General features: G+C 45.1%; 1 protein-coding gene across 1 annotated transcript; it reads right to left on the bottom strand.

The window, feature by feature from the left end:
• Positions 1–232,023: 232,023 nt before the first annotated feature.
• LOC141153171 (G-protein coupled receptor 83-like) lies at positions 232,024–486,653 on the bottom strand. The gene is made up of 4 exons (XM_073637871.1): positions 485,936–486,653; positions 311,857–311,982; positions 238,161–238,294; positions 232,024–233,882 (listed from the first exon to the last, which is right to left on the bottom strand). The coding sequence occupies exons 1-4, from the start codon at positions 486,314–486,316 to the stop codon at positions 233,261–233,263; spliced, it is 1,263 nt and encodes a 420-aa protein (XP_073493972.1). The 5' UTR covers positions 486,317–486,653; the 3' UTR covers positions 232,024–233,260.
• Positions 486,654–576,716: the final 90,063 nt, after the last annotated feature.

Here is a 576,716-nt window from a genome sequence, read left to right as displayed (position 1 = left end):
GTAAATGGGAATAGTTGGTGATATCAACTTCCTGTTTGTGGCACATTAGTATATGGGAGGGGGAAAACTTTTCCAGATGGGTGGTGACCATGGTGGCCATTTTGAAGTCGGCCATTTTGGAAACAACTTTATTTTTTTCAACGAGAAGAGGGTCATGTAACACATCAAACTTATTGAGAATTTCATAAGAAAAACAATGATGTGCTTGGTTTTAATGTAACTTTATTCTTTCATGAGATTTTTACAAGTTTATGACCACTTATAAAATGTGTTCAAAGTGCTGCCCATTGTGTTGGATTGTCAATGCAACCCTCTTCTCCCACTCTTAACACACTGATAGCAACATCGCAGAAGAAATGCTAGCACAGGCTTCCAGTATCCGTTGTTTCAGATGCTGCACATCTCGTATCTTGATGGTATGATGTGGTATATGGGGTACAAAGATAGCGGAGCCATTCTTCATCAATGGAAACCTCAATGCCACTGGATATCTGAAATTGCTACATGATGATATGTTGCCCTCTTTATGCACTGAAGATGGCACGTGCCCTGAGTTTTTCCAACAAGATGGTGCACCACCACACTATGGGTGTCAGGTCCGAGCATTCCTACATGAACAGTTTCCTGGAAGGTAGATTGGTCGTCGCAGGCCAGTTGAATGGCCACCAAGGTCTCCCGATCTCACCCCCTTAGACTTTTACCTTTGGAGTCATCTGAAGGCAATTGTCTATGCTGTGAAGATACGAGATATGCAGCATCTGAAACAACGGATACTGGAAGCCAGTGCTAGCATTTCTTCTGTGGTGTTGCTATCAGTGTGTCAAGAGTGGGAGAAGAGGGTTGCATTGAAAATCCAACACAATGGGCAGCACTTTGAACACGTTTTATAAGTGGTCATGAACTTGTAAAAAATTCATGAAAGAATAAAGTTATGTTACAACCAAGCACATCATTGTTTTTCTTATGAAATTCTCAATAAATTTGATGTGTCACATGACCGTCTTCACCTTGAAAAAAATAAAGTTGGATCCAAAATGGCCAACTTCAAAATGGCCACCCGTTGAATTGCGGTCAATACGGCCGCCGCTGCAGCAGGGTCCGCTGAGGCTGATGGTGTTTGTGCAGCCCAGGTAGTATAACCCCCAACGGGAGGGGTATAGCCTCAGGGGGTCAGGTGCAGAGGATGGTGGTTGTGGAGGTGCAGTGAGGATGGTAATGAGAGTCAGAGTCGGGCTGTGCAGTTCAGGGTTTGTTTACTTACTGCTGTTCTTGTACCGGTCACTCCGGCCTTAAGTGACCACCCGAGCCGTGCTGCGTCCACCAGGTCCTGGACTCGGCCAACCCCCAAGTAGTTCTGGAGCGTGGTTCTGAGCTCCCTTTCTGTCCTGTCCTCGTCTCTGGCCTTCCCCACCAGGGATCCACCTATGTCCGGCTCCCTCGGGCCTCTTGGTGGTAAACCCTTGTCTCTGGGTTCCCTGACCCTATTCGTGGTCTGCCTTCCGGGTGGATTTAGTGGGTGATCGTGGCAGATCAGTCCTGCCCACGACCTCCGGTTCCTGGCTAAGGTGTGCTGTAGCCTCTGCCAGCTTGGGATCCGGTACCCTGTTGCCAACTCTTCACCCTTAGATTTAGTTTGGGCTCTCAGAGTTCCTTCTTTCTCCCCCTCTGGGTCTTTCTTTCTCCTCTCTCTCTCTGGGCCTTGGGGCTGCTCTGCTCCTCTGCTTTCCTCCACTGCTCTGCAAAGACTTACTGACTGACTTCTCACAGACTGACCCTGATCTAAGATGGTGCCCACCTTATATACTCCCTCTATGTGTGAGCTCAGGTGACCAGCACCCAATGAGCTCCTAGCTTTACCCAGGCTGCTCCCCCTATCTGCCCCTACACTACTGGGATATTCCACCCCCCTCCCACTCCAGCCAAGGACAGACTCGGTCGTACCTGCACATTATTAAGTGGGAGTACCATTGGTCCGTCCTCCGGAAATGGGATGTGTGTAGTGCATGCAGCTAACCGAGCTCAGTTCCACACTCCATCCTTACCCGGGAGTGGAATATCACACCTCTGGCTGAGGTGCAATACCCCTGTAGCAGCCGAATCCTCAGGGTGCTACATTCCCCCCTGGTAAATCACAGCACGTCCTCGGGCTGTAAGATATAAACAACACCAAAACATACAATTTTTGCATAAACAACATAATAAAACATCATATAAAACTTTTCATAAAAACTTTTCATAAAAACATTCTTGTCTTCTGGTACCTCCGGTCACGGTGCAACTTGTGACCAGGTAAAGTGCGACAGTCTCTTGAAGAAAAATGGTTTCCCATAAAACCGGTAGGGGGCGCCTTAGGAAGCGCAACTATATACAAGGGGCTATGGCCGCTCTCAGTCCTCGGCCAGGTATTAGGAAAGGAATGACCGCTCTCAGTCCTCGGTCAGTGGGAATAGGGACACACTGGAACAGTTCACACTTGTCCCCACGGGGACCATATTTAAATTAGCAGCATGGCATATACCCTAACGGGTAACTTTATACAGTCTCTTCACTACCGTACTCAACGACGGCGTCCTCCTGCTCTTTCTTTGTGGACAGTTTCAGTTTCAGACCCGTCCGGGTCCTCTTGCTCCTCCTCACACCGCAGCTCCTCCTCCGTCAGGCGATGCACATGGAGGGCGTAGGGTCCTTTGGCACACTTGTGCCGGGTGAAGGTGACCTCGTCCCCTAAATACAGGTCACGACCTCTGTGTCCCTCCGGTAGGTGGGACTCAACGTCTCTCCTGGTCACGAAGACGTCGCCTGGGGTGCGGTGATCCCTGATGAAACCCCACCCATGCTGCAGATTGAACTTTATCACAGTCCCGGTGGAAGGGGGACCATGCGCTGCACGGGGGTTTCTCCTGGTCCGGCTCTTCTGCTCCGCGCTCCTTATTTGGGCTTGTTGTTCCCGGACCCGCCTCTCTCTCCGCTCCCTCTCAAAGACCTCGAGCTGCTGGCGGCAGCACTCTGCACGCTCCGCTGCGGGTGCCCGAGTCTCCTGAGTGAACCCCATGAGGTCTTCTCCGGTGGGATCCCACTCAAACTGGGCCTCTTCTAGCGGGGGCGAGGTCCTCTTTACAGGCTTCGGAACCGGAATCAGGGGTTCATCTAGGGGTCTTTCTTTCCGGAGTCGGGGATGGTGAAACTCCGGTGGCCATATGAAGGGCTGCCCATCCGGGCTCGTATGCTGGGCGAACAGGTCCTCACCCAGGTGCGGTACTTTAGGTGTTATGGGCGCCGTGGTGGTAGCGGCACCCGGGTTAACCAGGCCTTGCGACCAGGCCTGGGGCACCTTGAAAGTAAAGGGCACCGTAAGAACGGCGGCGCCCTGTGTTACTTGGCCCTGCGACCAGGCCGGGGGCTCCGCGGAGGTAGGGGGCGCTGTTGGAATTGCGGCGCCCGGGGGTACTAGGCCTTGCGACCAGGCCGATGGTACTTCCTGCTTGGCCACGCTCGGGGTCGAGGCGTGTGACGTCACAGGGGTCGCGGCTTCCGTTTGAGGCCTAGTCGGCGGCGGTGAAGTTGCAGCGACGGGCACGGCAGGGGGTACTTCGGGCTCTGCGACGGGGAGCTGGGGCAGGCACGCGGTTTCCCGGCTCGGGGTAGAGACGTCCCCTTTACCTGCCTCCATTCGTTCGGCTCCCTTCTCGGCGCCGTCTCCTGCCTTCATTCCTCCTGCGCCATCCTCAGAGGTGGTCTGTCTCCTCGTCTCGGGTGGCGTGCTCCGCTGACGAGTCTCGGTCTGATGGGCCATCTCTCGGCTCCACTCCGCCAACGTCTCTCGTTGTACCCGGGCCAACCTCTGTGCGAGGCCCTCCAGCGCGGTCTGTGCACACTCCCGGTCTCGGGGGAGCTGTGCTAGGATCTCCAGCAGGCCTTCTGGAGTGGCGACCTGCAACAGGCTCCTGACCACTGGGTCGGTGCTGCCTGGAGTGGCGGCCCGCATCAGGCTCCTGACCGCTGGGTCGGTGCTGCCTGGCTCTCCCTCCATCTCCGGGTAGGCTCTCTCTGGACTCTCCTCCAGACGTCTTGTCTCCGGGTGCGCTCTCTCCAGACTGCTCCAAGCGACACCCATCTTTGTTCTCTTCTTCTGTCTCCGCTCACATCGAGGGTGGTCCCGGGGCAACTTCAGTTCCAGGGGCAGTTCTCTTACGCTGATGGACACTTCCAGCATCACAGTCTCTGTTGGTGGGCGCGGTTTCCGCTTTTGGCACCATTCTTCGACCTGGCCCACGATGGGAGGTGGCCTCTTGCCACCCTCTGGCACGCCCATAATGGCGTCCGCTCCCCCAAGGCGGGAAATCCTTGGAAATGGCGGGAATCGTCTCCCAGTGGCGGGAAACTCCATGGATGGCGGGAAAAAGCTGCAAATGCCGGACAACCGGCGGGAAACGACCTGTGATGGGGCCCGATGGCGGGGACCCTCCGGAACCGGCGGGAGACTTCTTTTTGAGGTAACGATGTACTTTTCTTCAGGCACGCAGTACCCGGTTGTTGCGGGCATGTAATCCTGCCGACTACGCCAAAGTTGACGCGCCCCCTGGGCCAGTGTTGTTGGGGATACCCGGAGCTGGATCAGATGGGGGTTGTAGTCTCCGAGTGGCTGTGACCCGGTCCGTGCCCAGGGTGTCAAGCTCAGTGTGTGGCAGTCCTTACTGATGTTACTAAAGTTCTTTATGTCGACTACGCCACCCGTTGAATTGCGGTCAATACGGCCGCCGCTGCAGCAGGGTCCGCTGAGGCTGATGGTGTTTGTGCAGCCCAGGTAGTATAACCCCCAACGGGAGGGGTATAGCCTCAGGGGGTCAGGTGCAGAGGATGGTGGTTGTGGAGGTGCAGTGAGGATGGTAATGAGAGTCAGAGTCGGGCTGTGCAGTTCAGGGTTTGTTTACTTACTGCTGTTCTTGTACCGGTCACTCCGGCCTTAAGTGACCACCCGAGCCGTGCTGCGTCCACCAGGTCCTGGACTCGGCCAACCCCCAAGTAATTCTGGAGCGTGGTTCTGAGCTCCCTTTCTGTCCTGTCCTCGTCTCTGGCCTTCCCCACCAGGGATCCACCTATGTCCGGCTCCCTCGGGCCTCTTGGTGGTAAACCCTTGTCTCTGGGTTCCCTGACCCTATTCGTGGTCTGCCTTCCGGGTGGATTTAGTGGGTGATCGTGGCAGATCAGTCCTGCCCACGACCTCCGGTTCCTGGCTAAGGTGTGCTGTAGCCTCTGCCAGCTTGGGATCCGGTACCCTGTTGCCAACTCTTCACCCTTAGATTTAGTTTGGGCTCTCAGAGTTCCTTCTTTCTCCCCCTCTGGGTCTTTCTTTCTCCTCTCTCTCTCTGGGCCTTGGGGCTGCTCTGCTCCTCTGCTTTCCTCCACTGCTCTGCAAAGACTTACTGACTGACTTCTCACAGACTGACCCTGATCTAAGATGGTGCCCACCTTATATACTCCCTCTATGTGTGAGCTCAGGTGACCAGCACCCAATGAGCTCCTAGCTTTACCCAGGCTGCTCCCCCTATCTGCCCCTACACTACTGGGATATTCCACCCCCCTCCCACTCCAGCCAAGGACAGACTCGGTCGTACCTGCACATTATTAAGTGGGAGTACCATTGGTCCGTCCTCCGGAAATGGGATGTGTGTAGTGCATGCAGCTAACCGAGCTCAGTTCCACACTCCATCCTTACCCGGGAGTGGAATATCACACCTCTGGCTGAGGTGCAATACCCCTGTAGCAGCCGAATCCTCAGGGTGCTACACATACACTATATAAAAAGACACATCAGCATGTTTTTTTCAATATTTGACATGAAATCAAAATAAACCTTTCCCGTTTTAGGTCAATCAGGATTACCATCATTTTTAATATTTGCCAAATGCCTGAATAATAAGAGAGAGAGAATCTTTTAAGGCATTTTTCTTACTTACTGCAAAGTCAAAAATTTACATTCATTTCATTAGTATTTGGTACCATTGCCCTTAAACTGAATGACTTGGGTCAAACATTTGGGATATCCTTCCACAAGCTTCTCACAATAGTTGGTCGGAATTTGGGCCCATTCCTCCTGACAAAACTGGTGTAACTGATCCAGGTTTGTGAGTAGTCAGCCCATCAGGGTCAAGCCCTTTGTCCAACATAAGGACCTTAGTAGCAGGATCAAAAAAACTCTCAGCTTCAGTAGTTGGAGCATTTAAGAGACCCCTAACTTGCAGAGAAAAAAGGGGGAGAGGTATCCAGTTTAGGAAATCAGAGATATAATTATTAGATTCATCTTATAGTTGGGTATATATTTTTGGAGTAAAACTCAAAATCATACAGTAATACAGAGAGACAACAATATTATGACTGTAAAAGACAGGTAGGTCTTTATCAAGCCAGGCTTGATAAAGACCTATCTGTTTTGTTTGGTCAAACATTGCTATTTCCCTGTATTATGTGATGTATTAATAAAGAAGAAGATACTTTTTTGCTACTGTAGTTTCTGTTGTCGCTCTCTTCACCTTTGTACCTAATGGAGGACTGGAATCCTCTTTTTGCACAACAAATTGATTTGCTGCAAAAAAAAATCAGGAGAAAAAAATTGTAGAAGATGGTGGATTCGAATTTGAAAAAATTTACTCTTTTCAACTATTTAGTTAGCCACCCATTTATTGAAAGTTACAGATTTGTATGATTTAAAACTTCTAAACAAGAAGCATCATATAAATGTTAGGAAATTGTGATAAAAAAATGTTTTAGATCAAACTGTGAAAACACACAAAAAAATATTCATGAAGTTTTTTAGAAATCTCTCTTTTTGCACCCGTTGCGATGTGATAAATTGACAATTATGTATTAGATATTTCTAGGTATGCAACTACTTAGAACAGTTTACCACGGGTCTTTCTAGTAAAGAATAAAAACACTACAGTGAATGATAAAAAGTATAAATTTTAAAGGTTTTATTTTCAGCCTGTCTATGATGCAGACATGGTTTCTAGGAAGAGATCATTAAAATCATTTTCAGTGAAGTTACTTTCTTCCAGTTGCAATTCTATGCCCTATAACCTTGTAACTCACAAGATATTTCAGGTGCAAATGTAATTGTTTTTCTCAATCTTATGTGACATGAATGTCACCAGTTGCCATCATTATCTTTTCCCTTAAAAGGAATGTATTATCAGAAAATGACCCACTATCTCAATCAGGCTTTTAGTGATAAATGTATTTCAAAAAATGTACTTTTTCATACTACAATTTGTATTAAAAAAAATACTTACTGTTCCTTCACAGGTTCCAGCATTTACAATGTCACAGTTCCTCTGCTAATCCCCCATTGATAACTACTTTTGCGCACATTGATTAAATGCTTCAATACGAAAGATGGGGTCCAAGACAGTTTTTTGCTGCTAATGTAGATTTTTATTTTCTTGAAAAATAGGACGTAGAAGTCTAGAAAAGCCCCAGTTAATAGTGTGAAATACGAGATTTCTATTTTTTTCAGATTATGGAATAAAAAGTCAATACCTGGGACAAGGTATTTTGGTGTCCTAGGATGATGAGGTCAATCTCGCCGCCCTCCATACAGCAAAGGAATAGGTAGTAAGATCCCAATTGCATCACCCCTTAATGGATCTGTGAACCAATTAACAATCTCTAACAACCACTTCTACTTTGATTGTCACCTTTTTTTAACAAAAAATGGCTGCCAGAATAAAAAATAGTGCACATAAAATGGGATGTGATTTTTACAGCTAGATGAAGTAATTACTAATTGTTTTCAGACTGTTTACAGTCAATAAACATGATAGCAGGGAGAATGGAGATATTCATCCCTGACATTTTATATTTTTAATGTCAAACCCAAAACTAGTCATGGAAACTAATATGGCTTAACTATAATGAGGTCCATTTGGCCTCAATTAGGTGTCCAACATTTGAAAGATACCCTAAGAGAAAAAAACATAAATCATTATAGTTAAGGGCATCCACCTAACTGCATTTGTGTCATGGGACAAATACAGCTTGCAACTGAGGCTCAAGTGCACGAGTGAAACTTGCCTAAGATTTTGCATGTGATACTATTTGCTGAAACACTATATCTAAACCTGTATATTATTCTTATAAAACTTTAAGATACCCACTATTAGTACCTAAGTACATCACCAGAACCAGCATCATTACATGCATACATCCTCAGCATCACAATCAGTACTTGAGTAAAATATCAGAAACATCATCAGTGCATTATTGCCTCACCAGAACCACTATCAGTGCATGAATACATACTCAGAACCAACATTAGTGCATGAATCAGAACCAACATGACTGCATTAATACATCACCAGAACCAGCATCACTACATGAATACAGCACTAGAACTACCATAAGAACATGAATACAGCACAAAAAACATCATCAGTACATGAATACAGCACCAGAACTACCATTAATACAAAAATACAGCACCAGAGCCAGCATAAGTACACAAATGCAGCACCAGAACTATCATCAGTATATGAATACTGCAAAGTAACAATTATCAGTATATTAATGCATCACTTTCAGCCCATGATTCCAGCACTGGATAAATCCAGAACGACCATCAGTACATGAATCTTGCACCAGGGACACCATCAGTACATCAATCCAGGACTACCATTAGTACATGGATGCAGAATCACCATCAATACATGGATACAGAATCACCATCAATACATGACTGCATCGCCAGAACATGAATACTGATTGTATCATCATTACATGAATATTATTATTATTTATTTTTAAAGCACCATTGACTCGATGGTACTGTACATGTAGAAAGGGGTTACAAAATATGAATATAGATTACAATTAACAAACTAACAAAGACAGACTGGTACAGAAGGGATAGGGCCCTGCCCCTGTGGGCTTACAGTCTACAGGTTAATGGAGGAGGAGACAGTAAGTTGGGGAGTTGCTGCGACTCCGGTGGTGGTGAGGTGGCAGTTCCAGTGGTGGTGAGGTGGCAGAGTGGTCATTGCACGCTGTAATCTTTCTTGAAGAGATGGGTTTTCAAGTTCCATCTGAAAGTTCTGAATGTGGTGGCTAATTGGATGTGTTGCGGCACAGAATTGCAGAGGATGGGGGAGACTCGGGAGAAGTCTTCGAGGTGATTTGATGAGAAACGTACGAGTGTGGAGGAGAGAAGGAAGTCTTGGGAGGATGGGAGATAATGTGTGGGAGATTAGTTGAAAGATGTATGGAGGGTATGGATGGCTTTGTAGGTCAATGTTAGTTGTTTAACTGGATACGTTGGGGAACTGTAAGCCAGTGAAAGGATTTTCAGAGGGGAGAAGTGGAGGAGTAGTAAGGAGAGAAGCCGATTATTCGGGCAGTGGTTTGAAGGACAAGGCAGAGTCGAGGGATATTCCGGGACAATGATCTGTTATATGGAAGCGTTGTGGTGGTTGATTAGCAAAGACTTGCCTCATCTGGTCAGTCTTGATTTTGAAATGTGCGACAAAATCTTCTATAGAAATGAGGGAGGTTGGAAGAGGCAACAGTGGATTAAGGAGGGAGTTAAAAGTGTTGAATACCTGTTTGGGGTTGTGGGATAAAGAAGATATGAGGGTTGTCAAGAAATCCTGTTTAGCAGAGGTGAGGGCAGATTTGAATGTGAAAGTTCCTTGTTTGAATGTGGTAAAGTCTTCCTATGAGTGTGTTTTCTTCTAGTGCCGCTCAACAACCCTGGACACTTGCCGAAGATTTTTAATGAGGTTGGTGTGCCACGGTTGTCTATTAATTCATCACACTCTGCCATGCACAAGAAGGGTGACATTGTCAATAGTTGATTAGTGTGTGATGTTGCATAAAACAATGGCACTGTCTGTGTCATTGAGTGAAGATATGGAAGACAGTGGTAGAATAGAGTCAGAGAGTGTGTGAGTATCTAGGTGTGCAAGGTTTCTGCGGGGGTGTGCTAGTTGCTGGACATGGGGACAGGTGAATAAGACAGGGATGAGAATGAAAGTAGATGGTGGTCAGATAGGGGAAGAGGTGAGGTTGCGAGGTTAATTAGGGGGCAGAGGTGGGTCAAGATAAGGTCCAGTGTATGTCCATATGTGTGGGTTGCTGTGGAGGACCATTGTATAAGATTAAGCAAGCTACAGGAGTTTGGAGAACACTGACTGGTGAGTGTCAGTGGGGATGTTGAAGTCATCCATGATAATGCTAGGAATGTCAGCAGAGAGAAAGAGTAGAAGCCAGATGAAAAAGTGGTCAATGAAGGCAGTGACCTGGCTTGGGGGTCAGTATGTGATAGCTACTTGGAGGTTGGAGGGAAAGTAGATGCGGACAGAGTGCACTTCAAAAGAAGGGAGGATAAGGGAGGGCAGAGATGAGATTGACTTGAAGATGCAGTCGTTAGAAAAGAAAAGAGCAACACCACCACCATATCTATTGCCAGGGCAAGGAGTGTGGGTGAAATGAAGGCCACCATAACACAGCACAGCAGGAGAGGCTGTGTTGGACCAGGGTGTTGGCAATAACGCAGGCAACATACAGCTAAAAAGTTGTCTGGGCCACATTAAATTGAGTCCTATTGTCTGCTATTCTGTGGTCAGCTCTGGAGCAAGTGTTGCCACGTGTTTTGTTTGTCGAGGAGGCTCAACAGCACCTGAAAAGTATGATAACGGTGGAGGTAAGTTGTCATCATTGTCATCCACGACAACAGCTTGTTGTACTGCGAGTACACCTCTTCCTTCTTATCCGTTGTACTGACAAATATCTATTCCTGATTGTGAGTACAGTAAACAGGCATATGCTCTCAATCATCTGCTGAGTTGTCAACTAATCTCTCATCTGGTCAAGTTGCTGTTGGTGAAGTTGCTGCCATACTACTTTGTAGAGTCAAATGCCTTTTGAGTTATTTTGGCATGCACTCAGCCTTGCTGGAAGATATCAAGTCTCCAATATTTCTCACAGAAAGGGATGCCCACTCTATGCTATCAAATGCAGGACAAAGGCCTCTTTCTTGAAACATCCTTATTCTCCAAAGTGCACTGCACTATGAACTACTGAGCAGCGATTGTGGGCAGAGAAAATACATGAGTTTCACAGCCCACTGTGTTAATATTTTGAGCGGCAGCAAGCACCACCCAAACAAGGACAAGTGGTGAAGCCTCCATGATTACAAGCAACAACTGTAACCACGACCCAACATTTATCTGTCTTCTATACCTCCTCCATATTCTTCTTAACAGTGTTACCCCATCCCAAACAGGTACAGCTTTGATTCCACACACTGCACCAATTATTTTTGATTATGCAAAGTAAAGTTCTTCCCATTGGTTTTACTGATTGAAAGCATGGGGTGAGAAAAGCCATACAAGTGGCAATTGTCACACTACCTGGCTCCCCATAAACTGCAGCTGGGAACTGTCATTAGCAACAATACTAACTCATAGTAACTCACAATAAGGTAAAATACGCTCCCTGCATGGCATACACCCTGAGTTTAATTTAACACCAATTCTTTCTGAAATTTACCTGCTTGAGGAAGATGGTACCTATGGAGAAGGAAGTATCAGTTCGTTTAAACCATTCTACTTGGCAAAGCATGCACTACATCATATAGCTTGCCCCTTGACGAAGGGAAACCTAAACGCGCATTGGGGTGGTCATGCCACGTTTGAAACCTACCTATTGCTTGCCCCAATTTATTGGCCTCCCCACGAATATTCTGGTATGTATATACAGGGTTACGGTGGCCAATTGGTCAACTAGTAACTAACTTTATGTTTGTGTGTAAATATTTCTTTGGTGGAAGCTGATATGAATTTGATTTATCATAGCCATTTTAGGCATGGTCATAGGGGGCGTTGTCAACATACTGACAGGCAATTGTGTATATGGGTTTATATTAACAATCTCCTGGTAATAATTGTATGACCATAATTGGTAAAATACCTTTCACTACTGCCTGTGTGGATTTATGTATAAAATATGTATACATACAAGTATACTTTGGTTACTACGTAGTGTGTCCTTGATGGTTTTTAACCATTTGCACCCTGCACTTTTTCGCCATGTATCTGTCATGAATGTTTAATAAACTTGGATATTTTTTGATATAATACTTGTGGCCTCCTATCGTCTTTTTTTTCTTTTCCGTTCTGTTTTTCGATGTAAATACTTTTATGCCCAAAAATGACAAAAGTATTCTTAGAGTGATACATTTATTGGCTAACCACAAAAAATATGGTTGCAAGTTTTCAGAGCACAGAGGCTCCTTCCTCAGACGGGTTTGCAATGAATTAATAAGACAAGAGCACAAAGATATTACCACAGGACATTTGTTCATGAGGTGGAAGGGGTGATGCTTCCTAAAGATAAGCAATGGAAATCAAATTAAGGTTTTTGTTACAAATGGAGAGGTGGTGGGAGTGATGGCTTAGTGATCTGGAGTCCTTCTGGTGGAGGTGTGAATTGTATTAATGTAGTGAGTCATAAATCCAGATGTTAAATTGAGTCCTATTGTCAAAGAATTGAACATCCTCCTTATCAGTTTGAATCCCCAAATTCTTCTCTCTCTGTCATGCTTAAAATGACCTTTTAGTATTAAGACTTTTAAACCAGTCATACAGTGTCCCGGTCCAGAGAAATGTTTTCCCACAGGCATGTCCAGTTCATTCTTTATTGTGTGTCTGTGTACTGTAGATTCATTCTTGTTTGTAGTTTTTGCATGGTTTCCCCAATAAAGATGCCTCCTATATTGGGGAAACCATGCAAAAACTACACTGAATACAGATTTTATCTCAGAACTGAGAATTTTGATAATGACTGACTGATTCTGGCAGAGAAAGTAGAAAATCTCTCTTAAACAATATATTACAAAGTTGCTTATTTTCATGTTCTTTAAACTCTTCAGGAGAGAGGACCTTGCTGACCATAAGGCAAGAGAGAGAGGGTACCCGGCAGATCATAAAAGATTACACTCAACAGGAGAGATAGAGGACCCTGCTGACCATGAGAGCTTACACTCTACACATGAGAGAGTTAACCTTGACCATAAGAGCTTACACTCTACATGAGAGAGAAACTTACCTAGTGACTCTTAAGTTGGAAAATGACTCTACCGTAAAAACTGTGCTCCACTGAGAATCGCAGATCTGTGATCCCCCGGGTACTGACCACCACTGTACAAGATATGATAATCCGCTACAGACCTGCATGGCGACACAAAATGATTTTAGCCTCCTCTCTGATTCTGCAGCAGTGTGGGCAATGGCGGCGGACAAGTTTTTTTTGTGAACCACGAATCGAATCCCAAAATGTTTGAATTTGCGTGGAACCACGATTTTCCGGAAATTTGACTTGATCTTCATCCTCAGCAGATTGATCTTCTCATCTCTAACAGGAACCACCATGCTGATTAGACATAGCCAGTTTCACAAATAAATATTACATCCATGTACGTTACAGGCGATGTCTTCTCAGATTAGTAAACTTTTTTTTTCCTCCTCCATCTTGTCCAGATGCTGTGATGACTTTCACCTCTTAATGAATCAGGTGTGTGTGTGAGAAATGGCTTGTGCCACCTTGCAACAAATATTAATACAGTGAGGGACTGGAGTAATATTTCTTGCGTAAGCTATGCCCCAGCTCTTTGTGAATTAGACGAGCTGTGGCATCCTGTCCATGTTTTGACCCCTTCTCAATCAGCTTCTCCTATTAGGGTAGAGCTGGGTAATAAAGATGTGGAAAAGCAAGACGTTGCTAAATTTTTGCACAACTACACTTTGAGCAAACATTTTGCCACTTTTCAAAGCAATTTACACCAGAATTCTGGCATAATTGCTTTGATGAATCAGGGCCTTTGTGCACATCATGGAGAAAGTCTTTTGTCACAAAGAGGTGTGTATGAATGGATAGAGTAATTCAAGGAAAGTCGGTCAAGTGTCATGAAGACAGAGCCAGACAACACATCGATGTCCATGACAACATTGAATGTCCACTTGAACTGTTTCTGTTGGATAGGACTATCACCTTTTTGTCCTTTTAAAGAAACCCTACAAGGACAAAAATTTGCATCAGATGAAGAGGCGAAGACCATGTTAAATTCCTGGCTTGCACCTTAGCTTACATTATTTTTACTGTGAAAAACTAAAGCTTGTTGACAGATATCAAAAGTGTATTGAAAAACAGCGAGATTATGTAAAAAATTATGTATTTGTCTTTTCTGTAAATTTTAACCAATAAATTGTACAGCCAAAATCTAAGTAATTTTTGAGTCATCCTTGTATTTGCAGACATCTGCATGTAGCTACAGTGGAATTCACGTATTAATTAATTTTGTATCGTTGTTGCATATTATTGATAGAACACAAAAACCTGAACTTGTCATTTTCTGTCAACATATTGGGACTGCAGAGACCTCAGATCACAATTATGAACATTAAATTTGCAGAAAAAAAACATGAACGGGCATATTTAAATTTTTATTGATATGCTCAATTCTATACATGACTGTAAGGTTGAAAATTGGATATGAGTGGTCATGTGATTAATGACGTCCATAATTTTAAATCAAGCAGGCTGACCGGCACTATATACGTGCACCACACAGGATAGGTGCCCCAATTCACCCAACCAATAATAAAGGGCATGGCCGCGTCCTGCAAAAAATGGAAAATGTGCAATAAAAAGATGAAAAATAATAATAAATACATTACATGAGGTATTGGTCGATATTTTGGCTAAAATATGCAAGCTCACAACCCAAGCCAAGGGTCCTCATACTTGCGAGTCCCAATGCAAGAGGGTCTGCCGCGTCCTGCTTGTGCTTTGGTAATCTGACCTAGTGTTGGTAAGGCTGTTTTTTTCTGTGATGTTTTTTCAGTACTAATAATAAGAGGACATGGCTACAAACTAAAGGTTGTCAGAAATGTGGCCATTCAGTGGACTTGCAACAAGTTAACAGTAGGGAAGGATTTTACATTGGTAAGTAAAAGGGTTAAGATATCCCATAAAAACGTAATTTATTTGTTATTCTATATCTATCTGATTATATCTGTGTGTGATGTAACATCCAAAATGTTGGATGTACATTGTGTCAATTAAAAACTGGTTTAGGAAACACCAGACAGTACGAATGAATGTGTTCACGATAAATCAGCAGTACGACTACACTGTAGAAAAGCATCAAGGTGAAACTTCATCTTTATGTGTAATCACTGGCGGACACAGACAGAAAAGGACCCCTGTGCAAGAATAATATATGGGCCCCTTGCAGTCCAAGAGCTCCTAAAATGTAAAATTCCTCCTGCTTTGGAGGTAGAAATGGGCCCCTGACCTCTTGGGCCCCTGTGCGGCCGCACAGGTTGCACTAATGATATGTCCTCTAGTGCGTGTAATGAGGATAGAAGGCATACAAGGACAAAGAAAGGAGAGGATAAAAAATGCCATCCATTAAATAGAGAGGCATACTGGATTTTTGCATGAAAAACTAGAGTGCCATATGGTCTAAATATTAAATACGATAATATGTAACATTATTCACTTACACCCATTTGTCTGTTGTTGAATCATTTATGTATTTCCTCATGATATTTTCTCATTATTCCGTTCAATATGTTAAAACTAGGACAATGTATTTCTCCTTCCTCTTGAATAATATATATATATATATATATATATATATATATAAATATATGTGTTTATAAATAATTTCATAATTTCCTAGATACATGACTATACAATATTATAATCTAAATATATACATTTTGGATTAGCATGATAATATTTTTTATAATATTTAATAATTTATATTATTTGCATTTCTATAGCACCAGCATATTCCGCAGCACTGTACATTTCAGAGAGGACTTGTACAGATAATAAGTACATTACAGAATAAACATATAATTCCACAGATACCAAAGAAGTGAGGGCCCTGCTCGCAAGCTTACGATCTATGAGGAAACACAGAAGACACAAATTGTAAATGTTAAAAAGTGCTTGTATTGTATGCTCCAGCCATAAATATAATAAATAGGGTATGCACATAATGCTGCATGAACCGGTCACTAGTGTACAGTACAGGCACAGACGCCTATTAAAGGGAATGTGTCACCCCCCTGGGAGTTATCAGACCTCTAATATGGGCATACAGGTTTTAGAAATATAAATCTATACATACAGTTATATGAAAAAGTTTGGGCACCCCTATTAATCTAAAGCTTAATGTCTTATAAAAATTGGTGTTTTTGCAACAGCTACTTCAGTTTTATATATGTAATAACTGTTGGACACAGTAATGTTTCTGCCTTGAAATGAGGTTTATTGTACTAACAGAAAATGTGCAATCTGCATTCAAACAAAATTTGACAGGTGCATAAGTATGGGCACCCTTATCATTTTCTTGTTTTAAATACTCCTACCTACTTTTTACTGACTTACTAAAGCACTTTTTTTGGTTTTGTAACCTCATTGAGCTTTGAACTTCATAGCCAGGTGTATGCAATCATGAGAAAAGCTACTTAAAGTGGCCACTTGCAAGTTGTTCTCCTGTTTGAATCTCCTCTGAAGAGTGGCATCATGGGCTCCTCAAAACAACTGTCAAATGATCTGAAAACAAAGATTATTCAACATAGTTGTTCAGGGTTAGGATACAAAAAGCTGTCTCAGAGATTTAACCTGTCAGTTTCCACTGTGAGGAACATAGTAAGGAAATGTACAGTCATGGCCAAAAGTATTGAGAATAAGACAAATAGTATTTTTTCCAAAGTTTACTGCTTCATTTTTTGTAATGGCAATTTGCATATACTCCTGAATGTCGAAGAGTGATCAGCTTAACAGCAATTACTGTACTTGCAAAGTCAATATTTGCCCAGAAAATGAACTTTAACCCCCAAAACGCATTTCAACATCATTGCAGTCCTGCCTTAAAAGGAGCAGCTAACATCGTTTTAGTGATTGATCCATTAACACAGGTGTGGGTGTTGATGAGGACAGGGCTGGCGATCAATCAGTCGTGATTAAGTAAGAATGACATCACTGGACACTTTAAAAGGAGGCTGGTTCTTGGTATCATTGTTTCTCTTCAGTTAACCATGGTTATCTCTAAAGAAACACGTGCAGCCATCATTGCACTGCACAAAAATGGCCTAACAGGGAAGAGTATCGCAGCTACAAAGATTGCACCTCAGTCAACAATCTATCGCATCATCAAGAACTTCAAGGAGAGAGCTTCCATTGTTGTCAAAAAGGCTCCAGGGCGCCCAAGAAAGACAAGCAAGCGCCAGGACCGTATCTTAAAACTGTTTCAGCGGTGGGATCGGACTATCAGCAGTGCCGAGCTTGCTCAGGAATGGCAGCAGGCTGGTGTGAGTGCTTCTGCACGCACTGTGAGGCGGAGACTCTTTGAGCCAGGGCTGGTTTCAAGGAGGGCAGCAAAGAAGCCACTTCTCTCCAGAAAAAACATCAGGGACCGACTGATATTCTGCAAAAGGTACAGGGAGTGGACTGCTGAGGACTGGGGCAAAGTCATTTTCTCTGATGAATCCCCTTTTTGATTGTTTGGGACATCTGGAAAACAGCTTATTCGGAGAAGAAGAGGTGAGCGTTACCACCAGTCTTGTCTCATGCCAACTGTAAAGCATCCTGAAAGCATTCATGTGTGGGGTTGCTTCTCAGCCAAGGGAATCGGCTCACTCACAGTCTTGCCTAAAAACACAGCCATGAATAAAGAATGGTACCAGAATGTCCTCCAAGAGCAACTGCTCCCAACAGTCCAAGAGCAGTTTGGCGCCCAACAATGCCTTTTCCAGCATGATGGAGCACCTTGCCATAAAGCAAAGGTGATAACTAAATGGCTCATGGAACAAAACATAGAGATTTTGGGTCCATGGCCTGGAAACTCCCCAGATCTTAATCCCATTGAGAACTTGTGGTCAATCATCAAGAGACGGGTGGACAAACAAAAACCAACAAATTCTGGCAAAATGCAAGCATTGATTATGCAAGAATGGACTGCTATCAGTCAGGATTTGGTCCAAAAGTTGATTGAGAGCATGCCAGGGAGAATTACAGAGGTCTTGAAGAAGAAGGGGCAACACTGCAAATATTAACTTGCTGCATTAACTCATTCTAACTGTCAATATAACCTATTGGTACTCATAATATGATTGCAATTATATTTCTGTATGTGATATAAACATCAGACAAACACTAATAAAAACCAGAGGCCAGCAGATCATGTGAAAATATAATTTTGGTGTCATTCTCAAAACTTTTGGCCATGACTGTATGAACACAGGGACAGTTCTTGTTAAGGCCAGAAGTGGCAGGCCAAGAAAAACATCAGAAAGGCAGAGAAGAAGAATGGTGAGATCAGTCAAGGACAATCCTCAGACCACCTCCAGAGAGCTGAAGCATCAACTTGCTGCAGATGGTGTCACTGTGCATCGGTCAACTATACAACGCACTTTGCACAAGGAGAAGCTGTATGGGAGAGTGATGCGAAAGAAGCCGTTTCTGCAAGCACGCCACAAACAGAGTCGGCTGAGGTATGCAAAAGCACATTTGGAGAAGCCAATTTCTTTTTGGAAGAAGGTCCTGTGGACTGATGAAACCAAGATTGAGTTGTTTGGTCATACAAAAAGGCGTTATGCATGGCAGCAAAAAAACACAGCATTCCAAGAAAAACACTTGCTACCCACAGTAAAATTTGGTGGAGGTTCCATCATGCTTTGGGGCTGTGTGGCCAATGCCGGCACCGGGAATCTTGTTAAAGTTGAGGGACGCATGGATTCCACTCAGTATCAGCAGATTCTTGGCAATAATGTTCAAGAATCAGTGATAAAGTTGAAGTTACGCAGGGGATGGATCTTTCAGCAAGACAATGATCCAAAACACCGCTCCAAATCTACTCAGGCATTCATGCAGAGGAACAATTACAATGTTCGGGAATGGCCATCCCAGTCCCCAGACCTGAATATCATTGAACATCTGTGGGATCATTTGAAGAGGGCTGTCCATGCTCGACGACCATCAAACTTAACTGAACTGGAATTGTTTTGTAAAGAGGAATGGTCAAAAATACCTTCATCCAGGATCCAGGAACTCATTAAAAGCTACAGGAAGCGACTAGAGGCTGTTATTTTTGCAAAAGGAGGATCTACTAAATATTAATGTCACTTTTCTGGTGAGGTGCCCATACTTATGCACCTGTCAAATTTTGTTTGAATGCAGATTGCACATTTTCTGTAAGTACAATAAACCTCATTTCAAGGCAGAAACATTACTGTGTCCAACAGTTATTACATATATCAAACTGAAATAGCTGTAGCAAAAACACCAATTTTTATAAAACAATAAGCTTAAGATTAATAGGGGTGCCCAAACTTTTTCACATAACTGTACCTATATGGCCCCGAATAGCAGGATGCCGCGAGGAAGTGGGGACCAAACCTCATTGTTGCACACGCCGGAGGTCACTGAAGCGGAAGTCACAGTGACTTCGGGCGCCTGCACACTAGAGCAGATAAGTAAAATAGCTCAGGGAGAAAAAAAAAGCGCCTTCTGCCATATGCACATTGCGCATGCGCGGGATGTTCAGCTCTAGACTGCACGTCAGAAGGCCCTGTGACGTGCAGGGGAGGGGGGAATATTTAAATGTAACAGATAGGCGGGCATTTCTTGGCGTTTCCCGGACGCCAAGCTCAGGAAAACAGATTTAATACAAAGATATTTCTCTGCTATCAGTCCTCTAACATGGGCCAAACAGGTAAGTATAGATTTATATTTCTATAACCTGTATGCCCATATTAGACGACTGATAACTCCCAGGGGGTGACAGATTCCCTTTAAGTGCATGGAGGGTGTGTAACCAGATGCTACAAGGGACCAGATTTTGAAAAAAAAAATTAAGTAAGTGAGGTAAGGCGATAGGCCAGTCTAAAGAAATGCATTTTTAGGGCACGCTTAAAACTGTAGGTATTGGGAATTCATTGAATTGTCCTGGATAGTGCATTACAGAGAAGTGGCACAGCTCACGAGAAGACAGGAGTTGGAAGTTCGTTTATTGAGGATGTTAGTCTTAGGTCATTAGCGGAACGGATGGCACAGGTAGGGTAATAGACAGAGATGAGGGAGGAGATGTAGGGTGGTGTTGAACCATGGAGAGCTTTATGGGTGAAATTGATAGGCTTATATTGGACTCAGTAGCGGATGGGCAACTTGTGCAATGATTGGCACAGGGAAGAGGCATCGGTGTAGCGGTTGGAGAGTAATATAATCCTGGCTGCTAAATTCCGGATGGATTGGAGAGGGGAGAGTTTAGTAAGAGGGAGGCCGATCAGTAGAGAGTTGCAATAGTCCAGGCAAGAATGAATAATGCATTCTAATATTTGTAACTATTTTTAATTCATCTTTGTTATCTATGGGAGACAAGTCATTGCTTATGGAAAACAAATGGTTAACTATTAACCTTGCTGAATCCTGGCAAATTAACATCCACACTCCAGTTCAAAAAGGGGGAAAGATTTAGAGAGTGAACTTTGACTTGGTCAGTAGACTTGGTAATGTACTGCTGTGCAAAATGCATTTTCTGTGAGCATACGCAAGTTTATTGCTTTTTTTTGTATTGCTGTACATGTGAAGATGAAGATAAAATAAATCAAATAAATAAAGAAGAAACTATACATCTTTTATTAAAAGGATGTACTGGCTATGGTTCTCATTGTTCTATGTAAATGGTGATGACAAAATGCTGGGCACCTGGAGGAATACTGCCATGCAAACATTATGAGCTTATTATATTTTCTTATGCATATATAATATGCTATATTTATTCTGCAAGCCCTTACAACTACAGGATACCAAACGTACATGCCATTATCTGACCGTTAAAGCTATTTATTTTTTCATCAACAAAGCTATGCAAGGGCATTTTTGGTGAATTTAAATTTTAATTAAAACATTTTGTGGTACACATTACTTTTTGGCCTCTTTCACACATCAGTGTCTCTGGTACGTGTGGTAACGGTTTTCACACGTACCGGAAGATACTTACACAAATAGACCCATTCAAATGAATGGGCCTGCGCACATGTCAGTGTGCTTCCACGGACCGTGTATCTGTGGGCTAAATACGATATGTCCATTTTTTATTAGCAGCACGGGCAGCAAAATGTCCCACTTTGATGACACACGGATGACATCCATGTGTCATCAGTGTGACACATACTGGCACCTGGGAATCAGCGGTACAGTTAGCACTGTTCCCAACCAGCAGGTGCTGAAGGCATCTCTCATCATTGTTCCTTGCTAGTGCTGCGATCAGCGTGAGCAAGGGACTGGTGCCTGTCCGCTGGTGGGTCGAGCGAGCCCCCCTGCGGTGGAGGCAGGTCTAATCTTTTTAATTTAAATTGTCTCTCTAATTTGAATGAGTACACTTTAAATCCTTTTACAAGGATCTATTGGAGGGCAAGTCTCATGCCAGCAGCCGCTTAATTCCAGCTCCAGTAGTGTCCACTAAAGCTGCTGCAGTTAAAAAGCTTTTATACGGATGGAGCTTGGCGGTCCACCGCAAGGCGTCCTACCGCCAGTCCCAGCCCCTGTGCCTTGGGGTGCATCCCCGATGCTCTGCACTGAGTGTCCCGGGGGCCCGAACCATTTCCATTGAAAAAATTAAGTGTCCAAACTACAGGTGGTGTAGCTTGCTTAACAGCTGGGATAATCCGCTGACTAGCAGACACTGCTACTAGGCAAAAAGTATTTCCTGGGCTAGATGCAGTTAAAAATTTGTAATTAGATACTCTCGTTGGATGCTGAGAAAGCATTCCATAGAGTCTCCTGGCACACCATATATTATTCTCTTAAAAAGCTTGGGGTAGGGGTCTAGGGGACCCTTTTATAGCAAAAATCACGGCCCTGTATCGCAATACGTCACCTAGGCTGAAGATAAATTGAACATTTTCATCACCTTTCATAATCACCAATGGGACAAGGCAGGGATGTCCTCTGTCCCCTCTCTTATACATCCTAGTGATGGAGCACCTGCTCTCATCAATTCGCCATAACCCCAATATTAGGTGGATTGAGGTGGGAGGCACCGAGTACAAGTGCTCTCCATTTGCTGATGATGTCCTAGTATATATCACTCAATCACATACAGTACAGACCAAAAGTTTGGACACACCTTCTCATTTAAAGATTTTTCTGTATTTTCATAACTATGAAAATTGTACATTCACAATGAAGGCATCAAAACTAAGAATTAACACATGTGGAATTATATACTTAACAAAAAAGTGTGAAACAACTGAAAATATGTCTTATATTCTAGGTTCTTGAAAGTAGCCACCTTTTGCTTTGATGACTGTTTTGCACACTCTTGGCATTCTCTTGATGAGCTTCAGGAGGTAGTCACCGGAAATGGTCTTCCAACAATCTTGAAGGAGTTCCCAGAGATGCTTAGCACTTGTTGGCCCTTTTGCCTTCACTCTGCGGTCCAGCTCAACCCAAACCATCTCGATTGGGTTCAGGTCTGGTGACTGTGGAGGCCAGGTCATCTGGCGTAGCACCCCATCACTCTCCTTCTTGGTCAAATAGCCCTTACACAGCCTGGAGGTGTGTTTGGGGTCATTGTGCTGTTGAAAAATAAATGATGGTCCAACTAAACGCAAATCGGATGGAATAGCATGCCGCTACAAGATGCTGTGGTAGCCATGCTGGTTCAGTATGCCTTCAATTTTGAATAAATCCCCAACAGTGTCACCAGCAAAGCACCCCCACACCATCACACCTCCATGCTTCACGGTGGGAACCAGGCATGTAGAGTCCATCCGTTCACCTTTTCTGCGCTGCACAAAGACACGGTGGTTGGAACCAAAGATCTCAAATTTGGACTCATCAGAGCAAAGCACAGATTTCCACTGGTCTAATGTCCATTCCTTGTGTTCTTTAGCCCAAACAAGTCTATTCTGCTTGTTGCCTGTCCTTAGCAGTGGTTTCCTAGCAGCTATTTTACCATGAAGGCCTGCTGCACAAAGTCTCCTCTTAACAGTTGCTGAAGAGATGTGTCTGCTGCAAGAACTCTGTGTGACATTGACCTGGTCTCTAATCTGAGCTGCTGTTAACCTGCGATTTCTGAGGCTGGTGACTCGGATAAATTTATTCTCAGAAGCAGAGGTGACTCTTGGTCTTCCTTTCCTGGGGCGGTCCTCATGTGAGCCAGTTTCTTTGTAACGCTTGATGGTTTTTGCAACTGCACTTGGGGACACTTTCAAAGTTTTCCCAATTTTTCGCACTGACTGACCTTCATTTCTTAAAGTAATGATGGCCACTCGTTTTTCTTTACTTAGCTGCTTTTTTCTTGTCATAATACAAATTCTAACAGTCTATTCAGTAGTACTATCAGCTGTGTATCCACCTGACTTGTGCACAACACAACTGATGGTCCCAACCCCATTTATAAGGCAAGAAATCCCACTTACTAAACCTGACAGGGCACACCTATGAAGTAAAAACCATTTCCGATGACTACCTCTTGAAGCTCATCAAGAGAATGCCAAGAGTGTGCAAAGCAGTCATCAAAGCAAAAGGTGGTTACTTTGAAGAACCTAGAATATAAGACATATTTTCAGTTGATTCACACTTTTTTGTTAAGTATATAATTCCACATGTGTTAAGTCATAGTTTTGATGCCTTCAGTGTGAATATACAATTTTCATAGTCATGAAAATACAGAAAAATCTTTAAATGAGAAGGTGTGTCCAAACTTTTCCTCTGTGTCCACCAGGCGGAAAGGCAGCATTTCTGTAGCCAAGAGCTTGCAGATGCTGAAATTCAACCTCTTAGCTTTCTCATGGCTAGGAGGAAATGGTCTTTTACTTGTCCACATCTGAGGGACCGAGGGCTGGCTGTTGTGCTTAGACGGGGTTGAGAAGGGAGTCCCCGGCAAACTGCCGGTCTGTGAGGAAGATGCAGGCGGGCATGATAGGTTGCCTTGATCCAAAGGTGGTGCTATCGATGTCGGACAGCGCTCAACACCAGCTGGTGTTTCCACCTCCAAAGAGAATGATGACCTGCCAATCACACTGGCCGTTGCGGGTAAAGAGGTGGCAGGTCTGCGTCCCAAAACAGGTGTGACTGCTGTCCCCCTAGTTACAGAGGATGAAGAGGCCACGGATGCACAAGATGTGGCAGACGGTGGTTGGCCCGGCCCGCTAGGCCGCATTGTAGCACAGTGAGCTTCCCACTGCAACTTATGCTTCATATCCATGTGCCGGTTCATGCATACTCAAACTAGGTATTTTTTGGCCTCTACTTAGCTTTTGCTGACAAATGTTACAGATAACACGAGTTGGGTCATCCTTATCGTTCTGAAAAAATGACCAGGCTATGCAAGGCTTAGAACCCATGCGACCTGAAGAGCCACCACAACTTGTGGTCAGAGGCAGAGTTGTGTTTGAGGATGCAGTTGTTGACGTGCTTCCAGTACTACGTCTCTGTCCAGGAAGGCGCAACCTGACCTCGTCATCACTAGCATCCTCCTCCACCTCGTCTGCTGACCTCATCGACTGGCTGACTGTGGGTTGACAGTAAGTGGGATCTCCAACCTCATCATCATCACCCTGTGTGTTATCACACCCGTTGTCCTCAGAGCCAACCTGTTCCTGCCCTGACAAAAAACTAAAGTTGTCGCTCCAATCAGGTATTTGAGTCTCATCATCGTCTTCCTCATTGTCTCCACCAACAGGAGTTACAGTTTGGGAATGAGGGTCTACATTATGGTCAGAACCTTCTGCGTCTGGTCCTGGATCCGACTCATAAAGATTCTGGGCATCAGTGCAGATCATTTCCTCGTCTGGATTCACAGAAGCTCGGAAGCCGCCCCTCTGATTCCCAGGCTATAGTATGAGTAAACAGCTCTGCAGACTCAACCATCTGTTCTACCCCATACTCAGACGGGCAGCTGGAGACTTGGGAACTGTGAGGAAGCAAGTGCGATTGGGGTGACACCTCTGAGGACTGGAGTATTTGTGATGTTGAAGTTGAGGTGGAGGAGAGCCCATTTAAAGGAGCACTTGATATCCGTTGAAGCACCTGCTGTTTTTGTGCCTCATCTGGAATATGTAGCGATTGGCATGGCCGTAAGAAAGGGATCTTATCACATTGTCCGCTAAAAGAAGTAGACATCTTAGTTTGGCTGGAAGATGGTCTTTCTTCTGCAGATGTTGCTGTTGCTTTAACACCTACCCCACGGACACAACCTTTTTTTCCCTTCCCAACACGCCTATTCCCCTTTCCACCAGCAGCAGGCCTTTTTCCACTCATTTTGGTGGTTAACTAATTGACAACTCTGGAGTTGTTTGCACAAAATACAATGGATGGGAACCGAGCAGAGCTGAGTGGCCAAACTGTGGTATTAGCCCAAAAGTATTGGCTGGGTTAGATGCAGAAAAAAAATATTTTGAATTTGCAACCTGGTGGAGGTTAATATAGATGGACTAATAGAACAAGTCCCACACACTGCTACAAGCCGAAATATTTTTTCAGAGCTAGATGCAGAAAAAAATTATATTGAATTTGCAACCTGGTGGAGGTTAGTATAGATGGACTAATAGAACAAGTCTCACACACTGCTACAAGCCGAAATATTTTTTTAGAGCTAGATGCAGAAAAAAATTATATTGAATTTGCAACCTGGTGGAGATTAGTATAGATGGACTAATAGAACAAGTCCCACACACTGCTATAAGCCGAACTATTTTTTCAGAGCTAGATGCAGAAAAAAATTATATTGAATTTGCAACCTGGTGGAGGTTAGTATAGATGGACTAATAGAATAAGTCCCATACACTGCTACAAGCCGAAATATTTTTTCAGAGCTAGATGCAGAAAAAAATTATATTGAATTTGCAACCTGGTGGAGGTTAGTATAGATGGACTAATAGAACAAGTCCCACACACTGCTACAAGCCGAAATAGTTTTTCAGAGCTAGATGCAGAAAAAAATTATACTGAATTTGCAACCTGGTGGAGGTTAGTATAGATGGACTACTAGAACAAGTCCCACACACTGCTACAAGCCGAAATATTTTTTCAGAGCTAGATGCAGAAAAAAATTATATTGAATTTGCAACCTGGTGGAGGTTAGTATAGATGGACTAATAGAACTAGTCCCACACACTGCTACAAGCTGAAATATTTTTTCAGAGCTAGATGCATAAAAAAATTATATTGAATTTGCAACCTGGTGGAGGTTAGTATAGATGGACTAATAGAACAAGTCCCACACACTGCTACAAGCCGAAATATTTCTTCAGAGCTAGATGCAGAAAAAAATGATATTGAATTTGCAACCTGGTGGAGGTTAGTATAGATGGACTAATAGAACAAGTCCCACACACTGCTAGAAGCCGAAATATTTTTTCAGAGCTAGATGCAGAAAAAAATTATATTGAATTTGCAACCTGGTGGAGGTTAGTATAGATGGACTAATAGAACAAGTCCCACACACTGCTACAAGCCAAAATATTTTTTCAGAGCTAGATGCAGAAAAAAATTATATTGAATTTGCAACCTGGTGGAGGTTAGTATAGATGGACTAATAGAACTAGTCCCACACACTGCTACAAGCTGAAATATTTTTTCAGAGCTAGATGCATAAAAAAATTATATTGAATTTGCAACCTGGTGGAGGTTAGTATAGATGGACTAATAGAACAAGTCCCACACACTGCTACAAGCCGAAATATTTCTTCAGAGCTAGATGCAGAAAAAAATGATATTGAATTTGCAACCTGGTGGAGGTTAGTATAGATGGACTAATAGAATAAGTCCCACACACTGCTAGAAGCCGAAATATTTTTTCAGAGCTAGATGCAGAAAACAATTATATTGAATTTGCAACCTGGTGGAGTTTAGTATAGATGGACTAATAGAACAAGTCCCACACACTGCTACAAGCCAAAATATTTTTTCAGAGCTAGATGCAGAAAAGAATTATATTGAATTTGCAACCTGGTGGAGGTTAGTATAGATGGACTAATAGAACAAGTCCCACACACTGCTACAAGCCGAAGTATTTTTTCAGAGCTAGATGCAAAAAAAAATTATATTGAATTTGCAACCTGGTGGAGGTTAGTATAGATGGACTAATAGAACAAGTCCCACACACTGCTACAAGCCAAAATATTTTTTCAGAGCTAGATGCAGAAATTATATTGAATTTGCAACCTGGTGGAGGTTAGTATAGACGGACTAATAGAACAAGTCCCACACACTGCTACAAGCCAAAATATTTTTTCAGAGCTAGATGCAAAAAAAAAATTATATTGAATTTGCAACCTGGTGGAGGTTAGTATAGATGGACTAATAGAACAAGTCCCACACACTGCTACAAGCCGAAATATTTTTTCAGAGCTAGATGCAAAAAAAAATTATATTGAATTTGCAACCTGGTGGAGGTTAGTATAGATGGACTAATAGAACAAGTCCCACACACTGCTACAAGCCAAAATATTTTTTCAGAGCTAGATGCAGAAATTATATTGAATTTGCAACCTGGTGGAGGTTAGTATAGACGGACTAATAGAACAAGTCCCACACACTGCTACATGCTGAAATATTTTTTCAGAGCTAGATGCAGATAAAAATTATATTGAATTTGCAGCCTGGTGGGGGTTATTATAGATTGACTAATAGAATGATGCTATGCCCAAAAGGTTTTACTTCACTAGGTGCAGTAAAAAAATTTGTATTGTATACACAGGTGGTGTAGCTTGCAACACAGATAGGCTACTCCACTGACTAACACACACTGCAAGAGGCCAAAAAGGATTTGCTTTGCTAGATTTAGCCAAATGCTGTGAAAAAAACTTGCACAGCACTGGCACAGACCTGCCTGTCAAAAAGTGATAGGAACTGATGTAACCTAGCCCTCAAAAGGACTGCAATTACAATTAGTCTTTACTCCCAACCTATCTATTTAAGAGCACAGACCTGCCTGATAAAAGTCGTAGGAAATGATGTAACCTAGTCCTCAAAAGGACTGCAATCACAACTATTCCCTACTCCCAAGCTATCTGTAGATTTGTGCAAAAATTGGCATGAAATTAACAAAGTATAGCGCACACAGCAACAGCGGTGCGGTCTAACACGCAGCTGCAGCAGTGAGAAAATGGTGGCGACGGGGAAAATGGCTGGGTCTTATAGGGCAAGGACATGTGACATACACTGCCAATGACACATGCCCTTGCTTGTGTGAAAAAAAGCAGTTCGCTCCGTGAGTGCGCTACTGATAGGCTGACAGATTGCACCTCCCCACTGTAAATGCGGGAAAGAGAAAAAAAATGGAGATCTTCATTATTTCTGCAGAGATCCATCCCCTGCCCCTCCCTTCGCCCCGCTGTGCACTCAAACTGTGTATTAACATTAATTTTCAGCATTACTGAGAAAAAATCCAGTTATGATTTTGGTGCACGAACAGTTATCGAACATAACCTCGAACAGCCGAATTTTTTTCAAATTGTTCGTGTTCGCCGAACGGCTCGAACACCCCCCAAAACAGCTCGAATTTGAGATTGGCGAACAGTTCGAGTCGAACACCGCTCATCTCTACTCAGGACCGTACCCCTTCCAATGAATCAAATATTGAATGGAGTTCCGAACTCTACGAGAGTCCACCATTATTTCTATCTAAAATTCCTCCTTATTATTAACCAGAATAGGAGGAGGATATTGGGTCAGAAGTGGAGTAACCACCTTCTTTAATAAGGTTTTGTGAAAAACATTCGGAACCCGCATAATAGAATTCAGGCCTACACGAAAAGCCACCTTATTGACAACCTCGATAATGGGAAATGGTCCTATAAACCTCGGTTCGAGCTTAGGAGATGATACCTTAATCTTGAGATTCTTAGTAAACACCCAAACTCTGTCCCCCACTCAGGGTTGCAACCTTGCTGACGACGCTTGTCAGCCTGTCTCTTCATGCTCTCCCCTGCTTTCTTGACATAGATACGGCCTTCCCTCCAAACCTTACGGAGGTGGTGGAAAGTAGCAGAGGCTGCCGGAAGTACATCATCCCCTCCCTCAAAACATGGAGACCTAGGATGAAATCCTAGATAACTGAAGAAGGGAGACATTACCAAGACCTTGTGGTATCTATTGCTTAGGGAAAACTCTGCCAAGGCTAAGTATGATCCCCAATAATGCCGAGTATAGGAGCAAAAACATCTTAGATAGAACTTAAGACACAGGTTGGTTCGCTTCGTTTGCCCATTAGTTTGAGGATGGTATGCAGATGAAAGCGAGAGTTCTGACCTGAGGCATTTACAGAAAACCTTCCAGAATCTGGAGATAAACTGGGACCCATGATCGAAGACAATATTAATAGGAACCCCAAGTAATCTTACCACCTGAACAAGGAACAAATCTAACAGGTACTGCACACAGGGCAACTGAGCCAAAGGAGTTGTCATACCCTTGGAGTCAGGGAGATCCGTAATGAAGTCCATGGATATGTGGGACCAAGGACATACAGGAATGGGCAAAGGGAGAAGTTTCCCTGCTGGGGCTATGGGAGGTACCTTGTTCCTGGCACAGATCTAGCGTTCCTTAACATAAGCTTCAACATCCTCCTTACCCAAGGACGGCCACCAATGCTTTCTGTTCAACAGGTGACAAGTCCTCTTAATGCCCAGGTGGCCCGCTGTGACAGAGTCATGACACTCTCTCTGTAAGCCCAACCTTAACTGCACCGAAACTAATAATTTATCATGAGGTGTGCTGGACGGATCCATCCCCTGAACCGTAACCACCTACCAAGTTAAATTGACAGAAGAGACTACAATGCCCTTTAGAAGAATTAAATCGGGTTTGGTAATTTCAGATTCACTAGGACAAAGACTCTGAGAGAGAGCATCTGCCCAAACATTCTTGGTCCCAGGGAGGTAAGAGATTGAAAAATTGAATTTGATAAAAAACAATGCCAATTGGGCATGTCTCGTGTTCAGTCTCTTCGCATTCTCTAAAAAACAGATTCTTATGGTCAGTAAGCACCGTGAATGGGTGCTTAACTCCCTCAAGGAGATGCCTCCTCTCCTCCAGAGCTAACTTTATGGCAAGAAGTTCATGATTGTCGATGTCATAATTGAACTCTGGAAGAGAGAATTTCTGAGAAAAAAATGCACAAGGCCTCAAATGCATTAGAATGGTGGAACCCTGGAAGAGTATCGCACCCACTCCTACCTCAGAGGCATCCACTTCCACCACAAAAGGATTTTTGACATCAAGCTGGACCAAAACTGGAGCGGAGGAAAAGGCCTTCTTATGTGTATTAAAGGCCCTATGGCCTCCAGTCCCCAATTAGACACATCTGTCCCCTTAAGGGTAAGATCGGTGAGAGGTTTCACCACCTTGGAAAAACCTTAATAAACCAATAGCACAACTTAAACAGGTGTGCGTAAACAGACCTGCAATACTAACTGTCTTAATTTAGTGTAATAATTTCTTGAAAGATTTTTGGTTAAGCAAATTAACACCCCCTGCCCAAAAGAGACTATATACTAACAAATATAGGGAGGTAGGTAAAAAACTTCCAGATTCGGCAACAGCCTACAGCATATCTGGGGAGTGTATGGTTGCAAAATGATAACCTATTTACTGTAGATATATAGAGATAGACATTATATATATATATGTATATATATATACATATTTATATATATATATTTTTAATTCTTCCCTACTGTTGAAAAAAATCTTTAATCCTAAAAGGCTATGTTGCTAGATAGATACACACATAGAAAGATGCTGCAAAAGCCGGCAATAGTTTTGCTGTGAATACGGTTGCTAAATTAGACTAGTAAAACAGATATGCAAAAATTTTTCTTTAAAGATTTTTTTTAATAATTGTTCCCCAATCTTTTAGCAAAAATAACATGACTTGTGGAGAGTGACATGTTAAGCATGTCAAGGTGAGGAGACTTTTAAGCCACAATGCTCCTTCAGAGAAGAAGAGAACTAGAACGCTAGTGCCACCTATAAAAAGTAGCAATCCTAAAAGTCAATATCGACTCTTTAACGAGCCTTGTCACATGACTTAGGGTAATAGCCAAAACCAAAATCTCAATTTGCAGACACTGTATTTTGGGGTACTGCCTCTCATCAGTGCAAAGTGTAAGATATGATTTGGCTGGGTGAGAAGCGTCTGACCGGTATTCAAGGCCTTTCACCCAGCCAAACCATATTTCACACTTTGCACTGACAAGTGACAGTACCCCGAAACACAGTGTTGAAAATTGAGATTTTGGTTTTGGCTATTATCCTAAGTCGATATTGACTTTTAGGATTGCTACTTCTTATAGGTGGCATTAGACTTCTAGTCCTCTTCCTCTCTGAAAGAGACAATTTAAATATTTCCCAGAGGAGCATTGCGGCTTAAAAGTCTCCTCACCTTGACATGCTTAACATGTCACTCTCCGCAAGGAGAAATGTTAGCCCTTGATTAACTGTGGAATGAAAGCTTTTCTGTACTATAAAAAAACACATTAAAACGCGGCTTCACATTCTGCACCAAAAACGCATTAAATAAGGGGGAACAGACATAAAAAAATGCAGAAAAATGCAATAACCAGAGAAGATTGTTATTGCATAATTTGGTACGGACACCTGCAGAAAACACAGTGTTTATGCAACATGTGACACAAAAAAGCTAGATATCCTATAGTGAAGCTACATAAAAATGAGAAAGTTCCGGCAGCTATGACTATGAATGAATGAAAAAAAAAACAAATCCACAGGCCCCAACTAGAGAAGAGCATAATGCACGGATGGCATCACGCAGTCTTGCTTCTTGTTGCCCACCTGTCCTGGGTGGGACAGGTTCTGCGCTCTTCCTCAATGGCCGTCGCCCTTTGATATGCTTTATGTTGGGTTTTGCAAGCTGCCTAGCATGTCTTTGTGACATCTTCTCCCTAGGACTCCTAAGGCCCAATTATAGATACACTTCTGTCTTGGTATTGAAACTCTATAGTTCAGCTGCTGTTTGGATTGCTCCACCATCCATTCATATTGTGTATTCATCTTGAAAAACCCCTGCATATCCTCCATGAATACACATCCTGCAAAAACCTCTTGCATATCATCAGTCTTGCTGATTAATCCTCTGCTAGCCATCTCCTGGATTATCCCATCGGTTACAGAAAGAATGAACTGCTATTAGAATAATTTCATATTGTGCAATCGTTTTGCAAAACCTCTGAGATTCTGCATAACCTTGGTCTTGCAGGTTAAACCTCTGCTTGCCATCTCCTAGATTAACCCAATAGCCCAATTGAACTCTGCAGTGTTACACCAAATGGTGGCACAAGTGGAATTGTGGACCCACTGTGCCACAGGACCAGGGCTGCCTAGAAAGGGACGTAGCTAAGCAGCTACAGGTGTTCATTAGAGCTTCTGATGGTGGAGACAGACTGTAGGTAGCCACCAGGTACCACTCCTAGGCAGATCCCAGTACTGCAGCTGCTGACCCCAGGAGTCATGTTAACTGACACAGACTCAGGCTACAATCAGACTAATAGGTTTGGGATCAATGCCGAATGGTTACAGAAACAGAGACTCAGACGGGTAATTCGGAGATAGGTTTTAGCAGTCCATATACACAGGATACTTGGATAGGGAAACATTCAGACTCTCATATACTGATTCTGGGAATGGATGAAAATGGACCAGGGGACAATGTTCAGGCATTGGCCACAAAGGGACCAGGGGACTTTGGGAACAGGACTGTGAGGTGTCGGTCTGTTGCTGGATTTGAAATGGGTCCAGAACCTTCTGTGGTCTCCCATTTTGGTCCAGCTGGGGCTGATGCTGCTCAGCATCGTCGTCAGGCCCAACGCCTAGCTGGTCCACTAGATGCACAGATTGTCTCCCAGGTATTTGTGCCTAGCAATGTTAAGCATAGGTTGCGGAGGGAGACAGGGCTTTTGGAGTCTAAGTCCAGGATTTGCCTCACTGAGCATGCCCGTGACCTGGCGGATCGTGATTGGTGGTTTGGCACCCACTTGACCCGGTGACCTGGCATCGCCTGATTGGTCCACGGGTGGCGTCACCAATAGCACGTCAGTGGGCAGGGCTTAGTCTTTAAAAGGCCCGCCCACAAACATGGCGGCGCACTCTGATCATTGAGCAAGTGTTGCTGTTGTGTGGACGACTGTGTTCCACGTAGTTTCCATAGGCAGGTGTAGTGGAAATAGGCAGGTAGCTTCCTCTAGCAGTCTGGCTCTGCCAAAGGGGTCGCCTAACACCCCGAGCAGCCTGCAGACGTCCTATCCACGGCTATCGCCTGTCTGCCACGTGGAGTAGTACCCTTAAGTCCGGTAGCACGCCGGCTGGAGGCACGTGTACCCGTCGGCGTAGTCACACACGCATCCTAGCGCTGCCAGTGTAGTCCCTGTGCAGTAACAGGGCTACAGATAGTTTCCCGGTCGCACATCTCCCGTGCTGTTAACGGAGATAGAGCGAACCGCTATACCCGTTCCTGTGTGCAGAAACACGGAAGGGTTTAACATTTAACTTTGTTGCTTTCCTTTCCACCCGGAAAGTGTTCGGCAGCAGTCCACCAGGCTGCATCGCGGACCCCGGGGTTGGTTGCATTCCATTATATTAAAGTTGTTTGCAACCGCCCTCCTAACAGTATCAGAGCGCCCGGGTCTTGCCGAACATGGCCGACAACCAGCAACTGCAGCGTTACATACAGCAACTGGAGACCAGACTTAGGTCTCTGGAACAAGCTCCGGCCGCTGATATCACTGCAGTAGCTACCCAGGCGGCTTCGCTAGCAGTCAATCTGGTTAACTCAGCTGCGGTAAATGCTGCGACAGCTGAAACTGCCCCATTACACCGTTTTGCTCTCCCAGAAAAATTTTCTGGAGACAGTAAATCCTGCAGGGGTTTTATTAATTTATGCTCCATTCAGTTGGAGATGATGGAGGCACGGTTACCCTCCGAAAGAGCCAAAGTAGGTTATGTCATCTCATTACTCTCCCACAGGGCTCTGGAGTGGGCTACTCCTCTATGGGAGCGGAATGATCCAGTTGTAGCAAATGCGGGTCTTTTCCTTAAGACCCTAAAAAGTGTATTCCTAGGTCCTCAGGTCACGCATGATACGGCTCTTACGCTTCTTGAGTTGATCCAGGGTTCGGCCACCGCCAGCCACTATGCCATCCAGTTTAGAACCCTAGCGGCTGAACTGGATTGGTCAGAGCGGTCGCTTATCCCGGTGTTCTGGAAGGGTCTGGCTGGGCATATTAAAAATGCTCTGTCTACCAGAGAGATTCCAACCTCCCTGGAGGAGTTAATCTCTCTTGCTAACCGAATTGATTTGCGTCATGCTGAACACAAATTAGAACTGGAGGTCCCCAGACCCCAGTGTCGGTTGGCACCGTCCTTCTGTAGACCCATTTCCAAACCCGCGACTACTGACCCGGAGCCTGAGGCTATGGATATATCCCGGACGGAGTCTAGTCCCTCTCGTTCCCGACCTGCACATCTCTTGGAGTACCCCATTTATAAGGGATCCAAGCAGTCGGGAAAACGAGTAGGTCTTACCACCGTTGGAGGAGGTGTGTTAGATTCTGGGGCTTCTTCCTCCAGATTATCGTATGAGGTGACATTATCCTTTGGTACATCTGCAGTTACTGCCAAGGCGTGGGTGGACTCTGGTGCTGATGGCAATTTTTTGTCATCTACGTTTGCCCAGAGGCACGCCATCCCTATGGAGTTACTGCCAAGACCCATGAATATTAGAGTAGTCAATGGTTCACTCCTGGACACGCAAATCACCCACCAGTCGATTCCCCTCTCCATGTCTTTTCCTCAGGGCCACTGGGAGGTCATCTACTTTCTTATTATTTCCGGTGGATTAGATGAGGTGTTATTGGGTCTCCCCTGGTTACGTTGTCATACTCCACACATTGACTGGAATACGGGGAGAATTTCTTCCTGGAGTGAGAATTGTGTGTCTCAGTGTATGGTTACTGTCACCTGGAGGGTAGTTTCTGATCCCTCTACCGTCGTGGCTTCCGGTACAGATTCTTTGTCTGTCCCCAAGACCCGGGTCTTGTCAGACTATGTCAAAAAGAACTCTCAGGTAGAGAGTGTGGCTCCAGTGTCCTCTAACCAGGTTCCGTCGGGGAGGACGTTTGTTTCCCCTAATCTACAGAAGATGGTGCTCTCCTGGGCTCATGCCCCTAAGATCGGAGCTCATCTGGGATCAAACATACCACTAAGTCCCTTCAACGGTCCTATTGGTGGCCCCGGTGGCGCCAGGACGTCAAGGACTTTGTTCTCGCGTGTCCCGTCTGTGCGAGAGATAAATCTTTCCGCCAAAGTCCGGCTGGTCTTCCCCATCTGTTACCCGTGACGGACTCCACACATAGAGAGTCGGTTGTCACTTCTCGTCGTCCTGCTCCCATATCCTATCCGGGCGACAGAGTGTGGCTCACAATACTAAAGTACGCAGGGAGTCTACTAAGTTTGCCCTCCGCTTCGAAAAAGGGTACCCTGTACACCAGAGGGGTCACGGATCTGAGAATCTTCCCTGTGAACCACATTCATGCCCCCCTGCTCATGGGGGAAAATGAGCATCAAGTGGAGGGGGATGTTAGAAGGGGAGATAATGTTAGGCGTCGGTCTGTTGCTGGATTCAGAACCTTCTGTGGTTTCCCATTTCGGTCCAACCAGGGCTGATGCTGCTTAGCATCGTCGTCAGTCCCAACGCCTAGCTGGTCCACTAGATGCACAGATTGTCTTCTAGGTATTTGTGCCTAGCATTTTTAAGCATAGGTTGCGGAGGGAGACAGGGCTTTTGGAGTCTAAGTCCAGGATTTGCCGCATTGAGCATTCCCGTGACCTGGCGGATCGTGATTGGTGGTTTGGCACCCACCAGACCCGGTGACCTGGCACCGCCTGATTGGTCCATGGGTGGCGTCACCAATGGCGTGTCGGTGGGCAGGGCTTAGTCTTTAAAAGGCCCGCCCACAAACATGGCGGCGCACTCTGATCATTGAGCAAGTATTGCTGTTGTGTGGATGACTGTGTTCCACGTAGTTTCCATAGGCAGGTGTAGTGGAAATAGGCAGGCTAGTGGAAATAGGCAGGTAGCTTCGTCTAGCAGTCTGGCTCTGCCAAAGGGGTCGCCTAACACCCCGAGCAGCCTGCAGACGTCCTATCCATGGCTATCGCCTGTCTGCCACGTGGAGTAGTACCCTTCAGTCCGGTAGCATGCCAGCTGGAGGCACGTGTACCATCGGCGTAGTCACACACGCATCCTAGCGCCGCCAGTGTAGTCCCTGTGCAGTAACAGGGCTACAGATAGTTTCCCGGTCGCACATCTCCCGTGCTGTTAATGGATTGCTTCTGCCTTCCTCTGTATGCTGCTCCAGACTTGTTGTTTCCCTCATCATTTGTCCTCCTGGGCTTGGTGTTCCACAATGTCCAAGTACTTGTTCCTCCATGTGCCCACCAGCCATCTGCACCAATGTCCTAGGACCTAGGTCCTTGCGAGTTCCCTGACCTGCTGTTTCAAGAATCCATCTCACAAGTAAAGTCTAACACTTTTATACTGACTATGATAGTCCTTTCTTATTGTGCTGTGCTATACAATATGATATGATAGCTACAAGGCATTTGGAGAAGTCCACCCATGGTCATGAGCTTCTTTGCTGGCTGATGCAATCTTCTGCAATGTGTAGAATGGTGGTGACCATTTTAGGCAATTCACATGAAGCACATCACAAATGGTTTGAATTTTCTCAGGTTAGCAAATCTTAAATATTTAACATGAATTTCCTCATCTCTATTCTTCCTAAATGTATGTACCCAACCTTGGCCATAATTGCAGAGCATACCTAGCCCTACATATCTGGTTACATCAATATAAAGTATGCAGTTCTTGTTTTTAAAATGTCACTATGCAAAAGATGTCTTGGTCACGATCTGCCATTACACCACACTTTAGATTCCCGCTATACGACTTCCCTAGTGTAAATATCACAATGATGGCTATCATATCATATATAATATACAAGTATCTCTTAATCACAGAGAAGTTATTAATGTCTCCTTGCTCCTGCGGGGTGCTTACTAATGACATAATTGTTCTAATTACAGATTCGATATGTCCATAATGTTCTCCATGAGAAAGCAGAGAATATATTTAAAAAACAGAAATGTGAAGTGTCGCTTTGTCAGAAAAAATGCCTGATTGTTGCTGGAGTGCTGACCCCTTTTAGAGTTTGTCATAAAAAACTGGAAAGCTGGTGATTTGGTTGTCACTGGGTCACTTAAAGATGAAATTTGTATTTTACAGGAAAATGCTTCACTTAAATTATGCAAATTTGTATAAATAATAAACGTCTGCTAAATGCCTCCCAAGTGTTCTATTGCAATACCATGTGTCAGATTTGCAGCGTTTTTGCCATGGTTTGAATAGAATTTTTTTATAAAAGTTACAAAAAATATTTATTTTTTAGAAATTAGACACTTAAAATAAAGCATATACGTGAATACAGCCTTTTAGGAAATCGTTAACACCATGCTGGAAAAAGAATGTATCATTATTTCATTATGGGCTATTCTTAGCAAAGTAGGATGTAATGGTAGGTCCACTGGTAGAATGACATTGCCATACTACAATGTAAAGCAAGGATCAGAAACATTTCTAATTCAAATTGATTAACTGTTCAGAAACTGTGGTCAATGTCAGCATCAGCACCTAAACATGTGACAAATAATCTGTCCCTCTGTCAGTCCATGTGCAGCCTGTTATCATGTACTTAATCATCCACAAGACATTTTAGGGATCATTAATATCTAACAAATGAACTACTCACATTTAGTAGTCAAAGTACTAGACTTTGTTCTACAGGCTGACCTGGTGGTAGGGCCTTCTGTTGGAGATCACACTCCCTGGTCTCTTGAACCTCAGTGACTCCTGACCCTGGTATGACAGTCAGCTTTTGGTGTTCCTGGGACATGTAGTTCACCAGGGGTTCCGGTTGTTTCTGCTGGGCCTTAGGGATACCTGCAGATGCGGACCCGGTGTCCGGTAAATGGTTGTGGGGTGAGCTGGTTAAGCTCCTCTGCCCCCTATGTAGCTCGCTTACTCCACTTGCCTTCGTCCACGCTCGGGGCCCTCTCTAGGCTTCTCACTGGCAGTAGGCCTCACTACTCTTCACCGCTCTTACGGCGTAGGCACGCATTAGGCTCACTAACCTGAGCTCCCTGAGTCTGAGCTGGACAGACTTTCTCACTGGCTGCAGCAGACTGGCTGCATACTCCAGGCTGTAGATTCCAGACTGACTGTGACTGAACTCCTTACAGGCTTGACTTCAGACCAGACTGACCTGCCTAGCTCCACCTTCCCTTTTTATATTCCTATCTGGGCTCCCTCTGGGGGTCTGAGGTGGAAGGTGGAGGTGTGTGTATGCTGTAAGGGACTCTTGTGGAGGAATCCGTCCATGCACCGCTCTAGGATCTGTGGCACCAATGAACAGCAGGGCGCCACATTCTCCCCTAGCAAAGCTCAGTACTCCCGGACTGAAATACTTTTTATAACAAAAACACAATAACTCTTTCCTTTATGGGAGGCACTTTGCTTAAAAGTTTCATATAAAACATTCTAAATAATAAATAGATATGTACAATTTAGTAAGCAACTCCAGAATTCAAGTCTCTTCCAGAGAGGTTCCCCGACAGGATGTCCATCTCACAGGGTAGAGTACTTGGTAGCTTGAGGGACCTGTCCAAAGCAAACCCTCCACGTAGGCCCTGGGGTGGCTGCAGGGCATGGCGATCCTGAGTTGGACCTCCGCTTGTGTCACACCAGACAGGTTTTTCTTCTGAGGTCACCTAAAGGGGCACTCCAGGGAGTGCAATTATTTACAAGAAGCAGTTTTTGAGCTGCACACAGTCCTCAGCCACAAAGTTCTGTATGTACCCTGATGGGTAACTAGAGGTTACAGGGGAAGTGTCCATATCACTTAAATTGTCCATTATAAAGCAAAACACAAGTTAATAAATACATATACAGGAAAATACACAATATAATACCCCAGGGCAACTATTTACACTGTCAGAGTTTCCTTCTTTACTCTCTGTATCTGACAAGGGTCTGACCTCGTGTGCTATGTGTCGACCTACAGTACAGACCAAAAATTTGGACACACCTTCTCATTTAAAGATTTTTCTGTATTTTCATGACTATGAAAATTGTATATTCACACTGAAGGCATCAAAACTATGAATTAACACATGTGGAATTATATACTTAACAAAAAAGTGTGAAACAACTGAAAATATGTCTTATATTCTAGGTTCTTCAAAGTAGTCACCTTTTGCTTTGATGACTGCTTTGCACACTCTTGGCATTCTCTTGATGAGCTTCAAGATGTAGTCACTGGAAATGGTCTTCCAATAATCTTGAAAGAGTTCCCAGAGATGCTTAGCACTTGTTGGCCCTTTTGCCTTCACTCTGCGTTACAGCTCACCCCAAACCATCTCTATTGGGTTCAGGTCTGGTGACTGTGGAGGCCAGGTCATCTGGCGTAGCACCCTAGCACTCTCCTCCTTGGTCAAATAGCCCTTACACAGCCTGGAAGTGTGTTTGGGGCCATTGTCCTGTTAAAAAATAAATGATGGTCCAACTAAACGCAAACCGGATGGAATAGCATGCCGCTGCAAGACGCTGTGGTAGCCATGCTGGTTCAGTATGCCTTCAATTTTGAATAAATCCCCAACAGTGTCACCAGCAAAGCACCCCCACACCATCACACCTCCTCCTCCATGCTTCATGGTGGGAACCAGGCATGTAGAGTCCATCCGTTCACCTTTTCTGCGTCGCACAAAGACACGGTGGTTGGAACCAAAGATCTCAAATTTGGACTCATTAGACCAAAGCACAGATTTCCACTGGTCTAATGTCCATTCCTTGGGTTCTTTAGCCCAAACAAGTCTCTCCTGCTTCTTGCCTGTCCTTAGCAGTGGTTTCCTAGCAGCTATTTTACCATGAAGGACTGCTGCACAAAGTCTCCTCTTAACAGTAGTTGTAGAGATGTGTCTGCTGCTAGAACTCTGTGTGGCATTGACCTGGTCTCTAATCTGAGCTGCTGTTAACCTGCGATTTCTGAGGCTGGTGACTCGGATAAACTTAGCCTCAGAAGCAGAGGTGACTCTTGGTCTTCCTTTCCTGGGGCGGTCCTCATGTGAGCCAGTTTCTTTGTAGCGCTTGATGGTTTTTGCAACTGCACTTGGGGACACTTTCAAAGTTTTCCCAATTTTTCGTATTGACTGACCTTCATTTATTAAAGTAACGATGGCCACTCGTTTTTCTTTACTTAGCTGCTTTTTTCTTACCATAATACAAATACTAACAGTCTATTCAGTAGGACTATCAGCTGTGTATCTACCAGACCAACTGATGATCCCAACCCCATTTATAAGGCAAGAAATCCCACTTATTAAACCTGACAGGGCACACCTGTGAAGTGAAAACCATTTCCGGTGACTACCTCTTGAAGCTCATCAAGAGAATGTCAAGAGTGTGCAAAGCAGACATCAAAGCAAAAGGTGGCTACTTTGAAGAACCTAGAATATAAGACATATTTTCAGTTGTTTCACACTTTTTTGTTAAGTATATAATTCCACATGTGTTAATTCATAGTTTTGATGCCTTCAGTGTGAATGTACAAGTTTCATAGTCATGAAAATACAGAAAAATCTTTAAATGAGAAGGTGTGTCCAAACTTTTGGTCTGTACTGTACGTGGTACTGGGATGCGTAAGGCACTAGTGTTTGCACTACCTCCCATTCCGTCAGTTCTAAGTGTTGGGGAACTGCAGGGTTGCCTTAACCTCTCTACGGGACTGGCAAGTATACCATTGGCTGGGCCTTCTTGCTCTGCTCCAACCGGGAATCCTTCTTCCGGGGATTCTTCTTGAGCAGGCTCTTCTGAAGCACTTACAGGTTCTACTTGATGTGGAGGGTCTTCTGGCTGTTGAAAGAAGTGGATCACAGGTATTATTACTACTCCTCCTAGTTGAGGCAAATCTGCCGGGAAATCTCCTAAGTCAGTATGGAGTACTGCTTCTTTAGGCTCCTCCGGTATGGTGAGAGGCACTTCTTCTTGGGGCTTTAGCAGGTCTGGACACAACTTCAGATGGTCTCTAGATACCGTTGCAGTCGTTATTCCTCCATTTTTGCTAATCAAACAGGTCTTCTTGTTATCAAATCTTGAATTTAACACAGTGTAGGGTTCTCTCTCCCACTAGTCATCAAGTTTGTGGTTTCTCCTTTTCCTCTTTAACACCACTTCTCCTGGTGTGAAGGGTTCTGCAGGCACATTTTTATTGTAGTGGGCTTCCTGCTTGTCCCTCACCTGAGTGAGACTGTCTTCGACACAGGCCTGTACTCTTCTGTACTGCTCCTGTCTGGTCGTGTCCCAGTCCTCAGTGGACATATCTGCTTCTGGTTCTACTACACCAAGCTCCAGGTCCATGGGCAACTTCCTGGGTCTTGCTCCCATGAGATATGCTGGAGTACAATTGGTGGAACTCACAGATATGTGGTTGTACAGATCTACCAGGTCAGGTAGTAGGTCTGGCCACTGATTTCTCTCCTCTAGTGGTAAGATCTTCAGCAGGTCGATGATGATGTTATTCATCTTTTCACAGAGACCGTTGGTTTGGGGGTGGTACGGTGTAGTCCGGATCTTTTTACACCCATACAGATGGCAGAACTCTTTGAACAATTCGGCTTCAAAGGCTGAGCCTTGATCTGTCAGCACCTGCTCCGGGTATCCATGGGGCCTGCAGAAGTATGCCTGAAAAGTCTTCGCCGCAGTTTCTGCCATCTGATTCTTGACGGGGGCGACCACCAGGAACCGGGAGTAGTGATCCACCATGGTCAGGGCATAGGAATATCCTGACCTGCTGGGTGGCAGCTTGACATGATCCAGGGCCACGATCTCCCAGGGACGAGTCGCCTTGATGGGTTGCAGGGGTGCCTTCTGGCTGCTGTAGTCTTTTCTTCTGAGGCTACAGGGTCCACAATTCCGGCACCACCTCTCAATGGAACTGCGCATCCCTACCCAATAAAACCGACACTTCAGCAGGGTTTCTAGCTTCTTCCAGCCAAAGTGCCCCGCCTGATCGTGGTAGGCTTCCAACACCATCTGGATGTCTGTCTTGGGCACCACTATCTGCCATACCATCTCATGGGTTTTGGGGTTGACGTATCTCCGGCTCAGCTTCTCTCTATAGAGGAACAGCCGGCTCTTCTCATTCCACAGCTGCTTGGCTTGTAGAGACACGTCCTTCTCCAGGGAGGAAGCTTCTTGGGTTATCAGCTCTTTGATACAGCTGACAACCGGGTCGCTGTCCTAGGTCTCCTTCCAGCTGTGGTGAGGCAGGGGGTTTAACGTCTTACCGCGATGCCTCCTGGAGGCTCGTTGCTCGTGGACCATCCCATTCCGATGAAAGGCAGGTAGTTCAATCTCCTCCAGGTCATCCACTTCTACTTCAGTGTCCGACTGGTGAGGCATCCTGGACAGGGCATCGGCGTTGGCGTTCTTGCGGCCCGCCCGGTTCTTAATAGTGAATAGGCAGTTTGACAGCCGAGCCATCCATCGTTGTTCCATGGCTCCTAGCTTGGCTGTTTCTAGATGAGTCAAGGGGTTGCTATCAGTGAAGGCAGTGAACTTACTGGAGGCTAGGTAGTGCATGAACCGCTCGGTGATGGCCCAGACCAGGGCCAGGAACTCCAACTTGAAGCTGCTATAGTTCTCTGGGTTCCTCTCAGTCGGGCGGAGCTTCCTGCTTGCATAGGTGATCACCTTCTCTTGGCCATTCTGCTTCTGACTCAGTACAGCTCCTAATCCTTTGTTGCTGGCATCAGTGTACAGCAGGAACGGTTGACTGTAGTCAGGGTAGGCTAGGATCTCTTCGCTGGTCAGGATCCCCTTCATCTCCTCAAAGGATTCAGCTTGCTTCTTACCCCATTGGAACAGGGGGTTTCTGCCTCTGGGGGACTGTCCTACCAGGAGATCTTGCAAAGGCGCCGCTTTCTTGGTATAGTCCTTCACAAACCTCCAGTAATACCCGACTAATCCCAGGAACTGGCGTACCTCCTTGAGGCTCTTCGGCTCCTGCCATTTCTGGATGACAGTGACCTTCTCCGGGTCCGGTGCTACTCCCTCTGGACTAACGATGTGCCCCAGGTACTGTACCTTTCGTTTGAGCAGGTGGCACTTTGAGGGCTTCAGCTTCATCCCATAGCGACTCAAATACCTCCTCCAGGTGCTTCCAGTGGTCCTCATACGTTTTGGAGTACACTATCACGTCATCCAGGTATAGTGGTACAGTCTCAAAGTTGCGGTGTCCCAGGCAGCACTCCATCAATCTCTGGAATGTTCCGGGGGCGTTGCAGAGTCCAAACGGCATACTATTGAACTCACAGAGTCCCATCGGGGTGGTGAAGGCCGTCTTCTCCCTATCCTCCTCAGCAACAGCTACTTGCCAGTACCCACTAGTGAGGTCAAGGGTGGAGAAGTAATTTGCAGACTTCAAGGCAGTCAGGGATTCCTCAATACATGGTAAAGGGTATGCATCTTTATGTGTAATGCGATTTACTTGTCTGTAATCTACACACATTCTCATGCTTCCGTCCTTTTTCCTAACTAGAACTAGGGGAGCTGCCCAGGGACTACAACTATCCCTTACTACCCCTGCCTTCTTAATGTCGTGCAACATCTCCTTCGCCTTCTGGTAGTGTGCTTGTGGTATAGGCCTGTAACGTTCTTTGATGGGTGGATGGTCACCTGTGGGGATATGGTGTTGAACCCCCTTAATCCTCCCAAAGTCAAGTGGGTGTTTACTGAATACCTGCGCATATTCCTGAACCACCCGGTGTACACCCTGCTTCTGATGGGCAGGAGTGGTGTCTGTCCCAACATGGAGCTGTTGACACCAATCCTTCACCTGGGTTGCCGGGTCATTATCCTCTACTTTGTCTGGTGAGGTTAAGGACTCCACCATGTGTATGGAGTTGTTATTTACTGTGTACAGTTTGGCAACGGTGGCGTAGCGTGGTAATCTAACCACGTCCTCCCCATAGTTTAGGAGGCGTACGGGCACCCTCCCATTGCGTACATCCACTACCCCTCTGGCAGTCAAGAGTGTAGGTCTATGTTCCGAGCTAAGGGGCTCTACTACCGTCTGGTAGCTCCGTCCTTTGAGACCTATTGCTGCTCTACACCAAATCAGCATTTCACTCATTGGGGGAATCACAATGGGTATCGGGTCTGTCACCCTTACATTACCAATTTCACCACCTGTTAGCTTTACCTGTTGCTGGTAAATAAGGGCTCGGATCTCTTTCTGGAGCGCCCTTCTCTGCCCGGGTCTGGCAGTGTCAGCTATCTGTTGGAGCAAGAACAACACTTCTCCCAAACAGTTACTAACAATATTTGTGCCAAGTACCATATACAAGTCTGTATCATCAGGATTAGTCTCTACTACAATTAGTCCCTGGTCCTTCAGTTCCACTCTTCCCACCTTTACTGCCACATCCTTAACCCCGACTAGGCTAAGGGGGAGGCCGTTTGAGGCATACACGGAAAGATTTGGATCTGGTGGGTGAAGTTCGTCTATGGACCAGAACCTTTTGTAGAGGACATGAGGCAGGATGGTTACCTGAGATCCTGTGTCCAGCAGAGCAGGTGTCCCGAGGCCATCTAGCACGATGGACAGAAGAGGTCTTCCTCTCACGAACCTGCGGTACCAGTTTGATGGGCCCTCGGCCCCAGGGTTTGCTCGTTTAAAGGACAGCTCCGGACGGCGTGACCTGTCTTGTGGCAGTGGTGGCAGACAGGGTCCTTCGGCGGGCGGCGTTGGTTGCTGGTCCTCCCAGGGGGTGGCATTTTCCTCCTCCTCTTTCTCATCCAGGGGATATCCTCAGGGCTGTCGGCTAGCAGGATCCTTTCTTCTGCCTCGGGCTCCGTCCGCAGCTGCAGGGCACTCAGTACAGTGGTCAGGGTTTTACTCAACTTGCACACTTCAGAGCGCAGGCTGTCCAGCTCACTAGGGGACGTTGCTTGCACCTTGACTTCAGCAGCCACCGGGGAAAAGGTGGACACTGCAGGCACTGTGGTGGCCCCAACCTGGTACCATTGGATAGCAGTCGTTTCCAGGGGCTGCAGTCCTTTTATAGCCATGTCCTTAAGGGTGTCAAAGGTGGCATCTGGATGATCCAGGGACCACCAACGCACAGTCCTGCTCTCCTCTTGAGACCTCAGTCCCCGGATAAACTGTTCCTTCAGCATTTTATTTTCATTATCGATACTGGTTGGACTAACCTGTTTCAGAGCTCGCAGGGCCCCTTGTAAACGCCAGGCATAGTCCCGAACACTGTCCTCCGGTTGCTGAGAGCAGTTGTAGAACCTCATCCGGAGGTCTGTCTCAGTACGATTCTCAAAGACAGTCTATAACTTTTTAAAGATTGCGGACACTGACTCCTGGTCTGCGGCCAACCAGGTTTCTACTTCTCGCTCCGCAGCACCAGTCAATTGTCCCAATACATCAGCGGCTCTTTGCTTGCCTACCGCATATTTTCCTTTTGAATCCAGAGAGGGTATCTGGTTTGCCGCTGTACTGGGGGAGCTACTTCGCTCCAGGGATGTACGGTAGGGCCATGGGTATGACCGGGGTTACAAGCCCTTCTGGTGGAGTGGCTGCTTCGGCCTGCTCGGCGCTGAGCGCGGGTTGATTATCAGGGCGGTTAACCGGTATTCCTGCGTTGTGCTGTTCTTCGGACATTCTGGCGCCCCCCCCCTAGCGAACCGTGGCCTACCTTCTTTTATTTTCTTCCGGTAGGCCGCAGCTCCGCAGGTGACGGTCTTCTTCAGGACCTTGCGTCACTTGCGTCCTACGTCAGAGCGTTCACTGGCACTCCTTCCAGGACCTGCCACTTCCTGGTTTGACATCGAGGCATGGGGCATGTACGGGGCTTCGCGCGCTTCAGCAGGTACGCCTCTCAGTTTCCCGCGGTTACGCCCTTCTTCCCGCTTGGCGGTACAACAATGGCGGCGATCTTCGCAACAGTTAAATACACAGTTTTTCATTAAAAGCGCACAGTACCCGGTGGCAATGGGCACAACACTCCGTCGTTGCAGCGGGCACGGAATCCTGTTCGTGACGCCAGGAAGAGATGACGCCCAGGGGATGGGGACGACTCGGTGCCCGGGGCCTTGTTGTTAGTTTTGGGGGATGTCGCGGTAGCCGGCTCCTGGGGCCGTACCCTGGGGTCACTCTTAAAAAGCAAGGAATTATGGGGGAAAGGTGTATGGGATAGGGAAAGTTCGTGACGCCACCCGTAGTGTCTGGTGAAACTCACCAGCGCTGCTACAGTCCTCTGACGCAGGTGGTCAGGCAGCTTAGTTGGTGCGGCTCCCCACAGGTGGAGCAGGGCCTCAGGGCAGCGTAGGAGAAGGGGGTGCAGGATAGAGGGGACCCAGCCGGGTCAGAAGAAGAAGAATAGGCACACTCACAACAGTTTACTTCAGTACCTTTACTGGTGGTGTTTCAGGCACAATCCAGGGCACTGTAGGGTGAAGGGTGCATTTCAGGACTCTCCCCAGTGAGCGGGTGTGGGGCCTCCTGTTTCTTGCCTTTTTTCTGATAAGTCTATGACCTGCCTGGAGCTAGGCCTAACTTGGTCTCTGTCTTGCACCGGCTGACCTGGTGGTAGGGCCTTCTGTTGGAGATCACACTCCCTGGTCTCTTGGGCCTCAGTGACTCCTGACCCTGGTATGACAGTCAGCTTTTGGTGTTCCTGGGACATGTAGTTCGCCAGGGGTTCCGGTTGTTTCTGCTGGGCCTTAGGGATCCCTGCAGATGCGGACCCGGTGTCCGGTAAATGGTTGTGGGGTGAGCTGGTTAAGCTCCTCTGCCCCCTATGTAGCTCGCTTACTCCACTTGCCTTCGGCCACGCTCGGGGCCCTCTCTAGGCTTCTCACTGGCAGTAGGCCTCACTACTCTTCACCACTCTTACGGCGTAGGCACGCATTAGGCTCACTAACCTGAGCTCCCTGAGTCTGAGCTGGACAGACTTTCTCACTGGCTGCAGCAGACTGGCTGCATACTCCAGGCTGTAGATTCCAGACTGACTGTGACTGAACTCCTTACAGGCTTGACTTCAGAGCAGACTGACCTGCCTAGCTCCACCTTCCCTTTTTATATTCCTATCCGGGCTCCCTCTGGTGGTCTGAGGTGGAAGGTGGTGGTGTGTGTATGCTGTGAGGGACTTTTGTGGAGGAATCCATCCATGCACCCCTCTAGGATCTGTGGCACCAATGCACAGCAGGGCGCCACAAAACTTTTCCAGATGGGTGGTGACCATGGCGGCCATTTTGAAGTAGGTCATTTTGGATCCAACTTTATTCTTTTCAATGGGAAGAGAGTCATGTGACACATCAAACTTATTGAGAATTTCATAAGAAAAACAATGGCATGCTTGGCCCATTGTGTTGGATTGTCAATGCAACCCTCTTCTCCCACTCTTGACACACTGATAGCAACACTGCAGAAGAAATGCTAGCACAGGCTTCCAGTATCCATTGTTTCAGATGCTGCACATCTCGTATCTTCACAGCATAGACAATTGCCTTCAGATCACCCCAAAGATAAAAGTCTAAGGGGGTCAGATTGGGAGACCTTAGTGGCCATTCAACTGGCCCACGATGACCAATCCACTTTCCAAGAAACTGTTCATGAAGGAATGCTCAGACCTGACACTCATAATGTGGTAGTGCACCATCTTGTTGGAAAAACGCAGTGCATAAAGAGGGCAACACATCATCATGCAGCAATTTCAGATATCCAGTAGCATTGAGGTTTCCATTGATGAAGAATGGCCCCACTCTCTTTGTACCCCATATACCACACCATACCATCAAGATACGAGATGTGCAGCATCTGAAACAATGGATGCCTGTGCTAGTAATTCTTCTGCGGTGTTGCTATCAGTGTGTCAAGAGTGGGAGAAGAGGGTTGTATTGACAATCCAACACAATGGGTAGCACTTTGAACACATTTTATAAATGGTCATAAACTTGTAAAAAACTCATGAAAGAATAAAGTTACGTTAAAAACAAGCACACCATTGTTTTTCTTATGAAATTCTCAATAAGTTTGATGTGTCACATGACCCTCTTCCTATTGAAAAAAATAAAGTTGGATCCAAAATGGCCAACTTCAAAATCACCGCCATGGTCACCACACATCTGGAAAAGTTTTCCCCCTCCCATATACTAATGTGCCACAAACAGGAAGTTGATATCACCAACCATTCCCATTTAATTTAGGTGTATCCATATAAATGGCCCACCCTGTACATTTATTTTCATTGCATTTCCGATGTTCACTGAATTTTGGTATCACTGATACGCTACTTTTGGAGGCACAACCCATTCCTCATGTGTGATGACAACATCCTATGGAACATAATGGACCTACCAAATGTCCTTAATCAAAATACTGAACAGCATTACACCAGCTTAAATAGCAGTTCCCTAAACAATATACATGGTTCAGAATACAAAATCTGTTATATAAAATACCATTGTGCAATCCCAAGTACACTTTCAGATAACTTTTTCATTTAATGATCAACTGCTTAACCAGAAATTACCTAAATAATTGTTAAATAACATATATTTCTAAATATTAGATATTTTACATTAAGAGCTGTTACGCAATCACAGAAACAAATTAAAGCTTCATGTTTCATTAAACCCTCTAGGCTTTACATTATCTAATTTAGTCATCCAGAACACCTCTCTTTGTCATAATTTCTTCATAGTTGGATCCTTACTCTCAGATAAATATACTTCCTCTAATATTTCCCACCACGAGATCTGATGTTTACCCGCTCAAGAAATGTTTGGCTAAGCAGGTGTCACCAAATCCTAAGTACTTCATCAGGACAACCCCATTATTACTGTGGTTCTACTCATGAAAAAGTTAGTGCAACTTTAAAACATGTTGAGATTAACTGTTTTATTATTCCTATATGATGTTCTCTGGATCCTCATTGGGAATATCTCCTTATCAGCACGGATCCCCTCTCCTATTCGCCAAACAAACGCTAACACCACAGGTTTTCCTGTTTACTTTTGGATGTGTGCTTTGGGTCAATGTCTTGCTGGAGGACCCATGATCTTTGACTCAAACCAAGTTTTCTTACACTGGGTAGAACATTTTGGGCTAAACTCTCTTGATAACTCTTTGATTTCATGATTCCTGTGATAAGGTCAAGCCCTCCAGTACAAGACGCAGCAAAGCAAACCCACAGCATTATGGATCCTCCACCATGCTTAACTGTTGGCAAGGTGTTCTTTTTCTTATGAGCTTCATTGCGCCGTCTGAAAATAAACTGTTGCTTTGCTTTGCCAAAAAGCTCTATTTCTGTTTCATCTGTCCACAGAACACTTTACCAGAAGGATTGTAGTTAGTCAAGGTACTCTTTGGCAAAGATTAGTCATTCCTTTTTGTGTCTTTTCTTCAGCAATCGCTTCTTACTTGGCCTTCGCCCATAAAACTCTGCTTGGTTTAGTGTGCGGCGTATGGTACTTTTTGAAACCATGACCCCAGACTGTTCCAGGTTAGCCTTCAGGTCTTTGGATGTTTGACATGGTGTTTTTTCCAGCATTCACACCAACCTTCGAAGACATCTCTTATCAATTTTCCCGTTTCCCCCACGTTCAGGAAGGTTCTTGACGGTTCCATGCTTGGCAAACTTCGTAATAACATTGTGCACTGATGAAATTGGGATAACAAGGTATTTGGAGAATGCCTTATACCCTTTCAAAGTCTTGTGTTTGCTAATAATAGCAGTTCTGATGTCCTCAGACTGCTCCTTTGTCTTCACCATTGTAACAAAGGAACAGGGCCTACCATATGGCTTTTTAAAACACTGAAGTCATCATTCATTGGCAAATTCATGTCACATGGGCACCGACAATTAATCATAGGTTAATTTCTTTTGTAATTTACCACAGGCAAGTTAAAATGTGTTTTTATATTAAATTAATGTAAAGAGTGCCAATACAAGTGTCACAGCAAGCTTTAGGTTTTTCTGTTTTTCTCTCCCATTGTTTCTGGTTTTATATTATTGTTTATAATTTGCTCTTTTGTATTTGACACAAGTGTTCTATACAAAAAAATTGATTCACATTATTCTTTTTTTTTCAGGAGATAGTCCATATTATGTACTTAAACTTCATGGGTGCCAATAATGATGAGCAGGACTTAAAGGATTGTAAATACAAGTGCTTTTCACTAAAATTAGAATATCATCAAAAAGTTAATTTATTTCAGTTCTTCAGTATAAAAAGTGAAACCTATATATTATATAGAGTCATTACACACAGAGTGATCTATTTCAAGTGTTTATTTCTGTTAATGTTGATGATTATGGCTTACAGCCAATGAAAACACAAAAGTCATTATCTCAGTAAATTACAATAGTTAACAAAAAACACCTGCAAAGGCTTCCAATGTGTTTAAAAAGGTCCCTTAGTCTGTTACAGTAGGTTCCACAATCATGGGGAATACTGCTGACTTGACAGATGTCCAGAAGGCAGTCATTGACACACTCCACAAGAAGGGTAAGCCACAAAAGGTCATTGCTAAAGAAGCTGGCTGTTCACAGAGTGCTGTATCCAAGCATATTAATGGAAAGTTGAGTGGAAGGAAAAAGTGTGGTAGAAAAAGGTGCACAAGCAACCGGGATAACCGCAGCCTTGAAAGGATTGTTAAGAAAAGGCCATTCAAAAATTTTGGGGAGATTAACAAGGAGTGGACTGCTGCTGGAGTCATTGCTTCAAGAGCCCCGACACACAGACGTATCCAGGACATGGGCTATAAGTGTCGCATTCCTTGTGTCAAGCCACTCATGACCAATAGACAATGCCAGAAGCGTCTTACCTGGGCCAAGGAGAAAAAGACCTGGGCTGTTGCTCAGTGGTCCAAGGTGTTGTTTTCAGATGAAAGTAAATTTTGCATTTAATTTGGAAATCAAGGTCCCAGAGTCTGGAGGAAGAGTGGAGAGGCCACAATCCAAGCTGCTTGAGGTCTAGTGTGAAGTTTCCACAATCAGTGATGGTTTGGGGAGCCATGTCATCTGCTGGTGTAGGTCCACTGTGTTTTATCAAGACCAAAGTCAGTGCAGGAAGATTTACAGCACTTCATGCTTCCCTCTGCCGACAAGCTTTTTGGAGATGGAAATTTCATTCTCCTGCAGGACTTGGCACCTGTCCACACTGCCAAAAGTACCAATACCTGGTTTAAAAACAACAGTATCACTGTGCTTGAGTGGCCAGGAAACTCGCCTGACTTTAACCCCATAGATTCTGGGTATTGTCAAGAGGAAGATGATCTAGAAATAGAATAGGGGCGTAAATAGTACGGTTACCCAGTACACAATAGATGAATATAAAAATGATGCTCACCTTATTGTGCTGTGATAATGCACAACACATATAAACGCTTGCGGAGTGCTGCAGATGACACCAACCTTGGCAGGGTCCAGATAAATAAACACATGGATGAGAAGAAAATATGTGTACCTTGATATAAGCACTTCTCCGTATAAGTAATGATCCGGTGTTTGTTTAAAAAAAAATAAAAAAAAATTTATTATAAAAAATAACATATATTGTAATAAGCTATGGTCAAACGCGTTTCATGGATGTCCTGTCCTCTTCTTCAGTGAATAGCTAATACATACAGACTCCTAGAGCAACTTATATATCCCCAGTTATAAAAAACTTGGTGCCAAAATGGCTAGTCCGTTAACAACTGTCCATATGATCAATGCTTTATAAATTAATGCTAAAACACATTTACATACAAGTATTAATTATAGAAGTGCTTTTAAAACATATGGGATTTAGAAAATGAAAAAATAGAAAAAATAGAGATAGACAGAGCACACTTCTTGTGTGTGTGCACTGCGTATGAACCTGTAGTAAATAATGAGCTACCTTGATGTGTTATGGTTTCGAACCCTTGGTTCTTATTCCGTAGTTGATCTGTTGGAGATGCTAGTAGGAACAACCACTCCAATGGTCCTGATATAAACACATAAAAACTCTGACAGGATCAAATACCCGGGAGTGGTCACGGAATGAAGATTTAAACCATTTCTAGTCTCTTTGTTCTATCTGTTATTTATGTGGTGCCGACTGCTAGTGATCACGCTAGGAGTCCTCACCCAAATCTGTGCTACTGGACATTATGCCAAACCGAGCCGTGAATTAGATATAGTATCTTGTCTTTTCTGTCTTTTTACCAGATCTATAATTAGATAAGTAAATATTAAAAGAATCACCAAGGATAATTCAGAACTGTATATGTGTGTCTGGGTTAATCCACTGTGACCAGATTTGGTTGCTGGCCCCTCCATGAACCGTACATGTGTATATACAGTACAGACCAAAAGTTTGGACACACCTTCTCATTTAAAGATTTTTCTGTATTTTCATGACTATGAAAATTGTACATTCACACTGAAGGCATCAAAACTATGAATTAACACATGTGGAATTATATACTTAACAAAAAAGTGTGCAACAACTGAAAATATGTCTTATATTCTAGGTTCTTCAAAGTAGCCACCTTTTGCTTTGATGACTGCTTTGCATACTCTTGGCATTCTCTTGATGAGATTCAAGAGGTAGTCACCGGAAATGGTCTTCCAACAATCTAGAAGGAGTTCCCAGAGATGCTTAGCACTTGTTGGCCCTTTTGCCTTCACTCTGCGGTCCAGCTCACCCCAAATCATCTCGATTGGGTTCAGGTCTGGTGACTGTGGAGGCCAGGTCATCTGGCGTAGCACCTCATTACTCTCCTTCTTGGTCAAATAGCCCTTACACAGCATGGAGGTGTGTTTGAGGTCATTGTCCTGTTGAAAAATAAATGATGGTCCAACTAAACGCAAACCGGATGGAATAACATGCCGCTGCAAGATGCTGTGGTAGCCTTGCTGGTCTAGTATGCCTTCAGTTTTGAATAAATTCCCAACAGTGTCACCAGCAAAGCACCCCCACACCATTACACCTCCTCCTCCATGCTTCACGGTGGGAACCAGGCATGTAGAGTCCATCCGTTCACCTTTTCTGGGTCGCACAAAGACACGGTGGTTGGAACCAAAGATCTCAAATTTGGAGTCATCAGACCAAAGCACAGATTTCCACTGGTCTAATGTCCATTCCTTGTGTTCTTTAGCCCAAACAAGTCTCTTCTGCTTGTTGCCTGTCCTTAGCAGTGGTTTCCTAGCAGCTATTTTACCATGAAGGCCTGATGCACAAAGTCTCCTCTTAACAGTTGTTGAAGAGAAGTGTCTGCAGCTAGAACTCTGTGTGGCATTGACCTGGTCTCTAATCTGAGCTGCTGTTAACCTGCGATTTCTGAGGCTGGTGACTCGGATAAACTTATTGTCACGCGAGTCACTACAGAAATAACAGTCTCAGAAGAGGAGAGAAAAGACTAATATTACTGAAAGAAATATAATATTAGAGCTACTTACTAGATAAAAATAGGGAGGTCAAACAATCCAAAGTCAAGTCAAGGAAGATGGCGCAGTACAAAGGGAGCAGACAAAAGAGTAGTCAGATAACAAGCAAATGGTCAAAATCCAGGTAAGCGAAAATAGTCAGGCTGGGTCAGGCACAGAGCACAGAGAGATCAGTCCTACACAGGTAATACCAAGTGTACAATTGACACTGGGTGAAGGAGCTAGCATGCTTAAGTAGAAGACTAATCAAGGGAAGTGAACACAGATGATTGCAGAAACAACCCAGCAAACCCAAAACAGACTGCCAGCCTCCACACAATAGTAACCTAGCAGACAAGGAAAGTGTGGAGACCGTGACAGTACCCCATCTTCAAGGGGGGGCCACCGGACCCCCAGGTCTCCCAGGAAACCACCGATGAAAGGCCCGGACCAACCGATCAGCCCTCACAGAATGAGCCGGAACCCAGGACCGTTCCTCAGGTCCATACCCCTTCCAATGTACAAGATATTGAAGGGAATTCCGGACCATACGGGAATCAATGATCTTTTGTACCTCATATTCTAAGCTTCCCTTAATAGACACCGGAGGAGGCGGGGGCGAGGGAGACAGAACAGGGGGAATAAATTCCTTCAACAAAGACTTGTGGAACATATTAGTAATACGGAAAGACTGAGGGAGTCGTAATCGAAAGGAAACCGGATTGACCACCTCCAGAATCTCATATGGACCAATGAATCTAGGACCCAACTTCAGAGAGGGTATCTTCAATCTAATATTCTTAGAGGATAGCCATACCTTATCCCCCACCTTGAAGGCGGCACCTGACAAGCGTTTCCTATCGGCCTTTTGTTTCTGCAGATGCTGAGCCACCCCAATATTCTTTTTAACCTCCCTCCAGACATCCCCCAACTCTTGAATGGTTACATCTACCCCAGGACACCCAGAACTTATCCTGGAGAACTCACCAAAATGAGGATGAAACCCATGATTACAGAAAAACGGAGAGGTTCCTGTGGACTGATTAACCCGACTGTTAAAGGCAAACTCAGCCAGAGGAAGAAAGGATGACCAATTCTCCTGCTGATCAGCGACAAAACATCTTAAAATTTGTTCCAAAGACTGATTTGTCCTTTCGGTCTGACCGTTAGTTTCAGGATGATAAGCAGAAGAAAAGGACAAATCAATCCCCAACCTTCTGCAGAAAGCCCTCCAAAATTTAGAGACGAATTGTACTCCCCTATCAGATACAATATTAAGAGGAATCCCATGCAATCATACCACATGAGTAATAAACAGTTTGGAGAGCGTCTCTGAATTGGGTAACCCGGATAATGGAACGAAGTGAGCCTGTTTGCTGAATCGATCGACTACCACCCAAATAGCCGTCATCCCCCCAGACAGAGGTAAATCAGAAATGAAATCCATGGACAAATGAGTCCATGGTCTTTCTGGAATGGGGAAAGGAGCCAATTCCCCAGCCGGCCGGCAATGTTGCACTTTAGCGCGTGCACAAGTTTCACAAGCAGACACAAAATCTTTAATGTCCCTACGCATAGCAGACCACCAAAAGAGTCTAGCAACTGCCTTCTGGGTGGCAGATGACCACTCAACACAGAATCATGGAATTCTTGCAAAAGGCGTAATCTGAGATACACAGGGACAAACAACTTGCATTCAGGAATATTGGAAGGAGCCAAGGACTGAGCAGTACGAATTTCTGCTTCCAGCTCAGAGGAAACCATGGCCACAACTATACCCTGAGGAAGAATGGAGGAAGGAGGCTCCGGAGGGGACACAGAATCAAGGCTACGAGACAGGGCATCCGCCCTCACGTTCTTAGACCCAGGCCTGAACGTAATAGAAAAATTAAATCTTGAAAAAAATAAAGACCATCTGGCCTGTCTAGGTGTCAACCGCTTAGCAGATTCGATATACGCTAGATTCTTGTGATCTGTCACCACGGTGACCAGATGAATGGCTCCCTCCAAAAAATGCCTCCATTCTTCAAAAGCCAATTTGACAGCAAGTAACTCTCGATTACCCACATCATAGTTTCTTTCAGCAGGAGAAAATTTCTTAGAGAAAAAGGCACATGGTCGCAGATTAGTTAAAGTTTTAGGACCTTGAGACAATACAGCCCCCACTCCAGCCTCGGAAGCATCCACCTCCACAATGAACGGCCTCTGGAGATCTGGTTGAACAAGTACAGGAGCAGACATAAAACATTTCTTCAAGTTTTCAAAAGTCCTGACTGCTTCTGACGACCAAACCTTTAGCTCCGCCCCTTTGCGAGTGAGGTCCGGAAGAGGCTTGACGATCTGAGAAAAACCTTTAATAAATTTTCTGTAATAATTTGCGAACCCTAAAAAGCACTGCAGAGCCTTAAGGTCGCTGGGTTGAACCCAATCAATGATGGCCTGAACCTTCCCAGGATCCATCTTAAACCCGGAGGCTGACACAATGAAGCCCAAGAATGATATTTCTTAAACAGAAAAGGTACATTTTTCAATCTTGGCAAACAAACAATTATCTCTTAACCTTTGCAGAACCAAACGGACATGTTTATAATGAATATCCAGATCAGGTGAAAAAATTTGAATATCATCTAAATAAACCACAATGAATCTCCCAATATAATCAGAGAGAATATCATTCATAAAATTCTGAAAGACCGCCTGTGCATTTGTCAGCCCAAAAGGCATGACGAGATTTTCAAAAAGACCTTCAGAAGTTAAAAACGCTGTCTTCCACTCATCACCCTCTCGAATACGTATCAGCTTATATGCCCCTCTAAGATCCAGTTTGGAAAACCATTTGGCCCCCGAAAGTTGATTATATAGATCGGGGATAAGTGGAAGCGGATAAGTATTTTTAACAGTTATCTTGTTTAATTCTCGGAAATCGAGGCAGGGACGGAGACCTCCATATTTTTTTTAACAAAAAAGAATCCGGCTGCAACCGGCGATGAGGAAGGACGAATATGACCTTTCCGTAAACTTTCGTTAATATAAGCTTTCATGGATGCCCGCTCAGGGCCAGACAAGTTATACAAGCGAGCTTTGGGTAATTTGGCATTAGGAATGAGATTAATAGCACAGTCTTAGGGACGGTGAGGAGGTAAGATCTCAGACTCTACTTCCGAAAAAACATCTCCGAAGTCCTTCAGGTATTCCGGAAGACCCTCCAGACTAACGGAGCAAGCATGCACAGATTTAAGACATTTTTCAATACAATGAGGGTCCCATGTGACAATATCTTTCTGATACCAGTCAATGATCGGATTATGTATGCGCAGCCAAGGAAGACCCAACACAATCCCAGCAGGTAAATTGTCCAGGACATAACAGGAGATTAATTCTTTATGCAGTGACCCCACTTTGAGTGTGAACTCCACCGTAACTAACTGAACCAGATTTTTTAGCAACGGTTTTCTATCAATAGCCACAATTTGAATAGGGTCTTCTAACTTAACTGTCCCTAATCCTAATTTCTGAACAAATCCCGAATCAATGAAATTAGCCGCGGCTCCACAGTCAATAAAGGAAAATGTTGATAGACACTGTTTTTGAAACAGAAGTTCAGCATTCAACAACACTTTATCAGAGGAGTAAAAGGGTACCTGTAAGTCTGGGTGACCTTCTCGACAATCACCCAGACCTAGGCGTTTCCCGACGGCTTATTCGTTGCAGGCCGTGCTGGGCAATCCTTTAAGAGATGTCCAGATTGGCCACAATACAGACAAAGTCCAAGTTCCAGGCGGCGTCTCCTCTCCTTAACCCTTGAGCTGGCAGCTCCAACCTCCATAGGTTCTACCTCTGGTAAACGACCCGGGCCCGGTGGACAAAATGGAACCTCGTGTTGAACCTTGCGTCTCTCCCGCATCCTCCGATCAATGCGGATAGCCTGAGTCATGGCCTCCCCCAAACAACCAGGTGGAGCATGCAGAGCCAGAGCGTCCTTTAGAGGCTCCAAAAGACTCCTGAGGAATTGGCACCTGAGAGCCGCGTCATTCCAGAGAACCTCAGTAGACCACTGACGAAATTCAGAACAGTAGTCTTCTGCTGTGTGGTTACCCTGTGTCAGGTTCATGATCCTTGTCTCTGCCACCTTGACCCTGTCAGGTTCGTCATAGATCTGTCCTAAAGCGTCAAAGAAAGCGTCCACAGAAAGACATTCAGGAGAAAAAGGGGGTAGAGAAAATGCCCAAGTCTGGGGACCCCTGCGCAGAAGTGACATTATAATTCCCACCCGCTGTGACTCATTCCCTGATGACCGAGGATGCAAGGTAAACAATAATTTACAACTTTCTTTGAAAGTTCTGAACTGATCTTTCTCCCCCAAAAATTTGTCAGGGAGTGCTATAGCCAGTTCAGGGGGGCTCAAAGATATGTCAGATGGTTCAGAAGTCATGACGTGGTCGGAGAGGAAAGATTCTGAGGGACTGTAAACGTACCAGAAATCTGGTCTTGTAACTGAACCTGTGAGGACGCCAGTTTGTGTTGTTCCAAGGCCAGATCCTGAACTAACTGAGTCAGATTCGCCACCTGATCACACAAAGTACGTAATGGATCCATAGGTGGGAAAAAGGAAAAAAAAAAGTGAACGGTCAATTGTAATGTCACGCGAGTCACTACAGAAATAACAGTCTCAGAAGAGGAGAGAAAAGACTAATATTACTGAAAGAAATATAATATTAGAGCTACTTACTAGATAAAAATAGGGAGGTCAAACAATCCAAAGTCAAGTCCAGGAAGATGGCGCAGTACAAAGGGAGCAGACAAAAGAGTAGTCAGATAACAAGCAAATGGTCAAAATCCAGGTAAGGGAAAATAGTCAGGCTGGGTCAGGCACAGAGCACAGAGAGATCAGTCCTACACAGGTAATACCAAGTGTACAATTGACACTGGGTGAAGGAGCTAGCATGCTTAAGTAGAAGACTAATCAAGGGAAGTGAACACAGATGATTGCAGAAACAACCCAGCAAACCCAAAACAGACTGACAGCCTCCACACAATAGTAACCTAGCAGACAAGGAAAGTGTGGAGACCGTGACACTTATCCTCAGAAGCATAGGTGACTCTTGTTCTTCCTTTCCTGGGGCGGTCCTCATGTGAGCCAGTTTCTTTGTAGCGCTTGATGGTTTTTGCAACTGCACTGGGGGAGACTTTCAAAGTTTTCCCAATTTTTCGGACTGACTGACCTTCATTTCTTAAAGTAATGATGGCCACTTGTTTTTCTTTACTTAGCTGCTTTTTTCTTACCATAATACAAATTCTAACAGTCTATTCAGTAGGACTATCAGCTGTGTTTCCACCTGACTTCTGCACAACACAACTGATGGTCCCAACCCCATTTATAAGGCAAGAAATCCCACTTATTAAACCTGACAGGGCACACCTGTGAAGTGAAGACCATTTCCAGTGACTACCTCTTGAAGCTCATCAAGAGAATGCCAAGAGTGTGCAAAGCAGTCATCAAAGCAAAAGGTGGCTACTTTGAAGAACCTAGAATTTAAGACATATTTTCAGTTGTTTCACACTTTTTTGTTAAGTATATAATTCCACATGTGTTAATTCATAGTTTTGATGCCTTCAGTGTGAATGTACAATTTTCATAGTCATGAAAATACAGAAAAATCTTTAAATGAGAAGGTATGTCCAAACTTTTGGTCTGTACTGTATATACAATATATATGTACTTATCGATATGGTTTATACATATCAAATAAAATAATAATTATTAAAGTACGAGGTATTCATATTATTTAACTATGTCTGGATAGATATTTAAATAAATAACATAAGACGGTAAAAACTGTTCAAGCAATTGAATAATTGAATAGATAATCAAGGGTTCCTGTATAGGTAATACAATAAATACATGCAAGGGTTGACCTACTATAACCAGAATAATACGGTGCCAGCTCCGCAATTAACTGTATATATATCTTATGAAATGGCAGTAGTATACTCGTTTTTTTCGTGTGGCTGAAGTGAATCAAATAAATTAGTGCTTAAGAAGTTATGTAGTATGAATTACTATACATTTTTATGGTTTGTATAGTTAATTGATATAAATGAAAACTAGAAAGGTGTAACTATAAATTGCTAAAGATTCATACATAGATGGATATGTGAATGGATGGATACACTGAGAGAAGAAAACCAAGATGTCAACTCCGCATGGCTAAATTCGTATATAATTGAGTATATGATTTGCAGCAATGAAATAAATCAATGGATTCGTACATAAGTAGATATGAGCAAGGGTCGGTCTGCTGGGCCAGGAAAAAACGAGCTGCCATGCCTGTATGAGACCAAGTTTGCAAGAGTAGTGCGCTATAAAGGCAAAACGTGTTTTCAGGTAGTATTTTATTGTATTTTATAAAAGTGCTGCATCATGTAGTGAGGCTTTTGGTAAAATCGTGCTCCCCTAAAAGGAGTAAAGGGACTGGAAAAACCGAGACGGAAACTTATAACATGGACTGGCCATCCATTCCCACAACGTGAGCTGCTCAGATAAAAACTTCTGTAATTTCATTTAGACCACGTGACTTCAAGGTATCTAATTTATATATCCAATATACTTCTTTCCTGTTTAGAGTTTGAATCTTATTGGATGTATTACTGGGAATATGTTCAATAGGTGTAATTCTAAGACAGCTGAAATCTTTGTTATGGTACTTAATTACATGTCTTGAAAGACATGTTTCAAAAAGCCCGTGTTAATGTTGTACCTATGTGAATTGAGCCTTTTATGGAGTAGTTGTGTTGTTCTGCCTATGTAATGTTTGGGGCAGGTACACTCAATTAAATATATTACAAACTCGGTACTGCAGGACATAACCTTGTTTATCTTGAATCGTTCTCCAGTGGAGACTGAACCAAGTGTTTCTGCTCCATGTGTTTTGCCACATCTGTAAGTTTTTCCTTTATGAGTATCCTTGTGAACAGAGGAGCGTGGATTATATATCCTACTCGGGGCTAAGATGTTCCTCAAAGTAGGAGCTCTTTTATACACAATGGAAGGATTTTTAGGTATGATCTTGCAAAGAATAGGATCATTGAGCAAAATGTGCCAGTTTTTCCGTAAAATTTCTCTTATACACTTCTGTTGAGAATTGAATGTGGTGATAAATTTTAAGGTTTGTTCAAATAACTTGTTATCTTGTTTGGTTTGTTTTAAAAGAGTGTTTTGGCTACAAGTGTCCCTCACTTTTTTATAGGATTCTTCTATAAGTTTCTTTGGGTAAAACCTTGTTGAAAATGTATCTTTGAGGATCTCTGATTGCTCAGTAAAGTCGCTTTTGGCAGTGCAATTTCTCCTAATTCTTTGGAATTGATTATACGGTATATTTCTGAGCCATTTTTTGTAGTGTCCACTACTATAATGGATATATCCATTAGCATAAACTTTCTTAAAGAATGTTTTTGTGCAGATAATAATATCCTTAATGTAAAGTGTCAAGTCCAGGAAGTTAATGTTGCTTTCGTTAATATCTGAATTAAAGGAGATGCCCCACTGATTATGATTCAGATAAGTAATAAGAGTAGCTGGTTCAGTGTAGTCCCTATCAATGATAAAAATAAGGTCGTCAATATAACGTTTGTAAAAAACAACACCTTTGCTATATAAACCTTGGTACACAAATATTTGTTCAAAAACCCCCATGAAAAGGTTGGCGAAAGTAGGTGCGACTTTCCACCCAATAGCGGTCCCTTTAATCTGATGAAAGGTATGTTGTAGGAAACTAAAAAAAATTATTTTCGAGGATGAAAGATAGCCCCCTAGGAAAGACTTATGAGAAGATGACAATCCATTATCTCCCTTTATAGCATGTTCAATACACAAGAGGCCAATGTCCCAATCAATATTTGTGCAGAGAGAGGTGACATCCAAACTTAAAAATATAAAAGATCTTTTCCATTTTATATTTGTTATTAAATTAATAAGATGGCCTGAATCGCGCAGGTAGTTATCTAAATTATTTACAAAGGGCTGGAGGAGATTATCCAGATATTCAGCTAAATTGCTAGTAAGTGACCCAATACCCGATATGATGGGTCTTCCTGGAAGGTTGGTGACATTCTTATGAATCTTTGGGAGATAATAATAAAAAGGCATACAAAGATGTGGTATCGTCAAGAATTTCCTCTCGTTATCATTTAATAACCCTTTATCATTTCCCATTTTAATTAAATTCTTGTAAGCTAAGCTGCTTCTTTCCATTGGGTCATAATAAACTTTTTTATAATAGTTTGTGTCTCCAAGAATCCTATAGGCTTCCTTCACATAGTCACAATAGTTTTGAATAACAATCCCCCCACCCTTGTCGGCTGATCTGATAATTATATTTTTATTGTTCTTCAGATTCATGAGAGCCCTCTGTTCCAATATACTCAGGTTCCCTTTATTATAATTGAATGGATCCCCTGCCATTTTTTTTTTAAATCCTGGAATGTTATATCATTAAAAGTATCTATTTGATGGCTCCTGCTTTCAACCGGATAAAATCTAGATTTATTTTTTAAAACAGTATGTATGGTATCATCTTTCATAATCTTTGATTCCAAGAGTGCCTTGTCAGTTGTGTCTATAGGGTTAATAGCAAAATGTATTTTAAGATTAACTTTTCTGATAAAGGTTTGTAGGTCTAGGAAGTTGTCAAAATCTTTTGATTTGTATGTAGGGCAGAAGGATAGTCCTTTGGACAAAAACCATATGCTCATATTTGCTATGTTTGTAGGATGATAAATTATATATCCTAGTGATGTTTTTATATGTTACCTGTTTATTAATCTTTTTTTATTGCCCTCCTCCTCTGCAACCCCATGTATGTTTTTTCTTTTCCCTACCCTTTTGAAGTAGTGGTCTAGTGTCTCTGGACCACGGTGATTGACCTGCGGTAAAAAATCCGTTAGACATTTAGAACTATCGGTTTTGGTATTGTCAACCAAAATGCTGTGTCCAAAACTCTCATGTATGTGAGAGGTACTGGATGAAGAGCCAGAATGCTTGTGTGTCGGAGAAGAAGTAGTCAACACAGGAGTAAGATGTACCGATAAATTAAGCAAATCTGTGATATCTGCTGAAGTTCAATCATGTGAGTTGTCACTCCTAGTGGAGTTATCAAGTGAGACAAGGGATTTCCTGTATTACATAGTAACATAGTTTTTAAGGTTGAAGGAAGACTAAGTCCATCTAGTTCAACCCATAGCCTAACTTGTTGATCCAGAGGAAGGCAACAAAAACCCATGTGGCAAACACTAAGCTCCACATTGGGGAAAAAAATTCCTTCCCGACTCCATACGACAATCAGACTAGTTCCCTGGATCAACGCCCTATCAAGGGATCTAGTATTTATAACCCGTAATATTATACTTTTCAAGAAAGGCATCCATGCCCTTCTTAAATTTTAACAGTGAATCACTCATTACAACATCATGCAGCAGAGAGCTCCATAGTCTCACTGCTCTTACAGTAAAGAATCCCCGTCTGTGATTATGATTAAACCTTCTTTCTTCCAGGCATAGAAGATGCCCCCTTGTCCCCGTCTCAGGCCTCAGAGTAAAAAGATCAGTAGAAAGGTCTTTGTACTGTCCCCTCATATACTTGTACATAGTAATAAGATCACCCCTAAGCCTTCTTTTTTCGACAGTAAATAACCCCAAGTGTAATAACCTGTCTTGGTATTGCAGACCCCCCAGTCCTCTAATAACCTTGGTCGCTCTTCTCTGCACCCGCTCCAGTTCAGCTATGTCTTTCTTATACACCGGAGACCAGAACTGTACACAGTATTCTAAGTGTGGTCGCACTAATGACTTGTATAGAGGTAAAATTATGTTCTCCTCATGAGCATCTATGCCTCTTTTAATGCATCCCATTATTTTATTTGCCTTTGCAGCAGCAGCCTGACACTGGCCACTAAACGTGAGCTTGTCGTCCACCAATACACCCAGGTCTTTTTCAGTTACAGTTTTGCCCAGTGTTTTACAATTAAGCATATAATTATACATTTTATTTCCTCTGCCCAAGTGCATTACCTTACATTTATCCCCATTAAAGCTCATTTGCCATTTATCAGCCCAAGCTTCTAGTTTACATAGATCCTCCTGTAATATAAAATTGTCCTCCTCTGTATTGATTACCCTGCAAAATTTAGTGTCATCTGCAAATATTGAAATATTACTCTGTATGCCCCCTACAAGGTCATTAATAAATATGTTAAAAAGAAGGGGGCCCAATACTGACCCATGTGGTACCCCACTGTTAACTGAAACCCAGTCTGAGTGTTTTCCATTAATAACCACCCTTTGTTTCCTATCACTGAGCCAATTCTTAACCCACATACATATATTTTCCCCTATCCCCATTGTTCTCATTTTATGTATCAACCTTTTGTGTGGAACCATATCAAAAGCTTTTGAAAAGTCCATATGCACAACATCCACTGCATTTCCTTGGTCCAGTCCAGAACTTGCCTCCTCATAAAAACTGATCAGATTAGTTTGACAGGAACGGTCCCTCGTAAACCCATGTTGATATTGGGTCATGAGGTTATTCTTCTTTAGATACTCTAGTATAGCATCTCTTAGGAAACCCTCCAGGATTTTACCCACAGTAGAGGTTAAGCATACCGACCTATAATTTCCAAGTATTTGTCCCCTTTTTGAATATTGGCACCACATTTGCTATACGCCAGTCCTGTGGTACAGAACCTGCTATTATGGAATCTTTAAAGATTAAAAATAATGGTCTATCTATGACATTACTTAATTCCTGCAGTACTCGCGGGTGTATCCCATCCGGGCCCGGGGATTTGTCAACTTTAATGATTTTTAGACGCCGCCGTACTTCCTGCTGGGTTAAACAAGTGACATTTACTGGAGAATTTTTGTTATCACTAATCATGTTTTCTGTCATGCGATTTTCTTGTGTAAATACGGTTGAAAAAAAATCATTTAGCATATTGGCTTTTTCCTCATCCTCATCCACCATTTCACCCAGACTATTTTTAAGGGGGCCTACACTATCATTTTTTAGTTTTTTACTATTTATGTAGTTAAAGAATATTTTGGGGTTATTTTTACTTTCTCTGGCAATGATTCTCTCTGCCTCAATCTTTGCTGCCTTGATTTGGTTTTTACATAATTTATTTAATTTTCTATATTTATTTAATGCCTCATCACTACCTACTTGCTTTAGTTCTCTAAATGCTTTCTTTTTGTCACTTATTGCGCCCCTTACAGCTCTATTTAGCCATAGTGGTTTCCTCCTATTTCTAGCATGTTTATTCTCATAGGATATATATTGTACACAGGTCCTATTCAGGATGTTAATAAATGTCTCCCATTTGCTTTGTGTAGTTTTATGTCTCAGGATATCGTCCCAGTTTATTGCACTAAGATCATCTCTTAACCGTTGGAAATTTGCCCTCCTGAAGTTTAGTGTCCTTGTAACCCCTCTACTACACATCTTATTAAAGGTTACATGAAAACGTGTTATTTTGTGATCACTATTACCCAAGTGATCCCCAACTCGTATATTTGATATGCGGTCTGGCCTATTGGTTAATATTAGGTCTAGCAGTGCCCCCCTTCTTGTTGGGTCCTGAACCAGTTGTGAAAGGTAATTGTCTCTCATAGTAGTCAAAAACCTATTTCATTTGCTTGAACTACATGTTTCTGTCCCCCAATGTATTTCAGGGTAGTTGAAGTCTCCCATAATAATGACTTCTCCTCGAGTCGCTGCTTCATCTATTTGCTTTACAAGGATATTCTCCGCTACTTCCATTATTTTTGGAGACTTATAACAAACTCCTATCAGTATTTTATTATTTTTTCCCCCTCCCCTTATCTCCACCCACAGGGACTCTACATTTTCATTAAATTCACATATATCCTCCCGCAAGACAGGTTTTAAGGATGATTTTACAAATAAACACACACACCCCCCCTCGCTAGTTTGTACGGTCATTTCTGAACAGACTGTAGCCCTGTAAATTAACTGCCCAGTCATGGCTCTCGCCCAGCCACATCTCAGATATCCCTACCATGTCATAATTATTTTCCACCAAAATTAATTCTAATTCCTCCATTTTGTTGGTGAGGCTTCTGGCATTAATGTACATGCATTTTATGCATCTCTCTGTACCTCTATTCCTTCTTACTTTATTGACTGTTCTAACCCCACCCCCAATTTCTTTATTTGTGCCCAGGTCACTATCTGCACTATCTTCCCCACCTATAAAATGAATACCCTCCCCCCAATCCCTAGTTTAAACACTCCTCCAACCTTCTAGCCATTTTCTCCCCCAGCACAGCTGCACCCTCCCCATTAAGGTGCAGCCGGTCCCTAGCGTAGAGTCTGTAGCCAACTGAGAAGTCGGCCCAGTTATCCAGGAACCCAAATCCCTCCTTCCTACACCAGTTCTTGAGCCACTTATTTATCTCCCTAATCTCCCGTTGCCTCTCTGGCGTGGCACGTGGGACCGGTAGTATTTCAGAGAATACCACCTTGGAGGTCCTTGCTTTCAGCTTGCAGCCTAATTCCCTGAAATCATCTGTAAGGACCTTCCACCTACCTCTAACTTTGTCATTTGTGCCATTGTGCACCATGACCGCTGGGTCCTCACCAGCCCCTCCCAGTAATCTGTCAACCCGATCAGCGATGTGCCGGACTCGAGCGCCAGGTAGACAGCACACTGTTCGACGATCCCTGTCTTTGTGACAGATTACCCTATCTGTTCCTCTAATAATTGAGTCCCCCACTACCAGCACCTGCCTGGCCTGCCCTACTCTCCTATTTCCCTCTTTACTGGAGCTGATACTCCTCCGGCTTTCAGGGGACATGCCTTGCTGCAGTAGTGCTACCCCTGTACAGTCACTCACCTCATCTGCCAACTTTGCAAACTTATTGGAGTGTGCCAGATCAGGACTAGCCTCCCTGGCACTCTTCCCTCTACCACCCCTTCTAATTGTCACCCAACTAGCGACCTCACTGTCCTGCAGCTCCCGACTACCACCCTCCCCCACATCTACCCCAGTGAGCTGTTGCTCAGTGAGCAGCAGACTCCTTTCCATGTTGTCAATGGATCTCAGTATTGCCAGCTGCTCATTTAGATCCAGTATCTGGGCTTCCAAATGCACAACGTGCACACATCTCGCGCAGCAGTAAGCAACCTCGACCGGCTGTTCAAGGAATACATACATGTGGCAAGATGTACACTGGATAGCATTGTTAATAATGGAGCTCATTTCCTAATGGGGATTACAATATACAGAATGTTAACTAAAAAGTAAAGTAAAGAAATTAATGAAATACAGTCAGCAATTCAGTCCAAAGTCCTCCCTTCCAAACTCCCTGAATACAAAGTCACTGAAAAACAAGTCACACACTTACTTTCGTTCGCACTTACGCTCCGGACACACGCAGCTCATTTACAATCGCAAACTAAGAGATTTAAAGAGTTTTTTTTTTTTCCCTTTTCCAGCAATGCACCCTTCACCTCAATGCACTTCCAAACTAATCTGCAGAGTTGAGCCACCCCCGTAGTGTTCGAGTTCGGTTCGGTTCGTCGAATACCCTTATGTTCGCCGAACTGTTCGTCGAACCGTTCGTCGAACACCTTCGAACACCATTAAAACCAATGGAAGGCAAACAAAAACAAATAGAAACACATAGAAAACACATAGAAAACACTTCAAAGGTGTCCAAAAGCTGACAAACTGCTCAGAAGACACAACTAACACATGGAAAAGTGACAAGTACATATAGTCATGCAAAAAGAAAAGAGGTTGAGGAGTAAAAGGAGGGGGAGACACTGCTATAGGCATGTTATGCCCTACTAAAACCAAAAAAGTGCGAAGCTGACACGGCCACTCCGTTCCTGCCCGTGCGACCTCCGTGTCGCCGGGTTTGTGTGAGAGCTGCGGTGGACCCTGACGGCCAGCCCCCCTCTCCCAATACTGGTGCCTGTCCGCTGGTGGGTCGAGCGAGCACCCCTGCGGTGGAGGCAGGTCTAAGCTTTTTAATTTAAATTGTCTCTCTAATTTGAATGAGTACACTTTAAATCCTTTTACAAGGATCTATTGGAGGGCAAGTCTGATGCCAGCAGCCGCGGGAATTACAGCTCCAGTAGCGTCCACTAAAGCAGCTGCCGTTAAAAAGCTTTTATAAGGATCGAGCTTGGCGGTCCACTTCAAGGCGTCCTACCGCCAGTCCCAGCCCCTGTGGCTTGGGGTGCCTCCCCGATGCTCTTCACTGAGTGTCCTGGGGGCCCGAAGCATTTCCTTTGAAAAAATTAAGTGTCCATACTACAGGTGGTGTAGCTTGCTTAACAGCTGGGATAATCCGCTGACTAGCAGACACTGCTACTAGGCACAAAGTATTTCCTGGGCTAGATGCAGTTAAAAATTTGTAATTAGATACTCTCGTTGGATGCTGAGAAAGCATTCCATAGAGTCTCCTGGCACACCATATATTATTCTCTTAAAAAGCTTGGGGTAAGGGTCTAGGGGACCCTTTTATAGCCAAAATCACGGCCCTGTATTGCAATACGTCACCTAGGCTGAAGATAAATGGAACATTTTCATCACCTTTCATAATCACCAATGGGACAAGGCAGGGATGTCATCTGTCCCCTCTCTTATACATCCTAGTGACGGAGCACCTGCTCTCATCAATTCGCCATAACCCCAATATTAGGTGGATTGAGGTGGGAGACACCGAGTACAAGTGCTCTGCATTTCCTGATGATGTCCTAGTATATATCACTCAATCACATATATCCATCCCTGCTGTTATGGCTGAAATAGATCACTTTGTTACATGGTCAAATTTTAAAATCAATGCAGCGAAGTCTGAGGCCCTCGATGTCTCCCTCCCCAAATCCATACAAGATTCCATCCAGTCCAACTTTCCCTTTGCCTGGCCCTCACAGGGTATCAAATACTTAGGAATTCGTATTCATAGAGACCTCTCCCATCTATGTTATCTTAATTTTGGGCCCTTTATTGAACAACTCCATACAGACCACGGTTGGCAAGTTAGAACTGTAAGATTCACTACGTGAACCACTGGTGTTTTGTGGAAAAGCACATGTACACTGTGTTCCAAATTATTATGCAAAAAGTGTTTAGGAGTGATAAGGTAAGAATTTTTTTGTTTGTCAGTTAAACTCATTGATGGTGATGTGTGTCAGGGCTCTTTATATCACTGTAAGCAATTGCAGACACCTGTGCTAATTAGTTTGGCAGGTGTGTCCAATGAAAGGCAAGACTACTTAAGAAGGCTGTCCCACATTATTAAGCAGCCTGCATTTTCTGCCAAAATGGGAAAGAAAAAGGATGTGTCGGCTGCTGAGAAGCAACAAATTGTGGAGTGTTTAGGTCAAGGTATGACTACAATCAACATTGCCAAGATACTTCATCCTGATCATCGCACAATCAAGAAGTATGTAGCTGATTCACAGTACACACGTGTGCGTGCTGATAAGGGAAAATTGAGCACTCTTTCCTACAGGCAATTACGTCAGGTTAAAAGAGCAGTGGCAAAAAAGCCTTGTCATAGCAGCAGACAAGTTTTTGAAACTGCAGGGTCCTTCAGAGGTTTGCAGCTGTGCGTAAGCCATCATGTCGACCTCCTCTATCCACTGTACACAAGCAGAAACTGCTCCAGTGGGCCAAACAATACATGAAGACTGACTTCAAAACTGTTTTGTTCACCGATGAGTGCCATGCAACGCTCGATGGTCCAGATGGATGGAGTGGAGGATGGCTGGTTGATGGACACCCCATGCAAACACGGCTACGGCGCCAACAAGGAGGAGGTGGAGTAATGTTTTGGGCTGGAATCATGGGGAGAGAGATTGTCGGCCCTTTTAGAATCCCTGAAGGGGTAAAGATGAACTCCATAATGTATGTGGAGTTTCTCAAACAACACTTCGTGCCATGGTTCAAGAAGAAGAACCGTGTATTCCACAGCAAGATCATTTTCATGCATGATAATGCACCGTCTCATGCTGCACATAACACATCTGCATCTCTGGCTGATATGGGCATAAAAGGGGACAAACTTATGGTGTGACCCCCATGCTCCCCTGACCTCAACCCCATTGAGAACCTCTGGAGCATCATCAAAAGGAGTGTCTATGATGGCGGGAGGCAGTTCACATCTAAGCAACAGCTCTGGGAGGGTATTCTGTCCTCATGCAAAACAATTGAAGCAGAAACCATCCAAAACCTGACTAATTAAATGGACGAGAGAGTTCAGAAGCTCCTTTCAAACAAGGGGTCCTATGTGCAAATGTAACATCACCTAGAATAAAGTTTTGAGTTGAAAACTGTTTGATTTCAGTTTCTAATAACCTGCTAATGCTTATAATTTCAAAAATGACCATTTTTTTGTTCTTTATTAAAATGAAAAGGTTGATCGAAGAGTGTGGGGGATCTAAGAGTGTGGCAACCCAGTAGTCAGGATTATTTAGAATTCTGACAATCTGAGGGTCATGTTGCAGGTAGTGCAGCAAGAAGGCACTCATGTGTCTTGCGCATCTAGGAGCCCCAAAATTATTTTCTGGGCTACATGCAGCTAAAATTATTATTAATTTGAAAGCTGGTGGAGCTTAGTATAGATGGCCTAATAGAATCAGTACTGCAAACTGCTACAAGGCCAAAATTATTTTACAGGCAAGATAGAGATAAACATGATTAGTAATAATTTGAAATCTGGTGGAGTTTAGTATAGATGGCCTAATAGAATCAGTACTGCAAACTGCTATAAGGCCCAAATTATTTTCCAGCCAAGATACAGATAAACATGATTAGTAATTTTAAATCTGGTGGAGTTTAGTATAGATGGCCTAATAGAATCAGTACTGCACACTGCTACAAGGCCCAAATTATTTTCCAGCCAAGATACAGATAAACATGATTAGTAATTTGAAAGCTTAAAACGGTTGGTGAGGTGATTTTAACAAATCATCAAGCTTTTACTCTCCCCAGGATGACACAGGGGTAGAAAATTCCTTTCGGATCCATGATTTGTTCATCTTTATGAACATGAGTCTGTCTACATTATCAGTGGAGAGCCGCGTGCGCTTATCTGTCAGCACACCACCAGCAGCTCTGAACACACGTTCAGACAGAACGCTGGCTGCGGGGCATGACAAGATCTCCAAGGCATAAGTGGCGAGCTCCCGCCATTTATCCAGATTGGAACCCCAAAAAGAGCAAGGGTCCAGTGACACAGTCATGGCTTCAATGTTTACTTGGAGATACTCCTGTACCATCGTCTCTAGGCGTTGACTATGTGTCAGACTTCTTGTCTCCTGTGGCCTTGCAAAGGATGGGCTAAAAAAGTGGTGAAATGATTCCGCAAAATTGCTGTTACCAGCAGATACTGTGTTTCTGTTACGTTTTGAGGGCTGAACACTCGACGGTCCCACGCAGGGCCGGCTCCAGGTTTTTCTGGGCCCCGGGCGAAAGAGTCTCAGTGGGCCCCTTTAACACATACCACGATTCATGATGCAGAGATACGGCGGAGAAATATATATATATATATAGTACAATGCAAAGATTTCACTTCTTACTTTACATGAGTGATATCTATTGTAAATTCCACAATAGCTCAGAAACCGGTGAATCGCTCCACACAGAATATTGGCCCCCATATAAGGCTCCATACGGAATACTGGCCCCCATATAACGCTTCATACGGAATACTGGCCCCCATATAAGGCCCTATACGGAATACTGGCCCCCATATAAGGCCCCATAAGGAATACTGGCCCCCATATAAGGCCCCATACGGAATACTCGCCCCCATATAAGGCCCCATGCGGAATACTGGCCCCCATATAAGGCTTCATGCGGAATACTGACCCCCATATAAGGCTCCATGCGGAATACTGGCCCCCATATAAGGCTCCATGCGGAATACTTGCCCCCATATAAGGCTCCATACGGAATACTGGCCCCCATATAAGGCTCCATACGGAATACTGGCCCCCATATAAGGCCCCATACAGAATACTGGCCCCCATATAAGGCTCCATACGGAATACTGGTCCCCATATAAGGCTCCATACGGAATACTGGCCCCCATATAAGGCTCCATACGGAATACTGGCCCCAATATAAGGCTCCATACGGAATACTGGCCCCCATATAAGGCTCCATACGAAATACTGGCCCCCATATAAGGCTCCATACAGAATACTGGCCCCCATATAACGCTCCAAACAGGATACTGATCCCCTTATAAAGCTCCATACAGGATACTGGTCCCCTTATAAAACTCCATACAGGATACTGGCCCCCATATAACGCTCCATACAGGATACCGGTCCCCTTATAACGCTCCATACAGGATACTGGCCCCCATATAATGCTCCATGCAGGCTGTTACCCCCCACATAATGCCCCATACAGGCCCCCCCCTTTTAATGCTCCATGCAGGCTGTTACCCCCCACATAATGCCCCATACAGGCTGCCCCCCCCCCTTATAATGCTCCATGCAGGCTGTTCCCCCCACATAATGCCCCATACAGGCCCCCCCTTTTAATGCTCCATGCAGGCTGTTACCCCCCACATAATGCCCCATACAGGCTGCCCCCCCTTTATAATGCCCCATGCAGGCTGTTCCCCACCTTATAATGCCCCATGCAGGCTGTCACCCCTCCTCTTTATAATGCCCCATGCAGGCTGTCACCCCCCCTCTTTATAATGCCCCATGCAGGATGTTCCCCACCTTATAATGCCCCATGCATGCTGTCACCCCTCCTCTTTATAATGCCCCATGCAGGATGTCCCCCCCTCCTCTTTATAATGCCCCATGCAGGCTGTTCCCCACCTTATAATGCCCCATGCAGGCTCTCACCCCTCCTCTTTATAATGCCCCATGCAGGATGTCCCCCCCCCTCTTTATAATGCCCCATGCAGGATGTTCCCCACCTTATAATGCCCCATGCATGCTGTCACCCCTCCTCTTTATAATGCCCCACGCAGGCTGTCACCCCCCCCTCCTCTTTATAATGCCCCATGCAGGATGTGCCCCCTTCTCTTTATACTGCCCCATGCCTCCATACATTAAAAAAAAAAAAATCAAATACTCACCTCCCTTCTCCTCACCTGCTACCTGCTGCCTGCTGCCTGCTGCCCACTGCCCGCTGCTCGGGTCCGAACTCCAGCATTGTCGGTGTCTTCCCGCTCAGCGCTCCCTGTGACGGCTCAGGGGAGGGCGCGGTGTAAAGGTGTCACAGGGAGCGCAGAGCAGGAAGACAGCTGATCTGCGGAGGCACGGGGAGAGGTAAGTATCCAGCTGCCGGGGCCCTGAGCAAGCGGTGGAGAAGGGCGGGCGCTGACACCGCTCTCCTCCGCCCATAGCCCGGCGGGGTGCGCAACCGCTAGTGGGCCCCTCTGCCTGCTCAGGGCCCCGGCATTTGCCCGGGTGCGCCGGGTGCTGACGCCGGCCCTGGTCCCACGGTTGGCAAGTTGGGACTGTGAGATTCACTAGGTGCACCACTGGTGTTTTGTGGAAAAGCACATGTTAGATTCTGCAACAGTCTCTGCTGATACTCCTGCATGTGTGCATCCCTTTCTATGGCAGGAATAATTTCTGCAAATTTACTTTTGTACCGGGGATCTAACAGTGTGGCAACCCAGTAGTCAGAATTATTTCTAATTCTCACAATTCGAGGGTCATGTTGCAGGTAGTGCAGCAAGAAGGCACTCATGTGTCTTGCGCATCCAGGAGCACCAAGTCCCTTTTGTGTTGGTGGCGAGGTAACAATCATGCTTCCTTCCTCTGCCCTCTCCCCCCAACCTCGCACAACAGAAATGTGATCAAGGTCTCCCTCATCTGATGAGTCTTCCATCAGTTCGTCCTCCACTTCTTCCTGGGCTCCTGCACCTTCCTCACTAGTTTGGCTGCTACCATGCGCCCTGGTAAAACCATCTCCCCCACCCTCACATGCCTGCCGCCTTGGTGCTGCCGACCGTCTGGACCTTGCAGATGTTAGCCCTTCCGCATACAACTCATCCTCCTCTACTTCCTCCACTTCCTCTTGTCCCACCACCTGACTCCGAATTCTGTTTAACATGTGCTCCAGCATGTAAATCACCGGAATAGTCATGCTGATAATGGCATCGTCAGCACTAAACATCTTCGTCGCCATTTCAAAACTGTGCAGAAGGATGTATAGGTCCCTGATCTGAGACCACTCCACCAGCGTGATTAGCCCCACCTCTGGATCTCGTTGGCCCAGTCTATACGTCAGAACATATTGCACCAGGGCTTGTCGGTGCTGCCACAGTCGCTGCAACATGTGCAGAGTTGAATTCCACCGGGTAGGCACATCGCATTTTAGCCGGTGAAGTGGCAGGCCCAACGACTTCTGTAGAGATGTAAGTTGCTGAGCTGCGGGATGCGAACGGCGAAAGTGAGCACAAAGCGACCGTGCCCTCCACAGAAGGCCATCTAGTCCGGCATAGTGGGCTAAAAATTGCTGGACAACCAAGTTCAACACATGAGCCACACAAGGCACGTGTGTGACATTGCCCCGGCGAAGGGCCGCACCGAAGTTTGCAGCATTGTCGCACAAGGCCTTCCCTGGTTTCAGGTCCAGTGGAGACAACCATTCATGAAACTGGTTCTCCAGAGCTGACCACAACTCCTCAGCTGTGTGACTCACATTTCCCAGACATTTCAAAGTAAAAACCGCCTGATGACGTTGAGCCCTGCTGCCAGCATAGTAAGGAGGTGTGCAGGATCCCTTCTGCGCAGTTAGAAAGCTTGTGGCATGACCAGACAGGCTTTGGGTGCAGGTGGAGGACCGAGAGGAGGTTGAGGAGGCAGAAGCAGTGGAGGAACTTCGAGATAAAGAGGATTGACGCACAACTCGTGGGGACGGCAAGACTTGGACAACAGCCCCTTGTCCTGCTGTCACCATAGTTACCCAGTGCCCAGTCAGCGACATGTAACGCCCCTGTTCATGCCTACTAGTCCAAGTGTCTGTGGTGAAATGCACCCTGTCACACACAGAGTTTCTCAAAGAAGCTGTGATGTTGTGTGCGACATGCTGGTGGTCATCCTTTGCAAGGAGGTGGGCACTGCTATAGAATAGTGAGCAAAACGGGGTGCTACAGTAACCTGATATAATTGTATAATATAGTTTGGAAGAAAAAAGACTCAGGATATACAACCGTGCACACCCAATATTAGAAAAATGACATGCTGGTGGAGCGCAGGCACACCTTTCTTTGAGAAGTAGTGCCGACTGGGCATCTGGTACTGGGGCACTGCGACGAACATAAGATCTCGAAAATCCTCTATGTCCACTAGGCGGAAAGGCAGCATTTCTGTAGCCAAGAGCTTGCAGATGGTGAAATTCAACCTCTTAGCTTTCTCATGGCTAGGATGAAATGGTCTTTTACTTGACCACATCTGAGGGACCGAGGGCTGGCTATTGTGCTTAGACGGGGTTGAGAAGGGTGTCCCCGGCAAACTGCCGGTCTGTGAGGAAGATGCAGGCGGACATGTTAGGTTGCCTTGATCCAAAGCTGGTGCTATCGATGTCGGAGAGCGCTCAACACCAGCTGGTGTTTCCACCTCCAAAGAAAATGATGACCTGGCAATCACGCTGGCCGTTGCGGGTAAAGAGGTGGCAGGTCTGCGTCCCAAAACAGGTGTGACTGCTGTCCTCCAGTCACAGAGGATGAAGAGGCCGCGGATGCACAAGATGTGGCAGACAGTGGTTGGCCCGGCCGGCTAGGCCGCATTGTAGCACAGTGAGCTTCCCACTGCAACTTATGCTTCATATCCATGTGCCGGTTCATGCATGAAGTACTCAAACTATGTATTTTTTGGCCTCTACTTAGCTTTTGCTGACAAATGTTACAGATAACACGAGTTGGGTCATCCTTATCGATCTGAAAAAATGCCCAGGCTATGCAAGGCTTAGCACCCATGCGACCTGAAGAGCCACCACGACTTGTGGTCAGAGGCAGAGTTGTGTTTGAGGATGCAGTTATTGACATGCTTAAAGTACTACATCTCTGTCCAGGAAGGTGCAACCTGACCTCGTCGTCACTAGCATCTTCCTCCACCTCCTCTGCTGACCTCATCGACGGGCTGACTGTGGGTTGACAGTAAGTGGGATCTCCAACCTCGTCATCATCACCCTGTGTGTTATCACACCCGTCGTCCTCAGAGCCAACCTCTTCCTGCCCTGACAAAAAACTCAAGTTGTCGCTCCAATCAGGTATTTGAGTCTCATAATCGTCTTCCTCATTGTCTCCACCAACAAGAGTTACAGTTTGGGACCGAGGGTCTACATTATGGTCAGAACCTTCTGCATCTGTTCCTGGATCGGACTCATAAAGATTCTGGGCATCAGTGCAGATCATTTCCCCGTCTGGATTCACAGAAGCTCTGGAGCCGACCTCTGATTCACAGGCTATAGCATGAGTAAACAGCTCTCCAGACTCAACCATCTGTTCTACCCCATACTCAGACGGGCAGCTGGAGACTTGGGAGCTGTGAGGAAGCAAGTGCGATTGGGGTGACACCTCTGAGGACTGGAGTATTTGTGATGTTGAAGTTGAGGTGAAGGAGAGCCCACTTAAAGGAGCACTTGATATCCATTGAAGCACCTGCTCTTTTTGTGCCTCATCTGGAATTTGTAGCGATTGGCGTGGCAGTAAGAAAAGGATCTTATCACATTGTCCGCTAAAAGAAGTAGACATCTTAGTTTAGCTGGAAGATGGTCTGTCTTCTGCAGATGTTACTGTTGCTTTAACACCTACCCCATGGACACAACCTTTTTTTCCTTTCCCAACACGCCTATTCCCCTTTCCACCATCAGCAGGCCTTTTTCCACTCATTTTGGTGGTTAACTAATTGACAACTCTGGAGTTGTTTGCACAAAAAACAATGGATGGGAACCAAGCAGAGCTAAGTGGCCAAACTGTGGTATTAGCCCAAAAGTATTGGCTAGGTTAGATGCAGTAAAACAATTTTATTACATACACAGGTGGTGGAGGTTAGTATAGATGGACTAATAGAACAAGTCACACACACTGCTACAAGCCCAATTTTTTTTCAGAGGTAGATGCAGATAAAAATTATTTTTAATTTGCAACCTGGTGGAGGTTAGTATAGATGGACTAATAGAACAAGTCCCACACACTGCTACAAGCCCAATTTTTTTTCAGAGCTAGATGCAGATAAAAATTATTTTTAATTTGCAACCTGGTGGAGGTTAGTATAGATGGACTAATAGAACAAGTCCCACACACTGCTACAAGCCCAATTTTTTTTTCAGAGCTAGGTGCATATAAAAATTATTTTTCATTTGCAACCTGGTGAAGGTTAGTATACATGGACTAATAGAACAAGTCCTACACACTGCTACAAGCCCAAAATTTTCTTCAGAGCTAGATGCAGATAAAAATTATTTTTAATTTGCAACCTGGTGGAGGTTAGTATAGATGGACTAATAGAACAAGTCCCACACACTGCTACAAGCCCAAAGTTTTTTTCAGAGCTAGATGCAGATAAAAATTATTTTTAATTTGCAACCTGGTGGAGGTTAGTATAGATGGACTAATAGAACAAGTCTCACACACTGCTACAAGCCCAAAGTTTTTTTCAGAGCTAGATGCAGATAAAAATTATTTTTAATTTGCATCCTGGTGGAGGTTAGTATAGATGGACTAATAGAATAAGTCCCACACACTGCTACAAGCCCAAATTTTTTTTCAGAGCTAGATGCAGATAAAAATTATTTTTAATTTGCAACCTTATGGAGGTTAGTATAGATGGACTAATAGAACAAGTCCCACACACTGCTACAAGCCCAAATTTTTTTCAGAGCTAGATGCAGATAAAAAATATTTTTAATTTGCAACCTGGTGGAGGTTAGTATAGATGGACTAATAGAATGATGATATGCTCAAAAGGTTTTACCTGGCTAGGTACAGTAAAAAAATTTGTATTCTATACACAGGTGGTGTAGCTTGCAACACAGATCGGCTACTCCACTGACTAACACACACTGCAAGAGGCCTAAAAGGATTTGCTTAGGTATATTTAGCCAAATGCTGTGAAAAAAACTTGCACAGCACTGGCACAGACCTGCGTGGCAAAAAGTCCTAGGAAATGCTGTAACCTAGTCCTGAAAAGGACTGCAATTACAATTAGTCCCTACTCCCAACCTATCTATTTAAGAGCACAGACCTGCCTGATAAAAGTCGTAGGAAATGATGTAACCTAGTCCTCAAAAGGACTGCAATCACAACTATTCCCTACTCCCAAGCTATCTGTAGATTTGTGCGAAAATTGGCTTGAAATAAACAAGGTATAGCGCACACAGCAACAGCGGTGCCGTCTAACACGCAGCTGCAGCAGTGAGAAAATGGTGGCTATGTGGAAAATGGCTGGGTCTTATAGGGCAAGGACATGTGACATACACTACCAATGACACTTGCCCTTGCTTGTGTGAAAAAAAGCAGTTCGCTCCGTGTGTGCGCTGCTGATAGGCTGACAGATTGCACCTCCCCACTGTAAATGCGGGAATGAGAAAAAAAAATGGAGATCTTCATTATTTATGCAGAGATCCATCCCCTGCCCCTCCCCTCGCCCCGCTGTACACTCAAACTGCGTATTAACATTAATTTTCAGCATTACTGAGAAAAAATCCAGTTATGATTTTGGTGCACGAACAGTTATCGAACATAACCTCGAACAGCCGGATTTTTTTCAAATCGTTCGTGTTCGCCGAACGGCTCGAACACCGCCCAAAACAGCTCGAATTTGAGATTGGCGAACAGTTCAAGTCGAACACCGCTCAACTCTACTAATCTGTTCTTTGATTTCTTCCAGATTTCTCTTAGTTTTAGCTAGGGTTTGGTAGGCTGCCAGCGACTGAAGGTTCCTAGATGTGTTCTGGTTGGTTTTCCATGTTCTACGGGAAAATATAGAAAACGGACTCATTTGGCCGTGAGGCTGATCGGGGATAGTTCCTGGTTTATCTGTAGGCATTTTTTCAGTGATGCTGAGTGTGATGGGATCATTGTTAGTATTGCTAGCTGCTGTGCTGCAAGTTTCACCATTATGGTTCTCCTCTCTGCTGTTGGAGCTACTACCCCTAATATGATTTTTTTTAGCGGAGGGCTGAATAGTGTTTTTTCTTTATTGTGGTATTTGCTATTAGAAAAGATCCTACTTCTGTTGGATCTATGGTAATCTGTAGATTTTTTGTTAGTAAGAATTGGCTTTGTTTCAGGAATGGACCTAGATGATTTGAGATACAAATTCTGGTTACCTGTTTTATAATCATCTCTATCTCTATTAAGTTTTTTTGCTTTGCGCATGATGATCTCATGCTCATTTTGCAGTATACTAGTGGTGATGTTGTTAATTTTTTCAAAGAGTGGATTCAAAATAGTGTTTGTGACCTATAAACCTAAGTCCAATCTTTTCTTATGTAAACATTTCAAAAGATTCGGCATACATACTTCCAAAATATTAGTCCATTCATTTGTAAAAGCAGAGTCCTCTTGAAAGGGAGGTAACATGTTGATCCTCGGACCTCGAGGGCATATTTCTTCTTCCATGTAAATTGAAAGAAAACGAATGTCCAATTCTAGTCGTAATTCTTCTTTAAAATGTCCTTCTAATCTATGAAAAAGGTGTTTCATTTTCTCAGTCTCTTCTTCATTAAAATTAACCACATCCTCAGCAAGTGAAACAACTGGAAGTGTGGATGTGCGTCCAACAGCTTGTAAGATTAGTCTTTCCCTGGACGTAAGACGTTGGTTAAAATATTCCATTATAATAATCAATGGTCACGGACTCTAATGCTGCTCCCAATGGCAATGAATGCTGCGGCTGAAATGAACTGTCCCCAGTCCACTTAGCACAGATAATCAAGAAATAGAATAGGGGCGCAAATAGTGCCGTTACCCAGTAGACAATAGATGAATATAAAAATGATGCTCACCTTATTGTGCTGTGATAATGCACAACACATATAAACGCTTGCGGAGTGCTGCAGATGACACCAACCCTGGCAGGGTCCAGATAAATCAACACGTAGATGAGAAGAAAATATATGTACCTTGATATCCGCACTTCTCCGTATAAGTAACGATCCAGTGTTTGTTTAAAAAAAAAATTATTATAATAAATAACATATATTGTAATGAGCTATGGTCAAACGCGTTTCACGGACATCCTGTCCGCTTCTTCAGTGAATAGCTAATACATACAGACTCCTAGTGCAGCTTGAATATGATCAATGCGTTATAAATTATTGCTAAAACACATTTACATAAAAGTATTAATTACAGAAGTGCTTATAAAAAATATGGGATTTAGAAAATGAAAGAATAGAAAAAATATTAACAGACAGCGCTCACTTCTTGTGTGTGTGCACTGCGTATGAACCTGTAGTAAATAATGAGCTACCTTGATGTGTCAATTATTCAATTGTTTGAATTTCAATTGTTTCAATTGTTTGAACAGTTTTTACCGTCTTATGTTATTTATTTAAATATCTATTCAGACATCGTTAAATAATATGAATACCTCGTGCTTTAATAATTATTATTTTATTTGATATGTATAAACCATATCGATAAGTACATATATATTGTATATATATGTACACATGTACGGTTCATGGAGGGGCCAGCAACCTAATCTGGTCGCAGTGGATTAACCCAGACACACATATACCGTTCTGAATTATCCTTGGTGATTCTTTTAATATTTACTTATCTAATTATAGATCTGGTAAAAAGACAGAAAAGACAAGATACTATATCTAATTCACAGCTCGGCATAATGTCCGGTAGCACAGATTTGGGTGAGGACTCCTAGCGTGATCACTAGCTGTCGGCACCACATAAATAACAGATAGAACAAAGAGACTAGAAATGGTTTAAATCTTCATTCCGTGACCACTCCCGGGTATTTGATCCTGTCAGAGTTTTTATGTGTTTATATCAGGACCGTTGGAGTGGTGGTTCCTACTAGTGTCTCCAACGGAGTAAGAACCAAGGGTTCGAAACCATAACACATCAAGGTAGCTCATTTTTTACTACAGGTCCATACGCAGTGCACACACACAAGAAGTGTACGCTGTCTGTTTCTATTTTTTCATTTTCTAAATCCCATATGTTTTTTAAGCACTTCTGTAATTAATACTTTTATGTAAATGTGTTTTAGCAATAATTTATAAAGCATTGATCATATGGACAATTCTTAACGTGCTAGCCATTTTGGCGCCAAGTTTTTTATAACTGGGGATATATAAGTTGCACTAGGAGTCTGTATGTATTAGCTATTTACTGAAGAGGCGGACAGGACGTCCGTGAAACGCGTTTGACCATCGCTTATTGCAATACATGTTATTTATTATAATAAAAAAAGTTTTTAAATTTTATTTTAAACAAACACTGGATCGTTACTTATACGGAGAAGGGCGGATATCAAGGCACATATATTTTCTTCTCATCCACGTGTTGATTTATCAAGAGGAAGATGAGAGACACCAGACCCAACAATGCAGACGAGCTGAAGGCTGCTATCAAATCAACCTGGGCTTCCATAACACCTCAGCAGTGCCACAGGCTGATCGCCTCCATGCCACGCTGCATTGATGGAGCAATTGATGCAAAAGGAGCCCCGACCAAGTATTGAGGGCATTTACTGAACATACATTTCTGTAGGACAACATTTCGGATTTTAAAAACATATTTCAAGCTGTTGTTATAAAGTATTCTAATTTACTGAGATAATGACTTTTGTGTTGTCATTGGCTGTAAGCCATAATCATCAACATTAACTGAAATAAACACTTGGAATAGATCACTCTGTTTGTAATGACTCTATATAATATATGAGTTTCACTTTTTGTATTGAAGAACTAAAATAAATTTACTTTTTGATGATATTCTAATTTAGTAAGAAGCATTTGTATATAAATTGATATGCAGATATGTGTGTGTCATGTATTAGGAGTAATAAACAGCAGCAGGGTGAAATAAGTATGCAACGCGTCACCAATTTTTTAAGTAAACATATTTCTAAAGGTGCTATTGACATGAAATTAGGTTGATACCCCATCTCTGCCTGAATACCTGCCTGACTAATATGTTTTCAGAACAGGGGTGTCAGGAACTTCCTCCACATCGTTCTTATGATTGCACCGCTAACCTTATTCCTGGGGCTATGCTGCCAAAAAGCAGGTTATACAACATCTCTGCTTCCAGAGAGGCAGACCATGAACGACTATATCGCTGAAAGTCTGGGAAAGGGTCATATTAGACCATGCTCATCTCCTGTTGCTGCAGGGTTTTTCTTTGTCAAGAAAAAAGACGAGGGATTACGCCCTTGCTTAAACTTTTGCGAACTTAGTCGGATCACAGTCCCGGATCCATATCTTCTCCTTCTCATCCCAGACCTCTTTAATCAGATTGTGGGAGCAAAATAGTTTTCTAAACTATACCTCAGGGGGGCTTATAATCTCATTCGCATCAAGGAGGGGGGATGAGTGGAAGACAGCTTTCAATACCCTTGAGAGACACTATGAGAACCTCGTAATGACATTTGGGTTGATAAATGCTCCTGCCGTCTTTCAACACTTTGTTAATGACATCTTTAGTCACCGGGCAGGCAGGTTTGTTGTGATCTATCTTGATTACATTTTAATTTATTCACCTACCCTCGAGTCACATCAGTTTCATGTCATTCAGGTCCTTCAGATACTCAGGGACAATAAATTATTTGTTAAACTGTCGAAATGCATGTTCTCGGTTCAGGAGATCCCTTTTCTGGGTTATTGATTATTGTCCACCGGCTTTCACATGGATCCAGCAAAAGTCCGGGTGGTGCTGGATTGGGATCATCCTGAGGACCTAAAAGCCTTACTTGGGTTTCGCCAACTACTACCGAAAGTTTATCAAAGGTTTTTTAGTGGTGGCCAAATCTTTGATGGATATGACCAGAAAAGGGACAAACTTTTCCAATTGGTCCAGTCTGGCCCGGGAGGCTTTTGACACCTTGAAAAAATGTTTTGCATCTGTGTCAATCCTTATACAGCCTGACATCACTCAGCCATTTATTGTTAAAGTTTATGCGTCTGAAGTGGGGTTGGGGGCTGTGTTGTTGCAGGATGCGTCTCCTAGTAAATGGCATCCGTGTGCATATTTTTCAAAGAAACTATCATTTGCTGAGAAAAATTATGACATTGGTCACAGGGAACTCAGTCTTGGCAATTTAATGAGTAAATGTGAATAGCGGTACCAGAGCGCCAATAACAGGGCAAAAATATTAAAGGACTGATTTATCAGATGAAGGTGGCTGTGTCCACCGAAACGCGTTGTGTGTATTAATAAATCAGTCCTTTTAATATTTTTGCCCTGTTATTGGCGCTCTGGTACCGCTATTCACATTTACTGATTGTCCCTTTCCCCCTGTTGGGGTGCGGTAGAGCTGCCTTTAATTAATTGTTCATTCACCTGTGGGAGGAATTTAATTAGAATTACTACCCTGGTTTTCCAAGCTGCGCTGCCATAACCCCTCCGGAACGCTGCCGGGGGTGTTGGTGAAGCTGGGTGTCCATCTCAGCGTTACATGCAACTAACCTGATCACGTGATCCACCACCGAGAGATCAGGATCTGTGAACGCCACTGGAATTAGATGACAGCCACCAACAGAGCGGAGCTTGTGGAGCTTTACACTGGGGTTGCGCAGAGGTGCACAACTTCATAAGGTTAGTAGCCATTCCCACACCCCTCTAACAATTGCAATACTGAGTCACCCATTGCACCTTGTTCTCTCCTCTCTTTACATATTGGCAATTTAATGGGCTTTTGAAGAGTGGCGTCACTTTCTGGAAGGGGCAGTACATCCAGTAATGGCAATCACTGATTATAAAAATCTATTGTATTTAGAATCTGCCAAGCATCTGACGCCTAGGCAAGCAAGGTGGTCTCTATTCTTTGCCAGATTCAACTTTTTCGTGACATATTGGCCGGGTAATAAGGATGTTAAGGTGGATGCCTTATCCCGTTGTTTTCCTGGGGGAGGAAAAAATTGTAAACCGGTACCAATACTAAAGAAAGGAGTAGTTATTGCTGCTATAAGTTCTGACCTTGAGAAAGAAGTTATAGAGGCTCAAGGGGAAGCTCCAACTGTCTGTCCTTAGGTAAACTGTTCATACCTGTGAATCTACATCTTAAGATTATAAGTGAACATCATGATTCGGTCTAAGCCAGACATCCTGGAAGTAAAGTCACCACAGATCTCCTAACCTGCCATTTTTGGCGTTCTGGGGCACATCAGGATGTTTGGGAGTAGGTTGCTGCCTGTAGTGTGTGTGCACGTTACATGAGGTTCCTACCAATATTGTTTCTGACTGGGGGGTGCAATTTATTTCCAAGTTTTGGAAAGCGTTTTACACTCGGTTTGGGATCCATCTGTTGTTTTCCTCAGCTTTTCGTCCACAGTCTAATAGACAAAATGAACGCGTTAACCAGAATCTTGAGACCTATCTTAGGTGTTTCATGTCTGAGAATCAGGAGGATTGGGTTACTTATTTACCTGTAGCTGAATTTGCGGTAAAACACCATTGCCATGAGTCTACTGGTAAGTTCCCATTCTTCGGGGCCTACGGTTTTCATCCTCAGTTCAGCTTGTTTAATAGGAATCGCTCCTCAGGAATACCCAAACAGGAAAGTTTTTCATCATCTATTACGTCTGTGTGCCAAGGGGTTCTTAATAATTTGAAGAATACGGGATCCAAATATAAGTGTGGCTGATCGGAGATGTGTGATGGGTCCAGACCCGTGTGTTAGTGACTTGGTATGGTTGCCCTCTAGGAACATTAGGTCAAAGGTTTCCTCTTGAAAACTGAGTCCCAGATTCATCGGTCCCTACAAGATTGTGGTCGTCATCAATCCGGTAGCATTTCCCCTTGCGTTGCCACATACTTTTAGGATTCATAATGTGTTTCACTGGTCGATGCTCAAAAAATACATTGCGTCCTCTGAACCATCACCACTGCCTCTGTCTTCATTCATGGTTGATGGGAATTTGCAGTTTCTGCTAAGATCATGGATTCACGCTTGGTTTGTTGGCCTCTACAGTATTTTGTACACTGGAAGGGTTGCGGTCCTGAAGAGAGAATGTGGGTACCATCATCCGACGTCCATGCAGTTAGGTTGGTCCAGTCCTTTCATATGGCACATCCTGATAAACCCAGCCCTGAGGTTCTGGAGGTCCCTTGTAGAAGGGGGGTGCTGTCACCGGTTTACCGTGACCGGCAGGAGTCAGAAGACCGCAGCGTCTGAGTTTTCATACTCCTAAATGAATAGAAGCACTTCTCCCTCGTATTATATGGTACTAGTTTCTTTCAGTGGTGCAAGAGTCTCTGTAGCTTATATTTGGAAGTTCTCAGCTGTGCAGCATCAGTCACTCCCCTCTCCTATATAGTCTCTGCTCAGGCTATCTGGGATTTCCAGTGTTATGTCTTGTACAGCCTGGTGAGGAGTGGAGTGGAGGTGTTGGTGTTCAGTACAGGTATTTAAGGAGAGTTTTTCTGTGACTGTTGCTTGGAGTTTTGGTTGTGTGCATAGTCCCGTCCTCTTCTATTTTTGTTTACCTTCCCAATCCCTTCAGAGTTTCCCGCTGTTGTCTGTGAGTGCATATTTTGTGTTTGGTATTTTCATTTGTCCTTGCACATCCTTCCTTGTTTGCCTGGTTTGTGTATATAAATACAGTATTTCTCCCCACTTCCCTATGTGGGGGAGGGGACTGATAAGAGCTGATTCAGGAAAACAGCAAGGAACATGGCCCCAGAATCTTCACCATCAGAAATAACCTGGGGAACAGGGAGAGATAGGACCCCCCTAGTGTTAGTGTCAGGGCAGGAGCCCCTGGTGCCGGGTTGTCAGACAACAGCATCGTGACATAATGTCACTTCATGTCCTGGAGAACTGATGTTCTGAGTCTCTATGAGCCGGAACATCCACAGCTTATTTTCTTTTTGCAGAGCTTACAGAATTCTTGAGAACCATATTGTGGCAACATGCAAAACTGCTCACACATATGAGAAGCCAGGACATATGACTTTCCACAACTACCACCAAGGTATTCAGATGCTGGAGAGCCTCCTCCATGAACAGCATATGTGGCATCACCTGCTCTGGACCTTACCGCACAAAAAGATGAGTTAGCACTAGTGGATCTTTTAGATGCATATTGCCTGTGCTCTGTCTCACCAATGCCAAGAACCTCCTTTTCTGATGACCTAACTAGAGATAAGCGTTGTTCTACTCGAACTGTTCGCCAATCTCAAATTCGAGCTGTTTTGGGCGGTGTTCGAGCCGGTCGGCGAACACGAACAATTTGAGAAAAATTCGGCTGTTCGAGGTTATGTTCGATAACTGTTCATGCACCAAAATCATAACTGGATTTTTTCTCAGTAATGATGAAAATTAATGTTAATACGCAGTTTGAGTGTACAGCGGGGCGGGGGGAGGGGCAGGGGATGGATCTCTGCAGGAACAATGAAGATCTCCATTTTTTTTTCTCTTTCCCGCATTTGCAGTGGGGAGGTGCAATCTGTCAGCCTATCAGCAGCGCACACACGGAGCGAAGTGCTTTTTTTCACACAAGCAAGGGCATGTGTGATTGGCAGTGTATGTCACATGTCCTTGCCCTATAAGACCAAGCCATTTTCCCCGTCGCCACCATTTTCTCACTGCTGCAGCTGCGTGTTAGACGGCACCGCTGTTGCTGTGTGCGCTATACCTTGTTAATTTCAAGCCAATTTTCGCACAAATATACAGATAGCTTGGGAGTAGGGAATAGTTGTGATTGCAGTCCTTTTAAGGACTAGGTTACAGCATTTCCTACGACTTTTATCAGGCAGGTCTGTGCTCTTAAATAGATAGATTGTGGGAGTAAAGACTAATTGTAATTGGAGTCCTTTTCAGGACTAGGTTACATCAGTTCCTATCAGTTTTTGCCAGGCAGGTCTGTGCCAGTGCTGTGCAAGTTTTTTTCACAGCATTTGGCTGAATCTAGCAAAGCTAATCCTTTTTGGCCTATTGCAGAGTGTGTTAGTCAGTGGAGTAGCCTATCTGTGTTGCAAGATATACCACCTGTGTATAGAATACCAATTTTTTTACTGCACCTAGTGAAGTAAAATCTTTTGGGCATAGCATCATTCTATTAGTCCATCTATACTGACCTCCATCAGGTTGCAAACTGAATATAATTTTTTTCTGCATCTAGCTCTGAAAAAATATTTGGGCTTCTAGCGGTGTGTGGGACTTGGTCTATTAGTCCATCTATACTGACCTCCATCAGGTTGCAAATTAAAAATAATTTTTTTCTTCATTTATCTCTGAAAAAATATTTGGGCTTCTAGCAGCGTGTGGGACTTGTTCTATTAGTCCATCTATACTGACCTCCATCAGGTTGCAAATTAAAAATAATTTTTTTCTTCATTTATCTCTGAAAAAATATTTGGGCTTCTAGCAGCGTGTGGGACTTGTTCTATTAGTCCATCTATACTGACCTCCATCAGGTTGCAAATTAAAAATAATTTTTTTCTGCATGTAGCTCTGAAAAAATATTTGGGCTTCTAGCAGTGTGTGGGACTTGGTCTATTAGTCCATCTATACTGACCTCCATCAGGTTGCAAATTAAAAATAATTTTTTTCTTCATTTATCTCTGAAAAAATATTTGGGCTTCTAGCAGCGTGTGGGACTTGTTCTATTAGTCCATCTATACTGACCTCCATCAGGTTGCAAATTAGAAATAATTTTTTTCTGCATGTAGCTCTGAAAAAATATTTGAGCTTCTAGCAGTGTGTGGGACTTGGTCTATTAGTCCATCTATACTGACCTCCATCAGGTTGCAAATTAAAAATATTTTTTTTCTGCATCTAGCTCTGAAAAAATATTTGGGCTTCTAGCAGTGTGTGGGACTTGGTCTATTAGTCCATCTATACTGACCTCCATCAGGTTGCAAATTGAATAAAAAAATTTTCTGCATCTAGCTCTGAAAAAATATTTGGGCTTCTAGCAGTGTGTGGGACTTGGTCTATTAGTCCATCTATACTGACCTCCATCAGGTTGCAAATTAAAAATAATTTTTTTCTTCATTTATCTCTGAAAAAATATTTGGGCTTCTAGCAGCGTGTGGGACTTGTTCTATTAGTCCATCTATACTGACCTCCATCAGGTTGCAAATTAAAAATAATTTTTTTCTGCATCTAGCTCTGAAAAAATATTTGGGCTTCTAGCAGTGTGTGGGACTTGGTCTATTAGTCCATCTATACTGACCTCCATCAGGTTGCAAATTAAAAATAATTTTTTTCTGCATCTAGCTCTGAAAAAATATTTGGGCTTCTAGCAGTGTGTGGGACTTGGTCTATTAGTCCATCTATTCTGACCTCCATCAGGTTGCAAATTAAAAATAATTTTTTTCTGCATCTAGCTCTGAAAAAATATTTGGGCTTCTAGCAGCGTGTGGGACTTGTTCTATTAGTCCATCTATACTGACCTCCATCAGGTTGAAAATTAAAAATAATTTTTTTCTGCATGTAGCTCTGAAAAAATATTTGGGCTTCTAGCAGTGTGTGGGACTTGGTCTATTAGTCCATCTATACTGACCTCCATCAGGTTGCAAATTAAAAATAATTTTTTTCTGCATCTAGCTCTGAAAAAATATTTGGGCTTCTAGCAGTGTGTGGGACTTGGTCTATTAGTCCATCTATACTGACCTCCATCAGGTTGCAAATTGAATAAAAAATTTTTCTGCATCTAGCTCTGAAAAAATATTTGGGCTTCTAGCAGTGTGTGGGACTTGGTCTATTAGTCCATCTATACTGACCTCCATCAGGTTGCAAATTAAAAATAATTTTTTTCTTCATTTATCTCTGAAAAAATATTTGGGCTTCTAGCAGCGTGTGGGACTTGTTCTATTAGTCCATCTATACTGACCTCCATCAGGTTGCAAATTAAAAATAATTTTTTTCTGCATCTAGCTCTGAAAAAATATTTGGGCTTCTAGCAGTGTGTGGGACTTGGTCTATTAGTCCATCTATACTGACCTCCATCAGGTTGCAAATTAAAAATAATTTTTTTCTGCATCTAGCTCTGAAAAAATATTTGGGCTTCTAGCAGTGTGTGGGACTTGGTCTATTAGTCCATCTATTCTGACCTCCATCAGGTTGCAAATTAAAAATATTTTTTTTCTGCATCTAGCTCTGAAAAAATATTTGGGCTTCTAGCGGTGTGTGGGACTTGGTCTATTAGTCCATCTATACTGACCTCCATCAGGTTGCAAATTAAAAATAATTTTTTTCTGCATCTAGCTCTGAAAAAATATTTGGGCTTCTAGCAGTGTGTGGGACTTGGTCTATTAGTCCATCTATACTGACCTCCATCAGGTTGCAAATTAAAAATAATTTTTTTCTGCATCTAGCTCTGAAAAAATATTTGGGCTTCTAGCAGTGTGTGGGACTTGGTCTATTAGTCCATCTATTCTGACCTCCATCAGGTTGCAAATTAAAAATATTTTTTTTCTGCATCTAGCTCTGAAAAAATATTTGGGCTTCTAGCGGTGTGTGGGACTTGGTCTATTAGTCCATCTATACTGACCTCCATCAGGTTGCAAATTAAAAATAATTTTTTTCTGCATCTAGCTCTGAAAAAATATTTGGGCTTCTAGCAGTGTGTGGGACTTGGTCTATTAGTCCATCTATACTGACCTCCATCAGGTTGCAAATTAAAAATAATTTTTTTCTGCATCTAGCTCTGAAAAAATATTTGGGCTTCTAGCAGTGTGTGGGACTTGGTCTATTAGTCCATCTATACTGACCTCCATCAGGTTGCAAATTAAAAATAATTTTTTTCTTCATTCATCTCTGAAAAAATATTTGGGCTTCTAGCAGCGTGTGGGACTTGTTCTATTAGTCCATCTATACTGACCTCCATCAGGTTGCAAATTAAAAATAATTTTTTTCTGCATCTAGCCCAGCCAATAGTTTTGGCCTAATACCACAGTTTGGCCACTCAGCTCTGCTCGGTTACCATCCATTGTTTTTTTGTGCAAACAACTCCAGAGTTGTGAATTAGTTAACCACCAAAATGAGTGGAAAAAGGCCTGCTGCTGGTGGAAAGGGGAATAGGCGTGTTGGGAAGGGGAAAAAAGGTTGTGTCCGTGGGGTAGGTGCAGAAGAAAGACCATCTTCCAGCCAAACTAAAATGTCTACTTCTTTTAGCGGACAATGTGATAAGATCCCTTTCTTACGGCCACGCCAATCGCTACAAATTCCAGATGAGGCACAAAAACAGCAGGTGCTTCAATGGATATCAAGTGCTCCTTTAAGTGGGCTCTCCTCCACATCAACTTCAACATCACAAATACTCCAGTCCTCAAAGGTGTCACCCAAATCGCACTTGCTTCCTCACAGCTCCCAAATCTCCAGCTGCCCGTCTGAGTATGAGGTAGAACAGATGGTTGAGTCTGCAGAGCTGTTTACTCATACTATAGCCTGGGAATCAGAGGTCGACTCCAGCGCTTCTGTGAATCCAGACGAGGAAATGATCTGCACTGATGCCCAGAATCTTTATGAGTCGGATCCAGGACCAGACGCAGAAGGTTCTGACCATAATGTAGACCCTCATTCCCAAACTGTAACTCCTGTTGGTGGAGACAATGAGGAAGACGATGATAAGACTCAAATACCTGATTGGAGCGACAACTTTAGTTTTTTGTCAGGGCAGGAACAGGTTGGCTCTGAGGACGACGGGTGTGATAACGCACAGGGTGATGATGATGAGGTCGGAGATCCCACTTACTGTCAACCCACAGTCAGCCAAGAGATGAGGTCAGCAGAGGAGGTGGAGGAAGATGCTAGTGACGACGAGGTCAGGTTGCGCCTTCCTGGACAGAGACGTAGTACTGGAAGCACGTCAACAACTGCATCCTCAAACACAACTCTGCCTCTCACCACAAGTCGTGGTGGCTCTTCAGGTCGCATGGGTGCTAAGCCTTGCATAGCCTGGGCATTTTTTCAGATCGATAAAGATGACCCAACTCGTGTTATCTGTAACATTTGTCAGCAAAAGCTAAGTAGAGGCCAAAAAATACATAGTTTGAGTACTTCATGCATGAACCGGCACATGGACATGAAGCATAAGTTGCAGTGGGAAGCTCAGTGTGCTACAATGCGGCCTAGCCGGCCGGGCCAATCACCGTCTGCCATATCTTGTGCATCCGCGGCCTCTTCATCCTCTGTGACTGGGGGGACAGCAGTCACACCTGTTTTGGGGCGCAGACCTGCCACCTCTTTACCCGCAACAGCCAGCGTGATTGGCAGGTCATCATTTTCTTTGGAGGTGGTAACACCAGCTGGTGTTGAGCGCTGTCCGACATCGATAGCACCACCTTTGGATCAAAGCAACCTAACATGTCCGCCTGCATCTTCCTCACAGACCGGCAGTTTGCCGGGGACACCCTTATCAACCCCGTCTAAGCACAATAGCCAGCCCTCGGTCCCTCAGATGTGGACAAGTAAAAGACCATTTCCTCATAGCCATGAGAAAGCTAAGAGGTTGAATTTCACCATCTGCAAGCTCTTGGCTACAGAAATGCTGCCTTTCCGCCTGGTGGACACAGAGGATTTTCGAGACCTTATGTCCGTCGCAGTGCCCCAGTACCAGATGCCCAGTCGGCACTACTTCTCAAAGAAAGGTGTGCCTGCGCTCCACCAGCATGTCGCACACAACATCACCGCTTCTTTGAGAAACTCTGTGTGTGACAGGGTGCATTTCACCACAGACACTTGGACGAGTAGGCATGGACAGGGGCGTTACATGTCGCTGACTGGGCACTGGGTAACTATGGTGACAGCAGGACAAGGGGCTGCTGTCCAAGTCTTGCCGTCCCCACGAGTTGTGCGTCAATCCTCTTTATGTCAAAGTTCCTCCACTGCTTCTGCCTCCTCAACCTCCTCTCGGTCTTCCACCTGCACCCAAAGCCTGTCTGGTCATGCCACAAGCTTTCTAACTGCGCAGAAGGGATCCTGCACACCTCCTTACTATGCTGGCAGTAGGGCTCAACGTCATCAGGCGGTTTTTACATTGAAATGTCTGGGAAATGTGAGTCACACAGCTGAGGAGTTGTGGTCAGCTCTGGAGAACCAATTTCATGAATGGTTGTCTCCACTGGACCTGAAACCAGGGAAGGCCGTGTGCGACAATGCTGCAAACCTGGGTGCGGCCCTTCACCGGGGCAATGTCACACACGTGCCTTGTATGGCTCACGTGTTGAACCTGGTTGTCCAGCAATTTTTAGCCCACTATCCCAGACTAGATGGCCTTCTGCAGAGGGCACGGTCGCTGTGTGCTCACTTCCGCCGTTCGCATCCCGCAGCTCAGCGACTTACATCTCTACAGAAGTCGTTGGGCCTGCCACTTCACCGGCTAAAATGCGATGTGCCTACCCGGTGGAATTCAACTCTGCACATGTTGCAGCGACTGTGGCAGCACCGACAAGCCCTGGTGCAATACGTTCTGACGTATAGCCTGGGCCAACGAGATTCAGAGGTGGGGCAAATCACGCTGGAGGAGTGGTCTCAGATCAGGAACCTATGCACCCTTCTGCACAGTTTTGAAATGGCGACGAAGATGTTTAGTGCTGACGATGCCATTATCAGCATGACTATTCCGGTGATTTACATGCTGGAGCACATGTTAAACAGAATTCGGAGTCAGGTGGTGGCACAAGAGGAGGTGGAGGAAGTAGAGGAGGAGGAGTTGTATGCGGAAGGGCTAACATCTGCAAGGTCCAGACGGTCGGCAGCACCAAGGCGGCAGGCATGTGAGGGTGGGGGAGATGGTTTTACCAGGGCGCATGGTAGCAGCCAAACTAGTGAGGAAGGTGCAGGAGCCCAGGAAGAAGTGGAGGACGAACTGATGGAAGACTCATCAGATGAGGGAGACCTTGATCACATTTCTGTTGTGCGAGGTTGGGGGGAGAGGACAGAGGAAGGAAGCATGATTGTTACCTCGCCACCAACACAACAGGGACTTGGTGCTCCTGGATGCGCAACACACATGAGTGCCTTCTTGCTGCACTACCTGCAACATGACCCTCGAATTGTGAGAATTAGAAATAATCCTGACTACTGGGTTGCCACACTGTTAGATCCCCGGTACAAAAGTAAATTTGCAGAAATTATTCCTGCCATAGAAAGGGATGCACGCATGCAGGAGTATCAGCAGAGACTGTTGCAGAATCTTACATGTGCTTTTCCACAAAATACCAGTGGTGCACGTAGTGAATCTCACAGTTCCAACTTGCCAACCGTGGGACCGTCAAGTGTTCAGCACTCAAACCGTAACAGAACCACAGTATCTGCTGGTAACATCAATTTTGCGGAATCATTTCACCACTTTTTTAGCCCATCCTTTGCAAGGCCACAGGAGACAAGAAGTCTGACACATAGTCAACGCCTAGAGACGATGGTACAGGAGTATCTCCAAGTAAACATTGAAGCCACGACTGTGTCACTGGACCCTTGCTCTTTTTGGGCTTCCAATCCGGATAAATGGCCGGAGCTAGCCACTTACGCCTTGGAGATCTTGTCATGCCCCGCAGCCAGCGTTCTGTCTGAACGTGTGTTCAGCGCTGCTGGTGGTGTGCTGACAGATAAGCGCACGCGGCTCTCCACTGATAATGTAGACAGACTCACGTTCATAAAGATGAACAAATCATGGATCCGAAACGACTTTTCTACCCCTGCGTCATCCTGGGGAGAGTAAAAGCTTGATGATTGGTTAAAATCACCCTACCAACCGTTTTAAGCTTTCAAATTACTAATCATGTTTATCTGTATCTTGACTGGAAAATAATTTGGGCTTTGTAGCAGTGTGCAGCACTGATCCTATTAGGCCATCTATAATAAGCTTCACCAGATTTAAAATTAAAAATAATTTTTAGCTGCATCTAGCCCGGAAAATAATTTTGGGGCTCCGAGATGCGCAAGACACATAAGTGCCTTCTTGCTGCACTACCTGCAGCATGACCCTCATATTGTCAGAATTCGAAGTAATCATGACTACTGGGTTGCCACACTCTTAGATCCCCCAAACTTTTCGATCAACCTTTTCATTTTAATAAAGACCAAAAAAATGGTCATTTTTGAAATTATAAGCATTAGCAGGTTGTTAGAAACTGAAATCAAACAGTTTTCAACTCAAAACTTTATTCTAGGTGATGTTACATTTTCACATAGGACCCCTTGTTCGAAAGGAGCTTCTGAACTCTCTCGTCCATTGAATTTGTCAGGTTTTGGATGGTTTCTGCTTCAATTGTTTTGCATGAGGACAGAATACCCTCCCAGAGCTGTTGCTTAGATGTGAACTGCCTCCCGCCATCATAGACACTCCTTTTAATGATGCTCCAAAGGTTCTGAATGGGGTAGAGGTCAGGGGAGCATGGGGGTCACACCATAATTTTGTCCCCTTTTATGCCCATATCAGCCAGAGATGCAGATGTTTTATGTGCAGCATGAGATGGTGCATTATCATGCAGAAAAATGATCTTGCTGTGAAATACACGGTTCTTCTTCTTGAACCATGGCAGGAAGTGCTGTTTGAGAAAATCCACATACATTATGGAGTTCATCTTTAGCGCCTTCAGGGATCCTAAAGGGGCCGACAATCTCTCTCCCCATGATTCCAGCCCAAAACATTACTCCACCTCCTCCTTGTTGGCGCTGTAGCCGTGTTTGCGTGGGGTGTCCATCAACCAGCCATCCTCCACTCCATTCATCTGGACCATCGAGCGCTGCACGGCACTCATCCGTGAACAAAACAGTTTTGAAATCAGTCTTCATGTAATGTTTGGCCCACTGGAGCCGTTTCTGCTTGTGTGAAGTGGATAGAGGAGGTCGACAGGATGGCATATGCACAGCTGCAAACCTCTGAAGGACCCTGCATCTTGTTGTTCGGGGGACGTTGGAGGCACAAGCAGCTTCAAAAACTTGTCTGCTGCTATGACAAGGCTTTTTTGCCGCTGCTGTTTCAACCTGACGTAATTGCCTGTAGGAAAGAGTCCTCAATTTGCCCTTATCAGCACGCACACGTGTGTACTGTGAATCAGCTACATACTTCTTGATTGCCAAGACACTTCATCCTGATCATCGCACAATGTTGATTGTAGTCATGCCTTGACCTAAACACTCCACAATTTGTTGCTTCTCAGCAGCCGACACATCCTTTTTCTTTCCCATTTTGGCAGAAAATGTAGGCTGCTTAATAATGTGAGAGAGCCTTCTTAAGTAGTCTTGCCTTTCATTGGACACACCTGCCAAACTAATTAGCACAGGTGTCTGCAATTGCTTACAGTGATATAAAGAGCCCTGACACACATCACCATCAATGAGTTTAACTGACAAACAAACAAATTCTTCCCTTATCACTCCTAAACACTTTTTGCATAATAATTTGGAACGCGGTGTACATGTGCTTTTCCACAAAACACCAGTGGTTCACGTAGTGAATCTTACAGTTCTAACTTGCCAACCGTGGTCTGTATGGAATTGTTCAATAAAGGGCCCAAAATTAAGATAACATAGATGGGAGAGGTCTCTATGAATAGGAATTCCTAAGTATTTGATACCCTGTGAGGGCCAGGCAAAGGGAAAATTGGACTGGATGGAACCCTATATGGATTTAGGGAGGGAGACATCGAGGGCCTCAGACTTCGCTGCATTGATTTTAAAATTTTACCATGTAACAAAGTGATCTATTTCAGCCATAACAGCAGGGATGGATATATGTGATTGAGTGATATATACTAGGACATCATCAGCAAATAGAGAGCACTTGTACTCGGTGCCTCCCACCTCAATCCACCTAATATTGGGGTTATGGCGAATTGATGAGAGCAGGTGCTCCGTCACTAGGATGTATAAGAGAGGGGACAGAGGACATCCCTGCCTTGTCCCATTGGTGATTGTGAAAGGTGATGAAAATGTTCTGACGCACCCCCTGGGCCTTGGGACACCCGGAGCCGGACCCTTTTTGCTGGATGCTGGTGGTTGTAGTCTTCGTGGCGGCGATCCGGTTCCGTGGCTCAGGGCGGTCAAACCAGTGGCGGAACTATTTATGTGGTTTTGATGTTTAAATGTCCGACTACGCCACCCGTGGATTGCGGTCAGAGTGAACCGCCGCTACAGGGCAGACCGCTAAGGCTGGTGTTGTGGGTGCAGCAGAGCGTAGCATAACTCCCCACGGGAGGAGTATAGCCTCAGGGCAGTGTATGCGGAGGATGGGGGTGATGGTGCAGGGCAGCAGCAGTAACGACACGGAGTCAGTGATGCAGTTCAGGGCCTTTACTCACAGTTCTTATTATCCAGACCACGTCTGCAGGTAACGGCTGCCCACGTCGTACTGTGCTCACCAGGTGAGGGGCTCAGACAACTCCCAGATAACTTTGGAGCGCTTCACAGGACCCCCTTTGTGTGTCCTTTGTCTGGCCTTTCTTACCAACACTTCTGTCCGGCTGCCTCGGGCCTCCTCTTGGTAAACTTGGCGCCAGTTTCCCTGACCCTATGTGGTGCCTTCCTAGCGGGTGGAGCAAGGGGCTGCGCCACATAAAATGTCAGAGCCTCCGGTTTCTAGCTGAGGGTCGTTTCCTGCCTCCACTAGTTCGGGGACCGGTCTCCCCCTTTGGCCTGACCCCTCCACGCAGGTGGATTCGGGCGTGCGGTGGCGACTCGCCCGTCCGCACCCCTGGGATCCCTTCATTCCTCGTTCCTGGAGCCTTCTCCGCTCCTCTTCCTTCCTTCTCCCTCTTGCAGGCCTGGGCCTCTGTTACTAGGCCCGCCTCCGGAGCAGAGCTCATGCAGAGCCCCTGCTCCCTGCCACTTCTGCTCAGACTTCTCTGCACTGAACTAAGATGGTGCCCACCTTTTATACTCCCTTCTCAATGCACCCAGGAACTGCTTCCTCCCTGCTCCTGCACTGCAGGGTTCCCCTTCCTCAGTGTTCCCTCCCCCCACTCCAGCCAGGGACAGGGACTGTCGTGCCCATCTCAGGGGCATATTGGTCGCCCTGCCCCACGGCAATGTGGTGTAATGCATGCAGGTGTCAGGTCCTGATCCACACTCCATCCTTATCTGAGAGTGAGATATCACACCTCTGGGTGAGGTGCAATACGTCTGTAGCAACCGAGCCCTCGGTGCTACAGTTCCATTTATCTTCAGCCTAGGTGACGTATTGTGATACAGGGCCGTGATTTTGGCTATAAAAGGGTCCCCTAGACCCCTACCCCAAGCTTTTTAAGAGAATCATATATGGCTTGCCAGGAGACTCTATGGAATGCTTTCTCAGCATCCAACGAGAGTATCTACTTACAAATTTTTAACTGCATCTAGCCCAGGAAATACTTTGTGCCTAGTAGCAGTGTCTGCTAGTCAGCGGATTATCCCGGCTGTTAAGCAAGCTACACCACCTGTAGTTTGGACACTTAATTTTTTCAAAGGAAATGCTTCGGGACCACGGGATACTTTGTGAAGAGCATCAGGAGGCACCCCAAGGCATAGGGGCTGGGACTGGCACTAGGATGCCTTGCGGTGGACAGCCGAGCTCGATCCTTATAAAAGCTTTTTAACTGCAGCAGCTTTAGTGGACGCTACTGGAGCTGGAATTACGCGGCTGCTGGCATGAGACTTGCCCTCCAATAGATCCTTGTAAATGGATTTAAAGTGTATTCATTCAAATTAGAGGGACAATTTAAATTAAAAAGCTTAGAGCTACCTCCACCACAGGGGGGCTCTCTCGACCCACCAGCGGACAGGCACCAGTATTGGGAGAGGGGGGCTGGCCGTCAGGGTTCACCGCGGCTCTGGCACAAACCCGGCGACACGGAGGTGGCACGGGCAGGAGCGGACTGGCCGTCTCGGCTTCTCACTTTTTGGATTTTAGAAGGGCATGACATGCCTATATCTGTGTCTCCCCCTCCTTTTACTCCTCCACCTCTTTTCTTTTCGCATGACTATATGTACTTGTCACTTTTCCATGTGTTAGTTGTGTCTTCTGAGCAGTTTGTCAGCTTTTGGACACCTTTGAAGGTGTTTTCTATGTGTTTCTATGTGTTTTTGTTTGCCTGCCATTGGTTTTAACGGTGTTCGAAGGTGTTCGACGAACAGTTCGACGAACAGTTCGGCGAACACACGGGTGTTCGACGAACCGAACCGAACTCGAACACTACGGGGGTGGCTCAACACTAGACCTAACCTCCTTGTCACCCTTGTCTGGAGCCCAGGTTTTGTAAGAAATAGACATTATTCCTGGCCCTAACCCACACACACACACACACACACACACACACACACACACACACACACACACACACACACACACACACACACACACACAGCTTGCCTGATTTCCACTTTGAGATTTAACCTTGCTCAAAGTGCATCTACCACTGCCAGTGCCCCTAGAACAACAGTTCAAGGGCTCAGCCACACAGCTACAATGCCTTGAAAAAGAATTCATGCCCTGTGAACTTTTCCACATTTTGTCATGTTACACCCACAAACTTAAATGTATTTTATTTGAATTTTATGTGATATCAACACAAAGTAGAAAGTATTTATGAAGTAGGAAAAAAACAAAGGACCGTGGGCATAGCGAAGGTGTGAATGGGGTGCTACTAATACCGTGCAAAGAACAATTGTATGAACCAAAGAGAAAAATTTCCACAGAAAAATTCCATAGTGCACATCAGATAATAAAATGTACAGTATATATTTGTAAAGTTTATTAAAAAAAGACACAACACTGACAGATTTAAAAACATTTAAAAAAGTCCAAAAGTGCACTAGCAACAAATGGGGGATGGAAAAAATAGAAAAAAGAATAAATCTCATACCAGGAGGGTAATAAGTGATACTAAATAAACATGCGGCTAGATGCAATAATCACATAAAAGAGTCATGAATACAAAAATTATACAAGAGCAAAAGCAATAAATATGTGAGGATACTCCTATGGGGAGACAAATTTGAACATAAGTAAGGGTTTTTTACTTGCTTTAGGAAATATTCTCATTTTTATTTTTTTTGTTTTTTTTCTTGGGTTTTATATTGGTTAAATGTAATGGCGGATAAAAAAAACAACATCAAGGAGGAGACTACCTCGTCCCAAAGTAAAGTGAAGCAAAAATACCAGGGCAAAAGGAACCATGCCGCCAATGTGCATTTAGCATGAAGGTTAATAAGGTTGCATGCATGATTAGGAATAGCCTGTGTTGTATCCAAAACGCAGCATTCCACATTAGAAGCACAGTGGATGGGATTTATAGAAATCCTATGCCCACTGTGCTTCTATTTGATACTGCGTAAACTCACCGGCGGAGCAGGTTTACGAGACGCAGAATGTCAATTTCTGTTGCGAAAACAATAGAATGTATTGGGTGCAGTAACTGCGCATTGTTCAATGAACACATGCAGATTTATCCTCGTGATTATAACGCAGCGTTTTGGAAGCAGCGAAAATACGCTGCTTCCAAATCACTACTATAGCCTAATCATAGACACATAGCCTAATACGTGGACATTTCTTTTCATGGCCTTCAGAGTTGAGTATTCTCCTGATGTGCTCATGCTTTACTTCACTGTTGAAACACGTGGAGACTGTGTTTGTAATTGTACGTGCACATGAATGTGTGATGTTTGTATCCAATAACAGTACAAGCTAATCAGTGTCACTGAATATGTATATACAGTTGAAACCAGAAGTTTACATACGCTTTATAAAAAGACACATATGCATGTTTTTCTCAATATCTGACATGAAATCAGAATAAACCTTTCCTGTTTTAGGTCAATTAGGATTTCCATAATTTTTAATATTTGCCAAATGCCAGAATAATGAGAGAGAGAATGTTTTAAGGCATTTTTATTACTTACTGCAAAGTCAAAAGTTTACATACATTTCATTAATATTTGGTACCATTGCCCTTAAACTGAATGACTTGGGTCAAACGTTTGAGATATCCTTCCACAAGCTTCTCACAATAGTTAGTCGGAATTTGGGCCCATTCCTCCTGACAAAACTGGTGTAAGTGATCCAGGTTTGTAGGTCGCCTTGTTCGCACCTGCCTTTTCAGCTTTGCCCATAAATTTTCAATAGGATTGAGATCAAGGATTTGTGATTCCAAAATATTGACTTTGTTATCTTTAAGCCACTTTGTTACCATTTTGGCAGTATGCTTTGGGTCATTGTACATTTGGAAGACCCATTTCCCCCCAAGCTTTATCTTCCTAGCTGATGTCTTGAGATGTTGCTTCAGTATTGCCACATAATCTTCTTTTCTCATGATGCCATCTATTTTATGACGTGCACCAGTCCCTCCTGCAGTAAAACAACCCCACAACATGATGCTGCCACCCCCGTGTTTCACAGTTGGGATGGTGTTCTTAGGCTTCTAAGCTTCTCCCGTTTTCCTCCAAATGTAACGATGGTCATTATGCCCAAAAAGTTCAGTTTTATTTTCATCAGACCAGAGGACATGGCTCCAAAAATTAAGATATTTGTTCCTGTGTGCATTTGCAAACATTATTCTGGCTTTTTTATGTTTCTTTTGGAGTAATGGCTTCTTCTTGGCAAATTGGCTTTTCAGCCTATGTTGATACAGTACTCGTTTCACTGTGGTTATTGACACAATCTTACCAGCTTCCGCCATCATCTTCACAAGGTCTTTTGCTTTTGTCCTTGGGTTGATAAGCACATGTCGGACCAAAGCACGTTCATCTCTGGGACACAGAACCCGTCTCCTTCCTGAGCAGTATGATGGCTGGATTTTCCCATGTTGCTTGTACTTGCATATAATTGTTTGTACAGATGAATGAATGAGGCACCTTCAGGTATCTTGAAATTGTACCCAAGGATGAGCCAGACTTGTTCAAGTCCACAATTCTCAATTCTCTTCCTGATATCTTGGCTGATTTCTTTAGACTTTCCCATGATGGTACACAAAGCAGCAGTGTGTTTCAGGTGTGCATTAAAATACACCCATAGGTGTGTCTCTAATTAACTCAGATGTTGCCAAAAAATCTATCAGAAGCTTCTAAACACATGACATCATCATATGGGCAGTCCAGAATTGTTTAAAGGCATAGTTATCTTAGTGTATGCAAACTTTTGACTTTGCAGTAAGTAATAAAAATGCCTTAAAACATTCTCTCTCTCTCATTATTATGGCATTTGGCTCTCCATGTGACTGCAGACATGTGTATCTTCCCATCAGGTGCACTGCGAGCTGTGAGGATTTTCGGTGCCAGGAGCAAGTGGTCATGGGACACAAAGTATGCGATATGTATACTCACGGCCACAGCATAAATATATTTATCCATAAAGCCCAGTCTTTCAAAATGCTATATCAATTCATAAAGGCAAAAGCAGCAATGGAAAAAAATCATTTGCCACTGTTGTGCTATATCAGTCACTATTCCTCCCTAAAAAATACAATAAAAATCAATCAAAGTAATGGGTACCCCAAATTGTTATCAATTTAACAAGCCCAAACACAGCTCAATTAACAGAAAAATCAAAAAACACTATGGGCCTCGGAAAAGGGGGCACAACAGGAATTTGTTTTTCATCACTCAAATAAAAAAAATCGATGCTAGTTTGGGCAACGCTATGAAGTGGCCTTCACAAGGAAACATAACACCAGAATCGCTTCTAGAATTATGATGTGCGGTGGCATAATATGTGGTAGATAGTAGTGTTGAGCCACCCCCGTAGTGTTCGAGTTCGGTTCGGTTCGTCGAACACCCGTGTGTTCGCCGAACTGTTCGTTGAACTGTTCGTCGAACACCTTCGAACACCATTAAAACCAATGGCAGGCAAACAAAAACACATAGAAACACATAGAAAACACCTTCAAAGGTGTCCAAAAACTGACAAACTGCTCAGAAGACACAACTAACACATGGAAAAGTGACAAGTACATATAGTCATGCGAAAAGAAAAGAGGTGGAGGAGTAAAAGGAGGGGGAGACACAGATATAGGCATGTCATGCCCTTCTAAAATCCAAAAAGTGAGAAGCCGAAACGTTCAGTCCGCTCCTGCCCGTGCCACCTCCGTGTCGCCGGGTTTGTGCCAGAGCCGCGGTGAACCCTGACGGCCAGCCCCCCTCTCCCAATACTGGTGCCTGTCCGCTGGTGGGTCGAGCGAGCCCCCCTGTGGTGGAGGCAGCTCTAAGCTTTTTAATTTAAATTGTCTCTCTAATTTGAATAAATACACTTTAAATCCATTTACAAGGATCTATTGGAGGTCAAGTCTCATGCCAGCAGCCGCGTAATTCCAGCTCCAGTAGCGTCCACTAAAGCTGCTGCAGTTAAAAAGCTTTTATAAGGATCGAGCTCGGCTGTCCACCGCAAGGCATCCTACTGCCAGTCCGAGCCCCTATGCCTTGGGGTGCCTCCTGATGCTCTTCACTGAATATCCCGTGGTCCCGAAGCATTTCCTTTGAAAAAATGAAGTGTCCAAACTACAGGTGGTGTAGCTTGCTTAACAGCCGGGATAATCCGCTGACTAGCAGACCCTGCTACTAGGCACAAAGTATTTCCTGGGCTAGATGCAGTTAAAAATTTGTAATTAGATACTCTCGTTGGATGCTGAGAAAGCATTCCATAGAGTCTCCTGGCACGCCATATATGATTCTCTTAAAAAGCTTGGGGTAGGGGTCTAGGGGACCCTTTTATAGCCAAAATCACGGCCCTGTATCGCAATACGTCACCTAGGCTGAAGATAAATGGAACTGTAGCACCCTGAGGGCTCGGTTGCTACAGAGGTATTGCACCTCACCCAGAGGTGTGATATCTCACTCTCAGGTAAGGATGGAGTGTGGATCAGGACCCGACACCTGCATGCATTACACCACATTGCCGTGGGGCAGGGCGACCAATATGCCCCTGAGATGGGCACGACAGTCCCTGTCCCTGGCTGGAGTGGGGGGAGGGAACACTGAGGAAGGGGAACCCTGTAGTGCAGGAGCAGGGAGTAAGCAGTTCCTGGGTGCATTGAGAAGGGAGTATAAAAGGTGGGCACCATCTTAGTTCAGTGCAGAGAAGTCTGAGCAGAAGTGGCAGGGAGCAGGGGCTCTGCATGAGCTCTGCTCCGGAGGTGGGCCTAGTAATAGAGGCCCAGGCCTGGAAGAGGGAGAAGGAAGGAAGAGGAGCGGAGAAGGCTCCAGGAACGAGGAACGAAGGGATCTCAGGGGTGCGGACGGGCGAGTCGCCACCGCACGCCCGAATCCACCTGCGTGGAGGGGTCAGGCCAAAGGGGGAGACCGGTCCCCGAAACTAGTGGAGGCAGGAAATGACCCTCAGCTAGAAACAGGAGGCTGTGACATTTTATGTGGCGCAGCCCCTCGCTACACCCGCTAGGAAGGCACCACATAGGGTCAGGGAAACTGGCGCCAAGTTTACCAAGAGGAGGCCCGAGGCAGCCGGACAGAAGTGTTGGTAAGAAAGGCCAGACAAAGGACACACAAAGGGGGTCCTGTGAAGCACTCCAAAGTTATCTGGGAGTTGTCTGAGCCCCTCACCTGGTGAGCACAGTACGACGTGGGCAGCCGTTACCTGCAGACGTGGTCTGGATAATAAGAACTGTGAGTAAAGGCCCTGGACTGCATCACTGACTCCGTGTCATTACTGCTGCTGCCCTGCACCATCACCCCCATCCTCCGCATACACTGCCCTGAGGCTATACTCCTCCCGTGGGGAGTTATGCTACGCTCTGCTGCACCCACAACACCAGCCTCAGCGGTCTGCCCTGGAGCGGCGGTTCACTCTGACCGCAATCCACGGGTGGCGTAGTCGGACATTTAAACATCAAAACCACATAAATAGTTCCGCCACTGGTTTGACCGCCCTGAGCCACGGAACCGGGTTGCCGCCACGGAGACTACAACCACCAGCATCCACCAAAAAGGGTCCGGCTCCGGGTGTCCCAAGGCCCAGGGGGCGCGTCAGAACATTTTCATCACCTTTCACAATCACCAATGGGACAAGGCAGGGATGTTCTCTGTCCCCTCTCTTATACATCCTAGTGACGGAGCACCTGCTCTCATCAATTCGCCATAACCCCAATATTAGGTGGATTGAGGTGGGAGGCACCGAGTACAAGTGCTCTCTATTTGCTGATGATGTCCTAGTATATATCACTCAATCACATATATCCATCCATGCTGTTATGGCTGAAATAGATCACTTTGTTACATGGTCAAATTTTAAAATCAATGCAGCGAAGTCTGAGGCCCTCGATGTCTCCCTCCCCAAATCCATATAGGATTCCATCCAGTCCAACTTTCCCTTTGCCTGGCCCTCACAGGGTATCAAATACTTAGGAATTCCTATTCATAGAGACCTCTCCCATCTATGTTATCTTAATTTTGGGCCCTTTATTGAACAACTCCATACAGACCACGGTTGGCAAGTTAGAACTGTAAGATTCACTACGTGAACCACTGGTGTTTTGTGGAAAAGCACATGTACACTGTGTTCCAAATTATTATGCAAAAAGTGTTTAGGAGTGATAAGGGAAGAATTTGTTTGTCAGTTAAACTCATTGATGGTGATGTGTGTCAGGGCTCTTTATATCACTGTAAGCAATTGCAGACACCTGTGCTAATTAGTTTGGCAGGTGTGTCCAATGAAAGGCAAGACTACTTAAGAAGGCTGTCTCACATTATTAAGCAGCCTACATTTTCTGCCAAAATGGGAAAGAAAAAGGATGTGTCGGCTGCTGAGAAGCAACAAATTGTGGAGTGTTTAGGTCAAGGCATGACTACAATCAACATTGTGCGATGATCAGGATGAAGTGTCTTGGCAATCAAGAAGTATGTAGCTGATTCACAGTACACACGTGTGCGTGCTGATAAGGGCAAATTGAGGACTCTTTCCTACAGGCAATTACGTCAGGTTGAAAGAGCAGCGGCAAAAAAGCCTTGTCATAGCAGCAGACAAGTTTTTGAAGCTGCTTGTGCCTCCAACGTCCCCCGAACAACAAGATGCAGGGTCCTTCAGAGGTTTGCAGCTGTGCATACGCCATCCTGTCGACCTCCTCTATCCACTTCACACAAGCAGAAACGGCTCCAGTGGGCCAAACATTACATGAAGACTGATTTCAAAACTGTTTTGTTCACGGATGAGTGCCGTGCAGCGCTCGATGGTCCAGATGGATGGAGTGGAGCATGGCTGGTTGATGGACACCCCACGCAAACACGGCTACAGCGCCAACAAGGAGGAGGTGGAGTAATGTTTTGGGCTGGAATCATGGGGAGAGAGATTGTCGGCCCCTTTAGGATCCCTGAAGGCGCTAAAGATGAACTCCATAATGTATGTGAATTTTCTCAAACAGCACTTCCTGCCATGGTTCAAGAAGAAGAACCGTGTATTTCACAGCAAGATCATTTTTCTGCATGATAATGCACCATCTCATGCTGCACATAAAACATCTGCATCTCTGGCTGATATGGGCATAAAAGGGGACAAACTTATGGTGTGACCACCATGCTCCCCTGACCTCTACCCCATTCAGAACCTTTGGAGCATCATTAAAAGGAGTGTCTATGATGGCGGGAGGCAGTTCACATCTAAGCACCAGCTCTGGGAGGGTATTCTGTCCTCATGCAAAACAATTGAAGCAGAAACCATCCAAAACCTGACAAATTCAATGGACGAGAGAGTTCAGAAGCTCCTTTCGAACAAGGGGTCCTATGTGAAAATGTAACATCACCTAGAATAAAGTTTTGAGTTGAAAACTGTTTGATTTCAGTTTCTAACAACCTGCTAATGCTTATAATTTCAAAAATGACCATTTTTTTGGTCTTTATTAAAATGAAAAGGTTGATCGAAAAGTTTGGGGATCTAAGAGTGTGGCAACCCAGTAGTCATGATTACTTCGAATTCTGACAATATGAGGGTCATGCTGCAGGTAGTGCAGCAAGAAGGCACTTATGTGTCTTGCGCATCTCGGAGCCCCAAAATTATTTTCCGGGCTAGATGCAGCTAAAAATTATTATTAATTTTAAATCTGGTGAAGCTTTAGTATAGATGGCCTAATAGGATCAGTGCTGCACACTGCTACAAAGCCCAAATTATTTTCCAGTCAAGATACAGATAAACATGATTAGTAATTTTAAATCTGGTGGAGCTTATTATAGATGACCTAATAGAATCAGTGCTGCACACTGCTACAAAGCCCAAATTATTTTCCAGCCAAGATACAGATAAACATGATTAGTAATTTGAAAGCTTAAAATGGATGGTAGGGTGATTTTAACCAATCATCAAGCTTTTACTCTCCCCAGGATGACACAGGGGTAGAAAAGTCGTTTCGGATCCATGATTTGTTCATCTTTATGAACGTGAGTCTGTCTACATTATCAGTGGAGAGCCGCGTGCGCTTATCTGTCAGCACACCACCAGCAGCGCTGAACACACGTTCAGACAGAACGCTGGCTGCGGGGCATGACAAGATCTCCAAGGCGTAAGTGGCTAGCTCCGGCCATTTATCCAGATTGGAAGCCCAAAAAGAGCAAGGGTCCAGTGACACAGTCATGGCTTCAATGTTTACTTGGAGATACTCCTGTACCATCGTCTCTAGGCGTTGACTATGTGTCAGACTTCTTGTCTCCTGTGGCCTTGCAAAGGATGGGCTAAAAAAGTGGTGAAATGATTCCGCAAAATTGATGTTACCAGCAGATACTGTGGTTCTGTTATGGTTTGAGTGCTGAACACTTGACGGTCCCACGGTTGGCAAGTTGGAACTGTGAGATTCACTACGTGCACCACTGGTATTTTGTGGAAAAGCACATGTAAGATTCTGCAGCAGTCTCTGCTGATACTCCTGCATGCGTGCATCCCTTTCTATGGCAGGAATAATTTCTGCAAATTTACTTTTGTACCGGGGATCTAACAGTGTGGCAACCCAGTAGTCAGGATTATTTCTAATTCTCACAATTCGAGGGTCATGTTGCAGGTAGTGCAGCAAGAAGGCACTCATGTGTGTTGCGCATCCAGGAGCACCAAGTCCCTGTTGTGTTGGTGGCGAGGTAACAATCATGCTTCCTTCCTCTGTCCTCTCCCCCCAACCTCGCACAACAGAAATGTGATCAAGGTCTCCCTCATCTGATGAGTCTTCCATCAGTTCGTCCTCCACTTCTTCCTGGGCTCCTGCACCTTCCTCACTAGTTTGGCTGCTACCATGCGCCCTGGTAAAATCATCTCCCCCACCCTCACATGCCTGCCGCCTTGGTGCTGCCGACCGTCTGGACCTTGCAGACGTTAGCCCTTCCGCATACAACTCCTCCTCCTCTACTTCCTCCACCTCCTCTTGTGCCACCACCTGACTCCGAATTCTGTTTAACATTTGCTTCAGCATGTAAATCACCGGAATAGTCATGCTGATAATGGCATCGTCAGCACTAAACATCTTCGTCGCCATTTCAAAACTGTGCAGAAGGGTGCATAGGTCCCTGATCTGAGACCACTCCTCCAGCGTGATTTGCCCCACCTCTGGATCTCGTTGGCCCAGGCTATACGTCAGAACGTATTGCACCAGGGCTTGTCGGTGCTGCCACAGTCGCTGCAACATGTGCAGAGTTGAATTCCACCGGGTAGGCACATCGCATTTTAGCCGGTGAAGTGGCAGGCCCAACGACTTCTGTAGAGATGTAAGTCGCTGAGCTGCGGGATGCGAACGGCGAAAGTGAGCACACAGCGACCGTGCCCTCTGCAGAAGGCCATCTAGTCTGGGATAGTGGGCTAAAAATTGCTGGACAACCAGGTTCAACACGTGAGCCATACAAGGCACGTGTGTGACATTGCCCCGGCGAAGGGCCGCACCCAGGTTTGCAGCATTGTCGCACACGGCCTTCCCTGGTTTCAGGTCCAGTGGAGACAACCATTCATGAAATTGGTTCTCCAGAGCTGACCACAACTCCTCAGCTGTGTGACTCACATTTCCCAGACATTTCAATGTAAAAACCGCCTGATGACGTTGAGCCCTACTGCCAGCATAGTAAGGAGGTGTGCAGGATCCCTTCTGCGCAGTTAGAAAGCTTGTGGCATGACCAGACAGGCTTTGGGTGCAGGTGGAAGACCGAGAGGAGGTTGAGGAGGCAGAAGCAGTGGAGGAACTTTGACATAAAGAGGATTGACGCACAACTCGTGGGGACGGCAAGACTTGGACAGCAGCCCCTTGTCCTGCTGTCACCATAGTTACCCAGTGCCCAGTCAGCGACATGTAACGCCCCTGTCCATGCCTACTCGTCCAAGTGTCTGTGGTGAAATGCACCCTGTCACACACAGAGTTTCTCAAAGAAGCGGTGATGTTGTGTGCGACATGCTGGTGGAGCGCAGGCACACCTTTCTTTGAGAAGTAGTACCGACTGGGCATCTGGTACTGGGGCACTGCGATGGACATAAGGTCTCGAAAATCCTCTGTGTCCACCAGGCGGAAAGGCAGCATTTCTGTAGCCAAGAACTTGCAGATGGTGAAATTCAACCTCTTAGCTTTCTCATGGCTAGGAGGAAATGGTCTTTTACTTGTCCACATCTGAGGGACCGAGGGCTGGCTATTGTGCTTAGACGGGGTTGATAAGGGTGTCCCCGGCAAACTGCCGGTCTGTGAGGAAGATGCAGGCGGACATGTTAGATTGCCTTGATCCAAAGGTGGTGCTATCGATGTCGGAGAGCGCTCAACACCAGCTGGTGTTACCACCTCCAAAGAAAATGATGACCTGCCAATCACGCTGGCTGTTGCGGGTAAAGAGGTGGCAGGTCTGCGCCCCAAAACAGGTGTGACTGCTGTCCCTCCAGTCACAGAGGATGAAGAGGCCGCGGATGCACAAGATATGGCAGACGGTGGTTGGCCCGGCCGGCTAGGCCGCATTGTAGCACACTGAGCTTCCCACTGCAACTTATGCTTCATGTCCATGTGCCGGTTCATGCATGAAGTACTCAAACTATGTATTTTTTGGCCTCTACTTAGCTTTTGCTGACAAATGTTACAGATAACACGAGTTGGGTCATCTTTATCGATCTGAAAAAATGCCCAGGCTATGCAAGGCTTAGCACCCATGCGACCTGAAGAGCCACCACGACTTGTGGTGAGAGGCAGAGTTGTGTTTGAGGATGCAGTTGTTGACGTGCTTCCAGTACTACGTCTCTGTCCAGGATGGCGCAACCTGACCTCGTCGTCACTAGCATCTTCCTCCACCTCCTCTGCTGACCTCATCTCTTGGCTGACTGTGGGTTGACAGTAAGTGGGATCTCCAACCTCATTATCATCACCCTGTGCGTTATCACACCCGTCGTCCTCAGAGCCAACCTGTTCCTGCCCTGACAAAAAACTAAAGTTGTCACTCCAATCAGGTATTTGAGTCTTATCATCGTCTTCCTCATTGTCTCCACCAACAGGAGTTACAGTTTGGGAATGAGGGTCTACATTATGGTCAGAACCTTCTGCGTCTGGTCCTGGATCCGACTCATAAAGATTCTGGGCATCAGTGCAGATCATTTCCTCGTCTGGATTCACAGAAGCGCTGGAGTCGACCTCTGATTCCCAGGCTATAGTATGAGTAAACAGCTCTGCAGACTCAACCATCTGTTCTACCTCATACTCAGACGGGCAGCTGGAGATTTGGGAGCTGTGAGGAAGCAAGTGCGATTGGGGTGACACCTTTGAGGACTGGAGTATTTGTGATGTTGAAGTTGATGTGGAGGAGAGCCCACTTAAAGGAGCACTTGATATCCGTTGAAGCACCTGCTGTTTTTGTGCCTCATCTGGAATTTGTAGCGATTGGCGTGGCCGTAAGAAAGGGATCTTATCACATTGTCCGCTAAAAGAAGTAGACATTTTAGTTTGGCTGGAAGATGGTCTTTCTTCTGCACATGTTACTGTTGCTTTAACACCTACCCCACGGACACAACCTTTTTTCCCCTTCCCAACACGCCTATTCCCCTTTCCACCAGCAGCAGGCCTTTTTCCACTCATTTTGGTGGTTAACTAATTAACAACTCTGGAGTTGTTTGCACAAAAAAAACAAGGGATGGGAACCGAGCAGAGCTGAGTGGCCAAACTGTGGTATTAGGCCAAAACTATTGGCTGGGTTAGATGCAGAAAAAAATTATATTCAATTTGCAACCTGATGGAGGTCAGTATAGATGGACTAATAGAGAAAGTCCCACACACTGCTAGAAGGCCAAATATTTTTTCAGAGCTAGATGCAGAAAAAAATATATTCAGTTTGCAACCTGATGGAGGTCTGTATAGATGGATTAATAGAACAAGTCCCACACACAGCTAGAAGCCCAATATTTTTTCAGAGGTAGATGCAGAAAAAAATATATTCAGTTTGCAACCTGATGGAGGTCAGTATAGATGGACTAATACAACAAGTCCCACACACAGCTAGAAGCCCAATATTTTTTCAGAGGTAGATGCAGAAAAAAATATATTCAGTTTGCAACCTGATGGAGGTCTGTATAGATGGATTAATAGAACAAGTCCCACACACAGCTAGAAGCCCAATATTTTTTCAGAGGTAGATGCAGAAAAAAATATATTCAGTTTGCAACCTGATGGAGGTCAGTATAGATGGACTAATACAACAAGTCCCACACACAGCTAGAAGCCCAATGATATTTCAGAAGTAGATGCAGAAAAAAATATATTCAGTTTGCAACCTGATGGAGGTCTGTATAGATGGATTAATAGAACAAGTCCCACACACAGCTAGAAGCCCAATATTTTTTCAGAGGTAGATGCAGAAAAAAATATATTCAGTTTGCAACCTGATGGAGGTCTGTATAGATGGATTAATAGAACAAGTCCCACACACAGCTAGAAGCCCAATATTTTTTCAGAGGTAGATGCAGAAAAAAATATATTCAGTTTGCAACCTGATGGAGGTCAGTATAGATGGACTAATACAACAAGTCCCACACACAGCTAGAAGCCCAATATTTTTTCAGAGGTAGATGCAGAAAAAAATATATTTAGTTTGCAACCTGATGGAGGTCTGTATAGATGGACTAATACAACAAGTCCCACACACAGCTAGAAGCCCAATATTTTTTCAGAGGTAGATGCAGAAAAAAATATATTCAGTTTGCAACCTGATGGAGGTCAGTATAGATGGACTAATACAACAAGTCCCACACACAGCTAGAAGCCCAATATTTTTTCAGAGGTAGATGCAGAAAAAAATATATTCAGTTTGCAACCTGATGGAGGTCTGTATAGATGGATTAATAGAACAAGTCCCACACACAGCTAGAAGCCCAATATTTTTTCAGAGGTAGATGAAGAAAAAAATATATGCAGTTTGCAACCTGATGGAGGTCAGTATAGATGGACTAATACAACAAGTCCCACACACAGCTAGAAGCCCAATATTTTTTCAGAGCTAGATGCAGAAAAAAATTATATTCAATTTGCAACCTGATGGAGGTCAGTATAGATGGACTAATAGAATGATGCTATGCCCAAAAGATTTTACTTCACTAGGTGCAGTAAAAAAATTGGTATTCTATACACAGGTGGTATATCTTGCAACACAGATAGGCTACTCCACTGACTAACACACTCTGCAATAGGCCAAAAAGGATTAGCTTTGCTAGATTCAGCCAAATGCTGTGAAAAAAACTTGCACAGCACTGGCACAGACCTGCCTGGCAAAAACTGATAGGAACTGATGTAACCTAGTCCTGAAAAGGACTCCAATTACAATTAGTCTTTACTCCCACAACCTATCTATTTAAGAGCACAGACCTGCCTGATAAAAGTCGTAGGAAATGCTGTAACCTAGTCCTTAAAAGGACTGCAATCACAACTATTCCCTACTCCCAAGCTATCTGTAGATTTGTGCGAAAATTGGCTTGAAATTAACAAGGTATAGTGCACACAGCAACAGCGGTGCCATCTAACACGCAGCTGCAGCAGTGAGAAAATGGTGGCGACGGGGAAAATGGCTTGGTCTTATAGGGCAAGGACTTGTGACATACACTGCCAATGACACATGCCCTTGCTTGTGTGAAAAAAAGCACTTCGCTCCGTGTGTGCGCTGCTGATAGGCTGACAGATTGCACCTCCCCACTGTAAATGCGGGAAAGAGAAAAAAAAATGGAGATCTTCATTGTTCCTGCAGAGATCCATCCCCTGCCCCTCCCCCCACCCCGCTGTACACTCAAACTGCGTATTAACATTAATTTTCATCATTACTGAGAAAAAATCCAGTTATGATTTTGGTGCACGAACAGTTATCGAACATAACCTCGAACAGCTGAATTTTTCTCAAATTGTTCGTGTTCTCCGAACGGCTCGAACACTGGCCAAAACAGCTCGAATTTGAGATTGGCGAACAGTTCGAGTAGAACAACGCTCATCTCTAGTAGATAGACCCATCTAGTCTTAATTCCAGGTACACTAACTGCTAATCGTTACATTAATTTACTGGTGATACCAGTGGTATGATCATTTCGGCTGAGTGTCCCAGGAGCCATTTTCCAAAACGAGTGTACCGGACTGCATGTTGCTGGTGCTACTGTAAGCCCCCTCCATGGCCTAAATGTGCTACCAAGGCCTTAAAGTGTCTCTGGACTTTTATCTCATCGAGCACATCTGGGACATCATTGGTCGGCAACTGCAAAGGGAGCTGCCAGCAGCAGATCTTGATGTTGTTCGTGCCCAAGTGCATTCAGCATTGCAGAATATTCTACAGACTACCATTGATAACCTCTTTGATAATGTGCGTGTATTTTTTCACATGGCTGTATACTCGATACCGAATTAATCAAGATATTTTGAAAAGTTAGTGTTAATTGTTTTCATTACTAGCTTATCATTAACATGTCTATCATTGTTGTTATTTCCTTAATACCAAGAATTTCTTTATTTATGCTGAAATTTTAATGCTGAGGAATGAATATACACTTCCTATGTTTTGTGTCATTCCTGTGAAGCACAACCAGTTTGTGAAAACTTCTGAACAGATATAAAGGTCTGGGAACAGTGTTATGAAAATATGCATACTTAGAAGTTGCACATGTTAGTACTTTAACTTGATATAGGGAAAATATATATTCTTGTACCGTGTTAGCCAGTAGATAGAAAAATATTTAGATTTGAGAGTCCTCAGTGGTTGATATCTTTTAATGGCTAACTGAAAAGATGGTAACAAATTGCAAGTAGTAGTCTCGAAAGCTTGCAATTTGTTACCATCTTTTCAGTTAGCCATTAAAAGGTATCAACCACTGAGGACTCTCAAATCTAAATATTTTACTTTAACTTGAAATGTTGATTACAATTTTTAATATAACTATATTTTGAAAACAGATTTGTACAAGTGCAGATCGACTTTAAAGATTTCTACCTTCAGTAGATGACACTGCAGACTCTGCTTTATTCCTTTTGTGAGAGAACAGACTACCATTTTGTGTCTGTGGTATCTATCTTGACTTATAACTCCTGTGTTATGGTGATCAAATAACACTAATGGGAGGGGAAATTTCATATTTCTATTCACGTCCCTAAAGTTCATATTGGCTCATATTTCGGTGGGGACTTTTGCTTTGTCTGTGACACTATTTAAGTGCCTACATGTGGTAATAGAGCAGAAATCCTGAGTACACCATACAAGGTTGTGCTATATTGATTTCCCAAGCGCTCATAAAACAAATCTTATTAATTTGGGGTTCAAAAGGCATTAAAAAGAGAGAATCTCACTCACACTTTGTAAGAAGCTAGAAGCATTATCACTAGTGTTACATATGACTGCAGTTGAAGAAATAAGCATGTTAATTGTTTCTCATCCATCAAAAAGTCCTCAGAATTGTTGTCCTGAAGTGACATATACATCTTTCTTAAAGAAAAGAAGGATTTTTTTCTCATTACTTTCCTATATCCTTATTTTTTTCCTCCAGGTGGACTTGGATTGGGAGGTTTGGAGCAACAGGAGGGATATTCACTTGAAACACTGTCCATGGCATTGGACTCGCAGTACACTACTCCCAGGTGTGAGGACATCTAACATTCTATTTTTTCGCCTTGGTATATGCACAGGATCACATTAGAGAGTGATTCTCACTTTCTTTTTTTTGTCTCCATATTACAGTGGAGTGCATGTTTCTTCTACAATGAGATTCAATAACCAATATATTGACCTGCATAGGCATATGATTATCAATGTTTTGATTATATGTTCAGCGGCACTTTTAAAACATGAAAGGAGAACTAAATGTTTGAAGAAGAGATTCACTTTAATCTGAGAAACGGTTGTACTAGAAAGAAAGGACATCCTAGCAGTTGTTTATCACAGACGTGGTTTCATATAAGCATTACATGATACTGTTTACTTGATGTAATTGCTACTTACCGTGAAGTGGATGCTTGAGGTTGTCATTGAAGCTGCATCTGCTTTTGTACAATTTTTTAAAGCATAAACTCAAAAATATATGTAAAAATCATATTTTCCATGGCAAATTTGTTTTGATGTGCAAAATGGGAAACAGTTTGAAGTGACCCTCCAGAATTTATAATTCCTGCTGCTTCCTATGTCACATTCATGTTATTAAATGCTATGCGATTTACTTTCTGTCATATTATTTAGCTCGATATCAACAGGAAAGAAATGCAAATGCAATACTTGAATTTAAAGGAGTTGTCCTCCCTAAACAAATACTTTACAGGCTGCACGGATAGTTGAAAGGGGTTTCCAACTTTCTCCCCTCTATTTGCCAGCATTGTGTTAAAATAATAAAGTCAGATGGTTCTTGTCCTCTGGGGGTCCAGAACTGTTTCTCTACTGCGGCTTCAGTCTCTGTGTATTGGCTGTAGCAGTGAAGTCGTGACTGTAATGCATATCACACTCAGTTGATTGGCTGCAGTGTTGATGTGTGCTGTAGTGGTGACGTCATCCCTGCAGTCACTACACAGAGGCCAAAGCAGCGGTGAGTCAGCAATGGACCAAGGGATGGTGAGTACCATCTGATTTTATTATTTTTACACAGCATTAGCCAATAAAAGAAAGAAACGGGAAAGTGGAATTCCCCATTTAACAGCAATCAAACCAAACATACTTGCCTGCTGTCTAATGCCAAGCTGAGAAATCTAGAAAGGACAGAGTTTAAAAAAATATATACAGTACAGACCAAAAGTTTGGACACACCTTCTCATTTAAAGATTTTTCTGTATTTTCATGACTTTGAAAATTGTACATTCACACTGAATACATCAAAACTATGAATTAACACATGTGGAATTATATACTTAACAAAAAAATGTGAAACAACTGAAAATATGTCTTATATTCTTGGTTCTTCAAAGTAGCCACCTTTTGCTTTGATGACTGCTTTGCACACTCTTGGCATTCTCTTGATGAGCTTCAAGAGGTAATCGGAAATGGTTTTCACTTCACAGGTGTGGCCTGTCAGGTTTAATAAGTGGGATTTCTTGCCTTATAAATGGGGTTGGGACCATCAGTTGTGTTGTGCAGAAGTCAGGTGGATACACAGCTGATAGTCCTACTGAATAGACTGTTAGAATTTGTATTATGGCAAGAAAAAAGCAGCTAAGTAAAGAAAAACGAGTGGCCATCATTACTTTAAGAAATGAAGGTCAGTCAGTCCGAAAAATTGGGAAAACTTTGAATGTGTCCCCAAGTGCAGTTGCAAAAACCATCAAGGGCTACAAAAAAACTGGCTCACATGAGGACCACCCCAGGAAAGGAAGACCAAGAGTCACCTCTGCTTCTGAGGATAAGTTTATCTGAGTCACCAGCCTCAGAAATCGCAGGTTAACAGCAGCTCAGATTAGAGACCAGGTCAATGCCAAACAGAGTTCTAGCAGCAGACACATCTCTACAACAACTGTTAAGAGGAGACTTTGTGCAGCAGGCCTTCATGGTAAAATAGCTGCTAGGAAAGCACTGCTAAGGACAGGCAACAGGCAGAAGAGACTTGTTTGGACTAAAGAACAGAAGGAATGGACATTAGACCAGTGGAAATCTGTGCTTTGGTCTGATGATTCCAAATTTGAGATCTTTGGTTCCAATCACCGTGTCTTTGTGCGACGCAGAAAAGGTGAATGGATGGACTCTACATGCCTGGTTCGCACCATGAAGCATGGAGGAGGAGGTGTGATGGTGTGGGGGTGCTTTGCTGGTGACACTGTTGGGGATTTATTCAAAATTGAAGGCATACTGAACTAGCATGGCTACCACAGCATCTTGCAGCGGCATGCTATTTCATACTGTTTGCGTTTAGTTGGACCATCATTTATTTTTCAACAGGACAATGACCCCAAACACACCTCCAGGCTGTGTAAGGGCTATTTGACCAAGAGGGAGAGTGATGGGGGGCTACGCCAGATGACCTGGTCTCCACAGTCACCAGACCTGAACCCAATCGAGATGGTTTGGGGTGAGCTGGACCACAGAGTGAAGGCAAAAGGGCCAACAAGTGCTAAGCATCTCTGGGAACTCCTTCAAGATTGTTGGAAGGCCATTTCTGGTGACTACCTCTTGAAGCTCATCAAGAGAATGCCAAGAGTGTGCAAAGCAGTCATCAAAGCAAAAGGTGGCTACTTTGAAGAACCTAGAATATAAGACATATTTTCAGTTGTTTCACACTTTTTTGTTAAGTATATAATTCCACATGTGTTAATTCATAGTTTTGATGCCTTCAGTGTGAATGTATAATTTTCATAGTCATGAAAATACAGAAAAATCTATAAATGAGAAGGTGTGTCCAAACTTTTGGTCTGTACTGTATATGTATTGAGTATATGTATATTTATATGCTGTATACAGTGTATATAATGACCTTCTCTCATCTCTTCTTTCTGATGGCTGCAGCTTCCTCTTCTATGTACCCTGCTTCAGTGCTTCATCACTGTCCTTCTGCCTAAGTCATGTGTGTCTGATTTGGTTCTGTGCGCCTCTGTTCTATATCTCTGCCTCTATGTCTCTATTACTTTGCTTCAGTCCCCCCATGCCTTTTGGTTGCCTTCATGGCCTCCAGACCAATTTCCAACTATCATTGCATCCAAGACAAAAACAGGACTCATCGATGAAGAGGATAGCTCTCCAATATTGTCTCCAGGGCTATCTTGCCCTACATCATGATAGCCTTTGAGAACAGTTGCATGAGGCCATGAAGAGGTCTTCATGAGGGAATGTCATACTGGTCGTACTACTAGGATTATTTTGTTGGGTGGCATAATGTATGGTAGCCAGACTCCTTTAGTCTTCATTCCAGTACACTAAAAGATCGGTGTCACATTTATTTGGTCATGGAACCAGTATGGCCATTTGTCCAAAGTGTCCCAAGAGATATTTTTCAAGTTGGCAGCAGTGGATCTTGATGATTTATATGTCCAAGTCGGTTTATCGTAGCAGACCATTCCTCAGACAACCATTTAGCCCTTCAGCCTGTTTTCACTTTCATGACGAGGCCAAATTAACAATTCTGAACAGTGTCATTTTATGTGGTAATTAGTGTTGAGCATTCCGATACTGAAATATCGGGTATCGGCCGATATTCGCGGTATCGGAATTCCGATACTTAATTCCGATACTTTTGCAATATCGTATACCGGAATCGGAAGTTCCCATAATGCAATGAGCCATTTTCATTTTATTCAGCCAATGAGGATCCTAAGAAGTGTGGGCACATCCTGTTAGGCATGTAGGCATCTTAACTAATGGCATGGCTGTGATTGGCTGCTGAAATGATGTCATGATGCACTATAAAAGCCGCCGCCGCCATTTTGAGCTCACTCTGCTGTGAATTAAGTTAGGGATAGGATGCTGTTGTTCTGAGGGACAGTTTTAGCTACCTATTTGGTCTATTCTGCTTTACCCAAGCTACTTTATAAATCGCTGTGCCTTGCAGTGCTAGTGCACAGTTCTCTGTGCTGTTCACCGCTGTCTGCAAGGTCTCTGTGTGTGAGTGCAGCTCACCCTGTAGTGTGTGCTTCAGCCACGTCTGGTTATAGTGCACTCAGTGTGTGTCACTGCCTCATACATTGTCCTTTTTTGCCAATTCATAATTTTTCCTGATATCTCCTATTAGTGTGGTGGTTCCATCTGTATTCAGCTAAATTTGTTCCAAACACACTATATAGGAGTAGATAGAGAAATTTTTTTGGTCTTGCAGCGCTAGTGCACAGTGCTCTGCATCTGTACTGTTCACCGCGGTCTGCAAGGTCTGGTGTGTGAGTGCAGCTCACCCTGTAGTGTGTGCTTCAACCACGTCTGGTTGTAGTGCACTCAGTGTGTGTCACTGCCTCATACATTGTCCTTTTTTGCCAATTCATAATTTTTCCTGATTTCTCCTATTAGTGTGGTGGTTCCATCCATATTCAGCTAAATTGGTTCCAAACACACTATATAGGAGTAGTTAGAGGAGCCTTTCTGCAGCATTGGGCCCTGCAGCCCCAGCCAGATTAGTATTAGCCTATTTTTTGCAGCCTCATCTATTGCATTGTAGGTTACCTTCCTACATTGTAATAGCTACAAAAAGTTTGTGATACTATCGTTATTACATCTTTAGGCACATCCAGTGTCTTTTTGTGACAAAAAAAACCTAAATAAAGTTCACCAAACACTCCACTTTACAGTTATGTAGGCCACATTAGCTCATAGTAAAGTCTAGTCCACACTTTATAAAATTAGTGTTTCTTATACCTGTTAGCAGCTGTTCAGGAATAAGCACACTAAGCCCTTAGTACTTTTCTGCCTATCTTTATCAGTCTACCAAGATGAAGAAGGCAGGGAGTAAGGCATGTGGTCGTGGGCGTGGGCGTGGAGTTTCTGCAGGGAGAGGACGTGAGGATTCTGTGCCTGCGGGGAGAGGACGTGGGGATTCTGTGCCTGCTGTGGGCACCAGTGACTCAGCATCCCCCAGTTTTACCAGGGAACAGTCCTTTATGCTCAGCTTTGTAGGAGCTAGCCGTACCCCACTGCTGCGGGAGGACCAAATTGAAGCCGTTGTCGGATGGATGGCAGCTAACACATCGACTTCAATTAGTTCCAGATCCTCTCAGGTCCTGAGCACTGAAGAGCACCCATCTGTCTCTTCACCACCTGCCAAATTGCCCAGGCAGTCAGAGAGCCCTGGACAGGAGCCATCTCTACTTCTGTTCTCTGAATCTCTTGGCTTGGAAAGAGGGGGCCAGCCAAGCAGAATTCGAGAATTTGAAGAAGAGGTAGTATGCAGTGATGTGCAACCGTTTTGTCTCTCTGAATCTGAAGAGGCGGGTGGGCCAGTGCCTATGGTCAGCAGCACACCTCAGTACGCATCTGATGATGAGACTCAGATGCCACTTTCTGGTGCGTACTGTGCTGTCGAGACTACCCAGGAGAAGCAGTTGTTTGAAGAGGGTGGTGTAGATGATGAGGTCCTTGACCCATCATGGCGTGAGGGACAGGAAGATGGTAGGAGCAGCTCTGAGGAAGAGATTCCCCGAACAGCCCAAAAAGGAGGGAGAGGGAGGGGGCAGACTTGGTTGCCTGTAGCCTCCACTTCGGCACCCATTAGGAGCATGGCTCTTCCAAAATCCAAAGCGGGCGCTCCCAAGACTTGCAGTGCCTGGTCCTTTTTTGACACAGTTGCAGATGACATTTGCTTTGTCAAATGCAAGCTGTGTAATCAGAAGGTGAAAAGAGGGAAAAGTGTCAGCAACCTCAATACCACAAATATGTGGAAACATGTGCGGACCAAGCACGTGGTGGAGTTACAAAAACACACTGAAGACCTAGGCCAACCTACAGCGCCACCTACCACCTCTTCAGCTCGTGTTGTAGCCTCTTCCTCCAGCTCACACACAGCTGGTTCGGCTTCCTCACCGGATCGCCATGGAAGAATCTCTGGCACTGTTGTACAGAGACACAGTGTAATTCCACCCACAGCACCACTTTCCCAGTCATCCTCACACTCCCAGGTCAGTCTACAGCCATCGTTAGCACAGGCATGGGAGAAAAGGCGCCCATACTCGGCAAACCACCCCCGAGCACAGGCTCTGAATGCTGGCATTGCTAAACTACTGGCCCTTGAAATGCTATCATTCAGGCTGGTGGAGACTGACACATTCCGTAACTTTATGGCATTGGCAGTCCCACAATACAACGTGCCCAGCCGATTTTATTTCAGCAGGCAAGCCGTCCCTGCCCTGCAACATCATGTGGAGGGAAAAATTAAACATGCGCTACAAAACGCCGTCAGTAGCAAGGTCCACCTGACCACCGATGCGTGGACCAGTAAGCATGGACAGGGACGATACCTTTCCCTCACTGCCCATTGGGTAAATGTTGTGGAGCCGGGTACAGATCTTGAGAGTGGCGCTGTACGTGTTCTGCCAACACCAAGGATTGCAGGAATCCAGTCTGTACACATTGACTCCTCCTCATACTCCAGTTCCTCTGAATCAGCGCTGCAGGAGCCGTCACGGTCTACCTCCACATCGACCCGTGAATGGTTACCTGTTATGGTGACCAATATGAGCACAGCCGTGGCCAAACGTCAACAGTCCGTATTAAAATTAATTTCTTTGGGGAATCGAAGCCACACAGCGCAGGAGCTCTGGAATGCCATCAAGCAGCAGAGCGACGTGTGGTTTGTGCCAGCGAATCTCCAGCCAGGCATGGTAGTGTGTGACAATGGCCGAAATCTGGTGGCAGCTCTGGGCCTAGGCAACCTCACTCACATCCCATGTCTGGCACATGTGCTCAACTTGGTCGTGCAGAGTTTTTTGAGGGACTATCCGGATCTTGATGCACTGCTTCACAAGGTCCGCATAGAGTGCGCTCACTTGCGGTGTTCCAGCAATGCAAGATCACGCATTGCAGCTCTGCAGCGCCGATTACGTCTTCCGGAACATCGCATCATATGTGACCTACCCACCAGGTGGAATTCAAAGTTACATATGTTGGAGAGGTTGTGTGAGCAGCAGGCAGCAGTAATGGAGTACCAGCTGCAGCAGGCGCAAACAAGTCGCAGTGCGCGCCGTTCACACTTCACCACCACTGAGTGGGCCTCTATGAAGGACATTTGCCACGTTTTGCGTGCCTTCGATTATTCCACGCGGATGGCGAGTGCAGATGATGCACTAGTCAGCATGACTATCCCCCTTATCTGCCTGCTTGAAAAAACACTGCAAGCACTAAGGGACGAGGTTTTGGAAGAGGTGGAGGATGAAGAGTCACAAATGCCATCTGCTTCTCTACAGTCTGCTCAACGTGGTTCCTCACAAAGGCCTAGGCAGGGGACACTTTGTGAGGAGGATGAGGAGGAGTCAATGGATGAGGAAGACATCTGTCCAGAGGAGGGAGGTACACAATGCTCTAGTAGTCAGTATCTAGAGCGAGGGTGGGGTGATGCAGAGCAGGCAGAGATCACGCCTCAAGCAGGGGACAGCGTTTCTTGGCCAGTTGGCAGTCTGCAGCACATGGTTGATTTCATGCTGCAGTGCCTGAGAAACGACCGCCGCATCGCCCACATTCTCAACACGGCTGATTATTGGGTGTCCACCCTCCTAGATCCTCGCTACCGGGACAACTTACAAAGCCTCATAATACCGTTGAACCGGGAGCGTAAAATGAGGGAGTACCAAGATGCACTGGTGCATTCCATCATGTTCTCCATTCCAACCGAGAGAAGTGCTGCTAGTGCTTTACAAAGCAGCTCAGTGCGTCGAGGCAGTGGAGGAAGCTCTGCACAAAGAGGGAGCAGAAGCAGCGCCTCAGCACAAGGCAAGACCAGTATGGCCGAAATGTGGCAAAGTTTTGTGTCCCCGCCGCCACAAATGTCTACACCATCACAGACGGCTCCAGTCAGCAGGAGGCAACGTTTCCGTCAGATGGTGACAGATTACATGTCTTGCCCTCTTAGTGTACTCCCAGATGGCTCTTCTCCCTTCAAGTTTTGGGTCTGTAAGCTAGATACATGGCCAGAGCTAAGTCAGTATGTATTGGAGGTGCTAGCTTGCCCTGCTGCTAGTGTATTATCGGAACGCGTCTTTAGTGCCGCAGGTGGTGTACTAACAGACCGTCGCATGCGACTATCCTCCGATAACATTGACCGGCTTACTTTTCTCAAAATGAACAAGGCCTGGATCACTCATGAATTTGCCAGTCCTCTTCCAGAATAAATAATTGTTGGCAAAAGTATCCAGGTCTCCTGTTCTGTTCATGTTTCTACCACCTGAACTGTAATCCCTGAGCTCCAACACCGCCAGTTGGCGCTCGGAAGTGCCGTCTGCACAGTCAACACTTGCTGCCGTGTCATTGGGGTTCAGTAACGTCAGCTGTTCCCCAGCTGTGCGGATGGCAATTTCTCCTGCTCTGTCCACATTCTCACTACTGCAGATTTTAAAGTTGCTCCAATTACACCTCTGGCTCCTCTGTTTTCAGTATTATCCCTGAGCTCCAACACCGCCAGTTGGCGCTCGGAAGTGTCGTCTGCACAGTCAACACTTGCTGCCGTGTCATTGGGGTTCAGTAACGTCAGCTGTTCCCCTGCTGTGCGGACGGCAATTTCTCCTGCTCTGTCCACATTCTCACTACTACAGATTTTAAAGTTGCTCCAATTACACCTCTGGCTCCTCTGTTTTCAGTATTATCCCTGACCTCCAACACCGCCAGTTGGCACTCGGAAGTGCCGTCTGCACAGTCAACACTTGCTGCCGTGTCATTGGGGTTCAGTAACGTCAGCTGTTCCCCTGCTGTGCGGACGGCAATTTCTCCTGCTCTGTCCACATTCTCACTACTACAGATTTTAAAGTTGCTCCAATTACACCTCTGGCTCCTCTGTTTTCAGTATTATCCCTGAGCTCCAACACCGCCAGTTGGCGCTCGGAAGTGCCGTCTGCACAGTCAACACTTGCTGCTGTGTCATTGGGGTTCAGTAACATCAGCTGTTCCCCTGCTGTGCGGACGGCAATTTCTCCTGCTCTGTCCACATTCTCACTACTACAGATTTTAAAGTTGCTCCAATTACACCTCTGGCTCCTCTGTTTTCAGTATTATCCCTGAGCTCCAACACCGCCAGTTGGCGCTCGGAAGTGCCGTCTGCACAGTCAACACTTGCTGCCGTGTTATTGGGGTTCAGTAACGTCAGCTGTTCCCCTGCTGTACGGACGGCAATTTCTCCTGCTCTGTCCACATCCACTGTACTACTGATTTAAAACCTCCTCCAAATACACCTCTGGCTCCTCTGTTTTCAGTATTATCCCTGAGCTCCAACACCGCCAGTTGGCGCTCGGAAGTGCCGTCTACACAGTCAACACTTGCTGCCATGTTATTGGGGTTCGGTAACGTCAGCTGTTCCCCTGCTGTGCGGACGGCAATTTCTCCTGCTCTGTCCACATTCTCACTATTACAGATTTTAAAGTTGCTCCAATTACACCTCTGGCTCCTCTGTTTTCAGTATTATCCCTAAGCTCCAACACGGCCAGTTGGCGCTCGGAAGTGCCGTCTGCACAGTCAACACTTGCTGCCATGTTATTGGGGTTCAGTAACGTCAGCTGTTCCCCTGCTGTGCGGACGGCAATTTCTCCTGCTCTGTCCACATCCACTGTACTACTGATTTAAAACCTCCTCCAAATACACCTCTGGCTCCTCTGTTTTCAGTATTATCCCTGAGCTTCAACATCGCCAGTTGGCGCTCGGAAGTGCCGTCTGCACAGTCAACACTTGCTGCCATGTTATTGGGGTTTAGTAACGTCAGCTGTTCCCCTGCTGTGCGGACGGCAATTTCTCCTGCTCTGTCCACATTCTCACTACTACAGATTTTAAAGTTGATCCAATTACACCTCTGGCTCCTCTGTTTTCAGTATTATCCCTGAGCTCCAACACCACCAGTTGGCGCTCGGAAGTGCCGTCTGCACAGTCAACACTTGCTGCCGTGTCATTGGGGTTCAGTAACGTCAGCTGTTCCCCTGCTGTGCGGACGGCAATTTCTCCTGCTCTGTCCACATTCTCACTACTACAGATTTTAAAGTTGCTCCAATTACACCTCTGGCTCCTCTGTTTTCAGTATTATCCCTGAGCTCCAACACCGCCAGTTGGCGCTCGGAAGTGCCGTCTGCACAGTCAACACTTGCTGCCGTGTCATTGGGGTTCAGTAACGTCAGCTGTTCCCCTGCTGTGCGGACGGCAATTTCTCCTGCTCTGTCCACATTCTCACTACTACAGATTTTAAAGTTGCTCCAATTACACCTCTGGCTCCTCTGTTTTCAGTATTATCCCTGAGCTCCAACACCGCCAGTTGGCGCTCGGAAGTGCCGTCTGCACAGTCAACACTTGCTGCCGTGTCATTGGGGTTCAGTAACGTCAGCTGTTCCCCGGCTGTGCGGACGGCAATTTCTCCTGCTCTGTCCACATTCTCACTACTACAGATTTTAAAGTTGCTCCAATTACACCTCTGGCTCCTCTGTTTCAGTATTATCCCTGAGCTCCAACACCGCCAGTTGGCGCTCGGAAGTGCCGTCTGCACAGTCAACACTTGCTGCCGTGTCATTGGGGTTCAGTAACGTCAGCTGTTCCCCTGCTGTGCGGACGGCAATTTCTCCTGCTCTGTCCACATTCTCACTACTACAGATTTTAAAGTTGCTCCAATTACACCTCTGGCTCCTCTGTTTTCAGTATTATCCCTGAGCTCCAACACCACCAGTTGGCGCTCGGAAGTGCCGTCTGCACAGTCAACACTTGCTGCCGTGTCATTGGGGTTCAGTAACGTCAGCTGTTCCCCTGCTGTGCGGACGGCAATTTCTCCTGCTCTGTCCACATTCTCCCTACTACAGATTTTAAAGTTGCTCCAATTACACCTCTGGCTCCTCTGTTTTAAGTATTATCCCTGAGCTCCAACACCGCCAGTTGGCGCTCGGAAGTGCCGTCTGCACAGTCAACACTTGCTGCCGTGTCATTGGGGTTCAGTAACGTCAGCTGTTCCCCTGCTGTGCGGACGGCAATTTCTCCTGCTCTGTCCACATTCTCACTACTACAGATTTTAAAGTTGCTCCAATTACACCTCTGGCTCCTCTGTTTTCAGTACTATCCCTGAGCTCCAACACTGCCAGTTGGCGCTCGGAAGTGCCGTCTGCACAGTCAACACTTGCTCCCGTGTCATTGGGGTTCAGTAACGTCAGCTGTTCCCCGGCTGTGCGGACGGCAATTTCTCCTGCTCTGTCCACATTCTCACTGCTACAGATTTTAAAGTTGCTCCAATTACACCTCTGGCTCCTCTGTTTTCAGTATTATCCCTGAGCTCCAACACCGCCAGTTGGCGCTCGGAAGTGCCGTCTGCACAGTCAACACTTGCTGCCGTTTCATTGGGGTTCAGTAACATCAGCTGTTCCCCTGCTGTGCGGACGGCAATTTCTCCTGCTCTGTCCACATTCTTACTACTGCAGATTTTAAAGTTGCTCCAATTACACCTCTGGCTCCTCTGTTTTCAGTATTATCCCTGAGCTCCAACACCGCCAGTTGGCGCTCGGAAGTGCCGTCTGCACAGTCAACACTTGCTGCCATGTTATTGGGGTTCAGTAACGTCAGCTGTTCCCCTGCTGTGCGGACGGCAATTTCTCCTGCTCTGTCCACATCCACTGTACTACTGATTTAAAACCTCCTCCAAATACACCTTTGGCTCCTCTGTTTTCAGTATTATCCCTGAGCTCCAACACCGCCAGTTGGCGCTCGGAAGTGCCGTCTGCACAGTCAACACTTGCTGCCATGTTATTGGGGTTCGGTAACGTCAGCTGTTCCCCTGCTGTGCGGACGGCAATTTCTCCTGCTCTGTCCACATTCTCACTATTACAGATTTTAAAGTTGCTCCAATTACACCTCTGCCCCCTCTGTTTTCAGTATTATCCCTGAGCTCCAACACCGCCAGTTGGCGCTCGGAAGTCCCGTCTGCACATTCAACGCTTGCTCCAGTGTTATTGGGGTTCAGTAACGTCAGCTGTTCCCCTGCTGTGTGTCCGGCAAATTCTCCTGCTCTGTCCACATCCACTGTACTACTGATTTAAAACCTCCCCCAAATACACCTCTGGCTCCTCTGTTTTCAGTATTATCCCTAAGCTCCAACATAGCCAGTTGGCGCTCGGAAGTGCCGTCTGCACAGTCAACACTTGCTGCCATGTTATTGGGGTTCAGTAACGTCAGCTGTTCCCCTGCTGTGCGGACGGCAATTTCTCCTGCTCTGTCCACATTCTCACTACTACAGATTTTAAAGTTGCTCCAATTACACCTCTGGCTCCTCTGTTTTCAGTATTATCCCTGAGCTCCAACACCGCCAGTTGGCGCTCGGAAGTGCCGTCTGCATTGTCAACACTTGCTGCCGTGTCATTGGGGTTCAGTAACATCAGCTGTTCCCCTGCTGTGCGGACGGCAATTTCTCCTGCTCTGTCCACATTCTCACTACTACAGATTTTAAAGTTGCTCCAATTACACCTCTGGCTCCTCTGTTTTCAGTATTATCCCTGAGCTCCAACACCGCCAGTTGGCGCTCGGAAGTGCCGTCTGCACAGTCAACACTTGCTGCCGTGTTATTGGGGTTCAGTAACATCAGCTGTTCCCCTGCTGTGCGGACGGCAATTTCTCCTGCTCTGTCCACATCCACTGTACTACTGATTTAAAACCTCCTCCAAATACACTTCTGGCTCCTCTGTTTTCAGTATTATCCCTGAGCTCCAACACCGCCAGTTGGCGCTCGGAAGTGCCGTCTGCACAGTCAACACTTGCTGCCGTGTCATTGGGGTTCAGTAACGTCAGCTGTTCCCCTGCTGTGCGGACGGCACTTTCTCCTGCTCTGTCCACATCCACTGTACTACTGATTTAAAACCTCCTCGAAATACACCTCTGGCTCCTCTGTTTTCAGTATTATCCCTGAGCTCCAACACCGCCAGTTGGCGCTCGGAAGTGCCGTCTGCACAGTCAACACTTGCTGCCATGTTATTGGGGTTCAGTAACGTCAGCTGTTCCCCTGCTGTGCGGACGGCAATTTCTCCTGCTATGTCCACATTCTCACTACTACAGATTTTAAAGTTGCTCCAATTACACCTCTGGCTCCTCTGTTTTCAGTATTAACCCTGAGCTCCAACACCGCCAGTTGACGCTCGGAAGTGCCGTCTGCACAGTCAACACTTGCTGCCATGTTATTGGGGTTCAGTAACGTCAGCTGTTCCCCTGCTGTGCGGACGGCAATTTCTCCTGCTCTGTCCACATCCACTGTACTACTGATTTAAAACCTCCTCCAAATACACCTCTGGCTCCTCTGTTTTCAGTATTATCCCTGAGCTCCAACATCGCCAGTTGGCGCTCGGAAGTGCCATCTGCACAGTCAACACTTGCTGCCATGTTATTGGGGTTCAGTAACGTCAGCTGTTCCCTTGCTGTGCGGACGGCAATTTCTCCTGCTCTGTCCACATTCTCACTACTACAGATTTTAAAGTTGCTCCAATTACACCTCTGGCTCCTCTGTTTTCAGTATTATCCCTGAGCTCCAACACCACCAGTTGGCGCTCGGAAGTGCCGTCTGCACAGTCAACACTTGCTGCCGTGTCATTGGGGTTCAGTAACGTCAGCTGTTCCCCTGCTGTGCGGACGGCAATTTCTCCTGCTCTGTCCACATTCTCACTACTACAGATTTTAAAGTTGCTCCAATTACACCTCTGGCTCCTCTGTTTTCAGTATTATCCCTGAGCTCCAACACCGCCAGTTGGCGCTCGGAAGTGCCGTCTGCACAGTCAACACTTGCTGCCGTGTCATTGGGGTTCAGTAACGTCAGCTGTTCCCCGGCTGTGCGGACGGCAATTTCTCCTGCTCTGTCCACATTCTCACTACTACAGATTTTAAAGTTGCTCCAATTACACCTCTGGCTCCTCTGTTTTCAGTATTATCCCTGAGCTCCAACACCGCCAGTTGGCGCTCGGAAGTGCCGTCTGCACAGTCAACACTTGCTGCCGTGTCATTGGGGTTCAGTAACGTCAGCTGTTCCCCTGCTGTGCGGACGGCAATTTCTCCTGCTCTGTCCACATTCTCACTACTACAGATTTTAAAGTTGCTCCAATTACACCTCTGGCTCCTCTGTTTTCAGTATTATCCCTGAGCTCCAACACCACCAGTTGGCGCTCGGAAGTGCCGTCTGCACAGTCAACACTTGCTGCCGTGTCATTGGGGTTCAGTAACGTCAGCTGTTCCCCTGCTGTGCGGACGGCAATTTCTCCTGCTCTGTCCACATTCTCCCTACTACAGATTTTAAAGTTGCTCCAATTACACCTCTGGCTCCTCTGTTTTCAGTATTATCCCTGAGCTCCAACACCGCCAGTTGGCGCTCGGAAGTGCCGTCTGCACAGTCAACACTTGCTGCCGTGTCATTGGGGTTCAGTAACGTCAGCTGTTCCCCTGCTGTGCGGACGGCAATTTCTCCTGCTCTGTCCACATTCTCACTACTACAGATTTTAAAGTTGCTCCAATTACACCTCTGGCTCCTCTGTTTTCAGTACTATCCCTGAGCTCCAACACCGCCAGTTGGCGCTCGAAAGTGCCGTCTGCACAGTCAACACTTGCTCCCGTGTCATTGGGGTTCAGTAACGTCAGCTGTTCCCCGGCTGTGCGGACGGCAATTTCTCCTGCTCTGTCCACATTCTCACTGCTACAGATTTTAAAGTTGCTCCAATTACACCTCTGGCTCCTCTGTTTTCAGTATTATCCCTGAGCTCCAACACCGCCAGTTGGCGCTCGGAAGTGCCGTCTGCACAGTCAACACTTGCTGCCGTTTCATTGTGGTTCAGTAACATCAGCTGTTCCCCTGCTGTGCGGACGGCAATTTCTCCTGCTCTGTCCACATTCTCACTGCTACAGATTTTAAAGTTGCTCCAATTACACCTCTGGCTCCTCTGTTTTCAGTATTATCCCTGAGCTCCAACACCGCCAGTTGGCGCTCGGAAGTGCCGTCTGCACAGTCAACACTTGCTGCCATGTTATTGGGGTTCAGTAACGTCAGCTGTTCCCCTGCTGTGCGGACGGCAATTTCTCCTGCTCTGTCCACATCCACTGTACTACTGATTTAAAACCTCCTCCAAATACACCTTTGGCTCCTCTGTTTTCAGTATTATCCCTGAGCTCCAACACCGCCAGTTGGCGCTCGGAAGTGCCGTCTGCACAGTCAACACTTGCTGCCATGTTATTGGGGTTCGGTAACGTCAGCTGTTCCCCTGCTGTGCGGACGGCAATTTCTCCTGCTCTGTCCACATTCTCACTATTACAGATTTTAAAGTTGCTCCAATTACACCTCTGCCCCCTCTGTTTTCAGTATTATCCCTGAGCTCCAACACCGCCAGTTGGCGCTCGAAAGTCCCGTCTGCACATTCAACGCTTGCTCCAGTGTTATTGGGGTTCAGTAACGTCAGCTGTTCCCCTGCTGTGTGTCCGGCAAATTCTCCTGCTCTGTCCACATCCACTGTACTACTGATTTAAAACCTCCTCCAAATACACCTCTGGCTCCTCTGTTTTCAGTATTATCCCTAAGCTCCAACATAGCCAGTTGGCGCTCGGAAGTGCCGTCTGCACAGTCAACACTTGCTGCCATGTTATTGGGGTTCAGTAACGTCAGCTGTTCCCCTGCTGTGCGGACGGCAATTTCTCCTGCTCTGTCCACATTCTCACTACTACAGATTTTAGAGTTGCTCCAATTACACCTCTGGCTCCTCTGTTTTCAGTATTATCCCTGAGCTCCAACACCGCCAGTTGGCGCTCGGAAGTGCCGTCTGCACAGTCAACACTTGCTGCCGTGTCATTGGGGTTCAGTAACGTCAGCTGTTCCCCTGCTGTGCGGACGGCAATTTCTCCTGCTCTGTCCACATTCTCACTACTACAGATTTTAAAGTTGCTCCAATTACACCTCTGGCTCCTCTGTTTTCAGTATTATCCCTGAGCTCCAACACCGCCAGTTGGCGCTCGGAAGTGCCGTCTGCATTGTCAACACTTGCTGCCGTGTCATTGGGGTTCAGTAACATCAGCTGTTCCCCTGCTGTGCGGACGGCAATTTCTCCTGCTCTGTCCACATTCTCACTACTACAGATTTTAAAGTTGCTCCAATTACACCTCTGGCTCCTCTGTTTTCAGTATTATCCCTGAGCTCCAACACCGCCAGTTGGCGCTCGGAAGTGCCGTCTGCACAGTCAACACTTGCTGCCGTGTTATTGGGGTTCAGTAACATCAGCTGTTCCCCTGCTGTGCGGACGGCAATTTCTCCTGCTCTGTCCACATCCACTGTACTACTGATTTAAAACCTCCTCCAAATACACTTCTGGCTCCTCTGTTTTCAGTATTATCCCTGAGCTCCAACACCGCCAGTTGGCGCTCGGAAGTGCCGTCTGCACAGTCAACACTTGCTGCCGTGTCATTGGGGTTCAGTAACGTCAGCTGTTCCCCTGCTGTGCGGACGGCACTTTCTCCTGCTCTGTCCACATCCACTGTACTACTGATTTAAAACCTCCTCGAAATACACCTCTGGCTCCTCTGTTTTCAGTATTATCCCTGAGCTCCAACACCGCCAGTTGGCGCTCGGAAGTGCCGTCTGCACAGTCAACACTTGCTGCCATGTTATTGGGGTTCAGTAACGTCAGCTGTTCCCCTGCTGTGCGGACGGCAATTTCTCCTGCTATGTCCACATTCTCACTACTACAGATTTTAAAGTTGCTCCAATTACACCTCTGGCTCCTCTGTTTTCAGTATTAACCCTGAGCTCCAACACCGCCAGTTGACGCTCGGAAGTGCCGTCTGCACAGTCAACACTTGCTGCCATGTTATTGGGGTTCAGTAACGTCAGCTGTTCCCCTGCTGTGCGGACGGCAATTTCTCCTGCTCTGTCCACATCCACTGTACTACTGATTTAAAACCTCCTCCAAATACACCTCTGGCTCCTCTGTTTTCAGTATTATCCCTGAGCTCCAACATCGCCAGTTGGCGCTCGGAAGTGCCATCTGCACAGTCAACACTTGCTGCCATGTTATTGGGGTTCAGTAACGTCAGCTGTTCCCCTGCTGTGCGGACGGCAATTTCTCCTGCTCTGTCCACATTCTCACTACTACAGATTTTAGAGTTGCTCCAATTACACCTCTGGCTCCTCTGTTTTCAGTATTATCCCTGAGCTCCAACACCGCCAGTTGGCGCTCGGAAGTGCCGTCTGCACAGTCAACACTTGCTGCCGTGTCATTGGGGTTCAGTAACGTCAGCTGTTCCCCTGCTGTGCGGACGGCAATTTCTCCTGCTCTGTCCACATTCTCACTACTACAGATTTTAAAGTTGCTCCAATTACACCTCTGGCTCCTCTGTTTTCAGTATTATCCCTGAGCTCCAACACCGCCAGTTGGCGCTCGGAAGTGCCGTCTGCATTGTCAACACTTGCTGCCGTGTCATTGGGGTTCAGTAACATCAGCTGTTCCCCTGCTGTGCGGACGGCAATTTCTCCTGCTCTGTCCACATTCTCACTACTACAGATTTTAAAGTTGCTCCAATTACACCTCTGGTTCCTCTGTTTTCAGTATTATCCCTGAGCTCCAACACAGCCAGTTGGCGCTCGAAAGTGCCGTCTGCACAGTCAACACTTGCTGCCGTGTTATTGGGGTTCAGTAACATCAGCTGTTCCCCTGCTGTGCGGACGGCAATTTCTCCTGCTCAGTCCACATCCACTGTACTACTGATTTAAAACCTCCTCCAAATACACCTCTGGCTCCTCTGTTTTCAGTATTATCCCTGAGCTCCAACACCGCCAGTTGGCGCTCGGAAGTGCCGTCTGCACAGTCAACACTTGCTGCCGTGTCATTGGGGTTCAGTAACGTCAGCTGTTCCCCTGCTGTGCGGACGGCACTTTCTCCTGCTCTGTCCACATCCACTGTACTACTGATTTAAAACCTCCTCGAAATACACCTCTGGCTCCTCTGTTTTCAGTATTATCCCTGAGCTCCAACACCGCCAGTTGGCGCTCGGAAGTGCCGTCTGCACAGTCAACACTTGCTGCCATGTTATTGGGGTTCAGTAACGTCAGCTGTTCCCCTGCTGTGCGGACGGCAATTTCTCCTGCTATGTCCACATTCTCACTACTACAGATTTTAAAGTTGCTCCAATTACACCTCTGGCTCCTCTGTTTTCAGTATTAACCCTGAGCTCCAACACCGCCAGTTGACGCTCGGAAGTGCCGTCTGCACAGTCAACACTTGCTGCCATGTTATTGGGGTTCAGTAACGTCAGCTGTTCCCCTGCTGTGCGGACGGCAATTTCTCCTGCTCTGTCCACATCCACTGTACTACTGATTTAAAACCTCCTCCAAATACACCTCTGGCTCCTCTGTTTTCAGTATTATCCCTGAGCTCCAACATTACCAGTTGGCGCTCGGAAGTGCCATCTGCACAGTCAACACTTGCTGCCGTGTCATTGGGGTTCAGTAACGTCAGCTGTTCCCCGGGTGTGCGGACGGCAATTTCTCCTGCTCTGTCCACATTCTCACTACTACAGATTTTAAAGTTGCTCCAATTACACCTCTGGCTCCTCTGTTTTCAGTATTATCCCTGAGCTCCAACACCGCCAGTTGGCGCTCGAAGTGCCGTCTGCACAGTCAACACTTGCTGCCGTGTCATTGGGGTTCAGTAACGTCAGCTGTTCCCCTGCTGTGCGGACGGCAATTTCTCCTGCTCTGTCCACATTCTCACTACTACAGATTTTAAAGTTGCTCCAATTGCACCTTTGGCTCCTCTGTTTTCAGTATTATCCCTGAGCTTCAACACCGCCAGTTGGCGCTCGGAAGTGCCGTCTGCACAGTCAACACTTGCTGCCGTGTTATTGGGGTTCAGTAACGTCAGCTGTTCCCCTGCTGTGCGGACGGCAATTTCTCCTGCTCTGTCCACATCCACTGTACTACTGATTTAAAACCTCCTCCAAATACACCTTTGGCTCCTCTGTTTTCAGTATTATCCCTGAGCTCCAACACCGCCAGTTGGCGCTCGGAAGTGCCGTCTGCACAGTCAACACTTGCTGCCATGTTATTGGGGTTCGGTAACGTCAGCTGTTCCCCTGCTGTGCGGACGGCAATTTCTCCTGCTCTGTCCACATTCTCACTACTACAGATTTTAAAGTTGCTCCAATTACACCTCTGGCTCCTCTGTTTTCAGTATTATACCTGAGCTCCAACACCGCCACTTGGCGCTCGGAAATGTCGTCTGCACAGTCAACACTTGCTGCCGTGTCATTGGGGTTCAGTAACGTCAGCTGTTCCCCTGCTGTGCGGACGGCAATTTCCCCTGCTCTGTCCACATTCTCACTACTACAGATTTTAAAGTTGCTCCAATTACACCTCTGGCTCCTCTGTTTTCAGTATTATCCCTGAGCTCCAACACCGCCAGTTGGCGCTCGGAAGTGCCGTCTGCATTGTCAACACTTGCTGCCGTGTCATTGGGGTTCAGTAACATCAGCTGTTCCCCTGCTGTGCGGACGGCAATTTCTCCTGCTCTGTCCACATTCTCACTACTACAGATTTTAAAGTTGCTCCAATTACACCTCTGGCTCCTCTGTTTTCAGTATTATCCCTGAGCTCTAACACCGCCAGTTGGCGCTCGGAAGTGCCGTCTGCACAGTCAACACTTGCTGCCGTGTTATTGGGGTTCAGTAACATCAGCTGTTCCCCTGCTGTGCGGACGGCAATTTCTCCTGCTCAGTCCACATCCACTGTACTACTGATTTAAAACCTCCTCCAAATACACTTCTGGCTCCTCTGTTTTCAGTATTATCCCTGAGCTCCAACACCGCCAGTTGGCGCTCGGAAGTGCCGTCTGCACAGTCAACACTTGCTGCCGTGTCATTGGGGTTCAGTAACGTCAGCTGTTCCCCTGCTGTGCGGACGGCACTTTCTCCTGCTTTGTCCACATCCACTGTACTACTGATTTAAAACCTCCTCGAAATACACCTCTGGCTCCTCTGTTTTCAGTATTATCCCTGAGCTCCAACACCGCCAGTTGGCGCTCGGAAGTGCCGTCTGCACAGTCAACACTTGCTGCCATGTTATTGGGGTTCAGTAACGTCAGCTGTTCCCCTGCTGTGCGGACGGCAATTTCTCCTGCTATGTCCACATTCTCACTACTACAGATTTTAAAGTTGCTCCAATTACACCTCTGGCTCCTCTGTTTTCAGTATTAACCCTGAGCTCCAACACCGCCAGTTGACGCTCGGAAGTGCCGTCTGCACAGTCAACACTTGCTGCCATGTTATTGGGGTTCAGTAACGTCAGCTGTTCCCCTGCTGTGCGGACGGCAATTTCTCCTGCTCTGTCCACATCCACTGTACTACTGATTTAAAACCTCCTCCAAATACACCTCTGGCTCCTCTGTTTTCAGTATTATCCCTGAGCTCCAACACCGCCAGTTGGCGCTCGAAGTGCCGTCTGCACAGTCAACACTTGCTGCCGTGTCATTGGGGTTCAGTAACGTCAGCTGTTCCCCTGCTGTGTGGACGGCAATTTCTCCTGCTCTGTCCACATTCTCACTACTACAGATTTTAAAGTTGCTCCAATTGCACCTTTGGCTCCTCTGTTTTCAGTATTATCCCTGAGCTTCAACACCGCCAGTTGGCGCTCGGAAGTGCCGTCTGCACAGTCAACACTTGCTGCCATGTTATTGGGGTTCAGTAACGTCAGCTGTTCCCCTGCTGTGCGGACGGCAATTTCTCCTGCTCTGTCCACATCCACTGTACTACTGATTTAAAACCTCCTCCAAATACACCTTTGGCTCCTCTGTTTTCAGTATTATCCCTGAGCTCCAACACCGCCAGTTGGCGCTCGGAAGTGCCGTCTGCACAGTCAACACTTGCTGCCATGTTATTGGGGTTCGGTAACGTCAGCTGTTCCCCTGCTGTGCGGACGGCAATTTCTCCTGCTCTGTCCACATTCTCACTACTACAGATTTTAAAGTTGCTCCAATTACACCTCTGGCTCCTCTGTTTTCAGTATTATACCTGAGCTCCAAACACCGCCACTTGGCGCTCGGAAGTGTCGTCTGCACAGTCAACACTTGCTGCCGTGTCATTGGGGTTCAGTAACGTCAGCTGTTCCCCTGCTGTGCGGACGGCAATTTCTCCTGCTCTGTCCACATTCTCACTACTACAGATTTTAAAGTTGCTCCAATTACACCTCTGGCTCCTCTGTTTTCAGTATTATCCCTGAGCTCCAACACCGCCAGTTGGCGCTCGGAAGTGCCGTCTGCATTGTCAACACTTGCTGCCGTGTCATTGGGGTTCAGTAACATCAGCTGTTCCCCTGCTGTGCGGACGGCAATTTCTCCTGCTCTGTCCACATTCTCACTACTACAGATTTTAAAGTTGCTCCAATTACACCTCTGGCTCCTCTGTTTTCAGTATTATTCCTGAGCTCTAACACCGCCAGTTGGCGCTCGGAAGTGCCGTCTGCACAGTCAACACTTGCTGCCGCGTTATTGGGGTTCAGTAACATCAGCTGTTCCCCTGCTGTGCGGACGGCAATTTCTCCTGCTCAGTCCACATCCACTGTACTACTGATTTAAAACCTCCTCCAAATACACTTCTGGCTCCTCTGTTTTCAGTATTATCCCTGAGCTCCAACACCGCCAGTTGGCGCTCGGAAGTGCCGTCTGCACAGTCAACACTTGCTGCCGTGTCATTGGGGTTCAGTAACGTCAGCTGTTCCCCTGCTGTGCGGACGGCACTTTCTCCTGCTTTGTCCACATCCACTGTACTACTGATTTAAAACCTCCTCGAAATACACCTCTGGCTCCTCTGTTTTCAGTATTATCCCTGAGCTCCAACACCGCCAGTTGGCGCTCGGAAGTGCCGTCTGCACAGTCAACACTTGCTGCCATGTTATTGGGGTTCAGTAACGTCAGCTGTTCCCCTGCTGTGCGGACGGCAATTTCTCCTGCTATGTCCACATTCTCACTACTACAGATTTTAAAGTTGCTCCAATTACACCTCTGGCTCCTCTGTTTTCAGTATTAACCCTGAGCTCCAACACCGCCAGTTGACACTCGGAAGTGCCGTCTGCACAGTCAACGCTTGCTGCCATGTTATTGGGGTTCAGTAACGTCAGCTGTTCCCCTGCTGTGCGGACGGCAATTTCTCCTGCTCTGTCCACATCCACTGTACTACTGATTTAAAACCTCCTCCAAATACACCTCTGGCTCCTCTGTTTTCAGTATTATCCCTGAGCTCCAACATCGCCAGTTGTCGCTCGGAAGTGCCATCTGCACAGTCAACACTTGCTGCCATGTTATTGGGGTTCAGTAACGTCAGCTGTTCCCCTGCTGTGCAGACGGCAATTTCTCCTGCTCTGTCCACATTCTCACTACTACAGATTTTAAAGTTGCTCCAATTACACCTCTGGCTCCTCTGTTTTCAGTATTATCCCTGAGCTCCAACACCGCCAGTTGGCGCTCGGAAGTGCCGTCTGCACAGTCAACACTTGCTGCCGTGTCATTGGGGTTCAGTAACGTCAGCTGTTCCCCGGGTGTGCGGACGGCAATTTCTCCTGCTCTGTCCACATTCTCACTACTACAGATTTTAAAGTTGCTCCAATTACACCTCTGGCTCCTCTGTTTTCAGTATTATCCCTGAGCTCCAACACCGCCAGTTGGCGCTCGGAAGTGCCGTCTGCACAGTCAACACTTGCTGCCGTGTCATTGGGGTTCAGTAACGTCAGCTGTTCCCCTGCTGTGCGGACGGCAATTTCTCCTGCTCTGTCCACATTCTCACTACTACAGATTTTAAAGTTGCTCCAATTGCACCTTTGGCTCCTCTGTTTTCAGTATTATCCCTGAGCTTCAACACCGCCAGTTGGCGCTCGGAAGTGCCGTCTGCACAGTCAACACTTGCTGCTGTGTCATTGGGGTTCAGTAACATCAGCTGTTCCCCTGCTGTGCGGACGGCAATTTCTCCTGCTCTGTCCACATTCTCACTACTACAGATTTTAAAGTTGCTCCAATTACACCTCTGGCTCCTCTGTTTTCAGTATTATCCCTGAGCTCCAACACCGCCAGTTGGCGCTCGGAAGTGCCGTCTGCACAGTCAACACTTGGTGCCGTGTTATTGGGGTTCAGTAACGTCACCTGTTCCCCTGCTGTACGGACGGCAATTTCTCCTGCTCTGTCCACATCCACTGTACTACTGATTTAAAACCTCCTCCAAATACACCTCTGGCTCCTCTGTTTTCAGTATTATCCCTGAGCTCCAACACCGCCAGTTGGCGCTCGGAAGTGCCGTCTACACAGTCAACACTTGCTGCCATGTTATTGGGGTTCGGTACCGTCAGCTGTTCCCCTGCTGTGCGGACGGCAATTTCTCCTGCTCTGTCCACATTCTCACTACTACAGATTTTAAAGTTGCTCCAATTACACCTCTGGCTCCTCTGTTTTCAGTATTATCCCTAAGCTCCAACACGGCCAGTTGGCGCTCGGAAGTGCCGTCTGCACAGTCAACACTTGCTGCCATGTTATTGGGGTTCAGTAACGTCAGCTGTTCCCCTGCTGTGCGGACGGCAATTTCTCCTGCTCTGTCCACATCCACTGTACTACTGATTTAAAACCTCCTCCAAATACACCTCTGGCTCCTCTGTTTTCAGTATTATCCCTGAGCTTCAACACCGCCAGTTGGCGCTCGGAAGTGCCGTCTGCACAGTCAACACTTGCTGCCGTGTTATTGGGGTTCAGTAACGTCAGCTGTTCCCCTGCTGTGCGGACGGCAATTTCTCCTGCTCTGTCCACATCCACTGTACTACTGATTTAAAACCTCCTCCAAATACACCTTTGGCTCCTCTGTTTTCAGTATTATCCCTGAGCTCCAACACCGCCAGTTGGCGCTCGGAAGTGCCGTCTGCACAGTCAACACTTGCTGCCATGTTATTGGGGTTCGGTAACGTCAGCTGTTCCCCTGCTGTGCGGACGGCAATTTCTCCTGATCTGTCCACATTCTCACTACTACAGATTTTAAAGTTGCTCCAATTACACCTCTGCCCCCTCTGTTTTCAGTATTATCCCTGAGCTCCAACACCGCCAGTTGGCGCTCGGAAGTCCCGTCTGCACATTCAACGCTTGCTCCAGTGTTATTGGGGTTCAGTAACGTCAGCTGTTCCCCTGCTGTGCGGATGGCAATTTCTCCTGCTCTGTCTACATTCTCACTACTACAGATTTTAGAGTTGTTCCAATTACACCTCTGGCTCCTCTGTTTTCAGTATTATCCCTGAGCTCCAACACCGCCAGTTGGCGCTCGGAAGTGCCGTCTGCACAGTCAACACTTGCTGCCGTGTCATTGGGGTTCAGTAACGTCAGCTGTTCCCCTGCTGTGCGGACGGCAATTTCTCCTGCTCTGTCCACATTCTCACTACTACAGATTTTAAAGTTGCTCCAATTACACCTCTGGCTCCTCTGTTTTCAGTATTATCCCTGAGCTCCAACACCGCCAGTTGGCGCTCGGAAGTGCCGTCTGCATTGTCAACACTTGCTGCCGTGTCATTGGCGTTCAGTAACATCAGCTGTTCCCCTGCTGTGCGGACGGCAATTTCTCCTGCTCTGTCCACATTCTCACTACTACAGATTTTAAAGTTGCTCCAATTACACCTCTGGCTCCTCTGTTTTCAGTATTATCCCTGAGCTCCAACACCGCCAGTTGGCGCTCGGAAGTGCTGTCTGCACAGTCAACACTTGCTGCCGTGTCATTGGGGTTCAGTAACGTCAGCTGTTCCCCGGGTGTGCGGACGGCAATTTCTCCTGCTCTGTCCACATTCTCACTACTACAGATTTTAAAGTTGCTCCAATTACACCTCTGGCTCCTCTGCTTTCAGTATTATCCCTGAGCTCCAACACCGCCAGTTGGCGCTCGGAAGTGCCGTCTGCACAGTCAACACTTGCTGCCGTGTCATTGGGGTTCAGTAACGTCAGCTGTTCCCCTGCTGTGCGGACGGCAATTTCTCCTGCTCTGTCCACATTCTCACTACTACAGATTTTAAAGTTGCTCCAATTGCACCTTTGGCTCCTCTGTTTTCAGTATTATCCCTGAGCTTCAACACCGCCAGTTGGCGCTCGGAAGTGCCGTCTGCACAGTCAACACTTGCTGCCGTGTTATTGGGGTTCAGTAACGTCAGCTGTTCCCCTGCTGTGCGGACGGCAATTTCTCCTGCTCTGTCCACATCCACTGTACTACTGATTTAAAACCTCTTCCAAATACACCTTTGGCTCCTCTGTTTTCAGTATTATCCCTGAGCTCCAACACCGCCAGTTGGCGCTCGGAAGTGCCGTCTGCACAGTCAACACTTGCTGCCATGTTATTGGGGTTCGGTAACGTCAGCTGTTCCCCTGCTGTGCGGACGGCAATTTCTCCTGCTCTGTCCACATTCTCACTACTACAGATTTTAAAGTTGCTCCAATTACACCTCTGGCTCCTCTGTTTTCAGTATTATCCCTGAGCTCCAACACCGCCAGTTGGCGCTCGGAAGTGTCGTCTGCACAGTCAACACTTGCTGCCGTGTCATTGGGGTTCAGTAACGTCAGCTGTTCCCCTGCTGTGCGGACGGCATTTTCTCCTGCTCTGTCCACATTCTCACTACTACAGATTTTAAAGTTGCTCCAATTACACCTCTGGCTCCTCTGTTTTCAGTATTATCCCTGAGCTCCAACACCGCCAGTTGGCACTCGGAAGTGCCGTCTGCACAGTCAACACTTGCTGCCGTGTCATTGGGGTTCAGTAACGTCAGCTGTTCCCCTGCTGTGCGGACGGCAATTTCTCCTGCTCTGTCCACATTCTCACTACTACAGATTTTAAAGTTGCTCCAATTACACCTCTGGCTCCTCTGTTTTCAGTATTATTCCTGAGCTCCAACACCGCCAGTTGGCACTCGGAAGTGCCGTCTGCACAGTCAACACTTGCTGCCGTGTCATTGGGGTTCAGTAACGTCAGCTGTTCCCCTGCTGTACGGACGGCAATTTCTCCTGCTCTGTCCACATCCACTGTACTACTGATTTAAAACCTCCTCCAAATACACCTCTGGCTCCTCTGTTTTCAGTATTATCCCTGAGCTCCAACACCGCCAGTTGGCGCTCGGAAGTGCCGTCTACACAGTCAACACTTGCTGCCATGTTATTGGGGTTCGGTACCGTCAGCTGTTCCCCTGCTGTGCAGACGGCAATTTCTCCTGCTCTGTCCACATTCTCACTACTACAGATTTTAAAGTTGCTCCAATTACACCTCTGGCTCCTCTGTTTTCAGTATTATCCCTAAGCTCCAACACGGCCAGTTGGCGCTCGGAAGTGCCGTCTGCACAGTCAACACTTGCTGCCATGTTATTGGGGTTCAGTAACGTCAGCTGTTCCCCTGCTGTGCGGACGGCAATTTCTCCTGCTCTGTCTACATCCACTGTACTACTGATTTAAAACCTCCTCCAAATACACCTCTGGCTCCTCTGTTTTCAGTATTATCCCTGAGCTTCAACACCGCCAGTTGGCGCTCGGAAGTGCCGTCTGCACAGTCAACACTTGCTGCCGTGTTATTGGGGTTCAGTAACGTCAGCTGTTCCCCTGCTGTGCGGACGACAATTTCTCCTGCTCTGTCCACATCCACTGTACTACTGATTTAAAACCTCCTCCAAATACACCTTTGGCTCCTCTGTTTTCAGTATTATCCCTGAGCTCCAACACCGCCAGTTGGCGCTCGGAAGTGCCGTCTGCACAGTCAACACTTGCTGCCATGTTATTGGGGTTCGGTAACGTCAGCTGTTCCCCTGCTGTGCGGACGGCAATTTCTCCTGCTCTGTCCACATCCACTGTAATACAGATTTTAAAGTTGCTCCAATTACACCTCTGCCCCCTCTGTTTTCAGTATTATCCCTGAGCTCCAACACCGCCAGTTGGCGCTCGGAAGTCCCGTCTGCACATTCAACGCTTGCTCCAGTGTTATTGGGGTTCAGTAACGTCAGCTGTTCCCCTGCTGTGTGTCCGGCAATTTCTCCTGCTCTGTCCACATCCACTGTACTACTGATTTAAAACCTCCTCCAAATACACCTCTGGCTCCTCTGTTTTCATTATTATCCCTAAGCTCCAACATCGCCAGATGGCGCTCGGAAGTGCCGTCTGCACAGTCAACACTTGCTGCCATGTTATTGGGGTTCAGTAACGTCAGCTGTTCCCCTGCTGTGCGGATGGCAATTTCTCCTGCTCTGTCCACATTCTCACTACTACAGATTTTAGAGTTGTTCCAATTACACCTCTGGCTCCTCTGTTTTCAGTATTATCCCTGAGCTCCAACACCGCCAGTTGGCGCTCGGAAGTGCCGTCTGCACAGTCAACACTTGCTGCCGTGTCATTGGGGTTCAGTAACGTCAGCTGTTCCCCTGCTGTGCGGACGGCAATTTCTCCTGCTCTGTCCACATTCTCACTACTACAGATTTTAAAGTTGCTCCAATTACACCTCTGGCTCCTCTGTTTTCAGTATTATCCCTGAGCTCCAACACCGCCAGTTGGCGCTCGGAAGTGCCGTCTGCATTGTCAACACTTGCTGCCGTGTCATTGGGGTTCAGTAACATCAGCTGTTCCCCTGCTGTGCGGACGGCAATTTCTCCTGCTCTGTCCACATTCTCACTACTACAGATTTTAAAGTTGCTCCAATTACACCTCTGGCTCCTCTGTTTTCAGTATTATCCCTGAGCTCCAACACCGCCAGTTGGCGCTCGGAAGTGCCGTCTGCACAGTCAACACTTGCTGCCGTGTTATTGGGGTTCAGTAACATCAGCTGTTCCCCTGCTGTGCGGACGGCAATTTCTCCTGCTCTGTCCACATCCACTGTACTACTGATTTAAAACCTCCTCCAAATACACTTCTGGCTCCTCTGTTTTCAGTATTATCCCTGAGCTCCAACACGGCCAGTTGGCGCTCGGAAGTGCCGTATGCACAGTCAACACTTGCTGCCGTGTCATTGGAGTTCAGTAACGTCAGCTGTTCCCCTGCTGTGCGGACGGCACTTTCTCCTGCTCTGTCCACATCCACTGTACTACTGATTTAAAACCTCCTCGAAATACACCTCTGGCTCCTCTGTTTTCAGTATTATCCCTGAGCTCCAACACGCCAGTTGGCGCTCGGAAGTGCCGTCTGCACAGTCAACACTTGCTGCCATGTTATTGGGGTTCAGTAACGTCAGCTGTTCCCCTGCTGTGCGGACGGCAATTTCTCCTGCTATGTCCACATTCTCACTACTACAGATTTTAAAGTTGCTCCAATTACACCTCTGGCTCCTCTGTTTTCAGTATTAACCCTGAGCTCCAACACCGCCATTTGGCGCTCGGAAGTGCCGTCTGCACAGTCAACACTTGCTGCCATGTTATTGGGGTTCAGTAACGTCAGCTGTTCCCCTGCTGTGCGGACGGCAATTTCTCCTGCTCTGTCCACATCCACTGTACTACTGATTTAAAACCTCCTCCAAATACACCTCTGGCTCCTCTGTTTTCAGTATTATCCCTGAGCTCCAACACCGCCAGTTGGCGCTCGGAAGTGCCGTCTGCACAGTCAACACTTGCTGCCGTGTCATTGGGGTTCAGTAACGTCAGCTGTTCCCCGGGTGTGCGGACGGCAATTTCTCCTGCTCTGTCCACATTCTCACTACTACAGATTTTAAAGTTGCTCCAATTACACCTCTGGCTCCTCTGTTTTCAGTATTATCCCTGAGCTCCAACACCGCCAGTTGGCGCTCGGAAGTGCCGTCTGCACAGTCAACACTTGCTGCCGTGTCATTGGGGTTCAGTAACGTCAGCTGTTCCCCTGCTGTGCGGACGGCAATTTCTCCTGCTCTGTCCACATTCTCACTACTACAGATTTTAAAGTTGCTCCAATTACACCTCTGCCCCCTCTGTTTTCAGTATTATCCCTGAGCTCCAACACCGCCAGTTGGCGCTCGGAAGTGCCGTCTGCACAGTCAACGCTTGCTCCAGTGTTATTGGGGTTCAGTAACGTCAGCTGTTCCCCTGCTGTGTGTCCGGCAAATTCTCCTGCTCTGTCCACATCCACTGTACTACTGATTTAAAACCTGCTCGAAATACACCTCTGGCTCCTCTGTTTTCAGTATTATCCCTGAGCTCCAACATCGCCAGTTGGCGCTCGGAAGTGCCGTCTGCACAGTCAACACTTGCTGCCGTGTCATTGGGGTTCAGTAACGTCAGCTGTTCCCCTGCTGTGCGGACGGCAATTTCTCCTGCTCTGTCCACATTCTCACTACTACAGATTTTAAAGTTGCTCCAATTACACCTCTGGCTCCTCTGTTTTCAGTATTATCCCTGAGCTCCAACACCGCCAGTTGGCGCTCGGAAGTGCCGTCTGCACAGTCAACACTTGCTGCCGTGTCATTGGGGTTCAGTAACATCAGCTGTTCCCCTGCTGTGCGGACGGCAATTTCTCCTGCTCTGTCCACATTCTCACTACTACAGATTTTAAAGTTGCTCCAATTACACCTCTGGCTCCTCTGTTTTCAGTATTATCCCTGAGCTCCAACACCGCCAGTTGGCGCTCGGAAGTGCCGTCTGCACAGTCAACACTTGCTGCCGTGTTATTGGGGTTCAGTAACATCAGCTGTTCCCCTGCTGTGCGGACGTCAATTTCTCCTGCTCTGTCCACATCCACTGTACTACTGATTTAAAACCTCCTCCAAATACACTTCTGGCTCCTCTGTTTTCAGTATTATCCCTGAGCTCCAACACCGCCAGTTGGCGCTCGGAAGTGCCGTCTGCACAGTCAACACTTGCTGCCGTGTCATTGGGGTTCAGTAACGTCAGCTGTTCCCCTGCTATGCGGACGGCACTTTCTCCTGCTCTGTCCACATCCACTGTACTACTGATTTAAAACCTCCTCCAAATACACCTCTGGCTCCTCTGTTTTCAGTATTATCCCTGAGCTCCAACATCGCCAGCTGGCGCTCGGAAGTGCCGTCTGCACAGTCAACACTTGCTGCCGTGTTATTGGGGTTCAGTAACGTCAGCTGTTCCCCTGCTGTGCGGACGGCAATTTCTCCTGCTCTGTCCACATTCTCACTACTACAGATTTTAAAGTTGCTCCAATTACACCTCTGGCTCCTCTGTTTTCAGTATTAACTCTGAGCTCCAACACCGCCAGTTGGCGCTCGGAAGTGCCGTCTGCACAGTCAACACTTGCTGCCATGTTATTGGGGTTCAGTAAAGTCAGCTGTTCCCCTGCTGTGCGGACGGCAATTTCTCCTGCTCTGTCCACATCCACTGTATTACTGATTTAAAACCTCCTTCAAATACACCTCTGGCTCCTCTGTTTTCAGTATTATCCCTGAGCTCCAACATCGCCAGTTGGCACTCGGAAGTGCCGTCTGCACAGTCAACACTTGCTGCCATGTTATTGGGGTTCAGTAACGTCAGCTGTTCCCCTGCTGTGCGGACGGCAATTTCTCCTGCTCTGTCCACATTCTCACTACTACAGATTTTAAAGTTGCTCCAATTACACCTCTGGCTCCTCTGTTTTCAGTATTATCCCTGAGCTCCAACACCGCCAGTTGGCGCTCGGAAGTGCCGTCTGCACAGTCAACACTTGCTGCCGTGTCATTGGGGTTCAGTAACGTCAGCTGTTCCCCTGCTGTGCGGACGGCAATTTCTCCTGCTCTGTCCACATTCTCACTACTACAGATTTTAAAGTTGCTCCAATTACACCTCTGGCTCCTCTGTTTTCAGTATTATCCCTGAGCTCCAACACCGCCAGTTGGCGCTCGGAAGTGCCGTCTGCACAGTCAACACTTGCTGCCGTGTCATTGGGGTTCAGTAACGTCAGCTGTTCCCCTGCTGTGCGGACGGCAATTTCTCCTGCTCTGTCCACATCCACTGTACTACTGATTTAAAACCTCCTCCAAATACACCTCTGGCTCCTCTGTTTTCAGTATTATCCCTGAGCTTCAACACCGCCAGTTGGCGCTCGGAAGTGCCGTCTGCACAGTCAACACTTGCTGCCGTGTTATTGGGGTTCAGTAACGTCAGCTGTTCCCCTGCTGTGCGGACGGCAATTTCTCCTGCTCTGTCCACATCCACTGTACTACTGATTTAAAACCTCCTCCAAATACACCTTTGGCTCCTCTGTTTTCAGTATTATCCCTGAGCTCCAACACCGCCAGTTGTCGCTCGGAAGTGCCGTCTGCACAGTCAACACTTGCTGCCATGTTATTGGGGTTCGGTAACGTCAGCTGTTCCCCTGCTGTGCGGATGGCAATTTCTCCTGCTCTGTCCACATTCTCACTACTACAGATTTTAAAGTTGCTCCAATTACACCTCTGCCCCCTCTGTTTTCAGTATTATCCCTGAGCTCCAACACCGCCAGTTGGCGCTCGGAAGTGCCGTCTGCACAGTCAACACTTGCTGCCGTGTCATTGGGGTTCAGTAACGTCAGCTGTTCCCCTGCTGTGCGGACGGCAATTTCTCCTGCTCTGTCCACATTCTCACTACTACAGATTTTAAAGTTGCTCCAATTACACCTCTGGCTCCTCTGTTTTCAGTATTATCCCTGAGCTCCAACACCGCCAGTTGGCGCTCGGAAGTGCCGTCTGCACAGTCAACACTTGCTGCCGTGTCATTGGGGTTCAGTAACGTCAGCTGTTCCCCTGCTGTGCGGACGGCAATTTCTCCTGCTCTGTCCACATCCACTGTACTACTGATTTAAAACCTCCTCCAAATACACCTTTGGCTCCTCTGTTTTCAGTATTATCCCTGAGCTCCAACACCGCCAGTTGTCGCTCGGAAGTGCCGTCTGCACAGTCAACACTTGCTGCCATGTTATTGGGGTTCGGTAACGTCAGCTGTTCCCCTGCTGTGCGGATGGCAATTTCTCCTGCTCTGTCCACATTCTCACTACTACAGATTTTAAAGTTGCTCCAATTACACCTCTGGCTCCTCTGTTTTCAGTATTATCCCTGAGCTCCAACATCGCCAGTTGGCACTCGGAAGTGCCGTCTGCACAGTCAACACTTGCTGCCATGTTATTGGGGTTCAGTAACGTCAGCTGTTCCCCTGCTGTGCGGACGGCAATTTCTCCTGCTCTGTCCACATTCTCACTACTACAGATTTTAAAGTTGCTCCAATTACACCTCTGGCTCCTCTGTTTTCAGTATTATCCCTGAGCTCCAACACCGCCAGTTGGCACTCGGAAGTGCCGTCTGCACAGTCAACACTTGCTGCCGTGTCATTGGGGTTCAGTAACGTCAGCTGTTCCCCTGCTGTGCGGACGGCAATTTCTCCTGCTCTGTCCACATTCTCACTACTACAGATTTTGAAGTTGCTCCAATTACACCTCTGGCTCCTCTGTTTTCAGTATTATCCCTGAGCTCCAACACCGCCAGTTGGCGCTCGGAAGTGCCGTCTGCACAGTCAACACTTGCTGCCGTGTCATTGGGGTTCAGTAACGTCAGCTGTTCCCCTGCTGTGCGGACGGCAATTTCTCCTGCTCTGTCCACATCCACTGTACTACTGATTTAAAACCTCCTCCAAATACACCTCTGGCTCCTCTGTTTTCAGTATTATCCCTGAGCTTCAACACCGCCAGTTGGCGCTCGGAAGTGCCGTCTGCACAGTCAACACTTCCTGCCGTGTTATTGGGGTTCAGTAACGTCAACTGTTCCCCTGCTGTGCGGACGGCAATTTCTCCTGCTCGGTCCACATCCACTGTACTACTGATTTAAAACCTCCTCCAAATACACCTTTGGCTCCTCTGTTTTCAGTATTATCCCTGAGCTCCAACACCCCCAGTTGTCGCTCGGAAGTGCCGTCTGCACAGTCAACACTTGCTGCCATGTTATTGGGGTTCGGTAACGTCAGCTGTTCCCCTGCTGTGCGGATGGCAATTTCTCCTGCTCTGTCCACATTCTCACTACTACAGATTTTAAAGTCGCTCCAATTACACCTCTGCCCCATCTGTTTTCAGTATTATCCCTGAGCTCCAACACCGCCAGTTGGCGCACGGAAGTGCCGTCTGCACAGTCAACACTTGCTGCCGTGTCATTGGGGTTCAGTAACGTCAGCTGTTCCCCTGCTGTGCGGACGGCAATTTCTCCTGCTCTGTCCACATTCTCACTACTACAGATTTTAAAGTTGCTCCAATTACACCTCTGGCTCCTCTGTTTTCAGTATTATCCCTGAGCTCCAACACCGCCAGTTGGCTGTCACGGGTGTGTTGCCACGAAGATCGTCACGAGTACACAGCCTGACTTCTCGCAGCTGACTTGTTGGTGCTTTGTGTTTCTCGGCAGTGAGGGAGTTAATTCTCTCTCTCTCTCTGGGCTAGATGAGGTCCAGCCTCGCCCAGCTGCAATCAATACTTCTGTAGTGAGACTCCTTCATATACCTGCTGGTCTGTTTGGGAGGTGTCGGTGAAAGCATTTCATTCAGACTGACAGAGCGGATCGTGGTGTTTGGAGTTGCTGAGATAAGTGTATTTGGAAGTGTTTTTTCCCTTTCCTCGCTTTATCATTTATCTCCTTTCCCTTTGGTTTTCCCTCTGTTGTAGTTGAGAAGTTGTTTGTATGCAAGGTGGTTTTGGTTTTTCCCTTGTACTGTCTCGTTCGTCTAAATACTGTGTTTGGGCATATTATTTCTTGTTCCCTTTGGTTGTGATCGGGGTCCTTCTCAGGACTAGATTACTGAGGTGCAGGGATCTTCAGGAGGTAGGGGTTACGCTGGCGGCCTGGACCTCTGTACCTTTAACAGTACCTCCAGGTTGAGGGATTAGTCAGGGCCCCAGCTTAGGGTCAGCTTAGGCCCCCTACCTCCAGTATACAGAGACAGCGTGACATTTTCACCGACCCACTTAGTTTTTCTCCAGCTACTATGGATCCAGTAGCCGGTCTAGCTCGGCAATTGCAGAGTTTGTCCATGGAGCTGGCGGACGTTAGGTCCAAGGTTTGGCATCCTCAGGAGCAAGCCGGACCAGAACCTAAAGTAGCTCTCCCTGATAGGTTCACTGGGGGGCGGGACAAGTTTTTTGTTTTCCGGGAGGCATGTAAATTGTACTTTCGGCTGCGGCCTCGGTCATCGGGGAGTGAAGAACAAAGGGTGGGAATTGTCATCTCGCTCCTACAAGGGGACCCACAATCTTGGGCGTTCTCTCTTCCCCCGGGTTCCCCGGCTCTCCAGTCAGTGGATAGGTTTTTCGCTGCCCTGGGACTCGTATATGATGACCCAGATCGGATCTCCCTTGCTGAGTCTAAGTTACGTAGGATCCAGCAGGGAGATCGTCCGGCGGAGGAATTCTGTTCGGAGTTCCGTAGGTGGGCCACGGACACCCAGTGGAATGACCCGGCTCTTAGGAGCCAGTTTTGTCATGGTTTATCCGACAAATTACAGGATGTGTTGGCACAGTATGACTCTCCCGTGTCTCTGGAAGCCGCTATGGCCCTCGCTATTCGCGTGGACAGACGGCTTCGGGAGAGGTGCGGGATAACTCTACCCCCTGTGATGACTCCACCTCCTACAAGGTCCCCTCATATGGTGGTTCCCCTGGTCAGTCCAGAGGAGCCTATGCAATTAGGAGGGACATCATTTCGGGGGAGGGGACCGGTGGTGCGCCATAAGGCAGGAAGGTGTTTCTTCTGCGGGAGAAAGGGACATTTTATTGGGGGGTGTCCATCCCGTCCCTTGCAGAGTGAAGAGTCGTCGGAAAACTGTTGATCCCAGGTTGTGTGGTGGACGGCAATCTGGGAGTAGGTATTTCGTCCCTAGGTTCGTCTCAGTTTCTCGTACCGGCGGAGGTGGTGGTGGGTACGAGAACTGAGAGGATATCTGTTCTTCTGGATAGTGGGGCCGGGGCTAATCTGGTTGATGCTCGGTTTGCCCGGATTCAAGGTATGCGGTTGAGTGAGTTGGCTAAACCCATCCCCATATTCTCGATCGATGCCAGGCCTCTCGGGCAGGGAAGTTTTTTGCAAGTTGTGCATGACGTAAAACTTCAAGTGGGGGCAATACATAAAGAACTGTTGTCTTGCTACGTGTTGGAGGGTCTTCCCACTCCTATTGTGTTGGGCCTTCCTTGGTTAGCTAAGCATAACCCGGTTATTAATTGGCAAACCAGGGAGATAAGCCAATGGAGTAAATTCTGTAATAAAAACTGCATGAACACGGTCATTGGTGCGGTTACTCCTTGGGTCTTACCTCCATTTCTGGCGGACTTTGAGGATGTATTCTCGGAGAAAGGGTGTCAGGAACTACCTCCTCATCGCGTGTATGACTGTTCTGTAAGACTGCTCCCTGAGGCCAAGTTACCTAAAGCTAGGTTGTATAACCTTTCTGGTCCTGAGAGGCAGGCCATGAAGGATTATATCTCAGAAAGTCTGGCTAAGGGGCATATTAGACCTTCATCTTCACCGGTGGCTGCGGGGTTCTTCTTTGTTAAGAAGAAAGATGGAGGCCTACGCCCTTGCCTGGATTTCCGTGAACTTAATCGGATTACGGTCCGAGATCCGTATCCGCTCCCACTTATTCCCGATCTCTTTAATCAGATCGTGGGCGCCAAATGGTTTTCTAAGTTGGATCTCAGGGGGGCGTACAATCTGATTAGGATGAAGGAGGGGGATGAGTGGAAGACGGCGTTTAACACTCCGTAGGGGCATTATGAGAACCTTGTCATGCCATTCGGTCTGACTAATGCCCCGGCGGTGTTCCAACACTTTGTTAATGACATTTTTCGCCGCTTGGTGGGACAGTTTGTTGTCATATATCTGGATGATATCCTAATTTACTCGCCGGATCTGGTGTCTCATCAGGAGCACGTTAGGCAGGTGTTACAGATCTTGCGGGATAATAAACTGTATGCCAAGTGGGAAAAGTGTGTGTTCGCCGTACAGGAACTCCAGTTTTTAGGCTTCCTGGTTTCAGCGTCCGGTTTTCGTATGGACCCTGGGAAAGTGCGGGCAGTTCTTGAGTGGGATCGGCCAGAGAATCTTAAGGCACTACAACGTTTCCTGGGGTTTGCTAATTATTACCGGAAGTTCATTCGTAATTTCTCGTCCATGGTTAAGCCTCTCACTGACATGACTAAAAAGGGGACGGATTTTTCTAGGTGGTCTGACAAGGCTTGTCAAGCATTCTCCTCTTTGAAAAAATGTTTTGCCTCGGCGCCCATACTCATTCAACCGGATGCGTCTCAGCCATTCATTGTAGAGGTAGACGCTTCCGAGGTAGGGGTGGGAGCAGTATTGTCACAGGGTTCGTCCCCTGGTAAGTGGCATCCGTGCGCCTTTTTCTCTAAAAAATTGTCGTCCGCTGAGAGGAATTACGATGTCGGCAATAGGGAACTCTTGGCCATTAAGTTAGCTTTTGAGGAGTGGCGCCATTTTCTGGAGGGGGCTGTTCATCCGGTCACCGTCATCACCGATCACAAGAACCTGCTATATCTGGAGTCCGCGAAACGTCTGAATCCCAGACAAGCTAGGTGGTCATTGTTTTTTACCAGGTTTAATTTTGTCGTTACATATCGTCCTGGGTCAAAAAATGTAAAGGCGGATGCCTTATCTCGTAGTTTCCCGGGGGCCGGGAATACGGACGACCCGATTCCTATCCTTCAGGAGGGGGTGGTGGTTTCGGCAGTATGCTCTGAGCTGGAGGAGGAGGTATTGGAGGCTCAGGGGGACGCCCCTGTTGGACCTCCAGGGAGATTGTTTGTTCCAGATCAGTTGCGACAAAAGGTGATCGAGGCACACCATAACTCAGTTTTTGCAGGACACCCGGGGAGTAAAGCTACTGTGGATCTCCTCTCGCGTCGGTTTTGGTGGCCTAATTTACATAAGGAGGTGGTAACTTTTGTCGCGTCCTGTGGGGTTTGTGCGCGCTCTAAGACCTCACATACCCGTCCGTCTGGGGCCCTCTTACCTTTGAAGATCCCGGAGCGTCCTTGGACTCATCTGTCTATGGACTTTATTACGGACCTCCCTCCGTCTTCGGGTAAAACGGTCATACTCGTTGTAGTGGACAGGTTCAGCAAGATGGCACATTTTATCGCTCTTCCGGCTCTCCCTAATGCTAAAACTCTTGCGCAGGTGTTCATTGGGGAGATTGTGAGGCTTCACGGGGTACCCTCCGAGGTGGTGTCTGATCGGGGGTCTCAGTTTGTGTCTAAGTTCTGGAAGGCGTTTTGTGCACGGCGGGGGATGCAGTTGTCATTCTCATCGGCTTTTCATCCTCAGACCAATGGTCAGACGAAACGTATGAACCAGAGCTTGGAGACATATCTCCGGTGTTTTGTGTCAGAGAACCAGGAGGACTGGGCTTCTTTCTTACCTCTGGCAGAGTTTGCTCTTAATAATAGGCGGAGCGAGTCCACTGGTAAGTCCCCGTTTTTTGGGGCATATGGTTTTCACCCCCAGTTTTGTACTTTCAGTGGGGGGGGCTCTTCGGGGGTTCCTGAGGAGGAACGATTTTCCTCATCACTCGCTTCAGTATGGAGAGGGGTGCTGAAGAATCTGAATACTATGGGGAACCGATACAAACGTATGGCTGATAGGAGGAGAGTGTCTGGTCCGGACCTAAGTGTGAACGATCGGGTATGGTTGTCTACCAGGAATATAAAACTTAAGGTTCCCTCCTGGAAACTGGGTCCCAGGTTCATCGGGCCGTACAGAATCAGTTCTATTATTAATCCGGTGGCATTCCGTCTTGACCTCCCCCCTACGTTTAAAATTCACAACGTGTTTCACAGATCATTGCTTAAGAGGTATGTGGCGCCGGTGGTACCGTCACTTTTACCTCCCCCTCCAGTGGTTGTCAATGGTAACTTGGAGTTCCAGGTATCGAGGGTCATTGATTCACGCTTTAATCGCCGGTCCCTTCAGTACCTGGTTCATTGGAAGGGGTATGGTCCTGAGGAGAGGATGTGGGTTCCTGCGTCGGATATTAACGCAGACCGATTAGTTCGGGCCTTCCACACGACTCACCCGGATAAACCTGGCCCTGAGGGTCCGGAGGCCCCTCGTAGAAGGGGGGGTACTGTCACGGGTGTGTTGCCACGAAGATCGTCACGAGTACACAGCCTGACTTCTCGCAGCTGACTTGTTGGTGCTTTGTGTTTCTCGGCAGTGAGGGAGTTAATTCTCTCTCTCTCTCTGGGCTAGATGAGGTCCAGCCTCGCCCAGCTGCAATCAATACTTCTGTAGTGAGACTCCTTCATATACCTGCTGGTCTGTTTGGGAGGTGTCGGTGAAAGCATTTCATTCAGACTGACAGAGCGGATCGTGGTGTTTGGAGTTGCTGAGATAAGTGTATTTGGAAGTGTTTTTTCCCTTTCCTCGCTTTATCATTTATCTCCTTTCCCTTTGGTTTTCCCTCTGTTGTAGTTGAGAAGTTGTTTGTATGCAAGGTGGTTTTGGTTTTTCCCTTGTACTGTCTCGTTCGTCTACATACTGTGTTTGGGCATATTATTTCTTGTTCCCTTTGGTTGTGATCGGGGTCCTTCTCAGGACTAGATTACTGAGGTGCAGGGATCTTCAGGAGGTAGGGGTTACGCTGGCGGCCTGGACCTCTGTACCTTTAACAGTACCTCCAGGTTGAGGGATTAGTCAGGGCCCCAGCTTAGGGTCAGCTTAGGCCCCCTACCTCCAGTATACAGAGACAGCGTGACATTGGCGCTCGGAAGTGCCGTCTGCACAGTCAACACTTGCTGCCGTGTCATTGGGGTTCAGTAACGTCAGCTGTTCCCCTGCTGTGCGGACGGCAATTTCTCCTGCTCTGTCCACATTCTCACTACTACAGATTTTAAAGTTGCTCCAATTACACCTCTGGCTCCTCTGTTTTCAGTATTATCCCTGAGCTCCAACACCGCCAGTTGGCGCTCGGAAGTGCCGTCTGCACAGTCAACACTTGCTGCCGTGTTATTGGGGTTCAGTAACATCAGCTGTTCCCCTGCTGTGCGGACGGCAATTTCTCCTGCTCTGTCCACATCCACTGTACTACTGATTTAAAACCTCCTCCAAATACACTTCTGGCTCCTCTGTTTTCAGTATTATCCCTGAGCTCCAACACCGCCAGTTGGCGCTCGGAAGTGCCGTCTGCACAGTCAACACTTGCTGCCGTGTCATTGGGGTTCAGTAACGTCAGCTGTTCCCCTGCTATGCGGACGGCACTTTCTCCTGCTCTGTCCACATCCACTGTACTACTGATTTAAAACCTCCTCCAAATACACCTCTGGCTCCTCTGTTTTCAGTATTATCCCTGAGCTCCAACACCGCCAGCTGGCGCTCGGAAGTGCCGTCTGCACAGTCAACACTTGCTGCCGTGTTATTGGGGTTCAGTAATGTCAGCTGTTCCCCTGCTGTACGGACGGCAATTTCTCCTGCTCTGTCCACATTCTCACTACTACAGATTTTAAAGTTGCTCCAATTACACCTCTGGCTCCTCTGTTTTCAGTATTAACCCTGATCTCCAACACCGCCAGTTGGCGCTCGGAAGTGCCGTCTGCACAGTCAACACTTGCTGCCATGTTATTGGGGTTCAGTAACGTTAGCTGTTCCCCTGCTGTGCGGACGGCAATTTCTCCTGCTCTGTCCACATCCACTGTACTACTGATTTAAAACCTCCTCCAAATACACCTCTGGCTCCTCTGTTTTCAGTATTATCCCTGAGCTCCAACATCGCCAGTTGGCACTCGGAAGTGCCGTCTGCACAGTCAACACTTGCTGCCATGTTATTGGGGTTCAGTAACGTCAGCTGTTCCCCTGCTGTGCGGACGGCAATTTCTCCTGCTCTGTCCACATTCTCACTACTACAGATTTTAAAGTTGCTCCAATTACACCTCTGGCTCCTCTGTTTTCAGTATTATCCCTGAGCTCCAACACCGCCAGTTGGCGCTCGGAAGTGGTGTCTGCACAGTCAACACTTGCTGCCGTGTCATTGGGGTTCAGTAACGTCAGCTGTTCCCCTGCTGTGCGGACGGCAATTTCTCCTGCTCTGTCCACATTCTCACTACTACAGATTTTAAAGTTGCTCCAATTACACCTCTGGCTCCTCTGTTTTCAGTATTATCCCTGAGCTCCAACACCGCCAGTTGGCGCTCGGAAGTGCCGTCTGCACAGTCAACACTTGCTGCCGTGTCATTGGGGTTCAGTAACGTCAGCTGTTCCCCTGCTGTGCGGACGGCAATTTCTCCTGCTCTGTCCACATCCACTGTACTACTGATTTAAAACCTCCTCCAAATACACCTTTGGCTCCTCTGTTTTCAGTATTATCCCTGAGCTCCAACACCGCCAGTTGTCGCTCGGAAATGCCGTCTGCACAATCAACACTTGCTGCCATGTTATTGGGGTTCGGTAACGTCAGCTGTTCCCCTGCTGTGCGGATGGCAATTTCTCCTGCTCTGTCCACATTCTCACTACTACAGATTTTAAAGTTGCTCCAATTACACCTCTGGCTCCTCTGTTTTCAGTATTATCCCTGAGCTCCAACATCGCCAGTTGGCACTCGGAAGTGCCGTCTGCACAGTCAACACTTGCTGCCATGTTATTGGGGTTCAGTAACGTCAGCTGTTCCCCTGCTGTGCGGACGGCAATTTCTCCTGCTCTGTCCACATTCTCACTACTACAGATTTTAAAGTTGCTCCAATTACACCTCTGGCTCCTCTGTTTTCAGTATTATCCCTGAGCTCCAACACCGCCAGTTGGCGCTCGGAAGTGCCGTCTGCACAGTCAACACTTGCTGCCGTGTCATTGGGGTTCAGTAACGTCAGCTGTTCCCCTGCTGTGCGGACGGCAATTTCTCCTGCTCTGTCCACATTCTCACTACTACAGATTTTAAAGTTGCTCCAATTACACCTCTGGCTCCTCTGTTTTCAGTATTATCCCTGAGCTCCAACTCCGCCAGTTGGCGCTCGGAAGTGCCGTCTGCACAGTCAACACTTGCTGCCGTGTCATTGGGGTTCAGTAACGTCAGCTGTTCCCCTGCTGTGCGGACGGCAATTTCTCCTGCTCTGTCCACATCCACTGTACTACTGATTTAAAACCTCCTCCAAATACACCTCTGGCTCCTCTGTTTTCAGTATTATCCCTGAGCTTCAACACCGCCAGTTGGCGCTCGGAAGTGCCGTCTGCACAGTCAACACTTGCTGCCGTGTTATTGGGGTTCAGTAACGTCAGCTGTTCCCCTGCTGTGCGGACGGCAATTTCTCCTGCTCTGTCCACATCCACTGTACTACTGATTTAAAACCTCATCCAAATACACCTTTGGCTCCTCTGTTTTCAGTATTATCCCTGAGCTCCAACACCGCCAGTTGTCGCTCGGAAGTGCCGTCTGCACAGTCAACACTTGCTGCCATGTTATTGGGGTTCGGTAACGTCAGCTGTTCCCCTGCTGTGCGGATGGCAATTTCTCCTGCTCTGTCCACATTCTCACTACTACAGATTTTAAAGTTGCTCCAATTACACCTCTGCCCCCTCTGTTTTCAGTATTATCCCTGAGCTCCAACACCGCCAGTTGGCGCTCGGAAGTGCCGTCTGCACAGTCAACACTTGCTGCCGTGTCATTGGGGTTCAGTAACGTCAGCTGTACCCCTGCTGTGCGGACGGCAATTTCTCCTGCTCTGTTCACATCCACTGTACTACTGATTTAAAACCTCCTCCAAATACACCTTTGGCTCCTCTGTTTTCAGTATTATCCCTGAGCTCCAACACCGCCAGTTGTCGCTCGGAAGTGCCGTCTGCACAGTCAACACTTGCTGCCATGTTATTGGGGTTCGGTAACGTCAGCTGTTCCCCTGCTGTGCGGATGGCAATTTCTCCTGCTCTGTCCACATTCTCACTACTACAGATTTTAAAGTTGCTCCAATTACACCTCTGCCCCCTCTGTTTTCAGTATTATCCCTGAGCTCCAACACCGCCAGTTGGCGCTCGGAAGTGCCGTCTGCACAGTCAACGCTTGCTCCAGTGTTATTGGGGTTCAGTAACGTCAGATGTTCCCCTGCTGTGTGTCCGGCAAATTCTCCTGCTCTGTCCACATCCACTGTACTACTGATTTAAAACCTGCTCCAAATACACCTCTGGCTCCTCTGTTTTCAGTATTATCCCTAAGCTCCAACATCGCCAGTTGGCGCTCGGAAGTGCCGTCTGCACAGTCAACACTTGCTGCCATGTTATTGGGGTTCAGTAACGTCAGCTGTTCCCCTGCTGTGCCGACAGCAATTTCTCCTGCTCTGTCCACATTCTCACTACTACAGATTTTAAAGTTGCTCCAATTACACCTCTGGCTCCTCTGTTTTCAGTATTATCCCTGAGCTTCAACACCGCCAGTTGGCGCTAGGAAGTGCCGTCTGCACAGTCAACACTTGCTGCCGTGTCATTGGGGTTCAGTAACGTCAGCTGTTCCCCTGCTGTGCGGACGGCAATTTCTCCTGCTCTGTCCACATTCTCACTACTACAGATTTTAGAGTTGCTCCAATTACACCTCTGGCTCCTCTGTTTTCAGTATTATCCCTGAGCTCCAACACCGCCAGTTGGCACTCGGAAGTGCCGTCTGCACAGTCAACACTTGCTGCCGTGTCATTGGGGTTCAGTAACGTCAGCTGTTCCCCTGCTGTGCGGACGGCAATTTCTCCTGCTCTGTCCACATTCTCACTACTACAGATTTTAAAGTTGCTCCAATTACACCTCTGGCTCCTCTGTTTTCAGTATTATTCCTGAGCTCCAACACCACCAGTTGGCGCAAGGAAGTGCCGTCTGCACAGTCAACACTTGCTGCCGTGTCATTGGGGTTCAGTAACATCATCTGTTCCCCTGCTGTGCGGACGGCAATTTCTCCTGCTCTGTCCACATTCTCACTACTACAGATTTTAAAGTTGCTCCAATTACACCTCTGGCTCCTCTGTTTTCAGTATTATCCCTGAGCTCCAACACCGCCAGTTGGCGCTCGGAAGTTCCGTCTGCACAGTCAACACTTGCTGCCATGTTATTGGGGTTCAGTAACATCAGCTGTTCCCCTGCTGTGCGGACGGCAATTTCTCCTGCTCTGTCCACATCCACTGTACTACTGATTTAAAACCTCCTCCAAATACACTTCTGGCTCCTATGTTTTCAGTATTATCCCTGAGCTCCAACACCGCCAGTTGGCGCTCGGAAATGCCGTCTGCACAGTCAACACTTGCTGCCGTGTCATTGGGGTTCAGTAACGTCAGCTGTTCCCCTGCTGTGCGGACGGCACTTTCTCCTGCTCTGTCCACATCCACTGTACTACTGATTTAAAACCTCCTCCAAATACACCTCTGGCTCCTCTGTTTTCAGTATTTTCCCTGAGCTCCAACACCACCAGTTGGCGCTCGGAAGTGCCGTCTGCACAGTCAACACTTGCTGCCGTGTTATTGGGGTTCAGTAACGTCAGCTGTTCCCCTGCTGTGCGGACGGCAATTTCTCCTGCTCTGTCCACATTCTCACTACTACAGATTTTAAAGTTGCTCCAATTACACCTCTGGCTCCTCTGTTTTCAGTATTATCCCTGAGCTCCAACACCGCCAGTTGGCGCTCGGAAGTGCCGTCTGCACAGTCAACACTTGCTGCCGTGTCATTGGGGTTCAGTAACGTCAGCTGTTCCCCTGCTGTGCGGACGGCAATTTCTCCTGCTCTGTCCACATTCTCACTACTACAGATTTTAGAGTTGCTCCAATTACACCTCTGGCTCCTCTGTTTTCAGTATTATCCCTGAGCTCCAACACCGCCAGTTGGCGCTCGGAAGTGCCGTCTGCACAGTCAACACTTGCTGCCGTGTCATTGGGGTTCAGTAACGTCAGCTGTTCCCCTGCTGTGCGGACGGCAATTTCTCCTGCTCTGTCCACATTCTCACTACTACAGATTTTAGAGTTGCTCCAATTACACCTCTGGCTCCTCTGTTTTCAGTATTAACCCTGAGCTCCAACACCGCCAGTTGGCGCTCGGAAGTGCCGTATGCACAGTCAACACTTGCTGCCATGTTATTGGGGTTCAGTAACGTCAGCTGTTCCCCAGCTGTGCGGACGGCAATTTCTCCTGCTCTGTCCACATCCACTGTACTACTGATTTAAAACCTCCTCCAAATACACCTCTGGCTCCTCTGTTTTCAGTATTATCCCTGAGCTCCAACATCGCCATTTGGCGCTCGTAAGTGCCGTCTGCACAGTCAACACTTGCTGCCATGTTATTGGGGTTCAGTAACGTCAGCTGTTCCCCTGCTGTGCGGACGGCAATTTCTCCTGCTCTGTCCACATTCTCACTACTACAGATTTTAAAGTTGCTCCAATTACACCTCTGGCTCCTCTGTTTTCAGTATTATCCCTGAGCTCCAACACCGCCAGTTGGCGCTCGGAAGTGCCGTCTGCACAGTCAACACTTGCTGCCGTGTCATTGGGGTTCAGTAACGTCAGCTGTTCCCCTGCTGTGCGGACGGCAATTTCTCCTGCTCTGTCCACATCCACTGTACTACTGATTTAAAACCTCCTCCAAATACACCTCTGGCTCCTCTGTTTTCAGTATTATCCCTGAGCTCCAACACCGCCAGTTGGCGCTCGGAAGTGCCGTCTGCACAGTCAACACTTGCTGCCGTGTTATTGGGGTTCAGTAACGTCAGCTGTTCCCCTGCTGTGCGGACGGCAATTTCTCCTGCTCTGTCCACATCCACTGTACTACTGATTTAAAACCTCCTCCAAATACACCTTTGGCTCCTCTGTTTTCAGTATTATCCCTGAGCTCCAACACCGCCAGTTGGCGCTCGGAAGTGCCGTCTGCACAGTCAACACTTGCTGCCATGTTATTGGGGTTCAGTAACGTCAGCTGTTCCCCTGCTGTGCGGACGGCAATTTCTCCTGCTCTGTCCACATTCTCACTACTACAGATTTTAAAGTTGCTCCAATTACACCTCTGCCCCCTCTGTTTTCAGTATTATCCCTGAGCTCCAACACCGCCAGTTGGCGCTCGGAAGTGCCGTCTGCACAGTCAACACTTGCTCCAGTGTTATTGGGGTTCAGTAACGTCAGCTGTTCCCCTGCTGTGTGTCCGGCAAATTCTCCTGCTCTGTCCACATCCACTGTACTACTGATTTAAAACCTGCTCCAAATACACCTCTGGCTCCTCTGTTTTCAGTATTATCCCTAAGCTCCAACATCGCCAGTTGGCGCTCGGAAGTGCTGTCTGCACAGTCAACACTTGCTGCCATGTTATTGGGGTTCAGTAACGTCAGCTGTTCCCCTGCTGTGCGGACGGAAATTTCTCCTGCTCTGTCCACATTCTCACTACTACAGATTTTAAAGTTGCTCCAATTACACCTCTGGCTCCTCTGTTTTCAGTATTATCCCTGAGCTCCAACACCGCCAGTTGGCGCTCGGAAGTGCCGTCTGCACAGTCAACACTTGCTGCCGTGTCATTGGGGTTCAGTAACGTCAGCTGTTCCCCTGCTGTGCGGACGGCAATTTCTCCTGCTCTGTCCACATTCTCACTACTACAGATTTTAGAGTTGCTCCAATTACACCTCTGGCTCCTCTGTTTTCAGTATTATCCCTGAGCTCCAACACCGCCAGTTGGCGCTCGGAAGTGCCGTCTGCACAGTCAACACTTGCTGCCGTGTCATTGGGGTTCAGTAACGTCAGCTGTTCCCCTGCTGTGCGGACGGCAATTTCTCCTGCTCTGTCCACATCCACTGTACTACTGATTTAAAACCTCCTCCAAATACACCTCTGGCTCCTCTGTTTTCAGTATTATCCCTGAGCTCCAACACCGCCAGTTGGCGCTCGGAAGTGCCGTCTGCACAGTCAACACTTGCTGCCATGTTATTGGGGTTCGGTAACGTCAGCTGTTCCCCTGCTGTGCGGACGGCAATTTCTCCTGCTCTGTCCACATTCTCACTACTACAGATTTTAAAGTTGCTCCAATTACACCTCTGCCTCCTCTGTTTTCAGTATTATCCCTGAGCTCCAACACCGCCAGTTGGCGCTCGGAAGTGCCGTCTGCACAGTCAACGCTTCCTCCAGTGTTATTGGGGTTCAGTAACGTCAGCTGTTCCCCTGCTGTGTGTCCGGCAAATTCTCCTGCTTTGTCCACATCCACTGTACTACTGATTTAAAACTTGCTCCAATTACACCTCTGGCTCCACTCTGTTTTTAGTATTTACCCTGGGTTCCAGCACCGCCAGCTGGTTCTCGGTAGTTCCATTTGCTCTTGTACCTTCTACTACCCATCCGGGTTCCAGTACCGTCAGCTGGTTCTTGGCAGTGCCTTGGGATTAGGTGCCTCCTTCTCGGTATCCAAGTTCCAACAACGTCTGCTGGTTCTTGGTAGTGCTTTCTGGCCCAGGTACCTCCTGCTTAGTAACCGAGTTCCAGTACCGTCAGCTGGTCTTCGGCAGTTCCATTGGCTCTTGTACCTTCTGCTACCCATCCGGGTTCCAGTACCGTCAGCTGGTCCTCGGTAGTTCCATTTGCTCTTGTACCTTCTTCTACCCATCCGGGTCCCAGTACCGTCAGCTGGTTCTCGGCAGTGACTTTGGCACGGGTACTCCCTCCTGCCCAGCCTGGTTCCAGCACGCCAGCTGTTTCCGGGTAGTGTCAACGTCACTTTGCCTCCAATGCATTGTCCTGTCGTGTTGCGGTCGGGTTAGCCGACTCTATGGTGCCTGCAGTTTAGGTGACTCCTATGTAGGCTGCGGGATCTGGCAATGAAGGCTGGTTCCATAGTGCCAATAGGACAAGCACCCCCTGTAGGACTGTTGGTTTTGGTAACTGCGGCCGGCTCGCGGCCTTGAACTTTTTTTTACATGGGTACCTTCTGCTACCCATCCGGGTTCCAGTACCGTCAGCTGGTTCTCGGCAGTGCCTTTGGATTAGGTGCCTCCTTCTCGGTATCCAAGTTCCACCAACGTCTGCTGGTCCTTGGTAGTGCTTTCTGGCACAGGTACCTCCTGCTTAGTAACCGAGTTCCAGTACCATCAGCTGGTCTTCGGCAGTTCCATTGGCTCTTGTACCTTCTGCTACCCATCCGGGTTCCAGTACCGTCAGCTGGTTCTCGGTATTTCCTCAGCTTTCTTGTACCTTCTGCTACATTTCCAAGTTCAAGCTTTTTGAAATGGTTCTTGGTAATCACTCTGGATCTCCCTGACGAGGACCCTGAAGACGAGGACCCTGAAGACCAACCCTAAGAAGACGAGGACCCCGAAGACAACGACCCTGAAGATGAGGACCCTGAAGACCACCCCGAAAAAGACGAGGACCCTGAAGACCACCCCGAAGAAGACGAGGACCCTGAAGACCACCCCGAAGAAGACGAGGACCCCGAAAACGAGGACCCAGAAGACCAACCCGAAGAAGACGAGGACCCCGAAGACGAGGACCCCAGAAGACGACGACCCTGAAGACCACCCCGATGAAGACCAAGAAGATGACCCTGAAGAAGTTGACCAAGAGGACAAAGAAGAGAAGACAAGCACCAAGATACAGAAGAACAAGAGACAGAAAACCAAGAAGCAGAAATACAAGAAGCTGCAGAACAAAAAGCGGAAGAACATTAAGCATAAGACTAAAAATCAGAGCAAAAGATAATATCTAAATTATAAGCAGTAGATGACTAAGCAGTGTATGGGGGTGAGTCCGTTCCTCCTCGTGGTGCCCCTGGAAAAGACCTGCTGCTGCAGGCCAAACTGAACGCGGACAAATCCTGTTGTAAATCTTTTGTGACGGGCAGAACGAAAGGTGTAATGTCCAACCTTTTATAGATAACAACTACAGGAATGCCTGTCACAAATAAGAATATGATGAAGAAGAAGAAGATGAAGAAGATGAAGAAGTAGAATATGAAGAATGTAAAAAAAAAGAATAATACGAAGAAGGTGAAGAAGAAGAAGATGAAGAAGGTGAAGAAGAAGAGGATGAAAAAGATGCTGAGGATGATGAAGGAGAAAGTGTGGGAGAAGTAAAAAAGAAGGTGAAGAGCATGGAAGTAGTGAAACATAAATATCTGACAAAATATAAAAATACTTAACATAGTCAATATTTCCGTAACTCAGAACGTCTTAAAAAAAATATTAATTCCTGCTATTCCATTTGATTGGGCTAAACCTCTATGCCTTTATTGTCTCCCCCACCTCCCCCAATACATTCTACATTATTCTTAGTTGTTTTCCTTCATGTAGAATTAACCTACAAGGAAAGAAAGGGTTTATTTTCATTCCGATATTTCTGTCCCATTGACTTGCATTGGTTTCCGGTATGGGAATCGGCGATATCCGATACTTTTTCGATATCGGTCCGATCCAATCCGATCCGATATTTCCCGATATCGGAAGGTATCGCTCAACACTAGTGGTAATAACTCTGGAACACTTCAATATATCGCAGTGACTCTGTGATTATTTTTTCGGTACATGTTGTACATCATGTTAGTGGTAACTTTTGGTCTATATGATTTGCGCTTATTTATTAAAAAAATTGAAAAATTTGACAACAAAATCTAAAATTTTGCAAATTTCAAACATTGAATTTTTATGCTCTTAAACCAAATTGTTATACCACACAAAATACAGTGGGTACAGAAAGTATTCAGACCCCTTTAAATTTTTCACTCTTTGTTTCATTGCAGCCATTTCGTAAATTCTAAAAAGTTCATATTTTTTTCACATTAAAGTACACTCTGCACCCCATCTTGACTGAAAAAAAAACAGAAATGTAGAAATTTTTCCAAATTTATTAAAAGAGAAAAACTGAAATATCACATGGTCAAAGGTATTTTTTTCGGTCTTTTGCTCAAAAACTCATATTTAAGTCACATGCTGTCCATTTCCTTGTGATCCTCCTTGAGATAGTTCTACTCCTTCATTGGAGTCCAGCTGTGTTTAATTAAACTGATAGGACTTGATTTGGAAAGGCACACACCTGTCTATATAAGGCCTCACAGCTCACAATGCATGTCAGACCAAATGAGAATCATGAGCTCAAAGGAACTGCCCAAGGAGCTCAGAGACAGAATTGTGGCAAGGCACAGATCTAGCCAAGGTTACAAAAGTATTTCTGCATTACTCAAAGTTCCTAAGAGCACAGTGACCTCCATAATCCTTAAATGGAAGAAGTTTGGGACTACCAGAAGTCTTCCTAGAACTGGACATCCAGCCAAACTGAGCAATCATGGGAGAAGAGCCTTGGTGAGAGAGGTAAAGAAGAACCCCAAGATCACTGTGGCTGAGCTTCAGAGATGCAGTAGGGAGATGGGAGAAAGTTCCACAAAGTCAACTATCACTGCAGCCCTCCACCAGTCGGGCCTTTCTGGCAGAGTGGCCTGACGGAAGCCTCTCCTCAGTGCAAGACATATGAAAGCCCACATAGAGTTTGCTCAAAAACACATGAAGGACTCCCAGACTATGAGAAATAAGTTTTCTGGTCTGATGAGACGAAGATAGAACTTTTTGGTGACAATTCTAAGTAGTATGTGTGGAGAAAACCAGGCACTGCTCATCACCTGCTCATTACAATCCCAACAGTGAAACATGGTGGTGGCAGCATCATGGTATGGGGATGTTTTTCAGCTGCAGGGACAGGATGACCGGTTGCAATTGAATGAAACATGAATGCGGCAAAGTACAGAGATTTCCTGGATGAAAACCTCTTCCAGAGTGCTCTGGACCTCAGACTTGGCCAAAGGTTCACCTTCCAACAAGACAATGACCCTAAGCAGACAGCTAAAATAAAAAAGGAGTGACTTCAGAACAACTCTGTGACCATTCTTTGACTGGCCCAGCCAGAGCCCTGACCTAAACCCAATTGAGCATCTATGGAGAGACCTAAAAATGGCTGTCCACCAACGTTCACCATCCAACCTGACGGAACTGGCGAGGATCTGCAAGGAAGAATGGCAGAGGATCCCCAAATCCAGGTGTGAAAAACTTGTTGCATCATTCCCAAGAAGACTCATGGCTGTACTAGCTCAAAAGGGTGCTTCTACTCAATACTGAGCAAAGGGTCTGAATACTTATGACCATGTGATATTCCAGTTTTTCTTTTTTAATAAATTTGCAAAAATTTCTACATTTCAGTTTTTTTTCAGTGAAGATGGGGTGCAGAGTGCACTTTAATGAGAAAAAAATGAACATTTTAGAATTTACCAAATGGCTGCAATGAAACAAAGAGTGAAAAATTTAAAGGGGTCTGATTACTTTCCGTACCCACTGTAGTTAATAAATAACATTTACCACATGTCTACTTTATTTCAGCATAATTTTTGAACCATATTTTTTTTTAGGAAGTTAGAAGGCTTAAAATGTAATCAGCAATTTCTCATTTTTCCAACAAAATTTACAAAACTAATTTTTTTAGGGACCACTTTACATTTGAAGTGACTTTAAGGGGCCTATATGACAGAAAATACCCAAAAGTGTTATCATTTTAAAAAATTCACCTCTTAAAGTGCTCAAAAACACATTCAAGAAGTTTATTAACCCTTTAGCCATATTGGAGTTCAGTTTTGCTGGAATGGCTTGAGGATGTGATGTCACATTGGCAGAGCCCCGGAAGTTCTAGAATAGCGGAGCCCCCTTATAAGTGACCCCAATTCATATAAGGATGCAGTGATCATACTGACACGATGGGTGTGTCACAGACTTTTATACCATTGGGCAGTGAAGAAAAAATGATTACATTTTTACCACAAAATATCTTTTAAGCCCCAGATTTTACATTTTCACATGGGTAAATGGGTAAAAATGGCACCAAAATTCTGCTGAACGTGGCAATACCTTATATGTGGCTGTACAGTACTGCTTAGCCATATGGCGACACTCTGGAGGCAATGTGAGCTATTTGACTCTTGGAGAACAAATTATTGGGTGCCAGAAGAGCTGAATCCCCCTTCAAGTGACCCCATTTTGGAGATTACACTCCTCTGGGAATTTATCTACAGGTTTAGTGACGATTTTGACTCCATGGGTGTTTTCCAGAAACAAGCACTAGTGGATGATGCCGAGTAAAAATTGCAAATGTGCCAGTCTAGTGGCTGTAAATTGTAGTGCCCATACATTGTAGTGCCCATAAGTGTTGAGCCACCCCCGTAGTGTACGGGTTCAGTTCGGTTCGTCGAACACCGGGATGTTCGAGGAACTGTTCGTCGAACTGTTCGTCGAACACCTTAGAACACCGTCGAACACCGTTAAAACCAATGGCAGGCAAACAAAAACACATAGAAACACATAGAAAACACCTGCAAAGGTGTCCAAAAGCTGACAAACTGCTCAGAAGACACTCTCTTTAAAAAAGCCGGCCGGCAAATTCAGCAGCGGCATACACCGGTACCCGACAATTTAGACAAGAAGGAATAGAGCATCACACATAGATTAGATAGATAGAAACATGTCAGTCACACATATAAGAAGCACAGTGACAGTGTTGGTTACTGCACTTGTCATTTAGTGTAAAGGATTTATTAAAAAAAATATTAGTGTTTTCATGCACCGTCTCTTTAAAAAAGCCGGCCGGCAATTCAGCATCTGCACCCGACAATTTAGAACAGAAAGAATAGAGCTTCACACATAGATTAGATAGATAGAAACATGTCAGTCACATATATAATAAGTACAGTGACAGTGTTGCTTTCTGTACTTGTCATTTAGTGTAAAGGATTTATTTAAAAAAATAATAGTGTTTTCATGCACTGTCTCTTTAAAAAAGCCGGCCGGCAATTCAGCAGCGGTACCCGACAATTTAGAACAGAAAGATAGAGCATCACACATAGATTAGATAGATAGAAACATGTCAGTCACATTTATAATAAGTACAGTGACAGTGTTGGTTACTGTACTTGTCATTTAGTGTTAAAATAAAGGATTTATTAAAATAAAAATTGGCGTGGGATCCCCCATAATTTTAGGCTTTAGCGGAGGTTAAGCAGACGGCTGGGGCAGATGTTTGAAGCCTCGAAAGGGGGTAATACCCACGGAGCTTCCCAGGCTACTAATATCAGCCCCCAGCTGAATATTTAGCCTTTACTAGCTATTAAAATGGGGGACCCCCCCAAAAAAATGACGTGGGGTCCCCCCTATTTTAATAGCTAGCAAAGGCTAGGCAGACAGCTGGGGGCTGATATTAATAGCTCAGGAAGGGTGCCATGAATATTGGCCCCCTCCCAGGCTAGAAACACCAGCCGTCAGCCGCCCCAGAAATGGCACATCCATAGGATGCGCCAATTCTGGCACTTAGCCTCGCTCTTCCCACTGCCCTGTAGCGGTGGCAGTGGGGTAATAGGGCTGGGGTTGATGTCAGCTTATAATGCCAGCTGACATCAAGCCCAGGTTAGTAATGGAGAGGCGTCTATAAGACACCTCCATTACTAACCCCATAGTCAAAGTTAAAAAAAACACAAACACCCAGAATAAAGTCCTTTAATTGAAATAAACACACAATTCTTTATTGTTCTAAATTAAACCATACTTACCGTCACGCCCATTCCAGCTGAAGCCAACGATCTCCTGTAATAATAAAAAAATAATAAAGCAACATCATCCTTACCTTTCCATGGTTCCCAGGACAGCTCCAGCTCTGCTACATCGAGATGACTGGCTGGACCGCAGCAGAACGCTGCCATCCAGCCTGTCATCCCGCGGACACTGAGAAGCGCAGGCATGCTTGCGCTCCTCACTGTCTCGCTGTGACGGCATCCAGATGAGCCGAGGTCATGTCCAATGAACTCGGCTCACCTCATGCACGTCACTGACAGCGTGGGAGAATTCTCCTGCACTCAGCACTTCAGCGTGAGAATTTTCCCACGCTGTCAGTGACGTGCATGAGGTGAGCCGAGTTCATTGGACATGAACTCGGCTCATCTGGATGCCGTCACAGCGAGACAGTGAGGAGCGCAAGCATGCCTGCGCTTCTCAGTGTCCGCGGGATGACAGGCTGGATGGCAGCGTTCTGCTGCGGTCCAGCCAGTCATCTCGATGTAGCAGAGCTGAAGCTGTCGTGGGAACCATGGAAAGGTAAGGATGAGGTTGGTTTATTATTTTTCTTTTATTGCAGGAGATCGTTGGCTTCAGCTGGAATGGGTGTGATGGTAAGTATGGTTTAATTTAGAACAATAAAGAATTGTGCGTTTATTTCAATTAAAGGACTTTATTCTGGGTGTTGTGTTTTTTTTAAATACTTTACTAGAAATTCATGGCGGTCATGTCTAATACTGGCGTGACCCCATGAATTTTGGGCTTGGGGCCAGCTGATAATACCAAGCTGGCCCTAACCCCTTTATTACCCAGTGAGCCACCGCACCAGGGCCCTGGATGAGTTGGGTACAGCGCCAGAAGATGGCGCTTCTATGAACGCGCCATTTTACGGGGTGGCTGCGGACTGCAATTTGCAGCGGGGGGGGGCACAGAAAGCTTGGGCCTCCCTGCGCTGCAGATTCCAGCCCCCAGCTGCCTAGTTGTACCTGGCTGGACACAAAAATAGGGTGAAGCCCCACGTATTTTTTTTTTAATTATTTCATGAAATTCATGAAATAATTAAGAAAAAAAGGCCTTCCCTTTATTGTTGTGTCCGGCCAGGTACAAATAGGCAGCTGGTGGTTGGGGGCAGCCCGTTCCTGCCTGCTGTACCTGGCTGGACACAAATATAGTGCGAAGCCCCACTTCAATTTTTTTTAATTATTTCATGAAATTCATGAAATAATTAAGAAAAAAAGGCCTTCCCTATATTGTTGTGTCCGGCCAGGTACAAATAGTCAGCTGGTGGTTGGGGGCAGCCCGTTCCTGCCTGCTGTACCTGGCTGGACACAAATATAGTGCGAAGCCCCACTTCAATTTTTTTAAATTATTTCAGGAAATTCATGAAATAATTAAAAAAAAATTGACGTGGGGCTTCGCACTATATTTGTGTCCAGTCAGGTGCAGCAGGCAGGAACGGGCTGCCCCCAACCACCAGCTGCCTATTTGTACCTGGCCGGACACAACAATATAGGGAAGCCCTTTTTTTCTTAATTATTTCATGAAATAATTTAAAGAAAATTGACGTGGGGCTTCGCCCTGTTTTTGTGTCCAGCCAGGTACAACTAGGCAGCTGGGGGCTGGAATCCGCAGCGCAGGGAGGCCCAAGCTTTCTGGGCCACCCCCGCTGCAAATTGCAGTCCGCAACCACCCCGGAAAATGGCGCGTTCATAGAAGCACCATCTTCTGGCGCTGTACCCAACTCATCCAGGGCCCTGATGCGGTGGCTCACTGGGTAATAAAGGGGTTAGGGCCAGCTTGGCATTATCAGCTGGCCCTAAGCCCGAAATTCATGGGGTCACGCCTATATTAGACATGACCACCATGAATTTCTAGTAAAGTATATAAAAAAAAACACAACACCCAGAAAAAAGTCCTTTAATTGAAATAAACACACAATTCTTTATTGTTCTAAATTAAACCATACTTACCATCACGCCCATTCCAGCTGAAGCCAACGATCTCCTGAAATAAAAGAAAAATAATAAAGCAACATCATCCTTACCTTTCCATGGTTCCCATGACAGCTTCAGCTCTGCTACATCGAGATGACAGGCTGGACCGCAGCAGAACGCTGCCATCCAGCCTGTCATCCCGCAGACACTGAGAAGCGCAGGCTTGCTTGCGCTCCACAGTGTCTCTCTGTGAGGGCATCCAGATGAGCCGAGTTAATGTCCAATGAACTCGGCTCACCTCATGCACGTCACTGACAGCGTGGGAAAATTCTCCTGCACTCAGCGCTTCAGCGTGGGAGAATTCTCACACTGAAGCGCTGAGTGCAGGAGAATTCTCCCACGCTGTCAGTGACGTGCAGGAGGTGAGCTGAGTTCATTGGACATGAGCTCACCTTATGCACGTCACTGACAGCGTGGGAAAATTCTCCTGCACTCAGCGCTTCAGCGTGGGAGAATTCTCACGCTGAAGCGCTGAGTGCAGGAGAATTCTCCCACACCGTCAGTGACGTGCAGGAGGTGAGCTGAGTTCATTGGACATGAGCTCACCTTATGCACGTCACTGACAGCGTGGGAGAATTCTCCTGCACTCACCGCTTCAGCGTGAGAATTTTCCCACGCTGTCAGTGACGTGCATGAGGTGAGCCGAGTTCATTGGACATGAACTCGGCTCATCTGGATGCCGTCACAGAGAGACGCTGAGCAGCGCAAGCAAGCCTGCGCTTCTCAGTGTCTGCGGGATGACAGGCTGGATGGCAGCGTTCTGCTGCGGTCCAGCCTGTCATCTCGATGTAGCAGAGCTGAAGCTGTCGTGGGAACCATGGAAAGGTAAGGATGAGGTTGCTTTATTATTTTTCTTTTATTGCAGGAGATCGTTGGCTTCAGCTGGAATGGGCGTGACGGTAAGTATGGTTTAATTTAGAACAATAAAGGATTGTGTCTTTATTTCAATTAAAGGACTTTATTCTGGGTGTTTGTGTTTTTTTTAACTTTGACTATGGGGTTAGTAATGGGGGTGTCTTATAGACGCCTCTCCATTACTAACCTGGGCTTGATGTCAGCTGGCATTATAAGCTGACATCAACCCCAACCCTATTACCCCCTGCCACCGCACCAGGGCAGCGTGGAAGAGCGAGGCTAAGTGCCAGAATTGGCGCATCCTATGAATGCGCCATTTCTGGGGCGGCTGACGGCTGGTGTTTCTAGCCTGGGAGGGGGCCAATATTCATGGCTCCCTTCCTGGGCTATTAATATCAGCCCCCAGCTGTCTGCCTAGCCTTTGCTAGCTATTAAATTAGGGGGGACCCCACGTCATTTTTTTTGGGGGGTCCCCCATTTTAATAGCTAGTAAAGGCTATGTATTCAGCTGGGGGCTGATATTAGTAGCCTGGGAAGCTCCGTGGGTATTACCCCCTTCCCAGGCTTCAAACATCTGCCCCAGCCGTCTGCTTAACCTCCGCTAGAGCCTAAAATTAAGGGGAACCCCACGCTAATTTTTTTAATAATAAATCCTTTATTTTAATACTAAATGACAAGTACAGTAACCAACACTATCACTGTACTTCATATATATGTGACTGACATGTTTCTATCTATCTAATCTATGTGTGAAGCTCTATTCTGTCTGTTATAAATTGTCGGGTACAGATGCTGAATTGCCGGCCGGCTTTCTTAAAGAGACGGTGCATGAAAACACTATTATTTTTTTTAATAAATCCTTTACACTAAATGACAAGTACAGTAAGCAACACTGTCACTGTACTTCATATATATGTGACTGACATGTTTCTATCTATCTAATCTATGTGTGGTTCTCTATTCCTTCTATTCTAAATTGTTGGGTACAGATGCTGAATTGCCGGCCGGCTTTTTTAAAGAGACGGTGCATGAAAACACTATTATTTTTTTTAATAAATCCTTTACACTAAATGACAAGTACAGTAATCAACACTGTCACTGTACTTCTTATATATGTGACTGACATGTTTCTATCTATCTAATCTATGTGTGAAGCTCTATTCTGTCTGTTATAAATTGTCGGGTACCCTGCTGAATTGCCGGTCGGCTTTTTTAAAGAGACAGTGCATGAAAACACTATTATTTTTTTTGATAAATCCTTTACGCTAAATGACAAGTACAGTAAGCAGCACTTTCTCTGTATTTCGTATATATGTGGCTGACATGTTTATATCTATCTAATCTATGTGTGAAGCTCTATTCTTTCGGTTCTAAATTGTCGGGTACCGGTGTATGCCGCTGCTGAATTGCCGGCTTTTCATGTTTCACTGTTGGCACTGTTCCCATCGATTTGGGCAATCACTGTAATGCCACAACCACCATGGCTGTGGCATTACAGTGAGTGGCAGACAATCCCTGCATGATTGGTGCTCTAAATAGCGCCAGAAATGCAGGACACGCTTTTGGTGCACGAACAGTTATCGAACATAACCTCGAACAGCCGAATTTTTTGCAAATCGTTCGGGTTCGTCGAACATCTCGAACAACGCCCAAAACAGCTCGAATTTGAGATTGGCGAACAGTTCTAGTCGAACACCGCTCATCTCTAGTGCCCATACATTATGCCCAGCTTGTGCTTCTGGAGACATGCACTCAAAAATTAAGAGTGTCTCATCGCTACAGAAATGTTAAACATGTGGATGCTAAATGTGGTTTAAGAACACTGTGGGACTCAGAAGGAAGAAGGGGCATTTGGATTTGGGCGTGCAGAATTCTCTGGATTTCTTTTGGGGGATTAGGAGCCATAGCGCTTTTCCAGAGCCTTTGTGCTATCAGTAATGTGGAAGCCCCTGTATTTCCATTGACATATGATGTATCTGAGTGTGGACTTGCTTTTTTTATGGATTGATTTGAAGCTTTTACTGGGAACATTTTACATAGCATTTTGGATCACATTTATCCTGCGCTCTACGCTGAGCACTTACATCGGGGTTTCCATCTAAATCTCCAAATGAAGTGATTCAGATGAAACCCCCAAGAGATTCATTCACTATAATGAGGCAGCAGAGTTACTCTGGATTCAGTCTCGCCTCTGTTCACTAATGTCCATCTTTTAGGAGGTGCACAAATCTGTGGCCGACTGTACTTTTATGCACACTTAAAAAGACAGACACCACCGGATCACAGGCCAGCGGTGTCCACGGTGCCTCTATCTGCCTCATTACAGGTCAGGGAATCTTCCACTGCGGGTTCCGTCTGAATCACGTATTTCAGAGATTTACACGGAAATCCTGGTTTAAGTGCTCACCGCAGGATAAATGTGAGCTGAGCCTTACTGCGAAGTTTTTGAGGGAGAATGAACAAATGAATAGTAGGTCAACTATTCTTGTGTGGTATAAGTGATAAGGTGGCTTTATTTTACGGTCAGTGCGATTTAAATAGTTCTTTTATGTTTGGCTGCTTTCACACACTGAAAAACTATTTTGAGAGCTATAATGTTTCTGTATTTCTGCCGACAGAGTCATTTGAGGGCTTGTATTTTGAAGGAGGAGTTGTCGTTTTTATTGGTACCATGTTTTGGGCACATAACATTTTTTTATCACTTTCTGTTCCAATTTTTGTGAGGCAGGATGAACAAAAACCAGCAATTCAGAAACTGTTTTTAGTTTTTATGTTTTTCTTATTTTACACATTAAAAACTATTTTTTAGAAGAGAGAATTTTTTTGTATCGCTATATTCTGAGAGCGAAGTGGCTTGTAATTTGCAGGGCTTGTTATGGCGTTTGTAGCCATATTTTCGGGGGTGGGGTTTTTCTATGGTATTTACTGAAGGGGTTAACTTAACTAGTGTTACAGTTTTATAGGTCGGGTCATTGCAGACGCGGCAATACCAAAAATGTGTATTTTTGATTTTACATAAATATATGTATTTATTGGTATAATGTTTTTTACAATTTTTTTTGTGATCTTTTTTACAAATTATTTTATAATTTCTTTAAAGTTTTTTTGTTCACTTTTTTTACTTAGTCCCTCTAAGTAACTTTAACTTTTTTTGTTACTCTGATCGCTGGTACAATTCATTGCAATGCACCAGCACTGCAATGCATTATACCTGTCAGTGCTGCACTGACAGATCGCCTTTTAGACCATGCTGCTGGCATGATTTGTGAACATATATTGTAGCAATATATAGCATATGATGTGCATATACTATAACATAAGAATACTGAAAAATGGTCTCTCCTTCCATTTCCACTTTTTTTCTCACGCCTCTTATTTTTCTCAACTTATTTTAAATAACAGTCTCTCTGTCCGGGCCATCTCCACTCATTTTTTTCTTGCTCTTCCTCCATTTGTCGGCCCCTTTTTTTCTCTCTATCCTTTGTTTCTAGCTTTCCTATTTATGCATTTTGCCTCTTTTTCTTGGTCTTAATTTGTCTCCTATTTATTTCTCACTACCAGCTCCCATTCTTCCATCACTTTCCTTCCTTACATATTTATTTTCTGGCTATGGTCACACTATCAGTATTTGGTCAGTATTTTTCCTCAGTATTTATAAGCCAAAACCAAGTGAGGAACAATCAGAGGAAAAGTATAATAGAAAGACGTCACCACTTCTGTATTTATCACCCACTCCTGGTTTTGGCTTACAAATACTGATGTAAAATACTGACCAAATACTGATAGTGGGGCCATAGCTTCACTCTTTCACTCACTTGTCTTCATTTTGTTTCACACTCTTTCTTCTCTTATTCATCTCCCTTTTTTCTGTCCTGTCTGTGTTTAACATTGCAAAGTATAGGAGAAGTTTTGTCATTTATTTCTTTCTTTATCAATAAACTATGTGTAATAACATTGGCCTCAAAACACTAAAAACAAACTATTATTTTTGCTTGATATGGAATTCACACAAAAGTAATATGGACTCATTTCTGTACAGTTATTACAGATAGAAAGTCATTCACCAGGGGGGTTCAGAAGGATAACATCATAGAAGCCATGTTATTAGTTCTGATCATCAGATATAAAGCTTTGGGAATTCTCTGCTGTAATGTAAATGCAGATATATGCCCTTATTAGTGCAGAAATTGTCTTTCACATTGTGATATTCATACATAATCCATATTTCTCTCTGACTCCATGACATAGAACAGATGCAAATAATTCCTCTATACATTTTCCCCTGTCTATACGCTACCTCTGAATACAGGGTTGAAATTGACATTATTAAAGAGAATATGGAATCAGAAAATGGATTATCATTTAAATCATCTTAAAATGCTAAATATATTTTTTTAAAGGGGTTATTTGATCTCAGGAGAAAAGTCTGCAGTCATTTACCTGTATTCCCTGAGTGGGCGGGAAATCTCATGACCACATATAAGCTTAATACTAAACTCATACTTCCTATTTTGTACAGACATTTTTCCAGCAGTCTTATTATCATGACATGCAGGATTTTAAACAAGGTAATACCTCTATACACAGTAAATGTTGTGCCACCATCGTTTGGCTAAGGTATATCGCATTGTTATTGTCACGGGTCTGTCAGATGTGACCACAGTCGCTCTGCAGTTGGTTGCAGAAGATCTCTTCGTTTAGCATTACAGACGCCTTCTTAAATCTGTATCACTCTAGGACCCAGTGACTACCTCCCTCCTGCTAATTGACACCCAGGCCTGGGTGTTTAAATACTCTCAGTTTACTGCAGGTAGGGGTTCGTGATATTCACATGTTTCCTTGTGAAGGCTTGTAGCTATTGCAGCCTGCTTACTTCCTCTCTGATGCTTGGAGGATATCTGGTGTAATCTCTCTGAAGTCGGCTCAAGCTAAGTTGCTTTTCCCCGTGTGTCTCTCTTGTTCTCTTTAGTTGTTAGTGGGGACTGACTAGTGCTCTTCCCCCCTTCCCTATCCAGGGCCAAGCGCTAGGGAAATACAGGGCTTAGGTTCCTGTGCGGCGATTGGTGAGGAACTAATATAGGGATGATAGGAGGAGTCAGGTTGATATCAGATCAGCCTAGGAGGTCTCCACTCCCCCTTACCATAGAGTCTGGGCTCACTTCCCCTCTTCCCTTTGTGTTGCACTTAGTCTTTCCCACACCTTGCGTGACATTTATCTCTTTAATATGGTGTTGCAACATCTTAACTATGCTATGTATCTTATACTTATAATCTGGCCTTTGACATAGCACTCTATTATAGAATTACGGCCATGGTTAGCACCTAATGTACCCATCATTACTGTTTAATGCCCAAGCATGCCTATCAACAAGCTTTGTATAGACTGAACAGTGCCGGAGAGATCCAATAGCTAGGCAGCGGAAACAAGGGGCAGGACACGTGCACGGTGTATGTATTGATACAGCAGAGATGTGTGTACACTGTGGAGACATCATACTGTATGGAGGGCACTGTGGGGGCCATGAAAGGGGTAAAATACTGTTTGGGAATACTGACGGGCTTCACTAGGAGCAATATTTCTGTGTGGGCACATATAAAAGATTTTGAGGCTGGGGTTATTGACTTACCGTAAAATAAATATTGCCACGTAATGTGTGTGTCCCTGTTTCTTATCTTTCATAGTTGGGAGCTATGAATATCTGTATAAGGCTGTCAAATTCGGCAGACCCAGTCACTCCGTGCATCACGGTCCGCGCTTGGACTGTAAAACACAAATGGCTGAATTTGGCAAAAGGCCCCATTCAGACATTCATATATCATGGTCTGAAACCACCATTTAAGGACTTACTTTGAGTCTCCTGTCCTGAACTTAACAGTCTTATACAGTACAGATCAAAAGTTTGGACACACCTTCTCATTTAAAGATTTTTCTGTATTTTCATGACTATGAAAATTGTACATTCACACTGAAGGCATCAAAACTATGACTTAACCGCTTCCCGACCGCCCACTGTAGATAAACGTCCGCGCTGCCTGGGCTCTGTGCAGCGCGGACATTTAAAAACGGTGGGTGGTCCCGCAGCGCTCAGGACCCCAAGGGTCCTGCAAGCGCTGCAGGAGCGGTGCAGAGTGATAGCTCTGACAGGGAACATCATCGGGACCTGATTGGATCAGGTCCCAGTGATGTTAACCCTTTGCTGTCTTCTATATGCCGCGATCTATAGTGATCGCGGCATATAGAAGACAGCAGGAGGAGAGGGGGTCGTCCACTTACCTCTCCGACCACCCCTGATACCTTCCAGGACCTTGGGTTGCTATGGCAGCTGGAGGTCACATGACCGCCTCCAGCTCTGCCATATATGGTGTCCTGCCTGGCTCAGCCTGCAGCTGAAGCCAGGCAGGAGACTCTGACTGTGAAACAGTCAGTGAAGATCTCATGTAATGTAATATATGTCTATTACATTACATGAGATCAGGGATCAGAAAAATAAAAATTAATGTCCCATACAGGGACTAAGTAAAAATGTAAAAAAAAAGTTAAAAAAATGTTTTGAAACTGTTAAAAAAAATACAAAATAAATTAAAATAAATAAATAAAATATTAAACCGATAAATCCGTATATTTATGCAAAAATAAAAAAAGTACACATATTTGGTATTGCCGCGTCCGAAACAACCCGAGCTATAAAACTGTCACACTAATTAACTCCTTCTGTGCACACCGTAATAAAACTAAATAAAAAACGGAGCAAAAAACTATGCTTTTTCCTCATATCGCCAAACAAAAAGTGGAAAAAAATGGGATCAAAAAGCAAAATGGAAATAAAAATGTTACCGCTGAAAACGTCATCTTGTTCCGCAAAAAAAAAGCCGCCATACTGCTCCATCAGCCGAAAAATAAAAAAGTTATAGCGCTCAGAATAAAGCAATGCAAAAAAAATATTTTTTCTATAAAATTGTTTTATTGTGTAAAAGCGCCAAAACATAAAAAAATATACAGTAAGTGTAGTATCGCTGTAAACGTACTGACCCGAAGAATAACGCTGCCTGATCACTTTTACCACACGCAGAACGGCATAAAAAAAAACCTCAAAAAACAATTACTGAATTGTTGGTTTTTGTTAATTTTACCTCCCAAAAAACGGAATAGAAAGCGATCAAAAAATGTCCCGTACCCAAAAATGGTACCGATAAAAATGTCAACTCGTCCCGCAAAAAACAAGCTGTCACATGACTCTGTCAGCCGACATATGGAAAAATTATAGCTCTCAAAATATGGCGATGCAAAAACTAGATTTTGCAAAAAAAAAGCGTCTCTTAGTGTGTGACAGCTGTCAGTCATAAAAACCCGATATAAATCTGGTATCTCTGTAATCGCACCGACCCGAAGAATAAAGTCATCTAATCAGTTATATCACACTAGGAACGGCGTAGAAAAATAAATAAAACCAATTCTTCACCTGCTACTGATTTGTTTATTATGTCTCCCAAAGATCGCAGTATGGCTCGGCACACATTTATCCTGCGCTCTGCGCTGAGCACTTACGCCAGAGTTTCCGTGTAAATCTCTGAAATATGTGATTCAGCCGGAACCCATGATGGAAGATTCCCTGTAATGAGGCAGATATAGGCCACTGTGGATGCCGTCTGGCCTGTGATCCCACGGTGTCATTTGTTTTAGGCGTGCATAAAAGTGCGGTTGGCCACAGTTTTGTGCACTTCTGAAAAAAAGGACACCGCTAAACAGAGGCCAGACGGAGTCCAGAGTAACTCTGCTGCCTCATTACAGTGAATGGATCCCGCAGGGGTTTCATCTGAATTACATCACTTGGAAACTTAGATGGAAACCCCGATGTAAGTGCTCAGCCTAGAGCGCTGGATAAATGTTACGTAAAATGTTCCCAATAAAAGCTTCAACTCAGTCCTCAAAAAAAGCTAGTCCCCACTCAGGTCCGTCATCTGTTAAAAATATAAGGGACTTCCAAGTTACTGGTAGCAGAAAGGCTCTGGAAAAGCAAAATGGCCCTTGCCCATCAAAAGAAATTCAGAAAATTTTGTGCTCCCAAATCCAAATACCTATTCTACAATAATTTGTTCTCCAATTGTCAAGTAGCGCTCCCCCCTCCAGATCTCGCCGTATGGCTGAGTGGTACGATACAGCCACATATGGGGTATTGCCACTTTTAGAAGAAATTGTGTGACACATTTCGGCACCATTTTTACCCATTGCCCTGTGTGAAAATGTAAAATCTGAGGGTAAAACATTTTTTTGTGGTAAAAATATAATTATGCTTTTTTCACTGCCCAATGGTATAAATTTAAAAATTAAAAAATACTCACTACTTCCCTAGATGAATTCCTTGAGAGGTGTAGTTTACAAAATGGGGTCACTTGTGGGGGTTTCTGCTGTTTCGGCATGTCAGCGACTCTTCAAATGTGACATGGTGTCTGCTGCCTATCCCAGCCAACATAACGCTCCTTTCTCTTCCGAACCCTGCCGTACACCAAAGCAGTGGTTTTCCCCCACAGATGGGGTATCAGCGTACTCAGGAGAAATTGTACAACAAATTTCATGGTGCAATTTATCCTGTTACCCTTATGATAATGCAAAATTAGGGAATGAAAAACATTTTTTGTGGGAAAAATGTGAAAATTTTATTTTTATGGCTCAATATTATAAACTTCTGTGAAGCAGTTTGGGGTGCAAGGTGCTCACAACACATCTAGATAAGTTCCCTAAGGGGTCTAGTTTCCAAAATGGTGTCACTTGTGGGGGGTTTCCACTGTTTAGGCACATCAGGGGCTCCCCAAATGCAAAATGGCGTCCGCTAATTATTCAAACAAATTTTACATTCAAAAGGTCAAATGGCGCTCCTTCCCTTTCAAACCCTGCCGTGCGCCCAAACAGTGGTTTGCCTCCACATATGGGGTATCGGCGTGTTCAGGAGAAATTGCACAACAAATTGCATGGTGCAATTTATCCTATTACCCTTATGATAATGCAAAATTAAGGGATGAAAAACGTTTTTGTGGGAAAAATGTGAAAATTGTATTTTTACAGCTGATTATTATAAACTTCTGTGAAGCACCTTGGGGTTCAAGGTGCTCACCACACATCTAGATAAGTTCCCTAAGGGGTCTAGTTTCCAAAATGGTGTCACTTGTGGGGGGTTTCCACTGTTTAGGCACATCAGGGGCTCCCCAAATGCAACATGGCGTCCGCTAATTATTCAAACAAATTTTACATTCAAAAAGTCAAATGGCGCTCCATCCCTTCCAAACCCTGCCGTGCGCCCAAACAGTGGTTTGCCACCACATATGGGGTATCGGCGTGTTCAGGAGAAACTGCACAACAAATTTCATGGTGCAATTTATCCTATTACCCTTATGATAATGCAAAATTATCGGATGAAAAATGTTTTTGTGGGAAAAATGTGAAAATTTTATTTTTACAGCTCAATATTATAAACTTCTGTGAAGCAGCTTGGGGTTCAAGGTGCTCACCACACATCTAGATATGTTCCCTAAGGGGTCTAGTTTCTAAAATGGTGTCACTTGTGGGGGGTTTCCACTGTTTAGGAACATCAGGGGCTCTCCAAACGCAACATGGCGTCTGCTAATTATTCAGACAAATTTTACATTCAAAAAGTCTAAAGGCGCTCCTTCCCTTCCGAACCCTGCAGTGCGCCCAAACAGTGGTTTTCCCTCACATATGGGGTATCAGCGCACTCAAGAGAAATTGCACAAAAAATTTTGGGGTCCATTTTTTCCTGTTACCCCTGTGAAAATAAAAAAAAGTAACATTTTTGTGAAAAAAGTTAAATGTTAATTTTTTTCTTCCACATTCCAAAAATTCCTGTGAAGCACCTGAAGGGTTAATAAAGTTCTTGAATGTGGTTTTGAGCACCTTGAGGGGTGCAGTTTTTAGAATGGTGTCACTTTTGGGTATTTTCTGTCATAAAGACCCCTCAAAGTGACTTCAAATATGATGTGGTCCCTAAAAAAATGTTTTTGTAAATTTTGTTGGAAAAATGAGAAATCGTTGGTCAACTTTTAACCCTTATAGCTCCCTAACAAAAAAAAATTTTGGTTCCAAAATTGTGCTGATGTAAAGTAGACATGTGGGAAATGTTATTTATTAACTATTTTGTGTGACATATCTCTCTGATTTAAGGGCATGAAAATTCAAAGTTTGAAAATTGCAAAATTTTCAACATTTTTGCCAAATTTCCGATTTTTCACAAATAAACGCAAGTGATATCAAATAAATTTTACCACTATCATGAAGTACAATATGTCACGAAAAAACAATCTCAGAATCAGGAGAATCCGTTGAAGCGTTCCAGAGTAATTACTTCATAAAGTGACAGTGGTCAGAATTGAAAAAATTGGCCCGGTCACGAAGGCAAAAACAGGCTCTGGTGCGAAGTGGTTAACACATGTGGAATTATATACTTAACAAAAAAGTATGAAACAACTGAAAATATGTTTTATATTCTAGGTTCTTCAAAGTAGCCACCTTTTGCTCTGATGACTGCTTTGCACACTCTTGGCATTCTCTTAATGAGTTTCAAGAGGTAGTCAGGGGAAATGGTCTTCCAACAATCTTGAAGGAGATGCTTAGCACTTGTTGGCCCTTTTGCCTTCACTCTGCGGTCCAGCTCACCCCAAACCATCTCGATTGGGTTCAGGTGTGGTTACTGTGGAGGCCAGGTCATCTGGCGTAGCACCTCATCACTCTCCTTCTTGGTCAAATAGCCCTTACACAGCCTGGAGGTGTGTTTGGGGTCATTGTCCTGTTGAAAAATAAATGATGGTCCAACTAAACGCAAACCGGATGGAATAGCATGCAGCTGCAAGATGCTGTGGTAGCCATGCTAGTTCAGTATGCCTTCAAATTTGAATAAATCCCCAACAGTGTCACCAGCAAAGCACCCCCACACCATCACACCTCCTCCTCCATGCTTCACGGTGGGAACCAGGCATGTAGAGTCCATCCGTTCACCTTTTCTGCGTCGCACAAAGACACTGTGGTTGGAACCAAAGATCTCAAATTTGGACTCATCAGACCAAAGCACAGATTTCCACTGGTCTAATGTCCATTCCTTGTGTTCTTTAGCCCAAACAAGTCTCTTCTGCTTGTTGCCTGTACTTAGCAGTGGTTTCCTAGCAGCTATTTTACCATGAAGGCCTGCCGCACAAAGTCTCCTCTTAACAGTTGTTGAAGAGATGTGTCTGCTGCTAGAACTCTGTGTGGCATTGACCTGGTCTCTAATCTGAGCTGCTGTTAACCTGAGATTTCTGAGTCTCGTGACTCGGATAAACCTATCCTCAGAAGCTGAGGTGACTCTTGGTCTTCCTTTCCTGGGGCGGTCCTCATGTGAGCCAGTTTCTTTGTAGCGCTTGATGGTTTATGCAACTGCACTTGGGGACACTCTCAAAGTTTTCCCAATTTTTCACACTGACTGACCTTCATTTCTTAAAGTAATGATGGCCACTCATTTTTCTTTACTTAGCTGCTTTTTTCTTGCCATAATACAAATTCTAACAGACTATTCAGTAGGACTATCAGCTGTGTATCCACCAGACTTCTGCACAACACAGCTGATGGTCCCAACCCCATTTATAAGGCAAGAAATCCCACTTATTAAACCTGACAGGGCACACCTGTGAAGTGAAAACCATTTCCGGTGACTACCTCTTGAAGCTCATCAAGAGAATGCCAAGAGTGTGCAAAGCAGTCATCAAAGCAAATGGTGGCTACTTTGAAGAACCTAGAATATAAGACATATTTTCAGTTGTTTGACACTTTTTTGTTAAGTATATAATTCCACATGTGTTAATTCATAGTTTTGATGCCTTCAGTGTGAATGTACAATTTTCATAGTCATGAAAATACAGAAAAATCTTTAAATGAGAAGGTGTGTCCAAACTTTTGGTCTGTACTGTATATGCCTATGAGGCTGTTGAATTTGGGTTACGAGTCCAGTGGTCAGTCTGAAAAATCATGGTGGGACAGTGATATACATGTGTCTTAATTCAGCATTAAACAAACTTATTTTTCGCTCATGTACTATAAAATGTTAGCCTTTGTGCTGTGCAAAAATCGCAGAATGCAGTAGTCTGATCTGATTTACAGGCCAAACTAATGCAAACAAATAGACGGTTCCCACACCCATCCACTATGTGGACAGGCAGACAGAGCGGCACACAGAGCCAGTCAATTTCTAAATTTGCGGACATGACTGGCCCAAGTTTTACAACCGTTGTCTGAATGTAGCATAGGAAAGAGTAGTAGACACTCGCCCACTTACCCACATTAACCTGAAAGCCCACAATAACCCTCTAACGACTAGCTATAACCCTTTAATGACTCAATAAATATCCATGATTGGTTGCAATGTGGCTTTTATGCTTTCTTTGCACAGATTGTGGCTAGGGACCGTCTCTTAGAGCACAATGTGGCTCTCAGGGTAAAAAAGGTTGGGGACCACTGGTCAATAGGATTGTTCATGTCCATGGTTTTTGCAGTTCGTGTGTCCATAAAAAAATCATGGAGAAATGTCCATTTCTAAACTGAGCTATTGACTCCAATTACCTATACAAGTCTATGGATCCATAAAAATCACCTGGATGGCATCAGTGTGCAGTCAGTGCCGTTTATGTGTAATGGGGAGAAGCTTTTCAGTTTTTCTGTTTTTTTGTCATGTGTAAAAAATTACTGATGAAAGACTGAAAAAATGACCAAGCACAGATGAAAATTGGATCTAAAACACTGATGGAATTCGGATCATTTTTTGTGTATGATAAAAATCATTGAAGTCTGTATGAAGCCTCAGTTTTCTGGATACCTCAATACCCCAATAACATGGAATAACATTTTACAAAGGGACATATTTTAATGTACAAGTCTCTTATTAGTTAGTGTTCCTACAATACCGGACTGTGCTGTAACGAATCTATGTTCTCAGGATGCGTCCACTGACGCATATACTCATATTTCCTTTGAAATTCCACATTAACCAAGTTTGCTTTCTTGGATGCAAATTCAGAGGTTTTCTAACTGAAGAGCATCATGGGATTGTAATAGTGCAATATCAGTGGCACTGTATTACCATCACTATAAGAAATCTGCTTGTACATCGGCAAATGTGTTATCCTGTAAGCTTCTGATTAGTGATGAACGAGCGTGCTCGTTTAACCCTTTAACCGAGTGTGCTCGAGTCCTTACCGAGTATCTTCGGCGTGCTCGTATATTATGTTCGAGTCCCTGCGTCTGCATGATTTATGGCTGTTAGATAACATCAGCACATGCAGGGATTGCCTATTTGTTAGGGAATCCTCACATGTTTGAGGCTGTAAATCATGCAGACGCAGGGACTAGAACATAATATACGAGCACGCCGAAGATACTTGGCAAGCACCCGAGCATGCTCAGTTAAAAGGTTAAACGAGCATGCTCGCTCATCATTACTTCTGATACCATGATATCAAACATTGAGTCAAACAGGAAAGGATTGCAGTAAACTGAAAACACCTGAAAAAAGTAATACGCAAATATATTAAAAATTAGAATACTTTATTGATACATCTAAAAACATTATTGTACAATATAGTTCTATAAGGAGATTAAAGCAAATAATAAAACAAGTAGAAGACAAGAGCGGAGCGATCCTCGAGGGAATATTTGTATAGGAAAGCAATAGTCACTGTGCTTTAGGTATCAATACACACAACAGTGTGTGCATGAAAATGTGTATATCATACACAGCATAAGTAGATTTGCAGAGTGTCTAGAAAAGACCCCTATAGGTGAAAATGTACTTGACCTGCTGTTACCAATTGGAAGGCAATACATTGAGTATATGCAAAAATGATTATACATATATATATATATATATATATATATATATATATATATATATATATATATATATGATGAATCAAAATAAATGAACAGTATATATAAATCAAAAGAATAAATGCACGAAAAAAAACCTGCTGCTACTAGTTCAAAGAAAATGAATTGTATAGTACAGGGTGGGCCATTTATATGGATACACCTAAATTAAATGGGAATGGTTGGTGATATCAACTTCCTGTTTGTGGCACATTAGTATATGGGAGGGGGAAATGTTTACAGATGGGTGGTGACCATGGCGGCCATTTTGAAGTCAGCCATTTTGGACCCAACTTTATTTTTTTCAATGGGAAGAGGGTCATGTGACAAATCAACCGTATTGAGAATTTCATAAGAATAACAATGGTGTGCTTGGTTTTAACATAACTTTATTCTTTCATGAGTTTTTTTACAAGTTTATGGCCACTTATGAAATGTGTTCAAAGTGCTGCCCATTGTGTTGGATTGTCAATGCAACCCTCTTCTCCCACTCTTGACACACTGATAGCAACACTGCAGAAGAAATGCTAGCACAGGCTTCCAGTATCCGTTGTTTCAGATGCCGCACATCTCGTATCTTCACAGCATAGACAATTGCCTTCAGATGACCCCAAAGATAAAAGTCTAAGGGGGTCAGATTGGGAGACCTTGGTGGCCATTCAACTGGCCCACGACGACTAATCCATTTTCCAGGAAACTGTTCATGTAGGAATGCTCGGACCTTGCACCCATAATGTGGTGGTGCACCATCTTGTTGGGAAAACTCAGGGAACATGCCATCTTCAGTGCATAAAGAGGGCAACACATCATCATGTAGCATTTTCAGATACCCAGTGGCATTGAGGTTTCCATTGATGAAGAATGGCCCCAGTATCTTTGTACCCCATATACCACACCATACCATCAAAATACAAGATGTGCAGCATCTGAAACAACAGATACTGGAAGCCTGTGCTAGAATTTCTTCTGCGGTGTTGCTATCAGTGTGTCAAGAGTGAGAGAAGAGGGTTGCATTGACAATCCAACACAATAGGCAGCAATTTGAACACATTTTATAAGTGGTCATAAACTTGTAAATAACTCATAAAAGAATAAAGTTACGTTAAAACCAAGCACACCATTGTTTTTCTTATGAACTTCTCAATAAGTTTGATGTGTCATATGACCCTCTTTCCATTGAAAAAAATAAAGTTGGATCCAAAATGGCAGACTTCAAAATGACCGCCATGGTCACCACCCATCTGGAAAAGTTTTCCCCCTCCCATATACTAATGTGCCACAAACAGGAAGTTGATATCACCAACCATTCCCATTTAATTTAGGTGTATCCATATAAATGGCCCACCCTGTATAGTTATACAAACACCACAATAATATAAAACAGTCAAAGTGACAAGTGCATAAGTGGCATGTATAAAGTGCTAAAGTACTGCAGGTATAGGAATGCCTACAGAGATGTTGGTGCAGACTTACAAGACTAGTCTTAGATAATGAATATAGGGTCAAATTCACAATGCTCTCATGGAAAATAGGAAATTGTCTTGTGAGAGCGTATGTCTGAAACAGTAAGATCCAGTGAGTCACTTACCCATAGTAGAATAAGAAAATGGATCCTCCACCCGTATGGATCTGGATCTAAGTGTTTCAGACATAATGTTTTTAGATGCCTCAATAAAGTATTCTAATTTTTAATATATTTGCATATTTCTTTTTGGGTGTTTTCAGTTAACTCCAATCCTTTCCCATTTGTCTCAGTGAGTCTACAGGAGTACATCACCAGTAATATTATCATGACTTGCTGTGGGGGATCATCATACTAATGAAATATGTTCCCAGCCCAACACAATATTTATTTGTGCTCAGAGAGACAGAATGTAATATGTGTCTGAGAGACAGAATCTAATAAAAAATTCAGAAAATCAAATTTTTACATAATTAAATTGCATTTTATTGCATGAAATGAGTATTTGATCACCTACCAAAAGTCACCATTTTCTGAGACCCATAGCGTCTCAATTTTTGGGGATCTAAGGCCGGGTGAGGGCTTATTTTTTGCCCGCCGAACTGACGTTTTTATTGATACCATTTTGGGGTAGATCCAATGTTTTGATCGCATGTTATTGCATTTTATTGCAATGTTGTGGTGACCAAAAAAACTTAATTTTGGCTTTTTGATTTTTTTTCTTGTTACGCTGTTTACCAATCGGATTTATTCTTTTTTATATTGATAGATCGGGCGATTCTGAATGCGGCGGTAACATATATGTGTATTTTTGATTTTTTTTATTGTTTTATTTTGAATGGGGTGAAAACAGGGGTGATTTGAACTTTTATAGATATATATTATTATTTTTTTTATATTTTTTAAAACTTTTTTTTTTTTACTTTTTACTTTTTACTGGCTTCAATAAACTCCATGGGAGACTAGAAGCTGCGATCACTCGATCGCCTGTGCTACCCACAGCAGGGATTCAGCCCTGCTGCTGTGTAGCTAAAGTGCTCACTTATTATGAGCGCCGACCGCTGGGCGATGCTCATAGCATCCCGGCAATGACAACTGCAGGGGTCTTCTGCAGACCCCAGGTCGTCAAGCCAATCCATGGGTGGGACTAGTGACATCCTTCCGCCACGGCCAAGATAAATACCGCTGTCAGAGATTGACAGTGGCATTTAACATGTTAACAGCCGCGGGTTGATCGCGATTCCACCGGCTGCTTTTAGGGGCACATGACAGGTGATCAGATCAGCTGTCATGTGCCCGAAAAGATCCAGGCGCAGCGCTGGAGCCCGCACTAAGAGAGGGATGTGACCTTGGACGTACTCATACGTCCAAGATCGTTAAGGAGTTAATAGGGATATAAACATCTGAATATATATTGATGTACAGTACAGACCAAAAGTTTGGACACACCTTCTCATTTAAAGATTTTTCTGTATTTTCATGACTATGAAAATTGTACATTCACACTGAAGGCATCAAAACTATGAATTAACACATGTGGAATTATATACTTAACAAAAAAGTGTGAAACAACTGAAAATTTGTCTTATATTCTAGGTTCTTCAAAGTAGCCACCTTTTGCTTTGATGACTGCTTTGAACACTCTTGGCATTCTTTTGATGAGCTTCAAAGTATCACAGCTTGTAAACACTTTTTCTGGCCAGCCAAGAGTTTTTCAATTCTTGTTTGAGGGATTTTCATCCATTCTTCCTTGGACAATTCTTCCCGCTCTGTGAGATTCCTGGGTCTTCTTGCATGCACTGCTATTCTGAGGTCTAGCCACAGATTTTCAATAATGTTCAGATCAGGGGACCCAGAGGGCCATTGTAAAACCTTCAGCTTGCACCTTTTAGTCTGTTGTGGATTTTGATATGTGTTTAGGATCATTATACATTTGTAGAAGCCATCCTCTTTTCATCTTCAGCTTTTTTACAGATGATGTTATGTCTGCATCAAGAATTTGTTGAAATTTCATTGAATCCATTCTTCCCTCTACCTGTGAAATGTTCTCCGTGTCATTGGCTGTAGCACAACCGCAAAGCATGATTAATCCACCCCCATGTTTAATGGTTGACAAGATGTTCTTTTCCTGAAAATCTATACCCTTTTTTCTGCACACATACCTTTGATCATTGTGACCAAAGAGTTCTATTTTAACCTTATTGGTCCACAGGTCTTGTTTCCAGACTGCATCAGGCTTGATAAGATGTTCTTTTGCATACTTCTGACGCTAAATTTTATGGTGAAGACAAAGGAGAGGTTTCTGATGACTCTTCCATGAATGCCATATTTGTGCAGGTGTCTCTGAACAATAGAACAATGTACCACAACTCCAGAGTCTGCTAAATCTTTCTGAAGGTCTTTTGCAGTCAAACAGGCGTTTTGATTTGCCTCTCCAGCAATTCTACAGGCAGCTCTCACTTAAATTTTGCTTGGTCTTCCAGACCTTATCTTGGCCTCCACTGTTCCTGTTAACTGCTATTTCTTAATTACATTTTGAATTGAGGAAAGGGCAACTTAAAAACGCTTTTGTCCTGCTGTGGCTGTACATGATTTAGGGAAAGGGGCCCTGCACTGTCCCTTGGACTGGTGCCCTAACTATCCTTGCTCCCAAAGGTACCTCTAATGTTGAGGAGGTTTGGGCCACCAGCCTTACTGTTCTCCTGTTATATCCTAAGCTGTCCTCACCCCCTCCCCTAGGAAGCCTGGGATAGAAATGCTAGTGTATAAACACTTAAGAGAAACAGGGAGAACAGTAAAGCAAATAACATGCAAAACACTCACCAAAGGCAGAGAGGTATATAGGGAAAGATAGGAGTGCACAAACCAAATGGGAATAGGTCAAGAGGAAAAACATACACCCAAAAAACAGCATACAACAATCTCCTGCAGCAAAAAACAATCCCCAACTCAGCATAGCAACTCCAGAGAACTAGGAAGTAAACTTTCACTGGTGAGGAAAAGAAGACCTGGCCAGATTTTATAGGGAGAGGAAATGACCAGATCAGGAACAGCTTTGAGATGGAGCTGCATGTTTCTAATCAGCATAGAAATGGTCATTAACCTCTTCAGCACCAAAGGAAAGGATTCCATTTAATATGGCAAATGAAACACACAAGCTAAATGGAAGACCTGCGATTCACAATACGTAATGATTTTCTAACCCCAGGTCTCCTAGGAGGACATCACACACTCGTGACAGCTTTGCTATCTTCCTATAGACTTCTCCTGCTTTGTAGGCCTCCACCATTTTAATTTTCAGAGTGCTAGGCAGCTGCTTAGAAGAACCAATGGCTGCAGTTTTTTGGCACAAGGTCAGAAGAGGCTGGGTTTTTATAAAGCTGGAAAGTTTGCATCATCTGCCCTTTTTAATAATAATAGTGAACAAGCTATAACCCTGACAGGCTAATTAAGGTCTGAAACCTTGGTCAAAGTTATCTGAGCACACAAGTCTCCAAGGGTGCTCAGACTTTTGCATTTGCCTATTTTTTTTTTTTTGTAATTTTTAAAATGTAAAAAATAACAATATATATTTTTTGCCTAAAATACAAAGGAAATGTGTCATACTTAACATTATCCCTTTTAGTTATCATTTCATCTTCAACTTGCTTAACTGTTCACAATAACAGTAATTTTGAACAGGGGTACCAATTATTTTACATGCCACTGAACAATTTTGAACATCATTTTTGTTGATTTTGATTTTTCTGCTGATTTAGGCTAATATGGGCATGCTGAATTCAAAACTGCGGTTAATTTTCTTCTACCACGTTGTTTTTTTTCTCTACAGCTTATCTTAGTAAGATTAATGTAGGATGGATCGTGGGTAACACTAGTGCTCTCCTATTGGCCTACAGTGAATCGCCTTTGAGTGGGGAGGGGTGTAGGACAACCATGGTGACCCATAACAGGTTGATATTTGTCTAGGTTATTCAGTTACACGTGAGAAAGTGTGGCAGGAGGTTGTGTGCTGCTCTATATAGTGAAACGTATTCAAAAGTCTGGTTAGGGGTTAGCAGAATTTATTTTTTTATTTATGCACTTATTTCCCTTCTTTCAGATCATGTCTGTCTCGTCTATCTCTCTTTGTAAGTGCCTAAACAGCCCTAATTCCTTTTGTTCTATCTATGGCAGTTTCAGCATTTCCAGTCAAAGGACGAACATCAGCATCAACATATTTCAAAGTAAAACTTGGTGATAATGGTAAGTTTTGGTTGAAGAGTTTACAGATGTGGACGAAGGGAACATGATGTAAGATGCCATTTGCTATACCTATGGTTTGGCGAGAGCAAAGGGATCATTCCAGTGACTTTTGTAAAGTGAAAACCTCAGGATATAACAAGAAAAATAAATATAAAATAGTGTATGCTAGTCTATCATCAGTTATACATCCAGTGCCATATTGGGCAGAAATCCCAGTGTCAGTTTACTCTAAACTATCCTTTTTACATGAACAGCATTATGGTGAAGAACGAAGTGACAGCAATGATGAAGATTTTGAAATTGAAGATGTCTCAGTCCATAAGGGATTTGACCAGCATGAGTTGAATGATTTTGGACTATCAAACAAGGCTTCAGAACTCCTAGCATCAAGACTGCAAGAGAAAAACTTGCTTGAAAAAGGAGCAAAGGTATCCTACTTTCTATCCAGAGAAAGTGCATTTCTGAAATACTTTAGAAGTAAAAGTGGCTTTGTGTATTGCCATAATATACATGGTTTAATTGAGGAATTGGGACTTCCAAACTATAATTCAAATGAATGGTGACTGTTCATCTATAGCTCAAAACAGAGCTTAAAATGTGTCCTTCTCCAAAATGGCAATTTATTTGGTGCAGTCCCAATTGGCTATTCAGTTTTTTTCTTTGTGAAGAATACAGAGACATAAAGAGAGTCATTGAATTGTTGCAATATCACAAACACAATTGGATCAGCTGAGTTGACCTTAAGATAGTATGCTTACTCTTTGATCAGCAACGCGGATACGCCAAGTATCCTTGTTTTCTCTGCATGTGAGACAGCAGAACTCGTGAGAAGCATTGGCTGGAGAAGAATTGGCCTCCAAAATCTGACCTCAAACCTGGTGATCCAAACATTCTATAAGAGCCAATTCTTAACAGAAAGGACAATATATTCCCACCTCTGCACATGAAGCTCGGTCTCATGAAGCAGTTTGCTAAACCTTTGCCAAAAGAAGGGTGATCTTTTTAACATCCCTGAAAACCTTGGTGCAGTCAGCGATGGGCAAGATGAATGATTCCACCAAGATATGAAGGTCATGGAGGGACAGTATCAGGGTAGATGGGATGTACATATGATGGCTGACTATTTTTGAAGCATCAGGGAAGATTGTCTATAGATTTAACACTCCAGGAAATGCTATAAGCGTAAATTTTTACCTTAAATGCTACCTAAATTTACTACTTGCACACAATTTGACTTACAGTAACAATATATCATTTGTATGAACACAATAGCTTTCAACAAACATTACACTCAGTTTATTTTTTGCATTATTTTCCATTCTATGTACATTTTGTATGGTTTTGGAAACAAAGGGAGGATATCCTGTAGTTTAAAAAGTTGTTGTGGTAGAGAAAAACTGGGGTCCCTTTTGGATTCAGAAGCCAAAAATTAGTGAAAAACAAATGTCAGCTCAAATTCAACGAAAATTGTGTTCTCCAGTGTTATATGATCAGGGATGGAACCCATATGTGCCCAACCAGCAATACATAACTAGCTCATGAAGTAAGTTATTGTCTAAGTGACATATAAGAAAATACTTACTTATTTACTTTTATTCAACAGTACTTTCAGTTCAGCGCAGGAAAAACTGTCTTGAACCATACATTGCATGAGCCATGTTACTTTTTACAGAAGAGATGAACTCTGTTTAATTGAAATTTGGATATATATAAGATTCTAACAGTAGTCACATCAGTCCTGAGGAAGCCATCAACACAATCATTTCAACGGTAACCAAGAAGCTATCCATGGAATGGAAACAAATAAACTTGAACAGCAGAACTTAATTTTACAAAAATATATTACAAAGCACATCAATGTATAAATGTTATGATCATTTATTACATTTTACATTATATAAACATAACTTTGAACTTTCTTCAAAAATGAGAAGTACTTTAAAATAATTTACTTACACATGAAATGTAAACCATGTGCTGTCAATTGCAAAATAGATATTCATAGCAGAATTAGTCATCCTTGACCTCTCTTCTCCATAACTCGATGAACAAAAATATTACAAACTTTGTACTATATCTTGAGAAAAATGCTCCTCTACTATGGTTATTGCACTGCCTGTTGCTGTTCAGAAACTCTACATTAGCCAAAAATAATATCTCTTAAAGTCATATGATCCTTTAGTGAATCTGAAAATTCAGGCTTACACAAAGGCTTGTTCTAGGGACAAAAAGAGGCAAGAGGAAACCATGGAGAACCTGCATGCATTTATATATGTTACTTGATTATATAGCGCCATTAATTTCCAAAGCGCTTTAAATACATCATCATCACTGTCCCCATTGGGGCTCACAATCTAGAGTCTCAATCAGTATGTCTTTGACATGTGGGAGGTACAGATATGGGGAGAACAGATGTTGTCTTTGTTGGGATAAGAACCTAGGACCCTGCACTTCAAGGCTACAACATCAATCACTGAGACACCGCGCTGCCCTCTGCTAAGCAAAACAGAATCCAATATTCCACAAACAAGAGCTTAATTGAGAGCACTCAGTTCAGTCATTTCAGTGTAAAATCATGTGTACAAAACATTACGCTCTTGATACGTCTGTGAAATGGGGGATCAATTGTTGCATAATATAAAAGATAGTTTATCACAATAATAAAACTAGCAGACTACAGGCAGCACACACCACTACAGATCACAACTAGACAGGATTGAATCGAACTGCGGAGAATCAATGTTCCAGATCCCTGCAAATTTGAACAGTTTTTGATCTGATCCACACGGATCAGCCCTTTCCCCCCCAAAAGAAATGCCCAGCGCTATTTTACACATTGCTAAGTAGTCACAAATCTATCACAGCTATCACATCTATCATATTATATGGTTTAACCTTGCTGTTCTGTTCGGGTCCATATGACCCGAAATGAAATTTGAGACCCTGCAGATTATTATGCGGATCTGAAACTTGTGATTAATTGACTTTTCCTCATTTGAGGGGTTCTTACTATGAGTATTGTTTTTTTTTTGTTTTTTTGTTTGCTTTTTGCTACACGCTGATTGTTACACTTGTACTGTTCGGGTCAATATGACCCGATAACATTTTATATTGTTCAACAGGTCACTAATTATTTCTGCCTGCAAAATGTAATTGTTTTCCTGTGTACTCATTATTCAAAAGGGTGGAGGTTTCACTGTTCTTATCAGTGAGCAAGTACTCATCCAGTCATTTCTCTTTCAATTTTATGAGAGAGGACACTGAGCTGTGAATACACATCTTTACAGGTATGTCGCATATAAGCTATGCTTTTCTTTTCAAATTATTCAATTCTGTTCTTTAGATTGCTTATTGTAAAGCCATTTATTGATTACTGTGTGATGATGTAAGCTAATGTGTGCCCGTCTAAAGGTACCCTTAGGCTTGTGTAGACTGAATGTTTGTCTAGGAGGCGGTGTATTCTCACTGATGATATATATTGATTGCATGGATAAGCATTGAGTACAGATTTGAACAGGGTCTGTTTTTGGGCCCCATCACACACACACAGATGCAACCTTCGATTGCGATGCTGCAACGTCACAAACGTGAGGCTCCAGCATCACAAGCGTAGCGGTCACACTGCACTTTCTTCATCACTGGGAGCATGATGGGGCCCTTACTGTAGTATATAAGCTCTTTTTGTTGTGAAACAGGTTATAGATTTTTTTCTCTTTATTGTTATTTATTTATATAGTTTATTTTTTCATTATTTTTAATTTGTTGTTTTATAAAATATGTTAACACAAAGTTATATTTAGTTAGATTTCATGTTATAGTAATAGAAATCTAAAGCATGTTTGTTATTTGTGTGCAGAATGCTATAAAGCGAACATAACTGCAAACAACCCGTGTAACCTTTTTCTGAAAAACATAAATAAAAATTAAGTTTTAATTTAATTTTTCATTTGTTTATGATCAACAATGTTCACATACAGTTTAATAATGAAATAGGTATTCAAATAAAACACTTACAGTAGCTAAAATCAACATTTTTATAGGTCGGGTCATATTGACCCGAAACAGTACAAGTGTATAGTGAATGCGATCAGAACAGCAGGGTTAAAGGGAATGTGTCACCCCCCTGGGTGATATCAGACCTCTACTATGGCCATACAGGTTATAGAAAAGTAAATCTATACATACCTGTATGGCCCATAGTAGAGGTTTGATTGCAGAGAAATCTGTTTTTATAAACTCCATTGTGCACAGGCTTAGGGTCCGGGGGACACCAAGAAATCCCCGCCTGTTTGTTATTCCCTGAAATCCCTGCCTATATCCTTATTTATCATATTCCCCCCTCCCCTGCACGTCACAGGGCCCTGTGACGCGCACTGTTCTCCCTCACTTGCCGGACATGCGCAACGTGCTGCTCACATAGAGCGCTCTTTGCTTACTCCCGACCCGTCTCTCTGTGCACTGCGCTGCAGGGTTCTATTGCGCAGGCGCCAGGGAGACACTGTCACTTTCTGGCGCCTGTGTAATAGAAACCTGCGACGCAGTAGACAGACAGACGGGGCCGGGATGAAGCAAAGCGCGCTCTATGTGAGCGGCACTTTGCGCATGTCCGGCAAGTGAGGGAGAACAGTGCACATCACAGGGCCCTGTGATGTGCAGGGGAGGGGGGGGGATGATAAAAACAGATTTCTCTGCAATCAAACCTCTACTATGGGCCATACAGGTATGTATAGATTTACTTTTCTATACCCTGTATGCCCATAGTAGAGGTCTGATATCACCCAGGGGGTGACAGATTCCCTTTAACACAGCCATTATAAAAGATGAGATCCAGTCAAGAAGAGCTATTCTATGCTTTTACATAATCAGGATAGGTCAGAGCACACAGCTCATTCTATATAGGGATAGAAAAAGGCCAAAATTTATATTGTCTTGTACTATTGCACAAGTGTTAAAGCACATTAAAAAATGGGAGTGGTAGTCAGTCTGTGAATAATAATCCAAAGATTCAAGTTATATAGAGGTGTGCTGTACCTGCATAGTTATACGACTGTGAATTTATTGACCTATGTAATACTGCAGTAACAGTTACCTGATTACTGCTGCCCAAACAACAGGCAGTAACTTCAGGATGATGTGGCCTCTGACAACAACACTATCAGCTTGAGCTTGGGACAGTGTTCTGTTGAGTCCACTTTCTCCACCGCCATAACACAATGTCATACATAGTGAAATGTCCATTCCGTTAATGACTTCTGCTTCTGTTCTGCCCCACAGTCCCCTAACCTGCAGGGGGCTAATGAACATACTATATAGAAAAACTTCCTCCAGTCTATTTATTTGAAGAGATGAACAGTTATCCTTTGTACTCAGATGACATAGTAAGGAAGGAGATAGAGGACATGATTCTATCTCAAAGCTATGTTGTTGGCTCTGTGTTAGGGACAACTACAGTGGTATTGGCACTCTGAGTCAGGGCAAATATAGAGGTTGGAATCAGGCAGGGGGCAAGGCGCTCAAGCCATTTCCACACATAGGCAACTTTCAGCCAAATCATGGATGATGAACATGATGATTATGAGGTGGACAAGACATGGAAACGTGACAAGTGTGACAAAAAGGTGAGGTCATTAGAGGAGGAAGGTGCTGGCCTCATCGTTACACAATGCAGACAATGTGCAGTTAAAAAATCATCTGGGGCAAAATCTGCTAGTTCTGTGGTCAGCTCCGGAGCAGATGATGCCGCACGTCCTATTGCTGGAGGAGGAACAACAGTGCCTGAAGATTGTAAAGATGGTCTTGGTGGTGGTGATTCCTATGTCCAGGCATCTTGTGTGTGGTATTACTTCTCCACGTTGGCAGATGAGCAATCTTTTGCAGTGTGCAGATTATTTTACTGGAAAAAATTCTGTGTATATCCTAGCAAACATCGACTAGGAACTATGTCACTGGATCAGCACATAACATAGCATCACCTGCTCGTGTAGGAAAAGAAAACAGACCAGCAAGATGAGCAAGGCTCAAGCTGACCTTCTCCTTGTGATTGTCTTTCTAGTAACATGTCTGCGCCACAGCATTTTCAATTGTCATTAGCCTGATCATCATCATCTACTGCTTTCCATAGATTTCCTCCTTTCTTTCCATTGCATGGCAGTTAGCCTTTTATGTACCCAAGAAATATGCATCCAGTCATCTGTTTGTGTGGAAACTAAACTCCCACAAGGCCAAGTTCACTGCAACCAACGCTAAACCACCTGCTTTAATTGCCTTTTGCAAACAAATTATGTATGCTCACCCTCACTGAAAGATACAAAGCTGCCATTATTTTTTGAAAAAGCCATGCATGTCAGGTTTTGGAAAAAAATGCAAAATTTTTCCCAGAACAAAATTAATTGTTTTCAGGGCATCAAATTTTCATTACGTCTCACCACTCTCACTCTAACTTCTAAACAGTTCTGCTGTGAAAGACCACACTAAGCCAGACACATATGTCCCTCACGTCACATATAATGTAGTAGAGCTGCTGTCGGCCCTTTACTGCCAGACATCTCCTTACCTGCCCATCCTAATGCTCTACCACGTGGCTACTGCCACTGCCACTGCACAGCCTCACCAGCCACACATCTCCTGGCTTTCTGCTCCCAGTAATTTATAGTGACAGACTGTACTGCTTTTACAATCTATACTCTCTTGATGGTTTGCAAGCATCAGTATCTCAAAAAATAGAGTTAATTTTTTCAAAAGGTCTGCCGAGAACTAGCCATTAATTCTTCTCTTTGAAACAACTAGCCTGTTTCTGCTTCCTAAAAAAAGGATCATCTTAGGAAGGCTTGATAAAAAAGCCTTTACAATTGTTTACTTATTGTGAGAATAGAAAACCTGTTGCAGATCCCAAAAAACTGTCATTTTTCACCATTAGTTTAAAATGCATTACTTCTTCACGTTCAATCGTTTTGACCATACCTGTTTTTGCTCCCTAAATAAAAGGATATTTGTACACTTCCTTGTGAAAAAGCTTTCTGTTTTTCATTTAGCAAAGAAAAAAAGCTTTGAAACTTCCCAAACAGGGATCATTTTTGGACCAGCCTTTGTGATAAAGTCATGGCTTCTTCCATATGCATTGTTTAGAACATAGGTATAAAAATGAGCAAGTCAGGCATCTACCCCCTAAAAGGAAACATTTTTGGACCGTTTCTATAATTCAAGTAACCTAACAAGTCTGATACTGCAATGTGTTGTTAAATAGCCTGTTATTTACCACTGGAAGGCATTAGTGATGAGCGAGTATGTTCTGTTAACCCTTTCGGCGAGTATGCTCGGGTGCTTGCCGAGTATCTTCATCATGCTTGGCCGATATGTTTTAGTCACTTTGTGCGCATGATTTGCGACTGTTTGACAGCTTTAATACATGTGAGGAATGCCTAAGAAACAGGCATTCCTCACATGTATTAAAGCTGTCAAACAGTCGCAAATCATGTGCATGGCGTGACTGAAACATAACACCCGAGCACGCTGAAGATACTCGGAAAACACCCGAGCACGCTCGTAAATCTCGAGTAACAAGCATGCTCGCTCATCACTAGTAAGCATCCATTTTCACTTAGCCTGATAGGTTGAGGTGACTTGGACAATAATATGGCTCAGAAATGTTACTAGAGTACACACATATTGATTATTCCCTTTGAATAATAAATATACTTTAAAAAGAAACATGAAACGACCTAAACTACTATTATGCAATGATGTAATAATTATTTGTTCTGAACTCACTTTCACTTCTCTCCCATATGCCCAAAAACAGCCCATGCTCTGTAATGCATCCCCAAACTCTTAAAGGAAACCCGTAAAGATCAGGTAGCGCTATTAACCTGCATATATAATAATCTGCAGGTTAATAGCCTTTTGAAGGTGCTCGCTTCCTGTGCTGAAAATTCAGCACCTATGAGAAAATGAACTTTATTTTTCACAGGATCCACTGGCTTTCAGTTATGCAAGCAAGCCGTGTGGCCGCAGTCATTGTTCACTAGACTGTAAGTGGTAGCTGTATACAGGCCCCGGCACATTGACTGACAGCCGGCTCTGCACTTTATCAGGATACAAAGTGTGGTTTGCAGGTTCGCTCTGAGGGATCTGAAAGTACATTCAATGATATTAGTTGCATCTTGGAAACCTGAGTATCTTAAGTTATCCATGGTAACAGACTCGCTTTATTGAATTATCCGTACTCTAATTTCCCTGAGAATGTCACTTTTGAAGCACTTGAAAAAGAGTGCCTGAAAAACTATCTCCCTCTACAGATTGTTTTTGATGTTTTACATATTGCATTATACTGTACAGGTGCATCTCACTAAATTATAATATCATCATAAAGTTAATTTATTTCAGTTCTTCGATACAAAAAGTGAAACTCATATATTATATAGAGTCATTACAAACAGTGATCTATTTCAAGTGTTTATTTCGGTTAATGTTGATGATTATGGCTTACAGCCAATGAAAATACAAAAGTTATTTTCTCAGGAAATTAAAATAATTAACAAAAAACACCTGCAAAGGCTTTCTAAGCATTAAAAACGATCCCTTAGTCTGTTTCAGTAGGCTCCACAATCATGGGGAAGACTGCTGACTTGACAGAAGTCCAGAAGGCAGCTATTGACACACTCCACAAGGTCCCAGAGTTCCAATTTTCATTTGGAAATCAAGGTCCCAGACTCTGGAGGAAGAGTGGAGAGGCCACAATCCAAGCGGCTTGAGGTCTAGTGTGAAGTTTCCACAATCAGTGATGGTTTGGGGAGCCATATCATCTGCTGGTGTAGGTCTACTGTGTTTTATCAAGACCAAAGTCAGCGCAGCCGTCTACCAGGAAATTTTAGAGCACTTCATGCTTCCCTCTGCCGACAAGCTTTTTGGAGATGGAAATGTCATTCTCCAGCAGGACTTGGCACCTGTCCACACTGCCAAAAGTACCAATACCTGGTTTAAAAACAACAGTATCACTGTGCTTGAGTGGCCAGCAAACTCGCCTGACCTTAACCCATAGAGAATCTATGGGGTATTGCCAAGAGGAAGATGAGAGACACCAGACCCAACAATGCAGACGAGCTGAAGGCTGCTATCAAAGCAACCAGGGCTTCCATAACACCTCAGCAGTGCCACAGGCTGATCGCCTCCATGCCACGCATTGATGCAGTAATTGATGCAAAAGGAGCCCCGACCAAGTATTGAGGGCATTTACTGAATATACATTTCAGTAAGCCAACATTTCGGATTATAAAAACATTTTTTAAGCTGTTGTTATAAAGTATTCTAATTTACTGAGATAATGACTTTTGTGTTGTCATTGGCTGTAAGCCATAATCATCAACATTAACAGAAATAAACACTTGAAATAGATCACTCTGTTTGTAATGACTCTATATAATATGAGTTTCACTTTTTGTATTGAAGAGCTGAAATAAATTAACTTTTTGATGATATTCTAATTTTGTGAGATGCCCCTGTTAGTATTAGATTGTAAGGTATTTAAGGTGTAAATTAGTTTTATAGGATTGCACAAAATGGTTTGTTTTTTTACAATGACTGTACTGTATTTGATGTGTTATGTATACTTAACACTTTAAGTATACTGGGTAGGAAAGAGTTAAAGGACCCCTAGAGGGCCCTGGAGCAGGAGAGGAGTTTAGTTAAAGAAGCCTCCCATTAACATGTTTATTATTTAAATGTGTATATATGCATGTAATGTAGTGTGAGTGTGTTAGGCTGCGTGCCCACTATGCGTTTTTCAAGTGGTTTTATCGCGGAATTTCCGCAGCGAAAACGCTTAAAAAACGCTTGGTAATACGTGCCCCATGGTCCCCAATGATAATTTGCATGTGCTGTGCACATGCTGCGGAAATTTCCACTGCGGGTTATCATTGCGGAAAAATACGCAGCATGTTCATTAATTTTGCGGACACGCAGCGCAATCGCCGCCATGTCAAGGTGAGGAGACTTTTAAGCTGCAATGCTCCTCTGGGAAATATGCAAATTGTCTCTTCAGAGAGGAAGAGGACTAGAATTCTACTGCCACCTATAGGAAGTAGCAATCCTAAAAGTCAATATCGACTTTCTAACAAGCCTTGTCACATAACTTAGGATAAAAGCCTCTCCCTCTCCCTCTCTTTCTGCATATTTCCCAGAGGAGCATTGTAGCTTAAAAGTCTCCTCACCTTGACATGCTTAGCATGTCACTCTCCACAAGCAGAAATGTTACCCCTTGGATCACTATTACAAATTTCAAGAGTTGAAGCATTACTGATGACCACTAAGCTGAAACACCTGGTTTTGACAATTCAGAACTAAGCCTGCGTTTCTCTGTAAATAATATATTATCCAAGTTCAAAAATAAAGAAAGTTTTATTTTTGCATTCTTGAATCTTTCTTCTCCTGCTGTAACTAAGGCTTTCCAACATGAGAGTCATCAAAAGGTATATGTCCTCCTATATGTAAGAGATTCCTTTTCACTGACGTTTTGGGATGCTGCAACAGGTCTCGGCTAATGCGCCCCTTACATCATGATGACTATGAAGCTACCTGCCTGACGCACTGTATTTCTGATTTTCAATAATAGATATATTCTTCATATTGGTGTGTCCATGTGTTATAAGTACTCTGAAATCTTCTTATAAACATATTTTACATCTTGAAGAAGCTCCTTGAAGTTGTTTTTTTTGCTGCTTTTTTTTGCTCTTTAACAGGAGCTAACATGCAACATTTTTTTTTTTTTTTGCTTGACTGGAAACCTTATCTGGACCGGAATAAAAATTATCCCATTGGCATTAGTTCTGCAAAGTAAAGGAAGAAAATTAGGTTTAAGCAAATTAAATGAACTCTGCTCTGAACAAGCACTTTATATAACAGTTTTAGAAACCTTCATATGATTAATAACAAGGGGAGAGATGGGGGTCTCGTGAGTTTCAAAGGCCATACACAAGAATTAAATGTCTGCTTCACTCAACCTAAGGCAGATCTATGCACACAAATGCTAGATGACGGGACATGGAATAATGGCAACTGCATCATCTGGAGTTATAAGCACTCAGTCTCACCATATGGTTCTTCATACATTGCTGGAATACCACAATAGATTATATTATAAAGCACCATCACATTCGACACAACATGGAAAGATTGGAGTAAAAGTCACACAACAGGACCCCAATGTGAAAAATCATAGCTCTATACACAAGCTGTATGAGCTCTAAGCTACTATATAGCTCCATAGCTATTTACCAGAATGGAGAGAATCACGTTAGGTGGGCTGCGCTATGGGAAATAAGGAGCTTTGGAGCTTCAGATAAGGTTTTCATTAGTACCGACGCATTTCAGAGCCTTTCTCAAGCTTAAGGTTTTTTGACCTTGAGAAAGATGCAAGACCAGCGCCAAAACACGTTGGTACTAATGAAAACCTTATTTGAAGCTCCAAGGCTCCCATTTCCCACCATACAACCCACCTAACGTGATTCTCTCCATTATCGTAAATACATATCTGGAAGATATCTTGTCCAGCCACAGGCCGCAGCAGCTGAGATTCATGCTTAAACAGGTGTTGTGCCTTCACACAACACCACCAGGTGAGCGCAGCCACCCCAGGTACTGCCCTATTGTGTGCTCTTTTGCCCCTCTCTAGAGTTCTCCATAGTTCCATAGCTGACCCTCAAAATAATGTTTCTACAAACATCTAGAAGAGAATCAACTTGATATTTTTAAGGTTTTGTAATAAAAACTCAGGTGAACATTTTTTACACCTTAGAATGGGTTTCCGCTACTTTTTAACTAAAGCTATTGGACCAATAAATAAAATTAAAAAAAGTACTCACCTCCACTCCTCAGTAGAGATGAGCGTTGTTCGACTCGAACTGTTTGCCAATCTCAAATTCGAGCTGTTTTGGGCGGTGTTCGAGCCGTTCGGCGACCACGAACAATTTGAAAACAATTCGGCTGTTCGAGGTTATGTTCGATAACTGTTCGTGCACCAAAATCATAATTGGATTTTTTCTCAGTAATGCTGAAAATTAATGTTAATACGCAGTTTGAGTGTACAGCGGGGCGGGGGGAGGGGCAGGGGATGGATCTCTGCAGAAATAATGAAGATCTCCATTTTTTTTTCTCTTTCCTGCATTTACAGTGGGGAGGTGCAATCTGTCAGCGCACACACGGAGCAAACTGCTTTTTTTCACACAAATGAGGGCATGTGTCATTGGCAGTGTATGTCACATGTCCTTGCCCTATAAGACCCAGCCATTTTCCCCGTCGCCACCATTTTCTCACTGCTGCACTACGTGTTAGACGGCACCGCTGTTGCTGTGTGCGCTATACTTTGTTAATTTCAAGCCAATTTTCGCACAAATCTACAGATAGCTTGGGAGTAGGGAACAGTTGTGATTGCAGTCCTTTTAAGGACTAGGTTACATCAATTCCTACGACTTTTATCAGGCAGGTCTGTGCTCTTAAATAGATAGGTTGGCAGTAAAGACTAATTGTAATTGCAGTCCTTTTGAGGGCTAGGTTACATCAGTTCCTATCACTTTTTGCCAGGCAGGTCTGTGCCAGTGCTGTGCAAGTTTTTTTCACAGCATTTGGCTAAATCTAGCTAAGCAAATCCTTTTTGTCCGCTTGCAGTGTGTGTTAGTCAGTGGAGAAGCCTATCTGTTTTACAAGCTACACCACCTGTGTATAGAATACAATTTTTTTTACTGCACCTAGTGAAGTAAAACCTTTTGGGCATAGCATCATTCTATTAGTCCATCTATACTAACCTCCACCAGGTTGCAAATTCAATATAATTTTTTTCTGCATCTAGCTCTGAAAAAATATTTCGGCTTGTAGCAGTGTGTGGGACTTGATCTATTAGTCCATCTATACTAACCTCCACCCGGTTGCAAATTCAATATAATTTTTATCTGCATCTAGCTCTGAAAAAATATTTCGGCTTGTAGCAGTGTGTAGGACTTGTTCTATTAGTCCATCTATACTAACCTCCACCAGGTTGCAAATTCAATATAATTTTTTTCTGCATCTAGCTCTGAAAAAATATTTCGGCTTGTAGCAGTGTGTGGAACTTGTTCTATTAGTCCATCTATACTAACCTCCACCAGGTTGCAAATTCAATATAATTTTTTTCTGCATCTAGCTCTGAAAAAATATTTCGGCTTGTAGCAGTGTGTGGGACTTGTTCTATTAGTCCATCTATACTAACCTCCACCAGGTTGCAAATTCAATATAATTTTTTTCTGCATCTAGCTCTGAAAAACTATTTCGGCTTGTAGCAGTGTGTGGGACTTGTTCTATTAGTCCATCTATACTAATCTCTACCAGGTTGCAAATTCAATATAATTTTTTTCTGCATCTAGCTCTGAAAAGATATTTCGGCTTGTAGCAGTGTGTGGGACTTGTTCTATTAGTCCATCTATACTAACCTCCACCAGGTTGCAAATTCAATATAATTTTTTTCTGCATCTAGCTCTGAAAAAATATTTCGGCTTGTAGCAGTGTGTGGGACTTGTTCTATTAGTCCATCTATACTAACCTCCACCAGGTTGCAAATTCAATATAATTTTTTTCTGCATCTAGCTCTGAAAAAATATTTCGGCTTGTAGCAGTGTGTGGGACTTGTTCTATTAGTCCATCTATACTAACCTCCACCAGGTTGCAAATTCAATATAATTTTTTCTGCATCTAGCTCTGAAAAAATATTTCGGCTTGTAGCAGTGTGTGGGACTTGTTCTATTAGTCCATCTATACTAACCTCCACCAGGTTGCATATTCAATATAATTTTTATCTGCATCTAGCTCTGAAAAAATATTTCGGCTTGTAGCAGTGTGTGGGACTTGTTCTATTAGTCCATCTATACTAACCTCCACCAGGATGCAAATTCAATATAATTTTTTTCTGCATCTAGCTCTGAAAAAATATTTCAGCTTGTAGCAGTGTGTGGGACTTGCTCTATTAGTCCATCTATACTAACCTCCACCAGGTTGCAAATTCAATATAATTTTTTTCTGCATCTAGCTCTGAAAAAATATTTCGGCTTGTAGCAGTGTGTGGGATTTGTTCTATTAGTCCTTCTATACTAACCTCCACCAGGTTGAAAATTCACTATCATTTTTTTCTGCATCTAGCTCTGAAAAAATATTGCGACTTGTAGCAGTGTGTGGGACTTGTTCTATTAGTCCATCTATACTAACCTCCACCAGGTTGCAAATTCAATATAATTCTTTTCTGCATCTAGCTCTGAAAAAATATTTCGGCTTGTAGCAGTGTGTGGGATTTGTTCTATTAGTCCTTCTATACTAACCTCCACCAGGTTGAAAATTCAATATAATTTTTTTCTGCATCTAGCTCTGAAAAAATATTGCGGCTTGTAGCAGTGTGTGGGACTTGTTCTATTAGTCCATCTATACTAACCTCCACCAGGTTGCAAATTCAATATAATTTTTTTCTGCATCTAGCTCTGAAAAAATATTTCGGCTTGTAGCAGTGTGTGGGATTTGTTCTATTAGTCCTTCTATACTAACCTCCACCAGGTTGAAAATTCAATATAATTTTTTTCTGCATCTAGCTCTGAAAAAATATTGCGGCTTGTAGCAGTGTGTGGGACTTTTTCTATTAGTCCATCTATACTAACCTCCACCAGGTTGCAAATTCAATATAATTTTTTTCTGTATCTAACCCAGCCAATACTTTTGGGCTAATACCACAGTTTGGCCACTCAGCTCTGCTCGGATCCCATCCATTTTTTTTGTGCAAACAACTCCAGAGTTGTGAATTAGTTAACCACCAAAATGAGTGGAAAAAGGCCTGCTTCTGGTGGAAAGGGGAATAGGCGTGTTGGGAAGGGAAAAAAAAGGTTGTGTCCGTGGGGTAGGTGTTAAAGCAACAGTAACATCTGCAGAGGAAAGACCATCTTCCAGCCAAACTAAGATGTCTACTTCTTTTAGCGGACAATGTGATAAGATCCCTTTCTTACGGCAACGCCAATCGCTACAAATTTCAGATGAGGCACAAAAACAGCAGGTGCTTCAACGGATATCAAGTGCTCCTTTAAGTGGGCTCTCCTCCACCTCAACTTCAACATCACAAATACTCCAGTCCTCAGAGGTGTCACCCCTATCGCACTTGCTTCCTCACAGCTCCCAAGTCTCCAGCTGCCCATCTGAGTATGGGGTAGAACAGATGGTTGAGTCTGCAGAGCTGTTTACTCATACTATAGCCTGGGAATCAGAGGTCGACTCCAGAGATTCTGTGAATCCAGACGAGGAAATGATCTGCACTGATGCCCAGAATCTTTATGAGTCGGATCCAGGACCAGACGCAGAAGGTTCTGAGCATAATGTAGAACCTCATTCCCAAACTGTAACTCCTGTTGGTGGAGACAATGATGAAGACGATGATGAGACTAAAATACCTGATTGGACCGACAACTTTAGTTTTTTGTCAGGGCAGGAAGAGGTTGGCTCTGAAGACGACGGGTGTGATAACACACAGGGTGATGATCACGAGGTTGGAGATCCCACTTACTGTCAACCCACAGTCAGCCAAGAGATGAGGTCAGCAGAGGAGTTGGAGGAGGATGCTAGTGACGACGAGGTCAGGTTGCGACTTCCTGGACAGAGACGTAGTACTGTAAGCACGTCAACAACTGCATTCTCAAACACAACTCTGCCTCTGACCACAAGTCGTGGTGGCTCTTCAGGTCGCATGGGTGCTAAGCTTTGCATAGCCTGGGCATTTTTTCAGATCGATAAAGATGACCCAACTCGTGTTATCTGTAACATTTGTCAGCAAAAGCTAAGTAGAGGCCAAAAAATACATAGTTTGAGTACTTCATGCATGAACCGGCACATGGATATGAAGCATAAGTTGCAGTGGGAAGCTCACTGTGCTACAATGCGGCCTAGCCGGCCGGGCCAACCACCGTCTGCCACATCTTGTGCATCGGCGGCCTCTTCATCCTCTGTGACTGAGGGGACAGCAGTCACACCTGTTTTGGGACGCAGACCTGCCACCTCTTTACCCGCAACAGCCAGCGTGATTGGCAGGTCATCATTTTCTTTGGAGGTGGAAACACCAGCTGGTGTTCAGCGCTGTCCGACATCGATAGCACCACCTTTGGATCAAGGCAACCTAACATGTCCGCCTGCATCTTCCTCACAGACCGGCAGTTTGCCGGGGACACCCTTATCAACCCCGTCTAAGCACAATAGCCAGCTCTTGGTCCTTCAGATGTGGACAAGTAAAAGACCATTTCGTCCTAGCCATGACAAAGCTAAGAGATTGAATTTCACCATCTGCAAGCTCTTGGCTACAGAAATGCTGCCTTTCCGCCTGGTGGACACAGAGGATTTTCAAGACCTTATGTCCGTCGCAGTGCCCCAGTACCAGATGCCCAGTCTGCACTACTTCTCAAAGAAAGGTGTGCCTGCGCTCCACCAGCATGTCGCACACAACATCACCGCTTCTTTGAGAAACTCTGTGTGTGACAGGGTGCATTTCACCACAGACACTTGGACGAGTAGGCATAGACAGGGGCGTTACATGTCGCTGACTGGGCACTGGGTAACTATGGTGACAGCAGGACAAGGGGCTGCTGTCCAAGTCTTGCTGTCCCCACGAGTTGTGCGTCAATACTCTTAATCTCAAAGTTCCTCCACTGCTTCTGCCTCCTCAACCTCCTCTCAGTCCTCCACCTGCACCCAAAGCCTGTCTGGTCATGCCACAAGCTTTCTAACTGCGCAAAGGATCCTGCACACCTCCTTACTATGCTGGCAGTAGGGCTCAACGTCATCAGGCGGTTTTTACTTTGAAATGTCTGGGAAATGTGAGTCACACAGCTGAGGAGTTGTGGTCAGCTCTGGAGAACCAGTTTCATGAATGGTTGTCTCCACTGGACCTGAAACCAGGGAAGGCCATGTGCGACACTGCTGCAAACATTGGTTCGGCCCTTCGCCGGAGCAATGTCACACACGTGCCTTGTATGGCTCACGTGTTGAACCTGGTTCTCCAGCAATTTTTAGCCCTCTATCCCGGACTAGATGGCCTTCTGCAGAGGGTACGGTCGCTGTGTGCTCACTTCCGCCATTCTCATCCCGCAGCTCAGCGACTTACATCTCTACAGAAGTCATTGGGCCTGCCACTTCACCGGCTAAAATGCGATGTGCCTACCCGGTGGGATTCAACTCTGCACATGTTGCAGAGACTATGGCAGCACCGACAAGCCCTGGTGCAATACGTTGTGACGTATAGACTGGGCCAACAAGATCCAGAGGTGGGGCAAATCACGCTGGAGGAGTAGTCTCAGATCAGGGACCTATGCACCCTTCTGCACAGTTTTGAAATGGCAACAAAGATGTTTAGTGCTGACGATGCCATTATCAGTATGACTATTCCGGTGATTTACATGATGGAGCACATGTTAAACAGAATTCGGAGTCATATCCAAGCGGCTAGAATATATAGGTACCTATTTTACAAGAAATTAAAAAATATTTTTAATAGAGCTATAGTTATAAAATAATATCTTATGATTTTTATGATGTTTAATCCAACAGGATACCTGGTATAGAAGTTCTATGTTTGATCCTGGGATATTGCTTATAGATAAAAAAGGATCTTATTGAAGGTAGAGCAGAGCACTTAGTTTTCCTAGAGGGAAGTAGAAAATGGTGACTAAACTAAGATAAATGCAATTCTATACAGGTCTCCCCAATGGGTGCTAGTACCAAAATCGTTCTTACTGATGAATAGGTAGGAGGACCCAATATGCTGTCAGCAACTAAGAGTGTCAGACAGATTGGTCTTATTATACCCAAAGATAATGTATGTCCAATAAGTACGCTTATGGGTAGGATGTGTTCCCAGTGTAGGAAGTAGTAGGTACTAGAGATGAGCGTTGTTCTACTCGAACTGTTCACCAATCTCAAATTCGAGCTGTTTTGGGCGGTGTTCGAGCCGTACGGCGAACACGAACGATTTGAGAAAAATTCGGCTGTTCGAGGTTATGTTCGATAACTGTTCGTGCACCAAAATCATAACTGGATTTTTTCTCAGTAATGATGAAAATTAATGTTAATACGCAGTTTGAGTGTACAGCGGGGTGGGGGGAGGGGCAGGGGATGGATCTCTGCAGGAATAATGAAGAACTCCATTTTTTTTTCTCTTTCCCGCATTTACAGTGGGGAGGTGCAATCTGTCAGCCTATCAGCAGCGCACACACGGAGCGAAGTGCTTTTTTTCACACAAGCAAGGGCATGTGTCATTGGCAGTGTATGTCACATGTCCTTGCCCTATAAGACCCAGCCATTTTCCCTGTCGCCACCATTTTCTCACTGCTGCAGCTGCGTGTTAGACGGCACCGCTGTTGCTGTGTGCACTATACCTTGTTAATTTCAAGCCAATTTTCGCACAAATCTACAGATAGCTTGGGAGTAGGGAATAGTTGTGATTGCAGTCCTTTTAAGGACTAGGTTACTGACGCGCCCCCTGGGCCAGTGTTGTTTGGGGGATACCCGGAGCCGGATCAGATGGGGGTTGTAGTCTCCGAGTGGCGGTGACCCGGTCCGTGCCCAGGGTGTCAAGCTCAGTGTGTGGCAGTCCTTCAGATGTTACTGGATGTTCTTTAGTGTCGACTACGCCACTCGTTGATTTGCGGTCACTACAGCCGCCGCTGCAGCAGGGTCCGCTGAGGCTGGTGGTGTGTGTGCAGCTCAGGTAGTATAACCCCCAACGGGAGGGGTATAGCCTCAGGGGGTCAGGTGTAGAGGATGGTGGTTATGGAGGTGCAGTGAGGATGGTAATGAGACTCAGAGTCGGGCTGTGCAGTTCAGGGTCTTTACTTACTGCTGTTATGCTGGTCACTCCGGCCTTGAGTGACCGCCCGAGCCGTGCTGCGTCCACCAGGTCCTGGACTCGGCCAACTCCCAAGTAATTCTGGAGCGTGATCCTGAGCTCCCTTTCTGACGTTCCTTCTCTCTGGCCTTCCCCACCAGGGATCCACCTAAGTCCGGCTCCCTCGGGCCTCTTGTTGGTAAACCCTTGTCTCTGGGTTCCCTGACCCTATTCTTGGTTTGCCTTCCGGGTGGATTTAGTGGGTGGTCGTGGCAGATCCTGCCCACGACCTCCGGTCTCTGGCTAAGGATTAGGGCCCTCCACCAGCTTGGGATCCGGTACCCTTGTGCCAACTCTTCACCCGCTGATCTAATCTTGGGTTCTTGGAGTTCTCTCTTCTCCCCCTCTGGGTCCTTCTTTCTCCTCTCTCTCTCTCTTGGCCTTGGAGCTGGCTGAGCTGCTCTGCTTCTCTGACTCAACTCTGACAGACTGACTGACCGACTGACTGACTGACTGACCCTGATCTAAGATGGTTCCCACCTTATATACTCCCTCTATGTGTGAGCTCAGGTGACCAGCACCCAATGAGCTCCTAGCATTACCCAGACTGCTCCCCCTATCTGCCCCTACACTACTGGGATGTTCCAACCCCCTCCCACTCCAGCCAGGGACAGACACTATCGTACCTGCACATATATTGGTGGGAGTACCGTTGATCTGTCCCCCGGAAATGGGATGTATGTAGTGTATGCAGCCTACTGAGCTCAGTTCCACACTCCATCCTTACCCGGGAGTGGAATACCACACCTCTGGCTTGAGGTGTAATACCCCTGTAGCAGCCGAATCCTCAGGGTGCTACATTCCCCCCTGGTAAATCACAGCACGTCCTCGGGCTGTTAAAGATAAAAACATCCAAAACATACAATTATTTTTCATAAACATCAACATATAAACATATAAAACATCATATATATATCAGCAATAAAACATTTTCATAAATAACATTCTTGTAAACATTCCTGTCGCTGGTTCCTCCGGTCACGGTGCAACTTGTGACCGGGTAAAGTGCGACAGTCTCTTGAAGAAAAATGGTTTTCCCATAAAACCAGTAGGGGGCGCTTTAGGAAGCGCAACTATATACAAAGGGGATATGGCCGCTCTCAGTCCTCGGCCAGCTATTAGGAACTAGGGACACACGGGCATCAGTTCACACTTTGTCCCAACGGGGAACATATTTTAAATAAGTAACAGTTCTTGGTACCCCGACGGGCAACTTTATGCAGTCTCTCTCTACCGTACTTCAACGACGGCGTCCTCCTGCTCTTTCTTGTTGGTTGGTTTCAGTTTCAGACCCGTCCGGGCCCTCTTGCTCCTCCTCACACCGCAGCTCCTCCTCCGTCAGGCGATGCACATGGAGGGCGTAGGGTCCTTTGGCACACTTGTGCCGGGTGAACGTGACCTCGTCCCCTACGTACAGGTCACGACCTCTGTGTCCCTCCGGCAGATGGCTTTCTACGTCTCTGCGGGTCACAAAGACGTCGCCGGGGGTATGATGGTCTCTTATGAAGCCCCACCCATGCTGCAGGTTGAATTTAATCACAGTCCCGGTGGTACGGGGACCATGAGCTGCACGGGGGTTCCTCCTGGTCCGGCTCTTCTGCCCTGCTCTCTGTTCTTGCAGCCGCTGCTCTCGGATCCGCCTCTCTTTCCGCTCTTGCTCAAAGGCTGCCAACTGCTGGCGGCAGCACTCCACTCGCTCTGCTGCAGCTGCCCGCGTTTCTTGAGTGAACCCCATGAGGTCTCCTCCGGTGGGGTCCCACTCAAACTGTGCCTCCTCCAGCGGGGGTGAGGTCCTCTTTACAGGCTTCGGAGCCGGAATCAGGGGCTCGCACATGGGCCTTGCTCTCTGGAGTTCCAGCTGAATGTACTCCTGGGGCCATACAAAGGGCTGCCCATCCGGGCACGTATGCTGGGCAAATAGATTTTCACCCAGGTGCGGCACTCTAGATGTTGAGGGCGCGTTGATGGTAGCGGCGCCCGGGTTGACCAGGCCTTGCGACCAGGCTTGGGGCACCCTAAAGGCAAAGGGCACCGTAAGAACGGCGGCGCCCTGGGTTACTCGGCCCTGCGACCAGGCCGGTGGCTCCGCGGAGGTAGGGGGCGCTGTTGGAATTGCGGTGCCCGGGGGTACTAGGCCTTGCGACCAGGCTGATGGTATTTCCTGCTTGGCCACGCTCGAGGTCGAGGCGTGTGACGTCACAGGGGTCGCGGCCGCGGTTTCCGGTTGAGGCCTAGTTGGCGGCGGTGACGATGCAGCGACGGGCACGGCAGGGGGAACTTCGGGCTCTGCGACGGGGAGCTGGGGCAGGCACGCGGTTTCCCGGCTCGGGGTAGAGACGTCCCCTTTACCTGCCTCCGTCCGTTCAGCTCCCTTCTCGGTGCCGTCTCCGGCCTTCAGTCCTCCTGCACCATCCTCAGAGGCGGTCTGTCTCCTCGTCTCGGGTGGCGTGCTCCGCTGACGGGTTCCGGTCTGCTGGGCCATCTCACGGCTCCACTCCGCCAACGTCTCTCGCTGTACCCGGGCCATCCTCCGTGCGAGGCTCTCCAGCGCAGTCTGTGCACACTCCCGGTCTCGGGGGAGCTGTGCCAGGACCTCCACTAAGCCTAGTGGGGTCGTTGCTTGCAGCAGGCTCCTGACCACTGGGTCGGTGCTGCCTGACTCTCCCTCCATCTCCGCGTACGACTTCTCCGGAGTCCTCTCCAGACTTCTTGTCTCCGGGTGCGCTCTCTCCAGACTGCTCCAGGCGACACCCATCTTTGCTCTCTTGTTCTGTCTCCGCCCACATTTAGGGTGGTCCCGGGGCAACTTTGTGATTGTCAGTTCCAGGGGCAGTTCTCTTACGCTTATGGACACTTCCAGCATCACAGTCTCTGTTGGTGGGCGCGGTTTCTGCTTTTGGCGCCATTCTTCGACCTGGCCCACGATGGGAGGTGGCCTTTTGCCACCCTCTGGCACGCCCATAATGGCGTCCGCTCTTCCAAGGCGGGAAATCTTTGGAAAATGGCGGGAATCGTCTCCCAGTGGCGGGAAACTCCATGGATGGCGGGAAAAAGCTGCAAATGGCGGACAACCGGCGGGAAACGACCTGTGATGGGGTCCGTTGGCGGGGACCCTCCGGAACCGGCGGGAGACTTCTTTTTAAGGTAACGATGAACTTTTCTTCAGGCACGCAGTACCCGGTTGTTGCGGGCACGTAATCCTGCCGACTACGCCAAAGTTGACGCGCCCCCTGGGCCAGTGTTGTTTGGGGGATACCCGGAGCCGGATCAGATGGGGGTTGTAGTCTCCGAGTGGCGGTGACCCGGTCCGTGCCCAGGGTGTCAAGCTCAGTGTGTGGCAGTCCTTCAGATGTTACTGGATGTTCTTTAGTGTCGACTACGCCACCCGTTGATTTGCGGTCACTACAGCCGCCGCTGCAGCAGGGTCCGCTGAGGCTGGTGGTGTGTGTGCAGCTCAGGTAGTATAACCCCCAACGGGAGGGGTATAGCCTCAGGGGGTCAGGTGTAGAGGATGGTGGTTGTGGAGGTGCAGTGAGGATGGTAATGAGACTCAGAGTCGGGCTGTGCAGTTCAGGGTCTTTACTTACTGCTGTTATGCTGGTCACTCCGGCCTTGAGTGACCGCCCGAGCCGTGCTGCGTCCACCAGGTCCTGGACTCGGCCAACTCCCAAGTAATTCTGGAGCGTGATCCTGAGCTCCCTTTCTGACGTTCCTTCTCTCTGGCCTTCCCCACCAGGGATCCACCTAAGTCCGGCTCCCTCGGGCCTCTTGTTGGTAAACCCTTGTCTCTGGGTTCCCTGACCCTATTCTTGGTTTGCCTTCCGGGTGGATTTAGTGGGTGGTCGTGGCAGATCCTGCCCACGACCTCCGGTCTCTGGCTAAGGATTAGGGCCCTCCACCAGCTTGGGATCCGGTACCCTTGTGCCAACTCTTCACCCGCTGATCTAATCTTGGGTTCTTGGAGTTCTCTCTTCTCCCCCTCTGGGTCCTTCTTTCTCCTCTCTCTCTCTCTTGGCCTTGGAGCTGGCTGAGCTGCTCTGCTTCTCTGACTCAACTCTGACAGACTGACTGACCGACTGACTGACTGACTGACCCTGATCTAAGATGGTTCCCACCTTATATACTCCCTCTATGTGTGAGCTCAGGTGACCAGCACCCAATGAGCTCCTAGCATTACCCAGACTGCTCCCCCTATCTGCCCCTACACTACTGGGATGTTCCAACCCCCTCCCACTCCAGCCAGGGACAGACACTATCGTACCTGCACATATATTGGTGGGAGTACCGTTGATCTGTCCCCCGGAAATGGGATGTATGTAGTGTATGCAGCCTACTGAGCTCAGTTCCACACTCCATCCTTACCCGGGAGTGGAATACCACACCTCTGGCTTGAGGTGTAATACCCCTGTAGCAGCCGAATCCTCAGGGTGCTACATTACAGCATTTCCTACGACTTTTATCAGGCAGGTCTGTGCTCTTAAATAGATAGATTGTGGGAGTAAAGACTAATTGTAATTGCAGTCCTTTTCAGGACTAGGTTACATCAGTTCCTATCAGTTTTTGCCAGGCAGGTCTGTGCCAGTGCTGTGCAAGTTTTTTTCACAGCATTTGGCTGAATCTAGCAAAGCTAATCCTTTTTGGCCTATTGCAGAGTGTGTTAGTCAGTGGAGTAGCCTATCTGTGTTGCAAGACATACCACCTGTGTATAGAATACCAATTTTTTTACTGCACCTAGTGAAGTAAAATCTTTTGGGCATAGCATCATTCTATTAGTCCATCTATACTGACCTCCATCAGGTTGCAAATTGAATATAATTTTTTTCTGCATCTAGCTCTGAAAAAATATTTGAGCTTCTAGCAGTGTGTGGGACTTGGTCTATTAGTCCATCTACACTGACCTCCATCAGGATGCAAATTAAAAATAATTTTTATCTGCATCTAGCTCTGAAAAAATATTTGGGCTTCTAGCAGTGTGTGGGACTTGGTCTATTAGTCCATCTATACTGATCTCCATCAGGTTGCAAATTAAAAATAATTTTTATCTGCATCTAGCTCTGAAAAAGTATTTGGGCTTCTAGCAGTGTGTGGGACTTGGTCTATTAGTCCATCTCTACTGACCTCCATCAGGTTGCAAATTGAATATCATTTTTTTTCTGCATCTAGCTCTGAAAAAATATTTTTGCTTCTAGCAGTGTGTGGGACTTGTTCTATTAGTCCATCTATACTAACCTACACCAGGTTTCAAATTCAATATAATTTTATTCTGCATCTAGCTCTGAAAAAATATTTGGGCTTCTAGCAGTGTGAGGGACTTGTTCTATTAGTCCATCTATACTGACCTCCATCAGGTTGCAAATTGAATATCATTTTTTTCTGCATCTACTTCTGAAAAAATGTTTGGGCTTCTAGCAGTGTGTGGGACTTGGTCTATTAGTCCATCTATACTGATCTCCATCAGGTTGCAAATTGAATATAATTTTTATCTGCATCTAGCTCTGAAAAAATATTTGGCCTTCTAGCAGTGTGTGGGACTTTCTCTATTAGTCCATCTATACTGACCTCCATCAGGTTGCAAATTAAAAATAATTTATATCTGCATCTAGCTCTGAAAAAATATTTGGCCTTCTAGCAGTGTGTGGGACTTTCTCTATTAGTCCATCTATACTGACCTCCATCAGGTTGCAAATTAAAAATAATTTTTTGTCTGCATCTAGCTCAGAAAAAATATTTGGCCTTCTAGCAGTGTGTGGGAGTTTCTCTATTAGTCCATCTATACTGACCTCCATCAGGCTGCAAATTAAAAATAATTTTTATCTGCATCTACCTCTGAAAAAATATTTGGCCTTCTAGCAGTGTGTGGGACTTGTTCTATTAGTCCATCTATACTGACCTCCATCAGGTTGCAAATTGAATATCATTTTTTTCTGCATCTACTTCTGAAAAAATGTTTGGGCTTCTAGCAGTGTGTGGGACTTGGTCTATTAGTCCATCTATACTGATCTCCATCAGGTTGCAAATTAAAAATAATTTTTATCTGCATTGGGCTCTGAAAAAATATTTGGGCTTCTAGATGTGTGTGGGACTTTTTCTATTAGTCCATCTATACTGACCTCCATCAGGTTGCAAACTGAATATCATTTTTTTCTGCATCTACCTCAGAAAAAAATTTGGGCTTCTAGCAGTGTGTGGGACTTGTTCTATTAGTCCATCTATACTGACCTCCATCAGGTTGCAAATTGAATATAATTTTTTTCTGCATCTACTTCTGAAAAAATATTTGGGCTTCTAGCAGTGTGTGGGACTTGGTCTATTAGTCCATCTACACTGACCTCCATCAGGTTGCAAATTAAAAATAATTTTTATCTGCATCTAGCTCTGAAAAAATATTTGGGCTTCTAGCAGTGTGTGGGACTTGGTCTATTAGTCCATCTATACTGATCTCCATCAGGTTGCAAATTAAAAATAATTTTTATCTGCATCTAGCTCTGAAAAAGTATTTGGGCTTCTAGCAGTGTGTGGGACTTGGTCTATTAGTCCATCTATACTGACCTCCATCAGGTTGCAAATTGAATATCATTTTTTTCTGCATCTAGCTCTGAAAAAATATTTGGGCTTCTAGCAGTGAGTGGTACTTGTTCTATTAGTCCATCTATACTGACCTCCATCAGGCTGCAAATTGAATATAATTTTTTTCTGCATCTAGCTCTGAAAAAATATTTGGGCTTCTAGCAGTGTGGGACTGGGTCTATTAGTTCATCTATACTGACCTCCATCAGGTTGCAAATTAAAAATAATTTTTATCTGCATCTAGCTCTGAAAAAATATTTGGGCTTCTAGCAGTGTTTGGGACTCATTGTATTAGGCCATCTATACCAGGCTCCACCAGCTTTGAAATTAATAATAATTTTTAGCTGCATCTAGCCCTGAAAATAATTTTTCCCAATAGTGGTAGCAATAGAAATATGGGGCGCGCGCCTGGCTAACAAAAATATACGCTTCATAACACAAAACACCAGCCTAGCGCACTGCATTAATAAGATGGCATCATCGTCTCTCCCAGTGCTAGGCCTACTACGCAGGCTAGCATTCCTGTGCCTAAAACACAATGTATGGGTCCGCGCTAGCCACTATGCTGAGGGGTATAAAGCTGCTGCTAACGCTTTATAACAATTCAATTGGCAGATTTTCACAGAGCTCTTCCACAACGCCCACCCATCGGGCAACAGTTGCCCACCCTCCCTATGGGATCTAGTGGCGAATAGTTGTTGCCATTAATCAGAGCGTCAGTTGCCCCGTCAACGTGGCAAGCATACGGTAAGGCATGGGAAGAGTGGACACGACTAGTAGCAGGCAGACGGGTTGACCAATGTGAACAAGCCAGATCACAAGTCACCATAGAATTTTTCCACCAGTTAATGATGAGGGGCATATCAGGAGCGTCAGCGCAGCGTTGTCTGACCGGAGTAGCATTTCACTTCCAACTACTGAATTGGGGAGATGTGACAAAGATTCATCATCAGACAATCCATAAAAGGGTGGAAAAGGGGTCAGCCAAGTCAGGAATGTAGACGTCCCGTCCCGTGTCACTAAAACTGATTTCTCACATCATATCCCTAACACCATTAACATGACACTCACAATTTGAAGCAACACTAATGTCTACTGCATTTGTGATCGCCTTCTTCGGGGCGCTATGTATAAGCGAATTAGTCCCTCAATCCAAAATTACCACCAGTGGAGGCTTATTACACCAGGACGTAGTCATAGCCAATAATGCAATACGTCTACGCATACACCAATCGAAAACGGTTCGAGCGGGCAGGGGTACTTGGGTACTTCTACAACCCACAAACGGTACACTGAGTCGGGTAACAATAGTAAAAACATATCTAACCATCAGATCACAAAGTAATTTCTTCCTATCACACATTGATGGAACTCCATTATCAAGATACCTGTTCCAAGCTATATTTAATAAATGCATAACATCGGCAGGGAACCACCCCAAAGATTACGGGGCACACTCATTCCGCATAGGTGCGGCCACGGAAGCAGCAAGAGCAGGACTGTCAGAAACGGATGTTCAGAGGATAGGGAGATGGCGATCCACGTGTTTGGCGAGATACATAAGACCGGACTTGTTATCCTAACGTGGTTTGTTTCTTTTACAGGTGACGCTAAGCCAACAGTGTGAGTGATAGGCCACTCGTATATATATTGGGCACAAAAAAGGGCGAAAGTCCGCCCAGGCGGGAGGAAATTAGAGTTTCATAACACATATTTCAACTGGAGAGGTATTAGAGGCCTGCTATGGCCACAGGTACTAATGGAGGTAATCAAGGTAGGGAGAGAGGCAAGAGGTCCGGTCATCTTAGTTATACAGGCCGGGGGAAACAACCTAGGTCATCACAAGAGCGCATAACTAATGGCAATAATGAAACTAGACACTGAGCGCTTCAGAGAATTTTTCACAAAATTAGCTATAGTATGGTCAGAGATTGTGCCGATAGCGGTATGGCAAGGTGCGCGAGACATCACGGCCATCGAATGGACAAGGCGGGTAATAAATATTCGGATGGCAAAATTTAGAAGAGACAGAGGCGGTGTAGTGATACGACACCGACAACTGGAAGGAGATAAAGCAGGCCTCATACGGCCCAGCGGTGTTCACTTAATAGATATTGGACTGGACATATTCCTGTCAGGACTCCAGGACGGAGTGGAACAAGCGTTAAGAGTGATGGGTGGGGGTCAGAGTCCTGCATACGAGTACGCTGGATCCTCCGTGGCCTGGAAATAGAAAGGACATGTTGGAGAGTTACACTTGTTGGCCAACTTGCCGGAGTGGGGACCCAGGGCATGCTGCAACAAGCTGAATTATTTTAGAAATAAAATGCCTTTCTAATGGAATGAGTATAAAGAGTTAATAAAGCTGTGACCGATCCTCACCCATCCAGTTGTAAGAGTTACATTATTGTATTGTCCATGAAAGGGGGGCGGTAGGGGGGCTGAGCGTCTGGGTTTGGTTGGGGGTCCCCACAGTCTGCCTAGGCTAGATTCATTTAAAAATTCTTATTAGATACACAGGCGGTGCAGCTTGCTTCGCAGCTGGGCTACTACGCCCAAAGTATTGCCTAGGCTAGATGCAGTTAAAAATTCTACGCTGACTAGCAGACACTGAAGATTTGGAGCAGACCTCTGAGTAAACAGCTCTTCAGACTCAACCATCTGTGTTACCCCAAGCCATAGTGTATGTAGTTTCTTACAGTTAAAAGGGGGGGGGGTGCGACCCAACCCACCTGGAATTGACGATGCCAACGTCACTTAAGACACAGCAAGGGGACTCCCAAAATTGTGGCACAGACACCACTTAACCCTAGAACGCATACCTGTGGCCTTGCAGGCCCGCCCAGTTAATTGTTTTCTATTTTCTGCAAGATTACTTTAGTTAGAATTTTGAAACTCTAGGTATTCTTCATGTATATAGTTGTTTGTCATTTGAGTTTGAGTTATTCCATGTTATTTGCACACGGGCCTAAAGGGCCCCAGGTATGTGAAAGTGTAGATTTTTATGGTCATGCGTTCTAGGGTTAAGTGGCATCAATTGCCCCACTGTTGCTTAAAACGGTTGGTGAGGTGATTTTACCAAATCCCCAAGCTTTTAGTCTCCCAAGGATGACACAGGGGTAGAAATGTCCTTGTGAATCCATGATTTGTTCATCTTTATGAACGTGAGTCTGTCTACATTCTCAGTGGACAGCCGCGTGCGCTTATCTGTCAGCACACCACCAGCAGCGCTGAACACACGTTCAGAGAGAACGCTGGCTGCATGGCATGACAAGATCTCCAAGGCATGAGTGGCGAGCTCCGGCGATTATTCCAGATTGGAATACCAAAATGAGCAAGGGTCCAGTGACACAGTCATGGCTTCGATGTTCACTTGGAGATTCTCCTGTACTATCCTCTCTAGGCATTGACTATGTGTCAGACTTCTTGTCTCCTGTGGCCTTGCAAAGGATGGTCTAAAAAAGTGGTGAAACGATTCCACAAAATTGCTGTTACCAGCAGATACTGTGTTACTGTTACTGTTTGAGTGATGAAGACTCGACAGTCCCACCGTTGGCAAGTTAGAACTGTGATATTCACTACGTGCACCACTGGTGTTTTGTGGAAAAGCACATGTAAGATTCTGCAACAGCGTCTGCAGATACTCCTGCATTCGTCAATACCTTTTTATGGCAGGAATTATTTCGGCAAATATACTTTTGTACCGGGGATCTAAGAGTGTGGCAACCCAGTAGTCGGGATTACTTCGAATTCTGACAATCCGGGGGTCATGTTGCAGGTAGTGCAGCAAGAAGGCACTCGTGTCTTGCGCATCCAGAAGTACCAAGTCCTTGTTGTGTTGGTAGCGAGGTAAGAATCATGCTTCCTTCCTCTGCCCTCTACCTCCAACCTCGCACAACAGAAATGTGATCAAGGTCTCCCTCATCTGATGAGTCTTCCATGCCCATCGCCAGTTCGTCCTCCACTTCTTCCTCGGCTCCTGCACCTTCCTCAACAGTTTGGCTGCTACCATGCGCCCTGGTTAATCCCTCTCCCCCACCCTCCCATGCCTGCCGCCTTGGTGCTGCCAACCGTCTGGACCTTGGAGATGTTATCCCTTCCGCATACGACTCCTCCTCTATTTCCTCCACCTCCTCTTGTCCCACCACCTGACTCTGAATTCTGTTTAATGTGTGCTCCAGCATGTAAATCACCGGAATAGTCATGCTGATAATGGCATCGTCGTCAGCACTAAACATCTTCGTCGCCATTTCAAAATTGTGCAGAAGGGTGTGTGGCGCCCCTGAGGGTTCAGTCACCACAGAGTTACTGCATCTCACCCAGAGGTGTGGTATCTCACCCTCAGGTAAGGAAGGCGTATGGCTCGGGACCCTGACTCCTGCATCCAACACATACCCGCAGTGGGGGTAGGGCGAGATTGCTCCTAAGGGAGAGCACAGTCCCAGGTCCCTAGCTGGTTTGAGGGTCCTATGTAGTGGGTGCTTAGGGGAGCAGCTTAGGGGAGCACATGACAAGGAGAGTATAAATAGGAAGCCATCTTAGAAAGAGCAAGCCAGACAGAGGAGGAAAAGTGACAGGAGCAGAGACTAGGCATGAGCTCTGCTCCGGAGGCGGGCCTAGCCTGGGAGGCCCAGGACTGAAGGAGAGAAGAGAGGAGTGGGAGCTGGAAGGCTCCAGGAACCGAAGGGACCCTACGGCTACGGGCCGTGCAGAAGGCCACCCGTACTCCCGCTGCTACCAGGAGGTAGAGGGGTCAGGCCAGATAAGGGGAACCGGTCCCTCAACTAGCGGAGAAACAGCAAGGTTCAACTAGAAACCGGAGGCTGCTGCATTTCATGTACTGCAGGACAAAGTCCACACCAGTCTCACTAAGAAGGTAGCCACATAGGACCCAGGGGACGGAACACACGTCACCCGCCAAGGCCCGAGGATACCGGATAGAAGTGTCACTGGGTGTGAGGTGCAGGGAGAAGGCCAGAGAAAGGACACACAGAAGGGGGTCCTGTTAAGTACTCCGGAGCTATCTGGGGGTGGACTGAGCCCCTCACTGAGTATGCACAGCACGACGGGGGAGATTGCTCTGGTACCTGTAATCTGGACTACAACAACTGTGAGTAATATCTTGAGATGGCATCACACGGACTCTGTGTTCATTACTGACTCCCTGCACTACAACCACCATCATCCACCCACACTGCCCTGAAGCTACACTCTTCCTGTGGTGAGTAATAATACCGTTGCTGCAAAACCACCAGCTTCAGAGGACTGTTCCGCAGCGACGGCCCCTTTGGCCGCACTCCACAGGTGGCGTAGTCAGACATTATAAAATCCATATATACAAATTACCCTTGGATTGACCGCCCTGGGTCACGGACTGGGTCACCGCCACAGTGACTACAACCCCCAGCGTCTACCGGTCCGGCTCAGGGTACCCCATGGCCCAGGGGGCGCGTCAACTTCATAGGTCCCTGATCTGAGACCACTCCTGCAGCGTGATTTGCCCCACCTCTGGATCTCGTTGGCCCAGGCTATACGTCAGAACGTATTGCACCAGGGCTTGTCGGTGCTGCCACAGTCGCTGCAACATGTGCAGAGTTGAATTCCACCGTGTCGGCACATCGCATTTCAGCCGGTGAACTGGCAGGCCCAACGACTTCTGTAGAGATGTAAGTCGTTGAAATGCGGGATGCAAACGGCGGAAGTGAGCACACAGCGACCGTGCCCTCTGCAGAAGGCCATCTAGTCCGGGATAGTGGGCTAAAAATTGCTGGACAACCAGGTTCAACACGTGAGCCATACAAGGCACGTGTGTGACATTGCCCCGGCGAAGTGCCGCACCCAGGTTTGCAGCATTGTCGCACATGGCCTTCCCTGGTTGCAGGTCCAGTGGAGACAACCTTTCATGAAACTGGGTCTCCAGAGCTGACCACAACTCCTCAGCTGTGTGACTCACATTTCCCAGACATTTCAAAGTAAACACTGATGCCGTTGAGCCCTGCTGCCAGCATAGTAAGGAGGTGTGCAGGATTCCTTCTGCGCAGTTAGAAAGCAGGTGGCATTACCAGACAGGCTTTGGGTGCAGGTGGAGGACCGAGAGGAGGTTGAGGAGGCAGAAGCAGTGGAGGAACTTCGAGATAAAGAGGATTGACGCACAACTCGTGGGGACGGTAAGACTAGGACAGCAGCCCCTTGTCCTGCTGTCACCATAGTTACCCAGTGTCCAGTCAGCGACATGTAACGCCCCTGTCCATGCCTTCTCGTCCAAGTGTCTGTGGTGAAGTGCACCCTGTCACACACAGAGTTTCTCAAAGAAGCGGTGATGTTGTGTGCGACATGCTAGTGGAGCGCAGGCACACCTTTCTTTGAGAAGTAGTGCCGACTGGGCATCTGGTACTGGGGCACTGTGACGGACATAAGGTCTTGAAAATCCTCTGTGTCCTCCAGGTGGAAAGGCAGCATTTCTGTAGCCAACAGCTTGCAGATGGTGAAATTCAACCTCTTAGGAGGAAATGGTCTTTTACTTTTCCACATCTGAGGGACCGAGGGCTGGCTGTTGTGCTTAGACGGTGTTGAGTAGGGTGTCCCCGGCAAACTGCCGGTCTGTGAGGAAGATGCAGGCGGACATGTTAGGTTGCCTTGATCCAAAGGTGGTGCTCTCGATGTCGGAGAGCGCTCAACACTAGCAGGTGTTTCCACTTCCCAATGAACTGACGACCTGCCAATCACACTGGCTGTTGCGGGTAAAGAGGTGGCAGGTCTGCGTCCAAAAACATGTGTGACTGCTGTCCCCCCAGTCACAGAGGATGAAGAGGCTGCGGATGCACAAGATGGGGCAGACGGTGGTTGGCCCAGCCGGCTAGGCCGTATTGTAGCACAGTGAGCTTCCCACTGCAACTTATGCTTCATATCCCTGTGACGGTACATGCATGAAGTACTCAAACTATGGATTTTTTGGCCTCTACTTAGCTTTTGCTGACAAATATTACAGATAACACGAGTTGGGTCATCCTTATCGATCTGAATAAATGCCCAGGCTATGCAAGGCTTAGAGCCCATGTGACCTGAAGAGCCATTACGACTTGTGGTCAGAGGCAGAGTTGTGGTTGAGGATGCAGTTGTTGACGTGCTTCCAGTACTCCGTCTCTGTTCAGGAAGGCGCAACCTAACCTCGTCGTCAATAGCATCTGTGATGCCCCGCTGCGCTTGGTATCACAGATCCTACAAGAGTGCATTGATGGAATCCTCCACAAGAGGCCCCCATAAACATTCACACATCTCCACCTTCCACCTCAGACCAGCAGAGGGAGCCCGTTAGGGATATAAATAGGGAAGGTGGAGCTAGGCAGTTCAGTTCCTCTGAAGAGTTCCTGCAGTAGAGAAGCCTAAGAGAGGTCAGTCTGCAGTGGAGCTCAGTCTAGTCTAGAGAACGCAGTTAATAGTTCAGCAGTAGAGCACGAGGCTCCTGCTTGCTAGATTCAGGGAGCCCAGATAGAGCTTAAGGTGTGCCGGTGCCGTAAGATCAGTGAAGCGCGGCAAGCTGCCGTTAGTGTGTATAGCCTAGTGAGGGCCCGAGTAGGCCGAAGGCGAGTGGCGAGTTAGTACATAAGGGGCAGAGGAGCTTAACCAGCTCACCCCGAAGCATTTACCGGACACAGGATCCGAGCTTACTGGTATCTCTATGACCCAGTAAGGCATAACCGGAATCCCTGGAGAACTACAAGTCCCAGGATCGCTAAGGTGCTGATATGTAACAGAGCCAGGAGACGCTTAGGCCCCGCATACTGGGAGCGTGAACTCCAAGAGAAGGCCCTACCACAAGGTCAGCCAGCGCAGGACAGAGACAAAGTTAGGCCTAGCTCCAGGCAGGTCAGAAACTTACTACGCAGAGGCAAGAAACAGGAGGCCCTACACCCGCTCATTGGGGAGGATCCTGATATGCACCCTTCACCCTACAGTGCTCCTGGATGTGCCTGAATTTCCACCAGTAAAAGGTACTGAAGTGACTACCGTGTCCGTTCCCGTTCTTGCTCTGACCCAGCTGGGTCTCGCCTGTCCTGCATTGCCCCTGCATACGCTGTCCTGAGACCTAGGTCCACCTGTGGGGAGCTATACCATCGAGCTGCCTTATCACCGGCCTCAGTGGACTGCTGCAGGGCTGGTGCTTGTCACCAGATACCACAGGTGGCGTCATGAACTCTTATAAAATTAACAATTATCCACCCTTTTAAAGAGAGACCACAGGGTACGGGCCAGGGAGCCGACCACCGCGACATCCCCAAGGCCAGGCAAATGCCCGGGTACCGAGTCATCCCCATCCCCAGGGCTAGTCACATCCTCCTCCACCTCCTCTGCTGACCTCATCGACTGTCTAACTGTGGGTTGACAGTAAGTGGGATCTCCAACCTCGCCATCATCACCCTGTGTGTTATCACACCCGTCGTCCTCAGAGCCAACCTCTTCCTGCCCTGACCGAAAAGTCAAGTTGTCGCTCCAATCAGGTATTTGAGTCTCATCATCGTCTTCATCATTGTCTCCACCAACAGGAGTTACAGTTTGGGAACAAGGGTCTACATTATGCTCAGAACCTTCTTCATCTGGTCCTGGATCCGACTTATAAAGATTCTGGGCATCAGATCAGATCATTTCCTCATCTGGATTAACAGAAGCTCTGGAGCAGACCTCCGTTTCCCAGGCTATAGTATGAGTAAACAGCTGTGCAGACTCAACCATCTGTGCTACCCCATACTCAGACGGGCAGCTGGAGACTTGGGAGCTGTGAGGAAGCAAGTGCGATTGGGGTGACACCTCTGAGGACTGGAGTATTTGTGATGTTGAAATTGAGGTGATGGAGAGCCCACTTGAAGGAGCACTTGATATCCGTTGAAGCACCTGCTGTTTTTGTGCCTCATTTAGAATTTGTAGCGATGGGCGTGTCCGTAAGAATGGGATCGTATCACATTGTCCACGAAAAGAAGTCGACATCTTAGTTTGGCTGGAAGATGGTCTTTCTTCTGCAGATGTTACTCCCCCCCCCACCGTGGGGGGCCTCGACCCACCGGTGGACAGGCACCAGTATTGGGATAGGGGGGCTGGCCGTCAGGGTCCACCGCGGCTCTGGCACAAACCCGGCGACACAGAGGTGGCACGGGCAGGAACGGACTGGCCGTGTCGGCTTCTCACTTTTTGGATTTTAGAAGGGCATGACATGCCTATATCTGTGTCTCCCCCTCCTTTTACTCCTCCACCTCTTTTCTTTTCGCATGACTATATGTACTTGTCACTTTTCCATGTGTTAGTTGTGTCTTCTGAGCAGTTTGTCAGCTTTTGGACACCTTTGAAGGTGTTTTCTAAGTGTTTCTATGTGTTTTTGTTTGCCTGCCATTGGTTTTAACGGTGTTCGAAGGTGTTCGGCGAACAGTTCGACGAACAGTTCGGCGAACACACGGGTGTTCGACGAACCGAACCGAACTCGAACACTACGGGGGTGGCTCAACACTAGTAGGTACCTCTAGTGGACGTGAATATTAATCCTTATGGCGATGAAAGTCTTACCTCCTGCTCAATATAGATGATTGCAGAGGTCAGCAAGAATGCGAGCATAGGTGCACGCTGCGGGTACTGCTGTTATCCTTGAATTACATAGATAGTATTGGTTTACCTCGTGGGCTGTTGATCTCTACATCTACCCAGGTGGGGCTCTACGTGCGAATCTGGTCCTCTGGCAACGCTTCATTGATGATATTTTCTTCATCTAGTCCGGAGACCAGAAGTCACTTGATGACTTTTTATTGGAAATTAATGTCAATGAATTCTTTCTTGAATTCTCCTCTAATGTAAGCAAACAGCAGGTTAATTTCCTAGACATTGATATCTATATTGAACAAAACCAACTTTTTACATGTACTTACTCTAAACCTACTGACGTTAACGGTTATATACCCTTAGACAGTTGCCATCTCCCTAATTGGCTACTAAACATTCCAAGAAGCCAATATATGAGAATATATAGGAATTGTTCAAGGAAAACTGATTTTGAGGAGGAGGCGCAAACACTTACTGGCAAATTTTTGGACAAAGGTTACAAAAAGGAATTTTTAGAAGCTACCCAAAAAGCTATCTCGGAGCTACGGCGCGAAAATCTGCTAACTGATAAAGCCAAATATGATGAAACTAATCAGGATATAAACAATCAGGAAAGTTTGGCAGATATCCCCATCATCACCCAATTCAATGCCAATACAAAATTTAAAAAAAAAATTGTCCGTAAACATTGGAATATCCTGAAGGAGGATAAAGTCATTGGGGATTTAATACCTCCACAACCTAAATTCGTCTTTAAAAGAGCTAATAACCTAGGGAACATAATTGCTCCATAAGTAAAATATCCGATAAAAATCAATCCCCAAAACATGGAACGCTCCCACCCAAATAACCGTACAGGTTTTTACTCATGTCACAAATGCTCTGTTTGCAAACGCTTACCATTGAAAAAACATAAAACTATTAAAAATCAGAATATTGAACTTCCAATTACTGACTTCATCACATGCTGTACAAAGGGAGTGATCTATGGGTTAAAATGCCCATGTGATAAGTTATACATTGGCCGTACTAAACGCCCTTTGTATGTAAGGATCAACGAGCACCTTAGGAACATTAAAAACAAATTTGTAGGTCATCCCCTCTCCAGGCATTATACTACAAAACATGGGAGGAGGATTATTGGCACCCAAGTGATCAGCATCCAAACTGTCCCCAAACACTGGCGACAAGGGGACTACATTAAATGCATGTCGAGAATTGAAAGCCAGTGGATTTTTAATATGGATACTTTGAGACCAAAAGGTCTCAATAGCGAGATTGAACTATTCGCGTTCAAGGACTGAAGGACCTTCTACTTGGACTGAAGGACTTCCCACAATGGCTTCCCACAAAGCATATAAAACAGCAGGTATACCATTGAGAGCCATCCCTGAGGAAGGAAACCGTTCGTTTCCGAAACGCGTCGGAATTGGCTCTCTCAGCGCTCCGTAGCCTGAGCATCACATGATCATCACGTGTTAGTGACGTCATGCAAGGTCCTACTCGTCTCGCCTGCTTCACTGCAGTCTGCGCGCCAACGAGGTTGTACCGTCGGAAGCATAGAGCCACCGGCCGGGGCTCTGCTTCCTCCTGCCGCTCAACACCGCTCAACAGCCCACGAGGTAAACCAATACTATCTATGTAATTCAAGGATAACAGCAGTACCCGCAGCGTGCACCTATGCTCGCATTCTTGCTGACCTCTGCAATCATCTATATTGAGCAGGAGGTAAGACTTTCATCGCCATAAGGATTAATATTCACGTCCACTAGAGGTACCTACTACTTCCTACACTTCCTACACTGGGAACACATCCTACCCATAAGCGTACTTATTGGACATACATTATCTTTGGGTATAATAAGACCAATCTGTCTGACACTCTTAGTTGCTGACAGCATATTGGGTCCTCCTACCTATTCATCAGTAAGAACGATTTTGGTACTAGCACCCATTGGGGAGACCTATATAGAATTGCATTTATCTTAGTTTAGTCACCATTTTCTACTTCCCTCTAGGAAAACTAAGTGCTCTGCTCTACCTTCAATAAGATCCTTTTTTATCTATAAGCAATATCCCAGGATCAAACATAGAACTTCTATACCAGGTATCCTGTTGGATTAAACATCATAAAAATCATAAGATATTATTTTATAACTATAACTCTATTAAAAATATTTTTTAATTTCTTGTAAAATAGGTACCTATATATTCTAGCCACTTGGATATCACTCCCGGCGAGAATAAGCAATATAGGAACACACTTATACGAGGAAGGTAATTATCCCTCTTCACCAGTCTCTGTAATAAGAGCAATAACATTTCCTAACTGATACACCTCCTCTCTTTCCCCTCTAGGAATTATTGCTAATCTATGGTCCCTCTGATAACACTGACTGGCTACTATCAATTCGGACTTTAACCTATCTACCTCTTGGGACACATTTATAATGACTTTTTAAATAGCGCTATTTATGCATTTTAACTTGCTTCGAATAAACTTATTTTATTGACAAATCTACTCCCCCTTATTTTTATCCGACAGCTCAGCGCAAATTATTATATTTATTTAATTTGTAATTTTTAGACAATTGTGGTTTTGTTTAAATTCGCTGCAGATCTATCGGTTTTATTTCCAGGAGCGCCACTGATATATATTTTTTCCTTTCAGAATTCGGAGTCAGGTGGTGGCACAAGAGGAGGTGGAGGAAGTAGAGGAGGAGGAGTTGTATGCGGAAGGGCTAACATCTGCAAGGTCCAGGCGGTCGGCAGCACAAAGGCGGCAGGCATGTGAGGGTGGGGGAGATGGTTTTACCAGGGCGCATGGTAGCAGCCAAACTAGTGAGGAAGGTGCAGGAGCCCAGGAAGAAGTGGAGGACGAACTGATGGAAGACTCATCAGATGAGGGAGGCTTTGATCACATTTCTGTTGTGCGAGGTTGGGGGGAGAGGGCAGAGGAAGGAAGCATGATTGTTACCTCGCCACCAACACAACAGGGACTTGGTGCTCCTGGATGCGCAAGACTCATGAGTGCCTTCTTGCTGCACTACCTGCAACATGACCCTTGAATTGTGAGAATTAGAAATAATCCTGACTACTGGGTTGCCACACTGTTAGATCCCCGGTACAAAAGTAAATTTGCAGAAATTATTCCTGCCATAGAAAGAGATGCACGCATGCAGGAGTATCAGCAGAGACTTTTGCAGAATCTTACATGTGCTTTTCCCCAAAACACTAGTGGTGCACGTGGTGAATCTCACAGTTCCAACTTGCCAACCGTGGGACCGTCGAGTGTTCAGCACTCAAAACGTAACAGAAACACAGTATCTGCTGGTAACATCAATTTTGCGGAATCATTTCACCACTTTTTTAGCCCATCCTTTGCAAGGCCACAGGAGACAAGAAGTCTGACACATAGTCAACGCCTAGAGACGATGGTACAGGAGTATCTCCAAGTAAACATTGAAGCCATGACTGTGTCACTGGACCCTTGCTCTTTTTGGGCTTCCAATCTGGATAAATGGCCGGAGCTCACCACTTACGCCTTGGAGATCTTGTCATGCCCCGCAGCCAGCGTTCTGTCTGAACGTGTGTTCAGCGCTGCTGGTGGTGTGCTGACAGATAAGCGCACGTGGCTCTCCACTGATAATGTAGACAGACTCACGTTCATAAAGATGAACAAAACATGGATCCGAAACAACTTTTCTACCCCTGTGTCATCCTGGGGAGAGTAAAAGCTTGATGATTTGTTAAAATCACCTCACCAACCGTTTTAAGCTTTCAAATTACTAATCATGTTTATCTGTATCTTGGCTGGAAAATAATTTGGGCCTTGTAGCAGTGTGCAGTACTGATTCTATTAGGCCATCTATACTAAACTCCACCAGATTTAAAATTACTAATCATGTTTATCTGTATCTTGGCTGGAAAATAATTTGGGCCTTGTAGCAGTGTGCAGTACTGATTCTATTAGGCCATCTATACTAAACTCCACCAGATTTAAAATTGCTAATCATGTTTATCTGTATCTTGGCTGGAAAATAATTTGGGCTTTGTAGCAGTTTGCAGTACTGATTCTATTAGGCCATCTATACTAAGCTCCACCAGCTTTCAAATTAATAATAATTTTTAGCTGCATCTAGCCCGGAAAATAATTTTGGGGCTCCTAGATGCGCAAGACACATGAGTGCCTTCTTGTTGCACTACCTGCAACATGACCCTCAGATTGTCAGAATTCGAAATAATCCTGACTACTGGGTTGCCACACTCTTAGATCCCCCACATTCTTCGATCAACCTTTTCATTTTAATAAAGAACAAAAAAATGGTAATTGTTGAAATTATAAGCATTAGCAGGTTATTACAAACTGAAATCAAACAGTTTTCAACTCAAAACTTTATTCTAGGTGATGTTACATTTGCACATAGGACCCCTTCTTCGAAAGGAGCTTCTGAACTCTCTCGTCCATTGAATTTGTCAGGTTTTGGATGGTTTCTGCTTCAATTGTTTTGCATGAGGACAGAATACCCTCCCAGAGCTGTTGCTTAGATGTGAACTGCCTCCCGCCATCATAGACACTCCTTTTGATGATGCTCAAGACGTTCTCAAGGGGGTTGAGGTCAGGGGAGCATGGGGGTCACACCATAAGTTTGTCCCCTTTTATGCCCATATCAGCCAGAGATGCAGATGTGTTAGGTGCAGCATGAGACGGTGCATTATCATGCATGAAAATGATCTTGCTGCGGAATACACGGTTCTTCTTCTTGAACCATGGCAGGAAGTGGTGTTTGAGAAACTCCACATACATTATGGAGTTCATCTTTACCCCTTCAGGGATCCTAAAGGGGCCAACAATCTCTCTCCCCAAGATTCCAGCCCAAAGCATTACTCCACCTCCTCCTTGTTGGCGCCGTAGCCGTGTTTGCGTGGGGTGTCCATCAACCAGCCATCCTCCACTCCATCCATCTGGACCATCGAGCGTTGCACGGCACTCATCGGTGAACAAAACAGTTTTGAAGTCAGTCTTCATGTATTGTTTGGCCCACTGGAGCCATTTCTGCTTGTGTACAGTGGATAGAGGAGGTCGACAGGATGGCTTACGCACAGCTGCAAACCTCTGCAGGACCCTGCATCTTGTTGTTCGGGGGACGTTGGAGGCACCAGCAGCTTCAAAAACTTGTCTGCTGCTATGACAAGGCTTTTTTTGCCGCTGCTCTTTTAACCTGACGTAATTGCCTGTTGGAAAGAGTCCTCAATTTTCCCTTATCAGCACGCACACGTGTGTACTGTGAATCAGCTACATACTTCTTGATTGTGCGATGATCAGGATGAAGTGTCTTGGCAATGTTGATTGTAGTCATGCCTTGACCTAAACACTCCACAATTTGTTGCTTCTCAGCAGCCGACACATCCTTTTTCTTTCCCATTTTGGCAGAAAATGTAGGCTGCTTAATAATGTGGGACAGCCTTCTTAAGTAGTCTTGCCTTTCATTGGACACACCTGCCAAACTAATTAGCACAGGTGTCTGCAATTGCTTACAGTCATATAAAGAGCCCTGACACACATCACCATCAATGAGTTTAACTGACAAACAAAAAAATTCTTACCTTATCACTCCTAAACAAGTTTTGCATAATAATTTGGAACCCAGTGTACATGTGCTTTTCCACAAAACACCAGTGGTTCACGTAATGAATCTTACAGTTCTAACTTGCCAACCGTGGTCTGTATGGCGTTGTTCAATAAAGGGCCCAAAATTAAGATAACATAGACGGGAGAGGTCTCTATGAATAGGAATTCCTAAGTATTTGATACCCTGTGAGGGCCAGGCAAAGGGAAAGTTGGACTGGATGGAATCCTATATGGATTTGGGGAGGGAGACATCGAGGGCCTCAGACTTCGCTGCATTGATTTTAAAATTTGACCATGTAACAAAGTGATCTATTTCAGCCATAACAGCAGGGATGGATATATGTGATTGAGTGATATATACTAGGACATCATCAGCAAATGCAGAGCACTTGTACTCGGTGCCTCCCACCTCAATCCACCTAATATTGGGGTTATGGCAAATTGATGAGAGCAGGTGCTCCGTCACTAGGATGTATAAGAGAGGGCACAGAGGACATCCCTGCCTTGTCCCATTGGTGATTATGAAAGGTGATGAAAATGTTCCATTTATCTTCAGCCTAGGTGACGTATTGCGATACAGGGCCGTGATTTTGGCTATAAAAGGGTCCCCTAGACCCGTACCCCAAGCTTTTTAAGAGAATAATATATGGCGTGCCAGGAGACTCTATGGAATGCTTTCTCAGCATCCAACGAGAGTATTTAATTACAAATTTTTAACTGCATCTAGCCCAGGAAATACTTTGTGCCTAGTAGCAGTGTCTGCTAGTCAGCGGATTATCCCAGCTGTTAAGCAAGCTGCACCACCTGTAGTTTGGACACTTAATTTTTTCAAAGGAAATGCTTCGGGCCCCCGGGACACTCAGTGAAGAGCATCGGGAGGCACCCCAAGGCACAGGGGCTGGGACTGGCGGTAGGATGCCTTGCGGTGGACCGCCAAGCTCGATCCTTATAAAAGCTTTTTAACTGCAGCAGCTTTAGTGGACGCTACTGGAGCTGGAATTTCCGCAGCTGCTGGCATCAGACTTGCCCTCCAATAGATCCTTGTAAAAGGATTTAAAGTGTACTCATTCAAATTAGAGAGACAATTTAAATTAAAAAGCTTAGACCTGCCTCCACCGCAGGGGGGCTCGCTCGACCCACCAGCGGACAGGCACCAGTATGGGGAGAGGGGGGCTGGCCTTCAGGGTCCACCGCAGCTCTGGCACAAACCCGGCGACACGGAGGTCGCACGGGCAGGAACGGACTGGCCGTGTCGGCTTCGCACTTTTTTGGTTTTAGAAGGGCATGACATGCCTATATCTGTGTCTCCCCCTCCTTTTACTCCTCCACCTCTTTTCTTTTCGCATGACTATATGTACTTGTCACTTTTCCATGTGTTAGTTGTGTCTTCTGAGCAGTTTGTCAGCTTTTGGAAGGTGTTTTCTATGTGTTTCTATGTGTTTTTGTTTGCCTGCCATTGATTTTAACGGTGTTCGAAGGTGTTCGACGAACAGTTCGGCGAACATACGTGTGTTCGATGAACCGAACTCGAACACTGCGGGGGTGGCTCAACACTACTCCTCAGCTCTTGCAGCTGAATCTCTCCCTGGACAGCCAGCATCAAGATCTGACAAGGGCATCACATGACGGCTGCAGCCAATCAGTGGCTGCAGAGTACGGATGTAGTGAAGAGGCTGCAGCCAATCAGTGGCCGCTGGCTCATTGTCAATAAGTTAGTCAAAGCACAATTTAAAGAAATATTGATAAATATAATTCAAGTATAAGACTCTTAAAATTAAAGGTTTTCGTAACAGTAGATCTGTGCAACTTAGTGAGTCTATATACAGCGTTGCTGATTAGGTTAATCTACCTTCTAGTAGCTGCAATGGGCTTGTGTGAATATACCAATGAGCCATAACATTCAAGGCCCCTTTCGAGGCATGGACTCTACAAAACCTGTCCTGTAGCAGTATTGGACCCCAATATGTTAATAGCAGTTTCTTTAAATCCTAAACATTGTAAGGTGAGGCCTTCATGGATCTGACTTTTTCCAGCACATCCAAAAAATGTGCAAATTAATTGAGATCTAGGAAATTTGAAGGTCAAATTGATACCTTGATGTCTATGTCATGTTCTTCAGCACACTTCTGTGGGAACAGAGCAGACAGATTTGTCTCACACTTATCGAGCACCCATGACGGTGTTTTCTGTTTGCCAGCTGACCTTTTCTTGATCATTTTTAGGATTCAACTATTGCATACTGTCATTTTGGAGATGCTTTGACACAGTTGTCCAGTCATCACAATTTAGCCCTTGCCAAAATCGCTTAGATTCTTACACTTACCGATTTATCATGCTTCAAATACATCAGTGCTATTAACTCATCACGATTTTAATAATATGACTGATAGGTATGTAAACAGTATATTGTAGCAGTACAGTTACTGAACTTTCTATAAATTTAGTGTGCGCAAAGCCTGGAAAATGACTGAGTTACTGGAGTTGAAAGAGAAGATTCCACTTTGTTTGTCAGCAAAGTCCAGAGGTTAGGGTATCTGAGGATCTTCATTAGTTATCAGTTACAAGGGTTTTTAAGAAAGGTGAGCTTTACCTATACAGGGTTCGCAGCCTATGGATGTCGTGTGACACTAGCCAGGGTCAGAGTCGAGAAAACTGGATAAATGTATATTTGTTTGAAATCTTGCACTGAAAGCCGTTCATGAAAATAGCTAGAGAAAGCTGAGATGTACAATATATCCTGTTAGCTAACCACCGGAGAAACTGTCTCATGGACTTTCATATACATGTTATCCTTAAACTCTCCAAGTGGATGGCTTTATTTTCCACATATAGAATTACATCATGTTTTCCTCTAGTGCTGTATCAGAAGTCATTTACAGATTTATTTATTTTTTTACAAATTCTTGTGAACCATTCATTCATTATTAACATTTTTACCTGCTAAAAGGCAATCTGTCAGTAGGATCAACACTATAAGCTATCTATTTGGGCATGCAGGTCAAATGAAGTTCAATAAAATGATACCTTGAGATCTGCGATCCGATGTTTTATTCCAGAGAAATCCACATTTTTCTTAATATGTAAATGAGCTGTTAAGATCTATGGGCTGGACACAAGTCTGCGGGACAATTAGAGCTTATTTTAAATGAAAGACTGTCAGTCATTATATGTCTGACACTGGTAACACCCCCTGTGAGAGAACAGATTCCATTTTATGCCTGTGTTCTCAAACTTGTCATTCAACTCCTGTGTCATGGTGATCAAATAACACTGATGGGCGGAGAAGTTTCCTTTTTCTATTCACGCCCCTAAAGTTCCTATTTGCATCATGTTTTTGAGGGAACTCTTCCTTTGTCTGTGACACTGCTTAAGTAGCTTGCATGTGCTAATAAAGCAGAAATCCTGAATACACCATACAAGGTTATGCTGTATTGATTTTCCCGAGCGCTTGTAAAACAAATCTTATTAATTTGGAGTTAAAAAGGGATAGAAGAGAGTGTATTTTGCTCATACCCACTTTCATTTAAAATGAGCTCTTGAGGCAGATTCTCATACAGATTAGATATTACCAGCTCATTTACATATTAAGAAAAGTGTGAATTTTTATATAATAAGAAATAGTATCGCAGATATCAAAGTATAATTTTGTTCAGCTTCCTATGACTTAATGTCCATATAGATTACTTAGGAGGGTTGATCCTACTGACAGATTCCCTTTAAATATTTAATTTCATTTTGCCCTAGACAAATAATGGCAACAAAAAAATTGATCTAAGTGCTTTATATCAGTATTTTCAGATAAATTATCAATATAATACTGAAAAGACCTGAGAATGTCTCTTTCCTAATTCCGATGCTGAAAATGATTGATAGCATATTAAGACATTAAGAAAGGATATCTTCAGCTGACTGTGACAATTGGCTCCACACTAGAGATGTCGGTTCTACCTGAAGTGACATTTGTGACAGATTCAGCAGGCTGAGAGCCGTTACCTTGTTTAAAGTTACAATTTTCAGTCCAGGCATGGCGAAATGGGGGTGAGATGGACCGTAGGGCATGGCTCTGGGCGGCACTCCTCTTCCTGCATACACAAAGCAGTGCTTTAAGTTCTGAGCGGAAGCTCTCGTTCAGCCAGCAATAGATGAATGGATTGTAGCAGGTGCTGCTCATGGCAAACCAATGAAAAGCAAAGTATAAAGCATTGTTGCTGCTGATGACTTTGCTGGACATTAGAACAAGGTAGCAGTTTAATGGAAACCAACAAACCGCAAAGACCACAACAACCAACATCAACATCTTTAGAGTCATCTTTTTCTTTCGACGATGGGCATAATACTGTTCCATGGTAATATCTCCTATGGCATTTCTCAGCCATAATTTCTTTGCCACCATGGTATAGGTGATTGAAATAACAATCAAAGGCAGGACATACAAAAGTACAAATGTGGCCAAGTCCAGATATTTCCAGAAGAGATCAGCTGGATATGGGAAACTGGGAAGACAGACCATTCTTACTGTGTTTCTGGAAAAGAACAGATTAAATGATTAAAGGGGAAAAAATCTAAATGTACATTTATGATTCCTCCTCCTTTATCCCCTTAAAGAGTACATTTCATCATATTCTTCATGTTGAACTGGACACAGGATCTAATAGTAGTTGCAGATCAGAATAAAACAATTTTTGTTTTTATTTTTTTTAGTCCGCCTCTCTAATGATGCAGGAGGTTAGACCAGGAGATCAGGCTGTCTGTCAAACATCTCACACACTGAGAAATCTGCTCTAAGCTATGATGGGCATGTTCTTCTTTACTCCTTATGATTCATCAGCAGCACCATACAGGGAGAAGTACACATCTCCAGTACAAACTATCTGATAACACCCACTTGGACTTAAGACAGTTAACTCTTTAGGTGCCAAATATTTTGACTGCTAATATCTCTGCAACAGAAAGGCGCGAAATTTAAAAAAAAAAAAAAAAACATTTATTCCATTCTGCAGCCAATATTACATGCTGTTGTCCAGTTCAACATGAAAAACGTTGTGAAAGGTTTACTTTAATTGATCAATTAAATTTCATATACATTACGTTACTTAATTGTAATATCAGCTACAAATCTAATTCTATACTACAAAACCAATGGTAACCTCATTGGTTGATATCAGCAAAACTTTTATTTTACTTTTAACCAACATCTGCAATTGTGTTAACTTTTTTGTATCAAACACAGATGTGCCAACCATTGCCTTTCTATGAATTTCATTAAGGATTGCGCTTTCTCAAGGTACAAATTCAATACAATACAATATTGCACCATATTTGCAAAACCAGGCTACAGTTACAATCACTTGGTGCCAGATATAGACTCATAAAGCGCAAACATCTCTCAAATATTGTGATTTTTTTTTTTCATCTTGAGAGATGTTGAAACAACAGTAATTGTAAGGAAGGATACATTTTATGTGTATTTTAACCACTAAAAGCAAATAAGACATTTGTATTGCTAAAAACAATACAAATCTATTTTCTCTTTGCTCCATTTACACTTTAGGCCATAGTATAATTGGGGTGTTCAATTTGAGCAATATTCCCTATAAGGCCCTAATCTAATATATATAATCGTCTTATCCCGTCTGTCTGTCCTTCTGTCCAGGAAATACCGCGTCGCTGATTGGTCTGCCCGAGGCCAATCAGCGACGCGGGATTTCAGAAAAAGATGGCGGCCGTTAGCGGCTCATCTGCCGCACGGAGGTCAGCGGCGATGCAGCCGGGAGATGACCGGCGCTAGTACCCCTCCTGACTACTCGTAGCCGAAGTACCCCGACCGGCGGCACCGCTGACCTCCATGCAGCTACCGTCGGGAGATCAGCGCCTAGGGCCGCTGATCTCCCGACGGCAAGCGTGAAGGGAGGACCGGGGAGCTGCGCCGCCGGTCGGGATACTTCTGCTGCGAGCAGACGGTCATCTCGCCGGCGGCGACCAATCAGCGATATTGGCGCCAAATTTAATCACCGCTCTGCTGATTGGTCGCGACCGCCAGCCGCGACCAATCAGCGATTTTGGCGCCAAATTTAAACACCGCTCTGCTGATTGGTTGTGGTTGCCGGCTGCGACCAATCAGCAATATTAGGGCCAAATTTAAACACCGCTTTGCTTATTGGTCGCGGTCACCGGCCGCGACCAATCAGAGATTTTGGCGCCAAATTTAAACACGCTCTCCGATCCTCACTAACACGGTTCGCTGATTGGTCACGGCCGCCGGCCGCGACCAATCAGCGATATTGGCGCCAAATTTAAACACCACTTTGCTTATTGGTCGCGGTCGCCGGCCGCGACCAATCAGCGATTTTGGCGTCAAATTTAAACACGCTCTCCGGTCCTCACTAACACGGTTTGCTGATTGGTCACGGCCGCCGGCCGCGACCAATCAGCGATATTGCCGCCAAATTTAAACACCGCTTTGCTGATTGGTTGTGGTTGCCGGCTGCGACCAATCAGCAATATTGGCGCCAAATTTAAACACCGCTTTGCTTATTGGTCACGGTTGCAACCAATCAGCGATTTTGGCGCCAAATTTAAACACGCTCTCCGGTCCTCATTAACACGGTTCGCTGATTGGTCGCCGGCCGCGACCAATCAGCGATTTTGGCGTCAAATTTAAACACGCTCTCCGGTCCTCACTAACACGGTTCGCTGATTGGTCACGGCCGCCGGCCGCGACCAATTAGCGATATTGGCGCCAAATTTAAACACCGCTTTGCTGATTGGTCGCGACCGCCAGCCGCGACCAATCAGCGATTTTGGCGCCAAATTTAAACACCGCTCTGCTGATTGGTTGTGGTTGCCGGCTGCGACCAATCAGCAATATTGGCGCCAAATTTAAACACCGCTTTGCTTATTGGTCACGGTTGCGACCAATCAGCGATTTTGGCGCCAAATTTAAACACGCTCTCCGATCCTCACTAACACGGTTCGCTGATTGGTCGCCGGCCGCGACCAATCAGCGATCTTGGCGCCAAATTTAAACACCACTCTGCTGATTGCGCCCGGTCGGCCGCATACACATTCTAGAATACCCAATGCGTTAGAATCGGGTCACCATCTAGTATAGTATATAGACATTGCAAAGTTGCTACCACTCTGTAAGTATGCCTTATGACCATCCATATCTAGTGATAGCTGTAATGAGGAGCCTTACTGAATTAATATCAAATAAAATAACGAAAGGGTATTCCAGCTTCCGCACATAAAGCTTACTCATTTTGTAAAGAGGTAGTCCAAGGCAAAGTAATTTTCCTTCTAAATCCCTATATATTTAGCGCCATAATCTAAACTATTTTCTAATTTACTTGCATTAAAAATTCCCTTTTGCTCTCTAACTACACTATCTAACTGTTATTCTAATTTTTCCCTACTTCCTTTCTAATGACTCTTTGTTTGAGTATCCCAGTGCATGCAGGAATATTCAAATGAATTGTCATCAGGTCACTGCCGCTGCTTCTGCCCTCTCCCGGAAACAAAGTATAGTCAGTGATGCTCATTTCAGGGGCTGGGCTAGTCCCTGCTCTGTCCCTGCACGATGTTCACTATCACAGCGTGCGCTTTGTTGTCGGCTCACATCAGTAGTAACAAGTCAGGAACAAAGTGGTGTCAAAATACTCGGTGTGCAGAAACCAGTGATGTCACTTGTGGGGCAGCGCTGGTCTCTGCACGCTAGGTATTCTGACATCACTTTGTGCTGGCTCGTCACTGCTGTTCCGAGCTGACAATTGTGCACATCGCACACTGCACAGCGCCCAGCGAGAGCAGGGACTAGCCCATCCCTAGTACGAGCATCACTGATGACTCTTTTTTTTCAGGGAGGGTGATGATGCTTTGTTTGAGTATCCCAGCATGCACTGGAGGTTCTCAAATGAAGAGTCACAGAAAGAAAGTACGGAAAAAAATAGAATAGCAGTTAGATAGTGTAGTTAGGGAAAGATAGGGGATTTTTAATTTAAGTATATAAGAAAATAGTTTTGATTATGGTACTAAATAGATAAGGACTTGGAATGAAAATGACTTTTGCTTCGGACCACTGCTTTAAGCAACTTTATGTCATGCTTTGTATATCAATATCTAAAGACTTTCAATATCCTTCAGAAATTCAATGAAAATGTTTTTATTTCCTTGTTGAAAGTGACAAGCCAGGTCTGATTTGTCACTTTCCACAAGGAGAAACGTTACCCCTTAGATCATAGTATAAGATTATATGCCATGGCACTGTCTATAGGAGACTAATGACTGCATTGTTAAAGTACTTCTAAAATGAAATGAGAATAAAATGTACATTTTACATTACAATTCAACCTTTATCAAGAAATGTCCACAGAGATCTGACTTTGTAATTATAACCTGTCATCGAGTTCTTAGTTCTGATATTGAAGCTGTCGTGCACAAACTGCATTTCATTTATAGGTAGAAAAAAACCTCCTGGAAATAACTTCAAGTGCAAGCTCATATTCTGAAAACAGAAGACATTTCTTTCTCATAACACTTGATAGAACTTCATCGTTCCACCGACATTCCCTGTAGAACAAATGTTTCTGTTCATGTAAATGCTCCTATTATTCTAATATAACATTTTCCTATTAGATTTATTTATAGCTGAAATTGTATTGGAGAGTAATATTTATATATGATATTTAGAAATAGAGGAACAAAGTATGATGTTTCTCAAAATGAGACCAGATCCAGCAACCTCTCAGTCAGCATTAAAATGAATTGTACTCAATGAAAGAATAATGGTGGCGCCATCTTACCCGATGTAAAACTGTTCTAACTTCTGGTAAACCGCGTGGGGCAATGAGAACCCACTTGCCATAAACCAAATGACAATAATACAGATAATTCCTTTCACTGTGGACATTCTAGGCTTCAGCGGATGCATTATAACCTGCAAGAAAAGAGACATTGATGAATCAGTAATGAATCAGCCAAACGTAAGTGTTCTGTATGTGACTACTGGGATAGGTTTAGGGCTATTCTCTTAGAGTCACCTTCATTTTGAAAATGATCTTTCTTATTCAACTCCAATTTAATAGTCTTGTGTTCATTCACATTACATGGCGTGTATTGATAGCATGTGTGTAACTAGCAATCATAGGGCCTTTTAGCAATATTTCAGGTTAGGTCCCACTTCAACATCATCATCAACAAGTTCAAGAAAGTGAAATTATTATGGCTTTCACACTAAATTTCTCTCTCCACCTACGCACCTCTTTATAGCTATTTTAACGTTGAACACTAGGATAATAATATGCATTTCTCCCAATCTATTGTGCCTGTTCTGACATAGAGCACTTTTTTTTCAGGTTACTATTTGATTATTTAGTTTATGTGATATAATGCGATTTCAACAACATAGCAGCTTCAAATACATAAAATATTAATGAATACCATTAGGAATCTTTACATCAGTTATATTTAAACTCCTACAACATTGGTGAGAGGAGATATAATGATGAACTTAAAGAGGTTTTCCCCGTAACAAAGTACATTTTTATCAACAGATCTTGGAATAATAATAAGTTCCACAATTGGATGTGTTTAGATAAAATGTTCCTGTGCTGAGATAATCTTATAAATGTGTTCCTGCTGTGTACTGTGTAATGGCTGTGTCTGACCGTACAGGAACATGGTCTGATCATACCACAGCTCCTGGGCAGGGGAGGATGCAAAAGAGTATATAGACAGGACAGAAGGGGATTACAGCTGCTTGTTCCTGTGAGCTAAAATATGCTTAAAAATAGGCAGGGAAATGTTTTAGCTAAGAGAAAGCAACAGCAATTCCATGCTGTTCTGTCTGTATACTCTCTTTTGTGTGTCCCCCCAGCATGTAGTAATTATTATTACTCCAAAATCTATTAATTAAAATGTACTTTACTCATAGGGCAACCCATTTTAATTTCAGGAATGCCCTTAAGTGTATTAAAGTGGTTGACTGGGCAAGAAGAAACATTTCCAAAAGGCTTAGATCTGTAAAAAAATAACAAACCAATTAATACTTACCTATCAGCATATTATACTATATGCATAAAACTATTGAGATACCTACACTTTACACCTACAAGAGCTTTTATGATATTTCATTGTATATGCAGACATTAACATTTTGCAGCTATGAGAAATTACACTTTTCTGGGAAGACTTTTTACAACTTATTGGAGAATGTCTGTGGGATTTGTATGCCCATTTACTCAGAAGAGCATTTGTGAGGTCAGATGCTGAGAGTGGAAAAAAGGCCCAAGTTCAAGATCCTCACAACAGATCATCCTCAACTCATGCAGCAGCCGTGTAATCCCGACTCCTCCTCGGCATCGCTACATACGGTATATATACATACATACAAATATATATATGCTTGAGAAACGGCTTATTAAACGTTTCGCTGGACTTTTGATAGTCTTCCATTTTTGAGTGCCACCTGCTTTCTTTATTTTTATGTTATCTGGTTTTTGGGCTACAACTAGTGGGATAGCATGGCACTTATCCTTTACTCTGAAGCTGGTGCAGCATCATTTTTCTGTAAATATATATACACATATAAACAGTATATAGATGCAATTACAATCCATTGTCATATATATATATATATATATATATATATATATATATATTTATATATACACACTGCTCAAAAAAATAAAGGGAACACTTAAACAACAGAATATAACTCCAAGTGAATCAAACTTTTGTGAAATCAAACTGTCCACTTAGGAAGCAACACTGATTGACAATCAATTTCACTTGCTGTTGTGCAAATGGAATAGACAATAGATGGAAATTATTGGCAATTATCAAGACACCCTCAATAAAGGAGTGGTTCTGCAGGTGGGGACCACAGACCACATCTCAGTACCAATGCTTTCTGGCTGATGTTTTAGTCACTTTTGAATGTTGGTTGCGCTTTCACACTCGTGGTAGCATGAGACGGACTCTACAACCCACAGAAGTTGCTCAGGTGGTGAAGCTCCTCCAGGATGGCACATCAATGCGAGCTGTGGCAAGAAGGTTTGCTGTGTCTGTCAGCGTAGTGTCCAGAGGCTGAAGGCGCTATCAAGAGACAGGCCAGTACACCAGGAGACGTGGAGGGGGCCATAGGAGGGAAACAATGCAGCAGCAGGACCGCTACCTCTGCCTTTGTGCAAGGATTAAAAGGAGGAGCACTGCCAGAGCCCTGCAAAATGACCTCCAGCAGCTCACAAATGTACATGTGTCTGCACAAACGGTTATAAACCGATTCCATGAGGGTGGTATGAAGGCCCAACATCCACAGATGGGGGTTGTGTTCACAGCCCAACACCGTGCAGGACGCTTGGCATTTGCCATAGAACACCAGGATTGGCAAAGTCGCCACTGGCGCCCTGTGCTCTTCATAGATGAAAGCAGGTTCACAGTGAGCACGTGACAGACGTGACAGAGTCTGGCGATGCCGTGGAGAGCGATCTGCTGCCTGCAACATCCTTCAACATGACTGGTTTGGCAGTGGGTCAGTAATGGTGTGGGGTGACATTTCTTTGGAGGGCTGCACAGACCTCCATGTGCTCGCCAGAGGTAGCCTGACTGCCATTAGGTACCGAGATGAGATACTCAGACTCCTTGTGAGACCATATGCTGCTGCGGTTGGCCCTGGGTTCCTCCAAATGCAGGACAATGCCAGACCTCATGTGGCTGGAGTGTGTCAGCAGTTCCTGCAAGATGAAGGCATTGAAGCTATGGACTGGCCCGCCCGTTCCCCAGACCTGAATCCGATTGAGCACATCTGGGACATCATGTCTCGCTCCATCCACCAACGTCACGTTGCACCACAGACTGTCCAGGAGTTGGCGGATGCTTTAGTCCAGGTTGGACCATCATTTATTTTTCAACAGGACAATAACCCCAAGCACACCACCATGCTGTGTAAGGGCTATTTGACCAAGAAGGAGAGTGATGGGGTGCTACGCCAGATGACCTGGCCTCCACAGTCACCAGACCTGAACCCAATCGAGATGGTTTGGGGTGAGCTGGACCGCAGAGTGAAGGCAAAAGGGCCAACAAGTGCTAAGCATCTCTGGGAACTCCTTCAAGATTGTTGGAAGACCATTTCCGGTGACTACCTCTTGAAGCTCATCAAGAGAATGCCAAGAGTGTGCAAAGCAGTCATCAAAGCAAAAGGTGGCTACTTTGAAGAACCTAGAATATAAGACATATTTTCAGTTGTTGCACACTTTTTTGTTAAGTATATAATTCCACATATGTTAATTCATAGTTTTGATGCCTTCAGTGTGAATGTACAATTTTCATAGTCATGAAAATACAGAAAAATCTTTCAATGAGAAGGTGTGTCCAAACTTTTGGTCTGTACTGTATATATATATATATATATATATATATATATATATACACACACAGTATATACATAGTATATATATGTATGTATATACAGGTGGAGATGCATTGGCGGAGTCGGAACTACAGTACTGCTATATAGATATACGACTACGTAGAGTTATTTTTGTAATGTATTCTTTATAGTTTGACATAACTTGGGCAGAACTGAGGCATGGAAGTATATACCATTTATATGATTTGTACAATATGGAAAAATATAAACTGAGTAACTGCTGCTGTGTGTGTATGTATGTGCAGTAAATACATATACTATATACATATTTGCATGCTAGAAATGAGGTTATAAATGGTTGTCTGAGAAATATTCTGTTATGCTGAATGCAATTGTGCAAGCAAATCATCAAGATCAACTGCTGTCAGCACCCTTTGCAATTGCCAACCAATAACATCCACTTCCTGCCATTGTAGCATGTTTAGGCGATGCAAGTTACTCCCAGCTGCATGAGTAACATATATCATGACATTGTCTTGTTGAAAAATAGCTCTTAGGATACTTTGGAGCAATGACTGTACCACTGGTTCCACGGTTCCATGACCAAATCAATATAATTTTGTTAGTGTACCTAGAATAAAGAAAGACTAGATGGGTCCAGCGCTAATGTACCTTATGCCACCCCACACCATAATCTCAGGAATAGGACTGGTGTGACTCTTCCTCATAAAGGACTCTTCATATGGGCAATGACATGAAGAGGCCTTAACGAGGTGCAATGTCACTGATTATAGGGTTAGATACATAGGAGTAGATTTAATTAAACTGGAGTACTATATGCTGGGCTTAATAATGGTGTATGTACCAGTAATACAATTTTAAGTCAGAAAAAGGATGGCAAAGATTTGCTGTAGAGTCTACACTGTATATTCTATAATATACATTCAGGCATTATCAATGGTAAATGTATTTGTCATAAATAACCTTGGCCCTTTCTGCTAGGCTTCACACAATTATGGTGTACAAATGGTGAGAACAATTATTTGTAAAAGTTTTTATACTAATTTCTGGTGTAAACACTTTACTAATTGTCCACCATTGATAACAGATAACATCACAAATAACATTCATAGGCTTCATTCAGAGGTTTGTGATTTTTCTTTTTACATAAAAACATTAACTGTTGTTCATCGAGGTTTTAAATCCAAGTTTCATAAGTGTTTGGTCCTTGTGTCAGTTTTTGCCATCAGTTTCATCAGTGCTTTTCACATATGGATGAATAAATAAATCACAACACTTCTCCTATACGTTGCAATGCAAAAGCCCCTTAGGAAATATAGTGTCACTAGGAAATGCTGTTACTAAAAAATAAAATGTTACAGAAATGTGTCTGAAACACATAGGGGCATGTTTACCAATGCTGTTTAATTTTTAGTCAGTGCAAACTTATACTTGACACTCTTAAAATTTACCAAATTTATCGTAGTGGTTATTGGTGTTTGATAAATTTAGCACATGTTTAGAATGTCCAGAGTAAGTTTATGCCACCTATTTGTTGGATTATATTGTCCCAAAAATTTGCACTAGAATCTTGGTTCACCATGTCACAAACTAGGCCCATTTTCCCCTAAACCACATCCTCTCTTAGCCAAGTCACTCCCCTCCTTGTTGGATAAAACAAGGGGCAAGTTATAAACACAACACATGAAAGGCATGAAAGTTTTGGGTACAAATTACGGCAGAATTCTTGCACATTTATCTTGATAAATCTCTCCCATAGTGCTTCTGACAAACGTTATTAAAACCTTGACAAAATTAGTGGATATGAACAAGGCCTAAACAAGTTATCTGTTTATTGGGGTCTAAACAAGAAATCGGATGCCCCTCACCCATTCAAGTCTATGGGTGCATGTAAATCATTGGACTGCATTCGGATGACATGAGAGTGCAGTCCGATTAACATAGACTTACAGAATGGGGAAGATGAAAAAATTTTGTTCCCCATCCTCCTCTCACAATGTTCTCCAATTCTTTCACCCGAGAGAATCAGATCATACCATGCTGAAACTTGGATCAAACTCTACAACACACCCTAATTGCATGTCTGGCAGTTAGTGCTAGGGCTCGACAAACCTAATGATACACTAGCATATTTGCCATGCCAACAGTACGCTGCATTTAGAAAAGAATATAAGTCCAAAAAACACCATCAAAATGTCACAGATATAATGTAGAAGTTGTATATGTACTTTAAAATGTTTTCTTATAGACTTTAAAATGACCACAGCATTTCTCATCTAAAAAGATATAATTAAACAATGGTAATTCAATGTTAAATTCAGTTTAATGGCTCACCAAATGAGCATCAAGCACATTATTAATATATTTGAATGAAGAAGGTTTTGGAGTTTACAAAGCAATGGAGAAAAACACTAAATGTACAATTTTTATTATAAAGTGGATATATCAAACATCTACACACACTTGTTAATATTTTTACTCACACTGAGGCCTGTTGCACTTTACTTCTAATCAGACTAAATTTTTTCAGAAGGTGGTAACTGCAGGTATAGGAGACTGATACTACAGAGGAAAGGAAGATTGAGTTAAAGTTCCACAACCACTTCAAATGGAGACCTGCCTGAAGTTAAGGAAGAGGCATAGTAATTATGGACAAAAACTGTCCATAGTGGAGGATGTGCCATTTATCTAGGTGGCCATTGATGTAGGAGCATTAAAACAGCTCTAAAGACCAATCTGACCTCAAAGGGGGTTGACACCTCTCTGTCAATGCAGCTTTCGTCACACACTGACCAGCTCTTCTGCCCATACAATGGCTGCTGATGGAGCTACATGTAACCAGACCTGTCCATCAGCTCCTCCAATAGAAAACCGTTTTTTATGTGAGGTGCTTTATAATTGGAAGAGGCTGATTGACAGGTCTAGTCACATGTTCCTCCGCCAGCAGCCATTTTATGGACAGAACTGCTGGTCAGTTTGTGAGGAAAGCAGCACTAACAAGAGAAAATGGCTAATTCCTTTAAGTATACTTATTGATTTTGGGATGATTGGCTGAGGAGAAATCCGTAGAAATATCCAGAATATTACCATAGGACTTACAGCACTATTACAAGAACAGAAGCCTGAGTGTAGTGAAGATAGGCCACTGTAATTGATATGTATTGTACGGCCACCTCTGACACCGCACACACCACCTTTACTATGGTACTTCAGAGTGTAGTCTAGTGGAAGCCAATAGCTGCTACCTCAAATGAGCGATATCCTGGACATCCTGTGACTGTAATAATTTTTAGGCAAGATTCATATCATATATGTATAAAATATATGTATAATATATCACATACACCCTGCTCATGAGTGGACCCAGGAAGGAAGAGAATAATGTTCCAACCCCCATCCCCATGGCTGGACTGTATATAATGAATTATTTCCTTGATGTGACACAAGTTGGGGACCGAAGCCAATTGGACTTGTGAATATTCTGACTCGTGTTGGGAGCAGAAAAGGAATTTCTTACAGAGAACTGCTAAGTATAGGACTTTACTGCTCTTTCACCTTTTGTTTTCATAACTGTAAATTGCACCTTTAATGTCTGTTATTTCCCTATTTTTATACATAGTAAGTACTGTACTTTTTGTGTATTTCTGTATTGAAGCCTAAATTTTTAATCACTTTGCCTTGTTGCCCTAAATAACCTAAGAGTCTCTGTAAAGACTAAGTGCTAGTTTATCACGTGACCCGCGGACTGTGAGTACATTGTGTGCATTACTTTGGGACTTACCGCTCTTTCAGTAGTGACAGCAATGAGAGTCTTGGGTGTGTGGACTGGTTGCGGCCCTCCATCTGGTTGGTTGCCTGTAGTGGAAGGTGTGTCAGAGCCCTATTTTACTATTTCTACTCTGGGGAAATTGATGCCTCTGTAGTGATGTCTGACCCTAACTTTTGGAAATGTTTGGACTACAAGTTGGGTCTCCTTCATGTGTATTGCCTGAATGTTGCAGGGCTCTCAGAGCACCAGACATACACCTGTCACTTATCCACCTGTTGTTATGATAGGCTACAAGCACTAAGGAAAGACAGGAGATCTGTCCCTACAATAGAACTAAGCTAGATCCCTACGATGTAACGGGGAACCTGATCCTGCGATCAGACCCGCTAAAGTCCTCAGCTAGTCTGAACGAAGACCTATAGATGTGAGGGAGGGATCCCTACAAGAACTAGGGACTGGGAGAAAGATGGACACCTCCTAGCAGAAATTGTAGCAGTAAAAAGACAAACACACAACATAGAACATAAAGGTCAAAAGACCTAGCTAAACTGACTGAGAAAGGTTACAAAGCACCTGGCTAGCTTAAGAGTAGAAATTACAATGAAGTCCAGAATGGCCAGAAGGGTGGAGCAGGATTAAATAGGCAAAAAGGTCATGTGACCAGCAAAATAGAAAAAAACTAACAGGAGAGTTCTAACACCTGTCGCTTATCCACAATGTTTAAGCTAGAAATGCTGGTCCAACACCTGTCCCAGACCCTGTCTCATACCTCCATGCTGCTCAATTATACTATTTCTACTCTGGGTCAGTTGGGAGGTTGGAGAGTTGTGAAGCAGGGAGAAACAAGGATAATTGGGGTGCAACCTCTGAGGACTGTACTGTGTGTGATGTTAAGGTGGAGGAAGAGGAGGAGAGGCCACTTGATGCAGCGCTTGCCATCCACTGGAGCACACGCTGTTTCTGGCCCTCATCTATAAGGCGTACCACTGTGTGACTGCCAAAGAAAAGGAGTGGAGCAGCCCGTCCAGTAACAGACGCTATCAGCTGTCTTTAGATAGGACGAGACAGTGTTTGTTCAGTAGAGCTTTCAGTAACATTATCACTAGTGATGAGCGAGCACTAAAATACTCGGGTACTCATTGCTCGGGTCAAGCAAATTGGAATACTTGGGTGCTCGACCCGAGCAACAAGCCCAATGTAAGTCTATGGGAAACTAAAGCATTTTTCAGGCGGCTCCCCCCGGCGGTCCGCAGCGGGTCTAAAAATTGCCCAAACCAATGGGAACAGTGCTCAAATGACATGGGGACAGCATGGGGAAGAACCCTGGAAGCATTTCTGACTACCAGATCACTGCTGTCAGCAATGTGGTCAGAGTATTACACCACTTTAATGGACTCACAATAAAACAAACAAAAACTAAACCAAAATTGATTTTCCTGGGAAATATGTTAAGGAACATTCTTTCCGGGGTAATGACTTGTATATAAGGCAAAATAAATAACCAAAAACAAAAATACTCCTCCACAACTTGGGCTATGTTCACACATAGCGTTGTTGATGCATTTTTGCACTTTTGAATTGCTTTCAACCAAGACAAATGCATTCACCAGGAAATGTCATTTTAATATTTTACAACCTTATCTGCCCATGTGGTGTGTGACACATCATCAGACACATGCATACAGTGCTGAAAAGACATGGGAACAGCATGGGGAAGACCTCTGGAAGCATCTCTGACTTCCAGGTCACTGCCTAAAAGTGTGCCCATCATAAGTGATCCTTGGCGCATGCGAAGATGCCTTCTGCCATGCACCTGACGTTGCAGACTTGCAACAATCACCGTCCACGTCCTTGTCCCACTGCAGCGTTCAGTTGTCCATACCCCATTCCTTGGAATGCAAACGCAAGTATGCAGGCAGCCACCCACCCACCCACAGGCTGCAATACTATACTGCCAAATTTTTGACAGCTGCTTGCACTTGAAATGTGGCCTTTTAGGCTCGTGGAGGAGGAAGCTTTTCACAACCTCATGCCGGCGGCAGCCGGGTGTCCATACTCGGTCCCCAGCCGCCACTATATTTCCCGGTATTGCCTCTGCCTTATACAAGCACGGGTCCCACAACATTACCCGTGCCCTTCCCAGTGCACTTAATGGAAGGACCGCCTAACCACAAACACGTGGACAGGTGAATGTGGCCAGGGATGGTACGGAGCCAGTCCACAACTTTCTTGGCTGAGAGTTGTATTTAGCTCGGTGAAAGGACTTCCATAGAGGCAAACCGTATCTACCCTGCGTGTCATTTCTCCCAGAAAGTCCTCTAAAGCTGCTTGCACTGCAATGTGGCCTGAAAATGACTGCTGGTACTTTTCTGTGGGAATCTGCTTGCCTCCTATCAGCCTGGAATATTTCCAGCAAACTATGGAACGACGCCATGGTATTAGCACTGCCCCCAGTACCAGTAGCGAAGCCATCCCCAATTTCTTTCTCAGGAATTTTATTTGGTAGACTGAGTGGCTGCTCAAATACATTTTCTCACAAAGGATCTGAAGATAGAGTGGCAGTAGGTGCAAGTTTCTCCAGCCTGTTCGATATTAGAGGGTGAACGGCACCACATTGGATCAGTGGTTAGCACTGAAGCCTTGCAGCGCTGGGATCCTGGGTTCAAATTCCAGCAAGGACAACATCTGCAAGGACTTTGTATGTTCTCCCCGTGTTTGCATGTGTTTCCTCGTCATCAGTAAAAAAAACAGCCATAGAGTGTCCGGGAACCTTCCCACACACTTTTCTTAGCCAGGACTGCTTCTCGGCAGGGTTGGACGGTCCCACCAGTGAATCCTCTGGTGTGCCTTGGCTTCTACCTCAGGATAGTTCATAATAGCGCTAACTCTGCAGCTGCTATGGGGCTCTTGAGCGGGTGAGAAAGGTTAACCCTCTGCTATCCCGGCTGTCATTTCTCCGTCACCAGGTTCCGCCCATTGTCACACACGACCATGCCTGGCTGTATGTTCAGCGGTGAGAGCCACAGATCAGGCTGCTGTGTTACAGCTTTTAACAACTCTGCAGCGCTGTGAGGTTTGTCAATTAAGCATTAAGCATGTTATCTTCAGCACAGCCTATTGCCGCTTGGCCAAGGCAGTGCTGCAGTGCTGTCAGCTTGTGACTGATGTGGTCATTTCGGAGATGGAGGAGGAGGTGCATGAGCTGAACAATGTGATTACATTGAGGTTAAATTGGTGACGCTGTTTTTATACTAAAGAAAGATCCTATTGTTTTGGGTTTTTTTACATTATTTTTTAAGACAAATGCATTCACCGGGAAATATCATTTGAACATTTTACAACCTTATCTGGCAATGTGGTGTGTGACACATCATCAGACACATCCTGTTTTACTGATGATGGAGGGACTCTGAAAGTCATCAAGCCTATTTTACAGGGACATCAGACGGCCCTTACTATTCTTAAAAGGCCAGCAGTCAGCCCTATCTATTGTTAGAGAGCGATCAGCCGGCTATACTTTGTTGTTCCCATTATTAACAAGTGGGTCTCCTATACTGTTATTGCGTATCCAGTGACTGCAAGGGCTGCCAAAAATTTGGATGCAACCCAATACCCCTTTGAAGAGACATAGAGGAGGGTCTCAGTAAAAAAAATGTTCCCATTATAAAGGAGCAGGTCTCCTATAGTGGTAATGCCCATGCTGTGACTGCAAGGGCTGCCAAAATTTGGGAAAAACTCCACTAAGAATTTAAAGAAACAGAGCAGGGCCACAGTAACAAGGTACGACATGTTCCCATTAGAAAGGAGAGGGTCTGCAATACAGTTATAGGGTATGCAGTGAGTCCAACGGCTGACCAATTTTAGGAAAAACCCCACTAAGAATTTAAAGACACACAGAGCAGGACCACAGTAACAAGTACGACATGTTCCCATTAGAAAGGAGAGGGTCTGCTATGCAGTTATAGGGTATGCAGTGAGTCCAACGGCTGACCAAATTTAGGAAAAACCCCAATAAGAATTTAAAGACACATAGAGCAGGGCCACAGCAACGACAAATTCCCATTAGAAAGGAGAGAGTCTCCCATAGTTTTGGCCTATGCAGTGAATGCAAGGGCTGCCAAAAATTTGGAGGCACTTCAATGACCCTTGGAAGAAACGTTGGGGAGGGCTTCATAAAAAAATGTTGCCATTAGAAAGGAGCGGGCCTCCTATACTTGTAATGCCCACGCACTAAGTGTATGGGCTGACAAACATTTACCCCTGGGGGGTATACATGAACATGCTGTATAAAAAAAGGCCTCAGGGCCTGTGCGATGGGAGGGTCTCAGAAAACTCTCCCAGAACTTTGACAGTGTTCCCCTGCCTCTGCTGGATTGAATTTGTGTCTATCTCGCCTGTACACCTTGGTTGTCCAACGAAGTGTGCCCTCTGCCGCCAGCATTTTCAGATGGGAATTTTTTTAATAGTTCAGCAACAAGGGCCTTCTGGTACTGCCCCATTTTTGTAGACCTGACCGCCTCAGGAATAAGAGATATAAAGTTCTCCTTGTAGCGTGGGTCTCGAAGTGTCACCAACCAGTAATGACTGTCACCCAAAATTTTGAGAACGCGAGGGTCATGGGAAAGGCAGCGTAACATAAACTCAGCCATGCGTGCCAGACTACAAACAGGCAAGACTTCCGTGTCCTCACCAAGAGGATTACTGAGCATGCTCTCCTCCTCCTCCTCTCTGTCCTCTGGCCATCCATGCTGAACAGACGGTATGACAGCTCTGCAGGTAGTACCGTCTATAGTGTATGAAGCTAGCTCCTGTGCTGCCTCCTCCTCCTCCTCTTCCTCATTGTCACCCAATCCACGTTGGGATGAGATGAGGCTTGGCTGTGTGTAATCACCCTGCATGCTTCCTTGCTCCATCTCATCGTGCTCCGCCTGCAATGCATCTTCTTTGATTGTGAGCAGAGAGCGTTTCAGAAGACAGAGAAGTGGGATGGTGACGCTAATTATGGCGTCATCCCCGCTCACCATCTTGGTGGAGTCCTCAAAGTTTTGGAGGATGGTGCATATGTCTGACATCCATGTCCACTCCTGAGGTCTTATGTGTGGAGTCTGAACTGAATACCGACGGCCTTGTTGATGCTGGTACTCAACAACTGCCCTCTTCTGCTCACAAATCTTTCCCAACATCTGCAGTATAGAGTTCCAACATGTGGGGACATCACACACCAGTCTGTGAGCCGGAAGATGCAAATGCTGCTGAAACACTGCAAGGGTGGCGGAAGCTGTAGCTGACTTTCTAAAATGGGCACACAGACGGCGTACTTTAACAAGCAAATCCGGCAGCTCCGGGTAGGATTTGTGAAACCGCTGAACCACGAGGTTAAGCAAATGGGCCAGGCATGGTACGTCTGTGAGCTCGCCTCGCCTCAGAGCCGCCACCAGGTTCCCGCCATTGTCTCACACGACCATGCCTGGCTGTAGGCTCAGCGGTGTGAGCCACAGATCTGCCTGCTCTTTCAGAGCTGTCCACAACTCTTCAGCATTGTGCGGTTTGTCACCTAAGCATATTAGCTTCAGAACAGCCTGTTGCCGCTTGGCCGAGGCAGTGCTGCTGTGCTTCCAGCTTGTGACTGATGTGGTCATTTCGGAGATGGAGGCTGAAGAGGAGGAGGAGGCTGAGGAGGATGAGGTTCAGGAGCTGTAGACCATGGGGGCAACCCTGATTGACCTAGGGCCTGCAATCCTTGGCGTCAGGAGGACGTGTTCCGTCCCAAGGTCCGTCTGGGTCCCGGCATCCACTATGTTAACCCAGTGTGCCGACAGCGAGATGTACTGTCCCTGCCCACAAGCACTTGTCCACGTGTCCGTGGTTAGGTGGACTTTACTGCTAACTGCGTTGTTGAGAGCACAGCTACTGTTTTGGGACACGTGCTTGTGTAATGCGGGGAAGGCACACCGGGAGAAATAGTGGCGGCTGGGGACCGAGTACCGAGGGACGGCCGCCGCCATCAGGTTGCGGAATGCTTCCATCTGCACGAGCCTAAAAGGCAACATTTCGAGCGCAAGCAGTCATGAGAATTTAGTAGTGTGGCCTGTGGGGCGTTGGCTGCATATTTGCGCTTGCGTTCGTTCCAAGGACTGAGATATGGATAACTGAATGCTGAGCTGGGACAAGGACATGGACGTGCTTCCTGATGCTGCTACTTGAGAGTGTGCAACGACAGGTGCAGGGCAGGAGGCGTCTTCGCATGCACCATGGACAGGGGATTGGCTTGCATGCACAACAGCGGAAGAAGCAATGGTGCCACCCGCAGACACTGTATCTGGACACTGGGGTTCGGTCCACAAAGTCGGGTGCTTTGCTGCCATGTGCCTGATCATGCTGGTGGTGGTCAGGCTGGTCATTTTGCCGCCCCTGCTGATGCTGGCCTGGCAGGTGGTGCAAATCGCCTTTTTGGAGTTATCGGCAGAGTCTTTAAAAAACAACCAGACTCGGGAAGACCTAACAGTTGTACTGGCAACTTCCTTCGTGTTGTTGTTAAGGGGAACGGTTGACTGCCTCCTGTCTGCAGCCACCACACTGCTTCTTCCTGTCTGTTGGGGTGCTCTGCCTCCCTACCCCTGTGTGCTGCTGTCCTCGCTCTGCATGTCCTCCTGCCAGGTTGGGTCAGTTACTATATCATCCACCACCTCATCTTTCACTTCCGCACCCTGGTCCTCCTCCTGACTTTCTGGCAATTGTGTCTCATCGTCGTCCACCTCTTGTGACACTTTCCCACCGTCGCCTTCGTGTGACTGTGGCTGCTCAAATATTTGGGCATCGCTACGCGCGATCTCCTCTTGCCCCGCTTCAAGTGTACCGGGTGATAGGCCCGAATCTATAAATAGAAAAGTGAACAGCTCTTCAGAGTGTCCAAGTATGGGATCAGTTGTCTCTAGGAACTCGGCAAGGTGGAAGGAAGGAGGATCAGGGTGAGGAATATGCGGTCCAGACTCACTGCTACTGAGACTTGACCATGTGGAAGACAGGGTGGTGGTGATGGTGGCTAAGTGATTGAAAGAATTATCCGCTACCCAACCAATAACCTTTTGACACTGCTCTGGGTTTAATAGTGGTGTGCTGCGGTCCCCTAGAAAATGAGACAGGAAGGTCAGGCGAGAAGAAGTGGGTGTTTGTTGTGGCACAATTTCGGCTTGCCCACGGCCTTGTCCTCGGCCTCTGCATGCACCATTACCATCATGTCCAGTTCCCTGTCCCTTGCCACGTGCCTTGCCCATTTTAAATGGAGGACAGTATCTTCCACGCTCACTACAAATGACTGAGTTTGGAGCGAACTTATATGTGATCCGTGTGATAGAGAAAACAGAGTTTTAAATACCTGGCCTGTAGGTAAGTAGTTTGAACAGCAAACTTCGGTGAATTGCTTCACTGACACACTAAAAGAAATTTTTAATGGAGGCCAGAAATGGCAGTATTTTCTGACAACGTATATGTGATCCGTTTGATGGAGAAAACACAGTTTTAAATAGCTGGATTTCTAGCACTCTAATATGGAAAGGACCTGGCTGTATTCTGCAGTGCCAACAAGCAAATGCCGCAGAAAAAATGGTGTTCTCTGGATTTCTTTTTTAAGATCCAAAGAAAAGTATTCCTGGCCCCTGAGACCTGGGCCTTTGTATAGAAATATCTAACAGCAGCAGAAGGCTGAATTGGAATGGAGCCGCTTGTGCTATATGCACTGCAGTCTGCTATATACACTGCCTGCCTATACACCCTGCCTGCCTGATATCTCTGCAGATGGATTAGTCCTCAGAAGGACTTTTTGTTAAGATGGTTTTGTGTAATGTACGGTTTTTCTCCCTACACTACCTAATAGACAAGCAAATCTGTCCCTGACGCAGCAGCACCTCTCCCAAAACAAGCAAATGGCGCAGAAAAACGGTGTTCTCTGGATTGCTTTTTACGCAAATAATGAGGATCAAGATCCAAGGAAAAGCATTCCTGGCCCCTGAAACTTGGGCCTTTGTATAGAAATATCTAACAGCAGCAGAAGGCAGAATTGGAATGGAGCCTCTTGTGCTATATGCACTGCAGTCTGCTATATACACAGCCTGCCTATACACCCTGCCTGCCTGATATCTCTGCAGATGGATTAGTCCTCAGAAGGACTGTTTGTTAAGATGGATATGTGTAATGTACCATTTTTCTCCTTACACTACCTAATACACGATCAAATCTCTCCCTGACACAGCAGCAGCTCTCCCTACACTGTCTGATCCGGAGTGACTGTGACGAGCATGGCGGCGCCAGGTCTGATATAGACCTGATGACGCTGTGCGGCCAGTGAATCACTGTAATGCCCACAACCAACATGGCTACGGAATTACAGTGCATGGCAGGCAATCCCTGCATGTTCATTGGCTCTCTAAAGAGCGCCAAACATGCAGGAAAGGGACCCGAGTTCCAGCCCGAGCAACCCGGAAATACTCGGCGAGCGCCAAGCATCTCGAGCAGTGAGATGCTCGGGTGAGCACCGAGCAGTAGCGAGCATGCTCGCTCATCACTAATTATCACCTACCCCACGTATACCTTGAACACGAAACTTATTCCACCTTTCGACCACAACCTCGCTTTTTCCCACTCATGTTGAATGTACCTTTCCCCTCTTTTAACCAGCTGTTTCACAACCCTAGGCCCAGATCTGTCAGTCACCTGTCACTAAATTAACAATCAGAATTTCTTTGCTGAGATAGTGTGGCTGGACCACACAATTAGCACAAAGGATTTAGATGCTGAAATGTGGACTCGTGTTTGGACCACACTATTAGCAGAAAGGATTTAGATTCTGAAATGTGGACTCCTGGATGGACCACACTATTAGCAGAAAGGATTTAGATTCTGAAATGTTGAGTGGTGTCTGGACCACACTATTTGCATAAAGGATTTAGATTCTGAAATGTGGACTCCTGGATGGACCACACTATTAGCAGAAAGGATTTAGATTCTGAAATGTTGAGTGGTGTCTGGACCACACTATTTGCACAAAGGATTTAGATTCTGAAATAAGGTTTGGTGTCTGTACCACACTATTAGCAGAAAGATTTAGATTCTGTAATGCGGAATGGTGTCTGGACCACACTATTAGCATAAACGATTTAGATTAGGAAATGTGGACTCCTGGCAATCTGACCTGGTGTTGGTAAGGCATTATCTTTTACTGTGATGTTTTTTTTAAATAATGCCCAATGTTAGCCATTTTTAATGTTTAGTGTTAGGACTCGCAAATATGAGGACCCTTGACGTTGGGTTGCGAGCTTGCGTATTTTGGCCAAAATATCGACCAATACCTCATGTGGTGTATTTATCTTATACACTATTTTTCATCTTTTTTGAACATTTCTTTTTTGCACATTTTTATGCAGGATGCGGCCAGGCCTCTTTACTGTTGGCTGGGTGAATTGGGGCGTCTGTCCTGTGGGGGTGCGCGTATATAGTGCTGGGCAACCCGCCTGATCTAATAGTATGGGCGTCATCAATAGGCTGCAAGCCAGACACTGTGCATCACACATATCTGTGTGACTGGTGCCCTAAGCAAATTCCATTGGTGTGCATGTATAATACTACACAGTCACCCCCTCCATGAATTGGTAGGTTAGTGAGTGGCTGTCTGCATCAGTATCCTGCACATGTGCTGCCCCCGCCTTTATAATGGAGGCTTGCTGCAACCTGCAGTGCATTGGCAATCAGACCTGGTGTTGGTAAGGCATTATCTTTTACTGTGATGTTTTTCTGGACCACTCTACTAGCAAAAAGGATTTAGATTCCAAAATGTGGCCTGGTGTTTGGACCATACTATTAGCCCAAAGGATTTAGATTCTGAAATGTGGACTGGTGGCTGGACCCCACTATTAGCAGAAAGGATTTAGATTCTGAAATATGGTCTCCTGGCTGGACCACACTATGAGCACAAAGGATTTAGATTCTGAAATATGGCCTGTTATCTGGACCACACAATTAGTAGAAAGGATTTAGATTCTGAAATGTGGATTCCTGGCTGGACCACACTATTAGCAGAAACAATTTCGATTCTGAAGTGTGACCTGGTGTCTGGACCACACTATTAGCAGAAAGGATTTAGATTCTAAAGCGTTGCCTGGTGTCTGGACCGCACTATCAGCAGAAAGGGTTTAGATTCTGAAATGTGGATTACTGGCTGGACCACAGTATTATCAGAAAGGATTTAGATTCTGAAATATGACCTGGTGTCTGGACCACACTATTATCAGAAAGGATTTAGATTCTGGAATGTGGCCTGGTGTCTGAACCACACTATCAGCAGAAAGGATTTAGATTGTGAAATGTGGACTGATGTCTGGACCACACAATTAGAAGAAAGGATTTAGATTCTGAAATGGGGCCTGGTGTCTGGACCACACTATTAGCAGAAAAGATTTAGACTTTGAAATGTGGACTCCTGGTTGGACCACACTATTAGCAGAAAGGTTTTATATTCTGAAATGTGAACTCCTGGCTGGTCCACACAACTAGCACAAATGATTTAGATGCTTGAAGGTCGATTTGACACAGGATCCTATCTAACTGAACTAGCTGACAATAAACCACCTAGCTAACTATCTGACTACTTGCAGCAGCAGGAACAGCCTCTCTGCACTGTTAGACTGACAAAATTGCACCAAAACAATATGTCTTCTTTTTATTTGGAGAGGGGCATGTGACTTCCAATGACACAAGCCCTTGTGTCTGAATGTTGTGGGTGGTTTCTGTGTCCTAATTGGCTGCCGGAATTTCCAGACATTAAGTTTAAGAACAAAATAAATAAATAAATACAGTCCGCTGCTCCTCTAACCTCTCCTCACACCATCCCCTCATCAAACACGTCCCCTCCGCTCATCATACAGCACCACTATTCTAGCCAAAGTTTTAGCAAAAGTATTAGTGGAAACACGATCATTTACCGAACTTTGGCCGAATTTTGCCGATTTTGAGGAAAATGCTCAAGAATCCGAACACAAATCCTAATGTGCAATGTTTGTGCCGACTTTGACATTGGTGAACGTTTTCCTAACAAATTCGCTCATCTCTAGTGGTGACGGCGGCTCGTCACATTCATGACAAGATGTAGCATTCACTATGCTACAACTCTTACTTGAGCTAGGACTGGAGTAGGATTTCTGGCAAGGCGCACGCAGAGGTGCACGCCACTTATCTGCTGCTTCTGACCCGTGAAGAGGCATATACCTGTTCATAAATCAGGAGTGTCTGACTCCAGCAAACCTCCTCATCAATACCAGTGTGAACAATGCCAGTCTTGTTGAATTGGGGCCAAGGTATCTTTATATGCAGTCTGTCCCTCTCTGAGAATCAATAACCCTGTAGGCTTTATTTATTATTATGTGATTGTGGCACCCCAGGGGTCCGGTTGCCACAGTGGCATTGCCTCCCTCACAAGGGGTGATGCCATGCCTGGAAGCAAGGAGGGGTACCTTAATCAGGTTCACTAGCATACAACACTTTCCTGGCTCCAGACCAGAAAGGGGAGCTCCTCCCCTTCAAACTGGAATCTGGAGGCGGAGTTAGCAAGAGTTAGTTGAAGGGAGTTGGAGACAGGAGAGCGACCAGGAAGGACCTGGGGAAGGGAGCTGTGAATAAGCTCACCCCAGAGAGGAGAGCAAAGGAACCGGACACCGGAGTCCGAGGTTGTGGGGCACTGAAGGCCCAGCAGCAGAAACCGGAGGGCAGGAGACTGCAGGGGGCGCATCATGATACACTCATATTTCAGTTTTAATTAAACAAATCATAACTATTCTATATTAAGACAGATTCATATCCAAGTTTCTAGCCAGGTGCTGTGGACCAGATGGTACTTGGAGTACGGCCAAAAGAAACTTACAAACTAGAAACTAACACTACTTCCCTCCACTTGCTCAAGAACTTTAAATATAAAAAGTATTAACTGATTATATTCCCATAATAGTACCAGAAGTAACTCAGTACATGTATGCAGCTCTAGAATCTAGCTATAGCTATGTACAGTATATAAATACAGCAGCAGTATTAAAGGGAATGTGGCACCAGAAAAAAACACTATTAACCTGCAGATATGAGGTTAATCTGCAGGTTATCAGTATTACTAACCTGCCCGGCGCCTGCATGTAGCCGAACACTGTGGGGAGCAGTCGGTTACATGCAGGCGTCGGGCAGGTTAGTATCGCTATTGCACTGCAGATTAACTCCATATCTGCAGGTTAATTGCAATTTTTCAGTTGACAGGTTCTCTTTAAGTTCATTGAATAAAAACAGCATCAGACCAGCTCACTGCAAACACATACAATAAATACAGATGCTGTTTTGCAATTGCCTGGTTCAGATCTCTCCTAGAATGACATTTTTCAGGACACTTATCGCTGTGCTTCACTATGGCTGGCCTATTCTTTATGTACTTTCTGTTCACATTGAATGAGAGAAGTGCGTGATATGTGATGTCTTAACTAGTGTTGAGCCACCCCCGTAGTGTGCGGGTTCGGTTCGGTTCGTCGAACGCCGGGATGTTTGAGGAACTGTTCGTCGAACACCTTAGAACACCGTCGAACACCGTCAAACACCGTTAAAACCAATGGCAGGCAAACAAAAACACATAAAAACACATAGAAAACACCTTCAAAGGTGTCCAAAAGCATCACACATAGATTAGATAGATAGAAACATGTCAGTCACACATATAAGAAGCACAGTGACAGTGTTGGTTACTGTACTTGTCATTTAGTGTAAAGGATTTATTAAAAAAAATATTAGTGTTTTCATGCACCGTCTCTTTAAAAAAGCCGACCGGCATTTCAGCAGCGGTACCCGACAATTTAGAACAGAAAGAGTAGAGCTTCACACATAGATTAAATAGATAGAAACATGTCAGTCACATATATAAGTACAGTGACAGTGTTGCTTACTGTACTTGTCATTTAGTGTAAAGGATTTATTTAAAAAAATAATAGTGTTTTCATGCACCATCTCTTTAAAAAAGCCGGCCGGCAATTCAGCATCTGTACCCGACAATTTAGAACAGAAAGATAGAGCATCACACATAGATTAGATAGATAGAAACATGTCAGTCAGATATATAATAAGTACAGTGATAGTGTTGGTTACTGTACTTGTCATTTAGTGTTAAAATAAAGGATTTATTAAAAAAAAAATTGCCGTGTGGTTCCTCGTAATTTTAGTCTCTAGCGGAGGTTAAGCAGACGGCTGGGGCAGATGTTTGAAGCCTGGGAAGGGGGTAATACCCATGGAGCTTCCCAGGCTACTAATATCAGCCCCCAGCTGAATACCTAGCCTTTACTAGCTATTAAAATGGGGGACCCCCCCAAAAAAAAGACGTGGGGTCCCCCCTATTTTAATAGCTAGCAAAGGCTAGGCAGACAGCTGGGGGCTGATATTAATAGCTCAGGAAGGGTGCCATGAATATTGGCCCCCTCCCAGGCTAGAAACACCAGCCGTCAGCCGCCCCAGAAATGGCGCATCCATAGGATGCGCCAATTCTTGCACTTAGCCTCGCTCTTCCCACTGCCCTGTAGCTGTGGCAGTGGGGTAATAGGGCTGGGGTTGATGTCAGCTTATAATGTCAGCTGACATCAAGCCCAGGTTAGTAATGGAGAGGCGTCTATAAGACACCCCCATTACTAACCCCATAGTGAAAGTTAAAAAAAACACAAACACCCAGAATAAAATCCTTTAATTGAAATAAACACACAATTCTTTATTGTTCTAAATTAAACCATACTTACAATCACGCCCATTCCAGCCGAAGCCAACGATCCCCTGCCCTATTTTTGTGTCCAGCCAGGTACAGCTAGGCAGCTGGGGGCTGGAATCTGCAGCGCAGGGAGGCCCAAGCTTCCTGGGAAGCTCCGTGGGTATTACCCCTTCCCAGGCTTCAAACATCTGCCCCAGCTGTCTGCTTAACCTCCGCTAGAGCCTAAAATTATGGGGAACCCCACGCCAATTTTTTTTTAAATAAATCCTTTATTTTAACACTAAATGACAAGTACAGTAATCAACACTGTCACTGTACTTCATATATATGTGACTGACATGTTTCTATCTATCTAATCTATGTGTGATTCTCTATTCCTTCCATTCTAAATTGTCGGGTACCGCTGCTGAATTGCCGGCCGGCTTTTTTAAAGAGACGGTGCATGAAAACACTAATATTTTTTTTAATAAATCCTTTACACTAAATGACAAGTACAGTAATCAACACTGTCACTGTACTTCTTATATATGTGACTGACATGTTTCTATCTATCTAATCTATGTGTGATGCTCTATTCTTTCTGTTCTAAATTGTCGGGTACCGGTGTATGCCGCTGCTGAATTGCCGGCTTTTCATGTTTCACTGTTGGCACTGTTCCCATCGATTTGGGCAATCACTGTAATGCCACAACCACCATGGCTGTGGCATTACAGTGAGTGGCAGACAATCCCTGCATGATTGGTGCTCTAAATAGCGCCAGACATGCAGGACACGCTTTTGGTGCACGAACAGTTATCGAACATAACCTCGAACAGCCGAATTTTTTGCAAATCGTTCGGGTTCGTCGAACAACTCGAACACCGCCCAAACCAGCTCGAATTTGAGATTGGCGAACAGTTCTAGTCGAACACCGCTCATCTCTAGTCTTAACTGAGAGCAGGTGACGATGTAAGGATTATTATCTACTCATTGAAGATGAATTGTGGTCTCTGAAGGAAGATGTTAGTGAACTCTATATTGTCTGTATTTTCAAGCTAACTCCTTAGCCTACATCAAGCACTGGAAGGCTAACTAACATTTACATTTATTTTCCATAATGTAGATGTATAAATCAATGGATTTATAATTTGGTGTAATAATAGGTTTGCCTCTATTTTTTAATTCTTTATATATTAATTATTGATCAATATAATCCTGTGGGTTTTTTTATTGTAGCCCTGGAGTGGTGCTACTAATGTAAGTTCCCTGCCCCTAGTCTTATACTTACCAGCCACCATCTTCAGCTGTTCCCGGCGTCGCTCCTGTTGGTCTCCAGCAGGTTGTGACCTGCTGGATCACTCCTGTATTAGCTGGACGAGCCAGAAGTCACATCTCAATGTAAGTCTATGAGAGTGAGTACGAGGCTCTAATAGACTTAGACTGAGAGCTTGTGACCGTTACCTCTGACTTCCGGACAGTCAGAAGTTGCAAAATAACAGCGTGGGACCGGAGCGATGCCAGAAAGAGCTGAAGATGGTGGCTGGTAAGTATAAGAGTAGGCTCAGGGAGCTTAGATTAACGGCACCACTCCAGAGCTGAAAAAAAATGCTGGAGTGGCGCTTTAAACATTTCATAGATCACCAAATCATAGATATATCTCCACACTACCCGACAAGTATATAGTATAATTGTTTATGGTGTCATGTAAGACACCATGAGGACGAGGGGTTTGTTAGGGAACAAGGGAGAGAAATAAATAAAAATTATAAGCATTATACATGCATGTATGTTTTTTTCTCAATAGGGAGGTTTTACCATGTGGCTAGGAAGTAGTTTACTTTATTAACTCTTCATACTCTACAGACTACTGGAGGGAGATACAATGGAGCAGGTCCTAGTAAACTCATGATAGTCGGTGTGAGACGTTGCGTTGAGATCCTTCATTCTCATTGCCTCTAGCATTATATAGAACCATTGGCTTATCAATGGAGCCCAGTTTTAGTGCGAACGTACCCAGATAAGGTGTTATCTAATGATGAGTGAGCATACTCGCAAGTACTCGGTACTCGCCTGAGCATCTCAGTACTCGAGATGCTCGGAGCTCGCAGAGTACTTGCGAGATGCTCGGGCGGATGCTCGGGTCCCCTCCGTGCATGTTTGGAGCTCTTTAGAGCGCCAATCAACATGCAGGGATTGCCTACCACTTATTGTAATGCCGCAGCCATGGTGGTTGTGGCATTACAGTGATTGGCTGGCCGCACAGCGTCATCAGGTCTATATCAGACCTGGCGCCGCTGTGCTCGTCATAGTCACTCCGGAATCAGGCAGAGTAGGGAGAGCTGCTGAGCTAGGGAGAGATTTGCTTGTTTATAGTTAGTATAGGTATTCCCCAACATATATATATATATATCCATCTGAACTAACAGTCCTTCTGGGGACTAATCCATCTGCAGAGATATCAGGCAGGCAGGGTATATAGGCAGGCAGTGTATATAGCAGACTGCAGTGTGTAGTGCCGGCGTCCCTGCCCTCTGCTAGGCAGGGATGCTGTTCCCCTCACCGCTCTGCTCCGTGCCCGGCATCCCTCTCCCGCTCTGCTGGCAGCGCGCGCTCCTTCCCGGCCACTGTGCTTAGGGCGCGCGCGCGCGCCCTCCCTCCCTCTTAAAGGGGCCGCGCGCGCCGTCCTAAGGAGTCCCCGGCCAATGGCCGGAGGACTTTACCATATATAAGGCACCTCCTCCAAAATGGAGGTGCCCGAGCAATGTTGTTGCACTGTTCACTACTCTGCTTCAGCCCTCAGGTCCCGTTGCCAGTTACCTGCCAGTTACCTGCCAGTTACCTGCCAGATTCCTGCCTGATTATCTGCTACCTGCCTGCTAGTCTGAGGTCCGACGGTCTGCCTTGCTACTCCTGTCAGTCTGTCTAAGGACCAGCCTGCCCGCTCACCTGGGAGCGCACACCAGCCACCTGCCTGCTTGCCTGAGGTCCGACGGTCTGCCTTCCTACTCCCGTCAGTCTGTCTATGGACCAGCTTGCCCGCTCACCTGGGAGCGCTCACCTGCTACCTGCCTGCTAGTCTACCTGGAGGCTCCGCCGTCACATGCTGTGACCACCTGCCTGTCCAGTGACTCCTGCTCGCTCACCTGGGAGCGCTCATCTGCTGCCTGTCTGCTAGCCTACTTGGAGGCTCTGCCGTCACGTGCTGTGACCACCCGCCTGTCCAGAGACTTCTGCCCGCTCTCCTGGGAGCGCTCATCTGCCGCCTGTCTGTTGGTCTTCCTGGAGGCTCCGCCGTCACATGCTGTGACCACCCGTTTATCCAGAGACTCTCGCCTGCTCACCTGGGAGCTCAAGTCTACCATCAGCCGCCACAGGTCGTACCAACCCTTTACCCAGAGACTGCCCCGGTCACTTGCCGTGACCACCTGCCCGTTCACCCAGAGACTGCCCCAGTCACTTGCCGTGATCTCCTGCCCGTTCTTCCAGAGACTGTCCCGGTCACTTGCCGTGACCATCTGCCCGTTCACCCAGAGACTGCCCCAGTCACTTGTCGTGATCTCCTGCCCGTTCTTCCAGAGACTGTCCCGGTCACCTGCTGTGACTGCCTGCCTGGTCGCCACCCGCTCCCTTACAAGGACTGCCCCCTTGTATAGTAGCTCAGAGGTTCCGCCTCCCACACCCGTTACAGTTTGCTCGGGCCATGGAACCCGGTGGCACCCAAGCTCCCTCGCTCTCGGACCTCTGTCATGAACTGTCCCGTCAGAGGTCCCAACAGGAGTCCATCCTGGGTCACCTGCGGAATGTCAATTCTCGCCTGGACACTCTGACTGCTCCACCAGCAACCACCGCCAGTGCCATGACTCGCAACCCGGCAGCTCCGCTGCCCACCAATACCATGGTATCCTACCCCGGACCCCGGCTTTCTGCACCTCCTCGCTTCGGAGGCGACCCCGCCCAGGCTCGGGGCTTCATTAATCAGTGCACCCTGCACTTTGAACTATTGTCCCACCAGTTTAACTCCGACCGGGCCAAAATTGCCTTCATCATGTCCCATCTCACCGGGGAGGCTCTGGCCTGGCTAAATCCTCTATGGGAGAGAGGAGACCCCCTGGTGTCCGACCTGCCTGCCTTCCTCACGGCTTTCCGGAAAGTCTTCGATGAACCCGGACGGAAGACCTCATCCGCATCGTCTCTGCTACGCCTCCGTCAGGGAAGTCTCACCGTGGGCCAATATGCCATACGGTTCCGTACCCTTGCCTCGGAGCTGGCCTGGGATAACGACGCTCTGGTATCCGTCTTCTGGGAGGGTCTGTCCGGCCGTATTAAAGATGAACTTGCCGGTCGGGACGTTCCTACCACTCTCGATGACCTAATAACTCTTGCCACCCGGATTGACCTACGGTTCCAGGAGCGTGCCAAAGAGGTCACCCGTGAGAGGAGGTTTCCACGTCTAGCTCCTACTTTTCAGAAACCCGTCACTCCCTCCGTCTCTCCCCAGGTACACTCTCCTGAGCCTATGCAGGTCGACCAGACCAAGATGGTCAAAACCCGTCAGGACTTACGCCGTGCCGAGGGGAGCTGCTTCTACTGTGGCAGTAAGGAGCACCGGATCCGTGCCTGCCCAGAGAGGTGGGGAAACGCCTGTGTCTAGGTTCGCTCAGAGAGGTCGACCTAGACAAGAATAAATCCTCTCCATCTCTGCTGCTGTCAGTTTCAATCGTCTGCGGGGAGAACCATTATTTCGAACTAGCCCAACTGGACTCTGGAGCAGCCGGGAATCTTATTTCACAGTCCCTGGTAGAGAAGTACCGCATCCCCACCAAACCTCTGGCTGTACCCTTGTCTGTTGCTGCCGTGGATGGGGGTCTCTTACCACGCCCCATCCAACTCATCACCGAATCCATTACTCTGCAAGTGGGAATGCTGCATTCTGAGAGTATCTCCTTTCATGTTCTGCCTGGACTCTCTCACGCCCTCCTGCTAGGTCTACCTTGGCTCCAGAGACATGCACCCGTGCTTGACTGGCAGACCGGAGAAGTCCTTCGCTGGGGACAGGACTGCCATAAGACCTGTCTGGTTCCCGTCCATCCCGTCCGTCCTTCTCCTACCCCAGCTAATCTACCTGGACTTCCGATTCCTTATTGGTCTTATGCTGATGTCTTTAATAAAAAGGAAGCAGAGACACTACCCCCTCATAGACCATACGACTGCCCTATCGACTTGTTACCCGGTACTACTCCTCCCCGTGGGCGTATTTATCCATTATCCGCTGCTGAGACCCGGTCGATGTCCGAATATATTGAGGAGAATCTGGCCAGGGGATTCATCCGGAAGTCTACCTCCCCGGCGGGAGCAGGCTTCTTCTTCGTAAAAAAGAAGGACGGCTCTCTCCGTCCCTGTATAGACTATAGAGGCCTTAACCAGATCACGGTGAAAAATAAGTACCCTCTTCCGCTCATTCCGGAGTTATTTGATCGTCTAAGAGGGGCTAGAATCTTCACCAAACTGGACCTCCGTGGGGCTTACAACCTGGTTCGTATCCGTCAGGGGGATGAATGGAAGACGGCATTCAACAGCCGGGACGGCCACTATGAATATCTGGTAATGCCCTTTGGCCTCTGTAACGCTCCTGCCGTCTTTCAAGAGTTGGTCAATGACATCTTCCGGGACCTTCTCTACTCCTGCGTAGTGGTGTACCTGGACGACATCTTGGTCTTCTCTACGGATCTCCAGACTCACCGGAGGGATGTTCGTCAGGTCCTGCTCAGGCTCAGGCAGAACCATCTCTACGCTAAATATGAGAAGTGCCTCTTTGAGCAGACCTCGCTTCCGTTTCTGGGCTACATTATCTCTCAGACCGGCCTACAAATGGATCCTGAGAAACTGTCTGCCATCGAGAAATGGCCCCGACCAGAGGGGTTGAAGGCTATTCAACGGTTCCTGGGCTTCGCCAACTATTACCGCCTCTTCATCCCGCACTTCTCTTCCCGGACTGCCCCAATTTCCGCGCTCACCCGTAAGGGTACTAATCCCAAAGAGTGGCCGCCCGAAGCAGAGGAGGCCTTTCTTTCCCTAAAACAGGCCTTCTCTTCCGCCCCGGTGCTGCATCGCCCGGACGGCAACAAGCAGTTCTTCCTGGAAGTTGACGCCTCCTCCTCTGGAGCCGGAGCGGTACTTACTCAAAAATCATCTTCCGGGAGAATGGTAACTTGAGGCTTCTTCTCCAAACTCTTCTCCTCTTCTGAGCGCAACTATTCCATAGGAGACCGAGAGTTATTGGCCATCAAGCTGGCGTTGGAGGAGTGGCGTTACCTACTCGAGGGGGCTCTTCATCCGGTAATAATTTACACTGACCACAAGAACTTGGCTTACCTCCAGCATGCCCAGAGACTTAACCCGCGCCAAGCCCGGTGGTCCTTGTTTTTTGCTCGCTTTGATTTTGTTCTTCATTTTCGCCCGGCTGACAAAAACGTCAAAGCAGACGCCTTGTCCCGATCCTTTCTGGTGTCCGATCTCGAGGAAGAACCTAAACATATCATCGATCCCGCCAGAGTAATGCAGGTGGCTCCCGTGAGTCTAAATCGTCTCCCTCCCGGTAAGACGTTTGTTTCAGTACCTGATCGGGAGAAGATCCTACACTGGGGCCATTCGTCTAAACTAGCTGGCCACGCCGGTCAGAAAAAGACCCTCCAGCTTATTGCCCGGCACTATTGGTGGCCTACACTGCACAAGGACATAATAAACTTTGTTTCTGCCTGTGTGTCCTGCGCCCGCAACAAAGTCCCGAGACATCTGCCAGCCGGACGCCTCCTTCCGCTTCCTGTACCTGCTGCCCCCTGGCAGCATATAGCAATGGACTTTATAACAGATCTTCCCGTCTCTGCCGGTTGTACGGTCATTTGGGTGGTCGCTGACCACTTTTCCAAGATGGCTCACTTTATTCCCCTGCCAGGCCTTCCGTCTACACCCGAGCTGGCTAAAGACTTTATCCGCCACATCTTCCGTCTTCATGGCCTGCCCCTCCACATCGTGTCGGATCGTGGGGTACAGTTCACCTCACGTTTCTGGAGAGCCACTTGTAAACTACTAGACGTCACCCTGGACTTCTCTTCCGCTTACCACCCACAGTCCAATGGTCAAGTGGAGCGGATCAATCAGAACCTGACCAGTTACCTCCGGCACTTCGTTAATGCCCACCATTCTGACTGGGTGGATCTCCTACCATGGGCCGAGTTCTCTTATAATAATCACGAGAGCGAATCCTCCTCCAAATCCCCGTTTTTTGTAGTCTTTGGTCAGCATCCTCGGATTCCTTTTCCTGTCTCCACCTCTGTGGACAACCCGGCAGCGGAATCTCTCGTTAGCAAATTTTCCTCCATATGGGAGAGTACCCGGTCCGCACTCCTTCTGTCATCCGAGCGTATGAAAAGACACGCTGACAAAAAACGCCTGGATCCTCCACAATTTCGTCCAGGAGATAAAGTCTGGCTCTCATCTAAATATGTTCGACTCAAGATACCTTCTTACAAGTTAGGGTCTCGGTTCATCGGTCCTCTGGAGGTCATCAGTCAGATCAACCCGGTGGCCTATAAATTGAAACTCCCGGCCAACTTACGGATCCCTAACTCCTTCCATGTATCTCTCCTCAAACCCGTGGTGCTTAACTCTTTTTCAAGTCTACAGGTACGCCTCCTGCTCCGGTTTCTGCTGAGGACGAGTTTGATGTAGAGAACATTCTTGCCACCAAAAGGGTAAGAGGAAAGACCTTTTTTCTGGTAGATTGGAAGGGGTTTGGTCCTGAGGAGAGAACGTGGGAGCCCCGGGAGAACATCCATGCCCCTCTCATCCTAGCTAAATTTCTATCTGGCCTAAAAAAGGGGAGGCCTAAAGGGGGGGTACTGTAGTGCCGGCGTCCCTGCCCTCTGCTAGGCAGGGACGCTGTTCCCCTCACCGCTCTGCTCCGTGCCCGGCGTCCCTCTCCCGCTCTGCTGGCAGCGCGCTCTCCTTCCTGGCCACTGTGCTTAGGGCGCGCGCGCGCGCGCCCTCCCTCCCTCTTAAAGGGGCCGCGCGCGCCGTCCTAAGGAGTCCCCGGCCAATGGCCGGAGGACTTTACCATATATAAGGCACCTCCTCCAAAATGGAGGTGCCCGAGCAATGTTGTTGCACTGTTCACTACTCTGCTTCAGCCCTCAGGTCCCGTTGCCAGTTACCTGCCAGTTACCTGCCAGTTACCTGCCAGATTCCTGCCTGATTATCTGCTACCTGCCTGCTAGTCTGAGGTCCGACGGTCTGCCTTGCTACTCCTGTCAGTCTGTCTAAGGACCAGCCTGCCCGCTCACCTGGGAGCGCACACCAGCCACCTGCCTGCTTGCCTGAGGTCCGACGGTCTGCCTTCCTACTCCCGTCAGTCTGTCTATGGACCAGCTTGCCCGCTCACCTGGGAGCGCTCACCTGCTACCTGCCTGCTAGTCTACCTGGAGGCTCCGCCGTCACATGCTGTGACCACCTGCCTGTCCAGTGACTCCTGCTCGCTCACCTGGGAGCGCTCATCTGCTGCCTGTCTGCTAGCCTACCTGGAGGCTCTGCCGTCACGTGCTGTGACCACCCGCCTGTCCAGAGACTTCTGCCCGCTCTCCTGGGAGCGCTCATCTGCCGCCTGTCTGTTGGTCTTCCTGGAGGCTCCGCCATCACATGCTGTGACCACCCGTTTATCCAGAGACTCTCGCCTGCTCACCTGGGAGCTCAAGTCTACCATCAGCCGCCACAGGTCGTACCAACCCTTTACCCAGAGACTGCCCCGGTCACTTGCCGTGACCACCTGCCCGTTCACCCAGAGACTGCCACAGTCACTTGCCGTGATCTCCTGCCCGTTCTTCCAGAGACTGTCCCGGTCACTTGCCGTGACCATCTGCCCGTTCACCCAGAGACTGCCCCAGTCACTTGTCGTGATCTCCTGCCCGTTCTTCCAGAGACTGTCCCGGTCACCTGCTGTGACTGCCTGCCTGGTCGCCACCCGCTCCCTTACAAGGACTGCCCCCTTGTATAGTAGCTCAGAGGTTCCGCCTCCCAGACCCGTTACACAGTGCATATAGCACAAGAGGCTCCATTCCAATTCTGCCTTCTGCTGCTGTTAGATATTTCTATACAAAGGCCCAGGTCTCTGTGGCCAGGAATACATTTCTTTGGATCTTAATCCTCATTATTTGCTCAAAAAGCAATCCAGAGAACACCGTTTTTCTGCGCCATTTGCTTGTTGGCACTGCAGAATACAGCCAGGTCCTTTCCATATTACAGCGTTAGAAATCCAGCTATTTAAAACTGTGTTTTCTCCGTCACACGGATCACATATACGTTGTCAGAAAATACTGCCATTTTTGGCCTCCATTCCAATTTTTTTTCACTGTGTCAGTGAAGCAATTCACACCAGTTTGCTGTTCAAAATAGTTACCTACAGGCCAGATATTTAAAACTCTGTTTTCTCCGTCACACGGATCACATATACATTGTCAGAAAATACTGCCATTTCTGGCCTCCATTAAAAATTTCTTTCAGTGTGTCAGTGAAGCAATTCACACTAGTTTGCTGTTCAAACTAACTACCTACAGGCCAGGTATTAAAAACTCTGTTTTCTTCGTCACACGGATCACATATACGTTCGCTCCAAACTCAGTCATTTGTAGTGAGCGTGGAAGATACTGTCCTCCATTTAAAATGGGCAAGGCACGTGGCAAGGAACGAGGAACTGGACATGATGGTGATGGTGCATGCAGAGGCCGAGGACAAGGCCGTGGGCAAGCTGAAATTGCGCCACAACAAACACCCACATCTTCTCGCCCGACCTTCCTGTCCAAATTCCTAGGGGACCGCAGCACACCACTATTGAACCCAGAGCAGTGTCAAAAGGATGTTGGTTGGATAGCAGATAATGCTTCCAGTCACTTAGCCACCACCACCACCCTGTCTTCCACATGGTGGTCCTCCTCAGCCTCCTCGTTCTCTTCAGCCTCCATCTCCAAAATGACCACATCAGTCACAAGCTGGAAGCACTGCAGCACTGCCTCAGCCAAGCGGCAACAGGCTGTGCTGAAGCTAATATGCTTAGGTGACAAACCGCACAATGTTAAAGATTTGTGGAGAGCTCTGAAAGAGCAGGCACATCTGTGGCTCACACCGCTGAACCTACAGCCAGGCATGGTCGTGTGAGACAATGGCGGGAACCTGGTGGCGGCTCTGAGGCGAGGCGAGCTCACAGACGTACCATGCCTGGCCCATTTGCTTAACCTCGTGGTTCAGCGGTTTCTCAAATCCTACCCGGAGCTGCCGGGATCTGCTTGTTAAAGTACGCCGCCTGTGTGCCCATTTTAGAAAGTCACCTACAGCTTCCGCCACCCTTGCCGTGTTTCAGCAGCGTAGGCAGTATGTGGCTCACAGACTGGTGTGTGATGTCCCTGACGCGCCCCCTGGGCCAGTGTTGTTTGGGGGATACCCGGAGCCGGATCAGATGGGGGTTGTAGTCTCCGAGTGGCTGTGACCCGGTCCGTGCCCAGGGTGTCAAGCTCAGTGTGTGGCAGTCCTTATGATGTTACTAGATGTTCTTTTGTGTCGACTACGCCACCCGTTGAATTGCGGTCAATACGGCCGCCGCTGCAGCAGGGTCCGCTGAGGCTGGTGATGTATGTGCAGCTCAGGTAGTATAACCCCCAACGGGAGGGGTATAGCCTCAGGGGGTCAGTTGCAGAGGATGGGGGTTGTGGTGGTGCAGCGAGGATGGAAATGAGACTCAGAGTCGGGCTGTGCAGTTCAGGGTTTGTTTACTTACTGCAGTTGTTCTGGTCACTCCGGCCTTAAGTGACCACCCGAGCCGTGCTGCGTCCACCAGGTCCTGGACTCGGCCAACCCCCAGGTGATTCTGGAGCGTGGTCCTGAGCTCCCTTTCTGTCCTGTCCTCTTCTCTGGCCTTCCCCACCAGGGATCCACCTATGTCCGGCTCCCTCGGGCCTCTTGGTGGTAAACCCTTGTCTCTGGGTTCCCTGACCCTATTCTTGGTTTGCCTTCCGGGTGGATTTAGTGGGTGATCGTGGCAGATCGGTCCTGCCCACGACCTCCGGTTCCTGGCTAAGGTGTGCTGTAGCCTCTGCCAGCTTGGGATCCGGTACCCTGTTGCCAACTCTTCACCCTCTGGTCTAATTTGGGCTCTTGGAGTTCCTTCTTTCTCCCCCTCTGGGTCTTTCTTTCTCCTCTCTCTCCCTGGGCCTTGGAGCTGCTCTTCTTCTCTGCTCTCTTCCTCTGACTCTGCAAAAGACTGACTGACGTCTCACAGACTGACTGACTGACCTATGATGGTGCCCACCTTATATACTCCCTCTATGTGTGAGCTCAGGTGACCAGCACCCAATGAGCTCCTAGCTTTACCCAGGCTGCTCCCCCTATCTGCCCCTACACTACTGGGATGTTCCACCCCCCTCCCACTCCAGCCAGGAACAGACACTGTCGTACCTGCACATTTCTCTAGTGGGAGTACCGTCGGTCTGTTCCCCGGAAATGGGATGTGTGTAGTGCATGCAGCTAACTGAGCTCAGTTCCACACTCCATCCTTACCCGGGAGTGGAATATCACACCTCTGGGTTGAGGTGCAATACCCCTGTAGCAGCCGAATCCTCAGGGTGCTACATTCCCCCCTGGTAAACCACAGCACGTCCTCGGGCTGTAAGATATAAACATCCACAAACATACATTTTTTTTTTCATAAAACATAAACATATAAAACTTATAAAACATCATCAGCAGCAATAAACTTTTCATATAAACATTCTTGTTTCTGGTTCCTCCGGTCACGGTGCAACTTGTGACCGGGTAAAGTGCGACAGTCTCTCTTGGAATAAAACAGTTCTCTATAAAACCGGTAGGGGGCGCTTTAGGAAGCGCAACTATATACAAGGGGATATGGCCGCTCTCAGTCCTCGGCCAGGTATTAGGAACTAGGGATGACCGCTCTCAGTCCTCGGTCAGTGGGAATAGGGACACACAGGATTAACAGTTCAATTGGCTGGTCCCAACGGGGACTATATTTTAACTAGAACAGTTCTTATACCCTGACGGGCAACTTTATACAGTCTCTCTCTACCGTACTCAACGACGGCGTCCCCCTGCTCTTTCTTGTTGGTTGGTTTCAGTTTCAGACCCGTCCGGGCACGTATGCTGGGCGAACAGGTCCTCACCCAGGTGCGGTACTTTAGGTGTTATGGGCGCCGTGGTGGTAGCGGCGCCCGGGTTAACCAGGCCTTGCGACCAGGCCTGGGGCACCTTGAAAGTAAAGGGCACCGTAAGAACGGCGGCGCCCTGTGTTACTTGGCCCTGCGACCAGGCCGGGGGCTCCGCGGAGGTAGGGGGCGCTGTTGGTATTGCGGCGCCCGGGGGTACTAGGCCTTGCGACCAGGCCGATGGTACTTCCTGCTTGGCCACGCTCGGGGTCGAGGCGTGTGACGTCACAGGGGTCGCGGCTTCCGTTTGAGGCCTAGTCTGCGGCGGTGACGTTGCAGCGACGGGCACGGCAGGGGGTACTTCGGGCTCTGCGACGGGGAGCTGGGGCAGGCACGCGGTTTCCCGTCTCGGGGTAGTGACGTCCCCTTTACCTGCCTCCATTCGTTCGGCTCCCTTCTCGGCGCCGTCTCCGGCCTTCAGTCCTCCTGCGCCATCCTCAGAGGCGGTCTGTCTCCTCGTCTCGGGTGGCGTGCTCCGCTGACGAGTCTCGGTCTGTTGGGCCATCTCTCGGCTCCACTCCGCCAACGTCTCTCGTTGCACCCGGGCCATCCTCCGTGCGAGGCCCTCCAGCGCGGTCTGTGCACACTCCCGGTCTCTGGGGAGCTGTGCTAGGATCTCCAGCAGGCCTTCTGGAGTGGCGACCTGCAACAGGCTCCTGACCACTGGGTCGGTGCTGCCTGGAGTGGCGGCCCGCATCAGGCTCCTGACCACTGGGTCGGTGCTGCCTGGCTCTCCCTCCATCTCCGGGGAGGCTCTCCCTGGACTCTCTTCCAGACGTCTTGTCTCCGGGTGCGCTCTCTCCAGCCTGCTCCAGGCTGCACCCATCTTCGTTCTCTTCTTCTGTCTCCGCCCACATCGAGGGTGGTCCCGGGGCAACTTCAGTTCCAGGGGCAGTTCTCTTACGCTGATGGACACTTCCAGCATCACAGTCTCTGTTGGTGGGCGCGGTTTCCGCTTTTGGCGCCATTCTTCGACCTGGCCCACGATGGGAGGTGGCCTCTTGCCACCCTCTGGCACGCCCATAATGGCGTCCGCTCTTCCAAGGCGGGAAATCTTTGGAAATGGCGGGAAAAAGCTGCAAATGGCGGACAACCGGTGGGAAACGACCTGTGATGGGGTCCGTTGGCGGGGACCCTCCGGAACTGGCGGGAGACTTCTTTTTAAGGTAACGATGAACTTCTCTTCAGGCACGCAGTACCCGGTTGTTGCGGGCACGTTATCCTGCCGACTACGCCAAAGTTGACGCGCCCCCTGGGCCAGTGTTGTTTGGGGGATACCCGGAGCCGGATCAGATGGGGGTTGTAGTCTCCGAGTGGCTGTGACCCGGTCCGTGCCCAGGGTGTCAAGCTCAGTGTGTGGCAGTCCTTATGATGTTACTAGATGTTCTTTTGTGTCGACTACGCCACCCGTTGAATTGCGGTCAATACGGCCGCCGCTGCAGCAGGGTCCGCTGAGGCTGGTGATGTATGTGCAGCTCAGGTAGTATAACCCCCAACGGGAGGGGTATAGCCTCAGGGGGTCAATTGCAGAGGATGGGGGTTGTGGTGGTGCAGCGAGGATGGAAATGAGACTCAGAGTCGGGCTGTGCAGTTCAGGGTTTGTTTACTTACTGCAGTTGTTCTGGTCACTCCGGCCTTAAGTGACCACCCGAGCCGTGCTGCGTCCACCAGGTCCTGGACTCGGCCAACCCCCAGGTGATTCTGGAGCGTGGTCCTGAGCTCCCTTTCTGTCCTGTCCTCTTCTCTGGCCTTCCCCACCAGGGATCCACCTATGTCCGGCTCCCTCGGGCCTCTTGGTGGTAAACCCTTGTCTCTGGGTTCCCTGACCCTATTCTTGGTTTGCCTTCCGGGTGGATTTAGTGGGTGATCGTGGCAGATCGGTCCTGCCCACGACCTCCGGTTCCTGGCTAAGGTGTGCTGTAGCCTCTGCCAGCTTGGGATCCGGTACCCTGTTGCCAACTCTTCACCCTCTGGTCTAATTTGGGCTCTTGGAGTTCCTTCTTTCTCCCCCTCTGGGTCTTTCTTTCTCCTCTCTCTCCCTGGGCCTTGGAGCTGCTCTTCTTCTCTGCTCTCTTCCTCTGACTCTGCAAAAGACTGACTGACGTCTCACAGACTGACTGACTGACCTAAGATGGTGCCCACCTTATATACTCCCTCTATGTGTGAGCTCAGGTGACCAGCACCCAATGAGCTCCTAGCTTTACCCAGGCTGCTCCCCCTATCTGCCCCTACACTACTGGGATGTTCCACCCCCCTCCCACTCCAGCCAGGAACAGACACTGTCGTACCTGCACATTTCTCTAGTGGGAGTACCGTCGGTCTGTTCCCCGGAAATGGGATGTGTGTAGTGCATGCAGCTAACTGAGCTCAGTTCCACACTCCATCCTTACCCGGGAGTGGAATATCACACCTCTGGGTTGAGGTGCAATACCCCTGTAGCAGCCGAATCCTCAGGGTGCTACATCCCCACGTATTGGAACTCTACTCTGCAGATGTTGGGAAGGATTTGTGAGCAGAAGAGGGCAGTTGTTGAATACCAACATCAACAAGGCGTCAGTATTTAGTTCAGACTCCACACATAAGACCTCAGGAGTGTAAATGGATGTCAGACATATGTACCATCCTCCAAAACATTGAGGACTCCATCAAGATGGTGAGCGGCGATGACGCCATAATTAGAGACACCATCCCGCTTCTCTGTCTTCTGAAACGCTCTCTGCTCACAATCAAAGAGGATGCATTGCAGACGGAGCACAATGAGATGGAGCAAGGAACCATATATATGTACAGCACTCTATACACATGTGTGTTGGCCATGCGCTGTACATGCAATATAGTGGCCAAGCAGAGTGGCTGGTTTGTTAATCATGCAAAATGGCTTCAATGTATCCATCTCCCAAACCTGCTATACTATACACACCCTCTTTATATGGAGATGGAACTTGTTTAAGGGTGACATCTACTACCTGACAATTTTACCTGTTCTCATGTTTTCAGAAGTGTCTCCAATATTTATTCATATCATGCCCGGTTATTGTTTTGATATGCCTATACACTAACTATAGAACTAACGCTCCTTGGATACATTGTGCTGAGCACCATACCCAATAGTCTCCAGCAGTCACATAGAGAATAAATGGAGAGGAGACATGAGCTCCTTTTATTAAAAGCTCTTTAGTGGCCCATTCTCATAATCACTGGGGTCTCAGCAAGCAGACTCTAGCGAACGGAAATAGATAGTGGATAATATTCAGACCTGGCAGAATCCCTGTAAGATGAAACATCAGAGAAACAACAGAGGATACACATTCAGTTTCCTGAAGAGCATTTGGAAAGTTGCCATGAAAATTTTCAGAATGAAAATTTTAGGTAATTACACTTGCACCGAATGGGAAGGTTTCCCTGGAGAGCTGAGTTAATATACACAATTTTTGTCAGGTCAGAACAATATTGTGCAGTACTGAGATTAAAATGTATCACAAATTGGTTCAAAAAGCTTCAACTAGTCAATTGTCATGCTACTGTTGAGGAGCTGGATCATGCAAAATGTGTCCCAACACAAGTTGGAAAAAACATCTGGAGCAGGTGTAAATAATGAAGTACACGGAATGTGTGCAATCTGGAGTGCATCTATCTAGAAGAAATTATCTGAAAGAATTGTACAATCTCCATTACTACTTGATTTGATCAGGAAGGTCATAAACATCCACTGCTAAGGCCGTGAACAGTGTTGGTAAGTTTTAAGCATGCTTGTTAGGCTACAGTCACACAAGCGATGATTCTGTCTTCCAAGAGAATTGGATCTATTATATAAATGACACTTGGCTCAAACTCAAAGGCTATGTGCCCACGTTGCAGAAATGAAGCAGAAAATTTCTGCTTCATTTCTGCAATTAAAAACGCATGCGGAATTCCGCACACGTTTATCGCGCGTTTATAGCGCGATTTCCACATGCGGAATTGCCTTGCGTTTTCTAATGCATTGCAAAAGGCAATTCCGCTTGCGGAAACGCAAAATTAATGAACATGCTGCGGATTTTTGAACGCAGCATAAACGCTGAGGAAAAATCCGCAGCATGTGCATGGAACTTGCGGAATCCCCTTGGGGACCATGGGGGGCGGATTACCTAGCGTTTAACAAGCGTTTACGCTGCGGAAATTCCGCAGCATAAACGCTTGAAAAATGCTACGTGGGCACGCAGCCTAAATATTGTTTGAGCCGAGTGCCAGTTTAGTATGAGCTGACTCTCTTGGATGAGAGAATCTTATCACAGGTAAGGAGAAGACGGAGAATTTGAAGGGAATCTGTCACCACATTTGAACTATCAAAACTATTATTATGGACATAGAGGTTACACACTGATGAAAAAACGTCCTACCTGTATGTATCATATCAGATGTCTTGTTGTTGAGAAATCATCTTGTGTCACTTTATATACCGTAAATGACCTCTTCCAGGCTCTGGGGAAGACGCTGCCTGGAAGATAAATCTGCCTCCAGAGTTTATTTTACATGAAGGGAGAGTTACTAGTGTGATGTGTGATGGCCGCTCTGTGCTCTCCTGATCTCACTGCAGAGCTGTGTGTGATTATACCTGACACATCTGCAGGTTCCTCTCAGCTTCAGCTTCAATCTCACAGGCAGACAGGGTGCAATAGTGTTACAATGCAGCAGAGCTCAGAGAGAAGCAGAAAATGTGTTTGTAAGAAGACAAAGTTAATTTCTCCTGTTCTGTGTTAGTTACTTGTCTCACACTGGTAACTCCACCTTTTATTTAAAATAATCTCTGGAGTTATCTTCCAAGCACCATCCTCTTCAAAGCTTGAAACAGGTCATTTATATAAAGTGATAAAAGTTGATTTATCAACAACAAGGCATCAGGACTACAGGTAGGACTTTTTCAGCAGTCTATAACCTGTATGCCCATATTAAAAAAAAACGCTGCAAAAACAATAAAAGAATTGACATGCTGCAGATTTCAAAGACGCTGCAGTTTTCAAATTCAGTCCGGAAAAAAACCTAATGTGTATATATGATTTATGAAATCTCCTAACTTTTGCTGGTACTGTAAAAAAACAGCTTTTAATTTGCATAAAAAAGCAGCAAAAAGAAGAATTGTGCAAAAACGCTGCATGTGAACATAGCCTAAGAGTAAGACCATGAGTCAAAACTAGGAAATACATGGAGGAATGTCAATAAAAAAAAATGCAAATGGCAAACACAAAGAGTTAATGTGTATGTATGTAATAGGTTATAGGCAGTGACTGTACAGAGGCTGATAAAGGCAATGAGTCAATGAGTGCATAGTAGACTTTCCTGACATCATCTGAAGCAGACCAGGGGAAGAATTCTGTTGCATAGCAACAGGGCAAAGGATAGAGCCAGAATTCTCATACAGTTTTGGCCATAACACTCTTACAAACCTTGTACCACATCCATTCTATTTAGACATGATTCTGTCTTGCTCAACATGAAGGCATGGGAATGATGCGTGTCTACTCTAAGTTTACATTGTCTAAAAAAATTTTTAGTTCAGGTAAATCTGCCTAAATGCCATGCTATTTCATTATTGTCGTATTACTTTATTCCAATGTTGCAACTTTTGTTGTTTTCACTCCATTTTTGCCTAGCTCCAAGTTTTGCTAGAAATTTTACTCTAGTTCTTGACTGGAGCAAGACATGTGCTAAGAGCACAAGGAGGCGCATATCACTTTGTGCCTAATTCATTAGTTGTGCACCACTTATTGAATCAGGCACCTTGCACTCCACCTCGCCCCCCCTTACCAAGACATGTTTGAAAAACGCCAACCTTGATGAATTGGGACCTTAATGTTTATTTCGTTTGATTGATATACTACAATGGTTAGTTTTAAGTATACATTATTCAACTAACAATTTTATATAGAAAAAATAAATATGATAAATAAGAAAAGATAAAAATATACAATACTTTTGGTTTAATGCAATATACAGTATAACTGCTCGATGTCAGAATTCTACATAGTTTTCTACTCTATAGCAGGCATCTTGGAAAATGCTTTAAACGGGTTGTCCACTACTAGGGCAACCCCGTCTTGATCTAAATGTTTGGCTCCAATGAAATAAAAAAGCTTATACTCACCTCGCATGCTGGCGCCATTCCAGTGGTGTTGGCACTCTCGGTCCCGGGGCTCTCGTGCGGTTGTTGTGACACATTACATCGGCACCCAATCAGTGTTGGCATCACTGTCCCTGTCTTCTGTCGAATTGACCATGAAGAGGAAGTCTGGGCTGTGGCATCTCTCACTTCCTCTTCATGTTCACTTCCTGGCGGGGACAGTGACGCCAGCACTAATTTGGGCTCTGGGTCATGTGTCACAACAACCGCACAAGAGCCCCAGGACCGCGAGTGCCAACACCACTGGAACGGTGCCAGCACGAGAGAGGAGTATAAGCTTTTTTATTTTATTGGGGCCAAGGTGGGATATGGCAAGGAGTTGTCCAAGTAGTGGACAACTTCTTTAACACGTTTGTTATATTATAAATTCACTTTTGCTTCTGATGAGTAATGTTTTTCCTTAGACCAGCATTGGAAAACCAAAAGCTTCTGCTCATGCCCAATACATATTTTTAAGCAAAGGCTATTTCTGTACAATTGTTGCTAGGAAACAAAACTGAAATAAAAACCCGTGTTTGTTAAATTTAGACATCTTATTTCATCAGTATTACATTACAGTCGCATTCTGTATATTAGAAACCATTAATGGACCCAAACACCCATACTAAAATTACCAAACAATTAATGCACTTTATCAGAGTCCCCAAATGCTGATATAAACTTATAAATAATTCACCAAAAGAATTTTATAATAATAATTGAATACAAAAAAACATATATGTAAATAAATATAATTTTAGTAATTATAATTAATTATATACACAAAAATTTGAAGGAAAAGGAAATAAAAACACCCCATAAAAAAAAACCTGAAAAAAGGAAAGGCAGTGTGGTCAATGGTATATCACACCATGGCAAGAACTATAATTGAAGAAAAATATATAATAAATTAATCAAAAAGGAGGGAGGGGTAAAGTGTCTGCACAAACATAGATTTAAACATAAATATAATCAGGGGACCGAGAACATAATTGTATAAATAAATAACATGATTGCCATTATAACAACCTTATTTCATGCAATGACCCCTCAAAGAACCTCTGAACAAAATAAGACGATAAATAAATATAATATACAATAATTGATACCAAGGAGACCCCTCAAAATCAGAGCTTCTAATAAAGTGCAATAACACCAGCACTCACCAATACTTGCCATCATCAATGCACCAGTTAATAGATCACACTGCCCAGTACCCCGACATGCATTTTGAGCATAGCTTTGTCAGGGTGTAAGGAGATAGACAAGAGAGGAGATGTGCACAGTGAAAGCCTAACAGAGAAGCTGCAAGCGAACACGCCATCTGCTGGTCATACAGAACTGCAGAAGTAGGAATCCAAGAGTAAAGTGCATGTTTCCTCAGGGAAGAGTTTGGAGAAGACACCAAGTCAGATAATAGCTGTGCCGCAGTGTCAGGATTTATGTTGCCCTTCTACAGTTTGACCACTAATGGCCGCTATTATTCATTTTAATAATTGTTCTGCAGTTTCACTCTTACCACTGGAGGCTGCTGTTGTGTTCTGCAATTGCTCTTTACCAAGATGGTGGTTTCTGAATCTATGGAATCCACCTTGTTTCCTGTTTGGGCCTACTTAAAGCATGGAACTCTCACTTATTGCTTGAGTTTTGTGTCTAGCTATTAGCCTAGTTTCAGTCTTCATTCTCCTGAACATTGTTACCCAGACTGTTATAAGTCATTTACGGATTGTTTCCTACAACTCCTTGCTAACTTCAAGAACGTCTACTACCGCTTGCTGTTCCTTCTTGTGCTCCTTTAGCCACTGGTTTCCAGCAGTACTGCGCCAGTATCGTAACACGCAGTTAGTAATTATAAAAGGCCCAGGAGGGCAGTGAAGGGGTGGAGTTGCTGCCTGAACCTGTAGCAGGACTGACGTGCACAACAGTGAGCTGGCTTATAGCATTGATTATGAGGGATCAGATATGAGTGAAGAGCCGACTCGACTAGTCAGATGCTAGTGAAGAGACGAGAGACCAAACCCGGGAGATCCGAGACGAGATCCAGGAGATCCCATTGGGCCGAGCCAAAGCCAGAGAGGAGAGATCAGATCCAGGAGTTCAGAGCCAAGTGAGCTGAACCGGGACTGCAGATGAAGGACTTTCGTGTGAGCCGTTACTTTCAGCGAAGATGTACGATACAGAGTGGAGCCCGGGGTCGAGCTTCAGGGAACGAAGGTGGTCAGTGTGACAAGCGTACCGTATACAGAGTAACTCACCTATCTGGGACTTGCAGATTAGTAAGTAGTATCTTTGACCCCTGTTAGGACATGTGTGACTCTTTGAGCCATCTAGATAAAAGACGATGGTGACGGGACCAGTAGTGACAAGACTTACGATAACAGTCCCTTAACTATAAACATTACAGTTTACATATGTACAGTCATGGCCAAAAGTGTTGGCACCCTTGGAATTGTTCCAGAAACTGAAGTATTTCTCCCAGAAAATTATTACAATTACACATGTTTTGTTATACACATGTTTATTTCCTTTATGTGTATTGGAACAACACAAAAAAACAGAAAAAAAGGCAAATTAGGCACAGTCAGGCTACACATGCACTGTACTAGCTTTGATCTCCTGAAGCTCATTGTAATGAAATCTATTGGTGGTTTAAGTAGACAAAATGTGTAGTGAAGGAAGAGGATGCTGCAACATAAAACATTCTACTTGTTTTATGATGATGATCTCTCAAATTTTTCATTTTGTTATTGATCACCAAATGATCCAAAGGTGGCGATCATACAAATGTCACCCAAATACACTGATTTGTTTCATGATATTTATATGACTGCTTTACAATAATCTACTACTGACGTGCAGTATCTATATTTTTAATGGATTCTCCTTTTATACAATTTGTATCTAGCATATGAATATACTTTTAGAACTATTTTGTGGAATATGTGGAACCTAAGTTGGCCTGAGCAATTCTAGTTTTATCCTACTTTTATCGTGTAGTATTAAGAAGTATTCCCAAGTAAAGCTGACTGTTAACTTGCATATACCATTATTTTGCATAGGGGCTCTTTTTGGATTTATGGACTATATGTATGTTATGCATTTTATGTATTAGCACAGTTACGGTTTATACGTGTTCACATTTTAAATGCTTTGTATTCTAAAAGAAAAGTAACATTTGTTATCACACGTATATCTCAAATGGCTTGTCCAGTAATTTTAACTTTTTGTAGCAAATGCCCAGAAAAGTGAAAAAAAAGTTCCCTCTCTACCACTTACCTACCTGTCTTTGATCCTTCTCTTCTGGTAGAGATATCATGTGACTTCTGCAGCCAATCAGTTGCAGCAGCAGTGAAAAACGTGTCACTACTTCTGCCAGTGGTTAGCTGTAGAGGTCACATGTAGAGATGAGTAAACCCGAACACGGACTTTCCCCGGAAGCCCGTTGCAATGTTCGGAGTTCCGGGGGAAGTCCATTGCAGAGAGAGAAAGAGATTTTTTTTCCAGATCCAAAGTCTGGGTTTCCATTGTTTTCAAAGGGGTTCGGGTTCTGGTTCAAGTTCGGGTACATTCTGGTACCCGAACCGAACTTTGGACTAAAGTTCGGGTCAGGTAGCAGAACCTGAACTTTCACGAGTCTGCTCAACCCTAGTGACATGTCTATATGACCGAAATTGGATGCATCTGGGCATCTGGAATTATTGTGTTGGATAGCATAATATGTGGTACTTAGATGCCTCTAGTTTTCATTCCAAGTACACTAACAGCTCGGCATTACATTGATTTGATGGTGGAACCAGTGGTACTGCCATTTCTCCCAAGTGTACCAGGGGCCATTTTTCAACACAACAATGCCAGGCCACATGTTGCTTGTGCTACTGTGAGCTGCCTGCAGGACCTAAATGTGCTACCATGGCCTTCAGCGTCTCTGGACTTATCTTTCTTTGAGCACATCTGGGACATCATTGGTCGGATATTGCAAAGGGAGCTGTCAGCATTGGATCTTGATGATTTGCGTGCCCAAGTGCATTCAGCATGTCAGAACATTACTCATACAATCATTTCTCATTCAACCATTATTAAACTCATTGATTGCATGCCAAGGAGTGTGAATGCCTTTCTGCGCATGATGTTTTTTATCAGTTGCATATCATTAACATGTGTATTACTTCTATGACTTCCATAATTCCACAACTATTGCATCTTGGTGTTACAATTTCATTGTTGAGAAGTGTATTTTTTTCATTTTTTCAATAATGCTGAAACAACAGGTTCCAAAATAAAGAAGCAGACAATCCATTTGTTGTGCTTTGAAAAAGTATTCATACCCCATGAAGTTTTCCACATTTTGTCATGTTACAGCCATGAACTATTTTTTATTTGGATTTTATGTGCTATACAAAACAAAATGACACAACAAAACTACAAAAATGACTGCATACAAAGTGTGAAATATCAAAAAGCTTTAAAAATCACAGCATAGTTAAAAAAGAATATAAATATATAAAAAAGTGGCTGATTACAACTATAAAACATAGCATCACATTACATATAAAATATTATAGTACTTAATAGGATGATGGTAATTACCAATAGGTTACTGTGATTGCGATTACAATAACAGTGATGTAGATTAGTGATGAGTGAGCACTAAAATGCTCAGGTACTCGTTGCTCGGGTCGAGCAAACTGGAATACTTGGGTGCTCGACCCGAGCAACGAGCCCAATGTAAGTCTATGGGAAACTCGAGCATTTTTCAGGCGGCTCCCCCTGGCAGTCTGCAGAGGGGCTAAAAATTGCCCAAATCGATGGGAACAGTGCTCAAATGACATGGAAACAGCATGGGGAAGACCCCTGGAAGCATTTCTGACTCCCAGATCACTGCTGTCAGCAATGTGGTCAGAGTATTACACCACTTTTACGAACTCACAATAAAACATACAAAAACGAAACCAAAATGGATTTTCCTGGGAAATATGTTAAGGAACATCCTTTCCAGGGTAATGACTTGTATATAAGGCAAAATAAATAACCAAAAACAAAAATACTCCTCCACAACTTGGGCTATGCTCACACGTAGCGTTTTTGATGCGTTTTTGCACTTTTGAATTGCTTTCAACCAAGACAAATGCATTCACCCGGAAATGTCATTTTAACATTTTACAACCTCATCTGGCCATGTGGTGTGTGACACATCATCAGACACATGCATACAGTGTTGAAAAGACATGGGAACAGCATGGGGAAGACCTCTGGAAGCATCTCTGACTCCCAGGACACTGCCTAAAAGTGTGCCTATCATAAGTGATCCTTGATGCATGCGAAAATGCCTCCCGCCATGCACCTGTCATTGCAGACTTGCAACAATCACCGTCCACGTCCTTGTCCCACTGCAGCGTTCAGTTGTCCCTACTCCATTCCTTGGAATGCAAGCGCAAGTATGCAGGCAGCCACCCACCCACCCACAATACTATACTGCCAAATTTTTGACAGCTGCTTGCACTTGAAATGTGGCCTTTTAGGCTCGTGGAGGTGAAAGCTTTTCACAACCTCATGCCGGAGGCAGCCGGGTGTCCATACTAGGTCCCCAGCCGTCACTATATTTCCAGGTATCGCCTCCGCCTTCCACAAGCACGGGTCCCACAACATTACCCGTGCCCTCCCCAGTGCACTTACTGGGAAGGACCGCCTAACCACAAACATGTGGACAGGTGAATGTGGCCAGGGACGGTACGGAGCCAGTCCACAACTTTTTTTGCTAAGAGTTGTATTTAGCTCGGTGAAAGGACTGGCATAGAGGGAAACCGTATCTACCCTGCTTGTCATTTCTCCCAGGAAGTCCTGTAATTGAGCTTGTTGCAGAAGCAATGGCAGCCCGTCCAACATCAACTCACACTTGTCGGTGGTGCTTTGACACACACACACATCTTCCATTGCGCATTTAATTTCTTGAATACAGAGTTGGACAATGGCCTGATCTGTAATGCGTTTTGAGAAATAACATGCATAAGAATGGCTGATCCACATTAAAAAAGCAGCCATAGAGTGTCCGGGAACCTTCCCTCACACATTTCTTAGCCAGGGCTGCTTTTCGGCAGGGTTGGACGGGCTCACCAGAGAACCAGAGACTCCTCCGGCGGGCCCTGGCTTCTCCTTCAGGAGAGCTCATAGTGTTGAGGTGAGGCCATGAAGATGATAGAGGCCACCATCTGCTTAGTTTTCTGTTACTTGGAATGTAAGTGCAAGTATGCAGCCAGCCACCCACCCACCCACAGGCCGCGACACTAAACTGCCAGATTTCAGGGCAGCTCTTTGCACTTGAAATATGGCCTTTTAAGCTCGTGAAGGCGGAAGCTTTTCACAACCTCATGCCGGCGGCGGCCGGGTGTCCATACTAGGTCCCCAGCCGCCACTATATTTCCCGGTATCGCCTCCGCCTTCCACAAGCACGGGTCCCACAACATTACCCGTGCCCTCCCCAGTGCATTTACTGGGAAGGACCGCCTAACCACAAACACGTGGACAGGTGAATGTGGCCAGGGACAGTATGGAGCCAGTTCACAACCTTTTTTGCTAAGAGTTGTATTTAGCTCGGTGAAAGGACTGGCATAGAGGGAAACCGTATCTACCCTGCTTGTCATTTCTCCCAGGAAGTCCTCTAAAGCTGCTTGCACTTGAAATGTGGCCTGAACATTACTGCTGGTACTTTTCTGTGGGAATTTGCTTGCCTCCTACCAGCCTGGAATATTTCCAGCAAACTATGGTACAACGCCAAGGTATTAGCACTGCCCCCAGTACCAGTAGTGAAGCCATCCCCAATTTCCTTCTCAGGAATTTTATTTGGTAGACTGAGTGGCTGCCCAAATACATTTTCTCACAAAGGAGCTGGAGATAGAGTGGCAGTAGGTGCAAGTTTCTCCAGCCTGTTAGATATTAGAGGGTGAGCGGCAGCACATTGGATCAGTGGTTATCACTGACGCCTTGCAGCGCTGGGATCCTGGGTTCAAATCCCAGCAAGGACAACATCTGCAAGGACTTTGTATGTTCTCCCCGTGTTTGCATTTGTTTCCTCCTCAGTAAAAAAGCAGCCATAGAGTGTCAGGGAACCTTCCCACACACTTTTCTTAGCCAGGACTGCTTCTCAGCAGGGTTGGACAGTCCCACCAGAGAATCCTCTGGTGTGTCTTCTACCTCAGGAGAGTTTATGATAGCGCTAACTTTGCAGCTGCTATGGGGCTCTTGAGCGGGTGAGAAAGGTTAGCTTTCAGAATCAAATCCTCTGGTGGGCACAATGTTTTTCAATCTGAAACAGCTTCTGAGTGGGAGTTGTATTTCACCACAGACATATTCTTTAGCTTGGTGAAAGGGCTGGCATAGAGGGAAACCGTATCTACCCTGGCTGTCATTTCTCCGTCACCAGGTTCCGCCCATTGTCACACACGACCATGCCTGGCTGTATGTTCAGCGGTGAGAGCCACAGATCAGGCTGCTGTTTTACAGCTTTCAACAACTCTGCAGCGCTGGGCGGTTTGTCAATTAAGCATTAAGCATGTTATCTTCAGCACAGCCTGTTGCTGCTTAGCCAAGGCAGTGCTGCAGTGCTGTCAGCTTGTGACTGATGTGATCATTTCGGAGATTGAGGAGGAGGTGCATGAGCTGAACAATGTGATTACATTGAAGTTAAATTGGTGACGCTGTTTTTTATGCTAAAAATAGATCCTATTGTTTTGGGGTTTTTTACGTTATTTTTTAAGACAAATGCATTCACCGGGAAATGTCATTTTAACATTTTACAACCTTATCTGGCAATGTGGTGTGTGACACATCATCAGACACATCCTTTTTTATTTATGATGGAGGGACTCTGAAAGTCATCAAGCCTATTCTTACAGGGACATCATACGGCCCTTACTATTCTTAAAAGGCCAGCAGTCGGCCGTAGCTATTGTTAGAGAGCCATCAGCCGGCTATGCTTTGTTGTTCCCATTATTAACAAGTGGGTCTCCTATACTGTTATTGCGTATCCAGTGACTGCAAGGGCTGCCAAAAATTTGGACGCAACCCAATACCCCTTTGAAGAGACATAGAGGAGGGTCTCAGTAAAAAAAAATGTTCCCATTATAAAGGAGCGGGTCTCCTATAGTGGTAATGCCCATGCTGTGACTGCAAAGGCTGCCAAAATTTGGGAAAAACCCCAATAAGAATTTAAAGACACATAGAGCAGGGCCACAGTAACAAGGTACGACATGTTCCTATTAGAAATGAGAGGGTCTGCTATACAGTTATAGGGTATGCAGTGAGTCCAACGGCTAACCAATTTTAGGAAAAACCCCACTAAGAATTTAAAGACACATAGAGCAGGGCCACAGTAACAAGGTACGACATGTTCCTATTAGAAATGAGAGGGTCTGCTATACAGTTATAGGGTATGTAGTGAGTCCAACAGCTAACCAATTTTAGGAAAAACCCCACTAAGAATTTAAAGACACATAGAGCAGGGCCACAATAACAAGGTACGACATGTTCCCATTAGAAAGGAGAGGGTCTGCTATACAGTTATAGGGTATGCAGTGAGTCCAACGGCTGACCAATTTTAGGAAAAACCCCACTAAGAATTCAAAGACACACAGAGCAGGGCCACAGTAACGACAAATTCCCATTAGAAAGGAGAGAGTCTCCCATAGTGTTGGCCTATGCAGTGAATGCAAGGGCTGCCAACAATTTGGAGGCACTTCAATGCCTCTTGGAAGAGACGTGGAAGAGACGTGGAGGAGGGTCTCATAAAAATTTTTTCCCATTAGAAAGGAGCGGGCCTCCTATACTTGTAATGCCCATGCACTAAGTGTATGGGCTGACAAACATTTACCCCTGGGGGGTATACATAAACATACTGTATAAAAAAAAAAATTCACGGGCATCATAAACACCCTTTCAAAAAATTATGTGGGTGTTGCATCATGGACCACGGTCACTCTGGTGATATGGTGGTGGAGGATGAGGAGAAGGAGGAGGACAAGAGCAAATAGACAAAATCAGGAAGCTTATACCCATGTGTGGGTGTGAAAAGGTGCATGGGAATACACCTCCCAAAAAAAGACACTGGATTTGAGTTTATGTTACGCTGCTATCATTCGGTGGTGTTGAGAAGTCTGGCCCAATCCAGCCCTTGTTTATTTTAATAAGTGTCAGCCTGTCAGCAATTTCAGTTGACAGGCGGATGCGCTTATCAGTTATAATTCCACCAGTGGCACTAAAAACCCGCTCTGATAAAACGCTGGCGGCAGGGCAGGCCAGGACCTCCAAGGCATAGAGAGCCAGTTCATTCCACGTATCCAGCTTGGATACCCAATAATTATAAGGCACAGAGGAATCACGGAGAATGTTGGTACGGTCGGCAAGGTACTCCCTCAGCATCTTCCCAAACTTTGCACTCCTTGGGAGAGTACCCCACGCATCAGGGCCTGTGCGATGGGAGGGTCTGCGAATACTGTTCCAGAACTTTGACAGTGTTCCCCTGCCTCTGCTGTACTGAAGTTGTGTCTCTTTCGCCTGTACTCCTTGGTTGTCCAACGAAGCGTGCCCTCTGCCGCCAGCGTTTTCAGATGGGAATTTTTTTAATAGTTCCGCATTTTTGTAAACCTGTCTGCCTCAGGAATAAGAGACATAAAGATCTCCTTGTAGCATGGGTCTAGAAGTGTCACCAACCAGTAATGACTGTCACCCAAAATTTTGAGAACGCGAGGGTCATGGGAAAGGCAGTGTAATATAAACTCAGCCATGCGTGCCAGACTACTAACAGGCAAGACTTCTGTGTCCTCACCAAGAGGATGACTGCGCATGCTCTCCTCCTCCTCCTCTCTGTCCTCTGGCCATCCACGCTGAACAAACGGTATGACAGTTGTGCAGGTAGTACCGTCTGTAGTGCATGAAACTAGCTCCTGTCCTTCCTCCTCCTCCTATTCCTCATTGTCACCCAATCCACGTTGGGATAAGATGAGGCTTGGCTGTGTGTAATCACCCTGTATGCTTCCTTGCTCCATCTCATCATGCTCCGCCTGCAATGCATCCTCTTTCATTGTGAGCAGAGAGCGTTTCAGAAGACAGAGAAGCGGGATGGTGACGCTAATTATGGCGTCATCGCCGCTCACCATCTTGGTGGAGTCCTCAAAGTTCTGGAGGATGGTACATATGTCTGACATCCCTGTCCACTCCTGAGGTCTTATGTGTGGAGTCTGAACTGAATACCGACAGCCTTGTTGATGCTGGTACTCAACAACTGCCCTCTTCTGCTCACAAATCCTTCCCAACATCTGCAGTGTAGAGTTCCAACGTGTGGGGACATCACACACCAGTCTGTGAGCCGGAAGCTGCAAACGCTGCTGAAACACTGCAAGGGCGGCGGAAGCTGTAGCTGACTTTCTAAAATGGGCACACAGGCGGCGTACTTTAACAAGCAGATCAAGCAGCTCCGGGTAGGATTTGAGAAACCGCTGAACCACGAGGTTAAGCACATGGGCCAGCCCGGATTGACCTAGGGCCTGCAATCCTTGGCGTCAGGAGGACGTGTTCCGTCCCAAGGTCCGTCTGGGTCCCGGCATCCACTATGTTAACCCAGTGTGCCGACAGCGAGATGTACTGTCCCTGCCCACAAGCACTTGTCCACGTGTCCGTGGTTAGGTGGACTTTACCGGTAACTGCGTTGTTGAGAGCACGGCTAATGTTTTGGGAAACGTGCTTGTGTAATGCGGGGATGGCACACTGGGAGAAATAGTGGCGGCTGGGGACCGAGTACCAAGGGACGGCCGCCGCCATCAGGTTGCGAAATGCTTCCGTCTCCACGAGCCTAAAATGAAACATTTCGAGCGCAAGCAGTCGTGAAATGTGAGAATTTAGTAGTGTGGCCTGTGGTGCATTGGCTGCATATTTGCGCTTGTGTTCCAAGAACTGGGGTATGGACAACTGAACGCTGCGCTGGGACAAGGACATGGACACGCTTCCTGATGCTGCTACTTGAGAGTGTGCAACGACAGGTGCAGGGCAGGAGGCGTCTTCGCATGCACCATGGACAGGGGATTGGCTTGCATGCACAACAGCGGAAGAAGCAATGGTGCCACCCGCCGACACTGTATCTGGACACTGGGGTTCGGCCCGCATAGTCGGGTGCTTTGCTGCCATGTGCCTGATCATGTTGGTGGTGGTCAGGCTGGTCGCTTTGCCACCCCTGCTGATGCTGGCCTGGCAGGTGGTGCAAATGGCCTTTTTGGGGTTATCGGCAGAGTCTTTAAAAAACAACCAGGCTCGGGAAGACCTAACAGTTGTACTGGCAACTTCCTTCGTGTTGGTGTTACGAGGAACGGTTGCCTGCCTTCTGTCTGCGGCCACCACACTGCTTCTTCCTGCCTGTTCGGGTGCTCTGCCTCCCTACCCCTGTGTGCTGCTGTCCTCGCTCTGCATGTCCTCCTGCCAGTTTGGGTCAGTTACTATATCATCCACCACATCGTCTTCCACTTCCACACCGTGGTCCTCCTCCTGACTTTCTGGCAATTGTGTCTCATCATCGTCCACCTCTTGTGACACTTTCCCACCGTCACCTTCGTGTGACCGTGGCTTCTCAAATATTTGGGCATCGCTACACGCAATCTCCTCTTGCCCCGCTTCAAGTGGACCGGGCGAGAGGCCCGAATCTATAAATGGAAAAGTGAACAGCTCTTCAGAGTGTCCAAGTGTGGGATCAGATGTCTCTGGGTACTCGGCATGGTGGGAGGAAGGAGGATCAGGGTGAGGAATTTGCGGTCCAGACTCACGGCTACTGAGACTTGACCGTGTGGAAGACAGGGTGGTGGTGGTGGTGGCTACGTGACTGGAAGCAACCTTTTGACACTGCTCTGGGTTCAATAGTGGTGTGCTGCGGTCCCCTAGAAATTGGGACAGGAAGGTCAGGCGAAAAAATGTGGGTGTTGGTTGTGGCACAATTTCGGATTGCCCACGGCCTTGTCCTCGGCCTCTGCATGCATCATTACCATCACGTCCAGTTCCCCGTCCCTTGCAACGTGCCTTGCCCATTTTTTTAATGGAGGACAGTATCTTCCACGCTCACTACAAATGACTGAGTTTGGAGCGAACTTATATGTGATCCGTGTGATAGAGAAAACAGAGTTTTAAATACCTGGCCTGTAGGTAAGTAGTTTGAACAGCAAACTGCTGTGAATTGCTTCACTGACACACTTAAGTAAATTTTTAATGGAGGCCAGAAATGGCAGTATTTTCTGACAACGTATATGTGATTCGTGTGACGGAGAAAACACAGTTTTAAATAGCTGGATTTCTAGCGCTCTAATATGGAAAGGACCTGGCTGTATTCTGCAGTGCCAACAAGCAAATGGCGCAGAAAAAATAGTGTTCTCTGGATTGCTTTTTAAGCAAATAATGAGGATTAAGATCCAAAGAAAATTATTCCTGGCCCCTGAGACCTGGGCCTTTGTATAGAAATATCTAACAGCAGCAGAAGGCAGAATTGGAATGGAGCCTCTTGTGCTATATGCACGGCAGTCTGCTATATACACCGCCTGCCTATATACACTGCCTGCCTGATATCTCTGCAGATAGATTAGTCCTAAGAAGAACTGTTTGTTAAGATGGATATGTGTAATGTACGGTTTTTCTCCCTACAGTACCTAATACACGATCAAATCCCTCCCTGACACAGCAGCAGCTCTCCCTACACTGTCTGATTCCGGAGTGACTGTGACGAGCATGGCGGCGCCAGGTCTGATATAGACCTGATGACGCTGTGCGGCCAGCCAATCACTGTAATGCCCACAACCAACATGGCTACGGCATTACAGTGCATGGCAGGCAATACCTGCATGTTCATTGGCTCTCTAAAGAGCGCCAAACATGCAGGGAGGAGACCCAAGTTCCCGCCCGAGCAACCCGGAAATACTCGGCGAGCCAATGTGCAGTTACTACAGTTTTCCTTTTTAAAGTGCAAATGCCAGTAGAAAACCTCCAAGCCAACCAAGCACAGGTATTACAAATGCATCACCAAACTAGGCCCCAAATAGTGCACTAAATACATAGCAGATCATGAGACACTCACATCCCTAGATGTAACACCTTAAATGTCTGACACGCGTTTCGCTGTGGCTTCTACTTTTTATATATATATATATATATATATATGAATCAGCATCACAGTTATTGTAATCGTTATCACCTTAACCCATTGGTAATTACTAGAGATGAGCGTTGTTCTACTCGAACTGTTCGCCAATCTCAAATTCGAGCTGTTTTGGGCGGTGTTCGAGCCGTTCGGCAAACACGAACGATTTGAGAAAAATTTAGCTGTTCGAGGTTATGTTCGATAACTGTTCGTGCACAAAAATCATAACTGGATTTTTTCTCAGTAATGATGAAAATTAATGTTAATACGCAGTTTGAGTGTACAGCGGGGTGGGGGGAGGGGCAGGGGATGGATCTCTGCAGGAATAATGAAGATCTCCATTTTTTTTTCTCTTTCCCGCATTTACAGTGGGGAGGTGCAATCTGTCAGCCTATCAGCAGCGCACACACGGAGCGAAGTGCTTTTTTTCACACAAGCAAGGGCATGTGTCATTGGCTGTGTATGTCACATGTCCTTGCCCTATAAGACCCAGCCATTTTCCCCGTCGCCACCATTTTCTCACTGCTGCAGCTGCGTGTTAGACGGCACCGCTGTTGCTGTGCGCGCTATACCTTGTTAATTTCAAGCCAATTTTCGCACAAATCTACAGATAGCTTGGGAGTAGGGAATAGTTGTGATTGCAGTCCTTTTAAGGACTAGGTTACAGCATTTGCTACGACTTTTATTAGGCAGGTCTGTGCTCTTAAATAGATAGATTGTGGGAGTAAAGACTAATTGTAATTGCAGTCCTTTTCAGGACTAGGTTACATCAGTTCCTATCAGTTTTTGCCAGGCAGGTCTGTGCCAGTGCTGTGCAAGTTTTTTTCACAGCATTTGGCTGAATCTAGCAAAGCTAATCCTTTTTGGCCTATTGCAGAGTGTGTTAGTCAGTGGAGTAGCCTATCTGTGTTGCAAGATATACCACCTGTGTATAGAATACCAATTTTTTTACTGCACCTAGTGAAGTAAAATCTTTTGGGCATAGCATCATTCTATTAGTCCATCTATACTGACCTCCATCAGGATGCAAATTGAATATAATTTTTTTCTGCATCTACCTCTGAAAAAATATTTGGGCTTCTAGCAGTGTGTGGGACTTGTTCTATTAATCCATCTATACAGACCTCCATCAGGTTGCAAATTGAATATAATTTTTTTCTGCATCTACCTCTGAAAAAATATTTGGGCTTCTAGCTGTGTGTGGGACTTTCTCTATTAGTCCATCTATACTGACCTCCATCAGGTTGCAAACTGAATATAATTTTTTTCTGCATCTACCTCTGAAAAAATATTTGGGCTTCTAGCTGTGTGTGGGACTTGTTCTATTAGTCCATCTATACTGACCTCCATCAGGTTGCAAACTGAATATAATTTTTTTCTGCATCTAGCTCTGAAAAAATATTTGGCCTTCTAGCAGTGTGTGGGACTTGTTCTATTAATCCATCTATACAGACCTCCATCAGGTTGCAAACTGAATATAATTTTTTTCTGCATCTACCTCTGAAAAAATATTTGGGCTTCTAGCTGTGTGTGGGACTTTCTCTATTAGTCCATCTATACTGACCTCCATCAGGTTGCAAACTGAATATAATTTTTTTCTGCATCTACCTCTGAAAAAATATTTGGGCTTCTAGCTGTGTGTGGGACTGGTTCTATTAGTGCATCTATACTGACCTCCATCAGGTTGCAAACTGAATATAATTTTTTTCTGCATCTAGCTCTGAAAAAATATTTGGCCTTCTAGCAGTGTGTGGGACTTGTTCTATTAATCCATCTATACAGACCTCCATCAGGTTGCAAACTGAATATAATTTTTTTCTGCATCTACCTCTGAAAAAATATTTGGGCTTCTAGCTGTGTGTGGGACTTTCTCTATTAGTCCATCTATACTGACCTCCATCAGGTTGCAAACTGAATATAATTTTTTTCTGCATCTACCTCTGAAAAAATATTTGGGCTTCTAGCTGTGTGTGGGACTTGTTCTATTAGTCCATCTATACTGACCTCCATCAGGTTGCAAACTGAATATGATTTTTTTCTGCATCTAGCTCTGAAAAAATATTTGGCCTTCTAGCAGTGTGTGGGACTTGTTCTATTAATCCATCTATACAGACCTCCATCAGGTTGCAAACTGAATATAATTTTTTTCTGCATCTAGCTCTGAAAAAATATTTGGCCTTCTAGCAGTGTGTGGGACTTGTTCTATTAATCCATCTATACAGACCTCCATCAGGTTGCAAACTGAATATAATTTTTTTCTGCATCTACCTCTGAAAAAATATTGGGCTTCTAGCTGTGTGTGGGACTTGTTCTATTAATCCATCTATACTGACCTCCATCAGGTTGCAAACTGAATATAATTTTTTTCTGCATCTAGCTCTGAAAAAATATTTGGCCTTCTAGCAGTGTGTGGGACTTGTTCTATTAATCCATCTATACAGACCTCCATCAGGTTGCAAACTGAATATAATTTTTTTCTGCATCTAGCTCTGAAAAAATATTTGGCCTTCTAGCAGTGTGTGGGACTTGTTCTATTAATCCATCTATACAGACCTCCATCAGGTTGCAAACTGAATATATTTTTTTTCTGCATCTACCTCTGAAAAAATATTGGGCTTCTAGCTGTGTGTGGGACTTGTTCTATTAATCCATCTATACAGACCTCCATCAGGTTGCAAACTGAATATAATTTTTTTCTGCATCTACCTCTGAAAAAATATTTGGGCTTCTAGCTGTGTGTGGGACTTGTTCTATTAGTCCATCTATACTGACCTCCATCAGGTTGCAAACTGAATATAATTTTTTTCTGCATCTAGCTCTGAAAAAATATTTGGCCTTCTAGCAGTGTGTGAGACTTGTTCTATTAATCCATCTATACAGACCTCCATCAGGTTGCAAACTGAATATAATTTTTTTCTGCATCTACCTCTGAAAAAATATTTGGGCTTCTAGCTGTGTGTGGGACTTTCTCTATTAGTCCATCTATACTGACCTCCATCAGGTTGCAAATTGAATATAATTTTTTTCTGCATCTAACCCAGCCAATAGTTTTGGCCTAATACCACAGTTTGGCCACTCAGCTCTGCTCGGTTCCCATCCATTGTTTTTTTGTGCAAACAACTCCAGAGTTGTGAATTAGTTAACCACCAAAATGAGTGGAAAAAGGCCTGCTGCTGGTGGAAAGGGGAATAGGCGTGTTGGAAAGGGGAAAAAAGGTTGTGTCCGTGGGGTAGGTGTTAAAGCAACAGTAACATCTGCAGAAGAAAGACCATCTTCCAGCCAAACTAAAATGTCTACTTCTTTTAGCGGACAATGTGATAAGATCCCTTTCTTACTGCCACACTATCGCTACAAATTCCAGATGAGGCACAAAAACAGCAGGTGCTTCAACGGATATCAAGTGCTCCTTTAAGTGGGCTCTCCTCCACATCAACTTCAACATCACAAATACTCCAGTCCTCAAAGGTGTCACCCCAATCGCACTTGCTTCCTCACAGCTCCCAAATCTCCAGCTGCCCGTCTGAGTATGAGGTAGAACAGATGGTTGAGTCTGCAGAGCTGTTTACTCATACTATAGCCTGGCAATCAGAGGTCGACTCCAGCGCTTCTGTGAATCCAGACGAGGAAATGATCTGCACTGATGCCCAGAATCTTTATGAGTCGGATCCAGGACCAGACGCAGAAGGTTCTGACCATAATGTAGACCCTCATTCCCAAACTGTAACTCTTGTTGGTGGAGACAATGAGGAAGACGATGATGTGACTCAAATACCTGATTGGAGCGACAACTTTAGTTTTTTGTCAGGGCAGGAACAGGTTGGCTCTGAGGACGACGGGTGTGATAACGCACAGGGTGATGATGATGAGGTTGGAGATCCCACTTACTGTCAACCCACAGTCAGCCAAGAGATGAGGTCAGCAGAGGAGGTGGAGGAAGATGCTAGTGACGACAAGGTCAGGTTGCGCCTTCCTGGACAGAGACGTAGTACTGGAAGCACGTCAACAACTGCATCCTCAAACACAACTCTGCCTCTCACCACAAGTCGTGGTGGCTCTTCAGGTCGCATGGGTGCTAAGCCTTGCATAGCCTGGGCATTTTTTCAGATCGATAAAGATGACCCAACTCGTGTTATCTCTAACATTTGTCAGCAAAAGCTAAGTAGAGGCCAAAAAATACATAGTTTGAGTACTTCATGCATGAAACGGCACATGGACATGAAGCATAAGTTGCAGTGGGAAGCTCAGTGTGCTACAATGCGGCCTAGCCGGCCGGGCCAACCACCGTCTACCATATCTTGTGCATCCGCGGCCTCTTCATCCTCTGTGACTGGGGGGACAGCAGTCACACCTGTTTTGGGGCGCAGACCTGCCACCTCTTTACCCGCAACAGCCAGCGTGATTGGCAGGTCATCATTTTCTTTGGAGGTGGTAACACCAGCTGGTGTTGAGCGCTGTCCGACATCGATAGCACCACCTTTGGATCAAGGCAATCTAACATGTCCGCCTGCATCTTCCTCACAGACCGGCAGTTTGCCGGGGACACCCTTATCAACCCCGTCTAAGCACTATAGCCAGCCCTCGGTCCCTCAGATGTGGACAAGTAAAAGACCATTTCCTCCTAGCCATGAGAAAGCTAAGAGCTTGAATTTCACCATCTGCAAGCTCTTGGCTACAGAAATGCTGCCTTTCCGCCTGGTGGACACAGAGGATTTTCGAGACCTTATGTCCGTCGCAGTGCCCCAGTACCAAATGCCCAGTCGGCACTACTTCTCAAAGAAAGGTGTGCCTGCGCTCCACCAGCATGTCGCACACAACATCACCGCTTCTTTGAGAAACTCTGTGTGTGACAGAGTGCATTTCACCACAGACACTTGGACGAGTAGGCATGGACAAGGGCGTTACATGTCGCTGACTGGGCACTGGGTAACTATGGTGACAGCAGGACAAGGGGCTGCTGTCCAAGTCTTGCCGTCCCCACGAGTTGTGCGTCAATCCTCTTTATGTCAAAGTTCCTCCACTGCTTCTGCCTCCTCAACCTCCTCTCGGTCTTCCACCTGCACCCAAAGCCTGTCTGGTCATGCCACAAGCTTTGTAACTGCACAGAAGGGATCCTGCACACCTCCTTACTATGCTGGCAGTAGGGCTCAACGTCATCAGGCGGTTTTTACTTTGAAATGTCTGGGAAATGTGAGTCACACAGCTGAGGAGTTGTGGTCAGCTCTGGAGAACCAATTTCATGAATGGTTGTCTCCACTGGACCTGAAACCAGGGAAGGCCATGTGCGACAATGCTGCAAACCTGGGTGCGGCCCTTCGCCGGGGCAATGTCACACACGTGCCTTGTATGGCTCACGTGTTGAACCTGGTTGTCCAGCAATTTTTAGCCCACTATCCCAGACTAGATGGCCTTCTGCAGAGGGCACGGTCGCTGTGTGCTCACTTCCGCCGTTCGCATCCCGCAGCTCAGCGACTTACATCTCTACAGAAGTCGTTGGGCCTGCCACTTCACCGGCTAAAATGCGATGTGCCTACCCGGTGGAATTCAACTCTGCACATGTTGCAGCGACTGTGGCAGCACCGACAAGCCCTGGTGCAATACGTTCTGACGTATAGCCTGGGCCAACGAGATCCAGAGGTGGGGCAAATCACGCTGGAGGAGTGGTCTCAGATCAGGGACCTATGCACCCTTCTGCACAGTTTTGAAATGGCGACGAAGATGTTTAGTGCTGACGATGCCATTATCAGCATGACTATTCTGGTGATTTACATGCTGGAGCACATGTTAAACAGAATTCGGAGTCAGGTGGTGGCACAAGAGGAGGTGGAGGAAGTAGAGGAGGAGGAGTTGTATGCGGAAGGGCTAACATCTGCAAGGTCCAGACGGTCGGCAGCACCAAGGCGGCAGGCATGTGAGGGTGGGGGAGATGGTTTTACCAGGGCGCATGGTAGCAGCCAAACTAGTGAGGAAGGTGCAGGAGCCCAGGAAGAAGTGGAGGACGAACTGATGGAAGACTCATCAGATGAGGGAGACCTTGATCACATTTCTGTTGTGCGAGGTTGGGGGGAGAGGACAGAGGAAGGAAGCATGATTGTTACCTCGCCACCAACACAACAGGGACTTGGTGCTCCTGGATGCGCAACACACATGAGTGCCTTCTTGCTGCACTAGCTGCAACATGACCCTCGAATTGTGAGAATTAGAAATAATCCTGACTACTGGGTTGCCACACTGTTAGATCCCCGGTACAAAAGTAAATTTGCAGAAATTATTCCTGCCATAGAAAGGGATGCACGCATGCAGGAGTATCAGCAGAGACTGTTGCAGAATCTTACATGTGCTTTTCCACAAAACACCAGTGGTGCACGTAGTGAATCTCACAGTTCCAACTTGCCAACCGTGGGACCGTCAAGTGTTCAGCACTCAAACCGTAACAGAACCACAGTATCTGCTGGTAACATCAATTTTGCGGAATCATTTCACCACTTTTTTAGCCCATCCTTTGCAAGGCCACAGGAGACAAGAAGTCTGACACATAGTCAACGCCTAGAGACGATGGTACAGGAGTATCTCCAAGTAAACATTGAAGCCATGACTGTGTCACTGGACCCTTGCTCTTTTTGGGCTTCCAATCTGGATAAATGGCCGGAGCTAGCCACTTACGCCTTGGAGATCTTGTCATGCCCCGCAGCCAGCGTTCTGTCTGAACGTGTGTTCAGCGCTGCTGGTGGTGTGCTGACAGATAAGCGCACGCGGCTCTCCACTGATAATGTAGACAGACTCACGTTCATAAAGATGAACAAATCATGGATCCGAAACGACTTTTCTACCCCTGTGTCATCCTGGGGAGAGTAAAAGCTTGATGATTGGTTAAAATCACCCTACCAACTGTTTTAAGCTTTCAAATTACTAATCATGTTTATCTGTATCTTGACTGGAAAATAATTTGGGCTTTGTAGCAGTGTGCAGCACTGATCCTATTAGCCCATCTATACTAAGCTCCACCAGATTTAAAATTAATAATAATTTTTAACTGCATCTAGCCCGGAAAATAATTTTGGGGCTCCGAGATGCGCAAGACACATAAGTGCCTTCTTGCTGCACTACCTGCAACATGACCCTCATATTGTCAGAATTCGAAGTAATCATGACTACTGGGTTGCCACACTCTTAGATCCCCCAAACTTTTCGATCAACCTTTTCATTTTAATAAAGACCAAAAAAATGGTCATTTTTGAAATTATAAGCATTAGCAGGTTATTAGAAACTGAAATCAAACAGTTTTCAACTCAAAACTTTATTCTAGGTGATGTTACATTTTCACATAGGACCCCTTGTTCGAAAGGAGCTTCTGAACTCTCTCGTCCATTGAATTTGTCAGGTTTTGGATGGTTTCTGCTTCAATTGTTTTGCATGAGGGCAGAATACCCTCCCAGAGCTGTTGCTTAGATGTGAACTGCCTCCCGCCATCATAGACACTCCTTTTGATGATGCTCCAGAGGTTCTGAATGGGGCAGAGGTCAGGGGAGCATGGGGGTCACACCATAAGTTTGTCCCCTTTTATGCCCATATCAGCCGGAGATGCAGATGTTTTATGTGCAGCATAAGATGGGGCATTATCATGCAAAAAAATGATCTTGCTGTGAAATACATGGTTCTTCTTCTTTAACCATGACAGGAAGTGCTGTTTGAGAAAATCCACATACATTATGGAGTTCATCTTTAGCGCCTTCAGGGATCCTAAAGGGGCCGACAATCTCTCTCCCCATGATTCCAGCCCAAAACATTACTCCACCTCCTCCTTGTTGGCGCTGCAGCCGTGTTTGCGTGGGGTGTCCATCAACCAGCCATCCTCCACTCCATCCATCTGGACCATCGAGCGCTGCACGGCACTCATCCGTGAACAAAACAGTTTTGAAATCAGTCTTCATGTAATGTTTGGCCCACTGGAGCCGTTTCTGCTTGTGTGAAGTGGATAGAGGAGGTCGACAGGATGGCATATGCACAGCTGCAAACCTCTGAAGGACCCTGCATCTTGTTGTTCGGGGGACGTTGGAGGCACCAGCAGCTTCAAAAACTTGTCTGCTGCTATGACAAGGCTTTTTTGCCGCTGCTCTTTTAACCTGACGTAATTGCCTGTAGGAAAGAGTCCTCAATTTGCCCTTATCAGCACGCACACGTGTGTACTGTGAATCAGCTACATACTTCTTGATTGCCAAGACACTTCATCCTGATCATCGCACAATGTTGATTGTAGTCATGCCTTGACCTAAACACTCCACAATTTGTTGCTTCTCAGCAGCCGACACATCCTTTATCTTTCCCATTTTGGCAGAAAATGTAGGCTGCTTAATAATGTGAGACAGCCTTCTTAAGTAGTCTTGCCTTTCATTGGACACACCTGCCAAACTAATTAGCACAGGTGTCTGCAATTGCTTACAGTGATATAAAGAGCCCTGACACACATCACCATCAATGAGTTTAACTGACAAACAAACAAATTCTTCCCTTATCACTCCTAAACACTTTTTGCATAATAATTTGGAACACAGTGTACATGTGCTTTTCCACAAAACACCAGTGGTTCACGTAGTGAATCTTACAGTTCTAACTTGCCAACCGTGGTCTGTATGGAGTTGTTCAAAAAAGGGCCCAAAATTAAGATAACATAGATGGGAGAGGTCTCTATGAATAGGAATTCCTAAGTATTTGATACCCTGTGAGGGCCAGGCAAAGGGAAAGTTGGACTGGATGGAATCCTATATGGATTTGGGGAGGGAGACATCGAGGGCCTCAGACTTCGCTGCATTCATTTTAAAATTTGACCATGTAACAAAGTGATCTATTTCAGCCATAACAGCATGGATGGATATATGTGATTGAGTGATATATACTAGTACATCATCAGCAAATAGAGAGCACTTGTACTCGGTGCCTCCCAACGCAATCCACCTAATATTGGGGTTATGGCGAATTGATGAGAGCAGGTGCTCCGTCACTAGGATGTATAAGAGAGGGGACAGAGGACATCCCTGCCTTGTCCCATTGGTGATTGTGAAAGGTGATGAAAATGTTCTGATGCACCCCCTGGGCCTTGGGACACCCGGAGCCGGACCATTTTTGGTGGATGCTGGTGGTTGTAGTCTTCGTGTCGGCGACCCGGTTCCGTGGCTCAGGGTGGTCAAACCAGTGGCGGAACTATTTATGTGGTTTTGATGTTTAAATGTCCGACTACGCCACCCGTGGATTGCGGTCAGAGTGAACCGCCGCTGCAGGGCAGACCGCTGAGGCTGGTGTTGTGGGTGCAGCAGAGCGTAGCATAACTCCCCACGGGAGGAGTATAGCCTCAGGGCAGTGTATGCGGAGGATGGGGGTGATGGTGCAGGGCAGCAGCAGTAACGACACGGAGTCAGTGATGCAGTCCAGGGCCTTTACTCACAGTTCTTATTATCCAGACCACGTCTGCAGGTAACGGCTACATAAGTCGTACTGTGCTCACCAGGTGAGGGGCTCAGACAACTCCCAGATAACTTTGGAGCGCTTCACAGGACCCCCTTTGTGTGTCCTTTGTCTGGCCTTTCTTACCAACCCTTCTGTCCGGCTGCCTCGGGCCTCCTCTTGGTAAACTTCGCGCCAGTTTCCCTGACCCTATGTGCTGCCCTCCTAGCGGGTGTAGCGAGGGGCTGCGCCACATAAAATGTCACAGCCTCCTGTTTCTAGCTGAGGGTCGTTTCCTGCCTCCACTAGTTTCGGGGACCGGTCTCCCCCTTTGGCCTGACCCCTCCATGCAGGTGGATTCGGGCGTGCGGTGGCGACTCGCCCGTCCGCACCCCTGGGATCCCTTCGTTCCTCGTTCCTGGAGCCTTCTCCGCTCCTCTTCCTTCCTTCTCCCTCTTCCAGGCCTGGGCCTCTGTTACTAGGCCCGCCTCCGGAGCAGAGCTCATGCAGAGCCCCTGCTCCCTGCCACTTCTGCTCAGACTTCTCTGCACTGAACTAAGATGGTGCCCACCTTTTATACTCCCTTCTCAATGCACCCAGGAACTGCTTCCTCCCTGCTCCTGCACTACAGGGTTCCCCTTCCTCAGTATTCCCTCCCCCCACTCCAGCCAGGGACAGGGACTGTCGTGCCCATCTCAGGGGCATATTGGTCGCCCTGCCCCACGGCAATGTGGTGTAATGCATGCAGGTGTCGGGTCCTGATCCACACTCCATCCTTACCTGAGAGTGAAATATCACACCTCTGGGTGAGGTGCAATACCTCTGTAGCAACCGAGCCCTCAGGGTGCTACAGTTCCATTTATCTTCAGCCTAGGTGACATATTGCGATACAGGGCCGTGATTTTGGCTATAAAAGGGTCCCCTAGACCCCTACCCCAAGCTTTTTAAGAGAATCATATATGGCGTGCCAGGAGACTCTATGGAATGCTTTCTCAGCATCCAACGAGAGTATCTAATTACAAATTTTTAACTGCATCTAGCCCAGGAAATACTTTGTGCCTAGTAGCAGTGTCTGCTAGTCAGCGGATTATCCCGGCTGTTAAGCAAGCTACACCACCTGTAGTTTGGACACTTAATTTTTTCAAAGGAAATGCTTCGGGACCACGGGATACTCAGTGAAGAACATCAGGAGGCACCCCAAGGCATAGGGGCTGGGACTGGCAGTAGGATGCCTTGCGGTGGACAGCCGAGCTCGATCCTTATAAAAGCTTTTTAACTGCAGCAGCTTTAGTGGACGCTACTGGAGCTGGAATTACGTGGCTGCTGGCATGAGACTTGCACTCCAATAGATCCTTGTAAATGGATTTAAAGTGTATTCATTCAAATTAGAGAGACAATTTAAATTAAAAAGCTTAGAGCTGCCTCCACCACAGGGGGGCTCGCTCGACCCACCAGCGGACAGGCACCAGTATTGGGAGAGGGGGGCTGGCCGTCAGGGTTCACCGCGGCTCTGGCACAAACCCGGCGACACGGAGGTGGCACGGGCAGGAGAGGACTGGCCGTGTCGGCTTCTCACTTTTTGGATCTTAGAAGGGCATGACATGCCTATATCTGTGTCTCCCCCTCCTTTTACTCCTCCACCTCTTTTCTTTTCGCATGACTATATGTACTTGTCACTTTTCCATGTGTTAGTTATGTCTTCTGAGCAGTTTGTCAGCTTTTGGACACCTTTGAAGGTGTTTTCTATGTGTTTCTATGTGTTTTTGTTTGCCTGCCATTGGTTTTAACGGTGTTCGAAGGTGTTCGACGAACAGTTCGACGAACAGTTCGGCGAACACACGGGTGTTCGACGAACCGAACCGAACTCGAACACTACGGGGGTGGCTCAACACTAGAGATGAGCGGTGTTCGACTAGAACTGTTCGCCAATCTCAAATTCGAGCTGTTTTGGGCGGTGTTCGAGTTGTTCGACGAACCCGAACAATTTGCAAAAAATTCGGCTGTTCGAGGTTATGTTCGATAACTGTTCGTGCACCAAAAGCGTGTCCTGCATGTCTGGCGCTATTTAGAGCACCAATCATGCAGGGACTGTCTGCCACTCACTGTAATGCCACAGCCATGGTGGTTGTGGCATTACAGTGATTGCCCAAATCGATGGGAACAGTGCCAACAGTGAAACATGAAAAGCCGGCAATTCAGCAGCGGCATACACCTGTACCCGACAATTTAGAACCGAAAGAATAGAGCTTCACACATAGATTAGATAGATAGAAACATGTCAGTCACATATATATGAAGTACAGTGACAGTGTTGCTTACTGTACTTGTCATTTAGCGTAAAGGATTTATCAAAAAAAATAATAGTGTTTTCATGCACCGTCTCTTTAAAAAAGCCGGCCGGCAATTCAGCATCTGTACCCGACAATTTAGAACAGAAAGAATAGAGCATCACACATAGATTAGATAGATAGAAACATGTCAGTCACATATATATGAAGTACAGTGATAGTGTTGGTTACTGTACTTGTCATTTAGTATTAAAATAAAGGATTTATTATTTAAAAAATTGGCGTGGGGTTCCCCTTAATTTTAGTCTCTAGCGGAGGTTAAGCAGACGGCTGGGGCAGATGTTTGAAGCCTGGGAAGGGGGTAATACCCACGGAGCTTCCCAGGCTACTAATATCAGCCCCCAGCTGAATGCATAGCCTTTACTAGCTATTAAAATGGGGGACCCCCCCAAAAAAAATGACGTGGGGTCCCCCCTAATTTAATAGCTAGCAAAGGCTAGGCAGACAGCTGGGGGCTGATATTAATAGCCCAGGAAGGGAGCCATGAATATTGGCCCCCTCCCAGGCTAGAAACACCAGCCGTCAGCCGCCCCAGAAATGGCGCATTCATAGGATGCGCCAATTCTGGCACTTAGCCTCGCTCTTCCACGCTGCCCTGGTGCGGTGGCAGGGGGTAATAGGGTTGGGGTTGATGTCAGCTTATAATGCCAGCTGACATCAAGCCCAGGTTAGTAATGGAGAGGCGTCTATAAGACACCCCCATTACTAACCCCATAGTCAAAGTTAAAAAAAACACAAACACCCAGAATAAAGTCCTTTAATTGAAATAAAGACACAATCCTTTATTGTTCTAAATTAAACCATACTTACCGTCACGCCCATTCCAGCTGAAGCCAACGATCTCCTGCAATAAAAGAAAAATAATAAAGCAACCTCATCCTTACCTTTCCATGGTTCCCACGACAGCTTCAGCTCTGCTACATCGAGATGACAGGCTGGACCGCAGCAGAACGCTGCCATCCAGCCTGTCATCCCGCAGACACTGAGAAGCGCAGGCTTGCCTGCGCTGCTCAGCGTCTCTCTGTGACGACATCCAGATGAGCCGAGTTCATGTCCAATGAACTCGGCTCACCTCATGCACGTCACTGACAGCGTGGGAAAATTCTCACGCTGAAGCGGTGAGTGCAGGAGAATTCTCCCACGCTGTCAGTGACGTGCATAAGGTGAGCTCATGTCCAATGAACTCAGCTCACCTCCTGCACGTCACTGACAGCGTGGGAGAATTCTCCTGCACTCAGCGCTTCAGCGTGAGAATTCTCCCACGCTGAAGCGCTGAGTGCAGGAGAATTTTCCCACGCTGTCAGTGACGTGCATAAGGTGAGCTCATGTCCAATGAACTCAGCTCACCTCCTGCACGTCACTGACAGCGTGGGAGAATTCTCCTGCACTCAGCGCTTCAGTGTGAGAATTCTCCCACGCTGAAGCGCTGAGTGCAGGAGAATTTTCCCACGCTGTCAGTGACGTGCATGAGGTGAGCCGAGTTCATTGGACATTAACTCGGCTCATCTGGATGCCCTCACAGAGAGACACTGTGGAGCGCAAGCAAGCCTGCGCTTCTCAGTGTCTGCGGGATGACAGGATGGATGTCAGCGTTCTGCTGCGGTCCAGCCTGTCATCTCGATGTAGCAGAGCTGAAGCTGTCATGGGAACCATGGAAAGGTAAGGATGATGTTGCTTTATTATTTTTCTTTTATTTCAGGAGATCGTTGGCTTCAGCTGGAATGGGCGTGATGGTAAGTATGGTTTAATTTAGAACAATAAAGAATTGTGTGTTTATTTCAATTAAAGGACTTTTTTCTGGGTGTTGTTTTTTTTAAATACTTTACTAGAAATTCATGGTGGTCATGTCTAATATTGGCGTGACCCCATGAATTTCGGGCTTAGGGCCAGCTGATAATGCCAAGCTGGCCCTAACCCCTTTATTACCCAGTGAGCCACCGCATCAGGGCCCTGGATGAGTTGGGTACAGCGCCAGAAGATGGCGCTTCTATGAACGCGCCATTTTCTGGGGTGGCTGCGGACTGCAATTTGCAGTGGGGGTGGCCCAGAAAGCTTGGGCCTCCCTGCGCTGCGGATTCCAGCCCCCAGCTGCCTAGTTGTACCTGGCTGGACACAAAAACAGGGCGAAGCCCCACGTCAATTTTCTTTAAATTATTTCATGAAATAATTAAGAAAAAAAGGGCTTCCCTATACTGTTGTGTCCGGCCAGGTACAAATAGGCAGCTGGTGGTTGGGGGCAGCCCGTTCCTGCCTGCTGTACCTGGCTGGACACAAATATAGTGCGAAGCCCCACGTCAATTTTTTTTAAATTATTTCATGAATTTCCTGAAATAATTTAAAAAAATTGAAGTGGGGCTTCGCACTATATTTGTGTCCAGCCAGGTACAGCAAGCAGGAACGGGCTGCCCCCATCCACCAGCTGCCTATTTGTACCTGGCCGGACACAACAATATAGGGAAGCCCTTTTTTTCTTAATTATTTCATGAATTTCATGAAATAATTAAAAAAAATTGAAGTGGGGCTTCGCACTATATTTGTGTCCAGCCAGGTACAGCAGGCAGGAACGGGCTGCCCCCAACCACCAGCTGCTTATTTGTACCTGGCCGGACACAACAATATAGGGAAGGCCTTTTTTTCTTAATTATTTCATGAATTTCATGAAATAATTAAAAAAAAAATACGTGGGGCTTCGCCCTATTTTTGTGTCCAGCCAGGTACAACTAGGCAGCTGGGGGCTGGAATCTGCAGCGCAGGGAGGCCCAAGCTTTCTGGGCCCCCCCCCGCTACAAATTGCAGTCCGCAGCCACCCAGGAAAATGGCGCGTTCATAGAAGCGCCATCTTCTGGCGCTGTACCCAACTCATCCAGGGCCCTGGTGCGGTGGCTCACTGGGTAATAAAGGGGTTAGGGCCAGCTTGGTATTATCAGCTGGCCCCAAGCCCAAAATTCATGGGTTCACGCCAGTATTAGACATGACCGCCATGAATTTCTAGTAAAGTATTTAAAAAAAACACAACACCCAGAATAAAGTCCTTTAATTGAAATAAAGACACAATTCTTTATTGTTCTAAATTAAACCATACTTACCATCACACCCATTCCAGTTGAAGCCAACGATCTCCTGCAATAAAAGAAAAATAATAAACCAACCTCATCCTTACCTTTCCATGGTTCCCACGACAGCTTCAGCTCTGCTACATCGAGATGACTGGCTGGACCGCAGCAGAACGCTGCCATCCAGTCTGTCATCCCGCAGACACTGAGAAGCGCAGGCATGCTTGCGCTCCTCACTGTCTCGCTGTGACGGCATCCAGATGAGCCGAGGTCATGTCCAATGAACTCGGCTCACCTCATGCACGTCACTGACAGCGTGGGAAAATTCTCACGCTGAAGTGCTGAGTGCAGGAGAATTCTCCCACGTTGTCAGTGATGTGCATGAGGTGAGCTCATGTCCAATGAACTCAGCTCACCTCCTGCACGTCACTGACAGCGTGGGAAAATTCTCCTGCAATCAGCGCTTCAGCGTGAGAATTTTCCCACGCTGTCAGTGACGTGCATGAGGTGAGCCGAGTTCATTGGACATGAACTCGGCTCATCTGGATGTCGTCACAGAGAGACGCTGAGCAGCGCAAGCATGCCTGCGCTTCTCAGTGTCTGCGGGATGACAGGCTGGATGGCAGCGTTCTGCTGCGGTCCAGCCTGTCATCTCGATGTAGCAGAGCTGAAGCTGTCGTGGGAACCATGGAAAGGTAAGGATGAGGTTGCTTTGTTATTTTTCTTTTATTGCAGGAGATCGTTGGCTTCAGCTGGAATGGGCGTGATGGTAAGTATGGTTTAATTTAGAACAATAAAGGATTGTGTCTTTATTTCAATTAAAGGACTTTATTCTGGGTGTTTGTGTTTTTTTTAACTTTGACTATGGGGTTAGTAATGGGGGTGTCTTATAGACGCCTCTCCATTACTAACCTGGGCTTGATGTCAGCTGGCATTATAAGCTGACATCAACCCCAACCCTATTACCCCCTGCCACCGCACCAGGGCAGCGTGGAAGAGCGAGGCTAAGTGCCAGAATTGGCGCATCCTATGAATGCGCCATTTCTGGGGCGGCTGACGGCTGGTGTTTCTAGCCTGGGAGGGGGCCAATATTCATGGCTCCCTTCCTGGGCTATTAATATCAGCCCCCTGCTGTCTGCCTAGCCTTTGCTAGCTATTAAATTAGGGGGGACCCCACGTCATTTTTTTGGGGGGGTCCCCCATTTTAATAGCTAGTAAAGGCTATGTATTCAGCTGGGGGCTGATATTAGTAGCCTGGGAAGCACCGTGGGTATTACCCCCTTCCCAAGCTTCAAACATCTGCCCCAGCCGTCTGCTTAACCTCCGCTAGAGCCTAAAATTAAGGGGAACCCCACGCCAATTTTTTTAATAATAAATCCTTTATTTTAATACTAAATGACAAGTACAGTAACCAACACTATCACTGTACTTCATATATATGTGACTGACATGTTTCTATCTATCTAATCTATGTGTGATGCTCTATCTTTCTGTTCTAAATTGTCGGGTACCGCTGCTGAATTGCCGGCCGGCTTTTTTAAAGAGACAGTGCATGAAAACACTATTATTTTTTTAAATAAATCCTTTACACTAAATGACAAGTACAGTAAGCAACACTATCACTGTACTTATTATATATGTGACTGACATGTTTCTATCTATCTAATCTATGTGTGAAGCTCTATTCTTTCTGTTCTAAATTGTCGGGTACAGATGCTGAATTGCCGGCCGGCTTTTTTAAAGAGACGTGCATGAAAACACTAATATTTTTTTTAATAAATCCTTTACACTAAATGACAAGTGCAGTAACCAACACTGTCACTGTGCTTCTTATATGTGTGACTGACATGTTTCTATCTATCTAATCTATGTGTGATGCTCTATTCCTTCTTGTCTAAATTGTCGGGTACCGGTGTATGCCGCTGCTGAATTTGCCGGCCGGCTTTTTTAAAGAGAGTGTCTTCTGAGCAGTTTGTCAGCTTTTGGACACCTTTGCAGGTGTTTTCTATGTGTTTCTATGTGTTTTTGTTTGCCTGCCATTGGTTTTAACGGTGTTCGACGGTGTTCTAAGGTGTTCGACGAACAGTTCGACGAACAGTTCCTCGAACATCCCGGTGTTCGACGAACCGAACCGAACCCGAACACTACGGGGGTGGCTCAACACTACTCAACACTAGTAATTACCATCTTCCTCTTATGTACTATAATATTTTAGATGTAAATCTCTTACTTGATGTTTCACTTGCATCTCATCTTCTTTGGTAAATTTTTTAGATGTAATTGTCCTCTTTTTTACTTATTTATATTCTCTTTTAAATGTGCTGTGATTAATAAATCTTTTTGACATTTTACACTTTGTATGCAGTCATTTTTATAGGTTTTGCGTACAATGGTTGCTCAAGATTGCAACAGTAAATAATTATGTGGTAATTTGGCCTATTTGCTGCTTGTAGGTTTATATTTTATGTGATATACCAACAAAAAGTATCAAGTTTTTGTGAAGTGTAAAGGAAATAATACAAAAATAATAGCAGTGTGTTCAAAAAGGTGAGTTAAGCACAAAATCTTTATACTAGCTTTCCTTTCCATACATTGGGAACATTGCACACTGTTTTCTAATTCAAAACATGAAGAGAAATGTATATAATTTTTAACTACTTTACAGAAAATAACAAAAAATTGACATTGGGCTGTTCTAAAAAAAATAGCAGTGTCAGCATTTGTCTTTACAAACTTACAATATGCACTTTTTTGTTAGGAGTTAGCATTCCTGTGAATCACTAACCTAATATATAGTTGTATTCAGTTTTTTAGAACTGCTTTACATCGATGTTGCATAGAGTCAACCAACTTCTTGAACCTGTCAACTGTTATCCCAGCCCAGGATGCTTTGACTATATCTCACAATTTTTTGGCATTTGTTGGTTTTGCCTCAGAAACGTCATTTTTGATGTCACTCTACAAGTGTTCTTTTGGATTAAAGTCCGGGGATTGGGCTGGCCACTCCATAACCTCAATTTTGTTGGACTGGAACCAACATTTTTCTTGTTTACTGGTGTGTTTAGGGTCGTTGTCTTGTTGAAACACCCATTTCAAGGGCATATCCTCTTCGGCATCAGTCAATATGAACTCTTCAAGTATTTTAATATATGCAAACTGGTCCATGATCCCTGGTATGCGGTAAATAGGTCCGGCACCATAGTAAGAGAAACATGCCCATATCATGATGCTTGCACCATCATGATTCACTGTCTTCAGAGTGTACTGTGGCTTGAATGCAGAGTTTGGGGGTTGTCTGACGAACTGTCTGCGGCCCTTGAACCCAAAAAGAACAATTTTACTTTCATCAGTCCAAAAAATGTTTCTCAATTTCTGTTTAAGCCAGTTGATGTGTTCTTTTTCAAATTGTATCCGCTTCAGTACATGTCTTTTTTTAACAGTGGGACTTTGCAAGGACTTCTTGCTAAGAGATTAGCGTCACACAGGCATCTTCTAACTGTCACAGTACTCATAGGTAACTTGAGACTGTCTTTGATCTTCCTGGAGCTGATCATTGGCTGAGCCTTTGCCATTCTGGCTATTCTTTGGTCAATTCGAATACTAGTCTTCCATTTTCTTCCATGTCTCTCTGGTTTTGCTTTCCATTTTAAAGCATTGGAAATCATTTTAGCTGAGCAGCCTATCATTGTCTGCACTTCTTTATAAGTTTTACCCTCTGCAATCAACTTTTTAGTCAAAGTTCCCTGTTCTTCTGAGCAATGTCTCGAACGACCCATATTTCTCAGGCTTTCAAGGAGAAATGCATGTACAACATGTGCTGGCTTCAGCCTTAAATAAGGGTCACCCGATTCACACCTGTTTCTTCACAAAATTATTGACCTCACTAATTGAACTCCACACTGCTATTATTTTGAACAGAGCCCCATTCAATTACTTATTCAAATACACAGACTCAAAAACATGCAGATCATGAATGCTGAGTCTGGTTGCTTTCTTAGAATCTACTGCATCAACTAGTAAATTGTTTGACATATGGTAATATTATTTATACCAAAAACAGTGATTAATCTGATTAGTCATATTAGACTGCTATTATTTTGAACACTACTGTACACCCCAGTCTCAAGTGATTTGCAGAATCTAACAGGATTTTGTCAAGGATTGCCCTGTATTTAGCTGCATCCATCTTCTCATCAACTCTGACAAGCTTCCCGGTTCTTGCTGCCACCACCATGTATGATGGTGGGGATGGTGTTTCCTTGGTGTTTTCCTTGTGATGTGTAGTGTTAGTTTTCTGCCACATATAGCATTCTGCATTAGGCCAAAAAGTTCTCCTTTGGTCTCATCTGACCAATGCACCTTCTTCCACCTGCTAGCTGTGTCCCCTACATTTCTTTATGCAAACTGCAAATGGGACTTCTTATGACTTGCTTTCAAAAAGGCTCTCTTCTTGCTACATTTTCATAAAGGACAGATTTGTGGAGTATTCAACTTACAGCTGTCCTGCGGACAGATTCTCCGGCCTGTGCTATGTGTTAAACGGACGGTTGCAAACAACTTTATTAATAATGGAAAGCAACTGAACCCGGGGTCCGCGATGCAGCCTGGAAGACTGTGGCCGAACACCTTCCGGGTAAGAAGGTAAAACAACCAACTAATATATAAATCCCTCCAGTGTTACTGCACACCAAGACGGGAAAAGGGATTCGCATTATCTCCGTTAACTGCACGAGAGATGTGCGACAAATAACGTAGCCGTAGCCCTGTTAACTGCACAGAGGCTACGCAGCAGACGCTAAGAAGTGTGTGTGACTCACGCCGGCGTATACGTGCTCCCAGCCGGTGTGCGACCAGACTGCGGAGTCACTGTCCACGTGACTAACAGGCGGTGCAAGGAATACGGAGTCCGCAGTCTGCTCGTGGTGTATAGCGACCCCCTTGTCGGAGCCAGACTGTCAAGTGGAACTACCTGCCTCCCTCCAGCTAAGACTGCCTATCCCCAGCTAAACCTGCCTGTCTGAAGCTAGAGCAGCAAGAGAGCACGTGGAGCTCAAACAGACAAGCGTCCACACATGAACACAACCTTAGCTCAATGATCAGAGCGCGCCGCCATGCTTGTGGGCGGACTATTTAAAGACTAAGCCCTGCCCACTGTCGCATTATTGGTCGCACTACTGATGACGTCACCCGCGGCCAATCAGGCGGTGCCAGGTCACTGGATCAGCTGACACCAAAGCACCAATCAAGGTCCGCCATGTCACAGGCATGCTCAGTGCAGTGCATCCTGGACTTAGGCTGTAGCAGCCCTTGTTCCCCTCCGCAACCTATGCTTAACACTACTAGGAACAAGGATCCGAGAGACAGCCTGTACGTCTCGTGCACTGGCTTGGCTTTGGGACTGACGGTGATGCTAAACAGCATCTGCCCTGGCTAGACCAGAATGAGAGACCACAGATCATTGTGACCTAATTTCAGGTCCAGCAACCACCCAACGCTTAACACTATGGATCTCCACAGTGACCATGGGCCTTTTGGCTGCTTCTCTAATTAATACTCTCCTTGCTTGGGATGTCAGTTTAGGTGGACAGCCATGTCTTGGTAGGTTTACAGTTGTGCCATACTCCTTACATTTTTGGATGATGGATTGAACAATGCTTAATGAGATCTTCAGAGCTTTAGCTATTTTTTTTAGAACCTAACAGTGCTTTTCTTATGCCCACAACTTTATCCCTGACTTGTCTGGTGTGTTCCTTGGTTTTCATAATGCTGTTTGATCCCCAATGTCCTCAATCAAACTTCTGAGACCTTCACAAAACAGCTGTAGTTATACTGAGAATAAATTACACACTGGTGGACTCAATTTACTAATAATCTGACTTTTGGAGTCAATTGGTCACTCAGGATTTTTTTTAGGGGTATCAGACCACAGGGAGCTGAATACAAATGCAAATCACAATATTCAGATTTATATTTTTAAAATAATAAGAAAACCATGTATCATTTCCTTTACATTTCATAAATACTTGCTACTTTGCATTGGAATACTACATAAAATCCAAATGAAATACATTTAAGTTTGTGGGTTTAACATGAAAAAATGTGGAAAAGTTCATGGAATATGAATACTTTTGTAAGACACCGTAATATTTTGGAGTAGATAAGCTTAACAAGTTAACATAATATATTGTATATTATAACTTACCTGGTGTCTGTCCAGAGCAATAGCTGTGAGGGTAAGGACAGAGACGTGGACTGAGCAATACTGTACAAAACGACTTACATGGCACATGAGCTTACCAAAAACCCAGGTACTGCTAACAAATCGAACCTAAGGACAAAGAAAATGTATAATGAGTACTAATATATGTGCCACTAGAATATACAACTGATATTAATGCATCCCTTAGCTATAGTTTTCCCTAAATGTTATCATCTTACAGATGCAAAAATGACCCCTTAGCACACCCCAAAATGAATACATCCACACACTATACCCCTGACATACATACAGATCACAAACCAATCCTAAACAGATATAGAACCTTAAATTAATATAGTTTCTCCAAGATCCCATACATTTACAAAGGATCCCGATTGCCTTAAAAAAACATATAAAAACACAGCCCCAGACTTATCCAAAAAATCCAGACCACCTAAAAAGACCTGAAGAATATAAGCACCAGGTTCTCCTAAAAATTCAGACACATTGACAAATACTCAAAGGAACCTGTCAGCTCAAAAAATACTATTAACCAGCAGATATAGTGGTAATCTGAAGGAAAATAGTGTTTCAATCATGTCATGCAGACTTACTGGAAGAGAAGCTACAGGGAGAAAACAAAGTTGTATTCTCCCTGCAAGCTGTTGGCTTCCAGTCATCGGGTGGTGCAGGGACCTGTTACAGTCACCGTTCACAACACAGTGGACATGCAGTTTAATAACTCCTGAAACTTTTATTGACAGCTAACTTAGTAGCAGGCTGTCAATTACCGTGCATGGGAGTGCTCAGAGAACACTTACTGTATAGTGAGCAGTGACTAGAGCAGCCCCCTCACCATCCCAATGACTAGAAGCAAGTGGCTGCAAGGAGGATATAACTGAATTTTCTCCCTGTAGCCATTCCTCCAGTAAGCTCACACCACTGCAACACTTTTTGAAGTAATTTGCTTTTTTTTTAGGTGAGCGCCAGGTTAACATACGAGGACATATAGACCAGTTAATGCTCTTTAGGAAAAGGGTATTTTAACGGACTCTTCAAAGAGAGAGAAAATAGGATTTTGTCTATAGTGCCACCTACTAGAGGTAGCAATCTTGGAAGTCAAAAATCACCCTTGTAAAGAGCCCTGCCACATGACATTGCATATAAATTAGGAGACTCACCTCCATCTAACAAGTTTCTTACTTTGCACCGACGAGGAACAAAATCCCCCAAATTTAGGAGAAAACTGAGGGGTGCGTCTTATGGTCCAAATGTAGCTTACTGGGAGTTGCAGTGGTGGTGCGGTGGTGGTGTATCGGGGTCACAGGAAGCAGGGTCCCTCCTTCAGGAGCCCAGTGGCGGCAGAAGCGGTGCGATGCTGCGAGCCCAGTATTGGCGGTCAAGCAGAGCTATCCCAGTGGCCATTTTCCTGAAGCAGTGGACCGCATGCACAGACTGGGATCTTGACCCAGCCGAGAGATCATCCGTGCCTGCACCGCCTCCGGCTGCCACCTTCCTGAAGCCGTGGGCCTCAGGGAAATGCCGATATCCCAGTCTGTGCATGCGTTGGCTAGGGTGGCCATTTCCATGTAGACCATGGCTTCAGGAAGATTGCCACTGGAAAAGCAATACACTCCACTATGCCTCACCGGCCCCGCAGCATCTCACCTGTTCTGCCACTGCCGGGTTCCTGAGGGAGGGACCCTGCTCACGCTCCAACACCACTGCAACGCCCCACTGCTGGGGCACCCCCTTCTACCACCCAGACCCGCAGCATTGCTCCACTTCTGCCACTGCCGGCTTCCTGAGAAACCCTGCCTCCTGTGACCCTCGCTCCACCGCCCCCAAGTAAGCTACCTATTTGAACTATAATACGGACCCCCATCTTATAAAAAAAATGGTTTCCTATTTTCCACCCCAAAATTTGGAGTGTGTCTTATGGTCCGGTGCATCTTGCAGTCTGAAAAATAGGGTATTTCTCTTTTGGAGATTTTTCTGGCTTGGCTTTATATCGTAATACATGTAGCAAAGCTCTTTAAAGGGTCAATGTTTACTCCTACCTCTAAAAGGTGGCACTATAAGCTCTGTTCTCTTCCTTTTTGAAAAATAAATTTGGATACATTTTAAAGTAATATGCACATGCGTGCACACATACACATTATATTGATCTTCCTCACTTTACTCTTCCTCTAGCAGCCTGTTTGGTTAAGGCATCTGCTATTGGTGAAATGAGGGTGCTTTTAAGTCTAGACATTAGTGATGAGCGAGCATGCTCGCAACTGCTCGGTGCTCGCCCGAGCATCTCACCGCTCGAGATGCTCGGCGCTCGCCAAGTATTTCTGGGTTTGCTCGGCAGGAGCTCAGGTCCCCTCCCTGCATGTTTGGCGCTCTTTAGAGAGATAATGAACATGCAGGGATTGCCTGCCACTCACTGTAATGCCGCAGCCATGTTGGTTGTGGCATTACAGTGATTGGCTGGCCGCACAGCATCATCACGTCTATAACAGACCTGGGGCCGCCATGCTCGTCACAGTCACTCCGGAATCAATGTAGGGAGAGGTGCTGCTGAGCTAAGGAGAGATTTGCTTGTTTCTAGTTAGTGTAGGTATACCAAACTATGTTAGAGACACATATCTATCTCAACAAGAAGTCCTTCTGAGGAATAATCCATCTGCAGAGATATCAGGCAGGCAGTGTATATAGGCAGGCAGGCAGGCAGGGTATATAGCAGACTAAAGGTGCATATAGCACAAGAGGCTCCATTCCAGTTTTGCCTGCTTCTGCGGATAGATATTCTTAGAAATAAGCCCAGGTCTCAGGGGCCAGGAATAATTTTTTTTGGGATCTTAATCCTCATTATTTGCTTAAAAAGCAATCCAGAGAACACTGTTTTTCTGCCATTTGCTTGTTGGCACTGCACAATACAGCCAGGTCCTTTCCATATTACAACGTTAAAAATCCAGTTATTTAAAACTGTGTTTTCTCCGTCATACGGATCACATATAATTGCGCTGAAAATACTGCCATTTCTGGCCTCCATTAAAAATTTGTTTCAGTGTGTCAGTGACACCAGTTTGCTGTTCAAAATAGTTACCTACAGGCCAGGTATTTAATACTGTGTTTTCTCCGTCACACGGATCACATATATGTTTTCAGAAAATACTGCTATTTCTGGCCTCCATTAAACATTTGCTTCAGTGTGTCAGTGAAGCTATTGACACCAGTTTGCTGTTCAAAATAGTTACCTACAGGACAGCTATTTAATACTGTGTTTTCTCCATCACATGGATCACATATACATTTTCAGAAAATACTGCCATTTCTGGCCTCCATTAAAAATTGGTTTCAGTGTGTCAGTGAAGCTATTGACACCAGTTTGCTGTTAAAAATAGTTACCTACAGACCAGGTATTTAAAATTGTGGTTTGCCCATCACATGGATCACATATAAGTTAATTCCAAATTCAGCCATTTGAGCGTGGAAGATATTGTTCTCCATTTAAAATGGGCAAGGCATGTCGCAAGGGACGGAGAACTGGACATGATGGTGATGGTGATGGTGCATGCAGAGGCCGAGGCCGTGGGCAAGCTGAAATTGTGCGCCACAACAAATACCCACATCTTCTCGCTCGACCTTCCTGTCCCAATTTATAGGGGACCGCAGAACACCACTACTATTGAACACAGAGCAGTGTGAAAAGGTTATTGGTTGGATAGCAGATAATGCTTCCAGTTCTTAGCTACCACCACCACCACCCTGTCTTCCACACGGTCAAGTCTCAGCAGCCGTGAGTCTGGATCGCATATTGCTCACCCTGAAATCCTTCCTTCCACCATGCCGAGTACCCAGAAACAACTGATCCCACACTTGGACACTCCGAAGAGCTTTTCACTTTTCCATTTATAGATTCAGGCCTCTCGCCTTGTCCACTTGAAGCGGGGCAAGAGGAGATCGCACGTAGTGATGCCCAAATATTTGAGCAGCCACAGTCACACGAAGGCGAAGGTGGGGAAGTGTCAAAAGAGGTGCACAATGATGAGACACAATTGCCAGAAAGTCAGGAGGAGGACCAGGGTTCGGCAGTGGAAGACGATGTGGTGGATGATATAGTAACTGACCCAACCTGGCAGGAGGACATGCAGAGCGAGGAGAGCAGTACACAGGGGGAGGGAGGCAAAGCACCCCAACAGGCAGGAAGAAGCAGTGTGGCGGCCCCAAAAAGAAGGCAGGCAACCGTTCCCTGTAACACCAACACAAAGGAAGTTTCCAGTACAACTGTTAGGTCTTCCCGAGTCTGGTTGTTTTTTAAAGACTTTGCCAATAACCCCAAACAGACCATTTGTACCACCTGCCAGGCCAGCATCAGCAGGGGTAGCAAAACTACCAGCTTGACCACCACCAGCATGATCAGGCACATGGCAGCGGGTGGCACCACTGCTTCTTCTGCTGCTGTGCATGCAAGCCAATCCCCTGTCCATGGTGCATCCGAAGATGCCTCCTGCCCTGCACCTGTCATTGCACACTCTCAAGTAGCAGCATCAGGAAGCACATCCACGCCCTTTTCCCAGCGCAGCGTTCAGTTGTCCATACCTCAGTCCTTGGAACAAACAAGCGCAAATACATTTTTCGACTGCTTGCGCTCGAAATGTTGCCTTTTAGGCTCATAGAGATGGAAGAATTCAGCAACCTGATGGCGGCGGCTGTTACTCGGTCCCCAGCCGTCACTATTTCTCCCGGTATGCCGTCCCTGCATTACACAAGCATGTGTCCCAAAACATTAGCCATGCCCTCAACAACGCAGTTATCAGGAAAGTCCACCTAACCACGGACACGTGGACAAGTACTTGTGGGCAGGGACGGTACATCTCCCTGACGGCACACTGGGTTAGCATAATGAAAGCCGGGACCCAGTCGGACCTTGAGACGGAACACTTCCTCCCAAAGCCAAGAATTGCAGGCCCTAGGTCAATCAGGGTTGCCCCCACAGTCTACAGCTCCTGCACCTCATCCTCCTCAGCCTCCTCCTCCTCTTCAGCCTGGAAGTACTGCAGCACTGCCTCGGCCAAGCTGCAAAAGGCTGAATTGAAGCTAATATGCTTAGGTGACAAACCACACAACGCTGAAGAGTTATGGAGAGCTCTGAAAGAGTAGGCAGATCTGTGGCTGACACCGCTGAACCTACAACCAGGCATGGTCGTGTGTGACAATGGCCGGAACCTGGTGGCGGCTGGAGGCGAGGCGAGCTCACACACGTACCATGCCTGGCCCTTGTGTTTAACCTTGTGGTTCAGTGGTTTCTCAAAACCTACCCGGAGCTGATGGATCTGCTTGTCAAAGTACCCCGACTGTGTGCCAATTTTAGAAAGTCACCTACAGCTTCCGCCGCCCTTGCCGTGTTTCAGCAGCGTTTGCAGTTTCCGGCTCACAGACTTGTGTTTGATGTTCCCACGTGTTGGAATTCTATATTGCAGATGTTGGGAAGGATTTGTGAGCAGAAGAGGGCAGTTGTTGAGTACCAGCATCAACAAGGCCGTCGGTATTCAGTTCAGACTCCACACATAAGACCTCAGGAGTGGACATGGATGTCAGACATATGTACCATACTCCAAAACTTTGAGGACTCCACCAAGATGGTGAGCGGTGATAACGCCATAATTAGTGTCACCATCCCGCTTCTCTGTCTTCTGAAACGCTCTCTGCTCATAATCAAAGAGGATGCATTAGAGGCGATGAGATGGAGCAAGGAACGATACAGGGTGATTACACACAGCCCAGCCTCATCTCATCCCAACGTGGCCTGGGTGACAATGAGGAAGAGGAGGAGGAGCTAGTTTCATGCGCTATAAAAGGTACTACCTGCACAACTGTCATACCATCTGTTCAGCGTGGATGGCCTGAGGACAGGGAGGAGGAGAAGGAGGAGAGCATGGTCAGTCATCCTCTTAGTGAGGACACGGAAGTCTTGCCTGTTAGCAGTCTGGCACGCATGGCTGAGTTTATGTTACGCTGCCTTTCCCATGACCCTCGCATTCTCAAAATTTTGGGTGACAGTCATTACTAGTTGGTGACACTTCTAGACCCATGCTACAAGGAGAACTTTTTATCTCTTATTCCCAAGGTGGACAGGTCTACTAAAATGGGGCAGTACGAGAAGGCCCTTGTTGCGGAATTATTAAAAAAAATCCCATCTGAAAACGTTGGTGGCAGAGGTCATAGTTCGTTGGACAACCAAGGAGTATAGGTGAGAGAGACACAACTCCAATCCAGCAGAGGCAGGGGAACACTGTCAAAGTTCTGGGACAGTTTTCTCAGACCCTCCCATCTTACATGCCCTGAGGTTTGGGGTACTCTCACAAGGAATGTAAAGTTTGGGAAGATGGTGAGGGAGTACCTTGCCGACCATACAAATGTCTTCCGTGATTCCTCTGTGCCTTATAATTATTGGGTATCCAAGCTGGACATGTGGCATGAACTGGCTCTCTACACCTTGGAGGTCCACCAGAGCGGGTTTTTAGTGCCGCTGGTGGAATTATAACTGATAAGCGCATCCGCCTGTCAACTGAAAATGCTGACAGGCTGACTCTTATAAAAATGAACAAGGGCTGGATTGGGCCAGACTTCTCAACACCACCGAATGATAGCAGCATAACAAACTCAAATCCAGTGTCTTTTTTTTGGTAGGTCTACACATGGGTATAAGCTTCCTGATTTTGTCTATTTGCTCTTGTCCTCCTCCTTCTCCTCATCCTCCATCACCATATCATTCACCACAATATCTACCATATCACCTCCTCTATGTGTCTAGCAAGGGGCATTGGAGTTCCACCAAATTTTTGGCAGCTTTTGCATTCACTGCATAGGCAAACACTATGGGAGACCCACTTCCTAATAATCGGAACATTTTTTTCGTGAAGCCTTCTACGTCTCTTCCAAGGGGCATTGGAGTGCCTCCAAATTTTTGGCAGCTTTTGCACTCACTGCATAGGCAAACACTATGGGAGACCCACTTCATAATAATGGAAACATTGTTTTTAAGAGGCTCTCTGACCTCTACGTCTCTTGCAAGGGGCATTGGAGTTCCTCCAAATTTTTGGCAGCTTTTGCATTCACTGCATAGGCAAACACTATGGGAAACCCACTATCTAATAATGGAAACATTGTTTTTAGGAGGCTCTCTGACCTTTACGTCTCTTGCTAGGGACATTGGAGTTTGTCCAAATTTTTGGCAGCTTTTGCATTCACTGCATAGGCAAACACTATGGGAGACCCACTTCCTTATAATGGGAACATTGTTTCATGAGGCCCTCTACGTCTCTTCCGAGGGGCATTGGAGTGCATCCAAATTTTTGGCAGCTTTTGCATTCGCTGCATAGGCAAACACTATGGGAGACCCACTTCCTAATAATGGGAACATTGTTTTTAGGAAGCTCTCTGATCTCTACGTCTCTTGCAAGGGGCATTGGAGTTCCTCCAAATTTTTGGCAGGTTTTTCATTCACTGCATAGGCAAACACTATGGGAGACCCACTTCCTAATAATGGGAACATTTTTTCATGAGGCACTCTACGTCTCTTCTAAGGGTCATTGGAGTGCCTCCAAATTTTTGGCAGCATTTGCATTCACTGCATAGGCAAACACTATGCGAGACCCACTTCCTAATAATGGGAACATTGTTTTTAGGAGGCTCTCTGACCTCTCCATCTCTTGCAAGGGGCATTGGAGTTCCTCCAAATTTTTGGTAGCCCTTGCAGTCACTGCATATGCAATAACAGTATAAGAGACCCACTCGCTAATAAGGAGAACAACAAAGCATAGCCAGCTGATGGCTCTCTAACAATAGTGAGGGCCGACAGCTGACCCTTTAAGAATAGTAAGGGCCCCCTGATGGCCCTATAAAAATAGGCATTGTGACTTTCAGAGTCCCTCCATCATAAATGAAACAGGATGTGTCTGATGATGTGTCACACACCACATGGCCAGATAAGGTTGTAAAATGTTAAAATGACATTTCCCGGTGAATGCATTTGTCTTGGTTGAAAGCAATGCAAAGTGCAAAAAGGCATAAAAAACGCTACATGTGAACATAGCCCAAGGTGTGGAGGAGCATTTTTGTTTTTGTATATTTATTTTGCCTTATATACAAGTCATTACACTGGAAAGGATTATAACAACTGCTTTAAGAATGATTTTAAAATCCGAAATAGTGGCCTACTGAAATGTATGTTCAGTAAATGCACTCAATACTTGGTCGGGGCTCCTTTTGCATCAATTACTGCATCTTTTATACTGGGTGGGATAGACCCTCTGATTGGCTCACTAGACCATGTGATGTGATGGTTGCAGAACATTATGAGGAAGCCCAAGCAGCCATCCTAGATATGGTTGGCCCGCTCTTTGAGTCTTAAACATTGTGTGAAATGGTGTTGAGCATTTTCTTTTTGACTGATCCTGGCAAATCAAATTGCAAAGTGGTTGAATTCATGGGGGCCTGCGTATTTTAGGAAATTGGACTCTTAAGTCGAACTCGGTGGATCGTTCCACTTAACTCTACTTATCACTCATTTTTTTGTCTTCTGCACTGGTCATTCACTCTCGAAAACTTGTTAAACAGTAATTGCATTTTTCTCATAAATCAATAGTAGAAGCGAAGATAAGAAACATAATATATATTGTCAAATAAGTATGCTTTATTCTTCACTTATTGATAATTTTTTTTGTCTCATGCACTGGTCATTTATTCACAAAAATAGCTTAAATCCATCAATAAATCTGTTTGTAATCTCTATTAAAATCTATAGAGAGGAAGCAGGTATGAGAATAATACAAAAAGAGAAAATGTTGAGGCTATTAATAAAGAGGAAAAACTGCTAAAAGTTCAAAATTATTATTCCTCATGTATGTAGAAATGATAACTTATCCTGAAAAGTCACATGACGTCACTTTGCATTTACACTTTAAGACTTGGGCTGTATGGTGATATATGGGCAGCACGGTGGTTAAGTGGTTAAAACTGCAGCCTTGCAGTGCTGGGGTCTTGGGTAGTGTTGAGCCACCCCCGTAGTGTTCGAGTTCGTTTCGGTTCGTCGAACACCCGTATGTTCGCCGAACTGTTCGTCGAACTGTTCATCGAACACCTTCGAACACTGTTAAAACCGATGGCAGGCAAACAAAAACACAAAGAAACACATAGAAAACACCTTCAAAGGTGTCCAAAAGCTGACAAACTGCTCAGAAGACACAACTAACACATGGAAAAGTGACAAGTACATATAGTCATGCGAAAAGAAAAGAGGTGGAGGAGTAAAAGGAGGGGGAGACACAGATATAGGCATGTCATGCCCTTCTAAAATCAAGAAAGGCTGGAGTAAAAATCTAAAATCAGCCTACCAACACCCAGACGTCGTGACAAGAAAATTAAAAAAAGAAATATCTTTAGGTAGAATGGCGGTTCCATTCAGAACACTTTCCTTACAAGACGTAGTGGTATCCCCGTTGTGAGTTGTGCCAAAAACGGAACCCAATACATTCGGACTAATCCACCATTTGTCATATCCAAGGGGCAGGTCAGTAAATGACAACATCGACGCGGAACCAAGTACAGTAGTATATACTGTACATCCTTTGACAAGGCAATCAGGCGGATCAAGAAGTTGGGAAGGGTCACCCTAATGGCCAAAACAGACATTGATGCGGCGTTCCGGTTACTTACTACCTGTGTCTCCAAACAGTGTCCACCTATTGGGCTGCTTCTGAGAAGGAGCATACTATATAGATCGCTGTTTGCCCATGGGGTGCTCCAGATATTGCTCACTATTTGAGGTGTTTAGTTGCTTCCTCGAATGGGTTGTAATGGACGTTTCTAAGGGGGCACATATTATCCATTACCTCAACAACTTCTTATGCCTGGGCCCAAAAGATTCGCCACAGTGTGAATACACGCGGTAGTCCACCTTTGAGAAGGAGAGAGCTGGAGGGAGAGCGGACACCACAGAGCCGAGTGGTTAGATGGAGAACGGAAGAAGGAAAGAGGGCGAGGGAGGTAAGGGAGTACAGTTGAAGGCCGACCTGAGCTCCCCCACGTTCCTGCTGGGCGGGGAACAGCCCTGGGAAGAAAAGCCGCTTGCGCATCCCTTTGACGTTAAGGGCGCGAGCGGGCAGAGGGACTACGCTGGAGTGCGAAGCCGACACGGCCAGTCCGTTCCTGCCCGTGCGACCTCGTGTCGCCGGGTTTGTGCCAGAGCCGCGGTGGACCCTGACGGCCAGCCCCCCTCTCCCAATACTGGTGCCTGTCCGCTGGTGGGTCGAGCCCCCCCCGCGGTGGGGGGGAGTAACATCTGCAGAAGAAAGACCATCTTCCAGCCAAACTAAGATGTCTACTTCTTTTCGTGGACAATGTGATACGATCCCTTTCTTACGGACATGCCAATCACTACAAATTCCAGATGAGGCACAAAAACAGCAGGTGCTTCAATGGATATCAAGCGCTCCTTCAGGTGGGCTCTCCTCCACCTCAACTTCAACATCACAAATACTCCAGTCCTCAGAGGTGTCATCCCAATCACACATGCTTCCTCACAGCTCCCAAGTCTCCAGCTGCCCGTCTGAGTATGGGGTAACACAGATGGTTGAGTCTGCACAGCTGTTTACTTATACTATAGCCTGGGAAACGGAGGTCTTCTCCAGAGCTTCTGTTAATCCAGACGAGGAAATGATCTGCACTGATGCCCAGAATCTTTATGAGTCCGATCCAGGACCAGATGAAGAAGGTTCTGAGCATAATGTAGACCCTCGTTCCCAAACTGTAACTCCTGTTGGTGGAGACAATGATGAAGACGATGATGAGACTCAAATACCTGATTGGAGCGACAACTTGACTTTTCGGTCAGGGCAGGAAGAGGTAGGCTCTGAGGACGACGGGTGTGAGAACACACAGGGTGATGATGATGAGGTTGGAGATCCCACTTACTGTCAACCCACAGTCAGCCAAGAGATGAGGTCAGCAAAGGAGGTGGAGGAGGATGTGACTAGCCCAGGGGATGGGGATGACTCGGTACCCGGGCCTTTGCCTGGCCTTTGGGATGTCGCGGTGGTCGGCTCCCGGGCCCGTACCCTGGGGTCACTCTTTAAAAGGGTGGATAATTGGTAATTTTATAAGAGTTTGTGACGCCATCTGTGGTATCTGGTGAGAAGCACCAGTGCTGCAGCAGTCCACTGAGGCCGGTGATAAGGCAGCTCGATGGTATAGCTCCCCACAGGTGGAGCTAAGCCTCAGGGCAGCGTATGCAGGGGGAATGCAGGACAGGCGAGACCCAGCTGGGTCAGAGCAAGAATGGAAATGGACACAGTAGTCATTTCAGTACCTTTTACTGGTAGAAATTCAGGCACATCCCGGAGCACTGTAGGGTGAAGGGTGCATATCATGATCCTTCCCAATGAGTGGGTGTAGGGCCTCCTGTTTCTTGCCTCTGCGTAGTAAGTTTCTGACCTGCCTGGAGCTAGGCCTAACTTTGTCTCTGTCCTGCGCTGGCTGACCTTGTGGTAGGGCCTTGTCTTGGAGTTCACACTCCCAGTATGCAGGACCTAAGAGTCTCCTGGCTCTGTTACGTATCAGCACCTTAGCGATCCTGGGACTTGTAGTTCTCCAGAGATTCCGGTTATGCCTTACTGGGTCATAGAGATCCCGGTAAGCTGGGATCCGGTGTCCGGTAAATGCTTCGGGGTGAGCTGGTTAAGCTCCTCTGCCCCCTGTGTACTAACTCTCCACTCGCCTTTGGCCTACTCGGGCCCTCACTAGGCTATACACACTAACGGCAGCTTGCCGCGCTTCACAGATTTTATGGCGCCGGCACACCTTAAGCTCTAACTGGGCTTCCTGAATCTAGCTTGCATGAGCCTCGTTCTCCACTGCTGAACTATTAACTGAGTTACCTAGACAAGACTGAGCTCCACTGCAGACTGAGCTCTCTTAGGTTTCTCTACTGCAGGAACTCTTCAGAGGAACTGAACTGCCAAGCTCCACCTTCCCTATTTATATCCCTAACGGGCTCCCTCTGCTGGTCTGAGGTGGAAGGTGGAGATGTGTGAATGTTTATGGGGGCCTCTTGTGGAGGATTCCATCAATGCACTCTTCTAGGATCTGTGATACCAAGCGCAGCTGGGCGTCACAGATGCTATTGACGACGAGGTTAGGTTGCGCCTTCCTGGACAGAGACGGAGTACTGGAAGCACGTCAACAACTGCATCCTCAACCACAACTCTGCCTCTGACCACAAGTCGTGGTGGCTCTTCAGGTCGCATGGGCTCTAAGCCTTGCATAGCCTGGGCATTTTTTCAGATCGATAAGGATGACCCAACTCGTGTTATCTGTAATATTTGTCACCAAAAGCTAAGTAGAGGCCAAAAAAAACATAGTTTGAGTACTTCATGCATGAACCGGCACATGGATATGAAGCATAAGTTGCAGTGGGAAGCTCACTGTGCTACAATGCGGCCTAGCGGGCCGGGCCAACCACCGTCTGCCCCATCTTGTGCATCCGCGGCCTCTTCATCCTCTGTGACTGGGGGGACAGCAGTCACACATGTTTTTGGACGCAGACCTGCCACCTCTTTACCCGCAACAGCCAGTGTGATTGGCAGGTCATCATTTCATTTGGAAGTGGAAACACCAGCTGGTGTTGAGCGCTCTCCGACATCGAGAGCACCACCTTTGGATCAAGGCAACCTAACTTTTCCGCCTGCATCTTCCTCACAGACCGGCAGTTTGCCGGGGTCACCCTACTCAACCCTGTCTAAGCACAACAGCCAGCACTCGTTCCCTCAGATGTGGACAAGTAAAAGACTATTTCCTCCTAGCCATGACAAAGCTAAGAGGTTGAATTTCACCATCTGCAAGCTGTTGGCTACAGAAATGCTGCCTTTCCGCCTGGTGGACACAGATTGATTTTCGAGACCTTATGTCCGTCGCAGTGCCCCAGTACCAGATGCCCAGTCGGCACTACTTCTCAAAGAAAGGTGAGCCTGCGCTCCACCAGCATGTCGCACACAACATCACCGCTTCTTTGAGAAACTCTGTGTGTGACAGGGTGCATTTCACCACAGACACTTGGACGAGTAGGCATGGACAGGGGCGTTACATGTCGCTGACTGGGCACTGGGTAACTATGGTGACAGCAGGACAAGGGGCTGCTGTCCAAGTCTTGCCGTCCCCACGAGTTGTGCGTCAATCCTCTTTATCTAAAAGTTCCTCCACTGCCTCTGCCTCCTCAACCTCCTCTCGGTCCTCCACCTGCACCCAAAGCCTGTCTGGTAATGTCACCCGCTTTCTAACTGCACAGAAGGAATCTTGCACACCTCCTTACTATGCTGGCAGCAGGGCTCAACGGCACAGGCGGTTTTTACTTTGAAATGTCTGGGAAATGTGAGTCACACAGCTGAGAAGTTGTGGTCAGCTCTGGAGACCCAGTTTCATGAATGGTTGTCTCCACTGGACCTGCAACCAGGGAAGGCCGTGTGCGACAATGCTGCAAACCTGGGTGCGGCCCTTCGCCGGGGCAATGTCACACATGTGCCTTGTATGGCTCACGTGTTGAACCTGGTTGTCCAGCAATTTTTAGCCCACTATCCCGGACTAGATGGCCTTCTGCAGAGGGCACGGTCGCTGTGTGCTCACTTCCGCCGTTCGCATCCCGCAGCTCAACGACTTAAATCTCTACAGAAGTCGTTGGGCCTGCCAGTTCACCAGCTGAAATGCGATGTGCCGACACGGTGGAATTCAACTCAACACATGTTGCAGCGACTGTGGCAGCACCGACAAGCCCTGGCGCAATACGTTCTGACGTATAGCCTGGGCCAACGAGATCCAGAGGTGGAGCAAATCACGCTGCAGGAGTGGTCTCAGATCAGGGTCCTATGAAGTTGACGCGCCCCCTGGGCCGTGGAGTACCCGGAGCCGGGCCGGTAGACGCTTGGGGTTGTAGTCACTGTGGCGGTGACCCGGTCCGTGACCCAGGGCGGTCAATCCAAGGGTAATTTGTATATATGGGTTTTATAATGTCCGACTACGCCACCTGTGGAGTGCGGCCAAAGGGGCCGCACTGCCGAACAGTCCTCTGAAGCTGGTGGTTTTGCAGCAATGGTATTATTACTCCCCACAGGAAGAGTGTAGCTTCAGGGCAGTGTGGGTGGATGATAGTGGTTGTAGTGCAGGGAGTCAGTAATGAACACAGAGTCCGTGTGATGCAGTCCCAAGATCTTTACTCACAGTTGTTGCAGTCCAGATTACAGGTACCAGAGCAATCTCCCCCGTCGTGCTGTGCGTACTCAGTGAGGGGCTCAGTCCACCATCAGATAGCTCCGGAGTACTTAGCAGGACCCCCTTCTGTCTGTCCTTTCTCTGGCCTTCTCCCTGCACCTCACACCCAGTGACACTTCTACGTGTGTTCCGTCCCCTGGGTCCTATGTGGCTACCTTCTTAGTGAGACTGGTGTGGACTTTGGCCTGCAGTACATGAAATGCTGCAGCCTCCGGTTTCTAGTTGAGCCTTGCTGTTTCTCTGCTAGTTGAGGGACCGGTTCCCCTTATCTGGCCTGACCCCTCTACCTCCTGGTAGCAGCGGGCGTACGAGTGGCCTTCTGCATGGCCCGTACCCCTAGGGTCCCTTCGGTTCCTGGAGCCTTCCGGCTCCCACTCCTCTCTTCTCTCCTTCAGTCCTGGGCTTCCCAGGCTAGGCCCGCCTCCGGAGCAGAGCTCATGCACAGCCTCTGCTCCTGTCACTTCTCCTCCTCTGACTGGCTTGCTCTTTCTAAGATGGTTTCCTATTTATACTCTCCCTGTCATGTGCTCCCCTAAGCTGCTTTCTACACTCACACCCACTACATAGGACCCTCCTGCCAGCTAGGGACCTGGGACTGTGCTCTCCCTTAGGAGCAATCTCGCCCTACCCCCACTGCGGGTATGTGTTGGATGCAGGTGTTAGGGTCCCGAGCCATACTCCTTCCTTACTTGAGGGTGAGATACCACACCTCTGGGTGAGATGCAGTACCTCTGTGGCGACTGAACCCTCAGGGGCGCCACACACCCTTCAGCACAGTTTTGAAATCGCGACGAAGATGTTTAGTGCTGACGATGCCATTATCAGCATGACTATTCCGGTGATTTACATGCTGGAGCACACGTTAAACAGAATTCAGAGTCAGGTGGTGGGACAAGAGGAGGTGGAGGAAGTAGAGGAGGAGTCGTATGCGGAAGGGATAACATCTCCAAGGTCCAAACGGTCAGCAGCACCAAGGCGGCAGGCATGGGAGGGTGGGGGAGAGGGATTAACCAGGGCGCATGGTAGCAGCCAAACTGTTGAGGAAGGTGCCGGAGCCGAGGAAGAAGTGGAGGACGAACTGGCGATGGGCATGTAAGACTCATCAGATGAGGGAGACCTTGATCACATTTCTGTGGGGGGAGAGGGCAGAGGAAGGAAGCATGATTCTTACCTCGCTACCAACACAACAAGGGCTTGGTCCTCCTGGATGCGCATGACAAATAAGTGCCTTCTTGCTGCACTACCTGCAACATAACCCTTGGATTGTCAGAATTCGAAGTAATCGCGACTACTGGGTTGCCACACTCTTAGATCCCCGGTACAAAAGTAAATTTGCCGAAATAATTCCTGCCATAGAAAGGGATTCACGCATGCAGGAATATCAGCAGAGGCTGTTGCAGAATCTTACATGTGCTTTTCCACAAAACACCAGTGGTGCACGTAGTGAATCTCACAGTTCTAACTTGCAAACTGTGGGACTGTCGAGTCTTCATCACTCAAACCGTAACAGTAACACAGTATCTGCTGGTAACAGCAATTTTGTGGAATCGTTTCACCACTTTTTTAGACCATCCTTTGCAAGGCCACAGGAGACAAGAAGTCTGACACATAGTCAACGTCTAGAGAGGATGGTACAGGAGTATCTCCAAGTGAACATCGAAGCCATGACTGTGTCACTGGACCCTTGCTCATTTTGGGATTCCAATCTGGAAAAATGTCCGGAGCTCGCCACTCACGCCTTGGAGATCTTGTCATGCCCTGCAGCCAGCGTTCTCTCTGAATGTGTGTTCAGCGCTGCTGGTGGTGTGCTGACAGATAAGCGCATGCGGCTGTCCACTGAGAATGTAGACAGACTCACGTTCATAAGGATGAACAAATCACGGATCCGCAAGGACTTTTCCACCCCTGTGTCATCCTGGGGAGACTAAAAGCTTGAGGATTTGGTAAAATCACCTCACCAACCGTTTTAAGCAACTCTGGGGCAATTGATGCCACTTAAGTGGTGTCTGTGCCACAATTTTTGGAAAAAATGGAGACTCTATTTGGAGTCCCCTTGCTGTGTTTTACGTCACGTTGGCATCGTCAATTCCAAGGGGGGTTGGGTCGCTCCACCCACCTTTTAACTGTAAGAAACTACATACACTATGGCTTGGGGTAACACAGATGGTTGAGTCTGAAGAGCTGTTTACTCAGAGGTCTGCTCCAAAGCTTCAGTGTCTGCTAGTCAGCGTAGAATTTTTAACTGCATCTAGCCTAGGCAATACTTTGGGCGTAGTAGCCCAGCTGCGAAGCAAGCTGCACCGCCTGTGTATCTAATAACAATTTTTAAATGCATCTAGCCTAGGCAGACTGTGGGGACCCCCAACCAAACCCAGATGCTCAGCCCCCCTACCGCCCCCCTTTCCTTGACAATACAATAATGTAACTCTTACAACTGGATGGGTGAGGATCGGTCACAGCTTTATTAACTCTTTATACTCATTCCATTAGAAAGGCATTTTATTTCTAAAATAATTCAGCTTGTTGCAGCATGCCCTGGGTCTCCACACCGGCAAGTTGGCCAACAAGTGTAACTCTCCAACATGTCCTTTCTATTTCCAGGCCACGGAGGATCCTGCGTACTAGTATGCAGGACTCTGACCCCCATCCATCACTCTTAACACTTTTTCCACTCCGTCCTGGAGTCCTGACAGGAATATGTCCAGTCCAATATCCATTAAGTGAACACCGTCGGGCCGTATGAGGCCTGCTTTATCTCCTTCCAGTTGTCGGTGTTGTATCACTACACCACCTCTGTCTCTTCTAAATTTTGTCATCCGAATATTTATTACCCGCCTTGTCCGTTCGATGGCCGTGATGTCTCGCGCACCTTGCCATACCGCTATCGGCACAATCTCTGACCATACTATAGTTAGATTTGTGAAAAATTCTCTGAAGCGCTCAGTGTCTAGTTTCATTATTGCCATTAGTTATGCGCTCTTGTGATGACCTAGGTCGTTTCCCCCGTCCTGTATAACTAAGATGACCGGACCTCTTGCCTCTCTCCCTACCTTGATTACCTCCATTAGTACCTGTGGCCATAGCAGGCCTCTAATACCTCTCCAGCTGAAATATGTGTTATGAAACTCTAATCTCCTCCCGCCTGGGCGGACTTTTGCCCTTTTTTCTGCCCAATATACAGTATATACGAGTGGCCTATCACCCACACTGTTGGCTTAGCGTCACCTGTAAAAGAAACAAACCACGTTAGGATAACAAGTCCGGTCTTATGTATCTCGCCAAACACGTGGATCGCCATCTCCTTATCCTCTGAACTTCCGTTTCTGACAGTCCTGCTCTTGCTGTTTCCATGGCCGCGCCTATGCGGAATGAGTGTGTCCCATAATCTTTGGGGTGGTTCCCTGCCGATGTTATGCATTTATTAAATATAGCTTGGAACTGGTATCTTGATAATGGCATTCCATCAATGTGTGATAGGAAGAAATTACTTTGTGATCTGATGGTTGTATATGTTTTTACTATTGTTACACGACTCAGTGTACCGTTTGTGGGTTGTAGAAGTACCCAAGTGTCCCTGCCCGCTGGAACCGTTTTCGATTGGCGTATGCATAGACGTATTGCATTCTTGGCTATGACTACGTCCTGGTGTAATAAGCCTCCACTGGTGGTAATTTTGGATTGAGGGACTAATTCGCTTATGCATAGCAGCCCGAAGAAGGTGATCGCAAATGCAGTAGACAGTAGTGATGCTTCAAATTGTGAGTGTCATGTTAATGGTGTTAGGGATATGATGTGAGAAATCAGTTTTAGTGAGACGGGACGGGACATCTACACTCCTGACTTGGCTGACCCCTTTTCCACCCTTTTATGGATTGTCTGATGATGAATCTCTTTGTCACATCTCCCCAATTCAGTAGTTGGAAGTGAAATGCTACTCCGGTCAGACACCGCTGCGCTGACGCCCCTGATATGCCCCTCATCATTAGCTGGTGGAGAAATTCTATGGTGACTTGTAATCTGGCTTGTTCACATTGGTCAACCCATCTGCCTGCTACTAGTTGTGTCCACTCTTCCCATGCTTTACCGTATGCTTGCCACGTCGACGGGGCAACTGACGCTCTGATTAATGGCATCAACTATTCGCCACTAGATCCCATAGGGAGGGTGGGCAACTGTTGCCCGATGGGTGGGCGTTGGGAAGGAGCTCTGTGAAAATCTGCCAGTTGAATTGTGATAAAGTGTTAGCAGCAGCTTTAGACCCCTCAGCATCGTGGCTAGCGCGGACCCATACATTGTGTTTTAGGCACAGGAATGCTAGCCGGCGTAGTAGGCCTAGCACTGGGAGAGACGATGATGCCATCTTATTAATGCAGTGCGCTAGGCTGGTGTTTTTTGTTATGAAGCGTATATTTTTGTTAGCCAGGCGTGCGCCCCATATTTCTATTGCTACCACTATTTGGAAGAAAAATTATTTTCCGGGCTAGATGCAGCTAAAAATTATTATTCATTTCAAAGTTGGTGGAGCTTGGTTTAGATGGCCTAATAGATTGAGTACCACACACTGCTACAGGCCCAAAAGGTTTTTTTTGGCTAGGTGCAGTAAAAAATTTGTATTACATACACAGGTGGTGTAGCTTGCAACACAGATAGGCTACTCCACTGACTAACACACACTGCAAGAGGCCCAAAAGGATTTGCTTAGCTAGATTTAGCCAAATGCTGTGAAAAACACTTGCACAGCACTGGCACAGACCTGCCTGGCAAAAACTGATAGGAACTGATGTAACCTAGCCCTCAAAAGGGCTGGAATTACAACTAGTCACTACTCCCGAGTCCCAACCTATCTGTCGATTTAAGAGCACAGACCTGCCTGCTAAAAGTGCTAGGAACTGCTGTAACCTAGCCCACAAAAGGGCTGCAATTACAAACTAGTCCCTACTCCCTAAACCTTTCTGTCTATTTAAGAGAAAATTCGCTTGCAATTCAGTTACACAATATAGCGCTAACAGCAGCAGCAGTGCCGTCTAACACTCAGCTGCAGCAGTGAGAAAATGGTGGCGACGGGGAAAATGGCTGGGTCTTATAGGGCAAGGATATGTGACATAACACAGCCAATGACACATGCCCTTGCTTGTGTGAAAAAAAGCACTTCGCTCCATGTGTGCGCTGCTGATAGGCTGACAGACTGCATCTCCCCACTGTAAATGCGGGAAAGAGAAAAAAAAAATGGAGATCTTCATTATTTCTGCAGAGATCCATCCCCTGCCCCTCCCCCCCGCCCCGCTGTACACTCAAACTGTGTATTAACATTGATTATCAGCATTACTGTGAAAAAATCCAGTTATGATTTTGGTGCACGAACAGTTATTGAACATAACCTCGAACAGCCGAATTTTTTTCAAATCGTTCGGGTTCGTCGAACGGCTCGAACACCGCCCAAAACAGCTCGAATTTGAGATTGGCGAACAGTTCGAGTAGAACAACGCTCATCTCTAGTCTTGGGTTCAAATCCCACCAAGGACGACATCTGCAGCGAGTCTGTATGTTCTCCCCGTGTTTGCGTGGGTTTTCTCTGGGTTCTCCGGTTTCCTCCCACACTTCAAAGACATACTGATAGGGAATCTAGATTGTTGCAACCAAATCGCATGCAAGTCACTTGTCAAAGGGAACTTGCATCAAAGTATATGGCAAATGAGTCATGTATTACTTGTAATCAGCGGCAGAAAATCCAACTCGTTTGGAAACATTTTTGCATATGTGTCTTAGTTGCACTGGGTCGCAGGTCGCACTGTGACACCAAAGAAAATCATTAGATGTGTTGCAATGAGTCGCGTGACACATCTCGTCGTGCACCCCTAGCCTTAATCTATCAATAAATCTGTCTGCAGTGCCAATGGAGAGCAGAGGGAGAAAGAGGCAAAACACAAAGAGAAAATACAAAGGGAAAACTACTGAAAATGCAGGATATGAGACAGATTTTGTTTTATTCCTTATGTACATACTAGGGGTATAAGGATTAAAGGCTGGACCTCATAGCAGACTTTACAATGGGCCCCCTTTTGATCGAGTACATTACATGCCAATCTTTTGTGGGCATGAAATTTCAATCAAGGGAGCCTCCAACACTATTGGTCTTCTTGCCGCCTATAACAATTGTTTTTACCTGGCAATTGAAGATGCAAATACAGATTGGACAGCACTGCTGGCAAGTCAACCAAACGATGCCCAAAGCCTCATATATGAAATGCTGGAGAGACTCCGAATATTTTAGGGTTGCAGCAAAAAGTAACAGATCTGCTTGATTTACTAGCAACACTAGAGGTGTCCTTTACAAGTGTTTTCTGAGTGTTTCATAAGTTAGAATAACAGTATGAAATGTAAATTTTAAAAATAACCAAATAGCCTGACAAATACTCTCTTCAGGACCCATGCTCCAGCACTTATGGTCCCTGATGGTCTTTGCTTAATATGTTACCACAATAGCGTGTCACACATCCACATGATGGCTGCAGCCAAGCAATGTTTTGTCCTTAGTAGTGGTGATAGTATACACAGCACAGAACCATTAATCTTAGTGATTGTCAGCAGCGGTCCAGACAGATGTGCATGATTCTCTGTATCCTCTGACATGTATAGGATGTCATCTCTGACTACTGTACTGGGTTAGGCTGGATTTGCATATGTATGGTTTGCACACCAGGAAGATTGCCAACAGCTACTCTACATGTTCCCTCAGGGTTACAACAGTCAGACACAGACCAAATAAGTAGGGACCATAGTAACTAGGGGGGTCCTTCCAAACTAGATACAAACAACAATAAGAAGCAACAGGGAGTTATAACCCAATAATGAGTCAATGCAACAGTAATACATATAAAACATAATAACGTTCATTTAATCAATTAAGAACCAAGCTAATTGTTATGGTAATGGTGAAGAGTAAGTGATGATAAACACAAATGTGTGACAGATTTGGCACTTACATAAAATAATATTGCACACAGGGTATCTAGACACCTAGGAAAATAAGTAATAGCATCTTCCATATGTAGGGGGTAATCAGAGTGTATATATAAATATAATTATGAGGTCCCTGCCTTAATGAATGCTACTATATGGGGGACTAGTACTAAGTAATACTCCGTGATACAATCAGATCTTAAAGGTGAACCCCAATACTAGCCAAAGTGGGCATGTGTCCAGGAAAGCGCAGTGGCATATAAAGTCAATGGACTCACCCATAAAGTGTTGCAGTGCCAAGTTAGTCGGAAACAGAGCCCCTACGTGCGTTTCGTGTAGGCTTTGTCGGGGGAGCTGTGTGTTCTATGTCCCGGGTGGGTTTTTATATGTGCCGCCAAGAACATGTGTGCGATGGCCATCATTGGAGCGGTGCATGGGGGCGGAGTCTCAAACGTCACTTCCGTCCCATTCAGCAGATCACATGAGCGGTGCGTGTCAGAAAGAATACTTCCTATGACGTCAATGACACGCACCACACCGTACTGATGCCATTGGGGGCAGGACGTGTAGGGAACACCGTGCGAATGCGCACCCTGATGGGTCTCACACAAAAAGCCTCAATGTGTCTAATGGAGCCTATGGGTATGTATTACAGGTATCATGTACAGACACCTTTGTACTTGGAGACTCCGGGACAACATGTAAGTAAGATATAGTATAATATATAATACAGAAATATGCATACCAAAAAATGGATGTAATACATATAACAAGCACAAAGTGATGTACAGCATAAACACAATATCAAAACATAAAAAGTGAAGTGCTGCCGCAAGTGATATTCAAAACACTGGAGTGCTTTCCATAAAGGACAAAGGAAGATCAAATACAAGGAGGCTGAGTTGATGGCGGACACCATGGGAAAAAGGGCTTCTGAATGAAATAAAATAAACAGAGAACATACAAAAATTAATCAAAAAGCAATACCAGAGTGGCAAATCTAAAAGACAGGAAAGGAGGAAGGGATGGGGTAAGGGGAAGTAGGTGAAGGGGGGGACAGGGGAGGGGGGGGAAGGGGAGGAAGGGAGAGGGGGAAAAGGGGGGGAGAAACAAGGCTTGTTTAGGATTTTCCATGAAAGCCAAATCTGTAAGAATGGTGAAAAACTCAACTTTTCATTCAAACCAGCCGGGGTCATAGTGCCTAGTTTGACTATCCACCGACACTCAAGCTGGGCCAATAATTTTTTGAGGTTTCCACCCCTGGCACCACCATGAATGCGGTCGATGCCCCTAACTTTGAGGCCATCTGGATCGCAGTCATGGTGGAACCTGAAGTGCTGAGCTATAGTCTTAAGCAATGATATGTCCTTCACTTTAGCTGCTGCATGTATATCCCTTACATGTTCCCGTGTGCGAACACGTAGTTCGCAGGATGTAAGAGACCCACGTATATCAAGCCACATGGGCAAGTGGCGTGGTACACGACATGGGTCGTACTGCACGCGATGTATTTCATAATTTTGAATTTCCTGCCCTCTGCCGAACAAAACTTTGTAGTGCGGACAATATTGCGGCAGGCCAGACATGAACCACATGGGAAACAGCCAAATCGCTGCCTGCCTGTAAGGAATGGAAAAGAAGGATTTGAGACATAATGACTTCTCACAAGTAGGTCCTTAATGTTTTTACTCCTCCTTGCCATGAGCAGTGGTCTCTCTGGTAGGAATTTGCAAATATTGGGGTCAGTTTTTAAAACGGACCAATGTTTATGCAAAACATGACGGATATCCTCCCATCGATTGTTAAATGTGGATATCAATCTAACAGGTGGACTGGTCATAGGGCCCCGCTTATGTCTATTATTGCAACCAGAAAGAAGTTGGTCACGATTGATATTTTTAGCCCTATTATATCTCCTCTTAATGCTACGCTTACTCTAGCCCCTGGCCATAAAGCGTTCATTCAAATCCCGAGATTGTTTTTCAAACAATTCTGGCGTAGAGCAAATCCTTTTCACACGCAAGAATTGACCTATAGGGATGGCCTGTATGGTGGAGGACATATGGGCGCAAGTGGCATGCAAGAGAGCATTAACTGAGGTCTCCTTCCGGAAGACATCAGTATGGATGTTATCATCTGCTTGTACCAGGATCTTTATATCTAGAAAACCAATCTGCTAGTGTCCCTGACATAGGAGGGTAGTGTTTTGACCAAAGGGTGTAGATAGTGTTCAATGAATTTACATATAGGGTTGCACAGACCTCCTGGGGGATTCTCAGGATTTTTGTGAATTTTGGGCAATAGATAGAATGTGGGGACAATCGGGTGATAGACCACAAGGCCATCAAAAAGAATTATTCCCTGTGTATATGCCCCATCCAATATTAGCAAGATTTCCTTGGAGAAATTGGTTTGGGGATTATATGATAGTGCTGTATAAGCCTCTCTATCTCTTAATTGTCTGAAGGCTTCACGTACGTACATCTCAGTGGGCCAGACCACCACATTTCCCCCCTTATCCGCTGGTTTCGACTAACTTGCCACTGCAGCACTTTATGGGTGAGTCCATTGACTTTATATGCCACTGCGCTTTCTTGGACACATGGCCACTTTGGCTAGTATTGGGGTTCACCTTTAAGATCTGATTGTATCACGGAGTATTACGGAGTACTAGTCCCCCATATAGTAACATTCATTAACACAGGGACCTCATAATTATATTTATACATACACTCTGATTACCCCCTGCATATGGAAGATGCTATTACTTTATTTCCTAGGTGTCTAGATACCCTATGTGCAATACTATTTTATGTAAGTGCCAAATCTGTCACACATTTGTGTTTATCATCACTTACTCTTCACCCTTACCATAACAATTAGCTTGGTTTTTAATTGATTAAATAAATGTTATTATGTTTTATATGTATTACTGTTGCATTGACTCATTATTGGGTTATAACTCCCTGTTGCTTCTTATTTACAGACCAAGGAGGGTCCATATGGCCTTGGTTTGACTGCTATACCATAGTATGCCACCAAAAAAGAAAGCACTCCTTGTGCGGATCAATGGGGCTAAATCGTGAGTACGGTGAGTGTGGTTACTCACTTGAAGATGTGGTGCAGCATCAGGCACAACGCTGAACAGCACAAGATGGTCGCTCTCGCATGGCTGCAGCTACACTCAATGAATCTCGAATAGATAGTGTCCACTATTGAATTGATAACCAAATAGAAAAACTCCACTGCATTGGATTTTTAAACTACCAACCCTAACACCTTAAGGCCTCAACGAATGCATAGAAAATATCATCCAATGAAGGGTTAATTTGATGGGAAATCCTTGGGGATCTTTCATGATTGCATATTAGGTATTTAGTGAAATATTTTAAAATATGGTTTTAGAAATATTTTTTTTAATGTAACACAATGATTTAAATATTTGTATTTTATTATGTTTTTATTGTATGTCATTCAACTGCCTTTGTCTATGGACGTCACTGAAGAACATTATAAGGCATCCTTTACAAGTCAGTGTCTCCAGTATGTGTGGTGACAGTTTTCACACATACTAGAGACACTTAAATGCAGACCCATTCAAATGAATAGGTCTGTGCACATTTCAGTGTGTTTCCACAGACCGTATCCCCGCTGACATGTCCGTTTTTTATCAGCAGCATGGGCCTCAAAACGTGCACAGTGGTACAGTTCGTGCTGTTCCCCCGGCACCAGGTGCTGAAGGCAGCTCACACCATTGTCACCATTGTAACCAGCAAAGGCTAAACAGACAGCTGTGGCCTGATATTAATAGCCAGGGAAGGGATCACACTCCCAGGCTAATAAAATCACCCCTCAGCAGCCCCAGGAATGGCACATCAATAAGATGCGACAATTTTGGCACTTAGCCTCGCTCTTCTCATTTGCCCTGGTGGGTTGGCAAGTGGGGTAATAGGGTTGGGGTTGATGTCAGCTTTGTATTGGCATCTAACATCAACCCCAGATGTTAGTAATGGAGAGGCATCTATAAGACACCCCCATTATTAACCCCATAGTCATATTGTAAAAATAAAACACCCAGAATAAAGTCCTTTAATTGAAATAATCACACAGGCTCCTTTATTGAAATAAACACTCCCACACTCTTTTTCCCATTTATTTGGGAAAAATTAAAAATAAAAAACAACCATATTCCTCACCTGTCCGACGAGAAGAAAATCCATATCAGAAACCCTATGTCCCACGTCATAATTCATCTCTGCGACATCTGCATTTCATGGCTAAGCGGTGGCAAGATGCGACCGTTCAGTCATGAATCCAGAAAGACACTGAACTGCACTTGGGACACAGCTTCAATAACCTGCGGTGACGTCATTCAGGTTACCACAGGTCATTGAAGCTGCAGTTCCCACAGGCAGCCCAGTGTGAGCAGTTTGATGAACTGCGGTTACCTCAATGAAAGCTTCCTGTCCCCAATTTCTAGAGGGCAGTGTGAAAAGGTTGTTGGTTGGATAGCAGATAATGCTTCCAGTCAGTTTGCCACCACCACCTCCCTGTCTTCCACACGGTCCAGTGTTAGTAGCCGTGAGCCTGGACCACATTATTATTATTACTTTAGTGCCATTTATTCCATGGCGCTTTACATGTGAAAAAGGGGTATATATGGCAAAAACAATTACAATAATCTTGAACAAAAATGTGACAGTGACTGGTACAGGAGAGGAGAGGACCCTGCCCGCGAGGGCTCACAGTCTACAAGGGATGGGTGAGAATAGAGTAGGTGAGGATAGAGCTGTTTGTGCAGTGGTATGGTGGAGCAAGGGTTACTGCAGGTTGTACTCTTGTCGGAAGGGTTTTCAGGTACCCTTTGAAGGTTTCAACAGTAAGTGAGAGTCAGAAATTTTGGGGTACAGAGTTCAAGAGAAGGGGGATGCATTGGAGAAATCATGCATGTGATTGTGGGAAGAGGAGATAAGAAGGAAGTACAGAAGGAGATCTTGTGAGGATTGGAGGTTGCTTGCAGGTAAGTACCGGGAGACTAGGTCTCAGATGTATGGAGGAGACAGGTTGTGGATGGCTTTGCATGCCAAGGTTAGGGTTTTGAACTGGAGTCTCTGGGCAATGGGGAGCCAGTGAAGGGATTGACAGAGATGAGAGGCCAGGGAATAGTGATGGTACAGGTAGATTAGTCGGGCAACAGAGTTTAAGATAGATTGGAGGAATGCGAGAGTGTTATAAGGGAGGCCACAGAGCAGGAGATTGCAGTCGTCGAGGCGGGAGATCATGAGGGCATTCACTAGTGTTTTTGTAGATTCATGGTTGAGGAATGTGCGGATCCGGGAGATTTTTTTTTACTTGGAGTCGGCATCTTCCTCACCCTGATCCTCCTTCCTCCCACCATTCCGAGTGCCCTGAGACAACTGATCCCACACTTGGACACTCTGAAGAGCTGTTTTGTTCATCTTTCCATTTATAGATTCTGGCCTCTCACTCAGTCCGCTCGTAAGTGGAAAGAGCTTGGATATGTGGTTTGAAGGAGAGACTAGAGTCCAGGGTTACCCCAAGAGCTGTTCACTTTTCCATTAATAGATTTGGGCCTCCCGCCCGACCAGCTTCAAGCAGGGCAACAGAAGATCGCATGTAGCCATTTTAGCAGCCATGGTCACCCGAAGATGACGGTGGCAAAGTGCAATTACTGTCACAAGAGGTGGATAATGATGAGACACAATGGACAGAAAGTCAGGAGGACCAGGGTGCGGAAGTGGTAGAATAAGAGGTGGACAATGAAGTCACTGACCCAACCTGGTGAGGGGACATGCAGAGCGAGGACAGCAGCACACAGGGGGAGGGAGGTGTAGCACCACAACAGACAGGAACAAGCAGTGTGGTGGCCACAGACACAAGGCAGGCAACTGTTCCCCGGAACACCAACATGACGAAAGTTGCCAGTACAACTGTTAGGTCTTCCCTAATCTGGTTCTATTTTAAAGACTGTTGTTTAGATAACCCCAAAAAGGCCATTTGCAACATCTGCCAGTCCAGCATCATCAAGAGCACCAAAACTACCAGCCTGACCACCACCAGCATGCTCAGGCACGTGACAGCAAAGCACCCGACTAGTTGGGCCGAACTCCAAGGTCCAGAAACAGTGTCTACGGGTGACACCACTGCCTCTTCTGCTATTGTGCATGCACGCCAATCCCCTGTCCATGGCACATGCGAAGATGCTTCCCACCCTGCACCTGTCATTGCAGACTTGCAACCATCACCGTCCATGTCCTTGTACCAAGGCAGCGTTCAGTTATCCCTACCCCAGCCAACCACACACACGCAGGCCGCAATACTAAACTGCCACATTTCTAGACTGCTGCTTGCACTTGAAATTTTGCCTTTTAAGCTCGTGGAGGTGGAAGCTTTCCACAACCTCATGGTGGCGGCAGCTGGGTGTCCATACTCGGTCCGACTCCCCAGCCGCAACTATTTCTCCCGGTGTCGTCCCCGCCTTCCACAAGCATGGATCCCAGAACATTACCCATGCCCTCTCCAGCGCACTTAGTGGGAAGGACCGCCTAACCACAAACATGTGGACAAATGAATGTGGCCAAGGATGGTAGATCTCACTGACGCATTCCACTGGGTTAATATTGTGGAAGCCGGGTCCCAGTGGAACCCCGGGATGGAACACGTCCTCCCAACGCAGAGGATTGTGGGTCCTGGGTCAATCAGGGTTGCCCTCCACATTCTACAGCTCCTGCACCAACTCCTCCTTCTCCTCTTCAGCCTCCATCTCCATCACTTGATTCATTTTTTTCAGGAGATATTCCAGATTATGTACTTAAAGTTCATGGGTGCCAATAACTATAAGCAGCACTGTATGCTTAGGCGACAAACCAAACACTGTGGTAGAGTTGTTGAAAGCTGTATCAGAGAACCTGGTGGCGGCTCTGAAGCTAGGCAACCTCACACATAGTTACATAGTTAGTAAAGCCGAATAAAGACTTGCGTCCATCAAGTTTGACCTGTTAGTTCTGTAATTGCTAAAGTTGATACAGAGGAGGGCAAAAACCCCAAATGATTTGGCCAATCTTCACCTGAGGAAAAATTCCCTCCCGACTCTGAAACCAGCAGTCAGAATAAATCCCTGTATCACCCTTCTATTTTATTCTATTTTTAAGTATATGCAGAAATCTGCCTGGTATCTAGAAAAGCATCCAGTCCCCGCTTGAACTGGTTTAGTGAATCCGACATTACCGTCTCCTCACTCAGTGAATTCCATATTCTCACTAGTGTTGAGCCACCCCCGTAGTGTTCGAGTTCGGTTCGGTTCGTCGAACACCCGTGTGTTCGCCGAACTGTTCGTCGAACTGTTCGTCGAACACCTTCGAACACCGTTAAAACCAATGGCAGGCAAACAAAAACACATAGAAACACATAGAAAACACCTTCAAAGGTGTCCAAAAGCTGACAAACTGCTCAGAAGACATAACTAACACATGGAAAAGTGACAAGTACATATAGTCATGCGAAAATAAAAGAGGTGGAGGAGTAAAAGGAGGGGGAGACACAGATATAGGCATGTCATGCCCTTCTAAAATCCAAAAGTGAGAAGCCGACACGGCCAGTCCGCTCCTGCCCGTGCCACCTCCGTGTCGCCGGGTTTGTGCCAGAGCCGCGGTGAACCCTGACGGCCAGCCCCCCTCTCCCAATACTGGTGCCTGTCCGCTGGTGGGTCGAGCGAGCCCCCCTGTGGTGGAGGCAGCTCTAAGCTTTTTAATTTAAATTGTCTCTCTAATTTGAATGAATACACTTTAAATCCATTTACAAGGATCTATTGGAGTGCAAGTCTCATGCCAGCAGCCGCGGTAATTCCAGCTCCAGTAGCGTCCACTAAAGCTGCTGCAGTTAAAAAGCTTTTATAAGGATCGAGCTCGGCTGTCCACCGCAAGGCATCCTACTGCCAGTCCCAGCCCCTATGCCTTGGGGTGCCTCCTGATGCTCTTCACTAAGTATCCCATGGTCCCGAAGCATTTCCTTTGAAAAAATTAAGTGTCTAAACTACAGGTGGTGCAGCTTGCTTAACAGCCGGGATAATCCGCTCACTAGCAGACACTGCTACTAGGCACAAAGTATTTCCTGGGCTAGATGCAGTTAAAAATTTGTAATTAGATACTCTCGTTGGATGCTGAGAAAGCATTCCATAGAGTCTCCTGGCACGCCATATATGATTCTCTTAAAAAGCTTGGGGTAGGGGTCTAGGGGACCCTTTTATAGCCAAAATCACGGCCCTGTATCGCAATACGTCACCTAGGCTGAAGATAAATGGAACTGTAGCACCCTGAGGGCTCGGTTGCTACAGACGTATTGCACCTCACCCAGAGGTGTGATATCTCACTCTCAGGTAAGGATGGAGTGTGGATCAGGACCCGACACCTGCATGCATTACACCACATTGCCGTGGGGCAGGGCGACCAATATGCCCCTGAGATGGGCACGACAGTCCCTGTCCCTGGCTGGAGTGGGGGGAGGGAACACTGAGGAAGGGGAACCCTGTAGTGCAGGAGCAGGGAGGAAGCAGTTCCTGGGTGCATTGAGAAGGGAGTATAAAAGGTGGGCACCATCTTAGTTCAGTGCAGAGAAGTCTGAGCAGAAGTGGCAGGGAGCAGGGGCTCTGCATGAGCTCTGCTCCGGAGGCGGGCCTAGTAACAGAGGCCCAGGCCTGGAAGAGGGAGAAGGAAGGAAGAGGAGCGGAGAAGGCTCCAGGAACGAGGAATGAAGGGATCCCAGGGGTGCGGACGGGCGAGTCGCCACCGCACGCCCGAATCCACCTGCGTGGAGGGGTCAGGCCAAAGGGGGAGACCGGTCCCCGAACTAGTGGAGGCAGGAAACGACCCTCAGCTAGAAACCGGAGGCTCTGACATTTTATGTGGCGCAGCCCCTCGCTATACCCGCTAGGAAGGCACCACATAGGGTCAGGGAAACTGGCGCCAAGTTTACCAAGAGGAGGCCCGAGGCAGCCGGACAGAAGTGTTGGTAAGAAAGGCCAGACAAAGGACACACAAAGGGGGTCCTGTGAAGTGCTCCAAAGTTATCTGGGAGTTGTCTGAGCCCCTCACCTGGTGAGCACAGTACGACGTGGGCAGCCGTTACCTGCAGACGTGGTCTGGATAATAAGAACTGTGAGTAAAGGCCCTGAACTGCATCACTGACTCCGTGTCGTTACTGCTGCTGCCCTGCACCATCACCCCCATCCTCCGCATACACTGCCCTGAGGCTATACTCCTCCCGTGGGGAGTTATGCTACGCTCTGCTGCACCCACAACACCAGCCTCAGTGGTCTGCCCTGTAGCGGCGGTTCACTCTGACCGCAATCCACGGGTGGCGTAGTCGGACATTTAAACATGAAAACCACATAAATAGTTCCGCCACTGGTTTGACCGCCCTGAGCCACGGAACTGGGTCGCCGCCACGAAGACTACAACCACCAGCATCCACCAAAAAGGGTCCGGCTCTGGGTGTCCCAAGGCCCAGGGGGTGCGTCAGAACATTTTCATCACCTTTCACAATCACCAATGGGACAAGGCAGTGATGTCCTCTGTCCCCTCTCTTATACATCCTAGTGACGGAGCACCTGCTCTCATCAATTCGCCATAACCCCAATATTAGGTGGATTGCGTTGGGAGGCACCGAGTACAAGTGCTCTCTATTTGCTGATGATGTCCTAGTATATATCACTAAATCACATATATCCATCCATGCTGTTATGGCTGAAATAGATCACTTTGTTACATGGTAAAATTTTAAAATCAATGCAGCGAAGTCTGAGGCCCTCGATGTCTCCCTCCCCAAATCCATATAGGATTCCATCCAGTCCAACTTTCCCTTTGCCTGGCCCTCACAGGGTATCAAATACTTAGGAATTCCTATTCATAGAGACCTCTCCCATCTATGTTATCTTAATTTTGGGCCCTTTATTGAACAACTCCATACAGACCACGGTTGGCAAGTTAGAACTGTAAGATTCACTACGTGAACCACTGGTGTTTTGTGGAAAAGCACATGTACACTGCGTTCCAAATTATTATACAAAAAGTGTTTAGGAGTGATAAGGGAAGAATTTGTTTGTTTGTCAGTTAAACTCATTGATGGTGACGTGTGTCAGGGCTCTTTATATCACTGTAAGCAATTGCAGACACCTGTGCTAATTAGTTTGGCAGGTGTGTCCAATGAAAGGCAAGACTACTTAAGAAGGCTCTCTCACATTATTAAGCAGCCTACATTTTCTGCCAAAATGGGAAAGAAAAAGGATGTGTCGGCTGCTGAGAAGCAACAAATTGTGGAGTGTTTAGGTCAAGGCATGACTACAATCAACATTGTGCGATGATCAGGATGAAGTGTCTTGGCAATCAAGAAGTATGTAGCTGATTCACAGTACACACGTGTGCGTGCTGATAAGGGCAAATTGAGGACTCTTTCCTACAGGCAATTACGTCAGGTTGAAAGAGCAGCGGCAAAAAAGCCTTGTCATAGCAGCAGACAAGTTTTTGAAGCTGCTTGTGCCTCCAACGTCCCCCGAACAACAAGATGCAGGGTCCTTCAGAGGTTTGCAGCTGTGCATGCGCCATCCTGTCGACCTCCTCTATCCACTTCACACAAGCAGAAACGGCTCCAGTGGGCCAAACATTACATGAAGACTGATTTCAAAACTGTTTTGTTCACGGATGAGTGCCGTGCAGCGCTCGATGGTCCAGATGGATGGAGTGGAGGATGGCTGGTTGATGGACACCCCACGCAAACACGGCTACAGCGCCAACAAGGAGTAGGTGGAGTAATGTTTTGGGCTGGAATCATGGGGAGAGAGATTGTCGGCCCCTTTAGGATCCCTGAAGGCGCTAAAGATGAACTCCATAATGTATGTGGATTTTCTCAAACAGCACTTCCTGCCATGGTTCAAGAAGAAGAACCGTGTATTTCACAGCAAGATCATTTTTCTGCATGATAATGCACCATCTCATGCTGCACATAAAACATCTGCATCTCTGGCTGATATGGGCATAAAAGGGGACAAACTTATGGTGTGACCCCCATGCTCCCCTGACCTCTACCCCATTCAGAACCTTTGGAGCATCATTAAAAGGAGTGTCTATGATGGCGGGAGGCAGTTCACATCTAAGCAACAGCTCTGGGAGGGTATTCTGTCCTCATGCAAAACAATTGAAGCAGAAACCATCCAAAACCTGACAAATTCAATGGACGAGAGAGTTCAGAAGCTCCTTTTGAACAAGGGGTCCTATGTGAAAATGTAACATCACCTAGAATAAAGTTTTGAGTTGAAAACTGTTTGATTTCAGTTTCTAACAACCTGCTAATGCTTATAATTTCAAAAATGACCATTTTTTTGGTCTTTATTAAAATGAAAAGGTTGATCGAAAAGTTTGGGGGATCTAAGAGTGTGGCAACCCAGTAGTCATGATTACTTCGAATTCTGACAATATGAGGGTCATGCTGCAGGTAGTGCAGCAAGAAGGCACTTATGTGCCTTGCGCATCTCGGAGCCCCAAAATTATTTTCCGAGCTAGATGCAGCTAAAAATTATTTTTAATTTTAAATCTGGTGAAGCTTTAGTATAGATGGCCTAATAGGATCAGTGCTGCACACTGCTACAAAGCCCAAATTATTTTCCAGTCAAGATACAGATAAACATGATTAGTAATTTGAAAGCTTAAAACGGTTGGTAGGGTGATTTTAACCAATCATCAAGCTTTTACTCTCCCCAGGATGACACAGGGGTAGAAAAGTCGTTTCGGATCCATGATTTGTTCATCTTTATGAACGTGAGTCTGTCTACATTATCAGTGGAGAGCCGCGTGCGCTTATCTGTCAGCACACCACCAGCAGCGCTGAACACACGTTCAGACAGAACGCTGGCTGCGGGGCATGACAAGATCTCCAAGGCGTAAGTGGCTAGCTCCGGCCATTTATCCAGATTGGAAGCCCAAAAAGAGCAAGGGTCCAGTGACACAGTCGTGGCTTCAATGTTTACTTGGAGATACTCCTGTACCATCGTCTCTAGGCGTTGACTATGTGTCAGACTTCTTGTCTCCTGTGGCCTTGCAAAGGATGGGCTAAAAAAGTGGTGAAATGATTCCGCAAAATTGATGTTACCAGCAGATACTGTGGTTCTGTTACGGTTTGAGTGCTGAACACTTGACGGTCCCACGGTTGGCAAGTTGGAACTGTGAGATTCACTACGTGCACCACTGGTATTTTGTGGAAAAGCACATGTAAGATTCTGCAACAGTCTCTGCTGATACTCCTGCATGCGTGCATCCCTTTCTATGGCAGGAATAATTTCTGCAAATTTACTTTTGTACCGGGGATCTAACAGTGTGGCAACCCAGTAGTCAGGATTATTTCTAATTCTCACAATTCGAGGGTCATGTTGCAGGTAGTGCAGCAAGAAGGCACTCATGTGTGTTGCGCATCCAGGAGCACCAAGTCCCTGTTGTGTTGGTGGCGAGGTAACAATCATGCTTCCTTCCTCTGTCCTCTCCCCCCAACCTCGCACAACAGAAATGTGATCAAGGTCTCCCTCATCTGATGAGTCTTCCATCAGTTCGTCCTCCACTTCTTCCTGGGCTCCTGCATATTCCTCACTAGTTTGGCTGCTACCATGCGCCCTGGTAAAACCATCTCCCCCACCCTCACATGCCTGCCGCCTTGGTGCTGCCGACCGTCTGGACCTTGCAGATGTTAGCCCTTCCGCATACAACTCCTCCTCCTCTACTTCCTCCACCTCCTCTTGTGCCACCACCTGACTCCGAATTCTGTTTAACATGTGCTCCAGCATGTAAATCACCGGAATAGTCATGCTGATAATGGCATCGTCAGCACTAAACATCTTCGTCGCCATTTCAAAACTGTGCAGAAGGGTGCATAGGTCCCTGATCTGAGACCACTCCTCCAGCGTGATTTGCCCCACCTCTGAATCTCGTTGGCCCAGGCTATACGTCAGAACGTATTGCACCAGGGCTTGTCGGTGCTGCCACAGTCGCTGCAACATGTGCAGAGTTGAATTCCACCGGGTAGGCACATCGCATTTTAGCCGGTGAAGTGGCAGGCCCAACGACTTCTGTAGAGATGTAAGTCGCTGAGCTGCGGGATGCGAACGGCGGAAGTGAGCACACAGCGACCGTGCCCTCTGCAGAAGGCCATCTAGTCTGGGATAGTGGGCTAAAAATTGCTGGACAACCAGGTTCAACACGTGAGCCATACAAGGCACGTGTGTGACATTGCCCCGGCGAAGGGCCGCACCCAGGTTTGCAGCATTGTCGCACACGGCCTTCCCTGGTTTCAGGTCCAGTGGAGACAACCATTCATGAAATTGGTTCTCCAGAGCTGACCACAACTCCTCAGCTGTGTGACTCACATTTCCCAGACATTTCAATGTAAAAACCGCCTGATGACGTTGAGCCCTACTGCCAGCATAGTAAGGAGGTGTGCAGGATCCCTTCTGCGCAGTTAGAAAGCTTGTGGCATGACCAGACAGGCTTTGGGTGCAGGTGGAAGACCGAGAGGAGGTTGAGGAGGCAGAAGCAGTGGAGGAACTTTGACATAAAGAGGATTGACGCACAACTCGTGGGGACGGCAAGACTTGGACAGCAGCCCCTTGTCCTGCTGTCACCATAGTTACCCAGTGCCCAGTCAGCGACATGTAACGCCCCTGTCCATGCCTACTCGTCCAAGTGTCTGTGGTGAAATGCACCCTGTCACACACAGAGTTTCTCAAAGAAGCGGTGATGTTGTGTGCGACATGCTGGTGGAGCGCAGGCACACCTTTCTTTGAGAAGTAGTGCCGACTGGGCATCTGGTACTGGGGCACTGCGACGGACATATGGTCTCGAAAATCCTCTGTGTCCACCAGGCGGAAAGGCAGCATTTCTGTAGCCAAGAGCTTGCAGATGGTGAAATTCAACCTCTTAGCTTTCTCATGGCTAGGAGGAAATGGTCTTTTACTTGTCCACATCTGAGGGACCGAGGGCTGGCTATTGTGCTTAGACGGGGTTGATAAGGGTGTCCCCGGCAAACTGCCGGTCTGTGAGGAAGATGCAGGCGGACATGTTAGGTTGCCTTGATCCAAAGGTGGTGCTATCGATGTCGGACAGCGCTCAACACCAGCTGGTGTTACCACCTCCAAAGAAAATGATGACCTGCCAATCACGCTGGCTGTTGCGGGTAAAGAGGTGGCAGGTCTGCGCCCCAAAACAGGTGTGACTGCTGTCCCCCCAGTCACAGAGGATGAAGAGGCCGCGGATGCACAAGATATGGCAGACGGTGATTGGCCCGGCCGGCTAGGCCTCATTGTAGCACACTGAGCTTCCCACTGCAACTTATGCTTCATGTCCATGTGCCGGTTCATGCATGAAGTACTCAAACTATGTATTTTTTGGCCTCTACTTAGCTTTTGCTGACAAATGTTACAGATAACACGAGTTGGGTCATCTTTATCGATCTGAAAAAATGCCCAGGCTATGCAAGGCTTAGCACCCATGCGACCTGAAGAGCCACCACGACTTGTGGTGAGAGGCAGAGTTGTGTTTGAGGATGCAGTTGTTGACGTGCTTCCAGTACTACGTCTCTGTCCAGGAAGGCGCAACCTGACCTCGTCGTCACTAGCATCTTCCTCCACCTCCTCTGCTGACCTCATCTCTTGGCTGACTGTGGGTTGACAGTAAGTGGGATCTCCGACCTCATCATCATCACCCTGTGCGTTATCACACCCGTCGTCCTCAGAGCCAACCTGTTCCTGCCCTGACAAAAAACTAAAGTTGTCGCTCCAATCAGGTATTTGAGTCTTATCATCGTCTTCCTCATTGTCTCCACCAACAGGAGTTACAGTTTGGGAATGAGGGTCTACATTATGGTCAGAACCTTCTGCGTCTGGTCCTGGATCCGACTCATAAAGATTCTGGGCATCAGTGCAGATCATTTCCTCGTCTGGATTCACAGAAGTGCTGGAGTCGACCTCTGATTCCCAGGCTATAGTATGAGTAAACAGCTCTGCAGACTCAACCATCTGTTCTACCTCATACTCAGACGGGCAGCTGGAGATTTGGGAGCTGTGAGGAAGCAAGTGCGATTTGGGTGACACCTTTGAGGACTGGAGTATTTGTGATGTTGAAGTTGATGTGGAGGAGAGCCCACTTAAAGGAGCACTTGATATCCGTTGAAGCACCTGCTGTTTTTGTGCCTCATCTGGAATTTGTAGCGATTGGCGTGGCCGTAAGAAAGGGATCTTATCACATTGTCCGCTAAAAGAAGTAGACATTTTAGTTTGGCTGGAAGATGGTCTTTCTTCTGCAGATGTTACTGTTGCTTTAACACCTACCCCACGGACACAACCTTTTTTCCCCTTCCCAACACGCCTATTCCCCTTTCCACCAGCAGCAGGCCTTTTTCCACTCATTTTGGTGGTTAACTAATTCACAACTCTGGAGTTGTTTGCACAAAAAAACAATGGATGGTAACCGAGCAGAGCTGAGTGGCCAAACTGTGGTATTAGGCCAAAACTATTGGCTGGGTTAGATGCAGAAAAAAATTATTTTGAATTTGCAACCTGATGGAGGTCAGTATAGATGGACTAATACAAATAGTCCCACACACTGCTAGAAGCCGAAATATTTTTTCAGAGGTACTGTAGATGCAGATAAAAATTATTTTTAATTTGCAACCTGATGGAGGTCAGTATAGATGGACTAATAGACCAAGTCCCACACACTGCTAGAAGCCCAAATATTTTTTCAGAGCTAGATGCAGAAAAAAATTATTTTTAATTTGCAACCTGATGGAGGTCAGTATAGATGGACTAATAGACCAAGTCCCACACACCGCTAGAAGCCCAACTATTTTTTCAGAGCTAGATGCAGAAAAAAATTATATTCAATTTGCAACCTGCTGGAGTTCAGTATAGAAGGACTAATAGAACAAGTCCCACACACTGCTAGAAGCCCAAATATTTTTTCAGAGCTAAATGAAGAAAAAAATTATTTTTAATTTGCAACCTGATGGAGGTCAGTATAGATGGACTAATAGACCAAGTCCCACACACTGCTAGAAGCCCAAATATTTTTTCAGAGCTAGATGCAGAAAAAAATTATTTTTAATTTGCAACCTGATGGAGGTCAGTATAGATGGACTAATAGACCAAGTCCCACACACCGCTAGAAGCCCAAATATTTTTTCAGAGCTAGATGCAGAAAAAAATTATTTTTAATTTGCAACCTGATGGAGGTCAGTATAGATGGACTAATAGACCAAGTCCCACACACTGCTAGAAGCCCAACTATTTTTTCAGAGCTAGATGCAGAAAAAAATTACTTTTAATTTGCAACCTGATGGAGGTCAGTATAGATGGACTAATAGACCAAGTCCCACACACCGCTAGAAGCCCAAATATTTTTTCAGAGCTAGATGCAGAAAAAAATTATTTTTAATTTGCAACCTGATGGAGGTCAGTATAGATGGACTAATAGACCAAGTCCCACACACTGCTAGAAGCCCAAATATTTTTTCAGAGCTAGATGCAGAAAAAAATTATTTTTAATTTGCAACCTGATGGAGGTCAGTATAGATGGACTAATAGACCAAGTCCCACACACCGCTAGAAGCCCAACTATTTTTTCAGAGCTAGATGCAGAAAAAAATTATATTCAATTTGCAACCTGCTGGAGGTCAGTATAGAAGGACTAATAGAACAAGTCCCACACACTGCTAGAAGCCCAAATATTTTTTCAGAGCTAAATGAAGAAAAAAATTATTTTTAATTTGCAACCTGATGGAGGTCAGTATAGATGGACTAATAGACCAAGTCCCACACACTGCTAGAAGCCCAAATATTTTTTCAGAGCTAGATGCAGAAAAAAATTATTTTTAATTTGCAACCTGATGGAGGTCAGTATAGATGGACTAATAGACCAAGTCCCACACACTGCTAGAAGCCCAAATATTTTTTCAGAGCTAGATGCAGAAAAAAATTATTTTTAATTTGCAACCTGATGGAGGTCAGTATAGATGGACTAATAGACCAAGTCCCACACACTGCTAGAAGCCCAAATATTTTTTCAGAGCTAAATGAAGAAAAAAATTATTTTTAATTTGCAACCTGATGGAGGTCAGTATAGATGGACTAATATACCAAGTCCCACACACTGCTAGAAGCCCAAATATTTTTTCAGAGCTAGATGCAGAAAAAAATTATATTCAGTTTGCAACCTGATGGAGGTCAGTATAGATGGACTAATAACCAGACAATGTGAACTGAGGTCTAAGATGGCAGACATACAAGAAACAGAGGCATGTTCACACTAGCAAAAAAGAAGCAAGACAAAAATATATCTCATACCCTACCATAATTATATATAAATGTAAAGCAAAGTTGCATAATAAATATAGGGTACTTAGTGAACTATTTTTGATCAAAAAAAGTATACAAGCCGTCCCACCAGCGGCAAGGTGACCCTAAATTGGGACGGTACCTATACTGCCTATATTAAAAACCTTACTGTATATCAAAGTTGAAGTAATGCATATAAAAGGGTAGACAAATAGGACCGGGTCCCAACTCCAGACCACCTAGGCCCGTGGTAAGCTACATATATACCAATCAGCTCAACAAAGGGCATGCCACACCCTTAAATTGCACAGAATGCAAACAAGTCAAAAAACCAGACAATGTGAACTGAGGTCTAAGATGGCAGACATACAAGAAACAGAGGCATGTTCACACTAGCAAAAAAGAAGCAAGACAAAAATATATCTCATACCCTACCATAATTATATATAAATGTAAAGCAAAGTTGCATAATAAATATAGGGTACTTAGTGAACTATTTTTGATCAAAAAAAGTATACAAGCCTAAGTACCCTATATTTATTATATATATATATACAGTAAGGTTTTTTTTTTTGTCTGGTTTTTTGACTTGTTTGCATTCTGTGCAATTTAAGGGTGTGGCATGCCCTTTGTTGAGCTGATTGGTATATATGTAGCTTACCACGGGCCTAGGTGGTCTGGAGTTGGGACCCGGTCCTATTTGTCTACCCTTTTATATGCATTACTTCAACTTTGATATACAGTAAGGTTTTTAATATAGGCAGTATAGGTACCGTCCCAATTTAGGGTCACCTTGCCGCTGGTGGGACGGCTTGTATACTTTTTTTGATCAAAAATAGTTCACTAAGTACCCTATATTTATTATGCAACTTTGCTTTACATTTATATATAATTATGGTAGGGTATGAGATATATTTTTGTCTTGCTTCTTTTTTGCTAGATGGACTAATAGAATGATGCTATGCCCAAAAGATTTTACTTCACTAGGTGCAGTAAAAAAATTGGTATTCTATACACAGGTGTTATATCTTGCAACACAGATAGGCTACTCCACTGACTAACACACTCTGCAATAGGCCAAAAAGGATTAGCTTTGCTAGATTCAGCCAAATGCTGTGAAAAAAACTTGCACAGCACTGGCACAGACCTGCCTGGCAAAAACTGATAGGAACTCATGTAACCTAGTCCTGAAAAGGACTCCAATTACAATTAGTCTTTACTCCCACAACCTATCTATTTCAGAGCACAGACCTCCCTGATAAAAGTCGTAGGAAATGCTGTAACCTAGTCCTTAAAAGGACTGCAATCACAACTATTCCCTACTCCCAAGCTATCTGTATATTTGTGCGAAAATTGGCTTGAAATTAACAAGGTATAGCGCACACAGCAGCAGCGGTGCCGTCTAACACGCAGCTGCAGCAGTGAGAAAATGGTGGCGACGGGGAAAATGGCTTGGTCTTATAGGGCAAGGACATGTGACATACACTGCCAATGACACATGCCCTTCCATGAAAAAAAGCACTTCGCTCCGTGTGTGCGCTGCTGATAGGCTGACAGATTGCACCTCCCCACTGCAAATGCGGGAAAGAGAAAAAAAAATGGAGATCTTCATTGTTCCTGCAGAGATCCATCCCCTGCCCCTCCCCCCACTCCGCTGTACACTCAAACTGCGTATTAACATTAATTTTCATCATTACTGAGAAAAAATCCAGTTATGATTTTGGTGCACGAACAGTTATCGAACATAACCTCGAACAGCCGAATTTTTCTCAAATTGTTCGTGTTCGCCGAACGGCTCGAACACCGCCCAAAACAGCTCGAATTTGAGATTGGCGAACAGTTCGAGTAGAACAACGCTCATCTCTAATTCTCACTGCTCTTACCGTAAAGAACCCCTTCCTATGCTGGTGCTGAAACCTTTTCTCTTCCAGTCTAAGTGAGTGCCCTCTTGTTACCGTAATATCCCTCCTTTTGAACAAATCCCGGGCAAGGTCTCTATACTGTCCCCTAACATATTTGTACACATTTATTATGTCCCCCCTCAACCTTCTCTTTTCCAGGCTGAATAGTCCTAGTTTTGCCAACCTCTCTGGGTATTGCAGTCCCTCCATTCCCCTTATTAATTTTGTTGCCCTCCTTTGTACCTTTTCAAGCTCATTTATATCCTTTCTATATATTGGGGCCCATAACTGAGCACAGTATTCCAAGTGTGGTCTGACCAGTGCTTTGTACAGTGGAAGAACAATGTTCTCATCCTTTGCAGCTATACCTCTTCTGATACATCCCATTACCCTGTTTGCCCTTACAGCAGCGGCCTGACTTTGGGCACTCCAATTTAGTTTGCTATCAATCAAGATGCCCAAGTCCTTCTCCATCTCTGAATTCCCCAATGATTTCCCATTCAGTGAGTACTGGTGACTTCCATTTTTCCTTCCCATATGTATGACCTTACATTTCTCCTCGTTAAACCTCATTTGCCATTTAATGCTCCACCTACCCAGCTTATCCAAATCCCTCTGTAGGTCTTCACTATCCTCTTTTGTATTAATTGTTTTACATAACTTTGTGTCATCTGCAAATATTGATATTTTACTATTTATCCCGTTGACTATGTCGTTAATAAAGATATTAAATAACATTGGGCCTAGTACAGACCCCTGTGGTACCCCACTAGTGACGCTTACCCAATCTGAGTATATTCCATTTATAACTACCCTCTGCCTTCTATCCTTTAGCCAGTTAGCTACCCACTTGCAGACATTTTCCCCCAGCCCCATCATTCTCATTTTGTATACCAACCTATTATGTGGCACGCTATCGAACGCTTTTGAGAAGTCGAGATACACGACATCCACTGGTTCTCCCTGATCTACTCGAGAGCTAACCTCCTCGTAGAAGTCAATCAGGTTTGTTTGGCAGGAGCGATTCCTCATGAATCCATGTTGGTTCGGGGTTAATAGATTATTAGCATCAAGATGCTCCATGATTGCCTCATTAATAAAGCCTTCAAAAATTTTGCCCACAACGGACGTCAGACTCACCGGCCGATAGTTTACGGCGTCACTTTTCGCTCCCTTTTTGAATATTGGCACTACATTCGCCTGTCGCCAATCAAGTGGTACAGACCCAGTCTCAACAGAGTCCTTAAATATAAGATATAACGGTCTGTCTATCACATTACTTAGTTCCCTTAGTACCCGTGGGTGTATGCCATCAGGTCCTGGTGATTTGTTTATTTTAATGTTACTGAGGCGTTTCTGTACCCCAGCTTGGGTTAGATTTGTCATACTTAGTGGAGGATTAAGCTTGTCACTTCTCATTTCTCCTGTTAGTTCTTTTTCCTTTGTGAAAGTTGACGAAAAAAATTTATTTAATAGATTAGCTTTATCCTCATCTTTCTCTATGATTTTGCCTTCATCACTTTTTATCGGTCCAATATTATTCGATTTAATCCTTTTACTATTTATATACGTAAAGAACAGTTTGGGATTTGATCTACTTTCCCTAGCAATACGTCTCTCTGTTTCCTCCTTTGCTATTTTTATTTGTTTTTTGCAAGTTCTCGTTTTTTCCTTGTAACACTTTAGTGCCTCCTTACTGTTTTCCTGTTTTAATCTCTTGAATGCCTCTTTTTTGCTATTTAACGCCCCTTTTACGTTCTTGTTCAACCATATTGGTTTCCTCTTATTTCGGGCCCTTTTATTCCCATACGGTATATATCTCTCGCACTGAGTATTCAGAATTCTTTTGAAGGTTTCCCATTTACTATTCGTATTCCTTTGATTAAGAACTTTGTCCCAGTCTATAAGTTGAAGGCTTTCTTTCAGCTGATCAAACTTCGCCCTCCTAAAGTTTAATGTTTTTGTTGTTCCCTTATTGATAACCCTACTGAAGGGCATTTTGAAATTGATAATATTATGATCGCTATTACCTAGGTACCCACCTATCTGTACCTCAGTTATTCTATCAGGCCTATTAGTCAATATTAAGTCCAACACGGCCTTCCCTCTCGTTGGTTCCTGCACTAGTTGGGAGAGATAATTATCCTTGATATTTGTCAAGAACCTTTTTCCTTTCTGCGATCTACAGGTTTCTGTTTCCCAGTCAATATCCGGGTAGTTGAAATCCCCCATTACAATCACTTCATTATGTTTTGCTACTTTGTCTATTTGTCCTAATAGCAGATTCTCATTCTCCTCTGTTATATTGGGTGGCTTATAGCAGACCCCCAGTAATATTTTATTATTATTTTTTGCCCCCTCTATCTCTACCCACATGGACTCGACCCCCTCTTCTCCCTCTCCTATATCTTCCCTTAGTCTGGGTTTTAGACATGACTTTACATATAAGCAGACTCCTCCGCCCTTCCCCTGTTTCCGGTCCCTTCTAAATAAACTATAATCTGTTAAATTTACCGCCCAGTCGTAGCTATCGTCTAGCCAAGTCTCTGTTATACCTACGATGTCATACCTCTCCTCCGATATAAGCGCCCGCAGCTCATCCGCCTTATTGGTCAGGCTTCTTGCGTTGGTCAGCATGCAAGATAAAACTTTGGGGTTATTTAGCATCCTATTCTTCTCTAACGATCTAACTGTACTATCCCCACCCCCCTCTCCACCCTCGTTATATTCACTTCTCCCCTTCCCCCTTGCTTGCCTCACATCCCACCTATTTCCTTGGTTTCCCCCCCCCGTCTCTAGTTTAAAAACTCCTCCAACCTATTAGCCATCTTCTTCCCCAGCACCGCTGCACCCTCCCCATTGAGGTGCAGCCCGTCCCTACGGTAGAGCCTGTAGCCGACAGCGAAGTCGGCCCAGTTCTCCATGAACCCAAACCCTTCTGCCTTGCACCAACTCTTTAGCCACTTATTCACCTCCCTAACCTCCCGTTGGCGCTCCTGTGTGGCTCGCGGGATTGGTAGTATTTCTGAGAAAACTACCTTGGAGGTCCTTGCCCTAAGCTTCCTACCTAGATCCCTGAAATCATTTTTAAGGACCCTCCATCTACCACTCACTTTGTCATTGGTGCCAATGTGGACCATGACCGCTGGGTCTTCGCCAGCCCCACCCAGTAACCTGTCAACCCGATCCGCGATGTGCCGGACTCGAGCGCCAGGGAGGCAGCACACCGTTCGGCGATCCCGGTCTTTGTGACAGATTGCCCTGTCTGTCCCCCTAATAATAGAGTCACCCACTACCAGGACCTGTCTAGCCTGCCCTACACTTCCCCCCTCCCCCTCATTACTGGAGCATACACTCCCCCGGTGGTCAGAGGATCTGTCGTGCTCCAATAATGCCGGTTCATGTGCGCAACTTAGTGGTTCAGCGGTTTCTCAAAACCTACCCGGATCTGCCACAGCGGCTTGTGAAACTATGGCACGTGTGTGCCAATTTCGGAAAGTCAGCTACAGCTTCTGCTGCACTGGCAGGACTGCAGCAGCGTTTGCAGCTTCCAGCTCACCGACTGGTGTGCGATGTGACCACACGTTGAATATCAACGTTGCAGATGTTTGGAATGATTTTGAGCAGAAGAGAGCAGTTGTTAGGTACCGGCTTCAACACGCCCGTCGGCATTCAGGTCAGCCTCTGCACATAAGAGCTGATGGGTGTCTTTAAAACTTTGAGGACTCCACCAAGATCGTGAGCGGCGATGACACCATAATTAGCGTCACCATTCCGCTTCTCTGTCTACTGAAACGCTCACTGCTCACAATTAAAGAGGAGGCATTGTAGGCAGAGGAAGGAACTATACAGAGTGATGCTACTCAGCCCAGCCTCATCTCATCTCAACGCAGATTGGGTGATAAATGATAATGAGAAGGAGGAGGAAGAGGAAGAGAACATGGATGGTCGTCCTCTTGGTGAGAACAGGGAAGTCTTGACTGTGGGCAGTCTGGCACACATGGCCGACTTTATGTTCCGCTGCCTTTACGGTGACCATCGCGTTTTACGCATTTTGGGCATTAGGCTGTGTGCACACAATGCGTTTTTAATGCGTTTCTGCAGCGTTTTTGCAGCTGCGGAAACGCTGCGGAAAAGCATTAAAAACGCATGGTAGAAGGGCAGCAATGTTCCCCAATGATAATCCGCATGTGCTGTGCTCATGCTGCGGATTTTTCCGCAGCGCTTATGCTGCGCTCAAAAATCCGCAGCATGTCCATTAATTTTGTGGAAACGCTGCGTTTTCGCCGCCATTGACTTGCATTAGAACGCGCCAATACCGCAAGACTGCATTTGTACTTGCGTTATTGGCACGTTCTAATGTGCGGATGGTACCCGGGTGTAGAGGAGAGGAGAGTCTCCTCCACACCCAGGTACCATATAAAAGCTGTAAAAACAAGAATAAAATAAAAAATAATATATATTCACCTTCCGACGGCCCCCGGTCTCCTTCCCTGGGCTTGCGTGCAAGACTGAAGGACCTTCGGTGACGTCACAGTCATGTGACCGCAGGCCCTTCAGCGCAGTGTCTCGCGATATCCCGGCAGCCAGGAACAAGCCAGGAACGAACGCGGCAGCACACGCCGGGCCATCGGAGGGTAAGTATAGCTTTATTTTTTTATTTTTAAACATTCTTTTACGGTCACACTATATAAATCCATGCCGGTTGCATGGATTTATATAGTGTGACCTAGTTGTCAAGCACTTTCCAGGTGATGCTAAAATCGCCTGGAAAGCGCTTGTCAATCCGCATGCGGAAACACATGTGAATCAGCATGTATTCCGCAGGAAAAACACATGTACAATCCGCATGCGTTTTTTCTGCCAGGGAGATGCAGAAATGATGCAGAAATTTTCTGCTTCATTTCTGCATCGTGTGCACATAGCCTTACAAAAAAAATTGGTACAGCACGAGAGAATTCTTAGAGACAAAGGTGTAAGGTTCTGATTAAGGAGGATGTCAGTCTTAGATCAGTTGCAGAACGGAGGGCACGGGAAGGGTGATACACAGAATTGAGGGATGAGATATAAGGCGGTGCAGAAGAGTGGACAGCTTAGTGGGTGAGATGAATTTGTATTGTATTCTGTAGTGATTGTTTAACCTAACCAGTGCAATGACTGGCACAGGGTAGAGGCGTCGGTGAAGCGGCTTAATAGAAATACGACCCTGGCTGCTGCATTCAGAAGGGATTGGAGAGGAGACATGTGGACACCATGTCTCATCTGCAGAGCCATTAAGTTTCCAGAACAGCCTCAAAAACCCACAAGAGACCAGAAGAAAATGGACTTCATAGTTTGTTATGTGATTTCCCCCAAGTACAGTCATGCCCCATGTGTGGTTAAAAAATAATGTTTGGCACATGGATGAGCTATTTGATGTTTGGAGTGTAAATTTGGAAACCATGTTATTTTAGCTTTAGACTTTTACAAGAAGAGAAAATGGACATCTCAATTTGTTATGCAATTTTTACCGAACGTGGAAATACCCCATGTCTGATAGTACACTACTGTTTGAGCACAGTGTGGGCATTGGATGGGAAGGAGCGCTATTTGGCTTTTAGAGTACAGATTGTGCTTGAACAGATTGTGAGTGCCATTAGCAAAGCTACTGAGGTGCCACAACAGCATAAAACCCTCACACATGACTGAATTTTGAAAATGTTAGTGCTCAAAGAACTCAACTAGGAGGGTAGTGAGTATTTTGAACCCACACATGCCTCCCAGAATTTTTTACGTTTGGCCAGCTGAGCCATATGAGTGCTTATTTTTTTCACCTTTGAAGATTTTATTGGTATCATTTTTGGGTGAATAACATTTTTTGATCACTTTTTATTCAAGTATTTTGGATAAATATTTTGAAAAAGTATTCATGCCCTGTTAACTTCACATTTTTACACCCACAAAATTAAATGTATTTTGTTGGGATTTTATGTGATATACCAACACAAATTAGCAAGTATTTTTGAAATATAAAGGAAATGATGCATGTTTTTTTAACTATTTTAAAAGCATAAATTAGCAAATTGTGATGTATATTTGCGTTCAGTTCCCTAAATAAAATCCTGAAGTCACATAATTAGTAAATTGATTCCCCCTGTATGTAATTAGTTCTCATTATAAGTACAGCTGTTTTGTGAAGGTCTCAGAGGTTTTATTGAGAACATTAGAGATCTCTCAACATAAAAAACAAGGAACACAGCAGACAGGTCAGAGATAAAGATGTGGAGACGAATAAAGCAGGGTTAGGTTATAAAAAAAAAAGTAGCCCAAGCTCTCAACATCTCACAGAACACTGTTCAATCCTTAATAACAAAATGGAAGGCGTATGGCACAACTGTAAAACTACCAAGACATGGCCATTCACCTAAAATGACATCCCAAACAAGGAGAGCACTAATTAGGGAAGCCGGCAAGAGGCCCTTGGTCACTCTTAAGTAGCTGTAGAGATCCACAGCTCAGGTGAGAGAAACATAGACAACAATTAGTTACTGTATGTACTCCACAAATCTGAATTTTTGGAAGAGTGTTAAGAAGAAAGGCATTTTTGAAAGTGTGTCACCCTGGCCTGGATGCCACAAAATGTAATAAAGCTGTGTCTGAGAGCAAGGGGGAGGTTCTCTAGTCAGGGGAACATTAGCATGCAGTACCTCCTGTCTCAGGCCAGTAGGGGGAGCAGGCTGCCCCTATAAAAGCTGGTGCTGGGGGCAGGGTTAGGGAGAGCTGGACGACCTGTCTCAGGATTCAGGTCCCAGAGCAGAGAGGGACAGTTGTATTGCACCCTAAGAGGAAGTGTGGCAGTAGGAGAGCCACAAGCCAGAGACAAGAGGCGAAGTGAGCCTGTCTTGGCAGACAAAGAACACAATTTACCAGACTTTGGTGTCTGAGGCTGGGAGGATTCCACATCCTACAGCAGATAACCAGTCCGCAGGGGACTGTATGTTCCTTGGCCTAATAAGCCTGGAGGCTCTGCCACAACAGAAAGGACCAGCAAAGCCGTACCAGGCTGGGAGCAGAAAGGAACCCACGTTGCAGACCATACATGCGAGAATACACGGAGAGCTCGGAAACGTGGGCCGTTACCCTATAAGGAGGAGATAGCCAGAAGGAGCGCAGAAAGCACAGTAGGCCTACACCCTCACCCTGACCAGGGCCAATTTCCCCGTTGCTCTCAGACATCCAGGTCCCCTCCTAGCCGGGACTGTTTGTGGGTCAATTTACCTGTTCTAGTAAAGACCCTGGACTACAACCTGTTGTCTGTGTGCTCCTTGCTCCTCCAGCACTATCAGCACTGGGACTCTCACTACCATCACTCCCACCATCCATTATACTGCCCTGGGGCCGCACTCTTCCCGTGGGGAGTCACACCATCCCAGCTGCATACATCATCAGCCCCAGCAGTCTGCCTTGCAGCGGCGGTTCCTAATGACCGCAAATCCACGGGTGGCGTAGTCGGACATAATCAACAGCACATAACGGACTACCACTGGCCTGACCACCCTGAGCCACGGAACCGGGTTGCCACTACTACTCCCATCGTTCCCCTACTGCCCGGATCCGAGTGCCCCACGGCCCAGGGGGCGAGTCAAAAGCAAGCCATAGAAGTCCTGTTTGCAAAAAGTCAGGGGATAGAGCGAGCATTTGGAAGAAGGGGCTCTGGTTAGATGAAACCAAAATAGAACTTTTTGGGCTAAATGCAAAACACTATATATGGCAGAAAACTAACACTGTACATCATCCTGAAAACACCATCCCCACCGTCAAACATAGTGATGGAAGAATCATGCTGTGGGGATGATTTTATTCATCAGGGATAGGGAAGCTGGTCAGAGTTGGTGGGAAGATGGATAGAGCTAAATGCAGAGCAGTCCTAGAGGAAAACCTGTTAGAGGCTGAAAAAGACTTGAGACTGGGGCGTAGGTTCAACTTCCAGCAAGACAACAACCCTAGTCATACTGCCAGAGCTACAATGGATGGTTTAGATCAAAGCATATTTATGTGTGTGAATGGCCCAGTCGCAGTCCAGTTCTAAATCCCATTGATAATCTGCAGCAATACTTGAGAATTGTTGTATACAGAGGCTTTCCATCCAATCTCACTGAGCTAGAACGAGTGTGCAAAGAATAATGTGCAAAAATGTCACCTCTAGATGTGCAAAGCTGGTAGATACATCCCCAAAAGACTTGCAGAGCCGTAATTGCAGCTAAAGGTGGTCACACAAAGTATTGACTAATGGGGAGGGCTGAATACAAATGCTTGTCACAATTTTCAGATTTAGATTTTTAAATCATTTAGAAAACCATGTATCATTTCCTTTAAACTTCAAAAATACTTGCTACTTTGTGTTGGTATCACATAAAATCCAAATAAAAACACTTAAGTTTATGGGTGTAACGGGAAAAAATGTGGAAAAGTTCACAGGGTTTGGATACTTTTCAAAGCACTGTTTACTATGCCTCCCTTCTTGCCCGACTTCAATATTAGTCCTGATTCGTACTCACCCTGAATAAATACTGTACATAATATGTCTTAAAGCAACATTCTTCCACTATTTAATATATATGACCCATATAAAAGAGATCACTTGCAATGTCTTCTGGCGTCAACACAAGAGAAACTCCCAGTGGAAATGATCTTTAATAGAGAGTAATGTCATTCTGGTTGGTATAATCAGTGCAATCTAATGCTAGAACATGGTAATTATGCAAATATTAATCAGAAATTTCAATGAAAATATTCCTTTAGAGACTTTTCATCAAGAGATAATTATATTTGTTTATATTGAAAACAGTTTCTTGGATTAGATCAAACTGGCGCTGTTTTGGTTTGGATCCCATTCTTAAATCTGTTGACTAAATACAATTTAATATAATAATTATTTAAATTAAAGAGTTTTTCCATAAGAAATAATAAACACATTCCACAGGGTGTGTGATGATATCTGAGGAAATGGGGCCTCCAATGATTACAAGAAAAGTGGTCCTTAAGTTTCCTGTTTTAATGGCGTGGCAAGGATATGTGCAACTACAGTCAATTGTCTAGCTCTAAGATTGACTGAGATTGCAAAGTATAGTGCCTAACAAGTCAGATAAATTATGCTTATGGAAAAATCCCTTAAATTTTTAAATGAAAATGATAGATTATAATATGAATGGTTGTTGTTACTTATCTACTTGTGAAAGCGCCACCAGCAGCAGCCCAGAGCAAAACAGATCTTTCTAATACATAGTTACATAGTTTGAATAAAGACCTAGGTCCATCAAGTTCAACCTTCCTCCACCAATTGTACATTCATTATAATTTCATAAGAATGATTTGTACAGATCACAAAAAAAACATCCTTGGCGTCTTTTCACACGTTGCTAAAGATTGCATCAGACAGACAGTGGGCTCCAGATGTCAGGCACAGCCATTCAGATTTCCACATGATGTCTTGTAACTATCTTGCACAGTCAATTGGGTGAGGTGGAGATAGAGGCAAGCACAACCATATGGACTATAAAACATGAGGTCATGGAAATCAGTTTCCATTTTAGGATTTTACAGGCTAGGGATATGAGGTTAAAGTTCACAGTTCATTATCAAAGATAGGGACTGGCTAGCCTAAATCTGATAGTGGACTTCTACTACAACACTTAAATAATATAGAAAATGGTGGTAGTGGTGAGTGGATGCCCCAGTCTGTAAACAATAATACAAAGTTTTAAGTGATAAAGAGGTGCAGGACTTGCAGAGTCACTCTGAATTGATCTGTGATATAGAGAAGTACAGCATCTTAATAACACATGTTTTATTATTCTTGACACACTGAAAGCAAGGAGTGTATCATACCCCTCTTCTAATTTTGCAACTGAAACTAAGGCTTGTGTGTCAGAGAATTTGCGCTTCCTGGCTTGTGAGACAGACAAGCCATAAGTTATTTCTTTTGCATTAATTTTGTTTTTTTCTGTAAGCTTTTTTTAAAAGAGAGAAAAGAAAAATCTCTACATTCCAGAAATTTACCCCACAAATGGAGCATATTGTAAAAAAAATCTTGGTATTCCCCTATTAAAATATTTGTTAAAAAAAGTAACATTTTTTAAAAATATTTAATGATTTTTAAGGCTATGTAAAATTATCCAATCGAATACTGTGAAGGATTGGTCCACTGCCAACCCTCAAGGTCCATGTTACATGCAGCAGCATGTGGAGGAGGGGAAGGAGCAGCAGGAGGTGGTTGTGGAGGGGGATGCTTAGTTAGCACAGACATGAGGAAAGGGCAACAGTCGCATAGAAAATGACAACAGCAATAATAATGTAGGCAATGATAACCATTTGTCTCAGCACTGTACGAAAATCGAACACAAGGTCATGCTGGAAAGTTTGGCAAGCTGTATGCTGAAATCCTTGTGGGATGGCAAGCGTAACTCTAACATCAAGTAAATGGATGACTATTGGATGGCCATGTTTTTACACTCTTGCTATATAAGTAAAATGAAAGAATTTTTTTATGACTTCTGAATGAGAGTCCAAATTGGGGTACAACCAAGGCAAGCTGTGTTCCCTGCTCAATGAAGCTTTTGTAGAGTGGACACCTGCTGAATGTAAAGCTGACATGGAGAGTCCTGCTAAGCCAATGCAACCCCATCTATAACAGCATATAGAGTTCCAAAATTTAGACAACAGTGCAACAACTAAAATATATATGTTATGATGGATCAGATGTTATCTCTGCTGCTGCACCAATATTTATTATTTTGTTGTACCTAGTCTGTGTCCTTTTTTTGGCAGATACCCTTACCCAGATCCCATGGACTTCTGGCTCAGCAGATTGGACAAGTTGCAAGAGTGCACAAGTTTAATATGGGCGTCCTGTCATATCCATGCCCCCAGTGAAATGTCAGAGAGGGTATTGACTTCAGCCATTGGATTTGTCACTCCCAATTGGGCTAGGTTATCCTCTGCAAAAGTGAAATACTTTATATTTGTCACAGTGAGTAAGGAATAACTCAGTGCTGACTTTCATTCCCCAATGATTACATCAGCCATCCCATTTTTGGCTATCTTCCTGCCTCCTGACATTATCTTTTATGTGGTCATTTTTGGTTTTGCGGAGTTCATGTGTTTTATCTGACACTCGGCACCCCCCCCCCCTCCCCGATCAGCTGTTAGCAGTGTTGGACAAGTCCGCAAGTGAGTACTTCCAGCTGGCGGCGGGAGCTGTCCGTCTTCTGGTATTGGCCACCCCAGGGTATTACACATTTGCCTCCTATTGATTTGAGTAAGAGGCTGATGTGTAGCACCAAGCCTTGACCACTATCAGAAGATGGAGCAGCTCCGCAAATGAGTACTTCCTATTGGCAGCCGCTGACGCTGACACTGCTAACAGTTGATCAGCGGTGGTACCGAGTGTCAGACCCCGGCCCATCAGACATTGGTGACCTATGCTAATATTCATGGTGCTATGTAAATATCTGTATTTGATCTACTAGGATGATAAAATGACCATTACATCTGGACCAATATACCCTATGGATTAGCACACTAGGAATCCATTGCATTATACTCCAATATTTATATGGTATGAATTATGGTTGTATGTTACACCTAGACTGGTGTACTACATTGTATTAAGATTAATATATCCTATAGATTAATATATCCCATAGATTAAGATACCCAGACTTATTTGAGTTTTACATACCCATAAATCTACATACCAGTACTTATTTACATTTGCACTTTATTATTTTTTTATCAACTTGCTCCATGCCTTGGTGATCTACAGTATTTGTATGTACTTCAAAACTATAAGTCTAGAGCAAGTGTACTCTATACTAGTTATAACACTATGGGTACTTTTAGTATATTGTATTGACCATGCACATATGCATACTATCACCTAAATAAAATCTTCAACCTTTCCCTCTCTTCTGGTATCTTCCGCTCCTCCTTCAAGCACTCCATAATTACTCCATTATTAAAAAAAACCTTCCTTGACCCTTCCTGCACAAACAACTACAGACCAGTCTCCAATCTCCCCTTCATCTCTAAACTCTTGGAGTGCCTGGTCTACTCCCTCCTTACCCGTTACCTCTCCACTCACTCTCTTCTAGACCCATCACAGTCCGGCTTCAGCTCCCTACATTCTACAGAAACTGCACTCCTCAAAGTAACCAATGCCCTTCTGACAGCAAAACGTAATGGTGACTACTCTCTGCTCATTCTTCTTGACCTCTCTGCAGCTTTTGGCACCATTGACCAGCACCTCCTACTCTCTATGCTCCACTCAATCGGCATAAAGGACACTGCTCTCTCCTGGTTCTCCTCCTACCTATCTGACCGCTCTTTCAGTGTATCATTCGCTGGCTCCACTTCTTCCCCCCTTCCTCTCACTATTGAGATTCCTCAGGGTTCAGTCCTTGGCCCTCTTCTCTCTCTACACAACCCCAATTGGACAAACCATCATCAAATTTGGTTTTCAGTACCATCTTTATGCTGATGACACACAACTATACACCTCATCCCCTGATCTTACCCCCACTGTACTACAGAACACCAGTGACCGTCTGGCCGCAGTGTCTAACATCATGTTCACTCTCTATCTGAAACTCAACCTTTCCAAAACTGAACTTCTTCTGCTCCCGCCGTCTGCTCACCTCTCTAAATCTGACATCTCTCTCTTGGTGTGGGGCACCACAATAATGCCAAGCCAGCAGGGGCGTTGTCTGGGCGTAGTATTTGACATCAATCTCTCCTTCACCTTCCATATATAAACTCTTGCCCTGTCTTGTCGCTTGCACCCGAAGAACATCTCTAGAATCCGCCCCTTTCTCACCTTGGAAACAACAAAAACCCTCACTGCTACCGTGATCCACTCCCGCCTTGACTACTGTAACTCTCTATTAATTGGCCCCCCCCTCACTCGACTTTCCCCTCTCCAGTCCATCCTTAATGTTGCAGCCAGGGTCATCTATTTGGCTAACCGTTACTCAGAGGCTTCCGCTCTGTGCCAGTCATTGCACTGGCTGCCCATGAATTATAGGATCCAATTTAAATTGCTTGTTTTCACCCACAAAGCTCTCCACAGCATGGCACCCCCCTACATCTCTTCCCTCATTTCTGTTTATCGGCCTACCCATTCTCTACGCTCCGCAAGCAACTTTCGACTAACATCCGAACTTATCCGTACCTCCCACTTCCGGCTTCAAGACTTCTCCCGAGCTGCATTTATTCTTTGAAATGCTCTACCCCTAGAAATTAGGACGAACCACAACTTACACAGTTTTAAGCGCTCCCTAAAAACACACCTGTTTAGGGCGGCCTATCACATTCCCTAATCGAAGACCTTTTATATTCCTAAAGCCCATCCCTTATTTCTCCAAACATAAGTCTCCACCGAACCCAAAAGCACTACAGATACTGGCTGGTGATGAGCTCATGCAGCTTTTATCTATCCTTCTTCCCCTCAAGTTGGCTGGACCATCATTGTAAATAAGCCATTGTACTTTGTGTCACCCCCACCTCATTGTATATTGTAAGCTTTTACGAGCAGGGTCGTAATTATTTTTGCTTTAATTATTGCACTATCTATAGCTATGTTACTTATGACTGTTGTATATGAACCTCTGAATTGTAAAGCGCTGCGGAATATGTTGGCGCTATATAATTAAAGATTATTATTATTATCTGATAGCAGCTCTCCTTCTTTATTCTACAGAGGGTACGGAAAGTATTGAGACCCCTTTAAATTTTTCACTCTGTTTCATTGCAGCCATTTGGTAAATCTAAAAAGTTTTTTTTCTCATTAATGTTCTCTCTGCACCCCATCTTGACTGAAAAAAAACAGAAATGTAGAAATTTTTGCAAATTTATTATAAAAGAGAAGCTGAAATATCACATGGTCATAAGTATTCAGACCCTTTGCTCAGACACTCATGTTTAAGTCACATGCTGTCCATTTCCTTGTGATCTTCCTTAATGATGGTTCTACTCCTTCATTGGAGTCCAGCTGTGTTTAATTAAACTGATAGGACTTGATTTGGAAAGGCACACACCTGTCTATATAAGACCTCACAGCTCACAGTGCATGTCAGACCAAATGAAAATCATAAGCTCATTGTAACTGCCCAAGGAGCTCAGAGGCAAAATTGTGGCAAGGCATAGATCTGGCCAAGGTTACAAAAGAATTTCTGCAGTACTCAAGGTTCCTATGAGCACAGTGGCCTCCATAATCCTTAAATGGAAGAAGTTTGGGACCACCAGAAGTCTTCCTAGACCTGGTCATCCAGCCACACTGAGCAATCGTGGGAGAAGAGCCTTGGTGAGAGAGATAAAGAAGAACTCCAAGATCACTGTGACTGAGCTCCAGAGATGCAGTAGGGAGATGGGAGAAAGTTCCACAAAGTCAACTATCATTGCAACCCTCCACCAGTCGGACCTTTATGGTAGAGTGCTCCGACGGAAGCCTCGCCTCAGTGCAAGACATATGAAAGCCCGCATAGAGTTTGCTCAAAAACACATGAAGGACTCCCAGACTATGAGAAATAAGATTCTCTGGTCTGATGAGACAAAGATAGAACTTTTTTGGTGATAATTCTAAGCAGTATGAGTGGAGAAAACCAGGCACTGCTCATCACCTGTCCAATACAATCCCAACAGTGAAACATGGTGGTGGCAGCATCATGCTATGGAGGTGTTTTTCAGCTGCAGGGACAGGACGACTGGTTGCAATTGAAGGAAACATGAATGCGGTCAAGTACAGAGATATCCTGGATGAAAACCTCTTCCAGAGTGCTCTGGACCTCAGACTTAGCCGAAGGTTCATCTTCTAACAAGACAATGACCCTAAGCACACAGCTAAAATAACAAAGGAGTGTCTTCAGAACAACTCTGTGAACATTCTTGACTGGTCCAGTCAGAGCCCTGACCTAAACCCGATTAAGCATCTCTGGAGAGACCTGAAAATGGCTGTCCATCAACGTTCACCATCCAACCTGACGGAACTGGAGGAATCAACAAGGAAGAATGGCAGAGGATCCCCAAATCCAGGTGTGAAAAACTTGTTGCATCATTTCCAAGAAGACTCATGGCTGTACTAGCTCAAAAGGGTGCTTCTACTCAATACTAAGCAAAGGGTCTAAATACTTATGACCTTGTGATATTTCAGTTTTTCTTTTTTAATAAATTGGCAAAAATGTCTACATTTCTGTTTTTTCAGTCATGGGGTGCAGAGTGTACATTAATGAGAAAAAATGAACTTTTTAGAATTTTCCAAATGGCTGTAATGAAACAAAGAGTGAAAAATTTAAAGGGGTCTGAATACTTTCCGTACCCACTGTACATCCTTCATATATATATATATATATACATATATTTATTTATGTAATATGCGCTTCCTTTCTGATTTTGTTGCATGTCCACTGCATGTATCTTGATGTTTGCTTCATATTAAAATTAATATTTTATACATGCTTGCAATGAAAAATGTATTATATTATTATATAATCTTGCAATGAAAAATTTGGTGAAAAGTCCTTTTTAAGGCTATGTTCACACTAGGCGTTTGTTCAGAGTCTTTTTTCTGCAGCACAACCTGATCTCTTGGCAAGAAGGAAGCTGCGACAAAAATGCAGGTTTTGGTGCGGCTTTTGGTGGGTTTTTCAGGATCCCAAAGTTCAGCTTTGCTTCCACCACAGAAGCATGAACACAGGTCACCAGTAGCAGTGCATTGAGTTTGTACGAAATTATTTACTTTCATACTTTGGTCTGCCATTGAGTTGCTCAGGTATTGTTCAATTTCACATAAATACAAGCAGGTGTAGTGCTATAGGAACTTAAAACTTAACGTTTATTACCATTAAATAAAATATGTGCAAAATGCAAGGACCCCACATGAATCTCTCTAGCTCTTCATTTTTGTGAGGCGCGGTCCCTCCCCATTTACCCTTCATGCTCCCTCGCATCTCTTCATACCCCCCTTCTTTTCATATTTTTGTTTTTGTCACATATCCATATTTTCATTTTTACCTTTACATTTTTTTCATCATAATTTTTTATTTGGGTCTCAAGTGCGCTCTAGGGGCCGGGCCATAGCTTCACTGTGCGGTTCTGGACCTATGAAGTATTTTCAGCCTTTTTACCACTGGGGCAGAATGGACGCGGTTATATATACCGCGGTACATATGGTATGTGCCTGGATGAGTGTCGGCTACTATATGCTCTGGACACTTGCCCCGGTCTGGGGTACTTATGGATGGGAGTTTTCTATGGTGCCATCCAATGTAGGATGTTAATTGGCGATCCTGCGTGCCCCCCGGCCGTCGCTCCGTTGTGTGCGATTTCATCATGTCTATGACGCGCACACCGGAAGTGACGCTTCCACATACCGGATGTCAGGTGACCGGAACCGGAAGTGACACGATTATGAACAGAGCGCGACTAGGATTTAAAACAGGATCTATTAGAACGTTAAGTAGCGCTGTCTGGTGAATGAGCTGCGCGATTTTGGGCAGCGTGCATACCGCATGTCCTCTTCCCTTTTCCCCTGATGAATAGCTAAGGCTAAGAAACGCGTCGGGAGCGGCATCTGGGGAGCGGTATTTGGTTGGTGACCTCATGAGTTTCGGTTCACCTCCATCATATGGAGCCCCCTCTGAAGTCTGAGAGCAGGAACAGATATCAAAATTGGTGAGGATGTTCCATTTCTATACATAACAAAGTTAAATGGTCACCACTGGTAGGGTGAGTGTTTTCATGTTCCCATATCTCAGGGCGAGTGTTTTCATGTTTCCTTTTTTTTGGGGTACAATAAGCTGATATAGTGTACCGCGGGCTCCACTATTTCCTATTTGCCATTTTTTCCTTGGTTTGTGTTAGAGATACAATATGCTTATATGACATATATTTATATCTCTGGAAGCAACAATATATGGAAGTTCTTTTGGCTATTCTATATCACAGACAGTCAAACTGTGTGTTTTTAGGTCCTTGCATTTTGCACATATTTTATTTAATGGTAATAAACGTTAAGTTTTAAGTTCCTATAGCACTACACCTGCTTGTATTTATATTTACTTTTGTGTAGTTATTTCTACAATCCCCGTTGCTGTATATTGATATTTAAATTATAAGTGGTATGGCTGGTTTTCTGTCAGTGGGAATAGACACCAGCCAGTGGGCTACTGAGGCCAAAGAGGTCTTTTCTGAGCGTACTTTTGCCCAAAAAAAAATACACCCCCACATTTTCGGCCGCTTTCAGAGAATTAACAAAAATCTACAAGCAGCAGATTACATCCTGGTGGGAGGTACAAACACTCGACAATTATTTAAGGGCCGGCATCGTCCCGAGGAACCTCCGGATTACTCTGTTCCCTTCATTTCGGTACAGGAGTCAGACCCTACTGAGCCTCTGGGAAAAGGAGGCGACCGCAAGGAACGGTTTATGAAATTGCTTCTAGATGAAGAGAGGATTACATTAGCCGCTTTGAATGAATCACTGAGAACACAAGCGGAATTAACAAAAAAATTTTCCTTGGAACCTGAATTTAATGCTAAGGAAACGTTACTTCAGAATACAATAGAAAGATTTCAATATCATCTGAAGGAACGGAAGCACAAATTCTTTATTAAAGATTTACAAGAGTTCAAGGAAAATAAGGCTTATAATTTCCTCTCTAATAGGAGCCCAAGATACCCGGACACAGATATTTCGTCCACTGACACTGATCTCTCAGAGTCAGAGGTCAGATCCAAATCACATCGTGGTAGACAGAGGGGAAGAGGAGGCGGCAGGATTCGTGGCAGAAACATTAGTAATAGGAGATCCCCCTCTGGGACTCATTTTTTAGAGGAGGGCTATCCATTACGCAATCGCCTCAATCTGAGCAACCCCACACCAATATTATGAATCCCAAATTATAAATCTATCTTCGAGGAGCCTCTCTTCCGTAGAACTGGAGGTCTTGAATAGGGGTCTGACTTTTGTACCGACAACAGATTATAATTCCTTTGAGGTTATAAAGGACGTAAATTTGTTTGTGCGCAAGTTGAAGTGGCGCAAGCACTACATTAAGATTGATAAACAGGCATGCGCGGAATTGGGGGTTCGTGAAGAACTCCTACCTGACATTAGAACCCTTTTTCACCTCGGTGATGTTGATCCTAACCTTGAGGGTAATGGTCCATTCACCAATCTGAAACTGAAGAGCACCAAAATGCCACCTCCACAGAGTGATTTGAGTCCCATTGATGTATTCTTGAACATGGTGACTAAAGACTTGAGGGACCTTGAAAATGATTCCAGACGTTTTAGATACAATTTCACTCGTTGTGAGATGCAGGCATTGAGGTCACTAGAAAATGATGAACAGATCACCATAAAACCTTCAGATAAAGGGGGTAACGTGGTGATCATGGATACCAGCAAGTACTATTTGATGTGCAGTGTAATACTAAATGTTAAGGAGTGTTATAGCACATTAAAGGCGGACCCCACGAGGAGATTCTCTCAAGAATTGGAGGAATTGGCAAATGAGGCTATGAGGGATGGGACCTTAAATAAACAGGAGAGAGATTTTATCTGTCCAACCCATCCAGTTATGTCCACCTTCTATAGTCTTCCAAAGGTACATAAGGGCCTGAACCCACTGAAGGGACGACCCATAATATCGGGAATAAACAATCTAACCCAAAATCTGGGAATATATTTGGAGAAGGTACTTAAACCCTTTGTCTTAAGCTTGAACTCATTTATCGGTGACACCAATGACCTGCTTCGCAAACTAGAAGGTATGACAGTTGATAAAGACGTGACTCTAGCTAGCATCGTTGTTGAGTCACTATACTCCTCAATACCCCATGATAGGGGTTTGGAGGCGATACGCTTTTTCCTTATGGGGAGAGGCAAACAATTTGACCGACACAATCACTTTGTGATGAAGGCCCTTCAGTTTTGCTTGACAAAAAATGTGTTCCTCTTCGGTGGGAAGTACTTCCACCAACTCAGGGGTACTGCGATGGGGAGCCCTGTTGCCCCATCGTATGCCAATTTGTACCTGGGTTGGTGGGAGGAAACCGTGGTGTTTGGAGACATCCCCATTGTAGGTGGTGAAAATATCTTGTTATGGGTTCGATATATCGACGACGTCCTAGTTCTGTGGAAAGGGGATAAAACATCCTTTGGAAACCTCGTGGAAAGGCTTAATCATAATGACCTTAACCTGCATTTCACTTTTGAGTTTGACCCCCACGAGTTGCCCTTCCTGGACATTTTGATACGGATAGGGAAGGATGGAGAGATAGAGACCAGTACATATAGGAAAACAACCGCCTCGAACTCTCTCCTCAGGTGGGAAAGCAACCATCCAGTCCCGCTTAAGAGGGGCATACCGAAGGGGCAATTCATGAGGGTCCGGAGGAACTGCTCGGACGATGCCATTTTTAGAGCCCAGGCCACCGATCTTTGTCAAAGATTCTATGAGAGGGGTTATCCAAAGAAGGTGATAGCTGAGGCCTATGGGGGAACTCTGGTTAGGGACCGCTCCTCCTTGTTACACCCATCCCCAAATGTGGATAAGGACAACACTTTCTGCAGACTCATCACTACTTTCACCAATCAGTCATATACAGTCCGTAGGATACTACAAAAACATTGGCCGATTTTACTAATGGACGAGGATATTGGTGACGTGGTCGATTCAAGACCTATGATTACCTATAAAAAGGGTAGATCCCTTAGGGACAGATTGGTCCACAGTCACTATATGGGCCATATGGGGAACAAAAGGTTGAAAAGTCCCATAATCGGCTGTTTTAGATGCAGTGGATGTGTATCATATAAAGTTATCACGCAAGGGAAAGACTTCATAAGTAATGTCACTGGAAAAACATTTGTTGTCAAACATTTCATTAATTGTAGATCCAAAGGAATTATCTATATGGCTAAATGTGTCTGCGGAATGGAATATGTGGGGAAAACAAGGAGAGAATTGAGAAGAAGAGTAGGGGAGCACCAAAGGGATATTGTCCTGAAAAGAGATACCCCCCTGGCGAAACATGTGAACAACATACACCCGAACAGTAGGGATATAATACGTTTCATGGGAATTGACAAAGTTGCGGCCCCACCAAGAGGGGGCGACTGGGACAAACTGATCCTGCAAAGAGAGACGAAGTGGATCTTTAGACTGCGGACAGTGGCTCCCTACGGCCTTAATGAGCAGCTGTCATACAGGCCATTCCTATAATGTAGGGTGAATTAGGGAGAGGAGTGTAGGGACAGCCGTCGAGGAGTGGGGGCGCCACTTGCGCAGGTTTATAGGGTGCCAACCTCCACTGTCAGGTAGGGATATTACTCTAGCTGCTTAATAGGGCTTTCATAGGTCCCTTTGCCCCCCACATGAATCTCTCTAGTAGTGTTGAGCCACCCCCGTAGTGTTCGAGTTCGGTTCGGTTCGTCGAACACCCGTGTGTTCGCCGAACTGTTCGTCGAACTGTTCGTCGAACACCTTCGAACACCGTTAAAACCAATGGCAGGCAAACAAAAACACATAGAAACACATAGAAAACACCTTCAAAGGTGTCCAAAAGCTGACAAACTGCTCAGAAGACATAACTAACACATGGAAAAGTGACAAGTACATATAGTCATGCGAAAATAAAAGAGGTGGAGGAGTAAAAGGAGGGGGAGACACAGATATAGGCATGTCATGCCCTTCTAAAATCCAAAAAGTGAGAAGCCGACACGGCCAGTCCGCTCCTGCCCGTGCCACCTCCGTGTCGCCGGGTTTGTGCCAGAGCCGCGGTGAACCCTGACGGCCAGCCCCCCTCTCCCAATACTGGTGCCTGTCCGCTGGTGGGTCGAGCGAGCCCCCCTGTGGTGGAGGCAGCTCTAAGCTTTTTAATTTAAATTGTCTCTCTAATTTGAATGAATACACTTTAAATCCATTTACAAGGATCTATTGGAGGGCAAGTCTCATGCCAGCAGCCGCGGTAATTCCAGCTCCAGTAGCGTCCACTAAAGCTGCTGCAGTTAAAAAGCTTTTATAAGGATCGAGCTCGGCTGTCCACCGCAAGGCATCCTACTGCCAGTCCCAGCCCCTATGCCTTGGGGTGCCTCCTGATGCTCTTCACTAAGTATCCCATGGTCCCGAAGCATTTCCTTTGAGAAAATTAAGTGTCTAAACTACAGGTGGTGCAGCTTGCTTAACAGCCGGGATAATCCGCTTACTAGCAGACACTGCTACTAGGCACAAAGTATTTCCTGGGCTAGATGCAGTTAAAAATTTGTAATTAGATACTCTCGTTGGATGCTGAGAATGCATTCCATAGAGTCTCCTGGCACGCCATATATGATTCTCTTAAAAAGCTTGGGGTAGGGGTCTAGGGGACCCTTTTATAGCCAAAATCACGGCCCTGTATCGCAATACGTCACCTAGGCTGAAGATAAATGGAACTGTAGCACCCTGAGGGCTCGGTTGCTAAAGACGTATTGCACCTCACCCAGAGGTGTGATATCTCACTCTCAGGTAAGGATGGAGTGTGGATCAGGACCCGACACCTGCATGCATTACACCACATTGCCGTGGGGCAGGGCGACCAATATGCCCCTGAGATGGGCACGACAGTCCCTGTCCCTGGCTGGAGTGGGGGGAGGGAACACTGAGGAAGGGGAACCCTGTAGTGCAGGAGCAGGGAGGAAGCAGTTCCTGGGTGCATTGAGAAGGGAGTATAAAAGGTGGGCACCATCTTAGTTCAGTGCAGAGAAGTCTGAGCAGAAGTGGCAGGGAGCAGGGGCTCTGCATGAGCTCTGCTCCGGAGGCGGGCCTAGTAACAGAGGCCCAGGCCTGGAAGAGGGAGAAGGAAGGAAGAGGAGTGGAGAAGGCTCCAGGAACGAGGAATGAAGGGATCCCAGGGGTGCGGACGGGCGAGTCGCCACCGCACGCCCGAATCCACCTGCGTGGAGGGGTCAGGCCAAAGGGGGAGACCGGTCCCCGAACTAGTGGAGGCAGGAAACGACCCTCAGCTAGAAACCGGAGGCTCTGACATTTTATGTGGCGCAGCCCCTCGCTACACCCGCTAGGAAGGCACCACATAGGGTCAGGGAAACTGGCGCCAAGTTTACCAAGAGGAGGCCCGAGGCAGCCGGACAGAAGTGTTGGTAAGAAAGGCCAGACAAAGGACACACAAAGGGGGTCCTGTGAAGTGCTCCAAAGTTATCTGGGAGTTGTCTGAGCCCCTCACCTGGTGAGCACAGTACGACGTGGGCAGCCGTTACCTGCAGACGTGGTCTGGATAATAAGAACTGTGAGTAAAGGCCCTGAACTGCATCACTGACTCCGTGTCGTTACTGCTGCTGCCCTGCACCATCACACCCATCCTCCGCATACACTGCCCTGAGGCTATACTCCTCCCGTGGGGAGTTATGCTACGCTCTGCTGCACCCACAACACCAGCCTCAGTGGTCTGCCCTGTAGCGGCGGTTCACTCTGACCGCAATCCACGGGTGGCGTAGTCGGACATTTAAACATGAAAACCACATAAATAGTTCCGCCACTGGTTTGACCGCCCTGAGCCACGGAACTGGGTCGCCGCCACGAAGACTACAACCACCAGCATCCACCAAAAAGGGTCCGGCTCCGGGTGTCCCAAGGCCCAGGGGGTGCGTCAGAACATTTTCATCACCTTTCACAATCACCAATGGGACAAGGCAGTGATGTCCTCTGTCCCCTCTCTTATACATCCTAGTGACGGAGCACCTGCTCTCATCAATTCGCCATAACCCCAATATTAGGTGGATTGAGGTGGGAGGCACCGAGTACAAGTGCTCTCTATTTGCTGATGATGTCCTAGTATATATCACTCAATCACATATATCCAGCCATGCTGTTATGGCTGAAATAGATCACTTTGTTACATGGTAAAATTTTAAAATCAATGCAGCGAAGTCTGAGGCCCTCGATGTCTCCCTCCCCAAATCCATATAGGATTCCATCCAGTCCAACTTTCCCTTTGCCTGGCCCTCACAGGGTATCAAATACTTAGGAATTCCTATTCATAGAGACCTCTCCCATCTATGTTATCTTAATTTTGGGCCCTTTATTGAACAACTCCATACAGACCACGGTTGGCAAGTTAGAACTGTAAGATTCACTACGTGAACCACTGGTGTTTTGTGGAAAAGCACATGTACACTGCGTTCCAAATTATTATACAAAAAGTGTTTAGGAGTGATAAGGGAAGAATTTGTTTGTCAGTTAAACTCATTGATGGTGATGTGTGTCAGGGCTCTTTATATCACTGTAAGCAATTGCAGACACCTGTGCTAATTAGTTTGGCAGGTGTGTCCAATGAAAGGCAAGACTACTTAAGAAGGCTCTCTCACATTATTAAGCAGCCTACATTTTCTGCCAAAATGGGAAAGAAAAAGGATGTGTCGGCTGCTGAGAAGCAACAAATTGTGGAGTGTTTAGGTCAAGGCATGACTACAATCAACATTGTGCGATGATCAGGATGAAGTGTCCTGGCAATCAAGAAGTATGTAGCTGATTCACAGTACACACGTGTGCGTGCTGATAAGGGCAAATTGAGGACTCTTTCCTACAGGCAATTACGTCAGGTTGAAAGAGCAGCGGCAAAAAAGCCTTGTCATAGCAGCAGACAAGTTTTTGAAGCTGCTTGTGCCTCCAACGTCCCCCGAACAACAAGATGCAGGGTCCTTCAGAGGTTTGCAGCTGTGCATGCGCCATCCTGTCGACCTCCTCTATCCACTTCACACAAGCAGAAACGGCTCCAGTGGGCCAAACATTACATGAAGACTGATTTCAAAACTGTTTTGTTCACGGATGAGTGCCGTGCAGCGCTCGATGGTCCAGATGGATGGAGTGGAGGATGGCTGGTTGATGGACACCCCACGCAAACACGGCTACAGCGCCAACAAGGAGGAGGTGGAGTAATGTTTTGGGCTGGAATCATGGGGAGAGAGATTGTCGGCCCCTTTAGGATCCCTGAAGGCGCTAAAGATGAACTCCATAATGTATGTGGATTTTCTCAAACAGCACTTCCTGCCATGGTTCAAGAAGAAGAACAGTGTATTTCACAGCAAGATCATTTTTCTGCATGATAATGCACCATCTCATGCTGCACATAAAACATCTGCATCTCTGGCTGATATGGGCATAAAAGGGGACAAACTTATGGTGTGACCCCCATGCTCCCCTGACCTCTACCCCATTCAGAACCTTTGGAGCATCATTAAAAGGAGTGTCTATGATGGCGGGAGGCAGTTCACATCTAAGCAACAGCTCTGGGAGGGTATTCTGTCCTCATGCAAAACAATTGAAGCAGAAACCATCCAAAACCTGACAAATTCAATGGACGAGAGAGTTCAGAAGCTCCTTTCGAACAAGGGGTCCTATGTGAAAATGTAACATCACCTAGAATAAAGTTTTGAGTTGAAAACTGTTTGATTTCAGTTTCTAACAACCTGCTAATGCTTATAATTTCAAAAATGACCATTTTTTTGGTCTTTATTAAAATGAAAAGGTTGATCGAAAAGTTTGGGGGATCTAAGAGTGTGGCAACCCAGTAGTCATGATTACTTCGAATTCTGACAATATGAGGGTCATGCTGCAGGTAGTGCAGCAAGAAGGCACTTATGTGCCTTGCGCATCTCGGAGCCCCAAAATTATTTTCCGGGCTAGATGCAGCTAAAAATTATTTTTAATTTTAAATCTGGTGAAGCTTTAGTATAGATGGCCTAATAGGATCAGTGCTGCACACTGCTACAAAGCCCAAATTATTTTCCAGTCAAGATACAGATAAACATGATTAGTAATTTGAAAGCTTAAAACGGTTGGTAGGGTGATTTTAACCAATCATCAAGCTTTTACTCTCCCCAGGATGACACAGGGGTAGAAAAGTCGTTTCGGATCCATGATTTGTTCATCTTTATGAACGTGAGTCTGTCTACATTATCAGTGGAGAGCCGCGTGCGCTTATCTGTCAGCACACCACCAGCAGCGCTGAACACACGTTCAGACAGAACGCTGGCTGCGGGGCATGACAAGATCTCCAAGGCGTAAGTGGCTAGCTCCGGCCATTTATCCAGATTGGAAGCCCAAAAAGAGCAAGGGTCCAGTGACACGGTCGTGGCTTCAATGTTTACTTGGAGATACTCCTGTACCATCGTCTCTAGGCGTTGACTATGTGTCAGACTTCTTGTCTCCTGTGGCCTTGCAAAGGATGGGCTAAAAAAGTGGTGAAATGATTCCGCAAAATTGATGTTACCAGCAGATACTGTGGTTCTGTTACGGTTTGAGTGCTGAACACTTGACGGTCCCACGGTTGGCAAGTTGGAACTGTGAGATTCACTACGTGCACCACTGGTATTTTGTGGAAAAGCACATGTAAGATTCTGCAACAGTCTCTGCTGATACTCCTGCATGCGTGCATCCCTTTCTATGGCAGGAATAATTTCTGCAAATTTACTTTTGTACCGGGGATCTAACAGTGTGGCAACCCAGTAGTCAGGATTATTTCTAATTCTCACAATTCGAGGGTCATGTTGCAGGTAGTGCAGCAAGAAGGCACTCATGTGTGTTGCGCATCCAGGAGCACCAAGTCCCTGTTGTGTTGGTGGCGAGGTAACAATCATGCTTCCTTCCTCTGTCCTCTCCCCCCAACCTCGCACAACAGAAATGTGATCAAGGTCTCCCTCATCTGATGAGTCTTCCATCAGTTCGTCCTCCACTTCTTCCTGGGCTCCTGCACCTTCCTCACTAGTTTGGCTGCTACCATGCGCCCTGGTAAAACCATCTCCCCCACCCTCACATGCCTGCCGCCTTGGTGCTGCCGACCGTCTGGACCTTGCAGATGTTAGCCCTTCCGCATACAACTCCTCCTCCTCTACTTCCTCCACCTCCTCTTGTGCCACCACCTGACTCCGAATTCTGTTTAACATGTGCTCCAGCATGTAAATCACCGGAATAGTCATGCTGATAATGGCATCGTCAGCACTAAACATCTTCGTCGCCATTTCAAAACTGTGCAGAAGGGTGCATAGGTCCCTGATCTGAGACCACTCCTCCAGCGTGATTTGCCCCACCTATGAATCTCGTTGGCCCAGGCTATACGTCAGAACGTATTGCACCAGGGCTTGTCGGTGCTGCCACAGTCGCTGCAACATGTGCAGAGTTGAATTCCACCGGGTAGGCACATCGCATTTTAGCCGGTGAAGTGGCAGGCCCAACGACTTCTGTAGAGATGTAAGTCGCTGAGCTGCGGGATGCGAACGGCGGAAGTGAGCACACAGCGACCGTGCCCTCTGCAGAAGGCCATCTAGTCTGGGATAGTGGGCTAAAAATTGCTGGACAACCAGGTTCAACACGTGAGCCATACAAGGCACGTGTGTGACATTGCCCCGGCGAAGGGCCGCACCCAGGTTTGCAGCATTGTCGCACACGGCCTTCCCTGGTTTCAGGTCCAGTGGAGACAACCATTCATGAAATTGGTTCTCCAGAGCTGACCACAACTCCTCAGCTGTGTGACTCACATTTCTCAGACATTTCAATGTAAAAACCGCCTGATGACGTTGAGCCCTACTGCCAGCATAGTAAGGAGGTGTGCAGGATCCCTTCTGCGCAGTTAGAAAGCTTGTGGCATGACCAGACAGGCTTTGGGTGCAGGTGGAAGACCGAGAGGAGGTTGAGGAGGCAGAAGCAGTGGAGGAACTTTGACATAAAGAGGATTGACGCACAACTCGTGGGGACGGCAAGACTTGGACAGCAGCCCCTTGTCCTGCTGTCACCATAGTTACCCAGTGCCCAGTCAGCGACATGTAACGCCCCTGTCCATGCCTACTCGTCCAAGTGTCTGTGGTGAAATGCACCCTGTCACACACAGAGTTTCTCAAAGAAGCGGTGATGTTGTGTGCGACATGCTGGTGGAGCGCAGGCACACCTTTCTTTGAGAAGTAGTGCCGACTGGGCATCTGGTACTGGGGCACTGCGACGGACATAAGGTCTCGAAAATCCTCTGTGTCCACCAGGCGGAAAGGCAGCATTTCTGTAGCCAAGAGCTTGCAGATGGTGAAATTCAACCTCTTAGCTTTCTCATGGCTAGGAGGAAATGGTCTTTTACTTGTCCACATCTGAGGGACCGAGGGCTGGCTATTGTGCTTAGACGGGGTTGATAAGGGTGTCCCCGGCAAACTGCCGGTCTGTGAGGAAGATGCAGGCGGACATGTTAGGTTGCCTTGATCGAAAGGTGGTGCTATCGATGTCGGACAGCGCTCAACACCAGCTGGTGTTACCACCTCCAAAGAAAATGATGACCTGCCAATCACGCTGGCTGTTGCGGGTAAAGAGGTGGCAGGTCTGCGCCCCAAAACAGGTGTGACTGCTGTCCCCCCAGTCACAGAGGATGAAGAGGCCGCGGATGCACAAGATATGGCAGACGGTGATTGGCCCGGCCGGCTAGGCCGCATTGTAGCACACTGAGCTTCCCACTGCAACTTATGCTTCATGTACATGTGCCGGTTCATGCATGAAGTACTCAAACTATGTATTTTTTGGCCTCTACTTAGCTTTTGCTGACAAATGTTACAGATAACACGAGTTGGGTCATCTTTATCGATCTGAAAAAATGCCCAGGCTATGCAAGGCTTAGCACCCATGCGACCTGAAGAGCCACCACGACTTGTGGTGAGAGGCAGAGTTGTGTTTGAGGATGCAGTTGTTGACGTGCTTCCAGTACTACGTCTCTGTCCAGGAAGGTGCAACCTGACCGCGTCGTCACTAGCATCTTCCTCCACCTCCTCTGCTGACCTCATCTCTTGGCTGACTGTGGGTTGACAGTAAGTGGGATCTCCGACCTCATCATCATCACCCTGTGCGTTATCACACCTGTCGTCCTCAGAGCCAACCTGTTCCTGCCCTGACAAAAAACTAAAGTTGTCGCTCCAATCAGGTATTTGAGTCTTATCATCGTCTTCCTCATTGTCTCCACCAACAGGAGTTACAGTTTGGGAATGAGGGTCTACATTATGGTCAGAACCTTCTGCGTCTGGTCCTGGATCCGACTCATAAAGATTCTGGGCATCAGTGCAGAACATTTCCTCGTCTGGATTCACAGAAGCGCTGGAGTCGACCTCTGATTCCCAGGCTATAGTATGAGTAAACAGCTCTGCAGACTCAACCATCTGTTCTACCTCACACTCAGACGGGCAGCTGGAGATTTGGGAGCTGTGAGGAAGCAAGTGCGATTTGGGTGACACCTTTGAGGACTGGAGTATTTGTGATGTTGAAGTTGATGTGGAGGAGAGCCCACTTAAAGGAGCACTTGATATCCGTTGAAGCACCTGCTGTTTTTGTGCCTCATCTGGAATTTGTAGCGATTGGCGTGGCCGTAAGAAAGGGATCTTATCACATTGTCCGCTAAAAGAAGTAGACATTTTAGTTTGGCTGGAAGATGGTCTTTCTTCTGCACCTACCCCACGGACACAACCTTTTTTCCCCTTCCCAACACGCCTATTCCCCTTTCCACCAGCAGCAGGCCTTTTTCCACTCATTTTGGTGGTTAACTAATTCACAACTCTGGAGTTGTTTGCACAAAAAAACAATGGATGGTAACCGAGCAGAGCTGAGTGGCCAAACTGTGGTATTAGGCCAAAACTATTGGCTGGGTTAGATGCAGAAAAAAATTATTTTTAATTTGCAACCTGATGGAGGTCAGTATAGATGGACTAATAGACCAAGTCTCACACACCGCTAGAAGCCCAAATATTTTTTCAGAGCTAGATGCAGAAAATTTTTTTATTCAATTTGCAACCTGATGGAGGTCAGTATAGATGGACTAATAGACCAAGTCCCACACACTGCTAGAAGCCCAAATATTTTTTCAGAGCTAGATGCAGAAAAAAATTATTTTTAATTTGCAACCTGATGGAGGTCAGTATAGATGGACTAATAGACCAAGTCCCACACACCGCTAGAAGCCCAAATATTTTTTCAGAGCTAGATGCAGAAATTTTTTTTATTCAATTTGCAACCTGATGGAGGTCAGTATAGATGGACTAATAGACCAAGTCCCACACACTGCTAGAAGCCCAAATATTTTTTCAGAGCTAGATGCAGAAAAAAATTATTTTTAATTTGCAACCTGATGGAGGTCAGTATAGATGGACTAATTGACCAAGTCCCACACACTGCTAGAAGCCCAAATATTTTTTCAGAGCTAGATGCAGAAAAAAATTATTTTTAATTTGCAACCTGATGGAGGTCAGTATAGATGGACTAATAGACCAAGTCCCACACACCGCTAGAAGCCCAAATATTTTTTCAGAGCTAGATGCAGAAAAAAATTATTTTTAATTTGCAACCTGATGTAGGTCAGTATAGATGGACTAATAGACCAAGTCCCACACACTGCTAGAAGCCCAAATATTTTTTCAGAGCTAGATGCAGAAAAAAATTATTTTTAATTTGCAACCTGATGGAGGTCAGTATAGATGGACTAATAGACCAAGTCCCACACACCGCTAGAAGCCCAAATATTTTTTCAGAGCTAGATGCAGAAAAAAATTATTTTTAATTTGCAACCTGATGGAGGTCAGTATAGATGGACTAATAGACCAAGTCCCACACACTGCTAGAAGCCCAAATATTTTTTCAGAGCTAGATGCAGAAAAAAAATATTTTTAATTTGCAACCTGATGGAGGTCAGTATAGATGGACTAATAGACCAAGTCCCACACACCGCTAGAAGCCCAAATATTTTTTCAGAGCTAGATGCAGAAAAAAATTATTTTTAATTTGCAACCTGATGGAGGTCAGTATAGATGGACTAATAGACCAAGTCCCACACACTGCTAGAAGCCCAAATATTTTTTCAGAGCTAGATGCAGAAAAAAATTATTTTTAATTTGCAACCTGATGGAGGTCAGTATAGATGGACTAATAGACCAAGTCCCACACACCGCTAGAAGCCCAAATATTTTTTCAGAGCTAGATGCAGAAAAAAATTATTTTTAATTTGCAACCTGATGTAGGTCAGTATAGATGGACTAATAGACCAAGTCCCACACACTGCTAGAAGCCCAAATATTTTTTCAGAGCTAGATGCAGAAAAAAAATATTTTTAATTTGCAACCTGATGGAGGTCAGTATAGATGGACTAATAGACCAAGTCCCACACAGCGCTAGAAGCCCAAATATTTTTTCAGAGCTAGATGCAGAAAAAAATTATTTTTAATTTGCAACCTGATGGAGGTCAGTATAGATGGACTAATAGACCAAGTCCCACACACCGCTAGAAGCCCAAATATTTTTTCAGAGCTAGATGCAGAAAAAAATTATATTCAGTTTGCAACCTGATGGAGGTCAGTATAGATGGACTAATAGAATGATGCTATGCCCAAAAGATTTTACTTCACTAGGTGCAGTAAAAAAATTGGTATTCTATACACAGGTGGTATATCTTGCAACACAGATAGGCTACTCCACTGACTAACACACTCTGCAATAGGCCAAAAAGGATTAGCTTTGCTAGATTCAGCCAAATGCTGTGAAAAAAACTTGCACAGCACTGGCACAGACCTGCCTGGCAAAAACTGATAGGAACTCATGTAACCTAGTCCTGAAAAGGACTCCAATTACAATTAGTCTTTACTCCCACAACCTATCTATTTAAGAGCACAGACCTCCCTGATAAAAGTCGTAGGAAATGCTGTAACCTAGTCCTTAAAAGGACTGCAATCACAACTATTCCCTACTCCCAAGCTATCTGTATATTTGTGCGAAAATTGGCTTGAAATTAACAAGGTATAGCACACACAGCAACAGCGGTGCCGTCTAACACGCAGCTGCAGCAGTGAGAAAATGGTGGCGACGGGGAAAATGGCTTGGTCTTATAGGGCAAGGACATGTGACATACACTGCCAATCACACATGCCCTTGCTTGTGTGAAAAAAAGCACTTCGCTCCGTGTGTGCGCTGCTGATAGGCTGACAGATTGCACCTCCCCACTGCAAATGCGGGAAAGAGAAAAAAAAATGGAGATCTTCATTGTTCCTGCAGAGATCCATCCCCTGCCCCTCCCCCCGCCCCGCTGTACACTCAAACTGCGTATTAACATTAATTTTCATCATTACTGAGAAAAAATCCAGTTATGATTTTGGTGCACGAACAGTTATCGAACATAACCTCGAACAGCCGAATTTTTCTCAAATTGTTCGTGTTCGCCGACCGGCTCGAACACCGCCCAAAACAGCTCGAATTTGAGATTGGCGAACAGTTCGAGTAGAACAACGCTCATCTCTACTCTCTAGCTCTTCATTTTTGTGAGGCGCGGTCCCTCCCCATTTACCCTTCATGCTCCCTCGCATCTCTTCATACCCCCCTTCTTTTCATATTTTTGTTTTTGTCACATATCCATATTTTCATTTTTACCTTTACATTTTTTTCATCATAATTTTTTATTTGGGTCTCAAGTGCGCTCTAGGGGCCGGGCCATAGCTTCACTGTGCGGTTCTGGACCTATGAAGTATTTTCAGCCTTTTTACCACTGGGGCAGAATGGACACGGTTATATATACCGTGGTACATATGGTATGTGCCTGGATGAGTGTCGGCTACTATATGCTCTGGACACTTGCCCCGGTCTGGGGTACTTATGGATGGGAGTTTTCTATGGTGCCATCCAATGTAGGATGTTAATTGGCGATCCTGCGTGCCCCCCGGCTGTCGCTCCGTTGTGTGCGATTTCATCATGTCTATGACGCGCACACCGGAAGTGACGCTTGCGTGTCACGGCCGGCATCTGCGTTCCACATACCGGATGTCAGGTGACCGGAACCGGAAGTGACACGATTATGAACAGAGCGCGACTAGGATTTAAAACAGGATCTATTAGAACGTTAAGTAGCGCTGTCTGGTGAATGAGCTGCGCGATTTTGGGCAGCGTGCATACCGCATGTCCTCTTCCCTTTTCCCCTGATGAATAGCTAAGGCTAAGAAACGCGTCGGGAGCGGCATCTGGGGAGCGGTATTTGGTTGGTGACCTCATGAGTTTCGGTTCACCTCCATCATATGGAGCCCCCTCTGAAGTCTGAGAGCAGGAACAGATATCAAAATTGGTGAGGATGTTCCATTTCTATACATAACAAAGTTAAATGGTCACCACTGGTAGGGTGAGTGTTTTCATGTTCCCATATCTCAGGGCGAGTGTTTTCATGTTTCCTTTTTTTTTGGGGTACAATAAGCTGATATAGTGTACCGCGGGCTCCACTATTTCCTATTTGCCATTTTTTCCTTGGTTTGTGTTAGAGATACAATATGCTTATATGACATATATTTATATCTCTGGAAGCAACAATATATGGAAGTTCTTTTGGCTATTCTATATCACAGACAGTCAAACTGTGTGTTTTTAGGTCCTTGCATTTTGCACATATTTTATTTAATGGTAATAAACGTTAAGTTTTAAGTTCCTATAGCACTACACCTGCTTGTATTTATATTTACTTTTGTATAAAAAACACCAATCATGGATGGGTAGTATAGATCACACAATGTGTGTAGACAGGGGCGGAACTATCGCCCGTGCAGCCGGTTCATTGAACGGGGGCCCCGAGGGAGAGGGGGCCCCTCCAGCCTCCAGCAGGGCCGCCATCAGGGCATGACTGCCCTGACTCCAGTATGGGGCCCGGCCGGTAGGGGCCCCCTCGGGGGCCCCCCTCTTGTGCGTCTCTCTCCTCATGGGGCCCCCGGCCCCATGCTATGCGCCGGGTCCGGGACATTTCAGCGCTGAGCTGCGCTGTTGCAGCAGCGCCTTCATGATTCCCCTGACTTCCGGTCATGTGACGATGCCGTCACATGGCCGGAAGTCAGGAGAACCTGCTGTCAGCGATTTGGATGAGCGCCAGGATTCTGCAGGGATCGCATGGGGGTAAGTATAACAAGTTTTATTTTTTTTAAAATACAATTAACTAGGAGTGGAGAGATGGGAGAAGCACATGTGTGTGTGTGTGTGTATGTGTGTGTGGGGGGGGAGATGGGAGATGCACGTGTGTGTGTGGGGGGGGAGATGGGAGATGCACATGTGTGTGGGGGGGAGACGGGAGATGCACATGTGTGTGTGTGGGGGGGGAGATGGGAGATGCACATGTGTGTGGGGGGGGAGATGGGAGATGCACATGTGTGTGGGGGGGGAGATGGGAGATGCACGTGTGTGGGGGGGGAGATGGGAGATGCACATGTGTGTGGGGGGGAGATGGGAGATGCACATGTATGTGGGGGGGAGATGGGAGATGCACATGTGTGTGGGGGGGGGAGATGAGAGATGCACATGTGTGTAGGGGGGGGAGATGGGAGATGCACATGTGTGTGTGGGGGGGATGGGAGATGCACATGTGTGTGGGGGGGGGATGGGAGATGCACATGTGGGGGGGATGGGAGATGCACATGTGGGGGGGGGATGGGAGATGCACATGTGTGTGGGGGGGGGAGATGGGAGATGCACGTGTGTGTGGGGGGGGGAGATGGGAGATGCACATGTGTGGGGGAGATGGGAGATGCACATGTGTGGGGGGGGGATGGGAGATGCACATGTGTGGGGGGGGAGATGGGAGATGCACATGTGGGGGGAGATGAGAGAGGTGCACATGTGGTGGAGGGGGATGAGAGAGGGGCACATGTGGGGGAGGGGGATGAGAGAGGGGCACATGTGGGGGAGGGGGATGAGAGAGGGGCACATGTGGGGGAGGGGGATGAGAGAGGGGCACATGTGGGGGAGGGGGATGAGAGAGGGGCACATGGAGGGGGATGAGAGCTGCACATGGGGGGGTTTGAGAGCTGCACATGGGGGAATTGGGAGTAGGGGGATAATGAGCTGCACATAACGAATGTGGGGTGGGGGAGAGTAAATGATAAATGATGATGGGGTGGGGAGAGCACGGACATGATATAATGAATTGGGGCAGGGGGTGCATGTAAATATTGAATGCGGGGAGCAGGAAGTATAGAGTAGGGGGCGTTGCGGATGCAGGAGTGTGACTGGTAACAAATTGGCGGAAAGAGTAGAGGTTCTAATTAAATTATATATTAAGTGCCTATTTACAGTTAATGGGGGCACAGTGGTGGATTACAATTTATATTTGGAATGGTAGGTTGCCTAATAACTAACCATATATTGATGGTGGATGCACGTCTGTATTCAGCTGCGTAATGTAGAAGTTGGGGAATGTGCTCTAGATAACTGTGTTATTTTATGCAGAGACGAGTCCTGGCTGGAAGACGTGATGGCGGTCTGTGCTGGATGAAGGAGAAAAGCGAAGATGAAGGACTTCACCTAGAGACGTCACCGGTGAGTCAGTCTATTACATGTACACTGTGTATAATGTCACTGGTGATCACTGTATTACCTGTACACTGACACTATATACAGAGCTCCTGTGTATAATGTCACTGGTGATCACTGTATTACCTGTACACTGACACTATATACAGAGCTCCTGTGTATAATTTCACTGGTGATCACTGTATTACCTGTACACTGACACTATATACAGAGCTCCTGTGTATAATGTCACTGGTGATCCCTGTATTACCTGTACACTGACACTATATACAGAGCTCCTGTGTATAATGTCACTGATGATCACTGTATTACCTGTACACTATATACAGAGCTCCTGTGTATAATGTCACTGTATTACCTGTACACTGACACTATATACAGAGCTCCTGTGTATAATTTCACTGGTGATCACTAGATTACCTGGACACTTACGTTATACATACCATGTATAGAGCTCCCGTGTATAATGACACTTATGGTAATATTAGTAATGTGGTGGTAATATTAGTAATGTAGTGGTAATATGTGGTCTGGTCATGGTGTGGCAGTTTTTCTCCCTTCTGTGTGGTATTATTCGGTCACTATGTTGTGGTAATATGTGGTCTGGTCATGGTGTGGCAGTATTCCCTGTATGTGGTATTATTGGTCATTTAAAAAAAAAATGTATATGACACATTCCCTTAAAGAAAACTAAATAAAAATATATCTAAAAAGAGTATTGGATATTTTAAGAAAATGTTAATAGGTTAGAGTAGGGCCCGCCCAGAAGAGTCTACCTTATCGTGGTGGCGGCTTTAAAAATCTTTTGGCCAAAACAAAAGCTGATGGCTATGTATGTGGCGCCGTCACATGGCCGAACGTCAGGAGAACCTGGTGGCAGCGACGTGGACGAGCGCCAGGATTCTGCAGGGATTGCATGGGGGTAAGTATAACAAGTTTTATTTTTTTTAAATACAATTAATTAACTAGGAGTGGGGGGAATCAGAGATGCACGGGGGGGATGAGAGATGCACATGGGGGGGTGAGAGATGCACATGGGGGGGTGAGAGATGCACATGGGGGGGTGAGAGATGCACATGGGGGGGTGAGAGATGCACATGGGGGGGTGAGAGATGCACATGGGGGGGATGAGAGATGCACATGGGGGGGATGAGAGATGCACATGGGGGGATGAGAGATGCACATGGGGGGGATGAGAGATGCACATGGGGGGGATGAGAGATGCACATGGGGGGGATGAGAGATGCACATGGGGGGGATGAGAGATGCACGGGGGGTGAGAGCTGCACATGGGTGGGATGAGAGCTGCACATGGGGGGGTGAGAGATGCACATGGGGGGTTATGTTTACATAACTTTGTTGCCTTATGAAGGGCAGGGGGGGCCCCCCAAAATTTCTTGCACAGGGGCCCACTACAGTCTGTGTCCGCCCCTGTGTGTAGATATAGGTATGATGTATACCTCCTGTTAGTTACTACCCTATATGGACTAAATGCGACTCCATCGCCAAATATAGAACAACTACCAAAGAAAAAAGCGAAGACCGAATCAACAATTCTATAGCAAAAAATAGTCAATGTTTATTATGATACAAAGATCAGACATACACAGAGATCAGTACAACAATATAAAAAGGACAATAAAATCAAATCAACAACAGCCCTCTCCACATGTGACCCCATCAAGGGACCCATAATGTAAGTAATCCAAAGCAAACACAGATCCTATATATTTACTTTTATTATATCATATCTGATGTGTAGATTACACGTGTAGCATTGAAGTGGATACTATATATGCTGATTACCCTCACTGATGTATAGTGGATACATGTGGAAATCATCCACCATATCACCCTCCTATTAACTACTGCTATTGTCACGTGCGGTGCACTAGATGAATACAGGGAGCATGGATGTCCCCATTGTATGTGTAGCACCCTGAGGATTCGGCTGCTACAGGGGTATTACACCTCAAGCCAGAGGTGTGATATTCCACTCCCGGGTAAGGATGGAGTGTGGAACTGAGCTCAGTAGGCTGCATGCACTACATACATCCCATTTCCGGGGGACAGATCAACGGTACTCCCACCAGTTTATGTGCAGGTACGATAGTGTCTGTCCCTGGCTGGAGTGGGAGGGGGGTGGAACATCCCAGTAGTGTAGGGGCAGATAGGGGGAGCAGTCTGGGTAAGGCTAGGAGCTCATTGGGTGCTGGTCACCTGAGCTCACACATAGAGGGAGTATATAAGGTGGGAACCATCTTAGATCAGGGTCAGACAGGCAGACAGCTACTAGTCAGTCTGTTGTAGAGGGTCAAGCAGTCCTGAAAGAAGAGAGAGAGGAGTCAGAAGGACCCAGAGGGGAAGAAGAGGGAACCCCAAGAGCCCAAATACAAGCAACAGGGTGAAGGGTTGGCACAAGGGTACCGGATCCCAAGCTGGTGGAGGGCACTAATCCTCAGCCAGAGACCGGAGGTTGTGGGCAGGATCTGCCACGACCCCCCACTAAATCCACCCGAAAGGCAGACCAAGTATAGGGTCAGGGAACCCAGAAGAGGTGTACCCACCAAGAGACCCGAGGGAGCCGGACATTGGTGGATCCCTGGTGGGGAAGGCCAGAGAAAAGGAACGTCAGAAAGGGAGCTCAGGATCACGCTCCAGAATTACCTGGGGGTTGGCCGAGTCCAGGACCTGGTGGATGCAGCACGGCTCGGGCGGTCACTCAAGGCCGGAGTGACCAGAACAACAGCAGTAAGTAAAGACCCTGAACTGCACAGCCCGACTCTGAGTCTTATTACCACCCTCACTGCACCACCACAACCACCACCCTCTACAACTGACCCCCTGAGGCTATACCCCTCCCGTTGGGGGTTATACTACCAGAAGCTGCACACACACCACCAGCCTCAGCGGACCCTGCTGCAGCGGCGGCCGTATTGACCGCAAATCAACGGGTGGCGTAGTCGACACTAAAGAACATCCAGCAACATCTGTAGGACTGCCACACACTGAGCTTGACACTCTGGGCACGGACCGGGTCACCGCCACTCGGAGACTACAACCCCCATCTGATCCGGCTCCGGGTATCCCCCAAACAACACTGGCCCAGGGGGCGCGTCAACTTTGGCGTAGTCGGCAGGATTACGTGCCCGCAACAACCGGGTACTGCGTGCCTGAAGAAAAGTTCACCGTTACCTCAAAAAGAAGTCTCCCGCCGGTTCCGGAGGGTCCCCGCCAACGGACCCCATCACAGGTCGTTTCCCGCCGGTTGTCCGCCATTTGCAGCTTTTTCCCGCCATCCATGGAGTTTCCCGCCACTGGGAGACGATTCCCGCCTTTTCCAAAGATTTCCCGCCTTGGAAGAGCGGACGCCATTATGGGCGTGCCAGAGGGTGGCAAGAGGTCACCTCCCATCGTGGGCCAGGTCGAAGAATGGCGCCAAAAGCGGAAACCGCGCCCACCAACAGAGACTGTGATGCTGGAAGTGTCCATCAGCGTGAGAGAACTGCCCCTGGACACAAAGTTGCCCCGGGACCACCCTCAATGTGGGCGGAGACTGAACAAAAGAACGAAGATGGGTGCAGCCTGGAGGAGTCTGGAGAGAGCGCACCCGGAGACAAGAAGTCTGGAGAGGACTCCGGAGAGGTCGTACCCGGAGATGGAGGGAGAGACAGGCAGCACTGACCCAGTGGTCAGGAGCCTGCTGCAAGCAACAACGCCACTAGGCTTAGTGGAAATCCTGGCACAGCTCCCCCGAGACCGGGAGTGTGCACAGACCGCGCTGGAGGGCCTCGCACGGAGGATGGCCCAGGTGCAGCAAGACACGCTGACGGAGTGGAGCCGTGAGATGGCCCAGCAGACCGGAACCCGTCAGCGGAGCACGCCACCCGAGACGAGGAGACAGACCGCCTCTGAGGATGGTGCAGGAGGAGTAAAGGCCGGAGACGGCGCCAAGAAGGGAGCTGAACGGACGGAGGCAGGTAAAGGGGACGTCTCTACCCCGAGCCAAGAAACCGTGTACCTGTCCCAGCTCCCCGTCGCAGAGCCCGAAATTCCCCCTGCCGTGCCCGTCGCTGCATCGTCACCGTGCCGGACTAGGCCTCGAGCAGAAGCCGCGGCCGCGACCCCTGTGACGTCACACACCTCGACCCTGAGCGCGACCAAACAGGAAATACCATTGGCCTGGTCGCAAGGCCTAGTACCCCCGGGCGCCGCAATTCCAACAGCGCCCCCTACCTCCGCGGAGCCACCGGCCTGGTCGCAGGGCCGAGTAACCCCGGGTGCCGCCGTCCTTACGGTGCCCTTTTCCTTTAGGGTGCTCCAAGCCTGGACGCAAGGCCTGGTCAACCCGGGCGCCGCTACCATCAGCGCGCCCTCAACATCTCGAGTGCCGCACCTGGGCGAAGATCTATTTGCCCAGCACACGTGCCTGGATGGGCAGCCCTTTGTGTGGCCACCGGAGTTTCACCATCCCCGACTCCGGAAAGAAAGACCCCTAGATGAGCCCCTGATTCCGGCTCCGAAGCCCGTCAGGAGAACCCCGCTCCCGCTAGAAGAAGCGCAATTCAAGTGGGACCCCACCGGAGGAGACCTCATGGGGTTCACTCAGGAAACGCGGGCAGCCGCAGCAGAGCGAGTGGAGTGCTGCCGCCAGCAGTTGGCAGACTTCGAGCGAGAACGGAGAGAGAGGCGGGTCCGAGAGCAGCGGCTGCAAGAACAAAGCGCAGGGCAGAAGAGCCGGACCAGGAGGAACCCCCGTGCAGCTCATGGTCCCCGTACCACCGGGACTGTGATTAAATTCAACCTGCAGCATGGGTGGGGCTTCATAAGAGACCATCATACCCCCGGCGACGTCTTTGTAACCCGCAGAGACGTAGAGAGCCATCTGCCGGAGGGACACAGAGGTCGTGACCTGTACGTAGGGGACGAGGTCACGTTCACCCGGCACAAGTGTGCCAAAGGACCCTACGCCCTCCATGTGCATCGCCTGACGGAGGAGGAGCTGTGGTGTGAGGAGGAGCAAGAGGACCCGGACGGGTCTGAAGATAAAGAAGGAGCAGGAGGACGCCGTCGTTAAAGTACGGTAAAGAGACTGTAAATAGTTACCCGTCGGGGTACAGTGAACTGTTGCTGCTTTAAATATGTCCCCGTTGGGACAAGTGTAAACTGTTACCCGTATTTCCCTTAAACCCACTGACCGAGGACTGAGAGCGGTCATTCCTTCCTTATACCTGGCCGAGGACTGAGAGCGGCCACTTTCCCCTTGTATATAGTTGCGCTTCTTAAGGCGCCCCCTACCGGTTTTATAGGAAACTGTTGTTTTTCTTGAAGAGACTGTCGCACTTTACCCGGTCACAAGTTGCACCGTGGACGGAGGAACAAGAATGTTATTTATGAAAAGTTTATGCTGATATATATATTGTTTTATATGTTTATGTTTTATGAAAAAAAAAAAAAATGTATGTTTTGGATGTTTATTCTCTTACAGCCCGAGGACGTGCTGTGATTTACCAGGGGGGAATGTAGCACCCTGAGGATTCGGCTGCTACAGGGGTATTACACCTCAAGCCAGAGGTGTGATATTCCACTCCCGGGTAAGGATGGAGTGTGGAACTGAGCTCAGTAGGCTGCATGCACTACATACATCCCATTTCCGGGGGACAGATCAACGGTACTCCCACCAGTTTATGTGCAGGTACGATAGTGTCTGTCCCTGGCTGGAGTGGGAGGGGGGTGGAACATCCCAGTAGTGTAGGGGCAGATAGGGGGAGCAGTCTGGGTAAGGCTAGGAGCTCATTGGGTGCTGGTCACCTGAGCTCACACATAGAGGGAGTATATAAGGTGGGAACCATCTTAGATCAGGGTCAGACAGGCAGACAGCTACTAGTCAGTCTGTTGTAGAGGGTCAAGCAGTCCTGAAAGAAGAGAGAGAGGAGTCAGAAGGACCCAGAGGGGAAGAAGAGGGAACCCCAAGAGCCCAAATACAAGCAACAGGGTGAAGGGTTGGTACAAGGGTACCGGATCCCAAGCTGGTGGAGGGCACTAATCCTCAGCCAGAGACCGGAGGTTGTGGGCAGGATCTGCCACGACCCCCCACTAAATCCACCCGAAAGGCAGACCAAGTATAGGGTCAGGGAACCCAGAAGAGGTGTACCCACCAAGAGACCCGAGGGAGCCGGACATAGGTGGATCCCTAGTGGGGAAGGCCAGAGAAAAGGAACGTCAGAAAGGGAGCTCAGGATCACGCTCCAGAATTACCTGGGGGTTGGCCGAGTCCAGGACCTGGTGGACGCAGCACGGCTCGGGCGGTCACTCAAGGCCGGAGTGACCAGAACAACAGCAGTAAGTAAAGACCCTGAACTGCACAGCCCGACTCTGAGTCTTATTACCACCCTCACTGCACCACCACAACCACCACCCTCTACAACTGACCCCCTGAGGCTATACCCCTCCCGTTGGGGGTTATACTACCAGAAGCTGCACACACACCACCAGCCTCAGCGGACCCTGCTGCAGCGGCGGCCGTATTGACCGCAAATCAACGGGTGGCGTAATCGACACTAAAGAACATCCAGCAACATCTGTAGGACTGCCACACACTGAGCTTGACACTCTGGGCACGGACCGGGTCACCGCCACTCGGAGACTACAACCCCCATCTGATCCGGCTCCGGGTATCACCCAAACAACACTGGCCCAGGGGGCGCGTCATATGCTTACCGCAACTCTCCAGTATCCACATGTAATCCACAGGGGGCAATAACACTGTTAGGGGTCCATAACAGGGAGGCACATGTCGAGAGAGGCGCCCCGACGCGCGTTTCGGTTGTTCCCTTCGTCAGGGGGCGTGTTCATTCCACCTCTATTGCTTGTTTATATAGGCACCGAAGGTGCCGTAAAACAGGAAGTGATGCGTGCGTCGTCATGGTGATGAGGACGCCAGCGGGCCTCCGCATCACGTGACATCGGTTGGGCAGAGCTAAACCCCAACACCGATGCCACTGCGAGAGCAGAGGCCGACCGGCACCCCCGCCCACCTGTATGCACGCAACACATATTCTCCATCTATGCAGGTGTATATCGTGGGTATCATCTCATATACATAGCAGAGTAACAAATATAGACAGTAGACAATAGGATACCCTATAACGATGCATATAACACAACATATAACAGGACAACAGGGGAGGGAGGGAGAGAAAAGAGAAAAGAGGGGAGGGGGGGAGGGAAGGAAAGAAGGGGGAAGGGGGAGTGTGCCACATGTGAGGATGACAGATTCTGAGTAGAAGACCACGATAGGCAACATGCATAGTAGGAAGGGATTATATACACACATACATCATTTCTCTTCCCTCTCCCCATATATCAATATGGAGGGGGGGGAAAAAGAAAGTATATGGATCAGATGCACACGCTCCATATTTCATATTTAATGTATCATGATGTCAGGCATATCATCCTCATGGTACACCTAGGAAAATACAACTACATACAATCATATGAACATATATAGAAAAATATACACACATTATATCCACCCTCCACATGTATATCATGGATAACTCCACAAAAAGGCTAGTTGATTGGGGCCAATTACCCACATATCATATACCACATATATGTATATATACCACGAAGTATCCACTTCTTGTATGCATGTTTTAGGGTCACAAAAAGGAAACCAATTAATCGGTGCATATTCCATATCCGACACAATGTCTCCCTGATACACATACACATATACATATAATGTCCACAATCAGAGTCACCCTTAGTATCCCCCCCAGGGAGAGAACTACAGTGCACATAGTACACATATAACATATAGTAAAGATATATACACTAAAAATGAATAGATATATACCCATATAATCCACCCACCGGCCCATGCCTGCCGTATATTGCACCAGAATTAATGTATCCCACACAACGTATATCGAGTGCATCTTATGAAAGTCAATATAAGGGCGAAGACAGATACACATTTCAACAAATCTACAACAACATAGTGCAGTCAAACAGAATCCCCGAAACTACACTAGTAGGACCTCAATATGCGCACACAGTCCTTTTAGCTGTAATGTTTTAATGTCTCTCGCATCGACTTGTAATCAGCATTCCCTCGTCGTTGTGTCAGGATCCAATGCGACATCACATCTAAGCCATCCTCACTCACCAATGACAATCACCCCGCTGTCAACGAAAAGAGTCGACCACAGATGCATAGAGAAATCCTGATAGATGCAAAAAGAGATAAAATCAATATGTACACTTAAGAAACATATATAAAATTAAAAGTGAACCTAGGTTGTAAGGGGCCACTCGCATTGAGATACTAATATTCAGATTTTAATATATAGTATGGGTTTTAGAGAAAGGGGGAATAACTAATGCTCTCATTAAGACCCTTCGGTTGTAGTGTACCTAGGGTCCAGATCCAACGGGATTCTGTTTGAGCCAATTTTTGGTCAATCCTCCCACCACGAATATTAGGTGTTATACAATCGATACCCCTAACCTGGAGTACTGATGAGTCACAATTATGATGGGTCTTGAAATGGCGGGGAAGGGTTTTAAGAGTGGATGCGTCCACGTGGTCGGCCGCCGCAATAATGCCCAGAACGTGCTCACGAACCCGCACTTTAAACTGACGGGTAGTCATACCCACGTATATAAGCCCACATGGGCATGTGGCAAAGTATATGACATGTTTGGTGGTACAGGTGATAAATTTCTTGATCTTATATATTTTGGATCTATCCGATCCAAAGAACGTATCACAACGTTCCACATTCGGGCACGCGACGCACCGACCACATGGAGTGCATCCACTCCTCCTCCTCTGAGTGTCCAAAAATGAAGCCACTTTCGACCCCTCATAATGTGAGTGAACTAAATGGTCCCGCAAATTTCTTGACCGTCTAATTGTGATCAATGGCTTCTCTGGAATAAACTTAGAGATGATACTATCAGCTCTCAGGATGTGCCAAGATCTAGACAGTATCTGTCTCATCTTAGAAAATTGAGAATGATAATTGGTGATGAATCTCACTTTTTCATTTTCTTTAGCCCCCTCATCACTTCTCTTTCCATAGATCAGGTCATGTCTGGTCGAGAATCTCGCTCTATTGTATGCCCTCTTAATCATACGACGGCTATATCCTCTCTCGAGGAATCTATCTCTGAGTTCAGAGGCCTGTCGTTCGAATTCGGTATCGGTGGAGCAGATCCTCCGAATTCGGAGGAACTGTCCCACCGGCACCGATCTAATCATATGTTTAGGGTGAGATGATGTTGCATGTAGCAACATATTGGTAGATGTAGGTTTCCGAAATAACGTCGTCTGTAGACAGTTGGTGTCATCCCTTATCAGTGATACATCCAGAAATTCAACTTGTTGTTCATTGGACTGATATGTAAGATGTATATTCCATACATTCCCATTTAATTGATCCATAAATTCTTTTAGTTTTAACGCTGAACCCTGCCAGATCATGAGGATGTCATCAATGTAGCGTGCCCACAAAAGGACACGACCCATTGACTCCCCACGATCTGTCAGGCAGAGGTCTCTTTCCCACAGACCCAGGAACAGGTTAGCATAGGACGGCGCAAAGGCCGCACCCATTGCTGTCCCCTGGGTCTGCAGGAAAAAGGACCCCTTAAATGTAAAGAAATTATGATGCAAAGAGAACTCCAACAGCTCCAAAATCAAAGATCTTAGTGCATAGGGTACAGACGAGGTGCTCAAGAAGAATTTAGCCGCGGAAATGCCATCCGCATGTCTAATGTTGGTGTAGAGTGACTCCACATCGGCAGTCACTAGGGTGGTATCATCCTCAACATATAGTCCATCCATTTTCCTAAGTAACTTGCCAGTGTCTCTAAGAAACGAAGGTAGGCATTCCACCAGTGGCTGCAGATGGGAGTCAATCCACCTATTGACATGTTCCAAGAAGTTCCCCCTACCCGAAATAATGGGACGTCCAGGGGGAACCTCGGCATTTTTATGGATCTTGGGGAGAAGATACAGGGTGGGAATCGTAGGTTCTGCTACCACCAGAGCTGAAGCTAATTCTTTCGTAATAATTTCCTCTGCAACAGCTCTGTTAATAATCGCCTTCAATTCTGCCATATATGAGGTGAGGGGATTGAAGGTCAATTTCTTATAACAGATTTTGTTATTTAGCTGTCGATATGCCTCCCTCTCATACATAGGCTTGGGCCACACCACAATATTCCCCCCTTTATCCGCAGGTTTAATAAGGACACCTGGTAAGTTCTGAAGGAAGATTAGCCTATCTCGTTCCTCCTTAGACAAATTGTCACGTGAGATATGACGCGGAATCGCCGTCAGCTCATCAGCGACAATCTTCACAAATAAATCCACATTGGAACATGTCGTTAATGGTGGAAACTTCTTAGATTTTGGTCTAATAGATTTAGGAATCTTACCTCCTAAGGGGGTATTATGTTCGATGGCCAAATCCTCCAGTATCCTCACCGCAGCCTGTTCTTCCTCTGTGGGAAAGAGATCATGGAGACCACCATCAAAGAAGTGTCTTTTGAAGATCAGGGCCCGTGCAAAAATATGCAAGTCTTTAATAGCTGTAAATGCATCAAATTGGGCACTCGGGGCAAAAGATAGTCCCTTACTAAGAAGGGCCACATCTGACTCAGTAAGAATATAATTACTCAAATTAATTACCTTACAGTCATTCCTCTTATGATCCGGTGATGTATATTCCTGTCGTTTGTAGGGATGGAAGTTATTTTCCCTCATTCTTTTATTAGAGGTACCGGATCTTGTGACTATGGATGAAGAGGATGCCTCCGAGTGATCACTAAGTGATGTAGCTGATGAATTAGAAAGTTTGCGTGGAAAATTGGGGCCCTGACCTCCTGGTCTACGCCAAATATATACTCTCTTCTGATGGTAGTCTCTCATGTCTCTATTGAATTTAGACAACTGCACATCCTGGATCCTCTTGACTGTGGAATCCAAAATTTTATCAATTTGTACATTATAATTAGAAAGTTTCTCCGTTGGACAATTGGATCTCAACTCTGTCTGTGCGACATCTATTTGATTATCCAGGTCCATAATGGATTGTGAATTCAAGTCTACCAATAGTTGCATCAATATCAATGAGCAGTTCGTACAAGACTCCTCCCATTTGGACATAAATGTTGCGTCTTCTACTGGAAATGTAGGGGTAATACGAATTCTCAATCCTCGTGGGATCATTTGGCGGGTAATATATTTTCCCAAAAACGCCTTATTCCACCAAAGTTTCGTTCTTTTTATTAATAATTTCTGTATAAACGTAGATTTCTCATCCCATCCCCGCTCAACTGCTACTGGCCCATCAACCACTGAACCTCCGAATGTCTGATCAATTTGTGATAGCCAGGACTTTTCCTTAGCCTTGTAGTCCATGTTATCAGAAGGGAAGATACCTGTGCAAAACACAGTAATAAGACTATAAAAAACACCAATCATGGATGGGTAGTATAGATCACACAATGTGTGTAGATATAGGTATGATGTATACCTCCTGTTAGTTACTACCCTATATGGACTAAATGCGACCCTATATGGACTAAATGGTGTTTTTTATAGTCTTATTACTGTGTTTTGCACAGGTATCTTCCCTTCTGATAACATGGACTACAAGGCTAAGGAAATGTCCTGGCTATCACAAATTGATCAGACATTCGGAGGTTCAGTGGTTGATGGGCCAGTAGCAGTTGAGCGGGGATGGGATGAGAAATCTACGTTTATACAGAAATTATTAATAAAAAGAACGAAACTTTGGTGGAATAAGGCGTTTTTGGGAAAATATATTACCCGCCAAATGATCCCACGAGGATTGAGAATTCGTATTACCCCTACATTTCCAGTAGAAGACGCAACATTTATGTCCAAATGGGAGGAGTCTTGTACGAACTGCTCATTGATATTGATGCAACTATTGGTAGACTTGAATTCACAATCCATTATGGACCTGGATAATCAAATAGATGTCGCACAGACAGAGTTGAGATCCAATTGTCCAACGGAGAAACTTTCTAATTATAATGTACAAATTGATAAAATTTTGGATTCCACAGTCAAGAGGATCCAGGATGTGCAGTTGTCTAAATTCAATAGAGACATGAGAGACTACCATCAGAAGAGAGTATATATTTGGCGTAGACCAGGAGGTCAGGGCCCCAATTTTCCACGCAAACTTTCTAATTCATCAGCTACATCACTTAGTGATCACTCGGAGGCATCCTCTTCATCCATAGTCACAAGATCCGGTACCTCTAATAAAAGAATGAGGGAAAATAACTTCCATCCCTACAAACGACAGGAATATACATCACCGGATCATAAGAGGAATGACTGTAAGGTAATTAATTTGAGTAATTATATTCTTACTGAGTCAGATGTGGCCCTTCTTAGTAAGGGACTATCTTTTGCCCCGAGTGCCCAATTTGATGCATTTACAGCTATTAAAGACTTGCATATTTTTGCACGGGCCCTGATCTTCAAAAGACACTTCTTTGATGGTGGTCTCCATGATCTCTTTCCCACAGAGGAAGAACAGGCTGCGGTGAGGATACTGGAGGATTTGGCCATCGAACATAATACCCCCTTAGGAGGTAAGATTCCTAAATCTATTAGACCAAAATCTAAGAAGTTTCCACCATTAACGACATGTTCCAATGTGGATTTATTTGTGAAGATTGTCGCTGATGAGCTGACGGCGATTCCGCGTCATATCTCACGTGACAATTTGTCTAAGGAGGAACGAGATAGGCTAATCTTCCTTCAGAACTTACCAGGTGTCCTTATTAAACCTGCGGATAAAGGGGGGAATATTGTGGTGTGGCCCAAGCCTATGTATGAGAGGGAGGCATATCGACAGCTAAATAACAAAATCTGTTATAAGAAATTGACCTTCAATCCCCTCACCTCATATATGGCAGAATTGAAGGCGATTATTAACAGAGCTGTTGCAGAGGAAATTATTACGAAAGAATTAGCTTCAGCTCTGGTGGTAGCAGAACCTACGATTCCCACCATGTATCTTCTCCCCAAGATCCATAAAAATGCTGAGGTTCCCCCTGGACGTCCCATTATTTCGGGTAGGGGGAACTTATTGGAACATGTCAATAGGTGGATTGACTCCCATCTGCAGCCACTGGTGGAATGCCTACCTTCGTTTCTTAGAGACACTGGCGAGTTACTTAGGAAAATGGATGGACTATATGTTGAGGATGATACCACCCTAGTGACTGCCGATGTGGAGTCACTCTACACCAACATTAGACATGCGGATGGCATTTCCGCGGCTAAATTCTTCTTGAGCACCTCGTCTGTACCCTATGCACTAAGATCTTTGATTTTGGAGCTGTTGGAGTTCTCTTTGCATCATAATTTCTTTACATTTAAGGGGTCCTTTTTCCTGCAGACCCAGGGGACAGCAATGGGTGCGGCCTTTGCGCCGTCCTATGCTAACCTGTTCCTGGGTCTGTGGGAAAGAGACCTCTGCCTGACAGATCGTGGGGAGTCAATGGGTCGTGTCCTTTTGTGGGCACGCTACATTGATGACATCCTCATGATCTGGCAGGGTTCAGCGTTAAAACTAAAAGAATTTATGGATCAATTAAATGGGAATGTATGGAATATACATCTTACATATCAGTCCAATGAACAACAAGTTGAATTTCTGGATGTATCACTGATAAGGGATGACACCAACTGTCTACAGACGACGTTATTTCGGAAACCTACATCTACCAATATGTTGCTACATGCAACATCATCTCACCCTAAACATATGATTAGATCGGTGCCGGTGGGACAGTTCCTCCGAATTCGGAGGATCTGCTCCACCGATACCGAATTCGAACGACAGGCCTCTGAACTCAGAGATAGATTCCTCGAGAGAGGATATAGCCGTCGTATGATTAAGAGGGCATACAATAGAGCGAGACTCTCGTCCAGACATGACCTGATCTATGGAAAGAGAAGTGATGAGGGGGCTAAAGAAAATGAAAAAGTGAGATTCATCACCAATTATCATTCTCAATTTTCTAAGATGAGACAGATACTGTCTAGATCTTGGCACATCCTGAGAGCTGATAGTATCATCTCTAAGTTTATTCCAGAGAAGCCATTGATCACAATTAGACGGTCAAGAAATTTGCGGGACCATTTAGTTCACTCACATTATGAGGGGTCGGAAGTGGCTTCATTTTTGGACACTCAGAGGAGGAGGAGTGGATGCACTCCATGTGGTCGGTGCGTCGCGTGCCCGAATGTGGAACGTTGTGATACGTTCTTTGGATCGGATCGATCCAAAATATATAAGATCAAGAAATTTATCACCTGTACCACCAAACATGTCATATACTTTGCCACATGCCCATGTGGGCTTATATACATGGGTATGACTACCCGTCAGTTTAAAGTGCGGGTTCGTGAGCACGTTCTGGGCATTATTGCGGCGGCCGACCACGTGGACGCATCCACTCTTAAAACCCTTCCCCGCCATTTCAAGACCCATCATAATTGTGACTCATCAGTACTCCAGGTTAGGGGTATCGATTGTATAACACCTAATATTCGTGGTGGGAGGATTGGCCAAAAATTGGCTCAAACAGAATCCCGTTGGATCTGGACCCTAGGTACACTACAACCGAAGGGTCTTAATGAGAGCATTAGTTATTCCCCCTTTCTCTAAAACCCATACTATATATTAAAATCTGAATATTAGTATCTCAATGCGAGTGGCCCCTTACAACCTAGGTTCACTTTTAATTTTATATATGTTTCTTAAGTGTACATATTGATTTTATCTCTTTTTGCATCTATCAGGATTTCTCTATGCATCTGTGGTCGTCTCTTTTCGTTGACAGCGGGGTGATTGTCATTGGTGAGTGAGGATGGCTTAGATGTGATGTCGCATTGGATCCTGACACAACGACGAGGGAATGCTGATTACAAGTCGATGCGAGAGACATTAAAACATTACAGCTAAAAGGACTGTGTGCGCATATTGAGGTCCTACTAGTGTAGTTTCGGGGATTCTGTTTGACTGCACTATGTTGTTGTAGATTTGTTGAAATGTGTATCTGTCTTCGCCCTTATATTGACTTTCATAAGATGCACTCGATATACGTTGTGTGGGATACATTAATTCTGGTGCAATATACGGCAGGCATGGGCCGGTGGGTGGATTATATGGGTATATATCTATTCATTTTTAGTGTATATATCTTTACTATATGTTATATGTGTACTATGTGCACTGTAGTTCTCTCCCTGGGGGGGATACTAAGGGTGACTCTGATTGTGGACATTATATGTATATGTGTATGTGTATCAGGGAGACATTGTGTCGGATATGGAATATGCACCGATTAATTGGTTTCCTTTTTGTGACCCTAAAACATGCATACAAGAAGTGGATACTTCGTGGTATATATACATATATGTGGTATATGATATGTGGGTAATTGGCCCCAATCAACTAGCCTTTTTGTGGAGTTATCCATGATATACATGTGGAGGGTGGATATAATGTGTGTATATTTTTCTATATATGTTCATATGATTGTATGTAGTTGTATTTTCCTAGGTGTACCATGAGGATGATATGCCTGACATCATGATACATTAAATATGAAATATGGAGCGTGTGCATCTGATCCATATACTTTCTTTTTTTCCCCCCTCCATATTGATATATGGGGAGAGGGAAGAGAAATGATGTATGTGTGTATATAATCCCTTCCTACTATGCATGTTGCCTATCGTGGTCTTCTACTCAGAATCTGTCATCCTCACATGTGGCACACTCCCCCTTCCCCCTTCTTTCCTTCCCTCCCCCCCTCCCCTCTTTTCTCTTTTCTCTCCCTCCCTCCCCTGTTGTCCTGTTATATGTTGTGTTATATGCATCGTTATAGGGTATCCTATTGTCTACTGTCTATATTTGTTACTCTGCTATGTATATGAGATGATACTCACGATATACACCTGCATAGATGGAGAATATGTGTTGCGTGCATACAGGTGGGCGGGGGTGCCGGTCGGCCTCTGCTCTCGCAGTGGCATCGGTGTTGGGGTTTAGCTCCGCCCACCCGATGTCACGTGATGCGGAGGCCCGCTGGCGTCCTCATCACCATGACGACGCACGCATCACTTCCTGTTTTACGGCACCTTCGGTGCCTATATAAACAAGCAATAGAGGTGGAATGAACACGCCCCCTGACGAAGGGAACAACCGAAACGCGCGTCGGGGCGCCTCTCTCGACATGTGCCTCCCTGTTATGGACCCCTAACAGTGTTATTGCCCCCTGTGGATTACATGTGGATACTGGAGAGTTGCGGTAAGCATACAATGGGGACATCCATGCTCCCTGTATTCATCTAGTGCACCGCACGTGACAATAGCAGTAGTTAATAGGAGGGTGATATGGTGGATGATTTCCACATGTATCCACTATACATCAGTGAGGGTAATCAGCATATATAGTATCCACTTCAATGCTACACGTGAAATCTACACATCAGATATGATATAATAAAAGTAAATATATAGGATCTGTGTTTGCTTTGGATTACTTACATTATGGGTCCCTTGATGGGGTCACATGTGGAGAGGGCTGTTGTTGATTTGATTTTATTGTCCTTTTTATATTGTTGTACTGATCTCTGTGTATGTCTGATCTTTGTATCATAATAAACATTGACTATTTTTTGCTATAGAATTGTTGATTCGGTCTTCGATATTTACTTTTGTGTAGTTATTTCTACAATCCCCGTTGCTGTATATTGTTATTGTTCAATTTCACACCTTGTTTAGCCACAGTTTGGATTACTGCAGTTTAATTAAACTAGTGATGCATACAAAGTAAATATTGGCTGACCAAAATGTGAGATTGAACAATATGTGGCTATGTTTAATTTGTACCTTTGTACATATCACTAATTTAATTAAACTGTACTAATCCAAACTGCCATCTCAAGTGACCAAGATAAGATGTAAACTTGGGAAAATCACAAAAATAAATGTGTCTCACATATTGTTGTACTTACTTTTTTCACTAAAAAATGCAGCAAAACTTGATGACTATGTTCACAGTAGATGTTTTTTCACCACCCATTACTTTCAATAGGTGAAATACGTTGAAAAAACGCTGAAAAAAACACTGAAAGTGATATGCTCTATTGTGCAATAAAACATGCAAAGCACAAAATACTGTGGACAAAATAAAATCAAGCTGTGCGCATGATATTTCTGAAATCTCATAGACTTTGCTGGTACTGTAAAACGCAGCTGAAAATTTGCATAAAAAATGCTGAAAAAATGTCTAGTGTGAACATAGCCTAAGTGATCCTGCAGAGCTGATCCACAGAGATCCCCGGGTTTTCACTCCCACCAATTAGAGACACTAAAGATAGGACATCAGTTTCTAGAAGAAGAATTCCTTTAATCTTAATTTTATTTTGCAATAGTTTAAACTGAATCATAGGGTTTATCAAGACTCTAAAGGAACTTTCAGAGATAAGATGAAGCTGGCAATTATTTGATGACTCCAACAGGGCTCATCTGAGTCTACTCTTCTTTCATCATTAAGTGGTGCTCATATCAAAAGAATGGCTCTATAGCTTGTAATTACACATTTTTATAGTCTTCTTTTTCCATGGCAGGGAGAATGGTTATATTATAGCTTATTTTGGAGCATAATTGAGGCTTTACCTTAATAGTCTCATCGATCTCATCTACTTATGTTGCATCATTATTTTCACTGTATGCTAATACATGAATGACCAATTTGAATTTCCATCTGTCTCTAGATATAGATATATAGGAGAACAATATGAAATATCATCTTGCAACTCATACTCTAGTACACTCATACTCTAGCAACTCATACTCTAGTACATTATTCATCTGAACCTATTAAGTTTTGCAGCAATATATGCCACTAGCAGATTGAAGGGAACTGAATTCTCCAACAACATTGTGTAATGTGTTATTAATAGATATTAGTCATCAGCATATAAGGAATGACATTATATTTAACTTTTTGCCAATTATCTGATATATAAGCAACCATGTTTATTTCAGGCTCATGTCCCCATCCAGGATTTTTCTTTGCTTATTTCAAAAGAATATTGCATACACAATACAAAAAAGAAATAAAATAAATAAATCTTAGGCTATCTGGCCACTAACTATACAATTTATATTTAGCTTCTAAAGATATCATGATTGAGGCAGTTGAGGCCTACTGCCTAAGATCTAGCAATCATGACCGGAGATGAGGGAGCCCAAACTTAAAAGTTTGAAGTTCGTTCCGGTTAGTGTCCAGTGCTAAACGCCAAACATAGACTTCTCACGGGAGTCCGTTGCAATGTTCGGAGCTCGGAAGTCCATTGCAGACAGAAAGAATTTTCCTTCTCCAAAGTTCGGGTTCGCATTGTCTTTAGTGGTGTTCGGGTTCTGGTTGAAGTTTGGGTACAGTTCTGGTACCTGAACCGAACTTTGGTTTGGATTAAAGTTCAGGGTTACCAGAACCCAAACTTTCACGGATCCATTCATCCCTAATCATGACTCACAAAGGTAAGAATTACCTTTTCGTTCCAAAACTTGAATGAATAAAGCTAGGGCTAAACAAAAGGAGGGAAAGTGCATATGATCCCAATGTGAGATGAGAGTTAACACTGGGGCTATAAAACAGTCAGCACATATCCAAAGTTACTGCATTTTAACATGATTACATTTACTTTTTATCATTAGTGGGATTTTAACACGAAGACGTTGTGAATGGAGATAAGGAGATTGTTGGAAATTCAAATTTACTGGCTTCACTGAATTTTCCCGATAAATTTAATTTTCATTAAATTAATTCAAAGTAAACGTCTTTAATTTCCTGGATTATACGGGTATGACACTCTGAGATCTTCTAAGAAAACATTTTAAGCTCTGAAATGTCAAAACAGTCTTAGTAATCCTTTCAAGATCAGGTCACTTTTGGCCTCAATGACCAAGTCCCATTTTGCAAATCTGATAAGTCAATTTATGTGCTAATAACTTTGGAACGCTTCAACATATTCCAGTGATTCAGAAAATGTTGTTTATGACACATTGTTCTTTATGTTAGTTGTAAATTTAGGTTGATATGTTTTGCTTTATTTGTAAAATATCTGAAATTTGATGAAAATGCAGAATTACCAATTTTAAAACTTTGAATGCTTATATGCTTAAACCAGATAGTGATACCACACAAAATAGTTAACAAATATAATTTCCCATTTGTCTATATTATTGCAGTATAATTTTTCAAATTTCCTTTTATTTTGATAGGATGTAAGAAAGGTTATAATTTAGCTGCAATTTTTCATTTTTTTAAAGAAAATTTACAAAACCAATTTTTTATAGATTTATTTAGATTTGAAATTACTTTGAGGGGTCTATATATGTATATAAACCCCAATAATGATATCATTTTAAAAACTGCACCCCTTAAGTTATGCTAAACTGCTATCAGGAATTTTGTTAACCTTTTAGGTCCTATATAGGAATTAAGGCAAATTGTAATTAAAAAGAGGAAAAATTTCATTTTTTTCAAATAAAATATTGGTTTAGCCACATATTTTTCCTTTTCACATGAGGTAATAGAAGAAATGGATCCTAAAATATATTGCAGTTGCATGTGGCAACATCCCATATGTGGTCAACAACTGCTATTTGGGAACATGGGAACATGACAGATTTCAGAAGGAAAGAAGCACTATTAGTTTTTTAAACCAGAAATTTGGCTGTAATAGATTGTAGATAACATTTTCCCTGAGGAAACAAACAGCAGAAACACCCACAATTGGCCCGATTTTGCAAACTAAACCTGTCAAGAAACTCATCTAGGTGTTTGTTGACCATTTTGTACTTAACAGAACTTCATAACATTAGGTTCTGAAAATGAAAAAAAAATCATTATTTTTCCAGTAAAATGTTGTTTTAGCCCAAAATACTAATTTTCACAAGGAAAAATATGGAAAAAATGGACTCTGTAGTTTGTTACGCAATTCCTCCCAAACAAAAATCTATTATTTGAGCACATGGCAAACCTCAAAAAGAAAAGAGCACATTTTCAAGTTTGGAGCGCAAATTTGGCTGGAATAGATTTGTTTAATTTGCTGCATTAATGGTCATATTTACTGAAATTAAAAGCACTGCTTCTTTGATATCACCATCACAATTTTTGGATCCTTTGAACTTGTGAGTTTCTGGAAAGTTTCTTCTTGAATTTCTTTGCAGGATGTCAGAATAGCCTCGCAGAGCTGGTGGTTTGATGTGAACTGTCTCCCACCCTTATACATCTTTTGCTTGAGGGTACTCCAAAGATTTTCAATAGTGTTGAGGTCATGGAAAGATGGTGATCACACCATGAGTTTCTCTTGTTTTATGTCCACAGCAGTGAATGACTCAGAGGTATTCTTTGCTGCATGAGATGGTGCATTGTTATGCATGAAGATGATTTTGCTATGGATGGCACAATTCTGCTTTTTGTACTATGGAAGAAAGTAGTCAGTCAGAAACTCTATATAATTTGCCGAGATCATTTTCACACCTTCAGGGACCCAAAAGGGGCCTACAAGTTCTCTCCTCATGATATCGACCAAACACATGACTCCACCATCTCCATGCTGACGTTGCAGCCTTGTTGGGGTTTGGTGGCCATCCACCAACCATGCACTATTTCATCCATCTGGACTATCCAGGGTTGCACGGCACTCATCAGTAATTAATACTATTTTATAATCAGTCTTCATGTATGCCTGAGCCCACTGCAACCGTTTCTGCTTGTGAGCACTTTTTTTGGGGTGGCCAAATAGTAGGGTTATGCACATCTGCAAACCTCTGGGGGATCCTGCACCTTGAGATTTGTGCTGCTCCAGAAGTAGCAGTAGCTTCAATAACCTATTGGCTGCACTGTAATGGTATTTTAACAGCTGCTATATTAATCTGATGAATTTCTCTAGCAGAAACCTTCCTCATTATACCTTTTTCTGCACCTTTAGCTAAGGCATCTGTACTCTATATCAGCCACAAATCTCTTAATAACTTGATGATCACGCTTACGGTTTTGTGAAATATTTCATGTTCTCATGCCATGTCCAAGGCACTGCATTATATGACATTTTTTGTCATCAAAGATCCTTTTTTTTCCCATATTACGTGAACCTGTGGCCTGCTTAATAATGTGGAACATCTTTTTAAGTAGTGTTCCTTTATTAGGGCTCACCTGGCAAACTAATTATCACAGGTGTTTGAGATGGATTTCAGTGATCCAAAGAGCCCCCAGACACAATACCATCCGTGAGTTTATTTGAAAAACAAAAAGTTACATCTTTATGACAGTTAAATCCAATTTGCATAGTAATTTGCAATTAGGTACAATGCAATTTTATGGGTAAAATCTGCACATTAAACTCAACTTACTCGCAAGAGAAATTGACATGTTGCGGATTTTGAAATACGACAAGCAGTTCAGTTTATGCTGAGTAAAAAAAAAAAAAGTACAGTGGGCATGAGATTTTTGATAAATCCCATCCACTCTGCTGGAACTGTAAGATGCTGTGTTTTTGACTCAGTAAAAATATGCAACATCAAAAACTCATCATCGGCACATAGCCTGGAAGTTTAGCAGCAATTTTTCTTTTTTTTTTTAATTAAATTTACAAAACCTATTTTTTTAGGGACCATTTCACTTTTGAAGTGTCTTTGAAGGGATAACATGTTAGAAAACTTGCAAATAATACCCCTTTTTAAAATCTGCACCCCTAGAATTATTCAAAACTGCATTCGGAAAGTTTGTTAACTCTGTAGGTGCTTCACAGTAACTAGTGCAACATGTCGCTTTAGAACCACATTTTTCATTTTTACAAAGGTAAATAAGAGAAAATGGACAGCACAATTTGTTATACAATTTCTCCTGAGTACACAGATACCCGATAAGTGGTCAAAAACTACTGTTTGGGTACATGGCAGGGCTCAGGAGACAGGGAGCACTGTATGATTTTTGGAGCGCAAATTTGTCTGGAATAGATTGTGGGTGCCATGTTGCATTTGCAAAGCCCCCAATGTGCCAAAACAGCAGAAACCCACAACATGTGACTCCAATTTGGAAACTGCATCCCTCGAGGAATTAATAGACGGGTGTGATAGCCATCTTGAATTTACATGTGCTTCACAGAATTTTATAATATTGGGTACTGACAATTAAATCTGATTTTTGTTTTTATGAAAATGTTGTTTTAGCCCCAAATTTCACATTTTCACAAGGGTAGCAAAAAGGATTGCACAAGAGATTGGTGGGTTCATTTTCTCCTGAGAACGCCAATACTCCACATATGGTTGGAAATTACTGTTTGTGCACACGTCAAGGAACAGAAGATAAGGAGGGCCATATAATATTTTTGAAGTGCAAAATTGTTTGAAATAGCTTGTGGATGCCATGTCGCATTCGCAGACCCACCGAGGTGCTAAAACAGCAAATACCCCTGTAAGTGACCCCATTTTGGAAACTACACCCCTCAATGGATTCATCAAGGAGTGTGATTAACATCTTGAATCTATTGATGCCTCATAGACTTTTATAATATTGGACTGTTAAAATGAAAACTTGTGTTTTTTTTCAATTAAAATATTGCTTAAGTCCCAAATTTTAAATTTTCACAAGGGTAGCAGGAGAAAGTGGACAACACAATTTGTTGTGCATTTTCTCCTGAGTACAGTGATATCCCACACGTAGTCAGAAATTCTTGTTTGGGCACACTGCAGGATTTGGAGTGGAAGGAGTGCCATTTGACTTTTGGAGCATAATTTTTGCTAGAATAAATTGCGGATACCATGTCCCTTTAGGAGAGCCCCTGAGATGCCAACACTGCAGAAAAAAAACACAAGGGTCCCAATTTTGGAAACCTCACCTCTCAATGAATTCATCTAGGGGTGTAGTGGGCATTTTAAATGGTGATTATTGGAATTGTATGACATTGGGCTGTGAAAGTGGAAAAAAAATATTCCACTAAAATGTTGTTTTAGTCCAAAGTTTTTAATTTTCAAAAGGGCTAATAGGAGAAAATTGACCACATAAATTGTTTCACAATTTCTTCTGAATATGGCAATAGTCCATATGTCATCAGAAGCTACTTTTAAAGCACAGTGCAAAGTTCAGAATGGAAGGAGCATCATATTAGTGTGCAGACTTTGCTGGAATGGTTTGCGAGTGCCATGTAACATTGGCAATGCCTCTGAATACCCCATTAGTGGTTGAAAAGTTTATCTAAAATCGCAAAACTGTTTAAAACTTTCAAAACTAAATTATTTTAATTCTAAAAGTGCTATTTTCTTTTACAAAATTAACAAATTTACAAATAAGTCAGCAGCACCAATTACAATATAATTGACATGATGGACCAGATGGTTTATTGCCTATGCAAACAATGATCAAACATCAACAAACAGAGTTGCACCACATTTCTCCATCAGATACCTTGAGCCCCTATCCCATGGATTTCTGGGCGAAAAAACTGGACCAGTGGAAAGAGATCGCCATTAGTGATGAGCGAGCGTGTTTGTTTAACCTTTTCACCGAGCATGCTAGGGTGCTGTCACGCTGTCTCTGTATACTGGAGGTAGGGGGCCTAAGCTGACCCTAAGCTGGGGCCCTGACTAATCCCTCAACCTGGAGGTAATGTTAAAGGTACAGAGGTCCAGGCCGCCAGCGTAACCCCTACCTCCTGAGGATCCCTGCACCTAAGTAATCTAGTCCTGAGAAGGACCCCGATCACAACAAAAGGGGACAAGTAATAATATGCCCACACACAGTACTTAGACGAACGAGACAGTACAAGGGAAAAACCAAAACCACCTTGCATACAAAAACTACACAACTACAACAGAGGGAACACCAACGGGAAAGGAGATAAATGATAAAGCGAGGAAGGGAAAAAACACTCCGAATACACTTATCTCTGAAACTCCAAATACCACGATCCGCTCTGTTAGTCTGCATGAAATGCTTTCACCGACACTTCCCTAACAGACCAGCAGGCATTTGAAGGAGTCTCACTACAGCAGCATTGATTGCAGCTGGGCGAGGCTGGACCTCGTCTAGCACAGAGAGAGAGAGAATTAACTCCCTCACTGCCGAAAAACACAAAGCACCAAAAAGTCAGCTGCGAGAAGTCAGGCTGTGTAATCGTGACGATCTTCGTGGCGACACACCCGTGACAGTACCCCCCCTTCTACGAGGGGCCTCCGGACCCTCAGGGCCAGGTTTATCCGGGTGAGTCGTGTGGAATGCCCGAACTAATCGGTCTGCGTTAATATCTGACGCAGGAACCCACATCCTCTCCTCAGGACCATACCCTTTCCAATGAACCAGGTACTGAAGGGACTGGCGATTAAAGCGTGAATCGATGACCCTCGATACCTGGAACTCCAAGTTACCCTTGACCACCACTGGAGGGGGAGGTAAAGGTGACGGTACCACCGGCGCCACATACCTCTTAAGCAACGATCTGTGGAACACGTTGTGAATTTTAAACGTAGGGGGGAGGTCAAGACAGAATGCCACCGGATTAATAATAGAACTGATTCTGTACGGCCCGATGAACCTGGGACCCAGTTTCCAGGAGGGAACCTTAAGTTTTATATTCCTGGTAGACAACCATACCCGATCGTTCACACTTAGGTCCGGACCAGACACTCTCCTCCTATCAGCCATACGTTTGTATCGGTTCCCCATAGTATTCAGATTCTTCAGCACCCCTCTCCATACTGAAGCGAGTGATGAGGAAAATCGTTCCTCCTCAGGAACCCCCGAAGAGCCCCCCCTACTGAAAGTACAAAACTGGGGGTGAAAACCATATGCCCCAAAAAACGGGGACTTACCAGTGGACTCGCTCCGCCTATTATTAAGAGCAAACTCTGCCAGAGGTAAGAAAGAAGCCCAGTCCTCCTGGTTCTCTGACACAAAACACCGGAGATATGTCTCCAAGCTCTGGTTCATACGTTCCGTCTGACCATTGGTCTGAGGATGAAAAGCCGATGAGAACGACAAATGCATACCCCGCCGTGCACAAAACGCCTTCCAGAACTTGGACACAAACTGAGACCCCCGATCAGACACCACCTCGGAGGGTACCCCGTGAAGCCTCACAATCTCCCCAATGAACACCTGCGCAAGAGTTTTAGCATTAGGGAGAGCCGGAAGAGCGATAAAATGTGCCATCTTGCTGAACCTGTCCACTACAACGAGTATGACCGTTTTACCCGAAGACGGAGGGAGGTCCGTAATAAAGTCCATAGACAGATGAGTCCAAGGACGCTCCGGGATCTTCAAAGGTAAGAGGGCCCCAGACAGACGGGTATGTGAGGTCTTAGAGCGCGCACAAACCCCACAGGACGCGACAAAAGTTACCACCTCCTTATGTAAGTTAGGCCACCAAAACCGACGCGAGAGGAGATCCACAGTTGCTCTACTCCCCGGGTGTCCTGCAAAAACTGAGTTATGGTGTGCCTCGATCACCTTTTGTCGCAACTGATCTGGAACAAACAGTCTCCCCGGAGGTCCAACAGGGGCGTCCCCCTGAGCCTCCAATACCTCCTCCTCCAGCTCAGAGCATACTGCCGAAACCACCACCCCCTCCTGAAGGATAGGAATCGGGTCGTCCGTATTCCCGGCCCCAGGGAAACTACGAGATAAGGCATCCGCCTTTACATTTTTTGACCCAGGACGATATGTAACGACAAAATTAAACCTGGTAAAAAACAATGACCACCTAGCTTGTCTGGGATTCAGACGTTTCGCGGACTCCAGATATAGCAGGTTCTTGTGATCGGTGATGACGGTGACCGGATTGACTGCCCCCTCCAAAAAATGGCGCCACTCCTCAAAAGCTAACTTAATGGCCAAGAGTTCCCTATTGCCGACATCGTAATTCCTCTCAGCGGACGACAATTTTTTAGAGAAAAAGGCGCACGGATGCCACTTACCAGGGGACGAACCTTGTGACAATACTGCTCCCACCCCTACCTCGGAAGCGTCTACCTCTACAATGAATGGCTGTGACGCATCCGGTTGAATGAGTATGGGTGCCGAGGCAAAACATTTTTTCAAGGAGGAGAATGCTTGACAAGCCTTGTCAGACCACCTAGAAAAATCCGTCCCCTTTTTAGTCATGTCTGTGAGAGGCTTAACCATGGACGAGAAATTACGAATGAACTTCCGGTAATAATTAGCAAACCCCAGGAAACGTTGTAGTGCCTTAAGATTCTCTGGCCGATCCCACTCAAGAACTGCCCGCACTTTCCCAGGGTCCATACGAAAACCGGACGCTGAAACCAGGAAGCCTAAAAACTGGAGTTCCTGTACGGCGAACACACACTTTTCCCATTTGGCATACAGTTTATTATCCCGCAAGATCTGTAACACCTGCCTAACGTGCTCCTGATGAGACACCAGATCCGGCGAGTAAATTAAGATATCATCCAGATATATGACAACAAACTGTCCCACCAGGCGGCGAAAAATGTCATTAACAAAGTGTTGGAACACCGCCGGGGCATTAGTCAGACCGAATGGCATGACAAGGTTCTCATAATGCCCCTCCGGAGTGTTAAACGCCGCCTTCCACTCATCCCCCTCCTTCATCCTAATCAGATTGTACGCCCCCCTGAGATCCAACTTAGAGAACCATTTGGCGCCCACGATCTGATTAAAGAGATCGGGAATAAGTGGGAGCGGATACGGATCTCGGACCGTAATCCGATTAAGTTCACGGAAATCCAGGCAAGGGCGTAGGCCTCCATCTTTCTTCTTAACAAAGAAGAACCCTGCAGCCACCGCTGAAGATGAAGGTCTAATATGCCCCTTAGCCAGACTTTCTGAAATATAATCCTTCATGGCCTGCCTCTCAGGACCAGAAAGGTTATACAACCTAGCTTTAGGTAACTTGGCCTCAGGGAGCAGTTTTACAGAACAGTCATACTCGCGATGAGGAGGTAGTTCCTGACACCCTTTCTCCGAGAATACATCCTCAAAGTCCGCCAGAAATGGAGGTAAGACCCAAGGAGTAACCGCACCGATGACCGTGTTCATGCAGTTTTTATTACAGAATTTACTCCATTGGCTTATCTCTCTGGTTTGCCAATTAATAACCGGGTTATGCTTAGTTAACCAAGGAAGGCCCAACACTATAGGAGTGGGAAGACCCTCCAACACGTAGCAAGACAACAGTTCTTTATATATCGCCCCCACTTGAAGTTTTACGTCATGCACAGCTTGCAAAAAACTTCCCTGACCGAGAGGCCTGGCATCGATCGAGAATATGGGGATGGGTTTAGCCAACTCACTCAATCGCATACCTTGAACCCGGGCAAACCGAGCATCAACCAGATTAGCCCCGGCCCCACTATCCAAAAGAACAGATATCCTCTCAGTTCTCGTACCCACCACCACCTCCGCCGGTACGAGAAACTGAGACGAACCTAGGGACGAAATACCTACTCCCAGATTGCCGTCCACCACACAACCTGGGATCAACAGTTTTCCGACGACTCTTCACTCTGCAAGGGACGGGATGGACACCCCCCAATAAAATGTCCCTTTCTCCCGCAGAAGAAACACCTTCCTGTCTTATGGCGCACCACCGGTCCCCTCCCCCGAAATGATGTCCCTCCTAATTGCATAGGCTCCTCTGGACTGACCAGGGGAACCACCATATGAGGGGACCTTGTAGGAGGTGGAGTCATCACAGGGGGTAGAGTCATCCCGCACCTCTCCCGAAGCCGTCTGTCAACGCGAATAGCAAGGGCCATAGCGGCTTCCAGTGACGCGGGAGAGTCATACTGTGCCAACATATCCTGTAATTTGTCGGATAAACCTTGACAAAACTGGCTCCTAAGAGCCGGGTCATTCCACTGGGTGTCCGTGGCCCACCTACGGAACTCCGAACAGAATTCCTCCGCCGGACGATCTCCCTGCTGGATCCTACGTAACTTAGACTCAGCAAGGGAGATCCGATCTGGGTCATCATATACGAGTCCCAGAGCAGCGAAAAACCTATCCACTGACTGGAGAGCCGGGGAGCCCGGGGGAAGAGAGAACGCCCAAGATTGTGGGTCCCCTTGTAGGAGCGAGATGACAATTCCCACCCTTTGTTCTTCACTCCCCGATGACCGAGGCCGCAGCCGAAAGTACAACTTGCATGCCTCCCGGAAAACAAAAAACTTGTCCCGCCCCCCAGTGAACCTGTCAGGGAGAGCTACTTTAGGTTCTGGTCCGGCTTGCTCCTGAGGATACAAAACCTTGGACCTAACGTCCGCCAGCTCCATGGACAAACTCTGCAACTGCCAAGCTAGACCGGCTACTGGATCCATGGTAGCTGGAGAAAAACTAAGTGGTCGGTGAAAATGTCACGCTGTCTCTGTATACTGGAGGTAGGGGGCCTAAGCTGACCCTAAGCTGGGGCCCTGACTAATCCCTCAACCTGGAGGTACTGTTAAAGGTACAGAGGTCCAGGCCGCCAGCGTAACCCCTACCTCCTGAGGATCCCTGCACCTAAGTAATCTAGTCCTGAGAAGGACCCCGATCACAACAAAAGGGGACAAGTAATAATATGCCCACACACAGTACTTAGACGAACGAGACAGTACAAGGGAAAAACCAAAACCACCTTGCATACAAAAACTACACAACTACAACAGAGGGAACACCAACGGGAAAAGAGATAAATGATAAAGCGAGGAAGGGAAAAAACACTCCGAATACACTTATCTCTGAAACTCCAAATACCACGATCCGCTCTGTTAGTCTGCATGAAATGCTTTCACCGACACTTCCCTAACAGACCAGCAGGCATTTGAAGGAGTCTCACTACAGCAGCATTGATTGCAGCTGGGCGAGGCTGGACCTCGTCTAGCACAGAGAGAGAGAGAATTAACTCCCTCACTGCCGAAAAACACAAAGCACCAAAAAGTCAGCTGCGAGAAGTCAGGCTGTGCAATCGTGACGATCTTCGTGGCGACACACCCGTGACAGGTGCTTACCAAGTATCTTCGGCGTGCTCGTATATTATGTTTGAGTCCCTGCATCTGCATGATTTACAGCTATAAGACAGCCTGAATACATGCAGGGATTGCTTATTTGTTAGGGAATCCTCACATGTTTGAGGCTGTCTTACAGCTGTAAATCATGCAGACGCAGGGACTCGAACACAATATATGAGCACACCGAAGATACTTGGTAAGCACCCGAGCATGCTCGCTGAAAAGGTTAAAACGAACACGATCGCTCATCACTAATGGCCATGTTTACTACCATGCCTGCTGCCACGGTGTAATGTCAAAGAAGGTTTTCACACCAAAGCGGTTCAGGTTATCCATTATAAGCATGAAAAATTGAATATTTGTCAGAAATTAATCAGGCATGGATTAGTGCAGACTTTCATGCACAGTCGGCTAATGCCGATGATTAAATCATCTGTCTGCCTATTATCTACACCATTCTGATGCTACCAGGGCTGATGGACCACACTCTGCCGAACATCTCCTCCCTGTCTATCATTTCATGTATACTGTAGTACTGCTGGTGCTGCCATTGCTGGTCCTAAACTTTAAAACACTTTATGGTGTGCCATGTCATTTCTCTCTACTATGTTACTCCTGCCACAGCCACTGCACAGTCACATCACATAAGCCAAGCACCTCCAGGCGACCTACTGTACTGCTGCTGCAGATGCAGTTATTGCTATCCCTGACCTTCCAAGCATCTTTTAGCCTGCCCCTTCTTAATTTTTTTCTGTGTTGTTCCTGCCACTGAACAGCCATGCCAGCCACTCATAATTTTTGAACAGGCTTGATAATAACAAAATAACAAGCCAGATTATCAATAATACCACTGTTTTGTCTCAAGAAAAAAAGGGGATACTTTTTGGATGACTTGATAAAAACCCTTTGTCATTGCCTAATGATTTTGTGATTAGCAAATAAGTTGCAGACCACAAAAAAATAATAATTTATTTCACTTCTGGTTAAGAGGCCATGAATTCTTCACATTCAAAACAGTACAATGCATCTGTTTTGTGTCCCTATTAAAGGGATAATTTTGGGATAGCTTATAAAAATGCTTTTTTATTTAGCACAGTGCAAAGCTCTTTATACCTCCACAGACATGGATAATAGTTGCACCCAACTGTGTGAATATGCCACAGCTTCTTCTGTTTTCACCACTTTTCTATAAACAGCAATGCATGCATCTGCCCTCCTAAAAGGGATAATTTTTAGACCGTTTATATGGTTAAGGTAGCCTATAAAGTCTGATATTGCAGTGTGTTGTGAAATTTGATGTTGGTTACCTCTGATTACCATCCGTTTTCCACTGGCCAGATAGGTGAAAGTCATTTGGACATTAAATAGGCTGTGTTTGCATTACAGAGCTCAAAACATGTTCAGTTGACTCGAAGGGCAATTCACAGTATTCTACCCAATTTTTCCCAGGCAGTTAAAGGCTTTTTTATTTATGCAATTTGCACAAATTTATTTGCCGCAAATCAAATTTTTGAGGGAAAGTTGGTGAATTCTAAATTTCAAAACATACGCTCATCTCTGTCCATAACCTTTCTATAGCACCAGATAATGTAAACTGTCTCTAAAACTTCTTGAGTCTAGATTTTTATTAACAATATATTTTTCTTTACTTTGTTTTTTTACTGATGTAGGAAGTAGCTGATTTCTCCCTGGAAAAGGATTCTAATTGAATTGCTTGAACAATGATACATGGAATACAGGGTGAATTTTTTTTTGCTGGTAGGGAGTTTTAAATGGCAAGTTAGTTAATTTGTGTAGAAATCTGAAAAAGTGTTATTAATTTTTGACCCAATTTAGAAGATGATACGATACGTGTGTATTTAGATTTTTAGCAGACAGCCAAACCTTGTCATCAGCATGAAAGTTAGAATGTGTTGTGAATAGTGTTGAGCATTCCGATACTGAAATATCGGGTATCGACCGATATTCTCGGTATCGGAGTTCCGATACTGAGTTCCGATACTTTTACAATATCGAATACCGGAATCGGAAGTTCCCATAATGCCTGCGCTCTGCCGTGTCTCTGAAGGATGACAAGCTGGATGGCAGCGCTCAGCTTACTATACTTGTCATTTAGTGTAAAGGATTTATTAAAAAAAACAATAGTGTTTTCGTGCACCATCTCTTAAAAAAAGCCGGCCGGCAATTCAGCAGCGGTACCCGACAATTTAGAATAGAAAGAATAGAGTATCACACATAGATTAGATAGACAGAAACATGTCAGTCACATATATAAGATGTACAGTGACAATGTTGCTTACTGTACTTGTCATTTAGTGTAAAGGATTTATTTAAAAAAATATTAGTGTTTTCATGCACCGTCTCTTTAAAAAAGCCGGCCGGCAATTCAGCAGCGGCATACACCGGTACCCGACAATTTAGAATAGAAAGAATAGAGCATCACACATAGTTTAGATACATAGAAACATGTCAGTCACATATATAAGAAGTACAGTGATAGTGTTGATTACTGTACTTGTCATTTAGTGTTAAAATATGGATGTGCCATTTCTGGGGCGGCTGACGGCTGGTGTTTCTAGCCTGGGAGGGGGCCAATATTCATGGCACCCTTCCTGGGCTATTAATATCAGCCCCCAGCTGTCTGCCTAGCCTTTGCTAGCTATTAAAATAAGGGGGACCCCACGTCATTTTTTTTTTTGGGGTCCCCCATTTTAATAGCTAGTAAAGTCTAGGTATTCAGCTAGGGGCTGATATTAGTAGCCTGGGAAGCTCCGTGGGTATTACCCCCTTCCCAGGCTTCAAACATCTGCCCCAGCTGTCTGCTTAACCTCCGCTAGAGACTAAAATTACGGGGAACCCCACGCCAATTTTTTTTTTTTAATAAATCCTTTATTTTAACACTAAATGACAAGTACAGTAAGCAACACTGTCACTGTACTTCTTATATATGTGACTGACATGTTTCTATCTATCTAATCTATGTGTGATGCTCTATCTTTCTGTTCTAAATTGTCGGGTACCGCTGCTGAATTGCCGGCCGGCTTTTTTAAAGAGACGGTGCACGAAAACACTATTATTTTTTTAAATAAATCCTTTACACTAAATGACAAGTACAGTAAGCAACACTGTCCCTGTACTTCTTATATATGTGGCTGACATGTTTCTATCTATCTAATCTATGTGTGAAGCTCTATTCTTTCTATTCTAAATTGTCGGGTACCGGTATATGCCGCTGATGAATTGCCGGCTTTTCATGTTTCACTGTGAGCACTGTTCCCATCGATTTGGGCAACCACCTCCCCCAATACATTCTACATTATTGTTAGTTGTTTTCCTTCATGTAGAATTAACCTACAAGGAAAGAAAGGGTTTATTTTCATTCCGATATTTGTGTCCCATTGACTTGCATTGGTTTCCGGTATCGGAATCGGCGATATCCGATACTTTTTGAGTATCGGCCCGATCCAATCCGATCCGATATTTCCTGATATTGGAAGGTATCGCTCAACACTAGTTGTGAATTGTTTATTTTCTGCTTTTTTATAATCTTCTTGGGCCTTTTGTAACCTCTATTAGTTTTTTTTTCTGGGATTCCTGTAACATTGTAAGTGTGAGCAAAAACAATAAGTATTTAGAGATTAGTAGGTCTTTTGAAATCCAAATACACTGACTTCACCAAATTTGTGGCAAATAACTTTGTGTTATTCTCAACACCAGAAAGCTTGTAATTAGGAAATACAGTACATGTGGGGAAGAGAAGAGAGCCAATCTGACCATGAGAGCTTACACTTTAAAGGCAAGAGAGAGAGAGAGACAACCCCGGTGATTATAAGAGCTTACACTTTACAACAGAGAGAAATGACCCCGCTGACCATAAGATTTTACACTCTACAGGAGAGAGGACCCTACGGACTATAAAATCTCACACTCTACAGGAGAGAGAGACTTACTTAGTGACTCTGTAGATCCAAATCGACTCTGCCGTACAAACTGTGCTCAGCTGGGAACTAATGATCGGTGATGGCCCAGGTACTGATCTTGATCTTCCATATACATCCGTAAGACATCAAAGTTGAAGGGCATTATGTGAAGGCCTGCATAGCAAAGCTAAATATTTTTAGCCTGCTCTCTGATGCTTCAGCAGCTTGGGAAATGGGGGCAGGAAAGTTTCTTTTTTCAAAATGCGATAACGAATCTCAAGATGTTTGAATTCACGTAAAACTGCAAATATGAGGAAATTTGACTCCAACTCGATCCTCTGGAGATCGATCCTCGCATCTCTGGAAGTATTAAATGGGAGTTTAGGAATAAATACTGAAAGCTGGCTAAAGTTAAATGAGTGGTCCAAAACTAAATTATATTTTACTCCTAAATGTCTATTTAATGTCATAATCTAATTTTTTTAAAATATATTTTAATTAACAATTTCCTACCCTTCCCTCATTACTCTATCTAACTGCGTTATTTTTTTTCTACTATTTCCTCTTTAATGATGCTTCATTTCAGAATCTCCAGTGCATGCTAGGACACTCAAACAAGTCGTCATCAGGATACAGAGATTGCGATCACTGCCACAGTCTCTGTCCACTTGCTGAGATGAAGCATCATCAGTGACCTCCGATTCAGGGATTGCGCAATGACAGTGCACTCTGTTGCCGGCTCCTCACTTCTGATCAGAACATTGAGAGAGAACATTGTCCCTGTGCATTGAGAACAACAGTGCAGAATGAGAAGATCTAGAGGAGCATCAGTGGGAATTGACATCCGGCGCATGCTCAGTAAAGCAGGGACTAGCCCAGCCCCTGAAATGAAGGTCACTGATGACACTTTGTTTCAGGGAAGGGGCAAAGGCTGCTGCAGTGACCGCAGCCTCTGTCCCCTGGTGACAACTCGTTTGAGTGTTCCAGCATACACTGGGATTCTCAAACAAAGTGTCATCCAAAAGGGAATAGTAGAAACAAAATAAAGTAGTTAGACAGAGTATTAAGTGAAAAATATGGAAATTTTAATTAAAATTTATTAGAAAAAAAGATTGGAATGTCATATTAAATAGATATAGATTTAGGAGTAAAATGAAATTTAGCACCGGACCACCGCTTTAAGATAAAATAAAGAGATATAGAAATATGTTTGGAGTTTTTATAGGCAAATCTTGATATTGGTAAATAGTCCATCCAATAATTTTGAAGGTAGGAGGTAAAACAGCAAAGGTATTGAGGGTCTGATTAGTCCTTTCAGTCATGCCACTAAATTGAGAATGGAAGGCAGCAGACAAATTAACATTGACTCCTATGTACTCCTATGTACAAAGGCTTTTTTAAAATCTTGATGTAAACTGAACATCTCTGTCAGAAACTACATTGTCAGGAATTCCATGCAGCCTAAATATCTCTTTGATCATTAACTCTGTGGCTTGTTAAGCAGTAAGAAATCTTATACTTGGAAGGAAATGGGTCATTTTTGTGAGTCTATCCACAATAACAAGGATGTAAGTCATTTCTTTAAAAAGAGGGAGATGGATATTGAAATCTATGAACAGTGATCCCCAAAGTCTGGATGGAACTGGAAGAGGTTGAAGGAATCATAAAGGAGAATATAATGGTCTAATAATAATATTAATAATAAATAATCTTATTTATATAGCGCCAGCACTATACAATTAAGTGTGGACATGTAAAAACAATAAAGACATTACTAAGTAATACATAGTTCAACAGTTACAATAGGAGTGAGGGCCCAGCTCACAAGTTTACAATCTATAATAAAATAGGGGTGACACATTAGGTAGAAAGTGCTTGTCATGTATGGTCCAGCCATCATTGTAATTTCAGAAAATGCCTCATGAACCAGTCATCAACCAATATCTGTCTAAGTACAGTTACCAAGTGGTATTGGGTGAATTGAGGATGTGGACACAGATGAATAGGAGGGACCAGATTGTGAGTAAAATCTAGAAAGACAGAACAGAGGAAAGTTAGGTTAGTGAATTGAGGTGATAGGCTTGTCTAAAGAGATGTGTTTTAAAAAGCATGCTTAAAAATGTGGGGGCTAGGTTTTAGTTGGATCGTTCGGGGTAGTGCATTCCAGGTAATTAGTGCAGCACAAGAGAAGTCTTGAAGACTAAATTGGGAGGTTTGGATTATGTAAGATGTTAGTCTTAGATCAGTTGTAGAGCAGAGAGCATGGGTAGGATGATAGACAGAGATGAGGAAGGAGATGTAGGGTGGTGCAAAGCTGTTGAGAGCTTTGTGGGTTAGAGAGATAAGTTTGTATTGCATTCTGTAGCAAATAGGCAACCAGAGCAATGACTGGCACAAGGTGGAGGCATCGGTGAAGTGGCTGAACAAAAATATGATTCTGTCTGCTGCATTCAGGACAGATTGGAGAAAGACCAATCAGTAGAGAGTTGCAGTTGTCCAGGCGACAATGAATAAGAGCGACAGTAAGAATTTTTGCAGTTTTAAAGGTGAGAAAAGATCGTATTCTGGAGATGCTTTTAAGATGCAGGTAACATGAGCGAGTGAGAGATTGGATATAAAGAGTAAAGGAAAGTCCTTTGTCAAATATGACCCCCAAGATAGCGAGCTTGCTGCTTGGAAGTTATGGTTGAACCACCTAAGGCAACTGCAATATCGGGTGTAAGTTGGTTACTACAGGGAGGAAACACACGAAGTTCCATTTTGGAGAGATTCAATTACAGATAGATTGATTACATAATGTTTGAGATAGCGGACAGACAATCCCTGGTATTTTGTATTAAGGTAGGGTTGATGTCTGGAGAAGATGTATATAATTGGGTGTCATCAGCATAGATATGATACTGGAAACCAAATCTGCTGATGGTTTGTCCAATAGGTGCGGTGTATAGAGAGAAGAGAAGGGGCCTAGGACTTGGCCTTGATGAACCCCAATAGTAAGTGGAAAAGGAGGGGAAGAGGAGCTAGCAAAAGATATAGTGACAAAGGAGGGGAAGAGGAGCATATACAGAATGGGAGGAATAGAGCTAAGCAACAGTACATGTGAAAAAGACTTAGGTATACTAATAGATCATAGACTGAACATGAGTCAACAGTGTGATGCAGCAGCAAAAAAGGCAAATACAATTCTGGGATGTATTAACAGAAGCATACAGTCTAGATCACGTGAAGTCATTATCGGTCTTTACTCCTCTTTGGTCAGACCTCATCTGGAATACTGTGTACAGTTTTGGGCACCACATTTTAAAAAAGACATAGACAAACTGGAGCAAGTTCAGAGAAGAGCGACCAGAATGGTGACTGGTCTGCAAACCATGTCCTATGAGGAACGGTTGCAGGATTTGGGAATGTTTAGCTTGCAAAAAAGAAGACTGAGAGGAGACTTAATAGCTGTCTACAAATATGTCAAGGGCTGTCACATTGTAGAAGGATCATCTTTATTCTCATTTGCACAAGGAAAGACTAGAAGCAATGGGATGAAACTAAATGGGAGGAGACACAGATTAGATATTAGAAAAAACTTTTTGACAGTTAGGGTGATTAATGAGTGGAACAGGCTGCCACGAGAGGTGGTGAGTTCCCCTTCAATGGACGTCTTCAAACAGAGGCTGGACAGACATCTGTCTGAGATGATCTAGTGAATCCTGCTTTGAGCAGGGGGTTGGACCAGATGACCCAGGAGGTCCCTTCCAACTCTACCATTCTATGATATGATTCTATGATTCTATGGTCAGAGAGGTAGGATGAGAAACAAGAGAGAATGGTGTCCTTGAGACTGATAGAGTGGAGCATAGTGAGGAAGAGTTGGTGATTCACAGTGTCAAATGGAGCACAGAGATCCAGGAGAATAAGCAAGGAGTAATGGCCAATAAATTTAGCTGTTAGTCAATCATTAGAGACTTTAGTGAGGGCAGTTTCAGTAGAGTGTAAAGAGCGGAAACCAGATTGCAAAGTGCAAAGAAGAGAGTGATATGAGAGATAGCGGATTAGACGAGAGTGCACCAAGCGTTCCAGGAATTTAGAAATGAAGGAAAGATTAGAGACAGGCCTGTGGTTAGAAGTGCAGTTCTGGTCAAGGGATGTTTTTTTAAGTAAAGGGATTATGACGGCATGTTTTAATGAAGAGGGAAAGATACTGGAAGAAAGAGAAAGAGGTTAAATATTTTAGTTTGGTAGGTAGTGACAACTGGGGAGAGGGACTGGAGGAGATGTGAGGGAATAGTGTCACTGGTGCAGGTTGTAGGGCCAGAAAAAGCAGTCAACTTGCTTCTTCTTCTGTGACAGGCTTCAAGGTGAAAAGTGAACTTGAGGTGTGAAAAGGAGGGGGATCTAGGCTCTAAGGGGATTGTGCAAAAATGTCTTGGCGGATATGGTTAATTTTTTTCTAGGAATTAAGCGGGCATATTATCAGCGCTGAGGTTAGTTACCGAGGCCTGTACTTTAGGGCTCAGGAGTAATGTTGTGCGAACTTGTTCGACATTTCAAATTTGGGTTCGTGTTCGGGGTTCCGGCTTGTTCGCACCAAAAAAATCGGCTCCGCCCATGAGCATCCCTGATTTGCCACGCTGTCAGGCAGATAACATCTGCGTGACAGCATGGAAAATCAGGGACGTTCATGGGCAGAGCCGATTTTTAGGTACGAACAAGCCGGGACCCCGAACACGAAACCGAATTTGAAATGTCGAACAAATTTGCTCAACATCACTCAGGAGGTAGTGGAAAGTTTCAAAGAGTTATTTTGGATTGTCAGCTAGTGATGTGATGAGGGTAGTGAAGTAGACTTGTTTGGCCAGATGGAAAGCAGAATTAAAAGTTTTGAGCATGAACTTATAGTGTATGAAGTCTTCTGCTGAAAGTGATTTTTCTCCACTGATGCTCGGCACATCTTGAGCAATGCTGGAGAAAATGTGTTTGCAATATGTACCAAAGTTGCTGTTGTCTGTGTTGGGTCAGTCTACATGTAGCAGGTGCTGTTTCATCCAGGGCACTTTGCAATGTATTATTATAATGTGACATTGGAGAGTCTGGACAGTAGGAGGAGATCGGGGCTCTAGATGACTGTAGATTGTTCATAGGCTACTGGGCATTGATAGCATGTAGATCTGTGTATGTGTGATAAGTCGGGGTGGCCTAGGTGTGGAGAAAGTTCTTGACAGCAAAGGAAAGAAGGTTGTGGTCAGAGAGCAGAAGAGAGGAATTAGAAAAGTCATACACTGAGCAAAGTCAAGAGACCAGGTCCAGAATATTCCCATCTTCATGTGTAAGAGAGTTAGTAAACTGTAAAAGGCCAAAGGAGGAGGTTAGAGAAAGAAGATGAGAGGCAGATGTGAAGAGCGGATCATCAATGGGGATGTTAAAGTTCCCCATGATGAGAGTGGGATTGTCCCAGGATAGAAAGTGTGGAAGCCAGGTGGCAAGGTGATCCAGAACTGGTTGGTTTTGCCTGGAGAGAGATACACAACCACCACTTGCAAGGAGAAGGGTTTGAAGAGTCCAAATGTGTGGATTTTAAAGGAAGGAGACATAAGTGAGGGTATTGGGGGGAAAACCTGGAAAGCACATTGTGATGAAAGTAGCAGACCAACACCTCTACCTTGTCTGCTCTCAAGTCTGGGGGTATGTGAAAATTATAGTCCATCATATGAGAGAGCAGCAGCAGCTGATGTGCCCAACTGCTGGATCCAGGTTTCAGTGACAGCCAGAATGTTAAGACAATTGGAAAGGAAGAAGTCATGGATGTAGGGAAGTTTGTTGCATGCTGACAGTGAGTTCAAGAGGGCACAATTAAAAGAGACAGGAGAAGGCAAGAAGTGAATTTTGATAGTATTAACAGGGTTACTATGTGCAGCAGGAAGAGAGTTATAAATACCAGTGGAAGGAGGCCCAGGGTTAGGGGAGATGTCACCAGCGACTAGGAGGATGAGAAAAAAGAGAAAGAGCAGGTGGTTCAATGATTTATGGGAGCGTTTTGTGCAGTGTATGGTGCTGTCTTGTTTCATGCACATGTTAAACAGAATTAAACATATATTTTCACATCATTCCTTCAATTAGGCCACCAAAATGAACGTAACAGTAGTTCATAAGATTTCAGAATGCAACGATGCCCTGCAAGTTTAATGTTATAGTTTGAGGACTTTAGATGAAGCAGATTCTGGATCATATAATCTGTGTTTCTGGATCTAAAACCCCTTAAAAAAAGAAATCCATATCCTTAGAAGGATAGTTCAGAAAAGAGTCATTTGGTATTCATCTTTGAAGATTGTTAAAAATGTATTACATTTTTCAAGCAGAAAATAGTACAATCATAGTTAAACCCCTCTTGAGGTTCAGCAAGAGTCCTGGACAGAACATAAGCCTTACCATTTCTTGAAGCAGGCAAATAAGAAATTATAAAATTAAATCAGGAGAAAAACAAGGACTATCGTTCTTGTTTTTCAGGCAATCTCTTAGCTGTTCGGATAGATTCTACATTTTTGTGGTCAGTAAAGACCGCCCCTGTTGGCTCCTTCCAAAAATTGTCTCAATTCGGAGAAGGCAAATTTAATGGCTAAAAGTTCTTTTATTTACAAAGTCATAATTGTTTTCTGCAGACGGCATGGTATGCAAAAGAAATGCACGTGAATGAAGATACATCTTATCTCTAACTCACTAAGACAAGATAGCTCTAACAGCACAGTCTGAGATATCTACTTTGACAACAAAAGGCAGTTCAGGATTTGGATGGACTAGTAATGGTGAGGAAGTGAAACAATTCTTTCACTTGTCAAAAGTAGCCTGTGCCTCTGGAGACCAAAAAAAATACTTTGGCTTTCTTTGTGAGTGAAGTGATTGGTAAGATGATTTTCAAAAACATTTTTATGAATCTTCTGTAGAAATTTGCAAAGCCTACGTATAAAGCACTGGACGTCTTTTAAATTTCTTGGAATAGACCACTGAACCACAGTTCTAATTTTACTAAGATCCATACTCAGACCTTCTGGATAGATAATATATCCAATAAACTGAATCCTGGTTTGTTCAAATTCACATTTTTCAAGTTTGCTAAAAAAATTATTTTCCTGTAGACATTCCAAGACTAACTGGACATGCCTGCGATGTTCCTCCAAGGTGTCAGAAAATATAAAAATCTTGTTGAGCAACAATAAATTGGTCCAAGAAATCTCAAAACACAGATCTAGTTTGGTAAAAATCTTGACAGAACAGAGTCTCTCCAGCAATTCAGGAATGAAGGGGAGTCGATAGCGATGTTTAATGGTAATCTTATTTATCTCTCTGTAATCAATACATGGCTAGAGAATGGAGTCTTTATTTTCTATAAAGAAAAAGGCTGACCCACCTGGGGATGAAGAAGGTCGAATGAAGCTTTTCTCTACATTTTTCATCCTGGTATGCTCTACTTTACTATTAATTCTAGTTCAGAAAAATGTTTAATTTGCCCAAATGGAATAGTTGCTCCAGGAAGCAACAATGGGACAGCCATAAGGACAATGAGGCAATTGATAAGCTTTTTTCTTACCGAAGACATCACTGAACTGCTGATACTGAGGTGGCAGTTTATCATTACTCCGATGAGAAATGTCAGAGACTTGAATTTGTTTGAGAACAGATGGATTTTTATGACACTTGTTCTTACAGTGCTCAGAGGGAAAGGTAATGGTCATTGATTCCAAGTTGATAGAAGGGTTATGGATAGGAAAATCAGGGAATTCCTAGAATAATCGGAAACTTTGGAGTAGAAATAGGATAAAAACTAACAGCTTCATCATGATCAGTTTCAATACAGATCATAAGTTCAATTGTCTCATGAGTAACTGGTCCAGAAGATAAAGGTAATCCATCCATAGTTTCCATATCAACTGGCATGGGTTTAGTCCTACTCACAATGTTGTTTTTGAGTGTGAATTGTAAGTCCATTAAATTACCACCTTCTCCAGAATCTAACATGGCAGAGCATTGAATTCTGTGACTCCCCACAATAACTTTGAAATGGAATCACAAAATGAGAAGATGGTGAATATATTTTGTTTTTATTACAGATGAGTTGGTCTGCATAACAGAATCTTGCTGTTTGGAATGGTCTAATTTGCTTACAGTCTTCGTAATTTTCAAGGCTATAGTCTTTTTATTAGGAAAGTCAATGGAATAATATCCTGAGCCCCCACAATAGAGGAATAGATTCTCTGTACGTCGCCTTTCCTTCTCTACTGCAGAAAGAGTTTTTCAGATTACGTCAACTTGCAGGCATAGTTTCAGGCATAGTTTGGGTCTTTTGTTGGGTGTTCAATGCTGATTAAATAAAGGAGTAGGCAGGATTGTTTCCAAATGCCCTCAATTTTTCCTTTCTTCGCTTAGTAAGTCTCTGATCAATTTGGATGCCTGATTGAATAAAGTCTTTCAAATTATCAGGGGTCTCAACCCTGGCAAGCTCATCCTTCACAAACTCTGAAAATCTTTGTCGAAATTGACTCATTTTGGCAGCCAAATTCCATGTGGTATCAGCCATTTGGCAAAGTTACTCTGCCGTATATGCAGCAACAGAACACCACCCTTGACGTAGATTATGCAATGTGGCTTTGCAATTTGGTTAATCAAAACTTGATCCATAGGAGTGAGGAAAATATTTAAATCATTGAGGAGGTCACAGTTCCTTTCCACATAAAGCGAGGCCCATATAAGAGCCTCATCTGTCAGAAGATTAATAATAAAGAGTACCTTTATCCTGTCACTGGTAATAGAAGCATATTGCATTTGGAAGTAAAAATGGCAATGGTTAAGGGATCCTCAGTAATGGTGACTATCTCCCCTGAATTTTGCGGGCAGCAGTAAGTGTGTGTGTGAATCTGAGCCTGGGTTGCCTAGTGTTTGCAATGTAGACATTTTTTCTTGTTAAGTGGCACCAAACTCTTGAAGTTCGGAAACTTGTTGCCTCAGGGTAGTCACAACGGACTCCATTTTTACGCAAGATTATTCTGTAATGGTCCAGGTCTGGACTGGAATCTTTTTAACGCAACCACTCTGGTAGCACAGGCAGGTTGTCACGCAAGGTGTAGGAAAGTCTAAATGCAACACGAGGGGAAGGGGGCAAAGGGGGCCCAGACTCTAGGGAAAGGGGGTAGTAGAGACCTCCTAGGCTGACCTATATCACCCTGTCTCCCCTAACATCCTTATATTGGTTCTGCACCAATCGCCACACAGGAACCTCACCCTGTCTTTCCCTGGCATTTGGCCCTGGCTAGGGAAGGGAGGGGATGAGCGCTAGTCAATCCCCACTGAAAACTAAAGACAACAAGGGGAACAAACAAGGGAAGATAGCTTAGCTTTAGTCGACTTCAGAGAGATGAACACACGTCCTCTTAGCACAAAAGAGGAAGAAGTACTGCACTAGCTCCAAGCCTTCACAGGGGGTCATGTATCGCCGGCACCTACCACTAGGAAACAGCAGGTATTTATACACCCAGGCCAGGGTGTTAATTAGCAAGAGTAAGGCAGCCATTGGGTCCTAGAGAGACATCTTCTAAGAAGGTGTCTGTAATGCCAAATGAAGAGATCTCCTGCAACCAACTGCAGGGCGACTGTCACTTCTGACACACCCGTGACACAGGTAAGAAAAAAAAACAGGCCAAATATTACATGCTAAACAGACCATGGTGCCAAGACCAAATGTCAGGCGCCACGTCCGTAATGCATACTCGGTTAGATTCATGTAGAAATAGGAGGACACTTGAGTACTGTGGCAAACAATTAGTACAATTTTATTTAAATACATCATTCAAAATTCTTATAGAGAGTATATAAAAATTAAAATAGCAGAGGGGGGTAAGGTGCAAGGTGCCCAAAGCTGGGGAGTACCTCGGGGGGATGGGCAGTATAGAGTAGTCAATTAATCCGTCGAGGCGCGCCCTGACCCCCACTCCACTCTTGTGACGCCCCACGCTGTCTGAAGGTCCTCCCTCCTTTGGTGAGCATATGTGTGGATTTATATGACTGACTATTTTGGTGATTTGGCCTATGTGTGAGCCTCTGCCGTATTCTTATGCATGTTGAGGAGTACATTGCAGTATTATACTATTACATACTTCTTTCCTCCTTGCCACCAATGTAGGTTATATATTGGTTTCCTTTTGTCACCGTGCGGTGTCACAGAGTCTGGTCCATTGCACCCCATGTCTGATGCATTTGATGTGATTTACCATTTGATAAACTTCAATTTTAGATCTTTTTATATTAATAAAGCTATTTTTATGCCATGATACTCATGTCTCCTCCAGTCTTTCATACAATTTTGAGCAGGCATATTCAGGCTGGATCTGGAACTTTTTGACCAGTTCCTTAGCCTGAATGTTATATGATGTGGGCCGCTATTTCTTCATAATAAAAAACAAGTACAATAATTTTGAACAATACAAGTCACTGACTGGTACAGGAGGAGAGAGGGCTCACAATCTACAAATCATCACAATCACATAGCATCCAAGTTTAAATCTTCAAATAAACTGGAAGTTCTTGCTTTGGTAAAATATCTTTCTTAGCCCTTGAGATGCTGTCAGTTAAGGGGACTAATGGGCAGAACAGGTATAGGAATCATTGATGGAATTGAAATTCTGCTATGTAAAACATTAAATGTTATGGTTGTGAAGGTCTATGTTAACATGACATCTTTATTTGCACGATTTTAGTATAATAATTGTGACAATAGTACATTTATTTTGCGTCAATAGTATGTACTTTTTGACGTAAAATGACATGGGGATTAGTTATGGCTCACATATTGATATTGGGTGAAGTATTCCATATATTGTGTATGCTCGCTTGAATATTTTTCCTTTTAAAGTAATATTTACCCCCTCACGGTACATATACATCTTATTGTACGCTCCCTTGAATATTTTCTCTTTCAAAGCAATATTGATTCCCCTAAGGTACATATACACCCTATTAGAGCCGTGTATAGTTATGTCCCAATGCTTGTGTTGGTACATGTGCACTCTTGGGACGTATACACACAGTGTGGCTTGATGTGCGGACATCATTAAGGGTTGCTACCTGTTTACTGGTGCCGCGTGCGCGCGCCTCCTGCCTCTCCGATGCGCGCATCCAGGGGTGTCTCTCGGGGCGGTGCTCCGATGACGCATTCCAGGCCACGTCCCCTTGGGGCGGTGGTGCCGGGCTGCGTCGTCGGACCACCTGCCCTGACGCGACCCGTGCATGCGCCCCTCTGGGTGGATGGGCAGGCGCGTGTCACTGTGCGGTGCTGATGTGTATGTGTGCGATTAGGGGGGGAGTGGTGGGGACATAGTCCTTGTGCCCTCTCTCTTTCCCCCTCCCGCTGTGGATTACCACCATCATTCTTCCATTTTCTGGTAGCACATGGTCCCAACTTTTCCTCCAGCTCCCGAATATATGTGTGAATGTGGATGAATGACAGGTGTGCATGAATGGGTATGATTGGTAGCTGGGACTAATTAATGGAGCTTTTCCCTGAGTGTGGCAGTACCCCGGAAGAAGGCTGAGGAAGCTGAAACATACGTAAGGTATCTGACACCCTCTAGCCCACATCAGGTATAGTGTGCATTGGTAACTTCCATATGATGTTCCATGCTTGAGGAGTTTATGGTGTTTTCTCACATACATAGGATACTGGCCAAAACTAAGTGGGTTTAATAATATTGTGAATCACTGCTAGGACAACATGGTTCAGTTAAGGACATGTGGGTTATGGTGCCATCTGGTGGTCTTTCCCATTTTTGAATTTATGTGTGTCTTTTTAAAATGTTCAAATAAAGATGAAGTGTTTTGATTAATCTATAGTCTTTTGGTGATATTTTATAATTAGAGCTGGTTCGCATATACACTTACCTCTCTATATGATGTTATAATCAAAAACAAGTACAATAATCTTGAACAATACAAGTCACCAACTGGTACAGGAGGAGAGAGGGCTCACAATCTACAAATCATCACAATCACATAGCATCCAAGTTTAAAGCCTCAATCTTCAAATAAACTGGAAGTGCTTGCTTTGGTGAAATATCTTTCTTTGCCCTTGAGATGCTGTCAGTTAAGGGGGCTAATGGGCAGAACAGGTATAGGAATCATTGATGGAACTGAAATTCTGCTATGTAAAATATTAAATGTTATATTTGTGAAGATGATCTGAGCAGTTCACAGATTCAAGCTGATGGTGTCACTGTCAGAAGTAGCATCATGCTGCTGTGACCAAGACAAGCAATGTGATATACAGTATATTCCATTATGTCCCCTGCTTCCTCTACACTAATATACTTGTAAGAGGCAAAGTAGTGCAAATTTCACAACACAGCTGTCTAGTGACCAGGGACCAGGGGCTCCTACCCTGTCCCTAACACTAGGGGGCACCCTAGCTTGCCCTGTTCCCTGAGTTATCTCTGAAGGTGAGAATGCCGGGGCCTCCACCCTCACCCTAACTCCTGAGTAAGCCCTCTGTCTGTTCACTCCCCCCACCCAGAGAAAGGGGTGCTATTGTGCACCGTAGTATACCAACCCGTCAAACAGGGTTACACAGACAGGGATAAACAGAAAACTCCAGGCACAGGAAATATTCACTCACATATAACAGAGGAAAGCACCGGGGTGTGAAAGTAGGGGAATAAACCAAAAACAGAGAAGGATAAGGAATTACCACACATACAAACCAGACTACAGTCACAAATAATTCCTTCAACACTCCTTCTGATAAGAACGCCTCTCCCTCCGTTAGCCATGCAGCAAAAGCTAGCTCTGACGAGGATTTATGTCAGAGCCCAGATTATAAAGGGAAAAGGAGTGGCTAACCGAGCTCAGCTGTGAGCACAGGGAATTCCAACATGGCCGCTTAACCCCTGTTCTGCGGGAAGAAATAAACAAATATTTAAAATGACAGAGAAGTGCTTCTTCTCGGAGCTGGAGTAGGAGCCATCTGACGTGGAGGTCTTCTGGCTCCAAACTGTCGCGGTCACCCCGTGACAATAAATGTGACCTTCATAAGATACAGTACTATTACTGCCATAATGGCTGGTGCCAGCAATGTTGGTGCTGCTAACAGTGCACATGTTTTTAGCCATGGTATGTTTTTTTTTTCTCTTAGACTATCGCATCCATTGGTAGTGGCCCCTCTTTTTTTAACTAGACATTTTGGACACAAGCATACAGTTAATAAAACTGCTTAAACACACTCTTCCAAAACTGTGAAAATATGGGACTAACAGAAATACTACATAGGGTGCACGTGTGAGCCACAAAGTCTAATGGAACAACATCACGCCCATGATAGTGTTGTAACATGTATTTGTCTTCAATTGGAATATTTAAACATATATGCCAAAACAGATCAAACAGTATAATGTATCAATTTAGTGTAATTTCTCTTTCGGTCTTTCGCTAAGCAAATTAAATCCTTCTAGTCAAAATGGATGATGTAACAACAAATAAATATCAGGAAGCTACAATACTTCCAGTTATTTCTACAGCCCACAGTATAGTTGTCGTGTGTATGGTTGCAAAACTGGACTAGTAAAACAAATTAAAATGGGTATTTTGTTTTCTATATTTAGCTTTTCTATTTTAATACTATTTTGCCACAACAAACTCCATGACAAAAAGAAGCCATAACCAAGGATGCATCATTGGTAGGTACAGTGGTGGCCAAAAGTATTGGCACCCCTGCAATTCTGTCAGATAATACTCAGTTTCTTCCTGAAAATGATTGCAATCACAAATTCTTTGGTATTATTCTCTTCATTTAATTTGCTTGCAAGGAAAAAGCACAAAAGAGAATGAAGCAAAAATCAAATCATTGATCATTTCACACAAAACTCCAAAAATGGGCCAGACAAAAGTATTGGCACCCTCAGCCTAATACTTGGTTGCACAATCTTTAGCCAAAATAGCTGCGAACAACCGCTTCCGGTAACCATCAATGAGTTTCTTACAATGCTCTGCTGGAATTGTAGACCATTCTTCTTTGGCAAACTGCTCCAGGTCCCTGATATTTGAAGGGTGCCTTCTCCAAACTGCCATTTTGAGATCTCTCCACAGGTGTTCTATGGGATTCAGGTCTGGACTCATTGCTGGCCACCTTAGAAGTCTCCAGTGCTTACTCTCAAACCACTTTATAGTGCTTTTGGAAGTGTGTTTTGGGTCATTGTCGTGCTGGGAGACCCATGACCTCTGAGGGAGACCCAGCTTTCTCACACTGGGCCCTACATTATGCTGCAAAATTTGTTGGTAGTCTTCAGACTTCATAATGCCATGCACACGGTCAAACAGTCCAGTGCCCGAGGCAGCAAAGCAACCCCAAAACATCAGGGAACCTCCGCCATGTTTGACTGTAGGGACCGTGTTCTTTTCTTTGAATGCCTCTTTTTTTTTCCTGTACACTCTATGTTGATGCTTTTTGCCAAAAAGCTCTACTTTTGTCTCATCTGACCAGAGAACATTCTTCCAAAACGTTTTAGGCTTTCTCAGGTAAGTTTTGACAAACTCCAGCCTGGCTTTTTTATGTCTCGGGGTAAGAAGTGGGGTTTTCCTGGGTATCCTACCATACAGTCCCTTTTCATTCAGACGCCGACAGATAGTATGGGTTGACACTGTTGTACCCTCGGACTGCAGGGCAGCTTGAACTTGTTTGGATGTTAGTCGAGGTTCTTTATCCACCATCCGCACAATCTTGCGTTGAAATCTCTCGTCAATTTTTCTTTTCCGTCCACATCTAGGGAGGTTAGCCCCAGTGCCATGGGCTTTAAACTTCTTGATGACACTGCACACAGAAGACAGAGGAACATTCAGGTCTTTGGAGATGGACTTGTAGCCTTGAGATTGCTCATGCTTCCTCACAATTTGGTTTCTCAAGTCCTCAGACAGTTCTTTGGTCTTCTTTCTTTTCTCCATGCTCAATGTGGTACACACAAGGACACAGGACAGAGGTTGAGTCAACTTTAATCCATGTTAACTGTCTGCAAGTGTGATTTAGTTATTGCCAACACCTGTTAGGTGCCACAGGTAAGTTACAGGTGCTGTTAATTACACGAATTAGAGAAGCATCACATGATTTTTCAAACAGTGCCAATACTTTTGTCCACCCCCTTTTTTAGGTTTGGTGTAGAATTGTATCCAATTTGGCTTCAGGACAATTCTTTTTGTGCTTTTTCATTGAAGACAAATTAAATGAAGATAATAATACCAAAGAATTTGTGATTGCAATCATTTTCAGGAAGAAACTGAGTATTATCTGACAGAATTGCAGGGGTGCCAATACTTTTGGCCACCACTGTAGGTACATGTACAGAAAGGAAGATGTGGCGATAGCCAGCAGTATTTTTGTAGCATGCACGCACATTGTAAAATTGTAAACAGGTATGCAAAGTGTTAAACTTTTTTATTTATTTACTTATTTTTTATTCCTCTCCTTGACAAAGACATTCCAGATTGTTGATTTCAGGGTTTACTAATAAGACCAGTCCACTGCTTAGAAAGAGGCTTTAATATAAGGGGGATATCAGAAGGTCTGAAGGGTCTAAAACTTTGTGTTAGACAAAAGAAGGGTTGGGTCCATTTGAAAGTGTAATATGGAAGGTCTACTGTCTTGTGCACCTGGGTCTAAGCAGGGAGGGGCTCCCGCCTATGTGGAGGCTGAGTATAATAGAAGTTTATTGTTATTGTCTTGTTTGATGTTATGCATCTTTTGATATCTTGTATGTTTTGTATTATGTTGTACACACCTTTTGCTATCAGCTCGCACCTCTCTCTATAACTTGCATATATTTTTAGCTATTTCAGTAAACTGTATTATTATCCTTTAGCCACACTGTGTGAATCCATTTATCATGCATCTTCAAATACATTATACAACAATTACTTGGTATATACATGCCTTTAAAAGAACATGCGGCAACATCATTCAGTATTGACGTGAAGTGTACGGTTACTAAATTAGACTAGTAATACCGATATAACAGGATGTGACAAGAAAAAAAACGTGGTAGGCACATGTCTTAAAGTCAGAACCTGAAACAGGTCACTTTACTCATGTGGTATGCAAGGGTTTATTATTAAACTATTAAAACAAGTGTGTCAATTTTTTTTTACTTTTTAATATGCAAATTTCCTCTTTAGAGAGGAAGTGGACTAGAACTTTATAGCGCCACCTGTTGTAAGCAACGATCCTACAAGTCAATATCGGCCCTTTAACGAGCCTTGCAATATGACACTGAAATTTCCAGCACTGTGTAAAATGGTGGCAGGCATTTTTTTTTTATGAAACCACAAAATTGAATTGCAAATTGTTAGAATTTGCCAGGACATGTGAATGTTATGATATTCAACTCAAATTCAATTAGTTTTGTTCATCTCTATTATCTTTTACTTTGGGAAGGGATTAAAATAGTGTAAGGTTCAAAAATAATGATTGAGAAAATAGTATCTACTGTATATAACGAGCATTCCAAATTATTATGCAAATTGGAATTAAGTGTCATAAATATTTAACTTTTTTTTTCAAACAAACTCACTGATGGTATTGTGTCTCAGGGTCTTTGGATCACTGAAATCAATCTCAAACACCTGTGATAATTAGTTTGCCAGATGAGCCCAAGTAAAGGAAAACTACTTAAGAAGGACGTTTCACATTTTGAAGCAGGCCTCAGGTTTCAATATGGGAAAGAAAAAGGACCTCCCTGCTGCCAGAAGGGTCTAAGGGTATGTGCACACGATGCAGAAATGAAGCAGAAAATTTCTGCATCATTTCTGCATCTCCCTGGCAGAAAAAACGCATGCAGATTGTGCATGCGTTTTTCCTGCAGAATACATGCGGATCCACATGCAGATTCACATGCGTTTCCGCATGCAGATTGACAAGCGCTTTCCAGGCGATGTTAGCATCACCTGGAAAGTGCTTGATAACTAGGTCACACTATATAAATCCATGCAAACAGCATGGATTTATACAGTGTGAACCGAGAGAGTGTATATACTTACCTCCGATGGCCCGCGCTGTCCTGCTTTACACTCCGTTCTCCCGGCTGCCGGCAACTTTGAATTGAAAGACCTGCCGACGTCAGCGTCACGTGACCCGTCACATGACTCTGACGTCACCGCAGGTCCTACAACTCACTGCAAGTGCCGGGAACCAAGCGGGAGCGCTGTGCGGGCCGACAGATGGTAAGAATACATTTATTTTTTATTTTATTCTTGTTTTTAGTCTGTTTTTTTTTTTTTTTTTTTTCCCTGCACTTTATGGTCTCCTGTTGTCTTTTAAGCTAGTGATTGATTGTTAATGAGTTAAATCTGTGCAGATCTAAGCAGATACGTCCCTATATATTGAGACTTAGTTAAGGGGAGGCATTTATGCGGGGGCATTTATGCATATAGCATTTATGCATACTTTATCGAAGTGCCATAATTTAGCAAAGTGCCCTGGCAGTTAGAAAATGGCAGTTGGACAGGGCAGGAGACAGGTAAGACATGCAAGACAATTAAACAAACTTGCTTCCAGGTCATCTTTTTGGCAAACAGTATTCACCATTTGTATCTGTGCCATTTATACTCTGGTTGCTACAATCATCCACATTCACCGTTCACCCACAAATGCGGCACACTTCATCCATATTAATCCCTCACTCCTCTCTTCTCCTATGTACAGTTGTCATGCTCTCTTCACAATGTTATACCACGCAGATCCATTCATTCCCACCATACAACGCAGGAAACGCTCTCACAAATCACTCAATCATCTGCTCACTCTCTGTATCTTCCTTCTATTAGTCGCAGGTGATATTTCTCCCAACCCAGGACCCTCCAGTAATAATAACACTAACTCTTTCCCTGTTACATTCAGAAACCCTGCTAATCTCATTAATATTCCCTGCATATCTTCTGTCTCATTCAACTGTGCCCTTTGGAATGCACGCTCAGCTTGTAATAAACTCTCTTACATCCATGACTTTTTCCTCTCTAATTCCCTCAACCTTCTGGCTCTCACTGAAACCTGGATCCAGCAGTCGGACACCACCGCCGCTGCAGCTCTCTCCTATGGTGGCCTACATTTCTCTCATACCCCACGACCTGACAACAGATCAGGTGGAGGTGTTGGTCTGCTTCTTTCAACAAAATGTACTTTTCAGGTTATCCCCCCTGTACCCTCCCTTATCTTCCCGTCCTTTGAGGCCCACACAGTCAGACTCTACCGGCCCTTCTCCCTGCGAGTGGCGGTTGTCTATCGCCCCCCAGTTCCCCCCCGTCAATTCCTGGATCACTTTGCTGCCTGGCTTACAAATTTTCTATCCTGCGACATCCCCACGATAATCATGGGAGACTTTAACATCCCAATTGGCGATCCTCTTTCCCCATCTGCCACGCATCTTTTATCATTAACCTCCTCCTTCGGCCTTTCACAGCTTGCTAATTCTCCTACACATGAGGACGGGAACACATTGGACCTGATCTTCTCCCGGCTTTGCTCAGTACATGACTTTACTAACTCTCCCCTTCCACTCTCTGACCATAATCTTCTTTCATTCTCTGTCAAGAACTGTGACTTTACTCAAGACACTCCCACCGTCCACACTTATAGAAATTTACGCGCCATTAACACCCAGAAATTTATAAAAAGGTTGCAAACATCATTGGCCCCAATCTCCTCCCTCTCATGTCCCGAATCTGCATTGAAGCATTATAACAAAATAATGCTATGCGCCCTGGATGAAGCCGCACCTCCTACACAAAGAACAATTCGGCATAGACGGCGACAACCCTGGCACACGCCTCAAACACGTCTTCTCCAGAGGTACTCCAGGTGCGCTGAACGGCTGTGGAGAAAATCAAATCTGCCCGAAGATTTCCTCCACTATAAATTTATGCTGAAAACATATAACTCTGCCCTTCACCTCTCCAAACAAACCTACTTTAACAACCTCATCATCTCACTTTCCAATAATCCTAAACGACTCTTTGACACGTTTCATTCTCTCCTCAATCAAACAGCACAGGCCCCGACCACCGACCTCAGCGCTGACGATCTGGCTAACTATTTCAAAGAAAAAATTGACCATATCCGACAGGAAATTTTCTCCCAATCCCCAAATGTTATGCATGCTCCCCCCCGCCACATTGTATCTTGCTCATTTTCTGACTTCGAACCAGTCACGGAAGATGAAGTGATCAGGCTCCTTGCATCTTCTCGCCCTACCACCTGCACCAGCGACCCTATTCCCTCACATCTCCTTCAGTCCCTTGCTCCAGCTGTCACCTCTCACCTAACTAAAATTTTCAACCTTTCCCTCTCATCTGGTATCTTTCCCTCTTCTTTTAAACACGCCAGCATACAACCATTACTTAAAAAACCATCCCTCGACCAGAACTGCACGGCCAACTACAGACCTGTTTCCAATCTTCCCTTTATCTCTAAACTCCTGGAACGCCTGGTCCACTCCCGTCTAATCCGCTATCTCTCAGACAACTCTCTTCTTGACCCTTTACAATCTGGTTTCCGCTCTTTACATTCTACTGAAACTGCCCTCACTAAAGTCTCTAATGATCTACTAACAGCTAAATCTAATGGTCACTACTCCCTGCTGATTCTCCTGGATCTCTCTGCAGCATTTGACACTGTGGATCACCAGCTCCTCCTCACTATGCTCCGCACTATTGGCCTCAAGGACACGGTTCTCTCCTGGTTCTCCTCCTATCTCTCTGACCGCTCCTTCTCTGTGTCTTTTGCTGGCTCCTCCTCCTCCCTACTTCCTCTTACCGTCGGGGTTCCTCAAGGATCAGTCCTAGGCCCCCTTCTTTTCTCCTTATACACCGCTCCTATTGGACAAACAATCAGTAGATTCGGTTTTCAGTACCATCTCTATGCTGATGACACTCAATTATACACCTCTGCTCCGGACATCACCCCTGCATTACTACAAAAGACCAGTGATTGTCTTTCTGCTGTGTCTAACATTATGTCCTCCCTCTACCTAAAACTGAATCTGTCAAAAACTGAACTACTCGTCTTTCCTCCCTCCATTAATCTACCTGTGCCCGATATTGCCATCTCCGTTTGTGGCTCAACCATTACTCCCCAGCTACAAGCCCGCTGTCTTGGGGTCATTTTTGATTCAGATCTTTCTTTCACTCCTCACATCAAATCACTCGCTCGTTCATGTCATCTACACCTCAAAAACATCTCAAGAATCAGGACTTTTCTCACCTTTGACTCGGCAAAAACTCTTACTGTCGCTCTTATTCATTCTCGTCTTGACTATTGCAACGCTCTACTAATCGGTCTCCCTCTTACTAAACTCTCCCCTCTCCAATCCGTCCTGAACGCAGCAGCCAGGATCATATTCCTCGCCAACCGCTACTCAGATGCCTCTTCCCTGTGCCAGTCATTGCATTGGTTGCCCATCCAATATAGAGTTCGTTTTAAACTTATCACGCTTACCCACAAAGCGCTCCATGCTTCAGTACCCCCCTACATCTCCTCCCTTGTCTCAGTCTACCACCCTACACGTGCCCTCCGTTCTGCAAATGACTTGAAACTAAAATCCTCCATAATCCGAACTTCCCACTCCCGTCTCCAAGATTTCTCGCGTGCTGCGCCAATTCTCTGGAATGCACTACCCAGGACAGTTCGATTAATTCCCAATACCCACAGTTTCAAGCGAACCCTAAAAACACATTTCTTTAGACTGGCGTATCACCTAAACACACTCTGTCCATCCCAGCTTTCCCCCATATTAAAATCTTCTTCAACTTCGGGTTCAAACCAACCATGCACATAAAAGCCTCTGTCAGGACTGCACACATACTGGCTGGCGACCAGTCCATGTATTATTATTTATCCTATTCAGTATATCAAGGCTGCATTATACAATATATGTACTTTTTACCTTTTGTGTCTCCCCCACTTCCTCATAGACTGTAAGCTCGCGAGCAGGGCCCTCACTCCGTTCGATATGAGATATGCTTATTCTGTATTGTCTGTATAAGTCCCCCCTAAAATTTGTAAAGTGCTGCGGAATATGTTGGCGCTATAAAAATAAACTATTATTATTATTATTATTATTATTATGTTTTACAGCTTTTTAATGGTACCTGGGTGTGGATGAGACTCTCCTCTCCTCCACACCCGGGTACCATCCGCATATTAGAACGCACCAATAACGCAAGTACAAATGCTGTCTTGCGGAATTGGCGCGTTCTAATGCAAGTCAATGGCGGCGAAATCGCCGCGTTTCCGCAAAATTAATTGACATGCTGCGGATTTTTGACCGCAGCGTTAACGCTGCGGAAAAATCCGCATCATGGGCACAGCACATGCGGATTTCCATTGGGGAACATTGCTGCCCTTCTACCATGCGTTTTTCATGCGTTTCCGCGGCGTTTACGCAACTGCAAAAACGCCGCGGAAACGCATGAAATACGCATCGTGTGAACACAGCCTAATAGTGCAATGCTTTGGACATGGTATGAATACATTAGATATTTCACAAAAACTTAAGCGTGATCACCGTACTCTGAAGAGACTTGTGGCTGATACAGAGCACAGATGGGTTCATGCAGATAAAGACATAATGAGTAAGGTTTCCGCAATAAAAATTCATTGGATTAAGAGGGCATATGCTAAAATACCAATGAAAAGCAGCAAATAGGTGTTTAAAGCTGCTGGTGCCTTTTCATCCCGCGAACCTGAAAATGTAATATCCTCCAGAGGTTTTCAGTTGTGCATAAACATACTATTAAGCCACCCCTACACCCCGTGTAACCCTGGATGGTCCAGATGGATGGACTAGTGGATGGTTGGTGGATGGCCACCATGTCTCAACAAAGCTTTGACATCAGCAAGGAGGTGGCAGAGTCTTGTTTTGGACTGGAATCATGGGGAGAGAGCCGGTATGCCCCTTTAGGGTCTCTGAAGGTGTGAAAATGACCTCAGCAAAATATATGGTTTCTGACTGATCACTTTCTTCCACGATACGAAAATCATCTTCATGCAGACAAGGCACCATATGATCCTGCAAAATATACCTCTGAGTTATAGGCTGCTATTAGCATAAAAGGAGAGAAACTCATGGTGTGGCCACCATCCTCCCTTGACCTCAACCCTATTGAGAAAGTTTGGAGGATCCTCAAGCAAAAGATCTGTGAGGTAGTAAACATCATAATAGTATTGCAATTAATTACAGGAATACAGAGATGTATATACAATTCAGTACCTTCTAGCAAGGATGCAGTCAATCATAGGAATGACAGAGAAGTAAATGTAGTCTGGTATCTTCCAGCAGAGCTATGGATAATAGCAACAATTCATGCCAACTGGGACTTGTGGCAAGGAAATGGTTAACTGCAGAACAGCAGTGAAGTATAGTCAAATGGAGACTTGAGTATATGCTTTACCTTGGTTCCAGAGCTTAGGTGTGTACAGCATTGAGAAGATGAAGATGAAGCGTAGTCGCCTTCTCTATAACTCAGCCGGAGTGATGACGTCATGACATAGCTGCGTCGTTCACCATGTATGTGCTGGCAAGAAGAGGAAGGAAGCAGAGTTGCAGGCGATCGACCGGAGATCTGAGTTGCTCTTTTTTTTTTCTTTAAAGTGAATGAATTGGGATGGGGGATAGGTGAGAGAACAATATGGTATAATGAATTGGGTTGGGGATGGGTGGAAGCACAGTATGTTATAATGAATTGGGATGGGGGATGGGTGAGAGAACAATATGGTATAATGAATTGGGTTGGGGATGGGTGGAAGCACAGTATGTTATAATGAATTGGGATGGGGATGGGTGGAAGCACAGTATGTTATAATGAATTGGGATGGGGGATGGGTGAGAGAGCAATATGGTATAATGAATTGGGTTGGGGATGGGTGGAAGCACAGTATGTTATAATGAATTGGGATGGGGGATAGGTGAGAGAACAATATGGTATAATGAATTGGGATGGGGATGGGTGAGAGAACAGTATGTTATAATGAATTGGGATGGGGGATGGGTGAGAGAACAATATGGTATAATGAATTGGGATGGGGGATGGGTGAGAGAACAGTATGTTATAATGAATTGGGATGGGGATGGGTGAGAGAACAGTATGTTATAATGAATTGGGATGGGGGATGGGTGGGAGAACAGTATGGTATAATGAATTGGGATGGGGATGGGTGGAAGCACAGTATGTTATAATGAATTGGGATGGGGGATAGGTGAGAGAGCAATATGGTATAATGAATTGGGTTGGGGATGGGTGGAAGCACAGTATGTTATAATGAATTGGGATGGGGGATAGGTGAGAGAACAATATGGTATAATGAATTGGGATGGGGATGGGTGGAAGCACAGTATGTTATAATGAATTGGGATGGGGGATAGGTGAGAGAGCAATATGGTATAATGAATTGGGTTGGGGATGGGTGGAAGCACAGTATGTTATAATGAATTGGGATGGGGGATAGGTGAGAGAGCAATATGGTATAATGAATTGGGTTGGGGATGGGTGGAAGCACAGTATGTTATAATGAATTGGGATGGGGGATAGGTGAGAGAACAATATGGTATAATGAATTGGGATGGGGATGGGTGGAAGCACAGTATGTTATAATGAATTGGGATGGGGGATAGGTGAGAGAACAATATGGTATAATGAATTGGGATGGGGATGGGTGAGAGAACAGTATGTTATAATGAATTGGGATGGGGGATGGGTGAGAGAACAATATGGTATAATGAATTAGGATGGGGATGGATGGAAGCACAGTATGTTATAATGAATTGGGATGGGGGATGGGTGAGAGAACAGTATGTTATAATGAATTGGGATGGGGGATGGGTGAGAGAACAATATGGTATAATGAATTGGGATGGGGGATGGGTGAGAGAACAGTATGTTATAATGAATGGGGATGGGTGAGAGAACAGTATGTTATAATGAATGGGGATGGGTGGGAGAACAGTATGTTATAATGAATTGGGATGGGTGGGAGAACAGTATATTATAATGAATTGGGATGGGGGATGGATGAGAGAACAGTATGTTATAATGAATGGGGATGGGTGAGAGAACAGTATGTTATAATGAATGGGGATGGATGAGAGAACAGTATGTTATAATGAATGGGGATGGGTGTGAGCGCAGTATGTTATAATGAATTGGGATGGGGGATAGGTGGAAGCACAGTATGTTATAATGAATTGGGTGGTTGAGAGCACAGCATGTTATAATGAATTGGGATGGAGATGGGTGAGAGCAGAGTATGTTATAATGAATTGGGATGGGGAAGGTTAGAGCACAATATGTTATAATGAATTGGGATGGGGAAGGTTAGAGCACAATATGTTATAATGAATTGAGATGGGGGATGGGTGAGAAAACAGTATGTTATATTGAATTGGGATGGGGGATGGGTGAGAGCACAATATGTTATAATGAATTGAGATGGGGGATGCGTGAGAGCACAGTATGTTATAATAAATTGGGATGGGGATGGGTGAGAGAACAGTATGTTATAATGAATTTGGATTGGGGATGGGTGAGAGCACAGTATGTTATAATGAATTGGGATGTTGGATGGGTGAGAGCACAGTAAATTATAATACTTTTGGGTGGGAATGGGTGAGAGCACAATAAATTATGAGTTAGGGTGGGGGATGGGTGAGAAGATATTACATTATAATGAATTTGGGTGAGGGTGTAAAAGAGGACATTGCATACTGAATTTGGGGGGTATGTAATTATAATGAATTGGGGGATGCAATTTTAATTTTGATATATATAATTAGAATGAATTTGGGAGAGGACATGCAATGCAGAATTGAGAGAATGGTCACTGCTCACCACGCACGCAGTCCCGGCGTTGGGGAGCAGTGACTATTCTGGCACAGAGCGGGACACAGCACTGGAGGAGAGAGGAGGTGAGTATAATTGTTTATTTATTTTTTTCTGAGCAGCGTGATGGGGATCAGGGGATGCCAAGCATACCAGGATGAGGGGTGCCATACATACCAGGAAGAGGGATGAGGGGGGCCATGCATACAAGGATGAGGGGGGCCATACATACAGGGATTAGGCATGAGGGGGGCTGTACATACAGGGATGAAGGGGGCCATACGGTACATACCGGGATGAAGGGGGCCATACTTGCAGGGATGAGGGGGCCATACATACCGGGATGAGGGGGGCCATACACACAGGGATGAGGGGGCCATACATACCGGGATGAGGAATGAGGGGGGCCATACATACAGGGAAGAAGGGGGCCATATTTACCAGGATGAGGGGAGCTATACATACAGGGATGAAGAATGAGGGGGGCCATACATACCAGGATGAAGGGTCAATACATACAGGGATGAAGGGGGACATACATACAGGGATGAAGAGTGCCATACATACCAGGAAGAGGAATGAAGGTGCCATACATACCAGGAAGAGGGATGAAGGTTCCATACATACCAGGATGGGTGTGAGGGGGGCCATACATACCAGGATGAAGGGTGCCATACATACCAGGAAGAGGGATGAGGGGGGCAATGCATACCAGGATGGTGGATTGGGGTGCCACGCATATCAGGATGGAGGGGTGCCATGCATATCAGGATGGGGATGAGGGCCACATATAACAGGAAGGAGGGGGTCATATATACCAGGAGGGGGGATATTAACAGAATTGGAGGACATTTTCCCTATAATATTGTCAGCAGCAGACCCCCTCCCACTTAACAGGGCATCATGACCACATTTTTTGCTTAAACTTTTCTTTTCTATTTTCCTCCACTAAAACCTAGGTGCGTCTTATGGTCCGGTGCATCTTAAGGTCCAAAAAATACGGTAATATACTGACTACATCCCTAGATAAATTCCTAGAGGGTTGCAGTTTCCACATATGGGGATTTTCTGCTTTATTAGCACGGATCTCCAAATTTGACATGGTGTCTACAGTCTGTTCCAGCAAAAACTGCTCTCCAAAAGTCAAAATGCTCTCCTTCCCTTCCAAGCTCTGCCAGGTGGTCAAAACAGTGATTTCCGACCACATGTGAGTTATTTCTGCATTCAGGATAAAATGTACCCCACAATCCTACTGTTACCTTTGTGAAAATATGTAATTCAAAGCTAAAGTAACATCTTCGTGCAAAAATAAGTAATATATAATTTTTAAAACGTAATATTATACACTTTTATTAAGCAGCTGTAGGTTCAAGATGGTCATCAAACCCATAGATTAATTCCTTGAGGGGTGTAATTTCAAAAAATGTGGTCACTTATGGGGTTTCGGGAGTTTTCTGACAAGCCCCTCAAAGTCACTTCGAGTGCGATGTGGTCCCTAAAAATAAGTTTTGTAAATTTCATTGAAAAATAAACAATTGCTTAACTTTAAAGTCTAACTCTTCTAACATCCTAATACATAAAAGGTTTTTTTTTACAAAAATGATACTGATATAAAGCAGATATCTGGTAAATGTTATTTATTAACTTTTTTTGTGTAGTAAAATCATCTGTTTTAAGGGCATAAAGGTTAAAAGTTTGAAGATTGCTAATTTTTCAACATTTTTGTCAAAATGTAGATATTTTCATAAGTAAACATAAATCATTGTGACATAAATTTACCACTAACATGAAGTACAATGTTTACTGGGTAGCACCGTGGCTCAGTGGTTAGCACTGCAGCCTTGCAGCACTGGGGTCTTGATTTCAAATCCCACCAAGGACAACATCTGCAAGCAGTTTGTATGTTCTCCCTGTGTTTGTGTGGGTTTCCTCCGGGTTCTTCAGTTTCCTCCCAGATTCTACAGATATACTGATAGGGAATTTAGATTGTGAGCCCCAATGGGGACAGCGATGATAATGTGTGTAAAGCCCTACGGAATATGATAGTGCTACATAAATAAACAAAATAAATAATAAATAAATGTGTACTGAAAAAAACATTCTCAGAATCACTGGGATATATAGAAGCATTTCAGAGTTATTACCCAATAAAGCGACACTGGTAAGAATTGAACAATTTGGCCTGGAAGGTGAAAACAACCTTTGTCAGTAAAGGGTTAAAGCTCCCTACAGAAGAAACCTGTAGCTACAGGAAAGCATAAGTAGGTGGTTTTCTTCTCAAAAATGTTCAAGCTCTGAATGTGATAATTATATAAGTATTATTTACAGACATGTCAGTAATCATTTCCATTGCAATGTATCATTCAGATGTTGATGTCAGATCAGTGGGAGTCATCAAAATCCTTTAATTGTCAGAAAATGAAAATGTTTCAAATGTACTAGGATTCTTCAGAACAGTTTCCACTCCTGACAGTCCTCCGTTTCGCATGTCACGCAGTGAGTGGTGTGTCATCCTCAATGACAAGGTATCACTTGCCTATGGCAATCTGACATGGCATGATGTGGACTCAATGTCATAAGATCATACATTGACATTATTCGTTTGGTTTCCATAGTTATGTGACTTCACCATGAATCTGACATCGAATTACTTGTAGCGAGAGGAGAAGGAAGATATGGCTAAGGAAGCAGATTTTTTTAAAGACTGTACATATGAAATACTTGTATTTTAACAAAACCGTTTTAATGTTGTAGACCACAATACAATAAATAGGGAACTAGTAACCTAAATGAAACAGTAAGTTAGACAGCAGAAGATATAACTTATGAAGATGGGCATCAGGCGGGCCAAAATAGTTGTTGAAAAAAATAAACTGCCCAATAAATATAGATAGAAATACCGATTTTTATAGTATTTATTATCATTTATTTCTGTCTAATGAAACACATTGCAGTATCAAGTGTATTAACCTTGTGAATAGACTTCTTACAATGTTCCATCAGTCTCTCACTAAATCCAGTGTCCAGTGGAAAAGACGCAATAGCCATCTAACTTATTTCTTGCAAAAGCTTGAAGTCCAAGTTTTATGACCCACAAGCTTCACAGCTGATGTATTTGGTTTTAGACCATATTCATTCAGTGGAATTAAATGGCATAAATCTATGGCACAAGTCTGCCAATAAATTGGCAATTCCCCAGGAACCTAATTGTCAGGGAAACCCTTTGATGAGAGACAATTCAAAGGAGGAAAAGACACATGTGACAGAAGGTCTACATTTTTTATTTGTTTTATTTCTAATTTTTAAACAAAAATTCAAGACTTCTCAAAAATGATGCAATAATAAACACTAGTTAAGTACACCACTAAAAAGTCAACACCTACAAAAAGTGGGCTATACCGATGTAATTTGTAATGATGCAAAAATTTGACTCATAAAGTAAGTGGGCTCTGCTCCTGTTAAATGTCTTAAGTTTAGTGAATTTTCTTTTTAATTTTTTTAAATTATTATTCCCTCCTTCAAAAAAAGGATTACATAAGTAACGAAAAAACTCAGTATTGTCACTTACGACTAACAAGTACATCTTCTCTAGTTGACAATGACTTCATTTTTATTTTCTGTGCTGACTTACTGCTGCTTTGTAGTGCATTAATAATGAAGAAAATAAATGTGTAATTGTAATCCAAATGCAGCAGGAAAAATGCCAGCTACACCGTATCACTGATCACCGTATCCACATATCAAATTCACATAGGTAAAACATGAATGTGAAATCAATTGATAGGAATAACCTTTTGAGCAGACAAAGTTGCCATGCTCCACAGGGGTTCTCTGGGATACCCAATGGACAGTTTACAAGAGTACAGAGGATATGTTCTGATGACAGTACATATCATCAAAACAAAGATATCATGATTAATAAATGTGTTGAAAAGGGTTATGACAAAAATTAGATAACAAATACTAGTGAGGAAATTGGTATGAGGACAAGGTAAGAATTGAGAAGGAAGAAGATGAGGAGTAAAAATGATAAATGGTCTTTTATTTTAACTTACGATATGCATTCTTTGCTTATTAGGAATTCTATTAGGAAATATTGGGGTTTATTACAGCATGACCCAATGCTTGGAGGATTATCTAGGGAATCACCTTGGTTTATTTTTCTCCAGAATAAAACTATTGCCAATAGTCTTGTAAGAGTTGATTTTAGAACACCAAAACTATCTAAGCAAATATTCTTATGGATACAAAGAAAGGGCACGTTTTCGTGTATGAATTGTCAGAATTGTAATGCCATTATTAAGGGGGAATATGTATCCCATCCAACTTTGGACACTAAGATTCCAATACAGGGATTTTTTCAGGGGTGTCTCTAAGAGGGGTTTGTGGGGCATTTGCGCCGGGCACAGTTGGCATTGGGGCGCCGTCGGGCCATCTGGTGTGGTAGTCTGAAATGCCTCCTCGGTGGCTACATTTTTCCGCCCACTTTGCCCCCGAAGTGGGAGTTATCCATTCTCTGAGCTGGCTGTCAAGCTGACAGCTAGCTTAGAGAAGGTGCAGCACACCAGCTCCCAGTGATCAATTTTATTTGTGTCTTTCAGGTGACATCAGCAGTGTGATGAGGTCATGTGATCACACTACTAATGTGAGTCCTTGGTGCCGCATAGGCGGCAGAAGTTTTAGTGTGGTAAGTGCTCCTATGGAGCTAAAGACACCAATGATTTATTGTAATAAAGGGAAGAAATCTGAGTACACAGTAAGGGAAGAGAGGTGGGGGTAATGTATGTGGATACAGTATGGGAAGTGAAGGGGGATGGGTGCAGACTAGAGATGAGCGGTGTTCGAATCGAACTGTTCGCCAATCTCAAATTTGAGCTGTTTTGGGCGCTGTTCGAGCCGTTCGACGAACCCGAACGATTTGAAAAAAATCCGGCTGTTCGAGGTTATGTTCGATAACTGTTCGTGCACCAAAATCGTAACTGGATTTTTTCACAGTAATACTGATAATCAATGTTAATACACAGTTTGAGTGTACAGCGGGGCGGGGGGAGGGGCAGGGGATGGATCTCTGCAGAAATAATGAAGATCTCCATTTTTTTTTCTCTTTCCCGCATTTACAGTGGGGAGGTGCAGTCTGTCAGCCTATCAGAAGTGCACACACGGAGCGAAGTGCATTTTTTCACACAAGCAAGGGCATGTGTCATTGGCTGTGTATGTCACATGTCCTTGCCCTATAAGACCCAGCCATTTTCCCCGTCGCCACCATTTTCTCACTGCTGCAGCTGAGTGTTAGACGGCACCGCTGCTGCTTTGTGCGCGCTATACAGTATAACTGTGTGAATTGCAAGCGAATTTTATCTGAAATAGACAGATAGCTTGGGAGTAGGGACTAGTTCTAATTGCAGCCCTTTTGAGGGCTAGGTTACAGCATTTCCTATGACTTTTAGCAGGCAGGTCTGTGCTCTTAAAAAGACAGGTAGGTTGGGAGTAGTGACTAGTTGTAATTGCAGCCCTTTTGAGGGCTAGGTTACATCAGTTCCTATCACTTTTTGCCAGGCAGGTCTGTTTTAGTGCTGTGCAAGTGCTTTTCACAGCATTTGGCTAAATCTAGGTAAGCAAATCCTTTTGGGCCTCTTGCAGTGTGTGTTAGTCAGTGGAGTAGCCTATCTGTGTTGCAAGCTACACCACCTGTGTATGTAATACAATTTTTTTACTGCACCTAGCCAAGTAAAATCTTTTGGGCATATTAGCAGTGTGTGGTACTCATTCTATTACGCCATCTATACTAAGCTCCACCAGCTTTCAAATTACTAATAATTTTTAGCTGCATCTTTCCTGGAAAATAATTTTGGGCCTGTAGCAGTGTGTGGTACTCATTCTATTAGGCCATCTATACTAAGCTCCACCAGCTTTCAAATTACTAATAATTTTTAGCTGCATCTTGCCTGGAAAATAATTTTGGGCATAGTAGCAGTGTGTGGTACTCATTCTATTAGGCCATCTATACTAAGCTCCACCAGCTTTCAAATTACTAATAATTTTTAGCTGCATCTTGCCTGGAAAATAATTTTGGGCCTGTAGCAGTGTGTGGTACTCATTCTATTAGGCCATCTATACTAAGCTCCACCAGCTTTCAAATTACTAATAATTTTTAGCTGCATCTTGCTAGGAAAATAATTTTGGGCATAGTAGCAGTGTGTGGTACTCATTCTATTAGGCCATCTATACTAAGCTCCACCAGCTTTCAAATTCATAATAATTTTTAGGTGCATCTTGCCTGGAAAATAATTTTGGGCCTGTAGCAGTGTGTGGTACTCATTCTATTAGGCCATCTATACTAAGCTCCACCAGCTTTCAAATTACTAATAATTTTTAGCTGCATCTTGCCTGGAAAATAATTTTGGGCATAGTAGCAGTGTGTGGTACTCATTCTATTAGGCCATCTATACTAAGCTCCACCAGCTTTCAAATTAATAATAATTTTTAGCTGCATCTTGCCTGGAAAATAATTTTGGGCCTGTAGCAGAGTGTGGTACTCATTCTATTAGGCCATCTATACTAAGCTCCACCAGCTTTCAAATTACTAATAATTTTTAGCTGCATCTTGCCTGGAAAATAATTTTGGGCATAGTAGCAGTGTGTGGTACTCATTCTATTAGGCCATCTATACTAAGCTCCACCAGCTTTCAAATTAAAAATAATTTTTGTTCTCTCTGAACGTGTGTTCAGCGCTGCTGGTGGTGTGCTGACTAGTGTTGAGCATTCCGATACTGAAATATCGGGTATCGACCGATAGTCGCTGTATCGGAGTTCCGATACTGAGTTCCGATACTTTTACAATATCGAATACCGGAATCAGAAGTTCACATAATGCCTGCACTCTGCAGTGTCTCTGAAGGATGACAAGCTGGATGGCAGCGCTCAGCTGCGATCAAACCTGTCATCACGTCATTTTTTGGGGGTCCCCCATTTTAATAGCTAGTAAAGGCTAGGTATTCAGCTGGGGGCTGATATTAGTAGCCTGGGAAGCTCCGTGGGTATTACCCCCTTCCCAGGCTTCAAACATCTGCCCCAGCCATCTGTTTAACCTCCGCTAGAGACTAAAATTACGGGGAACCCCACGCCAATTTTTTTTTTAATAAATCCTTTATTTTAACACTAAATGACAAGTACAGTAATCAACACTATTACTGTACTTATATATGTGACTGACATGTTTCTATCTATCTAATCTATGTGTGATGCTCTATCTTTCTGTTCTAAATTGTCGGGTACTGATGCTGAATTGCCGGCGGGCTTTTTTAAAGAGACGGTGCATGAAAACACTATTATTTTTTTTAAATAAATCCTTTAACACTAAATGACAAGTACAGTAACCAACACTGTCACTGTACTTATTATATATGTGACTGACATGTTTCTATCTATCTAATCTATGTGTGAAGCTCTATTCTTTCTGTTCTAAATTGTCGGGTACCGGTATATGCCGCTGATGAATTGCCGGCTTTTCATGTTTCACTGTGAGCACTGTTCCCATCGATTTGGGCAACCACCTCCCACAATACATTCTACATTATTGTTAGTTGTTTTCCTTCATGTAGAATTAACCTACAAGGAAAGAAAGGGTTTATTTTCATTCCGATATTTGTGTCCCATTGACTTGCATTGGTTTCCGGTATCGGAATCGGCGATATCCGATACTTTTTGGGTATCGGCCCGATCCAATCCGATCCGATATTTCCTGATATCGGAAGGTATCGCTCAACACTAGTGCTGACAGATAAGCACACGTGGCTGTCCACTGACAATGTAGACAGACTCACGTTCATAAAGATGAGCAAATCATGGATCCGCAAGGACTTTTCTACCCCTGTGTCATCCTGGTGAGAGTAAATTCTTGAGGATTTGTTAAAATCACCTCACCAACCATTTTAAGAAACTCTGGGGCAATTGATGCCACTTAAGTGGTGTCTGTGCCCTAAATTTTTGGAAAAAAATGGAGACTCTTTTTGGAGTCCCCTTGCTGTGTATTACGTGACGTTGGCATCGTCAATTACAGGTGGGTTGGGTTTCTCCCACCCCTTTTAACCGTAAGAAACTACATATACTATGGCTTGGGGTAACACAGATGGTTGAGTCTGAAGAGCTGCTTACTCAGAGGTCTGCTCCAAAGCTTCAGTGTCTGCTAATCAGCGTAGTAACCCATCTGCGAAGCAAGCTACACCGCCTATGTATCTAATAATGATTTTTAACAGCATCTAGCCTAGGCAGACTGTGGTGACCCCCAACCAAACCCAGACGCTCAGCCCCCTACCGCCCCCCTTTCATTGACAATACAATCATGTAACTCTTACAACTGGATCAGTCACAGCTTCATTAACTGTTTATACTCATTACATTAGAAAGGCATTTTATTTCTAAAATAATTCAGCTTGTTGCAGCATGCCCTGTGTCTCCAGTCTCCACAACGGCAAGTTGGCCAACAAGTGTAACTCTCCAACATGTCCTTTCTATTTCCAGGCCACGGAGGATCCTGCGTACTCGTATGCAGGACTCTGACCCCCATCCATCACTCTTAACGCTTGTTCCACTCCGTCCTGGAGTCCTGACAGGAATATGTCCAGTCCAATATCCATTAAGTGAACACAGTCGGGCCGTATGAGGCCGGCTTTATCTCCTTCCAGTTGTCCGCCTCTGTCTCTTATAAATTTTGGCATCCAAATATTTATTAGCCGCCTTGTCCGTTCGATGGCCGTGATGTATCGGGCACCTTGCCATACCGCGCTCGGCACAATCTCTGACTATTTTTGTGAAAAATTCTCTGAAGCGCTCAGTGTCTAGTTTCATTTTTGCCATTAGTTATGTGCTCTTGTGATAACCATGTTGTTTCCCCCGGCCTGTATAACTAAGATGACCGGACATCTTGCCTCTCTCCCTACCTTGATTACCTCCATTAGTACCTGTGGCCATTTCAGGCCTGTAATACCTCTCCAGTTCAAATATGTGTTATGAAACTTTCGCCCTTTTTTCTGCCCAATATATATACGAGTGGCCTATCACCCACACTGTTGGCTTAGCGTCACCTGTAAAATAAACAAACCACGTTAGGATAACAAGTCCGGTCTTATGTATCTCGCCAAACACGTGGATCGCCATCTCCCTATCCTCTGAACTTCCGTTTCTGACAGTCCTGCTCTTGCTGCTTCCGTGGCCGTGCCTATGCGGAATGAGTGTGTCCCATAATCTTTGGGGTGGTTCCCTGCCGATGTTATGCATTTATTAAATATAGCTTGGAACTGGTATTTTGATAATGGCGTTCCATCAATGTGTGATAGGAAGAAATTACTTTGTGATCTGATGGTTATATATGTTTTTACTATTGTTACCCGACTCAGCGTACCATTTGTGGGTTGTAGAAGTACCCAAGTGCCCCTGCCCGCTGGAACCGTTTTCGATTTGCGTATGCGTAGACGTATTGCATTATTGGCTATGACTACGTCCTGGTGTAATAAGCCTCCATTGGTGTTAATTTTGGATTGAGGGACTAATTCGCTTATGCATAGCGCCCCGAAGAAGGCGATCGCAAATACAGTAGACAGTAGTGTTGCTTCGAATTGTGAGTATCATGTTAATGGTGTTAGGGATATGATGTGAGAAATCAGTTTTAGTGACACGGGACGGGACGTCTACACTCCTGACTTGGCTGACCCCTTTTCCACCCTTTTATGGATTGTCTGATGATGAATCTCTTTGTCACATGTCCCCAATTCAGTAGTTGGAAGTGAAATGCTACTTCGGTCAGACACCGCTGCGCTGCCCCCCTAATATGCCCCTCATCATTAGCTGGTGGAGAAATTCTATGGTGACTTGTAATCTGGCTTGTTCACATTGGTCAACCCGTCTGCTTGCTACTAGTCGTGTCCACTGTTCCCATGCCTTACCGTATGCTTGCCACATCGTCGGGGCAACTGATGCTCTGATTAATGGCATCAACTATTCTCCACTAGATCCCATAGGGAGGCTGGGCAACTGTTGCCCGATGGGTGGGCGTTGGGGAGGAGCTCTGTGAAAATCTGCCAATTGAATTGTGATAAAGCGTTAGCAGCAGCGTTAGGCCCCTCAGCATCGTGGCTAGCGCGGACCCATACATTGTCTTTTAGGCACAGGAATGCTAGCCGGCGTAGTAGGCCTAGCACTGGGAGAGACGATGATGCCATATTATTAATGAAGTGCGCTAGGCTGGTGTTTTTTGTTATGAAGAGTATATTTTTGTTAGCCAGGCGCGCGCCCCATATTTCTATTGCTACCACTATTGGAAACAGTTCCAGGACTGTCTGTTTTTTTGTCAGCACTACAGATGAGCGTTGTTCTACTCGAACTGTTCGCCAATCTCAAATTCGAGCTGTTTTGGGCGGTGTTCGAGCCGTTCGGCGAACACGAACAATTTGAGAAAAATTCGGCTGTTCGAGGTTATGTTCGATAACTGTTCGTGCACCAAAATCATAACTGGATTTTTTCTCAGTAATGATGAAAATTAATGTTAATACGCAGTTTGAGTGTACAGCGGGGTGGGGGGAGGGGCAGGGGATGGATCTCTGCAGGAACAATGAAGATCTCCATTTTTTTTTCTCTTTCCCGCATTTACAGTGGGGAGGTGCAATCTGTCAGCCTATCAGCAGCGCACACACGGAGCGAAGTGCTTTTTTCACACAAGCAAGGGCATGTGTCATTGGCAGTGTATGTCACATGTCCTTGCCCTATAAGACCAAGCCATTTTCCCCGTCGCCACCATTTTCTCACTGCTGCAGCTGCATGTTAGACGGCACCACTGTTGCTGTGTGCGCTATACCTTGTTAATTTCAAGCCAATTTTCGCACAAATATACAGATAGCTTGGGAGTAGGGAATAGTTGTGATTGCAGTCCTTTTAAGGACTAGGTTACAGCATTTCCTACGACTTTTATCAGGCAGGTCTGTGCTCTTAAATAGATAGGTTGTGGGAGTAAAGACTAATTGTAATTGGAGTCCTTTTCAGGACTAGGTTACATCAGTTCCTATCAGTTTTTGCCAGGCAGGTCTGTGCCAGTGCTGTGCAAGTTTTTTTCACAGCATTTGGCTGAATCTAGCAAAGCTAATCCTTTTTGGCCTATTGCAGAGTGTGTTAGTCAGTGGAGTAGCCTATCTGTGTTGCAAGATATAACACCTGTGTATAGAATACCAATTTTTTTACTGCACCTAGTGAAGTAAAATCTTTTGGGCATAGCATCATTCTATTAGTCCATCTATACTGACCTCCATCAGGTTGCAAACTGAATCTAATTTTTTTCTGCATCTAGCTCTGAAAAAATATTTGGCCTTCTAGCAGTGTGTGGGACTTGTTCTATTAGTCCACCTATACTGACCTCCATCAGGTTGCAAACTGAATATATTTTTTTCTGCATCTACCTCTGAAAAAATATTGGGCTTCTAGCTGTGTGTGGGTCTTGTTCTATTAATCCATCTATACAGACCTCCATCAGGTTGCAAACTGAATATAATTTTTTTCTGCATCTAGCTCTGAAAAAATATTTAGCCTTCTAGTAGTGTGTGGGACTTTCTCTGTTAGTCCATCTATCCTGACCTCCATCAGGTTGCAAACTGAATATATTTTTTTCTGCATCTACCTCTGAAAAAATATTGGGCTTCTAGCTGTGTGTGGGTCTTGTTCTATTAATCTATCTATACTGACCTCCATCAGGTTGCAAACTGAATATAATTTTTTTCTGCATCTAGCTCTGAAAAAATATTTGGCCTTCTAGTAGTGTGTCGGACTTTCTCTATTAGTCCATCTATACTGACCTCCATCAGGTTGCAAATTAAAAATAATTTTTATCTGCATCTACAGTACCTCTGAAAAAATATTTGGGCTTCTAGCTGTGTGTGGGACTTGTTGTATTAGTCCATCTATACTGACCTCCATCAGGTTGCAAACTGAATATATTTTTTTCTGCATCTACCTCTGAAAAAATATTGGGCTTCTAGCTGTGTGTGGGACTTGTTGTATTAGTCCATCTATACTGACCTCCATCAGGTTGCAAACTGAATATATTTTTTTCTGCATCTACCTCTGAAAAAATATTGGGCTTCTAGCTGTGTGTGGGTCTTGTTCTATTAATCCATCTATACAGACCTCCATCAGGTTGCAAACTGAATATAATTTTTTTCTGCATCTAGCTCTGAAAAAATATTTGGCCTTCTAGCAGTGTGTGGGACTTGTTCTATTAGTCCACCTATACTGACCTCCATCAGGTTGCAAATTCAAAATAATTTTTTGTATGCATCTAGCTCTGAAAAAATATTTGGCCTTCTAGCAGTGTGTGGGACTTTCTCTGTTAGTCCATCTATACTGACCTCCATCAGGTTGCAAATTAAAAATAATTTTTATCTGCATCTACAGTACCTCTGAAAAAATATTTGGGCTTCTAGCTGTGTGTGGGACTTGTTGTATTAGTCCATCTATACTGACCTCCATCAGGTTGCAAACTGAATATATTTTTTTTCTGCATCTACCTCTGAAAAAATATTGGGCTTCTAGCTGTGTGTGGGACTTGTTGTATTAGTCCATCTATACTGACCTCCATCAGGTTGCAAACTGAATATATTTTTTTCTGCATCTACCTCTGAAAAAATATTGGGCTTCTAGCTGTGTGTGGGACTTGTTGTATTAGTCCATCTATACTGACCTCCATCAGGTTGCAAATTGAATATAATTTTTTTCTGCATCTAACCCAGCCAATAGTTTTGGCCTAATACCACAGTTTGGCCACTCAGCTCTGCTCGGTTACCATCCATTGTTTTTTTGTGCAAACAACTCCAGAGTTGTGAATTAGTTAACCACCAAAATGAGTGGAAAAAGGCCTGCTGCTGGTGGAAAGGGGAATAGGCGTGTTGGGAAGGGGAAAAAAGGTTGTGTCCGTGGGGTAGGTGTTAAAGCAACAGTAACATCTGCAGAAGAAAGACCATCTTCCAGCCAAACTAAAATGTCTACTTCTTTTAGCGGACAATGTGATAAGATCCCTTTCTTATGGCCATGCCAATCGCTACAAATTCCAGATGAGGCACAAAAACAGCAGGTGCTTCAACGGATATCAAGTGCTCCTTTAAGTGGGCTCTCCTCCACATCAACTTCAACATCACAAATACTCCAGTCCTCAAAGGTGTCACCCAAATCGCACTTGCTTCCTCACAGCTCCCAAATCTCCAGCTGCCCGTCTGAGTATGAGGTAGAACAGATGGTTGAGTCTGCAGAGCTGTTTACTCATACTATAGCCTGGGAATCAGAGGTCGACTCCAGCACTTCTGTGAATCCAGACGAGGAAATGATCTGCACTGATGCCCAGAATCTTTATGAGTCGGATCCAGGACCAGACGCAGAAGGTTCTGACCATAATGTAGACCCTCATTCCCAAACTGTAACTCCTGTTGGTGGAGACAATAAGGAAGACGATGATAAGACTCAAATACCTGATTGGAGCGACAACTTTAGTTTTTTGTCAGGGCAGGAACAGGTTGGCTCTGAGGACGACGGGTGTGATAACACACAGGGTGATGATGATGAGGTTGGAGATCCCACTTACTGTCAACCCACAGTCAGCCAAGAGATGAGGTCAGCAGAGGAGGTGGAGGAAGATGCTAGTGACGACGAGGTCAGGTTGCGCCTTCCTGGACAGAGACGTAGTACTGGAAGCACGTCAACAACTGCATCCTCAAACACAACTCTGCCTCTCACCACAAGTCGTGGTGGCTCTTCAGGTCGCATGGGTGCTAAGCCTTGCATAGCCTGGGCATTTTTTCAGATCGATAAAGATGACCCAACTCGTGTTATCTGTAACATTTGTCAGCAAAAGCTAAGTAGAGGCCAAAAAATACATAGTTTGAGTACTTCATGCATGAACCGGCACATGGACATGAAGCATAAGTTGCAGTGGGAAGCTCAGTGTGCTACAATGCGGCCTAGCCGGCCGGGCCAACCACCGTCTGCCATATCTTGTGCATCCGCGGCCTCTTCATCCTCTGTGACTGGGGGGACAGCAGTCACACCTGTTTTGGGGCGCAGACCTGCCACCTCTTTACCCGCAACAGCCAGCGTGATTGGCAGGTCATCATTTTCTTTGGAGGTGGTAACACCAGCTGGTGTTGAGCGCTGTCCGACATCGATAGCACCACCTTTGGATCAAGGCAACCTAACATGTCCGCCTGCATCTTCCTCACAGACCGGCGCAGTGCCCCAGTACCAGATGCCCAGTCGGCACTACTTCTCAAAGAAAGGTGTGCCTGCGCTCCACCAGCATGTCGCACACAACATCACCGCTTCTTTGAGAAACTCTGTGTGTGACAGGGTGCATTTCACCACAGACACTTGGACGAGTAGGCATGGACAGGGGCGTTACATGTCGCTGACTGGGCACTGGGTAACTATGGTGACAGCAGGACAAGGGGCTGCTGTCCAAGTCTTGCCGTCCCCATGAGTTGTGCGTCAATCCTCTTTATGTCAAAGTTCCTCCACTGCTTCTGCCTCCTCAACCTCCTCTCGGTCTTCCACCTGCACCCAAAGCCTGTCTGGTCATGCCACAAGCTTTCTAACTGCGCAGAAGGGATCCTGCACACCTCCTTACTATGCTGGCAGTAGGGCTCAACGTCATCAGGCGGTTTTTACTTTGAAATGTCTGGGAAATGTGAGTCACACAGCTGAGGAGTTGTGGTCAGCTCTGGAGAACCAATTTCATGAATGGCTGTCTCCACTGGACCTGAAACCAGGGAAGGCCGTGTGCGACAATGCTGCAAACCTGGGTGCGGCCCTTCGCCGGGGCAATGTCACACACGTGCCTTGTATGGCTCACGTGTTAAACCTGGTTGTCCAGCAATTTTTAGCCCACTATCCCAGACTAGATGGCCTTCTGCAGAGGGCACGGTCGCTGTGTGCTCACTTCCGCCGTTCGCATCCCGCAGCTCAGCGACTTACATCTCTACAGAAGTCGTTGGGCCTGCCACTTCACCAGCTAAAATGCGATGTGCTTACCCGGTGGAATTCAACTCTGCACATGTTGCAGCGACTGTGGCAGCATCGACAAGCCCTGGTGCAATACGTTCTGACGTATAGCCTGGGCCAACGAGATCCAGAGGTGGGGCAAATCACGCTGGAGCAGTGGTCTCAGATCAGGGACCTATGCACCCTTCTGCACAGTTTTGAAATGGCGACGAAGATGTTTAGTGCTGATGATGCCATTATCAGCATGACTATTCCGGTGATTTACATGCTGGAGCACATGTTAAACAGAATTCGGAGTCAGGTGGTGGCACAAGAGGAGGTGGAGGAAGTAGAGGAGGAAGAGTTGTATGCGGAAGGGCTAACATCTGCAAGTTCCAGACGGTCGGCAGCACCAAGGCGGCAGGCATGTGAGGGTGGGGGAGATGGTTTTACCAGGGCGCATGGTAGCAGCCAAACTAGTGAGGAAGGTGCAGGAGCCCAGGAAGAAGTGGAGGACGAACTGATGGAAGACTCATCAGATGAGGGAGACCTTGATCACATTTCTGTTGTGCGAGGTTGGGGGGAGAGGACAGAGGAAGGAAGCATGATTGTTACCTCGCCACCAACACAACAGGGACTTGGTGCTCCTGGATGCGCAACACACATGAGTGCCTTCTTGCTGCACTACCTGCAACATGACCCTCGAATTGTGAGAATTAGAAATAATCCTGACTACTGGGTTGCCACACTGTTAGATCCCCGGTACAAAAGTAAATTTGCCGAAATTATTCCTGCCATAGAAAGGGATGCACGCATGCAGGAGTATCAGCAGAGACTGTTGCAGAATCTTACATGTGCTTTTCCACAAAATACCAGTGGTGCACGTAGTGAATCTCACAGTTCCAACTTGCCAACCGTGGGACCGTCAAGTGTTCAGCACTCAAACCGTAACAGAACCACAGTATCTGCTGGTAACATCAATTTTGCGGAATCATTTCACCACTTTTTTAGCCCATCCTTTGCAAGGCCACAGGAGACAAGAAGTCTGACACATAGTCAACGCCTAGAGACGATGATACAGGAGTATCTCCAAGTAAACATTGAAGCCACGACTGTGTCACTGGACCCTTGCTCTTTTTGGGCTTCCAATCTGGATAAATGGCCGGAGCTAGCCACTTACGCCTTGGAGATCTTGTCATGCCCCGCAGCCAGCGTTCTGTCTGAACGTGTGTTCAGCGCTGCTGGTGGTGTGCTGACAGATAAGCGCACGCGGCTCTCCACTGATAATGTAGACAGACTCACGTTCATAAAGATGAACAAATCATGGATCCGAAACGACTTTTCTACCCCTGTGTCATCCTGGGGAGAGTAAAAGCTTGATGACTGGTTAAAATCAGCCTACCAACCGTTTTAAGCTTTCAAATTACTAATCATGTTTATCTGTATCTTGACTGGAAAATAATTTGGGCTTTGTAGCAGTGTGCAGCACTGATCCTATTAGGCCATCTATAATAAGCTCCACCAGATTTAAAATTAATAATAATTTTTAGCTGCATCTAGCCCGGAAAATAATTTTGGTGCTCCGAGATGCGCAAGACACATAAGTGCCTTCTTGCTGCACTGCCTGCAGCATGACCCTCATATTGTCAGAATTCGAAGTAATCATGACTACTGGGTTGCCACACTCTTAGATCCCCCAAACTTTTCGATCAACCTTTTCATTTTAATAAAGACCAAAAAAATGGTCATTTTTGAAATTATAAGCATTAGCAGGTTGTTAGAAACTGAAATCAAACAGTTTTCAACTCAAAACTTTATTCTAGGTGATGTTACATTTTCACATAGGACCCCTTGTTCGAAAGGAGCTTCTGAACTCTCTCGTCCATTGAATTTGTCAGGTTTTGGATGGTTTCTGCTTCAATTGTTTTGCATGAGGACAGAATACCCTCCCAGAGCTGTTGCTTAGATGTGAACTGCCTCCCGCCATCATAGACACTCCTTTTAATGATGCTCCAAAGGTTCTGAATGGGGTAGAGGTCAGGGGAGCATGGGGGTCACACCATAAGTTTGTCCCCTTTTATGCCCATATCAGCCAGAGATGCAGATGTTTTATGTGCAGCATGAGATGGTGCATTATCATGCAGAAAAATGATCTTGCTGTGAAATACACGGTTCTTCTTCTTGAACCATGGCAGGAAGTGCTGTTTGAGAAAATCCACATACATTATGGAGTTCATCTTTAGCGCCTTCAGGGATCCTAAAGGGGCCGACAATCTCTCTCCCCATGATTCCAGCCCAAAACATTACTCCACCTCCTCCTTGTTGGCGCTGTAGCCGTGTTTGCGTGGGGTGTCCATCAACCAGCCATCCTCCACTCCATCCATCTGGACCATCGAGCGCTGCACGGCACTCATCCGTGAACAAAACAGTTTTGAAATCAGTCTTCATGTAATGTTTGGCCCACTGGAGTCGTTTCTGCTTGTGTGAAGTGGATAGAGGAGGTCGACAGGATGGCGTATGCACAGCTGCAAACCTCTGAAGGACCCTGCATCTTGTTGTTCGGGGGACGTTGGAGGCACAAGCAGCTTCAAAAACTTGTCTGCTGCTATGACAAGGCTTTTTTGCCGCTGCTCTTTCAACCTGACGTAATTGCCTGTAGGAAAGAGTCCTCAATTTGCCCTTATCAGCACGCACACGTGTGTACTGTGAATCAGCTACATACTTCTTGATTGCCAAGACACTTCATCCTGATCATCGCACAATGTTGATTGTAGTCATGCCTTGACCTAAACACTCCACAATTTGTTGCTTCTCAGCAGCCGACACATCCTTTTTCTTTCCCATTTTGGCAGAAAATGTAGGCTGCTTAATAATGTGAGAGAGCCTTCTTAAGTAGTCTTGCCTTTCATTGGACACACCTGCCAAACTAATTAGCACAGGTGTCTGCAATTGCTTACAGTGATATAAAGAGCCCTGACACACATCACCATCAATGAGTTTAACTGACAAACAAACAAATTCTTCCCTTATCACTCCTAAACACTTTTTGCATAATAATTTGGAACGCAGTGTACATGTGCTTTTCCACAAAACACCAGTGGTTCACGTAGTGAATCTTACAATTCTAACTTGCCAACCGTGGTCTGTATGGAATTGTTCAATAAAGGGCCCAAAATTAAGATAACATAGATGGGAGAGGTCTCTATGAATAGGAATTCCTAAGTATTTGATACCCTGTGAGGGCCAGGCAAAGGGAAAGTTGGACTGGATGGAATCCTATATGGATTTGGGGAGGGAGACATCGAGGGCCTCAGACTTCGCTGCATTGATTTTAAAATTTTACCATGTAACAAAGTGATCTATTTCAGCCATAACAGCAGGGATGGATATATGTGATTGAGTGATATATACTAGGACATCATCAGCAAATAGAGAGCACTTGTACTCGGTGCCTCCCACCTCAATCCACCTAATATTGGGGTTATGGCGAATTGATGAGAGCAGGTGCTCCGTCACTAGGATGTATAAGAGAGGGGACAGAGGACATCCCTGCCTTGTCCCATTGGTGATTGTGAAAGGTGATGAAAATGTTCTGACGCACCCCCTGGGCCTTGGGACACCCGGAGCCGGACCCTTTTTGGTGGATGCTGGTGGTTGTAGTCTTCGTGGCGGCGACCCGGTTCCGTGGCTCAGGGCGGTCAAACCAGTGGCGGAACTATTTATGTGGTTTTGATGTTTAAATGTCCGACTACGCCACCCGTGGATTGCGGTCAGAGTGAACCGCCGCTACAGGGCAGACCGCTGAGGCTGGTGTTGTGGGTGCAGCAGAGCGTAGCATAACTCCCCACGGGAGGAGTATAGCCTCAGGGCAGTGTATGCGGAGGATGGGGGTGATGGTGCAGGGCAGCAGCAGTAACGACACGGAGTCAGTGATGCAGTCCAGGGCCTTTACTCACAGTTCTTATTATCCAGACCACGTCTGCAGGTAACGGCTGCCCACGTCGTACTGTGCTCACCAGGTGAGGGGCTCAGACAACTCCCAGATAACTTTGGAGCACTTCACAGGACCCCCTTTGTGTGTCCTTTGTCTGGCCTTTCTTACCAACACTTCTGTCCTGCTGCCTCGGGCCTCCTCTTGGTAAACTTGGCGCCAGTTTCCCTGACCCTATGTGGTGCCTTCCTAGCGGGTGTAGCGAGGGGCTGTGCCACATAAAATGTCAGAGCCTCCGGTTTCTAGCTGAGGGTCGTTTCCTGCCTCCACTACTTCGGGGACCGTCTCCCCCTTTGGCCTGACCCCTCCACGCAGGTGGATTCGGGCGTGCGGTGGCGACTCGCCCGTCCGCACCCCTGGGATCCCTTCATTCCTCGTTCCTGGAGCCTTCTCCGCTCCTCTTCCTTCCTTCTCCCTCTTCCAGGCCTGGGCCTCTGTTACTAGGCCCGCCTCCGGAGCAGAGCTCATGCAGAGCCCCTGCTCCCTGCCACTTCTGCTCAGACTTCTCTGCACTGAACTAAGATGGTGCCCACCTTTTATACTCCCTTCTCAATGCACCCAGGAACTGCTTCCTCCCTGCTCCTGCACTGCAGGGTTCCCCTTCCTCAGTGTTCCCTCCCCCCACTCCAGCCAGGGACAGGGACTGTCGTGCCCATCTCAGGGGCATATTGGTCGCCCTGCCCCACGGCAATGTGGTGTAATGCATGCAGGTGTCGGGTCCTGATCCACACTCCATCCTTACCTGAGAGTGAGATATCACACCTCTGGGTGAGGTGCAATACGTCTGTAGCAACCGAGCCCTCAGGGTGCTACAGTTCCATTTATCTTCAGCCTAGGTGACGTATTGCGATACAGGGCCGTGATTTTGGCTATAAAAGGGTCCCCTAGACCCCTACCCCAAGCTTTTTAAGAGAATCATATATGGCGTGCCAGGAGACTCTATGGAATGCTTTCTCAGCATCCAACGAGAGTATCTAATTACAAATTTTTAACTGCATCTAGCCCAGGAAATACTTTGTGCCTAGTAGCAGTGTCTGCTAGTCAGCGGATTATCCCGGCTGTTAAGCAAGCTACACCACCTGTAGTTTAGACACTTAATTTTTTCAAAGGAAATGCTTCGGGACCATGGGATACTTAGTGAAGAGCATCAGGAGGCACCCCAAGGCATAGGGGCTGGGACTGGCAGTAGGATGCCTTGCGGTGGACAGCCGAGCTCGATCCTTATAAAAGCTTTTTAACTGCAGCAGCTTTAGTGGACGCTACTGGAGCTGGAATTACCGCGGCTGCTGGCATGAGACTTGCCCTCCAATAGATCCTTGTAAATGGATTTAAAGTGTATTCATTCAAATTAGAGAGACAATTTAAATTAAAAAGCTTAGAGCTGCCTCCACCACAGGGGGGCTCGCTCGACCCACCAGCGGACAGGCACCAGTATTGGGAGAGGGGGGCTGGCCGTCAGGGTTCACCGCGGCTCTGGCACAAACCCGGCGACACGGAGGTGGCACGGGCAGGAGCGGACTGGCCGTGTCGGCTTCTCACTTTTTGGATTTTAGAAGGGCATGACATGCCTATATCTGTGTCTCCCCCTCCTTTTACTTCTCCACCTCTTTTATTTTCGCATGACTATATGTACTTGTCACTTTTCCATGTGTTAGTTATGTCTTCTGATCAGTTTGTCAGCTTTTGGACACCTTTGAAGGTGTTTTCTATGTGTTTCTATGTGTTTTTGTTTGCCTGCCATTGGTTTTAATGGTGTTCGAAGGTGTTCGACGAACAGTTCGACGAACAGTTCGGCGAACACACGGGTGTTCGACGAACCGAACCGAACTCGAACACTAAGGGGGTGGCTCAACACTAGTCAGCACTTGTTCTGCCCAATACGGAGGCCATAAGCTTGTACACCATTGGTTATTTAGTATCGCTGCATATCCGCCTGATTCTGCCGCCCCGGTGAATAATCTTAGTTGAATGCTGGACTGTTCTGCTGACATAAATAACGTGTGACCGTTGAATGATTATAACAAGGTTTTCCACACCTCTAAGTCCGCCTTACCGTATGCTTGCCACATCGACGGGGCAACTGATGCTCTGATTAATGGCATCAACTATTCTGCACTAGATCCCATAGGGAGGCTGGGCAACTGTTGCCCGATGGGTGGGCGTTGGGGAGGAGCTCTGTGAAAATCTGCCAATTGAATTGTGATAAAGCGTTAGCAGCAGCGTTAGACCCCTCAGCATCGTGGCTAGCGCGGACCCATACATTGTCTTTTAGGCACAGGAATGCTAGCTGGCGTAGTAGGCCTAGCACTGGGAGAGACGATGATGCCATATTATTAATGAAGTGCGCTAGGCTGGTGTTTTTTTGTTATGAAGAGTATATTTTTGTTAGCCAGGCGCGCGCCCCATATTTCTATTGCTACCACTATTGGAAACAGTTCCAGGACTGTCTGTTTTTTTGTCAGCACTTGTTCTGCCCAATACGGAGGCCATAAGCTTGTACACCATTGGTTATTTAGTATCGCTGCATATCCGCCTGATTCTGCCGCCCCGGTGAATAATCTTAGTTGAATGTTGGACTGTTCTGCTGACATAAATAACGTGTGACCGTTGAATGATTATAACAAGGTTTTCCACACCTCTAAGTCCGCCCGTAGCTGTCTGCTGATTCTGATTGTATGACTCAGTTTAGATGCCCCTTTTGTTGCGGGCGATAAATGAAGAGAAAAAACCCTTCCGACTGGCATCACCCGGCTCGCAAACACGAGGAGACCTAGTAATACTTGCATCTGCTGTAGTGTTACTTTCCATACTGCGCAAAAAACCTAGATCAGGTGTAATGTTTTGGTATTTTTTCCCATGGGAGGCGGAACAACCTTGCTGTGGTGTCGATTTCGATGCCTAAGAACGATTTTTTTTAGTTGTGGGGCCTATGTTTTTGGTTGGGCATAATGGGACTCCAAACCGACGGGAGATGTTTGTGAATTCGTTGAGTAAGGGGCAGCGAAAGTGGATGACCAATCGCCACATGGCAGAAAAAGAAAGGAAAAAATCAGCTCACCCACCTAGAAGATCAACAGCACGGAGCCAGGAGTGCTACCAGACGTACATGAGGAACCAGGAAGATCCAGCTGAACAAATCTTCTAAAATCCACTTTTTATTGGGTCATACAAAAAATATTTTAAAAGTCCACCTTGGAGAAGAACAGCAAACGCGTTTCGAACTAAAGGTTCTTAATCATTGCATAGCAAAAAAACAGCAAGGAAGTGGTATTTATATGTCATGTCCTGCTATGCACCTGTTCAAGGCTGAGTTAATCAGAAATTTAAACACACATACCATGTTAAAATCGTATAGCATAGAAACAATGCATATAAATGTAAATAATCCAAAAGAAAAAGAAAAGAAGAAAAAAGGAACATATATATATATATATAACAATAATCTATAAATGATCATTCATAATGATACATCAAATCATGTCTGATGTTTAAACCCGCTGGTACACGTGTATTTAAAGTATAAATCCACCAACTTTCTCTATTAAGGAGCTTTCTCCTATAATCATCCACCAAATCTCCACCAATCGCCACGGCCCACGGAGGGGACACCACAGTCAGTGAATCCTTCCTTATTTAGTATAGAGTCTACCAATACTTTGGGCATATTAGCCCAGCTGCGAAGCAAGCTGCACCGCCTGTGTATCTAATAATAATTTTTAACTGCATCTAGCCTAGGCAGACTGTGGGGACCCCCAACCAAACCCAGACGCTCTGCATCTAACCCAGCCAATCATTTGATAGTATTGCTAGTAGCAGAGTCGCATGGGTTCTAAACCTTGCATAGCCTGTGCATTTTTTCAGATCGATAAGGATGACCCAACTCATGTTATCTGTAACATTTGTCACCAAAAGCTAAGTAGAGGCCAAAAAATCCATAGTTTGAGTACTTCATGCATGAACCGTCACATGGATATGAAGCATAAGTTGCAGTGCGAAGCTCACTGTGCTACAATGCGGCCTAGCGGGCCGGGACAACCACAATCTGCCCCACCTGTGTCATTCTGGGAAGACTAAAAGCTTGAGTATTTTGGAAAATCACCTTACCAACCATTTTAAGCAACTCTGGGACAATTGATGCCACTTAAGTGGTGTCTGTGCCACAATTTTGGGAAAAAATGGAGACTCTTTTTGGAGTCCCCTTGCTGTGTTTTACATGACGTTGCCATCGTCAATTCCAGGTGGGTCGGGTCTCCCCCCCCCCTTTTAACCGTAAGAAACTACATACACTATGGCTTTGGGTAACACAGATGGTTGAGTCTGAAGAGCTGTTTACTCATATTATAGCCTGGGAATCAGAGGTCTGCTCCAAAGCTTCAGTGTCTGCTAGTCAGCGGAGTAGCCACCGCCTGTAGATCTAATTACAATTTTTTTTTTCAAATTCAAGTTTTTTTTTATTTTTGTGTTGAAAAAGTACAAGAAAATACAATATACATAGTAAAAGGGGTAGTATAACTATGAATCTTTGCATAACGACAGTACATTGGGGGGTACAGGGAGGGTTTTCCATCAATATCCAGATCAAGCATGTATTTTTCCATATGAAAGATAGAGAGAGAGGAAGCGGACCACGGGAGACCACCAATCAATAGAGTGCGATTATGATCATTGTTGTGCCAACATCACGGATAGTTGGGGGCTAGATGGTAGGCGTCAGAGTTTTGCAAATCAATCCAATCCCTCCAAATCACACAGTATCTATCAACATCAGCCGGTGAGTTGGCAATCAGATGCTCCATCCTATTAAGGAGGGAGATCTCCGCAAACCATTCCTCCACAGTGGGTGGGTCTCTGCTTTTCCAGTGTCGTGGAATGACATTCTTAGCCGCCTGTATTAGGTAGCCTATTGATGACCTTTTATAACTACGTTTACTTATTGGTAACATTGATAAAAGGAGGGCTTCTGGCGTATTAGGGATAGTCAAACCAGTTATTTTCTCAATCATGGGAACCACCTTTGCCCAAAATGCATTTGTTATAGGGCATGCCCACCATATGTGTGACATTGTCCCTTCCCCCTCCCCACATCTCCAACATCTATCTGAGACCACTGGATACCATCTATGAAGGACTGCTGGTACCCGGTATCATCTAGAGATAATTTTGAAGGAGGTTTCCTGAGCTTTGGACCCTATTGAGGTTTTATGTGTTAGGAAGAAACATTTATCCCATTGTGAGTCAGAGAAGGACTTCCCCAGTTCCCTTTCCCATGCACCGCAGAATCCTGGCCTATTGTCAGTTACCTGGGCAATGAGGAGATTATACAGTAGGGAGATGGAGTGTGTAGGGGGTGACAATGATAGGCTCAATTTTTCAAAGTTTGTGAGATCTCTATGGAGATGTGTGCGCTTCTTCACAGTTGAATAGAAGTGTTGTAACTGGCTATATTCAAAATTAGCCTTCGGGGAAGTGGCTCTTCCCTGTAACAAGTCATTGAGGGGGAGCAGCGAAGTATTGGAGATGACATGAGAAAATAATATCGGATGGGATTTATTTGAACCGAGAAATCTATTTGCAGATAGTCCTGGTGGGAAATCTGGATTATCTGAAATCGGGAGCAAGGGGCCCTGGGGGTCGATTGAGGATATGCTTTTTTTTGGGGATCTCAAAGCCAAAGCAGTGGCATAAGTACTATATGACATGAGGCCAAGAGAGGGGACAATTAAATGGGAGCACCATGGGAGAGTGGTAAGAGCTTTAGGACAAATGGATTAAGCTATTTTGACCCACAATTTCCCCTCCGAATGATGGAAGAAGTCCAGGATTCTAGCGTGTACTGCTGCCATGTAATACCTTCTACAATCCGGAAGGCTAAGGCCCCCCTTTTGTTTGTGTCTGATCAGAACGTCCCCCCAAATGCGTGGACGCTCACTTGCCCAGATAAATCTGCAAAAGCTACTGCGTAGTCTTTTCCAAAAATTTGAGGGAATTACCACGGGAATGGTTTGGAAGAGGTATAAGAGTTTAGGTAGGACGTTCATTTTTAGTATATTTATTCTGCCGAACCAGGAAAAATCCTTCACTGTCCAAGAAGTAAGATCTCTATGGAGTTGTTCAATAAAGGGCCCAAAATTAAGATAAAATAGACGGGAGAGGTCTCTATGAATACGAATTCATAAGTATTTGATACCCTGTGAGGGCCAGGCAAAGGGAAAGTTGGACTAGATGGAATCCTGTATGGATTTGGGGAGGGAGACATCGAGGGCCTCAGACTTCGCTGCATTGATTTTAAAATTTGACCATGTACCAAATTGATCTATTTCAGCCATAACAGCAGTGATGGATATATGTGGTTGAGTGATATATACTAGGACATCATCAGCAAATGCAGAGCACTTGTACTCGGTGCCTCCAACCTCAATCCCCATAATATTGGGGTTATCGTGAATTGATGAGAGCAGGTGCTCCATCACTAGGATGTATAAGAGAGGGGACAGAGGACTAGAGATGAGCGGAGTTCGACTAGAACTGTTCGCCAATCTCAAATTCGAGCTGTTTTGGGCCGGTGTTCGAGTCGTTCGACGAACGCGAACGATTTGCAAAAAATTCGGCTGTTCGAGGTTATGTTCGATAACTGTTCGTGCACTAAAAGCGTGTCCTGCATGTCTGGCGCTATTTAGAGCACCAATCATGCAGGGATTGTCTGCCACTCACTGTAATGCCACAGCCATGGTGGTTGCGGCATTACGGTGGTTGCCCAAATCGATGGGAACAGTGCTCACAGTGAAACATGAAAAGCCGGCAATTCAGCAGCGGCATACACCGGTACCCGACAATTTAGAACCGAAAGAATAGAGTATCACACATAGATTAGATAAATAGAAACATGTCAGTCACATATATAAGAAGTACAGTGACAGTGTTGCTTACTGTACTTGTCATTTAGTGTTAAAGGATTTATTAAAAAAAATATTAGTGTTTTCATGCACCGTCTCTTTAAAAAAGCCGGCCGGCAATTCAGCATCGGTACCCGACAATTTAGAACAGAAAGAATAGAGCATCACACATAGATTAGATAGATAGAAACCTGTCAGTCACATATATAATAAGTACAGTGATAGTGTTGATTACTGTACTTGTCATTTAGTGTTAAAATAAAGGATTTATAAAAAAAAAATTGGCGTGGGGTTCCCCGTAATTTTAGTCTCTAGCGGAGGTTAAGCAGACGGCTGAGGCAGATGTTTGAAGCCTGGGAAGGGGGTAATACCCACGGAGCTTCCCAGGCTACTAATATCATCCCCCAGCTGAATACCTAGCCTTTACTAGCTATTAAAATGGGGGACCCCCAAAAAAATGACGTGGGGTCCCCCCTATTTTAATAGCTAGCAAAGGCTAGGCAGACAGCTGGGGGCTGATATTAATAGCCCAGGAAGGGTGCCATGAATATTGGCCCCCTCCCAGGCTAGAAACACCAGCCGTCAGCCGCCCCAGAAATGGCGCATCCATAGGATGCGCCAATTCTGGCACTTAGCCTCGCTCTTCCCACTGCCCTGTAGCGGTGGCAGTGGGGTAATAGGGCTGGGGTTAATGTCAGCTTATAATGCCAGCTGACATCAAGCCCAGGTTAGTAATGGAGAGGCGTCTATAAGACACCCCCATTACTAACCCCATAGTCAAAGTTAAAAAAAAAAAAACACCCAGAATAAAGTCCTTTAATTGAAATAAACACACAATTCTTTATTGTTCTAAATTAATCCATACTTACCATCATGCCCATTCCAACTGAAGCCAACGATCTCCTGCAATAAAACTAAAATAATAAACCAACATCATCCTTACCTTTCCATGGTTCCCACGACAGCTTCAGCTCTGCTACATTCACATGACAGGCTGGACCGCAGCAGAACGCTGCCATCCAGCTTGCCATGCGGCAGACACTGAGAAGCGCAGACACTGAGAATTTTCCCACGCTGTCAGTGACGTGCATGAGGTGAGCCAAGTTCATTGAACATGAGCTCACCTCAGCACATCACTGACAGCGTGGGAAAATTCTCCTGCACTCACCGCATGCGCAGGAGAATTTTCCCACGCTGTCAGTGACGTGCATGAGGTGAGCTGAGTTCATTGGACATGAACTCGGCTCATCTGGATGCCGTCACAGCCAGACACTGAGGAGTGCAAGCATGCCTGCGCTTCTCAGTGTCTGCCGCATGGCAAGCTGGATGGCAGCTTTCTGCTGCGGTCCAGCCTGTCATGTGAATGTAGCAGAGCTGAAGCTGTCGTGGGAACCATGGAAAGGTAAGGATGATGTTGCTTTATTATTTTACTTTTATTGCAGGAGATCGTTGGCTTCAGCTGGAATGGGTGTGATGGTAAGTATGGTTTAATTTAGAACAATAAAGAATTGTGTGTTTATTTAAATTAAAGGACTTTATTCTGGGTGTTTGTGTTTTTTTGTAACTTTGACTATGGGGTTAGTAATGGGGGTGTCTTATAGACGCCTCTCCATTACTAACCTGGGCTTGATGTCAGCTGGCATTATAAGCTGACATCAACCCCAACCCTATTACCCCACTGCCACCGCTACAGGGCAGTGGGAAGAGCGAGGCTAAGTGCCAGAATTTGCGCATTCTATGGATGCGCCATTTCTGGGGCGGCTGATGGCTGGTGTTTCTAGCCTGGGAGGGGGCCAATATTCATGGCACCCTTCCTGGGCTATTAATATCAGCCCCCAGCTGTCTGCCTAGCCTTTGCTAGCTATTAAAATAGGGGGGACCCCACGTCATTTTTTTTGGGGTCCCCCATTTTAATAGCTAGTAAAGGCTAGGTATTCAGCTGGGGGATGATATTAGTAGCCTGGGAAGCTCCATGGGTATTACCCCCTTCCCAGGCTTCAAACATCGGCCCCAGCCATCTGCTTAACCTCCGCTAGAGACTAAAATTACGGGGAACCCCACGCCAATTTTTTTTTTAATAAATCCTTTATTTTAACACTAAATGACAAGTACAGTAATCAACACTATCACTGTACTTATTATATATGTGACTGACATGTTTCTATCTATCTAATCTATGTGTGATGCTCTATTCTTTCTGTTATAAATTGTCGGGTACCGATGCTGAATTGCCGGCCGGCTTTTTTAAAGAGACGGTGCATGAAAACACTAATATTTTTTTTTAATAAATCCTTTAACACTAAATGACAAGTACAGTAACCAACACTGTCACTGTACTTCTTATATATGTGACTGTCATGTTTCTATCTATCTAATCTATGTGTGATGCTCTATTCCTTCTTGTCTAAATTGTCGGGTACCGGTGTATGCCGCTGCTGAATTGCCGGCCGGCTTTTTTAAAGAGAGTGTCTTCTGAGCAGTTTGTCAGCTTTTGGACACCTTTGAATGTGTTTTCTATGTGTTTCTATGTGTTTTTGTTTGCCTGCCATTGGTTTTAACGGTGTTCGAATCGTGTTCGATGGTGTTCTAAGGTGTTTGACGAACAGTTCCACGAACATACTGGTGTTCGACGAACCGAACCAAACCCGAACACTATGGGGGCGGCTCAACACTACAGAGGACATCCTTGCCTTGTCCCATTGGTGATTATGAAAGGTGATGATAATGTTCCATTTATCTTCAGCGTAGCTGACGGATTGCGATACAGGGCCATGATTTTGGCTATAAAAGGGTCCCCTACCCCAAGCTTTTTAAGAGAATAATATATGGCGTGCCAGGAGACTCTATGGAATGCTTTCTCAGCATCCAACGAGAGTATCTAATTACAAATTTTTAACTGCATCTAGCCCAAGCAATACTTTGGGCCTAGTAGCAGTGTCTGCTAGTCAGCGGATTAACCCAGCTGTTAAGCAAGCTACACCACCTGTAGTTTGGACACTTAATTTTTTCAAAGGAAATGCTTCGGGCCCCCGGGACACTCAGTGAAGAGCATCGGGGAGGCACCCCAAGGCACAGAACCTGGGACGCCTTGCGGTGGACCGCCAAGCTCGATCCTTATAAAAGCTTTTTAACTGCAGCAGCTTTAGTGGACGCTACTGGAGCTGGAATTACCGCGGCTGCTGGCATGAGACTTGCCCTCCAATAGATCCTTGTAAAAGGATTTAAAGTGTACGCATTCAAATTAGAGAGACAATTTAAATTAAAAAGATTAGACCTGCCTCCACCGCAGGGGGCTTGCTCGACCCACCAGCGGACAGGCACCAGTATTGGCAGAGGGGGGCTGGCCATCAGGGTCCACCGCAGCTCTGGCACAAACCCGGCAACACGGAGGTCGCATGGGCAGGAACGGACTGTCCGTGTCGTCTTCGCACATTTTTGGTTTTAGAAGGGCATGACATGCCTACCTCTTTTCTTTTCGCATGACTATATGTACTTGTCACTTTTCCATGTGTTAGTTGTGTCTTCTGAGCAGTTTGTCAGCTTTTGGACACCTTTGAAGTGTTTTCTATGTGTTTTCTATGTGTTTCTATGTGTTTTTGTTTGCATGCCATTGGTTTTAACGGTGTTCGAAGGTGTTCGATGAACAGTTCGACGAACAGTTCGGCGAACATACGGGTGTTCGACGAACCGAACCGAACTCGAACACTACGGGGGTGGCTCAACACTAGTGCAGACACAGTAAGGGGAGCAAGGAGGTGTGTATCTGGACACAGTATAGCGAGCAAAAGGGGGAATAAGTTGAGGACACAGTATGGGGAGTGTGGAGGGATGGGTGCAGACACAGTATGGGGAGCGAGATGGGTGCGGACACAGCATGGGAAGCGAAGGGGGATGGGTGCAGACACAGTATATGGAGCGGATGAGATATGTCAGGAGAGTATTGAAGGAAGTAGGGTGAGGAGACAGTATGGGATGATAAAAATGTGAGGGGGCACAGAATATAGACTGCATGTGGGGACAGTGTTAGTCAATAGCAAGGCAGGGACAGTATGCCAAGTAAGGGGAGTGTGATGAGGGAGCACAGTACAGAGACTGGGCAGTATAGGGTGACACAGTGTGAGAGGACAGTGTGAAGATGGTGTGAAGATGGTGCCCAATATGGAAGGAGAGGGCAGTGTGGAGGGCATGTACTATAAGATGGACAGTGTGTGGATCATATTTGGTGCAGGGAACACAATGAGGAGCAAATTTATTCAGGGGCACAGCGTAGAACAGATATTTTTATTCAGGAGTATTATAATGGCACTGCTATTTTTAAGGGTATCGTGTGAGGATGTGCTGCAGAAGACTGAAGAAGATGGAAGTCTGCTGAGATGAGCTGTGGCTGTGAAAAGTCATCATGGCATTTGGACAAGATGAAGAAAAGAAAGAACGACTCCAATCAGAGACAATGTCATCTGTAAGGTATCTGGTTATAAATGTTTATTTGTGATACTAATTCTCATCAGTACTGTGGTTCTTGCATGGTCCACAGTGTGATGATGACTGACAGCAACAACTCCCAGTATCTCCTTACCATTGTTAAGGAAGTACTGGAAGTTGTAGGTTCATGAGATACAAATGTATATGGGTCAGACCTGACATTACAATTGATGTACCATGAACTGATGGTGATTTTGGTGATGTATTCCTGTACTGATGGTGGTCCTGGTGATGTATCCTGTACTGATGATGGTTCTTGTGATGTATTCCTGTACTGATGAGGATTTTGATGCTGTGTTTCTGTAGTTATGGGGGTTATACGGATGTATCTCTGTACTGCTGGTGGGTCTGATGATGAATTTCTGTACTGCTGGTGGTTCTGGTGATGAGGGTTGTGATGCTGCGCTTCTGTACTGATGGGAGTTCTAGTGATGTATTTCTTTACTGGTAGTTCTGATTATGGATTCTTGAGCTGTTGTTGGTTGTGATCCTGTACACATGTGTAGCACCCCGAGGACTCGGCTGCTACAGGGGTATTGCACCTCGAACCAGAGGTGTGGTATTCCACTCCCGGGTAAGGATGGGGTGTGGAACTGAGCTCAGTAGGCTGCATGCACTACACTCACCCCATTTCCGGGGGACAGAACAACGGTACTCCCACCAGATAGTTGTGCAGGTACGACAGCGTCTGTCCCTGGCTGGAGTGGGGGGGGGGGAGGAACATCCCAGTGGTGTAGGAGCAGACAGGGGAGGGACTCTGGGCATAGGTAGGAGCCCATTGGTTGCATTGTCACCAGGGCTCGGGTGTCAGAGGGAGTATAAAGGTGGGCACCATCTTGGATTAGAGAGTTCAGTCTGAGGAGAAGCTGAGAGAGGGTACAGCCAGAGAGGGCTGACAGGGAGCTGTGGCTCCGTCTGGGCCCAGCTCCAGAGCTAGGCCTGAAGCAGAGAGGAGAGAGAAGGAAGAGGAGAAACACAAAGAAAGGCCCAGAGACGCAAGCATAGAGGGAACCCTGAGATCCCACAAGAGAACGAAAACGGGTGAAGGGTTGGCAGAACAGGGTACCAGATCCCAAACTGGTGGAGGCCAATTATCCTCAGCCAGGAACCGGAGGTCGTGGACAAGTTTTGGCGCGACCCCTCGCCACATCCACCAGGAAGGCAAACCACGTATAGGGTCAGGGAAGCCGGGAAAGGTTTCACCACCAGAAGGCCCGAGGGAGCCAGACAAAGGTGGATCCCTGGTGGGGACGGCCAGTAGGAAGGAAGAGAGGGGAGCTCTGGACCACGCTCTGGAATTGCCTGGGAGTTGGCCGAGTCCCTGACCTGGTGAACGCAGCATGACTCGGGTGGTCCTACTGTGCACAAGCGACCTGATAAAGAACCGTGAGTAAAGCTTTTGAAACTGCACTACCAGACTCCGTGTTTCATCGTCGTACCTGCACCACCAGTACTGGGACATCCGCACCATCACCCCCATCATCAACTCTACAATAGCTGCCCTGAGGCAATACTCCTCCCGTGGGGAGTCGTTCCATTCTCAGCTGCACCAACAACACCAGCCTCGGCGGTCTGCCCTGCAGCGGCGGTCTCATGACCGCAATCCACGGGTGGCGTAGTCGAACATTCTAACATCTACTGCTAAATACTGCCACTCAGTTTGACTCCCTGGGCACGGACCGGGTCACCGCCACGAGACTACTACCCCTATCTGATCCGGCTCCGGGTAAACCCCCGTGCGCGCGATGCCGCACGACTCAGGCCCAGGGGCGCGAGTCACATGTATCAATCCAAAATTTGTAAAATTACATGCTACATGGCTATGTTAATGAAGTGTTAAGCTGTTTGACAGGTTAAGGTTTACTATGTTTTTATTTATATTCGGAGCATTAAGGGGTTGTCCAAGTTTGTGAAAAGTCTGCAGTCATTCTATGTGACTGCTAACTTCTGAATTCTCAAAGAGAGCACTGCTGTGAGGATTTTATAATGCCGGCAGTGAGAGTGGGAAGTCATGAAATCGAAAGTATGCGATTTGCATATGTGCGGTCACGTGCCAACTTGATATGCATTGTCACAACAATGAAGATGAATTGAGTGAGACCGGACACGGGGGAGGGGGCTGTGTACATATGATTGGTTCATGTAGATGATAGAGTGAGAGCTCACAAAGAGTCCGGCTGTCAGAGGAGTCACTGCACTCCCAGCGGGGGAATTCTCGGCTCCAGTGTGGCGGCTCAGATTCAAATGAGCTTATTACAAGGACCCAAGCACTTGAGCACCACACGATACTCGGCACTGCTCAATACTCGATCGCGCACCCGAATCGGGAGGGAAAAAAAGTTGTGGAAAAAACAAAGGTGCAAAAACAAACACTCATCCAGTCCTTCAGAGGCTAAACTTTCAAAAAAGTCAGTTACAAAAAAATGAAAAATATAGAGGCCCTCATTAGAGACAAGTGAATTGATCCATAGAGTTTGAGATGCCTTTCTTTAAATTTGCGGTTTCACATAAATTCAAACATTTTGACATTCGATCAACAGTTAAGAAAAAAACAACTTTCTCATCAACTTCTCCCACACTGCAGAAACATCAGGGAGTGAGCTAATGCCATTTTGCGTGGCAATGCGTGCTTCCCTATATGCAGCTATGAAATCTTATGGATTATCATACTTTGTACAGTGGTGGTCAATGCTTTGGCCATCACAGATCAGTGAGTTTTTATTTTTAAATTCAGCAAATTCGAATTCCAAAAGATCGACTCATCTCTAGTAGGGTTGAGCGAGTATGTTCTGTCCGAGTATGCTCGGGCCGAGCTCCGAGTATTTACAACTGCTCGGTAATAAGGTTAAATCGCTCCCGTGTGCATGATTTGCAACTGTTTGGCAGCTTTATAACATGTGAGGAATGTGTAAGAAATAGACATTCCTCTCATGTAATAAAACTGTCAAACAGTCTCAAATCATGCACACGGGAGCGATTCAAACATATCACCGAGCAGCTATAAATACTCGGAGATCGGCCCGAGCATACTCGGACAGAACATACTCGCTCAACACTAATCTCTAGCACTAATTTGTCAATTAATTTTTGCTACAATTCTGGCATAAAACTAAAATACAGCAAAATTTTTGTGCACTACTACATTTTGTGACTTTTGGAAGGTTTTACGCCACCTCTGCCAGGCTACGACAACCCGAGCAACGAGCCCAATGTAAGTCTATGGGAAACTCGAGCATTTTTCAGGCGGCTCCCCCCAGCGGTCCACAGAGGGCATAAAAATTGCCCAAATCGATGGGAACAGTGCTCAAATGACATGGGAACAGCATGGGGAAGAGCCCTGGAAGCATTTCTGACTCCCAGATCACTGCTGTCAGCAACGTTGTCAGAGTATTACGCCACTTTTACGGACTCACAATAAAACATACAAAAACAAAACCAAAATAGATTTTCCTGGGAAATATGTTAAGGAACATGACATGTACAATGTATATAAGGCAAAATAAATATAGAAAAACAAAAATGCTGCTCCACACCTTGAGCTATGTTTACACATAGCGTTTTTGATGCATTTTTGCACTTTTGCATTGCTTTCAACCAAGACTAATGCATTCACTGGGAAATGTCATTTTAACATTTTACAACCTTATCTGGCCATGTGGTGTGTGACACATCATCAGACACATGCATACAGTGCTGAGAAGACATGGGAACAGCATGGGGAAGACCCCTGTAAGCATCTCTGACTCCCAAGTCACTGCCTAAAAGTGTGCCCATAATAAGTGATCCTTGGCGCATGTGAAGATGCCTCCTGCCATGCACCTGTCATTGCAGACTTGCAACAATCATCGTCCTTGTCCCAGTGCAGCGTTCAGTTGTCCCTACCCCATTCCTTGGAATACAAGCGCAAGTGTGCAGCCAGCCACCCACCCAAGCAGGGGTCCCACAACATTACCCGTGCCCTCCCCAGTGAACTTAATGGGAAGGACCGCCTACCCACAAGCACGTGGTCAAGTGAATGTGGCCAGGGACGGTACGGAGCCAGTACGGAACAAGTTTTTGAAAAGAAGGGAATTTCTGGGTTGCGCTCATCCCCACCCCCTCCCTGCTAAGCTCTGGTCATTTTTTCAAAACGTTGGTGAAGCTGGCTGGGAAAATTAGGAAAAATCACTCAATTCTTCAATTAAAAGATGCGCAAAAAAAGGCCAAATTTTCAATCACATTTACCCTAGATTTCTGGCCAACACAGTCTGATGAATTGGGGCCTATATTTGCTTTTACATGTTTTTCCTCTATTTTTAAAACATCTCCTACCTTGCATCACTGGTGGACACAGAAAGAAGAAGACCCCTGTGCAAGAATAATATATGAGCCCTTTTCTGCCCAACTGCTCATCATAATGCACAATTCCACCTGGTTTGGAGATGGAAATGGGACCCTTAGCCTCTTGGACCCCGGAGTGGCCGCACAGTTTGCACCAGTGATATGTCCACCACTGACTTGGATACTGCAAACTATATAATGTGAAATGTAGTACAGTTACTGAGCCCAAATTATGTACTTATTAATGACAAATCACTGACAAACTTCTCAAGGACGCCCTCAGGACTAGAGTTTTATGTTACAGAGGAGTTTCAGTTTACTGTGTACTGTAAGCATATATCAGTGCTCTGTCCATGGTACTGTATCCTAAAGCAGAAATATGCTACGTATAACATCTTTTGATTTCTGTAAGACCTTGCTAGATCTTTTAATACAATAACTAAGAGGATATGAATTTGACAACCACACACTTTATAACAATGCATTTCCCATACGCTCAATCTGCAATCTCTGTGAATCATGGCATGAGTCATATATTTGCCAAGGATACTTAATTACAATGGTTGTAGCAGTTTTAAGCACACAATATCTCTCTCTATTCAGTGTGGAAAGAAAAATCTTACATTGTTACCCTCTTTTTGGATTTGCACACAGAACGCTTTATCCAGAGTAGTAATAAATAAGGCTTTGAAGTATTGCCCTCTTCTCAGCCATGCATATAGAAAACTGAATATTTTAAAACCAGCCTGAAAATATTATATCCTCTGTACAGCAAGCCTGCAGTGTTACCTCTGTACAACTCCATAAAGAATAGTAAAGATAAGCCAGCAGTTACCCCCTGTACACCAAGTCTGCAGTGTTACCTCTGAGGCTGTGTGTGTTACCCCCTGTACACTGAGGCTGCTGTGTTACCCCCTGTACACTGTGACTGCTGTGTTACCCCCTGTACACTGAGGCTGCTGTGTTACCCCCTGTACACTGAGGCTGCTGTGTTACCCCCTGTACGCTGTGACTGCTGTGTTACCCCCTGCACACTGTGACTGCTGTGTTACCCCCTGCACACTGAGGCTGCCATGTTACCCCCTGTACACTGAGGCTGCTGTGTTACCCCCTGTACACTGAGGCTGCTGTGTTACCCCCTCTATACTGAGGCTGCTGTGTTACCCCCTGTACACTGAGGCTGCTGTGTTACCCCTCTATACTGAGGCTGCTGTGTTACCCTCTCTATACTGAGGCTGCTGTGTTACCCCCTCTATACTGAGGCTGCTGTGTTACCCCCTCTATACTGAGGCTGCTGTGTTACCCCCTGTACACTGAGACTGCTGTGTTACCCCCTGTACACTGAGGTTGCTGTGTTACCCCCTCTATACTGAGGCTGCTGTGTTAACCCCTGTACACTGAGGCTGCTGTGTTACCCCCTGTACACTGAGGCTGCTGTGTTACCCCCTCTATACTGAGGCTGCTGTGTTACCCCCTCTATACTGAGGCTGCTGTGTTACCCCCTCTATACTGAGGCTGCTGTGTTACCCCCTGTACACTGAGGCTGCTGTGTTACCCCCTCTATACTGAGGCTGCTGTGTTACCCCCTCTATACTGAGGCTGCTGTGTTACCCCCTGTACACTGAGGCTGCTGTGTTACCCCCTGTACACTGAGGCTGCTGTGTTACCCCCTGTACACTGAGGCTGCTGTGTTACCCCCTCTATACTGAGGCTGCTGTGTTACCCCCTCTATACTGAGGCTGCTGTGTTACCCCCTCTATACTGAGGCTGCTGTGTTACCCCCTCTATACTGCGGCTGCTGTGTTACCCCCCTCTATACTGAGGCTGCTGTGTTACCCCCTCTATACTGAGGCTGCTGTGTTACCCCCTGTACACTGAGGCTGCTGTGTTACCCCCTGTACACTGAGGCTGCTGTTTTACCCCCTCTATACTGAGGCTGCTGTGTTACCCCCTGTACACTGAGGCTGCTGTGTTACCCCCTCTATACTGAGGCTGCTGTGTTACCCCCTCTATACTGAGGCTGCTGTGTTACCCCCTCTATACTGAGGCTGCTGTGTTACCCCCTGTACACCGAGGCTGCTGTGTTACCCCCTGTACACTGAGGCTGCTGTGTTACCCCCTCTATACTGAGACTGCTGTGTTACCCCCTCTATACTGCGGCTGCTGTGTTACCCCCTCTATACTGAGGCTGCTGTGTTACCCCCTCTATACTGCGGCTGCTGTGTTACCCCCTCTATACTGAGGCTGCTGTGTTACCCCCTCTATACTGCGGCTGCTGTGTTACCCCCTGTACACTGAGGCTGCTGTGTTACCCCCTCTATACTGAGGCTGCTGTGTTACCCCCTCTATACTGAGGCTGCTGTGTTACCCCCTCTATACTGCGGCTGCTGTGTCACCCCCTGGACACTAAGGCTGCTGGGTTACCCCCTCTATACTGAGGCTGCTGTGTTACCCCCTCTATACTGAGGCTGCTGTGTTACCCCCTCTATACTGAGGCTGCTGTGTTAACCCCTCTATACTGCGGCTGCTGTGTTACCCCCTGTACACTGAGGCTGCTGTGTTACCCCCTGTACACTGAGGCTGCTGTGTTACCCCCTCTATACTGCGGCTGCTGTGTTACCCCCTGTACACTGAGGCTGCTGTGTTACCCCCTCTATACTGAGGCTGCTGTGTTACCCCCTCTATACTGAGGCTGCTGTGTTACCCCCTCTATACTGAGGCTGCTGTGTTACCCCCTCTATACTGAGGCTGCTGTGTTACCCCCTGTACACTGAGGCTGCTGTGTTGCCCCCTCTATACTGAGGCTGCTGTGTTACCCCCTCTATACTGCGGCTGCTGTGTTACCCCCTGTACACTGAGGCTGCTGTGTTACCCCCCTATACTGAGGCTGCTGTGTTACCCCCTGTACACTGAGGCTGCTGTGTTGCCCCCTGTACACTGAGGCTGCTGTGTTACCCCCTCTATACTGAGGCTGCTGTGTTACCCCCTCTATACTGAGGCTGCTGTGTTGCCCCCTCTACACTGAGGCTGCTGTGTTACCCCCTCTATACTGCGGCTGCTGTGTTACCCCCTGTACACTGAGGCTGCTGTGTTACCCCCTCTATACTGAGTCTGCTGTGTTACCCCCTGTACACTGAGGCTGCTGTGTTACCCCCTGTACACTGAGGCTGCTGTGTTACCCCCTCTATACTGAGGCTGCTGTGTTACCCCCTCTATACTGAGGCTGCTGTGTTACCCTCTGTACACTGAGGCTGCTGTGTTACCCCCTCTATACTGAGGCTGCTGTGTTACCCCCTCTATACTGCGGCTGCTGTGTTACCCCCTGTACACTGAGGCTGCTGTGTTACCCCCTCTATACTGAGGCTGCTGTGTTACCCCCTGTACACTGAGGCTGCTGTGTTGCCCCCTGTACACTGAGGCTGCTGTGTTACCCCCTCTATACTGAGGCTGCTGTGTTACCCTCTCTATACTGAGGCTGCTGTGTTGCCCCCTCTACACTGAGGCTGCTGTGTTACCCCCTCTATACTGAGGCTGCTGTGTTACCCCCTCTATACTGCGGCTGCTGTGTTACCCCCTGTACACTGAGGCTGCTGTGTTACCCCCTCTATACTGAGGCTGCTGTGTTACCCCCTCTATACTGAGGCTGCTGTGTTACCCCCTCTATACTGAGGCTGCTGTGTTACCCCCTGTATACTGAGGCTGCTGTGTTACCCCCTCTATACTGCGGCTGCTGTGATACCCCCTGTACACTGAGGCTGCTGTGTTACCCCCTCTACACTGAGGCTGCTGTGTTACCCCCTGTACACTGAGGCTGCTGTGTTGCCCCCTGTACACTGAGGCTGCTGTGTTACCCCCTCTATACTGAGGCTGCTGTGTTACCCCCTCTATACTGAGGCTGCTGTGTTGCCCCCTCTACACTGAGGCTGCTGTGTTACCCCCTCTATACTGAGGCTGCTGTGTTACCCCCTCTATACTGCGGCTGCTGTGTTACCTCCTGTACACTGAGGCTGCTGTGTTACCCCCTCTATACTGCGGCTGCTGTGTTGCCCCCTGTACACTGAGGCTGCTGTGTTACCCCCTCTATACTGAGGCTGCTGTGTTGCCCCCTGTACACTGAGGCTGCTGTGTTACCCCCTCTATACTGAGGCTGCTGTGTTACCCCCTCTATACTGAGGTTGCTGTGTTGCCCCCTCTACACTGAGGCTGCTGTGTTACCCCCTCTATACTGAGGCTGCTGTGTTACCCCCTGTACACTGAGGCTGCTGTGTTACCCCCTCTATACTGAGGCTGCTGTGTTACCCCCTCTATACTGAGGCTGCTGTGTTGCCCCCTCTACACTGAGGCTGCTGTGTTACCCCCTCTATACTGAGGCTGCTGTGTTACCCCCTCTATACTGCGGCTGCTGTGTTACCCCCTGTACACTGAGGCTGCTGTGTTACCCCCTGTACACTGAGGCTGCTGTGTTACCCCCTCTATACTGCGGCTGCTGTGTTACCCCCTGTACACTGAGGCTGCTGTGTTACCCCCTCTATACTGAGGCTGCTGTGTTACCCCCTCTATACTGAGGCTGCTGTGTTACCCCCTCTATTCTGAGGCTGCTGTGTTACCCCCTCTATACTGAGGCTGCTGTGTTACCCCCTGTACACTGAGGCTGCTGTGTTGCCCCCTCTATACTGAGGCTGCTGTGTTACCCCCTCTATACTGCGGCTGCTGTGTTACCCCCTGTACACTGAGGCTGCTGTGTTACCCCCTCTATACTGAGGCTGCTGTGTTACCCCCTGTACACTGAGGCTGCTGTGTTGCCCCCTGTACACTGAGGCTGCTGTGTTACCCCCTCTATACTGAGGCTGCTGTGTTACCCCCTCTATACTGAGGCTGCTGTGTTGCCCCCTCTACACTGAGGCTGCTGTGTTACCCCCTCTATACTGCGGCTGCTGTGTTACCCCCTGTACACTGAGGCTGCTGTGTTACCCCCTCTATACTGAGTCTGCTGTGTTACCCCCTGTACACTGAGGCTGCTGTGTTACCCCCTGTACACTGAGGCTGCTGTGTTACCCCCTCTATACTGAGGCTGCTGTGTTACCCCCTCTATACTGAGGCTGCTGTGTTACCCTCTGTACACTGAGGCTGCTGTGTTACCCCCTCTATACTGAGGCTGCTGTGTTACCCCCTCTATACTGCGGCTGCTGTGTTACCCCCTGTATACTGAGGCTGCTGTGTTACCCCCTCTATACTGAGGCTGCTGTGTTACCCCCTGTACACTGAGGCTGCTGTGTTGCCCCCTGTACACTGAGGCTGCTGTGTTACCCCCTCTATACTGAGGCTGCTGTGTTACCCCCTCTATACTGAGGCTGCTGTGTTGCCCCCTCTACACTGAGGCTGCTGTGTTACCCCCTCTATACTGAGGCTGCTGTGTTACCCCTCTATACTGCGGCTGCTGTGTTACCCCCTGTACACTGAGGCTGCTGTGTTACCCCCTCTATACTTAGGCTGCTGTGTTACCCCCTCTATACTGAGGCTGCTGTGTTACCCCCTCTATACTGAGGCTGCTGTGTTACCCCCTCTATACTGAGGCTGCTGTGTTACCCCCTCTATACTGCGGCTGCTGTGATACCCCCTGTACACTGAGGCTGCTGTGTTACCCCCTCTATACTGCGGCTGCTGTGATACCCCCTGTACACTGAGGCTGCTGTGTTACCCCCTCTATACTGAGGCTGCTGTGTTACCCCCTGTACACTGAGGCTGCTGTGTTGCCCCCTGTACACTGAGGCTGCTGTGTTACCCCCTCTATACTGAGGCTGCTGTGTTACCCCCTCTATACTGAGGCTGCTGTGTTGCCCCCTCTACACTGAGGCTGCTGTGTTACCCCCTCTATACTGAGGCTGCTGTGTTACCCCCTCTATACTGCGGCTGCTGTGTTACCTCCTGTACACTGAGGCTGCTGTGTTACCCCCTCTATACTGAGGCTGCTGTGTTACCCCCTCTATACTGAGGCTGCTGTGTTACCCCCTCTATACTGAGGCTGCTGTGTTACCCCCTCTATACTGAGGCTGCTGTGTTACCCCCTGTACACTGAGGCTGCTGTGTTACCCCCTCTATACTGAGGCTGCTGTGTTACCCCCTCTATACTGAGGCTGCTGTGTTACCCCCTCTATACTGAGGCTGCTGTGTTACCCCCTCTATACTGCGGCTGCTGTGTTGCCCCCTGTACACTGAGGCTGCTGTGTTACCCCCTGTACACTGAGGCTGCTGTGTTACCCCCTCTATACTGAGGCTGCTGTGTTACCCCCTCTATACTGCGGCTGCTGTGTTGCCCCCTGTACACTGAGGCTGCTGTGTTACCCCCTCTATACTGAGGCTGCTGTGTTACCCCCTGTACACTGAGGCTGCTGTGTTACCCCCTGTACACTGAGGCTGCTGTGTTACCCCCTGTACACTGAGGCTGCTGTGTTACCCCCTGTACACTGAGGCTGCTGGGTTTCCCTGATTTTAGTTTTGCAGACAGAACCCCTTCAGACAGAATAGAACATATGAGCTTGCAATGTCTCACCAGGGTGAAGGGGGTGTTGAGGAGGGTGATCATGATATCAGCTACTGCCAGGTTAACAATGAACAAGCTGGTGGCCGATTGCATTCTCTTGTTCTTAATGACCACATGGCAAACCAGAATATTCCCAAATAGAGAGATGATGAAGATGACGGAGTAGGCGACTATCAGCAGGGCTTTCACTGTGGAGCTCTGAGACTCCGCTTCATACTTGGTGTTGTTCTCAAAGTCTCCAATGTCATCAATATTTAGCCCCCCATTAAAAAGTGATGAGATGTTAGGAAACCCATAAAATGTAGAAAATAGGTCTGAAGAGTTCACCAAGTCAGTTCTCCTGAATGGCTTAGAAGCATATGGCAGAGAGAACCACATGTGTCTGGTCATGGTCACACTGAGCAGATCACTTAGGGTGTGTGATATTCCATGAAGGAGAAGCAGGAGGACAAGTGACCATGTAGATAGGTTGGGTAGATGTCTCCTGGATGTCTTGGCTCATTCTACCTTCTGTGCAGAGATCCGATCCAATGCAGACTCCTTCTAGATAGAAGTTCTTACAAATGCTCCTGATCACAACTACATGGAGAGAACTAGACAAGTCAAGTCCCTCACTTGTTTTTCCAAGAAATCACAACTTCTTCCAGCAAAGTAAGAACTGCAGAAGGAAGATATCCAGGATGGCAGAATCAGTCTCTCCTCTCCCTGGCTCCACAGCACAAGTCTGGTATTCGGCTGTGAAGCTCTCCTGTTATATAGCTCATCCACAGTGACGTGCGCCCCTAGCGACCAATAGAGACATGTGCCTGCTGGCTCTGGGCTATCTGCCTATGATCAGCAATTGTTTGCTCGCCTTCATTGCAGCATTGCTAGGAAAACTTATTTCAAGCATCAATTTTATTGCCTCATTAGTTGTGAGCAAGTTCTAGGAAGATTACTATGCCTACTGAATGCTGTGCTACTAATGTTCTCTTTTACATGTATGAGGGGATTTGTATACTGATTGTGGTAGCTTAAATATTGACCAGTAATGATAGCATGATATATAGTGAATAATAATGGTTATATTATGCATCCATTCTTCTTCTTCTTATAGTTATAATTATTATTATTTATATCAATGTAATCTAAGAGGGTAAATAATTACTTCCGCTGCAGTCCCCATTAGCGTACTCAAAAGAAAGAAAATAATATTTTTATTGAAAAAACATTAAGAACTCTATTTGACTCATTTTTCACCATATAAGGAATTTCGGCAAACTAAAAATGCTATACCAGATACATGAAAGTTTATTCACTCCACATACCTATTTAGGTTCTATAAAACAGACAAATTGCCTGTAATGACGAAATAGCAGGTTTCTGATAACAATAGTTAGGACGATCGTTCATCCCCACAGTTTGCATTATTGTTGGTAGCACATCCCTTATGGATACCCAAATTAAAGGTGTGGTCGACCGCAGATAAGGAGTCAACCTACAGATAGCCCATGTCAAAGAACCTTTTGACACAGATCAGAAAAACAAACTAAAAATATTAAAAATTGGAATATTGGGTTATACAATGTACTTTTTTTGTAATTACTGTGCATATATATGTAACAATAGATACAGCTCAACCCTTTCAACCTCCTTCTCATTTATTTTCAGGGACATATATTATGTTCTGCCCTGACTCATTCTCATGGTTGGATTCCTGTTCGGATGATTACAGGCAATGAATGTAATCACTACTTTAAGAGTTATTCCAGGTTCTTCCATACAATGCATATGTAGTTAGAGATGGGGAAAAGAAAAAGCTTTCAAATATTGCACTAAAAATGGTGCTTTATAGTGATGGGCGAGCACTAAAATGCTCGGGTGCTCGATGCTCAGGTCGAGCAAATCGTAATGCTCGGGTGCTCGACCCGAGCAATGAGCCTAATGTAAGTCTATGGGAAACTCGAGCATTTTTCAGGCGGCTCCCCCAGGTGGTCCGCAGAGGGCCTAAAAATCGCCCAAATCGATGGGTGCAGTGCTCAAATGACATGGGAACAGCATGGGGAAGACCCCTGGAAGCATTTCTGACTCCCAGATCACTGCTGTCAACAACGTTGTCAGAGTATTACGCCACTTTTACGGACTCACAATAAAACATACAAAAACAAAACCAAAATGGATTTTCCTGGGAAATATGCTAAGGAACATCCTTTCCATGACATGTACAATGTATATAAGGCAAAATAAATATACAAAAACAAAAATGCTGCTCCACACCTTGAGCTATGTTCACACATAGAGTTTTTGATGCGTTTTTGCACTTTTGCATTGCTTTCAACCAAGACAAATGCATTCACTGAGAAATGTCATTTTAACATTTTACAACCTTATCTGGCCATGTGGTGTGTGACACATCATCAGACACATGCATACAGTGCTGAGAAGACATGGGAACAGCATGGGGAAGACCCCTGTAAGCATCTCTGACTCCCAGGTCACTGCCTAAAAGTGTGCCCATAATAAGTGATCCTTGGCGCATGTGAAGATGCCTCCTGCCATGCACCTGTCGTTGCAAACTTGCAACAATCATTGTCCACGTCCTTGTCCCAGTGCAGCGTTCAGTTGTCCCTACCCCATTCCTTGGAATGCAAGCGCAAGTGTGCAGCCAGCCACCCACCCAAGCAGGGGTCCCACAACATTACCCGTGCCCTCCCCAGTGAACTTAATAGGAAGGACTGCCTACCCACAAACACGTGGTCAAGTGAATGTGGCCAGGGACGGTACGGAGCCAGTCCACAGCTTTTTTTTGCTGAAAGTTGTATTTCACCACAGCCATATTCTTTAGCTTGGTGAAAGGACTTGGGAAACCATATCTACTCCAGCTGTCATTTCTCCCAGGAAGTCCTCTAAAGCTGCTTGCACTTGAAATGTGGCCTTTTAGGCTCATGGAGGCGGAAGCTTTTCACAACCTAATGAAGGCGACGGCTGGGTGTCCATACTCGGTCCCCAGCTGCCACTATTTGTCCCGGTGTCGTCTCCGCCTTCTGCAAGCACGCATCCCACAACATTACCCGTGCCCTCTCCAGTGAACTTACTGGGAAGGACCGCCTACCCACAAACACGTGGTCAAGCGATTGTGGCCAGGGACGGTACGGAGCCAGTCCACAGCTTTTTTTGCTGAGAGTTGTATTTCACCACAGCCATATTCTTTAGCTTGGTGAAAGGACTTGGGAAACCATATCTACCCCAGCTGTCATTTCTCCCAGGAAGCCCTCTAAAGCTGCTTTCACTTAAAATGTGGCCTTTTAGGCTCATGAAGGCTCATGCCGGCGGCGGCAGGGTGTCCATACTCGGCCCCAGCCACCACTATTTGTCCCGATGTCGTCTCTGCCTTCCACAAGCATGGGTCCCACAGCATTACCCGTGCTCTCCCCAGTGAACTTACTGGGAAGGATCACTTACCCACAAACACATAGTCAAGTGAATGTGGCCGGGGACGGTACGGAGCCAGTCTACAGTTTTGTTTTTTTTTCCTGAGAGCTGTATTTCACCACAGCCATATTCTTTAGCTAGGTGAAAGGACTTGGGAAACCATATCTACTCCAGCTGTCATTTCTCCCAGGAAGTCCTCTAATGCAGCTTGCTGCAGAAGCAATGGCAGCCCGTCCAACATCAGCTCGCACTTGTCGGTGGTCCTTCGACACACAAACTTCTTTCTTTGCGCCTTTAATATCATGACTACAGAGTTGGGGAATGGCCTGATCTGCAATGCGTTTTGACAAATAACATGCAAAAGCACGTCCAATCCACATTAAAAAAGCAGCCATAGAGTGTCCGGGAACCTTCCCCCACACTTTTCTTAGCCAGAGCTGCTTCTCGGCAGGGTTGGACGGGCCCACCAGAGAACCAGAGACTCCTCTGGTAGGCCCTGGCTTCTCCTTCAGGAGAGTTCATAGTGCTGAGGTGAGGCCATGATGATGATACAGGCCACCATCTGCTTAGTTTTCTGTTACTTGGAATGCAAGCGCAAGTATGCAGCCAGTCACCCACCCACAGGCCACAATACTAAACTTCCAGATTTCTGGGCAGCTGCTTGTACTTGAAATGTGGCCTTTTAGGCTTGTGGAGGTGGAAGCTGTCCACAACCTCATGGCGGCGGTGACCGGGTGTCCATACTCAGTCCCCAGCCACCACTATTTTGTCCCGGTATTGTCTCCGCCTGCTACATTACTGCTGGTACTTTTCTGTGGGAATCTGCTTGCCTTCTACCAGCCTTGAATATTTCCAGTAAACTATGGTACGACGCAATGGTATTAGCACTGCCCACAGTACCAGTAGCGAAGCCATCCCCAATTTCCTTCTCAGGAATTTTATTTGGTAGACTGAGTGGCTGCCCAAATACATTAGTTTCTCACAAAGGAGCTGAAGATAGAGTGGCAGTAGGTGCAAGTTTATCCAGCCTGTTAGATATCAGAGGGTGAACGGCAGCACATTGGATCAGTGGTTAGCACTGAAGCCTTGCAGCGCTGGGATCCTGTGTTCAAATCCCAACAAGGACAACATCTGCAAGGATTTTGTATGTTCTCCCCGTGTTTGCGTGGGTTTCCAACTCAGTAAAAAAGCAGCCACACCCACACAACCTACCCACACACTTTTCTTAGCCAGGACTGCTTCTTGGCAGGGTTGGATGGTCTCACCAGAGAATTCTCTGGTGTGCCCTGGCTTCTACATCAGGAGAGTTCATGATAGCGCTAACTTTGCAGCTGCTATGGGGCTCTTGAGCGGGGGAGAAAGGTGAGCCCTCAGAATCAAATCCTCTGGTGGGCCCAATGTTTTTCAATCTGAAAAAGCTTCTCAGTGGGAGTTGTATTTCACCACAGCCATATTCTTTAGCTCGGTGAAAGGACTGGCATAGAGGGAAACCGTATCTACTCCGGCTGTCATTTCTCCGTCACCAGGTTCCGCCCATTGTCACACACGACCATGCCTGGCTGTACGTTCAGAGGTGAGAGCCACAGATCAGGCTGCTGTGTTACAGCTTTCAACAGCTCTGCAGCACTGGGCGGTTTGTCACCTAAGCATTAAGCATGTTATCTTCAGCACAGCCTGTTGCCACTTGGCCAAGGTAGTGCTGCAGTGCTTTCAGCTTGTGACTGATGTGGTCATTTCGGAGAAGGAGGAGGAGGTGCAGGAGCTGAACAATGTGATTACATTGAGGTTACATTGGCAACTCTATTTTTTATACTAAAGAAAGATCCTACTGGTTTTTTTTACGTTATTTTTTAAGACAAATGCATTCACCGAGACATGTAATTTTAACATTTAACAACCTTATCTGGCCATGTGGTGTGTGACACGTCATCAGACATATCCTGTTTCATTTATGATGGAGGGACTCTGAAAGTCACAAAGCCTATTTTTATAGGGCCATCAGGTGGCCCTTACTATTCTTAAAAGGCCATCAGTCGGCCCTTGCTATTGTTAGAGAGCCATCAGCCAGCTTTGCTTTGTTGTTCCCTTTATTAAAGAGTGGGTCTCCTATACTGTTATTGTGTATGCAGTGACGGCAAGGGCTGCCAAAAATTCGGACGCAACTCAATACCCCCTTGAAGAGATATAGAGGAGGATCTCAGTAAAAAAAAAAAGTTCCCATTATAAAGGAGCAGGTCTTCTATAGTGGTAATGCCCATGCTGTGACTGCAAGGGCTGCCAAAATTTGGGAAAAACCCCACTGAGATTTTAAAGACACATAGACCAGGGCAACAGTAATGAATACGAAATATTCCCATTAGAAAGGAGAGTATCTGCTATACAGTTATAGGGTAAGCAGTGAGTCCAACGGCTGACCAAATTTAGGAAAAACCCCACTAACAATTTAAAGACACATAGAGCAGAACCACAGTAATGACAAATTCCCATTAGAAAGGAGAATGTCTCCCATAGTGTTGGCCTATGCAGTGAATGCGAGGGCTGCCAAAAATTGTAAGGCACTACAATGCCCCTTGAAAGAGACATACAGGGCCTCATGAAAAAATGTTCCCATTAGTAGGAAGTGGGTCTCCCATAGTGCTGGCCTATGTAGTGAATGCAAGGGCTGCCAAAAATTGGGATGCACTCCAATGCCCCTTGGAAGAGACTTAGAGGGCCTCATAAAAAAATGTTCCCATTAGAAAGGAGTGGGTCTCCTATACTTGTAATTAGAGATGAGCGTTGTTCGACTCGAACTGTTCGCCAATCTCAAATTCGAGCTGTTTTGGGCGGTGTTCGAGCCGTTCGGCGTACACGAACGATTTGAAAAAAATTCGGCTGTTCGAGGTTATGTTCGATAACTGTTCGTGCACCAAAATCATAACTGGATTTTTTCTCAGTAATGATGAAAATTAATGTTAATATGCAGTTTGAGTGTACAGCGGGGCGGGGGGAGGGGCAGGGGATGGATCTCTGCAGGAATAATGAAGATCTCCATTTTTTTTTCTCTTTCCCGCATTTACAGTGGGGAGGTGCAGTCTGTCAGCCTATCAGCAGCGCACACACGGAGCGAAGTGCTTTGTTTCACACAAGCAAGGGCATGTGTCATTGGCAGTGTATGTCACATGTCCTTGCCCTATAAGACCCAGCCATTTTCCCCGTCACCACTATTTTCTCACTGCTGCAGCTGCGTGTTAGACGGCACCGCTGTTGCTATGTGCGCTATACCTTGTTAATTTCAAGCCAATTTTCGCACAAATCTACAGATAGCTTGGGAGTAGGGAATAGTTGTGATTGCAGTCCTTTTAAGGACTAGGTTACAGCATTTCCTACGACTTTTATCAGGCACGTGTGTGCTCTTAAATAGATAGGTTGGGAGTAAAGACTAATTGTAATGGCAGTCCTTTTCAGGACTAAGTTACATCAGTTCCTATCAGTTTTTCCCAGGCAGGTCTGTGCCAGTGCTGTGCAAGTTTTTTTCACAGCATTTGGCTAAATCTAGCAAAGCAAATCCTTTTTGGCCTATTGCAGAGTGTGTTAGTCAGTAGAGTAGCCTATCTGTGTTGCAAGCTACACCACCTGTGTATAGAATACAAATTTTTTTACTGCAGCTAGTGAAGTAAAACCTTTTGGGCATAGCATCATTCTATTAGTCAATCTATACTGACCTCCATCAGGTTGCAAATTGAATATAATTTTTTTCTGCATCTAGCTCTGAAAAAATATTTGGGCTTCTAGCAGTGTGTGGGACTTGGTCTATTAGTCCATCTATACTGACCTCCATCAGGTTGCAAATTGAATATAATTTTTTTCTGCATCTAGCTCTGAAAAAATATTTGGGCTTCTAGCAGTGTGTGGGACTTGGTCTATTAGTCCATCTATACTGACCTCCATCAGGTTGCAAATTAAAAATAATTTTTATCTGCATCTAGCTCTGAAAAAATATTTGGGCTTCTAGCAGTGTGTGGGACTTGGTCTATTAGTCCATCTATACTGACCTCCATCAGGTTGCAAATTAAAAATAATTTTTATCTGCATCTAGCTCTGAAAAAATATTTGGGCTCCTAGCAGTGTGTGGGACTTGGTCTACTAGTCCATCTATACTGACCTCCATCAGGTTGCAAATTAAAAATAATTTTTATCTGCATCTAGCTCTGAAAAAATATTTGGGCTTCTAGCAGTGTGTGGGAATTGGTCTATTAGTCCATCTATACTGACCTCCATCAGGTTGCAAAGTGAATATAATTTTTTTCTGCATCTAGCTTTGAAAAAATATTTGGGCTTCTAGCAGTGTGTGGGACTTGTTCTATTAGTCCATCTATACTGACCTCCATCAGGTTGCAAATTGAATATAATTTTTTTCTGCATCTAGCTCTGAAAAAATATTTGGGCTTCTAGTAGTGTGTGGGACTTGGTCTATTAGACCATCTATACTGACCTCCATCAGGTTGCAAATTAAAAATAATTTTTATCTGCATCTAGCTCAGAAAAAATATTTGGGCTTCTAGCAGTGTGTGGGAATTGGTCTATTAGACCATCTATACTGACCTCCATCAGGTTGCAAATTAAAAATAATTTTTATCTGCATCTAGCTCAAAAAAAATATATGGGCTTCTAGCAGTGTGTGGGACTTGTTCTATTCGTCCATCTATACTGACCTCCATTAGGTTGCAAATTGAATATAATTTTTTTCTGCATCTAGCTCTGAAAAAATATTTGGGCTTATAGCAGTGTGTGGGACTTGTTCTATTAGTCCATCTATACTGACCTCCACCAGGTTGCAAATTGAATATAATTTTTTTCTGCATCTAGCTCTGAAAAAATATTTGGGCTTATAGCAGTGTGCGGGACTTGTTCTATTAGTCCATCTAAACTGACCTCCATCAGGTTGCAAATTGAATATAATTTTTTTCTGCATCTAGCTCTGAAAAAATATTTGGGCTTCTAGCAGTGTGTGAGAATTGGTCTATTAGTCAATCTATACTTACCTCCATCAGGTTGCAAATTCAATATAATTTTTTTCTGCATCTAGCTCTGAAAAAATATTTGGGCTTCTAGCAGTGTGTGGGACTTGGTCTATTAGTCCATCTATACTGACCTCCATCAGGTTGCAAATGAAAAATAATTTTTTTCTGCATCTAGCTCTGAAAAAATATTTGGGCTTCTAGCAGTGTGTGGGACTTGGTCTATTAGTCCATCTATACTGACCTCCATCAGGTTGCAAATTGAATATAATTTTTTTCTGCATCTAGCTCTGAAAAAATATTTGGGCTTCTAGCAGTATGGGGGACTTGTTCTATTAGTCCATCTATACTGACCTCCATCAGGTTGCAAATTGAATATAATTTTTTTATGCATCTAGCTCTGAAAAAATATTTGCGCTTCTAGCAGTGTGTGGGACTTGGTCTATTAGTCCATCTATACTGACCTCCATCAGGTTGCAAATTAAAAATAATTTTTATCTGTATCTAGCTGTGAAAAAATATTTGGGCTTCTAGCAGTGTGTTTGACTTGTTCTATTAGTCCATCTATACTGACCTTTATCAGGTTGCAAATTGAATATAATTTTTTTCTGCATCTAGCTCTGAAAAAATATTTGTCTTCTAGCAGTGTGTGGGACTTGGTCTATTAGTCCATCTATGCTGACCTCCATCAGGTTGCAAATTCAATATAATTTTTTTCTGCATCTAGCTCTGAAAAAAATATTTGGGCTTCTAGCAGTGTGTGGGACTTGGTCTATTAGTCCATCTATACTGACCTCCACCAGGTTGCAAATTGAATATAATTTTTTCTGCATCTAGCTCTGAAAAAATATTTGGGCTTCTAGCAGTGTGTGGGACTTGGTCTATTAGTCCATCTATACTGACCTCCATCAGGTTGCAAATTAAAAATAATTTTTATCTGCATCTAGCTCTGAAAAAATATTTGGGCTTCTAGCAGTGTGTGGGACTTGGTCTACTAGTCCATCTATACTGACCTCCATCAGGTTGCAAATTAAAAATAATTTTTTTCTGCATCTAGCTCTGAAAAAATATTTGGGCTTCTAGCAGTGTGTGGGACTTGTTCTACTAGTCCATCTATACTGACCTCCATCAGGTTGCAAATTAAAAATAATTTTTTTATGCATTTAGCTCTGAAAGAATATTTGGGCTTCTAGTGACGCGCCCCCTGGGCCAGTGTTGTTTGGGGGATACCCGGAGCCGGATCAGATGGGGGTTGTAGTCTCCGAGTGGCGGTGACCCGGTCCGTGCCCAGGGTGTCAAGCTCAGTGTGTGGCAGTCCTACAGATGTTACTGGATGTTCTTTAGTGTCGACTACGCCACCCGTTGATTTGCGGTCACTACGGCCGCCGCTGCAGCAGGGTCCGCTGAGGCTGGTGGTGTGTGTGCAGCTTCGGGTAGTATAACCCCCAACGGGAGGGGTATAGCCTCAGGGGGTCAGTTGTAGAGGGTGGTGGTTGTGGTGGTGCAGTGAGAGTGGTAATAAGACTCCGAGTCGGGCTGTGCAGTTCAGGGTTTTACTTACTGCTTTTGTGTTGGTCACTCCGGCCTTGAGTGACCGCCCGAGCCGTGCTGCGTCCACCAGGTCCTGGACTCGGCCAACCCCGAGGTGATTCTGGAGCGTGGTCCTGAGCTCCCTTTTTCACTTGTCCTTCTCTCTGGCCTTCCCCACCAGGTATCCACCTAAGTCCGGCTCCCTCGGGCCTCTTGTTGGTAAAACCCTTGTCTCTGGGTTCCCTGACCCTATTCACGGTTTGCCTTCCGGGTGGATTTAGTGGGTGGTCGTGGCAGATCCTGCCCACGACCTCCGGTCTCTGGCTAAGGATTAGGGCCCTCCACCAGCTTGGGATCCGGTACCCTTGTGCCAACTCTTCACCCTCTGGTCTAATTTTGGGTTCTTGGAGTTCCCTCTTCTTCCCCTCTGGGTCCTTCTTTCTCCTCTCTCTCTCTTGGCCTTGGAGCTGGCTGAGCTGATCTGCTTCTGTGACTCAACTCTGACAGACTGACCCTGATCTAAGATGGTTCCCACCTTATATACTCCCTCTATGTGTGAGCTCAGGTGACCAGCACCCAATGAGCTCCTAGCATTACCCAGACTGCTCCCCCTATCTGCCCCTACACTACTGGGATGTTCCACCCCCCTCCCACTCCAGCCAGGGACAGACACTGTCGTACCTGCACATTTCTCTAGTGGGAGTACCATTGGTCTGTCCCCCGGAAATGGGATGTGTGTAGTGCATGCAGCCTACTGAGCTCAGTTCCACACTCCATCCTTACCCGGGAGTGGAATACCACACCTCTGGCTTGAGGTGTAATACCCCTGTAGCAGCCGAATCCTCAGGGTGCTACATTCCCCCCTGGTAAATCACAGCGCGTCCTCGGGCTGTAAGATATAAAAACATCCAAAACATACAATTTTTTTCATAAACATAAACATATAAAACATCACATAAAACTTTTCATAAAAACTCTTCATAAATAACGTCCTTGTAAACACTCTTGCTCCTCCGGCCACGGTGCAACTTGTGACCGGGAAAAGCGCGACAGTCTCTTTAAGAAAAACAACAGTTTACTATAAAACCGGTAGGGGGCGCCTTAGGAAGCGCAACTATATACAAGGGGAATATGGCCGCTCTCAGTCCTCGGCCAGGTAATGGGGATAGGGACACACGGGTTAACAGTTCACTCTTGTCCCAACGGGGACTTATTTAAAGCAGCAACAGTTCACTGTACCCCGATGGGTAACTATTTACAGTCTCTTTACCGTACTTTAACGACGGCGTCCTCCTGCTCCTTCTTTGGATTTAGACCCGTCCGGGTCCTCCTGCTCCTCCTCACACCGCAGCTCCTCCTCCGTCAGGCGATGCACATGGAGGGCGTAGGGTCCTTTGGCACACTTGTGCCGGGTGAAGGTGACCTCGTCCCCTACATACAGGTCACGACCTCTGTGTCCCTCCGGCAGATGGCTTTCTACGTCTCTGCGTGTGACAAAGACGTCGCCGGGGGTATGATGGTCTTTTATGAAGCCCCACCCATGCTGCAGGTTGAATTTAATCACAGTCCCGGTGGTACGGGGACCATGAGCTGCACGGGGGTTCCTCCTGGTCCGGCTCTTCTGCTCCGCGCTCCTTATCTGTGCTTGCTGTTCCCGGACCCGCCTCTCTCTCCGCTCCTTCTCGAAGACCTCGAGCTGCTGGCGGCAGCACTCTGCACGCTCCGCTGCGGCCGCCCGAGTCTCCTGAGTGAACCCCATGAGGTCTCCTCCGGTGGGGTCCCACTCAAACTGTGCCTCCTCTAGCGGGGGCTGGGTCCTCCTGACGGGCTTCGGAGCCGGAATCAGGGGCTCACACAGGGGCCTCGCCCTTTGGAGTTCCAGTTGATAGTACTCCTGGGGCCATATGAAGGGCTGCCCATCCGGGCACGTATGCTGAGCGAACAAGTCCTCACCCAGGTGCGGTACTTTAGGTGTTATGGGCGCTGTGGTGGTAGCGGCGCCCGGGTTGACCAGGCCTTGCGACCAGGCTTGGGGCACGCTAAAGGAAAAGGGCACCGTAAGAACGGCGGCGCCCGTGGTTACTCGGCCCTGCGACCAGGCTGGTGGCTCCGCGGAGGTAGGGGGCGCTGTTGGAATGGCGGCGCCCGGGTGTACTAGGCCTTGCGACCAGGCCGATGGTACTTCCTGCTTTGCCGCGCTCAGGGTCGAAGCGCGTGACGTCACAGGGGTCGCGGCCGCGGTTTCCGGTTGAGGCCTAGTCTGCGGCGGTGACGATGCAGCGACGGGCACGGCAGGGGGAATTTCGGGCTCTGCGACGGGGAGCTGGGGCAGGTACACGGTTTCCCGGCTCGGGGTAGAGACGTCCCCTTTACCTACCTCCGTCCGTTCAGCTCCCTTCTCGGCACCGTCTCCGGCCTTCACTCCTCCTGCACCATCCTCAGAGGCGGTCTGTCTCCTCGTCTCGGGTGGCGTGCTCCGCTGACAGGTTTGGGTCCGCTGGGCCATCTCTCGGCTCCACTCCGCCAACGTCTCTCGCTGCACCTGGGCCATCCTCCGTGCGAGGCCCTCCAGCGCAGTCTGTGCACACTCCCGGTCTCGGGGGAGCTGTGCCAGGACCTCCACTAGGCCTAGTGGGGTTGTGGCTTGTAGCAGGCTCCTGACCACTGGGTCGGTGCTGCCTGACTCTCCCTCCATCTCCGGGTAGGCTTTCTCTGGACTCCTCTCCAGACTTCTTGTCTCCGGGTGCGCTCTCTCCAGACTGCTCCAGGCGACACCCATCTTTTCTCTCTTGTTCTGTCTCCGCCCACATTGAGGGTGGTCCCGGGGCAACTTTGTGATTGTCAGTTCCAGAAGCAGTTCTCTCACGCTGATGGACACTTCCAGCATCACAGTCTCTGTTGGTGGGCGCGGTTTCCGCTTTTGGCGCCATTCTTCGACCTGGCCCACGATGGGAGGTGACCTCTTGCCACCCTCTGGCACGCCCATAATGGCGTCCGCTCTTCCAAGGCGGGAAATCTTTGGAAATGGCGGGAATCGTCTCCCAGTGGCGGGAAACTCCATGGATGGCGGGAAAAAGCTGCAAATGGCGGACAACCGGCGGGAAACGACCTGTGATGGGGTCCGTTGGCGGGGACCCTCCGGAACCGGCGGGAGACTTCTTTTTAAGGTAACGATGAACTTTTCTTCAGGCACGCAGTACCCGGTTGTTGCGGGCACGTGATCCTGCCGACTACGCCAAAGTTGACGCGCCCCCTGGGCCAGTGTTGTTTGGGGGATACCCGGAGCCGGATCAGATGGGGGTTGTAGTCTCCGAGTGGCGGTGACCCGGTCCGTGCCCAGGGTGTCAAGCTCAGTGTGTGGCAGTCCTACAGATGTTACTGGATGTTCTTTAGTGTCGACTACGCCACCCGTTGATTTGCGGTCACTACGGCGGCCGCTGCAGCAGGGTCCGCTGAGGCTGGTGGTGTGTGTGCAGCTTCGGGTAGTATAACCCCCAACGGGAGGGGTATAGCCTCAGGGGGTCAGTTGTAGAGGGTGGTGGTTGTGGTGGTGCAGTGAGAGTGGTAATAAGACTCCGAGTCGGGCTGTGCAGTTCAGGGTTTTACTTAATGCTTTTGTGTTGGTCACTCCGGCCTTGAGTGACCGCCCGAGCCGTGCTGCGTCCACCAGGTCCTGGACTCGGCCAACCCCCAGGTGATTCTGGAGCGTGGTCCTGAGCTCCCTTTTTGACTTGTCCTTCTCTCTGGCCTTCCCCACCAGGGATCCACCTAAGTCCGGCTCCCTCGGGCCTCTTGTTGGTAAAACCCTTGTCTCTGGGTTCCCTGACCCTATTCACGGTTTGCCTTCCGGGTGGATTTAGTGGGTGGTCGTGGCAGATCCTGCCCACGACCTCCGGTCTCAGGCTAAGGATTAGGGCCCTCCACCAGCTTGGGATCCGGTACCCTTGTGCCAACTCTTCACCCTCTGGTCTAATTTTGGGTTCTTGGAGTTCCCTCTTCTCCCCCTCTGGGTCCTTCTTTCTCCTCTCTCTCTCTTGGCCTTGGAGCTGGCTGAGCTGCTCTGCTTCTCTGACTCAACTCTGACAGACTGACCCTGATCTAAGATGGTTCCCACCTTATATACTCCCTCTATGTGTGAGCTCAGGTGACCAGCACCCAATGAGCTCCTAGCTTTACCCAGACTGCTCCCCCTATCTGCCCCTACACTACTGGGATGTTCCACCCCCCTCCCACTCCAGCCAGGGACAGACACTGTCGTACCCGCACATTTCTCTAGTGGGAGTACCATTGGTCTGTCCCCCGGAAATGGGATGTGTGTAGTGCATGCAGCCTACTGAGCTCAGTTCCACACTCCATCCTCACCCGGGAGTGGAATACCACACCTCTGGCTTGAGGTGTAATACCCCTGTAGCAGCCGAATCCTCAGGGTGCTACACTAGCAATGTGTGGGACTTGTTCTATTAGTCCAACTATACTGACCTCCATCAGGTTGCAAATTAAAAATAATTTTTTTCTGCATCTAGCTCTGAAAAAATATTTGGGCTTCTAGCAGTGTGTGGGACTTGTTCTATTAGTCCATATATACTGACCTCCATCAGGTTGCAAATTAAAAATATTTTTTTTCTGCATCTAGCTCTGAAAAAATATTTGGGCTTCTAGCAGTGTGTGGGACTTGTTCTATTAGTCCATCTATACTGACCTTTATCAGGTTGCAAATTGAATATAATTTTTTTCTGCATCTAGCTCTGAAAAAATATTTGGGCTTCTAGCAGTGTGTGGGACTTGGTCTATTAGTCCATCTATGCTGACCTCCATCAGGTTGCAAATTCAATATAATTTTTTTCTGCATCTAGCTCTGAAAAAATATTTGGGCTTCTAGCAGTGTGTGGGACTTGGTCTATTAGTCCATGTATACTGACCTCCATCAGGTTGCAAATTAAAAATAATTTTTATCTGCATCTATCTCTGAAAAAATATTTGGGCTTCTAGCAGTGTGTGGGACTTGGTCTATTAGTCCATATATACTGACCTCCATCAGGTTGCAAATTGAATATAATTTTTTTCTGCATCTAGCTCTAAAAAAATATTTGGGCTTCTAGCAGTGTGTGGGACTTGGTCTATTAGTCCATCTATACTGACCTCCATCAGGTTGCAAATTAAAAATAATTTTTATCTGCATCTAGCTCTGAAAAAATATTTGGGCTTCTAGCAGTGTGTGGGACTTGGTCTACTAGTCCATCTATACTGACCTCCATCAGGTTGCAAATTAAAAATAATTTTTTTATGCATTTAGCTCTGATAGAATATTTGGGCTTCTAGCAATGTGTGGGACTTGTTCTATTAGTCCATCTATACTGACCTCCATCAGGTTGCAAATTAAAAATAATTTTTTTCTGCATCTAGCTCTGAAAAAACATTTGGGCTTCTAGCAGTGTGTGGGACTTGTTCTATTAGTACATATATACTGACCTCCATCAGGTTGCAAATTAAAAATATTTTTTTTCTGCATCTAGCTCTGAAAAAATATTTGGGCTTCTAGCAGTGTGTGGGACTTGTTCTATTAGTCCATCTATACTGACCTCCATCAGGTTGCAAATTAAAAATAATTTTTTTCTGCATCTAGCTCTGAAAAAATATTTGGGCTTCTAGCAGTGTGTGGGACTTGTTCTATTAGTCCATCTATACTGACCTTTATCAGGTTGCAAATTGAATATAATTTTTTTCTGCATCTAGCTCTGAAAAAATATTTGGGCTTCTAGCAGTGTGTGGGACTTGGTCTATTAGTCCATCTATACTGACCTCCATCAGGTTGCAAATTAAAAATAATTTTTATCTGCATCTAGCTCTGAAAAAATATTTGGGCTTCTAGCCGTGTGTGGGACTTGGTCTATTAGTCCATCTATACTGACCTCCACCAGGTTGCAAATTGAATATAATTTTTTTCTGCATCTACCTCTGAAAAAATATTTGGGCTTCTAGCAGTATGGGGGACTTGTTCTATTAGTCCATCTATACTGACCTCCATCAGGTTGCAAATTGAATAAAATTTTTTTATGCATCTAGCTCTGAAAAAATATTTGCGCTTCTAGCAGTGTGTGGGACTTGGTCTATTAGTCCATCTATACTGACCTCCATCAGGTTGCAAATTAAAAATAATTTTTATCTGCATCTAGCTGTGAAAAAATATTTGGGCTTCTAGCAGTGTGTGGGACTTGTTCTATTAGTCCATCTATACTGACCTTTATCAGGTTGCAAATTGAATATAATTTTTTTCTGCATCTAGCTCTGAAAAAATATTTGTCTTCTAGCAGTGTGTGGGACTTGGTCTATTAGTCCATCTATGCTGACCTCCATCAGGTTGCAAATTCAATATAATTTTTTTCTGCATCTAGCTCTGAAAAAAATATTTGGGCTTCTAGCAGTGTGTGGGACTTGGTCTATTAGTCCATCTATACTGACCTCCACCAGGTTGCAAATTGAATATAATTTTTTCTGCATCTAGCTCTGAAAAAATATTTGGGCTTCTAGCAGTGTGTGGGACTTGGTCTATTAGTCCATCTATACTGACCTCCATCAGGTTGCAAATTAAAAATAATTTTTATCTGCATCTAGCTCTGAAAAAATATTTGGGCTTCTAGCAGTGTGTGGGACTTGGTCTACTAGTCCATCTATACTGACCTCCATCAGGTTGCAAATTAAAAATAATTTTTTTATGCATTTAGCTCTGAAAGAATATTTGGGCTTCTAGCAATGTGTGGGACTTGTTCTATTAGTCCATATATACTGACCTCCATCAGGTTGCAAATTAAAAATATTTTTTTTCTGCATCTAGCTCTGAAAAAATATTTGGGCTTCTAGCAGTGTTTGGGACTTGTTCTATTAGTCCATCTATACTGACCTCCATCAGGTTGCAAATTAAAAATAATTTTTTTCTGCATCTAGCTCTGAAAAAATATTTGGGCTTCTAGCAGTGTGTGGGACTTGTTCTATTAGTCCATCTATACTGACCTTTATCAGGTTGCAATTTGAATATAATTTTTTTCTGCATCTAGCTCTGAAAAAATATTTGGGCTTCTAGCAGTGTGTGGGACTTGGTCTATTAGTCCATCTATGCTGACCTCCATGAGGTTGCAAATTGAATATAATTTTTTTCTGCATCTAGCTCTGAAAAAATATTTGGGCTTCTAGCAGTGTGTGGGACTTGGTCTATTAGTCCATCTATACTGACCTCCATCAGGTTGCAAATTAAAAATAATTTTTATCTGCATCTAGCTCTGAAAAAATATTTGGGCTTCTAGCAGTGTGTGGGACGTGTTCTATTAGTTCATCTATACTGACCTCCACCAGGTTGCAAATTGAATATAATTTTTTTCTGCATCTAGCTCTGAAAAAATATTTGGGCTTCTAGCAGTGTGTGGGACTTGTTCTATTAGTCCATCTATACTGACCTCCATCAGGTTGCTAATTGAATATAATTTTTTTCTACATCTAGCTCTGAAAAAATATTTGGGCTTCTAGTAGTGTGTGGGACTTTTTCTATTAGTCCATCTATACTGACCTCCATCAGGTTGCAAACTGAATATAATTTTTTTCTGCATCTAGCTCTGAAAAAATATTTGGGCTTCTAGCAGTGTGTGGGACTTGTTATATTAGTCCATCTATACTGACCTCCATCAGGTTGCAAATTAAAAATAATTTTTATCTGCATCTAGCGCTGAAAAAATATTTGGGCTTCTAGCAGTGTGTGGGACTTGGTCTGTTAGTCCATCTATACTGACCACCATCAGGTTGCAAATTGAATATAATTTTTTTCTGCATCTAGCTCTGAAAAAATATTTGCATCTAACCCAGCCAGTAGTTTTGGCCTAATACCACAGTTTGGCCACTCAGCTCTGCTCGGTTCCCATCCATTGTTTTTTTGTGCAAACAACTCCAGAGTTGTGAATTAGTTAACCACCAAAATGAGTGGAAAAAGGCCTGCTGCTGTTGGAAAGGGGAATAGGCATGTTGGGAAGGGGAAAAAAGGTTGTGTCTGTGGGGTAGGTGTTAAAGCAACAGTAACATCTGCAGAAGAAAGACCATCTTCCAGCCAAACTAAAATGTCTACTTCTTTTAGCGGACAATGTGATAAGATCCCTTTCTTACTGCCACGCCAATTGCTACAAATTCCAGATGAGGTACAAAAACAGCAGGTGCTTCAACGGATATCAAGTGCTCCTTTAAGTGGGCTCTCCTCCACATCAACTTCAACATCACAAATACTCCAGTCCTCAGAGGTGTCACCCCAATCGCACTTGCTTCCTCACAGCTCCCAAATCTCCAGCTGCCCGTCTGAGTATGAGGTAGAACAGATGGTTGAGTCTGCAGAGCTGTTTACTCATACTATAGCCTGGGAATCAGAGGTCGGCTCCAGTGCTTCTGTGAATCCAGACGAGGAAATGATCTGCACTGATGCCCAGAATCTTTATGAGTCGGATCCAGGACCAGACGCAGAAGGTTCTGACCATAATGTAGACCCTCATTCCCAAACTGTAACTCCTGTTGGTGGAGACAATGAGGAAGACGAAGATGAGACTCAAATACCTGATGGGAGCGACAACTTTAGTTTTTTGTCAGGGCAGGAACAGGTTGGCTCTGAGGACGACGGGTGTGATAGCACACAGGGTGATGATGATGAGGTTGGAGATCCCACTTACTGTCAACCCACAATCAGCCAAGAGATGAGGTCAGCAGAGGAGGTGGAGGAGAATGCTAGTGACGATGAGGTCAGGTTGTGCCTTCCTGGACAGAGACGTAGTACTGGAAGTACGTCAACAACTGCATCCTCAAACACAACTCTGCCTCTCACCACAAGTCGTGGTGGCTCTTCAGGTCGCATGGGTGCTAAGCCTTGCATAGCCTGGGCATTTTTTCAGATCGATAAAGATGACCCAACTCGTGATATCTGTAAAATTTGTCAGCAAAAGCTAAGTAGAGGCCAAAAAATACATAGTTTGAGTACTTCATGCATGAACCGGCACTTGGACATGAAGCATAAGTTGCAGTGGGAAGCTCACTGTGCTTCAATGCTTCCTAGCTGGTGTTGAGCGCTGTCCGACATCGATAGCACTACCTTTGGATCAAGGCAACTTAACATGTCCGCCTGCATCTTCCTCACAGACCGGCAGTTTGCCGGGGACACCCTTATCAACCCCGTCTAAGCACAACAGCCAGCCCTCGGTCCCTCAGATGTGGACAAGTAAAAGACCATTTCCTCCTAGCCATGAGAAAACTAAGAGGTTGAATTTCACCATCTGCAAGCTCTTAGATACAGAAATGCTGCCTTTCCGCCTGGTGGACACAGAGGATTTTCGAGTCCTTATGTCCGTCACAGTGCCCCAGTACCAGATGCCCAGTCAGCACTACTTCTCAAAGAAAGGTGTGCGTGCGCTCCACCAGCATGTTGCACACAACATCACCGCTTCTTTGAGAAACTCTGTGTGTGACAGGGTGCATTTCATCACAGACACTTGGACGAGTAGGCATGGACAGGGGCGTTACATGTCACTGACTGGGCACTGGGTAACTATGGTGACAGCAGGACAAGGGGCTGCTGTCCAAGTCTTGCCGTACCCACGAGTTGTGCGTCAATCTTCTTTATCTCAAAGATCCTCCACTGCTTCTGCCTCCTCAACCTCCTCTTGGTCCTCCACCTGCACCCAAAGCCTGTCTGGTCATGCCACAAGCTTTCTAACTGTGCAGAAGGGATCCTGCACACCTCCTTACTATGCTGGCAGTAGGGCTCAACGTCATCAGGCGGTTTTTACTTTGAAATGTCTGGGAAATGTGAGTCACACAGCTGAGGAGTTTTGGTCAGCTCTGGAGAACCAATTTCATGAATGGTTGTCTCCATTGGACCTGAAACCAGGGAAGGCCGTGTGCGACAATGCTGCAAACCTGGGTGCGGCCCTTCGCCGGGGCAATGTCACACACGTGCCTTGTATGGCTCACGTGTTGAACCTGGTTGTCCAGCAATTTTTAGCCCACTATCCCGGACTAGATGGCCTTCTGCAGAGGGCACGGTCGCTGTGTGCTCACTTCCGCCGATCGCATCCCGCAACTCAGCGACTTACATCTCTACAGAAGTCGTTGGGCCTGCCACTTCACCGGCTAAAATGCAATGTGCCTACCCAGTGGAATTCAACTCTGCACATGTTGCAGCGACTGTGGCAGCACCGACAAGCCCTGGTGCAATACGTTCTGACATATAGCCTGGGCCAACGAGATCCAGAGGTGGGGCAAATCAAGCTGGAGGAGTGGTCTCAGATCAGGGACCTATGCACCCTTCTGCACAGTTTTGAAATGGCGACGGAGATGTTTAGTGCTGACGATGCCATTATCAGCATGACTATTCCGGTGATTTACATGCTGGAGCACATGTTAAACAGAATTCGGAGTCAGGTGGTGGCACAAGAGGAGGTGGAGGAAGTAGAGGAGGAGGAGTTGTATGCGCAAGGGCTAACATCTGCAAGGTCCAGACGGTCGGCAGCACCAAGGCGGCAGGCATGTGAGGGTGGGGTAGATGGTTTTACCAGGGCGCATGGTAGCAGCCAAACTAGTGAGGAGGTGCAGGAGCCCAGGAAGAAGTGGAGGACGAACTGATGAAAGACTCATCAGATGAGGGAGACCTTGATCACATTTCTGTTGTGCGAGGTTGGGGAGAGAGGACAGAGGAAGGAAGCATGATTGTTACCTCGCCACCAACACAACAGGGACTTGGTGCTCCTGGATGCGCAACACACATGAGAGCCTTCTTGCTGCACTACCTGCAACATGACCCTCGAATTGTGAGAATTAGAAATAATCCTGACTACTGGGTTGCCACACTGTTAGATCCCCGGTACAAAAGTAAATTTGCAGAAATTATTCCTGCCATAGAAAGGGATGCACGCATGCAGGAGTATCAGCAGAGACTGTTGCAGAATCTTACATGTGCTTTTCCACAAAACACCAGTGGTGCACGCAGTGAATCTCACAGTTCCAACTTGCCAACCGTGGGACCGTCGAGTGTTCAGCACTCAAACCGTAACAGAACCACAGTATCTGCTGGTAACATTAATTTTGCGGAATCATTTCACCACTTTTTTAGCCCATCCTTTGCAAGGCCACAGGAGACAAGAAGTCTGACACATAGTCAACGCCTAGAGACGATGGTACAGGAGTATCTCCAAGTAAACATTGAAGCCATGACTGTGTCACTGGACCCTTGCTCTTTTTGGGCTTCCAATCTGGATAAATGGCCGGAGCTAGCCACTTACGCCTTGGAGATCTTGTCATGCCCCGCAGCCAGCGTTCTGTCTGAACGTGTGTTCAGCGCTGCTGGTGGTGTGCTGACAGATAAGCGCACGTGGCTCTCCACTGATAATGTAGACAGACTCACCTTCATAAAGATGAACAAATCATGGATCCGAAATGACTTTTCTACCCCTGTATCATCCTGGGGAGAGTAAAAGCTTGATAATTGGTTAAAATCACCCTACCAACCGTTTTAAGCTTTCAAATTACTAATCATGTTTATCTGTATCTTGGCTGGAAAATAATTTGGGCTTTGTAGCAGTGTGCAGCACTGATTCTATTAGGCCATCTATAATAAGCTCCACCAGATTTAAAATTACTAATCATGTTTATCTGTACCTTGGCTGGAAAATAATTTGGGCTTTGTAGCAGTGTGCAGCACTGATTCTATTAGGCCATCTATACTAAGCTCCACCAGATTTAAAATTAATAATAATTTTTAGCTGCATCTAGCCCGGAAAATAATTTTGGGGCTCCGAGATGCGCAAGACACATAAGTGCCTTCTTGCTGCACTACCTGCAACATGACCATCAGATTGTCAGAATTCGAAGTAATCCTGACTACTGGGTTGCCACACTCTTAGATCCCCCACACTCTTCGATCAACCTTTTCATTTTAATAAAGACCAAAAAAATGGTCATTTTTGAAATTATAAGCATTAGCAGGTTATTAGAAACTGAAATCAAACAGTTTTCAACTCAAAACTTTATTCTAGGTGATGTTACATTTTCACATAGGACCCCTTGTTCGAAAGGAGCTTCTGAACTCTCTCGTCCATTGAATTTGTCAGGTTTTGGATGGTTTCTGCTTCAATTGTTTTGCATGAGGACAGAATACCCTCCCAGAGCTGTTGCTTAGATGTGAATTGCCTCCCGCCATCATAGACACTCCTTTTGATGATGCTCCAGAGGTTCTGAATGGGGTAGAGGTCAGGGGAGCATGGGGGTCACACCATAAGTTTGTCCCCTTTTATGCCCATATCAGCCAGAGATGCAGATGTTTTATGTGCAACATGAGATGGTGCATTATCATGCATAAAAATGATCTTGCTGTGGAATACACGGTTCTTCTTCTTGAACCGTGGCAGGAAGTGCTGTTTGAGAAACTCCACATACATTATGGAGTTCATCTTTACCCCTTCAGGGATCCTAAAGGGGCCGACAATCTCTCTCCCCATGATTCCAGCCCAAAACATTACTCCACCTCTTCCTTGTTGGCGCTGTAGCCGTGTTTGCGTGGGGTGTCCATCAACCAGCCATCCTCCACTCCATCCATCTGGACCATCGAGCGTTGCACGGCACTCATCCATGAACAAAAGAGTTTGGAAATCAGTCTTCATGTAATGTTTGGACCACTGGAGCCGTTTCTGCTTGTGTGAAGTGGATAGAGGAGGTCGACAGGATGGCGTATGCACAGCTGTAAACCTCTGAAGGACCCTGCATCTTGTTGTTCGGGGGACTTTGGAGGCACCAGCAGCTTCAAAAACTTGTCTGCTGCTATGACAAGGCTTTTTTGCCACTGCTCTTTTAACCTGACGTAATTGCCTGTAGGAAAGAGTCCTCAATTTGCCCTTATCAGCACGCACACGTGTGTACTGTGAATCAGCTACATACTTCTTGATTGCCAAGACACTTCATCCTGATCATCGCACAATGTTGATTGTAGTCATGCCTTGACCTAAACACTCCACAATTTGTTGCTTCTCAGCAGCCGACACATCCTTTTTCTTTCCCATTTTGGCAGAAAATGTAGGCTGCTTAATAATGTGGGACAGCCTTCTTAAGTAGTCTTGCCTTTCATTGGACACACCTGCCAAACTAATTAGCACAGGTGTCTGCAATTGCTTACAGTGATATAAAGAGCCCTGACACACATCACCATCAATGAGTTTAACTGACAAACAAACAAATTCTTCCCTTATCACTCCTAAACACTTTTTGCATAATAATTTTGAACACAGTGTACATGTGCTTTTCCACAAAACACCAGTGGTTCACGTAGTGAATCTTACAGTTCTAACTTGCCAACCGTGGTCTGTATGGAGTTGTTCAATAAAGGGCCCAAAATTAAGATAACATAGATGGGAGAGGTCTCTATGAATAGGAATTCCTAAGTATTTGATACCCTGTGAGGGCCAGGCAAAGGGAAAGTGGGACTGGATGGAATCCTGTATGGATTTGGGGAGGGAGACATCGAGGGCCTCAGACTTCACTGCATTGATTTTAAAATTTGACCATGTAACAAAGTGATCTATTTCAGCCATAACAGCATGGATGAATATATGTGATTGAGTGATATATACTAGGACATCATCAGCAAATAGAGAGCACTTGTACTCGGTGCCTCTCACCTCAATCCACCTAATATTGGGGTTATGCCGAATTGATGAGAGCAGGTGCTCCGTCACTAGGATGTATAAGAGAGGGGACAGAGGACATCCCTGCCTTGTCCCATTGGTGATTGTGAAAGGTGATGAAAATGTTCTGATGCACCCCCTGGGCCTTGGGACACCCGGAGCCGGACCCTTTTTGGTGGATGCTGGTGGTTGTAGTCTCCGTGGCGGCGACCCGGTTCCGTGGCTCAGGGCGGTCAAACCAGTGGCGGAACTATTTATGTGGTTTTGATGTTTAAATGTCCGACTACGCCACCCGTGGATTGCGGTCAGAGTGAACCGCCGCTGCAGGGCAGACAGCTGAGGCTGGTGTTGTGGGTGCAGCAGAGCGTAGCATAACTCCCCACGGGAGGAGTATAGCCTCAGGGCAGTGTATGCGGAGGATGGGGGTGATGGTGCAGGGCAGCAGCAGTAACGACACGGAGTCAGTGATGCAGTCCAGGGCCTTTACTCACAGTTCTTATTATCCAGACCACTTCTGCAGGTAACGGCTGCCCACGTCGTACTGTGCTCACCAGGTGAGGGGCTCAGACAACTCCCAGATAACTTTGGAGCGCTTCACAGGACCCCCTTTGTGTGTCCTTTGTCTGGCCTTTCTTACCATCCCTTCTGTCCGGCTGCCTCGGGCCTCCTCTTGGTAAACTTGACGCCAGTTTCCCTGACCCTATGTGGTGCCTTCCTAGCGGGTGTAGCGAGGGGCTGCGCCACATAAAATGTCACAGCCTCCGGTTTCTAGCTGAGGGTCGTTTCCTGCCTCCACTAGTTTTGGGGACCGGTCTCCCCCTTTGGCCTGACCCCTCCACGCAGGTGGATTCGGGCGTGCGGTGGCGACTCGCCCGTCCGCACCCCTGGGATCCATTCGTTCCTCGTTCCTGGAGCCTTCTCCGCTCCTCTTCCCTCCTTCTCCCTCTTCCAGGCCTGGGACTCTGTTACTAGGCCCACCTCCGGAGCAGAGCTCATGCAGAGCCCCTGCTCCCTGTCACTTCTGCTCAGACTTCTCTGCACTGAACTAAGATGGTGCCCACCTTTTATACTCCCTGCTCAATGCACCCAGTAACTGCTTCCTCCCTGCTCCTGCACTACAGGGTTCCCCTTCCTCAGTGTTCCCTCCCCCCACTCCAGCCAGGGACAGGGACTGTCTTGCCCATCTCAGGGGCATATTGGTCGCCCTACCCCACGGCAATGTGGTGTAATGCATGCAGGTGTCGGGTCCTGATCCACACTCCATCCTTACCTGAGAGTGAGATATCACACCTCTGGGTGAGGCGCAATACCTCTGTAGCAACCGAGCCCTCAGGGTGCTACAGTTCCATTTATCTTCAGCCTAGGTGAGATATTGCGATACAGGGCCGTGATTTTGGCTATAAAAGGGTCCCCTAGACCCCTACCCCAAGCTTTTTAAGAGAATCATATATGGCGTGCCAGGAGACTCTATGGAATGCTTTCTCAGCATCCAACGAGAGTATCTAATTACAAATTTTTAACTGCATCTAGCCCAGGAAATACTTTGTGCCTAGTAGCAGTGTCTGCTAGTCAGCGGATTATCCCGGCTGTTAAGCAAGCTACACCACCTGTAGTTTGGACACTTAATTTTTTCAAAGGAAATGCTTCGGGACCACGGGATACTCAGTGAAGAGCATCAGGAGGCACCCCAAGGCATAGGGGCTGGGACTGGCAGTAGGATGCCTTGCAGTGGACAGCCGAGCTCGATCCTTATAAAAGCTTTTTAACTGCAGCAGCTTTAGTGGACGCTACTGGAGCTGGAATTACGCGGCTGCTTGCATGAGACTTGCCCTCCAATAGATTCTTGTAAATGGATTTAAAGTGTATTCATTCAAATTAGAGAGACAATTTAAATTAAAAAGCTTAGAGCTGCCTCCACCACAGGGGGGCTCGCTCGACCCACCAGCGGACAGGCACCAGTATTGGGAGAGGGGGGCTGGCCATCAGGGTTCACCGCGGCTCTGGCACAAACCCGGCGACACGGAGGTGGCACGGGCAGGAGCGGACTGGCCGTGTCGGCTTCTCACTTTTTGGATTTTAGAAGGGCATGACATGCCTATATCTGTGTCTCCCCATCCTTTTACTCCTCCACCTCTTTTCTTGTCGCATGACTATATGTACCTGTCACTTTTCCATGTGTTAGTTGTGTCTTCTGAGCAGTTTGTCAGCTTTTGGATACCTTTGAAGGTGTTTTCTATGTGTTTCTATGTGTTTTTGTTTGCCTGCCATTGGTTTTAACGGTGTTCGAAGGTGTTTGACGAACAGTTCGACGAACAGTTCGGCGAACACACGGGTGTTCGACGAACCGAACTCGAACACTACGGGGGTGGCTCAACACTACTTCTAAGTCGCCTGTGGCAGTTGGATTTTTCTTTGTTAAAGAAAAGGACGGGGGTTTACGTCCATGTCTGGATTTTCGTGAAATTAAGATTACCGTACGCAATTCCTACCCATTGCCGTTAATTCCTGACTTGTTTAACCAGTTAGTGGGGGCCAAGTGGTTCTCTTAAATTGATCTCCGGGGGGGCATACAATTTGTTACGAGTGAAAGAGGGAGATGAATGGAAAACTGCTTTTAACACTCCGGTAGGTCATTTTGAGAATCTGGTGATGCCTTTTGGTCTTACCAATGCACCTGCATTTTTTCAGAACCTTATTAATGACATCCTGAGACCTTTGATTGGTAAGAATGTGGTTGTGTATTTGGATGACATTTTGATTTATTCACCAGATCTAGAGTCCCTTTGGCAGAGTGTACGTGAAGTTTTGCAGTTATTGAGTGATAATTCACTCTTTGCTAAGCTGGAGAAATGTGAGTTTGCTGTGCAGAAAATTAGTTTTTTGGGCTACCTTGTCTCCAGCGAGGGCTTTGAGATGGACCCTGTGAAGGTTCAGGCTGTGCAGGAATGGCCTAGGCCTATTGGTTTGAAATCTATACTGAGATTTTTGGGTTTTGCCCATTATTACAAGAAATTCATTAAGAATTTTTCTGTAATTGTTAAACCTCTAACCGATCTCACCAGGAAAGGTGCAAATACGGCCCAGTGGACTACTGAGGCCATTGAAGCGTTTGAGTATCTCAAAGAGAGGTTCAGTTCTGCCCCTATTCTTATGCAGCCTGATGAGACCAAGCCTTTTTTGGTCGAGGTCGATGTTTCATCGGTGGGGGTCGGAGCAGTTTTGTCTCAGGAGAACAAGGGTGGAGTACAAGTACATCCTTGTGCCTTCTTTTCGAAAAAAAATTCGGAAACTGAACTAAATTATGATGTTGGAAATCGGGAGTTGCTGGCTATTAAACTCGCTTTTGAACATTGGCATCATTTTTTGGAAGGTGCTAGATTTCCTATTCAGGTTTTCACAGATCATAAGAATTTGATCTATCTGGATGCAGCCAGGCGCTTGAATGCCCGTCAAGCTAGGTGGGCACTTTTTTTTCTCGGTTTCATTTTTCTGTTACCTATATACCTGGTACTAAGAATGTTAAAGCCGATGCTTTATCTCGCAGCTTCTCTCCTACGGTCGGTGCCGAGAAGGAGGAGAGCATTTTACAGAAAGGAGTTGTGGTGGCGGCATTGGACTCCGTTTTGGAGAATGGGATTCTGAATGCTCAAGATGATGCTCCATCTAACACTCCCCATGGGAGGTTGTTCGTGCCTAGATCCTTTAGGAGAGATTTCTTTGTGGAGTGTCATGAGTCTCGGTTGGCAGGTCATCCAGGAATTTCGGAGACTAAGAGACTTATCAGTCGCAGTTTTTGGTGGCCTGGATGGCAGAAGGAAGTCATCAAGTGGGTGCGTCAATGTACTGTGTGTGCTAGGTCAAAGGCTTCACATACTCCTGCTGTGGGGTTGTTTTGCCCTCTGGTGGTTCCTAGTGTGCCTTGGACGCATCTCAAAATGGATTTTATTACTGATCTTTCTGTGTCCGAGTGTTTTACTGTCATCTGGGTGGTCGTGGACCGTTTTAGTAAGATGTGTCATTTGGTTCCATTCATTAAGTTGCCCTGCGCCAAGACACTCGCTAAGGCGTTTGTTAAGGAGATTGTCAAGCTCCATGGCGTTCCCACGGATATTGTTTCTGATAGAGGACCTCAGTTTGTGGCTCGCTTTTGGCGTGCTTTTTGTGACAGGTTGGGAGTCCATTTGTCATTTTCGTCTGGTTATCATCCTGAGTCTAATGGACAGACTGAAAGAAAAAAACAGGATATTGAACAGTTTTTGCGTTGTTTTGTGGCGGACAATCAAGAGGTGTGGTCTGAGTTTCTGCCTCTTGCAGAATTTGCTCTTAACAATCATACATCCTCCTCTGCTGGATGTTCTCCTTTTTTTTGTTGTACTGGAAGACATCCGTCTTTTGGTTCGTTTTCCAAATTGGGGTCGGCGGTGCCGGAGGAGGAGAATTTTTGAGGTGATTTGGACTAATGTACATTGCAACTTTCAAGAGGCTAACAAGAAGTCCAAGAAGTATTTTGACAGGAAACGTAAGGAGGTCTTGTTCTCCTCAAAGAAACTGTGGTTGAGTATTCCCTCTAAAAAACTGAGTCCTAAGTTTGTGGGTCCATTTAAAGTGCTTCAGGTTGTTAACCGGTCTGCTGTTAGGTTGGATGTCCCTACTTCCTTGAAGTTTAATCCTGTGCTTCATGTTTCCTTGTTGAAAAAGGCTGATGTATCTCATAGGGACGCCACTGTCAAAGTTCCTCTTGTGGCGGAAGACGGCGAATATGAAATTTCTCGTATCTTGAATTGGCATAGAGGGAGATTACAGTATCTCGTCTCCTGGAAGCCTTTCTATCCCGAAGACAACTACTGGGTAAGGACGGATGATGTCTCTGCTCCTAGGCATGTTAAAGATTTCCGCAAGAGGTTTCCGGATAGGCCTGGGCCTAGAGGATCCTGAGGATCCTCATAAAAGAGGGGGTACTGTTAGAACCCTCCTGTTTGTTTTTTCCATCTTGTGTTTTGCGGTCACGTGACCATCTGCTTCTATATTCCAGCTCCGCCCTTTTGGCTGTGCTGGACTTCAGTGTTTGACTGTTTCTCTAGCCAGGTGCTTATGTGCCTTTCTCTGTCAGTTCACTTGGTCCTTCTGGGACCTCTAGTACCTTTTTGTCAGTTTGTCTTTTTGTGTTCTGCAACTACTTCTCTGTTTAGGAGTTGTCCCATTTTTTGTCCCAGTCCTTAGTTCTTTTAGGGACCCCTCCCTTTATGCTATAGGTCTTCGTTCAGACTAACCAAGGACTAAGGCGGGTCTGTTCGCTAGGAACAGGCAGCCCTCTACATCGTAGGGATTCAGCTTAGTCTTACTGTAGGAACACCTGTCCCCTATCTTTCCTTAGTTCATGTTGCCGATCATAGCAGGCAACTTCTTTCGTGTTGGTGTTACGGGGATCGGTTGCCTGCCTTCTTTCTGTGGCCACCACACTGCTTCTTCCTGCCTGTTGGGGTGCTCTGCCTCCCTCCCCCTGTGTGCTGCTCTCCTTGCTCTGTATTTCCTCCTGCCAGGTTGGGTCAGTTACTATATCATCCACCAACTCGTCTTCCACTTCTGCACTCTGGTCCTCCTCCTGACTTTCTGGCAATTGTGTCTCATCATCGTCCACCTCTTGTGACACTTTCCCACTGTCACCTTCGTGTGACTGTGGCTGCTCAAATATTTGGGTATCGCTACATGCAATCTCCTTTTGCCCCGCTTCAAGTGGACCAGGCGATAGGCCCGAATCTATAAATGGAAAAGTGAACAGCTCTTCAGAGTGTCCAAGTGTGGGATCAGTTGTCTCTGGGCACTCGGCATGGTGGGAGGAAGGAAGTTCAGGGTGAGGAATATGCAGTCCAGACTCACAGCTACTGAGACTTGACCGTGTGGAAGACAAGGTAGTAGTGGTGGCTAAGTGACTGGAAGTGTTATCTGCTATCCAACCAATAACCTTTTCACACTGCTCTATGTTCAATAGTGGTGTTCTGCGGTCCCCTATTAATTGGGACAGGAAGGTCGAGCGAGAAGATGTGGGTTTTGTTGTGGCACAATTTCAGCTTGACCACGGCCTCGGCCTCTGAATGCAGCATCACCATCACGTCCAGTTCCCTGTCCCTTGCCATGTGCCTTGCCCATTTTAAATGAAGGACAATATCTTCCACGGTCACTACAAATGACTGAATTTGGAGCGAACTTATATGTGATGCATGTGACAGACAAACCACAGTTTTAAATACCTGGCCTATTTTGAACAGCAAACTGGTGTCTATTGCTTCACTGACACACTGAAACAAATTTTAATGGAGATTAGAAATGGCAGTATTTTCTGAAAACGTATATGTGATCCGTGTGACGGACAAACCACAGTTTTAAATACCTGGCCTGTAGGTAACTATTTTGAACAGCAAACTGGTGTCAATTGCTTCACTGACACACTGAAACAAATTTTTAATGGAGGTCAGAAATGGCAGTATTTTCTGAAAACGTATATGTGATCCGTGTGACGGACAAACCACAGTTTTAAATACCTGGCCTGTAGGTAACTATTTTGAACAGCAAACTGGTGTCAATTGCTTCACTGAGACACTGAAAAAAAAATTAATGGAGGCCAGAAATTGCAGTATTTTCTGAAAACGTATATGTGATCCGTGTGATGGAGAAAATACAGTTTTAAATAGCTGGCCTGTAGGTAACTATTTTGAACAGCAATCTGGTGTCAATTGCTTCACGGACACACTGAAATACATTTTTAATGGAGGCCAGAAATGGCAGTATTTTCAGCACAATTATATGTGATCCGTGTGACGGACAAACCACAGTTTTAAATAGCTGGATTTTTAGCGCTGTAATATGGAAAGGACCTGGCTGTATTCTGCAGTGCCAACAAGCAAATGGTGCAGAAAAACAGTGTTCTCTGGATTGCTTTTTAAGCAAATAATTAGGATTAATTTCCAAAAAAAATTATTCCTGGTCCCTGAGACCTGGGCCTATTTCTAGAAATATCTAACAGCAGCAGCAGACAAAACTGGAATGGAGCCTTTTGTGCTATGTGCACTGCAGTCTGCTATATGCCCTGCCTGCCTATATACACTGCCTGCCTGATATCTCTGCAGATGGATTAGTCCTCAGAAGGACTGTTTGTTGAGATGGATATGTGTCGCTAATATAGTTTGGTATACCTACACTAACTAGAAACAAGCAAATCTCTCCCTAGCTCAGCAGCACCTCTCCCTACACTGTCTGATTCTGGAGTGACTGTGACGAGCATGACGTCACCTGGTCTCATATAGACCTGATGATGCTGTGCGGCCAGCCAATCAATGCAATGCCACAACCAACATGGCTACGGCATTACAGTGAGTGGCAGGCAATCCCTGCATGTTCATTGGCTTGTAAAGAGTGCCAAACACGCAGGGAGGAGACCCAAGCTCCCCCGAGCAACCCCGGAAATACTCGGCAAGCGCCGAGCATCTCGAGCAGTGAGATGCTCGGGCGAGCACCGAGCAGTAGTGAGCATGCTCGCTCATCACTAGAGCTTTTTTGTTGGAGCTGGTTATAGTAAGTAGCTCTCTGTGGGCTGCTTGATGGTGCTTTTAGGCAAAATTATCTCCAAAACTGAGCAGCGGTGGGGACGATGGGGACACAGTGCTCGACTCCAAGAGGGCAAGTGAAGACCAATCTGGTTCTTATTAAAGGTAACTGAGCCCATGTGAAAAGGTGTTTTCAAAGGGGTCGAAACCTCCAATCAAAATTTGTATCCTCTTAATAAATAAATTGCAATCATCATATTATATAGCACTGTATACTTACAATTGCTCATTTTGCCCTTCTACCCAGTTAATTGTTCTCCTTTCCCTCTAGTTTATGACATCATGTGATTAAAAACTGACGAGTTGAATCCTTCTAAGTAGTGTTGAGCCACACCCGTAGTGTTCGAGTTCGGTTCGGTTCGTCGAACACCCGTGTGTTCGCCGAACTGTTCGTCGAACTGTTCGTCGAACACCTTCGAACACCGTTAAAACCAATGGCAGGCAAACAAAAACACATAGAAACACATAGAAAACACCTTCAAAGGTGTCCAAAAGCTGACAAACTGCTCAGAAGACACAACTAACACATGGAAAAGTGACAAGTACATATAGTCATGCGAAAAGAAAAGAGGTGGAGGAGTAAAAGGAGGGGGAGACACAGATATAGGCATGTCATGCCCTTCTAAAATCCAAAAAGTGAGAAGCCGACACGTTCAGTCCGCTCCTGCCCGTGCCACCTCCGTGTCGCCGGGTTTGTGCCAGAGCCGCGGTGAACCCTGACGGCCAGCCCCCCTCTCCCAATACTGGTGCCTGTCCGCTGGTGGGTCGAGCGAGCCCCCCTGTGGTGGAGGCAGCTCTAAGCTTTTTAATTTAAATTGTCTCTCTAATTTGAATGAATACACTTTAAATCCATTTACAAGGATCTATTGGAGGGCAAGTCTCATGCCAGCAGCCGCGTAATTCCAGCTCCAGTAGCGTCCACTAAAGCTGCTGCAGTTAAAAAGCTTTTATAAGGATCGAGCTCGGCTGTCCACCGCAAGGCATCCTACTGCCAGTCCCAGCCCCTATGCCTTGGGGTGCCTCCTGATGCTCTTCACTGAGTATCCCGTGGTCCCGAAGCATTTCCTTTGAAAAAATTAAGTGTCCAAACTACAGGTGGTGTAGCTTGCTTAACAGCTGGGATAATCCGCTGACTAGTAGAAACTGCTACTAGGCACAAAGTATTTCTTGGGCTAGATGCAGTTAAAAATTTGTAATTAGATACTCTCGTTGGATGCTGAGAAAGCATTCCATAGAGTCTCCTGGCACGCCATATATGATTCTCTTAAAAAGCTTGGGGTAGGGGTCTAGGGGACCCTTTTATAGCCAAAATCACGGCCCTGTATCACAATACGTCACCTAGGCTGAAGATAAATGGAACTGTAGCACCCTGAGGGCTCGGTTGCTACAGAGGTATTGCGCCTCACCCAGAGGTGTGATATCTCACTCTCAGGTAAGGATGGAGTGTGGATCAGGACCCGACACCTGCATGCATTACACCACATTGCCGTGGGGCAGGGCGACCAATATGCCTCTGAGATGGGCACGACAGTCCCTGTCCCTGGCTGGAGTGGGGGGAGGGAACACTGAGGAAGGGGAACCCTGTAGTGCAGGAGCAGGGAGGAAGCAGTTACTGGGTGCATTGAGAAGGGAGTATAAAAGGTGGGCACCATCTTAGTTCAGTGCAGAGAAGTCTGAGCAAAAGTGGCAGGGAGCAGGGGCTCTGCATGAGCTCTGCTCCGGAGGCGGGCCTAGTAACAGAGGCCCAGGCCTGGAAGAGGGAGAAGGAAGGAAGAGGAGCGGAGAAGGCTCCAGGAGCGAGGAATGAAGGGATCCAAGGGGTGCGGACGGGCGAGTCGCCACCGCACGCCCGAATCCACCTGCGTGGAGGGGTCAGGCCAAAGGGGGAGACCGGTCCCCGAAACTAGTGGAGGCAGGAAACGACCCTCAGCTAGAAACCGGAGGCTGTGACATTTTATGTGGCGCAGCCCCTCGCTACACCCGCTAGGAAGGCACCACATAGGGTCAGGGAAACTGGCGCCAAGTTTACCAAGAGGAGGCCCGAGGCAGCCGGACAGAAGGGTTGGTAAGAAAGGCCAGACAAAGGACACACAAAGGGGGTCCTGTGAAGCGCTCCAAAGTTATCTGGGAGTTGTCTGAGCCCCTCACCTGGTGAGCACAGTACGACGTGGGCAGCCGTTACCTGCAGACGTGGTCTGGATAATAAGAACTGTGAGTAAAGGCCCTGGACTGCATCACTGACTCCGTGTCGTTACTGCTGCTGCCCTGCACCATCACCCCCATCCTCCGCATACACTGCCCTGAGGCTATACTCCTCCCGTGGGGAGTTATGCTACGCTCTGCTGCACCCACAACACCAGCCTCAGCTGTCTGCCCTGCAGCGGCGGTTCACTCTGACCGCAATCCACGGGTGGCGTAGTCGGACATTTAAACATCACAACCACATAAATAGTTCCGCCACTGGTTTGACCACCCTGAGCCACGGAACCGGGTCGCCGCCACGAAGACTACAACCACCAGCATCCACCAAAAAGGGTCCGGCTCCGGGTGTCCCAAGGCCCAGGGAGTGCATCAGAACATTTTCATCACCTTTCACAATCACCAATGGGACAAGGCAGGGATGTCCTCTGTCCCCTCTCTTATACATCCTAGTGACGGAGCACCTGCTCTCCTCAATTCGCCATAACCCCAATATTAGGTGGATTGAGGTGGGAGGCACCGAGTACAAGTGCTCTCTATTTGCTGATGATGTCCTAGTATATATCACTCAATCACATATATCCATCCATGCTGTTATGGATGAAATAGATCACTTTGTTACATGGTCAAATTTTAAAATGAATGCAGCGAAGTCTGAGGCCCTCGATGTCTCCCTCCCCAAATCCATATAGGATTCCATCCAGTCCAACTTTCCCTTTGCCTGGCCCTCACAGGGTATCAAATACTTAGGAATTCCTATTCATAGAGACCTCTCCCATCTATGTTATCTTAATTTTGGGCCCTTTATTGAACAACTCCATACAGACCACGGTTGGCAAGTTAGAACTGTAAGATTCACTACGTGAACCACTGGTGTTTTGTGGAAAAGCACATGTACACTGTGTTCCAAATTATTATGCAAAAAGTGTTTAGGAGTGATAAGGGAAGAATTTGTTTGTTTGTCAGTTAAACTCATTGATGGTGATGTGTGTCAGGGCTCTTTATATCACTGTAAGCAATTGCAGACACCTGTGCTAATTAGTTTGGCAGGTGTGTCCAATGAAAGGCAAGACTACTTAAGAACGCTGTCTCACATTATTAAGCAGCCTACATTTTCTGCCAAAATGGGAAAGAAAAAGGATGTGTCGGCTGCTGAGAAGCAACAAATTGTGGAGTGTTTAGGTCAAGGCATGACTACAATCAACATTGTGCGATGATCAGGATGAAGTGTCTTGGCAATCAAGAAGTATGTAGCTGATTCACAGTACACACGTGTGCGTGCTGATAAGGGCAAATTGAGGACTCTTTCCTACAGGCAATTACGTCAGGTTAAAAGAGCAGCGGCAAAAAAGCCTTGTCATAGCAGCAGACAAGTTTTTGAAGCTGCTGGTGCCTCCAAAGTCCCCCGAACAACAAGATGCAGGGTCCTTCAGAGGTTTGCAGCTGTGCATACGCCATCCTGTCGACCTCCTCTATCCACTTCACACAAGCAGAAACGGCTCCAGTGGGCCAAACATTACATGAAAACTGATTTCAAAACTGTTTTGTTCACGGATGAGTGCCGTGCAGCGCTCGATGGTCCAGATGGATGGAGTGGAGGATGGCTGGTTGATGGACACCCCACGCAAACACGGCTACAGCGCCAACAAGGAGGAGGTGGAGTAATGTTTTGGGCTGGAATCATGGGGAGAGATATTGTCGGCCCCTTTAGGATCCCTGAAGGCGCTAAAGATGAACTCCATAATGTATGTGGATTTTCTCAAACAGCACTTCCTGCCATGGTTCAAGAAGAAGAACCGTGTATTTCACAGCAAGATCATTTTTTTGCATGATAATGCACCATCTCATGCTGCACATAAAACATCTGCATCTCTGGCTGATATGGGCATAAAAGGGGACAAACTTATGGTGTGACCCCCATGCTCCCCTGACCTCTACCCCATTCAGAACCTCTGGAGCATCATCAAAAGGAGTGTCTATGATGGCGGGAGGCAGTTCACATCTAAGCAACAGCTCTGGGAGGGTATTCTGTCCTCATGCAAAACAATTGAAGCAGAAACCATCCAAAACCTGACAAATTCAATGGACGAGAGAGTTCAGAAGCACCTTTCGAACAAGGGGTCCTATGTGAAAATGTAACATCACCTAGAATAATGTTTTGAGTTGAAAACTGTTTGATTTCAGTTTCTAATAACCTGCTAATGCTTATAATTTCAAAAATGACCATTTTTTTGGTCTTTATTAAAATGAAAAGGTTGATCGAAAAGTTTGGGGAATCTAAGAGTGTGGCAACCCAGTAGTCATGATTACTTCGAATTCTGACAATATGAGGGTCATGTTGCAGGTAGTGCAGCAAGAAGGCACTTATGTGTCTTGCGCATCTCAGAGCCCAAAATTATTTTCCAGGCTAGATGCAGCTAAAAATTATTATTAATTTTAAATCTGGTGGAGCTTAGTATAGATGGCCTAATAGGATCAGTGCTGCACACTGCTACAAAGCCCAAATTATTTTCCAGTCAAGATACAGATAAACATGATTAGTAATTTTAAATCTGGTGGAGCTTATTATAGATGGCCTAATAGAATCAGTGCTGCATACTGCTACAAAGCCCAAATTATTTTCCAGCCAAGATACAGATAAACATGATTAGTAATTTGAAAGCTTAAAACGGTTGGTAGGGTGATTTTAACCAATCATCAAGCTTTTACTCTCCCCAGGATGACACAGGGGTAGAAAAGTCGTTTCGGATCCATGATTTGTTCATCTTTATGAAGGTGAGTCTGTCTACATTATCAGTGGAGAGCCACGTGCGCTTATCTGTCAGCACACCACCAGCAGCGCTGAACACACGTTCAGACAGAACGCTGGCTGCGGGGCATGACAAGATCTCCAAGGCGTAAGTGGCTAGCTCCGGCCATTTATCCAGATTGGAAGCCCAAAAAGAGCAAGGGTCCATTGACACAGTCATGGCTTCAATGTTTACTTGGAGATACTCCTGTACCATCGTCTCTAGGCGTTGACTATGTGTCAGACTTCTTGTCTCCTGTGGCCTTGCAAAGGATGGGCTAAAAAAGTGGTGAAATGATTCCGCAAAATTGATGTTACCAGCAGATACTGTGGTTCTGTTACGGTTTGAGTGCTGAGCACTTGACGGTCCCACGGTTGGCAAGTTGGAACTGTGAGATTCACTACGTGCACCACTGGTGTTTTGTGGAAAAGCACATGTAAGATTCTGCAACAGTCTCTGCTGATACTCCTGCATGCGTGCATCCCTTTCTATGGCAGGAATAATTTCTGCAAATTTACTTTTGCACCGGGGATCTATCAGTGTGGCAACCCAGTAGTCAGGATTATTTCTAATTCTCACATATTCGAGGGTCATGTTGCAGGTAGTGCAGCAAGAAGGCACTCATGTGTGTTGCGCATCCAGGAGCACCAAGTCCCTGTTGTGTTGGTGGCGAGGTAACAATCATGCTTCCTTCCTCTGTCCTCTCCCCCCAACCTCGCACAACAGAAATGTGATCAAGGTCTCCCTCATCTGATGAGTCTTCCATCAGTTCGTCCTCCACTTCTTCCTGGGCTCCTGCACCTTCCTCACTAGTTTGGCTGCTACCATGCGCCCTGGTAAAACCATGTCCCCCACCCTCACATGCCTGCCGGCTTGGTGCTGCCGACCGTCTGGACCTTGCAGATGTTAGCCATTCCGCATACAACTCCTCCTCCTCTACTTCCTCCACCTCCTCTTGTGCCACCACCTGACTCCGAATTCTGTTTAACATGTGCTCCAGCATGTAAATCACCGGAATAGTCATGCTGATAATGGCATCGTCAGCACTAAACATCTTCGTCGCCATTTCAAAACTGTGCAGAAGGGTGCATAGGTCCCTGATCTGAGACCACTCCTCCAGCGTGATTTGCCCCACCTCTGGATCTCGTTGGCACAGGCTATACGTCAGAACGTATTGCACCAGGGCTTGTCGGTGCTGCCACAGTCGCTGCAACATGTGCAGAGTTGAATTCCACCGGGTAGGCACATCGCATTTTAGCCGGTGTAGTGGCAGGCCCAACGACTTCTGTAGAGATGTAAGTCGCTGAGCTGCGGGATGCGAACGGCGGAAGTGAGCACACAGCGACCGTGCCCTCTGCAGAAGGCCAACTAGTCTGGGATAGTGGGCTAAAAATTGCTGGACAACCAGGTTCAACACGTGAGCCATACAAGGCACGTGTGTGACATTGCCCCGGCGAAGGGCCGCACCCAGGTTTGCAGCATTGTCGCACACGGCCTTCCCTGGTTTCAGGTCCAGTGGAGACAACCATTCATGAAATTGGTTCTCCAGAGCTGACCACAACTCCTCAGCTGTGTGACTCACATTTCCCAGACATTTCAAAGTAAAAACCGCCTGATGACTTGAAGCCCTACTGCCAGCATAGTAAGGAGGTGTGCAGGATCCCTTCTGCGTAGTTAGAAAGCTTGTGGCATGACCAGACAGGCTTTGGGTGCAGGTGGAAGACCGAGAGGAGGTTGAGGAGGCAGAAGCAGTGGAGGAACTTTGACATAAAGAGGATTGACGCACAACTCGTGGGGACGGCAAGACTTGGACAGCAGCCCCTTGTCCTGCTGTCACCATAGTTACCCAGTGCCCAGTCAGCGACATGTAACGCCCCTGTCCATGCCTACTCGTCCAAGTGTCTGTGGTGAAATGCACCCTGTCACACACAGAGTTTCTCAAAGAAGCGGTGATGTTGTGTGCGACATGCTGGTGGAGCGCAGGCACACCTTTCTTTGAGAAGTAGTGCCGACTGGGCATCTGGTACTGGGGCACTGCGACGGACATAAGGTCTCGAAAATCCTCTGTGTCCACCAGGCGGAAAGGCAGCATTTCTGTAGCCAAGAGCTTGCAGATGGTGAAATTCAACCTCTTAGCTTTCTCATGGCTAGGAGGAAATGGTCTTTTCCTTGTCCACATCTGAGGGACCGAGGGCTGGCTATTGTGCTTAGACGGGGTTGATAAGGGTGTCCCCGGCAAACTGCCGGTCTGTGAGGAAGATGCAGGCGGACATGTTAGGTTGCCTTGATCCAAAGGTGGTGCTATCGATGTCGGACAGCGCTCAACACCAGCTGGTGTTACCACCTCCAAAGAAAATGATGACCTGCCAATCACGCTGGCTGTTGCGGGTAAAGAGGTGGCAGGTCTGCGCCCCAAAACAGGTGTGACTGCTGTCCCCCCAGTCACAGAGGATGAAGAGGCCGCGGATGCACAAGATATGGCAGACGGTGGTTGGCCCGGCCGGCTAGGCCGCATTGTAGCACACTGAGCTTCCCACTGCAACTTATGCTTCATGTCCATGTGCCGGTTCATGCATGAAGTACTCAAACTATGTATTTTTTGGCCTCTACTTAGCTTTTGCTGACAAATGTTACAGATAACACGAGTTGGGTCATCTTTATCGATCTGAAAAAATGCCCAGGCTATGCAAGGCTTAGCACCCATGTGACCTGAAGAGCCACCACGACTTGTGGTGAGAGGCAGAGTTGTGTTTGAGGATGCAGTTGTTGACGTGCTTCCAGTACTACGTCTCTGTCCAGGAAGGCGCAACCTGACCTCGTCGTCACTCGCATCTTCCTCCACCTCCTCTGCTGACCTCATCTCTTGGCTGACTGTGGGTTGACAGTAAGTGGGATCTCCAACATCATCATCATCACCCTGTGCGTTATCACACCCGTCGTCCTCAGAGCCAACCTGTTCCTGCCCTGACAAAAAACTAAAGTTGTCGCTCCAATCAGGTATTTGAGTCTCATCATCGTCTTCCTCATTGTCTCCACCAACAGGAGTTACAGTTTGGGAATGAGGGTCTACATTATGGTCAGAACCTTCTGTGTCTGGTCCTGGATCCGACTCATAAAGATTCTGGGCATCAGTGCAGATCATTTCCTCGTCTGGATTCACAGAAGCGCTGGAGTCGACCTCTGATTCCCAGGCTATAGTATGAGTAAACAGCTCTGCAGACTCAACCATCTGTTCTACCTCATACTCAGACGGGCAGCTGGAGATTTGGGAGCTGTGAGGAAGCAAGTGCGATTGGGGTGACACCTTTGAGGACTGGAGTATTTGTGATGTTGAAGTTGATGTGGAGGAGAGCCCACTTAAAGGATCACTTGATATCCTTTGAAGCACCTGCTGTTTTTGTGCCTCATCTGGAATTTGTAGCGATTGGCGTGGCTGTAAGAAAGGGATCTTATCACATTGTCCGCTAAAAGAAGTAGACATTTTAGTTTGGCTGGAAGATGTTCTTTCTTCTGCAGATGTTACTGTTGCTTTAACACCTACCCCACGGACACAACCTTTTTTCCCCTTCCCAACACGCCTATTCCCCTTTCCACCAGCAGCAGGCCTTTTTCCACTCATTTTGGTGGTTAACTAATTCACAACTCTGGAGTTGTTTGCACAAAAAAACAATGGATGGGAACCGAGCAGAGCTGAGTGGCCAAACTGTGGTATTAGGCCAAAACTATTGGCTGGGTTAGATGCAGAAAAAAATTATATTCAATTTGCAACCTGATGGAGGTCAGTATAGATGGACTAATAGAACAAGTCCCACACACAGCTAGAAGCCCAAATATTTTTTCAGAGGTAGATGCAGAAAAAAATTGTATTCAGTTTGCAACCTGATGGAGGTCAGTATAGATGGACTAATATAACAAGTCCTACACACAGCTAGAAGCCCAAATATTTTTTCAGAGGTAGATGCAGAAAAAAAATATATTCAGTTTGCAACCTGATGGAGGTCAGTATAGATGGACTAATAGAGAAAGTCCCACACACTGCTAGAAGGCCAAATATTTTTTCAGACCTAGATGCAGACAAAAAATTATTTTTAATTTGCAACCTGATGGAGGTCAGTATAGATGGACTAATAGAGAAAGTCCCACACACTGCTAGAAGGCCAAATATTTTTTCAGAGCTAGATGCAGATAAAAATTATTTTTAATTTGCAACCTGATAGAGGTCAGTATAGATGGACTAATAGAGAAAGTCCCATACACTGCTAGAAGGCCAAATATTTTTTCAGAGCTAGATGCAGAAAAAAATTATATTCAGTTTGCAACCTGATGGAGGTCAGTATAGATGGACTAATAGAACAAGTCCCACACACAGCTAGAAGCCCAAATATTTTTTCAGAGGTAGATGAAGATAAAAATTATTTTTAATTTGCAACCTGATGGAGGTCAGTATAGATGGACTAATAGAGAAAGTCCCACACACTGCCAGAAGGCCAAATATTTTTTCAGAGCTAGATGCAGACAAAATATTATTTTGAATTTGCAGTGTGATGGAGGTCAGTATAGATGGACTAATAGAGAAAGTCCCACACACTGCTAGAAGCACAATATTTTTTCAGAGGTAGATGCAGAAAAAAAATATATTCAGTTTGCAACCTGATGGAGGTCAGTATAGATGGACTAATAGAGAAAGTCCCACACACTGCTAGAAGGCCAAATATTTTTTCAGAGCTAGATGCAGAAAAAAATTATATTCAGTTTGCAACCTGATGGAGGTCAGTATAGATGGACTAATAGAACAAGTCCCACACACAGCTAGAAGCCCAAATATTTTTTCAGAGGTAGATGCAGAAAAAAATTATATTCAGTTTGCAACCTGATGGAGGTCTGTATAGATGGATTAATAGAACAAGTCCCACACACAGCTAGAAGCCCAATATTTTTTCAGAGGTAGATGCAGAATAAAAATATATTCAGTTTGCAACCTGATGGAGGTCAGTATAGATGGACTCAAAGAGAAAGTCCCACAATGCTAGAAGGCCAAATATTTTTTCAGAGCTAGATGCAGACAAAAAATTATTTTTAATTTGCAACCTGATGGAGGTCAGTATAGATGGACTAATAGAGAAAGTCCCACACACTGCTAGAAGGCCAAATATTTTTTCAGAGCTAGATGCAGATATAAATTATTTTTAATTTGCAACCTGATGGAGGTCAGTATAGATGGACTAATAGAGAAAGTCCCACACACTGCTAGAAGGCCAAATATTTTTTCAGAGCTAGATGCAGACAAAAAAATATTTTGAATTTGCAACCTGATGGAGGTCAGTATAGATGGACTAATAGAGAAAGTCCCACACACTGCTAGAATGCCAAATATTTTTTCAGAGCTAGATGCAGACAAAAAATTATTTTTAATTTGCAGTGTGATGGAGGTCAGTATAGATGGACTAATAGAGAAAGTCCCACACACTGCTAGAAGCACAATATTTTTTCAGAGGTAGATGCAGAAAAAAAATATATTCAGTTTGCAACCTGATGGAGGTCAGTATAGATGGACTAATAGAGAAAGTCCCACACACTGCTAGAAGGCCAAATATTTTTTCAGAGCTAGATGCAGAAAAAAATTATATTCAGTTTGCAACCTGATGGAGGTCAGTATAGATGGACTAATAGAACAAGTCCCACACACAGCTAGAAGCCCAAATATTTTTTCAGAGGTAGATGCAGAAAAAAATTATATTCAGTTTGCAACCTGATGGAGGTCTGTATAGATGGATTAATAGAACAAGTCCCACACACAGCTAGAAGCCCAATATTTTTTCAGAGGTAGATGTAGAAAAAAATTTATTCAGTTTGCAACCTGATGGAGGTCAGTATAGATGGACTCAAAGAGAAAGTCCCACACAATGCTAGAAGGCCAAATATTTTTTCAGAGCTAGATGCAGACAAAAAATTATTTTTAATTTGCAACCTGATGGAGGTCAGTATAGATGGACTAATAGAGAAAGTCCCACACACTGCTAGAAGGCCAAATTTTTTTTCAGAGCTAGATGCAGATATAAATTATTTTTAATTTGCAACCTGATGGAGGTCAGTATAGATGGACTAATAGAGAAAGTCCCACACACTGCTAGAAGGCCAAATATTTTTTCAGAGCTATATGCAGACAAAAAATTATTTTGAATTTGCAACCTGATGGAGGTCAGTATAGATGGACTAATAGAGAAAGTCCCACACACTGCTAGAAGGCCAAATATTTTTTCAGAGCTAGATGCAGACAAAAAATTATTTTTAATTTGCAACCTGATGGAGGTCAGTATAGATGGACTAATAGAGAAAGTCCCACACACTGCTAGAAGGCCAAATATTTTTTCAGAGCTAGATGCAGATAAAAATTATTTTTAATTTGCAACCTGATGGAGGTCAGTATAGATGGACTAATAGAGAAAGTCCCACACACTGCTAGAAGGCCAAATATTTTTTCAGAGCTAGATGCAGAAAAAAATTATATTCAGTTTGCAACCTGATGGAGGTCAGTATAGATGGACTAATAGATCAAGTCCCACACACAGCTAGAAGCCCAAATATTTTTTCAGAGGTAGATGCAGATAAAAATTATTTTTAATTTGCAACCTGATGGAGGTCAGTATAGATGGACTAATAGAGAAAGTCCCACACACTGCTAGAAGGCCAAATATTTTTTCAGAGCTAGATGCAGACAAAAAATTATTTTGAATTTGCAGCGTGATGGAGGTCAGTATAGATGGACTAATAGAACAAGTCCCACACACTGCTAGAAGGCCAAATATTTTTTCAGAGCTAGATGCAGAAAAAAATTATATTCAGTTTGCAACCTGATGGAGGTCAGTATAGATGGACTAATAGAACAAGTCCCACACACTGCTAGAAGCCCAAATATTTTTTCAGAGCTAGATGCAGAAATAAATTATATTCAATTTTCAACCTAATGGAGGTCAGTATAGATGGACTAATAGAATGATGCTATGCCCAAAATATTTTACTTCACTAGGTGCAGTAAAAAAATTGGTATTCTATACACAGGTGGTATATCTTGCAACACAGATAGGCTACTCCACTGACTAACACACTCTGCAATAGGCCAAAAAGGATTAGCTTTGCTAGATTCAGCCAAATGCTGTGAAAAAAACTTGCACAGCACTGGCACAGACCTGCCTGGCAAAAACTGATAGGAACTGATGTAACCTAGTCCTGAAAAGGACTGCAATTACAATTAGTCTTTACTCCCACAATCTATCTATTTAAGAGCACAGACCTGCCTGATAAAAGTCATAGGAAATGCTGTAACCTAGTCCTTAAAAGGACTGGAATCACAACTATTCCCTACTCCCAAACTATCTGTAGATTTGTGCGAAAATTGGCTTGAAATTAACAAGGTATAGCGCACACAGCAACAGCGGTGCCGTCTAACACGCAGCTGCAGCAGTGAGAAAATGGTGGCGACGGGGAAAATGGCTTGGTCTTATAGGGCAAGGACATGTGACATACACTGCCAATGACACATGCCCTTGCTTGTGTGAAAAAAAGCACTTCGCTCCGTGTGTGCGCTGCTGATAGGCTGACAGATTGCACCTCCCCACTGTAAATGCGGGAAAGAGAAAAAAAAATGGAGATCTTCATTATTCCTGCAGAGATCCATCCCCTTTCCCTCCCCCCACCCCGCTGTACACTCAAACTGCGTATTAACATTAATTTTCATCATTACTGAGAAAAAATCCAGTTATGATTTTGGTGCACGAACAGTTATCGAACATAACCTCGAACAGCCGAATTTTTCTCAAATCGTTCGTGTTCGCCGAACGGCTCGAACACCCCCCAAAACAGCTCGAATTTGAGATTGGCGAACAGGTCGAGTCGAACAACGCTCAACTCTACTTCTAAGCTCTATGTAGAAACAGGAGGTCAATTTTATCTGCACAAATCATGAGTCATTGCAAGAGTTTATGGCAGGGAGCAGCTGGTCAGATGATATATGCAGGGACAAGATACTTCCTGTTTCTACATAGAGAGAAACGAGAAGAATTAAATGGGTAGAAAGGCAAAATAAGTAGTACTGAGTAAGTGTGTTCGCCACTGCTCGATATTCGATAGAGCATCAGGGTGCTCAAGCACCATGCTCAAGTGCCCGACCCGCATGTTTGGCGCCTGTAAGACACCCAAACATGTGGAGGTTGGCTATTGACATTACTATGATTGGCCGTCCACATCATATCATTGGGTCTTACATAAGGTATACTGCTGCTGCAATCTAAAAACAAACATAGTTTTTAGGCCTCCATATTTTCCTTTCTATAGTAAAACCGCTGTTACCTGCATTCCGTTGAGGGATCGTTTTTGATTACAGGCATATAGTCCATGTTTACTATTGCTTTTGCAGTACTTGTATACCGCTGCTGCACCATTACAAGAAAAGTCCTTTTCAGGGCTACATATATTCTTTTCTCTATTAATACCGGAAAGTTTGAAGGCATACATACCTAATTTAAAATGCGCTACAAGTGCGATAATGGACAGGGAAGTGGATGTGCGGCTGATGGTGTACGCAGAGGCTAAGGCGGTGGGCCAGGTAAAACTGTGCCTGGTGTGAGAGCACAGCAAACATGCTCATCCATGAGACCTAGCTTCCTGTCCCACATTGCATGGGGGCCCAGGACACCACTCTTGAAGCCAGAACAGTGTGAACCTGTGGTCTGTTGGATGGCAGATAATGCTTCCAGTATGTTTCTCAGCATCACCCTGTCTTCCACACAGTCCAGTCTCACTAGCCAAGAGTCTCGACCACATAATCCTCACCCTGATACTGCTTCTTCAAACCATGGCGAATCCCAGGAGACAAGTGATCTCACATTCGGACACTTTTCACATTTCAAGAGAGACATGAGGAGATTGTGTGTAGTGATGCACAAATATTTGAGCAGCCAAGGTCAGAAGAAGATAACGGTGGGGAATGGAAATTAGTGTCTCAAGAGATGATGAGTTGTTAAGTCAACAAGTCAGGAGGACCAGAGTGCAGAAGTGCAAGACGTGGTGGTGGACGATAAATTAACTGACCTAACCTGGGCAGGTGCCATACAGAGCGAGGACAGCAGTGCAGAGGGGGAGGGATCCACAGTACCACAACAGGCAGGAAGAGGCAGTGGGGTGGCCACAGGGAGAGAGTGGACAACTGTTCCCTATAGCACCTGTGAGGGGCTCAGGTTGGTAGTTGTGGCGAAGGGCTGCTTTGTTCCCACACCCTAGCTCCCTGACAAAGACAAATGTCCCCATTCTCCTGTCCTGTGCGTGTGGTGTGTGACACTTACGTTTCGGTTGCAGATCTCTGCTGTCTTTGGTTCTTCCACCTCAAGAACCTCCACACACACATTTAGGGACTTCCATTCCATTTTATAAAAAATAACTTTACTTGAACACTGGAAATCAGCTTCATACAGCATGCAGCATTGATCACATGCTTTTCCAGGGTTACCGTCCGATGCACCGCACGTATTGATGTTCACTGTCCGTTTGTCCTGAGCTGTCCCTTCCATAGTCGACCTTCTTGGCCTATTAGACACTCGCAGCTCTAAGAGTCCTGTACCGTCTTCTCTGTACTATCTCCCGTCCAACTTCCCCTTCTGGGAAGATTTCTTCTCTGTAGGCCCCGAACGTTAAAGAACGTTAAGGAAGAGTTTCTGACTGACATTTCCCTGCTGCTGGACAGACCGTGCCTCTGTTTCCCCCTGGACCTCCAACTGCTGCTCTCTCACAACTCATTCCCTCTCATTAGAACTTCCTGTAATCAGGAAGTGTCTCAGTTCTTCACTGAACCTGCTCCTCCCACACTGGAGCAGCTCCTAAACCCCTTAACTCTTTCCTAACTTACAACTACATCTTCTCTAAGCTATAGTGAACACCTCTGCACTACTCTTTACTTAATCTAATACTCTATCTTCACTAAGCTATACTCTACCTGCACTAACCTATACTGACCCTGTAACTGACACATCAGACAGTTGGTCATAACAAAATCTCACATATAAAACAGAGTATACATAATGTGTGTAAAGAGGGGAGAGGCGCATGACCGTCCCGGTCACCCTCTTACACACCCAGACGCGGCAAGTTCCCAAACCAAGGGTTAGGTGTTCCTCAGTCTGGCGCTTTTTTCAAGAAAGTGCTGACAATAAAAGAAGGGTCATTTGCAACCTATACCATACCAAGATCAGCAGGGGCCTGACCACTACCAGCCTGACCACCTCAAGCATGCTCAGACACGTCATCAAAGCACTCGACTAGGTGGGCCTAACGCCTGGGTCCACAATGAGTGTCTGTGGGTGACATCACTGTAGCTTCCCCAGTTCTATGTGCTTGCCAATCCCCTGCCCAGGATGCTGGCGCAGATGCCTCCCACCGTACACCTTTCGTTGCAAATTCGCAAGCACCATCAGCAACCACGTCCGATTCCTTGTCCCAGCGCAGCGTTCAGCTGTCCCTACCCCAGGGCCTTGAACGGAAAAGAAAATACCCAATCTCCCAACCACAGGTCCAAATACTAAACGGGCACATTTCCAGACTGCTTGCCCTGGAAATATTGCCATTTAGGCATATGGAAACCTCATTTCTGCGGCTGTCTCTCGGTACTCCATCCCCAGCTGCCACTTTTTTGCCTAGTGTGCTGCCGTCCCTGAGTTACATCAGCATATGTCCCATAACACCACCCATGCCCTGGACAACGCAGTTACTGGGAAGGTCCACTTAACGACTGACACATGGACAAGTGTTTGTGGCCAGGGAAATTACATTTCCCTGACGGCACACTGGCTGAATCTTGTGGATGCCGGGACCGAGTCGCACCCTAGAATGGCACACATTCTACCAATGCCGAGGATTGCGAGTACTAATTCCATCAGGGTTTCCTCCACCTCCTACACCAGTTTCTCCTCCTCCTCATTGTCCATTTCCGAATTGTCATCTGTGAGCATGTCATCCATATCAGTTGCACTGTAGCACTGCCTCTGTGAAGCGGCAACAGACTCTGCTGAAGCTAACTTGTTTAGGTGACAAACAGCATACCGCCACACAGTTGTTGAAAGGTATAACACACCAGACAGATCTGTGGCTCTCACCGCTGGACCTACAACAGGCATGGTTATGTATGATAATGACTGTAACTTGGTGGCGACTCTAAAGTTTGGCAACCTCGGACACGTACCATGCCGTGCTCACGTGCTCACTTTAGTGGTTCAGCAGTTTCTGAAAAACTACCCAGATCTTCCTGAGCTACTTGTGAAGGTACGCTGCGTGTGTTCCCATTTCCACAAGTCAGCTACATCTGCCACCAGTCTGGCAGTGCTGCAGCAGCGCTTGCAAGTGCCAGCTCACTGACTGGCATGTGACCACGCGCTGAAACTCCACATTACATATGTTGGTAAAATTTGGTGAGCAGCAGAGGGCAGTACTTTAATACCAGCAAAAATATGCGTCAGTATTCCGGTCAGCCTCCGCACATAACCACCGTGGAGTGGGCATGGATGTCTGACATCTGTGAGGTTCTACAAGACTTTGAGAAATCAACCAAGATGTTGAGTGGCGATGACGCCATAATCAGCCTAACAATCCCGCTTCTGTGCTCACAATTAAAGATGAAGCTTTGAATGTTGACCAGATGGAGATGGAGGAAGAAAGTACCAGGGTGATACTACCCAGCCCAGTTTCATCTTCTCAGCACGGATTGGATGATAATGAGGAGGAGGAGGAACAGGAGATGGTAGCCTTTGCTACAAAGGGTACTACCCACATAAGCTTCATCCCGTCAGTTCAGCGTGGATGGGCTGAAGAGGATGAGAGGGAAGAGGAGGAGGAGTAGATGGAGAGCTGTCCTCCTGATGGGGACAAGGAAGTATTGCCTGTCGGGAGTCTGGCACACATGACTGACTTGTTGGCCTGTGGCCTTTCCCATGACCCTTGCGTTGTACCCATTTTGGCGAACACTGATTATTAGTTGTTCACCCTTCTTGACCCATGCTACAAAGGGAACTTTCCAACTCTACTTCCTGTGGAGGAGAGAGAGAGTAAAATGGTGCAATACCAGAGTGCCCTAGTTGAACATCTAGTACAAAAATTCCCATCTGACAATGCTGGCAGCAGAGCACATAATTCCTTGAGAAACCAAGGAGGAGAGATAAGGAAGACACACACCAGGTCCAACAGATGCAGGGGAACACTATAAAAGGTCTGGGACAGTTTCATTAGACCGTCCCAGCTCTCAGACCCTGATGCACGGATTAGTCTGACAAGGAGGGAAAAGTTCTGGAAGATGGTGAACGAGTACCTAGCTGACTGTACCAGCATCCGCCATGATTCCTCTGTGCCTTACAACTCTTGGGTATACAAGCTGGAAACGTGGCATGAACTGTCCCTCTATGCCTTGGAGGTGCTGGCCTGACCTGCCGCTAGCGTTTTATCAGAGTGTGTTTTTAGTGCCTCTGGGGGTATAATAACTGATGGATGCATCCGTCTCTTCTTCTCCCCCCCCCGCTCTCTTCTCACCCCCTCTCACTCTCTTCTACCCCCCTCTCGCTCTCTTCTACCCCACCTCTCGCTCTCTCCTACCCCCCTCTCGCTCTCTTCTACCCTCCCCTCTCGTTCTCTTCTCCCCCCCCCTTGCATGAGCTACGGTTGGCCAATGTATATGTACCCGAAATTCTAACCTGCCTTTTAGTACCATTTCTTTTTACACCAAAATGTAGCTGCAAGTTTTCACATTTGAAAATGCTAACAAGCTGAGTTTTATCAAAATGAACAAGTCCTTAATTGGCCCGGACTTTTCAACCCCACCAGATGACAGCAGAGGAACATAAAGTCAATTCACATGTTCCTTTTTTTTCTGTCTGTTGTATTCCCATGCAAACCTACCCACCCAAAAAAGTATATACAGTTCATGGTTTCTTCTTTTTCTTGTTCTTATCCTCCTCTATCATATCAACAAGGTCATTAGGCGGCCCTCACTCAAAATCTTTATAGGGTCATCAGGTGGCCGTAGCTCTAAATTTTTAGATGGTCATTATGCATCACTCTACAAATTTTTAGACGGTCATTATGCTGTCCTCACTCCAAATATTTAGAGGATCATTATGCGTCACTCTCTCCAAATTTTTAGAGGGCCTTTATACATCACTTTCTTCAAAATTTTAGAGGGTGATTATACGTCACTCTCTCCAAATTTTTAGAGGGTCAACATGCAGCCTTCACTCCAAATATTTAGATCATCATTATGCATCACTCTCTCCAAATTTTTAGAGGTCATCATGCATTACTTTCTCCAAATTTTTAGAGGGTCATCATGCATTACTTTCTCCAAATTTTAGAGGGTCATCGTGCGGTCCTCACTCCAAATATTTAGAAGATCATTACGCGTCACTCTCTCCAAATTTTTAGAGGGCCATTATCGTCGCTCTCTTCAAAATTTTAGAGGGTGATTATCCATTACTCTCTTCAAATTTTTAGAGGGTCATCATGAATCACTCTCTCCAAATTTTTAGAGGGTCATCATGCATTACACTCTTCAAATTTTTAGAGGGTCATCATGCGTCACTCTCCCCTAATTTTTAGAGGGTCATCATGTGGCACTCAGTTTGAATTTTTAGAGGGTTATCATGCAGTACTCGTTCAAAATTTTTGTCTTCCAGGGTGTATAGGCCTTGCACTTAGTGCATAGGCTTTATGAGTCTAGGAGTCCCACTACCTAACAATTTTAACAGAATGTGTATGAGGTTTTCCTTTATGTCTAATGCAGGGTGTATCGGAGTCCCTCTTCCTTTTAATTTTTGACAGTTCTTGCATTGTCCGAACAGGCTTTGCGAGTTTCAGAGTCCCTCCTTCATAAATTAAACAGGATGTGTCTGACCATATCACACACACCACATGGCCAAATAAGGTAGTAAAATGTTAAAATTACATTTTCCGGTGACTACAGTTCAGTGTCGTTCTATTTTCCCCTATGTCATCTACTGCGTCATGACTCTGTTGTCAGGTATCCCGGGACCAGGGGCTCTTTTCCTGTCCCTAATGCTAGGGGCGCCCTAGCTGGCCCTGTTCCCCAGATTGCTTCTGAAGATGAAGATGCCGGCACCACGTACCTTGTCTGAGCTCCTCAATCCGTCCTCTGTCTGTTCCCTCCTCCCACCCACGGAAGACGGGAGTAATAGTGTATCGCAATACACCAACCAGACTAACAAGGTAATACAAACAGGGATAAATGAAAATACCAATCATACAAATATATGTACACAAGCAACAGAAGATAACTCCGGGGAGTGAAGGATGGGGAAAAACAAAGTAGGAGAAAGAGAGGATTAACACATATCCAAAACCACACAACAGTCTCAGATAAATCCGCCAAACACTTTCACAAATAACAACCACAAACCACCGAACTCCTAACCATGCAGCAATGAAGCTAGCTCTGGCAATGGCATGGGGAGTGGCTAACAGGGAACAGCTGTAAGAATTAAAGTAGGTAAGCTTCAAGGAGCTCTCAATTGAGAAGATTAACCCCTGCACTGCTAAAAGAAACCTGCACCATTTAATATGAAGGTGAAAGGCTTCTAACGAGTGTAGGAGTAGGAGGAATAAGACGCTGAGGTCTTCTGGCTCCTCTATGTCACGGTAAACCCTGTAGTAATAGGTGACGTCAAAATGCAGTGAGAGATGGTCTGGCTATTAAGGGGTTGTGGAGGAATTTTTAATTTTCTTATTTTAGGTTTGCCTTATATACAAGTTGTTATACAGAAAATAATGTTTCCTAACATTTTTTTCCTGTAAAATCCATTTTATCTTCGGTTTTGTGTGTTTCATTGTCAGTCCGTAAAAGTTGTGTAATACTCTGACAACATAGAAAGGCCAGGGAGCCCATAGGGCGGGCAGGTCTGATGACAATTTAGAGGGTGGGAGTGAAGGGGTTAATTTGTTTAGGAACAAGGATGGGAGGGATTTTTGTGGTGTACATGGAGAGAGCCTGATTGGTGGGGGGAATGTTTGGGGGCAGAATTGCAAGAGGGTTATTTAAGGGTCAGGGGATGATCCCTACTTTCTCTTGCTTCTGGATCCAGCTGCCCACCCACCCTCCCCTTCTTTCATTTTTTGTTTTTTAGTAAATAAATAAAATATATGTAATATGCATTTTCTGTCACAGCGGCGGGGGGATAGGTCTGGGTTAGAGGTTGGTCAAGTGGTGATGGCCTTTGGTGGGAAGGCACTATCAGGGTATGGTGGCTTCTGTGATAGGCCAAAGTAACTTGCGGGCGTAGGATCTACAAAGTTAGGGGTATTAATTAAGTGTGATTAATACCTCATTCTCTGGGCTGGTGCGGTGCAGCCAGGGAAAATTCGGAAGGTTGTGGGTTATGCCTCTGGACCCGACCTATCAGCTGGTTAATGTTATTTAATGTTATATAATGTTACATTGTTTATAATGTTTGGGGCGCTAGGGTTGTGGGCGCTCCAAGTTTGTGTGTAATATTTAATAAAAGGCTGCTGTTGCCATTTTTACCCAAGTCACAGGCAGTCTTGTGTTTATTTCAAGGTTAGTAGGTATAATGGTAAGAATTGGTGGTTACATGTTGAACGTCTGATAATCCCTCTTTAACTAGTTATGTTCCCTGCAGTGACCTGGGAATCAGAGATGCGTCCATTCATCCTCCCAACACTGTTCCCATTCCATTTGAGCACTGTTTCCATCCATTTCAGCGATTTTCCTGGCCCCCCCTTAGCCCTGTGGGTAAGGTCTTCCGGAAGAATGCTCGAGTTTCCCATTGACTTCCATTATACTCATTACTCAAGTCGAGCCCATACAAGCATCAGACCTGCTCGATTCGAGCACCGAGCACTCGAGCATTTTAGTGCTCGATAATCACTAATAAAATACCGTGATCCCAACGTATTGTTACCTCTCTAAATCACTTTTACAGCCACATCTAAAATATGGGATCCAGTTTTGGGCTCTACATTTTAAAAAGGATATGCAGTAGTTAGAGTCAGTTCAAAGGCAGCAACTAGATTAATACAAGGGATGGGAGGCCTCCCATATGATGAGAGGTTGGAAAAAGTTGGGCTTGTTTAGCTTAGAAAAAAAAGTCTCAGTGGAGATCTCATTTTTATGTATAAAAACACGTGTGGTCAATACAAAGGACTGGCACTTGACTTATTCCTTACAAAGACCATACTAAGGACCAGGGGGCACTCATTATGGGTGGAAGAAAAAGCTGGATGATTTCCTCAGTACACATAACATTTCATAATTTAATGAAAAAAAATGTATAATTGGTGGAGAAAGGTTGAACTTGATGGATCTAGGTCTTTTTTCAAACTATGTAACCACAATCAGAACAGTAATACAGCATCAGAACTTCCATCATTACATTAATACATCAACAGTGCCTTCATTAGTATACCAAGAAATCACTAGAACCATCATCAGTACATGAATAGAGCACCAGAACCATCATTACATGAATACATCACAAAAACATTTATTAGTACATGAATATAGCACCAGAACACCATCAGTACAACAGCACATGAATACAAAACCACCATCAACATGAAAACAATACCATAACCAACATTAGTACATGAATACAGTATCAGAACCATTATCTTTCATCTGGTATCTTTCCATCATCTTAACAAGCCTTCATAAACACATTACTGAAGAAAACATCCTTCAATCATCTAATCCACTTACTTTCAAATAACTTTTTTTACCCTTTACAATCCTGATTCCGCTCTTTACATTCTACAAAAATTGCTTTTACTAAAATCTCTAAAATCTACTAACAGCTAAATCTATTGGCTGATTCTCCTAGATCTCATAGTTTTTAAAGTTGAAGGCAGACTTAAGCTTATCGAGTTCAACCATAACGTAACATGTTGATTCAGAGGAAAGTAAACACCTCATGAGGTATATGCTACTAGTCCCACATTTGTGGAAAAATGTATTCCCTAATCCACAAACGGCAATCAGACTAATTCATTGGGTCAACGTGCCATCACAATATCTAGTACCCATAGCCTGTAATATTATATTTTTCAAGAAAGGCATCCAGGCCTTCCTTTTGTAGTGAATCAAACAATACCACTTTATGTGGCAGAGAGTTCCACACTCTCACTGCTCTTACAGTAAAGAATCACAGGTTGTGATTATGATTAAACCTTCTGTCCTCTAGACGTAGAGGGTGCCACCTTGTCACCTTTGTTAGGTGTAAAAAGATCATTAGCAAGATCTCTGTGCTGTCCCCCCATATGTTTGTACGTTGTAATAAGATTGACCCTAAGCCTTCATTGCTCCAAACTGAATAACCCAAGACTGATAACCTGTCTTTGTATTCAGTCCACCCATTCCCTTAGTAAACTTGTCCGCTCTTTTCTGCACCTGCTCCAGTTCATTTATCTCCTTAGCTGGAGTCCAAAATTGTACACAGTATTATAAATGTGGCAGCATGATTGACTTGTATAGAGTTAAAACTACTTCTTGTCATGAGTGTTACGCTCCTATGTGGCGCACGTGGTTCGTGAACCCACTGTGCCACAGACCAGACTTACCCTGGAGAAGCAGGACTAAACAGCTTCCTTGGTGTTCACTGGAGCCTCTAGTGATGAGGTCAGGCTTGTGCAGCAGTAAGCTACCAGTTACCACTCCAGCTCGACAGCTGGAAGTAGCTGGTGACCCCAAAGGGCAGAGACGTTACTTCAGATTCTCAATAGGGCAGGACAGCCACTTGGGACAAGTCGAGACTGTGCCGATAGGACAGCCACTTGGGACAGGTTCACACTGTGCAGACCGGATGACCATTGGGACAGGTTCAGACTGTGCAGACAGGACGGCCACTGGGACAGATTCATACTGTGCAGATAGGACAGCCACTGGGACAGGTTTAGGCTATGCCAACAGGACGGCCACTGGGACAGGTTCAGGCTATGACGACAGGACACCACAGGGACAGGTTCAGGCTATGCCAACAGGAAGGCCAGAGGGACAGGTTCAGAGTTCAGGCCTGGGTATTCAGTCCCCAGGGTGGCAGACAGGTACCGCCGATGCAGTTTCTGGAAACGGACACCGCCAAAGCGGTTACAGAAACACGGACAAACTAGACTGGACTAAGGGATTCAGGATACGGGATACAGGATAACTTTAACAGACTAGGGGACCTGGCTACATACAGTTGCACACCAAACCACCTAACATGACTATAGTGGTTGCTCAGACACCTCCCTATTGGGTAGGGCACCTTGTATTCAAGATGTCTCCAGGCAATTGGTTGGGTGATGCCTTGCAATGGAACACATTAACTAAATGCCTCCCAGCTGTTATCTGGGGGCATTTACAATGTGTGTGCTGCCCCTTTAAGAACAGTAGAGCACGTGCATGTATGCACAAGGCACACTGCCGATACATAATGCGGCGTGCACAGCAGAGGCCCAGGGCTCATGCCGGAGAGCAGGAAGCAGGGAGTGTGCGGAGGACCACGCCACGGGGCCAGGGAGGTGAGTAAGCTGGCGTCCCTGCATGAAGATAGAAAGGGACACCATGGAGGGGTGCCGGTAATAGCACTGCAATGAGCATCTATGCTTCTATTAATGCATACCATTATTTTAATTGCATTGACAGCAGCTTCCTGGCACTGGTCACTAAAGTTCAGTTTGTCGTTTACTCACATGCTCAAGTCTTTTCCATCGACAGTTTTAACCAGTGTTTTACAATTTAGTACATAATTATACATTTTATTTCCTCTGTCCAAGTGCATAACCTTACATTTATCTACAGGGTGGGCCATTTATATGGATACACATAAATTAAATGGGAATGGTTGGTGATATCAACTTCCTGTTTGTGGCACATTAGTATATGGGAGGGGGAAACTTTTCTAGATGGGTGGTGAACATGGTGGTCATTTTGAAGTTGGCCATTTTGGATCCAACTTTATTTTTTTCAATGGGAAGAGGGTCATGTGACACATCAAAATTATTGAGAATTTCATAAGAAAAACAATGGTGTGCTTGGTTTTAACGTAACTTTATTCTTTCATGAGTTTTTTTACAAGTTTATGACCACTTATAAAATGTGTTCAAAGTGCTGCCCATTGTGTTGGATTGTCAATGCAACCCTCTTCTCCCACTCTTGACACACTGATAGCAACACCGCAGAAGAAATGCTAGCACAGGCTTCCAGTATCCATTGTTTCAGATGCTGCACATCTCGTATATTGATGGTATGGTGTGGTATATGGGTTACAAAGATAGTGGGGCCATTCTTCATCAATGGAAACCTCAATGCCACTGGATAACTGAAATTGCTACATGATGATGTATTGCCCTCTTTATGCACTGAAGATGGCACGTTCTCTGAGTTTTTCCAACAAGATGGTGCATCACCACATTATGGGTGTCAGGTCTGAGCATTCCTACATGAACAGTTTCCTGGAAAGTGGATTTGTCGTCGTGGGCCAGTTGAATGGCCACCAAGGTGTCCCGATCTGACCCCCTTAGATTTTTATCTTTGGGGTCATCTGAATGCAATTGTCAATGTTGTGAAGATACGAGATGTGCAGCATCTGAAACAATGGATACTGGAAGCCCGTGCTAGCATTTCTTCTGCGGTGTTGCTATCAGTGTGTCAAGAGTGGGAGAAGAAGGTTGCATTGACAATCCAACACAATGGGCAGCACTTTGAACACATTTTATAAGTGGTCATAAACTTGTAAAAAACTCATGAAAGAATAAAGTTACGTTAAAACCAAGCACTCCATTGTTTTTCTTATGAAATTCTCAATAAGTTTGATGTGTCACATGACCCTTTTCCCATTGAAAAAAATAAAGTTAGATCCAAAATGGCCAACTTCAAAATGGCCGTCATGGTCATCACCCATCTGGAAAAGTTTTCCCCCTCCCATATACTAATGTGCCACAAACAGGAAGTTGATATCACCAACCACTCCCATTAAATTTTGGTGTATCCATATAAATGGCCCACCCTGTACATTAAACTTCAATTGGCATTTCTCATCCCACGCCTCCAGCTTACATAAATCCCTCTGTAATATTAAAATATCTTCCTCTTTGTTGATTATCTTGCAAAGTTCAGTATCATCTGCAAATATTTTAATTCTACTCTGTATTCCCTCTACTAGATTGCTAATAAATATGTTAAAAGAAGAGGGTCCAATACTGACCCCTTTGGTATGGTACCCCACTGTTAACTGTGACCCAAGCCGAGTGTGTTCCATTAATAACTACCCTTTGTTATTAACAGTCAGTTGTTACCCCAGTTACACATATTTTCCGTTAGTCCAAATGCTCTCATTTTATGTACCAACCTTTTGTGTGGCACCATATTAAACACCTTTGAAAAGTCCAGATAGACAAAGTCCACAGCGTTATCTTGGTTCAGTCTGGAAGTTATCTCCTCATAGAAGTTGATCAGATAAGTTTGACAGGACTGCTCCTTCATAAATCCATGTTAATCTTGTGTCGAGTTTCACCCTCAAAGATTTTGCCCACAGTAAAGGTTAAACTTACCAGCTTATAATTTTAAAAGTCAGAATTTGCCCCCTTTTTGAATATTGGCAATAGATTTGCTATGTGCCAGTCCTGTAGTACAGATCCTGTTATTATGAAATCTTTGAATATTAAAAATATGTCTGTCTATCGTGGTACTTAATTCCTGCAGTACTCAGGGGCATATGTCATCGGGGCCCAGTGATTTGTCTACTTTAGTGATTTTGAGGCTGCACCATACTGCCTGCTGGGAAATTTAATGGAGAATTTATGGTATCCCTGATCATGTTGTCTGCCATGGAATACTGCTGTGTAAATACTGTACAAAAAGTGGTTCAGTACATTGGCTTCCACCATTTCACCCAGATTATTTTTGAGGGGGTAAATACTATCATTTTTGAGTTTCTTATTGTTTATGTAGTTGAAAAATATTTTTGGATTATTTTTACTTTCTTTGGCAGGCAATGAATCTCTGCCTCAGTCTTTGCAAAACCATAGTTTCTATACCAATTCCTGATTGATTTGTCTTTTACACAATTTATTTTTTTCCTGTATAATTATTTAATGCCTCATCACTACACTCTTTCTTTTATTCTGTAAACATTTTATTTTTTTGTCATTTATTGCTCCAGTTACAGCTCTATTTAGCCATAGTGGTTTCCTCCTATTTCTAGCCTGTTTATTCTAATAGGGTATATATTGTGCACAGGTCCTGTTAAGGATGCTTATAAAAGTTTCCCATTTGCTTTGGATACCTTTATTTTCAAGGACATTATCTGAGTTTATGGTACTAAGATCATCTGTTAGACATTGGAAATTCAGATTCCTGAAGATAAGTATACTTGTAGCCCCTCTACTACACATCTTATTAAAGGTTATATGAAAACTTATTTTGTGATTTCTATTACCCAATGACCCCCAACACATACATTTGATAATCTGTTTGGCCTATTGGTTAATATTAGGTCTAGAAGTGCCTCCCCTCTTTTTGGGTCCTTCTTTAGTTGAGAAAGATAATTGTTTTTCGTGATTATCAAAAACCTGCTTCCTTTGCTGGACCTGCAGGTTTCTGCTCCCCAATATATATCAGGGTAGTTGCAGTCCCCCATAATAATAATTACTTTTCCCTGATTCGCTGCCTCATCTATTTGCTTTGTTAGGATATTTTCTGACGCTTCCATTATTTTTGGAGACTTATAACAAACCTCTATCAGTATTTTGTTATTCGTTCTCCCTCCCCTTATTTCCACCCACAGGGACTCTACATTTTTATTGGCCTCATATATATTATTATGCAGGATGGGCTTTAGGGACAATTTTACATATAAACAAACCTCTCCCTTCCAGGCCCAGCATCAGCACCCGCCTCCCTACCCCCTCCACTTGCTCAGGGCCCCGGCACAATACTTACCTCTCCCCGTGCCTCCGCAGCAGCTCCAGTGTCTTCCGCGGCTGTTGCATTTTGATGTCTCAGGTCAGAGGGCGCGGTGACATCTTTACACCGCTCTCTCTCCTGAGCAGTCACAGCACAGAGTGGGAAGACGCCGGCATGGGTGAAGAGTCTGGAGCAGCGGCAGCAGGTGACAAGTGAGGTGAGTATCTGATTTTTTATTTTTTATATGTATGGAGGCATGGGGCATTATATGGGGTGGAGAGGTGACATCCTTCATGGGGCATTATAGGGGAGGAAACAAGTGACATCCTGCATGGGGCATTATATGGGGGAAGTGACATCCTGCATGGGGCATTATATGGGGGGAGAGGTGACATCCTGCATGGGGCATTATATGGGGGGGAAGTGACATCCTGCATGGGGCATTATATGGGGGGAGTGACATCCTCCATGGGGCATTATGTGGGGGCCAGTATTCTGTATGGAGCATTATATGGGGACCAGTATCCTGTATGGAGTGTTATACGGGGACCAGTATCCTGTATGGAGCGTTATATGGGGACCAGTATCCTGTATGGAGCGTTATATAGGGACCACACCATGGTAACGCAGTATCACTGCGATTGTAAGTAGCTTGGAAGACTTATGCTGCACTGTTTATATCGCTGTCGCTGGAACGGCCTCCCTTATATTGTGAGTTCCATATGGATGTTATAGGTGCTATGATAAACCCATTCTCGTCATTACTGCTAATCTATATTAAATGGCAATCTTTCCATGCTCCTCATTGGTGCTCCTCCATGGTTTTATCTTGTATTGTCCCTGTTGTTTTGATTCTCATTTGTGTGTATTTAGTACAAATCATGTTTAATAAAAATAGATTATTTTTCACCAATCTCTAGGACTGTGTTTTGAAGTTTTTTTCTCTAGTGTTTTATCACTCATGTAATGTAAGAAGTGAAATCTTTAGCATTGTACTCTTTATATATTTCTCTGTGGTATCTGTGCATCATGAATCGTGGTATGTGCTAAAGCGGCCACTGAGACTCTTTCGCCCGGGGCCCACAAAAACCTGGAGCCTACTCTGCTCCCTTCCCTAGCCTATTTGTCCAGTCTTTCCTAGACAGACTATAGCCCTGTCATAGCACTCGTCTAGCCATATCCCTGTTATCCCAATGATATCATAATTTTATACCAGCAATATTAAATCTCTCTGGCATGGCACATGGTACAGGCAGTATTTCAGAAAGTACTACCTTCAAGCCTAATTTACTGGAATGATTTTTAAGGACTTTCCACCTCTATCATTGGTGCCGATGTGTACCTTGACCTTTGAATTTGATCTCCAGGAAGACAACACAACATTTAATGATATCTGTCTTTGACACAGGTTGACCTATCTGTTCCCTACTAATGGAGTCTCCCACTACCAGCACCTTTCTGGCCTGCCCAGTGCTCCTATTCCCTTCCCCCTTATTTGAGCATACACTCCCCTGGCATTCAGTGCTACTCATGTACTGACACACCCTCATCTGCCAACTTAGCAAGCTTGGTGGGGTGTACCAGATCAGGACTAGCCCCCCTGACACTCCTCTCTACACCACCTTTTGTCACTCAGCTAGCTGCCTCACTGTTCTGCAGCTCCATGCTGCCAACCTCCCCCATATCTACCCCATCAATCACCCGCTCAATGAGCAGCAAATTCTTGGCAACAACAAAATCCATTATCTATATCAGTGTCACGCATCTGGGTTCAAACCCTTGAGCCTGTGCTTTGTGGTCGGCTTCTCTATTTGCTGAGCCACATCAGTAATACCGTTTCTCCTGGTGTTTATTGTTTGTTATCCTTGCTTTAGTCTTTTTAGGTTAGCAGGTGTTTTCATTTATTTGCTTGTCTGCCCCATCACCTTTCAGGTGCGACTATATATACTTTCCCCCTGTGGGTATTTCCTGTTTGTGATAGTTTCTTGTGGATGTTAGCCATTCAGCTATAGTTTAAAGCCAGTAAGTGAAATTCCAGCTAGGGTTTATCTCTTTGTTGTTTCTCTTCTTTACTTTGCACCTACCTTCTGTTTCTTTCTAGGAAGTAGGCGGCATATAATCTAGCAGTACCTACTTTATACTTTAGTTTGTATTTTGTTGTTTAGTTTACTCACTCTGGGATCCTTCCTTTTTTCAGTACACTTTCCCCTTTGTAGGTAATTTACTCTCTGCACTGCACTCCTGTTCTTTAAGAGGAATGTGAAGCGCTCAACGGTCTTTCAGGTAGTTTAGCTGCCATCTTCTAGTCTAGTGATTAGGGCTATCTCTGCTCATGCAGGAACCTTTAGGGACTGCTGGTCAGGATGTCCAGTCTGTACAAGAACTGGCAGGGTCAGTTGCAGTTTTTAGTTTGCTACCTATTTTCCTGAGTGAGTTGTTACACAATCATAATAATCAGCTGTTATAAATACAGCTGTTTTTCCCTTAGCGGCAATACAACATACAACTCATTGCAATGTCTACTTTTTGATACACCTTTCTCACCCTATTCAGTATATATTTTAATGGCATATCTTTTGATGTCATAACTTTAAATCTCTATCCCATTCTTTGGCTTTTCACATCCTGACAGCTTTGCTTGTGGCAACCTTTCCTATGTAACTGACTATACTATAGCTCTGTAGCAAATTATGACCATTTTTTGGGATCGAAAGGGAATCTGAGAAGGAAATCTCCTTGCAGGTTACGGATTAAGAGTGGAGAATTCCTTGGCTTATTCTGTGCCAAACCAATTACAGCTTGCTTGAGCCACTTCTCTGTTGGGGGACATTAAAAAGTAAAATATGGACGTTAAAGTGTCACACTGGTTTTCATTGTTGTCTAGCAAAATGTGGCAAAGGGATCATTTCACAAGGACATTTTCTGTATGTTCCATCATGTTTGCGGCCGTAAGTTAATAGAATTTTTATGAAAAGGGCGGGTTGAGATAGGAAATTAGATTGTGGAACTGAATGAGAACAAAGAATGATAAAAGTAATGATAATCTGTGCAGCACTGCAGAATATGTATATACTGTGTAAGCGATGGTAAATACAGGACAAAAGTATTGGACCACAGCTCTTAATCACTGAATTCAGGTTTTTCATTTAGTCCTTTTACCACAGGTATATAAAATTCATGCCATGCAGTCAGCCTCTACAATCATTTGTGAATGAATGGGTCATACTAAAGAGCTCAGAAGCCCACTGTGTTTGACCTTACAAATACTCTTCTGGATAAATGGGCAAAAATTTCCACAGGCACTCTCCAAAATCATGTACTAATCCTTCCTAGAAGCATGGAAGCTGTCAGGGAGATATTAATCATTTCCCCCCCCTGAAGACCCCTTCACCACTTGTCAGTACAAGAACTGTCTCCATAAAAATCTCAGCACAAAGCCCCAATTAACACAGTCACGAGTAAGGTCTTAAACAAACGCTGGCAGCCAAGAGGTGCCACCAAACTACTTAAAATGCGAGCATCCTTCTCCCTGGCAGGCACGAGGGGTGATTAGACACAGAGAGGTGGACGAAGCTCGTTCAGTTCAAAGGCACTCACAAACAATTCCCAGCCACCAGCCCCAGTCCGATCGGAGCCAATCTGAAATATGGAATAACTGAAGTTCCATAATTCTGATGATTACAGGGCCCATATTTTTAGTGGCAGGGACAGCCAAGAAACAAGATGCTCAGTTGTTTATAGCCGTAGGCCCCACTGGGGGGCTGTTGTGCAAAAGTAACAAAATAGCAAATTGCAACTGTGCGATGTGTGGTCTCTAAACAAAGGTAAAATCATAATAGAAAATCTGGTACCATCTTTGGGCTTCTGGGCTGAACCAGCGATTAGTTATCCCAAAGACCAGAGTTTTAATACAAACATGAAGGGTGGAGCCGAGCCCACATGATGTCATCACAGGGGGTCTCTCCCTTCAGCATAAGATAGTTTGCTGAGGCTGGAGCCATGTTCTTTGTCTGGGAGTATATGTCTATCATAGCGGAGGACCCTGTTCCATAACAGTTTAAGCGGAGCGTCTCCCCACCACCTATATTGAATCGTTGCAGCCATCTTTATAGTGTAAGTTTCTTTTTTAATCCTTATTATTTTGTGTAACTGCTTATGTACTGTAAATGTTCCCTTTTGTAAAATCCTTGTATATTTTTCCTAACACTGCCTCCCTTTTGGATTAAATATAAAATTTAATAGTCCTGTTTCTTTTGTCCTGTAATCGTTCCCTTCCCCGAAGCCATACACTACCAGAATGCAGGCGTCTGGCCAGGCCTGTATTATATTTGAAACTCAGCCGGTGGTGGCAGAGAGTAATAATAATTTGGCTATCATGAAGCAGACAGTGACCTTATGAAGGGCGTAAATACGTATTCCATGCTTTGGAATCGAGAGGTGTGACCCCCCATACGCTCCCTGGTCACTTGCTGATACCTAAGGAGTGAGTAGTGTGGATCGTGTGCTCACGATTCGAGATGAAATCTGTGACATAGTGACGGCAGGGTGAGCTATTGCGTGATCTCCCCGGTGTCGTCTCTGTGGGGGAATCTCTGACAGAAGCTATTATAGATGTGAAGGAAGGACCAACTTTATACTAAACGGTTAGTTCCCATATATCCCCTATTAATAGAAGATGGAATAACTTGGGGAACTCCATTCAGGATGCAGCTGCAGAACCCCTTTTCAGTGTTACAGAGGCCTGATCTACGGATCATTGGGAATCTCAGCATTTGGCTTTTCAGTAATCAGCAAGTTATTCTCTATGCTATCGATAGGTGACAACTAGTTTTTTGTAAAATAACGTTTTCATGCCAATAGATTTAAAATGAGATGTCACCCAAGCTGCTAAATGGGTAAATACTAGTGTTGAGCGAACATGCTCGACACTGCTCGCTACTCGGGATGTTTGGCGAGCACCGAACATTTCCAGGTTACTCGGGCGGGAGCTCGGGTCTCCGCCCTGCATGTTTGGCGCTCTTTACAGAACCAATGAACATGCAGGGATTGCCAGCCAGTCACTGTAATGCTGCAGCCATGTTGGCTGTGGGCATTACAGTGATTGGCTGGCCGCACAGCATCACCTCGAGTATTTAAAACCGGGCGCCGCCATCTTGGACACAGTCGCTCCAGATTAGACAGTGTAGGGACAGAGCTGCTGATTTAGGGAGAGATATAAACTGCGAAATAGTTAGTGTAGGGTCTGTAAAGGCTGCCAGAACAAACAAACAGTCCTTTTCAGGACTAATATCCATCCCAGATACCAGGCAGGCAGGCTGTATAGGAGACACAGTGGTTATACCAGCAAACGCTGCATTACAGTCCTGTGTGCTCCTGTTGCTGAAATTGCTGGACTTAGCACCAGGTGTCGGGGGGCAGGAAAAATCCTTTTTTTTTCATCTAAATCCTCCTTTTTTTTTCCTCCTTCACACTGTACAAATACCCGTCTTATTAACCTTTTGGTGTCATCCCCCCCCCCCCAAAAAAAAAGCGTGTCTCTGATTTTTCAGACACAAATATAACTGTTGAAAATAGTCTGGTGTAGGCTAGAGAAACAGAAGTGTTGTTTTGCACTTCCACGGTTCAAACCTCTGTATTATCCATTTTGGGCCAATTGTATCTAAAAAAAAAACAGTTTGAGTGTGTCACTCACTGTTCAGCTGCAAATCTATATATTTAAAAAAGTCTGGTATACCCCAGTAAACAATAACTGTGGTTTTGCTATCCCATGGTAAAAAATCTCTATTATTCAGCTTTTGGTAGTTTTTTCCGAAAAGAAAAACAGTAGTGTTTCCTGACTGTTGTGACACAAAAATATATCTGTTGAAAATAGTCTTGTGTAGGCCCGACATCCCAGTGTTGGTTCGCAGTTAAATGGGTCAAATCGCTGTACTATCCAGTTTTGGGCCTTTGGTATCTAAAAAAAAAGCAGTTTGAGTGTGTCGCTCACTGTTCAGCCGCAAATATCTCTATTTAAAAAAGTGTGGTATACCCCAGTAAACAATAACTGTGGTTTTGCCATCCCATGGTAAAAAATCTCTATTATTCAGCTTTTGGTAGTTTTTTCCGTAAAGAAAAACAGTAGTGTCTCCTGACTGTTGTGACACAAAAATATATCTGTTGAAAATAGTCTTGTGTAGGCCCGACATCCCAGTGTGGTTTCGCAGTTCCACGGGTCAAATTGCTGTACTATTCAGTTTTGGGCCTTTGGTATCTAAAAAAAAAGCAGTTTGAGTGTGTCGCTCACTGTTCAGCCGCAAATATCTCTATTTAAAAAAGTGTGGTATACCCCAGTAAACAATAACTGGTTTTGCCATCCCACGGTAAAAAATCTCTATTATTCAGCTTTTGGTAGTTTTTTCCGTAAAGAAAAACAGTAGTGTCTCCTGACTGTTGTGACACAAAAATATATCTGTTGAAAATAGTCTTGTGTAGGCTCGACATCCCAGTGTGGTTTTGCAGTTCCACGGGTCAAATTGCTGTACTATCCAGTTTTGGGCCTTTGGTATCTTAAAAAAAAGCAGTTTGAGTGTGTCGCTCACTGTTCAGCCGCAAATATCTCTATTTAAAAAAGTGTGGTATACCCCAGTAAACAACAACTGTGGTTTTGCCATCCCACGGTAAAAAATCTCTATTATTCAGCTTTTGGTAGCTTTTTCCGTAAAGAAAAACAGTAGTGTCTCCTGACTGTTGTGACACAAAAATATATCTGTTGAAAATAGACTTGTGTAGGCCCGACATCCCAGTGTGGTTTCGCAGTTCCACGGGTCAAATCACTGTACTATCCAGTTTTGGGCCTTTGGTATCTAAAAAAAAAGCAGTTTGAGTGTGTCGCTCACTGTTCAGCCGCAAATATCTCTATTTAAAAAAGTGTGGTATACCCCAGTAAAAAATAACTGTGGTTTTGCCATCCCACGGTAAAAAGTCTCTATTATTCAGCTTTTGGTAGTTTTTTCCGTAAAGGAAAACAATAGTGTCTCCTGACTATTGTGACACTAAAATATATCTGTTGAAAATAGTCTTGTGTAGGCCCGACATCCCAGTGTGGTTTCGCAGTTCCATGGGTCAAATCGCTGTACTATCCAGTTTTGGGCCTTTGGTATCTAAAAAAAAAGCAGTTTGAGTGTGTCGCTCACTGTTCAGCCGCAAATATCTCTATTTAAAAAAGTGTGGTATACCCCAGTAAACAATAACTGTGGTTTTGCCATCCCATGGTAAAAAATCTCTATTATTCAGGTTTTGGTATATTTTCCGTAAAGAAAAACAGTAGTGTCTCCTGACTGTTGTGACACAAAAATATATCTGTTGAAATTAGTCTTGTGTAGGCCCGACATCCCAGTGTGGTTTCGCAGTTCCATGGGTCAAATCACTGTACTATCCAGTTTTGGGCCTTTGGTATCTAAAAAAAAAGCAGTTTGAGTGTGTCGCTCAGTGTTCAGCAGCAAATATCTCTACTTAAAAAAGTGTGGTATACCCCAGTAAACAATAACTGTGGTTTTGCCATCCCATGGTAAAAAATCTCTATTATTCAGGTTTTGTTATATTTTCCGTAAAGAAAAACAGTAGTGTCTCCTGACTGTTGTGACACAAAAATATATCTGTTGAAAATAGTCTTGTGTAGGCCCGACATCCCAGTGTGGTTTCGCAGTTCCATGGGTCAAATCACTGTACTATCCAGTTTTGGGCCTTTGGTATCTAAAAAAAAAGCAGTTTGAGTGTGTCGCTCACTGTTCAGCAGCAAATATCTCTATTTAAAAAAGTGTGGTATACCCCAGTAAACAATAACTGTGGTTTTGCCATCCCATGGTAAAAAATCTCTATTATTCAGCTTTTGGTATTTTTTTCCGTAAAGAAAAACAGTAGTGTCTCCTGACTGTTGTGACACAAAAATATATCTGTTGAAAATGGTCTTGTGTAGGCCCGACATCCCAGTGTGGTTTCGCAGTTCCATGGGTCAAATCGCTGAACTATCCAGTTTTGGGCCTTTGGTATCTAAAAAAAATGCAGTTTTAGTGTGTCGCTCACTGTTCAGCCGCAAATATCTCTATTTAAAAAAGTGTGGTATACCCCAGTAAACAATAACTGTGGTTTTGCCATCCCACTGTAAAAAATCTCTATTATTCAGGTTTTGGTACATTTTCCGTAAAGAAAAACAGTAGTGTCTCCTGACTGTTGTGACACAAAAATATATCTGTTGAAAATAGTCTTGTGTTGGCCCGACATCCCAGTGCGGTTTCGCAGTTCCACGGGTCAAATCGCTGTACTATCCAGTTTTGGGCCTTTGGTATCTAAAAAAAAAGCAGTTTGAGTGTGTCGCTCACTGTTCAGCCGCAAATATCTCTATTTAAAAAAGTGTGGTATACCCCAGTAAACAATAACTGTGGTTTTGCCATCCCACGGTAAAAAATCTCTATTATTCAGGTTTTGGTAGTTTTTTCCGTAAAGAAAAACAGTAGTGTCTCCTGACTGTTGTGACACAAAAATATATCTGTTGAAAATAGTCTTGTGTAGGCCCGACATCCCAGTGTGGTTTCGCAGTTCCACGGGTCAAATCGCTGTACTATCCAGTTTTGGGCCTTTGGTATCTTAAAAAAAAGCTGTTTGAGTGTGTCGCTCACTGTTCAGCCGCAAATATCTCTTTTTAAAAAAGTGTGGTATACCCCAGTAAACAATAACTGTGGTTTTGCCATCCCACGGTAAAAAATCTCTATTATTTAGCATTTGGTAGTTTTTTCCGTAAAGAAAAACAGTAGTGTCTCCTGACTGTTGTGACACAAAAATATATCTGTTGAAAATAGTCTTGTGTAGGCCCGACATCCCAGTGTGGTTTTGCAGTTCCACGGTTCAAATTGCTGTACTATCCAGTTTTGGGCCTTTGGTATCTAAAAAAAAAGCAGTTTGAGTGTGTCGCTCACTGTTCAGCCGCAAATATCTCTATTTAAAAAAGTGTGGTTTACCCCAGTAAACAATAACTGTGGTTTTGCCATCCCACGGTAAAAAATCTCTATTATTCAGCTTTTGGTAGTTTTTTCCGTAAAGAAAAACAGTAGTGTCTCCTGACTGTTGTGACACAAAAATATATCTGTTGAAAATAGTCTTGTGTAGGCCCGACATCCCAGTGTGGTTTTGCAGTTCCACGGGTCAAATTGCTGTACTATCCAGTTTTGCGCCTTTGGTATCTTAAAAAAAAGCAGTTTGAGTGTGTCGCTCACTGTTCAGCCGCAAATATCTCTATTTAAAAAAGTGTGGTATACCCCAGTAAACAATAACTGTGGTTTTGCCATCCCACGGTAAAAAATCTCTATTATTCAGCTTTTGGTAGTTTTTTCCGTAAAGAAAAACTGTAGTGTCTCCTGACTGTTGTGACACAAAAATATATCTGTTGAAAATAGTCTTGTGTAGGCCCGACATCCCAGTGTGGTTTCGCAGTTCCACGGGTCAAATTGCTGTACTATCCAGTTTTGGGCCTTTGGTATCTAAAAAAAAAGCAGTTTGAGTGTGTCGCTCACTGTTCAGCCGCAAATATCTCTGTTTATAAAAGTGTGGTATACCCCAGTAAACAATAACTGTGGTTTTGCCATCCCACGGTAAAAAATCTCTATTATTCAGCTTTTGGTAGTTTTTTCCGTAAAGAAAAACAGTAGTGTCTCCTGACTGTTGTGACACAAAAATATATCTGTTGAAAATAGTCTTGTGTAGGCCCGACATCCCAGTGTGGTTTCGCAGTTCCACGGGTCAAATTGCTGTACTATTCAGTTTGGGGTCTTTGGTATCTAAAAAAAAAGCAGTTTGAGTGTGTCGCTCACTGTTCAGCCGCAAATATCTCTATTTAAAAAAGTGTGGTATACCCCAGTAAACAATAACTGGTTTTGCCATCCCACGGTAAAAAATCTCTATTATTCAGCTTTTGGTAGTTTTTTCCGTAAAGAAAAACAGTAGTGTCTCCTGACTGTTGTGACACAAAAATATATCTGTTGAAAATAGTCTTGTGTAGGCCCGACATCCCAGTGTGGTTTTGCAGTTCCACGGGTCAAATTGCTGTACTATCCAGTTTTGGGCCTTTGGTATCTTAAAAAAAAGCAGTTTGAGTGTGTCGCTCACTGTTCAGCCGCAAATATCTCTATTTAAAAAAGTGTGGTATACCCCAGTAAACAATAACTGTGGTTTTGCCATCCCACGGTAAAAAATCTCTATTATTCAGCTTTTGGTAGTTTTTTCCGTAAAGAAAAACAGTAGAGTCTCCTTACTGTTGTGACACAAAAATATATCTGTTCAAAATAGACTTGTGTAGGCCCGACATCCCAGTGTGGTTTCGCAGTTCCACGGGTCAAATCACTGTACTATCCAGTTTTGGGCCTTTGGTATCTAAAAAAAAAGCAGTTTGAGTGTGTCGCTCACTGTTCAGCCGCAAATATCTCTATTTAAAAAAGTGTTGTATACCCCAGTAAACAATAACTGTGGTTTTGCAATCCCATGGTAAAAAATCTCTATTATTCAGGTTTTGGTATATTTTCCGTAAAGAAAAACAGTAGTGTCTCCTGACTGTTGTGACACAAAAATATATCTGTTGAAAATGGTCTTGTGTAGGCCCGACATCCCAGTGTGGTTTCGCAGTTCCATGGGTCAAATCGCTGAACTATCCAGTTTTGGGCCTTTGGTATCTAAAAAAATGCAGTTTTAGTGTGTCGCTCACTGTTCAGCAGCAAATATCTCTACTTAAAAAAGTGTGGTATACCCCAGTAAACAATAACTGTGGTTTTGCCATCCCATGGTAAAAAATCTCTATTATTCAGGTTTTGGTATATTTTCCGTAAAGAAAAACAGTAGTGTCTCCTGACTGTTGTGACACAAAAATATATCTGTTGAAAATAGTCTTGTGTAGGCCCGACATCCCAGTGTGGTTTCGCAGTTCCATGGGTCAAATCACTGTACTATCCAGTTTTGGGCCTTTGGTATCTAAAAAAAAAGCAGTTTGAGTGTGTCGCTCACTGTTCAGCCGCAAATATCTCTATTTAAAAAAGTGTGGTATACCCCAGTAAACAATAACTGTGGTTTTGCCATCCCATGGTAAAAAATCTCTATTATTCAGGTTTTGGTACATTTTCCGTAAAGAAAAACAGTAGTGTCTCCTGACTGTTGTGACACAAAAATATATCTGTTGAAAATAGTCTTGTGTAGGCCCGACATCCCAGTGTGGTTTCGCAGTTCCACGGGTCAAATCGCTGTACTATCCAGTTTTGGGCCTTTGGTATCTTAAAAAAAAGCTGTTTGAGTGTGTCGCTCACTGTTCAGCCGCAAATATCTCTTTTTAAAAAAGTGTGGTATACCCCAGTAAACAATAACTGTGGTTTTGCCATCCCACGGTAAAAAATCTCTATTATTTAGCATTTGGTAGTTTTTTCCGTAAAGAAAAACAGTAGTGTCTCCTGACTGTTGTGACACAAAAATATATCTGTTGAAAATAGTCTTGTGTAGGCCCGACATCCCAGTGTGGTTTTGCAGTTCCACGGTTCAAATTGCTGTACTATCCAGTTTTGGGCCTTTGGTATCTAAAAAAAAAGCAGTTTGAGTGTGTCGCTCACTGTTCAGCCGCAAATATCTCTATTTAAAAAAGTGTGGTTTACCCCAGTAAACAATAACTGTGGTTTTGCCATCCCACGGTAAAAAATCTCTATTATTCAGCTTTTGGTAGTTTTTTCCGTAAAGAAAAACAGTAGTGTCTCCTGACTGTTGTGACACAAAAATATATCTGTTGAAAATAGTCTTGTGTAGGCCCGACATCCCAGTGTGGTTTTGCAGTTCCACGGGTCAAATTGCTGTACTATCCAGTTTTGCGCCTTTGGTATCTTAAAAAAAAGCAGTTTGAGTGTGTCGCTCACTGTTCAGCCGCAAATATCTCTATTTAAAAAAGTGTGGTATACCCCAGTAAACAATAACTGTGGTTTTGCCATCCCACGGTAAAAAATCTCTATTATTCAGGTTTTGGTATATTTTCCGTAAAGAAAAACAGTAGTGTCTCCTGACTGTTGTGACACAAAAATATATCTGTTGAAAATAGTCTTGTGTAGGCCCGACATCCCAGTGTGGTTTCGCAGTTCCATGGGTCAAATCACTGTACTATCCAGTTTTGGGCATTTGGTATCTAAAAAAAAGCAGTTTGAGTGTGTCGCTCACTGTTCAGCAGCAAATATCTCTATTTAAAAAAGTGTGGTATACCCCAGTAAACAATAACTGTGGTTTTGCCATCCCATGGTAAAAAATCTCTATTATTCAGCTTTTGGTATTTTTTTCCGTAAAGAAAAACAGTAGTGTCTCCTGACTGTTGTGACACAAAAATATATCTGTTGAAAATGGTCTTGTGTAGGCCCGACATCCCAGTGTGGTTTCGCAGTTCCATGGGTCAAATCGCTGAACTATCCAGTTTTGGGCCTTTGGTATCTAAAAAAAATGCAGTTTTAGTGTGTCGCTCACTGTTCAGCCGCAAATATCTCTATTTAAAAAAGTGTGGTATACCCCAGTAAACAATAACTGTGGTTTTGCCATCCCACTGTAAAAAATCTCTATTATTCAGGTTTTGGTACATTTTCCGTAAAGAAAAACAGTAGTGTCTCCTGACTGTTGTGACACAAAAATATATCTGTTGAAAATAGTCTTGTGTAGGCCCGACATCCCAGTGTGGTTTCGCAGTTCCACGGGTCAAATTGCTGTACTATCCAGTTTTGGGCCTTTGGTATCTAAAAAAAAAGCAGTTTGAGTGTGTCGCTCACTGTTCAGCCGCAAATATCTCTGTTTATAAAAGTGTGGTATACCCCAGTAAACAATAACTGTGGTTTTGCCATCCCACGGTAAAAAATCTCTATTATTCAGCTTTTGGTAGTTTTTTCCGTAAAGAAAAACAGTAGTGTCTCCTGACTGTTGTGACACAAAAATATATCTGTTGAAAATAGTCTTGTGTAGGCCCGACATCCCAGTGTGGTTTCGCAGTTCCACGGGTCAAATTGCTGTACTATTCAGTTTGGGGTCTTTGGTATCTAAAAAAAAAGCAGTTTGAGTGTGTCGCTCACTGTTCAGCCGCAAATATCTCTATTTAAAAAAGTGTGGTATACCCCAGTAAACAATAACTGGTTTTGCCATCCCACGGTAAAAAATCTCTATTATTCAGCTTTTGGTAGTTTTTTCCGTCAAGAAAAACAGTAGTGTCTCCTGACTGTTGTGACACAAAAATATATCTGTTGAAAATAGTCTTGTGTAGGCCCGACATCCCAGTGTGGTTTTGCAGTTCCATGGGTCAAATTGCTGTACTATCCAGTTTTGGGCCTTTGGTATCTTAAAAAAAAGCAGTTTGAGTGTGTCGCTCACTGTTCAGCCGCAAATATCTCTATTTAAAAAAGTGTGGTATACCCCAGTAAACAATAACTGTGGTTTTGCCATCCCACGGTAAAAAATCTCTATTATTCAGCTTTTGGTAGTTTTTTCCGTAAAGAAAAACAGTAGTGTCTCCTTACTGTTGTGACACAAAAATATATCTGTTGAAAATAGACTTGTGTAGGCCCGACATCCCAGTGTGGTTTCGCAGTTCCACGGGTCAAATCACTGTACTATCCAGTTTTGGGCCTTTGGTATCTAAAAAAAAAGCAGTTTGAGTGTGTCGCTCACTGTTCAGCCGCAAATATCTCTATTTAAAAAAGTGTTGTATACCCCAGTAAACAATAACTGTGGTTTTGCAATCCCATGGTAAAAAATCTCTATTATTCAGGTTTTGGTATATTTTCCGTAAAGAAAAACAGTAGTGTCTCCTGACTGTTGTGACACAAAAATATATCTGTTGAAAATGGTCTTGTGTAGGCCCGACATCCCAGTGTGGTTTCGCAGTTCCATGGGTCAAATCGCTGAACTATCCAGTTTTGGGCCTTTGGTATCTAAAAAAATGCAGTTTTAGTGTGTCGCTCACTGTTCAGCAGCAAATATCTCTACTTAAAAAAGTGTGGTATACCCCAGTAAACAATAACTGTGGTTTTGCCATCCCATGGTAAAAAATCTCTATTATTCAGGTTTTGGTATATTTTCCGTAAAGAAAAACAGTAGTGTCTCCTGACTGTTGTGACACAAAAATATATCTGTTGAAAATCGTCTTGTGTAGGCCCGACATCCCAGTGTGGTTTCGCAGTTCCATGGGTCAAATCACTGTACTATCCAGTTTTGGGCCTTTGGTATCTAAAAAAAAAGCAGTTTGAGTGTGTCGCTCACTGTTCAGCAGCAAATATCTCTATTTAAAAAAGTGTGGTATACCCCAGTAAACAATAACTGTGGTTTTGCCATCCCATGGTAAAAAATCTCTATTATTCAGCTTTTGGTATTTTTTTCCGTAAAGAAAAACAGTAGTGTCTCCTGACTGTTGTGACACAAAAATATATCTGTTGAAAATGGTCTTGTGTAGGCCCGACATCCCAGTGTGGTTTCGCAGTTCCATGGGTCAAATCGCTGAACTATCCAGTTTTGGGCCTTTAGTATCTAAAAAAAATGAAGTTTTAGTGTGTCGCTCACTGTTCAGCCGCAAATATCTCTATTTAAAAAAGTGTGGTATACCCCAGTAAACAATAACTGTGGTTTTGCCATCCCACTGTAAAAAATCTCTATTATTCAGGTTTTGGTACATTTTCCGTAAAGAAAAACAGTAGTGTCTCCTGACTGTTGTGACACAAAAATATATCTGTTGAAAATAGTCTTGTGTTGGCCCGACATCCCAGTGCGGTTTCGCAGTTCCACGGGTCAAATCGCTGTACTATCCAGTTTTGGGCCTTTGGTATCTAAAAAAAAAGCAGTTTGAGTGTGTCGCTCACTGTTCAGCCGCAAATATCTCTATTTAAAAAAGTGTGGTATACCCCAGTAAACAATAACTGTGGTTTTGCCATCCCACGGTAAAAAATCTCTATTATTCAGGTTTTGGTAGTTTTTTCCGTAAAGAAAAACAGTAGTGTCTCCTGACTGTTGTGACACAAAAATATATCTGTTGAAAATAGTCTTGTGTAGGCCCGACATCCCAGTGTGGTTTCGCAGTTCCACGGGTCAAATCGCTGTACTATCCAGTTTTGGGCCTTTGGTATCTTAAAAAAAAGCAGTTTGAGTGTGTCGCTCACTGTTCAGCCGCAAATATCTCTTTTTAAAAAAGTGTGGTATACCCCAGTAAACAATAACTGTGGTTTTGCCATCCCACGGTAAAAAATCTCTAATATTTAGCATTTGGTAGTTTTTTCCGTAAAGAAAAACAGTAGTGTCTCCTGACTGTTGTGACACAAAAATATATCTGTTGAAAATAGTCTTGTGTAGGCCCGACATCCCAGTGTGGTTTTGCAGTTCCACGGTTCAAATTGCTGTACTATCCAGTTTTGGGCCTTTGGTATCTAAAAAAAAAGCAGTTTGAGTGTGTCGCTCACTGTTCAGCCGCAAATATCTCTATTTAAAAAAGTGTGGTATACCCCAGTAAACAATAACTGTGGTTTTGCCATCCCACGGTAAAAAATCTCTATTATTCAGCTTTTGGTAGTTTTTTCCGTAAAGAAAAACTGTAGTGTCTCCTGACTGTTGTGACACAAAAATATATCTGTTGAAAATAGTCTTGTGTAGGCCCGACATCCCAGTGTGGTTTCGCAGTTCCACGGGTCAAATTGCTGTACTATCCAGTTTTGGGCCTTTGGTATCTAAAAAAAAAGCAGTTTGAGTGTGTCGCTCACTGTTCAGCCGCAAATATCTCTGTTTATAAAAGTGTGGTATACCCCATTAAACAATAACTGTGGTTTTGCCATCCCACGGTAAAAAATCTCTATTATTCAGCTTTTGGTAGTTTTTTCCGTAAAGAAAAACAGTAGTGTCTCCTGACTGTTGTGACACAAAAATATATCTGTTGAAAATAGTCTTGTGTAGGCCCGACATCCCAGTGTGGTTTTGCAGTTCCACGGGTCAAATTGCTGTACTATCCAGTTTTGGGCCTTTGGTATCTTAAAAAAAAGCAGTTTGAGTGTGTCGCTCACTGTTCAGCCGCAAATATCTCTATTTAAAAAAGTGTGGTATACCCCAGTAAACAATAACTGTGGTTTTGCCATCCCACGGTAAAAAATCTCTATTATTCAGCTTTTGGTAGTTTTTTCCGTAAAGAAAAACAGTAGTGTCTCCTGACTGTTGTGACACAAAAATATATCTGTTGAAAATAGTCTTGTGTAGGCCCGACATCCCAGTGTGGTTTTGCAGTTCCACGGGTCAAATTGCTGTACTATCCAGTTTTGCGCCTTTGGTATCTTAGAAAAAAGCAGTTTGAGTGTGTCGCTCACTGTTCAGCCGAAAATATCTCTATTTAAAAAAGTGTGGTATACCCCAGTAAACAATAACTGTGGTTTTGCCATCCCACGGTAAAAAATCTCTATTATTCAGCTTTTGGTAGTTTTTTCCGTAAAGAAAAACTGTAGTGTCTCCTGACTGTTGTGACACAAAAATATATCTGTTGAAAATAGTCTTGTGTAGGCCCGACATCCCAGTGTGGTTTCGCAGTTCCACGGGTCAAATTGCTGTACTATCCAGTTTTGGGCCTTTGGTATCTAAAAAAAAAGCAGTTTGAGTGTGTCGCTCACTGTTCAGCCGCAAATATCTCTGTTTATAAAAGTGTGGTATACCCCAGTAAACAATAACTGTGGTTTTGCCATCCCACGGTAAAAAATCTCTATTATTCAGCTTTTGGTAGTTTTTTCCGTAAAGAAAAACAGTAGTGTCTCCTGACTGTTGTGACACAAAAAGATATCTGTTGAAAATAGTCTTGTGTAGGCCCGACATCCCAGTGTGGTTTTGCAGTTCCACGGGTCAAATTGCTGTACTATTCAGTTTTGGGTCTTTGGTATCTAAAAAAAAAGCAGTTTGAGTGTGTCGCTCACTGTTCAGCCGCAAATATCTCTATTTAAAAAAGTGTGGTATACCCCAGTAAACAATAACTGGTTTTGCCATCCCACGGTAAAAAATCTCTATTATTCAGCTTTTGGTAGTTTTTTCCGTAAAGAAAAACAGTAGTGTCTCCTGACTGTTGTGACACAAAAATATATCTGTTGAAAATAGTCTTGTGTAGGCCCGACATCCCAGTGTGGTTTTGCAGTTCCACGGGTCAAATTGCTGTACTATCCAGTTTTGGGCCTTTGGTATCTTAAAAAAAAGCAGTTTGAGTGTGTCGCTCACTGTTCAGCCGCAAATATCTCTATTTAAAAAAGTGTGGTATACCCCAGTAAACAATAACTGTGGTTTTGCCATCCCACGGTAAAAAATCTCTATTATTCAGCTTTTGGTAGTTTTTTCCGTAAAGAAAAACAGTAGTGTCTCCTTACTGTTGTGACACAAAAATATATCTGTTGAAAATAGACTTGTGTAGGCCCGACATCCCAGTGTGGTTTCGCAGTTCCACGGGTCAAATCACTGTACTATCCAGTTTTGGGCCTTTGGTATCTAAAAAAAAAGCAGTTTGAGTGTGTCGCTCACTGTTCAGCCGCAAATATCTCTATTTAAAAAAGTGTTGTATACCCCAGTAAACAATAACTGTGGTTTTGCAATCCCATGGTAAAAAATCTCTATTATTCAGGTTTTGGTATATTTTCCGTAAAGAAAAACAATAGTGTCTCCTGACTGTTGTGACACAAAAATATATCTGTTGAAAATGGTCTTGTGTAGGCCCGACATCCCAGTGTGGTTTCGCAGTTCCATGGGTCAAATCGCTGAACTATCCAGTTTTGGGCCTTTGGTATCTAAAAAAATGCAGTTTTAGTGTGTCGCTCACTGTTCAGCCGCAAATATCTCTATTTAAAAAAGTGTGGTATACCCCAGTAAACAATAACTGTGGTTTTGCCATCCCACGGTAAAAAATCTCTATTATTCAGGTTTTGGTATATTTTCCGTAAAGAAAAACAGTAGTGTCTCCTGACTGTTGTGACACAAAAATATATCTGTTGAAAATAGTCTTGTGTTGGCCCGACATCCCAGTGTGATTTCTCAGTTCCACGGGTCAAATCGCTGTACTATCCAGTTTTGGGCCTTTGGTATCTAAAAAAAATGCAGTTTGAGTGTGTCGCTCACTGTTCAGCCGCAAATATCTCTATTTAAAAAAGTGTGGTATACCCCAGTAAACAATAACTGTGGTTTTGCCATCCCACGGTAAAAAATCTCTCTTATTCAGGTTTTGGTAGTTTTTTCCGTAAAGAAAAACAGTAGTGTCTCCTGACTGTTGTGACACAAAAATATATCTGTTGAAAACAGTCTGGTGTAGGCCCGACATCCCAGTGTGGTTTCGCAGTTCCACGGGTCAAATCGCTGTACTATCCAGTTTTGGGCCTTTGGTATCTAAAAAAAAGCAGTTTGAGTGTGTCGCTCACTGTTCAGCCGCAAATATCTCTATTAAAAATGTGTGGTATACCCCAGTAAACAATAACTGTGGTTTTGCCATCCCACGGTAAAAAATCTCTATTATTCAGCTTTTGATAGTTTTTTCCGTAAAGAAAAACAGTAGTGTCTCCTGACTGTTGTGACACAAAAATATATCTGTTGAAAATAGTCTTGTGTAGGCCCGACATCCCAGTGTGGTTTCGCAGTTCCACGGGTCAAATCGCTGTACTATCCAGTTTTGGGCCTTTGGTATCTAAAAAAAAAAGCAGTTTGAGTGTGTCGCTCACTGTTCAGCCGCAAATATCTCTATTTAAAAAAGTGTGGTATACCCCAGTAAACAATAACTGTGGTTTTGCCATCCCATGGTAAAAAAATCTCTATTATTCAGCTTTTGGTAGTTTTTTTCCGTAAAGAAAAACAGTAGTGTCTCCTGACTGTTGTGACACAAAAATATATCTGTTGAAAATAGTCTTGTGTAGGCCCAACATCCCAGTGTGGTTTCGCAGTTCCATGGGTCAAATTGCTGTACTATCCAGTTTTGGGCCTTTGGTATCTAAAAAAAAAGAAGTTTCAGTGTGTCGCTCACTGTTCAGCCGCAAATATCTCTATTTAAAAAAGTGTGGTATACCCCAGTAAACAATAACTGTGGTTTTGCCATCCCACGGTAAAAAATCTCTATTATTCAGCTTTTGGTAGTTTTTTCCGTAAAGAAAAACAGTAGTGTCTCCTGACTGTTGTGACACAAAAATATATCTGTTGAAAATAGTCTTGTGTAGGCCCGACATCCCAGTGTGGTTTTGCAGTTCCACGGGTCAAATTGCTGTACTATCCAGTTTTGGGCCTTTGGTATCTTAAAAAAAATCAGTTTGAGTGTGTCGCTCACTGTTCAGCCGCAAATATCTCTATTTAAAAAAGTGTGGTATACCCCAGTAAACAATTACTGTGGTTTTGCCATCCCACGGTAAAAAATCTCTATTAGTCAGCTTTTGGTAGCTTTTTCCGTAAAGAAAAACAGTAGTGTCTCCTGACTGTTGTGACACAAAAATATATCTGTTGAAAATAGTCTTGTGTAGTCCCGACATCCCAGTGTGGTTTCGCAGTTCCACGGGTCAAATTGCTGTACTATCCAGTTTTGGGCCTTTGGTATCTAAAAAAAAAGCAGTTTGAGTGTGTCGCTCACTGTTCAGCCACAAACATCTCTATTTAAAAAAGTGTGGTGTACCCCAGTAAAAAATAACTGTGGTTTTGCCATCCCACGGTAAAAAGTCTCTATTATTCAGCTTTTGGTAGTTTTTTCCGTAAAGGAAAACAATAGTGTCTCCTGACTATTGTGACACTAAAATATATCTGTTGAAAATAGTCTTGTGTAGGCCCGACATCCCAGTGTGGTTTCGCAGTTCCATGGGTCAAATCGCTGTACTATCCAGTTTTGGGCCTTTGGTATCTAAAAAAAAAGCAGTTTGAGTGTGTCGCTCACTGTTCAGCCGCAAATATCTCTATTTAAAAAAGTGTGGTATACCCCAGTAAACAATAACTGTGGTTTTGCCATCCCATGGTAAAAAATCTCTATTATTCAGGTTTTGGTATATTTTCCGTAAAGAAAAACAGTAGTGTCTCCTGACTGTTGTGACACAAAAATATATCTGTTGAAAATAGTCTTGTGTAGGCCCGACATCCCAGTGTGGTTTCGCAGTTCCATGGGTCAAATCACTGTACTATCCAGTTTTGGGCCTTTGGTATCTAAAAAAAAAGCAGTTTGAGTGTGTCGCTCACTGTTCAGCCGCAAATATCTCTATTTAAAAAAGTGTGGTATACCCCAGTAAACAATAACTGTGGTTTTGCCATCCCATGGTAAAAAATCTCTATTATTCAGGTTTTGGTATATTTTCCGTAAAGAAAAACAGTAGTGTCTCCTGACTGTTGTGACACAAATATATATCTGTTGAAAATAGTCTTGTGTAGGCCCGACATCCCAGTGTGGTTTCGCAGTTCCATGGGTCAAATCACTGTACTATCCAGTTTTGGGCCTTTGGTATCTAAAAAAAAAGCAGTTTGAGTGTGTCGCTCACTGTTCAGCAGCAAATATCTCTATTTAAAAAAGTGTGGTATACCCCAGTAAACAATAACTGTGGTTTTGCCATCCCATGGTAAAAAATCTCTATTATTCAGCTTTTGGTATTTTTTTCCGTAAAGAAAAACAGTAGTGTCTCCTGACTGTTGTGACACAAAAATATATCTGTTGAAAATGGTCTTGTGTAGGCCCGACATCCCAGTGTGGTTTCGCAGTTCCATGGGTCAAATCGCTGAACTATCCAGTTTTGGGCCTTTGGTATCTAAAAAAAATGCAGTTTTAGTGTGTCGCTCACTGTTCAGCCGCAAATATCTCTATTTAAAAAAGTGTGGTATACCCCAGTAAATAATAACTGTGGTTTTGCCATCCCACGGTAAAAAATCTCTATTATTCAGGTTTTGGTAGTTTTTTCCGTAAAGAAAAACAGTAGTGTCTCCTGACTGTTGTGACACAAAAATATATCTGTTGAAAATAGTCTTGTGTAGGCCCGACATCCCAGTGTGGTTTCGCAGTTCCACGGCTCAAATCGCTGTACTATCCAGTTTTGGGCCTTTGGTATCTTAAAAAAAAGCAGTTTGAGTGTGTCGCTCACTGTTCAGCCGCAAATATCTCTTTTTAAAAAAGTGTGGTATACCCCAGTAAACAATAAATGTGGTTTTGCCATCCCACGGTAAAAAATCTCTATTATTTAGCATTTGGTAGTTTTTTCCGTAAAGAAAAACAGTAGTGTCTCCTGACTGTTGTGACACAAAAATATATCTGTTGAAAATAGTCTTGTGTAGGCCCGACATCCTAGTGTGGATTTGCAGTTCCACGGTTCAAATTGCTGTACTATCCAGTTTTGGGCCTTTGGTATCTAAAAAAAAAGCAGTTTGAGTGTGTCGCTCACTGTTCAGCCGCAAATATCTCTGTTTAAAAAAGTGTGGTATACCCCAGTAAACAATAACTGTGGTTTTGCCATCCCACGGTAAAAAATCTCTATTATTCAGCTTTTGGTAGTTTTTTCCGTAAAGAAAAACAGTAGTGTCTCCTGACTGTTGTGACACAAAAATATATCTGTTGAAAATGGTCTTGTGTAGGCCCGACATCCCAGTGTGGTTTCGCAGTTCCATGGGTCAAATCGCTGTACTATCCAGTTTTGGTCCTTTGGTATCTAAAAAAAAAGCAGTTTGAGTGTGTCGCTCACTGTTCAGCCGCAAATATCTCTATTTAAAAAAGTGTGGTATACCCCAGTAAACAATAACTGTGGTTTTGCCATCCCACGGTAAAAAATCTCTATTATTCAGGTTTTGGTAGTTTTTTCCGTAAAGAAAAACAGTAGTGTCTCCTGACTGTTGTGACACAAAATTATATCTGTTGAAAATAGTCTGGTGTAGGCCCGACATCCCAGTGTGGTTTCGCAGTTCCACGGGTCAAATCGCTGTACTATCCAGTTTTGGGCCTTTGGTATCTAAAAAAAAAGCAGTTTGAGTGTGTCGCTCACTGTTCATCCGCAAATGTCTCTATTTAAAAAAGTGTGGTATACCCCAGTAAACAATAACTGTGGTTTTGCCATCCCACGGTAAAAAATCTCTATTATTCAGCTTTTGGTAGTTTTTTCCGTAAAGAAAAACAGTAGTGTCTCCTGACTGTTGTGACACAAAAATATATCTGTTGAAAATAGTCTTGTGTAGGCCCGACATCCCAGTGTGGTTTCGCAGTTCCACGGGTCAAATCGCTGTCCTATCCAGTTTTGGGCCTTTGGTATCTAAAAAAAAAGCAATTTGAGTGTGTCGCTCACTGTTCAGCCGCAATCATCTCTATTTAAAAAAGTGTGGTATACCCCAGTAAAAAATAACTGTGGTTTTGCCATCCCACGGTAAAAAGTCTCTATTATTCAGCTTTTGGTAGTTTTTTCCATAAAGGAAAACAGTAGTGTCTCCTGACTATTGTGACACAAAAATATATCTGTTGAAAATAGTCTTGTGTAGGCCCGACATCCCAGTGTGGTTTCGCAGTTACATGGGTCAAATCGCTGTACTATCCAGTTTTGGGCCTTTGGTATCTAAAAAAAAAGCAGTTTTAGTGTGTCGCTCACTGTTCAGACGCAAATATCTCTATTTAAAAAAGTGTGGTATACCCAGTAAACAATAACTGTGGTTTTGCCATCCCACTGTAAAAAATCTCTATTATTCAGCTTTTGGTAGTTTTTTCCGCAAAGAAAAACAGTAGTGTCTCCTGACTGTTGTGACACAAAAATATATCTGTTAAAAATGGTCTTGTGTAGGCCCGACATCCCAGTGTGGTTTCGCTGTTCCATGGGTCAAATCGCTGAACTATCCAGTTTTGGGCCTTTGGTATCTAAAAAAAATGCAGTTTTAGTGTGTCGCTCACTGTTCAGCCGCAAATATCTCTATTTAAAAAAGTGTGGTATACCCCAGTAAACAATAACTGTGGTTTTGCCATCCCATGGTAAAAAATCTCTATTATTCAGGTTTTGGTATATTTTCCGTAAAGAAAAACAGTAGTTTCTCCTGACTGTTGTGACACAAAAATATATCTGTTGAAAATAGTCTTGTGTTGGCCCGACATCCCAGTGTGGTTTCGCAGTTCCACGGGTCAAATCGCTGTACTATCCAGTTTTGGGCCTTTGGTATCTAAAAAAAAAGCAGTTTGAGTGTGTCGCTCACTGTTCAGCCGCAAATATCTCTATTTAAAAAAGTGTGGTATACCCCAGTAAACAATAACTGTGGTTTTGCCATCCCACGGTAAAAAATCTCTATTATTCAGGTTTTGGTATTTTTTTCCGTAAAGAAAAACAGTAGTGTCTCCTGACTGTTGTGACACAAAAATATATCTGTTGAAAATAGTCTTGTGTAGGCCCGACATCCCAGTGTGTTTTCGCAGTTCCACGGGTCAAATCGCTGTACTATCCAGTTTTGGGCCTTTGGTATCTAAAAAAAAAAGCAATTTGAGTGTGTCGCTCACTGTTCAGCCGCAGATATCTCTATTTAAAAAAGTGTGGTATACCCCAGTAAACAATAACTGTGGTTTTGCCATCCCACGGTAAAAAATCTCTATTATTCAGCTTTTGGTAGTTTTTTCCGTAAAGAAAAACAGTAGTGTCTCCTAACTGTTGTGACACAAAAATATATCTGTTGAAAATAGTCTTATATAGACCCGACATCCCAGTGTGGTTTCGCAGTTCCACGGGTCAAATCGCTGTGCTATCCAGTTTTGGGCCTTTGGTATCTTAAAAAAAAGCAGTTTGAGTGTGTCGCTCACTGTTCAGCCGCAAATATCTCTATTTAAAAAAGTGTGGTATACCCCAGTAAACAATAACTGTGGTTTTACCATCCCACGGTAAAAAATCTCTATTATTTAGCTTTTGGTAGTTTTTTCCATAAAGAAAAACAGTAGTGTCTCCTGACTGTTGTGACACAAAAATATATCAGTTGAAAATAGTCTTGTGTAGGCCCAACATCCCAGTGTGGTTTCGCAGTTCCACGGGTCAAATTGCTGTACTATCCAGTTTTGGGCCTTTGGTATCTAAAAAAAAAGCAGTTTGAGTGTGTCGCTCTCTGTTCAGCCGCAAATATATCTATTTAAAAAAGTGTGGTATACTCCAGTAAACAATAACTGTGGTTTTGCCATCCCACGGTAAAAAATCTCTATTATTTAGCATTTGGTAGTTTTTTCCGTAAAGAAAAACAGTAGTGTCTCCTGACTGTTGTGACACAAAAATATATCTGTTGAAAATAGTCTTGTGTAGGCCCGACATCCTAGTGTGGATTTGCAGTTCCACGGTTCAAATTGCTGTACTATCCAGTTTTGGGCCTTTGGTATCTAAAAAAAAAGCAGTTTGAGTGTGTCGCTCACTGTTCAGCCGCAAATATCTCTATTTAAAAAAGTGTGGTATACCCCAGTAAACAATAACTGTGGTTTTGCCATCCCACGGTAAAAAATCTCTATTATTCAGCTTTTGGTAGTTTTTTCCGTAAAGAAAAACAGTAGTGTCTCCTGACTGTTGTGACACAAAAATATATCTGTTGAAAATAGTCTTGTGTAGGCCCGACATCCCAGTGTGGTTTTGCAGTTCCACGGGTCAAATTGCTGTACTATCCAGTTTTGCGCCTTTGGTATCTTAAAAAAAAGCAGTTTGAGTGTGTCGCTCACTGTTCAGCCGCAAATATCTCTGTTTAAAAAAGTGTGGTATACCCCAGTAAACAATAACTGTGGTTTTGCCATCCCACGGTAAAAAATCTCTATTATTCAGCTTTTGGTAGTTTTTTCCGTAAAGCAAAACAGTAGTGTCTCCTGACTGTTGTGACACAAAATTATATCTGTTGAAAATAGTCTGGTGTAGGCCCGACATCCCAGTGTGGTTTCGCAGTTCCACGGGTCAAATCGCTGTACTATCCAGTTTTGGGCCTTTGGTATCTAAAAAAAAAGCAGTTTGAGTGTGTCGCTCACTGTTCAGCCGCAAATGTCTCTATTTAAAAAAGTGTGGTATACCCCAGTAAACAATAACTGTGGTTTTGCCATCCCACGGTAAAAAATCTCTATTATTCAGCTTTTGGTAGTTTTTTCCGTAAAGAAAAACAGTAGTGTCTCCTGACTGTTGTGACACAAAAATATATCTGTTGAAAATAGTCTTGTGTAGGCCCGACATCCCAGTGTGGTTTCGCAGTTCCACGGGTCAAATCGCTGTCCTATCCAGTTTTGGGCCTTTGGTATCTAAAAAAAAAGCAATTTGAGTGTGTCGCTCACTGTTCAGCCGCAATCATCTCTATTTAAAAAAGTGTGGTATACCCCAGTAAAAAATAACTGGTTTTGCCATCCCACGGTAAAAAGTCTCTATTATTCAGCTTTTGGTAGTTTTTTCCGTAAAGGAAAACAGTAGTGTCTCCTGACTATTGTGACACAAAAATATATCTGTTGAAAATAGACTTGTGTAGGCCCGATATCCCAGTGTGGTTTCGCAGTTCCATGGGTCAAATCGCTGTACTATCCAGTTTTGGGCCTTTGGTATCTAAAAAAAAGCAGTTTTAGTGTGTCGCTCACTGTTCAGCCGCAAATATCTCTATTTAAAAACGTGTGGTATACCCCATTAAACAATAACTGTGGTTTTGACATCCCACGGTAAAAATTCTCTATTATTCAGGTTTTGGTATATTTTCCGTAAAGAAAAACAGTAGTGTCTCCTGACTGTTGTGACACAAAAATATATCTGTTGAAAATAGTCTTGTGTTGGCCCGACATCCCAGTGTGGTTTCGCAGTTCCACGGGTCAAATCGCTGTACTATCCAGTTTTGGGCCTTTGGTATCTAAAAAAAAGGCAGTTTGAGTGTGTCGCTCACTGTTCAGCCACAAATATCTCTAGTTAAAAAAGTGTGGTATACCCCAGTAAACAATAACTGTGGTTTTGCCATCCCACGGTAAAAAATCTCTATTATTCAGCTTTTGGTAGTTTTTTCCGTAAAGAAAAACAGTAGTGTCTCCTGACTGTTGTGACACAAAAATATATCTGTTGAAAATAGTCTTGTGTAGGCCCGACATCCCAGTGTGGTTTCGCAGTTCCACGGGTCAAATTGCTGTACTATCCAATTTTGGGCCTTTGGTATCTAAAAAAAAAGCAGTTTGAGTGTGTCGCTCACTGTTCAGCCACAAACATCTCTATTTAAAAAAGTGTGGTATACCCCAGTAAAAAATAACTGTGGTTTTGCCATCCCACGGTAAAAAGTCTCTATTATTCAACTTTTGGTAGTTTTTTCCGTAAAGGAAAACAGTAGTGTCTCCTGACTATTGTGACACAAAAATATATCTGTTGAAAATAGTCTTATGTAGGCCCGACATCCCAGTGTGGTTTCGCAGTTCTATGGGTCAAATCGCTGTACTATCCAGTTTTGGGCCTTTGGTATCTAAAAAAAAAGCAGTTTTAGTGTGTCGCTCACTGTTCAGCCGCAAATATCTCTATTTAAAAAAGTGTGGTATACCCCAGTAAACAATAACTGTGGTTTTGCCATCCCACGGTAAAAAATCTCTATTATTCAGGTTTTGGTATATTTTCCGTAAAGAAAAACAGTAGTGTCTCCTGACTGTTGTGACACAAAAATATATCTGTTGAAAATAGTCTTGTGTTGGCCCGACATCCCAGTTTGTTTTCACAGTTCCACGGGTCAAATCGCTGTACTATCCAGTTTTGGGCCTTTGGTATCTAAAAAAAAAGCAGTTTGAGTGTGTCGCTCACTGTTCAGCCGCAAATATCTCTGTTTAAAAATGTGTGGTATACCCCAGTAAACAATAACTGTGGTTTTGCCATCCCACGGTAAAAAATCTCTATTATTCAGCTTTTGGTAGTTTTTTCCGTAAAGAAAAACAATAGTGTCTCCTGACTGTTGTGACACAAAAATATATCTGTTGAAAATAGACTTGTGTAGGCCCGACATCCCAGTGTGGTTTCGCAGTTCCACGGGTGAAATCACTGTACTATCCAGTTTTGGGCCTTTGGTATCTAAAAAAAAAAGCAGTTTGAGTGTGTCGCTCACTGTTCAGCCGCAAATATCTCTATTTAAAAAAGTGTGGTATACCCCAGTAAACAATAACTGTGGTTTTGCCATCCCATGGTAAAAAATCTCTATTATTCAGGTTTTGGTATATTTTCCGTAAAGAAAAACAGTAGTGTCTCCTGACTGTTGTGACACAAAAATATATCTGTTGAAAATAGTCTTGTGTAGGCCCGACATCCCAGTGTGGTTTCGCAGTTCCATGGGTCAAATCGCTGTACTATCCAGTTTTGGGCCTTTGGTATCTAAAAAAAAAGCAGTTTGAGTGTGTCGCTCACTGTTCAGCAGCAAATATCTCTATTTAAAAAAGTGTGGTATAGCCCAGTAAACAATAACTGTGGTTTTGACATCCCATGGTAAAAAATCTCTATTATTCAGCTTTTGGTATTTTTTTCTGTAAAGAAAAACAGTAGTGTCTCCTGACTGTTGTGACACAAAAATATATCTGTTGAAAATGGTCTTGTGTAGGCCCGACATCCCAGTGTGGTTTCGCAGTTCCATGGGTCAAATCGCTGAACTATCCAGTTTTGGGCCTTTGGTATCTAAAAAAAATGCAGTTTTCGTGTGTCGCTCACTGTTCAGCCGCAAATATCTCTATTTAAAAAAGTGTGGTATACCCCAGTAAACAATAACTGTGGTTTTGCCATCCCACGATAAAAAATCTCTATTATTCAGGTTTTGGTATATTTTCCGTAAAGAAAAACAGTAGTGTCTCCTGACTGTTGTGACACAAAAATATATCTGTTGGAAATAGTCTTGTGTTGGCCCGACATCCCAGTGTGGTTTCGCAGTTCCACGGGTCAAATCGCTGTACTATCCAGTTTTGGGCCTCTGGTATCTAAAAAAAAAGCAGTTTGAGTGTGTCGCTCACTGTTCAGCCGCAAATATCTCTATTTAAAAAAGTGTGGTATACCCCAGTAAACAATAACTGTGGTTTTGCCATCCCACGGTAAAAAATCTCTATTATTCAGGTTTTGGTAGTTTTTTCCGTAAAGAAAAACAGTAGTGTCTCCTGACTGTTGTGACACAAAAATATATCTGTTGAAAATAGTCTTGTGTAGGCCCGACATCCCAGTGTGGTTTCGCAGTTCCACGGGTCAAATCGCTGTCCTATCCAGTTTTGGGCCTTTGGTATCTAAAAAAAAAGCAATTTGAGTGTGTCGCTCACTGTTCAGCCGCAATCATCTCTATTTAAAAAAGTGTGGTATACCCCAGTAAAAAATAACTGTGGTTTTGCCATCCCACGGTAAAAAGTCTCTATTATTCAGCTTTTGGTAGTTTTTTCCATAAAGGAAAACAGTAGTGTCTCCTGACTATTGTGACACAAAAATATATCTGTTGAAAATAGTCTTGTGTAGGCCCGACATCCCAGTGTGGTTTCGCAGTTACATGGGTCAAATCGCTGTACTATCCAGTTTTGGGCCTTTGGTATCTAAAAAAAAAGCAGTTTTAGTGTGTCGCTCACTGTTCAGACGCAAATATCTCTATTTAAAAAAGTGTGGTATACCCAGTAAACAATAACTGTGGTTTTGCCATCCCACTGTAAAAAATCTCTATTATTCAGCTTTTGGTAGTTTTTTCCGCAAAGAAAAACAGTAGTGTCTCCTGACTGTTGTAACACAAAAATATATCTGTTAAAAATGGTCTTGTGTATGCCCGACATCCCAGTGTGGTTTCGCTGTTCCATGGGTCAAATCGCTGAACTATCCAGTTTTGGGCCTTTGGTATCTAAAAAAAATGCAGTTTTAGTGTGTCGCTCACTGTTCAGCCGCAAATATCTCTATTTAAAAAAGTGTGGTATACCCCAGTAAACAATAACTGTGGTTTTGCCATCCCATGGTAAAAAATCTCTATTATTCAGGTTTTGGTATATTTTCCGTAAAGAAAAACAGTAGTTTCTCCTGACTGTTGTGACACAAAAATATATCTGTTGAAAATAGTCTTGTGTTGGCCCGACATCCCAGTGTGGTTTCGCAGTTCCACGGGTCAAATCGCTGTACTATCCAGTTTTGGGCCTTTGGTATCTAAAAAAAAAGCAGTTTGAGTGTGTCGCTCACTGTTCAGCCGCAAATATCTCTATTTAAAAAAGTGTGGTATACCCCAGTAAACAATAACTGTGGTTTTGCCATCCCACGGTAAAAAATCTCTATTATTCAGGTTTTGGTATTTTTTTCCGTAAAGAAAAACAGTAGTGTCTCCTGACTGTTGTGACACAAAAATATATCTGTTGAAAATAGTCTTGTGTAGGCCCGACATCCCAGTGTGTTTTCGCAGTTCCACGGGTCAAATCGCTGTACTATCCAGTTTTGGGCCTTTGGTATCTAAAAAAAAAGCAATTTGAGTGTGTCGCTCACTGTTCAGCCGCAGATATCTCTATTTAAAAAAGTGTGGTATACCCCAGTAAACAATAACTGTGGTTTTGCCATCCCACGGTAAAAAATCTCTATTATTCAGCTTCTGGTAGTTTTTTCCGTAAAGAAAAACAGTAGTGTCTCCTAACTGTTGTGACACAAAAATATATCTGTTGAAAATAGTCTTATATAGACCCGACATCCCAGTGTGGTTTCGCAGTTCCACGGGTCAAATCGCTGTGCTATCCAGTTTTGGGCTTTTGGTATCTTAAAAAAAAGCAGTTTGAGTGTGTCGCTCACTGTTCAGCCGCAAATATCTCTATTTAAAAAAGTGTGGTATACCCCAGTAAACAATAACTGTGGTTTTACCATCCCACGGTAAAAAATCTCTATTATTTAGCTTTTGGTAGTTTTTTCCGTAAAGAAAAACAGTAGTGTCTCCTGACTGTTGTGACACAAAAATATATCAGTTGAAAATAGTCTTGTGTAGGCCCAACATCCCAGTGTGGTTTCGCAGTTCCACGGGTCAAATTGCTGTACTATCCAGTTTTGGGCCTTTGGTATCTAAAAAAAAAGCAGTTTGAGTGTGTCGCTCTCTGTTCAGCCGCAAATATATCTATTTAAAAAAGTGTGGTATACTCCAGTAAACAATAACTGTGGTTTTGCCATCCCACGGTAAAAAATCTCTATTATTCAGCTTTTGGTAGTTTTTTCCGTAAAGAAAAACAGTAGTGTCTCCTGACTGTTGTGACACAAAAATATATCTGTTGAAAATAGTCTTGTGTAGGCCCGACATCCCAGTGTGGTTTCGCAGTTCCACGGGTCAAATTGCTGTACTATCCAGTTTTGGGCCTTTGGTATCTAAAAAAAAAGCAGTTTGAGTGTGTCGCTCACTGTTCAGCCGCAAACATCTCTATTTAAAAAAGTGTGGTATACCCCAGTAAAAAATAACTGGTTTTGCCATCCCACGGTAAAAAGTCTCTATTATTCAGCTTTTGGTAGTTTTTTCCGTAAAGGAAAACAGTAGTGTCTCCTGACTATTGTGACACAAAAATATATCTGTTGAAAATAGACTTGTGTAGGCCCGACATCCCAGTGTGGTTTCGCAGTTCCATGGGTCAAATCGCTGTACTATCCAGTTTTGGGCCTTTGGTATCTAAAAAAAAGCAGTTTTAGTGTGTCGCTCACTGTTCAGCCGCAAATATCTCTATTTAAAAACGTGTGGTATACCCCATTAAACAATAACTGTGGTTTTGACATCCCACGGTAAAAATTCTCTATTATTCAGGTTTTGGTATATTTTCCGTAAAGAAAAACAGTAGTGTCTCCTGACTGTTGTGACACAAAAATATATCAGTTGAAAATAGTCTTGTGTAGGCCCAACATCCCAGTGTGGTTTCGCAGTTCCACGGGTCAAATTGCTGTACTATCCAGTTTTGGGCCTTTGGTATCTAAAAAAAAAGCAGTTTGAGTGTGTCGCTCACTGTTCAGCCACAAACATCTCTATTTAAAAAAGTGTGGTATACCCCAGTAAAAAATAACTGTGGTTTTGCCATCCCACGGTAAAAAGTCTCTATTATTCAACTTTTGGTACTTTTTTCCGTAAAGGAAAACAGTAGTGTCTCCTGACTATTGTGACACAAAAATATATCTGTTGAAAATAGTCTTATGTAGGCCCGACATCCCAGTGTGGTTTCGCAGTTCTATGGGTCAAATCGCAGGACTATCCAGTTTTGGGCCTTTGGTATCTAAAAAAAAAGCAGTTTTAGTGTGTCGCTCACTGTTCAGCCGCAAATATCTCTATTTAAAAAAGTGTGGTATACCCCAGTAAACAATAACTGTGGTTTTGCCATCCCACGGTAAAAAATCTCTATTATTCAGGTTTTGGTATATTTTCCGTAAAGAAAAACAGTAGTGTCTCCTGACTGTTGTGACACAAAAATATATCTGTTGAAAATAGTCTTGTGTTGGCCCGACATCCCAGTTTGGTTTCACAGTTCCACGGGTCAAATCGCTGTACTATCCAGTTTTGGGCCTTTGGTATCTAAAAAAAAAGCAGTTTGAGTGTGTCGCTCACTGTTCAGCCGCAAATATCTCTGTTTAAAAATGTGTGGTATACCCCAGTAAACAATAACTGTGGTTTTGCCATCCCACGGTAAAAAATCTCTATTATTCAGCTTTTGGTAGTTTTTTCCGTAAAGAAAAACAATAGTGTCTCCTGACTGTTGTGACACAAAAATATATCTGTTGAAAATAGACTTGTGTAGGCCCGACATCCCAGTGTGGTTTCGCAGTTCCACGGGTGAAATCACTGTACTATCCAGTTTTGGGCCTTTGGTATCTAAAAAAAAAAGCAGTTTGAGTGTGTCGCTCACTGTTCAGCCGCAAATATCTCTATTTAAAAAAGTGTGGTATACCCCAGTAAACAATAACTGTGGTTTTGCCATCCCATGGTAAAAAATCTCTATTATTCAGGTTTTGGTATATTTTCCGTAAAGAAAAACAGTAGTGTCTCCTGACTGTTGTGACACAAAAATATATCTGTTGAAAATAGTCTTGTGTAGGCCCGACATCCCAGTGTGGTTTCGCAGTTCCATGGGTCAAATCGCTGTACTATCCAGTTTTGGGCCTTTGGTATCTAAAAAAAAAGCAGTTTGAGTGTGTCGCTCACTGTTCAGCAGCAAATATCTCTATTTAAAAAAGTGTGGTATACCCCAGTAAACAATAACTGTGGTTTTGACATCCCATGGTAAAAAATCTCTATTATTCAGCTTTTGGTATTTTTTTCTGTAAAGAAAAACAGTAGTGTCTCCTGACTGTTGTGACACAAAAATATATCTGTTGAAAATGGTCTTGTGTAGGCCCGACATCCCAGTGTGGTTTCGCAGTTCCATGGGTCAAATCGCTGAACTATCCAGTTTTGGGCCTTTGGTATCTAAAAAAAATGCAGTTTTCGTGTGTCGCTCACTGTTCAGCCGCAAATATCTCTATTTAAAAAAGTGTGGTATACCCCAGTAAACAATAACTGTGGTTTTGCCATCCCACGATAAAAAATCTCTATTATTCAGGTTTTGGTATATTTTCCGTAAAGAAAAACAGTAGTGTCTCCTGACTGTTGTGACACAAAAATATATCTGTTGGAAATAGTCTTGTGTTGGCCCGACATCCCAGTGTGGTTTCGCAGTTCCACGGGTCAAATCGCTGTACTATCC

Source organism: Phyllobates terribilis, unplaced genomic scaffold, assembly GCF_046119375.1.
Source record: "Phyllobates terribilis strain yellow unplaced genomic scaffold, ASM4611937v1 Scaffold_7__3_contigs__length_470593459, whole genome shotgun sequence".
Lineage (NCBI taxonomy): Eukaryota > Metazoa > Chordata > Amphibia > Anura > Dendrobatidae > Phyllobates > Phyllobates terribilis.
The sequence above is the reverse complement of the archived record's forward strand: the minus strand, read 5'-3'. Positions and strand labels throughout refer to the sequence as shown.

Excerpts from the sequence above, each read along its gene's own strand:
- LOC141153171 (XM_073637871.1), bottom strand. The coding sequence starts at position 486,316 with ATGACCAGACACATGTGGTTCTCTCTGCCATATGCTTCTAAGCCATTC. Across the intron at positions 311,983-485,935 it reads TCAACACCCCCTTCACCCTG|GTTCGATTTGTTAGCAGTAC; the intron begins GTGAGACATTGC and ends CTTTGTCCTTAG. Across the intron at positions 238,295-311,856 it reads TTGCTCTGGACAGACACCAG|GTTATAATGCATCCGCTGAA; the intron begins GTAAGTTATAAT and ends CTTTTCTTGCAG.